The 576716-nt window shown below is 45.1% G+C and overlaps 8 protein-coding genes and 2 long non-coding RNA genes across 27 annotated transcripts; 7 read left to right on the top strand and 3 right to left on the bottom strand.

Moving 5' to 3' along the window:
* Positions 1-30580: 30580 nt before the first annotated feature.
* On the bottom strand, positions 30581-83380 carry RPAP1 (RNA polymerase II associated protein 1). 4 transcript variants are annotated; one of them, XM_084630634.1, is made up of 25 exons: positions 83330-83380; positions 76005-76243; positions 74716-74864; positions 74396-74488; positions 71966-72152; positions 70717-70893; positions 67211-67408; positions 61601-61716; positions 61002-61100; positions 60466-60567; positions 56203-56370; positions 53335-53523; positions 49522-49656; positions 49147-49326; positions 46697-46854; positions 45544-45720; positions 43041-43242; positions 40317-40426; positions 39284-39479; positions 37946-38095; positions 37307-37449; positions 34526-35330; positions 32441-32617; positions 31982-32038; positions 30581-31099 (listed from the first exon to the last, which is right to left on the bottom strand). In XM_084630634.1, the coding sequence occupies exons 2-25, from the start codon at positions 76192-76194 to the stop codon at positions 30941-30943; spliced, it is 4317 nt and encodes a 1438-aa protein (XP_084486760.1). In that variant the 5' UTR covers positions 76195-76243; positions 83330-83380; the 3' UTR covers positions 30581-30940. The 4 variants fall into 4 exon arrangements, with proteins under 4 accessions (XP_084486760.1, XP_084486762.1, XP_084486761.1 ...); XM_084630636.1 differs by having other exon boundaries at positions 43041-43239; XM_084630635.1 differs by having other exon boundaries at positions 61601-61713.
* A 16876-nt stretch (positions 83381-100256) lies between these two features.
* On the top strand, positions 100257-136084 carry LOC311521871 (transmembrane protein 151B-like). The gene is made up of 2 exons (XM_084630544.1): positions 100257-100539; positions 134026-136084. The coding sequence occupies exons 1-2, from the start codon at positions 100453-100455 to the stop codon at positions 135454-135456; spliced, it is 1518 nt and encodes a 505-aa protein (XP_084486670.1). The 5' UTR covers positions 100257-100452; the 3' UTR covers positions 135457-136084.
* An 8556-nt stretch (positions 136085-144640) lies between these two features.
* On the top strand, positions 144641-200729 carry TYRO3 (TYRO3 protein tyrosine kinase). Of its 2 annotated transcripts, none has more exons than XM_084630491.1 (19): positions 144641-145176; positions 149624-149772; positions 154051-154151; positions 157115-157285; positions 160895-160981; positions 165398-165513; positions 167895-168072; positions 169084-169226; positions 171034-171178; positions 181577-181706; positions 181934-182034; positions 183508-183603; positions 186071-186151; positions 187864-187956; positions 188788-188909; positions 189211-189320; positions 190728-190887; positions 192336-192472; positions 198135-200729. In XM_084630491.1, the coding sequence occupies exons 2-19, from the start codon at positions 149669-149671 to the stop codon at positions 198508-198510; spliced, it is 2451 nt and encodes an 816-aa protein (XP_084486617.1). In that variant the 5' UTR covers positions 144641-145176; positions 149624-149668; the 3' UTR covers positions 198511-200729. The 2 variants fall into 2 exon arrangements, with proteins under 2 accessions (XP_084486617.1, XP_084486616.1); XM_084630490.1 differs by having other exon boundaries at positions 149589-149772.
* A 23171-nt stretch (positions 200730-223900) lies between these two features.
* Positions 223901-225264, top strand: LOC311521560. Its single transcript, XR_014711912.1, has 2 exons — positions 223901-224150; positions 224955-225264. It is a non-coding gene; the product is annotated as an uncharacterized lncRNA (long non-coding RNA).
* Positions 225265-236593: 11329 nt separating this feature from the next.
* On the top strand, positions 236594-319204 carry MGA (MAX dimerization protein MGA). Of its 8 annotated transcripts, XM_084631702.1 has the most exons (27): positions 236595-237582; positions 242960-244109; positions 252092-253019; positions 253390-253477; positions 253675-253770; positions 261201-261332; positions 261999-262097; positions 263054-263703; positions 265762-266122; positions 267258-267481; positions 268322-268468; positions 268912-268984; positions 270474-270661; positions 270767-270994; positions 272839-273136; positions 280711-281346; positions 281971-282270; positions 283290-285010; positions 296248-296325; positions 300211-300335; positions 301627-301678; positions 303031-303213; positions 305275-305386; positions 308414-308644; positions 309136-309315; positions 310893-311045; positions 314546-319204. In XM_084631702.1, the coding sequence occupies exons 2-27, from the start codon at positions 243046-243048 to the stop codon at positions 315853-315855; spliced, it is 9657 nt and encodes a 3218-aa protein (XP_084487828.1). In that variant the 5' UTR covers positions 236595-237582; positions 242960-243045; the 3' UTR covers positions 315856-319204. The 8 variants fall into 8 exon arrangements, with proteins under 8 accessions (XP_084487829.1, XP_084487828.1, XP_084487826.1 ...); XM_084631703.1 differs by having other exon boundaries at positions 236594-237582; positions 270474-270994; positions 314657-319204; XM_084631700.1 differs by having other exon boundaries at positions 270546-270994.
* On the bottom strand, positions 292682-345307 carry LOC311522404. The gene is made up of 4 exons (XR_014712118.1): positions 345173-345307; positions 294770-294850; positions 293021-293077; positions 292682-292737 (listed from the first exon to the last, which is right to left on the bottom strand). It is a non-coding gene; the product is annotated as an uncharacterized lncRNA (long non-coding RNA).
* A 286-nt stretch (positions 345308-345593) lies between these two features.
* On the top strand, positions 345594-467154 carry MAPKBP1 (mitogen-activated protein kinase binding protein 1). Of its 2 annotated transcripts, XM_084631707.1 has the most exons (31): positions 345597-345796; positions 346793-347154; positions 384028-384119; positions 415222-415284; positions 416434-416491; positions 419788-419958; positions 422113-422250; positions 423204-423386; positions 424672-424832; positions 427655-427844; positions 428538-428684; positions 429622-429806; positions 429940-430031; positions 430444-430569; positions 431774-431844; positions 432290-432411; positions 433122-433197; positions 436641-436752; positions 437399-437462; positions 439941-440066; positions 446036-446184; positions 446751-446800; positions 447892-448128; positions 450323-450492; positions 452169-452314; positions 452818-452997; positions 454105-454183; positions 455766-456076; positions 457154-458041; positions 461154-461239; positions 461839-467154. In XM_084631707.1, the coding sequence occupies exons 2-31, from the start codon at positions 347038-347040 to the stop codon at positions 462130-462132; spliced, it is 4884 nt and encodes a 1627-aa protein (XP_084487833.1). In that variant the 5' UTR covers positions 345597-345796; positions 346793-347037; the 3' UTR covers positions 462133-467154. The 2 variants fall into 2 exon arrangements, with proteins under 2 accessions (XP_084487834.1, XP_084487833.1); XM_084631708.1 differs by lacking the exons at positions 452169-452314; positions 452818-452997; positions 454105-454183 and having other exon boundaries at positions 345594-345796.
* A 9821-nt stretch (positions 467155-476975) lies between these two features.
* On the top strand, positions 476976-494381 carry JMJD7 (jumonji domain containing 7). 2 transcript variants are annotated; one of them, XM_084632743.1, is made up of 8 exons: positions 476976-477092; positions 478389-478542; positions 479330-479583; positions 480441-480497; positions 481569-481664; positions 488788-488864; positions 492734-492893; positions 494173-494381. In XM_084632743.1, the coding sequence occupies exons 1-8, from the start codon at positions 477008-477010 to the stop codon at positions 494259-494261; spliced, it is 972 nt and encodes a 323-aa protein (XP_084488869.1). In that variant the 5' UTR covers positions 476976-477007; the 3' UTR covers positions 494262-494381. The 2 variants fall into 2 exon arrangements, with proteins under 2 accessions (XP_084488869.1, XP_084488870.1); XM_084632744.1 differs by lacking the exon at positions 476976-477092 and adding an exon at positions 477262-477482.
* Positions 486676-488367, bottom strand: LOC311523049 (uncharacterized protein; the record flags this gene model as incomplete). The annotated part of the gene is made up of 2 exons (XM_084632742.1): positions 486676-487196; positions 487785-488367. 2 exons carry the CDS (start codon positions 488365-488367, stop codon positions 486676-486678), a joined length of 1104 nt encoding a protein of 367 aa, XP_084488868.1.
* A 2374-nt stretch (positions 494382-496755) lies between the features above and the next one.
* Positions 496756-570119, top strand: LOC311521741 (cytosolic phospholipase A2 beta-like). Of its 5 annotated transcripts, XM_084630289.1 has the most exons (22): positions 520261-520402; positions 521103-521216; positions 521399-521502; positions 537808-537880; positions 541394-541530; positions 542010-542141; positions 542756-542796; positions 546120-546162; positions 547462-547525; positions 548023-548150; positions 548285-548395; positions 549536-549573; positions 550551-550686; positions 551663-551799; positions 553859-554081; positions 555284-555401; positions 557259-557396; positions 559472-559576; positions 560566-560757; positions 563315-563481; positions 565892-566078; positions 568870-570117. In XM_084630289.1, exons 3-22 carry the CDS (start codon positions 521479-521481, stop codon positions 569112-569114), a joined length of 2439 nt encoding a protein of 812 aa, XP_084486415.1. In that variant the 5' UTR covers positions 520261-520402; positions 521103-521216; positions 521399-521478; the 3' UTR covers positions 569115-570117. The 5 variants fall into 5 exon arrangements, with proteins under 5 accessions (XP_084486414.1, XP_084486412.1, XP_084486413.1 ...); XM_084630286.1 differs by lacking the exons at positions 520261-520402; positions 521103-521216; positions 521399-521502 and adding exons at positions 496828-497412; positions 499933-500159 and having other exon boundaries at positions 568870-570119; XM_084630287.1 differs by lacking the exons at positions 520261-520402; positions 521103-521216; positions 521399-521502 and adding exons at positions 496828-497412; positions 499957-500159.
* The last annotated feature ends 6597 nt before the right edge of the window (positions 570120-576716 follow it).

The raw sequence follows: 576716 nt of genomic DNA, 5'->3' as shown, positions 1-576716 counted from the left end.
TAATCCTCTTCCGAAGATTCCATGGCAGAGCAGCTTTGTTCCTTTGTATCATCGTTTCCCTGCTTAAGACATCTGCTAGAATTACCCCCACCCGTGGAAAAGTGTGGGAGAATTTTAGAATTTGTTCCCTAGAATGCTGCACCATGCTCCTTGCCAAGAGTGTGTGCTCTTTTCCCCATGTGGAGTGTCCCCTATAGCCCCCCCAAACCCTGCCAACACTCACCATGCTTTGGGTGTTCACAGAGATGTATGCCTGGCTAGGGTCAGTGAGACAGTGATGGCAATGTTGCAAAAGGTGTAATTAACAGAAATGTTTCAATGTTGTGTGTGAATTTAACAATCCCGCTTCTGTGCATTGTCCTCTGTGTTTCACCAGATGTGGCCTTCAGGAACACCTCACGCATCCTGGCCGAGCGTATCCTCCAGATAAGAAAGCGCCCAAGACGCAGCCAAGAAGACATGTTCCGGGAGGTCCTGCAGTGCGCCGTTGCAGAAAAAAGGGAACAAAAGGAGTGCTGGGAAGCCGAACGGCAGGACAGAAAAGAGGATCATGTGTTTGTTAAGGACACTACTAAGCAGATGCTTAAAGTAATGGAGTAGCAAACGCAGATGCTGAAGTCCTTAATAATGCTGCAGACTGAGCAGATCAGTGCTGGACCTCCACTGCAGCACATTCAGAACTCTTTTCCATGCCCGCCCCAACTCCACCCGTACATTCCTTTCCACCTTCCGGGACTTCTCGGTTTCCCCTTCACTCCACCCCCACTGACAATTTTCACAATGATAGCTGGACCTACACACAGCTGTGAAAGTCTGTCCTCCCTTGGTTCCTCCTTTCCTACCAAGCATCTGTGTATTTGTGTGTGCTGTTTCTTGTGCAATAAAAGCAAACTTTTATAATGGTATATCATCTTTATTTTTTTTCTACAAGGTGAGATTGCAGGCACAGCCAATATGTGCACTGGCATTTTAATCACTCTAGTATAGGAATATAAGGCCCCAAATGTCACCATTGCCCCCTAGGAAAACTACATGTCATGTAACATTGAAGCAACTCAGACAGAGATATATGTTACTGGTGGTCATTGTCAAAGTGCTGCCTCAAAGCCTCCCTGATTCGAATAGCTCTTCTCTGGGCTCCTCTGACATCCCTGGTATCTGGCTGCTCCAAATCAGTGGCCAAGCAGTCTGCCTCAGCACTCCACCCCTGAGCAAACCTTTCACCCTTAGGTTCACAGAGATTATGCAATGTATGGCACGTGGCTATGACCATGGGAATATTATCCTCAGTGCGGTCTAACCTGCCATAAAGGCATCGCCAGCATGCCTTTAATCTTCCAAAGGCACATTTAACTGTCATCCAGCACCTACTGAGCCTCTTGAACTGCTCCTTACTGCTATCCACATGTCCCATTTAAGGTTTCATGAGCCAAGGCTGTAAGGGGGTACACAAGGTCCCTCAGGATCACTTTGGGCATTTCAACACCCCCCCCCCCACTGTAATCTTCTGGTTAGGAAAGAAAGTCCACGCTTCCAGCTTTCTGTACAGGCTGATGTTCCTGAAGATGCATGCATCATGCACCTTCCCAGACCACCCCACATTGATGTCAGTGAAACGCCCATGGTGATCCACAAACGCCTGCAACACCATGTAGTAGTACCCCTTCCCATTGATGTACTCCATCGCAAGGTGGTCTAGTGCCAAAATGAGAATGTGTGTGCCATCTATCGCCCCTCCACACTTAGGGAAACCCATTTCATCAAAGCTATCCACTATTTCACACACATTTGCCAGAGTCATGGTCCTTCGTAGCAGGATGCGATTTATTGCCCTTCACACTTGCATTAACACAGTCCCAGTGGTTGACTTCCCCACTCCAAATTGATTTGCGACCAACCAGTAGCAGTCTGGAGTCGCCAGCTTCCACACAGCAATTGCCACACGCTTCTTTACTGATAGGGCAGTTCTCATTCTGGTGTCCTTGCGCCGCGCGAGCTCCACATACAGTTCCAGGAAGGTGACTTTCCACATCCAAAAGTTCTGTAGCCACTGCTCATCATCCCACACCTGCATGACGATACGATCCCAGCATTCAGTGCTTGTTTCATGAGCCCAAAAGCGACGGTCTACTCTATGCACCTGCTCTGTGAATGCCAAAAGCAATCTGAAGTTGCTTCTATGCGTATCACACAGCATGTCAGGTGCCTGCGAGTCTTCCTCCATTAGGAACTTCACGATTAACTGCACTGCCATCCGCAATGTCTTCATGACAGTTAATAGAGCATAGGAGAGCAGTGCAGGATCCATCCCTTCTCACAAAGATGCCAGGATACACAGCAAACAAGAGCCATTGAAAAAAATGCCACAAAAGAAAGCCAGAAGCTCATGGAGTGCTGGGACAGAAAGAAATGCATCACAGTACATTTAGCACTGTCCCAAGATGCGCCGCCAACTGCTCCGTCGTCCCACAACACCTAGCAACAGAAGGACTGTGGGATAGGTACCCACAGTGCATTGCTCACATTGTCGATGATGATGCCCCCCGTGTGGATGTGATCTGCCTACAGAGAGAGCAAGTGTGAACATGAAATTTGCAATTTTTATTATGTCAACTTTTGGGTGTCGATATCACTTTTGTTGACACAAATTGATAGTGTGGACATGGCCTTAGGCATGTGCTCCATTCATATCCTCAGGATGGTGAATATTACTCTCCTTGCTATACTTGCTCCCTGCCACACAACTCAAGAAAATAAATTGTCTCCTTTCCAATCCATGGCGAGGCTGATCACAGACTGGAGGCATGATCTCACCTTTGGTAAGAAGTGATATTCTCTTGGGGGGTTGGTAGATTGTTTTTAAAATAGTGACATCCAAGGCCCCAAAGTACCCACTTGCCCCTCTGATAATGGGACCCTAGAACCAACCCTGGGCAGAAGTGCAGTGTGGGATTGCAGAGGGAGGAGTGCTTGTCCTGGTAAAGCTATATTGCTGTCAGTGTGCAGACAGATTGCCACTGCACTGGTATGATTCCACCAGTAAGGATTTGTGCCACTCCTAAAAAGTGAAATGACTATACTGAATAAACAGAGATATGTCAGTGGGAGTCAGAACTGCGTGTAAACTGACACATGCCTCCACTGAAAACAAGTGAATCTGCTAGTGCAACTCTTGTGTTTAAACCAGGCCTTAGCACTGAAATAACCTTAGATGCTTAAATTTTAAAACTCAGTCTAAGCTATGCATTTCTATTATGTCTGGTTTAGAGTAGTATTCAGGCACCAAATACAGTTATATGAAATACCGTTGCTTTCTGGGAAAATGGCACACTCTCTGTCCCTTTGAAATTTGTCAGATTTCAGGTGGTTATATGTCAAAACTATGCAAAACTACTGTTTGCACATGAATTAGATTCAAAATTGCAAATTAGCTGAGCTTGAACTGAAAACTGGACCCAACATTCTCTAGGAAAGTTCATTAACCTTAGTAAAACATTTGAATGAACTTCACTGATGGTTTTTAAAAACTTGCCAGTTGTCTTAGACAATTAAATAATAACTGCCGTTAGATAACCTTAATATTTTCTGTATTCAAGATATTTCCTATATAGAAAGTACAGGAGAATTCTTTAGATGCCGGTATACCTATTAATTGTAGATGAAACTGGCAAGTTTTAAATGGTTGGTGTCATGAAGAGTTGCCAGTTTGTAACAAAAAATGAAACCAGATGAGTTGTTCATCTTTTCAGGTTTTATTGTAAACATTTCACACAGTTCTCTGTACATTACATCAATCTGTTGTCCTGGTATCTACTATGATGCCACAAATTCAAAATTAAAACTTCACTGCCGAATTTTTGACTCACTTTGTTTGCTCTGAATTAGTTGTTTACAGTTTTAACAATTAGATGCAGAAAATATGGAAAAAGACATGAAAGCATAGATTTATGTCCAAGTCATTTTATGTATTTGACTCCCAGAGAGAGACTGTCTCTCAGAGAGAGATTCAGTTTTTATATTTAAAAAAAAACCAACTCCAAATATCTTTATTTCTGAGTTGAATCATACGAGAATAGTATTGAAAGAGATCAAAAGAGGCCCCCAGATATTCTAAAAGAGTAATTATGGGTGACTTCAGCTAGTTAGATTTTAACTGGTCAAATGTCACTGCAGGACACAGTTTAGCAAAGTAATGTATTGACATATAAAATGATTGCTCCTTGGAACAGATAGTTCAGGAGTTTATCAGATTACTCTTGACTAAGTGCTTAAGTGCTAAGTAGCATACAGGAATTCATTCTAAAAGTAACTGCAGTGAAGCCACTTTGCAATACTGAACTTATATTGTTGCCAATAGCCTTATGGGAGGGATCATTACCAAAAAACAAACAAACAAAAAAAACCCTGACTCTAAATTGTAGGACAGGGGACTTAAAATACGTTTTAAAAAAATTAGGACCTTAGTTTGAAAGAACCTAAAAGACAAAAGTTGAGAAATTAAAACATTTAGAATGAGCGTTAAGGACACATAGTAGGACCAAAAGATATCACTGGGTCTAAAGTTTAGCAGGATTAAAAAAATTAGACATTTTTGTGACTAACAAGAATATCAATTGTTACATTAAATAGGATGAAAAGACTAAGTGACTTTAAAAAAAAACCCTAATGCTTTATAGTCAGCCACTAAGGGTATGTCAATACTGCAATGTAAGCCCAGGTTGTGACTCAGGTTTGAGCCCAGACCCACCTTCCGTACACACCTGGATCCATCTGACTGTGGAATGTAAGCCTTCAAGACCCAGGTCCTACTACCCACCATGGGGGTGGGCCTGAGCGTAAGTCCCCCTGGGACGTGGGTCCAGGCTCTACCATCTTGCAGTGTGGACGCAGCTCGGGCCAAGTCTCCAGACTGAGAGTCCTCCAACGCTCTCTCACAACCCCATGGTCCAGTGTTTCTTGGCCTTTCTAATCCAAGACTACCCAATGATAAATGCCTGGGGTGATGAAGAAACTTCCCCCACCGGAAGATTATTGCCTAATTATCCATACTGGGTTTTATTGTGAAGTATCTGGTGGAACCTAAATTTGTTATTGGTCTGATCCAGTACAGCAGTTCCTATGTTCTTATATCCCTATGGAAGTGTTTTCACTCAAACTAACCAATCACAGAATGCTGGGGTTTTCAGAGGTTTTCCCCAACTTCTATTGCTTCCCCACTATAGAGACTTTGCTCACTAATGAGAGACAATGGACATTTATGTAGGGACTATGAGCGACAGAGACAATTGTGAGCATGCACATCTTTGTGTCAGAGTGTATGAAGGTGTATTTGTGGGTGTGAATAAGAGCTGTCGGCATGCAAGCATATTCCCGTTAGTTGGCTCTGTGCAGCCATGTTCCACAGGAACATGAATAACGCCCCTGTACTGCTATTTGTAATTATATTTATGATTTTTACTAGGTGTTTTGCTACAGTTGGCCCATCAAATGAACTTCCCCAGAAAGGGACAGCTAAGAGTGACAACTGGTGAGGTTGTTACAGTCAAGAGACTTTTCTCAAGCAAGGGCTGGACCCAGGGGCATGAACAGTAATAAAAATTTGGCCACTTTTGGAGGGGCACTTTCTGTGCCCCCTGTGGCCAGAAGAGCTGCCTCTCTTGGCCACATCATCAGCAGAGCTGCCTCTCCCTCCCTCCCCCCGCAACCTCGGGGCCGGAGAAGCTGTCATCTCATGCCCCAGCCCAGGCCCAGAGGACCTCGTTCTCCCCGCCCTGACCCCAGAGGAGTTCTGTACCCCTGCTGATTGGGAGAGCCCATGCTCCTGCTTGCCCCCCCCATTGTGCACGGCCCTGACAACATGTTTAAAGGTTGTCAGCAACTCGCCCTCCCCTACAGAGGTATTAAAAACCCTCACCAACAAAGGCCTATCCCACTGTTCTCTCCGGGCTTGAGAGGCACAGATCCAGCATGCAGGTAGCTGAGCTCTGAGGCCCTCCAGTTGTGATGCTGGATGGAACTCTACCAGAACAAGAGTGCATTTGCTCCCTACTGCTCTCCCCCTGCTGGGACTGCTGGGAAGCTGATGGAAGTCTTATCTGTGAGGTAGATTGAAAGGGTCTCACAATGAGAAATATTTGACTCTGCAGCCTGGTAATGGAAATCTAGGTTTATCAGGCATCTCGTTGGGACTTAATATGTGCTGGGGTAGAGGATAGAAAGAACTATTAACAAGCAAAATGTCGTCTGCTGCAGTTGAGTAGATTGAGCAGTGGATCCTTGCCAGTGACAATCTAATCTCTCCACTCTCGCTGTCTCTGGCTCAGGTAGTTGGAAAACCAAGGTGTCTTGTGAAGGTGATGTGGACAGACGGGGCAGTTACGAGTCATGGCACAAGTTGTATTCTTATAGTGTCCTTACAGGCCTCGCAGTATTCTGCTCTAGCAGCTGGACAATATTATCTCCTATAGTTCTGGATCCTGATGGGATCCATTAGTCTCCTTCAGTGTATCACCACAGTAAGTCTATTTTGTCTTATTGAGCAAATGGAAAGGTACCAATTTCAACATAAAGATGGTTGTGATTGGGCCAATATCTATCCTAAGCCCAGATCAGATCCAGAATGTATCTTCTTACATCTGAAAGTCTAAAAAGCACTTGTAGAATAGATTGACATAATGGCATAAGGTCCCATATTAATGAGGGAGTGCCTCCTTTGTGAGTCGTGCTGGAACTGAGGCATGCAATTGGCACCAAGCTGTTTGGGGCATCAGGGTTGAGGTGACTGTGCACAAGCCCACCCACAGAAAAGCAGGGGACATCATCAGTGGAAACGTAGGCACCTAGGGATTTTAGGTGCCTACAGGGTTTTGTGGCAGCTGAGCAGGAGTTTTGACGATCTAAATGTTGGATTACTGTGCCTAACATGGCAATTAGGTACCTAAGTCCCCCTTGTGAATTCCATCCTTAGACACTATTGAAAATCCTGCCCTGTGTGTTTTTATTCGCAGTCTCTCCCTTCATTCCCCAGCTTTAACTCAGCATGCTAGTACTACCTCTTCCCTAGACATGATCCTATCATATTAGTCCCTGCCTCTTCCCAGTCCTCTTCCTGTCTTCCCCACTATGGAAATCTTGGCCGAGGCATGACTAAGATAACGGATACATCAGTGCATCATGAGAAAACACACAAATACTAGAATTCCCTGCATCTCCTTACTGGAAGAGAGAGGGTCGTCTGTCAGTGTCTGTGTAACTAGTTGCACAGTGGAATCTAATGCTTCCAACCTTCGGGCAATACTTGTTTGACTCTGATGAAGGACTTCTCCCCCCTTTTAGCACCAACGGGTCAGTGGTCTTCACTGCGTGAGACCTTAATGAACCATCTGTTCTTCATTAAAAGCAGTTAACAACAATGCTAATGGCACTAATTAGGCTGCATGCAAACATCCACACGTGTCAGTGGCTCCAGAGCCCCAGGCAGGAAAAGGTCCAAATTGAACCAGCTGCTGCACTTATTGGCAAGTGCAAAACCCCTGCCAGAGAGAAGATACAGATCATCAGGATCAATCAGGTTCTTCTGCCTCTGTTTCCATCTCCCCTTCCCCGTCTCTTCTTCCTTATTGAAAACTTTTTAAAGCTAATATTTTAGCTCCCCCATTCTATTTCAGCCTTTCCTTTCTGCCTTCTCCCACCTATCCTACACCTCTTCCATTCCATAGGCCTGCTACTGGGAGCAATGGGGAAATGCCAGCAGAATTTTGTGAATGCATGTGTATCATGATAACATTTGCAGTTCTCTGCTGGCAATTACTGAGTCCTGGCTTGTCCGTAGCAACGAGCTTTTAAATTCTAACCAATATATGCAAGGCTTGAGGGAGCACAGCTTAATGTACTCAGCTCTGCTACTGACTTGCCATGTCACCTTGGTAAGTCATGTCACATCTCTGCCTCAGTTTCCCAGTCTATAAGAATGAAGAGGATAATACTGCACAGGTACTCGTGAGGGTTTAGTCATTAGCGTTTTGAGATCCTTGGGTGAAAAACAGCTGTAACTGAAAGTTATTAATAATAATAAGGGTTTCCTGTTACTGAGGCAGAGGGGTTTACACCCTCACATCATAATCCGGATGGTCAAGATTCAGCAGTATGTTGTGCCATAAAAATCAGTTAAGCAGTGTGACCCAGTGGATTGAGCTCTGGACTAGGACACAGGAAATGTGGGTTCCAATCCTGTCTCTGCTGCTGGGTAACCTTGGGCCAGTCATTTCTCTAGCTGTAAAATAGGGTTAATGATAGCCAATGATTAAAAGTGCTAGATATTATTATAGCAATCCCTCGGCAGAACCTCCAACCCACTGTCCATTCATTAAGAGAATACCTCAGCAGCTACAGAAATGTCCATTCAGTGTAACTACTTTAAAGGAGAATCAACTTGGGTTGCTGAGACTGTTTCAAGAACGAGTACTATGGATGCAGAGTTGGCACATACAGTACACTAGTGCAGGGCTATTGTTTGAGAGGTCAGAAATTTCCAAGTGGGCTAAACCAACATGCTGCTAGGCATCTCAAAAGATTAGTTTTAAGTCTCCGACTAAATGTGGTGCACCCCACTGGCATGAAGGAGATTAGTTCATTGCTGTCAGTGACGAGCACTAACGACATTTCCTGAAACACCAATGTTTTCTTGAGAGGTCTTCCACTCCAAGTTGACCCAACACAACCCTGATAATTTTCTGACCTCCAACAGGATCTCATCCTTTATGGTAAAGATCAACTGAGACCATAAACTCCTTGCCACCACCTCATCTCCTTTCCATTGCAACTCCTGGTTCATTACAAACAAGATGATGGCAAACTGCCCAAGATGCACTGCTAGACCTAATGCAATGGGCCTCCTTTGAGAAAGTTTGGGTAAAGGAGGTAGGATGGAGGCTGGATTCTGGGAACAAAGTTTAATTAAAGGCCCAATTCCCTGCTATGAAGGCCAGTGATTTATCTATTGTGGCAAGTTCACTAACAGCTTACGGTCTGGTGAGCTCTGAACAAACATTTCGGAACACAAGAAGTCATTAAGAACCTAGCAAAGGCTTGCTCTTCCCACCACCCCAGAGGTCATCAAGTTCATAAACATAGGAAACACCACTGTCTTTGCAGCTGCAAATATCTAGTGTGTGCCCGGCTGGCTGTACTTCTGCAGCCTCCAGGAAAAAAGCATCCTCAATCAGATGTAAGAAGAGAACCTATGGCTTTGCCTTCACTAGACTCTGACCGCATGTTAATTGATTGCCAAATAATTCAAGAGACTTTGCACGTTCATGAATGCTAGTGGGGTGCACTCCTCACATGTTTTACCCAGGCTACACACATTTGTTCTTCACCACAGGGATCACTCTGGGGTGAGAGAGCGAAGTCATATGGAGGTAGCAGGGGAAGACCCCAGGAGAGGAATCCATCTGGGGAGAGTGGGCTTGCCTGGTTATCCTACTTCATATGCGTACAGAAAGTCGCTTGATTCACTGCTTGGTTAATTCTAATTTTATAGCAAATGATCTCTTCTTAGGCCAGGTCTACACTCAAAAGCTAAGCTGACCCAGCTACGTTGCTCAGGGGTGCAAAAAATCCATACCCCTGAGCAACGTAGTTAAGCCAACCTAATCCATGGTGTAGACAGCACTAGATTGCCAGAAGAATTCTTCTGTTAACCAGGCTACTGCCTCTTGGGGAGGTGGATTAACTACAGTGACAAGAGAGCCCTTCCCAGCAGCCTGGGTAGTGTCTACTCCGAAGCACTATCGCAGGGCAGTTCTGTGCTGCTGTCGCTTTTCAGTTGTAGACAAGCCCTTAGCAGATGATCTCTACCTGGGCTAGGAGTGCTTTCTTGCTACTGTAATAGTTCGCCGACAAACAGAGCTTAAAAGACATCTGAAAACATCAACACCACTATATCATGGCACTCTTCTAGACACTTCCAGCACAGAGACACCCGTTATTTAAATGTCTCCTTCTGTATTACTGTACGGTACCCAAGAACCACCGGCACTGAGACATGAGTGCATTACTTCCGTTGTACAAAGAATTTGGGAATCTTCAGCGCTGAAAACACAACTGCATCCCCTCTGCTTTATCACTGCACAGCAGTGCCGGGAATGTCCAACACTGAGACCCCCCCACCATTACACGCTAATGTATCAGAGCCCGGCATTCACAAATGGCACCAGCTGAGAATTCTGCAGCATGGACTGCTACTCACCAGGATAGCGCTAACATCAGCTAGGACTGCGCCTCTTTAAAAATGAATTACATCAGCAAGCCCAGCTGAAATGATAGATTAGATAGGGTAGTCTTGATGTCCAGAACTCTGAGCGATAAGGCAGTGAGAACAATGACAATTCTTTCAAATAGGTTAGCATGTGGTGCAGTTTCACAAATTTTGTATTGTTAATGGCCTGATTTTCCCAATATATTGACCGACACCCCCCCCAACACACACACACAGCCCCCAGTTATTTCAGGGCACATGTGTTTGCCCAGCATTTTTGAAACTCAGACCATCAGACTTGAGTCTGTCTGTGTGTTCTATGTGCCTCCCTCCTTCCCACAGCTCTATATCTCTCCACTGAAGCCTCCTTTCCCTCTAATCAGATCTGATAAACTGGTTTCCCTCTCCAGAAGCAACTCATTACCAAGCTAGTTGAAGGAGGTTATCAGACAGGGCAGTATATTTCTGCACAATGACATGTGAAGGTTGTGCTCCAAGAAGGGAGATTTATATGTGAGAGGACACCCAGTGTCCGGATACAAACATCTGCCTGTGTGGGATTAACATCAGATTTTCAGAGCAGGTCTGCACCTTGATTTTTATTTCCACCTAAGCAAACTGGAAGGGGCTGCCATTTTGTGTGTGCAGCTTATAAAGGCCACACAGCAAACAGGGCCGAGATGCAAGTTTCATAGGAAGTGGAAGGTCAGGGGTCAGGACATGGAACTTGTCAATGCTAACAGCTAACAAGAAGACGTGCTATAGGAGTAGTATGAAATATCCATGTTTTGTGACAAAGTGGTTAACTAATGCCACCTCTGGAGCTAGATCTCAAAACTATCCAGATGTCTTAAGGGGAAATGTGATTGTTATCTCAATTCTGTCCCCAAAAGAGTGCAATATAGCTCACAAGAGAACCACATTGTGTTTTTAAAAAGACTTTGTTCTAGAGTGGGCACAGCACGAGTTGATATGGGCTGTGAATTACTTACTGCCTCTGTAGCAATTGTTTCCTACAGGCCAGGATGGAGGCGTTGGTGGGGCAGGTCAGACTACAACTGGTCCTAATGCACTTATCCTTATGATTATAAAAAAGAAGATTTGAGCTGGTCTGTAACTGTTCCACTTTTTAGGCTGCAATTTAATCAAATCTTACAAAGTGAGCAGCACCAGGCCCTGGTGCTTCATGAAGCCATGTTAGTGATCCAGTAAATGGCACTGAGCCAATGCTCCAGCATGGCGCTAAGGGGTACTGTGCTGCTGAGGTCTTGCCTGCTTATGGTCTGTAAAGACCCTGGGCCTGGTTCTCTACTCTGCAATGTTGGTTTTACACTGGCATAACTCCAGTGAAGTCAGTAAAATTACACACAGGTAAAACTGGTGCCCCTGAGAATCAGGCCACTTTTTGCAAGATTAGGGGTACTAGCCTTAGCCAGGTTCCACTGTGAGTAATTACAGTCCACCTTAATGAGGGCTTGTCTTCATGAGAAAGTTAAGAACATAAGAATGGCCATACTGGGTCAGACCAATGGTCCATCTAACCCAGTATCCTGTCTTCCGACAGTGGCCAATGCCAGGAGCTCCAGAGGGAATGAACAGAACAGGGCAGTTATCGAGTGATTTGCTCTGTTATCCAGCCCCATCTTCTGGCACTCAGTGGCTCAGAGACACCCAGAGCATGGGGTTGCATCCCTGACCATCTTGGCTAATAGTTGTTCATGAACCTATCCTCCAGGAACTTATCTTATTCTTTTTTTGAATCCAGTTATATTTTTGGCCTTCACAACATCCCCTAGAAATGAGGTCCACAGGTTGACTGTGTGTTGTGTGAAGAAGCACTTCATTTAATTTATTTTAAACCTGATGCCTATTAATTTAACGGGGTGACACTGATTCTTGTATTATGTGAAGTGGTAAATAACACTTCCTTATTCACTTTCTCCACACCACTCATGATTTGATAGACCTCGATCATAGCCCCCCTCAGTCATCTCTTTTCCAAGCTTAACAGTCCAATCTTTTTAATCTCTCCTCATACTGAAGCTGTTCCTAGGGTTGCCAGTGCTCCAGGATTGTCCTGGAGTCTCCAGAAATTAAAGATTAATCTTTAATTAAAGATTATGTCATGTGAGGAAACCTCCAGGAATAGGTCCAACCAAAACTGGCAACCCTAGCTGTTCCATACCCCTAATGATTTTTGTTGCCTCTAATTGCCAGGATCACCTTGGGAGCCTTTTTTAAAAGTTGACATTACATTAGCTATCCTCTAGTCTTTTTGTACAGAGGATGATTTAAGTGATAGGTTACATACTACACTTAGTAGCTCTGCAATTTCATATTTGAGTTCCTTCGTAACTCTTGGATGAATACCATCTGGTCCTGATGACTTATTACTGTTTAATTTGTCCATTTGTTCCAAAACCTCCTCTATTGACACCTCAATCTGGGACAGTTCCTTAAATTCCTTAGATTCATCACCTAAAAAAATGACTCAGGTGTGGGAATCTTGCTCACATCCTCTGCAGTGAAGACCAATGCAAAGAATTAATTTAGCTTTTCCACAATGGCCTTGTCTTCCTTTACTGTTCCTTTAGCGCTTCGATTGTCCAATGGCCCCAATGATTGTTTGGCAGGTTTCCTGCTTCTCATGTACTTAAAACAATTTTTGCTGTTAGTTTTTGTGCCTTTTCCTAGTTGCTCTTCAAATTCTTTTTTTGGCCTGCCTAATTATACCAGATTAAATTAAGTGGTAGCTTTCTGACAGACTTCCTGATTGACCTTGGATGAGTCACTTAACCTCTGGGTGCCTCAGTAATTCATCTGTAAAATGGAGAGAGAATATTTCCTTTTCTGTCTTGTCTATTTAGACTGTAAGCTTTTCAGGGCAGGAACTGTCTCTTATTCTGTTTAGCATGATGGGGCCCTGATTTCAATTGGGGTCTCTAGGTATTACTGTAATACAAATAATTTTTTAAAGCCAGGAATATTAAATGAAAATAAACCAAAACCTGTCAATATAACATTACGGTTGCACTGTTTGAAATAACAGACAATCAGGAAATTTTAAAATTGAAGTTCCAACAGCAATGTTAACTCAACGACATTTGCCAACCTTGCCTGATTTATATTATTATTTTTAAAAAACAAAAAATGTGTTAAACTTTACATTTAACAAGAAAAGTGGGACTAGAAAGTGCCATCTGTGTTCCAGGCTGTCGCGTTAACAGTACTGCGGGTAAAACAGGGACCAGCCCTAAAGTCTGGGTTTGAACTCCCACAACGTTCTGCGGTACTTGTATTACAGGCCTTCGTTCAGATCTCTCTCTAATAGGAAGATGCCAAGCCTGCTTGCTTAAAAGACATTTCTCCTCTTACAGAGATTGGGGGACCCTTCCTCGAGGGTTCAATGGGACTGCTTGTGGGAGTAAGGGCTCCCAATGAGATCAAGAGTTACACAGTCTACCCCATTATAAAGAATTTGTATTGAAATGCTCTTTGTACTGTTCTAATGCCATTCTGGGTTGAGCTCCATACTTTCTTCTCCTCCTCCCACTCCCTACAGCTAGCTGCTACGTTCATTTTGGGGGGGGGGGCGTTAGGGGGTGCAAGCGAGTCAGCAAGGGGAAAATAGGACACTGATGAAAAATGCATGTGCCGCCTTATCTGGGAAATGGACAGTTTCTTTCCATTTCTCTACCCTTTGCTGGATAAACAGGCCAATCGTGGAGTCAGGGGCCAGAGCAATTTCTGAATCAATATTTATAAAGCCATTTCCCAAATGCTATTTCACGCCTCATTGGTCAAAGAGCATCCTCTCTGATCGAGCTAGAGGATCCTGACCTTGCTGATGATGGAGGGGCTGCTTGAGGACATAAAGTCGAACTGGTCGCCCAGCCATAGATAACGGCCCCAGTGTGACCGTGCATTGCTCTCTCCCACCACCCTCCCCCTCCTCTTTATCGCCTCCCTCCCTCAGTGACAGCCCTTGCTGTTAGCCCAGCAGTTTAACCCTCATTAAAAGCCCTAAACAAGCTGCTCATTCATTAGCAACAGTCGAGCTGGGAAAAGGGGGCATTAAAGCCGTGGATACCCACCCCACCCTCCGGGCAAGTCATTTTGTCTGTAGTACTTTTCATTAATTAGAAGATTGATTTTTTTCTCGCTTAAGTATACAAAGTATACTCACAGTGGTGCCATCAAACAAAACAATGGCAACAATTATGGGGTGGGGAGCTCTCCTGACAGATGAAAGATGTGTGTGGGCATTGTTCAAAGAACAGATCACAGATGACAGTAAACCCCAAGGCAGACTGTGTGACTAATATAGGACAGTGTCTTATAATCAGATCACGAGAAACAGGCCCAGAGATATTCACTAAAAAATATGTTGTTTCCCATCAAACAAAGAGAAAACTATTCATTAAAAAGCCACTATTGGTTCAGATCTTGGAAGATACTAAGGCTTTGTCTACACTAGCACTTTTGTCGGTAAAACTTTTGTCAGTCAGGGTATGAAAAATACACCTCACTGACCGAGGTAAGTTTCACTGACAAAAGCACGGGGGTGGACAATGCTATGTCGACAGGCGAGGCTCTCAGATGTTCATTTGGGGGTGGTTTAATGATGCTGGTTGGAGAGCTCTCTCCTGCCAGCAAAGAGAGGCTACAAGGGAGACCTTACAGCTGTACAGCTGGAAGGTCTGTAGTGTAGACATAGCTTTAGTGGTGAGTATCCTTATTAAGCCAGCATGGCCTGTGAAGGCAAAGGGATGCATGCAGAACACTACCTTGAAAATCCCACTGCCAGCAGCACCAGGTTGTATTAGCCATCCTGTTAGAACTGAAGAACCACACTGGGTTACATGATCTGGGATTGCAAGCTGTCCCCTTGGTTGCAGTTAGGCAGACCTGTGGCTGTGTGTGATGCCATTTGAACTGGATGCCTCATCAAAAATTAAAACAGTATTTGAGGCAAGTATTGTCCCTGGCTGTTAAGAAAAGGCTAAAAAAATTCAAGTGCAATTATGAAGGGATGAGAGGAGATGTGGCTCTCCCATCCTCGTTCAGGCAAAATAAGATCCATCTAATTGTACAGATTGTTACTCAGACTTCCAATCTGTTGTGAGTTCCATGCTGTGCATTTGCAAGTGCTTTATCCAGTGTAGTCATGGATGCCTCAGGTCTCTTTTTGGGAGACTATTCTGTACAATCCAATAAACTAGCAGGAGTTCTTTCCCCCTTTGATATTTGTTTTCCTATACAGATTTTCATTCCATTACTCCTAGTTATACTCCATGTACTCCCTCCTAAGTAATTTTTCTCCCTCTTTGGTGTTTGTACCCTTCAATACTTGTAAACCAATATTATAGCTTCAGTTATTTGGAATTTAGCTCTACCTATTCAGGTATTTTTAATCTTCCCTACGTCAGTCCCTCCAGCTTTTTAATCACTTTTGTTGCTGTTCTCGGAACTTCTTCCAGTATGTCATATTACCATTTTTCTGGGGCAGCGATCACTATACACCATATTCTAAGGGCAACAGCCTGCCCATGTGAAGTCAATTGGAGCTGAATCAAACCTTATGTGGTGTTCCACTATTGCCATATAGGCAAGGGCTAGTACCACCACCTCAGTCTGCAAAGGGATGCCTCTCTACACGCAGCTGAAATAAAAAAATCAAAGGATGTTTGCTGCTGTATCTCATTATTAGATGCTTGTGTCTCACAACTGACTGTCCCCCAAGGTCTCTTTCATCATTACTGTTTTCCAAGATTGTTTTTCCAATTGCATCTGCATTTCATTGAAACCCACCATGTTATTGTTCCACGTGGAATTCCGCTCTTTTAATTTCAAGACTCCTTTTGTCCCCCTTGTATTTATCTGATGTCTACAAAGCTTCTCAGACTAGTAGCATCTGTGACCTTAATTCACGTGCTTTCTTCCAAATCATGAGCTAAGTTCTTAAACAAAATACACCCACAATTGAGCCTTGTACTTCTCCACAGAGTGCCTTCCCTCAGCTTGACACATTGCTGTTTATCATTTTCTTGTGTCCATGATCCTCCAGCCAGTTTCTAGTCTATGTGACAGTGCTATTATCCACGCTAATTTGAATTTGTTTTTCAAGTTCGATTTTATAGACCATTAAGAACGTAAGAACAGAACCTACTAGATCAGACCAATGGTCCATCTAGCACATATCCTATCTCTGACAGTGGCCCATGCCAGATGCTTCAAAGGGAATGAACAGAACAGGGCAATAGTCAAATGATCCAGACCGTCACCCATTCCAAGCTTATGGCAGTTGGAGGTTTAGGGACACCCCAAGCATGTCTGACCATCTTAACTAATTGTCATTAATGGACCTACCCTCCAGAAACTTATTTATTCTTTTTTTTTAACCCAGTCATACTTTTGGCCTTCAGTCTCATATGGAAGCAGTTCCATATTCCCAATCATTTTTGTTGCCCTTCTCTGTATTTTGTCCAATTCTATTACATCTTTTTTGAGATGGGGTGACCAGAACTGCATGCAGTATTTAAGGTGTGAGCATTCAAGGGATTTGTATAGTGTCATTATGATATTTTCTGTTTTACTATCTATCCCTTTCCTAATGATTCCTAATATTCTGTTCGCTTTTTTGACTGCCGCTGTACATTGAGCGGATGTTTTCCAAGAACTATCCATGATGACTCCAAGATCTTTCTTGAGTGGTTATAGTAATTTAGACTCCATCAGTTTGTATGTATAGTTTGGATTATTTTTTCTAGTGTGCATTGCTTTGCACTTACAACATTGAATTTCATCTGCCATTTAGTTGCCCTGTCACCTAGTTTAGTATGATCCCTTTGCAACCCTTCGCACTGGGTATCAAATGCTTTAATAGAATCCAAATACATGGCATCTACTGCATTCCTTTCATCCAATAAACTATAGCCAAATTAAGCAACCATGTCTTCCTTTCAGAGTAACAGCCGTGTTAGTCTGTATTCGCAAAAAGAAAAGGAGTACTTGTGGCACCTTAGAGACTAACCAATTTATTTGAGCATAAGCTTTCGTGAGCTACAGCTCACTTCATCGGATGCATACCGTGGAAAATACAGATGATGTTTTTATACACACAGACCATGAAAAAATGGGTGTTTATCATTACAAAAGGTTTTCTCTCCCCCCACCCCACTCTCCTGCTGCTAATAGCTTATCTAAAGTGATTGCTCTCCTTACAATGTGTATGATAATCAAGGTGGGACATTTCCAGCACAAATCCAGGTTTTCTCCCCCCTCACCACACCCCACTCTCCTGTTGGTAATAGCTTATCTAAAGTGATCACTCTCCTTACAATGTGTATGATAATCAAGGTGGGCCATTTCCAGCACAAATCCAGGGTTTAACAAGAACGTCTCAGGAACAGTGGGGGGCGGGGAAGGAATAAACAAGGGGAAATAGGTTACTTTTTATAATGAATCAACCATTCTCAGTCTCTATTCAAGCCTAAGTTAATTGTATCCAATTTGCAAATTAATTCCAATTCAGCAATCTCTCTTTGGAGTCTGTTTCTGAAGTTTTTCTGTTGTAATATCGCAACTGTCTGTAATCGCGTGACCAGAGAGATTGAAGTGTTCTCTGACTGGTTTATGAACATTATAATTCTTGACATCTGATTTGTGTCCATTTATTTTTTTACATAGATACTGTCCAGTTTGACCAATATACCTGGCAAAGGGGCATTGCTGGCACATGATGGCATATATCACATTGGCAGATGTGCTGGTGAACGAGCCTCTGATAGTGTGGCTGATGTTATTAGGCCCTGTGATGGTGTCCCCTGAATAGATATGTGGGCACAGTTGGCAACGGGCTTTGTTGCAAGGATAGGTTCCTGGGTTGGTGGTTCTGTTGTGTGGTATGCGGTTGCTGGTGAGTATTCGCTTCAGGTTGGGGGGCTGTCTGTAGGCAAGGACTGGCCTGTCTCCCAAGATTTGTGAGAGCGTTGGGTCGTCCTTCAGGATAGGTTGTAGATCCTTGATAATGCGTTGGAGGGGTTTTAGTTGGGGGCTGAAGGTGATGGCTAGTGGCGTTCTGTTATTTTCTTTGTTAGACCTGTCCTGTAGTAGTCCTTCCGCGCCCCCCCCCCCCGTATTCCTGAGACGTTCTTGTTAAACCCTGGATTTGTGCTGGAAATGGCCCACCTTGATTATCATACACATTGTAAGGAGAGTGATCACTTTAGATAAGCTACTACCAGCAGGATAGTGGGGTGAGGGGGAGAGAAAACCTTTTGTAGTGATAAACACCCATTTTTTCATGGTCTGTGTGTATAAAAACATCTTCTGTATTTTCCACGATATGCATCCGATGAAGTGAGCTGTAGCTCACGAAAGCTTATGCTCGAATAAATTGGTTAGTCTCTAAGGTGCCACAAGTACTCCTTTTATTTTCATGTCTTCCTTGGTATTTATGTATTTTTATGCAGAGCTGCTGCCATGGCACCAGGCGGCCATCACAACAGTTAAAACAAATATAAAACAATCTTAGTCCCCACACCCGCAAAGGCATGTGCCTGTGCAGAGGCTTAAATGGGACCCCACATAGGAGAAACTGCCCATGTCAGATGTCAGACTAACAAACCTGCTGTTACCTTCACCAAGTCTCACTCATGCCAATTATATCAAATTTCTTCTCATCAATGAGAATCTCCAATTCCTTTTGCTTGTTTCCAAGACTCCTAGCCTTGGTATACAAACAGTTGAAAATGTCTTCTCTTCACATTCTTTGCCACATCAGTTCAGTTTGTTTGAAAAGTCTTTGGCCATTTAGTTTTGCTGATTAGAACTTGGCTATTGCTAGAATGACAGCTGGTGGGTCTCTTGATCTCTTTTACGACCAGGGCATAGGAATTCTACCAGATCTGCCACTCAACACTAACGTACTAACTGGCTGCACAAAATCCAACAAAAGCCTGGTTCCTAGATCCATAGGCTGGACTTCCAGAATATCTGACTTTCACAGCCCTTGATTTAGACAGAGCAGTATGTCCACCTTAAAATTCACCATTCATGTGAACATCAACGATGACGTTATACAAGCCACTAGTTGACCATGTGACTAGAGCATCTTAAATAGCTTTGAAATCTAATCAAGAATAATAATATTTTGATGACTTGAGAGAGAAAAGCCCTTTGTGTCTCTGAAATTAAGACCTTCTGATTTCAACTTCACCTCCGTTGCTGCTGAATCAAGCAGTTCAAAATGCAGATGACGTGTGGCAGTAACCTATTTGGGATGAAGTGGAGCACCATAATCAGTTGATTGAGTGAGCTGGCACATTTCCAATTCCTTATGCACTCCAAAAAAGGAGAATATTTTCCTTCCTCTATTGTCTCCAGCCTCTGGACCCCATAGCCCTGCTGGTTAAATGTTTACATTCCGGTGAATATTTGGATTGATCATAAAGATGAAAAGACCCAACAGCATTAAAAACCAAATGAAAAGCATTGTCAAGTATATAATGTGGAGATAGTGGCAGAGAAGAGGAGAAAGAAAAAAGGTGGAGGCTTATGTGAAAGGAGACCCAGATGAGGCGATGAGCACATAAGAGATGGAGTAAGGGATTAAAGGGAGGAAAGCAGCACAGAAAAAGTGTGAGGCTATGTCTACACTACATCTTATGTGGGCATAATTTATGTCACTTAGGGGTGTGACAAACTACCCCCCAGAGCGACATAAGTTACACTGACGTGAGTGCAGGTGTGCACAGCGCTACATTAGCAGGAGAGTTTCCTAAGTAACGCTTCAAGCAGATGCGTGTCACCGTGCACTACAGAACAAAAGATTAGAAGTTAGAACTGTAACGATCTTGGGATTCATTAAATAAACCAGTGAATGAGAAAGGAATAAAACTGGAAAGCCTCTCTGGCAGGGTGGTTAACTTTCTAATTTGTGAAAACTGGACACTGAGCCCTGGAACCTCCCCCGTTCCCTGCGCTGCCTCTTCCCTTGAGGCCCCACCCCCTGCTCCTCTTCCCCCCCTTCCCATTGCTCACTGCTCTCTCCACCTCCCTCCCCCCACCAGCTGGGCAAGGGCTCTAGCATAATTTGACTGGGAGGGGTGACTGAGGTAGGATGGGGGAGGGAGAGCAGCACTCTGGGGGTGGAGAGGGGATGACTGGGGCAGGATAGGGGAGGGAGAGCCACATTCCAGAGTGTGGGGGGGTGACCAGAGCAGAACAGCGGGTATCACCCTGGGGGCAGGGCACAAAGGAGGCTGAGAAGGGGGTCCGGGCGGTGAGCCCAGCCACCCACCCCACTCGTCAAACACCGCACGCTTCAGGATCTGTCCCCCGAGCGCTGGCCACTTGTATCACTCTCCGCTGGAGCCAGGCAGTTCCTGAGAGCTCCTCCAGCTCCAGCAGCAGCTGGTCTTCCCACTTTCCCTGTGGCAGAAGGGAAGCTGACTGCGGGTGATTACTGAGGTAACCGGACTTTTGGTGTCTAGCCAGTAGTACTGACTGGACACTGTCAGGTCCCATTTTCAACTGGACTTTCTAGAAGAAAGCAGGCACCTGGCCACTGTACTCTCTGGTGAACTGCAGCACACAGCCATGCGGCGTTCCCAACCCCCGCCTCCAGGGCACATCTTCAAATTCCTATGTTCATAATACAGTCCCTTATGACCAAGCGTCGCAAAATTATAATCGTCTATGAACATATCTTGACATCTTCTCTCTGAAAGAAAAACAAATTAGCTCTTATATACATATATATAAACAGCTAACAACTATCTAACAACACATGCATTACATTTTCAATCCATGTAGTACATTTCCATAAACCCAATGTGTCAGTCACCTAGAGAGGAGAGGTTACCAGCACATCACTCTCGAATAAGTCTGTACTACTCGCTTTCCTAAAATACCCCTACTCCAGGCAGGTTAGCAAGCCTTTGTGAGTCTTTCAGGATGTCAAGGTTCCTTCCTCACTCTGTGAATGCTAGGGTACAGATGTGGGGACCTGCATGAAAACCTTCTAAGCTTACTTTTACCAGCTTAGGTTAAAACTTCCCCTGATACAAACTATTTTACCTTTTGCCCTTGGACTTTCGCTGCCACCACCAAACGTCTAACACCAGTTACTGAGAAAGAGTTCATTTAGAAACTTCTTTCCCCCCAGAATCCTCCCAAATCTTACCCCCTTTTTTTCTGGGGAAGGTTTGATAAAAATCCTCACCAATTTGCATAGGTGACCACAGACGGAACCCTTGGATCTTAAGAACAATGAAAAAGCATTCAGTTTCTTAAAAGAAAAGAAAAAGTAAAAAGAATCACCTCTGTAAAATCAGGGTGGTAAATACCTTACAGGGTAATTAGATTCAAAACATAGAGAATCCCTCGAGGCAAAACCTTAAGTTACAAAAAGACACAAAAACAGCAATATCCATTCCATTCAGCACAGCTTATTTTCTCAGCCATTTAAAGAAAACAGAATCTAACGCATATCTAGCTAGATTACTTACTAAGTTCTAAGACTCCATTCCTGTTCTGTCCCCGGCCAAAGCATCACACAGACAGACACAGACCTTTTGTTTCTCCCCCCCTCCAGCTTTGAAAGTATCTTGTCTCCTCATTGGTCACTGTGGTCAGGTGCCAGCGAGATTATCCTAGCTTCTTAACCCTTTACAGGTGAAAGGGTTTTTCCTCTGGCCAGGAGGGATTTTAAAGGTATTTACCCTTCCCTTTATATTTATGACACAGGATATTTAATCTCCTGCTCTGATCTTCTCAGTATCATCCTTCCATTATGGTCTGAGTTATTCTCTTGTTCCTTGACAGTTTCTCCTTTGTGTGTTGATGATAAAGGATGAGTCAGATGGGAAATGCCAGAATCCACATCTACTGTCAATGTGTTGGAACTTTCTGGGATTACTCGTAAATCCCTTCGATTACACTGAAGTGTGTCCCCCTGGTCTGTCTGGACTACATAAAACCTTGGATGCAGCTGTTCTTTAATGGGACCCCTTTGGCTCCAAGTATTAAAGGTGTGATTCCTCAGGCACACTCTATCAACTGGGTTAAGAGATGGGAGCTCACGGGGCCTTTTGTCAAATTGATATTTCTGCTTCCACTTCTGAGTTTCTTTCCTTTTCCGTATAATTTCATTGTTATGAGATTTCAGCGAGTTATCAATAATTGGTAAATTAGATCTGATCCTTCTTCCTATTAACTGTTAAGGTGGAGAAAAGTCATTCTCCAGGGGTGTACTTCAGTAAACCAGTAACGCTGTGTACAAATCACCCCCACTGTCAAAAATAAAAGTATTTTTCATAATGTTCTTTATCTGTATAGACTTTTCCACAAATCCATTTGATTGGGGATCATTTGGACTTGACGTTTTGTGATGAAAGTCCCAATCTATGGCAAATTGCCTAAAATTTGCATTGGAAAATTGTAGCCCATTATCACTGAAGACTTCACCTGGAACTCCATGTCTGGAGAAGATTCCCTTCAAGCCGGCAATCACTGACTTACTATTCGTACTGGTCAGTGTGCAAATTTCTGGATACAAAGAATAATAATCTGTGACTATTAAATAAACCTTTGATTGTCAGGTGAATAAGTCAGTGCCGACCTTTTCATAAGGCCTTTGTGGAACTGGATGAAGTCTCAGTGGCTCTGCCTGTTGGCATGGCTTGTATTTCAAGCATGAAAAGCAGTTTCCTACCACATTAGTAATGTCGCGATTGATCTGTGGCTCATACAGCACCTCTCATGCTCATTGTTTGCACTTCTCAATTCCTAAATAACCCTCATGGATCTTCTGTAGCATTTCTTTTCATAGGCTCATTGGAATTACCACCTTACTACTCTTGAAAATCACCCCATCTATCACAGTAAGTTCATGTCTGCAGTTCCAATAGTCTCTTATACTGGGACAGCAACTGCTTATTTCTTCAGGCCACCCTTTAATTATCACTGTTTTAAGGATTCCCAACAATTCATCTTTTCCCATTTCCTCTCTTATTTGTTGCAGTTTCCTGTTAGCTATGGGAATTGACTTTACAATCAGATCTACATAGGCTTGCATCTCTGTCTCTAAAGTCTTCTCTAGTTTCATGGGCCCCATTGCTCTGGAAAGTGCATCAGCAGTGAACATGAGTTTACTGGGTGTCTAGGTCACAACCAAATCATACTTTTGTAACTTTCTCACCATTCTTTGAATCCTTAAGTAATCAATAATCATTTAGTGCTTTGCTAAATAACACTAACAGGGGCTTGTGGTCCATTTCAACTTCCACTGTCTGGTCATAAATATACTGATTGAATCTCTCACAAGCAAACAATATTCCTAAAAGCTACTTCTCAATCTGTGCATATCTGGTTTCTGCCTCCGTGAGTGATTTGGATGCATATACCACTGGTTGCCAACAATCCTCATGCTTCTATAAAATCACTGCACCTAACCAAGATGTTCATTTATTTTCAGTCCTGGATAAGAGAATGTGTGTAGGGTGTAGCAGCTAATTACAATCACATATTACTACAAACTGGGAAATATGCCTCAGTATTTCAGACAAGCCTACCATGGAAAGGATAAAAAGGAACAAAGGGAAATTCCTTTAGACAAGGAGTACTGGGTAGGGGGAAAACTCTGCTGGTCATTTATATTCCTGGCATCACAAATAAAGCAGTCTCTGAAATGGATGGCCAGATCAGATGGTGACAGCGTTAGTTATAAATTCAGTCTTTCAGATGAGACATAAAACTGAGGTCCTGACCTCTGGTGATCATTAAGGATCTCATGGCACTTTTTGCAAAAATAGGGTTGTTAACCCCAGTGGCCTGGAAACATTCCAATTTAGGTAGCCACTTAAATCATCAATTGAATATGATATTCTCCTCTACTTTCAGAACTAAAGTATTGTATGGTATTTCTGTAGACTGCTACATTACCTCTCTCTATTTCAGTACTAGATGAAGTGATCTCTATACGTACATCCTCTGCCTTCCTCACCGGTGTGTTAGGAGGCTTAATGTTTGTAAAGGGCTTTGAGGTGCTTTAGATGAGAAGAGAATTATAGACTTCAACATGGTTACACCCACTAAGTGGTCTCTTCAGGCCCTGTCACCTATGATGTAAGCACCTAAAGTATAATAGGCAGAAATTATGGATTTGTCGAGAACAAATCATGCAAAACTAACCTAATTGTCTTTTTTGACAGAATTACTGGCCTGTGGATATGGGGAAAAGCAGTAGACGTGATATATCTTGATTTTAGTAAGGCTGCCGACACTGTTCCACATGACATTCCCATAAGCAAACTAGGGAAATGTGGTTAGATTCAATTACTAAAAGGTTGGTGCACAACTGGTTGAAAGATCATACTCAGAAAGTAGATATCAGTGGTCCACTGTCAAACTAGGAGGCTATATCTAGTGGGCTCCCACAGGAGTCAGTCCTGGGCCAGGTACCAGTCAATATTTTCATTAATGACTTGGATAATGTAGATGACATCAAGCTAGGAGGGGTCTGAAGCACTTTGGAGGACAGGATTAGAATTCAGAACAAATTGGACAATTGGTCTGAAATCAACAAGAAAAAATTCAGTAAGCCAAGTGCAAAGTACTACACTTCGGAAGGAAAAATCAAAAGCACAGCTACAAAACTGGTAATAATTGGGTAGGCAATAGTACTGCTGAAAAGCATCTGGGATTACAGTGGACCTGGTAATAGTCTTCAACTATGTTAAGAGCTATAATAAAGGGGGCGGTGATCAATTGTTCTCCATTCCACTGAAGGTAGGATAAGAAGCAATGGGCTTAATCTCTAGAAAGGGAGATTTGGGTTAGATATTAGGAAAATCTAACTAAGGATGGTTAAGCTCTGGGAGGTTGTGGAATTCCCATCACTGGACATTTTAAAGAACAGGTTGTACAAACACCTGTAGGGGATGGTCTAGGTTTACACTTGGTCCTGCCTCAGTGCCGGGGCCTGAACTAGATGACCTCTTGAGGTCACTTCCAGCCCTACATTTCTATTATTCTGAGAGCTTGTGGTATCAAGGATGCTCCCTGCATGAAACTCTCTATCCCTGATACCCTGCTGTGGGGGCTCTTCCCATTATCTTGGGACCACAAACAGGGCCAAGTATCCAACCTCAGGTGCCCTACTTTTTACTCAGAACTTTTTTTGCTGAGCTTTGCATACCATTTGAAAGCGTGCGAGTTGCCGATAAGATTTCATTGCAAGCCAGCATGGTCAGCAAGCCAACCTTCCCTGTATAAATATTTTAAATATATGAGAGAGATTAAACAAACACACTATTCTCAATCTTCACACTCCCTCACATCTTCCCCTTTTCCTGCACCACTTTTAAGAGCAAACAGAAAGCAGGGAAACAATGCCAGCTCTTCTCCAAATGGCTCCAGTGACCTGAACATGATGAAATTGTGGGGGCCTATTGACGTCCAAGCTAGTGGAAGAGGACCAGCAAAGATGACAAAAACTAGAGCTGCCCCCTGTGGTCTGTTCCTGCTGCAAGGGCAGCCTCCATTTTTTAAAGACAGAGTTGACAGAGCAAGTTAGAGGGGAGATAAATGGTGTTTTCTCAGGGTATGTCTACACTGCAGTCAGACGTGTGACTATGGCACATGCAGATGTATCTGAGCTAGCTCTGACTTAGCTAGAGCAAACAACAGCAGCAGTGAAGAGGCGGCATGGGCGGCACAGCAGGCTGGCTAGCTGCTCACGTACATACTCACGGTCCCAGGCAGGGTAAGAAAAGCGACTTTTGAGAACTAGGGCAAAGGCTGAGAAATGTGCAGAGCACTCTTTGCACGAGGAGTGTCGGAGGACCAGCTCTGTGAATGGAGAGGTTATGTAAGCTTCTGTGGGGCTGAAGAGAAATAGGTTTTGCCCTAAAAATTGATGATGAGGCGGGAGCACTTCCTTTACGATAGATTTGTGGATAGGGCTCTCAAAAACTGGGGGGCAGGGGGGAGCAAGGACCCCTCTACTCAATTTCTAGAAATGTTTCATATCTGGCACTGGAGGGGAATATGCAGGGTAATTATTCCCCCAGTTCTCATGACCTGTGTTATTTGCACATCTCTTCACAAACATGTGTCTTGACTATTTTCACATTAAATATCAAGCTGGAATGACAGCATGTGACTTTAGAGAATCAGTATGCATCTCTCAATTAACTGCCCCAGTCCAGCATATGGGTCACTAGATACAATATAATGAAAGCATTGATAATGCCCAATATGTACATTCTTACAATGAAATTCTAATTCTTGCAATGAAATTCCAAGATTTTCTGCCATGCTAAATCCAGGCATGTGGCATAGACCTGACACCAGCTCAGGTGGGCACTTCTGCCCACACTGGGAGCTGCCACCCATGCAAATGACGGATTGTGAGTCACTAAGGTAGATTCTACTCTTGGGAATTACAGGGGGACTGAAATGGGGGCTCTGTGGGGAAGGTCAACATCTGCCACACATGCAGCAGAAGTAGGAGATGAGCAATGACAAAAAAAAAAGGAGAGAGAAGCAGACTTTTCCCAAGGCATGGGAGGCTATTTCTACCCTTACAGAAATGCTATCATCAACATTCACTATCCAAAAATGCCTCCTGAGTCCTTAAGATCGCACAACCAGCCCTGTGGGTTTATTTTACGATATACAGCTGTTCTAGAGGGTCTCTTAGCCCCAGTCAGCTGAGCTGGTCAGTTATAAAGCAGAATGTATGCTGCAAACTGTTAAAGGTCACCTGCAAAGAATTTTGGGAAAACTGACTTTTTCCCCCATTTTTTATGCTGAAAAATTAAAGCCTGGAAAATGTGTTTTTCTCCTTACTCTTTGCGTGCTTCTTACCTTAGCAACACCAAGAAATGCAGATCTGGTCTTCCCCAGTTTTTTGTGTTTTTTTAGGACTTGTTGAAAGTCTCAGGAATGTTTATTAGGAACTTTTTAACACCTTAATTGAAGGAGAAAAAGTGCTGAATCTTTAAGAAGCTCTTCCTTTATTCAAAAGCTTAATATTTAACTAAATAGGTGGTAATGATAAAAACCAAGCCCCCAGTTTTACACTTTTGACTAAAATCCCTGCAGCTCAACTTTGTCTTTTCTACCTCCTCTGATGACATCACTTCACTAGCTCTCCAGTAATGAGTCTTCCGGCCTCACCCAAACCAAGATTTCCTAATATAAAACAAAGTTTTTTAAATGTCAGGCCTTCTTTCTAGAATCTCATATAGAAGCAAAAATAAGCACTAGACTCATTCCTCCCATCCCACCTTAAATTAAGGTATTTTAGCATCTTTCTTGCTGTCTACATAAAGAGCCACACCTCACCACTCCCAGGATTGGCTCTTCCTGCTTTTATGGGACATAAGCACTGGAATGACCCCAAGTATCTTCCAGCCAGCCTCGGCCAGAAGGTGTTTTTATCCTCCTCTGAACGTAGAAGGTAACACTAGTTTTCCCTTTGTCCTCTGATCAGAATTACCAAGCAACATACAGTGCTTGGGCTAGAATGACTTCAACCCCAAAAACATGATCTGAAATTAAGGCCTTATTTTAGATGGAAAAGCAGAAGCATCAAGATGACCCTCTTTTTGGAGCACCCTTTAAACCTCTGGCAACAACAGTGTGCACAGAAGGAGTTAAAATATCAAGCCCTGCCCAGTGGTTGACTTGTTTGTTTTAACTTTGTATATTGATGCAAGGAAAGACGCCAACACAATAACCAAACCCCTCTAACATGTTTTTTTGATGAGGATTAAACTGGATTACCATAACTAGCACATTTTGTCCCTGCTTAAAATGGCAATTTACATTTCAATTTTCATTTACTGTACCAATGGGTCTTTCAAAAGTGTTCTCTCTCTCTCTCTGCTGGCAAAGCATTGATTGATCCTTAGCAACCACTCAAAAACTAAAACCAAACACAAAAGCTTTCAAAGACTTTTAAAGAAAACGTAGTGAAAGTTTACAGCAAGAAGCAGAAATAATTTTAAACCACCTTCCCCAAACCCAGAATATGCAGCTGCGCAGAAAGATTGGATTTAAAGTAGGTTAAGCAGTGCCCTCTGGTGCCTTGAAAAGGGAATACAGCTACCCAAAGCCTTATAAAATTGAAGCTGTGAAGTTTTGTTACATTTGTGCCATGGCCAATACCAAAGCATGGTGAAACTTTTTACAGTTATGGTAGAGATGCAGTTTGTCAGCATATTCTGTAACACAATGTGGCCTCTAAAGCCATCTGCTGTTTCCCCCTTCATGGTTGCTACTTGCAATCCAGCTCCCTACAAAAAGATGGTGGGGGGGAGCGGTGAGGCAGCAATCGCTAGAGGTTTGAGGAACCACCAGAGGCAGAGGAAGCCAGGAAATAGCCTGATCCACTTTTTGCAACAAGGACCACTGGAAGACTTCAGGCGTGTTTGTGGGTGCACCAGTACATGCCACCCAACCTCTTCCATTATCATTCACGTCACCTCAGTGGCATCATTTCACTGCACACTTTAGAGTGGGGAACCTCTTCCAGTGGGGCAAACATTGTGATTTGACTTCAAACACCTAAACGCCTGTTCTTAAAAGCATGAAAGTCAAGCTAGTGCACTAAAACGGAAGTGTAGCTGCTGCAATATGAGCAGCGAACTGGGCTAGCGGCTCTGACTGTATACCTAGGGTCTCAGATAGGATTGTACTTGGGGTGGCTAGCCCCTCCTATGGCTTCCATCATAGTGGCTACACTTCCATTTTTAGTATGCTAACTAGATCAGAGCTAGCACAGATATGTCTGCTTGAGCTGGAAATTACACCTTTGAACTCCAGTATAGACACACCTACAGATGACACGTTCCAGCAGCTATTCTCTCACATAAACATCACTATTACTGGCTCTTGGAATGGTGAGAGAAGGTCAGTAGAACAAGCAGTGCTTCCCAAAAAGAAGTCATGGTCTTCCAGTACACAACCCTCCACTGTATGTGCACCCCAGATTCAGTACCCAGGTTTCTGAGTACCAGGATTCAAACTCCCCACCTGTAGGCAAGGTAAGCCCCATATACCAGCACAAGGGACTCCAAACCTCTGACTTGAAGAGGAATCCACAGAGCGTTGCTCCATGGCCACCATCATTTCCCATATTGTACGGTATTCTCAATGTATTAAACATCTGCCCATGACAGGGCCACCCAACCCCACGTAAGAAGTTAAATAAAGAGAGGAAATGAGCATCCCCTTCGTTCCAAAAAAGCTACAGAACTATAAATGTTTATTTACAATTTATGAACATTCCAAAACTCCACTTTGCACAGAACAAAGGACTGGAAGGGTTTTGGCAAAGGAGGTTGGAAAAGGAATGTGCGATCACGTTATGTCATTGGCTAACTCAATTATCTAATGGTCAACTAGCAGCCCTTAAATCTTTCTCCATATTTTTCCTGGAAGAGTAGGGGTCTCTTGTCATGGTGACACACAGAAAGTGGAAAAGTTTCATCATAGCTAGCACTTTTAAAAGAAAAAAAAAAGATCAATACTGGCTACTTCTTGCATGTCTGGCTTTATGAGCTATTGATTTTCAGCTGTGAAAGACCTCAGATCAGAAACTGGATAAGAATAGAAAAAGGATTAAAAAAGAAACACTAGCACTGCCCAGACCCTGCTTGAAATAAAAGAAAAGGAAAGTGCTGCAGGAGAATCTGAGATTTTTACCCTTCTGGGGACGTTGGGACTGGGAAGAGAGATGCACAACCTTTCATTTATAGGTCACTAGTTCAAATTCAGTCCAGGCTGGCAACAAGTTACAAAGTCATTACCATCTGACAGCAGATCAGCGGCCTACACAAAATGAGTGAGTTGCCTGCAAGGGAGTGGATTGTTCAGAGCAGAAAGCATGGACTCCAGTGTGACTGCTCATGGTAGTAAGTGCTGTGCCTGGCAGTGGGCTCAGTTATTTTTGTCACTACACTGCTAGCCCCAGTAGCTAAGGTTAAAATACAGGATTAGGACAGGGAGGCTAGTCTCGTAGCCCATTCAAGAGAGCACCATGGAAGGATCTGCGCGGAGCCCGGGTTTCTAGCATAGTTTCCTTAGAGGTTTGACACAGTGCAACTGGGTGGCTTACTGACTGCATGCAGCACTTTCTGAGAGAGACTGCTGGAGAAAAGGACACGTCCACAGAACCAGCTTCTTCCTTCCCTCACATTGCCAGTGTATAGAAAAAACCCTGCAAAGCTCAGGATCCAGAAAAGCGAGGGAGAGGCTAGAATTCAGAAAGTGGGGATGGCCATGGAAATCACATTAAGAAAATCAGACTTCCATCAGAAAGGACTGAACTTTATTTCACTTCATTTAATTTATTAAATCAGTCTGCACTCACATTCCATTACACAGGCATGTTTCCGTCGCACTCTCCAGTCTCAAGCAGCAGGAAGTCCGAGAAAATCCAAAAGGATGTTCCAGCACTAGACACACTTAGGCTATATACAGATCACCCACACCCACAGAAGCCATGTGATGTGCCACAGTGCTGAAAGGATTTATTTGCCTTTCCCTTTGCCAATATGGCAAGGATGCCCAGGCAACATTGCACCCCATGGAGTTCACTTAAATTTTTTCATCAGCTTGTCTAAAATGAGCTTTCCCAGCTCTCAGTCCTTCTGTTGCTGAGATGCTTCACTCTGGGTCTGACATTTGCATGTTCTCCTTGGGCTCTTTCTTGGTCACCATTTGCAGGTACTTCAGTCGAATGGGAGGGAGCTGCTCATAAAGGTCGATACCCATCGGGCTCTCTGGGTTGGGCACTTTGTAGTAGAGAAGGTGCTTTTTCAATACCTAAAGAAAGAAGCAGCCACTAAGTGTGGTGGGAGCAAGTGAGAATCTAAAATTCTACCCACTCACCACAGCTGGAGTCCCAGATGTTACTACTACCCCACACCCAACACAAGAGAAAAATCTGTGGGGTGTTAGCTGTCTCTGAGGAAGATTCACTTCCTTCCTCTATGCTCTATTTGCCTGAGGTGACCCCATTTGCATACAACCACCATGCTCACCCCATGTCCTTGCTTTCATCAGCAGTCAGAGAAGGGGTCTGACTGAGAAGCAGGGAGCCCACCTTAGACAATGGGTACTAACAATGTATATATTTATCATTTGCGTAATAAAAAATACAACACCACAAACTGGCATGGTGCTTCATGACAAGTCGGGTTGAGAAGGAAGAGGTTTGGTTTCTTTGAAAAGAGGACTTCTGGGAAGGCAGAAGAACATGTGAATTTATTTTATACTTTTTTTTTTTTTAAAGTCTAGTTTAGAAGGTTAGCAGAGGAGAGTGGGCCATGAAAATCCATGCTGGTACCCTGCTCATGGCTGAGCTAGAATGGAACCTCCCCCCAGATCTTGAGGTATCCAGATACACTAGTGCTCAAGCCGCTTTCATGGAATGAGAGAACAGGAAACCCATCTCACTCCCCAAAATCATCTATGCCATTCATTCATTTGTAGGGAGGCCAGTATAGTGCTGTCAGAGCTCAGGTTTAGGCATCAGAAGCCAAAATACTGTCACTAAATTTTCACTTGCTCAAGACAGCAGTGACTCATATTTAATCTACCAAGGATGGATAAATGGGGAGTCCAATAGCCAAAGCTGAATCAATGATGATTCAACACCAGTATAATTCTGCTCCGAGTACAACAGCTGGATACCAAGGAGCCTACCTCATCCACCAACAGCCAGGTCTTCCGCAGCATGCTTTTCCGAGCAGTATCAGCCTCCTGGGAGGAAAACAGAGATGCTCAGCTCAACGCAGCAATGCCTGACGTGTTCATATTTTTCCTTCAGATGGCACAGGACTCCTGAGGGAGTTCTGCCTATTGTTACACTGCATCAGACAGCAATTGGTTCTAGAGCAGAACAGTTGAATATGCAGTAGCGGTGACCCCCACCCCTCTTCTTCCTCCCCAAGTGAGGAAGATTTTGGAGGCAGTTGGGTCAATAGGGTCGCTCTCAAATTGCCACAGCTGAAACTCTACTCTTGCCTCTTGGCATTTCAACTCTCAGGCCTCAGGCATTATATAATGGAGAGGAGCAATCTAGTGCTTAGAGCAAGGGACCAGGAACATGGACTGCACAGCTCCTAGCCCTGTAGCTGAACCCCAAGATAATCCAGGACATACCTGTGTTGTGCTATCCTGAGAGAAAATGAAGCTATTCACATGAGCCACAGCCACAGCATAAAGAACGGGGCACCAGGTATGACGCAGCACACCTGTGACCAGTGTTCGGAAATATTGTCTCAAGAGGTTCAGGTTGTCCTCAGGAGGTGAGGTGTACCGCTCCAGCGGCACAGGAAACTGCAACAAAGCCAAAAAGAGCACCATCACCCTTCCCGAAGGGTTTGTGTCACTGACCGACAGGACAAGCTCCTCTGCAGTGTCCTCAAATACCTCCTCTGCTGACAGACAAAATAGTCACAGATTCCAAGAAGAGAAAGGACCATTGTCATCATCTAGTCTGACCTTGTGTACAAAACAGGCCACAGAACTTCCCCAAAATAATTCCTAGAGCAGATCTTTTAGAAAAACATCCAATCTTGATTTTAAAATTGCCAGGGATGGCGAATCCAGCACAATTCCAGTTGTTTCCATGGTTAATTACCTTCACCGTTAAAAATGTACCCTTTATATCCAGGGTGAATTCATCTAGCTTCAAGTTCTACCTATTGGATCATGTTATACCTTTGTCTGCTACATTGAAGAACATTCTATTGGACACAAAATTTTGGTTGCCTTTCTGCTCGTGGGTAGTGAATGAAACAGTGAGGAGTTGGCAGGTGAAGCACATTCAATTTATGAAGGAGAGTCATTCTAGTATCACTGCAGCCCGCTAATGTGGCAGTGAGATTAATACATTGATATATGCATCTAACCAGACAGGGGCAAGCAGACAATGGGGCTGAGTCTACATGACCATTGGAAGCTTCACCTTTGCATTTCCTGACTTAACTGTCCACCTTAAAAAAGCATTAACAAAGCTTTTTGACCTAACTTCCTAGGGTTTTCAAAAATATAATTTTCAGCTGATTTTCCTCAAGTATGCAGTGTTAGGAGGATCATCTCTGTTAAATCAATTCCAATTACTTTTCAAATCAAGTAAAGGCAACAGTCCTCACTGACAAAAGGATGTCCGTGCCAAGTTTCAAACTTCAGTCTTTGTTGTAGCAACAGTGTAACTGGAATTTTTCCCCTTGTTTAAAGTATTTTTTCCACCAATCTCCTATTTCTTAAAAAAAGGAGGGATTTTGTTCAAATGTTCCAAAACAAAATTAATTTTGAGCAGTGACAAAGCATGGAAAATATCAACCTAAATATTTAGTGTTCCATAAATGTATGAGCGTGTGAAAATGAGGGATAAAAATTGAAATTTTTCTGTAACCTTCGCTAGTCAGAAGCCCCTGTATTCCATGGTTTTGTGACTGTGGAATCCACACCACACCATAGCATTGTGCTCCAGAATTAAAGCCTCCATTTAAAATGGATGACAACTTAAATGCCAACATGTTGCTATTACGCTCCTAATCATTTTATTAAAAGTACCAGCGAATGTGCTCAGCCCACAATCCTAACACCTTTCCAGCTCCTCCCCATTGCTGTAAGCCCCAAACAATCCTTACCTAGTGGCTAGAATCTCCAGTGGCCCTCAATAAACTTAATCATAGAAGCGGAGTTGTCACGTAATATACCAAAGATATGGGGAGAGTGTAAAATACACTGAAATTAATACAGCTTGTACTGTATTAATTAATACAACCTTCTATGCAGGATGTATTATTCAGTTTCCCACTGAATTCAGTAAACACCTCTGATTTGGTTATTTAACTGAAGCTGCTGCAGAATTTCCAACACTCCAGCAACAGAGTGCCACAGAATCCAGGAACTGCCCCTCCACCATCTCCTCCCACCTTGAGGTTAGGTTCAGTTTGCAGAGAGTACCAAGGACCTTGACGACAGCAGGCATTACCGGCAACTGCTACAATAGCCCTGAACTGAAGGAATATCGCCTATGTCAGTCCGTGTGACATTTTATGTTCGACATAATGGATTTCTTCAGCAGGAATAAAGAACTTGCCAACAAGAATGTATAACTGCCACACAGGAAAGAGACAGCTAGAATGCCCACTGCAGAAAGGGAAGAATAATGATGGTGACAATATCCCAGTTTGGGGAATAAAGTGACTGCCGAGTAGTGTGCCTAGAGGTTACCTGTTTGAGTGGCACTCCCAGGGCTCTCAAGGTGCTCACATGCTCCCCGAAAACTGCCAGCCGCAGCTGAACGCTGAACCGCCTCTGTAAAGGGAGGAGAACAAAGACTCCAAAAAGGGGGTCACCGAAGGAGACGCCTTCAAAGTGCTCCAGGACACTTATATAGAGGTCATGGAATGATGCCAAGCCAGGCAGAGGAGCATCCAATTCCAGGGAGTCCAGGACCTTGGGTTGGCAATAGAGAGCGAGAAGGGCAGCTGTGTAGCAATAAACAGGTCCTTCCCGGAACAGGTCGCCACCTGTGAGGAACACACACATAAGCCGTGCCAGTTTGGCAGCAGCTGAGATGTTCTGAAGTACTCTGGCACGCCACGTTTCCAGGAGCAGGACCCACTGCAGATTCCGGGTCACAGTGTTCACTAGATCAGGTGGAAGAGAGTTCAGTACAGCCCCCCGTGTCTCTGCACCGGTCACTTTGTTATAGAGGCTGATAAGAGGAAAGAACGGCCAGTCAGAAGGTAGGATGGGCCCTTTGACTTCAGGAAGCAGCAATGATTGCACGAGGTAAGTCCGTCGTTGGTAGGCTACCTGGGAACGGGCAAGAGCAGGCTCCAAATGAACAAACAGAGAGAGATAACAGGCCCGAATGAAAGGGAGATGCTGGTATGATTCTCCCAGCAACACACCGCGGCGGGGTTTAGGGAAACCTGCTGCCACTAAGCCAGGCTGTGCCAGCTTTGTGCTTGTGCCCAGATGAAGGATATCGGAGAAATCGGCCGCTTCTGGCCCTCCAGTTTTCCCTTCTCTGTAAAATAAAGACAAACATAACAAATATTGGTACAGGAGTACTTGTGGCACCTTAGCGACTAACAAATTTATTAGAGCATAAGCTTTCGTTGGCTACAAGCTTATGCTCTAATACATTTGTTAGTCTCTAAGGTGCCACAAGTACTCCTGTTCTTTTTGCAGATACAGACTAACACGGCTGCTACTCTGAAACCAAATATTGGTACTTAACCCCTGCCCGTGCACACACAAAATCAAACTGTGCGCCTCTATATTTCCTTTCCAACGTCAGGAACAATGGAGTACCCAGCATCACTGAACCCATCTATGGCTCCCAGCTAGAATGACATGACGCCTCTAGCATACCAGATGCCACTGGCAGGTCGCTGCTGTGAGGAAGATCACACCCCCTCAGCTGGCAAGAGCACAACCCATTGCCATAAAGAAACATACACACCGGTAGAGTTCTTGCTACTCTTAAAGGAAGCAATGATCTTTGGAAACTTGCAGTGCCGGATGAAGTGCCAGCAGGTGTTATCTATGTAGGTAGATAACATGCTTGGCTACGCAGTGCTGTCAGGGCACTGATGTGAGAAAAAACACACTGCAGGAGCCCCATTTGCATTGAGAGGGCAATACTCACTCTGCTGGTTTTGCAGCTGGCTTTGATAAGGGATTGAGAGAGAGATGTGCTCTTGTGCTTAGACTAGAGGACAGAAAAATCAAACCCACCAAGATCTAATCTCAGCTCAGTCACTGACTCCAACTACAGCTTCCTTAAACTTTCGATGGAGACTACTGGGAAGGCTGTTGTGGAGGATTAGACAGTGTTTGTAAAGCACTTTGAACACGAAAAGAACTGGAGAAGTCCAAAGTATTTTTATGGTGGGTTCATCCAGCCTCTTCCAGGGATGTACCATTGCTCCATGGCAAGCTACAAGGAGACACTCAGAAGCAATACAAGACCCAACTATCCTCATTGCCAAACACTGAAAGCCTCACATCTATAATGCTCAGTCTCCACTAGTTTGAAGTAGAAAATATCTGTGGTTACCTCTTAAACCTTCAGCTTTACAATACTGGAGCAAATTGTGCAGGTAGCTAAACATTAACGGTGAAAGGGAGATTTAAAGAGGTCTTCCAATAGGGGGCAGAGAACAGAAGTGGGCAAGATTTCCATCTGCTTCACAGATCTCACCGAATCTTGACTCGGCATTGGTACCTCGTTGCTGTCAGGAAGGTGAGACCAGTAGATGGGGATGGAAGGACACCTGCCACTAACAGGAGGGGAAAAGCAAACCATCATGTCTCTCTCATTACCAGTGTGCTGGAGAGAAACCTGAAGGTCATGCCTCCAGCCTTCACCAGGAGGTCATGTTGCAGGGGAATGCACTATGGTGTCTGTTTTCACTCAGGCCATACATGTCTACACTGCAGTTAGACACCCGTTGCTGCTCCCTGCCGGCTGACTGGGGATCCTGGGGCTCAGGCTAAGGGGCTGTTTAGCTATGGGGTAGACGTCTGGGCTTGGGCTGTAGCCCAAGCTCTGGGACCTTCCCACCTAGAGCAGGGGCGGCTCTACCAATTTTGCCGCCCCAAGCAGTCGCTGTCGAATTGCCACCGCCGCAAGCAGCCACAGTGGGAAGAGCTGCCACCGAATTGCCGCAGCGGGACATGGTCTGTCCCCCCATTCTAAATGCCGCCCCAAGCACCAGACTGCTGGAAAGCTGGTGCCTGGAGCCGGCCCTGACCTAGAGGTTGGGTGCTAGCCCAAGCCTGAATATGTACACTGCAATTCAACAGCCCCTTAGCCAGAGTCAGCTGGCACGGGCTGTGGGTTTTTAATTGCAGTGTAGTCACACCCATAAAGGCTGAAAATCGTAACTACGATCTAATGTAAAAATCCATTTTTTCCTTTCTTTTCCAAGAGATTTCCCATATCCCAAACTACAGGCAAGGAATGAGCTTCTTAAGGGAAAAAAATGCAAAGCTTACGGAATGAATTCTGGATTAAAGGCGAGACCCAAAAGGAGCTCATGAGCCAGATGCTCACTCCCTGGCAACAGACGGCTTAACAATGCCATGGCAACACAGTGATGAAGCGAGGCATGCTGGGCGTAATCCGGACAAGTGCCTGCCTGCACAGGAAACAAAAACCCAACAGATGAGAACATTGCAGCATGTCTCAAGGAGGCAGTTACAATGAGTCAGAGGGGCAGTTAGCTGGCCTGGGGGCATCACTGGACCAGAGGCATATTAGATGTTGAGTCAGAGCACAGGAACAGCCAATTTTCATATGGAGATAGTTTTCCTTCCTTTTTTGTCCTAAATCTTTAGGTAGCGTTTCTGTACATTAATAAAACAGCCTCTGTGTTCAGGTCCAGAAGCAGCTGTCTTTCAATAGTGGGTGAAAGGATTCCTGTAGTTACAGCCTGCAAAGTGATTTGGGATTGAAGGCTCTGTATAAGAAATAGGAAAATTATGATAGTTTTGGTAGTAGGTGAGTTGGGCAGTCAGACAAGACAAAGACCAGCTGATTCAAGAATCATTTGCCTGCCTGGTATGTCAGCTGGTAAGGGAGCCATGGCTGAGGCTAGCTGTCGGGGTAAGAATGATTGAGGTGCTGGGGGTTACCATTTTCTGAGCCAATGCTAGCACAAAGTACTGAAGATGGTATTCATGCCGCAGGATCCAGGCAGATGAAGGGGTTATGGAGGGAGGTCTGGTGGGCCAGCTCTGGAGCAGGTAGTCCTTCAGACCTTTGAAGTCTAGCACAGAGGTATACTGTAGAACCAGAAATGGAGGCAAATACCATTAACAACAACCCACTCAGGGAGAGAATACTCTCCCGTATGTGTCACCTCATCCCCTACAGAGGCTTCTTCAGACAAGAGTATTCATATGCACTCAGATGATGTGATGAAACCTCCCTCCTCTCCACTGCAGTGAGAGGCTCTACGTCAGAGATTCCCAGTCTTTTGATTTCTTTACCTTGCATACATGCAATCACAACCAGGCCTCCTAGTGTGAACACCAGAATCATCTGTACCAGATCCCACAGTGCTTCAAAAGGTGGCACATGGGGAAAATCAGCACAATGGTTTACGTGGCTTCTGTTATATGAGGAGGATGCAGCTGCCCAGCTCCAAGCAAAGTCACTTTAGCAGAAGACCAGAAAGCAGATTTGAGGAGGGCCTGTATCAGTCATTTTCTCTCCAGCAAAGTACAAAGGGGTTTCTGTCATTGCCTGCTTACATGCATTTGAATTTACTCACTGCCACTATCTTTTCATTCACAGAAATCAGAGTCAGAAGAAACCTATTAGATCACATAGTTCATCCACAGGGAGCTAATACAGAGTAAATCTCAACACAATATATTCTCCAGTGCTTTAGTCTACTTAGATGTCTCTGGCCATGCACTTCTGCTTCTTTAAGGAGATTATTCCATAATGTAGTCGCTTAGCTGGCAGAAAGGTTTTCTTGATACCCATCCTTAGCGTTTCTTTGTTTAATTTCTTCCCATTACTCCAGTTTTATCTCCTTTGACAACCCAAAAGAATTAATCTCTATTCCTACTCCATGGTATTTAGATTTTTCAAATGTTCAGGTATATCCCGCACCTTAGCCATCACTTAGCTGAACTATAAATATTTATCTGTTCTGATCTTTTCCTATAAATCAATCCTTTGAGCACTTCGATCATTTTTTCGCTGAGTTATTTCCAGAATCTCTAAGCCCTTTGGGTACCAAGGATCCCACGACTGAACGCGGTATTTGAGGTGTCGTCTCACAGGATCTGAATAGAGAGGGGACTCCTCGCCAGTTGCTACTTTGTTTTCTCTTCAGCAAAACGAAACTATTGTTCAGCATAAGTTACCCAACACTATTACCCTTGAATCATGTCTGCAGTTCCTATCCCCTTGCTGGGCTATCACTCATGCAGCATTCATAGCCAGAAGCCAACACTCACCTTGCTGACCAGCCCTTTGTGGATATGGGTGACGTTGTTGATGAGGAAGAGGAGGGCAGTGAGGAAGGGGAAGGGTGACTTGGAACCAGCTAAACTCATCAGGGGTTTCCCTCCAGTGCAACTCAAAGATACAATGCTGGGGAGAGACTCTGGTGCTGGGGAACAGGACAGGGGATTGCATAGAGCAGAGCATGGCCTGTGTGAAGAGAGACATGCAGATCAGATCATGGGCACTCATTTCACTGAGAGCTTTGGTAGTAAGTTGCAGATAGAATCCCACACCTCAGAAACACCCATACAATAAACTGTAGCCAAATGGAATATCCCAGGGATTGCATGCATGTACAATACCTAGCAATACTGGGCCCTAACTGGAGCTGTTAGGCAGTACTTCAATACCAAATAATGTAACATGCTGGTTCTAATGGATTCCAATCTTATGTTGAACTCTTCAGAGAGTCCAGGAACAAAGAGCACAAAACCCGATATCTGATGTTGTGCATTCAGAACTACTGGGCCATAGATACCCAAACAGACTAACATTTTTCCATAGGTAAGCGTGACCCAGATTGTCAAAGAAAATCCTACCCACAAAGACTGAGGAAGCCAGCCCTACGTAAAAAACAGGAATTGGAAAACATGCTGGATTTTTCTGAGTGCCTCCTCACACATCTCTGGTGTGTGGGAAGTGAGCACTTCAGCATTCTCTTGTCCCTTTAAAATAAATCTTCACCTGTAGAATTTGGTTTAAGAAGGCTGTTTGCACATCACCCACCTTCCAAACTAATGGATCACAAGGGCACACTCATGACACAGAATTGCTAAGCTCCGCACTTTCAGCAGAGTAGGACTTTGTAATGCTCTTAAAACTATACTTTTCACATATTCGAGGCACATGCTAGGGGGTTTCTTTATTTTTTTAAGAAACGTTCTCAGTCACACAACTGCACCTCTCCCTGCTCAAACAGGTCAGAAATGGGACTGCACCTGACTTGTCAAGCTGCAGCTGCAGTCTGGCTTGGAGTGGTTTTACCTGAGCAGATCCCACATGCTGTGCATGGCAGGCTGGCTAAGGAGAGGCAGCAGCACCTCAGACGTCAAACGCTCCACTTCCTCCAGGCAATCAATTGGATTTAGTGATGGCTGCAGAAATCATTGAAAAAAGGGGCATGTCTGAAGACATTCAAATGAAGTGAACAAACTATTCTTGGGGAAGAGACAGCTAGATTTATCTCCCTTCCCCCCGCCCCCTTTTGTTTAAAATAGCTCTTTGCCCTATACACACAGATTTTTGCTTAGCGATAATACCATGGGTTACAGTAAGTTGCTACAGGTAGATAAGCCTCCCACTACACCAATGAGAGACCCCAGTGTGCTAACCTTTCCATTAAACACACTTATACAAAACTATGTTGTCTGTTGCAGGACTGAAGGACTACAATTACAACACAAGATCTAATGTAACTGCCCTGTTATTTAAAGGTGGGTAGTTTAGTGCAGTGTTATCAAAGACTTCAGGAGAATCAGCAGCACACAAGGAGATCAGTTTAGCCTCGGAGACTGAATAGTTCCCAGTATGGCCAAACATCATCCTAGATGAGCAATGCACATGATAGCATTTTACACTCCCAACGCAGAGCCTTTAGGGGACCTTTCCATTTCTCCTGCCCTCAATAAAGAACACTTGAGATGAAAGAAGCATTGCAGAGAATTTTGCATCTCCTTCACCTCACCAGAATGTAGTCACCCCACAAAGAACAAACTAAATCCCTCTCCAGAAAGAGACTTAGCTGATTATTCAGTGAAGCGGAGATGCACACCTCAGTTCTGCGCCTTCTAATGGGCACGGCATAAGGAAGCCATGATAGTCACCACTGTATGATTATTACTGTGACAGATATGACAATATCCTGCAATATCCCAGACAAACCTTATGGATTTAAGTATTTGAAGAGTCCATTGTATTAAAAATGCAAATATTTCTGTACTATTGTGGACTATATAGAACTTCTTATGGAGGAACACAGGATTCATGCAATTTCTGGGAAGTACTGGGGACTTCAAAGGACTTTTGGGGACAATATGCATGAAGTGGATTGCCTAGAAAACACCTGGGATCAAGGGAATGCAAATGACCCACCTCAAAATCCATCCTTTTGAAGCTGCACATTGAGCAGAAAACCATTGTTTAGTTGATTACCTATTCACGGTCTCTTCAAAGGCCCAAACCAGATAACTGAGTAACTCTCAGAGTCATGAGGGTTCTTCTTCTGAGCAAAGAACCTTACGAACCTGAAGCTACAGGAAAACTCCTGTGCAGGGGTTTGAAGCTCTGCTGATCTGTCAGAGGCCTTGTTGTTGGAGTGATCTCCGGTAAGCTTATTAGCATGCGTATAGGTTCTTTTATTGTTTTCTGTATATTTTCTCTGTAATGCTTTTACCTTAAGAGTAAAATGTGCTTGCTTATAAAGATCTGTGTGGTAACTGATAACTGGCAATTACGCTGTCTACTGTCTCTAAAGAGAAGGCAAAAGAAGTCTGCATAAGCAGCCTGTCTTTTGTGGGGGATATCAGTATAGTCAGGGGACTGCGCAGTCTGGAAATACCCTGGTCAGAAAGGAGAAAGAGAAATGTCTCCCTCCAAGAGAGGCACTGTCTGGTGCCCTTGCTACACCACAGAGGGGGAAAGTAAAGGTGCAACTGCCGTGAACTGTGACAACAACAGAGACAGATTTTCATACCTGCCAATTAATGTTTTGCATTTTTTTTCATGTCATCTAACCACAAGAACATTATTGGGGATAAGTAATCTTTGTACTGGCAGTGTCTTACACACAATTTCCTTTATTCTTAAAGGGGAAAAAAACATTCTAGAATTAGAATTCAAGATTCTAAAAAAAATAAAAATGATTTCTAAATATCCCAGGAAACTGGATGGCATAAATGTCTGCCAATGAGTGTTAGAGACGTCAAACACTAATGCCACCAGTTCAGAGCCACCCCCAAGTTTGTAGTGACTGACAGTCATTAGCATCTTTTGGCTATTTGGTGGCCTATTTGAAGTGAGCTGGAGGTCTCCATCCACTTCCTAGCAGACAAGTCTCCACACCACTTGAACTGGCACTACAGTGCACATGTTTTGGGCACTCTCAGAGGGGGCAGCAAAGACTGACTGGCCAGAGATACCAAATTATCCCACACTCTTAAGGGATATTTCTTCCAGGTCAGGGCTGAGACCTTTTGGTGGGGCAGTGCACAGGATGCTTACACTGTGGCTGCCTGTCTGATACTTTTTCTGTGAGTAAATGCAAGATGTCAGGCTGATGTATTTTGAGGCTTGACACATTTCAGAAAATTCACTTTAAAGATGGTCATGTACCATGCCAATTATTGGGTTCCTCTCCCTGTCATTACAGAACTTTACCTCAAATGCCCTTTGGGCAGCAAATACACTCATCTTCATTGTTCCTATACTCCAAATACTGATGGGGTAACACTCAGTCACAGGGAAAACAGGATTGTGGGCACTGCTGAATGTGAAGGACACTGACAGTTCAGCCAATGGTCGCCTGCAGTTTAAAGGCTGTCCAGCCTGGATTTAAGGACTGGCGATCAATGTATAGTCTTCAACTTACTGTCAGCTACATTTCCTTCTAACTTGCTCTTGTTTCAAGCCTTGCTTGGAATTCAGGAGTTAGGAAGAAAACACACAAGCAGGTGACATGGAAGGATGTCCTGGTTCTTTAACAGGCCTTACCTGTTGGCTGCAAACACTGTAGTAAACCCCCAAGTAGATGATGTATGTTGTTGTAAGAGGCTGGAGAGCTTGCCAGGTTTCCAGCCGGGATATCTCCTGGACAGACCTCCTTAGACTGGTCTCTAGGAAGGGTCTCAGGCCTGACACCTGATTCCAGGTGACTGGTGGAGGAGGAATCTGCTCTCCATCCCCTGGACCACTGCTGCAACGTAACAGAAGAATGATATGGCAAAGGGGAATTTCTCAACAAGAATCTTATCCATGAATCATCACAGCTAAAAATACTTTCCAGCAATGTGCAGTCTTAAAGACTGGCAGACACTAGGGCAAGGTACTGGCTCAGAGCCACCACAAACCTGCCCAATCTGCCTCATGGACGTACATAGTGCCAACATTATGTGCGTCTGTCCCTTTACTAGCAGCTTTTTAACTGCTAGTGCGCCTTGAGCAGATGCCGTCGTCAAATGATCTGTAACAACTTCAGATCTCTCTTAAGGGGCTCCAGCTAATTCAGAACGTACCAGTATGTGTTGATATTCTCACCTGATCCTACTGCTCCTACCTGCATTCCCTTCTACTTATCTACTTTAAATTTATCTGCCATGCTGACCCAATCGCCCAATTTGGGTAGCTTACTCTGGAGCTCCTTGCTCTCTTCCAACCAACCATCTTCAGGAAATTCTAGTGCTTCGCTGTCTACTCCTCCTCTACAGCAGTAATAAATATTAAGACACTGGACTCAATATTGATTCCCTGGGGGAACCCATTATTAATTTTTTTCCCATTATGAGATTTAGCTATTTACTCCCACTCATCCTCATAGAAATAAGGGGGAGACAGACAGACAGTAATAGTCTGATATTCAGTAAAAATAAGGGAGAGCTGTGGCAAATACACACAGAAGAATGACAGAATGCATTGCTAGCTCATGGAACAATCCTCACTGCAAAAAACTGGGCTGGGAAGGAGGGAGATGAGTAGCAGCAGTGAGGAATGTAGTAAAAGGTTTAGCTCATTCCCCCTGAGGAATTTTGATATGGTCTTAAAGTGAGGTGTTTTATACCTATGGAATTTGCAAACAAGAATACTCATGTCATTGTCAAGTTAAAATTCATATATCTTTTTCTCACATCTCTCTGTCACTCAGAAATTCTGAAAGGTGAAGGAATTTCTAAAATCTAATTTGCTTTCCACCATTCACTTTCTGCACCTCACTCAGTCTGGACCAGCGATTCTCAACCTGCTTCTCACGGGCTGCTTGTGGTCCAATCAGCAAGGAGCTGCGGCCCATGTGACATCCTCAGGGCCACAGAAGTAGCATTGGATGCAGCCCACAATGGTAAATAGGTTGAGAACCACTGGTTTGGACAATGAAATGAGGCAGGTCAGTTTCACTTTGTTACTGCTCATCAAATGCCTGGTTCCACATACACTAATGCAAGCTGTTGCAGCTGAATCTCCAACCCTTACAGGGAGCAATCAAAGGGAATCCAAAAGAGGCATAAAAACTTGCTTTTCATTAAAAATAAAACCACCATGGAATAGGTTTATTTGAGTGGCATTTTATGGAGGACCAAAGACTGCTTTATTAATGATGCCCATTTCCTTTCACCGGTCCTCAGGTGTTACTTTTTAAACTACAGCTGACCAGCACCACCATGAGAATTCACTTAAGAACATAACAGCCATACTGGGTCAGACCAAAGGTCCATCTAGCCCAGTATCCTGTTTTCCCACAGTGGCCAATGCCAGGGGTCCCAGAGGGAATGAACAGAACAGGTAATCATCAAGTGTTCCAGCCCCTGTTGCCCATTCCCAGCTTCTGGCAAACAGAGGCTAGGGACACCATCCCTGACCATCCTGGCTAATAGCCATTGATGGACCTATCCTCCATGAATTTATCTAGTTCTTTTTTGAACTCTGTTATAGTCTTGGCCTTCACAACATCCTCTAGCAACACTCTCACCAGTGGAGTGATGGGAGGACAACAGCCAGGTCCTCAATGGGAGAAACTAGTGTTCCTGGGAAAGTGCTTCAATGATGCACCTTTTAAATTCAGTTGACCACAACTTTCATTACACAGAAGTACCAGGTACAGGATAGATCAACTCTGACTCTAATCTCCACGTATATCCCCATCTCTAGTCACTGTCTTGTTCCCCCTTATGTCACACCCAATGCACTAGATAACTACTTCAGCTACTCTCAAAACACGTGTCCTTTTGCAGAATTTCTACAAAACCCAGGAACATCTTTGGGACAGGGATCCTGCTTTCTTCTATGTATTACACACTGTTGAGCACACTGATGGTACCTCTGGAAAACAGGACACTATCACATAGTTTAGGCTCCAAACAAGACCTATCTAAAGTGAAGGTTAAACAAAAGGGGAGGGTAGGCCATTCTACATTCATGCTTCTGCGCAGCTACTGCAAACAATGCCCTGGAGAGAACTAGACAGTGTTCTTTTAAAACCACAGCTGACAGAAAGTGACAGGCCTACCTGCTAAGCCGGGCCTGCAGCTCTGCCGTGCAGCCAGCTGTTTGAGTCACGTGGGTCAGCAGGGTGACCACAGCTGTAGCTCGCTGGATGGAAAGTGGAAATGTGGGGTTTTCCTGGCAATCACTTAGCAAGTGGTGCAGGGACTGGAGAATCTTCACCAACACGGGGTAGAGATCCCTGCAGTTTGTGATGGGGGTGGGGTGGGGAGGATGAGTAAAAAAACAAAACCAGGAGAATGTCATTCCAAGCTCAGCAAAAAGGGAATGTTCAATTAGTGCAAAGTTCTTCCTGATAGATAGGGCACTGCCCTAGCATAACCAAGTATTTATACCACACTCACTGCTCTAACATTCAATCACCTGCCCAGAGTAACATACGTACAGACATGCAGCTTTAAGGAATCCTCTTCGGTTTCTCTCCCAACTACTCCTTGGCATTAAGATTTTTTTTTAAAGATAATCCTAAACGTCCTGATCTTAGTCAGCGGGTTTGGAGTATTGGGGGATGGATATTGTGGAAGCACTATTATGAAGCGACAAGTCTCTCGCCTGAAGACAGTGAAATTTCCCATCACCCTAATCTCTTCTGAAAGGGAGCTCGACAGCCAAAGCCCTGCCACTGAAAAAGCTCTGTCCTCCCCTCCTACGAACCGCATTCCTCTGGGAAACAAGTCTGTGGTTGCAGGATAGCACAGTTATCAGAAGAAGATTGTAGCCTGGACCCAGCCCACTAACATTTAGCCTGTGTCATTTAGCAGGCATGCTGCTGCTTGTTGGACCATTCAGAGCTTTCTTACAGATGTCGGGTTCATTCCTAGGTGTGTTGCAACAACTGAGCCTGGAGGTCATGAATGCATAGACCACCCATGTTATATGAAAGAGCTGAATCCAGTCGCGAACTGCTGGGAGAGTGGGAATTTCTTGTTGTGTGGAGAAGGAGCAGCACGATGCTGGTGCTAATGCTCATTTAAACGAGGGAGATCATGAAAGGACAGAAGAAGTTGAGATCACAACATAGAAATCAATGGAAGCTAGGTTTTACAGCACCCTGGGGAGGCTCCACAGATCCCTGCAATTACCTGCCCCGGAACAGGCAGCTCATTCTCTTCATTACACAGACACTGAGTCCCCATTTCTCCAGGTTTGGGCCATACCTGTACAGATCACAGGACTGACCATAGCCAGCAGCCACAGCCCACAGCCGGAAAGCCTCAGTGCTCAGCCTTATGGCTTCCTCCCTGCAGAGAGGCAGGTCCTGAGGATCTTCAGCTATAAACCGACTCAGCCGACTCTTCAGCTCAAATTTATTAAGCTGGAAAGAATAAGCAGACAAATAAAGAAGTAAGATGTGTGTCTTCTTTGGGCCTTCTCACTAAAGCCTCATGCAGCTGCAGCCTCCATTCATAGATTCAAAGGCCAGAAGGGACTATTGTGATCATCTAGTCTGATGTCCCCTATAACACAAGTCACAGAACTTCCCCAAAATAATTCTGAGAACGACCTTTTCAAAAAACATCCAATCTTGATTTAAAAGTTACTGGTGATGGGGAATCTACCAAGACTCTCTGTTCCAATGGTTAATTACCCTCACCGTTAAAAATGAATGCCATATTACCAGTCTGAATTTGTCTAGCTTCAACTTCCAGCCACAGGACCATGTTATACCTTTCACTGCTTGATTGAAAAGCCCATTATCAAATATTTGTTCCCCACCTACATACTAACAGACTGTAATCAAATTACCCATTAATCTTCTCTTTAAGCTAAATAGATCCAATTTCTGAGTCTGTCACTATAAGGCATGTTTTCTAATCCTTTGATCATTCTCATGGCCCTTCTGTACCCTCTCTAATTTATCATCAACATCTTCCTTGAATTGTGGGCACCAGAACTGGACACAGTATTCGAGCAGCAGATGCACTGGTGCCAAATATAAAGGTAAAATAACCTCTCCGCTCTTACTCGATTCACTCGTTTAAGTATCCAAGGACTGCATTAATCCCTGTTGGTCACAGCATCACACTGGGAGCTGATTCTGTGATTCAGCTGATTATCCACCATGATCTCAAAATCTTTTTCAGAGTCACTGCCTCTCAGGATAGGTCCCCCATTCTGTAAAGATGGCCCCCAATCTTGGTTCCTAGATGTATACATTTACATTTAGCCATATTAAAACACATATTGTTTGCTTGTGCCCAGGTTACCATTCAGTGATGTTGATCACTGTATCAGTGGCCTGTCCTCTTCATTATTTCCAACTCCCCCAATTGTGTCATATCTGCAAATTTTCTCAGGGATTATTTTGTGTTTTTTTCCAGGTCACTGATCAAAATGTTAAATAGCATAGGGCCAACAACCAATCCCTGTAGAACCCCACTAGAAATACATCATTCTATGATGATTCCCTGTTTACAATTACATTTTGAGACCTATCAGTTAGCCAGTTTCTTGTTCATTTAATGTGTGCAATGCTAATTTTAATTCAACCCATTCTAAACTCTCCTTTAGAATCATACAGCTCACTGTAACATTCAAAGTGATCGGTTTAGTTTGTGTTACATTAAGGTTCCATTTATAAGGGTTTACTAAATGATCAATAAATGTTACAAGCATGTTACAAACATGTTATAAGCAACCCATTGTGGGACTCTAACATTCTATAACTACTGATTAACCTTTTATTAAAAGCCTACTAATCCTTTATAAGCCATTTATAAATGGAAACTTAATATAAAAGAGTGACCTAATTTTTGATATTTGGTGGTTGTTCAATAGGTTTTCCTCTTTCAAAACGGGGTGTCTCATGTCTGTTCAGGTGCTTTATTTGATCATGGGCTCTTGCTCTCTTGGAAACCTTCAGGTTTTAATTTAGTTTCTTGGATATCAATCTATTAGGAGCCTCTATAAACACTGAATTGAGAACTCCGGGAGGTGCCTGCTGTATTATGACAGGTACCTGCTAGCCATGCTGACTTCATACGCTGCCTTGCATAACTGACTTCATTTGTTTTTCTGATTGGTTGTTGGAAGTGAGGTCATCAGTTTGATGAGCAGGGATAGCATAAAGGAAGAACGACTATTTCTGAAGGCAGATTACCTGCCGAGTATTCATCCTCTTTATGGTTTCATTAAGTAATGGACTCAAGGAGGTGTGTGAGAAAGCACCTGGTACCTTCTTGGGTAGAACAGTTGTAAGAGGGCACCTCTACAGAGATGCTGCCAGCACTTTCCCAACACACGTCCACACATACACTCTTGGCCTCCTAAGAGGACTGTCTGACCTTCAGGGACGCCTCTTAACAGTCAATCAAATTACATAGAACATATGCATTTGGCAGCATATGGCTGAGAGAGACAGAGATGGAGGGGCTGGGAGTTACACTGCTAATATTTAAGTGTTTGGAAGCCAGCTGCTTTTCTTCATTCCAGAGATGGATCCAAATCAGAACCCTTCCCTCCACATGAACTCTGGGTCCAAATCTGCAACTCAGACCCATCTCTAGTTAATTCCCTCCCTTTATTTAGAAACCAAGGCATATTAAAACCAGGGCTTCCACTTCTGCCCGTTGTGACCAGAAAGACCATGCTGAATCATACTGCTTACCAGTCTGGCTGTTGCATTCCTCCCCCCAGATGCCAGGACTCTGATTAACTTCATGGCGGTGGCACACGCAACTCCATGGAGGCTGGTGAGCAAGTGCCCTGGCTCAGCTACCCGGGGATCCCACTGGATAGGGAGAAACTCTCTAACGATGGTCTCAATCAGCCGAGGACAGGCCAGGAGCTGTACAAAAGCAAGCAACACAGACATTGACTCTCAGGGCAGGAACGCAACTCCGGCAGTTTGATTGTCAGCAGGAGCAAGTAGCACAACAATACTGAGCCTCCCTATCCCCTCTCCATTTCTCCATCTTCTTCCTCACCATTCCCCCTCCTCACCCATTGCCCCTTCTCTCTAACCGCCTGCACAGGTGGGTACCTGACTGCATGCTTCAGAGGAGTGCCTTGCTACCCGGGTGAGAATATCCAAGATGTCCAGAACTACAGCGGGGACAGGTCGCACCACCTCAAGGATGTACCTCAGCCGATGAAGAAACTGAGTCTTCAGAAGCCCCTGCAAGACAAAGAAAACAAAAACAAACCCATCATGTTCCTAACATTAGCTCTATACACAGTGTTCATGCTACAGCCGCTGGAAAGAAAGCCCTGTAAAATAGGTGTCTATTTATAAGAACAGGATTGAAAACCATCCTTTGTTTTAACGGGAGAACTCTCCACTCAGAGCTGCTAGTGCAAAGACAAACAAGTATAAGTTGGGAGACAGAGAGAGAGAGAGAAAGAGCAACCGAACTTCCATATGGGATCAGACCAGTGTATGAGGGATCCAAACCCACATGCTTCAGCGCATAAGACAACTACTGACTGACAGGGGATAGGAAGACCATTTCCACCGTAATAGACAATTATGAAATAATGTGCCTGTACGGGTTCTCCCACCTTTGCTGAAACTGGCCACTGATCCCCATCTAGTTCAGTATCCTGTCTCTGGCAGTGTCCAGAACCAGAAACTGAGAATGGACAGTTGTCAAGGTTCCTTCCCCACTCTGAACTCTACGGTACAGATGTGGGGACCTGCATGAAAGACCCCCTAAGCTTATTCTTACCAGCTTAGGTTTACCAGCTTAGGTTAAAAACTTCCCCAAGGTACAAACTTTGCCTTGTCCTTGAACTGTATGCTGCCACCACCAAGCGTGTTAAACAAAGAACAGGGAAAGAGCCCACTTGGAGACGTCTTCCCCCAAAATATCCCCCCAAGCCCTACACCCTCTTTCCTGGGGAAGGCTTGATAAAAATCCTCACCAATTTGTACAGGTGAACACAGACCCAAACCCTTGGATCTTAAGAACAATGAAAAATCAATCAGGTTCTTAAAAGAAGAATTTTAATTGAAGAAAAGGTAAAAGAATCACCTCTGTAAAATCAGGATGGTAAATACCTTACAGGGTAATCAGATTCAAAACATAGAGAATCCCTCTACGCAAAACCTTAAGTTACAAAAAGACACAAAAACAGGAATATACATTCCATCCAGCACAGCTTATTTTACCAGCCATTAAACAAAAGGAAATCTAACGTATTTCTAGCTAGATTACTTACTAACGAACAGAAGTTCTGAGACTGCATTCCTGATCTGTTCCCAGCAAAAGCACCACCCAGACAGACGAACCCTTTGTTTCCTGCCCCTCCCAGTTTGAAAGTATCTTGTCTCCTCATTGGTCAGGTGCCAGCAAGGTTATTTTGGCTTCTTAACCCTTTACAGGTGAAAGGGTTTTGCCGCTGGCCAGGAGGGATTTTATAGCACTATATACAGAAAGGTGGTTACCCTTCCCTTTATTTTTATGACAACAGTTAATCCCAGAAAGATTAGGTCATTTTTAGGGTTAAACAGTGGGAGATCAGAGTCAGTGTCAAAGGAGGGAACAGAATCTGAAAGTCAAGTGACATTCATTTTTGGACCTGGAAAGCAGGTATTTCCAAAAACATGTGGATTTACTACTCATGTTTTATGGTAACATCTTGGTGATCTGTTCTGGCATTTAATATAAAATGCACTTGCAATAAAAATAGAGGGAACTGAATTTCAAAGAAGCAGAAGATTCATATGGCTATGACATAGCCGTGGACCTGTATCTTGAAAGGTCCCTTGCAAACCTTCTTCCTTTGATAAGAGTCAGTATGGGAGGATATAGCCTTCTTAAATCCCTCAAAATTGCACCTTCCAACTTCATTCATGGTCATCCTTATACTCTACTTCTTGCGACCGCACTCTATAAACGTTCTGTAAAAGCATACCCCTTCTTATGCACGTTGGACATGACCCTACCACTGTAGTCATCTTGTTCCCAACTAGTGCAAGCCTGCAACTTGCTGGGATTGTCTAAGTATCTCCTAGTTCGTTACAAAAAATCAAATCAACGGATTTTAAGAAGCTGCCATAATTATTGGCATTGAAAACAGTTTAGTTTCCTCTCCTCAGCTGTTTTTAACAGCCATGTTTCTGCTCATCAGTATCATGTTGAACACTCCTATCTTAGTTGTCACAAAGACATGCATCCAGCCAAACAGACCTCTGAAGATACTAAAATGCCACTGACACAAGACCGATCAAACGTATGACTTCTTTGGTTATAGAACCTTCTGCTGTCAACCAACTACCTGGATAGATAAAACAATTCCACCATTCAATGTCACGGCCTTCTACATGCGGTGTCAATAGGTCATTCATTTCTGTTTTATAGGAGGCATGCATAGCTTTGGTTTTATCACCATTGGTCTTAAATCCATAGACCCATCAGTTTTTCGCAGCTCTTCCAGCATTAACTGTAGTCGGTCAGTACTCCCTCCAAGTAAGGCATCATCATCCACATACGAGACCTTCTAAAGATGAATCTTTAAAATTTCAGACCTCCTACTTTGGCCTCAACCAGCTTTGTCATCAGACAGTCTATTAGAACAGTAAATAAAGTTGGGGAGCGAACACACACGTGGCACACCCCTTATTCTACCGAAAAATCAACCTAATACAACTGTTGACTCTCATACATCTAAACATACTGTGGTACAACTCAACCACTAGGCACACTATATCCTGAGGCATCCCATACTAGCATAGCAGTACCCTCAGTGCTGATGGATGCACTGAGTCAAGGGTGGCCGCAGAATCTATAAACACAATCTGAACTTCCTTTTGTCACTCTAGTCGTTTTTCAATAACATTCCACAAAGTATATATAGCAGGGACTGACCAGTATGGAAACCACACTGGTTGTGTCTCATTTTGTACAAGATGATCGCTGTCCTTTTTTTAAAAGGAGATGAAGCAGCCCCTTTTCCAATCTTCTGGAATGTGACTGGTTTCCCAAACTTTTAAGACAACTAAAAGCTGAAACTCCACTCTTGAGCAGTTTTGATGAAATATTGTTAAGACCAGGTACTTTATTATTTAGTAACTGTTAGATCGCAAACAGCATTTCCTCTAATGTCACCAGCCTGTTTCTGCTGGGTTCATTTTTGGATTAAGGTTGTAGCTAACATCTTGTGAGCATCTGTTCATTAATTCACAAAAAATCATGTTAGTTCAGATTAGTTATAACACTACTTGAGGACAACAATCACATCAGCAGGATTTAGCAGTTATACTGATCTGAGAATGACAAACTTTTCATTCAGCACCACAAGCTGAGTTCTCCTCTGCTTTGATTCAGGTCTCGGTTACTACTCCTTTAAACACACTGCCAGTATCTCTGAGTAGAACAGAGATCTAGCTACCCCTGAGCTATTCAGCTGGAGTATCCCAGGGAAACGGAGTAACATGGTGAAAGCCTTAAGCACGTGGGTCAAAATGCTATAACTGAGGATTTATATACCACAGTGAGTAATGGTGGCCATACTATCATTACCTAGAAGGTTGGCTCTGAGATAACAAAAATGACTGTGTTTCTAGGTCTCATATCAGTGGGACAAGGATGAACAGAAGTACATGCAGAATTCACATTAAAGTTATAAGGGTTTAATTGCAAGATGCAAATATAAGAGGGAGGTGAATGAATTATTAGGTGGTCTCACTTAAGTGACATCCCATAAATGATGGTGACATCAAGGTCACCAATGTTCCAGAAATCAAACTGGAATTTCAATGTACAGGTCCATCTAGCTAGCTTTAACAGCACATACAGCCTTCATGCAAGATATGGTTTTGCTGGCGAGATTCCAGACACAGCTATGGGTTTACCTTTATGACATCATACCGGGCCACATCTGGATCTGGCTTGTTTTCATCCCTTGATTTTTTCCGTGGTGTCTTTTCCATTAGAGTCAATTCTTCCTCTTCCTCCTCCTCCTCCTCCTCCTCTTCACTGTTGGGGGTGAAGGGGAACACAGCCATCCCCTGGTACCATGAGAAAGTCTGGTCAAGATACTCCTGTGAGGAAAAGAAAAGCACATACATAACTTATAGCAAAGGGAGGGTGAAAAGGGAAGCATTTTAAAAATGCTTTTGAATACAAGCCAGTGCAACCCAAAATGGGGACAAGAAACCATGGTGTATTCACAAAGCCCAAGTCTAAGCTAAAAGGACCTGGGGATGATGCCAACCTCAGACTGGTCCAAATTCCACTGAGACAAAAGCATTCTGAACAGATACGCAGGATGGGTAGTAACTGTTTATCTAGTGGTTACCTGGAAGACAATATTCTTGGGTTCTATTTTGGTTTCTACCACTGGCTCACTGTTGATCTCAAATGGGTTACATAGAGGTGCACTCGAGTTAAAAAGTATGTTAAAATAAGTGTTATCCATTTTCCTCTATATTAAACTTTGTTTACTTTTTGCATCTTTCTCAGCTTGGACAATGAACATATAGACTAGACAGCTTTACTTTTGTTTCTATCCCATTTCACATTCAGGTTCTCCTGCTCTAGAACAAGGCTGTAAATATTTGAGCTTCCACCACTTCAGAGAAATGTTTCCATCCAAACCAGACCTGTTTTCCAGTGAATGTTTTTAACTGCAGAAAAAACTTATTTTATTTTTTTAAATGAAAACTAAATCTGAGGCTTCAACTACTTGACAGAGTCCCTTTAAACTTATCACTTGGTCTGCCAATCAGTAAAACAATTATTCTACTAGCTGCCTGCCACATAAGTGTGTCGTGCAGCTTAGTTAATGCTTGTAAAGTTCCCAAACAATCTTGGATGAAAGGTGCTATAGAAGTTTGAACTATTATTAGGCACAAAAAGCAATGCTGACAAGATGAAGGGTAAACTATGAAGTCAAGGGCTCAGAGAGAAGGCTGGGATTCCAGCTCGAAGCCCTGAAATTGGGATCCACTGTTTTAAATCTAGAAGTCAAACTCTACATAGATTATTTCAGTCTTCAAATAATTAATAGAAATAAGTCACCCTTGCCTCCCTTTGGCAAGACTAATTTATGGATGACGGGAACATTTAGGCTAGAATGATAAAGCCCTGAAATTATAACAAAGATAACAGAAGTATTAACAGACCCTTAACTAGGCAGAAACTTGGCATACCTGGAAAAGCTGGAGTACTCCTCAAGAGTGAGGTCATGCACAGACGAAGGTGAGATAAGTACTTTGCACATGTAAATTATCATCCAGCTAATGATCTCAGAGTGCTTGACAATTATTAATAAATGGAGTCTCACGGGGATGTTTGGAGGCAAGGCAGTATTGTTTATCCCCATTTGACACAGGAAGACTGAGGCTGTGAGACTTGTCAAAGATCACGCCACATGTCTGTGGCAGAGCCAAGGACACAATGGCAGATGCCCAGTCCAGAGCTCTACACACAAGACCATCCTTCCCTCGTAGGTCTGGAGCCACCCTCTGAAGCCTGATAACGTGAGTGACACACTGAGGATGTTCAAAATGAGAAATCTCAACACAGACAGATGCCTTTATAGTGCAATTGTTGGTAGAGTTTCTGGCCTTGCATATGCAAAGACATCATACCACAAGTCAAGAAGGCAACATTCCTTCTTTATGGCTCCAGCAGAGAACACCTTGACTACTGCATTTTGCTCTGGACACCTAGTTACCAGAAACATGCAGACAATTCAAAAGGGAGTCAGAGAAAAAAATCATTAAGAGGTTGGAAGGATTGGTTTATGGCACTGTTTCCAATGCAGGGGGCAGGGCCCACCCAGGAGAGCATAATTAGACCAAGGGATGATGGAGCAGAGGAAAGGAACAGTAGAACAGGGAAAGCTACATGAAACCTCCATTCACCTCACCTCCCCCACTGTGACTATGCTCCTGTGATTGGAGGAAGTTGCAGGGGACTGCCTGCAAGCTACCTGCTTTCCTTGCCTACTTCAGTGGCAGTCCTACTGCAGCTCCCCAGGGGAGCAGCTCCTGGTCAAAAGGCTGCAGATTCAGGCAGCAGGGCTCACCCATGCTCCTTCTGCAGGGCAAAGCCCAGCCAGGAGGGCATGTGGGTCTTTGTCTCAGAGAGCTATCAATGATATCTGCACCTCAAAAAAGACATGTAGTCTTCTGGTGAAAGAGGGACACACGCAGGAAAGAATAAGAAACAAGACCAAGAAAACAGAGCAAAAGAGCACAGGAGAGGGAACCAGAAAAAATGGACAGATGAATGGAGTGAGGGCGGCAACTGTGCTGGGATAAGGCATAAGGGGGAGAGCGTCCAGCTGCCAGTCCACTGGCTGGAAAGGAGGCACCACAATAAAAGGCCGGAAACCATAGATGTAAGAGGTCAGATTAAAAGAACTAAATACATATAACTTGAAAATGGGGCTGTGAAATAATACAGTGTACATGAACACCAAAAAAGGGAGAGAAGTTCAGCAGCCCTGAGATGAATTTAGGGCAAGGCAGAGTTAGTCTGAACAGCAGGAACAAATTCTGAACAGTGAGATCTATTAAGAGTAACTAGGCCAAGGAAAAGGAGCGATGGAAGCCCTACTGCTTACAGTGAGACTGAACAAAGCATGAAAATAGTGTTCTGTGGAGAATAACGGGACACTGACCATCATATAGCTTGATCCAAATGATTTAATAGGTCCCTTCCTTCTGATTCCCACACCCAAATCGCTATTACACCCAGCACCGCTCTCTCACCTCATCTTCAGGGGACACCAGCAGTGCATGGAGAGCCCGGACAGATGCCGCAATGACATTATCCACCGTATCATCCAAGGAGAAGCGCAACAAGAAGAGGAATCCAGCATCGAGCAGCAAGCGCAGGACACTACCCTTCAGGGAGGAGGCAAACTCCCCAGCCTTGGCCTGAAAGAAATGCCACCCACATCCTCAGCATCCACCGAGTCACCCCATTAAAGCCAGGTGTGTATTAACATGCACCACACTTGCTGTTGCCTATGTTAAATGTAAAGCAGCTAAGAAAGCTGCGTTTGGTCAGTGACAACGATGGAGCACCCTGTCCAATGGGAGCTGCATGGCAAGACTGGAACATTACATAGTGGCTACACATTTTTACACTATTTAATCCAAAGCTGATTAACCCCAGAATGACGCTAGCAGTTGCCCACGAGGAGACTTTAGAACCAATTAAAAAGGGAATCCAACGGGCATCCTGGACTCCAGTGGACATGCACGACACAGAGAAATTCAGTAGAGCCATATTGAGTTCAGATACCCACAATGCTCTGCACTTTGGGAATGTTTCCAACTAACAACCTGCCATGGCTTCTTTTGAACCTCCCCCTCTCTCCACAGGAGGGTCACCAACATGCCCCGACGGGATAAACATACATGAGCAATTACACTGCAAACACACGGGGATCCATGAGGAAGGCCGTGCACATCACGAACACCAGACTGCTTGCAGCTTCACGACCCACAGTCCCCCCAGAATACTCCTTTTGTACCTCCACTAGAAGGGAACAGTCCCACGTTCCTCATGCCATTCTGCCATTTGCTGAGATTTCACACTTAGTTTGAGGGATCACAACTCATTTCCTATTTAAGCATGACAAACTATCCCTATAACTGAACTAAGGCTCTCCCACTGTGGTCTAGCCCCACTGCACTAACCCTATCAATGTGTGGGGCAGGGAGAGTGAAAAGCAAGTACAGCAGGAGTAGGAAGACACTTCATCCCTTGGTTTCTATTCTTTTCCTTTTGTTTTCTGTATGTGAATGGCTCCCCTTCCCTCACCTCAGAGATCAGACTTTTTAATTCTGGACCAAACTCCTGCTCCTCACCCCAGCCCAAAAAGTTCTTCACATTAAGTCCTCTCTGCATCATTCATTGCTGACATCCCCTGCAGTACTTTCCCTGTGAGCCAGTAGGAAGTTATGCTCCTTTCCACTGAGGCAGACAATTCATTCTGCCACTGATGCTGGTGCATTACTTTAGGAGCAGGATTGTTTATTCTCACCTGCTATAAGAACAAGCATGTCACATAGCTGGCTCAGCCAACGGAAGAGGAAGTGTAATAAAATCGCTTATGTCAGATATAAGACTGTAGATTAATCACAGATAACTCAAAAAAATTAATCGCGATTAATCGCAGTTTTAATTGCACTGTTAAACAATAGAATACCAATTGAAATGTATTAAATATTTTGGATGTTTTTCTACATTTTCATATATATTGTATTCTGTGTTGTAACTGAAATCATAGTGTATATTATTTTTGTTACAAATACTTGAACTGTAAAATAACAAAAGATAGTATTTTTCAATTCACCTCATACAAGTACTGAAGTGCAATCTCTTTGTCGTGAAAGTGCAACTTACAAATGTAGATTTTTTTGTTACATAACTGCACTCAAAAACAAAACAATGTAAAACCTCAGAGCCTACAAGTCCACTCAGTCCTACTTCTTATTCAGCCAATAGCTAAGACAAACAAGTTTGTTTGCATTTACAAGAGATAATGCTGCCCTCTTCTTATTTACAATGTCACCAGAAAGTGAGAACAGGCATTTGCATGGCACTTTTGTAGCCAGCATTGCAAGGTATTTACATGCCAGATATGCTAAACATTTGTATGCCCCTTCATGCTTCGGCCACCATTCCAGAGGACATGCTTCCGTGCTGATGACGCTTGTTAAAAAAATAATGTGTTAATTAAATTTGTGACTGAACTCCTTGGGGGAGAATTGTCTGTCCCCTGCTCTGTTTTACCCGCATTCTGCCATATATTTCATGTTATGGCAGTCTCTATGACCCAGCACATGTTGTTCATTTTAAGAACACTTTCACTGCAGATTTCACAAAATGCAAAGAAGGTACCAATGTGAGATTTCTAAGGCTAGCTACAGCACTCGACCCAAGATTTAAGATTCTGAAGTACCTTCCAAAATCTGAGTGGGACAAGGTGTGGAGCATGCTTTCAGAAGTCTTAAAAGAGCAACACTCTGATGCAGAAACTACAGAACCCAAACCACCAAAAAAGAAAATCAACCTTGTTCTGGTGGCATCTGACTCAGATAATGAAAATGAGCACGCGACGGTCCGCACTGCTTTGGATGGTTAACAAGCAGAACCCATCATCAGCATGGACGCATGTCCCCTGGAATGGTGGTTGAAGCATAAAGGGACATATGAATCTTTAGTGCATCTGGCACATAAATATCTTGAGATTCCGGCTACAACAGAGAACGCATGTTCTCACTGTCAGGCAACACTGTAAACAAGAACCGGGCAGTATTATCTCTTGAAAATGTAAACAAACTTGTTTGTCTGAGTGACTGGCTGAACAAGAAGTAGGACTGAGTGGACTTGCAGGTTCTAAAATTTTTTATTTTTGAGTGCAGTTTTTTTTGTACATAATTCTACATTTTTAAGTTAATCTTTCATGATAAAGAAACTGCACTAGAGTATTTGCGAACTGAAAAACACTATTTTTGGTTTTTTTACAGTGCAAATACTTGTAATCAAAAATAAATATAAAGTGAGCACTGTGCACTTTGTATTCGGTGTTGTAATTGAAATCAATATATTTGAAAATGTCAAAAACACCCAAAAATATTTAAATAAATGGTCTTCTCTTATTGTTTAATCGGGTGATTAATCAAAATTAATTTTTTTAATCGCTTGACAGCCCTAGTCAGATGAAACCATGGAGCCACCAAATATGCAATGTCTGCGACACTGCGGAACAGCACTTTTGAGCATCTTCTTCTAGCCCAGGGGTCTCAAACTCAAATGACTACGAGGGCCATGTGAGGACTAGTTCATTGGCCCAAGGGCTGCACCGCTGCCCCACCCCACCCCCAACAGCTGCCCCAGCTCCGCCCCACTCCACCCCTTTTGTGAGGCTCTGCCCCTGCCCCGCCTCTTCCCTGCCTCCATTCCAACCCCTTCCCTGAAATCCCCACCCCAACTCCGCCCCCTCCCTGCCTCCAGGGGGTGCAGGAGGGGTGTAGCAGGGGGCTCAGGGCAGGGGGTTGGGATGCAGGATGGGGCAGGCAGCTCAGGGCAGGGGATTGGGGTGCAGGAGGGGGCTCTGGGCAGGGGTGCAGGAGGGGTGCAGCATGGGGCTTAAGGCAGGGGGTCAGGGTGCAGTAGGGGTGTGGGGTGCAGCAGGGCAGGGGTTTCGGCTGCAGGAGGGGTTTGGGGGGCGGGTCCGGCCCGGCGCGTACCAGGGGCAGGGCAGGCAGGCAGGGAGGGAGCCTGCCCTGCCCCCACACCGCTCTGGGAAGCGGCCAGGACCCGGGGGGCGGGGGAGCAGCGGCGGTGGCACAGAGGTCTGTGTGTTGCCTCGGCCGCTCCTCCAGGTACCTCCCCTGAAGCTCCCATTGGCCGCGGTTCCCCATTCCTGGGCAATGGGAGCTTCGGGGGAGGTACCTAGAGGAGCAACCAGGGCAACACACAGACCCCTGAGTCGTCCCCCCTCCTCCCCTCCCCCAGGTCCTGACTGCTTCCCAGAGCAGCGCGGGGACAGGGCAGGGAGGAAGCCTGCCCTGCCCCCAGTGCGCACCAGGCCGGAGCTGCTCTAGGTAACTTCTGGGGAGGTGGGGGTGCCACGGGGAGCTGGCGGGCCACAGAAAATAACCGCACAGGCCGCATGTTTGAGACCCCTGTTCTAGAGATAGCTGGGACTCAGTTCTCCCATAGCACAATTCCACTTGGATTCACACAGATCCACACCTGACATGTGCATACACACACCCTGCCCCTTTGTCAAGGTGGCAGGGACAGATGATACAGGAGTTGGCTCTGCCAGCTTCACACCCGTGACAGGTTCTCCTTCATAGGGGGAATTTTCTGCTGGTGTCTTCTGGCTGGAATCCATCCACTTTGTGCTGCCTGAGCAGTGCAAAGCGAACTTATCGCATTAGAGAATCTGGGCCCTGATATTGCCAGCAGTGTAAACTAGGAGGAAGAACTTCCATACAAAGGTCACTCACCTTCTGGACAACATGGCCTAGCACCTGTAATGCCAATGTCCGCTGCTGAATGATCTGACTGCGGCACAAGTGGAAGAGCTCTTGGAGGGAGTAACCAGCCCTCTACACAGAGGGGGAGAGTAAAGGAAAAAAAAAAAAAAAAAAAAGCTAGATAAAACAGGATCCTTAGAGTAGTTACAAAATATAGCACAAGGAATAAACTGCATTGCAAAAGAGTTGTGAGTGCTGCTTTATGCAAATGACTAAAGAGATTCTATTCTACTTCATTGAGAGACTAGCTAAAGGGTAAGCCTTGATAGGTAAGCCAATTGTGTGGGGGTATTCTTTTGCAAGTAGATACATTTTAAAATGGGATTAAGGAGCGGAAATAGTGACTCAGTATGTTCTGATTTCTCTCCTGGGTCCTAATTCAACATGCATTCCTAAGGGGCACATCAGTAGGATATCCAGACACGAAGAATCTGAGAATTAAACATGGAAATCAGAATACGGTGTACTCTCTTTCCATTTCCACTTTATTCTGATATCTCCCTTACTTCTGCTTCTTCTCCATGGTGGTGTAGGCCCAGATGAGTAGGTAAATCTGCATCTGGGGGAATCAATTCTCCTTTCAAACTAAATCGTGCTTGCATGCCCTATTTAAAAAAAAAAAAAAAAAGTTATTTTACTGCCTTTCACTCCACTCAGCTTTTATATCTTACTTCCTTAATACAGTTTCAATCTCTTAGCTCACGAAGTCCCAAGTTCTCTACAACTTATCTCCATTGCCCTGGTTTCTTAACTTCCAGAGCTATTTCCCCACATATTCCAGTTGCCAAACTTCAAGTTCCCAGATCTCTCAGACACTAGACACTAAATTCCCATCTCAATCCCTGGTCCCCTCTAGTTCCAGATCTACCCTGCATAGTATCATGGAAAAGACAAGTACTGGATGAACATGGTAACTGGATTTTCATCACACTCTAAGAGAAGATAGGGACAGATCTGGAGAGATGCCATTGTTGGCATCGTTTATAGTTTGAAGAAGAGAAGGCTCATTTTCCAGCAACATCAGTCTCTGAAGACTTCACCAACATGAACCACACGTCCCACCAACAAACGAAAAGAGAGAAAAATCAGTTTCTACTTTCCAAACCTTTTTGGTTCTCTTCTGCCGTGGGTGGGGCAGATCCTTTATCCACTCCAGCTTCTCAAACTCCACATTGTTCATGTGGATCCATTCCTTCTGGGGCTTGATGGGAAGGTCAACTTCTTTGAGGAAGGAGAGAAAGCATCAGAGGCATTATCTTTCCTGGGCACAGAGAGAGACAGCCAAATATTTGGCTATGAGAGTATTTCATGTGCAGTTTTCATGTAAAGTAACAAGAAAACTATCTTCAAATTGACTTATAGCTGGTGCATAAACATCAAAGATTTACTGCTGTTTTAATCTTTCATAAGCTCTAGAAGAGGAAGTAAACAGCACTATAATGAAATTCACAGACGATACTAATTTGGGAGGAGCTGAACACCAGACAGGATACAAACAAAGAAATTAGGGACAGAAAAAAAAATTAGATTCAAGTTTGAGAACTGCAAACTAAAAACATCTGGGGGAAAATAATCTGAAATAAAGAGGCAGAAAGCTAGGAAGCAGTAATGCTGAAAGAAACAGATGAGAATGGACAGTAAATTATTAGCCTGCAGTGAATTATGGTAATAAAAAGGTCAGTGCAATATGGAGCTGCCTAGAGACATCATGTCACAGGACAGAGAGGTAATAGTCCCTTACTACACAGATCTGATGAATCCACACCTGCAATGTTGTATTCAGTTCTGACTACCTAGATTAAAAGAGTTTGTGATGGCATGCAAATCCCGCACAGGCCCTGAGCAGGTCAATGAGAGCTGAGAGGCCAGTTATGTTACTGATCATGAAGCCCAGTTGGGCAAGAGCAGGCTGGTTAATATAAAGAGCAGAAATCTGTAGCAGAAGGGGGCTGCAGGGAGAGAGTCGGGGTGGAGTGGGGATAAACCCTGGGGATCCTAGCCTGATTAGAGAAGGCTGGTAAGCAGCTGGGGAGGCATAAAGCAGCCACTGAGGTGGAGGAGGCCCTTGTGCTGCACCCTGAAAGAAGGGCAGGATTTGGACTGCCAGGAAGAGAGAGCTCTGGGAGATGTTCTGTGGAGGAACAGAGTAATGAGAACTTAAGAGGCATAAGGGAAAGGCTGAGAGAGGCTGGGTAAAAAGGAGCCCAGGGAAACAGCAGCAAAGAGTGGAAGTGCACAGACCTTGGTTGCTGGTTACAGGGTCCCTGGGCTGGAACCTGGTGTAGTGGGAGGGCCTGGGAAGGTGGCAGGAGCCTGGAGCTGGGGCCAAAAGACCTTCTGGTGAACTAAGGGGTGGACAAAATCATGACCTGGCCAGAGGACTGAGTTATAGGAAGAGAGGCCACCGGAGTGACCATCAGCAGAGGGCACCATGTGGGAAAACCACTGCTATGCCACACCTGGCCACGAAGAGGTGATCCTGAGGCACGCGAATACCCTTCACAGAGCTAAATACATATAGAGAGAGAGCTTGGCTGAGCCACGACTCAGCGGAGAAGCACGACAACAGCTGACAAGTATTTGAAAGATGTAAACACGATGGAGGAAGATCAATTATTTAGCATAATAAACAGAGCTTTAAACTACAAGAAATTGAGAGAGAGGAAATTTAGGCTCAACATCATGGAAAACTTTTTGTCAGAGAGATGAATTAAGCTGCAAGTTGATCTCCAAAGGGAAGGGGTGCTTGGGACATGTACCTGGAGCCAACTAAACACAAGCAAAGGCACAGTAGAAATCTGTCCCATACTGGCTTGAGGATGGATTAGTTACCAGTCTTTTCCATCTCCAGATTCAACCTGGAAAACCACACAAACATTAGCTCAAGGTAGCCTGGACCAGGACTGGTTGCTGTGACCAGAGGGCATTGAAGAGTAGCAGCCTTGTTTCTGATTGAACAAAACAAGAGCAGGACATGGAGATGTTTAAATTACTGCTGTAATCCTCTAAACTGACACACCCTTGCAAGAAACAATGGATACACAGAAATCCTTTTTTCTGATCAGTCCTTTTCCCGCAGATAACTGGCCCAGCCTGAAGCCTAACCTTCTCCTGGCTCATGTCTCCAGTTAGCATTTTAATCTTCACAAAGGGCCCCCATAATTTCTGAGACATAGCCACAGACTCATGATTAGTGTAGTATTGAATCAGGCAAGGAACCAAGAGCAGTGTTATCTACCCCAGCCAGAAAACTGTTCCACAGAACTTCAGCCAAAGGCCCAGTGCACATTTTAATTAAAGAAAAAAAGCATCTGAAATGAAAGAAGGTGGCATGTTTGTGGGTGGTGGGTGTGAAACAAAAGGAAGTAAAATCACCAGAAAACTGAAATCTATTAACATTTCTAATTCAACAAGTTGTTTTTCCCCTCTCCATTAATCACTAAATGAAGAGGGCTAATTTAATCATGCCATGAACAGGATTATTAATGTTACTAGTGGCCCTTGCATTACAATCTTGTCAACAGGAAAAGACGGATACATATTCCAAGGCATCAGCAGATTGTTCAATTACTGAGAAATCCCTTTACAGAAACACAAGCTGGTAGCCTGAATGCAACATATGTACCAAACTTTGCAAGGCTTCCATTGCTTTAAGGGTGACAAACTCAACCCTCTCCCTCTCCACCCTCCTTCCCAGAGCCTGTAGGCACTTTTTTCCTCTGATGAGAGTACAGCCTATGGGCAAAGGACTTGGGACAAATTTACCAGAAATTGAAGCCTTTTATTCTCACTAAGAAGGAATTAAAACAAATGCCTCCTCGAATGCTGCTGAACCGAGCTGCTGTTTCTCCTGTGGGATTCAGGATTACCATTTCTGCCAGTTTACTCATGATGAATATATTCCTTGACATCAGCAGTGGCAGCTTCCCAATGTTAAGTGCCAATGTAAAATTAATATTACATCTCCTGCTGGGCATGGTGCATTGCATGTGTAATCTCATGCAGCTGGAAATGCCTCAGTGATTTTTAGAATTGCTTCTTTCTGTAAAATGCTTTCCTGCTCCTCTCCTCCTTGAAATATGAAGTCTCCCATAGAAAATCCTCTTTTCCCGTTCCAACACTGGCTTCCAGGGGGAGCAAAGCACCCTCCCCAACCAACATACTCTTCCCAAGAGCTCCAGTACAACCCTGCCCACCCTTTAAAGACCACTTCTCCTGAGCAACTAATTTGTGCTGGTGCCTGGTGTGGAGTGGGGCAAGCGAGTGTCACTTACTAAGATGCAGCTTGTGCACTCCATTGTTCTGGAACTGAAGAGCTAAAAATAACCTTTATATTAAGGCTGATGGAGATAAAGAATCAGAGGGAGAAAACTGTTGTGGAGAAACAGCAGAAGGATTGTGGGGCGAGGCATTTTCTTCAATAGATGCTAAAACAGCTTTCCTTCCCCTCCACACACACAAGCTTCTCTCTCACCAAGGAAATGGTAAACACCGTGGTTATCTCCCCAAAACACACTGCCGAAATCCAGGAGCAATTCAAAGATCTCATTAGGCAGCCTGCACGCTACATTGTGACCCAGAGAACACATCAGAAAAGAGGATCGAGAGATGGAGACAGCAAAGGAACAATGTGAAACTGGGGAGAGGTACACCAGCGAGGGAGAGATGTAAGCAACAAAGGCACAGTGTTGGGGAAAAAACGACAACAAGATGGAGAAAAGGAAAAGGCACAAACAAAACAACAGGGAGGAAAGCAGGACTGGGAACAGAAACTTAAGGGAGAAGTACTCCTGTTCGCTAAGCAAATTCAATGCTGACGTAAGACTCCTGGAGACAGAGATCTTCTTGTCAAGAGGGCAGGTGCAGCAGCAGTGCTGGCTTCCCCACAGTGCCCTCTCATGGTGCCCCAACAAGGACCTACAGTGAGAGCGTGTTTCTGTCTCCATGTCCATTCTCTCTTTGGCCTCTCTGCTGAGACTGTAAATAAGGGGACAATTAGCACCAGTTGCATCGGTACTTTGGTGAGGACCACTAGCCGCTCACCTGAGACCCATCAATTCATTTAACTTTTAAAAAAGGGAAATAGGAATAGGCATTAAAGCATGCAGAGGACACACAGATTGGTGGTCTCAGCAAATCCAGTAGCCATGCATCTGATCTGCACTGTGGCTCTGCTGGGAGTAGGATGCTGACTAGACTGAGGCCAGGTTCAGTGGGCACTTATTCTGCACTGGCAGTACTGTAGCTCTCAGTATCTCACCTTCCTCGCAGCCTGGAAGGCCACAGCCCCTTTTATGCACAGTGGATAGAAATTAGCCTCCTTTTGGGAGAGCGGAAAGGGTGGAGACTTACTCCTTCCCCCGCTCCCGTTTCCCTTCTATGGGGTTTGGTGAGAAAAGGAGACGCCCTCTCTCCGCCCCCCCGGCCCGTTCTGAGAGAGGAAGAAAAACTGAGCCTTGACTGGTACCCCTCATCTCCATGGACAAGAGAATAAGTAGACCACCTTGGGGACGGAGCAGGGGGAAAGAGATGTTTGCTAGTAGGGGTTTGGGGAGAATAAGACCCAAGGGAGCACTGTAGGGTGCCCCTGAAGCACTACTCAGAGGGAAAAATGCTTGATTACTTGACAACAAAATGTCTGCTGAGCCAGGGTAGGAGACACCTGAGTGGGAACTCAAGAGGCTGAGGGGATTGTTTCTGACCCGGGAGCCAAGATATTCATTGACAAGAAACTGGCATTTCCCCACCCACTCCCATACACACTTTGCCTCCTCTCTGTCTGAGCTTCAAAGACCAGCCCTGGTAAAGCAAAATACAGGAAACACCATGGAAAACTTAGTAGGATTATCTTTGAACATTTCACTCTGTAAACGACAATTCTACAGCACGATTGCTCCCTTGCTGCTTTGTACTACTCTGTCACCCAAAGAATGGTGGAGCACCCCGACCACAACCACCCCCGTGTGAGCACCAGGCAGGCATCCGCTGGAAATCCACTCAGTTGGTTCTCAGATCCAAGCCACACAGTAAGATCATGGGAAGTAAGGAAAGAAAAGACCAACTAGGTCACCCAACCTGACCAAGGCCATTTACTGCAGAATTCCCACTAACATCTTGTCTTATTAGTAGGGCCAGCACCCTCCAAGAGAGCTGAACTCTTGAAGGCAGAAGCTGAGCCCCAAGGGCTGTAAATACCCATAGGTGTGCGGATTCATTGCAACTGAACGGTGGTTGCTGACATCCCTGGACCATGCTGCAAATGAATCAGCAGCAAAGGGCATCAGTCATTCCCAGATAAAGCAGCTATTCGTGAAGTGGCAGTGCCATTTAAAGAAAGCTATTCCAGCAGCAGCTGCCTCTGTTTCTTTCTGCCACACTTTGTCCTTTCCTTTCCTTTGCCTGCTCAGAAGATCAGTGAGGCTCACCCTATTTCCTCACAATGCATCTCTGAATGAGTTAGAGAGATTAATGGGTTCTTTCCATTTACAGGCTGCATTGTATAAAAAAACACCCTTACAATGCACGGAGTTCAAATTAAAATAAGTGGTGTTGTTCCACTTGGACTCAAAATCTGATTTATTCAAAAACTTCTGACCAAAGGCTAATTTGGGTATTTAACAAATTGCTGCAGAATTCAGCACTGGAATGATTTAGAAAACAGACAATCTTGCCACAGAATTAAGTCTAGCGTGCCACCAAGCACGAGTTTTGTCACCTGTGATTTCCATCCTTGTATCTTTTTCAGTCCGCACAGACTCCTCCATGCCTGACCCCCCTACAGAGAAATCCTTCACAGTCTCCTTTGCTCCATGCTGTGATTCGGTCCCAGGTTCTGGAGGTCCAGGCTTCTCCCGTCTCTCCTGACCTTCATCAACACCATGTCGTGACTTTAAAAAAGCAACTAAGCTGGGATCTGAAAGTAATGACAGACAAATAGAATAGTGAAATTGAGTCATCAAAATGCTTCTTGATCCAGCTCCTGCTATTTATGCTTTAATCTTTTTTACTCCAGTCCCAAATGCTCTTGGTGATCCTCTCTAAGGCACTTACTGCTTTAGGACCTCTTGATCCTGTAAGGTGGGGACAACTGGTTGTTAAAATGACAGGAAGAACCGATCTGATAAATGTCTTTCAAGGCAGGGAAAAGACCAAAAATTCTATTAATTCTCCCAGTTCACAAATATAAACAAAGTAATTTCCCCCTGTATTACAAAAAAAAAAAAAAAAGGCACATACAGGTCACACTATTCATTATGGAGAAAACTCTGCTCTCAGATCCACCTGGTAATCTCAGTTCTGACATTCTGCTCTCCCTATATATGGACTTCTCATTGACATCAATCTGATTTCCACATGAATAGGAAACACAGAACATAGTAAGAAGAATTATTCACATTTTATTGAACCACAACAAAGTTTCAGTTCAAGTTCTGGGTACAACTTGAGGGGAGTTCTCTTTATCTGAACTGGATCATCATCCCTAGTATCAGACATGGACTTCAAATCCAGAGAATCATAGGAATGAAAGGGGCCTCGAGAAGTTATCTAGTCCAGTCCCCTGTACTCATGGCAAGACTAAGTTTTGTCTAGACCATCCCTGACAGGTGTTTGTCTAACTTGCTCTTAAAAAACTCCTATGAACGGAGATTCCACAACCTCCCTAGGCAATTTATTCCAGTGCTTAACCACCTTGACAGCTGAGAATTTTTCTTAATGTCCATCCTAAACCGCTCTGCTGCCATTTAAGCCCATTGCTTCTTGTCCTACCCTCAGAGGTTAAAGAGAACAATTTTTCTCCCTCCTCCTTGCAACAACCTTTTATGTACTTGAAAACTGTTATGTCCCTTCTCAGTCTTCTCTTCTCCACACTAAACAAATCCAATTTTTTCAATCTTCCCTCATAGGTCATGTTTTCTAGACCTTTAATCATTTTTGCTCTTCTTCTCTGGACTTTCTCCAATTTGTTCACATCTTTCCTGAAATGTGGCACCCAGAAAGGGACATAACACTCAGGTTGAAGCCTACTCAGTGCAGAGCAAAGCAGAATTACTTCTCATGTCTTGCTTACAACACCCTTGCTAATACATCCCAGAGTGATGTTTGCCCCCCCCTTTTTTTGTTTTGTTTTTTGCAACAGTGTTACGCTGTTGACTCGTATTTACCTTGTGATCCACTATGACTCCCAGATCCTTTTCTGCAGTACTCCTTCCTAGGCAGTCATTTTCCATTTTGTATGTGTGCAACTGATTGTTCCTTCCTAAGTGGAGTATTTTCCATTTGTCCTTATTAAATTTCATCCTATTTACTTCAGACCATTTCTCAAGATCATTTTGAATTTTAATCCTATCCTCCAAAGTACTTGCAACCCCTCCCAGCTTGGTATTGTCCACAAACTTTATAAGTGTACGCTCTATGCCATTACCTAAATCATTGATGAAGATATTGAACAGAACCAGACCCAAGACTGATCCCTGTGGGGCCCCTCTTGATATGCCCTTCCAGCTTGATTGTGAACTACTGATAACTACTCTCTGGGAACGGTTTTTCCAAACAGTTATGCAATGACCTTATAGTAGCTCCATCTAGGTTGTATTTCCCTAGTTTGTTTATGAGAAGGTCATGCAAGACAGTATCAAAAGCCTTACTAAAGTCAAGATATACCACATATAAACACTGGCAGCTCTCTTCATGATTTGAGGGGAAAGGGTGCTTGGAAGGGGAAGGTGTTTGGCGGGGAGAGAATATTCTTGTGACTAAAACACAGGTCAGAGTCAGGTGATCTGAGTTTTACCCCTAGCTCTGCCACTGACATCATATAATCTTGTGCCAGGCACATAACCTCTCTATGTGAGAGATTCCACATCTGTCAAGTGGGGACAGTGAAAATTACATCCCTTGTGGCAGCATGGTGAGATTCAGTTCATTAAGTGTTTATCAAGTGCACAGAGATCCTCCAATAGACGGTAATAGAAGTGAAATGTTATTAGAGACAACAACAATCACACTGATTACTACTCAGAGAGAAGAGGTACAAGGTATTAGGAAATTAACCCTGCAGGGGGTTATACTGTTAGATTAACATTGGCTTGTGGAAATTTCACTCTGGTAAATGTACTCCATGTTTTGAAATCAGTTTATAGAAAGGAACAGATGAAATTGGGACACAACAAGCTACCCTATGCCCCTGTTCGCCATAGCCTGTCCATGTCTCTCTCTCTCTCACACCCCACAATTCAAACTAAGCCTCCCTCAGCGAGGGATCCCACTGGATCAAACATTCTGTGTCAGGGCTGACCGTCTTAAAACACCCATTATTTCTATTAATGCAAGTAGAGTTGTGCTTTCCTGTACTTCACTGCGCAGAAAAAGGAAAAAGAGGTTTTATTAATCATTCTAGAGTTATATGTATAAATAATATTCCGAAGACACTGATTATGGCAATATAGAGACAGTCCTCAAAATCATGCTCTGCCTCAGCATAGTCTCTTTGGTGATAGAATCAATATAGTCCTGCTGCAAAGATCCCTACAATCTGAAGAGGCTATACAGTGCAGCTGGGCATGAAGCTTTATCATCTCCTCCACACCAAGGACACAGATGCTAACCTAGCTTCTGGGCTGCAATAGCCCTCGCAGTGTCCCTATGCAGCCTGAGACCGGAGGGGAGGATTCTTTTCCTCCACTCCTTTGTGTCTGCCCAGCATCGGGCCACATACTCAGTCTGGAGCCTGGGCTTAGAATTTGCCTTCAGGTGAGCCATTCTTCATAACACTTCACTATTTTGGGGGCATAAAATTCAACCCACAGATCTGACCGGTTTCATTCCCTGAAGCCAGAGGACTGAAAGTCTGGGTAATTTTACCCTGCTTGGCATAAACGTAGATACTACAGGTATTTTTATTCCCAAAAAAATGTGAAATGCTTTTTGAAATGTATTATGTCTTCTGCCTCACTAATACTCTGTGGGGGCAAGTTCCATAGTGCAGAAAGAAAGGTTTCCTTTTATATTAGTCTTGTTAAAAGCGATAGAAATAAAGACTCATTTCATCTCAGGGGTTCGGATAGTGCAGCTCTCTGAATTAAGCGTGCCCCCAAGATTCTGGCTGCAACTGCTTTACTCCCTCCCTTTGTGGCCTATCCAGTACACTCTACATCTTCTTCACCCTCCTCCAGCCTGGAATAAGCAGCAAGGTGTTCATGTGCAGAATACTGGGGTTCATACCCAGCTGAACCAGCAGCCTCCTCTGCTCCTGTAGGATCTCCTCCTGGGTCATGGAGTGCAACTTCTGTAGGTTCTCCTCATGGATAGCCAGAGCTTCCCGCTCACTCTCCAAGCTTCCAAGACCCTCTCCGGTTATGATATGAGGTCGCTGAGTGCTCACACCATCATCAGGTTTGCCTAGAAGATCCAGCCACAGAAGTCATTAGTGAGTCAAGTGTCTATAGCATTATTAATTCATCCAAATCTGAACAGATCAAAAACATGCCACTGCACAGAAATCAATTACTCGCCAGTTTTTTCAGATAAAAACAGTACTTAACAATGGATTACTATCCAAGATAACAGTGAATATAACCTATTCCAGTTTTTGCAGCCACTGTTACCTACCCTTTAGGTTTCTGCTCCAGGTTTAATGTTAGCCCTCTGCTAAGCCCTGGTACACCACCACTGCCCCCATCCTGTCCATGTTTGCAATCTCCAACACTCACACAGCTCTCATGATTGTAAAAGATGGAGCACTACCCAAACCACACTGCAGATTACAGCACACATAAACAAACAGCATGTGAATGACATTAACAGGTGAAAGTCTGCTAAACAGACATTTGCCTTGACAGGTTGGGGACTGCTAATCTACTGATTTTCTTCTCCTTGATTGTCAGAGCTCTAAGTATGCAGAAGGATCATGCCCTGAGCAAACCCCAGCTCTCTCTTTATCTGCCAATCTAACACCCTTCTTAAAGAAAGGGTTAAATGGAATGAGCCTAACAGTGCTGTAAAATTCTCATTTTACCAGATAGTGACTTCAATCCTTCAACTGGTCCATGGTCCACCCCACAAGGAAAATGGTCTCAAGGATTCAATTCTTGTTGTCTGGAACGACAGCACATTCCATCTGCTGCATACAATACCAGAGCATCCCTAATACTGTAAACTGGAAATCCTGCAGGCATTGGACTGCTCTTCAAACAGTTTTAAGTAATATCTCTGTAACAGTACCAAACATGTTTTGTACTGTCTCCACAGCAGCTGAAAACCTTGTGTGTTGAGCATTTGAGGCGTGAGGGGGGAGAGATGGAGAGGAGCCAAGTATGGGCAGAACTGCCTATCAGAAGAAACCCTAGGCTTCCCATCAATATAGCTGACCATCTGACATTTAACATTAGACAGACAGAAGAACAACCCAATCTACATTAGTGGCAGCCATTTCAGTATGACAGTTGAGACAGACAGAGGCTTCATGACTCACCATCCTTAGTGCTGTGGAGTGGCTCCTCCTCTGCTGATCCAGGGGAACACATGGCACCTGAAACTGCTAATCTTCCATGGGTACGCCTAGTCTCAACAGCAGGTGGAGCTGTCACGGCCTCTTCAGCTGCTCTCTTAGCAGCTATCTTCTGCGCAAAGATACTTTTTCTTCCAGATTCCACCTTCACCTGCAGGAAGATAAATTCCCAGATCAACACTACCTCTTCTCCAGACGTCCCCACCCTCATATCACAGACAACCGTCTATACGCTCTACAAAAGGGTTTCCAAAACAAGGAGTTTGGAACAGGACATTTATGAGGGAAATAAATACCAGTGTCTCCCCTCTCTCCTGCACATGCATGACAGTTTTCTACTGTATTGTTTGAAGGTAGAACAGAAGGAGAAAAATAATTGCCCTCATTGTTTGCTGGTTAGAAACAACTGGGTTTAATTATAGGTGATTTCTGGAAAATCAGGACGCAGATACACCTCAATATCAATGAGCACAACAGCTCACCATCTCCGGTTAATCTGAAACCCTGTTTATCTGAGTGCTTTGCATTTTTGAGGATAAGTGGGGGTTGTACTGTACTCACCACATGCTTGGAACAGGCTTCTTACAAGATTATTGGCCTGCAGTGAGGTGAGAAGATTTACACAGTAATAAGTGGGAGAGTGATGCTAAAATAATCCTGGCTAAATTAATGCACTGCTTGTGCTAAGGAAGGCAAGGCTCTGTATTCCCATCGATATATAGGGAATCCATGCACACTAACGAAACAGGACTCCTGAACTCTTCTTGCTCAGTGATGGGAGAAGAGTGCCTAAAAAATGAGAGCCTATTAAAATAAAACTCTAAGAAGTTGCTTCCATATGCTTACATATTTATAGTAACAAACTTGGCGGTTTAACAGAAGCTACTTCTTTTTAATAGTCTTCCTTCTAAAAAGCCATCTCTTCAGATGCACCAGCACATCCATCTTGTGTCATCACCCCAGAAACTGGATTCCGCTCTCGCTCAGTTTTGTTTTCTTAGCCTGCACCTCCTGTTACTGCAAAACTAGGTTGACAGAAGCTACTGCGTCTGATTCTAGCTTCTCTAGCAGATTTCAGGCCAAACAAAATCAAAACTCACAAAGCTGCACAACAACAGAACCACTAACCCAGGAACCTATCCTTGCAACAAAGCCCGTTGCCAACTGTGTCCACATATCTATTCAGGGGACACCATCATAGGGCCTAATCACATCAGCTACACTATCAGAGGCTCGTTCACCTGCACATCTACCAATGTGATATGTGCCAGCAATGCCCCTCTGCCATGCACATTGGCCAAACCAAACAGTCTCTACGTAAAAGAATAAATGGACACAAATCAGATGTCAAGAATTATAACATTCAAAAACCAGTCGGAGAACACTTCAATCTCTTTGGTCACTTGATTACAGACCTAAAAGTTGCAATTCTTCAACAAAAAAACTTCAAAAACAGACTCCAACGAGAGACTGCTGAACTGGAATTAATTTGCAAACTGGATACAATTAACTTAGGCTTGAATAGAGACTGGGAGTGGATGGGTCATTACACAAAGTAAAACTATTTCCCCATGTTTATTCCCCACCCCCTCACTGTTCCTCAGACGTTCTTGTCAACTGCTGGAAATGGCCCATCTTGATTATCACTACAAAAGGTTCACCCTTCCCCCCCCGCTGGTAATAGCTCATCTTAAGTGATCACTATCGTTACAGTGTGTATGGTAACACCCATTGTTTCATGTTCTCTATGTATATAAATCTCCCCACTGTATTTTCCACTGAATGCATCCGATGATGTGAGCTGTAGCTCACGAAAGCTTATGCTCAAATAAATTTGTTAGTCTCTAAGGTGCCACAAGTACTCCTTTTCTTTTTGCGAATACAGACTAACACGGCTGCTACTCTAAAACCTGCAACAGATACCAATGAAAATGAACTCACAAGAAGGTTTGTGAAGAAGTGCCACCCCCAGGGGAATTAGTATAAATCCTATTGTTAAAGTCTTTCATTATTTATTAATAGAGTACGGTGTTTTCTCTGGTTAAAAAACAAAAACAAAACAGGCCATGTACACAGTGAGATCTGGATTCTCCATGCTTCCTCAGCATACAGCTCTGAAGTGACCTCTCTTTCTAGATTAGGGGAATTCAATCTCATTTAGTTGTGGGATACAAGGCAACCCCTGACTCTGATTTGTCAGGACAGCTCTTTCTTGTGATGAGGAGGAAATTCCGTAGATATGCGAGTTAGCTCCTGATCTCCAGCATGCTGAGCTGCCTGCTTATAGCACTGAGAAGCACCAATACCGTTGCCAGGCATTCTGCTCTACAGTGGGAAATTCTGGTAGTTAAAGAAGAAAGTGAGGGAAGACTTGGATGAAGCTGCATTTCTGACCTCATTTTTTATTTCAGACCGGTGAAACGCTCTGGGAAACGGGTCTCCAGTGGGCACTGGCATGGTCACAGCTGCCGTGCTCGTGTCTCGTTCCTAAAGACAGGAGAAACAGAAGGAACTAAACAAACTACTTCTTGCATGTGCAAACACAAACTGTTCGCTCTTCTCAGTGTGCTCCAGGATACTGCAGTGCCACAGCTACTGGATTCACCACACTGTAGGAGAGCAAGGGCTTCCTCCCATCTGATAACACTCCCTCCCCCCCTTCCCTAGTGCTCTATTCACAGCAACCTGACACGCTATTACAACACACAACGCACAATGATTTTGCTGAAGACTGCCGTGATGTGTCGATCCTGACACTCCAATCTCTCCTCTGGATCCTCATCATTAAAGCAGACACAGGCATTTTTGAACTTGGACTTCTTTGGAGGTGCTGGAGTTAGGGCCGGGAGCACATCAGGAAAGTCTGAAGAGGCAAAAAAAATAACAAAAGAACCCCAATACACATTCCATGAGGTTATTTATGATGCACGGAGTTACTCATATCTTCAAGGGGCTAGATATGTACTAGGGAATCTTGCTCTGGTATTTTAAGGTGCCTACTACCTTGGCAAGAATTGAACATGATGAAGAAGCAAACTGAGAATTCTCAACTTCTCTGGGAAGCAGAGAGTTTGAACTTATGTATTCAAAGATTTTATTGCTGATTTCTTTACAGGCATCACTTCTGGGGAAAGGTTTTAAAGAATTGTGGGCACAGGGAAGAGCACTGAGTTCAGGATTGCAGGTCACAAGGGAAAGCTATAGGTACAAGGGCAATACACAGAAATGCTAAGACGACATACTGAAACAGAGAGGAAGCACTGTTCTGCAGTTAGAGCACAGGCTGAGGATTCCAGAGACCAAGCTTCTAGGCCCAACTCTGCCAATGACTCACTGCGGGACCTTGAACAAGTCAATGCCTCAGTCTCTCCATCTGTAAAAGTGGGAACAATATTTCCCTACCTCACCAATGGCTGTGAGGTTTAAATCATTGATGTTATAAAAGCACCTTGAACTTAGATGATCAAAGGTTCTATAGAACTGGTTATAGTTATCAGTGCAGTGGCAGGCTGATGGATGTTAGAGGAAGGAATGTATAGCACACTAAAAAAGCTGGATGCTGGCAGGACTGTGTGGAGAATTAAACAGAGGCTCTGAGGAGAGAGTCTAAATGCCGAGTAAAACGGCAGGTGCTATGCACATGAGACAGCTACTACAAATGCAAGTCCAAGCAAATGGGATATTGCAGAGAGAATGGATATATGATGCCAGGATTGCACTTGAGGCAGACGTGTGTTGCAGGGATAACTCTGATGGACGCTGTTGGAGGACAGGTGCAAGCAAAAGCACAGGTCATAAGAGGAGCACTTTACCCTAGATAAAGGAGTAAGGATGAAGAGTGTCACAAGCAGGATACAAATGCAGGGGAAAAGCAGATGGATGTTGAGGGCAAGGAGGTAGAAGACATAAAGCATACAAGTGCTGAGGTGGGGGTGATTACCAAAAGATAAAGGGGGAAGATGTCCATATTAACATAAAATAAAGACACCCCAAAGAAAGTTACCTTCTAGTATCACCACATCCCTGCTGTCCTGCAGTGGGGGTCTCTCCTCATCTCCGCTGCCACCAGCTCCTCGCCTCTTGTCTGCTTTCTTCACGACCTTCACTGCCGGGGAAGCTCTTGCTGCCAGGAACTGGTTCTGAAATCGCAGCAGATCTGCCTCAGACTCTCCAGGCTTTGGCCTTGACAACATCCTGCTTCCTCACTTTTGCTGCTTGCCCTAGAGCTGTGTGTCAGGGTACCTGGCGCACACACAGGAAACAAATTAGAGACTTGGATTCTGGGGAGAAACCCCCTAAACACTTCATTCTGACACACACAGCTCTCCCACACTCTTACTGCAATACCCCACCCTCTTGAATCACCCCAAACACTGTTCTTCCTATTAATGGCGCAAATGAACTGTTACCTTGTCTTCACTACCAGTCAATGCACTACCAGACAAGCAGACACCTGCTCTGCCAGATATTTGTGAGCAAAACTCCATCAGTCCAACAGGCACTGCTCTTTTCAAGATATTTAAAAACAAACTTTGCATGCAGCCTTTAATTGCGTGAGGCTGTTAGTGTGAGGCCCACAGTGGTGTAGTTGGATTTATCCTACTTTTAGCACCAAAATTAGTGCAAGGTCACTCAGAAGGTGCAAACAAACATAAAATCCCCTCTTTGGAATCAATCACCTCTCTCCACGCATCTAGCCTCCTCTCAGAATCTTACCATTCTCTGTCCACCTTTGGTGCAAGAGCCATCTCCTCTGCAGCTCCTGAAAACTGGAACAGCTTTCCTATATCTTCCTGCCTCTTTCACTCTCCATCTTACTCAAATCTCACCTGACAAGTGATTTCTCCCTTGATTATTCCTCTTAATTTTGCCCTCCCTCTCTCACTGGCCTTTTGCCTGGGATTTAATGTTTGAGAAAAAGGATACTACACAAAATAACTCAACTCTAGATTTACAATCTAAATAATCTATATTTGAAATATTTGAATCACCTGTATTGAATCTATTGGAAGGAAATAGCTGGAATAGGGGACATAGTTCACCCCGGTATAACACCATTGACTTCAATGGCATTAGACTAGGGATAGATCCATCTTATTCTCTCACCGTTCTTTATCCAAAGACCCATATAAATGCAGCCATTATGGGGGGGAGGGGTAAAAACTCTCTATTTTGAAAAAAGACAGGAAGTTAGCCACTTGAATCTAAACATTTTTGCCTATCTTTAGGCACCTAATAAAGTAGATTTTCAGAGGTGCTGAGGACCGACAGATCCCATTAACTTCAATGGTAGTTGTGAGTGCTCAGCACCTCTGACTCTCAGACCCCTTTGTCTGACGCCTAAAGGAGAATTTAGGTGCCAAATTTTAGACACCCAAGTTTGAATACAATGGCCTAATGCTTGTGACAGTTGCCAACTCAACAATCATAGAGTGGTATCCTCTATTTTTGCCAAGACCAGGTACAGCACAGGCAACAGCAGGATGAACTTCCCTACACTACCCTGCCAACACAACCACCTCTAGGAGCCAGAGGGAAATTCCTTGGCTTCTCCTCTACAACTGCCAGCAAAGGTCCCACGAGTAGCTGCTGGTAGGTTTTTGGGGCCCTGGAATGAGGCTGCCCTATATTAGGCAATAGGGAGGTAACACTGTGCTATGTTCTTTGTAAACACAAAGAGCATGATTTTATATCACAAATCAGCATGTATTGGTGCTGGATTGCCTTTAAAGGGAGAAGGCAGAATGCTGCCTTACAATCTGGCTTCCTTCCAACAATACTGCAACACCTGTGACTTATTTAGACACTTCTTCCCTCTTCACTTCACGACACAAGCACACTTGCTTGTAGTTTATTTATGGAGCTCTCTGCCTCAGCAAGGGCTGCAAAAATCTCATTTTGATTGACTGGTTCCCCCTATGATATGCATAAGCAGCATCACATGAGAGCAAAAACCATGTGCTTCATGCTCTACCATAATGGACTTCAAAGACCATCTGAGCCCAAATTATGATGGTGCTGGAATATCAGAAACAAATCGGCTAGAATCAAAATGCATTGCAGATGCCCTTCAAATAAAATCCCTCACCAATTCCTCCATCCTTGCCCTGCCTTCAACACCCAGATTTACACAAGCCTACCTGGGTACTTTGTGCATTACTCACACCATCTGAAAATAAATGGGGCCAAATAGGCACTTTAGAACAGTCCAGAGAGAAACATCAGACACTGCAGGGTGAAAGCCAGCCACAGAAGACATTGAAAAAGAGAGAGGGGTTTTTGGAACAAGTGAAAGCCACTCCCGTCAGCATGGGTGTAACTACCACCTCTTGGAGTGATGAGTTACAACATAACATCAGAGTTATAGTGTGGATGGGAATTTAACCTTGTTCTGGAACCAGGCTTAAACCTTGAACACGCACATTCCCGATTCCATCCATGTTGTAACTGGGTCAAGAGACAGACATGCTGTAACCAGCTTCCCCAGTTTTGTGCATTTGTAAGTGTGGATGAGTCAGAAATGGTTTAAATACATTTGATGCTAGCAGGTGGGCAGGAGTAGTTGACTAGCGTGCACAGGATTATTTTTTCCCCAATACCTTCATTCTAGACTAGGGATGGGCAAACCTTTTGGCCCGAGAGTCACAACTGGGAATAGAAATTGTATGGCGGACCATGAATGCTCATAAAATTGGGGTTGGGGTGTGGGAGGGGGTGAGGGCTCTGGTTGGAGGTGCAGGCTCAGGGGTGGGGCCAGAAATGAGGAGTTCAGGGTGCGGGAGGGGGATCAGTGCTGGGGCAGGGGGTTGGGGCACCGGGGGGGAAGAGGACGGGCTCCGGCTGGGGGTGCAGGCTCTGGGATGGGGATGAGGGTTTGGGGTGCAGGAAGGTGCTCCAGGCTGGGACCGAGGGGTTTGGAGGGCAGGAGGGGGATCAGTGCTGGGGCAGGGGGTTGGGGCATGGGAGGGGGGTTGGTTCAGGGATGCAGGCTCTGGACAGCGCTTACCTCAACCAGCTCCTGGAAGCAGCAGATTATCCCTCCTCCAACTCCTATGCAGAGGCACGGCCAGGCAGCTCTGCTGCGCGCTGCCCTGTCCACAGGCATCGCCCCTGCAGCTCCCGTTGGCCGTGGTTCCCAGCCAATAGGAGCTGCAGGGGTGGCACTTGGGGCGGGGGCAGCGTGCGGAGCAGAACCTCCTGGGTTTCCCTATGCGTAGGAGCTGGAGGAGGGACATACCGCTGCTTCCAGGAGCCGTGCAGAACAGCCCCCGACCCTGCTCCATGGCTGGAGCGCCGGAGTGGGGCAAGCCCCAGACCCTGCTCTCCAGCAGGAGCTCGAGGGCTGGATTAAAATGGCTGGCGGGCTGGATGTGGCCTGTAGTTTGCCCACCCCTGTTCTAGACCATTTACCAGACTACCTACAGGAAGACTGCTGTACAGTTTGGCTTGCACAACTGACAGAAAGTAAGAAATCCCTTCTCACAGCTGTCAGAAAAAGCATGCTAGAACATCACCAGCAATAACCATATTGCTGCTAGTGGAGCTCTGAACCCAGTGCAGCAGGGCCTTAAAGACTGGACCCAATCGCCTTGCAACTCAGGCCTCCATCTGCACTACAAGAAGAACCTTAATACACAGGTATCTGCCACACTTAAGGGTGTCCATATATAAAAAATATTATAATTATTTTTGGTAAAACACCCACCAACACTGTGGATATAAAGTAATGGTCTATAAACATCCTGGAGACCAGTGTTTTCTACTAGATGTGAGAGAGGGGGATGGGAACAGGTGTAGGAGATCAACCATGTTTTGTTACAGGAGTTGAACTCATTGAACCCTGTCTCTTCTGTTAGGATCGCCAAGCATGTGAGTGGGGAGGAGGGCTAGTGGAAGCCATATTTGTCACCAAAAGTAGATACATGTATCTTTGCTGTAGATGATGAGTAGGACCCTACCAATTTCACAGTCCTGAAAAAGGTGTAATTGACCATGAAAAAACCCTTCCCTGTGAAATCTGATCACCCCCTTGCTGCTGGGAGCGCCTAGGTGGGCTCCTAGCTGCAAGTCCCCACGAGGCTGGGGGGGGGGGGCGGAGGGGGGAACAGGACTTGTCCTTCCCTTGCACAACTCATCTCAGAGGGAGACCAGATCCATCTCCAAGTGCCTCTCCCTGCTGCAGGAAGCTCTGGTAGAGGCTTGTTGACATGGGTCCTATCTCCCACTGATGCTGGAAGCACCCCAGCCAGGGGGCTCCTAGCTGTGAGTCCCTGCTGGGACAGGACTTGTCCTTCCTTTGCATGACATCTCTGGGGGTAGGGAAGATCAGACCCACCTGCAGGTGCCTCCCCTGCTGCAGGAAACTGTGGGGCTGGGCAGCAGCCCCAGAGGTTCCTGCAGCTGGAGGCGGCTTGTGATTTTTCCCTGCTGCTGGGGGAGCTCCTAGCTGCAAATCCCCACTACCAGAAAAGGGACCCCCTTACAACACCCCTGAAATTTCAGATGTAAACATCTGAAAACATGAAATTGACCAATTTTAAAATCCTCTGGCCATAAAATTGATCAAAATGGACTGATAATTTGGTAGGGCCCTAATGATGAGGCAATATTTACCATTACAATGGTAAATGGGTATGTTTCTAAGAGTTGCAAAGCTTCCCCAAATCAGCATTAAAGTCTGTAAAGTGAGCAGGTCCATCTGTTGCTCTTCTCACTGGATACAAAACAATTGAAAGTTGTTGATTTGAGAGGTTTTTGTTTAGCATACAACTTCATTACTGGAGCATCCCATACTTAGAAAATTTCTTCCAGCAACTCCTAAATTCACCTCCCAATTACTGTGATGGGTACTGAGTCAGTTTAAGACATCTGCCTGAAAATATTGCGCTGATTTGATGTGAGCCATTCCCACAGTGATTTCTGATTAGGAGCCAGATGAACTGTGCTTATACTGGAGGAGCGTGAACAGAAGGAAAACTATAAGCAGCCTGCAAGTGGCAAGACAGCAGCTCTGACCTAGATGTGACTAATAAATGAGGAAGGGCACCCCATACAGGAGTGTAGGAAAATTCCTCTCTGACTGTGAGGAGTCTCTGAACCCCAAGATCTCTTATTTTCCCCATCCCCAACATGACTTTGTTAACTCCTTTCAATGGAGATTACCAGTTTAGTCACCAAAGTGGACCAGAAGGGACTTGCCCCTCAATCACAGCTCCTAAATCAGACAAAGGGATCACTATAGGGCAACATAAGGTGCTTCCTCCAGCCAGAGGCTGAGCACACTCTCCCCACAACACCTCCAGCCCTGTCCTGCTGGCCTTGAAGTGGGGGAGTGAATGGAGAAAGGCAGAGAATTGCACTCAGGCAGGCCTCCCTCATGGCAGTGCAGAGATCAAGGAAGGCCACAGCCTTAGTGCTCTAAATCAATGTCAATGAAAGACTAACTGAGCTATTTATCTGTCTACTAGACCAATGTGTACTATGTCGTTTGCCCCTCATGAAAGGCTTTCTTCATCCTAGAGACTGTGGCAACTCACACAAAAAAAACCCACAACAGCTCTAGGATGGGGGGTAGTAATTGTAGCCTGTAATCAACAATATAGCCAAATATCCTCGGCTATAACCAGTCTAACCCTGGAAGAGGACCTGCTGAATGGGCCACCTGCAGAAGAAAAAACAAGGCGTATATGGTCACAGAATATTTATTACCTGCATTTGGACCAGGTAACAGCGAGTGCCTTAGGAAAAACTTCATGCCCCTACACTATCAATTGGATCTTTGGGGTAAGGGAAGCCTCAAGACTTACTGCAGAGGGCCAAATGTTAAAATAAAGGAAGAGATCTACTGTTAATAGATTACATTAGAATAAACTAAAGTACTCAGCAGTTTTTTCAGAGTACACAACACTGATGGGATTTTGGTATACAAGTCATTCTATGTGAGGATTTTGAGACAGATTATAAAAATAGGCTTAAGTTAGAACCTGTAGAAGTAAACAGCTCTTGGTCTGAAAAATAATTTGTCAAAATAACTCTCACACAGGTTAGTTATGATTATATAGTGATATTCACCATATGGTCAAATGTATTGCTACTGCATGTGCTGGAGGATGCTGCTGGTTGGAGGAAGGGGGTGGTTAATGGTTTGTTGTGCTTTCAAAACATTGTCCATGGCACCAAAAATTTAGGATAAGTGCCTGTTTTTCAACTATTTGTTGTAAATCTAAACATACACAACATTCCAACATATGTTCATAAGCCAGGGCAAAACTGATGTCCTAGCAAGCTTTATTTCTCACATCTGTGACTACATGTCCCTTTTAGGTCAACATATGTTCAAGACAGTAGCTGAGGATATGTCTTCACTGTAACTAGATACCCACTGTGGGCCTACACCAGCTGACTCAGGCTCAGCCTAAGAGGCTGTTAATCTGTGGTATGGGCTCAAGCCCAAACTCTGGGACCCTCAGCCCTGGCAGGGTCCTATAGGTTGGGCTCCAGCCTGAGCCCAAACTTCTACACCATAATTAAACAACTCCTTAGCCAAAACCCCCACAAGCTTGAGTCAGCTGGCAGGGGACCCGCTATGGGTTTTTAATTGCAGTGTAGACATACCCTAAGCAACTCTAATTCCTCAGTAAGAGCAGAAAATGCCTATATAATCTCCACTAGCACTTTTATGTCCATCAAAGGGTCCCCAGGCAGGGGGTTAGAATTTTTCCTTCCCTTCGCGTTTCACCTCCAATTTATCTCTGAATGGATAACCCTAATTCTCAGGCTTTTGCCGGCTTTCACCCACCACACTCCTGCCACACAATTACTGCGACCCGCTGTGTTTCTGGGTGGTTGCTCAGTGAGCTGTAGCTCACGAAAGCTCATGCTCAAATAAATGGGTTAGTCTCTAAGGTGCCACAAGTCCTCCTGTTCTTTTAGGCACGTGTGCGTGTGTCTCCGGGTGGTGGGGGGCGGCGGGGAGGGCAGGCCCCTGGCTGCGATCTGCTGGGGGGCAGGGAAGTAAGGAAATGGGCACCCGGCTCCGGAATGAGCCACGGGGGTTTGCTAGCAGGGAACGACGCGAAACTTTCCGTCTCTGTCTGACACGCGCTTCCCGGGCGCAGGGCGGACGGACGGACGGACGGACACACATACACCCCCGAGGGGGGTTTTACTGCTGCCCACGCACCAGTGGCCCAGGGCGAGGGCGGATCCGAGCCGCCTGAGGAGAGGGAGACCTGTCCCTGCTGCTTGTCCGCACTCAGCCCCGTCCCCGCCACCCCGAGGGGGACAGCCCAGGGCAAGCCCCTGCCCCAGCCACCGGCCGACACTGACCTGCGCATGTGGGCCGCCCCCGCCATCCCGCCACACTTCCGCCCCGCAGAGGTCGTCACTTCCGCCCCGCCCCGCCCCGCGGCCTTTCACCCCGGGCCAGGGCGGTTTCCAAAGCTCTTGTCTCCGCCCACCGCCGCCATGTTGGAGCCGTGGGAGAAGAACAGCCCCGCACAGGGCGGTGGCTCACGTGGGCCGATGTAGCTCTGGGGTCTGAACGTGTGACGCAAGCGGCGCATGTCTCCGGGAGTCCCGCCTCCCTAACGCATGGCTGTCAGTCACCGCCCGCTCGGGAGCTGCAGCCTGCGCCCACCAGGGAGCCTTGCACGTGGCTAGGCCCCTCCTTCCCCCACCCCGACAGCGTGTCCCTGCCGGCTGGGCCCTGCCTCGCGCCTGCACCCCGCAGCGCGTGCCTGGCTCCTTCCACTGCCCCGCGCGAGCCCAGCACGGCCGTTCCCCGCCACCGCCCAGAGCCCGCTTGGCTGCTGTGCCGGGAGGTCTTCGCGCTCCCAGGGGGCCAGAGCCCCGCTCACAGAGGAAGGGAGGAGACACCCACTGTGGCCCCCCAGCCCGCCTGCAAACCCCTGGGGAGGTGCTTAACTTCCCGCGCGTGGGGTTTTAGCCGCGCTGCTCCCCTGCCTAAAGTTAAGCCTGTGCATGAATCTGTAAACATTGGGAGCCGAGGCACGGGCAGTAAAGGGGACTGAATTCCGCCTTGCAATGTGTAGGATTTGGAGTAGATCGTGGCAAGGAATATTAATTTAAGATTATTTCCTAGGTACGCCCCTGAAGAGCTACCAAGTCTCCTGCTTCTCTCCGCTACCTACTGCCAAAAACCATCCAACATGCTAGTGCTAGCCTGCAGGTTCCCTGAGAGACCGTGGCACTAAAAATCGATGCGACTCACATATTTCCCTGAATCCTCTCATGATGTAGCTTGCCCCAAGTCCGGTTCCCCGTATGCAAGACATGAATTTTAAGGACAGAGAGTTTTAATACTTGTGCCTGGATTTATGTAAAAACGTTTAGAATTATGCAAATTTACAATCTTGCTTTTTAATGTTGTTGTCATAAGGTGTTTGCAGGTGGGAGACTGGAAACACTAGAGGAGAAAAGGTGTCTATAGCAACAGGAGTGTAACTGACTATTTGTAGAACGTCCATTGCTTTTTGCAGCGGTGTTGTAGCTGTGTTGATCGTAGGATATTAGAGAAGGTAAGTGAGGTAATATCTTTTGTTTGACCGATTTCTGTTGATGAGAGAGTAAATAAATAAATAAAAATGGAAAAGCTGTTGTTACTTACAGAAAAGGAGTAACTGCCATTAGAGCTGAGGCTTATTCAGCTGTCATCTTTTTCCACTTCGTAGATGTATTGTGTGGGGGTGGGATTATAAATGCCAAAGGATTTAGATCAGGGATGCCCATACTGTGGCATCCTAATTTGCTCCTCATAGCTCCCCTGTCCCTCCAGGGTCTGAACCAAATTGATTGTTAAAATCCTGCAAACATTCTTTTCTTCATCTCGTAAAGGAGGATAAAAAGTAAAAGCAAATGTTGGATGTGTGTGTTTATCAATTACTAAAACATGTAAATCTATATGCAAGTTAGGACCAACATTGCAGATCTGGGATGCTTCCTGGCTTAAAACCTAGGTCATGATTAATTTAAAATGTCAAAAAGGGAGAAATTCAGTTGTACACCAAAAACACTTCACAGAGAACTTCCCTCTTTTCAGCTATTGAAGTCCTCCAACAGGCCATGCTGCTTCTAGAAATGGCAAAGTTAAGAACCCCTCCATTGTAGTTCTTTTAGGGTTTTTTTGGTGGTTGTTGTTTAAGTGAGTGTGGCCAGCACAGAAAATATCCTATAGTTACACAGTTCAACCCACCAGCTAGGCAGAGAGATCAGAGGCACAATTCTGATCCAGACCCAATGATCTGATGCCCTTCTACTCCCTGCTTCTGGAACTAATGTTATCTGATTCAGGCCATCATGGCTGTTGGCCTTTGCATGTTGAGCAGCTAATACTACATCTAGTGTACTTAGGAGCTGCTATATTTTATCCCTCATGTTAGGCATTCCTAACTACCTGTGTGGGTTCCCAGGAAAGGAAACCCCAGAGACTTTGAAGCTCCTCTGATGCTGCCCTATCAGAGTGCAGCTCTTCTGCTGGCAGAGCAGTGCTTTGCCTTTGCTAAGGGAACAGAGAGTGAAAGATGATCCTAGTTCACAGAACTATGTTGCTTCTAGTATGGACATTGCAGCAGAGGCTAGCCACATGAGTACAGACCGAGAGGGTTGGGCTGTTGCTCGTGCCATGGTGTTCACACTGCTAGTTTTAGTGTGCTAGCTTGAGCTCAGCTCATGTATGTCCATATACCCAAGCTGGGAGGCATGCTCCCAGTTACAACCTGGGAAACTTAGGCCTGATTCTGCACTGCATTGAAGCCTTTCCAGTTGCACTAGCATAAAACTAAATGGACAATCAGGCTCTTCCCTTTAGTTTGTAGTTCCCAGTTTCTGCTGTTCTGGGGATGTGGGAGCAGATAAGAAAGCAGCTATATTTTGGGAGTGTGGGACATACAGATGGAGTTTGAAATAGTTATTTACGTTACTTGGTATTGGACTTCTAGGGCCAAAATCTGTACCCATTGACTTCAATGGGTTTTGGATTATGCCCTAGTTTATTTGAAATAAGGAGGCTGCATTTTAGTTTGTTCTAAGGCTTTAATCTCTAGAATAGACTGGTCAAAGCATGACTAACAAATAATCTGCAGAGAGCAATACTACGCTGTAAGAGAGATGGACAAGGTGACATAACAGGAATAAGTATTTCTCATCTCTGATTTATCTCAAATCTTCTGTACAAGTTCTGAGGTCTGCATAGTGTGACAGATACTGTAGGCATGAAATAGGAAAGTGTCCATAATATTTTTTGTCAGATAGGTGTAAAAAAAAATAAAATACTCAGTATTCAGTTATAAATTTTTTTCACAGACAAGACCACTTCCCCTCAGAGCTGCCAGAGTTGTATGCATCTCCCCCCTCCTCATTTTTTATGATCAGTTTTAATAATACAGTCAAAGATACTATATAGTGTATGCTCTATCAATAAATCATGCCCACGCATCTTCATATTGGTCTTATAATTTATAAGTACCAACTTACTTGTGTGCATCTGTTCAATTATTCTGGCTAACAAAATGTCCCTAGTCCAGTTCCAGGAGTCATAAGAGGTGAACTGCAATGCTTTACTTAGAATTAAAGACATTGTTTTAGACTTTATGGACTCCTTCCCCTCAGTCACAAACCTGGATAATCTTCATTCCTAGTTCTAGCCCACTAGAAGCCCCCAGTTTAACACCTTGTAGTAGAAGCTATTCATCTTCTGATCAAGGGATGGCCATGACAGTCTCTTCCTAAGAGCCATATGCTTCCCCTCCATTGCGTGGCATGGAAGAAAGCAGAATGACAAAGATCTCTTGGAAATGGGCTTGGAGGATTGTATGAAGGGGAAGGCAGTGGGGATATACAATATGTCCACCAATAGTCTGTCGCAGAGCTGCAACATGGTAAAAAGATGACAGGCTCCCTGAAAGGGTGCTGGCTAGGAGATACAGCCACAGTTAGGATGTTCTTCCTCCAAAAAGATGTAATGTATGCAGCACTAGTCAACCCTCTCCACTGTGGGGTCAATCCTGCAAGGGGCTAAGTGCCATCAGTTCCCATTGAAGTCAGTAAGAATGAAGGCACTCAAGACTGCAGAGGAGTGCTCAGCACTTCACAGGAAAAGTGATAGATGAACCCCTTGGGAAGGCTCATAGCCCAGTCCAGCAAAGCACACAAGTACGTGTGTAACTTAAAGAATGAGTAGTCCCCCATGAAGTCAAAAGGGACTACTCTGTAGGATTCATACAAGGTTCATGTGCTTGGCAACATTCAGGGCACACCCGGAGTGTTGTATAGGAGCTGTGCACACACAGCTCCTTTCAAGGGCATCAACCTTGGAATCTCGCCCAGATGACATGAACCGTGGGAAGCCTCCTAGGACTGGGCTCAAGGCCCGAGAGCAAGGAATGCGGTAGATAGAAACTGGTAAATGTTAAACAAAGCCAGTGTATTCCTTTTATCTGTTGGAGAATGTAATGCGCAGGGGGAGAGAAAGAATAAAGGGGAAGGTGGAAAGCTGACAGGCAGAAGCCTGTTAGCAGACCAGCCGTTTGCTTGCTAAAAGCTCTGTGCTGTCTTGTCATTGAACCGCCACACTACTCATATGCTTAAAGTTATGCACATTGTCTCACCACACTGGTACCTCCTGCTGGCTGTTTCATGAATTAATTCTGGTCAGTAGGTATGTCCTCCAGTGGTAGTGGCTCTCCCATCCTCATCTCACTGCAGTTCCAGTCTCACTGCTTCTGGCTGTGTCACAATCCAGGTTCCCCCTTCCAGGGACTCCTTCCACAACAGTCTAGCTGCTCCTCACAGCAACTTGGCAGTCTATAGCCTGGCCACTTCTTCAGCAGCAAGTGGGGGAAGAGAACCCAAGCCCACCCACTATTCTGGGTCCCAGCCTAGGGTCCCTGTAAACAACAGCTTCCCACTGCCCCACCTTTCTTTTTCCACCAGTGTCAATTCCCTAGGCTACTTCCCCACAGCCCCAGCACCTTCGGCTCCTGCCTCTGGCTCCTTCACCCTTTTCCCAGGGCCTCAGGCCTGCAAGTCCTAGCAACCCTGTTCAGTCCAGTCCTCTCCTTTGGGCTTTCTGCAGCATAATCACTTGGTCTGGCCTGCAGCTACCTTTGATATAGGCCAGCTGGGCCCTGATTGGCTGCAGCCACTGCCCTAATTGGCTGTTTCCTTGTAGCCCTCAAGGGCCAGTGCAGGGCAGACGCCCCCTTACACGCATCCATATGAGCACAGCTGGAGTCAGTGACAGCTTTGTTGCAAGTAGGACAAACTGAGAGGCAAGCAAAGCCAGTGTGCATGTCCATATATACCCAGAGATCCACCTGCAGCGTTCTAGATGGCTTTTCTTTTAGATCTCTAGCCTTCATTTGGATTTGAACCCAGCCCTACTGTACTAATCCCAACAGGTACACCTCACTGAACAGACTGTTGTGGATTTATAGGCCCATGTAAGCCAGGGATGTTTTCAGTTAAACCTCTACTTACTCACTTTAAAAAAAATTCATGGCCAAAGTGAATTCATGTAAACATATGAATGGGGATGTGTGGATTTTTTTTAAAACAATATTTGCTCATATCTAGCAATACATCTGCCTAGCAGTATGTTGGCTTCTGAGAATTAGTGTGGGATTTCCTCTTAGTTGTTTGTTTTATTGGATTCCTGTATATAATGTTATCAGGCTATGAGGACAGACTCTGAAATAATACAAGTCTTCAAAAACTACAGATAATATTTCTGGCAAAGTAGATATAATTTACTCTTAACAAACTAAGGTGTCTTCATTGTCTCATCACCATTCCCATCACAATCCCAAAATAACTCCCAGTTAGGAAAGAGTTTTCCTCCAAATATCAGCCTACAGCTGACACTCCTGAGGGCTGACTCCCTTTCAAAAAGGAAGGTGTAGTCAAAGTGGATTTACTTCTCTTATACTGTACATCATAAGTCAAACACTTGATTTGGAGAGAACTGTAGGTGAAATTCTACATTTGTACAGATAGCAAACACATCCTCATCAATACACAGAATGACTAAAGGAAAAATCTGTGAACTGACAGTTGAGTCACTTTTTTTACTGGCAACACACCCCAAAATACCATAATGAAATAGATGCTTCTAAATTTCATCCTCTTCTGCACAGGAGGTTTTCCCTCATTGCTACTGCCGTTGGACCTGACTGCCAAAGTCTGAGTAATGTAACGGATGTATTTAAGTCTACTGTGGCAGATTTTAAAGAAATCCTGTCAAAGTGCCTAAGCCTGACATTTCACACAACTTAAAATAGTTTAATGCAGTGGGCTTGCTCCCTGTATCAAATTATTCTTGGGATCTCCTGAAGAACTTTTTATTTTGGAGGTACCCCAGGATTCTTCCCATTCTCCTTTTATTACTTTGTCTCCCACATCATAGCAATCCATTCTCCAGCTGATTAGGGTGATAGAGGTCTAAATGCTGCTCCCACCATAACCCATCATTGCTATTCAGAGTGTAAAACAGAGGGAGCGGCTTAAGAAGAGGTGAACACACACACATACAGTAAAATTGTATTGCCTTTGCAACACTCTTAGTGCAGAAAGCTCAGTAATGAATGTAGATCCCCTGTGTGACAGCTATATTGTATTGTGACTAGGATCAAGCCATCAGAAAGTATTTAATACTGTACAACTACACTAATGCTGTTAGATCTGGCAAGAGCCACTGACACTGCTGATCATGAAGGGCTGACTTAAGCGACCTCACAAAACTGACTGTGGAATCACACAAAATGGGCTTTGCTCAGTCATCTTTGAGAACTCAGAGGGTTGTGATGGGCAACTGTGTCTCCTCGTGTCTGCTCACCCATGTTGTCCCACAAGGCTCAAGCTGGTCTCCCCTCCTGTTTACATATATGTTAGTCCCCTTGGGGAAACCATGAGATGCTGTAGCCTCCTCCAGCAATACGCATGGTGATACGCATCTGTACTTCTTTTCTTCTTCATGTCAGCTGCACACAGTGCCATCACCCAGACCTCTAGGCCTAGAAGAGATAAGCAGTTGCATGAAAAAATAGCTGGCTAAAATGAAACCCAGGCAAGATGGAAGTGATGGTTGGAAGAGGGAGATTCCTTGAAATTGCCATTACCTTAAAGAGTGTCTACTCTCCTATCTGTTACACAGTCTTAGGATACTACTGTGTTCTTGGTTGCCTCTGGGATACCCAAACAGCAAGTGTAAATGCCCTTCTCCATCTTGCACTGGGTAGGAGGTGAAACCCTTTTTGGTAGATGCAAACCTAATCATGGTGATCTATATATTCATCACATCCAGACTGCACTATTGCCATGCACTATGCCTGGGGAGGAAAATGAAAGTCATAGGGAAGCTCCAGCTAGTCCAAAACACAGTAACTCATCTACCAGGCCACACAGGTTGATGGGAGCACATTTTTCCAGTGCTCTGCTTGCTACATTAGCCTCCTGTCCAATACCAGAGCCACTTCAAAGCTCAGTTCTTTATTTTCAAAGCCATCAGTGGGTTGGCGACGATTAGCTTAGTGACTCATCATGACAGCTGCATCCATCAGGAACTATGGAGCTGATAATGTCCAGAGGGAAACTCACAGGCACTGGGACCAGGTATTCTTACCTACAGATGTACAATGCCCTTCCTCCAGAAATCAGATTGACACCAACTCTTGACACCTTCAGAGTGCAAGGTACGTCTCCTCCTTTTGCTATTAGCTTCACACAGCAATAACACTGGAGAATAGCTGATCAATGCTTCCCTCAAGTTAATCAGCAAAGATAACCCAGTACACAAACAAAATTAAAATTAGAAGGCTCTTTCCCCCATAGCAGTGTAACGAGAAGCAGCAGAGACCTTCTGACCACATGTTGCTCTCCATAATTCTGTTAAGAGACTTGATTGCTGTGTGTGTTAACGGTTAAATTAAGAGTACCTTTTAGTCTCATCTTATTACTAAGGAAGATTCTGTTTTAAAACCAAAGTCTGTTTGGCAGTGGATACTCTGAGTGCTGGCATGTTGCCTTTGAGAGAAATAAAAGCAGCAGCAACTGCCCTGCTGTCTTCCCCCGGGGGGCCATCTTGGGAACACTCCAAGCTATCAGCTTGGCTACAGGATGGCATTGTCCAGATTGCTCTTTCTGGATCAGAAACCTTGGGCCCGGGTCACATCACTGGTGTAACTCTGCTGAGGTCTAAAGGTAGATTTGGCCTTTTGAGTTTAGTCTGGGATGGTGTTTGGCCAAACAATACCTGGTATGAACCACAATCCCTCTCCAGGGATGCAAAACAGGATGAATATTCACCTTTAATTGGTGAAGTCCACTGTTTTTTAGTGTCTGGAGCCACTGGCAGTTTATCTATCCCTTTGGCTGCTCCTCTGGTGAGACTTTTGCCTCAGACTTTTTGACTGCTCTATTTGTTATTTAGTTGTGCTTTTGACTCTTCCCAGCTCCCTTGTCACAGTCCCTGAGTTAACTATACCTCTGACCCACACCCCCTCTTTGTCTCCATATGGGCCCCCAACTCTAGTCTCAGGCCTCCAGCCATCCCTTTTCTCAGGACAGAATCCCACAGTTCTCTCCCCACTAGACCAAGGCCTTACACTGCAGACTCCTGCAGTTCACTGTGATTGCCTCAGCAACTCTGATTGCAGTTGAGCACCTGCAGTCCTGTTTTCTCAGAGGCAATGACAAGGTTATCCAGTGACCAGCCAGCTTTCTGTTTATTCAGAACAAAACAATTTCAGCTAAAACACATCTTCAAAACAATAATCAGCTTATATGCATACCTAGCTTATCAGGTGGTCAGTCATCTTCCACATCGCATCCTGAAAGGTCCAAAATACTTCAGGTTCTTCTGCAGGCCCTGAGTCTGCTAGAGAATCTCATGCTTGCCAGCTTTTAGATGGAGTGAGAGCAACCCTCCCCTCAGGTCAGGGCTGTTTTTTATTCAGTTTCAAGTCTTTTGTCTGACAAGGCCTTTGAACCAGGTCAAATCAGTCTGTGTACAATTCCCCAAGAGAGTCAAAACTTTTTTTTTTAAAAAAAAAAAAAGCTTATTACCTGCATTGTTTCAGTATGGGGAATTTGCATTAATTACCAGCCCCCCATTATCTTTCGTTCCAGCAAAAAACATTCTTTATCTTATCCATTTAGCCAGGAATACAATCAATAGCCAGCTCATAAAGATATATATAATATTTATACAATTAACACAACAGTCTTTGAATATTCCGTGATTCCATAGCATCATGTTTGTCACACTCCTATGTCCCTAAGTTTCAACTTGATTTCACTGCATGTGAGTCTAGTGCTCATGGAATGTGATGTGTTGGCATCTGTGGAGAACAAAGTCATCTTTGCAGAGAGCAGGTATCACATGGGCAGTGACTGTTTAAGATTCCTCATGCTGGCTCACCTATGCAACTCTATCCTGCCTGGAGCTGAGAGGATAGTTCACTTTCCATCTCTGTGTAGGTATGTTCTCCCTCCCCAGCCATGTGAGCAGCACACTTTGAAAGAGGGGAGAGGACCTATAGTCTGAAGGAATAGGAGCAGGGAGGGATTGGAAGCAGCAGGATTAGGAGTAGCCCTTCCCCTCTACTATGTACCTCTGGAGATGACTCACAGCAGGGAGTATGTGAGGAGAGGCTGCTCTTAGTGAGAGCAGCGCAGAGCCAGTGTCAGAAGGGGCAATCAAGGTTTCTGTGAGTGCAAGATGGAGGGAGCAAGAGAGGAAGAGGTCATGGCTGGTGGGGATCTTTTTAGCGATGTAGTGGGGGTGGGCATTCCAGAGAGAGCAAGAGAAGGGGAGGAAGGAAGTGGAAGAGTGTGGATGAGTTTTGGAAAGGATGGGCCAGAGGAGAGAAGATGAAGGAGGAACCAGAGTTGGAGTAGTTGTCACCAGAACCAAGGAAGAAGTGGCAGAAAAAAACAAGGTGAGAGAGAAATTTGTAGAGGTGGGAAGGGAGGCACAAGGATGGAAGGGAGAAAGGAGAAGGTAGAGTTGATATGAACCGCAAAGAGGGGAAGGTTGAAGAGGTGGGAGATGCAGTTGCCAGGAGATGAGAGAGGAGCATTCCATACCCCTCCAGAATGGACAGGGAAAATACAATTGTGTGCTTTAGTTCTACCTGGGCAGCCCCAGCGCAGCCACTCAGGGCCTCATGGGACCCACACAGAGAATATGTCCTGTCACACCTGCTATTAAATCCCAGGCCTCTCTACTGAGACTTCCAACAGGATTGATAAGGACACTTATCCACTGGAAACTGGACTGAGACTCTTCTCCCGCCCCTGGGCCAAGTGCATTTTACATAGTTCATTGAAAAGTCCTCATATGACAACAACCAACCCAATGATCATATTCCATTACCAGTCCCTTCAACTATACAGCTCCTCAACATTCAGAATGGTTAATATTGGGGTCAGAAAATCCTCAGTAATGGATGCATCCTTTCACAGTGCCAGCCCATTAGAAAATAGGAAGTCCTTACAAACTAAGAGGGAATATTGCACTTGTCCTTTTTTGCTCCAAAGAGGCAAGAAAGTAAAAGCAATAGAGGATGCAATCCAAGTGCTGATAAATTATTGATACCCCCCTTCTGCTCTTTACTTACAAAAGGAATATCAAAGCTCATTTTGTAAATGTTCGAGACAGACTTTCTGTGAACATATCCACAATTTGATTAACAGAGATTGCATTAAGTTATGCAGGTGCCTAACTCACACTGATTTCAATAGGAGTCAGGTGCCAAAATGCCTTTGAGGGTTTGGGCATAAGTGTTAGCACTGCAGCAATTTTACAGTCTTTGCAAATAGTAAGAGACATGTTTTGGGTTATTCTCTGATAAAGAGACATAGGTTAAAGGCAGCTCCACTGTCATGCAAAGTAATTGCTTTAACGTGTAATTAAGACCAGGTCCTCATCCCTATACTAGGGCCCTGATCCAAAGCCTGCTGAAGTTAATGGAAAGACTCTCACTGACTTTAACAGGCTGCAGATCAGGCCCCACAGTTCCTATGACTGTTAATGCAACACTTGTAGGACAATGTGACGTAATCTACTTGTAATAATAGCACCTCTCATCCAGGATGATCCCAATATGCCTGTGTACATATGTCAAATTACAAACCACATATATAGGAATCACTCTGCCCCCTACTGAAATGCAGCTACCTCTGGGGCAGAATGTGGTAGCTGTTTAACAGTACACAAAAAGTTCTCACCAGTGTTCAGAGGAGGGAAAAAATTAAGAGTCATAATGTAATTACCCAAATTGGAACTGGATCAGGACAGAAGGTTTAACACCTCTTTTTTGATGAAGTTCTAGAGGATCTCTAATAATCATAAGTGCTCAGGACCTCTGTTTTCTGTGTCATCTGAAAGGCAGACAACAAACACCCATGCTCAAAGTGACTTAAGACAGTGATATAGCTCTGCAAATTTAGCCCCAATATTCACTCACTAAAATATAGAACAACATGCTGCCTGCTAAATTGTGAAATGGCCCCTGTGTAATCTTGGAGGAAGGGTCATCAAAACTTTAATTAACACGTGCTCTGTGTTCCCGCTCTGAGTGGTTGATTCTGACCTTACAGTAGCTACAGATATTGACTGCACCCACCTCTTATTGCTCTGCAGAATGGAGGTGTCACTGAGGATGCATTTTGTTTCTTGTTTTACTAGCCATATAAAGAGAAAGAGACTAGGCATCAAGCCCAGATAGAGGGGGCAAACGTTAGGGTAGGGCATGTGAGTTTTGTGTGTCTGCCTGTAAAGCGCTTATCATACTTTGGCACTATATACATAATTATGCATATTTAATGTGTGTTAGAATAGAGAGAAAGGCTTATAAAGGGAAAAAATATCCCCTTCAGGCAGATAGAGCAAGTGACACTGATCCGCTGATTTATGGAGTTGCAGAATGAGCTTCTTTGCATGGATTTTGCTGTCCTCTCTAGAATTTAAGCTTTTGGGGTTTTTTTCTGTCCCTTCTGGTTGTGAAGACAACCTTCATAACAAGCGGATGCACTGAGTCTGCAACTAGCGAGACTGAAGTGATAGCAAGTGAGATGTGACCACTTTCTGAAGCTTAATTATCAGGGACAGTAAAAGCCATTCCTCCCCCCCCCAACCCCCCCACCCCATCACGTTCTCAGTTCTCCTCATGTCTTTAGGCTTTTCCCATGCTTTGGTTCAACTGCAGCCAGAGCACTGACAGTACCTAGTGTACCAGGATGCCCACGTCTGTGCCTCAGACCAAGAACCCCAGCTGGGCTCAGGAGTAGAATCTCTACCTCTTCCACACCTGATCCCTTCAGTTACCAGCCCTTGGGGTCAGCTGGCAGCAATAATCCTAGAAACCGCCAAGTTAATTTAAGCAAATCAAAGTTTATTCAACATACAAAACTATATGAAAGAATCTATGGAAATGAAAGCAAATCACTACATTTCATACCACTGTCCAAGGCTGCCCCAACCCTCATTGGGTAGGTTCTTGCTTAGTACAGGTGAATGAATATTCAATAAGTTGGGGGGAAATATATCTTACATTCAGAATTCAGCCAGGTCCTTGTTTTTCCTTCCAGTCTGACTCAGCTTTCAACTCAGAGGTAGCTCTCCCCTATGCCACTTGGCCCACCTGGGCTGATGCCTTTCAGTATGTCAGGGGTGTGTGCACTGCAGCTCTGATCCAAAGTCCATAGAACTCAAGAAAAGTCCTTCCCCTGACTTCCATGAGCTTTCATCAGACCTGAAACCAGGTGGACCTCCCCATCTTGGTGGGATAATACGCATGACTGGAATATTGGTATAGAAGGGTACAGCTTGCTCAGGAAGGACAGGCAAGGAAAAAAGGGAGGAGATGTTGCCTTATATATTAAAAATGTCTAGTTGGACTGGGCTGAGGTTGAGATGGAAATAGGAGACAGACTTGTTGCAAGGGTAAGGATAAAAGGGGTAAAAAACAAGGGTGATGTCATGGTAGGGGTCTACTACAGACCACCTAACCAGAAAGAAGAGGTGGATGAGGCTTTTTTTAAACAACTAACAAAATCATCCAAAGCACAGGACTTGGTGGTGATTGGAGACTTCAACTATCCAAACATCTGTTGGGAAAATAACTCAGCAGGGCACCGATTATCCAACAAGTTCTTGGAATGTATTGGAGACAATTTTTTATTTCAGAAGGTGGAGAAAGCTACTAGGGGGGAGGCTGTTCTAGATTTGATTTTGACAAATAGAGAGGAACTGGTTGAGAATTTGAAAGTGGAAGGCAACTTGGGTGAAAGTGATCATGAAATGGTAGAGTTCATAATTCTAGGGAATGGTAGGAGGGAGAACAGCACAATAAAGACAATGGTTTTCAAGAAGGCAGACTTTAGCAAACTCAGGGAGTTGGTAGGTAAAATCCCATGGGAAGCAAGTCTAAGGGGAAAAACAATTGAAGACAGTTGGCTGTTTTTCAAAGAGACATTATTAAGGGCACAAGAGCAAACTATCCCACTGCATAGAAAAGATAGGAAGTGTGGCAAGAGACCACCCTGGCTTAACCAGGAGATCTTCAATGATCTAAAACTCAAAAAAGAGTCCTACAAAAAGTGAAAACTTGGTCAAATTACAAAGGATGAATATAAACAAATAACACAAGTATATAGGGACAAAATTAGAAAGGCCAAGGCACAAAACGAGATCAAACTAGCTAGGGACATAAAGGGTAACAAGAAAACATTCTAAAATACATTAGAAGCAAGAGGAAGACCAAGGACAGAGTAGGCTGGTTACTCCATGATGGGGGAAAGACAATAACAGAAAATGTGGAAATAGCAGAGGTGCTTAATGACTTCTTTGTTTTGGTTTGCGTCAAGAAAGTTGGTGGCGATTGGATGTCCAACATAGTGAATGCCAGTGAAAATGAGGTAGGATCAGAGTCTAAAATATGGAAAGAACAAGTCAAAAATTACTTAGACAAATTAGATGTCTTCAGATCACCAGGGCCTGATGAAATGCATCCTAGAATACTCAAGGAGCTGACTGAGGAGATATCTGAGCCATTAGAAATTATCTTTGAAAAGTCATGGAAGACATCCCAGAAGACTGGAAAAGGACAAATAAAGTGCCCATCTATAAAAAGGGAAATAAGGACATCCCGGGGAATTACAGACCAGTCAGCTTAACTTCTGTATCTGGAAAGATAATGGAGCAAATAATTAAGAAATCAATTTGCAAACATCTAGACGATAATGAGGTGATAAGTAACAGTCAGCATGGATTTGTCAAGAACAAATTGTGTCAAACCAACCTGATAGCTTTCTTTGATAGGGTAGCAAGCCTTGTGGATAGGGGAGAAGTGGTAGATGTGGTATATCTTGACTTTAGTAAGGCTTTTGATACTGTCTCACATGACCTTCTCATAAACAAACTAGGAAATTCAACTTATATGGAGCTACTATAAGGTGGGTGCATAACTGTTTGGAAAATCATTCCGAGAGTATTTATCAGTGGTTCACAGTCATGCTGGAAGGGCATAACGAGTGGGGTACCGCAGGAATCGGTTCTGGGTCTGGTTCTGTTCAATATCTTCATCAATGATTTAGATAATAGTATAGAGAGTACATTTATAAAGTTTGCGGATGATACCAAGCTGATACCAAGCTCAGAGGTTGCAAGTGCTTTGGAGGATAGGATTAAAATTCAAAATGATCTGGACGAACTGGAGAAATGGTCTGAAGTAAATGGGATGGACTTCAATAAGGACAAATGCAAAGTACTCCACTTTGGAAGGAACAATCAGTTGTACACATACAAAATGGGAAGTGACCGCCTAGGAAAGAGTACTGCAGAAAGGAATCTGGGGGTCATAGTGGATCAAAAGCTAAATATGAGACAACAGTGTAACGCTATTGCAAAAAAAGCAAACATCATTCTGGGATGTATTAGCAGGAGTATTGAAAGCAAGACTCGAGAAGTAATTCTTCCACTCTACTCCACGCTGATTAGGCCTCAGCTGGAGTATTGTGTCCAGTTCTGGGCACCACATTTCAGGAAAGATGTGGACAAATTGGAGAAAGTCCAGAGAAGAGCAGCAAAAATGATTAAAGGTCTAGAAAACATGACCTATGAGGGAAGATTGAAAAAAATTGGTTTGTTTAGTCTGGAGAAGAGAAAAGTGAGAGGGGACATAATAACACTTTTCAAGTACATAATAGGTTGTTAAAAGGAGGGAGAAAAATTGTTGTTCTTAACCTCTGAGGATAGGACAAGAAGCAAGGACGGTTTAGGTTGGACATTAGGAAAAACTTCCTAACTGTCAGAGCGGTTAAGCACTGGAATAAATTGCCTAGGGAGGTTGTGGAATCTCCATCAGTGGGGATTTTTAGGAGCAGGTTGGACAAACACCTGTCAGGGATGGTCTAGATAATGCTTAGTCCTGCCTTGAGTGCAGGGGACTGGACTAGATGACCTCTCGAGGTCCCTTCCAGTTCTGTGATTCTATAATCTTGGAACAACCCTTCATAGCCAGGTCTCCAGAGTTAGCTGGAGCAGTTCTCTGCCTCACAGTTGCCCTTCTAGCAGCCTCATGTTAGATATGCAAGGAGTGTGCAGCTGGTACTTGACCCGCATTGAAGGAACAAGTACCCTTAACCCACTTAGTTCATTCAGACCAACTCTTCTAGGAAATCCCAGCACTGCTCACTGCTTTTGATTGTGCAAGTGAACTCATGCACCAAGCATCCCTCTTTGCTCCAGAACCCTCCTGGCCCTGGACTACCACCCCATGGACCTGCCAGCTTCTTTAAACTGGGCTGGAGTTTATCAGAAAGGGGGCCAGCTTTAAAAAAGTAACATTATATGGCGGGACTGGGCGTGGTGGGAATACTAAAGCCAAAAGAGATGCTTTGTGTTTGCTCACTTGCCTGCTGGTGAGACTTTAAAAAGCATTTAAAAATATATATACACCTCCATGGCACAAAGGGAGAAAGGGATCCCAGGACAGGAGTCTCACAGGCGTGGAGCGTAATGAAACATGCAGCAAACATGGGGGATGCAGCATGACACCCCTGGTCAGATTGAGGGAAGTAAGGAGTGAAGGCCCAGAGCCATGGACAGGGCAGCCTGTTTGCAGGAGGCTGCAGTTGTGTGGAGGGGGATAGGGGACCGGGGATCTGTTGGAAACGAATGCGAACAAAAGAGAGGCTAAGGAAGCAGTGAGGTGTGTGGTGGGGGAAGGGAGGAGGCAGAAGCGAGCCTAGGGGCCTCTCCTTGCAGACTCGCATGTCAGGTGACAGGAGGCATCGGTGATGGGCGCTGGAATAGGTGTGATGCAGCTGAATGAACGCGCTCCTGCCGCAGAACCATCAAGGCCACGGCAATGGGGAGAAGGCAGGGAGCAAACCCCGGGTTGGGCTGGTTTTTGCAGGGGGCGCAGGTTTGTGATCCCAGAGATATGCATGGGGATCGTTCAGTGGGGAGTGTTAATACCGCTTCAAACAGCAAATCCCTCGTGCACCGCCGCGAGCCCCGGGCCTCGGGGCAAGGAGGGAAGGACTGCCACAGACAGGCTGGAGCTGTGCTGTGCTCGGACCAAGGCGGCCCAGACGACTCTCTGGTCACTCGCGGCTGGCGGGCCCCGTGCACAGAAAGACGCTGGCAGGACCTGGGATTTCTGGGCGTGGGGAAGATCCCCGCGCCCTGGACTCCCGGCAAACGGGAGCTGGGGCTTGTTTACCCAGGTGGCGACACATGCAGAAGATTGTTTTTAAAACCCGGGGAGTCTGCCCAAGAGAGACACCCCGAGCCCGCCCGCTTGCCCGCCAGCGGCCCGAGGAGGAACGCGACGGGCCGGCTCAGGGAAGCCCAGGGTGGGCTTTGGAAAGGGCGCTCCGAAGTTGGCAGGGACTAGCGCCGCTGCAGACTCCGGGGCTGCCTGCACACGCTGAGGCGATGCACTGACAGGGAGCGCAGGCGGGGAGGCTGCACCCTCCGAAGGGAAAGGGGACCCCGGCTGCCTGCAAAGCAGCCTCCCCAGCTCCGAGAACGGCCTGTGTTGTCCTGGCTCAGGTGAACGATCCGCGGCTGCATTGGGTTGCCAGGCGGACGTCTCCCGCCGGTTGGTGGGAGAGGCACTTTCCCTAAATGCAGCTTCTGGCTTTGGCTGACAAAGTGACCATGCTTGCAACGCCACGGGACTGCGAGGGATTTACACTCCCTCCCTCCCCTCTTCATTCGGATTGTGGCGTGTGTGGGGAACGGCTCTGAATCGCGTAGATTCTGCAGGAGCAGGACCCTGCCTTGGCGATGGGGAGAAAGCTGCAGTCTCGGGGCTTTCTGACGGGTAAAGCCCGACTGTCCTGCTGGGAGAAGGCGCTTGGAAACCCTGCGGCCCCCGGGTTTATTTGAGGTGAGGGGGGCTGGGAGACAGGAATGGCAAAGAATGTCTTCGGAAACAGAACCAGGGGCTGAAACAACTTCGAGCAGCCCAGAGGGAAGAACAACGGCACCTGCAGATGTTCGAGAGGAGGTGAGCAACCCAGGGCGTATCTGTGTTGGGGGGGGGGGGTCACTGGTGTACCTGTGTGCAGTGTGTGGCTATATATGCGTGTGTCTGACAGCCCCAGCTGTGCGGAGGGAGACACACGCATGCATTGTCTACAAACCCAGGAGAAGAGTGATCGGTAATGGGTCTTGGTTCCTGAACTCGGCGGGAAAACCCGGACTGCGGGCAGGGCTCGATCACTTGCGGGGTTTGGTGTTTCTGCGTCCGAACTGGATTAAACAAATGAAACGGCGAGAGGAAATGGGGGGGGGGGATTTCAGTGCAAGAGAAACAGTCTCAGGGAGCGAATGTAAGGAGCTGTCGCTGCTGAAGTCTAGCCAGCTAGACGGGCGTTTGGGGACCTGTATGTGGTTTGTAATGCAAAGGAGAGAAAAAAATAAGTGATTGTAATGCAGCTGGGCTTCTTGCAACCTCTTTACTGAGGCAGTAACCAGTCAGCCGGTATCCATGGTCCAGCCGGTGCAGGGCGATTTAATCCCACCCTACACAGTAGAGACTATCCCCCTCCATGCCCCTAGCAGGCTCCGGGAGCTCTCCACGGTGCTGGGGTTCTCCCCATGACAGCGTCGGATTTACCCTGCACCACACCCTGCAGGGTGAGAGCTGAGTAAGGGGCTGTGCTTTCCCCACCACCCGCCCCAAAAGTCAAGGCAGAATCACCCAGTGCTCCTTTGCGGAGCCAAGCACCGGGTCCCAAGAAGGGATGGGAGTCTCGCCCCGCTTCTCCTGTAAGGGAGTCACAAGAAGGGCTCTACGGCTGTCTGGCTATTACAGTTTCTTTCTTAACCATTGGCTGCTGCAGATTTATAGACTGTCCTGAACAAATCAGTGTTTCCAGACAGAATCATGGAACTGTCTCCAGACCTTTCAGTGCCTCTTGCTGTGATCTCTCTGAAACATGGATACCCCGCAGAACAAGCACTGGTTAACTTTAATGCCTGCTGACCCTAATCACGGACATTTGCATTTTTAATGGGCCTCTACACAATTACAATAAATGGCACCTTTAGGCAAGTACTAAAAATATGAGTGTGCTAAAAAATTCCTGAAGATCAAACAATATCAAAAGCCATACTCACACTACACTCTTACATGATTGTTGTTATAACATTACAGCGATGTAATATAATGTGCTGGGTATGTGGAATGCAAACCAGAAAGTTTCAAATGTAAACATTTAAGCCTTGTGTTTAAATATCTAACAATGTAGTACAGAACCAAATCCTGAAGTCCTTATTATGGCAAAACTAACTGAGTTCAATGGCAATTTTGCCTAAGTAAGGATTTCAGGATTTGGCCTCCAAAAACATACTCCCCCCCCCACACACACACATTTTTCAACTTTCAAGCAAAAATCCAATTGGCTGAGGCCCTCAAGTGACTTAAAATAGCTTTGTACTATTGCCCTCCAAGACCATCACCTCTAATCAACTTGTGTTGTCTATTTGAAGGTTGACATAAAACATATTGACCCATAACCCTTTGGCTGAGACAGAATCACATGACTCAATGATTGTAAATATAAGCACCAGAGCATCATCCTATGTTAGAATACATTTAGAGCAAAGAGATATTTAAGCTTTTTGTCACACTTAGTGCAGGATTTGGTGTTCACTTTTCTGCTCTTTTGCAGTTTCATAGGCTTGTTATCCCCATTATGAGACATAAATCATTGGACAGAGAGGAAGTTTTAAAGTAGTATGAAGTTATCAACAAATTTAAATACTATCCCCTCCCCAAAGGAAATGAATACAAGAGGCATAAACTATCAACCAAGGAACATTTCCACTTTTATTCAGGATAGCTCCTGCTATTACTGCTGGGGCTCTGTCACTGATTCAGAGTGCCAAATGATCTTGTAAGTTTAAATAGGGCAGCCTCAGCAAACCCTATATTAAGTTCAAGTATATTTAGAGTAAACCACCTACAACAAAAAAAAAACATTTTTTAAAGACTATAAAACTGACTTTTCAGCTTAGGTTGAAAAAGTTACTACAGAAGAACAATAATGTCCTCAGTCAGTGACTTAAAGTATTTTACCCCAAAGTCAGTCACTTTTCAACTTGTGAGGCATAGTTCACAACTGTAAACTTCAACTAGTATCATTCTACAATTGCTGATATCACTGGAACTCTCCAATGTAATTACAGCCTAATAGGAGATCAATAATTGGGTAGAGCTGGGAAGGAATTCTTGATTTAGCCAGTCTGTGCTCCTGAACCACAGAGGGTTTTCACTGTATTAATCCCATCACAAAAATGTCTAGACTCTTACTGGACATTTCTGAAGATGAGAGTACTTGATCTCCACACTTATATCATGCTTAAATGATCCCCACTCTTAAATTTTTCCTCTGGTCCAATACAAACATTTCCATGCTTCATTTTACACTAACTCCTTGTCTCATTATTTTAGCCTTATGTAATGAGTCCTTTCCTCCCCATCTGCCTGCACACACAGTTTCTGTGTAATGTTCTTAGGTCCCTCACAGCCCCTTAAGTGTCTGGTATAACATGGGTGCTTATCTATTATTCACACAATTTGTGTGTTCTGGTTTCTTTATAAATCATGGAAGAAAATCTTAACAGTGACTAGAAAAGCTTTTAATTGAAAAGAGAAAACAAAACTGGTAAGTTCCCAAGCCAGTAATAGATGTTTGAAACAGCTGAGTCTAAACAAATACAATTTAAAACAGACCTTTTGAAGACCAATTTGTTTTCAGTTACCTACTATGACCCTAATCCTGCATTATTTAAGTCAGTGGATCTTCACCATTGACTTCAATGAGTGTAGAAACAAGCCCTTGGACTTAAGACCAATGTTCTATGATTTGCCCGCCCACTTCCTGGATCCCATTACGACTGACAATTAAAGCAAGACCTAGAGCTGGTGCTCTGCATTGTTTAGTAACGCCACCAGCTGTTGCACAAGAAACACAGACGCATTAACAAAGCTTTTGGTAGGGAAGGGAAGGAGAAATGATTTTCCAGGTATTTCAGAAGGTGTTTCCATATCTACATGGATTCTCCAGAAATATTTTCCCTCTTGTTTACCTTTTTTCTTGACTTCCTTTCCTGCTCTAACCCACCCTCCTCCATTGTTATGCTTTAACTGCTGGCTGGCCAAGTTTCCCAGACTGGAAATTACTGTGAGATCCAGACCCATACCCGGTGCAAATCAATGTATTTCCATTGATTTCAATGGGGCAATGCCAATTTACACCAGCTCAGGATTTGGCCTTAAATATCTTAATTTTAAAACCTTAATTGGAAGTTTTATTTTAGCCAATTAAACTTCATGAATAAAAAGTCATTTATAACCTTCCATAGCTAAATAATTGCCAAGGAATCAGCAACCAGGATACCAGCAGGTTACTGTCATTTTGAAATATTTCTCTCATCCATTCCTGTAGATTTAAATAGTGCTTATCCTTTGCTGCTTTTAACTTGTCCTTTGTATTAAAAAACTTTAATTGAGTGTGATACAATGTAATCAGTTAAGCTCTCCAGATGAAAGAGAAAACTACAAGAAGCCATGGGCAGACGTTACTGAAATCCGCAGACTCGAGGCTGTGTGACATGATCATAACATTACAGATAACAGACCTCTTAAGTCATCTCATCCATCTCCTGTTGCAAATGCAGGCACATGGAGAGCTTATTTCTTATAGCATCAAAGAGTGCAAATTATGGTCATGATGACACCATTTAGTATTGCAACTTTAAAAAATATTGCTTATTTGTGAGCTTCTGGCTCTCTCTAGAGCAGCCAGCATGTTGTGTGACTCTTTTCTCTCACACACACAAAAGGCCATACAATACAATGCATTTTCCATTTTGGGGTTTATTTTAATCACAGCTTCATGATTTTTCACCAGACCCCTCTCTCTGACATAAGTCTAGGCATCTCAAATGCACTTGTATTATTCATTTGCTCATTCTCTACCTGTCATATCATAGTCCCTTGTGTATCACTGTTTGCATGAAGTTCTGAATTCCTAATTAATGCCGTTCACTAAATTTTAGGTTGAATGCCCTAAATTTTCAGGCATGTTTAATGTTAATGTTAACAATCCCATTTCACAGCCTTGGAAATGCTAAGAACTGGATCAACTACCCTTGCCTTTCTTCATGACTTAGATTTAGGCCTAACATTCTCATGTTCTAAATTTTACCCTGTTCATGGACTGAATCATAATCAATGGAAGGTGACAAGAGGCCCAGGTAATTCATGGCATTTTCATCAAATCTTCATCTTCATCTGAGAAAGGTTTATGAGCCCTGTAAACAGGGAGTGCAGCCTCCCAACACTGTAGATCTCCAGAATATGCAGGGATGGGAACCCCCTTAGTCCCATAGAGGGACATTTCCTCCATGCTCCCCTCTTGTCCTCCTCCTTCTGAAGGAAGGAGCTGTGCTACATTCTCTTCTTTCTCTGCTCAATAGAAACAACGCTGAGGGAGGGGGGAAGACTCATGCTGCTCCCAGTCAGGTATCATGAGAGTCAGTCGGTGACAATCTTGCAGAGAGCAGTTGGTGTCTTTCTCATCCTTGCCCTCTCCAAAATTCCATGAAGCACCATCCCCACAGAGTTCTGGCAGAGGAGCTTTTGGGGACTCCCAGATCAAGAGCCGGGGGTGATGAAGCCAGAGAAGCACCATTTCCTCCTTGGCCCCTTCTGAATCCCATTGGCAAGAGGTACCAAAGCAACATCCAAGATACCAGCAGGGGCCTCACCAGAGCATGATACAGCAACAGCATCACCCTTTGTTTCATATTCTATCCCTTTGCTAATGTGTTCTAGTAACTGGTTCATTTTTTTTTATTCATATAAATACAGCTGCTATGTACTAGGCTGATGTTTCCACCTCTCCAATTCCCTTACCTGATTGCTTTGCCAGAAGACTGTCCCATTTTAGCACATAATCCTTAGACTGCTGCTTTGATCATATACTAATTCTACATTTTCTGACACTGAAGTGTATTTGCCTCCTGCTGGCCCAATCGCCTCATTCATCCAAATGCTTTTGAATCAGGACGGAAGAGGAAAGATCCCTTCCCCTCCCCACCTCTTCCCCAACAAACATAATGCAAGGAATAAACTTGCTTTATTGATATGGATAACTTCACTGTAAATGCAGTTCAAAGTGCCAACCATAGCAGCAATGCAGGAAAATGGAATACCCTTCTTTACAGTTATTGTAGTTCCAGGGAATAGTTGCACTGCATATCCTGTCAACGGCTAGTCCTAGCTTGCCATTGAGTCTTTTCACATCCTCACTCAGAGTTTCTGTTCTCTTCTTATGTCCTGTATTTTTATCCTGCTTTGTTTTCTAATCATGTGTCTATGGTCTGTGTTCTGGGGTTGGCTCTGTACTCTGTCTTCCGCACCAAAAACTTATGATAGTGAAAAAAATAACCAAGAAACTGCACTTTCCTGTGTTTGAGCTTCAAATGGCAGCTATAACTCCAGCAGCACATGCATTTTAACAGTAGTGTCCTTCCATAGGACTCTAACAGTGTGTGCTTCCTCCTAGCAGTGGGTTTTTAGTACCTATGAAATTCCATCAGTTTGGATTTCCTTTCAATAATGCTCTGCTATGGATATCACTGAGAAGAAAAAAACATGGGAAACCACCTGATGGAACTACATGATCAAAATTGCACTAGCCCCTGAAAACCTCATTAATGTAATAAACAATATTCATTACTTCATCCGTCTGGTTTATTTAGGACTACAGTTCTTTGAATTGACTCTCAACATTCTTCCAAGCATTAAAATATAAATAAGTACAAAATAAGGGCTGGTCTACGCTGAAAAGTTACATCGGCATAGCAACATCTCTCAGGAGTGTGAAAAATCCACACCCCAGAGTGGTATAGTGTAGCCAACCTAATCCCTGGTATAGACAGCACTAGGTTGATGGAAGAATTAGGTACCACACATCAGGAAGATGAATTACCTACAGTGATGGAGAACCCCTCCTGTCACTGTAGTAATTGTCTACACTGAGCATTACAGTGCTGCAGCTGTATAGCTGTTGCATTTTAATTGTAGACATAGCCTAAGACTCAAAGAAATATTTAAGGTAGGTCCTTAAATACATTTGGTCAAATCTTCAGCTGGGGTAAATGGAGTACCTACATTGACTTCAATGGAACTAGGCCAGTTTAAACCAGCTGCAGATCAGGCTCATGAATTTAAATGGAATAGGACTGAATCAAATTGATTGTAACCACTGTGTGACAATGAATAGGAATAACTGTTACTTACTGGATACTCAGAGGAGCAGTAAATTCTCTTACTGGGCCATATCCAACAATGCAGCATAATAGAATCATAGAATATCAGGGTTGGAAGGGACCTCAGGAGGTCATCTAGTCCAACCCCCTGCTCAAAGCAGAACCAATCCCCAATTAAATCATCCCAGCCAGGGCTTTGTCAAGCCTGACCTTAAAAACTTCTAAGGAAGGAGATTCTACCACCTCCCTAGGTAACGTATTCCAGTGTTTCACCACCCTCCTAGTGAAAAAGTTTTTCCTAGTATCCAACCTAAACCTCCCCCACTGCAACTTGAGATGATTACTTCTTGTCCTGTCCTCTTCTACCACTGAGAATAGTCTAGAACCATCCTCTCTGGAACCACCTCTCAGGTAGTTGAAAGCAGCTATCAAATCCCCCCTCATTCTTCTCTTCTGCAGACTAAACAATCCCAGTTCCCGCAGCCTCTCCTCATAAGTCATGTGTTCCAGACCCCTAATCATTTTTGTTGCCCTTCGCTGGACTCTCTCCAATTTATCCACATCCTTCTTGTAGTGTGGGGCCCAAAACTGGACACAGTACTCCAGATGAGGCCTCACCAATGTCGAATAGAGGGGGACGATCACGTCCCTCGATCTGCTCGCTATGCCCCTACTTATACATCTCAAAATGCCATTGGCCTTCTTGGCAACAAGGGCACACTGTTGACTCATATCCAGCTTCTCGTCCACTGTCACCCCTAGGTCCTTTTCCGCAGAACTGCTGCCTAGCCATTCGGTCCCTAGTCTGTAGCTGTGCATTGGGTTCTTCCGTCCTAAGTGCAGGACCCTGCACTTATCCTTATTGAACCTCATCAGATTTCTTTTGGCCCAATCCTCCAATTTGTCTAGGTCCCTCTGTATCCTATCCCTGCCCTCCAGCGTATCTACCACTCCTCCCAGTTTAGTATCATCCACAAATTTGCTGAGAGTGCAATCCACACCATCCTCCAGATCATCTATGAAGATATTGAACAAAACCGGCCCCAGGACTGATCCTTGGGGCGCTCCACTTGACACCGGCTGCCAACTAGACATGGATCACTACCCGTTGAGCCCGACAATCTAGCCAACTTTCTACCCACCTTATAGTGCATTCATCCAGCCCATACTTCTTTAACTTGCTGACAAGAATACTGTGGGAGACCGTGTCAAAAGCTTTGCTAAAGTCAAGAAACAATACATCCACTGCTTTCCCTTCATCCACAGAACCAGTAATCTCATCATAGAAGGCAATTAGATTTGTCAGGCATGACCTTCCCTTGGTGAATCCATGCTTACTGTTCCTGATCACTTTCCTCTCATGTAAGTGCTTCAGGATTGATTCTTTGAGGACCTGCTCCATGATTTTTCCGGGGACTGAGGTGAGGCTCTCTGGCCTGTAGTTCCCAGGATCCTCCTTCTTCCCTTTTTTAAAGATTGGCACTACATTAGCCTTTTTCCAGTCATCCGGGACTTCCCCCGTTCGCCATGAGTTTTCAAAGATAATGGCCAATGGCTCTGCAATCACAGCCGCCAATTCCTTTAGCACTCTCGGATGCAAATCGTCCGGCCCCATGGACTTGTGCACGTCCAGCATGCCCTGCTAACCTCTCTTCTCCCACCACTTCAGATGGAGAAAACTCTCCATGCCTGGAACCCCAAGAATGTTCCTTGTTTTTCTCTTTACTTTCCCCTGCTTCATCAGGGGCCTCATGCTATGGCTAACCTCTCTCTGGCAGAGAACAGTTGGACCAGTCTCCCTCTGATGCTCACAAAGGCTATTTCTCTAGCCAGTCGAAGCTTTTGCTAGAAAGTGGTGTAAAGTACATCTTTTTCCTGGGAGCAGAGTATGCTGCCTCTGCTGGGATCCCAGCCTTTGCTTACCTCAGTGCAAGGGACCCACGTTGGGTCCCCTGAATAAGAGTGTATCGATCATTTATTTATTTTAATCCTTCCAGCCTGTACAATTTGAGAATCGGTATCTGTGCCTGATATTGCTTTTCTTGCCATCTCCTTCTGCCTCTTTGCAAAAGATGGTAGCTAAGTTTTTTCATCTCATCAAGAGATGTTGCAAAAAATGGAGGCAAAAAGACTGAGAAGCTCTGAAGTAGCACCCAGTGAGTAGCACGAGTCTTTAGGTGAGTTTGTAGTACATTGTAGCACATTAACACTGACAAATGTTAGATGACAAACAGTAACCATTGAAAGGTTTGTTGAGTCATTATCACAACATGGTTGCAACGTCATAGCTAAGATTGTATTCATTTAAATAAGGAATTCAAGCACTTTGCTTTTGATGAACAAGCAAGTGCATCTGCCCCAAATTTTATGAACATAACCTCTGAGGAAAACTTGAAGTTTCTGAGGAGTTTCAAGAAAATCAGTTAATTAGTTTTCAAGTTGTAATAAATGAAAAATTGGTCCACAAAAGAGTATGCTGAGTCTTGTGGTCTTTTAGGCCCTTCTAGCTTAAAAATTACAACCTGTAGAAAGTAAATTTAAAAAATGTACATAGAGTTCAGTGAGGTCTCTGGGTTATGTAATTATTTTATTAATTTAAAAAGAAAAATGGGGATTTATATAAAAACTGTTGGTTTACATGGCCATGAGCTGAGTGAGCCCATAGTTTATGATGACCAGGACCTTCTATCAAGCACTAGCTGTTGGTTCATCTTGGACCAGGAGCTCTGTCACAGTGGTCATCCAATTCTGGAGTGGCACCACCAAGTTGTCTGGGCACTATGTAATTGAGCTACTTTCAATCTGAATATCCCTGGGAAATTAATACACACTGTTGTGCATCAGTCAAGGTTGTTCTGTACATAACATACCTAACATAAAACCACATAAGCATGGAAAAGAAAAGTGAAGGTACCTAATAGTAAACACCTTTTACTCCTCCTCCTCAACCCAGAGACACAACACCCCACCATTGGAACAATCACCATACACCACGGACAACACACATCACAACCTTCACTCCACCCCAGTAGGGATCCCAGCCCTCCATTCCCCAAACATGAGAGAGTGTGATGTTCCAGAAACGTGCAGAACGTAGTAAGGGGTGAGGGCTGGGAGAAGGCTGGTGATGAGTTTGGGGAAGGGAGTGCTGGAAGGCTGGCATCCCTGCCAGCAGAGTTAGGGTTGTGATGTGTTGTCTGTGGTATATGGTGGTGGTTCTGGTGGTGGATGGGTGTCTGGGAGAAGGAGTAGAGTGGATGTACTATTAGGCTCCTTAACTTTTTATTTCTTTGCTTTTGTGATTTTTGGATTAGGTATGTTATGTACAGAGTAACCTAACTCACACACAATGTTGTGGTTCTGGGTACTAATATAATACCTGCTGGCTCATTACAGGGCACTGTGTTAATTCCCAGTTCAACACCCAGCCCTCTGAGGGCTCCATAATCTCCAAAACACAGGAAAGGGAAGCGACATCTTTGTTCAGAGATGAGGGAGCAGAGGCTGCATGGGAGCTAGAGCAGTGGGCTGGAAGCAGAACATGGGAACTGGGACTGAAGAGCTGAGAACCAAGCTGGGAAGCAACCAGTTGTGGGCAAAGGGACTAGTGGTATCTACAGCTGGTGGCCAGCCAGGAGGAGCCTGCAGACTGGGGCAGCTATGTGGAGTGGCCTGAATGAAACCATAGGTGCTGAACAAGGGGACTGGACTCTGGCTGGAGGATGTGCAGGCCAGTGTGTGCTTGTCTCCAGGAAAGGGGAGGGCTGGAGTGATTATTCCTGGCATGAGAAGCCCCACTTTGACACGACTCGACTGCACCTAGGGGCTGCATTAGGACCTGTGGAGTACCATCTCTTTTGTGCTGTAACTTAAAGCAATGGTGCCTAGGTAATCTGCATCCTATTTCCAGCAGCTCTAGTAAAGAAATCCTCTGTTACCAAAGACATCAGTGTTTTCAGGGGTTAGAGCTGGAAAAGCCTAAGGCTTGGAGCACCTTCAGCACTTGCACTGACCATGTGGAACCTGCCACCAGCCACCTAGGAGCTGGTATACCCCCAACAAACTGGTGGAAGCAGTGGGATCCCACCAATAGCCCAAAATAGAGAAGAAACCCTTCCAATTGACAAGAGGTTGAATGGCTGGCTGTCACGGAGTCACCGGGCGATGCTTTGGAATTACTCCATACGAAGCCAGTCAGGACTCTGGGGGAGCTTCCTCTCTCTGAGCAGACTGTCTCCAGGGCAAGAAGCTTACACAGCTTCGACCTTCCTGGGTCTGACCTCGGAGCATTCAGCATCCTCTTCTCACACCGTGCGCTTCCCACAGCGAGTCCTCACAGGCGGGGCTCCTGGGGAAGCCAGAGGGCCCTGCACCCCAGTTCCACAGTCAGACGTGGCTCTCAGCCAGCCAGTAAAACACAAGGTTTATTAGACGACAGGAACACGGTCTAAAACAGAGCTTGTAGGTACAGGAAACAGGACCCCTCAGTCAGGTCCATCTTGGGGGCCAGGGAGTTCAGAGCCCCATCTGGGCCTCCCTCCATTTCCCCAGCCAGCTCCAAACAGAAACTCTCCCACCCCTCCTCTGGCCTTTGTCTCTTTCCCGGGCCAGGAGGCCACCTGATCTCTTTGTTCTCCAACACCTTCAGTTGGCACCTTTGCAGAGGAGGGGCCCAGGCCATCAGTTGCCAGGAGACAGGGTGTCAGCCATTCTCAGTGCAGACACCATCACACTGGCCCTCTAGGGCTCTGCAACAATCACACACCCTTATCCCACCACCTAGATACTTAAGAAATGCCATGGGGAAACTGAGGCACACACACAGTATTCAGAGAAAACATTAAGAACATTCCTACTTCGTCACACTGGCCAGAAGTGCAAGTACCAGGTGCAAGAAACAAACCTCTGGAGGACTGTTCTTTGGATGGAAATGAGACAGCAGGGTAAGAGTAGGTGTGTCCGAGGAGGGGGAGAATGACACCCTACCTCCATGCTCAAGATATACAATAGAGTGGACCCTACTACCCTACTGGGATTTCAACACCAAAGAAAGATGGTTTATAACAGTCTGCTGGCCCCACCGTGAGGTCCTGTGGCTTTGGGGGTGTGGGTTGGAATCCCATAGCTACCACAAGTTTGTAATTGACCCATTGCTGGATATGACTGCTCCCAAGCTGCCTGGCCTTCTCTTCATAGCCAGCTCCCAGGCTGCTGCTTTGCGTTTTCAGGGTGTCCTTAATAAGGTGATTTTAAATCACTTCACAAACATGAATTCTCAATGTCCCTTTGAGGCAGGTGTGTGTTTTCTATTTTATGGATGGGTACACTCAGTCACAGCAAGATTAACTGAGGACAGAATGAGTCAGCAGCAACAAAACCCAAGACTCCTGGCTCCCGGCCCACTGGACGCACTGGATAAAATTAAACTGATATGTGAGTATGCCTCAGCTGAAGTCCTCTAAGTGCTATGCTTTCAGAATCTTTGGCAGAACTTGTCTGTGTGACCTTCCTTTGGGAGGCAATATTTACCTTCAATTCTCTTTTCTCCCAGAGAAGTGTTCACTGCACAGATTCTAGCTGGTATTAACAGGGGCACTGTTATAATTACCACACTGCCAGGGTCCTTGCTACATTTGACAAGGTGTGGATGCAAGGAAACATACTCCTTAAACCCAACCTTTCTGTGGCAGCATTGCTGATGCTGTAACAATGGCTGGACACTACTGTGAGGATCACCCACTGCTAGCACTGTGAGGAAGCTACCACAGCTGATGCCTGACCCTTGTAGACGCTTCAGTGATAGAAGTTCCTTTACAGTAGCTTTAGCTGCCACAAACAGGTTATTACTGTGAGGAAGCGGTTACATGGATTCACAAGGCAGGTGCGTGTGGAGTCTAACCAGAGAGTCATCACATAGGATAAAAATTGAAAACTTTCTAGTTAAAAAGTAGAAAGGAGGAAATAACTGCAGAGGTGTGAATAAAAACTATATGAAAACAGAACAATTATTCTTAAAGGGCCTGAGCCAAAGCTCACTGAAGGCAATGCACATACTAACATTGACTTCAGTGGGGTGTGGCTCAGTCCCACAGAATACTTCTTTTGAGGATTTCACAGAACTTTATATTCACAGATTAAGTCCTACAGGATCCCTATGACGTGGAAAGGGATTATGATGATGATCATTATTTATTTATTCTAAGTGTCTAGGTAAATTGAGGCACCAGAGGTCAAATGACTGGTCTAAGGATAGTGAATTGATGGTAAGGTCAGGCACAGAGCCTTGCAGTTGTATTTTCCACACCCCGTTAAACCCACTAGACAGTTTCACTTCCTTTGAAAGCTATAATGACGGTCTTGGACAGCTATGTAGGACACTGACAGGTGAAGAGACCATGCATCCCAGTTTTATTGGTACAGTCCTCATTTTTCATATAACATTCTGGTGTCTCAGGAATTTCTTTCAGGACATCTTACATTTCCTTTTTCTTTTCTTTTCTTTTCTTTTCTTTTCTTTTCTTATTTCATCAATCAAACCTTTTTTAATGCAAAATCTTTGTTCAGGACACACTGCTATAGGAAGTAAAACTTGCTCTGTGCTTGCCAGAGATAACAAACAGTCCTGTGGAATGAGAGTTCAGTCTGCTGAGCAGAATTTGGACTGAAAACTTTAATGCGTGCAGTCACGATCAGCATCTACTCTGAGTAAACGAGTAGCTCTAACACTTGTTCAGCACTGGATGACGAAGTCATTCAGAACACAGAATTACTGGGAAGAGTCCTCCTCTGCTGGAAATATACACGTTGTGTTGCTGCTGAGTCAGAATGCAGCAGCAGCAGCACACGTTTTAAAAGGTGGCACTTCTCTGGGCATTAATGTTTTGTGACCATGTAAAATGTTGCCACAAAAGTGGGCCTTTTATAAAATTCTGAAAATCACGGTCACCTTATTGATCAGGATCCTTTGCTTAGAGAGCGACCTAATTTTTTGGCCCTCACCACTGTAGAATCTGAATGCCTTAAACTCATTAATGGATTTTGGACCAAATTTTTCTCTTCATGCCATTGGTGTTGAAGTAGGGGGCATTCCCACCCGACCTGTTCTTAGTATATTACAGACACTGGCTAAGATCCAAATTTACTTCTCTCCTGGGGTTTTCTTTCCTTCTAACTTGAAGAATAAACAAGCATCGCGCAAGAGTTTGCCCATGAACTTGACTGCTTTCAGGGTTGGAGGCTCCTTCTGTCCCTGCCTCTGGTTCCCTCGTCTTCAGAGGGAGGCTCAAATGTTTTTATAAACTAGGTTGAAGCCAATAGGACCCATCTGGGACGGTGGCCAGTGTGAGTCAGTAGAGCAGCTTTATGTGTTTATGCAAGGTCCTAGAGCTCGCCACTCAGACCAATCAGCAGAAGAGCTCTGCCTCTCTCTTCTGGGTACTATAACCTGCCATCCTGATACAGGCAATTACTAAGGAGAGAATTTGCCCCCCTCCATTTTGCCTTCTCTCTCTAAACAATCAGTCTGATAACTTGATTTAATGAGAGGAAAACAGAAGCTGCAGAGATTTAAAGCCAAAAGAGATTCAGGTGCACAAGAAGCAGATGGGAGTGATAAGGACTAAATCTTCTGCAGAAATAAATACCTCTAGGTTTGTGACACTACAAAGGCACGGATTGTGTGAAAATTCTTTTTTTTAGACCATAGGAAAGAACATTTCTGAGCAGCACTTGACACCACAGCTTTTAAAAGGAGAGTTATTGAACAAAAGATTTCACTTTGATTGGAATTCCATCCCAGAAGAGCAAACAGTGCATTTGTAACATATATCCAATAACAAACAGGTGCTGTGGGGAAATCCTCCTGGATGCTACATGACTCTTTCCATTAAATTATCCCCTTATATTTTCCTCTCTATACACTTTGGCAGCCATGCTTTTAGCACTTCCTGTTGGCCGAAGGCCATGACATATGGGTCCACATCTTGAAATTTAGGGGTGGTCAGCTTCCTAATTCAGGGATGTTGGCAGCTAGAATTTTGGTTCAGGACCTTCTCTCGTTATATGGATGTCAAATTAAACCTGATATAGGGGTTCAGCTGGAACTAGATTGAAAAAGGAGCATGTGCATTGATTTTGAATGGTTCCCAGTCAGTTAACTTTCTTCTCTAGACATCCCCACCTCCACAGCATTAGACAATGGTTATGCTAACTCCCAAACGGTCAGAAGAAAAGTGGGTTGTAATGCAATTCTCCCTGGCAGCTTCACAGGGAGTTTTCTGTCTCTCTTTTCCAATGCCCAGCTGAAGCAAGCTGAGAATATTTCTCTAAAGTGTGGGACACTTTGGAATACTGCAGCACCTTGCTGCATGTACAGTGCCACTGTGCTGGACAATAGCATTTTATTAACACCCTAGTCAACCAACAGGTAGCTTTGCACAACATTTCTCTTCTTAGGTGATCCATTTCCACAGCCCTCTCTAGATCAAGGTGAAAAGATTCACAGAATTATAGCAAAAATCCATCTCCACCCAGGCATGGCACCATCCTGATGTAGAGCGTAATGTTTGGTAATCCAGTGTTCTTTCCTCATTTCACTGCCCTCATTCTCTGGGCCACATTCATCCCAGGTGTACACCACTAAAGTCAGTAGAATTACACCTGGGATTAATTTGGCCCATCATATTTTTCTTTATTTGCTTGTTCCCTGTCTAGCTATGTTTCTTCTTCTCTGATTTCCTTCATCTGAGTTCTCAATCTTTTACTTATTTGCCCCTTATCCAGTATATAAAAATAAAGGCTCACCCATGTAAACAAATAACATTGAATCATTGCCCACGTGAGTAATCCTTAGCCTTGCTGAGTTACTGAGTTGTTTTATCATTGAATGGCGTCATAAAGGCACTGTAGAGTGATGTCCTGACTTTGCATTAGGCTCGGAAGGGAGGTGGCCACACAATCCATATTGCTGCTACGCCATGATGTAAACATCACAGTGGAATGCAGAGACATCCCAGCATGACAGATTGTTACGAGGCTCTCTGACTCCATTTGCTACAATCCCTCCCCAGCGCTCAAGTCTGCTAAGATGGAATTTGGAGGAAAGAGTTTCTTTTTTCTCTTTCTCTCAAAGCTCTTATCCAGCGAATTCCACAGGAACCATATGTGGTACCTGGAAGGGCCACATGCAACATTACAGCTACACATTGAGGATTACTGGATATATCATGCTTTAGTGGTGTAATCTTCATTGCCATCCAATTAATTCTTACCTGGGACCCATCTCTGTGCTATATTCCAGTCTTTTCCTGTGTAGGTTAGTTGCTCTCTCTCTCCCCTGTCTGTCTTCGCTATTTCCCCGCCTTTGTTCCATTTACATTCTACCCACGTCTGGGTTATCCTTTCTCCCTCCTCTCGCTGACTTCCCTCTCTCTCCTTTCTTCTCCAATTCCCTGTCATTTTTGCTATTTCCATTCAGGCCACGTCTGGGTTACCCTCTGTTTTTTCCCTCAATCTTTCATTTGAGACATGATAGCAGTTTGCTTCAGCAAAATTACAACTCTTGAGGTCAGCCATCAAGGGCAAGCATGGTTTTTAAAAGGAACAGAGGTCTATTTTAGAAATGCTTTTGCAATGATTTTTTTTATTAATTGTGAATTTTAATGCTTTTGAAAGTGGGGAACCAGCAGATCTGGTTTGGAGTCAGGTACAGCACAGTCAGCACTGGGCCCCAAACTATTCACAAAAGAAATGCAATGGATCATTGTATTTACCTGCAACACATTTTCTGCAAATAGATCCACTGCAAGAGTTTTCAAGATTTAAGATGTGGAAAATCTGAATGGGTAGTAACAAGGCATTTTTTAACTAGAGAGAGAAAAAGAAATAAACATAGGTCACCATTTCACGTTAGGGTAACATATTTAATGATCTATAACTCAAAAACAGTTTGTTCAGTTTCCTTTGAATTTTGCAGAAAATGTTTCCCCAGCCTTCAGAGTAAGTATGGTAATTTCAGGTCAAATTTATTTTGCCAGCCAGAGTTACAACTGGACTAAATATAAGGCTTATAACGGAAGCTGCTTGCAACTTTAGCTATCCTCTCTCTATCAGCTGCACTTAGCTAGAAAAAGATATACAGAGAGGGATTGCTTCATGCATTACCAAAATGCAATTGCTTCTGGAGTAGAACACTACTACTGTCTAACAGCATTCAGCAACATTAAATAACAGTTTGGAACAGAAAGTAAATAATAAATTGTTAATTAAACATAGGTTCCGTTTTTATGAATTGCTGGGGGTGCTCGACCCCCGCTCCTCCCCAGGCTCTGCCCCCACTCCACTCCTTCCCCCCAGCCCCACCTCTTCCCACCCTTGCCCTGCCTCTTCCTGCCCCTGCTCCACCTGGTTCAGTCCCCACCCCTGAGTACACCCCCCTTCGCTCCTCCCTGCCCCCCCCAACAGAGTCTCCTACTTGTTGCTAAATAGCTGATCCACAATGGGTGGGAGGCCCTGGGAGGGAGGAGCTGATCAGAGGGCCTGCTGGCAGGTGGGAGGCACTGGGGGGGGGGAGGTGCTGATCCACAGGGCTGTTGGTGGGCACTTAGCACCCACTGTTTTTTTTCCATGGGTGCTCCAGCCCTGGAGCACCCACAGAGTCAGCACTATGCAATTAAAGTTACAAGGAGGATTTACGTAAAACTGTTACTATGCTGAAATGAATACTGTCATTACACCAAAGTGTTGGTGCTGAAACTGACATGGGCTCTTTAATGACTACATGGGGGCTCATGGTTTTGGTTTTACAACCTAGACGTTTAGTTTTATGAAGGCATAAACTTCTATAAGAATTGGTGCTAGGCCCAACACTGTTCAACATTCTCATCAATGTTATGGCAGTAAATGTAAAATCACTGCTGATAAAATTTGTGGATGTCACAAAGATTGGCAGAGTGGTAAATAATGAGGATAGGGCAGTCATGAAAAGTGATCTGGATTGCTTGGTTAGCTGGGCCCAAACACATAAGAGGTGTTTTAATGCAGCCAAATGCAATGTCATACATTTAGGAACAATGAGTGAAGGCCATATCTACAGAGTGGGGGACTGTATCCTGGAAATTGGTGATTCTGAAAAAGTCTAGTGTCCTCGTTTTAAGAATGATGTTGAGGTATTGGAGAGGGGGCAGAAGAGACCCACAAGAATGATTCAAGAGCTGGAGAAAATGCCTTACCGTGGGAGACTTAAAGACCTCCATCTGGGTAGCTTGTCAAAAAGAAGATGGAAAAGGCATTTGATTACCATGGATATGAACCTTCATTGAGACACAATACTAAAGGGCTCTTTAATCTAGAGGAAAAAGGTGTAACAAGAACCAATGGCTGGAAGATGAAGCCAGACACATTCCAGTTAGAAATTATGCACAATTATTAACAGTGAGAGTGATTAACTGTTGGAACAAATTACGAAGAAGAGGTGGATTTGCCATCACTTGATGTCTTTGAATCAAGGCTGGATGCCTTTTTGGAAGTTATGCTTTAGTCAAACACAATTGGGCTCAGTACAGAGGTAACTGGTTGAAATGTAATGGCCTGTGATATATAGGAGGTTAGTCTAGGTGATCTAATGATACCTTCTGGCCTTAAACTCTATGAATCTGCATTTAGTTTTAATGGAAGCTGAAGCTCCCTGGTCCAGAATATCCTTACAAAGCCAGGAATATTCATAAATATTTTAGATGCCTCAGAATATCCTTAAATATCCAAGAATAACTGAGACTATCCTTGATTGTTATTTACATGACAAAAATCCCAGCTCATTGTTAGCTGGGACCTGTCATGTGGTCATTTGGTCAACATTTTCACATGAGCCAGCATATTCAGTTGTCTGCTAATTTTGGATGACCAACTTGACACACAGTGGACCTTCTTTTCAGAGGTGATGCGTGGTCCTACCTCCAAAGTGAAGTCAATGGCAGCTGTGGATCCTCAGCACCTCTGAAAATCAGGCCCAGAATGTTTCTAGTTGGGCACCCAAAAAGTGAGGCTCTCATAGTCAGTGAAAGCTTTTGAAAATATTGTCCTACATTTTTACTTTTTTCGTCAGAAGTCAGTGATTCTGACCACTCAACTAGCATATGAAAATGAGTGCATGCTTTTGGGCTATCACTCAGCTCCATTAAAACTCTTTACCTCTCACAAGACTCTCAGGAAGCAGAGTTACAAAGACACTTCCTAACTGGAATAAATATTTTTCCTGAACCTCTAACTTCTATCTCATCTTTGGACTGTAATTTTTAAAGAGACAACAGCAATACTTTTGGAATCCATGGCCATGCTAGAGACATTTCTGCTGAAGACATTCAGAATGAGTGTAACAATGCACATCTTAACGGGCTCCTAACTACTTGCTCAAGGGCAGTAGATATCAGGAAAAGAATCCAGGCGCCCTGGTACCCAGTTCCTTGCTCTAGCCAACAGAGTACAATCCATCCCTGATAGGCAAGTGGAAAAATATGCCAGCTTGTCTATTCAGACTCTCCTCTTCCTTCACCCAGCATTGGTATCTAGGAGTAAAAGCCAAAGTCTGACCCCAAGCTTGTTACAACACAAAATATTGTTTAAAAGGGGGTGGGGCTGGGGGAGGTACTGAGTTACTGCTGAAGAAGCAAAAGGACTAACATGCTGTAGCTGCAGTTCAGCAAGGAACATGAAACACTGGGCGTGCCTGGGAAACCAAAACCATTCCATAGCTGCTCTTTATTTTGGGCACCTGCCACCCCACAGTGTCTTTGAAGGCAACTGCCCAGGAAGTCGGGCTTTGATACTTCATGATTTACAAATGAAACTGCACACAGGATTCTCTACGTGTGTCCTGAAGGGGAAAATTAACCTAATTGTAGACTCACACACCTGCCTCACCTCTGGTAATCTCTTCAAGTGCCAACCTAGAAACACCTGTTTGGTACATGTACCAGAAATTCCAGTTCTTAATCTGCAGGTTGTGACTTTCCAGACTATTTTCTAATGACCACAGGAACAAATTAAATAACATCTATCACATAAAGCAATGGTCCAAAGGCTTCACACCAACAGATAGTAAACAAGTCATGACAGCGTATGAAACTCATAGACTGTAGTTTAATATATAATGAATTTGTATGAAAGAGGGGTGTGTTTCTTCATTAGATTTTGAGAGTGGGCGATACTTTACTACTATTATTGTTGTTTTTATTCTTTATTATATCTGACATCTTTCATACAAACTGAGCCAAAATGCTCATATGCCAATAGAATTACAACATTACATAATTATAATGCCAAAGGAAGGGAGAAATGAAGGTGTATAGGCAAGGGGAAATATATTTGGGATTTGAGATAAAATGAACAGCGGAGGAGATAGAAAGATATAAGGCAGCTGCAGAGAGAATTGGTGCAGGGGCAAAAAGAAGAAATAAGACAGTGAACAAAGGGAGAGAAATAATGACAAGGTTTCCTGAGCAGTTCCATGGAGGGTTTTGAACCCAAAGACCATTTTGAACTGGATTCTGAAGTGAATGAGGAGTCAGGGGAGCGATATTTGAGAATGGGAGTGATATAGTTGCACTTCTTTGTGCCTGTGAGATTGCGGGGGCGGGGCAGCAGCATTCTGTACCTGCTGGTGTGTGGAGAGTGGACCCTAGAGAACAGAATTGTAGATAATCAAGGAAAGAGATGGAGGCATGATTGGGGATTACAGCTGAGCTGCAGTGGAGGCATTGGCATGTAAGGGCAATGGTACAGAGATGGTGACAGGCTGTAGGGATGGGCAAAATGAGTTTGCAAAACAGCATGAATATCTGCCATTTTTTGGTGATTCTGGTATTTCCAGTGTCACTGGGTACACATGAGGCTGTCAGGTATCACAGCCAGCTTTAAACAATCCTTGTCCACCCTTGCATTGTGCTCAGGCCCAGCCTGGGGATTTGGAGAGGTGTTGGGCCTACTGAGGAGGGCTGAGATTTGCAAAGCTGTGCAGGGGATTTAGCTACACATCTTCCATTACAATAGATGGCTGGAGCCCCTGCACTGTTTTGCAAATCTCCTCCAGAATTCACATGTAACTGGCTCATTTTACACAAAAAGTGCCTCTGTGTGCAGGTGAGTGTGGATCTGAAATTCCATCATGGCCTTCTGCTGTAGAAGAAAAGCCCAGCTGCTGCTTCAATCCAAGCCTAGAGACTGGTTTATAGAAGTTTACAGTCCCCTCGCAAAGAAGAGGGCTAGAAACTTACTTTAAAATATAGAAAAGATGTCTTAGAGTCTTCATGAGGTTCCCACCATAGTTCCCACATATCAGGGGAGTCTGGGGCTGTGGGCTTTGCTGGGCCCAAAAGTTGGGCTGTTCAGAAATGCACAGTAGAGTGATAATGGGATTAGGGTTTAAAAGTAGGTGCTAGAAGGAATTTCACAAGACTCAGGGTACATCTGCACTGCCATGTAAGTTAGTGGGACTCAAGTCAGCGGACTCTGGGTTTGAGAACTCAGGGCTTGAGCATATACAGTGATTGCCAAACAGGGCCAGCCCACAACATTTTGGCACCTGAGGCAGGGAGCTCAAATGACAGCCCCATGCCCCCTTGCTTGGGCCAAAACTTTGAAAGGTCTCAATTCTGCCTTCTTCTTTTTCTACTCCTCTCATGGTACTGCTCTGCTACCTACCCCAATAAAGGAGAACTAACAACTTAAAAGGCTTTGTTCAAAAATTTTAGGTAACACTTAACTTTCAAATGCCTGAACAGCAAATGTAACTTTTCTTGTCTGCATAGTAAACACTGGCATTTTTATCTGTTTGAATAATCAAAGTGGTGGTTTCTTGATTGAAAAGATTTGAACTGCCTCCCGAAGGTCCACAGTCTGGGCCAGCTCATGCTCTATTGAGATGGTTGCAAGGCCGACCAGCCTCTCCTGTGTCATTGTGGAGCATAGATGTGTTTTTATTAACTTCAGCTTGGAGAAGCTGCGTTCTCCACTGGCAACTGTTACAGGAAGTGTTAGAAGTATGCGCAGAGCAACAAAAGCATTTGGAAAGAGAGTGGTCATCTTATTTGTGCACATATATTCCAGTACGGCCTTTGGAGTTGATCATGCTGAATTGTATCTTGAAAGGGCTTTCAGTTCATCACATAAGTCACTCGCATCAATATCGCGCATGTCATCATGTGTCAACACTGTCTCTAGGGCCCTGCATTGCTGGTGTAGGTCTTCTTCAGGTATAGTGAGGAGTTTTGGAATATCATACAACATCCCAAATACACCGCTGTGTTCCTTGAGCTGCAAGTTCTTCAACTGACTGTATTGCACAATCTAGCACCTGGTTAAAGAATTCAACTTTGAATTGTTGTTTGGGGTCTCTTATGGGATTATCCCATGCCTCGTAATCAAAATGTCTTCTTTTTTGGTGACTCTTGTATCCTCGAATGGGTGGGAAAATAGTTTCAGTGTGAAGTTCCTCTGCCAACTTCTGTGCACTCTTCAGAACATTTTGAAATCCCTCATCTGACCAGTAAGACTGTAGGTATGACTTTGCTTTGTCCAGTTGTTCCATTTCTCCAGATATATCAAGGTCAATACCTTGGAGTTTCTTGCTTACAACATTTATTTCAAACAGTATGTCATACCACAACACAAAGCCACACAGAAATTTGAAGTTATGTACGTTTCTGGTGATTCCAATTCCCTCTGCCACTATTCTCCCACGAACAGTTCCTGTCATAGCATTATCCTCCATAATGGCAACTATGGCATCATCCATCTTCCCAATTTGGTGTTTGATAGGCTTTTTCACCTCCACTCGACTTTCCCATCATGTGGCACTCACTGGTTTCAGCGTCAGAGAGGATGTTCCCAGATGTTGCTTCAAAATCTGCCATTGATGAGTTGATGCAGAGAAAAATACACAGATGCTTTGAATTACATTAAAAAATTCAGCAGCCTCACTCGAAGCTGATGCTGCATCACTGACCACCAAGTTCAATGAATGAGAACTGCATGGGACCAAAAAAGCTTGAGGGTTTAACTCTTGGATCCGTGTCTGTACTCCTCTGTTCTTTCCTCTCATGTTGGCACCATTATCGTAGCCCTGCCCTCTCATGTCAGCTATCGCAATTCCCGTATCTTCCAGCTTTTTAAGAAGCACATTTGTCATACCAGCTCCTGTAGTATCATCAATGTCAATAAATTCTAGAAAATGCTCTCTGACAGTCACCATTGCAGGGACATTTTCACTAGGTTCTGTTGTTGTTACAAAACTCACCATTAAAGCCATTTGTTCCGTATGGCTGATGTCAGGTGTGCAGTCCAGAATAACAGAGTAATAACTTGCTGACTTCAGATCTGCCACAATCTTCTGTTTGACTTTTGTTGCCAGTAACTGTATGATCTCATTTTGAATTGTTTTTCCAAGGTAATGGTGTGTGTACATTTCTTGGGTGGTGACTCTTCTTACATGCTCCTGGAGTACAGCATCAAACTCAGTCATCAGCTCCACAATTTTAAGGAAGTTTCCATTATTTGGCACATACCGCTGATGTGAAGTGCCATGCAGTGCTAGGTTTTGGGTAGCAAGCATTCTCACAATGGCAATGAGTCTTTTCAGAACATTTTGCCAGTGAAGCGACTCTGATGCAATCTTCTCTTGATGCTAATCATCTCTGGTGGCCTTTAACCTTAGTCTCATCTCAAGCTCTTTCCACCTATGGAATGCTCTCTGGTGATTTGCTGCCTTCTCATGGCATGCCAGATTTCTAGCCAGATTTTTCCAGCCCTTTATTCTTGTAGCACCCATTGTGGCTGGAACATTAGACTGGAAGAGTTTGCAACAAAAACAGTATGCAGCATTCTGGGTATTTCAGTACATTAAAACTTCCCCAAGGCACAAAGTCTTTGCCCTTGGATTAGGTAAAACGCTGCCACCACCAAGTGATTTAAACAAAGAACAGGGAAAGGACCACTTGGAGTTCCTATTTCCCCAAAATATCCCCCCAAGCCTTTACACGTGCTTTCCTGGGGAGGCTTGAGAATAAACAAGATGAGCACAAACCCCTTCAATTTTTAAGACCCAAAAACCCAATCAGATTCTTAAAAATCAGAACTTTATTAGAAGAACAAAAAAAGATAAGAGAACAACTTCGTAAGATCAGAATGGAAGATAATCTTACAGGCAGTCAGATTCAAAACATAGAGAATCCCTCTAGGCAAAACCTAAAATTACAAAAAGACACAAAAACAGGAATACACATTTCCTCCAGCACAACAAATTTACAAGCCAAAATAAAGAAAACCTAATGCATTTTCTAGCTAGGTTACTTACTAACTTTACAGGAGTTGGAGGGCTTGCATCCTTGATCTGTTCCTGGCAAAGGTATCACACAGCCAGACAAAAGCCTTCCCCCCCCTCCAGATTTGAAAGTATCTTGTCCCCTCATTGGTCATTTTGGTCAGGTGCCAGCCAAATTACCTTAGTTTCTTAACCCTTTACAGGTGAAAGGATTTTGCCTCTGGCCAGGAGAGATTTTATAGCACTGTATACAGAAAGGTGGTTACCCTTCCCTTTATATTTATGACACCTGCACTCTGACTAACTAGCTTCCTGTGCTTTCTTTCTTTTTCTGAATGCTGCCCCAGAGGAGTGTTTTCTTCTTTCATTCATGACTGCTGTTCTGTGCCAGCTATAGTGGCTCTCAACACTCAGTTGAAGGGGACACATAAGCAGGCTGGTAGCAGGGCCTGAGTGAGGGAAGATATCAGCTTCTTAAGGTCCTAACTGGCTCCTACTACTTCAGTTGACTGCCTGTTCTCCTCAAGTGGGTTCAGGGAAGCAGCGGGAAACAGGAAGCTCCCTGAGAAGCTGGTGTTAATCAGTCCAGGCTCCTGGAGGTGCTAGAGAGGTACATTAGAGGCTCCTCCTCCTCTCTCTTCCTGCAGCTCCTGCTGCTTTCTGTTATTCCCTCTCACCTTTTCTCGTGCCTGCCTGTTATGTCTCTTGTGCCCTCCTTCCTCCAGCACAGTGCTCCACCATCTCTGTGCACCTAGAGCAGAGAGAATACATATGCACCAGCAGCAGACACAATTTTCCACACTCTAGGTCCTAGTGGCACCCCTCCCGCCTAGTCTGGCACCTGCGGCGGCCGCCTCAGTTCACCTCATGGGAAGGCCAGCCCTGTTGCCAAATTTAGGTTAAGAATTTTTTAACCTGGGCCCAAACCTTAAGCTCTGGAATCCACATTGGAGTACGCAGACATGAATCCAACCAACTGTATCTCAGGCTTCCTAGCACCTTCCCAAAATGTGAGGCGCTGGCGGGCAGCTCGGCAGTGTTTTCTGACCCACCAAAGGTACCTGACAGAGATAATGACAGAGCAGGAGGAGGAGGAGGACACAGACATGGAAGACTTGAACTGGCTGATGCTGCTCATGACACTCGGTATAGCCACTGATATCCCCTCCATAGACCAGCACTTCTAAAGCAAGGCAACAAGAACAAATTGTTAGGGTCACATCATCATGGAGACCTGGGATGACCAGCAGTGGGTCCAGAACTTTCACACAAAGAAAACTGTATTTCTGGAGCTTTCTGAGCAGCTTGCCCTGACCCAACAGTGTAAAGATACATGCGTGAGGCTGGCCATGCCTGTCCACAAGCAGCTTGCTATAATCATCTGGAAGATGACTACCCCATCCCGCTACAAGGCAGTGGCCAATCAGTTTGGTATTGGAAAGTCGACTATGGGTAAGTGGCAGTGGAGATTTCTGAGGCAATCGCGTGTGTGGTTTACCACAAGTTGGTAGGTATAAAAGATATTCCTGAGGTAATTGCTGGCTTTGAGAGAATGGGGTTTCCAAACTGTGCCAGGCACACTGATGGGACCCGTGTACCCATAGTTCGCCCTCATCATGGAGCACATGAGTACATAAACCACAAAGGGTACTACTCCATTGTTATGTGGGCCCTCATGGTCCACAGAGATTGATTTGTCAATGTCAGTATTGGCTACACTGGAAAAGTTTATGATGTCAGGGTTTTTTGCTGATTGAGAGAGTCTATATTCATGGACAAGCTGGGACATTACTCCCACCACAACATTATTGTATATGAAGTTCCATCCCCACTGTTATTCTGGGAAATGCCATGTACCCACTTTTGCCTTGGCTGATGAAACCATACCCTGATCTCAGATGCCCTGGCAAAAGAAGGTTTAATTACATTCTTAGCAGGTGTAGAATGGTGGCTGAATGTGTATATGGCAGACTGAAATCCCGCTGGCGATATCTACAGACCCATTTGGACGCCAGTGTCGCCAATGCTGTCTGCATTTCTGTGGCTTGCTGCGCTCTTCACGATCGTTGTGAAGCCAGCGGTGCGCCATTTGCCCCTGAATGAACCTATGACTGCAAGGCCCCCTGAACTGGTACACTCAGCCAGAGAGTGCATCAAACACAGCTAGAGCTGGATGCACCCCGGCAACAAAAGTCAGGGACGCTTTGTGCTTCCACATTCCATGGGCCAGCTGAAGAGGGAGAATAGTACCTCTACGTGCTTGTTGGGGAGGGGGCATTGATTGCCCTGCATTGTACTTTTGAATGACATAACTGTTTATGTAATGGGGTGGTGTGGAGAAACCACTATGGATTGATGTAAATAGATGCTGTATGTATATAGCTGTAGTGAGACATGGGTTTTGCATACAACGTCCCACTTGTCCCTGCTCCTCTGTTTATCTTTATTATTTGAAATACGCATTATCTCATGTGTTGCAATGATGGCAATAAATATTCTTTATGAAAAAAAAACCCTTTATTTTTACACAGTTAGTGGAAAAGTCCAATATTAAACCACTGCCTGGCAGGCTAGCTGCCATTAGCCCGCTATAACACCAGCAACACCAAAAGCTTTAAAAGTATCCAAGAGCATCAACTTGTGCAAACAGTGAAATGATGTACAAGACACCCTATACACACACTGTTGTGTTTCCCGCCCACCGTTCTCCTTTCACGTTTGCCATTCACTTGGTGCCGGGGCAGGGACGTGGAGGTGTCCATGGGGGAGGGGTTCAGCACTGAAGACTGCATGGGGCACATTTGTCCATCCCAGCCACTGATAGGGCCCAAATGCATGGCCTACCCAGCCATGGAATTGTCCAGGCTGTTCCTGAATGCAGGCCAGGGTACCACGGAGGGCACGCAAGCCCTTGGAGCCTTTACGTTTGCAGCCATTCGAGACAGCTGCTGCTCAAACAATTCTCTCTGTTGTGCTCCATTGTCCTCCCTTCACCGCCTTTCCTGTTCCAGGAACTGTGAAGCATATGCCTGCTCCTGCACCACTACCCTGTCCTCAAGCTGCGCAGCCAGAGTGAGCCTTCCCGCTTGCCTTTCAGCTTGTCTTTCCTCTTGGAATAGGATGAGACTCAGAAGGTTACTGTCTCAAATAGCTGAGTGCAGGAGCCCAGAAAAAATCATCTTGGAATTTCAAAGACAGAAAATGTTCCTTATTGAACTTCAGTGTATTGGCAGAGGGCTGCTTCACACCACTGACGCTCCATAGACACGGCTGGGCAAGCCCCCACACTCCGTCCTTGCTCTATAGCGGGAGTGCTGGGCGGGCAGGTGAAGGGGGGCAAGTCCCTGTGCCCTGACCCTGCTTCCTGGCAGGAGTGCCAGGCAGAGGGGCAGAGCAGGGAAGCTGCGGCCCCCTAACCCTACTCCGTGGCAGGAGCACCAAGGAGCGAGGGGACTGCAGGTGGAAGGGGTGGGGAGGGTCCCCCACTTGTCCTGGCCCAGGGCCCCACTAAACTGTAATCTGCCTCTGCTTCCCAGTAAAAACTCACTTTTACATGCTTGTTTTACTGTTTGTATTTCCTGGTCTCCATTTGAAATTCCACAGGGTCGGGGAGGGGGGATGCAAGGCACTGACGTGCAATCCACCATTAGCAGATATACGCTGCTTCCCAGGGTTTGCATTGGTTCATAGAGCCGAAATCCCTCTCGTTCCTATATTAATAAATCCACATATAGACTCAGAAACTTACCAGGCTTCAGGGCAGCTTCTCCTTCTTCCATTTCTGCTGCTGGATCCACGGTGGGCTGTTCCTCTGGGCCGGGGGGGCATCAAAAAGCTCCTCTAAGTATGGCCCCAGGATGTGCTCAGTTGCTTCTGCAGCAAAGCCTCCTCTGGGGCTCATTTCATCAGCAGAGTTACTTCATTTGCCTCATTTGGTGCCTGCTGCTGGCTCCAATCAATTCCCATGCTGGCTACAGGGACCAGCAGGGCATCATCCCAGCTGACCAGGTCATTGTGCACCGCTCATTGCCCAGTGCTCAGTGCAATCCCTACACAGGGTCAAACTCATCATAAAATAGGTACAATGCTGGTGAGTTGCCAGAGGCGCATTTGTGATGCCTGGTTTTCCGGTATTTGGTCTTAATCCACTTAATCCATTCCCTGCACTGATCACCGCTTTGGTAAATTTCCAGCGCCGCCAGCTTCTTTGCTGTTTGCTGGTATGCATGGTCACTTCTGATACTCTTACTAATAAAATTAATTGTTTGGTTAAACTCTCGTGGCCTCACACAATAGATTAACCAAAATTGATCTGTGCTCCGGTAACCACAATGCAGCATGCTTTGTAAAGGACTTCTTCTGGTCAGTATCCATGGCAAACACTGCAGGTTCTCCAAAGGTTTGTTTGCAGATTGGCTGTCAGAATAAAATGCTGAGCTGTTGTATTAGAACAAGGTGGGGTGCTTCCTTTTCCCTGGAGTCGACTGATGATTCTTGGGAGAGAGAGGACAAATGAAGTCTGCGCATAGTGTTGTGGATACTTTTGGTGGACTCCAAGAACCTGAGTCCAGGGCAGTTGCATCTACACTGCAAAATGATAGGGCTCGAACCCTGGGTCCTGCTTTGACTTGGGCTTAGACCCTCTACTCTCACAGGCTCCTAGGACCCTGGATCCAAGCCTGAGAGATTTGAGTGTCAATGGAAGAGGGCTTAAGGCTTGAACCTGAGTCAGAACCTGGGCTTACATTGCAACATAGACATACCCTCAGTAGCTGGATCTGGACTCAATCATATACCTACATGGCTCCTGCTGTTTTGCAGTTATTGTTCAGAGTTCTGGGTGCTGGTTGTAACCACTTTGTTCCTCTCCTCAGAGTTCCCTAAAGGAGATGAGGAAAAATGAGCCTGATTTACATTTGTAATAAGGTCCCTTTACACCACTATGGAAGCCTAATGGGGCCTTAAAGTGGATGTAAATTACATTTTTATCAATTTGGTCCCTTTACACTGCCAGTGGTTGTCATAATTTCCTCCTGGAAGCATTCTGATCTCAGTTACTCTAGATTTACACTGGTGTAATTCCATTGAAATCACTGGAGTTACTCTGAGTTTACACCAGAGTGAGATGAGAATCTATGAAATTAGAATCTAGCCCCATGAGTCTAACTGTATGGGGCTCAGCCTCAAAGGAAACCACAAAGACCTCTAAAAATGACCTAAAATAGCTCTTCTGTGCCTAAAAATGAACGACTTTAAAGTCAAACCTCAGCCTTGCAAAGTTAAAAGCAAATGCTGCTGTCCCACCGGGAAAAGGGCAAACTCTACTTGCAAATGGCATAAAGCTCCCATTTCTAGCTCTGCAGGGTCATGAAGTATTGGACCTTAAACTCATCACTGGTCCAGAATTGAATCTTGCCTGTTGTGGGCCTCACACAATCAATATTAGGGGGAAACATCACATTTAGGGGGAGAAGGAGGCAATTTTTCTCTGATAGGCTGCTTTAAAACTGTTGGAAGCTGTGAAGAAGTTTGGAATGTTAGAGGTGGCCCCTTGGGAGATGGATTAGTTCCATTTTGCATCAGTGGGGGAAAAGCAGAGAGATGGTATATGTATCTTGGTGTGTTTCACTGTTTTTATTGCTACAACACTCTTACTACAAAGTGGGGCCAAAGGGCATCAGTAGCAAGAGGGAGGCCAGTACAGAGATATTCCTCAACCGTACACATCAGGTGTAAGGCTCTTGCTGAGTGTGCTCCTCCCAGCCCATACACTGGAGCCAGCCGGTGCTGGAACTCTCGCTGCTGCTGCTCTTTATAAAGAGACCGCTCAGTTGCTACAGTTTCTGGCTACTTGGCTTGATTTGTTTCTTATTACAGCCCAGCACAGCATGACATGCAACAGCTTCATTGCAACATCATCAGGGTGAGGATGCTAATCCTGTCCTCTCAGGGAACACAGGTGGGAGTGTACAAGAGTAAATTCTTTTATTTGTGATCTGTGTCCTGCCTTTTGAGCCCTCAAAGCAGGGGGATCTGCTGGATTTTAACTATTCACATATACACCATTAGCTACATAGCTTAAACCCTTTTTTTGGCTTCTTGCCAATATTGTTTTCAGCTTGTTACCATGCCACCTGGAACTGTGATTCTGTCAGAACTGAAAGTAAACATGGTATAATCTAGGCAGTTTCTGGATGGGAGACCTCCAAGACAATGCTACAGCACACATGGTGTTGATAATTTGGTAGGTGTCGCTCTTAAGAACATAAGAATGGCCATACTGGGTCAGACCAAAGGTCCATCCAGCCCAGTATCCTGTCTACCGACAGTGGCCAATGCCAGGTGCCCCAGAGGGAGTGAACCTAACAGGTAATGGTCAAGTGGTCTCTCTCCTGCCATCCATCTTCATCCTCTGATAAACAGAGGCTAGGGACACCATTCCTTGCCCATCCTGATTAATAGCCATTAATGGACTTAACCTCCATGAATTTATCCAGTTCTCTTTTAAACCCTGTTATAATCTGAGCCTTCACAATCTCCTCAGGCAAGGAGTTCCACAGGTTGACTGTGTGCTGAGTGAAGAAGAATTCCTTTTATTTGTTTTAAACCTGCTGCCCATCAATTTCATTTGGTGGCCCCTAGTTCTTATATTATGGGAACATGTAAATAACTTTTCCTTATTCACTTTCTCCACACCATTCATGATTTTATATACCTCTATCATATCCCCCCTTAGTCTCCTCTTTTCCAAGCTGAAAAGTCCTAGCCTCTTTAATCTCTCCTCATATGGGACCTGTTCCAAACTCATTTTAGTTGCCCTTTTCTGAACCTTTCTAATACCAGTATATCTTTTTTGAGATGAGGGGACCACATCTGTACGCAGTATTCAAGATGTGGGCGTACCACGGATTTATATAAGGGCAATAAGATATTCTCCGTTTTATTCTCTATCCCTTTTTTAATGGCAGGTTTCAGAATAACAGCCGTGTTAATCTGTATTCGCAAAAAGAAGAGGAGTACTTGTGGCACTTTAGAGACTAACCAATTTATTTGAGCATAAGCTTTCGTGAGCTACAACTCACTTAGGGCCTAATAACATCAGCCACACTATCAGAGGCTCGTTCACCTGCACATCCACCAATGTGATATATGCCATCATGTGCCAGCAATGCCCCTCTGCCATGTACATTGGTCAAACTGGACAGTCTCTACGTAAAAGAATAAATGGACACAAATCAGATGTCAAGAATTATAACATTCATAAACCAGTCAGAGAACACTTCAATCTCTCTGGTCATGCGATTACAGACATGAAAGTTGCGATATTACAACAAAATAACTTCAAAACCAGACTCCAGTGAGAGACTGTTGAATTGGAATTCATTTGCAAATTGGATACAATTAACTTAGGCTTGGATAGAGACTGGGAGTGGCTAAGTCATTATGCAAGGTAACCTATTTCCCCTTGTTTTTTCTTACCTCCCCCCCCCCCCCCGACGTTCTTGTTAAACCCTGGATTTGTGCTGGAAATGGCCCACCTTGATTATCATACACATTGTAAGGAGAGTGATCACTTTAGATAAGCTATTAGCAGGAGAGTGGGGTGGAGGGAGGTATTTTTTCATGCTTTGGGTGTATAAAAAGATCTTCTACACTTTCCACAGTATGCATCCGATGAAGTGAGCTGTAGCTCACGAAAGCTTATGCTCAAATAAATTGGTTAGTCTCTAAGGTGCCACAAGTACTCCCTTTTTTAATGATTTCTAACATCCCGTTTGATTTTTTGACTGCCACTGCACACTGTGTGGACGTCTTCAGAGAACTATCCACGATGACTCCAAGATCTTTCTCCTGATTAGTTGTAGCTAAATTAGCCCCCATCATATTGTACGTATAGTTGGGGTTATTTTTTTCCAGTGTGCATTACTCTACATTTATCCACATTAAATTTCATTTGCCATTTTGTTGCCCGATCACTTAGTTTTGTGAGATCTTTTTGAAGTTCTTCACAGTCTGCTTTGGTCTTAACTATCTTGAACAGTTTAGTATCATCTGCAAACTTTGCCACCTCACTGTTTACCCCTTTCTCCAGATCATTTATGATATTACCTGTGAGTCAGCTCCGGGCTGCTGGAGGCACAGGACCTGGTTCTGGTTTACATTCCTCTGGCTTCATGCTGCTCTGGCAGTCCTCTGCCAACTCTGGGGCATGGCCAGAATGAGTGGGTGGAAAACCACTAAAGAAGAGTGCTCCCAAGGCTTCTCAGCAACGGAGCGCGGATTCAGAAATTCAGCAGTTGCAGAATGCAAGGGCCAAGACAGCAGCCAAATTGTCTTCTCATTCATACACTGTGCAACCCTATCAATTTCAGTGGGATTGCACAGAATGTACATGAAGGCAGAGGTTGGACTATGTGTCCTTATGGGGTGTAACAGAGAGTAAGTGCCTTGTGTGGGCTATCGGATCTGGGGCCCAAGCACAGAGGAGTGAGCAGGTATTGTGCCTCTGCTTATCCTCACCCCTGAGCACATGGGCGAGGTGAGAATGGGTGAAGCATTGACTCTGCCCCTCAATACATGAGGATAGTACAAGGACACAATGAGACAATATTGGTCGGCATGATCGACACTGGCCTCAGCACACTGGCAGCCTAACCATTGTCATGTTTTTTGTAGGTATCGCAGCACAGTAAAGTTTCAAGGAAGAGTTTGAAGGAGGATAATGAGGTCGCTTTGCAGGTGGTTACAGAGAGCACCTCCCAGGCATGAGGGTCAACAGGGGAGGAAGCACAAAAGGTGCTTGTTTGAAATTTAACAAATGGCAGATAGAGGCTGGCTCTTGGGCTGGTCAGAGGCAGGAGATGACTTTTCCATACTGAATAAGAGATGATAGGTAGGGTGGGAACAGTGCTTAATATGTGCCAGGGCTGAGCACCGGCACCTCTAGGCTTGGCAATTCATAGCCCCGGTGCCTCTGGGCTTGGCAGTTCATAGCCCCGGTGTCTCTGGGCTTGCTGCATCAGTTGTGAATGTAAAAAAATTGCTTGAGCCCTGGCACCTCTTTCATTACAAATTAAACACTACATGGGATGTTGTCATGAAGGGCCTGAAAGCGAAGACAAGCAGCTTACATTTGATACAAAAGAGAAGAGGGAGTCCATGAAGGGATACAAAGAGAGGGGTGACATGGTCAAAGAGACAGGATAGGAAATTATCTTTGCCTTCTGAATGGATATGAAGAGGGCACAATTGCCTTTGTCAGAGAAAAGGATGTGGCAGTAATTGGGATGCGAGATGATGAGAAGACTGGATGAGAGTTTTAGCTGTGTGTATGGATAGGAATGGCCATATCTTAGAGATGTTAAGCAGAAAGAATCTACAAACCTGGATATGAGGACCTAGACAGAAGTCTGAATCAAAGATGACATCTGGGTTATGGGCATGAGTGACAGGAAGAATGGTGGTGTGAAAGGAGGTAGCAGAGAGAATTTTGGAAGAAAGATCTGTTTTAGCCATATTGGGCCTGAGCTGACGGCTAGACATCCACAAGGAGATGTCAGAGAGACAGGCTGCAATTTTAGTTTGACCAGAAGGAGAGAGGTCTGGAGTAGATTTGCTGTTGGTACAGGCCAGCACCATGTTACTCCCATTGTGGAGCAAGGAGAGAAAAGGGAAGGTGTTGTGCCTTGGAGAGACATTTCTGAGGCATAATGCCTTATGGGGCTACTCCTGTGACTGCAGTTTACACAGACCACACCTTACTGAGGGCTCTGCCTACAGGCCCAAGCTAGCCCTAAGGCATTCAGTGGCTAAGACAAACACAATCTTGAAGGTAAGAGTCATGTATTATGTAAAATGATGCCACTGACATAAATTACTCTTTCTCTCGCTTCTCAGCAACGCCCTGTCAAGCAGTCCTTGAGTGCCTCCATGTGCAGAGAATCCCACTGGAAATGCCTCCTCCTTTCCGTCCTTATGTATGGCTGCCTGGGTGCTGTGGCCTGGTGTCAGCTAGCCCGAGTCACCAAGCTCAGCTTTGATAGCTCCTTCAAAGGCAAGTCTATGATCTACCATGATAGCCCGTGCTCTGATGGCTATGTCTACATCCCCCTAGCCTTCCTCACCATACTGTATGTGGCCTACCTGGTGGAATGTTGGCACTGCCATGCCAAAAGTGAACTCCAGTACAAGGCGGATGTGGACAGCATCTATGACCGTATCAACCGCATGCAGCAGGCCACTCCCTGTATTTGGTGGAAGGCCATCAGCTACCACTTTGTGCGACGCACCCGGCAGGTGACCCGGTACCGCAATGGTGATGCCTATACCACCACACAGGTCTACCATGAGCGGGTCAACACACATGTGGCTGAAGCTGAGTTCGACTACTCTCACTGTGGATTCAAGGACATTTCCAAGGAGCTGCTAGGCCTGGAATGCTACACAGCCACAAAACTGAAGTTCACCAAGTGCTTCAGCTTTGCCAACACAGAGTCAGAGAACGCCTACCTGACCCAGAGGACTCACTTTTTCACAGAAATTGAGGGGCTGGATGACTACATGGAGGTCAGGGAAGGCATGCAGCTCAAAAACATAGACTTCAAAGAGCTTATGATGGCCTATGGGGACCCAGAGCATCTCCCATGGTATGTGTCCCACTACACTTTCTGGGTGGCAGCTGTCTTGATGATCTCCTGGCCACTGCGGGTGCTCATAGAGTATCGGACTGCGTATGTGCACTACCGCATTGAGAAGCTCCTAGGCCTAGAGTACACAGTGCCCGGCATAGCAGAGGAGCCCCTTTATAGGTATTGCATGCCCCGGGATAACACTCAGGACAGCACTGAGCTGGAATGGCACATCTGTACCAACCGACAGCTGATCCCCAGCTACTCGGAGGCCATGCTCCTGGACCTGACAGACTCCCCTGTGTACAACGGCTACTCCATGCGTGGGTACAGTGAAATAGCTCATGGCTGTGAGCGCTGCAATCAGGCCTCCAGCACCTCCTCCATCTTCTCCCGCTACGCCTTCCACAGTGGCAGCGGAAACTCACACCTCTCCCTCAACACCAGCCGCTTCTCTTTGTGCCGGGTTCATGGTTCTCACAGGACAGGCCTCTGGAGGAGTTGCAGCAGCAGCATTGCAGACCGTGGCTGCCAGGATGAACAGTGTTGCTCTTACTCTAGCCAGCTCGCCATCAATGAAAACCCACCCACCTACCAGGATGCCCGCTTTTTCCCAGTGTTAATTGTGCACAGATCTGAAGGGCACGAGGGAAGGCGCTTCTACATCCGGCGCTCATCCTGCCTGGAGACATCTCTGTGATCAGGCCTTATGGCTCTAGGCTCCTCCCTCCCCAGGACAGCTCCACTGCACTAGTGCTGTTTGACAGAGATGGTATCAGCAGGGAAACCGTTAACTTCAAGACTGTGCCACCACACACTGGCTCCACAGGGCAAACTCTCCAATTCTAATTCCCCTCCCTGCCAATGCAAGAAAATATGTCCACTCCGACAAGCAGCTACTCATTTCTCTTCCTGCCACTTTCCATTACTTCCCCATCATTAGGTGCCCCTCTATTTTTTCCTCTTTCCTACCCTTCTTCCACTCATCAGTCACCCTTTTCTTTCTTCCCCTGTTTCTGTCTCCCCTCTCATTCCCATCTCCAGCCTCCCCTCACATTTCAGTCATTATACTTTGCACCACAACAGCAATTTCCACCTGAGGATCTCAAAGCGCTTTGCGAACATTGATGCATTTAGCCTCCCAACTCTCTTGTAAGGCAGGAAACTGAGGCCCAGGGAGGTTAAGCGATTCACCCAAGATCACACAGCAGGTCAGCGGCAGAGCCAGAAGCAGAATTCAAATCTGCAGATTCCCAGTCACCTGCTGTTACCACCAGACCAGGTTTATCTTTCCCTCCTCCTTCTCTCATTTACTCCCTCCCTCTTTCACTTCCTCCTGTTCTTCTCTGTTCATGCCTGTCTTCCTTTATGGCTGTCTCAGTTCTGCTCCCTAAGTTCTCATCATTCCTTCCCAGGGTTTTAAAGAGTGCTGGATCTTGCCTAATCAAAGTTTCTTCCTTGCTTTCCGGGTACAGCCAGTTAGTACTAGTAAAAAATGGTATCTACAAGGCACAAATTTAATGGATTAAAGTTTAACACATTTGTATAAACTAAGGGCCTGATACTGAAAGGTGCTGCACACCCAGAACTTTCACTGAAGGGTCAAGCCCCAAAATACTGAAGTTTACCAGTAAAAGGAAAGAACATGCTCCATCCCACCTTTCCTCCTACCCCATCACACTCCCGGGCCTTGTCAATAAACATTTCCTCCTGTTGCTAGCCCCAGTTCTACTCTTCACAGTTAGCAATGTTGGGGGCACTACTGTAGACTGAGTGCTGGTGGGCACCACCATTTTTAGCATTGTGACCCTGATTCCCAGTTACTCCATTCCCACACCTGGCACAGGAATGAGGTGGCCAAGGTGGCCTTTTGTCACCTTTGTCCTCCCCATATTCTGGGGCTGTTTGGGGGTTGCCACAGGCCGCAGTGTAAGTTAGAGCAACCTCAGAGCTGCTCTAACTTAAACTCTGTTTCCCATGCCTTCTATGGGCCCTGGGAAACAAAGAATAGCTGTAGCACTGTGTATTAAGCTACATCCCCTGCCCCATTCTCAGCCTCCCACTCCATGGCCCCAATATTAGGGGCTGGGAGCACAGCGCCTGTATCATAGAATCATAGAATATCAGGGTTTGAAAGGACTTCAGGAGGTCATCTAGTCCAACCCCCTGCTCAAAGCAGGACCAATCCCCAATTTTTGCCCCAGATTCCTAAATGGCCCCGTCGGCCCCCTAAAGGATTGAACTCACAACCCTGGGTTTAGCAGGCCAATGCTCAAACCACTGAGCTATCCCTCCCCCCTAGTTCTATGCTAGTTCTATGCTGGCCAGGAGGCCCTTTATATAGAGATATCCTTGGGGTGCTGTTTCTTCTCCCCATAAGGCCCCTTTATGCTGCCAGACCATGGTAGAGCTGCCTTAGTGTAATGCCAGATTGGCCCCTGTGTCATCTAATCCTGCTCAGAGCAGGTCTAAATGACACACTGGTTAAAACAGCGGCGGCAGCCCATGACACATCTACAACAGAGTGCTCTGCTACTGGTGGAGCTGAACTGCCGTTAGCAATAGTAGACAAGGCTCTAGGCTCTGTCAGTGGCACTCCGGCTTTCCCGTCTTGGGAGTCAGCATTTTTTAAACATTTCCTAGCTCCAAGATCTGAACAAATCAAAGGCGGCTGACCATTCTCAGGAACTGCTAAGGGACCATCTCAGAATGCAAACCTGCATGCAATGAGTGATTGTCTCACACTGAACAAGACCTAGAAATGGTGTTGGGTAGATCACGGACATTATGATTATCAGTGGCTTACAGTGGATATCAGAATGCACTACAGTATTTTTCAGAAACAATGTGTTTTAATACCACAGGGCAAATAAATAAAAAGCATTGTCCACTAAGAGATTGTTAACAAATGCTTACTCCCAGATCAGTTTCTTATATATCTACTTGTAATCTGAAATTTGAACTGCCTGTTTGGTATGTGTAGATCATATCTGTATCTATACATATACAGTGATTTCTTATGGCATTGACTGTTGCATCATGTAAAAATCCTTTCAGTTTAATTATTCTGTTTTTGTAATACTGCATTTATTTCAACACAAGAGAGATAGGGATTGCTTTCACATATACAACACAAAGTTAATCTGTAAATGATGGTGATTGCAATCAAAAGGTTGTCTCAGTCTACAGGAATTTATTTATTTCTATAAATGTTTTATGTAAGTGACTACCACTTTGAAAGCTAGGCACTAATTACAAAAGTTAGGAAACATGCGTGATGCTTTTAGTTTATTACCTTTAGAAAAAGTGCTTAGAGTTACTTGCTCCAGTGCTTAGAAGAGCCAGTTCTAGGTTTGGGGAGTTTTCAGAGATGTACTCACCTCAAAATCTCAATTGTGGTAAAATTCAAATCTAGGAAGAATTCAGACCTAGATTCACACTATAATGAGCCACCGAAACCTCAGATCTGAACAACGGTGCACCCCACCACCACTCAGAATAGGGGGAGATTTTAAATCCAGATCAAGAATCAGATCTGAGCCCTATAGCTTGAGCTCATCTCTAATTATTTTTTAGATGGAGCAGTTAGAATCATAGAATATCAGGGTTGGAAGGGACCTCAGGGGGTCATCTAGTCCAACCCCCTGCTCAAAGCAGGACCGATCCCCAATTAAATCATCCCAGCCAGGGCTTTGTCAAGCCTGACCTTAAAAACTTCTAAGGAAGGAGATTCCACCACCTCCCTAGGTAACGCATTCCAGTGTTTCACCACCCTCCTAGTGAAAAAGTTTTTCCTAATATCCAACCTAAATCTCCCCCACTGCAACTTGAGACCATTACTCCTTGTTCTATCCTCAGCTACCACTGAGAACAGTCTAGATCCATCCTCTTTGGAACCCCCTTTCAGGTAGTTGAAAGCAGCTATCAAATCCCCCCTCATTCTTCTCTTCCGTAGACTAAACATCCCCAGTTCCCTCAGCCTCTCCTCATAAGTCATGTGCTCCAGCCCCCTAATCATTTTTGTTGCCCTTCGCTGGACTCTTTCCAATTTTTCCACATCCTTCTTGTAGTGTGGGGCCCAAAACTGGACACAGTACTCCAGATGAGACTGTTTAAAATATGATTCCTTTTCTCCTTTACATACACACGCACAGAGTTAAATTGAGAGCATATGAAAGACTTAAGAACTGGAGGAGGCTGCAGCTTCCAGAAATACAGGAACTGGACACTTTTCAGCATTATTTCCTACTAGAGGAGGCAAGGCCGGCTCTAGGCACCAGCAAAACAAGGAGGTGCTTGGGGCGGCACATTTTTAGGGGCGGCATTCCGGCGCCGGCCATGCAGCCCCTAGAAATGTGCCCCAGCTCGCCTCTGCCTGCTCCCCTGAGCGCGCCACCGCCGCTTGGCTTCTCCCCCCTCCCTCCCAGGCTTGCCGCGCGGCAAGCGAGGAGAAGCCGAGCGGCGGTGCACTCGGGGGAGGCAGCGGTGGTGGAGCAGAGGTGAGCTGGGGCAGGGAGCGGTTCCTCTACCCCCCACCCCATTACTTCCTGCGCTCCCCCGCCCCACCCTCACTCACCTCCGCTCCGCCTGCTCCCCTGAATGCGCTGCCCCTCCCTCGCCTGAGAGGGAGGCGGGAGAAGTGGAGTGGCGGCATGTTCAGGGGAGCAGGCAGAGTGGAGGTGAGCTAGGGTGGGGGGTTGGGGGGGGAGCTGCAGGAAGCAATGGGGGGGGGAATGCAGCACGCCCGGGGGAGGAGGCGGGGCCGGGGCGGAGTTGTGGGGGCACGAAAAAGAAGAGGGGCGGCCAAAATTTTTTTTTGCTTGGGGCGACAAAAATCCTAGAGCTGGCCCTGAGAGGAGGTGATGGAGAGGTAGAGGAGAGGGGGAAGGGAACACAAAAGGAGACAGAAAAGGGATGATAGAGACATACACACTGAGTGAAAGGAAGGGGCTCAGATGTGTCTAAAGAGCTCTCAGCCGGTTACAGTGCGAGTTCCCCCAACACAATTAAAATGTGATTCAGTCTTGGAGTGTAGCTGGAGCCTATGTCTCTGAACTCTGCGAAAACCCCAGTCACATCCAAGGCTCTAGCACAGTCAGTCTGGGGACGTGGTTAAAAGGATATTTAGGTGCAAGACTGAGACTGACCCGTGTTTCAACTATGTCAAGGGACAGCCATATGTTAAGTGGGTCCCTAGACATGGTTATTACTGTGCAAAGTTATTATATGATGTAAACAAGTTGTAACAAATCCATTATTATGATGGGCTGGGCAGAACGTGGGAAACAACTGTTGCCAAACCAATTAATTTAATCTTTTCAGGGAAGTGTTCACTAGATATATGTACTACCTCCATCAGAATATCCCCCATCTCCTTGGATATATCTTTGGCAGGGCTTGAAAAGCCCTAAAGATTCCCACCAAGTTTCCCTCCCCACCCCTTTGAACATGCCTTGGGGCATAATTGAGGAAGCTACACCTTAGCTTAGCAGGCCCACACAGCTGGGCTAGCTTCAGAGTCATTCATGCTATTTGACAAAACAAAAAGCCCAATGCAGCTCCCATTCTCATTCTGACCTGGGGCTGAACATGCTGGTTCAGCCATCCCCCAGCCAGCTCAGGAAGTATCTGAACAGTCATTCTGGATCTCCTTCGCCGCAGAGCAGAGCTACTCCTGCAACTTGAATGTCACTTCACTGTCACTCTTGCCAGCACTTCAATTTACTAATGCAGGATGACAGGCCTATCTTCTAACAACTATGAGAACAACTTGTGCCCTTTGAAGCTAAAGTCAGAGAATGGAAAGGACTGGACATTCACATCTGAGTGTGAACTAAGTCAGCTGTTTGGAGACCACCTCATTTAAAACATGGGGAATGTGTGTAAAACTGCAGGGGAATAGCAGCAGCAACGACAAAGATGGATGTAATCTAGTAGCCTTTGCAGAATTTGGGACACTAGAGTGAGGCCTTTATTTTTCAGCCATCGGAGAGAGGCTGCGATGGTAATGAAGACAAAGCTGTTTTCTCTTTTGATGGACAGTTCTTCTTTTGTAGGCTCATTTTTCAGCAACCCTCATAATTAGAGCTGGTTGAAAAACAGAGCAAAAAAAATCTGGCCAATATTTGAAAGAAAAAATTTCCTCTTGCCTTTAGAAATTTGTCAACACTTTGACCAGCTCTGTAGTTGCTCAAAAAAACAAAAAAACAAAAAAACAAAAAAAGGGGGGGGGGGAATCATGAAAATTTCATCATTAAATTTTTCACCAACATTTTGAAATTTAAAAAAAATTCAACATGCTCGACTGGCACTTGACTCTCTGTAGGGCTGAGCTCTTTCTGCCTTTGCCAAAATGCATATAAAGCATCCAATGGGTCAGGTGAAACATAACACCACAATATCAAAATAGAGGAAGGAAGGAGATAGATTAATTATGAGTCGTTGTGGTGTGTCCTTTATAAATTGATGTGTAATGAACATTGTCATTGGTAGTCTAGGGCCAATAGTACAAGGGCACCGATACACAAAATCATTGATGCTGAAAAGCAAGGAATGTTTGTTCATGATCCTCTGAATCTTAAAAGCATTCAAAAGTCACAAGTTCTTTTTGATTTCTTCATGGTAATATAGCACTCTCCCGTAAGTTTTCCCACAGCAGTCTGCAGTCCAACAGGCAAAGTATCCAGGATTTCAGTCCAATTTTCACACAGTTCTTCGTCCTTATCAGTGAGGATATAACCAACTTCTGAGAAGATATGAGGCCAGATCCCCAACTGGTGTAAATCAGATGAATTCTATTGAATTCAATAGAACTAGGCTGAGTTATTCCAGCTGAGAGTCAGGCCTATGGCCCTTAACAAAAAGTTCATATCACACAGTCACGTTTGCAGATAAAGCTGCCTCTATAGGCTCGTTTTTCGGGACACTGGTAACTAGAGCTAGTTGAGAAACAGGAAAAAAAAATCTGGTGAATGTTTAGACAAATTTTTTCTATACTTGGTCAAAAACTTTTTAAATAATAACCATACAAGAGTAAATGCCTATTTCAGATCTCCCAGCATTTCTTAGGTGCATTCTCTATAGGTTCCTGGCCTTTACCTGAACTCATTGCCAAGATGAGGAGACAGGGCTGTGTGTAAAATAGCACATCAGATAAAAATCTTTATGTACAATTGTTTATATCTCATATAAATCTCTTGGGGGTCAGATCTCTTTTTCTGTGTGTCATTTTTCTATTATTCCATCTTGTTCTCTGTTCATCTGCAGTTTGTTTCAATTATCTTGGCCCTGAGCACACTTGTATGTGAAACATTGTCTAATAATTACAGCATGGGCCTGGGAATCAGGAAATATGGGTCAGTCCTCAGTTATGCCACTGACTCTCTGTGTGACTTTGATCAACTCACTTCATTTATCTATACCTGAATTTCCCATTTATCACTGCTTCAATTCCCCCTTCTCTAAATTGGGAATATTGATACCCACACCAGAGGGATATTGTGACATTTGTAAACCTCAACAGTTGAAATCCTTAGATGAAAGATGCTGTAAAAATGCAAAGAGTTCATATAACGCCCATTACTCTTCACACAAGGCTGCTAAACCTTGAGAACATAGTTACTTTCTATAAGCAATGGCCCACATAAATGTGTGCATCAATATACAGCATATATAGCTAGATCTGGATTTGGACATATGGATTTAAGGGAGAGATAGAGATTAGCTACAGTGATTATACTGGAAATGCTTTATGCTTTTAGCAATCATATACACTGAGCATCATAGCCCAAGAACTGACAAGAGCATCATAGTCCCCACAAAGGATCTGCCATGGATTCCTTACCCCGAGAGCACCATGGTTCCCTGCTAGCTGTTTGATATACCTGATTTGTCAGTGTCTCCTTCTTGCCTTTTCATTTCAGATTGTAGAAACAGAGGAGGGAGAGAAAACACATTTTCATTACAGTCATGCACCCCTACTTGGCATTGTTCCAACACCTTAGGGATTCCTAACAGAAATGCAAACAGATGAGGATTAGTATGAGTGCAGAAACCAGAGCCTGGGGCTTGGGAAACACTGGCATAAGTTATGGAACCCTGTTGTGCCTCAGTTTCCTCATCTGTCGAATGAGGATAGCAATACCTTCCTTCCTCACAGGGGACTTAATTCACAAATGCTTGCCGGGGGAGCCTGAGGTGGAAGGCACCATATAAGTGCCACACATCTTAACTATGATTACAAATTGAAAATTGCACTGTGCTATAATGATACTTATGGCGCCTTTCTGCTATGGTTCGCAGGGTGACTATGATGAAAGGACAGAGTCAGGGCAGGGGGGCTGGAACAATTTGTATAGTGGGGGTGCTGAGAGCCATTGAACCAAAGTGTAAACCCTGGATAGGATGGAAACCACTTCAAGCCACAGGGTGAGGCAGCACCCTCAGCATCCCTAGTTCCAGCACCTATGTGTCAGGCTATTTGTTATAACCTTCACAGGGTTCTTTTCCCCCTCACAAAAATAGCTCCATGGAAACTCGAAGCTAAAATCTGTTCCCTTTTCATAGGCTACATCGTCCCTTACATTTTGACAAGTGGAGGGGGCCCAAATCAAGCCGACTAGGTCTGGGGGACACAGAATATCTCCCACCTGCAGATGAGCTGCAGGGACTAGGGTTCACATACTGGGAGCAGGCTGGCCTTGGTATCATTTCCCCACCATAAGCCTTGTGGGGAAATACCTCTCTACCATAATGCCTCATCAGTCAGCATTACCTTCTGTGCCTCACTGCTGCAGGATCTCCCAGTGGGGAGGGTTGAGGGCTTTGCTATGAGTGCAGAAGCAGTGCAGAAGCACAAGGGCATGGTGCAGATAACCTAGGCCTCTTCAGTGCTTGGGAGATCGGGGCTTGGGTCTGAAATGCCCAGTTGTGCTTGCGTCAGCACAATCCATTCCCTTGCTCCCAGATAGTTCAAGTCAACTCAGAGGCACTTCTGCTGGAGGAAACTGAGGCCAAAACTTTCAGACAAAGTTACCTAGTAAAATTAGGTTTCAGAGTAGCAGCCTTGTTAGTCTGTATTCGCAAAAAGAAAAGGAGGACTTGTGGCTGAATGCATCCGTGAAGTGAGCTGTAGCTCATGAAAGCTCACGCTCAAATAAATTTGTTAGTCTCTAAGGTGCCACAAGTCCTCCTTTTCTTTCTAGTAAAATTGATCTCTTAAAGCCATAGTTAGACACCAATACAAGTGGCCTGATTTTCACATGCAGTGACCAAGCCCCCAGTGACTCTCACTGATTTCATTAAGAGGTATGAGTGCTCAGCATCTCTGAAAATCAGGCCACTTATTTAGGAGCCTGTATATGGGTTTAGGACCCTAATGAGCACCCACATTTGAATTTTTTTTGCTCTCAATCTCCTTCTCCTAAATGGATTTTTCCCTCCTGTGTAGTGGACAAGCTAACAGCAAAATGGTTTTCCTCCACCCCACAAGCATGCCCCCTTGTTTGTTGTAGGGTTGCTCACCAGACAGCTGGTCTGCTTGCATTTATTTAAAATAATAAATAGCACCAAAGCATTTCCTTGGGGGGTAAAGGCCATATAAAGAATTACCTGGACCTTGCAAATAAACTCTTGCCAGGAAGGTAGGTTACATTTTGACTGATGCAACCTCGAATATCCCTTTCCATCAGGAAATTCCTGGGGGGAGACACTGACTCTGCAGATCTGTTATTTTCCACTTTATTAAAAGTTCAGGAAGCTTGGATAATAAATAGATTATATAAATATTCATGAGGAGTGATGTCATAGGTAGGTGTGTGTGCGGGGGTGGGGGGTGCAAACCAGCTCTGTGACTGCCTGACAGCGCCATTTCCTGGAGGAAGAACGGGAATAAGAAGAGCCGAAGGAATTAGCAGCAGCAGCAGCAGAAGGTGGCCAGAGCGAGAGAAGCAGCCGCGGCTGCGGGGACTCCATGCAGCCCGAGGCCAGCAGAGGGAGACCGCCCTGCTTTGCATTCCCTCTCGTGTAGAGTGACCCGCTCTGGGAGGAGGGAGGAAAAAGCGATCGGGAGTTTGGGGGCTTCCTGAAACTTCCCCTACACACTCCTCCTCCCCGGGCTGGCGCGGGGCAGCAGCAGGGCCCGCTCCCGCTGAGCGAGCCCGGGGGAAGCGGCGTGAGAAGTTTGCACTGCAGCCTCCCCTGGGAGCTTCTTGGGAAAGGGCACCGCTTTGGGGAGGGGGGTTCCTGCCTCCTCCTCTCGGAGCAAGAAGCAGCCGCCAGCGTGGAGCTGGGGGGGATGCGGCTGCTGACGATGAAGATGCGGGAGAGATGGAGATGAAGCAGAGCATGGGGATCCCGGGGCTCCTGTTGCTGCTGCTGGGACTATGGGCTCTGGCGCTCCGGGACGCGGCTGCTGAAGCAGGTAAGGCTGCAGGGGCACAGGAGGGAGAATTGCCGCTCGCCCGGGCTGGAGGCTGAGCGCCGACCCTGGCAGGCTCTGTAAGGGGCTGATCTTCCGAGGGGTAACGGGGAAACGTTCGGCCCAGCGCTTCTCGGCTGCTGCCTTGTTATTGAACCTGGCGCCCAGCCAGCGGCTGTTGGCTTTTGCCCTGATCGTCAACGTCGTACCGAGCCGGAGCGCTGGGTCCGCCCCACCCCAGCGCGCGGAAAGCTCCCGCTGACACGGCACGAGCTCCGCTCCCGGGGCTGGACTGCGCGCGGGAGAGGGGTCCCCCCCGGGGGGGAGGGCTCCCTTTCAAGACCGGCGCGCTGCACTTGACGGAGTCCTTCTAGTCTTGAGTGCATTGCTCAGATCCTCACCTACTGCCTAGGCAGCTGGAGCTGAGACAAGTGCCACGCCGCTGGAGAACACTATATTTTATGGGGGAGGAGAGGGAAGGTGACTGTTAGCATTTTGGAGGGCTGTGGGCTACCTGCGCGATCTATGATTGTGAGTTACTCTGCATGAACTAAAAAGAAAAGGAGGACTTGTGGCACCTTAGAGACTAACCAATTTATTAGAGCATAAGCTTTCGTGAGCTACAGCTCACTTCCTCAGATGAACTGTTTGCAGCAAACTAATTTTTTTTTTTTAAAAAACAAAACGTAGCTTCTGTTTTATTGTTGCCCAATTGCCCGTAAACAGGTCTTGATTTTGACAAACTTAGTTGCTGTTTTCAACGGCATGACCGTTTCTGTGAACAATTTTTAGCGTATACCTTCTGGAAATGGTTGGGATGCACTATTTGCTCTTTGCACCATGTGATTGGTCACCCAACTGGCATGGTAATACTTCTGTCCCCGATGGGATGCCTTGGCCATAAAGAGTGCTTAAAGTGAGGCTCCTCCATCCATATTTAGGCACCTAAAGAAGTGGCCTAATTTTCAAAAGTGATGCTTGACGCCTCTGACGATGAGACAGTGCATTTATGGATCAGGCCATCTGTGCCTAAATGTGGGTTGAGGAGCCACAGTAGGCACCTACATTTGAAAATGTTGCCCCCAAGTTTTCTATCTCCCACACATGATTTCCTTTGTAGCAGAGGTTGACTTCAGTGGGACCTGCTGATCGCTCAGCTCTTTTGAAATTCAGATTGCTTATTTATGTGCCTATATTTGGGGAGGGTCTAAGTATACATAATCCTGCCTCAGTGTGTTTGGAGGTGGACTAGATAACCTCTTGAGATCCCTTCCAACCCCACGTTTCTATGGATTAAGGAGCCTAACTTTAGGCATCCATATTTGAAAGTCTTGTCCATAAGCTTTAAAAACATAAAGACGTCCCCTTTCTGTTTGTGAATTATCCACCAATGTTTGCCTATGTGTGACTAATAACAAAAGCTTTCCAAAATGGTGAAGAGAGCACTTCTAGTGCAAATGCTCATGGGAATACTGATTCAACACTCATATTTATGAACCTTATGCTTGCTGTGAATAAAACCTGGATGGTGGCAAATAAAGAGAGTCCTGAATACCAGTTAATTGAGTCAGTGGGAATGTTTGCAAATGTATTGTTCCTGTATTTGCAGAGCTCAGATTGCTATATAGGAAGGCCAGGTGATAATCCATTTCTATATGGCTTTTGTTTGTTTGCCTTCTAGCCTACATTTTCCTAGTTTCACCTACAAGAAGACATACAAAGATTTGATTTTATAGCCTAATCCTTCCACAGACATGTTTCTTCACTGGGAATTTAGGTCTCAATTCTACATTTAGATCCACATGGGTGGAGCACTGTTGGTTTCAAGGGTTTGCCTTGTAGATTTTGATTGCTAGATTGGGGACCTCAGGTATCAAAGGAATGGAAGGTCTTTTTGCCTTAGTAGGTAGAGGTCTGCAGTAATCTGTTTCTTCCTTCACTCCAAAAACAACTTCAAAAAACTTCTGTCAGTAGTAATCAAAAGATACAGAGATGATAAACTAACAAGTAAAATATACTGTGCACAGGGACAACTGGTGCACTCATTTGTTGCCCATTCTGTCTGATAGGCAGTACGAAGTTAATATGATTTCATTTCCTAATTAGTTATGAATCTTTACTTCTACAGTGTTCACATTTTGTGGGGGGAGGGGGGGAGAGGAATAGCTAGTTTTTATTTCCTGCACTTCGTAAAAATGTAATGAGGTAAAAACGGGGAGTGGGAGAGTAGGCGGAGGACTACTGGAAAGTAAACATTAATCTTAACTTCTCAAATGTACAAAAACCCCAGGCACCCAACCTGGGTGCACCGTTTCCTTCTCTTCAGAAAAAGGGGCTGCAGCTGAACTGCATCTTACGGGTGACAGAAATGTGTGTCTGTTAAAAATCCCCATGTTATTGTTTTCCCTTTCCTTGCAGCTCACCTCCACCTGTGGATTACACAGAAGTGCTGTTGAAAATAGCCAAATAGAATATAGTTAGCACTGTGCTTTAATTTCTTGCATAATCAGTTTGGCTGGGAACTGAAACTTTTAAAGGCCTTCCAGATATCTTGTTGTGTACATTGTGATTAACCCTTTTCGGCAAAGCAGACTGTAGCAAGCGAAGTCATTTGCTGTTTCAGTAAGACACCTATTATGAAAGAGTGTCTGCCAATTTGTGTGTGCATTTGGATACCTGGCTACATTAGATTTATATAAAACAGATGGATGTACTGTGAAATTTTAATGCTCTGTTTCAATATTATGCATGGTGAGAAGGAGGATGCTTTCTGGGACACACTGGGACATGTAATTTATGCCACTTTCACGTTAAGTAATCTGAGGTTAGATCATCCTCCCTCAGTTAGGTGATTAATTCCTTTGCCCAACCAAAGCATTGCTGTACCTAAAATTAAATGATCACTTTACTAGTTTCAGTGCTCTTAGTAAATTTGCTAAATTAACAGCTCTTCATGTTTATTTACAGTTGCTAAAACACAGCTGAAAATACACAAAATATTTTTCTGATATGACTGTGCCATGGAAGCATTTACTGCTGTTACCAGGGGGATGCCATGTAATGGCAAACGGGAAATGGGGTACCAGACTATTTCTGTATTCAAATGCAATTCATGCTGTGAAAAAGTTTGAGAACAGCCTGGCTACATGCTTAATTAAGGGCAATCTTGGCTTCACAGTGTTTTTCTGTCAGGGTGTGGTGGGCTGGAATGTCATCTGGTGATAGAACTGACTGCATGTGAGCAGAGCTAGGGTCATAATTCTGCACGGCTGGTCAAGGGCAACATAGTGATGGTCAGGTTAACCTTTCTCTGAAGGATCCAGTATAGGCCACTAACAGAGGTAGGATACCAGACTAGACTGAACCATTGGTCTGTTTTAGTCTGCCAGTCCCTGTGCTAATGGAAAGGAAAAGGCTACTTTCCCCAGCAGGACTGGATACTTTACCTTTGTCTTCCACCTTTCTGCTTTATCCAAGGTCTCCTTTTCTCCCCTCATTCCTCATATACATGCCCATCTTTAAAAAATACACTTATCTAGTTGGTTTCTGTGTTTTTACAAGATGACATATTCCACACATTCACTTCTCATTGAGGGGAGTGCTTCCCACCCACACGCAACTGTGCTTTTGGCCAAATGCTGATCACTTTTACACCAATGTCAGTCACAGCAACTCCTCTGATTTCAGTAGAGTTATGCTAGATTTACACTGATGTAACAGATCCAAATTAGGCCATTTGTCTGTTCTGGAGATACACAGTGGCTGGCTGAAGTATTCTCCCACCACATACTATGGAAAAATGTGTTCTGGAAACAGTTTTTTCCCTCTGATAGGAATCCTTTAAAGTATGCTTTACTTTCACTGGGTTTATAAATTGCATTGGAGCTTTTGTAATGCAGTGGAACAGTGTACACTGAGTAACCTGCTGTGACTGAGTCTAAAATCCCAGTTATTTACAAATGCGTACAGTGGAACAGAAGTGATGCCTTAGTAGTAGTATAGGAACATACCATAGCAGCTGAAAAGTGAGAGGGGGCTTGGGGGCGGCATGATACCATTCTGAGGGAACACACACATCACCACTGTCAAGCACTGCTGTGAAGAAGCCTACAGCATTCCTATCTAGCTGTAACTGGGTGCTGCTGTGTGGAAGCTCATCCTGCTGCTATCCAAATTGGCACTGGCTTTGAAGAAGCCCTGTATAGATTAAGCCTCTGCCATTTTCAAGTAATTTGGAATGTCAGTGTTCTCATCATGAAACAAACATAATAACATTCTGGCGAGGCAGTTAGAAAACTGTGCAGTGTGTTCTTGTACTGTATGTCCTTACAGACCACCAACCTAGATTAATTTGCTGTACTCCAACCCCCTCTTCTTTTGGGGCTGGGGAGGAGGAGTATATTTTTTTTTTTTAGGTATGAAATTGACAGGATCTCCAATCAAATTAAAGGTGTCCCAGGGTCAGCCGGTGAAACTAAATTGCAGCCTCGAGGGAATGGAGGACCCAGAGATGTTGTGGATCAAGGATGGAGCGGTGGTGCAGAGTGTAGACCAGGTGTACATTCCAGTAGATGAAGAACACTGGATCGGTTTCCTCAGGTACAACAGCTGTGGAGGAGATAGACTATTATGGAAGCTACTGGGCCAAATTCTGCTGTCAGTTACTTCAGTGGAACCCCACTGACCACCATGTGATTGTACCTTTATACCTTGCCTGGGCATGACTGAGAGTGGAACTTGATCCACTGTGTTTAAGTCACTAAGGACGGGTTGGATTGTAGCTGGGGGAATCTGACAAGGCTCCTAGATACTGTGGTGATGGGTGCTTTGGAAATGCCTGTGATAGATAGACAGGTGGCCAAGAGGTGAAAGGTATTGCTTATCCTATTAACAGTTCTTTACGACATCCAGTCCTCTGGAATCTATGCTGAAATTGTGAAGAGATATTTAGCCTTATTTCTGTCCACTCCCTTTAAAAAGAAATTTAACACTTTTCTCCCATTCTGTGTTGTATGCACACCTGAGTGATATCGTGGGTACAGAATGGCTCAAAGGATTATTAAATGGGAGCAAAGCCTCTCACTTTAAATCTCCAGTTCAAATCCAACCTCAGTCAGTTGTGTCTAAGGGTCATTGCCATCTGAAGTCTCTTCAGTGGTCACAGCCCAGTTACCAGTAAATAGTTCTTCACCACCACAGTTGGTAGCCTTGCTGCAAGTCTCGGCAGAGGACTGAATAGACCTGGAGACTGAATTACCCCATCAAATTCTTCCCGAGGGTCCCCCTAGGCCAAAACTAAGGATCATTGCCAGGGTGGTCAGGGGAAGCTTTTGCTGGTTCTGTCCATGCTGTATCTAGATAATCAATAGGGAGCTTTCAGTCCAGCTCCTTTACCAGCACTGGAAAATGAACAAAACACAAAGCAGCATGGTAGGATGCTTTCACCTTGTTTGTTCTAATAAGCTCTGCAGTGCAGCTGGAAGCTTACATTCTGACTTGGATAAATAAGTTCTCTCTCTTACAATCATTAATTCTTTTCCTCTCCCTCTCTCTGACTAAAAGGGTTAGGTGTCCTAATTAAAATTAGACTCTTGGGACCACTTTCAAACCTGTTTGGAGAGGAGGATTTGTCACGCACACCATCCCTTAGTCATTCCAGCATATTTACTCCAGCATTTATATCAGGCCTGCTGTTGTCAGAGGTCCAAAAAGCTGCCTGTAGGGCCAGCCTTTTATACCTTTTCTTCAGCAGGAGGTGGCCTCTTGTGCGTCCCGGGGGTAGTAGTGGGTTAAGCAAGGGCCCACGCTCCATCTCAGACTCCTTTCTCCCTGCATAAAGGGAGCCTGGTACCAACAGCACGCTCTGAGAGAGAATGTACTTGGAACTGCCAGGCTCAGTCTAGGATCACCCATTTGCAAACACAGGCCTCCTTGCCTCCTTTGGATTAGCATATCTTGGGGTTTAATACCTGTCACTAATAGGGTTGCCAACTGTCTAATCACACAAACCCAAACACCCTTGCCCTGCCCCTACCCCTGCCCCAAGGCCCCGCCCCTTCTCTGAGGCCCTGTCCCACTCACTCCATCCCCCCTCTCTCCGTCGCTTGTTCTTCCCCACCCTCACTCACTCTCACCGGTCTGGGACAGGGGGGTGGGGTGCAGGAGGGGATGTGGGCTATGGGCTGGGGCTGAGGGGTTCCAAGTGTGGGAGGGGGCTCCAGGCTGAGCCTGGGGCAGGGGGTTGTGATGCGGGAGGGTGTGCGAGGTGCAGGCTCTAGGAGGGAGTTTGGGTGCAGGAGAGGCCTGGGGCAGGGGATTGGGGTGCAGGAGGGGGTGTGGGTTCTGGGAGGGAGATTGAGGAGGGGGCTCAGGGCTGGGTAGGGGGTTGAGGTGTGGGAGAGGTTATGGGGTGCAGGCTGGAAATTTGGGTGTTGGAGGGGGCTCAGGGCTGGGGCAGGGGGTTGGGGTGCAGGAGGGGGTGAGGGGTGCAGGCTCCAGGTGAGTGGGGCTTACCTCAGGCAGCTCCCAGCTGGCAGCACCGTGGGACTAAGGCAGATTCCCTACCTGCCCTGGTCCCACACCACTCCCAGAAGCAGCCGGCACGTCCCTGCGGCCTCTGGGGCAGGGGGCTCCACTTGCTGACCCTACCTGCAGGCATTTCCCCCGCAGCTTCCACTGGCCACAGTTGTCGGCCAATGGGAGCTGTGGAGTCAGCGCTTGGGGACGGACTTTTAGTGGCCTAATATCTCCCAGTTTGGCTTCAGTAGCCTCTGGGAGATAGAGCCTGATTCCGGGAGACTCACAGTGAAACCAGGAGGGTTGGCAACCCTAGACGAGTTCCTGGGATTTCATGGATTAATACAAAAGAGACCAGTAGATCACCTAGTCTGACTTCTTGCATAACACAGGCCATCACATTTCACTCAGTTGCCCCTATACTGAGTGAGCCCAATAGGCTAAAGCATTTCAGTTCTCAGGAGACTAAGCTGCTGTGTGCCACAAGCAGAGAACAGGAGAGACCAAGGTGCCACCAATGCCCTGTAATGGCAGGGGAGTGATTAGGTAGGATATGCCCAGATGATCCCAGCAAGTGAACCATGCATCGTGCTGCAGAGGACAGCAAAACAAAAACCCCAAAGTCCCAATTAATCTGATCTAGGGGAAAATTCCTTCCTGACCCAAACCTGGCAATCAGTCTGACCCTGAGCATCTGAGCAAGACCCCTCCAGCCAGGCATCTAGACACAGGATTCTCTGTACCACTTCACGGCAGTCTTCCATCCCGTTCAGTGTCCCATCTTCAGCTACGGTCAATCTCTGACGCTAAAAATCCCCAAACAGAATACATCTAGCCAGTTGTACATGGCGGGAGGGGAACTTTTCCGGACCCCTGCAGTGAACTGTCTGAAACTTCAAAGCATGAGACTTGATTATAGATGAACAGGCTGCAATAAACCTTCCTCTGATAGGAAAAATCTGTGTGCAGTAATCCACCCTGCAGCACTGCATCATATACCATCTCCATTATAGTCCCCGCCCCCAGATTAAGGACTTTTTTGTCTCCCCACACTCCCTCCTTCTCCTGGTCTGATCTCCATAGCCCTTTCTCACCCCTCATACTACTCCACTGACAATAGCTCCACAGCATCAGAGCTGAGTCTGGGTGCTGGATCTAGATATGGCCATTTTCTTTTTCTGTTTCCTTCTTCCTCCTAAAGTGATCATTTCAACCACCCACTGTTTTATGACTTTCTCCTACAGTCACTGTATTTCAGAACATGCGGCTGGACGGGCAGGACAGCTGGTTTCATCTAAAGGTACAGCTCTGAAAATCAGGCTGTAGTGGGAGCATTTTCTTCCCTTCCCTCTTCCACCCTGCACATTCACCCCATCACCAAGACCAACTGTTGGCATAAAAAAAGGGAGCATCAGATCTGCTCGGGGTCCCTGCATGGCAGCAGATGCATGGCTGCAACATCACAAGGGTGCATTTTGCATTTGTATAATCAAAGGGCACTCTCACGTTCTCTGCGGTCTTTGATACCTGAGACCCTGAAGCCTCAACTCCTGGAGCAAATCCTGCCTTATAACTGAGGGCAGAATTTCCCCCTCGAGGTCTAAAACTCTGATACCACTTAGGCCACAGTTCTGCCTTCACTTGCATGGATCACCTCTCTTGGAAGTCAATGGGAGCTGCACCGCAGTGAGTCAAACCAGACTTGGGCTCTCAGGGTCAGATCCTCAGCTGGAGTAAATCAGCATGGCTTCACTGAAAACACTAGTCAAGGATCTAGGTGGTTTGTAGTATGAACAGATCAGTTAGCTAGAAGCGTTCCTCGGATAAGAACAATGCTGAGTAGGGGCAGAGTGAAGGAGTGTCAATTCTGACCCATCAGTCCTTGTGTGAGGGTTTGTGCAATCAATCCTGTCCCTAACGAAAGCACAGCATTTGCATTCTCAGCAGGTATGTGAATTGGAGGTGCTGGCTAGGGATGATTTAGTAGTTCAAGTAGACTCTTTGGAATCACAAGTTCAGAATCCAATCTAGTTAGCCCCTTAATTTACCTATCTTGAAAATATAAAGTGCCACGTTATTTCCTGTTTGTAGATATTTCAGATGAGGGCCTCTCTGCTCTGTGTGGCTATTAAAAATCCCCCAACACCTCTCACAGAAGTAGGACTTGACCCAAAGTATCTCTGTTCTCTATCCACTGTTGTGCCGCATGTTTTGTGCTGGTTAGCTACTGCCCTCCTCCCCAGAGGTGGCTACATAGCAGTGGTGGTGTGTGTATCTAGTTTTCCTAGTGCTTTAGGATTCTCTGGGATGAAAGTTGCTTCATACATGTAAAATATCAATATGTTTGTTCACTCTTTTCAGTTTGAAATCTGTTGAGCGGACAGATTCCGGGAAGTACTGGTGCCAGACTGAGAACAAAGGGAAGAAGGAAGAAACGCAACAAGTGTGGCTCATAGTGGAAGGTAAGGAGGAGGAGGGCTAGCTTCCCTGTAGGGCTTTCTCATGTTGGGATCACACTAGTAGAAGTGGTCAGAGGAGATTTCGCCAGGCTCTCCAGTCTTTGCACAGCTGGGGACAGTAGCAGGAACTGTAAAGTACCACAGCGAACTAATTAAGGCACAGGAGTAGGAAGTGATAGTGGCGGCAGCTGCACTGGAAGAGTGTGTATTAGTTCACGGGTTCTCAGTTTTTAATTCTGCAGACCAGGAAATAAGTGAAGAATCGTCTCATGGACAAATGTCCCCTCCAACCTCCTAATCCCGCGTTGCTTGGGTCTTCAAATGGCTCATTCTGCAGGTCGCCAGGAAGAGCTCCACAGACCACTGCTTATTCACAGACCATAGTTTTAGTACCATTCTCTTAGTTTCATGAGAAGCACTTTCCTTTAGAATTTCCATGATCAGTGTTGCTTCGAATGGAAGTGTTTTGAACTATAGCAGAGTTTACTCAAGTTAAGTATATAATCTTTGATGCATTTTGCACAGCAGTCTGGCCTGGTAAATGTAAAGCTTTACACGTTTGTCCAATAGTTACCCAAGCCAGAGTGGATAGGTGGTGCCATATAGTCTGTAGCCATACCTCCTGAGGCTATGATCATATTAGGTCTCAAGCATTAAGGCTGCTTAGTATTTGAACAGGAGATCTGCAAGAACAACCAGTTTCCACCAAGAAGTTGTACTTTTGCTTTAGTAGGTGGTACTCGTGTCTCTAGGCCAGAGCTGAATGAGTGTCCCTGCATCGTCCTAGGGGGCATTGTGCTGCTGGGGGGTGCTGTGTTTTGGATGGCAATTTGAAGCCAGGGTCCTAGTCATTCATAGTCATTCAAGCTTTCATAGCAGTCTTCACAAGAATAGGGTGTTCATCCTGCTATCCCTCCTGACTCAACCTCCTGACTCAATTCCAGTGTTTTGTCAATGTAACATTTCTTCTACAGCTTCAACTGGAGAAAAAATGTTATAGATAAAAATATACCCAATTGTATAGTGTTGCTGCTTCACAAAGGCTACCATGTTTCACTCCAGAGGTGGTTGCAGTAGAGTGGTGAGTGTGTGTTCCCCATATATACAGTTTCAGTGAGGTTTGGCATCCTTCAGGAGAAAACGCTACACAAATATAGGTTATTAGAATTATCTAGCCCAGGTGAACTTGAATGACTTCATATGCATTGATTTATCTAAAATCTAAGACCAAATCGCATAGGCTATATTCAGGCAGAAATCTTATTGCCCGTAGTTGCCCTGAACTGTGACAATTTAATCTTTGGCTAATTCTTTTCTGGTTTATGGTTGAGTGCAGCTGTTGTTTCAACATTCTTATAGAACTGAATTTTTAATGTATGGCAAAGGAACCTAGGCTAGGCACCTTTTATATGTATAAAATATTTCAATGGATGCATCCAGATATGTTGGCCATAGGATCTCTGGGCCTCAGTTTCTCTATCTGTAAAATGGGGCTAACATTGTCATTAAAAGCCACCTCAGAAGTTTGTGTTGAGGCTTAATCATTTTGGGTGGGTGTGACATTCCAGGGTGCAATCCAGACCAGTGGAGGGCCTGTGTCAGCCTTGCCCTGCAACCAAGGGTGCCTCACAATGCTTTGCTGCTCTAGCTTCCAACCTGGGCTTCTCACAAACATCGTGCAGGTCACACCCTGCGTGTCTGTATATAGCCACAGCCCTGGTCCAGCAGCCTGTCAGCAAACACCAGCCACACACTGGCTTTCAGCAGCCTTGGTTACTACTTGCAGGGTGATGCCAACACACTCTTCGTCCCAGATCGTCCCCCAGTGTGTTCTGCACTGTCCAGCCCACTCCTGGGCAGTCCAGATATTTTAGGTCCGTTGCCCTGTAAGGGGATTAACATACAACAATCTGCTGCCTTAAATGGAGTTACCCAAACAATCCACAACACTGGATTAGTTTAATTAAAGAATAAAACAAGTTTAGTTAATTATAAAGAGAGAGGTTTTAAGTGAATACAAGTAATGAGGCATTAAAGTCAGCCATGGCTGCAAGAAAAATAAAGATAAAATGCTTTCTAAATGTCACAAACTTGACTTGGTTCAAGGTGAAGCTTTTCCCCATGTTTTCGGTACATTGCTGACCAAACTCTCAGGCCAGGATCTGCTCTCAAAGTCCAACAACTGCTTCTCTTGTCTTAGGTGAACAGACAGAGGTGGGTAGGGAGAAAGAATTTGGGGTGGTTTTGCACCTTATTTTTATAGCTCAATCATCCTTTGAAAACATTTTCCTGAGCGTGACCTCTACTTAAAGTTCTTCCCAGCTGAGAGCAAGGAGACATGGAACCTGAGGGAGGAAGGGGGCTTCATGCTGTTTCTTTTCACCGATGTATGCTGAAATGCAGATTTTCTTTGTCGTCTTCCCCTTCTCACTGTCTGAGGACTCTGTTTACAGCTTATATGCAAATTGAGGCAAAGGCACATCCCTTTGTTTAAGACAGGCCTGTCTGACCAGTTCTGCCAGAGCTACAGGAGTTTGAACATGTGCCTTTATCATCATACAGGGGAGATTTCTTAGCTTTGCACATAATATTGCTACATACATTTCACCATGAAATTATTTACCAGTGAGTAATTAGTTTTCAAACAATACCTCACAAGGCACATTTTGGCCAGAGAGATTATGGTGTGTAGGGTGTGAATTCAGTCACAAGGTGACTTTCAAAAACCTCTCAGGGAACAGGTGCTCAGGTCCTACTGACTTTCAGTGAGAGATGGAGGCCTTAATACCCTGAGCTGCTGTTGAAGATGTAACCCTGGCTGTTTGTGGAGGACTCTGAGTTCTCCAGGGGGTGGCTCGCTGCTCTATAAGCGCTAGGTATTAGTGTTAATGGAAGAAAGTGGGAATGTCCTGATGGAGGCAGAGGGAAACTCTCCTCCTACTACACCTTTGTGTTTGCCTTTCTAGGTGTGCCCTACTTTACTGTGGAGCCGGAAGATTTGTCTGTATCCCCTAACGTCCCATTCCACATGGCCTGTGCTGCCATTGGCCCTCCTGAGCCAGTGACAATTGTCTGGTGGATGGGAGACTCCAGAGTGGGGCTTCCGGACATCTCCCCCTCCATCCTAAATGTGTCAGGTAAGTCTGCCTCCAAGATTAACGTCACGTAAGGAGGGCGGGGGGAAGAGGAGAAGAGAGCTCTTTTGCTGCCATGTGACAAGGCCTGCAGCGATACCAGAGACCCGTGTAATAGGAGACTGGGTCTTGGGCACACTGTGATGCTAAAAGCTGGAGATTAGGACAAACACATATCCAGTATATGGCACAGGTCCCAAAGGGGTAATTGTTCCCCAGGACATCTTCTATAGGAATACAAGGCACGGGTCCTGCAGCGCTTGGAGTGGTGTGGATGGCCACATGCTGCTGGAAAATGACATATTGGAGGCCTCTACTATAGCTTCATCTCTTGGGGGTGTGCTTGGTTTAATTAGATTAATCTGCTTGTAATATTTGTCTTATGAATCCAGCTGCCTCCAGCCAGTGCCCGCCCCGCTACAGCCCTGCTGGACATTTCATGTCACCCTCTTCCCCCACAGCCATGCCAGACGTTGCTCTTCCCCCCACTCCCATGTAGCCATGCTGGACACTGGCCCAGCCCTTCTCATGCCTGCAACCAAGCTGCATGCTCCCCTCTACTCCAGCCATGCTGGACACCTGCCCAATTAACCTTTGTCACCCAGTTGAATTGTTGGGAAAATGTGGAGTGAATTGATTGCTGTGGAAGATGGCAGGCTGACAGCCTTGGAGACCAGAGTCCTCTGTCGGCCCCAGAACATGTCCAGTGGGGACCACCATACAGCAGGCCTCCTCATTGGTGTGCATGAGCTCTGAGCTGGAGGGAAAAACTCTAGGGTGAAAGGGAGGTTTGGCCTCTCTGCTGAGATGGCCCATAAGGGGGTCCAACAGAGAAAAGAACATCTGTCACTAGGAATCAGAGTAACAGCCGTGTTAGTCTGTATTCGCAAAAAGAAAAGGAGTACTTGTGGCACCTCAGAGACTAACCAATTTATTTGAGCATAAGCTTTCATGAGCTACAGCTCACTTCATCGGATGCATACTGTGGAAAATACAGAAGATGTTTTTATACGCACAAACCATGAAAAAATGGGTGTTTATCACTACAAAAGGTTTTCTCTCTCCCCACCCCACTCTCCTGCTGCTAATAGCTTATGTAAAGTGATCGCTCTCCTTACAATGTGTATGATAATCAAGGTGGGCCATTTCCAGCACAAATCCAGGGTTTAACAAGAACGTCTGAGGAACGGGGCGGGGGGGAGATAGTCACTCCCAGTCTCTATTCAAGCCTAAATTAATTGTATCCAATTTAATCAAGGTGGGCCTTTTCCAACCTGGATTTGTGCTGGAAATGGCCCACCTTGATTATCATACACATTGTAAGGAGAGTGATCACTTTAGATAAGCTATTAGCAGCAGGAGAGTGGGGTCGGGGGAGAGAAAACCTTTTGTAGTGATAAACACCCATTTTTTCATGGTTTGTGTGTATAAAAACATCTTCTGTATTTTCCACAGTATGCATCCGATGAAGTGAGCTGTAGCTCACGAAAGCTTATGCTCAAATAAATTGGTTAGTCTCTAAGGTGCCACAAGTACTCCTTTTCTCTCTACATCCACTATCCCAATCTCATGGCACCTCACAGAGCTTTAATCTCGTAGGAAAAGCGACTTGGGGCCGCAGCAGAGGGCTGTCTAGCCCTCAGAACACCAAGGGTGGAGCCGACTCCAGCTGCATTCTTAGTGCATTCATTCATCACAGGTGGCCTCGTTCACCCCTCCTCCCCCCAGACACGCACACACCAAGAGGCCAGCTTTTCCTGGTTTAGGGCAGCTGAGTTAAGCTGGAACGAGGTTGTTAAGACTGGAGATCCCGCATCTTCTGTCCTTGTGGAGAGTCTCAGTGGAGGTAGCTAGCGTCTGCTCTCACCCTTGGGACACAGCTCCCCCTGCCAGGCAGAGCAGTGCTCCACTCCAAAGTACTGAGCAGTCTGGGAATTATTCAATATCTTTTTTTTTTTTTTAACCATGAGGAGGCTTAAAAAAATAATCCTCTTGACTTGAAACCCAACTCGCGGTTACTTACAAAATTTAACTCCCCAGAGTTCTCTGGCCTTTGCCTGTTGGCTCTTGCCTTTGAAACAGAAGCTGTGTATGCTGACACCAGTGGTCAGAGTTCCCAGGCATGTCAAAACAGCAGGTCTGTCGGGGCAGGAGGACATACTTTCTTCTGCCAATACAAGCATCAAATCACTAAGGAAAATAATAATAAAGCCATAACTAAAAAGCAAATGTCTTGAGATCAAAGTCAACAATCGGCCCCCGATTGAACAGGGAAAGGACTGTTGGACAGAGTGTGATGGGAGCTTGGTTCACAATCTTCTGGGCAGGGACTGTGTTTCCGTCTGTGTTGGGAAATTGCCTGCCATGTTTTGGGTGCTGCTGCTGCGATCCAAATAATAACAACAATAGTGCCTGCTTTGTTGCCAGCTGGAATGTCTTTCGCTGTGGTTTGGTGGGATCAGTGGAAGGTATTAAAATGTGTCATTCTTTCTATCACTCATTGTAGTCTCTCCTTTCCTGCTCCGCCTCCTTTGCCACCCCTCCTCCTTTTCAATACCTGTCAGTTTCAGTCCCTGTGAAGATGAGTCAAGCACAGCAAGGGCAGGCACCATGCAAGCTACTCCACACAGCTTTGAGATGGCATCTCCATCCTAACTTGCACACAGAGCTGCTGCAGTAGTCGTTGACCTCGCTTGAACAGAACCTGGAAAGCATACTAGGGCCATGTGTAGCAAGGGCAAGTGCTGGATGCACTTTTCCAGGCAGCTTTGCCAATGCCTCTCAATCCTGATTAATCTGTAAGCATCAATCCCGGGCTTCCCCTGAGAAGCTTGCCAATAGTACTGCATTATATTTTGGCTTTGAGATGTGGACAAATAGTCACTGGAGACAAAGGGCCTAATCCTCCCTTGCCCTGCGACTGGTTTAGTCATTTACCCCAGTGCAAAGGGGTGTAAAATGACTCCATTCTGATTTCGTAGCATTTTACGTGCACTTTGTCTGCATTTTGCACTGGGGTTAATGGCTACCTACGGTGCAAGACAAGGGACAATTAGGCCCTAAACTGACAGTACAAAACTCTGTTTACTCATGGCCCAAACTGGATTCCTACCCTACCCTACCCTAGCCTGAAAGCTGATTATTATTTGGATTGTGATAGTGCCCCAGGGTCCTGATGAAGATCAGGGCCACATTGTTCCAGGCATGGTCCTTGCCCCAAAGAGCTCCCAACCAGTGAGTGCCACAAACAGTAGGAGGGACAGGGTGGGGAAGAAGGCCGAGGTTAACAATAATGAGATGGCAACCATGACGAGAGAGCTGCCAGCCTAGTGTTTTGATCTCCTTCTTCCCAAGGTCCCTCTCTCTCCTTTGTTGTGCTGCAAAGTGCTGATATGGGCTTGTCTACAGTGCCACATTCCTCTCCCTTTTATAATGAGCAATTGACACATTAATTACACTAAAATCCACCTGCTTTTGGTTGGCCCCCAGCTTTGCCCCCAGTTGCACGTACAGTCTGAGCTGGATGTCAGACGTAACCATGATTTAGTGGTTGAAGCTGGACTCTACAGCGGTTTGTGTTGCTTTCTTTGTCTTGCCTTGGCTGATATCCAGGTATTAACCAGAGCACGGTGTTCTCCTGCGAAGCCCACAACGTAAAGGGACTGTCTTCTTCTCGGACAGCCACTGTTCGGCTTAAAGGTGAGAGAGCCCCAGCGGAGAAGAATTGGGGGTGGGGGAGGAGGGGGGGAAGCTGTTGCTGAGTTGCCTGAAAACCAAGCTGAGAGGAGCTCTCAGCAGATGGAACAACACACTGTGCTGTAATGGCTGCTCGCTGCTTGATATGCAGGCCCGTTCCCCGGCAGTGAAATCGGCAATTGAACACAAACCACAACTGGAAACATGGTGTCAGAGAACAGATTTGCCTCGTAAAGTGGAGACTCAGGGCAGCAGAGCTGTTCGCACGAGGTGGGCTAGATGTAATCTAAAGTGTAAATGAGGATATAGTCCCTTTCCGGAGATAGAGGGGTCTCTTTGGAGCTGAAGATGCCTTTTCCTCTTGTGCCAATGCACTGGCCTTGCATTAGATGCTGAAAAGAGAGAGGCCAAAGTCAGAGATCACCAGGGACCATTAAAATCAACAGATTGACACTGATTTTATGGATTTCTGTGTTCTCTACCCTTTAAAATCTCATTTAAAATAAATAATTTCTAGCCCTTCTGTGAACATCTGTCATTCTGTGAGTCCCTGAGCCCTTGTCAAGTTTTCTTTTCAGACAGACTGAAACAATAGAGACCCAGGAGCGGCCAGCTTTACCCCTTCATCTTAGGTCCTATCTGCCCTTGAGTTTTTGGTTGTGTTTGAACATTTGTTAACTGCATGATTGTAAATTCTAGTATAGACAAGTCACAAACATTTGTTCCAGGCTGCAGCCTAGAGTTGAATGTGACTAAGAGCAACTGTTTGTGTCTATACTGCAATTTATGATCGTCTTAGTTAATGTGTTAAAATACCCCTTTAAATCCAACTATAGACCATACCCTTCGTGGGGTGTGTTTTTCTTTATGTTGACACTTGTATCTGCAAGATACAGCCCAAGAATGCAACACTTTGTTCTGTTGTGATTTATGACTGACTTAGAAAGCGTTTAGTGTTGTCAGCCTAAGGACTTGTCTACTTGGAGAAATTAACTGGAATAGCTAGTGCAGAATAGGTATTCCACAATAGCTCTTCTGGAACAACTCCCTCTTGGACACTCGGATTCCAGAATAATAGTGCCTTTTCCCTGTGTAGCTCACTCCGCAAAGCTATTGTGCTATAAATTCACCTCCTATTTTTCGTCAAAAACATTGACATACATCTTTAACAGTAAATTACCATGTAAATAATTAGGCTGGGTGAAGATTGGCACATATCCTTAATGGAGCTAGAGTTCTCATATATTTCATAATAATTATACTTTGTCACAACATAGCACCTCCTAGCCAAGGTTCTCAGAATGCTTCACAATCAGAAATCAATGAATAGAAGGTATTGTTCCCATTTTATAGATGGGGAAATTGAGGCACCAAGACATTAAATTGTTCACCAAATGTCATACAAATTGGTGAGAGACCCTGAAAAGAATCTACATTTTAAAATTTCCGGTCCTGTGCTTTAGCCATATGTGTCCTAGCTGGTATTCTTCACAAATATGCCTAAGAAAGTTGCAGTAAAGTGAAGTAAGTGGGGAGGCTTTAAAAAACCCAGTGTCTACAGATCTGATTCTGCTCCCATTGAGACACTGGCAAAACTCCAATGGCTTCAGTGGGAGGAAGAGCAGACTTGAAGGGTGCTCGTTTAGGCCATGATCCAGCAAACACAGATGTGCTTTACTCTGAAAATGTGAGTAGTCCCATTGGCTTCCATGGGGTTACTCAAATAAGTAAAGGAAAGCACATGTATAGGGGCAGGATTGGGGCCTTACAGTTTCACAGATGTAGAGGCTGGTGGGGACTCTGGCATCTGTCCCCAGTTTATTACTGACTCTTTTCATCTGTGTCTCCAGCGACAAACAGTTTTTATGGAACATTTACAAACAGTTTCCTCCTATTATTGTCATCATGTGTTTGCCGTAGAGCCCCCAATGTGCTAGGTACATTCTAAACAGAAAACTGTGGTTACGATAGCATTTACAGGCCCCACTCAAGTTCAAGGACCCATTGTTCTAGGCAATCTACAAACACACAGTAAGAAGCTACGTCTTCACTGCAGAATTAACTTCAGTTATCTACATTCCAAGTAATGCCCCTCTAGTTAGCTTAACTCACAAGAAAGCAGCCGAACTGCCAAGTAACACTCCAGCTGCTGTGTCCATACTGGTGCTACGTGCATTCGGGTATGGACTTCTTGCGACATAGCCCATGGTTCTTAACACTGCAGTATACTGAGCCTCTCTATTAATTCTATCCCAGTAATTGCGGGAGAACTTGTTTGTCCTTTCTGGACGCACAGGGGAATTGTGGGAAGGCACTGGAGGACTAGCGCCACTCGAGTGGTGCTACCGACATCCACGCTACAGAGTGGTCATGTGAGCAGTTGATGACCACTAGAGTTTCAGTCTGTACCCCCTGAAATAACAACCAACTTGAGTTAAAAGCATCACCACGCTGGAGTTAAGGATTTGTGTGTGTGTGTGGACAGGACTCAAGTTAGGGGCAACACTTGATTTATAATTCAATTTCAGTTTGCAGCGAAGACGAGCCCAGAGACAGTTCTTGCCCCAAAGAGGTTACAACCTAAATAGCCAAGACACAGGGCTGGGAGATACTAAAAATTATCATCACCTTTATCACAGGGAAACCAAAACCCGAAGATGTGAGCGATTTATTCTGGCTCACATAGGAAACCTATAGAAAGGCTGAGAACTGAACGGAGATCTCCTGATTCCCCGTCCCGTGCCTTAACCACCAGAGAGTCCCTTCTTTCCAGGAGGCCCAGTCTCAGTCCTGGAACCTGTAGCTAGTTATAGAATGATGAAGGCCTGCTCACTCTTGGAATGAAGCAGACATTCAGCTCCAGTGTATGCCACCCTCTCTCACAGTCCTCAGTGTCAGAGGCATGTGGGAGAGGGCTGGGCAGGACTAGGGTGTTCTGCACTTCAGCTGCAGGTTGGCCTCTTGGGGACTGTTGCAGCCACGCATAAATGAGAGTAGACCTGAAGCTCCTTCAACTGATGGAAGTGGTAGAGTGGGACTCTGGCAGGGCCGAGAATGGGGCAGGTATAAAGGTGATTTAAAATCACCTTTCCTCCTCCTGTTGCCACTGGCCGCAGCCAGGGAGAAATGGGGATTTCTCTGGCTGATAGACTGAGACATGCCCCTGCCCTAAGGATTTTAAAGTCTTTGAAACAGGACACATGAAATCACCCCTAGTAGAGGGTGATATGGAGATGATTGTGTCGGAGAACAAGAGAGATGTAGATTTTAAGGAAGGATCTGTAGGTGGGAGAGGCACTTGCCAGGCATGAAGTTAGTGATTGGTTCAAGCGTAAGATGCAGCACAAATGGAGAGACAAAGCCAGTAGTGGGAGAAGAGGACAATGGGAATGCTAAAAGGCAAGGCTTGGGAAAGACAAATGGAATGAGAGGGAGATTAGGATTAAATGGGTGGAGAGAAAGTGCAGGGGACTGAAAGTGAGGACAAGGAACTTGCATTAATGCATTAAAAGACTGGAAGCCAATGAAAAGATTTAGGTGAATGGGCAGAGTGACATTGTAAGAACTAGGTAGTGAAGCTCCATTCATGCCTTGTTAGGGGAGGAAGGATACTCATGTTAAATTACTAGTCTGGGGAGCGTGGTTCTGTTCCCAGCTTTGCCACTAATTTGGAGTCTGACCTTGGGCAAATCATTTAACCTCTCCATGCCTCAGTTTCCCTATCATAAAAAAGGGTGCTTTGTGGGCTAGTAACCATAACCCTGGGACTACCAACTCAAGTTCCATTTGAAAATGTTTGAGAGAAAAGTCTGGAACAACCGCCATGTGTTTGCATATATCTTCAATAACCAAACAGTGAATAAGTTCCCTGTTAAGCAGGAATTAGAATAGCGTGAGCAATTCCATCTGGCAGCTCTCAGGGGCCATCTCCAAAGGCCTGACTTCAGTGGGCTCAAGATCAGAGGCAGTGGATGGCTAGGACTAGAGGGGGCTCAGCTGTCCCAAATCTATTATCTGAGCCATCGTGCACACCTTCCCAGACCGGCAGGCAAAGCCCCATGGCTGGTGGTGCCACAGCCAGGAAGAAAGCGGAGTGGGGCATCGCAGGGGGAGGGCATCATAGCGGGAGGGCCCCAGTTGTGCACAGATGGGTGCATCAAGTGACGCTGTGGTGGGCTCCTCTGGATCTGTGAGCAGTGAGAGCCAATGGGCCAGACCAGGGAGCTGGGCTCAGCCCCATGGGAAAGCAGCTGCTGCTGCAGGGTGAGTGTGGGGCAGGCTCAGCAACCCCAAAGAATATTTTCAACCACTGCCTGTGCTCAAGTCCCAAATCCCCAGACTGTACCCTCTGCCTATTTCCATGTGACCTTCAGTTCAGTTCTGTGTATACCTAAAGAGTTTCCTTGTTTTTTTCCGTAGCCATGCCTCTCCCCCCTTTCAATGTGACCGTAACCCGAGTCACCAGCAGCAATGCCAGCGTGATGTGGGTCCCAGGATTTGATGGCCGCTCTCCCCTTCATTCTTGCACTGTTCAGGTATGGCCCTCGGGACTCTTCCCTGGCCTGCATGCACAATGGGATCCCTCTGATTGGTCCGGATCTTGGCACCGAAACAGATGGCCTGATTTTCAGAGGGTGCTGAGCTCCTGTCGCTCCAGCTGAAGACCGTGGAAATTGTGGGGGCTCAGCACCTCTGACAATCAGCCCACTTACATATGTGCCTAGCTTTAGGCATCCACGTTTGCAACATTTGGCCCTGGTGTTACTTGGAAGCTGAGCCACACGTTTGGTGCCAGAGTGCCAAGCGGAGAGAGATAATCAATCCTACAACAACCCAGGCCAGTCAAACCAGGCTCATTCCCTCCGCTTGTGCATCTCTCAGGTATGAATATTGGGCAGTGTTCACACAGCCCCCTTTGACTCCCCTCCCCGTCACAGCTCAATGTGAGCTTCCCTGGAATCCCTTTGTGATGCTGAGACACTTTCATTGGAAGGAGGGGATTAGAAGCACAGATGTAAACCTGGAGCACAAATGCAGCATATGCTAACCTGCTTTCTCTCCTGTCCCCTTTGGGGAGGGGCAAGGAAATAGGAGAGTCCATGCTCTGATGCTTATTCCCTTTCATAAATAAAATAAACCATCATTGCAGAGACATTTCTTTTTACCCCGCAGCAGAAATGATGCCTGGATGTAAGTAGCTTTCTGTGTCTCTGGTAGTATTTTGTTGTTGCTGCTGCTACTGTTGTTTGCAGCTAAAAATGAATTTCTTCCTATGCTTTGCAAGGCTGAGTTAGCCCCAGTTGGTACAGTCCATTCTTCCTGGTATGCATGCTCATCAGCCTCGCCAATGCTAATCTTTCTGGGGTTTGAGCTCCTCCTCTCCGCTTTGAAGCGGGGAGAGAAGCAGAAAGGGAGCAGAATCAAAACAGCTCAGATTCCATCCACTCACCAGGCTTTAGCATTTCTTAAGCCTCCCAGCCCTTTCTGTGCCCCTGTTTGTATCTCCGATCCGGTGGGCAATAATATTCCCTTTACAGGAAATCGTTAGACCAAGGGAGCTGGGATTGCCGCAGTGGTTTTGGCACTGGCAATCTCATGTTTCATTTTCCCTCCCTCCTCACTCCGCAGCTCTGATTCTGTGAGAGCCGTTGACCCACATTTTCCATGTGAAAATGCATGCCTCTGGCTCCCCGTGAATGAATGATTGTCCTCCTGCTAGGAGGGTGCAGAAAGGGGGACGCATCGGCTCTGGTTCTTGGGCACCTTGGATACACTATGGGTCAGTGCACCCTTGGAGCTTCTCAGAGAAAAGGCTAAAATAGTGCCACTTTTCCTCACTTCAATGCAAGAGGTATTTCAGAGGGCGGGGGTGGGAAACGAATGCAGCCTCTCTGACTCTCCAGAAGCATAAGCAGAATGACAGAATTTAAACGTGAAAGTCTGATAGCTCCCACCCAGCTCCGGATGACATTGACTGGCAACAGGAACAACAAGTCAGCCTATTATGTACTGTACACAGCCTAAGCGTCAATATTATTAGCAAAATAAATTAATGGATCAAAATGGGGCAGGGGACTGTTACATTCGTAGTGGAGATAAAGTTAGCAAAGATGTTTCCCCTTTGTCAAGACTCCTGGGCTCGATCCCCAGCTTCGCTGCTGACTCATGGCACGTGCGTTTCAGTAAGATGTGCTGAGTTGGAGCTGCCCGGTGGAGTCCGACTATTCTCAGGCCATCAGGGAGTGCTAGGGTTGAACCTGTCTGCCTATAAAAGGGACACAGTGAGAGCAAATGGGACCCAAAATTCAGGTCTGGTAAAACTTCAGTTTTAGAGAAACTAAGCCCTGTAGAAATAATGCCAAGATTCTTTTTCTTTTTAATTCCCGTCGAAAGCTTTTTGGTTTTGAAAGAAAAATGCTTTTTCTGCAGCATTTGCAACCCAAAGGCTGTAGCATTGTGCTAATGCAAGAGACCCCGAAAGTGACATTGATTAGAAACTGACAATGAACAAGAGGGGAGCTGACTGGTCTGTTTTTCTTTGTCTAAGCTTAGAGAAATGCAAAAAGTCAACAAGCAGCGTCAGTAGCATAAAGTAAATTTTGATTTTAAAAATGCCTTTCACTTTTAATAATCCAATTGTGATTTGTAATGCAGGTGAGGAAACATTTTTAAATGTGGGGCCAGAGCATCAGGTACTTGCATTGAAGTCAATGGAGGGGATGGCCCATGATTTTTAATTTGACAGCATCCCTTTAAATATGGTATTATACTGCTCATTCAGCATTTGTTGGTACTTGGTCCTGAACTGGTTCAGAAATTAGCCATTTGCATGAAACAAATGCCCCATTGTACAGCATGGTCTTGTCGGTCACTCTGCTTATCCTAATATATCTGCTTGCTTTTCCTCGTGAAACAGGTTGCTGAGTTACCCGAAAATCACGAAGGCTCTACAGAAATTGTCCCCGTCCCTCCTTTTACCTGTGGTTTACCAGGATTAAAGCACTCCAGCAATTATAGTGTGCGGGTTCAGTGCACTAATGAGATGGGCACCTCCCCTTTCACAGACTGGGTTTATTTTCAGACCCTGGAGATAGGTAAGTAGATGTCAGACAGAGGCTGGAAAAGTTAAAAGAAGTGTTACTATATAACGAGTCTGTTCTGTTGGGGGGGGGGGGAAGCTTGGGACAAACCATTTATAAATTTCATTGAACTCCTCATGGAGTCAGAAAGACAAGGAACCTATAGGTCATCAGTTTGAGAATCCACTCTGAAGTCTCCTAAAGTTCTGCTCCAATTATTTGTCTTACTGTGTGTGATGCTATTGTCAAAAACTGATAGCAAACAGGATTTTTTTGGGAGGTGGTTCCATATTTATTCTCACCCACTAGTTTCCAGATCATATTTGCAAGTTTATAAGTCAAATGTGAAAGCTACAAACCCCACTTAGGATCTTAAAATAAAATCAGTAAACCGGGCCAAAGGTGTGTCTGGTGACTCATCAATGGTGTAACTTCATGGAGTCACACCAGGGATGAACTTGGCCCATTCATTCCGCTTCTTACATCATCCCCAGTAATAAAAATTCTGCAGTTGGAAGATGGCTGGCAACACTGATGGGCGAGACAGAATGGAAACTAACTCACCCCCTCTCCCCATAGCTGTATTAGCTGGGCAGGCCTAGCAGGCTTAACGGCTTTCTTGTGGAGCTCCCTTTGTGCTGGTGGACGATACGTTGAGAACCTGAAGCCAGGGTGCAGGCACAGGGCTAGTGTTTGCACGTCCCTGTGCCCGGGTGGATCTCTGAGAGCCATGTGGCCCTTGAGAGTAGGGGGGTGGTAGAGATCTGCAGGGGATGGGGGCTAACCCCGTGCTTCTTCTGTAGGAGTGAGGAGGTGGGGGCAAACCCCAGACTGCCCAAGGGAAGAATTGAAAGCAAATGTAGGGAAAGGAACCTTGCAGAGATTTTTATTTTTCTCCCCGTACTCTCTCCTTTGAGTTTTCCCCTGAGAGCGGGTGATCTGAGCCTTTTGGTGACTCTCGCGCCTTGGGGGACAGGAGTTCTTGTTCTGCAGTGCAATTGACTGGGTACGACCCTTTGTCTCCAGCTCCAGGCAGCACTCCACAAAACATCCACGTCATCCAGATAGACACTAGCCTGGTTCTGGAGTGGGAAGGAGTGGCTCCGGACACGCTGAAAGAAAATCTACTGGGATACAGGCTAGAGTGGAGTCAGGATAACGTCACGCAGGTAACATATCCAGAAATCAATCCTGGGGAGGTTGACGGTGACTCCTTCAGGACAGAGTTATGGAAAGTTCAAATTGAGTCTTCTAGACCACACTGCGTCTCCTATGCGCTGTTGACTTTGGACTGGATCCTCAGCTGGTGTAAATCAGCATTGCTCCCTTGGTTTCAGTGGAGCTACTCTGATTTACACCAGCTGAGAATTCTGCATTCTCCTGTTCATATCAATTAAATACCATCAGTAAATCTGTGAACATAGTCACTTGAAATTAGTGGGAGTTCTGGGTGTTCAAAATCTGCAACATCGGGGCGGGGGGTGTGTTTGTGTGTAAACCACACACAGTGGCTGCATTGCAAGGCAAGCAGTCCCTTGGATTGATCACTTATATGTAAGATTAACTGTGCTCAGCTATCACAGTGATTGATGGGTGCAGGGCGTTGGAGAATCAGGTCCTGAAGCATTTGAAAATGGAAAGTGGTGTATAAGTGCAAAGTGTTATTACAGTGTGCATATTTCCACATTTCCTTGGGCCCCCACTATGTCCACTTTGCACCCCAGAGCTTTTCTACCGGGACAGCTGGGGATTCGTATCACCCTCTACAAACCCCCCGTTTTCCCCCACCCCCAAACAGCATGTGTCAATGCATGGCTGAATGCACTGTGCACTAGTGATCCCCAACGGCATAACTACCTCTAGATGGCCAGAGTAAGTTAGCGCAGACCTGAGCTCTGATGCGCATTAAGGCCCAAACCAGTTCCCAGCTGCTCCCTGCATCAGAGACGGGTGAAGGAAAACCACCCCCCTTGCCCTCTTAAGGTCCTGCACCAAGCAGTTTGGCCAGTGTGTTGGATCTGGGCCTTCTGTCTCCTGTGGCTTGTTTGTTTTTCAAATGCCAGTGATACAGTAGTATTAACAACTGCAAATTATGTGAAAGGGGGTTAAAATCCTTTATTTCATTCAGTGATTAAGGGAGTTTAAAAGGGCACTGCCAAGGGTCTGGCCCCTAAGTTTGAACATCAATACTTACTTTTCCCTGATACCTGCTTTTGACATTTATGTGATTCTTTATGGTGGTTTCCCACTTCCATACAAATGCTTTGCCAGTGACCCCGTAACGATGAGCAAGCCTGCAATAACAGACTGGGGGGGGGGGGGGGGGGGGAATTACACATGCACCAATTTCACACCAGTACAGGCCCACTGACTTTGGTGGAATTCCTCCTGAATTATATTGGTGGGAGAGGAAAATCAGGCCCATATTGGTAGCCAAAAAGTTTCAAGGCTCTATTGTAAGTGATGCACGTAAAAAGGATCTTAAAAATTATAGCAAATACCTTGGCCATGTTTTCTTCAGTGAAACTTGGCTACGAATGCTGGATGGTGATTGGAATTTGGCAACACGTTAAAACAAACAGAATTTATTTTTCTGATTAAACTGGCAGTGGCTTTGCAGCGTGTTACAGCAGCTTTATGTCTTTGAAGCAGGAGGAACTGTGTATTCGAAAAGGACAAAAGAATATATTTCTGTAGCTATTTTCAGCCAAAGACCTCAAAGCATTCATTAATTAAGCCTCACAATGATCTTATGAGCTAGAAAGATATTAGTGTTAGCCATTTTAGAGATGGGGAAGCTAAAACACAGAGGAGATGAAGCCTAAGGTAACACAGCCAGTCAGTGACAGAAACAGGAGGCAAATCCAGAAGTCCTGACTCCAGGCCTTGCTCTAGCCTCTGGACACAATGATCTATTTTAATAATAATAAAAAAAGCACAGTTTCCCCCGATTCCTTTGTTCTTGTCTGCTTTCAGGGGGAAATGACAGTACAAGAGACTAAAGCCAATCTTACGACATGGAATCCCCACAAAGACCTTATAATCAGAGTGTGCTTGCTGAACTCAGCTGGCTGTGGACCCTGGAGTGACACCTTATTGGTTGCAGCCCAGGAGGTCGTAGGTGAGTAGCAGGATGATTTTAGTTTATTTTTGCTATGGCAATGCTCTCTCATAAGTTGGGAAACAGTGATTGCTGCTGGTCCCACTGTATCTTGCTGGCCTGGTGCCTTTCAGTGCACACAACTGACCAAGCAGCATGGCTACATACGCAGTACATTTCATTGAACAAAACAGAATTTAAATAACCTTTAAGGTTCTGGCATGCGCAAAACAAGTCCCACGTGCTGCTGTCTTCTTTAGCTGATGCCGCAGTGGGTAGCGCATGGAAGAGGGAGGGAGATATAATTCAAGAGATAAAGGCCAGGGCCTGATTCTTTTCTTGCTTAGGCAGTGTCCACACACATTTGCCTTGATTTAGTGAAACCAGTGCAGTCCCCCATGTGGAGTCTCTTCTCTTGGTTTAGTTTAAAGCAAAATCATTCAGGTTTAATCCAAGTCCCCACACAGCTTTTTGCACTGGCATAACTAAATCAGTTTAAAATCACATCTTATATTAAACTGGAGCAACCATGCATGTAGACACATCCTTATACAGGAGTAAATCTGGGGTTATTTCACTGGAGTCAGTGGGTCAGGTCTACAGCTAGTATACATCAGCATGTCAATGGAATGGAGTGATGCCAATTTATACCAGCTGAGGACATGGCACTGTGGAGTTACAATGGTGCAAGTGAGAGGAGGCTCGGGCACAGTGAGCCTGACATAGGAATGATCGTGCTGGGTCAGACCAACAGTCCATCTCGCCCAGTCTCCTGTCGTCCAACAGTTTCCAATGCCAGGTGCGTCAAAGGGAATGAACAAAACAAGGCAATTTCGAGAGATCCATCCCCTGTTGCCCAGTTCCAGGTTCTGGCAGCCAGAGGTTTAGGGACATTCAGAGTATGAGGTCGTGTCTCTGACCATATTGGCTAATAATAATTGATGGACCTGTCCTCTCCATTTCCTTTCATCATGTGTGATCCTCTACTCCTAGGCAAAGGCCCTCAATCTGAATGCAGGGGAGAATCTAGCCCAGTGAGTGCAAAAGGGCTGCAAAACCCTGAAGCTGTGATATGGAAGCACTTTTCCCCTGTGTTGCACTTGGCATAAATGATTTTGGATGTGCAGGACAGTAGGCAATCAAGCCCTATCTCATCTTTGTGAATTTTTTTTTACCGCGTTTGCTTTGAATGTGGTAGTTTTTACTGACCGTTAGCCCCCATATGCTGTTTCAGTGTCACTTTTTATAGTTCATTTCCTGCATTAAAAATCAACTCTTGGATGGGTCTCATTTAAAAATATATAATGAATTGTGTGGCTCTGGCGGTCATGAAAGTGACAGACTAATAACTTTGGGGCAAATCCTGAATTCCAGGAGAAATCCTACCTCTCCCATCCCTTGTTCCATACTGATTCGGATGACAGATGGACCTCCATACCCGATGATATTATTATTATTATTATTATTTTATTTGCAAATCAGAATTGGGGCCCCATTGATTTTCAATGAGATTTAGGCTCCTAAATGTCTTCACTTTTGAAAGTGGGACTTAGCCATCTAAATCACTTAGGCCTTGCAATGTGACTGAGCAAAGCCCCAAAAATACCTTTCAATATCTGGACCTTACAGTCTAAATAGACCAGACAGACAAAGGTCAGGAGGAAAGGATGTGGCATGTATACAGGTGATCGGGATTTCTATTCTATTTTATATAAGTTCTTAGATTGCGCTCCTGACCATAGCATCTGAGCTCCTTCTAGTCATGCATTAAGTAACATGACTAACATCTGTCATGAGTTGTTTGCCCTCTCATTCTCTCCACTGGGGGAGAAATGTGTTCAGTGGAGCATCTTATCTTGGTAGGATTTGGGGGAGGGAGTGTTTTGTTTTTTAAATATCCATGTTGCAATGTATTTATAATAGAGAAGACAAGGTCAAAGAAATGCAACTTGCACTTAGTTCTTGGGGGAGTTCATTCCACAGCCCTGAGGTGGCCCCCAAGAAAGTTCTGTCTCCTACATAGAGGAGCTTTACCCTTGTTATTGAGAGTTCTGTTGGGTCAGAGAAGTGAAATTGTCAACCACAGTCTTCATCCCAGAACTTCAGGTGGTCTTTCAGATATATGGGCCCAAACCATGGAGCTCCTTGAAAATAAGGATCAAGACCTTGAACTGGATTCGAAATTCTGTGGGAAGCCAGTATGGAGAATGGAGGACAAGTCTGATGTGCTTGCAGAAGCCTGTGTTGCTGAGGAGACGCGCTGCAACCTTCTGTGCTAGTTGGAGTTTCCTAAATGCTGAAGGCTTGTGCCCAAGTATATCAGATAGCTGTAGTTCAGCTGAGAGGTGATGAAGGTGTGAATAATTGAGGCCAGGTCATGGTTCACCAGGATGTCATAGAGTCTCCGAGCCAACTGGAGAACACAGAAAGTGTTATGCACAGATGCTGCTATGTGAGAGCTTAGCATCTGTGAGGAATCCAAGATGACTCCTAAACTACAGACTAAACTGGCCAATTTTGTGTAGCCTCCACTGTGGATGCAAACTTTTCAAAGCACTTTCCTCTTCTGACCAGCATCACCTGTTTCTTGCTCAGGTTCTGCTTCAACCAGCTGTTCTTCATCCATGAGCTGATCTCATCCAAGCACTGGTCCACTTTGGCAGTAGCAGTGTGGTTGTATGTGGTAAAGGATAGGTAGAGATGTGGTAAAGGATAGGTAGAGCTGTGTGTCATCTGCATATTGCTGCCATTTGAGTCTGTATCATCTGAACGGTTCACCTAATGGCTGCATGCAGATGGTGAAAAGAAGCAGAGAAGAGAATTGATCGTTGTGAGATTCCAAGGATTCCACAAGTGATGGAAGTGCAGTTTTCCATCACTACTCTTTGGATATCAGAGTAACAGCCGTGTTAGTCTGTGTTTGCAAAAAGAAAAGGAGTACTTGTGGCACCTTAGAGACACCTTAGACAAATAAACAACAAATAAATAAATAAATAAATAGACAAATAAGTTGGTTAGTCTCTAAGGTGCCACAAGTACTCTTTTTACTCTTTAGGTATGTCCCTCCATTTTGTACATTACTTTGGATCCCTGCCAACTCTCTCATGCAAGACAGCACAATCTTATTGTTAAAAGCATTGAATGCTGCAGAGGGATCCAGGAGAATGAGAATGGATATCTGCTTCTATCCACTGACAGGAGGAAATCATCCATTAGTGCCACTAAAGTGGTTTCAGTTCCATGTCTTCGCATGAATCCAGATTTTGCCAGGTCTGTGACATTAGCTCCAGATAGAGGAGCTTGTAGTTGGCTTTTGGACGAAGGATGAAAGCAGTGCTGCCAGGGATGATGGGTGGCACGTGTCCTGTTAGCACTGTGTTTATTTTTTCCATTTGGTTTACGGTTTGTTTTGTTTTGTTTTAATGACATACCCTGGTGTGAGCTGGGGAACGGGTAAGGGAGGGGTTAATAAGGGCCTGGGTGTGGGAAAAGGAAGGGCAATACGTAGGGCAGAGACTGTCACTGTGGTGGAGGGGGGAGATGAAGAAAACAGCCAATCAGAAGGGAAGAAAAATGTCCAGCATCAGGATGTGAGGCGGTGGGGAGAGCCTTTCTGAAGGTTCCAAAAGCTTCAGAATTGCTGTTGCTGCTCCCAGCTCCTGCTGGGGAGAGGAGGCTCTTTGCTCCCGAGGGGCTAACTTCACTTGGGGTTTCTTTCTCCCCCAGCCCATGTGACTAAGATTTGAGGGAGAAGCATGAGCCCTGGCGCCCTGGGTGAGAGGGGGGACCGGGGGAGTGGTGGGGAGAGCCCAGCTAGGTTTTACCAACCACTACCCTCTCTGTTGCTGCTAATGATGCTTTCGATGATTAAGCCAGCCACATAGCCCTCTAAAGCCCCATGCTTGCAGTGAGATCAGCAATGGCGGTCATCTGTGCCACGCAGCGTTCGTGACGGGATTGGCGCCTATGCCTTCAACAGAGGGCTTAGGTGGGACTGAAGGGCTGGCTCCCTGCACAGGGTGAGCGGTACCTTCAGCCAGGCAGCGTTCCCTGCGTGTCTTTCCCAGGGCAGCCACAATGAGAAAATCACCTTCAAGAACTGGAAAATGTGACTGGAAAATCACTGAAACTGGCAGGGGCCTCCGGGGCAAGTGTTGTGCTTGAAGCTGCGTTTAGCTCATTCTCGTTATCTGACTAGATTTCCAGGGGATGGTGTCCCTTTAAATCGGAATAAGATCACCGTGAAAATTTGTTTTTGTCTCAAAAATTGCTTTTTAAAAAAAAAAAAAAAATCTCTGGACTGATGCTTGTTGTGGCCAAGAGTTGGCCCATGACCAAGGGCCCAAAAGCAGGGAAATAGGGTTATTTATAGAAATGCTGACAGGCCCTAAACTATAGAACTGCAGAACTGATGTCATTTTGTTCCAGGACTGTGCCTGAGAGAAAAGAAAAGTGGCTGACTTTCCAAAAATAGCTAGCTGGCACTGGATACACTTTGCGGGGGTGCTCTGTGTGCAAAATGCCAAGAGTGGGTCATTAACATCTCCCTGGGCTGTAGTAGGGGTGGCTAAGCTTATAAAAACTTTAAATCATGTCATACTGCAGAGTGCCAGTTGGAGCTCTGCTTTCTACCCATAGGAATTTCTTACTCAGATAGAAAAGGAGGACTTGGGGCACCTTAGAGACTAACCAATTTATTTGAGCATGAGCTTTCATGAGCTACAGCTCACTTCATTGGATGCATACTGTGGAAAGTGTAGAAGATCTTTTATACACACAAAGCATAAAAAAATACCTCCCCCCACCCCACTCTCCTGCTGTAATAGCTTATCTAAAGTGATTACTCTCCTTACAATGTGTATGATAATCAAGTTGGGCCATTTCCAGCACAAATCCAGGTTTTCTCACCCCCTCCCCACCCCCCCGCCCCACACACAAACCCACTCTCCTGCTGGTAATAGCTTGTCTAAAGTGACCACTCTCCTTACAATGTGTATGATAATCACTGCATTTAGCCGTATGGAATGGAAATCTATCAACTGCATGAAAAAACTTGTACAGATACAGACAGACATCATCTTCCTTTCCAAATGCAAACAGATGGCCATCGTACCAAAAGGACTGAAGGTAAAAAATCCATTACAATCTACATACCACACAGACTATGCTGACAGCTTGTGCCACACGCTCTCAAAGAAACTGCGGAATCACCTGATCAACATCCTCTACAGCAAACAGGGAAAGATTAAGAATGAGCTCTCAAAAATGGATACTCTCATAAAAAACCAACCTTCCACACAAACTTCCTCGTGGCTGGACTTTACTAAAACTAGACAAGCCATTTACAACACACACTTTGCTTCTCTACAAAAGAAAAAGGACACTAAACTTTCTAAACTACTACATGCCACAAGGGGCCACAGCAATGGTTCCCTCAACCCACCCAGCAATATTGTTAACCTATCCAACTATACTCTCAGGACAGCTGCTTCTGCTGGGCTATCTCGGGGCCTCTCCTTCTGCCCCTCCACCCCCACGAACATGATACAGTTCTGTGGTGACCTAGAATCCTATTTTCGACGTCTCCAACTCAAGGAATATTTCCAACATACCTCTGAACAACATACTAATCCACAGAGACCTCCCTACCAACACTACAAAAAGAAGGATTCTAGGTGGACTCCTCCTGAAGGTCGAAACAGCAGACTGGACTTCTACATAGAGTGCTTCCGCCGACGTGCGCAGGCTGAAATTGTGGAAAAGCAGCATCACTTGCCCCATAACCTCAGCCGTGCGGAACACAATGCCATCCACACCCTCAGAAACAACTCTGACATCATAATCAAAAAGGCTGACAAAGGAGGTGCTGTTGTTATCATGAATAGGTTGGAATATGAACAAGAGGCTGCTAGGCAGCTCTCCAACACCACTTTCTACAAGCCATTACCCTCTGATCTCACTGAGAGTTACCAAAAGAAACAAGCATTTGCTCAAGAAACTACCTGAAAAAACACAAGATCAAATCCGCACAGACACACCCCTGGAACCCCGACCTGGGATATTCTGTCTACTACCCAAGATCCATAAACCTGGAAATCCTGGACGCCCCATCATCTCAGGCATTGGCACCCTGACAGCAGGATTGTCTGGCTATGTAGACTCCCTCCTCAGGCCCTACGCTACCAGCACTCCCAGCTACCTTCGAGACACCACTGACTTTCTGAGGAAACTACAATCCATCGGTGATCTTCCTGGTAACACCATCCTGGCCACTATGGATGTAGAAGCCCTCTACACCAACATTCCACACAAAGATGGACTACAAGCCGTCAAGAACACTATCCCCGATAATGTCACGGCTAACCTGGTGGCTGAACTTTGTGACTTTGTCCTCACCCATAACTATTTTACATTTGGGGACAATGTATACCTTCAGATCAGCGGCACTGCTATGGGTACCCACATGGCCCCACAGTATGCCAACATTTTTATGGCTGACTTAGAACAACGCTTCCTCAGCTCTTGTCCCCTAATGCCCCTACTCTACTTGCACTATATTGATGACATCTTCATCATCTGGACCCATGGAAAAGAAGCCCTTGAGGAATTCCACCATGATTTCAACAATTTCCATCCCACATCAACCTCAGCCTGGTCCAGTCCACACAAGAGATCCACTTCCTGGACACTACAGTGCTAATAAATGATGGTCACATAATCACCACCCTATACCGGAAACCTACTGACCGCTATTCCTACCTACATGCCTCCAGCTTTCACCCTGACCACACTACACGATCCATCGTCTACAGCCAAGCTCTGCGATACAACCGCATTTGCTCCAACCCCTCAGACAGAGACAAACACCTACAAGATCTCTATCAAGCATTCTTACAACTACAATACCCACCTGCGGAAGTGAAGAAATAGATTGATAGAGCCAGAAGAGTTCCCAGAAGTCACCTACTACAGGACAGGCCTAACAAAGAAAATAACAGAACGCCACTAGCCATCACCTTCAGCCCCCAACTAAGACCCCTCCAACGCATTATTAAGGATCTACAACCTATCCTGAAGGATGACCCAACACTCTCACAAATCCTGGGAGACAGGCCAGTCCTTGCCTACAGACAGCCCCCCAACCTGAAGCAAATACTCACCAGCAACCACATACCACACAACAGAACCACTAACCCAGGAACCTATCCTTGCAACAAAGCCCGTTGCCAACTGTGCCCACATATCTATTCAGGGGACACCATCACAGGGCCTAATAACATCAGCCACACTATCAGAGGCTCGTTCACCTGCACATCCACCAATGTGATATATGCCATCATGTGCCAGCAATGCCCCTCTGCCATGTACATTGGTCAAACTGGACAGTCTCTATGTAAAAGAATAAATGGACACAAATCAGATGTCAAGAATTATAACATTCATAAATCAGTCGGAGAACACTTCAATCTCTCTGGTCACGCGATTACAGACATGAAAGTTGCAATTCTTCAACAAAAAAACTTCAAATCCCGACTCCAGCGAGAAACTGTTGAATTGGAATTAGTTCGGAAACTGGATACAATTAACTTAGGTTACCTTGCATAATGACTTAGCCACTCCCAGTCTCTATTCAAGCCTATTTCCTCTTGTTTTTTCCTAACCCCCCCCCCCCAGACGTTCTTGTTAAACCCTGGATTTGTGCTGGAAATGGCCCACCTTGATTATCATACACATTGTAAGGAGAGTGGGCACTTTAGATAAGCTATTGCCAGCAGGAGAGTGGGGTGGGGGGAGGTATTTTTTCATGCTTTGTGTGTATAAAAGATCTTCTACATTTTCCACAGTATGCATCCGATGAAGTGAGCTGTAGCTCAAGAAAGCTTATGCTCAAATAAATTGGTTAGTCTCTAAGGTGCCACAAGTACTCCTTTTCTTTTTGCGAATACAGACTAACACGGCTGTTACTCTGAAACCTGCAATTACTCAGATAGAACCACCTGGCACAAATATTACAGGGACATGGGCAGAATGGTCTAATCGGTTTTCTATCTCTAATGTTTATGACCATGTACTCAGGGGGACCCTTAGTTCTTGGGGTGAAAGAACTGCAAAGCTAATAAAAAACAGTGCTCTCATAACACCAGAATGCTCCTCGGTGCTCATGTAAGCAAATATATGATTCTGCCTCATGCAGCACTGTCAATAAGATACCTTCCACAGACAGAGACATGGGGTGGAGTGTGAGGAGCAGACACAATCCGTGCCAGCCAATATTAGGGAGGAGGAATCAGGGCAGCCAGCTTCAGCAGTGTTACTGAGCATGCTCAGTCCGTGTGCACATGCTCAGTCCAAGCCAAGCAACAAATCTGGGGGGACATGACACCTCTGGTGAGGAGGCAACTCTTGCTGTCTTTACTCGGGCTGCAATGCTTCCCTCTAGTTTAACAGGAAGAAGGGATGTAACTGGGAACATCTGGAGTGGGATCCTATAGCTCTAGGACACGCGCTTCCCTTTCCTCCAACCTTATGGATAAATTGTGCAATTGACACTCCTTGGTTCAGGAGGGGTCAGAGCTAAGGGGATGGTCACTCTGCAGCACTGACCCCTTCTGTCGTGCACAGAGGTCAGACAGGGGTGGTACATGGTGATTCGCCATTCTAATATGTCTCTGCTGGTCCTAGAAGTTTCTTTAGAATTTAGATTCCCCCCCTCCAAAAAAAAAAGGAAGTTTCTAGCCTTTCTGGTTTTGAAGGAGACTTTCTGCATGTGACCCAAAGTGATATCTTCAAACAGACTGAAACAATAGCTTTGAGAGAGGTGTGAACTGTCCTCCTTTGTCTCAATGTGGCGTTATCATTAGATTCCAGAATGGGCTAAAGGTGACTAAGAAGATGTGAGTGCTGATAAATGGACACCAAATCTCATTTACACCGGTGCAACTAAAGCTCTGATAGCTTTTACACAAGCATAGGGGTATTAGCCTCCATTTCCTGGATTTATTCCAGCTCAGGAGTTTACACTGTCTCCTTACATTTCCCCAACTTGTTACATTAATTATTCTTTGCTCCATAAAAAATTCCACACCAGGGTTATACAATTCAACTGATACAGAAGGCCCAGAAATGCCTTCATCAGACAAGGCTCCACCAGCTATAAGAATGCCGGACTCCCTTCCGCCGGCACCCATCAGAGCAGATAGGACCCATGGAGAGAGGTTCCTCCTGTTCTCAGCCCATTGGACTGCTACTTTTTCCAACCAGTGGTGACTGGAGTAGTCAGCAAGAATTCCATAGAATTCCAGAGACCCCTCACAGATCATTCCCCTCAGCCTCCCTCTCCCAGAACCTCATAAAGCAACAGTCAGATGATGGAGTTTATCAAGCCAGTGCCAAGGCTGGAGAGATGCCCAGAGACCTGTTCCACATTCTTCTCCCATCCCCAAATAGTTGGGAAGCATTAAGGTTACTCTGGATTTGAAGAACTGGAATAAATTAGTAAAAATATCACAATTCCAGTTGAGACAGCAATGGGTATTTAGAGACCATATATCAGCACTCATATCTTGTTGCTGAAGTCACTCCATACATTTCCTGATCAGGCAGGTTCTAAGGTTCTCCTGTGCCTAGGGACATTTGCAATGTAGGGCCTATCCTTTGGCCTCACCCCTTCCCCAAGTATATTCACAAAGATATTTGCTCTGGAGGCAGCTCTCAATCAGAAAGGGGTTCATATCCATCCTTTTCTGGACAGCACACAGCAAAGAGCACTGTCAAAACAGAAGCTAGAACCAATGTTATGATTAGTTTCCTCCAAGAATGGACTCATGGTGGACTTTCAAAAAGTCATCTTACTGAGTTTCACTTACAAAGAACATCAGAGTCACAATTAATGCCAAGCTCCTCTACTGTCTTTCAGAAGGCCATCAAGCCTGTGAGGTATGCTTGGCATCATGTATAGATAACTTGGCCTGTACAAGACTACTCACTTCAGAGAGAAAACAGAATGAAACCAGTACACGAGCCCACCCTTGTTAAGTAACCTCTTGTCTTAAGAATCCACCCCAATACATACTGAATGAAATTATGATCTCATTTACAATAAGGTAATCTGGAACAACTCCATTTACTTAATTGCCACGGGTGTAACTAAGAATAGAGTCCACCCACATGATACAGGTCTGCTCCACCTTTGATAGAAGTTCATCTCAGTTAAGCAACCAGGTTTTAGATGATCAGTTGAGTAGTTGCTTAAGCCAAGTCTCAGTGTTGATAAGATTCCCCAAGGCACACAGAGTACAGCAAGATTGTTCTATTAACTTGTAGGGGAAAAATATCTTGGTGAGGTGGATTAATTCAGCTTTTGTTTGTCAAGCATAGATGGTCTCCTACTTTCTAACCAGTGTCTTATCTTCCACCTAGATGGCCAGAGACAACCGCCCTATGGGACATCCTGGGTCCCTGTGGCTTTGGGCATTCTCACTGCCCTGGTTACAGCTGTTGCCCTGGCACTCATTCTCCTTCGAAAAAGAAGAAAAGAAACTCGGTTTGGGTAAGATAGATTCTTTTCATGGTTATGGGTGCTGGAGACGGTGGTCTTCAGCTCCCTCTCCGCTGGGTTTTTCATTCACTGTTTTTTATAATGAAGACTTGTGGCAGATTGAACATTTCTGCTCCATGTTTGGAGCCATTGCATTGTCTGATAGATTTGGATGGAGATATCCCTATAGCAAGGAATGGCCTGTTCATTGTAATTTTGTGCTTCTTTTTGCCTCCTAGACATGTCTTTGGCACTGTGATCGGCAGGGGAGAGCCAGTGGTCCATTTCAGAGCAGCCAGGTCTTTCAACAGGGAAGGCCCAGAGCAGATTGAGGCAACATGTAGGTAAAATGGTCTGAGTGACTCTTTCCAACAAGTCCCATTCACATGTATATCTTGGTCTCGCTCACCTTTCCCTGAAACTCACTCTTTAGGATGAAAAACTGGGATTAACGCAAATGAGGTTCCAGACGTAGTGTGAGCAGGTGCTGAGCATGTTTCCCTATACAGTTCTCATAGCTATTTAAATGCTAAACCTTTGTCTAATCCAGCTCTGGGAAAAGGCTGTCAATAGGGATGGACTGTCTTGTGGACAAATGTCCACAAGAGTCTGGGTTGAGGCCACTGTGTTGTATTTGAAACAAAGTCTACAGAGGTGAAAGGCTAGTGTGTTAGCCTACTTAGTTACCTAGCTTCTAGCATTTGATTTTACACTAAGAGAACATCTTTTGGTCGCTATCATTCCATACAACAGTGCAAAGCTCAATGGGTCTGATTCGCCACTCCATTGCACCAGTGTTACACTGGTGTGACTCCATTGAATTCAATGTCAGTGGTGTAATGGAGATCAGTCAGTCCTAATAATAATAATAGAACAGTCTGTAGCATTAAAAATATGGTACAAACATGAACTAATTAATCAGTATGTGGCAAGGAAGAAATATTAGGCTGCTGTTTACAGATGAGGAGCTGAGTCACAGTTAAGTGGTTTGTGCAAGAGTGAGATCCAGGATTAGAAATTCCATTTTCCAGTTCTGTGTTCCACCCTCTAGACTAGATTCTGCAAAGGGGTGATTCCTTGGACTAGTGCTGCATTGCTGGACTGGGATGGTTGCAACACATTCCTTTGAGTCTGTTCCTCTGGGGTCAGAAATTGCTCTATTGCCCTAGTGCCCATCATGTATTGTGTATTATCTTATCCATCCTCATCAGGCATAGGGAGACTTGTACTGTGTGTAATAACAGCTAAGGGCCAGATCCTCAACCATTGTAAACTGGTGCAGCTCCACAGACTCAGTGGAGATATGCTGATTTACACCAGCTGAGGTCCCAAACACCCTCTGGGAAACTAATGCAAGTCTGTAGCTCACGAAAGCTTATGCTCAAATAAATTGGTTAGTCTCTAAGGTGCCACAAGTACTCCTTTTCTTTTTGCGAATACAGACTAACACGGCTCCTACTCTGAAACCTGTCATAATGCAAGTCTGGCTCCTCAGTGTTATTTACTGTACTCTTGTATCCCACTTGCTTTTGGGGTTACCAAGAGCAGTGTTCTCATAGGATTTCCATCACTGCCTCTTTGGCACTGAAAGAGCAATTTTCACATGCCTGAAAGTTATTGGCTTCTTCTCTTGCATGAAGCTCAAGGATGTGGGAGGAGCTCTCCCTTTTCCCAGGTCACCAACATATAATGTGGGAGTAGGACTGAAGGGCTGGATTATGGGAGCGTGCTGGAGGGCTGGACTCACTGGATGTTCTCATAGAACCTTTTGTCATGCATCCCTCTTTTATCCCTCCTCCTTTCATTTTTCCAGTGGACAGCATAGGGATCAGTGATGAGCTGAAGACCAAACTCAAGGATGTTCTAATCCAGGAGCAGCAGTTCACTCTGGGAAGGATGCTAGGCAAGGGTGAGTCTGTACCAAAACTTGAACAAGACCTAATACACTCTGATTAATGCCCCATCTATTTCAACCATCACCAAGTCAGGGGAAGTGGTTACAACCCATTTGTCCCTTGATCCTGCTGAACATGGTTAAATGTTGTCGTTTTAGATGGGCACTAACCATCTCCTGGGTTAAAACAATTCAAGGCTTTGGCTTGATTATGGGGATGTGATTAGGCCACATCTGCACTACAGCTGTTAAGTGTTTTTTAATCAGGTCACGAGACTAAGTTTATAGCTATCGTACACATAAGGTTTTACACAGTACTCGTGGTCCACTGGTATGCAAACTTCCCGGGTGTTTTAAGCTAAGGCAGATTTGCTCAACTTTCAGCCATCCCTTCAACTTACAAATGTATACAATGCACCTAAATGGTATGGAAGGAGTTCTATAAAAATTGTATCCCAATAGGCTTTAGAAACTTAAATGAAATAAGGCAGCACAGAGACTATGAGGCACTTTACAAAAAAACAAAACAAAACCCAAGACCAAAAAAAATATATGGATCCAGATTGAAATGTTCTCTGTCTGGGGCGATTTGGGTTTAAAGCATTATAGGGGTAAGTCTGCAGCTGGATCTGAATTTGACCAGAATTTGAGAGTGTTCAGCTCTAGCATTTGAGTTCAGGTTAATCAGTAGAAAAACGTAAAGCATTTAATCAAAAGGCCAGCAATAATCCAAAGGGAAACTGAAGTCAGGCGGCATAGGCAATGTAAAAGGGAGTTGGTTTTCGTTTTGACATAAACAACAGGTTTCTAAGATTAGCTTTAATGCAATTCCCTTCAATCCTGCTCCAGTGAGACTGTTCTGCCCCCCCCCCCCCCACCCACCTCCCCAGCCTCCAAAAAATGTGCTTCTGAAAGTCAGTTTCATGGTAGGAGGATGATCTTCCTGCAGAAAAAAAGGGCTCAGATCTTGATGCTGCTAGGCAATAGAACTTGGGTGTGGAGGCAACATGTGCCTGCCCCTTGTGTCTGGATTTCATTGACAGGTACAGAGGATCATTCCACTGTTGACCCATCTGGCCAGATCCTCAGCTCACACTCTGGTGCTCCTGGGCTGCTTCCATGGTACAAATGAGCAGGAAAGTTGCCCTAACAAGGCACTTGGGCATTCCCTTAGTCTGAGAAAATTCCTAGATGGCATAGGCCTGGTGCCTCCAGTTCTGCACTATCTTCTCCAGGCCCCCAACCCCAATTCTCAGCACAGGGGTGTTGTGGGAGTAGGAGAAGGCATGGGTGCAGTGGGTGGAGTGCCTTGTGCTCTGATGATCCCTGGCTGTGTAACAGCCATTGGTTGCCCTTAGGGACAGCATAAAGGTGGCTTTCAACTGTCTTTTACCCCCCAACTTCTCCCACTTTGGGTCCTGTGACCTGATCTTTTGTGCATTGTGATTGTGGAATGACCACATATAGCACTGAGCATGGCACTGGAGAAAAGCTAGCAGAAAGAAGCTAACTTCTATCAGGTCCTTTCACTTGTGGCGTAGATGCCAGAACCACCTTGCTCCACTTTCTCACTCTTGCTCTAGTGCTGCTTACTTGGCAGCATTCTGATCTGAAACAATATACTTCAAACTAAGTGCATTCGTCTACAAGATAAGCGATTATGAAATCGTGTGGATTTAGCAGCTGGAACTTATCCCATCAGGCAAATCAAAGCTACACTGAAACTAATGCAAACTGATACATTATATTTGTTTTAAATCTGTGTTATGGTTTAAAACCACTTCAGGCCAAAACAACTTTAACATGGTATAGCCAGCCATGCTTTGTCTACACCGGGGCCTTGTTTTCACTGGAGAAATTTACTGGGGCAAACACCCCCTTAATTGATTGAGGAGTGTTTCCTGTCCACACACAAGTGCTTGAATAGATTGTCAGGCCAGCTATAGTCAGTGGATGTTAATCCCTGAATTTGCAGAGATAAGGCCCGATTGTGTCTTGGCTGATTGATGAATCCCACTGGCACCGTCATTTGGCTGTCATCTCTGACAGCTGTCACCTTGGAGAGCTTCCTCAGATGAAAACTTCCTTAGTTCTCCAGCTGAGAGACCCCAGCCAAGCCTGATTCAGCCATGCCCCTCGCAATATCCCCTTTCCAGACATACTCCTCAGCTGTGATCCATGGCCCTCCCTCCAGCTCTGCACGTCCTCAGTCAGCAAAGGATTGCCAGTTGAAACTGTCCCCTACCTAGCATACCTCCATCACGGTATTTCCTGTCCCTTGGTCATGCTGCCCCGGCCTCCCACGCACGCATATGCTCATGGGCTGCTGAATGGGGCTGCTGTAGGAGAAATGGAGCTGGTAACCATACTCCTTATAGCTCTTCAGCTCCCAGCTTCTGCCTCCGTGATCCCTGGAGTAAACGTGATGTGAATCATCTGCGCTAGCGTTGTCTCCTTACTGCCTGCTCTGGTTATTCCACAGGCGAATTTGGGTCGGTTAGAGAGGCGCTACTGAAGCTGGAGGATGGCTCTTTCCAGAAGGTTGCAGTAAAGATGTTGAAAGGTGGGTGAAAGCAGGGCTACTTGAAACACTTCCAATAAAATCACTTGGAAAGATTACATTTAGGCTTGGAAGGGTTCGATTTTGCTCAGTAAATGTCTATCAACATAGATTTCCCCGTACATGCTCCCGCTGAGCCACCTCGCTTGTTTGCTGATCCCTTTTCTTTCCCCTTCATCTCTGTCCATTTCTTCTTTAAAAAAATATACACTCTTCAGGGCAGGGACGATGCCTCCTTATGGTTTATACAGCACCTAGCACATCCTGGGCACCACAAGAAGCAAATAGTAAATATTATTACTATTAAGTTCAGAGAATGCCACTCAATTCCTTGATTCTGCACCATACTAAGTCCTATGGCATGAACAATTCTGTCAAGTCTACTTGGTCCTACACAGGTAGCAATGAAGGGCCAAATCCATCCAAATATATCCTGAAGTAAATGGATGAAAGTCTCTGGGCCAAATTCAGTGGTGAAGTAAATAGTAACGTAAGTTATGTGTTGGGTGTAAGTGACAATATAGCAGAACGCCCATTGATTTGGCATTCAGTGGATGTACAAAACAAGCCTAACTTCCATGTTGACTGGGAAGTGGGGTTGTAGCTGGAAAAGCAACTACCAGATAAAGCAGATAAAATAAAGCAGGACATTTTCTCACATACACACACTCACACACTAACCTGCGCCACTCCATCCCTGTCACTCCTGGAGCCAAAGTCAGACGTGGTGTAAATGGGTGCAGCTGCCATTGGCTGAAACAGAAGTTATGCTTGCTTATTCTTGGAGCTGAGTTTGGTCCCCACTGAGCACAAGACTGTAAACTACACTCCCTTTTCATTTATTTAATACCAGATTAGTGCAAGTTACACTGTTTTGCCATTTACAAGCATTTTTCTGACCAGTTTGTAAACCTCTGGCTCTGAATCTGATTTCCCAGCAGGTCTTAAGAACTCCCACCAAATTCAGCAGTGACATAAAGGAAGGGGAAATGACATGCTGCACTGAACCCTTAGCTCACTTCACAATCTGGAATAACAGCAGAAAAATCTAGGAAGCTGCTCCAGATTTATACTGTTGTTATCAGATCAGAAACTGGTCAATGAGTAACTTTCATGCCCTTTAATGTCACTGCTGAATTTGGTCCAAGATCTCCAAGGCTGCTGGTGCCAAAGAAATCATCACTCCTGCAAAATAAAAGAAGCAATACTGCTAAGAGATATAAAAGCATTGATCTTTTGTGCCACCAAGGTCATGTATTAAATAGTCTCCCCCATTTTGGACTGGGATTCCAGACTATCTAGTTGGTTGGCAACATCTTTAATCTCTTCTGCCAGGCTATCACCTCCCCCCACACATTATAATTCAGTTCCTTTTAGCTAATTAATTCCCATGTCTTTAAGCCCCACTCATGATTTCTGTGACTTCCAATGAAAGCTGTTGCTGAGAAAAGAGCTGCTAATCGACAGGTTTTTGCTCTGCCAAGAATGAAGTCACCAGATGTCCCTGATGTATGCTTGAGGCTCTCTCCCTGTTCCAACTTCTGTTCTCCCCCTACGTCCCAGGAGAATGTGGCAGGCTAGGCTTTGTTGTGAAATGTTATCTAATTGTGCGTCTGAGACAATGTGTTATGCCTCACAAAGCAAGCTTCTGATAATCATGTCTCTTAATGCTCCTCTGAGTCACTGAGGAAAAATCTCGTGCTTCTGTCTTTCAGCGGATATCTTCACCTCAAGCGACATTGAAGAATTCTTGCGAGAGGCTGCCTGCATGAAGGAGTTTGACCACCCACATGTTACTAAATTGATCGGTGAGCCAGAAGCAGAGTTCTATAGCACAATGTAGTTCCTCCTGCCTTGTCGGATCCCAAACTGCTTCATAAACTATACACATAAATGTATACAGACTGTGCAACAGCACTGAGCTGCAGCCACCTTCTGGAGTGGTGGGCAGCCGTGTTCCACTGGCCCTCCCCATTGTGTGGGATGTGGGTGTTGCTCCTTTCCAGGCCTATCGGGAATTGAAGTGTGTGTAATTATAGATGTGTGTGCATGCACGCATATATTTTTAATGCAGCTGTAATTGATTTCTCTTAAACCATTTTTCCGTTCTTCCTTGGCTTTTGGAAATGCATTCGGCAACGTTAGCCACAGATGGCCTGGCTGAGAAATGGCTGGTGAAAGGGATATGTTGGATGGGTCAGTGGAAAAAATAGGGGAAAAAATAAACCTTTGTTATCCATCAGATTAGAAACTCCTAAACAGTGAGAAAGAAGACAGCAGGACATTTCCTGCCTTGCTCTAAGGCATTGTGGGGCAATGCAAGCAAAACTCCGAGTGCTCTGTGGTGCAGGTCACCACCCCCTTTGGAGGGATCCTAGGAACTATAGGGCCCAGGCCTGAAGGAGCTGAGTGCCTCCTGAGTTGTGTTGAGCACCTGCAATTCCCCCTGAGGTAGGTGTCTCTGCACCTCATAGGGTCAGGCCCTGAGAGGGAGGGTGGCACATGGAATTCAACCCTCCAGAAATGTGAGTGACCGTGTTGCCCCCAGACTGTTAAGAAGAGGGAGAGGCAAGTGGAACGCCCTGCTCAGGATGGATCTGTTTGCAAACTGCTCTTTGCTGTGTGCTCTCTCACCCCAGGAGTCAGTTTGCGGAGTCGCCCTAAGGGTCGGCTCCCAATTCCCATGGTCATCCTACCCTTTATGAAGCACGGAGACCTCCATGCTTTTCTGCTGATGTCCCGGATTGGAGAAAACCCCTTTGTAAGTCTTTCTCTTTGTACAGTTCCTCTCAGGGAGGGGGAGGGGGCGTGCTGGGAAGATCACATTCACACTGGTGCAGGTTTTTATCTCTCAAAGGTACTTGTAAGGGGCTAGAAGGTTTTGATCTCACTGGAGACTCCAGGCTCACAAGGTTCTGAAATGACTTTACTTTGTCGTGCTTGCATTGAGGACAAGCTGCCTCTCCACTGCCCCCAGTGCGGACCAGGGGGTAAATGCCTCAGTTTGGCCCTGAGTGACTGGAATGTTCAAGGGACCAATCTAGAACTGTGCTTTCTTGCAGAATTTGCCTCTTCAGACATTACTCAAGTTCATGATTGATATTGCCAGTGGGATGGAATACCTGAGCTCGAAAAACTTCATACACAGGGACCTTGCTACTCGGAACTGCATGTAAGTGGGCCAGGCGCTTTCATACCAAACAAAGGCTAGGGAGGGAAGGAGGCAAAGCCTTCATAAGAGAGAGATAAGAGAGAAAGGAGTGAGAAGCCCCATGAAGTCACAGGAGGGGGCGGTAGCCTGCCTTTTCCTGAAGGGTTAGCAGGATACAGTCCTTCCTTCCAAGAAAGTGGCAACAGATATGGGGAAGCTAAGACCTATTAGCTGTGTAGGGATTCATAGATTTGAAGGCCAGTGGGGACCATTGTGATCATCTAGTCTGACCTCTTGCATAACACAGGCCAGAGAACTTCCCTAAAAGTGGAGCTTTTGGAAAAACATCCAATCTTGATTTACAAATGGAAACTCTACCAAACCCCTTGGTAAATTATTGCGATGATTAATCACTCTCACCGTTATTTCCCATCGGAGGAGTGGCATATCTTCACAGGTGACTCCTAGGGATCAGTTTGGGTGCTTCACTGAATCTTATCTCCAGCACTCCTGTCATTGGGTTCTGTGTGTATTTCGCAGGGTTGATGTTTGGTGCGGCGCATGTTATGTTTTTGCAGCATTGTGTCATTCTGATGAGACATCATCAGGTATTGTTGCAAGGTCACGATACAACATACAGAGCAGAGAGTGGATTTGCGCTGTGATAAGAGAAAGGAGCTTTTAGAACTGCCAAAAAACTGTGTCAGCTCTGAGGGCTTGATAATGAAGATGTTAAAACTAATCTAGGATTACCCAGGGTGCACATGGAACCCGCTGGTGACACGTGGACCTTGGCCCACCGCGTGGATTTTCTCTTGAAATAATTAAATTGTTGACAACTGTGCATGATGCAGCATTGTGGCTTCTCTCTCCCAACCACCTGCCTGGTGTGAGGAAAGAGAGGGCTTAGAGGGCTTAGTTTCTCATCCCTCCTCCTCCCCTGTCTACTTGGGATGGAGCAAGGGAAGGAACCAAACTCTTCTTTAATTAGTCAGACTGGTGTACATCTAAATAAAACCACTTCCAACCCACTAGGCACCTCTCTGCATCTCAAATAGCTTTGCAAATTTGGCCCAGGCAGCGGAAGTTTAAGTGCACCATTTTGCACAAACACTGTGGGTAGGGGAGGCGATTCTCTCTGGACCGCTTTCGGTGGAAGTCACTCTGCTCCTGCACTGCCAGGGTCGTAGTGACTCCCCTGTTAGTCCCTAGGAACTGTACTGAGACCTCCAACCTATTTCACATCCCCACCAAACGGGGATGACTTGGGGACACTACCAACCCTGGGCCCCATTTGATTTGGTGAGCTAAGGCTGAAAGGCTCTCTGCCTTATTACCACTGCCCTGAGCTGGCCAGTCTTGGACATATTTCTAGCTACCTGAATGTAGCCCGTAGTTGCCTTCTTACTCTTTCACATTTTCCCTTAGGTTGGATGAGAATATGAACGTGTGTGTTGCAGACTTTGGGCTTTCTAAGAAAATCTACAGTGGAGACTATTACCGTCAGGGCTGCGCCTCCAAGCTGCCAGTGAAGTGGCTTGCTCTAGAAAGCCTTGCAGACAATCTTTACACAACACACAGTGATGTGGTAAGTTTTGCTCTAGTGTTTGGAGCCAGGTCCAACTCCCCTAGAAGCCAGTGGAGATTTTTCCGTTGACTTCACCAGACAGTGAATCAGGCCCTTGGCGACGGAAGAGGATCATGTGAATGGCTGATGCCTTGTGTGAAGGGATGGGCGCATCTCTGTCTCCTGGCTTGGATCATGATGTCAGAACTGGGGAATCTGGGAAATGTTTTGAAGCTGAAAAGAGCAGTTTGTGGTACAAATGTGACAGTGATGACTCCCTCTCACCTGGCCCTCTTCTTCTTTTACCCCTCGCCATTTCTCATCCCTGGCCTCCTTCCCTCACCTCTCTGCCTCTCTTGTTCCCCCACCCCGTCCTTTCTATTCCTCCAGTTTCATCTTTCCTTTCTCACCCTTGTTCTTCTCCCTTTTTCTCTGCCATCGTTCTCACACGCACACACTGGAGTAGCTCTGGCAATGCTATTTCATCCAGCAGGGGGCTGTGTTGAGGATGACATCACACATACCTGCCATATTGTTATGTGGACTAAAAGGCCACTCACTCCTTAGATACTCCTCCTTATTACATTTCACTAAGGAAGTGAGCACAAGCACATACACCTGGAGCTCCTCTTCCTTTCCTCTAGGTCTGCCTTTTGGTTCCCTCCTCTCTCCCTTGCTGCCTTCTGATCTGGCTTCCCATTGGCTCCTTCCTTTGCCTGTGGGCCTGCACTGCCAATTACCAGTTGTTGACGCTGCCTCTGAGGAGGCAGCTGGTGATACCATACAGCAGTGGTTCTCAAACTGTGGGTCAGGACCCCAAAGTGGGTCGCGACCCCATTTTAATGGGGTCACCAGGGCTGGCATTAGACTTGCTGGGGCCCGGGACCAAAGCTAGCGGGCTTCAGCCCTGGGTGGTGGGGCTCAGGTTACAGGTCCCTTGCCTGGGCCTGAAGCCCTTTGGCTGTGGCCCCCTCTCTGAGTGGTGGTGCTTGAGCAGGCTCAGGTTTGGGTCCCCCCCTCCTGGGGTTGTGTAGTAATTTTTGTTGTCAGAAGGGGGTCGCAGAGCAGTTAAGTGTGAGAACCCCTGCCATACGGCCTGGCTGCAATATTGCATGAGGTACTGTCCTCGACCTTGATACTGAGTGCGCCCAACAAGTGACTGATGACACAACTGCATGTATCGCTGATTATGAGAAACAGTCCTCTTTGCACACAGCAAATCCTGCTGCTTAGACTTCCCCTGGCATTTTCCAAAGATACATGTCAGAACATACTAAGTCAAAAGTGGCTCATTCCCTGCACTGCCCTAGGCATCGTGGCCAAACTGTGCACATCCTCTAGTAGTCCAAAATCTGGCACAGCGCAATAAGTTAATTAGCTCACAGCAACCAGTTGGAAAAAATAATGCCTGCTGCCCTGGCAAACAGGGAACCTGTGATTTTCCAGCTCTGTTTGCTGTTCTGTTTCAGTGGGCATTTGGTGTGACGATGTGGGAGATTGTGACCCGAGGACAAACCCCTTACGCAGGCATTGAAAATGCAGAAATCTACAACTACCTCATCAGGGGCAACAGGTTGAAGCAGCCCCCAGAGTGCCTGGAAGACATGTGAGTAACTTGTCCCTTGGTTTGTTTTGACCCCCATGGAGAATCCTCTCTTAATGGAGACAGAGAGAGACAGAGACAGCTGGCATGGCTTCTGTTCACCGTCTATTTCTTTTCAATATTTGAAGACACCTGCTAGAGACAGTCATTGGGGTTGCTACAAACTATAAAAACAAGGGGCCAGTTTCTCTGCTGGCGTCACACCACCGAAATCAGGGTAGTTACACATACAGCTAACTATGCCTGAGACTTTGCCCCCCTTGCTAAACTATACCCGTGTTGAAACTCCTTGAAACTCACTGCTTCCCACCTCCTCCAGGCCAAAGCCTAAGCAAAGAGATGGACCTTGTGCCATGCCCTGAAGGTCAGAAGATTAATAATTTGGCAGAACTATGGGGGAAGCATATCTCAGAGCAGAGGACTCTCTATTGCATTTTTCCCTTCAAAGCTAGGCACTGTCATCGAAAGCATCTCTGCTGACCTCAACTGCAGTTGGCAGAATATATAGGCAGACTGAGGGGCCTCTCAGGTAGCCAGAACCTGAGCCATGTAAGGCTTTATAGATCAGTGTCCACATCTTACACTGCGGCTGGAAATGGCAAGGAAGCCAAGCCAGTGCTTGGAATATTGGTGTAATATATCCTCAGACCCTGCAGCTAATGCCACTAGGCAGCCACATTCTGCACCAGCTGTAGCTTCCAAATGATCATCTCCACACTGCATTGCTGGGTGATGAAGTGTTCCCTCTTTGTAAAATTACATGGAATGTGTGTATCCAGATCTTTCACTCTATAGATGCTGGCATAAGCCCCCCAGTGCTGGAACAGACTTCTGCCTAGATTGAGCTATCAAGCTGGAGTGAATCCCTTGAGGCTGAAGCAGTCTTTATAGTTCCTTAGCTCCACCCCTAATACATGCTGATCAATCAGTGCCCTCTACCTGACTCAAAAAGGAGTCTCAAAGCTGGTAGCAAATACTGCCATCTTTCTCAGCTCCAAGAGGATTACTCCAATGCATTTCCTAAGGTAAAAGCCTTTTCATTCTGGACAAAGGCATCTGAGAAAAGGAAATGAGAAGCCATCCATATTGAGCACTCCCAGCCATTGGATTCTACTTTCCCATTTTTCCTTGAGCATCTTAGTACAAATAATATATTCTCCATTTAACCCTTTCACTAGCCGCCCTATAAGGTCTCCATGTCCTCTGTGGCAGACCACTCCATCACACAGCCCAGCACAGGGGACGCATCTGAAAATGTTGGCTTTCCCTCTCTGTCTCGCTTTCCCCATCTGTAAAGTGGTGCTTATAGAATGATCTGGAGGAATCCCTATTTCACGGAGTTGCCTGTCCCCCATGTTGGCTGTTCCACATAAGGGAATGATCTGGGCTCTTGTTAGTAAGTCATTCATCTTAGTCTTCATGGCAGATCACTTTTTGACTGTTTCCTAGCATTTGTATACCTTTTTGTCAACCCATTGTTTGACTCTGGCAATGAAGCCAAAATATACAGTGAATGTGGCGCTGCAGAGTAGCGAGCAAGTCAGAGTAACCAGGCTTTGGTCAATTCTTTTGTACGGCGTGTTTGTGTAGTATGTGGGCCTGCTTCTGATTGGTGTAAATCAGGAGTAATGCCATGGGAGCCAACTGCTCCACTGCAAAATTAGTAACGGGCTCAATAAAGTGCTGTCTAGCTACAGTGAGAAGAGTAAAAAATGCCATCATGCAATTCTGTATTCTTTGTTTCTCAGTAAACCTCATATCAGATTGCTCAGTTTACAAGTTTACAGGTCTATTTGTTTTGGGGTGCTTTTCACTGCCAGAACTGTCAGATCTCGCTCTCCCGGAAGAATCAGCAACAATAAAGATTCTGGAATAGGAATTTAGTTGCCAGCTTGGTGGGTGATGCACAAAGAAGAATACAAGAGATCTGGCTTTTTTCTAGCTGAATGAGTTCTGCTGTGCTGGTGACACTAAGAACTTGTTTTGTTCCCAGGCTGAGCAGAGCTGAGTTACGTATAAAACACATAGGACCTGATTCTTCCCTCCTTACCTGAGTAAAACTCGCACTGAGGTCAGGGAGAGTTTGGCCTGATCGAGAACTGTGGGTTCTGATCCACATGAAGCAGATATGTGACACAGATCCCACTTTTCAGACTATACCGTCACCCTGGTCACCCCACCGGATCTAACCATTGGAGTATCTGGGGTAAGCTAAAGGTGCCTTCCCCAGTAAAATCCCCACAAGAAGGAGCAATACCACCGTTGCCTGCCCTCTGGAGGGTGAATCCTGCCTGGCATAAAAGGGCCAGCCTAGCTCTGGGAAGTTTGATGTATGCCTGTCTGCACTAATTTCTGTGAGTTTGGCCCTCGTTCTCTTGTGCTGCATTGTAAGAGGGAAGAGCTCCTTCCTGGCCATCTCCCTTTGTCAGTTTTGCAGTTGGTCCCATGCTTAATTTGTGCCAGGGCTGAGCCCTCAGCCCCTCTAGGCTTGGCAGTTCATAGCCCCGGCACCTCTGGGCTTGCTGTGACGGTTATGAAAGTACAAAAATTGTTTGAGCCCCAGCACCACTTTCATTACAAATTAAGTACTGAGTAGGTCTCACTGGAGAGCTCTGTCTCTGACCACTGCAGCAGATGTTTCCCAGGCATGTCTTGCGCTAAGTGAGAAGATGCTCTCTGGAGAGTAGGGAAGCATGTGTGTGCCATCTCTTCAGCATGTACCAGTTGTAGGAAGTTATTTGCCAGCCCTGAGGTGGATGGTCAGTGTTGGGATCTATTTGATCGCCTGGTCAGTTTGAGTAGGACCAGGTTTTTCTAAAAGTTCACAAACTCAGGATAGTAGGTCACGGTTTTCTTTAAATAAAGAGGAGCAACCATGTGATCCCCATCCTCAAACTCTGTTGGCTCCCAATCTGTTTCAGGACCCAGTTCAAAAGCCATGCTTGTATTTAAGAACCTCCATGGACTTTCTTTATCCCATTTAATGGATCTCATCTTCCCTCCTCACTTTCTCTGCTCTTCTAACATGACCTAGCACTCCTGGTGCAACATCTACAGTGCCTTCATGGAGGCGTGACTGGATGGAGGGGGACAGAGTGGGGATTGGGGGGTTGTCAGCCGGTGGAGCGTAAGAGGTTCTCCTGCTGAGCCACAGTCAGGAGCGGAGCTAATAGCTCCACTCCTGACTCTGACCTTCATCCACTCTGGCACTCCTATAACTTTGCCTGTAATGACTGAAGCTCAATTGCTACTTGACCTCAGAAAAAGCAGTCTACGTAGCATGACTGGTACCATGGCTGATAAATGACTGATAGAGTTGTGCGTGTGGAGGTGGAGTGTGTTACAGCCAATCTAGGGGGAACACACAGTAATCTTGGTAAATTTTTCCAGAGCAGACAAGGCCATTTTAAGTTCAGTTATTTGAGCAATGGAGACTTTGTCTGTTTCTTTACAGCCCTCTGAACCAGAATAATAGTGCCCATGGTACATGAGGATGGTGCCCTTTACCAGTCAAGTTGTCATTCTGTCATAGTAATAGTAATAGTATGGGTGGCGGGTGAACCCCGGGCTTGGGGAGACTAGACCCCAGCCCGGACCACACCTTCTTCCTGAGGCCCCACCCACCCTGCCGGAGCCCAGAGTCCCCCCACCTCCCAGTGCAGCAGCCAGCCGCACCCCTAGGCTGCCCGAGTGCCCCCAGCCCCAGAACGCCAGGTGGGTGAGCGGGCGGCGCAGCTCCTCCCTCCCCACCCCGCAAAGCCCCGGAACGCCAGGCGGGTGAGCAGGCGGCACGGCCCCCCGACCAAAGCCCCAGAACGCCGGGCGGGTGAGCGGGCAGCGCAGGCCCTCCACCAAAGCCCCAGAACGCTGGGTAGGTGAGCAGGCGGCTCGGCCTCCACCCCCCAAAGCCCTGGAACGCCGGGCGGGTGAGCAGGCAGCGCAGGCCCTCCACCAAAGCCCCAGAACGCCGGACGGGTGAGTGGGTGGCGCAGCCCCAGCCCTGGAGCACTGAGCAGGTGAGCGGGTGGCATGGCCTCCCTCCCCAACCCCGGAGTGCAGGCCGGCTCCCATTAGCTCCCCAGCCTGGGGTCCCATCTACGGGGGGGGGGAAGAGCCCCCCACAACACAGCCAAGGAAGCAGGAAGGGGCCTGGGGGTGAAGCGTTGGCAGTGCCATGCAAGGCGGTTTGGGGAGGCACAGCCTCCCCCTGCCTTTGATACCCGCTGCCCATGAATTGTGGATGGGTTCCATTATGCCCGAGGAACTGAGATAACAAAGTTTAGATAGAACCTTTTAGAACTCTGACCAGAAATTTTTGCTCCTAAAGATCTGGCTGCTGGTTTGTTTTTTTATTTTTCCTCCTCACGGTTTTATCGATCATTTGATTAGGATCTGGAACAATAAAAATCTCTGATCCACCGTTGAGAGTAAAATACACATACTATTGAACAAAGAGCAGGGGTCTGCGGCCCCCTGGGGGTTCGCGAGCCCTTTCAGGAGGACTGCGGGGCCCCACGGCTGAAACCCGGTGCCCTGAGCCCCGGTGCTGAAGCCCCCTCCCCCCGGGCAAAGCTGGGAGCAGCTCCTGAGTGAGTCAGGGGCTGGAGGTGGCACTCCCTCCATGGACCCCACTCTGTGGAGCTGGCTCAAGCCCTGCCAGCCCTTGTCCCCCAAAATAGAAGTAAAACTATGCCTATGCTCAAGGGTCCCCTGGCCTGGAGCCCTGAGTTCCCCAACCCCACCGGGCCCTGGAGTTTTTATAGCATGTCGAGGGGGGCCTCAGCAAGGAAAAGGTTGAGAACTCCTGCAAAGAGAATAAAAATCTATTACTACCCATTGCATTTATTCGGGGTTCTATTCATGCCAAGCAGCATCAGTGGACTGATGCTCTCCCAAATCAGCTTTGTCTGACTGGCCTTTTGATTTTGATCTTTTGTGTGTGCACCTCCTGAAAAACCTGCTTCTTGGCAACCGTCATTCCGACCAAAGTGAAAATACTCTGGAAAATGTGAGGAGACTAGGAATTTGATCCTATTGAACATACTGAAGGCAAATCCTCTCACCCTGTGCCAAGCCTGAGCAAACGGCTTTTGTGTCAGTGAGCTCTGGAGACGGATGTGTGCTTTTTATTTTTTTTGTATTGTAGCTATGTCAATTTACTGCCCAAAAAAGCATGTACCTGCTTCTAAAAGGCTCTAGTGGCACCCCTAGCTCAACCAAAAAATAAGCATTCAGAATTCAGATTTGACAAATGTCCTTGTTAATTCTACAACACACCAAAACTAGAACTCTCCCCTCCCCATCACCCTACTTTTTCCTGCTCAACCCACCCCGGACAAATCCTAGGAATATTCACTTAGGGCTGTGGGTGACTCCTCTGCAGATCTGGCTGCTTGACTTGCCTCTGTACACAGAGATTTTTGGGGTGGTAGAGCAGAATTACTCCCAGAACTTCCGCTGGGATCGGGTGGAATTGCATGCTCCCCCACCCTCCATTATGGCTTGTCGGCACAATTGACCCCTAAAGTGGTGGCTGTACCATGTCGCTGAGTGAAGAATTGGGTCCTGTTTTGTTAGTGGCTTTGCCACATGACTAATGGCCAGGGTTACTTTGCACACAGACCCTCTATATTTTTCAGCTTTCTTTACTCTGTTTGCATTGCAGCTATGATCTCATGTGCAGATGCTGGCATTCTGAGCCCAAGCTACGCCCTAGCTTTGGAATGCTGAAATTACAGCTGAAAATGATTCAGGGGAGAATGTCCATGCTCTCGTCCAGTCAGGATCCTTTATATGTCAACATTGGGGAGGCCAAAGAGACTTCTGGGAGCAACCCTGCCCTGTATGCTTCGTTTAGAAATCTGGACAGCGGAGAGAACATTGCTGGAGCAGCTGCTGCTGTCACTAGTGACTATCGCTACATCATGAGCCCCTTGTGCCTTGGAAATGATGTTGGAAGTGAAAGGCGTCCCAGTGCAGCTGAAGGGGAGGCCAGGAGCCTTCTGCAGGAGCTGGAGTCAGAAGGAGAGAGAAGTTGTTAGCCTGTAAGAAAGAGACGCTTCCGTTCTCTACGATGGGGTGTGTGCAGCTGTACGGCCATGTCGCACTGCTTTCTAAAGCCAGTTGGAGGATGTTTTTAAGCTGCATGGGTAGCTATAATTAGGGCTGCTTCTGTAGCTAGCACCATCTGTGTGGGCTGCTGTTGCGGGCAGCTCAGAAAGATCACAAATCATAATAACTCCTTGGACTTTTGCGGGGTAGGATTAAAGGTCGATCGCATCCAATGGGAGTGGGGTTCAAAGCTACAGCAACCAATGAGTGTTTGTTTGCTCGGCTAATTCTCATTGGCTGCCACCATAGAGTTGAATGCACATACTAGTCCATCAGTGCTTGCTATTTTGTGGATGCTTTTTCAATTCTGGCTGTGTGAGTTTTGGACCAGTAGATCTGGAAACACTGGCGAATATTTACGCTGTCGTTCAGGACATAGGGGAAGAAAAGCCCCCTTGTGTTCACTCAGCAGTACTGCCTAGACCTGTTGCCTACCTCAGTGGTTCTCAATCTGTGATCTACGGAGCTGCTTACACACAGTGATAAAACAGCCAGTGTTTTTCAAGCAATGACACTTGTTGCTAGAAGTAGACCAGCCCGGGGCACTCTTAGAACTTCCAGATGCTTTTGTTGAACAACTAAACTGAAACCAACAAAAATCCAACACCTTTCTCCACCCCGTGCACCTGTTTTGTGTCTTTTGTTTTCTTCTGTTTGATATGAATGCAGCCCTGATTAAATGTGCAGCTTTTGTAAAATGAGATGGCGGGGGCAACCATGCAAGAGGATAGAACCATACTTCACAGAGAGCTAAATTGAGCACTGCAGTGGGGGCTCGCAGCAGTGCAGGGAACCCCTCCTCAGTAACACAAAGTGGAGAGGAAAGAAAAAGCACAGACACAAAATGAAGGTCGGTAACCATACATTGGCTTCAGCAGAAGCAGGATCCAGCATTTGCTTTGGAACAATTTTATTTTAATCTTCTTCCTTAACTGTCCTTTTCTTACCTTTTTCATGTAACCAGGCACTGTAGGTGCCACGGAAAAGATGTGGAATCGTTGGGAGCAAAGGGATCAACAAGCAGAAGGTGCTAGAACTATTTGGATAGTGGAGGTCTTGAGAGCCATTGAACCAAACTGTAAACCCTGTATAGGATGGAAACCACTTCAAGCCAGGGGGTGCTGCTGCACCCCCAGGACCCCTAGTTCCAGCACCTGTGTCAATAAGGGGATATCTATCTAAAAAAAGCAGTCCTCACTATGAAAAAATATGAGAACCAGGGGCCTTGCTGATTAGGAGGTCTTCAGGCATCTGCAAAAGATCAACCACATTGGAACATATTCTGCTTATCACTGCAGCCTTCCAGCGAGGGAGAGATTCATATTTCAGCTCTCTCCTCCACCCCGAAATCAGCATGTCAGATACATTATAACTGCAAACAGTCATGTGTCTTGTTTTTTTAAATAATTTAATATTTTAATGTAAATGGGCAAGTGTTTTGTATACCGGTTCCCAGCACTTGCAGAGACGTGCAGTACACCTTACCCCGGTTGTCTGAATGTTTACAAGACCAGGATCTAGCTCATTTGATTTCCTGTGCCCTGAAGAACTTTGCAGTATTGTGTGGCTTGGGCTTCCACATTGCACTCCCCTCACAGCGAATGCTGTAAAATTCAATGTTTATACTTTGAAATGAAGTGGTAAAGATGGGACCAAGCTGAAAAGTTCAAATCCAGATCTGGAATGTGAATATCCAAACTTTGCTGACTATGATTTTCATTTTACCCATTGTAAAGAGAGGTGCTGACTGCAAAATTCAGAGCCACATTCGAGTCTTAATTTAGAACAAAGTCTGGTGTAGTTGGAGCTGGGGTTTTGAAACTCAAAACAACAATGTCCTAAAGCTGCCTTCCAGAAGTCCCACACAATAGACTGCACCATCTTATAGACCAGGAAATGTAGGATTTTTCTTCTCAATTTAACTGGTATACAGAAAACACAGGTTATAAGTGAGCAAATAACACATGACAAAGGGTATTGTTTTACCCCAGTACCTGTGCAGGTACATACGTGTGTTTACTGTGAGAGGTGAAGGCCACGTTCCCTGCAGCCAGCTGGGAAGTGGAGATGTACCTATAGAATCTAACTTCTGGAAGCATCTCATTAGTTTTTATTCTTTTTTTAATAATAAAACGTGTACTGTGTCTGAGCCCCAGCCTTGTGTCCACTCCATCTCACAACTGGTGATGTTGGTCTTTAAGGGCCTTCTCATTCAAATGAGGCACTGATGAAATTGGTTGGCCTCATACATGATTCCTGCTCTGCCCGCCCCCCCCCTTCACATGAAAACACAGTGAGCCAAATCTTTCTGCCTGAGGAGCTGAGCTCAGGGCAGGGGGATGAAGGAAACTTCCAGCCTTCCTAGACTGCAGAAGCTCTCTGTGTCACTACTGCAGGCTTGAGACTGCCACTAGCCCTGCTGCTGTGTCCCAGTCTGTGATGGCAAGGGCTGGTGGAGTAGCGGATGTTCCAGCCCAGTCGCCTGAGCCTTCCAAATCCACTGGGAAGGAGCTCAGAGGGAGCCCCTCTGGGGGATGATCTATAAAGAATGTCAGTGACTGGGATGTAGGCGATTGTTCCTACTGGTCAGAGCAGGAGTCAGTATCCAGGAATCCGAGCCAAGGGTCAGAGGTCAGCTGCCAGAGCTGAGGGTCAGACCGGAAGTCAGAGCTTAGAAATCGGAGCCAAGGGGCAGACTGGGTTACTTAGAGTGAGGCATGGCAGGAGCAGGGCTAGTAACAAGCAGGTGCAGGAGCCATTGGCAAATGCTTTGAGTAGCCACTGAACTGCTGTTGCTGGGCTTACGATCCCACCGGCGGAATCTTCCAACCAATCAGCTAGTTAGGCAGCCTACTACTGGCCAGCTGTGGAGACTGGCTCTAACTCTGGCTATGGCTCTGCTGCAGGACCTGATTCCTGATGAGGAAGAGCCAGTGCCAAAAGAGGAAGGAGGGTAAAAAGAGTCACAAGTGCATTGATACCTTAAGACAAGCCTTGCCCCATGATCTGAAAATAGCAGCTGAGTGATTCAGAAGGACAGACTCAGGGAGGACCTTCCATATACAGAGTCCCTGATCAGAGAAGATTGTGCCCCAAATGGCTGCAGGGGATCTTTGGGACGGACAGCAGAGAGATCCCAGCCAATCTCAATTGCCTTGCGGGTTGCTCAATAATTTTGGTGTTAGATTGTTAGGGGCTTCATATACTTGGCTTGTTCCTGCTCCCATTAAAGTCAGTGGGAGCTTTGCCATTGATTTCCGTGGCAGGGAGATCCGGGCCACCCTCAGCAAGACTCTGAGTAATGTCTCAGCCTAATACTTCTGATTTTGCCATTTCAGCCATCGTTTTGGAAGGCTGACACTTCAAAACGGAACCAACTGTTCCCCCTCCTTGCATGCAGCCAGTAGAGTAGCGCAGACTCCCCCATAACAGTGTTTTTGCTTGGGCTGCAGCTTCACCCTAGCATTCCCTCTGGTGGCAGAGCAGAGCAGTCAGAAGGTTAGGCTGCCTGTTCTTACAGAAATGGGAGCTCCACAGGAATCCAGCCTGCAGATTTAAACCTGCTCACACTCCCTCCTACCCCCAAACGCCTCAGCAATGGGACCATGACTCTTCTCTCCCCTTCTAAGTTCTGCTCAGGCCACTCAGTGTCTGTGGCACTTACAATGCCTTTTGCAAAGTAAATTCTGCTGCCTAGGGGCAGGGAGCATACCCTGCTGCATGGTTCTCCCCTGTCTGTAGAGCTATAGCATACTGGCTATGAAGAGGAGAGAGGCAGCTATGTGGTGAGGATGCTGCTGCAGAAATTGTTCTCCTCTGTGTATGCCCCTGTCTCTTAGTGAAGGCCTCTGTATGTGGCACAGAGGGGAAGCATATGCCCCTTTAAGGAGGAAAGAGAAAATGTACTAGGGGGTGGTCAGATTTGGAACCTGTCTACCTGGACACTTTCCCCTTTGGAAAATAATTAAAACCCAGTTATTTAAAATGTTGATTTATTTCTAAATCTCAACAGAAATTTCTTAGCCCTGGGTCATCTCACGAAGGGGGGGAATAACCTCAGCCTGTCACTTACCATGCATGATCAGGGTGGTGTTTTTTTTTTATGTCAGCACCTACAGTTTTGGGCAAGCTGGGATGATTCTTTCACCTTCCTACAGTACCTTCTTGTAACACTTGGAGGAGAATAGGTCCCCTTTTTGAAACATTACTGTGCTATTGTGCCTAGTAAGGGCGCCTATGTTGTCTTGTAGCACAGCCATGGTCTCATGTGCAGCTTGTTTATACATAGGGGCCGATCCTGCAGTCATTGCAACCCCATTGACGTCCGTCCTATTGACTTGGATAGAACTGCACTAGTGTAACTAAGGTTAGAATTTGGACCATATGTTTGATGGGACAGAATAGACTGGTTTATTGATGTGGCTGGACACATCTGCAATGTGACAATAAACCACTAACCAACGCAAATGAACCATTCTCTCCACCACCACCGCCACCCCTTTTTTTCTTGGCATACACTTAGCCAAGTCTCGCAGGCCTTACTCCATAAAAGCTCCTACTGAAATCAGCCACGGTTTTGCCTGGTTCAAATCTTGAGATGGTCAAATAATGGAAAAAAAAGCATGTTTGCAAATCTATTCCTGAATAAATTACTTGAACTCCATTTGGCTGTTGTTCACACTATTCATTTTGTGTCAATTTTCAGCCAACTGCCAGCATTTGCCAATTGCCAGCATTTCAAGAATCCATAGCTGACGTTTGTTTATAAGCTTTTCTATGACATTCCTTGTCGGTATCTGAGACCCGCAGTCACAGATTGATCATTATTTGTTCGTCAACATTCATTATGCTCCTGTTTAAAAAAATCAGTTATCCAGTCAAAGATCAGAAAAGACAAGTGGCTCTGCTTCTCATTTACTTGTTCTCTCAGTGTAAAGGGACTTTAGCGTCGATGAGCATTAAGACCGTAATGACTGTAGGTTTTGAGCCTTACAGTGGTGAAATGTGAAAAATGGCTGTGATTCTGCTTTGGCCCAGTCTCCAATTCCATATAGCCTCCATCTTGAGAGACTATAAGCTGTTCCATTCCTAAATCTGTGTGGGCTGGGGAAAGAGGGTATTCTCCGCCCAGCCCACAGTCCCATTGACATTGCAGAGGGGCTATGTATTTAAACACCATTGCTGCTCCCCTGGGTCTAGCAGAGCTTCTCCTACTACTATTCTGAGAGCTTTCCAAACACGGCTACAACTAGCATGTTTCCAACTGTAACATAAAAGCCATGTCAACGTTTTGGGGGTTTGTTTTTGCAAGCTGCTGTTTTCTAACTGAGAAGCTACTACAAGAAATATTTGACCTTAGGAAATTTGTTGCACCTGCTAATTGAAGCGCTCACATCTAGGATAGGGATTTAAAGGGGTTGGTCTAGTTTTTTAAAACCTTTTTAGGGACTGACTGTTGCCAATCTGCTATATGAATGAATGGGAATTAGGAGCAGGGAGGGGGTTGGTCTGTATGTGGAAAATCCTGCTGGAAATATACAACATGAGGCTAAGTAATGCTCAGAGCATTTCACCAAAGAAACAAAACTGACAGCTCTGAAAGCCTTGAGACAACTTGAAGGGCACTTAAGAAAACAACATTCTGTAACTGTAACATAACTAATACACTGGATTCAGCATGTTACTGCACACTTAGCTGACATGTAAGACATGGTTTCTGATTGCTACCTTGTTATTAACTGGACGGTAGACTGTGGTGTTTCTCTTGTGTTCAGACTATTATTACGTTTGTAACAGTGGTTTTGCCTTGTGGAGAGTGGTGGTTCATGGAGCACTTGCTGGTGGTTTGCAGAGAGCTGGTTGGTCACATGAGGGTGGTTCTCCTTGTCTCTAACTATTAAAAGAAGTTTAAAATAGTTTGGGCTAAATTCTGGGCTGGTGTAAATAGGCAGAGTTCCATTGACATCAGCTGAGGAGCTGGCCTATTAAATAAGTATTTTCCTAATACTATTTCTCCATGTAAGCAATTGCTGTCGTTTCCACAAGGATATTACATGAACATGAATGGGAGGGGAGGTAGTCTGTACATTTGTGTATGGGAGGGAGATGTACATGGAATTGCTTTATTAAGATCTAGCCTACACTGTGGAAACATTTGAGAACTTCTGATTTTAGAGAATTGAGATAAAAATATAGGGTTCAATATGCCTTTCCAAATATATTTCTTCACTGTGGATACATGTTTTTTATTCTTCTTCACATTCTAGTAAAATAAAGTGACAATGAGGAGCACATTTCACAACTGGACCCAATTCTACTAAGTTATACTAGTGTAACTCTAGAGTAAAACAACAGTGAAATTCACCAATTTCATCTGAGTTACTCTGGATCTACAGCAGTGCAAATGAAAGCAGAATTTGGCCAGCTATTTGCAATATGTCCAGAACAATAAAAAGCATTAATTAGGAGTTTAAATCCACCATTAATGCTCTGATTACTTACCAATTTGAGCTCTGAAGGTTCTGTAACAGCTCTTCTGTGATCATGGAGTGTATGCCTAAGGTGTAATATGTTACTGGGATTAAAAGTGCAAATTTGCATAAGGGGGACACAATAAATATATGAAGGATCTGAACTAAACTCCCTGAAAAACATTTTTTCCTCTGTGTCATTTAAATATCTTCAGATATAATGGGTCAGATGCTGGCTTCAGCTGTGCTCAGAAGGCCGCTGTATGGTTTTAAAGATATTGTGCCAAATTCTGATCTTAGTTATGCCAGTGCAGCTCCATTGAAGTTAATACATTGGGTTGCACAAGTGTACCTGAGAGAAGAATTTGATCCATTACCTGAAATATTTTCCAGCTTCAAATACATCTATTGATGAAGTCTATTTGGGACATCACTAAAGTTTCCTGGGACTGTTGCACTGCCAGTGGGCCACATTTTCTGTTGGCACAAGTGGACAAAGCCCCATTTCCACAAGCAGAGAATTTGGCTCAAAGTTTTCTCTTTTTTCTAACTAAATATACGTGGGCAAATATTCCTAGTCTGCTGAATTCTGCAATTTTGAAGTCAGTGAAGCTGCACTACTGTAATTGAGGAAAATAATTTGACCAACAGAGACTTCTTCTTGGGGCATATGCTACTTGCACCAGAGAATCATTATGTTACTGAAGCGTGACTTATATAACAGGATCTTTTACAGCCTGCTGATTCTCCTGTCACACTGCTGTAAATAAGGAGTAGCTCCACTGATGTCACAGACAATGCAATGGTGTAAAACCAACATACGTGAGAGGGGAAATCAAGCCCATAATCTACCATTCAAATAGCCTTCCCTGAAATCACATTCTGACTTCTCTTGTATGAAGATGACCTGTAAGGATCGAATCAGCCTTATGCTTTTTCACCTAATCAAACATCATTTAGTATCACTGAGGCCTGATTTTGATATCACATCAGTGTCAATCAATAGTAATTCCATTCTGTCTCACGTGCGTGTATAGTGTCTGCAGAGCAACATTCTTTAGACGCAGTTGCAGGTCCATAAGCCATTTCAAGGCTGCCTCTGTGACACTGATAATATCCTCCATTTCACCTTTGAATCCATATTTGGGGCACTACGTTATGATGTGTTTGATGGTTTGGAAGTTCTCACCACAGTTGCATGCAGGGGAGTCTTTGATTTTCCACTTGTGCACAAAGTAGCCACAGGTTCCATGGTTTGTTTGGATGTGGTTCAGTGTGGTCCAAAGTCTACATGGCAGGTTGAAACTGGGAGGGTGGCTTGTTGGGCCTGTGATAATGTGCTTGCTTGGAATGGTGGATGAGGTTCTGATACTTTGCCATTCCCTGGCCAGATTCAGAGACATGAGGTGGTCGCATGGAGTCCATAGTGGTTTTCGTGATTTCAGGCATTGTTGGGGCATGTTGTCCATAACCTGCTGGATGGGAAGTTCCAGGTAGTCTTTGTTGGCCCCAGGGGCTACTACCCCTAAATGTATCTTTAATGGCTCCCAGTGGAGCAGATTACTGAAAAAGGTCCACAGTAATTAATTTGCATACACTGAGAAGGAATTACACAAGCGGTAAAGGGTTACATTAATGTCTAACATAGGAGTTATGTGCTTAAAGAACTATACATTAAGAGCTATACATTCCTCTTAGTGAGCCACTCTTTCACAAACATACACAAACAGGCCCTGTACCAGCCTCACACAGTTCCTGCTTGGCAAACAGAGAAGGTGGTTACCATATCTATGGATGACTTCTTCCCTCCAGGTCTGGTCTCCTTGGCACTCTGGCCTGTCTCGAATTCCCTCAAGGCAAGGCCTTGGCTGCCAGGAAACCCCTCTGGCTTACAGTCCTACTCGAGGCCACGGAACAGAGTTTTGGCTACTCTGTCTAGCAGCTTCTTCAAGCGTCAATTAAGGAATCCCTTCTCCCTTTTCTCTCTCTGACAGTAATTTACTTTGCTGTGGCTATAGCTTGACAGATAGCTGGAGACAGCAGAGGTGTTGATTTTAAAGTTCCCATGATGATTCGCATGGTCTGATTCAGCTGTATTGCAGCTTCTTGTCCACACTGGTGCACTGTACTCTGCAACTGAGAACACCAGGTCCACAGCCAATGTTCGTAGCACCAGGGCAGTTGATCCCTAGCTTGTTATCGCTAACTTTTGGACCCTGTTAATGCGAGTCTTCACTTTGGAGGCTGCTTTCTTGAGGTGGTCGTGAAAGGTGAGTGTGTGGTCAAGAATGACACCAAGATTATGACACAATGTCATAATGCACAGTTTCAACAGTTGGAGTGTTTTATGTGATTCTATTGTCAATTTGCTCTGATTTTCTTGGATTTGGTCTCAGGTGCCACTTTTGAAAATACTCCTCCATGATCTTAAGGTCAGATGTCAGGGTCGTGTCAAGTTCTTTAAAGCTATGGGTCTGAATTGCAAATGCCAAATCATCAGCATATGCAAACTTCTGCACTATCCTTTCAGGCATATCACTCACGTAAACACTGAACAGTGTACAAGTGACTACAGAGCCTTGTGGTAACCCATTATTCAAAGAGAGTGGCTTGCTGGTTTGACCTCTGAGGTATACACACATTGCTCTGCTGCTAAGCATGGTGCTCAGCATCCAGAGAATGCACAGGCAGGGGATCACTTTGGCCAGTTTTAGTAGCAATCCATCCATGCAGACTGTGATGTAAGCTGCTGGCAGATTGAAAGTGGTTTAATTCCAGTGAAGTAAATGGAATTACATCACCGTAAAACTGGTGTGAGTTCAAAATCAGACCTTGAATGGGATCCATGAAAGGACTTAAGGCTGCAATAGAGAGCGTCACAGTGCCTAGCTTTCATGTACCTAGGAAACCACAGGAGCAACACTGTGATCCACAAAGTCTGAGTTAGACACCTAGGTTCCTTATTCCATGAACAGGGAGAAGTAGGCACCTAAGAATAGGTTTCAGAGTAGCAGCCGTGTTAGTCTGTATCTGCATAAAGAACAGGAGGACTTGGGGCACCTTAGAGACTATCAAATTTATTTGAGCATAAGCTTTCCTGAGCTACAGCTCACTTCATCGGATGCATGCAGTGGAAAATACAGTGGGGAGATTTATATACACAGAGAACATGAAACACTGTTAGTCTCTAAGGTGCCACAAGTACTCCTTTTCTTTTTGCACCTAAGAATGTGATTCACAAAGCCAGCACATTAGGCAAAGAGCAGCCTAAGCTAGCCAGTGGGAGATACTGACCAGAGATCTGTGTGCTAAGCCTCACCCCTCTCTTAAAGGTAGCCTAAGCCTGGGCTGCACAGAGGCACCTAGCTCTGCTAGTGACCCATGACCGGGGGAAGGATGGGCGCTTGACTGCCGAAGCTGCATGCAGGCCCTGAAACAAAAGAGGCAGCAGCAGCACTCCTTTATAATGTGTAGCTTAGTGGCTAACTAGGCTACGAGTCATTCTAACTCTTTTTTTCTGGCTCAGGTAATATTTAAGTATTCCACTGTTTAATTAAAGTGGAACAACATCAATAGGCGAGACTGAGGGGGCTCTCACATCAGACTATTCCATAGCCTAGTGATGAGGACGCTCACCTTAGAGGTGGTAGGGCCCTGTTCAAATCCCTTCTCCCCCTCAGAAGGAGGGGAGACTTGAAGCACATCCTCAATGAGTACCTGATCCACTTGGCTAAAGGTTCTAAGGGGGCTCTCCCCTCCCACAGCTGGTTTGTGTGAACTTGCCTGAGGGGCCTGATTTGGTAGGCATACGCAGAGACTGCCTACTAGATTGGGCAGCCAAACACCTATCTTTCCCTGTTTGTGACTTGCTTAGGCAAGAGAGGTGTCCGGGAGCCCAGAGCAAGGCTGCGGTGTGCATGCATAGAGGAAAAAACTAAGGGTATGTCTATGCTACAGTGACACAGCTAGAGCACTGCAGCTCTGCCACTGTAGCACCATAGTGTAAATACTTCCTGCATTGATGGAAAGGTTTTTTCTGTTGAGGTAGATAATTCAATTCTCTGAGAGAAGCTAGGTTGATGGAAGAATCCTTCTGTCGACGTAGCTGGGTCTACACTGCATCTACAGTGTGGGTTCGTCAACCTAACTACATCCCTGGTCTACACCTAAAACTTAAGTCTATCTAGCTGCATTGCTCAGGGCTATGAAAAATTTCAAACCCTGTGAAATGTAGTTAGATTGACCTAACCCCCATTGTAGACACAGCTAGGTCAGTGGAAGAATTTGCCCGTCAACCCAGCTACCATCTCTCAGTGAGGCAGATTACCCGCAGCAATGGAAATATCCCGTCCATCAATTTAGGAGGTATCTACACTGAAGCAGCATAGCTGTGCCGCTGTAGCCATGGGTGCCAGGTTTGTATAATTTTTGGTGTTGCCCAGAACTGGTCCAAGCAGAGCCGTCCCGTCCCTATGGACGGGTCAGAAAATATAAGCCCAAACATTGGTGGAGCCAGGGCCATGTTCCCAATATTGGTGTAGCCTGGGCACCATGGGCCCATATAACTCGCCACCTCTGGCTGTAGCCCTTAGACGTCTACAGAATTTGGCAGCAGTCAAGCAGGAATTTTGTGGATCACAGTGGTGCCTAAAAAATGGGACTGAGAAGCCTAAATCCCTTCATGAAACCCACCCCTTATGCCTAGCATGTTGCTAGATTAATTTTTATTGACATCAGAAAATCTGCACATTGGAGTGTCCCCACTGACTCTGAGCTTTCATTTAAAAAAATACAGTGATGGTTTTTACTCAGTAAACCTCTTGTAAATGATCACAGCAACAAAGCATCACCAGACGTGTGACTTCACTATGAAAAAAGGTGTGTTCTTACCTTGTGGTCGCTAACATGTGGTAACTAACATGAGACATAATCTTGATGAAGACAATGCAGTTTGTGGCTTTCACATGAGTTAACAGGTAAAGGTAAATCCTTCGCTCCCCCCAGAGTCTTTACCTTAACCTGCTAATGTATGAAAGCTATAAAGTGCCTTGTCTTCACTGGTTTACATCCGGTGAGCTAACATGAGGTAAAAACACATCATTTTTATAGTGTAGATGCACCCATAGAGTAAACAGTATGATACCAGTTTTCTTCCTGAGATGGTTAAGGGAAGAGTCAATCCTGCTGGGATTTTGAACCCATGGTTACAGAGATCATAGGGGGTTCAAAACTGAGACTTAAACCTGCTCTGCCATAAACTCTGGCATAACTTTAAAATATTTCTCCACAAAGAATACATACTTACAGCTGCTGAAATTTAATTTTAAAACATTCTGGGCCAAATTCTGTCCTTGGTTAGGAACATAGGAAATGTCATACCAGATACTTCAGAGGAGGGTGCAAGAAACCTTGTAATGGACAATTATGGCATAATATGCCGAGAGGGGAAATTTCCTCCTCACTCCAGGCTGTCAGTAGTTGGCTTATGCCCTGAAGAAAAAGGGTTTATTTAAATGTTTATCCTCACTCATATAACAGAGAGCAGAATTTGGCCTCTGGTTTTCAAATCTTTCACATTTCATTATTTACATTCCTCAGAAGTATGCCTGTAAAAACATTTAAATTTGGGCCTTTTAAAAAATAGAAGATGTTAATTTAATGGTCCAACGATATAGAGGCAAAAGTCTTCACAATATTTGCCAGAGGTTGTTTTCTTTTGAACCTGCCTTCAGGCTTGTTTTTGTCCTTCCAAGCTTTCTATCCCTAAACTCCCAGTTAACAATTTCTGAGTAATCTGAACACCTTCCCGTGGGCCATGCTGTCCTCTGTTACGTGACTACAACCCTGTTACTTCGGTGAGGAAGCACCAGTATAAGTGAGGGAAAAAATGCCTTTCACTGGGCCTGATCCAGTGCCTATTAAAGTCAATGGAAAGATTTCCATTGACTTCAGTGGGCTTTCAACTCAGGCCCTTTAAGCTGTTCTGGTAGGAGGCTGTGCAAGATCAGATGGAGTGTTGATCATTGTGACTGATCAAATAACTTTCCTATACTAATCTAACTGTACTGTTTTGTCTATACGGATCGCCGACATCTTGGTTCAACATAGTAGAGTGCATGCTGTCCAAGCCAGTTTTACCATCTGAATGCTTTAATCTGTACAATAAGTTTGTTTGAGACTAGTAGTAATAATAACACTGTTAATATACTTAACTCTCTCTATATATATATCCAGGTTAATTGTAAAGAAGATATAATAATCTGTTATTAGAGAGAAAACCCTGTTCTCCATATTCATGGAATGTTGAATCAGGGAGATTTCAATTTTCAGAGTAGCAGCCATGTTAGTCTGTATTCGCAAAAAGAAAAGGAGTACTTGTGGCACCTTAGTGACTAACCAATTTATTCGAGCATAAGCTTTCGTGAGCTACAGCTCACTTCATCGGATGCATAAAGTGGAAAATACAGTGAGGAGATTTATATACACACAGACCATGAAAAAATGGATGTTTATCATAGAGATTTCAATGGCATTAATTTGAATTCTGCTCTCAGTTACTCTATTGCCTTCTGTGGAGCTACAGGGTGTAACAGAGAGCAGAATTTGTCATTCTGTTTTGCATTAACCTTTTTGCATGCAAAGCCTAGAGAGACATCCACATGTAAACTATTAAAGGACTCATTTATAAGGTCACCACCAAAATAGACAAGGAAGAAAAAGCAGCAATTACCAAACACATTCTACAATTGTCACTTTTTATTCTTTGCAGCTTTTGCTGGTTCTTTGTCTTTCAGGATGCTTGTAGAGACGCAAGGTGGGTGAGGGAATATCTTTTATTGGACCATCTTCTATTGGTGAAAGAGACAAGTATTCAAGCTCCACAGAGCTCTTCTTCAGGTCTTTGAGGTGCTCAAAACTGTGTCTCTTTCACCCCAATGGAGGTTGGCCAAATAAAAGATATTACCTCACCCACCTTGTCTCCTTCCTATCTTGGGACCAACACGGCTACAGCAACACTACAAACAACAAAGGATGTTTTTAGAAATGTTAGTGACGATGATGTGATTCCTTTGTTCCCTTTCAGTACTGTCTATTCAGTGGTCTCTTTATTTACTAATTTAACCTAATTTAGTTTCATTTCTTATAGATGTATTGACTGGAACCATCAAAAATTATCTGGTGCATTTACACAACTTTAAAACAAAATACACGATATGCTGACTAATGTCAGCTCTAAGTCGACTCCCCAGAATACATTCACCGTCAGAAACTCCTCAAGCAAAAGCCTGAAGGCCTGATTCTCCACTGATACACACCTGGTGTAGACTATCTATCTGGTTTACTTACCTGGGCCCCGTTACCAATAACATCTGAGCCCCTCACAATCATTAATTTATCTCCACATCACCCCTGTAGGTGTATGATGCAAATTGCACCTCCTTGCACTTACAGTGGGAGCTGCACCAGAGTGGTGACTTGCCTGCTGGGAATTCTACCTGCAGATGGCAGATTTAAATCCCAGCCAGGGGAACTGAGATCCACCAACAAAGGACATCCAGAAGATGGGCTGAAACAGGCACAGATTTATCCCCACACCAGCCCAAGTGCCTCCCTTATTTTGAGGTTGTCAGGGGCCACTTTAGCCCCTGGCACAGGTTATGGAAGAACTGAGGGCAAATCCACTCTGTAAATGGGCCATTGCAGAAGCACAGAATTGCTGGGTTGTAAGAATGTGCTGGCCACTGTCCCTTCTGCCTGCCCTCCTGCACAATGCCTGCTGTGCAGGGGCTGCATAGGGGATAGTGAAAGCACAGAACTAGGACTCCGATAGAGGGTGCCATGTGCTAGGGATATTTCTGACAGAAGAGGGTTATGCCAGCCCTATGGCCCCTTGGTACCGGTGCAGCCAAGGTTGAATCTTGTCTTTAAACAACCCTATAATTTATACAGGGCTCCAGAGCTCTTATTATTTTAAAACATGACTATTATAGACTTAATAATATTTGCTGTAAAATAATTTTTCACAAATCTGAGAAATCAGCACACATTAAAAAGCATTTACAGCAATTATTTCTAGCAACAAGCTAGCAGTTTTGGACTGCAAGCAGAGGTCAGCTAGGAGCATGAAAATAATATACACTGATATGTATATAGGCAGCTTCTTTTTGCACTAAAATTAACAGATGCTAATATAAATACTTCTACGTTATTTTACTGATAGCTTCTTCAAACTAGCTCTCCAGTGTATCTGCTCATCGCCTTTGGAAGAAAAGCAAAGTGTGAGGGAAATGTTTACATTTTCGCCCGTTTTGCTGTCCTTAAACAATGAAATGCTGTCTCTGTGCGCCTTTGACAAAGAAAGAGCTCACTGTAAGGGTCAGAAATCTCAGGCTTTGCTGAAATTCTGGATTCTGCCTATAAATACAGTAGAAGTCTGTTCAATACACATCCTGGCTGCAAACAAAGACTGGCTCATCCAAATGTACCAGTCTGCATAAGGTGCTACAGGAAGCGTGTGTCACCAGAGGAACGTTCAAAGAGCCATTCTCTTGGGTTGCCACCAAAATAAGTTAACTGCCTCCAAGCTTCTATAAATGGGCTGCAAATGCTTTTTTGAAAAATTACATCTGCACCAACGAAGAGAGTGCTTAGAGGCAGAAACAGCCGTCACTGTAAAGAAGAGAAGCTGCTAGCCAGGCACTGTGAATGCCCCCAGTGGCAAACATGTGGTACTTACAAAAGCAAAGAGAGTTGGTGGTGGAAGAGGCAAAGAGCTGCATGCTGGAAGCCTGCACAATTATTCAAGGCAATTACGATCTAGGACTCAGAAGCCAGCGTTAAAATAAATAAATAAACAAATGAAAAAAAAAATCCACATTCGGAGCCAGCCATTTTATTAGTCAGCATCTTTCACCCATTACAAGACACCACCACATATAATCCTAAACAAATATTCATGTGCTCTTCGTGCGTTCCTGAATGGTGGGAGGACGAAGTACAGATCAAAAAAATCCAGGGCAGTTGAGAAAGGAGAGATGCCTGTAGCCCAGACTTTCACAGCCACATTCTCTCATCTCACCTACATGGCTACACCAATGTAATTCTACTCATTTCATTGGAGATGCACTAAGAGAACTGAGAGGTCACTTTGCCCTGTATCTCTTTGTTCAATAGACAAAGCTGTAGATTTGCCCTTCTGTTGGTGCACCCCAGTGTGGCTAGGAATGTGCTTGCCAGGGAACTGCTGGTGGTGGTGTGGAGAAGCCGAGGAAAGCCTGCGTATTGCTTTTTGGAGTGCGTCAGTCTCCGTAGAGCAAAATAATGGAATGGAAAAGCAATTTTTAAAAAGCGGCAACAGTGAGGCAGATTTAACTTAAAGGGCATTTATGTACTTTAAGAATCCTGTGTGAAAGCGGAATGGTTGGCTTGGAATTCCTCCAGCGTGTGAGGTATTGAAAGTGGCTGCAATTTGCAGTATGTTACTGGATAGGCAATTTTTCATTGATCTCAGATTTAGCCAGTTCTCTCCATATAATCAAGGAATAATAATGATCTCCCTGCAGGGGTAACATGCCTGCAAGCAAAAGCAAACATGAATTTTTATAGAGCTGCGGTATTATTTGGGGAAGGAATGTTTCACCCACAAGTGTAAGATCCATCATTTATGTTAACTAAAGGGTAGTATGATGGGATCCCTGTGGTATGTTATCCCTCTCTCTTGCTATTCAGACAGCAACAGAATAGTTGGCTGATGCCCCTTCTACTGGAAAAAGGACAGGAGATTGGAAGGTCCTGTGGCAGTTGGGGAATGTCAGCTGAACAGGGGGAAAACTGATGGGTGGGAGAAAGTGCTAAATACAACTGATAAAGGGGAAAAGACAAACCCTATGGAGATGTAAAGTGCCCCCTAGGGAATGGGGTAACTGGCAAAAAATAGGGGGCACTGCTTGGAGATTTGTTTTATTGTTGCCTCAGGGAACAATCATGCTTAGTCAAATAATAAGGGTGGATTGTACCTGTTAGGGCAGGGGTGGGGAACCTTTTTTCTACCAGGGGCCACTGACCCACAGAAAAAGTCAGTTGCGGGCCACACCCAACCCTGTGGGGGAGTGGGCACAGAGGCTCGGGGCTTCCCCTAGGCTCCAGGGTGGGGCCAGAAATGAGGGGTGCAGGTGGGGGCTCTGGGCAGGGGCTTGGAGTGTGAGTGTGGGGTCTGGGAGGGAGTTAGGGTGCAGGAGGGGGTTCTGACTTGGGGCTGGGTGTTTGGGGTGCAGGCTTTGGCTGGGCGGCACTTACCTCAGGCAGTTCCCAGTCGGGGTGCTAAGGCAGGCTCCCAGAAAGAAGCGCCCACCATGTCCAGCCCCCAGGTGGAGGGAACAGGGGGCTCTGCACGGTGCATGCTGGCTGCACCCGCAGGCATTGCCCCCGCAGCTCCCATTTGCTACGGTTCCCGGCTAATGGGAGCTTTGGAGCCAGCATTGGCGGCGGGGGCAGTGTGGAGCTTCCCTTATCACCCCGTGCCTAGCAGCCGCAGGGACATACCAGTCATTTCCGGGAGCTGCGCAGAGCCAACCGGACTTTTAATGGCCTGGCAACCTGGCGCTTGCGGCTCCAGCCCTGCAGTGGGGGAGCACCGAGGCTCGGGGCTTCCAGCCTGTGGCATGGAGACCTGCTGCGGGCTGAATGAAATGATGCAGTGAGATGGATCTGGCCTGTGGGCTGTAGGTTCCCCACCCCTGTGTTAGGGACTCCCACAGTGGGAGCCCTGCTGAGTCATGCCACCACAGAGGGAATTTCCAGAAGATTTGTGCTTCAAGTAGGCACAGTCCCTCCAGGAACAAGCTGGCACAAAGGGGCAGTGAACCCACTAATCCATTCCCTCTTGGTAGTACTACATGTGGTCCCCTCTGTGGGCAGTAGTTCTGTCTCCCCCACACCTCCTATAGGGTGGCCAGCACCACAGAGGACACTAGCTGGGGGCAATCCCTGTGCTTAGGAGAGTTCAGGAACTGCTGTTGTCCCTGACTCCTGTGCTAGGGTGGGGGGAGAGGGTAGCTTGTGAAGGGGGAAGGCTCCTTGCATCCTTTCCTCTCCTTGGGCAACCATGCTAGGCCATGTGAGTTAATTTCTACAAAAGCAGAAAGAGCTGGAGTTTATATTGGGAACCTCAAGTCAGGCAAAAGAGGGCCTGTGATGTCATAGGAATGAGAGACGTCTTTCTCATGCAACACTAGTGCCGGGGACCATCTCTACTAGCTGGTCAGGGACACCCATAGGATAAAAGAACATTGACAGCCTTGCAGACTCCCACAGGGAATGCTCTGGGGAACTATGGATTGTTGAGTCTATGAACAACACCACCCTGTGTGTGTAAGGTAGGAACCCCAAATAGTTGTTAGAGTGTTCTCACATTTGATTAATTATGTATTAATTCTTAATACAGTTTTGTCCTACTTTTCCCTTTACTGTGACGTGTGCACAGTTCTTTGTTCTAAAATGCAGAGAATGGGACAAGAGGTCTACTTTTTTGTCCCACTGTCCTATCAACCTTCCTGGTCCCTCACCAAAACCTTTTCCATGACAACCCTACTAGTCTCCTAGCACTTTTCTTTGAAAATCTGATCAGCCTACAGAGGGAAGGTAGGTTGTGAGGGACAGAGATAGGAATGGGCAGTGAAGGAGTTGGTGAGGACTGTGGGCTTTGGTACAGGCTTATTTTGAGCATCACCATGCCTTCAATTTATCTGAAGCTCAAAAGCTTGTCTCTCACACCAAGGGAAATATCTTTTATTGGTCCAATAAAAGATATGACCTCACTCACCTTGTCTCTCCAATATCTTGGGATCAACATGGCTCCAACAACACTGCAAACATCAATTTATCTAGAATTGAGGTTCCCAGGACTGAATGCAGTTTTCTAGGAACCTTTTCACCAGAGCAGTATAAAGACCTTCCCTTCTCTGAGATGGGATTCTTCTGCCTTTACAAACCAAAACCATGTTGTGTTCTTTTGCAGCCATATTGCACTGCAAGCTCATTTCGAATATGCTGTCCATGATTGACTTCAGATTTCTTTCAGCGTTGCGGCTTTCCAAGTGTCTCCTTCTCAATAAATATTTGTGACTTATTTTATTTCCCCTGTATGTCTTAGCTTGCATTTGTCCAATTCAAATAACCTTTTTAGGTCCCTTTGTATTACTTCTCTCTTCTTTCTGGTGTTCACAGCTTCTCCCAATTTAGTATCATCTGCAAATTTAATACATATGCTATTTCCTCCATTCTTCTTGATAACTAAAGAATTTGTTAAATAAAATTGGATCTAACATCTGTCTCTTGTGGAATTGGGCCCCATTTACTTTACAGATGCAATTCTGTCAAGGAACTGGTTAAAACATGGTTGTCCCTTAACCTGGTTACAAACAAGTTTCAATTTACAATGTAGGTAAAATTAAAACCTCCAAAAATTTAGCCTTCAAAACTTTCTAACTAGGCTCAAGCCCACCAAGAAGCCTTCAAGACATCAGCCTGATGGAACTTTCTCCATCCCATGATTCCAACCGTATCCCATAATTTTTGCACTTAAAAAAAAAAAATCCCACAAACTCGTGTGGCACTTTTCGGTGTCTGACAGAAGCATGGAGCCCAAAGAGCTCTGCACTATTCTCATGAACACTGCAAATACAGGATGCATGAATATTCTGTATTTTCACACCCACAGGAAGTGCCACAATAACCAGGGACACGAGAATGTCTTCAAAGACAGTTTGCTGAGGGACATAGCAGAAAAAAATGTCAAGGTTGCTGGTGGCATTGGAGCAGCTGCAGATGGTGGAGCGCCGCTTCTAGGCCCGAGAAATGGGTAGCTGACTTGTCTCATGATCACATCATAATGCAGGTTTCGGATGACAAACAGTGGTTGCAGAACTTTTGGATGCGAAAGGCCACATACCTGTATCTGTGTGCTTGTCTCAGCCCTCCAGCACAGGAACACCAGAATGAGAGCTACACTGACAGTGGAGAAACAAGCAGTGGTCACACTGTGGAAACTTGTAATGCTGGTCTACTACTAGTCAGTGGGAAATCCACAGTTGGGACTGTTACCATGCAAGTGTGCAGGGCCATTGTCTCCAGCTACACAGGACTGTGACTCTCAGCTATGTGCAAGACATAGTGGATGGATCTGCAACAATGGGGTTTTCAAACTGAGGAGGAACAATAGACAGCACGCATATCCCTATTTGACACCAGCCCACCTTGCCACCACATACATCAACAGGGAGGGCTACTTTTCTACGGTTATGAAAGCACTGGAGGATCACTGGAGACGCATCACCGATATCAGTGTGGGCTGGTCAGGGAAGGTGCATGATGTTTACATCTTTAAGAACACAGACTTGTTCAGAAAGCTGTAAACAGGGACATTCTTTTCTGACTAGCAGATTGGTGATATTGAAATGGGAGAGCCCACCCCTTGCTCCTTTGGCTCATGACGCCATACAATGGCCACCTTGACAGCACGAAGGAAAGATTCAATTGCTGGTTTTGCTGGTGCAGAATGACAATTGAATGTGCTTTTGGTAGACTGAAGGGACGCTGCCAATGTTTACTCAAAAGATTAGATCTCAGTGAGAAAAATATCCCAATGGTTATAGCTAAGGGCCTACCAAATCCACAGCCATGAAAAATGCATCACTGACCATGAATTCTGGTATCTTGTGTGCGTTTACCTTATACTATACAGATTTTACAGGGGAGACCAGCATTTCTCAGATTAGGGGTCCTGAGCCTAGGAGTTGCAAGGAGGTCACAAGGTTACTTTAGGGGGGTCACGGTGTTGCCCCCTTTACTTCTGTGTTGCCTTCAGAGCTGGGCAGCTGGAGAGCAGCGGTTGTTGGCCAGGCGCCCAGCTGTGAAGGGAGCACCCTGCCAACAGCAGCACAGAAGTAAATGTGACAATACCATACCTTGCCATCCTTACTTCTGCACTGCTGCCTGCAGAGCTAGGTGGACGGAAAGTGGTGGCTGCTGACTGAGGGCTCAGTTCTGCAGGAAACAACACAGAAGTAAGGGTGACAACACCATACCAGGCCATTCTTACTTCTGCGCTACTGCTGATGGCAGCTCTGCCTTCACAGCTGGGCTCCCTGCCAGCAGCCACTGCTCTCCAGCTGCCCAGCTCTGAAGGCAGTGCCGCCACCAGCAGCAGTGCAGAAGTAAGGGTAGCAGTACAGCAAACTTCCCCCTCCCCCCACAACTTCTTTTTGGGTAAGGATCCCTACCATTACAACAGGGTGAAATTTCAGATTTAAATAGCTGAAATTTACAATTTTTAAAATCCTCTGACTGTGAAACTGACCAAAATGGACCATGAATTTGGTAGGGCCCTAGTTATAGCTGCATGTTGTGTCCTGCATAATATCTGTGAGGCAAAGTGGGAAAAGCTGCCACCAAGGTGGACAGCAGAGATGGAGCAGTTCTCCACTGACTTTAAACAACCAGTCACAAGGGCCATTACAAGAGCTTAACATGGAGCTATGCAGTTGAGGGACACTTTGAAAGAGCACTTTAATAGTAAGCCACAGTAGGGTTCTGTGTTGGAGTATGCTCTGGGCCTGTAGCTTTGGGTGCTTCTCAGAACTGTTGTGTTTGCTGTCCATTTATAAATATAACTGGAAGTTTTCTGAAATTATGAACTAGGTGGTGCTTTGAATACCACTATGAATTCTGCAAAATTTGTTGTGAACGAATAAAGATAATTTGATCTTCCAAAAACAGAACTTTATTGAGTGGGAGAAAACAGTGTGCAAATAAACCCACAGGCAATGTTATACAAATTTTTAACATAAATTAACTTGGTGAAAATTTTAAACTTGAAAGGGAGGAAACATTCATGTCTATCTGAGTGCACAAATGTAGACCGTTGTGGCTATGCATACACCAACTGTGGTTCTCACAGGTCAGTGTATGTGAAGCAGTGGTTTTCCTTGCTGTTCCCCAAACATGTAGTAGCAGGGGTACTTATGTGCACTGTGTTGCCATCTGGTATGTTGACGGGTCTAGGAAGTAGCGACCACGGAGTTCTCCAAAGACTGCAAAGGGCAGAGAATTGTGGATTTTTGGACCCGTAGGTCAACAAAGGTCTGTAGCATTTGGGTTTGCTGCCTCGGAAGATCCATTATGTCTGTGTGCATTTCCCTCTCCTTGTCTAGGTGGGACTCCTGACCTTTTTCCTGTCCTCTCTGTCCTTCTCCATACTGTCGATCACATTGGCCCTTCAAGCCCTTTGTTCACAGTCCGATACAGCACTAGCTTGCAGGATTTTGCAGAACACGTGCTCTCCAGTTCTCTTCTTTCTCCTCCTCATTGTGGTCAGGCACATCCCTCAAGCCCTCCGTGTCAGAAGCTGCTGATAAAACCAGACAGATGTACCACTGGATTTATAGTTACAAGTGAAAGGTAAGTTTCAAAACTCTCTTCCCTTATTCCCATAAACGCTTTTACTTAGACACACTTAGTAACACTTCAGTTTTGGAGCGCCTCTACACAGCACTGCTCTCCAGCCCCCGTCATGGTGAGTATGGCCCACGAGGGGCAAGGCCGGAGAAGGATTTTCTGTTGCATGAAGCTATAAAATTTTGGTCCCTATTTCATGGGTATGAGCATAGGGCAACGGCACTGAATATTGGCACTATTTTCCACAGGTGGGGGTGATTTTAGCTGATCTCTCTCTCCTGTGGGTCACAAAAGTACAGAGAACACAGTTGCTACTGGCGTCCCAAAACCGTCCAGGCCCATATGCTGCTAGCCTGTTTACTGTAATGGTGCCAGCCGAACTCACTGCAGAGTGGGAAAGTGTCCTACTGCAGAGAAAGAAATAAGGAGCCATCTCTAGAAACCTACAGGAGAGGACTACAGAGATCCTACATGAAAATTTCATTGATATTTCTCTGGAATATAAAAGGGACATCCCCATGTACATAAACAAAGTGCTTCGCATGACTCCCTTCCCCACCTAATCCAACATGGGAATGAAAAACAGATGCTAACTCTACCTCTGTTTGTTGTATCTCTATCTCTTCTCATACAAATAGAACACTGAAAAGTTGATACCTCTGCCTTGTTAATTTGGGGATGGGCTGGGTGCCATCTTTAAATTTAACCATTGTTACTCAAAATACATGCACACACTTACTAGAGTTCAATTCCCTTTCATCAGGCTCATCCATGCTCAGGACAGGCTAGCCTGTAGTGGAGTTGCAAATCAGCCATGCCATGTGGCAGGGTCTGAGTCCCCACTCGGGTCTTCCCCCTCCCTCCCTCCCTCTCCTCACAGTTCTTGGCAGGGATCTCTGTCTCAGGCACCTCCAAGGTATTCAGAGTTGTCCATGGGGTGCTGGTGGGGTCTCTGCCAAGCGTGACATGCAGTTAGCTGTAAAAGCAGCAGATCTACGGGGCAGCACCAGATCTACTGTTGGCCTTCCTGGCCTTGTGGTATCCCTGGTGAAGTTCTTTCGCTTTCATGCAACACTGCTGTTGATCCTTGTTGTACCCCTTTTCCTGCATTCCCTGTACAATCTGCTCATAGATATCCCTGTTTCTATGACTGATCTGTAGTTGTGCTTGCAGAGCCACTTATTCCCACAGACCCAGGAGATCCAATACTTCCTGTTTACGCCAGGCAGGAGTGCATCTAGTGTGTGGAATCTGCATGGACGGTTGCACACAAAAAGGAAGAACTGCTAGATTTACCCTAAGGTGGGCAATTGAGAAAACACATTTCAAAACCACATAGGGATATTTAACTTGGTATGTGGCTTCTGGTGGCCCTGGGCAGTGGAGTTTAAAATTGTTTCCAGATTGGTAAATATCACAGGGAATGGGGCATTGTGGGACAGCTGCTGGACGACTGTTAGGGTTGACACAGGTCATGCAGTGTCTACACTCACACTGCACCAACCTCAATAGGTTGACCATGGCTCTGTGCTGTTAAGGAGGTGGTTTTACTATGTCTTGTGATGGGGTTGCTGGCTGGAGACAAATTTGAGTGTAGATACATGCATGCAGAGTTCAACATAAGGCAACATATGTCAACATGTGTAGTGTAGATCAGGCTATGTCCCATTTCCAAATAGTCTTACTCCCACTGAAAGTCAAGTGCATAATCAAATGAAAGTTAAGTGCGCAAATCATGTGAAAATTCACTTATACGTAGCTATTAATATATTTATGCATTCACTAAGTAGTCTTATATTGAGTTTTCTCTTGCTTGTATGAGAACATATATTTGGTGCAACCTTCAGTTAAAGCCTGACATTTCTTAAAGTGTTTCTTTATACTAAAAAGTCTTTAATTTATTGGCTGTACGATAGTATTTTTTCTTCACCTCGTCCGTCCTTTGTCCTATATCCTTTACAACCAAACTATTTTTATAGCCAAAGAACTGAGGTATTTTATGAACAAACAATCCCCCCAACTTGTGACATTCCGTTTCTTACTGGATATGTAACTATTGGTGTCGGGGTGGCCAACCTGTGGCTCTGGAGCCACATGCGGCTCTTCAGAAGTTAATATGCAACTCCGTGGGTGAAGCTACAGGTGCCAACTTTCCAATGTGCTGGGGGGGCTCACTGCTCAACCCTTCACTCTGCCACACACCCTGCCCCCAGTTCCACCACTTCCCACCCCCTCCCCTGAGCCTGCCATGCCCTCGCTCCTCCCCAAGCCTCCTGCTTGCCATGAAACAGCTGATCCGGAGGTGGGGGGAGATGCTGATCAGCAGCTGCCGGTGGGTGGGAGGCACTGGGAGCAGGGGGTGGAGCTGATGGGTGGGGGGGGGTGCTGATGTATTACTGTGGCTCTTTGGAAATGTACATGGGAAAATTCTGGCTCCTTCTCAGGCTGGCCACCCCTGATTGGTGCAAATGATGTACTCAGGTGCAATATATAAAGTGTTTAAAAAAGTTAAGAGATTCCTCAGAAATATTACACATCTGATAAATGTACGTAAGCTATAACATAAACCTGCCCTTCTCTTGCAAAGCCCCTGCTAGTCTGCTTTGTGGAGGTCTAGCCACTGCTAAGCATCACCAGCCTCATTCCTTACGCCCTTAAACTCTTTTTTTGCAATCGATAGTGGAGTCCCGGATGAGGCTGCAGGTCTTCTGGAATGTTCATCCCGCTGCTCTGTAAAGCAGCGCCTCCAATGCTGGTGCCACAGATCTACGCGGAGGTGCCATCCGGGCGGGGGAATGTGTCCGAGCCACCAGGAGGGTCCTCTGTCATCTCCGGCTTTGGCAGAGGCGTCCTGCCCGTTCCTGGGGCGCAGAGTCGGGGCTTTCAGGGGGAGCGGCGCTCGGGGAGACCCAGGGGCTGGCGCTCCAGAGACGGGCGGCGGGGGGGGGGGGGGGGGGGCTACCACGTCGGGAGGGATCCAGGCAGGGCAAGAGCTGAGAGGGGAATGACGGGAGGCTGTCAAGTACCTGGCACATGAAGACACCTGCTCAGCACGCCCGGCCCCTCGGCTCGCCCCGCGGCTTCGGCTGCTCCCTGCCAGCTCGTCTCACGCCGAGCCTAGTCTCGCCGCCCGCTCCTCACCCGGCGAGCGACTACCTAACGGGGCCAGGCCGTTATTTGGGGCCGGGAAGGAGAGAATCACGTGAGCCCTACAGGCAACCAATGAGGAACGAGTTCTGTTCGGCCCACGCGAGAACAGCGTGTTTCCCTCGCGCAGGGGAGGGGCAGGAAGGGCGTGGTCAAGAGAAGGAACGGAAACTACGTGAACTGGTCACACAGCCAATCAGGAGGGCGCTTGTGCGGCCGTCGCGAGGCTCTCTTGCTTTGCCTGTCTGCTGCGGCCTCTGTAGCCTCAGCACGCGCGCCAAACATCGCCTGTTTCCAGGCTGCTGCCTCGCGCCGGAAGGCTCAGCTCCCACGGTGTGGGGGCGGGCCCACCAGGGGAGGGGGGGTGAGAGCACGTGACAGGGCCGACAGCCAATGAGCGAAGAGGCTGCGCGTGGCAGGCGAAGGCCTCAGGAGCTGCGAGCGGGGCTCGTGGGTTGCGGTGTGGCCCTGCGCCGCGTGGAGCTAGCGGCGGGAAGCGGGTAGGAGCTCGGAGCGCGCGACGGGATCCGCCCGGTATTTTCGCCCCCATTTTGAAGTTTTATTCGAGGAGGTGGCGTGAGGTAGGGGTGTCACGTGAGCTGGGTGGCCCAATCACACGGGATCGCTCTCCCCTGCGCCTGCCAGCGGCGGCTCGGCCTCCCGTTCTCGGGGACGCTTTTGAGGCGAGAGCGAGGTGGGCTACTCCCTGGGCGGTGGGAGGGGGCGCGGTGAGGGAGCGGCGGTTCTCGCGCAGGCTGGGCCCCTCCTTAGCCCCCGGGAAACGGCCCCCGCGAGCACGCGAACAGCAGGCGCCGGGAGGGGCGTGAGAGCGATCACGTGACCGAGCCCTGCTGCTGCCGAGGGGCGGAAGGGGGACGGGGACAGAGTCGAGAGACAGACCGTAGCTACGCCGCCGCCGGCTGCATCCGGGCACCGGCGCGGGGAGCGCGGCCTGACCTCGCCCCGCTCCGGGAGGCGGCTGCACAAGGAGCTGTCACCCCTTCAGTGACCCTAAGCGCGCGGGGGGAGGCTGAGGGGGCTTTGCTGCGGCGAGGCTGGCCGCTCGCCAGGAGCCGCCCTGCTGCTGTCGATGTCCCCGTCGAGCAGATGGGACCCTGAGTTTACAGCCTTCTCGAGAAGCGCAGGGCGCCCTGCTCCGCACGGGCTGGGTGGCTGCGGGAGCGCGAAGCGCTGAGGCTCCTACCTCCACGGGGCTCGGGGCTGCGGATGAGAGGGGCGAGTCGAGGATCGAGGGAGCTTCGGGCTTCAGCTCACTCAGTCCCTGTGGTTTATCTCGGTCACAGTCTGAGCTGTACAGATCTCCCTGGGCCTCCTGTGCTGCTGGAGCCCTAACAGGTGAAACCACAGCAGAGTGTCAGTGTGCAAAGGCTCCATGGTCAACAGTGAACGCCCTCCTCAGAAGTCTGCTCTGAAGATCACAGCTCTGGCATGCCCCAACTGCAAACTGAAACCACACGCACGTGTGAGGAAGCGAGAACATCTCTAGTCTCAGGCATAACAGGGCCACAGATCTCCTTTTGTACGGTGTATGAGCATGTGGCATCCTGTATGTAGCTTGACTCTTCATTAAAATGGTGATTCTTGCTCTTTTCATCTGTGTTGCTGAAACACTTTTCTTCTGACATTTATTGTTGTGCTGTAACTACTCTTTCCATTCTTTTGTTGCATGGATTTTTGTTTTACCTTGCATATTCTATTTAGTACTTTGCAGCTCTGTGTGCCACACATTCTAGTATATTCTTTGCTCCTTTATTTTCATAGGTTAAGTTATGGCAGCATAAAGTGAAGAATATGTTGATATATTTCAAAAATCTCATTTCAGGTTGTGAGATTGCTTCCTTGGATGTACAGTCCCGATCAGAGATACTGCATGAATTTTGTCTCCCTTGGGCATTATGATATCCTTTCCTATTGGGGATTATTAGAAGCAATACTTACTAGCAGTGTTACCAGTATTGAGTGTATCGGCCTCTGCGGTTCATGTGAGCCCTACGATGCTTGGGGTGGGGAGGGAGAATAGCAAGGCGATCTAGGTTCTATAGCTCACAGTGAGGATCCCAAGTTGATGGAGCATTATTGGACCTATGCCGTGGGAAAAAATCCAACGGGATTTTTCTTTCAGCAGGTGATCAGTGATTGGAATTCAGTCTCGGGTATCGGCACATTCTACCTTATTAGGGTTCCTAGAGAAGGTGGATGGGACTAGATATTAAACCACTGTGCCTTTTTTTAAGACATGTTCTGGGTTAAATTGGTAGTCAGATTTGGGGTTGAAGAGTGGGGTGTGTTTTGTTTTTTTTTGGCTGTGTGACTTTGTTAGCAAGAATCTGGTCATGATGATGGGGGTCCTCTTCCATTTTCCAATAAATTGGAAAATTGGAGCCGGACAATCTGCTACATTCAGATTGTCTCTAAGGTGCCACAAGTACTCCTTTCCTTTTTGCGAATACAGACTAACATGGCTGTTACTCTGAAACCAGTCAGATGATGTATCCCAAACAATTATATTCCTGTGGATTTTTAAAAAAACTTCAGTCCTTTCCATTTTCTTTTATTTCTGTGAGTTGAGGAGGGGGTGGCAATGGGATGGGAGTAGGAAGGATGATGGAGGGTTGGGGTAAGAAGTAGTAAGAGGGATAATAGGAGGGAATAATCTGAAAAGGAACAGAGAAGAAAAAGAGGATGTAGAAAATCGGGGTAGATACATGAAACTGACCTAAATAAAATTGTGTCCTCTAGAAAAGCATTTGTTCATCACAAGAACCGCTACCTCCAGAAAAGGGAAATGGGAGGGCTAGAGAAGTAGGGAAAGGATTGTTGACCTAATTTGAGTTAAGAATATGACAGAAGGTAGGAGAACATGTGCCTTATAAAAAATTTACTTTTTTTTTTTAATTGGTGGAATACTGTCCCACTTTGACACGCTTTTATAGTATTAATACCTTTTTCCTTCTGTAACACTTTCCATCCAATGATCTCAAAATGCGTTGCAAACATTACACCTAACTATCTCAAGTTTAAGATGAGGAAACAGGCATGGAAATAAAGTAATTCGCCTAAGGTTATATATAAGAAGTCTGTGACAGAGATGGAAATAGAATCCAGATCTCCTGTGGTGCACTAGTCAAAAGACCATCTTTCTCATTTTTCTCACCCCTTAAAAACTCAGGGCAACTCTTCCTCCAGCTAAAAAGTGATGGCCATAGGGCTTGTCTATACTGTTTATTTAGTGACAGGTTTCAGAGTAACAGCCGTGTTAGTCTGTATTCGCAAAAAGAAAAGGAGTACTTGTGGCACCTTAGAGACTAACCAATTTATTTGAGCATGAGCTCAAATAGTTGGCTCAAATTGATTGCTAGACATTAACAACCTGGAGAGAACATACTTAGTTCTGAATTCAAATGAGCCTTCTCCCTTGTCTCAAGTTTCAGAGTAGCCGCTGTGTTAGTCTGTATCTGCAAAAAGAACAGGAGTGCTTGTAGCACCTTAGAGACTAACACGTTTATTAGAGCATAAGCTTTCATTGGCTACAGCCCACTTCATCGGATGCATAGAATGGAACATATAGTAAGAAGATATATAGACATAAAGATAAATTGGAAGTTGCCATACAAACTGTGAGAGGCTAATTAGTTAAGATGAGCTATTCACAGGAGAAAAAAACTTTTGTAGTGATAATCAAGATGGCCCATTTAGACAGTTGACAATAAGGTGTGAGGATACTTAACTTTAGGGAAATAGATTCAATATGTGTAATGACCCAGCTACTCCCAGTCTCTATTCAAACCCAAGTTAATGGTATCTAGTTTGCATATTAATTCAAGCTCAGCAGTTTCTAGTCTGTTTTTGAAGCTTTTTCTGTTGCAAAATTGCCACCCTTAAATCTTTTACTGAGTGGCCAGAGAGGTTGAAGTGTTCTCCTACCGGTTTTTGAATGCTATGATTCCTGATGTCAGATTTGTGTCCATTTATTCTTTTGCGTAGAGACTGTCCGGTTTGGCCAGTGTACATGACAGAGGGGCATTGCTGGAACATGATGGCATATATCACATTGGTAGATGTGCAGGTGAATGAGCCCCTGATAGCGTGGCTAATGTAATTAGGTCCTATGATGGTGTCACTTGAATATATATGTGGACAGAGTTGGCATCGGGCTTTGTTGCAAGGATAGGTTCCTCGGTTAGTGTTTTTGTTGTGTGGTGCGTGGTTGCTGGAGAGTATTTGCTTCAGGTTGGGGGGCTGTCTGTAAGTGAGGACTGGTCTGTCTCCCAAGATCTGTGAGAGTGAGGGATCATTTTTCAGGATAGGTTGTAAATCTTTGATGATGCGCTGGAGAGGTTTTAGTTGGAGGCTGAAGGTGACAGCTAGTGGTGTTCTGTAGTTTCTTTGTTGGGCCTGTCCTGTAGTAGGTGACTTCTGGGTATTCTTCTGGCTCTGTCAATCAGTTTTTCACTTCAGCAGGTGGGTATTGTAGTTTTAAGAATGCTTGCTAGAGATCTTGTAGGTGTCTGAGGGATTGGAGCAAATGCGGTTGTATCTTAGAGCTTGGCTGTAGACAGTGGATCGTGTGGTGTGGTCAGGGTGAAAGCTGGAGGCATGGAGGTAGGAATAGCGGTCAGTAGGTTTCCGGTATAGGGTGGTGGTTATGTGACCATCGCTTATTAGCACAGTAGTGTCCAGGAAATGGACCGCTTGTGTGGACTGGTCCAGGCTGAGGTTGATGGTGGGATGTAAATTGTTGAAATCATGGTGGAATTCCTCAAGGGTTTCTTTTCCATGGGTCCAGATGATGATGTCATCAATGCAGCGCAAGTAGAGTAGGGGTGCTAGGGGATGAGAGCTAAGGAAGCGTTGTTCTAAGTCAACCATAAAAATGCTGGCATACTGTGGGTCCATGCGGGTACCCATAGCAGTGCCGCTGACTTGAAGGTATATATTGTCCCCAAATGTAAAATAGTTGTGGGTGAAGACAAAGTCGCAAAGTTCAGCCACCAGGTTTGCCGTGACATTATCAGGGATACTGTTCCTGATGGCTTGTAGTCCATCTTTGTGTGGAATGTTGGTGTAGAGGGCTTCTACATCCATAGTGGCCAGGATGGTGTTTTCTGGAAGATCACCGATGGACTGTAGTTTCCTCAGGAAGTCAGTGGTGTCTCAAAGGTAGCTGGGAGTGCTGGTAGCGTAGGGCCTGAGGAGGGAGTCCACATAGCCAGACAATCCTGCTGTCAGGGTGCCAATGCCTGAGATGATGGGGTGTCCAGGATTCCCAGGTTTATGGATCTTGGGAAGCAGATAGAATACCCCTGGTCGGGGTTCTAGGCATGTGTCTACACAGATCTATTCCAGTGCTTTTTCAGGGAGTTTCTTGAGCAGAGGGTGTAGTTTCTTTTGGTAATCCTCAGTGGGATCAGAGGATAATGGCCTGTAGAATGTGGAGTCAGAGAGCTGCCTAGCAGCCTCTTGTTCATATTCCAACTTATTCCTGATGACGACAGCACTCCTTTGTCAGCCTTTTTGATTATGATGTCAGGAGAGTGAGTTTGTGTGTGTGGTTTTTGGAGGGGGGTCGGGGGATGAGAGAACCTGGATTTGTGCTGGAAATGGCCCACCTTGATTATCATACACATTTTAAAGAGAGTGGTGGTCACTTTGGATGGGCTATTACTAGCAGGAGAGTGAGTTTGTGTGTGGGGGGGCGGAGGGTGAGAAAACCTGGATTTGTGCTGGAAATGGCCCAACTTGATGATCACTTTAGATAAGCTATTACCAGCAGGAGAGTGGGGTGGGAGGAGGTATTGTTTCATGGTCTCTGTGTATATAATGTCTTCTGCAGTTTCCACAGTATGCATCCGATGAAGTGAGCTGTAGCTCAGGAAAGCTCATGCTCAAATAAATTGGTTAGTCTCTAAGGTGCCACAAGTCCTCCTTTTCTTTTTGCGAATACAGACTAACACGGCTGTTACTCTGAAAGATGTCAGAGTTGTTCCTGAGGTTGCTGATGTCTGTGTCTTATCTCCTCACTTGTTTTTGTTGTTTCTCTTTCACTCCTGGCTTGTTCTTTCAGTTTCATTTATGCCTTTGGGTGAGTGCCCCCTGCAGATGGTACATTTTTGATAATGCTTGTAGTAAGAAAGTGTAACTGATGAGAACTGTCTGATTCTTGTCTGTTTCATTTTCCTTCTGCCACAGTTGCTATGACAGGAAGCACAAACATGACCTTCCCCTGCTTTATTCCTCTGTTCTATAACTTTCAGAATGAAGAGGGTAAGGAGTGGTTAAAAATATAGCAATCTTATGGTGACCCCCTGAATAGAGAGTGTACAAATGACTTTATGATAAAATTTGCTGAAAATAATATACAATGATATATCTTTTTAAATAGAATGCTCTTTTAGTTGTATTTTTTTATCTATATATGTAAAAATAATCACCAGTTTTGAGTGAAAACTAACTTCTTACCATTTTTTCCACTCTTTTGTGCACACTGGTTTGTTGTAAGCCCTAATCCTGCAATGCCCAGGTAGATACCTGAACAGTTCTTCAGCCAGTCATGCAGTGTGGATTGCCAACTATAACACTCCAGTCCATGCTCTTCTCTTTGTGTTAACGGCTTAGTTTCTGTATAAAAAAAGATGGTTTATACTTTGGTGATTTCCTGCTCTAATTTCTATACAATAATCCCTTACTTATGCCAGTTTCTGATATGATTCACCATATAACGATGATAGGGCAAGATGTGCCCTAAGTTATGCCTCTACAACCCTGTCAAAGTCCATGTGGCTTTGTGAGCATAACCAAAGGATGAATTTAGATCAGTTTGTTTCAAATATAATATCTCCAAACATTAGTGAATAGAATGTGTTGTTCACTCCTTCAGATAACACAAGAACCATGGGTCACCCAATGAAATTAATAGGCAGCACATTTAAAACGAACAAAAATAAGTACTGCTTTACACAACGCATAGTCAACCTTTGGAACTCATTGTCAGGGGATGTTGTGAAGGCCAAAACTATAACAGTAAAAAAAAAACCACACAAAAAAAAAACAAAAATAAAAACCTAGATGAGTTCATAGAGGATAGGTCCATCCAGCTATTAGCCAAGATGGTAAGGGATGCAACCCCATGCTCTGTGTCCTTAGCCTGTGTTTGTCAAAAGTTTCAATGGACGACCAGATGGGTTACGCGATGATTGCCTATTGCATTCATTCCCTTTTAAACACCTGGCATTAGCCACTGTTGGAAGACAGGATACTGGGCTAGATGAACCATTGGTCTGACCCAGTATGTCATTCTTATGTTAATATATCTGGGTTCCAGAGGTGACAAACTTACTTGTAATATGTTTGTTACAGGTTCTCTAAAGTGGCAAAAGATTAACTAATGTAGCTATTTGGGTTACATAATTTTTTTTAGTGCTTATATAGGATGGAACACTCTTAGTTCTGGTCTGCATTAAAGAGATCAATATACTGTAATATACCTCAAATCCACTCTGAATTCACACAGGAGTGCTTCATTTGATTATCAGGAATGCAATAATTGATTGAAGTTACCTAACAACTTGAAGAGGTAAATCTTCAACTGACTGAGATTCAAGCTATTGCCATTGCGGAGGCATCGCACTGATACAATAAGTGCAGTCATTTGAATCTCCTTAGTTGAAGGTCTCTCTTCTGCTTCAGTGCCACCCAGGGGCGGTGAGTTATATACACTCGTGCCCGGACTCCAGCAATATTCAGAGGCCAGGGGCCTGGCTCCACTAATGTTTGGGGCCGGATCTCTCCCCTGGCCCTGTCTACTGCCCCCCGCACCTCCCCCAAATGTTCCCCTGCCCCCTGCTCAGGTCCCCCAGAGCCTGCAGCTCATGCTGACTCCGCTCTGTAGGCTCCCTGCATCAACTGCTGCTGCAGGGTCCTAGTGCCCCCCTCTCACTAATGGCAGGGCAGGCTGCCCTTACCCTGCCCTTCTGCCCTAGTCCTGAGCCTCTCCAACGCCCCAAACCCCTCAACCCCAGCCCCAGACAGAGCCCTCATCCCCCCCGTACCCTAATCCTCTGTCCCAACCCTGAGCCCCCTCCCACACTCCAAACCTCTCATCCTCAGCCCCACAGCCTGCATCCCTTCCCACACACCCCCTCCTAACCCCAAACTCCCTCCCAGAGCCTGCACCCCCACCCCACCCCAGAGCCTGCATCCAAATTCCCTCCTGCACCCCCACCGCTTGCCCCAGCCCAGAGCCTACACCCAAACTCCGTCCCAGACCCTGCACCTCTCTTCCCCTCCTGCACCCCTACCCCAGCCTGAAGCCTGTACCCCAGACCCCCTCCCCCACCCAAACTCTGTCCCAGAGCCTTCACCCCTCATCCCTGCCTACACCCCTGCCCCAGCCCAGAGCCTAAACCCAGCACCCAAACTTCACCTCAGAGCCTGCACCTCTCCTGCACCCTAATCCCCGGCCCAGGTCCTGCACCCCAGACCTCCTCCCCCCACCCAAACTCCCTCCCAGGGCCTTAAGCAGGTGTGGGGGGGTTCTGGGCACCACCAAAATTCCTACAAACCTGCCACCCCTGGTGCCACCATGCCCCTTTCAGTAGTATTGTCAGAGTATCTCCCTCCTCAGAAATGACCTTGTAGCATATGTCCACTTGTGTCATACGGTTCTTCAGCTAGTACTGCAGTATGGATTGCCAAGTAAGACTCCATTCCATGTTCTTCTCTTTGTGTTAAACGCTTCCTTTCTATATAAAGAAAGATGTTTTTTCCCCCAATTCTAACTTTTGAGGTCATGCTTTATAATAGGTCATCTACTACATTAAGTCTTGTTTTGTTAATACAAAATTATGTACTGTTTTGTTTTTAATTAAATTTCAATTACCACCCTAATGCAGCTTGACACAAGTCATGAGTACAAAGTTAATTATCTAGCAAATAAGCAATATATCCATCGCCATTTTTAATATACTAATGCACAATTAATAAGAATCTGAAAATATTAAAGCTATATAATTGTTTAAATAAATGTATGTAGTTATAGTATACCCTCTTAGGTAGCAAAAAGCTGTACCCAATCTAGTGTAAAGGCTCTATTTAGTTGTAAATCAACATGTTTAAATGGTTATATTAACCAATGAGAAGGCACCTTTCTTTAGCAGATAACTGAAGTACAAATGGGAAAGTTGATCAAAATCCATGATTTAGATCATGATGTAAATCAGGGGTCGCAAACACACGGCCCACTTTTTCTGCGGCCTACCAGCTCCCCATGGCACCCAGCGGCGTTTACCTAGAGTGGTTCCGGCCCGGCGTGTACTGGGGGCAGGGCAGGCTCCCTGCCTGCCTTGCCCCCGCATGGCTCCAGGAAGCGGCTGGGACCTGGGGGAGGAGGGGCACAGTGTTGCCCTAGCCACGCCTCCAGGTACCTCCCCCGAAGATCCTATTGGCCGTGGTTCGGGGAAGGGGTTGGAATGGGGGCAGGAAAGAGGTGGGGCAGGGGCGGGGCCCCATGGAAGGGGTGGAGTGGGGGTAGGGTGGGACAGTGATGCGGTCCTCGGGCCAATGCACTAGTCCTCATGTGGCCCTCATGGTCATTTGAGTTTGAGACCCCTGATGTAAATCAATCCACCCTGATTGAAAGGTGGTCTAATTTCACTGTAGCATCTCCAACAACTCTGTATTCATTTTAAAGTTTATTCTGTAAATTTCCAAAATAGTAGTATCCTGTAATCCAGGGATGGCCAACCTGAGCCCGAGAAGGAGCCAGAATTCACCAGTGAACATTGTCAAAGAATCACAGTATTATGTCAGCAGCCCCCCATCCACTACCCCCCGTCCAGCTCTCAGCACCTCCCACCCATCGCTGGTCAGCACCTCCCCCTCCCCATGCCTCCTGCCTGCTGCAATTAGCTGTTTCACAGTGGGCTCTGGTGGGGAGGAGGGAGTGCATGGCAGGCTTGGGGGAACGGATGGAGTGGTGGCAGGACCTTGGGCAGAGAAGGGAGTTGAGCAGTGAGCAGCACACTGGAAAGTTAGCATCTGTAGCTCCAGCCTCGGAGTCAGCGCATATGCAAGGAGCCGCATATTAACCTTTGAACAGCTGCATGTGGCTCCGGAGCCACAGGTTGGCCACCCCTGCTGTAATCAGTTACAACAGATGGGTTGTCTTCTACAGTAAGGCCTTGTCTGTTTGCGGGAAATAGACCAGCATCACTATTCCGCTAAGGTATTCTGAAATACCTCTCCCATGTGGATTCTGTAATAAAGTCACTTAATTCTGGTATAATTATTCTGCTTTGTAAGTGTGGAGTAATGATTCTGGAATAAAGTCACTTTTTATTTTGGAAAAATGTCCACATGGGGAGTTGTTCTGCTGTAGATATTCCAGAATAGCTATCCTAGTCAATTTCCCCATGTAGACAAGCCCTAACACTATACCAAGGGGAGGGTTCTTTCTCTTTCTCCATGGCCAGGAAGCACAATAGTGCCGAAAAACATTTCTTTGAAAGGAGGTGTCTAGTAGTGCTGGAAGCAAACTGAATCTGACTAGAATAGCATGACCCTGATACTTCCTCTAGGCTAGCAAACTTTGTAGCCATAATTCACCACTGGAATTAGCAATGATGGAAGCTTTAGTACAGAGAAAGGTTAGATGATGGTGGTAAAAACCCCTTAGACTTGTCTGGGGTAGTGCTCCCAATGTAGATACCACCAGTGGAGTTACACCAACAAAGTCCTAAGACTAAAAAATTTGCCAGTGTAGATAAGGCCTTAGATTTATGCTGTGGCATATAGAATAAGAGCTGTATGGTACAACTTCTTAGGGGAGTAGACCTATTTAAAGAGGAAAGAAGTGGGAAAACTACAGGAGGATAGGAGCAGAGGTGAGACGAAGAGTGAAACAGACATATGAGATATGAGGATCAAAGGGCGTGTATTGATTTAAATCATTCATTTAAATCATGAATTTTGATCAACTTTTCCATTTGTACTTCAGTTATCTGCTAAAGAAAGGTGCCTTCTCATTGGTTAATATATCCATTTAAGTCATGTTGATTTACAACTAAGTAGAGCCTTTATACTAGATTGGGTACATCTTTTTGCTGCCTAGGAAGGTACACTATAACTAATTACATTTATTTAAGCAATTTTATAGCTTCAGAGAAAATAGAAGAATAAACACAGGGAAAAAAACAAAGAGGAAAATGAGTAAAAAAACAAAAGAATGCAAAAGAATCAAAACCAAGAGGAGGCATACAAGACTCTTAACCCAGTGATAGGTTTTAAACTTACATATGGTTTAAATAAATGTCTTCTACATTAAGGCTACTGGAATACTTGCTTGACTTTCCAGTTTTTCATCCTACTTCCCCTTGATATTTGGAAAACAACCGCTGATGCATTTCACTGCTTACTAGATGAAAATGGTCTTCTGTGCAGAGAAGTTCTAGTAACTTCTAAGAATATTATTTGACGCCTTTCCAAAGACAGTGGCACCACACCCATGCTAAATAAATAACAGCAGCCTCTTGTGATTTGCATGATTCTTGTAATCTTAGAAACAAAAAAAGGGAAAAACCCAGCTTGTCTTTCTGGTGAAGATATGTTAATAATTTAGTATTGTAGAATAAGGGGCCTCCGTTTTAGTAGTAGAACCGGTATTTCACATTGACTTTTGCAATGACGTTAGGTATTTAAACAGTTTTTGTACAGTGGTGATAGATTTAATCTTTAGTCTGCTGTCTCCTAGCATTTTACTTTCAAGTCTTACTTCACCGTTCCTGCCTTTTTGATCTAAAAGGGCAAAGGAAAATATTTTATCTGCTCTGGAGAGAATAACTATCCAGGTTTTTAAATCTGATGCCTATGTGTCTATTGTGCCTGAAAAAATGGATTGGTTTGTGCAGTTTCTTTGTGATGCTCTTGGAATCCAAACTATGAGAGATTATCCCAAATGCATATGAATAAGCTTCTGTTGCCTAGAAACAGTCATGGGAGGGCTGGCCTTCCCCAATGTTATATTCAGCTTGCCAACTCTCAGTATTGAAAATTGGATTTGAGTGGCAAAAAGAAAATAATGCTAACAGAACTGAAATAGATGCTTTGATAACATTACTTGTTATGATTGGTCATCTATTCAATGCAAATGTCTAGGTTGCTGGTGCTTTGGTAGCTTGACATTGAACTATCCGTTAGGTTCCCTCAACTTTCTTTTTTGGCACCCTATAATAAATAACCCTGTTTCTCTGAGGCTGTGAGCATAGTGTTTTTAAGGTTTCAGAGTAACAGCCGTGTTAGTCTGTATTCGCAAAAAGAAAAGGAGTACTTGTGGCACCTTTAGAGACTAACCAATTTATTTGAGCATAAGCTTTCGTGAGCTACAGCTCACTTCGCTGTAACTCACGAAAGCTTATGCTCAAATAAATTGGTTAGTCTCTAAAGGTGCCACAAGTACTCCTTTTCTTTTAGTGTTTTTAAGGTTAAATGACCAGGTTGACACTTTTTTTTTTTTTAGGGCTGTTCAAGTTTTGCAGATAAAATATATCAAGGTGTATTTTATTAACCCTGGTTTTTAAAGCTAAGAATTTTTTTTTCAGATATTAAACAGGTTTTCACCTATTAAAATTTTCCTTTGCTGGCTTTATACTCACAAGCACTTGGCTTGTTCTTGATCACAGAATTTGATGTTGGCTTCTTCTAGATGCCCAAGCACTTCCAGCCTTGAGGTGGCCTAGGAGAATTTTTAGATAATATAAAATATAGATAATTATAATATAGACTGGAATTTTAATGCCTACAGTGTGTAATGTGCAATTGTAGGTCATGCAAATACAGATTAAAATACAAAAGTAGACGACGTGAGATATTTGCCATCAGATTAATAGTTAATGGCTAATGATTTTTAATTTAAAACATGGTTTACAAGCTATTTGTTAGAAAAGAATGCTCTGGGGCATGCAGCAAGGGCTATGCTGGCCCCTCACCCCTTTTTGAATATGCTTTTTAAAAGAAGTGATCCCTGGAAGAAATACGTTGTTGGAGAGCCCTACAAAACAGCCTAACACAAATTTGTATTGACCTGTACAGGAGCAGTGTTTCAATACATACAGAAGAGAGGGAGGGATAGCTCAGTGGTTTGAGCATTGGCCTGCTAAACCCAGGGTTGTGAGTTCACTCCTTGAGGGGGCCATTTAGCGATCTGGGGCGAAAATTGGGGATTGGCCCTGCTTTGAGCAGGGGGTTGGACTAGATGACCACCTGAGGTCCCTTCCAACCCTGATATTCTATGATTCTGTGACCTTGCAGTGTATGATAGTTGTCTCTGTTGCATGTTTGCCTGACTTGACAGTAGTTCTGTGCCCAGTAAATGCTCCGGAGACAAGTGGGGCGCCCAGCGGGCTGAGCTCTGCAAGGGGGCCGGCCGGGGTTAGATTTAGACCCTCTGTAGGGGGAGGGGCAGCTCCGTCTGCAGAGGCGGCCCCTCGCTGTCGGGGCGCGCCCAGGGGATGGGGGCCGGCCTGCGGCCGCTCTCTAGTGCGGGGAACAGCGAGCTCCGGAGCCTCGAGTGGCGCGATGATTCCGGCGGCGGGGGGCACGGGAGCTGGCCGGGGCTTCGATGGCAGCGTCTCCCCGGGGGTGGCGCAGCGCGTGCAGGGGCCCTACGACGGCTTCTCTTCGAGAATCTTCCCCCTTCCTCGCCTGGGGGCGGGGTGGGCCCGGGCCCAATGTCTGGGGGGGGCCCGACCCTGGCACGTGACGGGTGGGCGGCCAGGCGGGGAGACGCGAGCCACCAGTGCGCCTGCGCGGAGTGCAGCGTCGTGACGTCATGCGGGTGCGCACGCACGTTCCCCCCAGCTGGTAGACACACGGTCCGTGTGAAGAGAAGGGGGGGGAGCCCTCTCTCTCCGGCGCACGGTAACTGCGGTGAACGGGAGGGGGTGGGGGTGCCAGGACCGGGACTGCCGGGCCCCGCCTTCGAGGTGGTGCACGCAGGTTCTCATGCGCCTCCTGCTGGCCGTGCCAGCTGCGAAAATTAACACCAGGCGCAGCCACGAGGCTGCAGGGCCCGTGCGCAGGCATCTGCCCCAGACCCCAGTGACAGCGCGAAGCGCCGGCCGGCCCTGTGCTGTAGCGGGCACGTGGCGCGGCTCCTCGCACCGTGTCCTCTTCGGTGCAGGGCGGGAGGCGGGGGCTGCAATTGCGAAGCGCCTTCGAGTGTCTGGGGGTGGGCCAGGCCCTGCGCGCTAGCAGCGGGCCTGGCTCCAGCTGCCCGCTCGCGCCACTGCTGCGGCCTGAGCTGCAGCGCGATGCGCCTCCCATCCTGTGGCCTCCCCCTGCCCGGTGGGCAGGGCCTCCAGGCCCCGCTGATGACGGGGTCAATCGGCGGCGGCTGTAGAGGTCAGCGCGGGGTGTCTGCCGGGCCCCGCTTGTGCGCTGGGCTTCAGTGAGGCGGAGCTTGTGGATCTTCCCCGTCCCGAAAACCCGGGTTAGGGCCGCTGCGCCTTCGCTGCCCGCGGCGACTCCTGGTAGAAGCCGATGAGCGCGCGCCCGCCCGCCCGCCGGGAAACCCAGCCTCGCCGACCCGAGGCCTCCGGGCATTCAGTCTCCGCCCCAGAAAGCAGCATCTGCTCAACCAGCTTCTGGCCGAGAAGCCACCTGCTCCCGCTGAGCTCCGTGCGGGGCCGGCACCTGTTGCGCCAGTCCTGCCAGCCGCGGGCTCGCAGAGCGAGGTGCTGCCGAGTGTGCCGGGCTGCAGCGCGGCGCCGTCCGACTCAGCCACCCTGCGGCAGCCAGGAACAAATGTTCCCGCTGACTTCAACAGCAGCGCTCTGCGCACATCTCTTGCTGTCATTGGGCTCATCTCTCTGGCTCTCATTGGCAGCTGGAGATAAATACTCTCAGCTCCTGCCATTACAGGGCCTGTGAGGTCCAGGTTGTTGCCAGTCTCCCACTGTCATTTGCTTTTGTGGACACTGGGAGAGATTTGTGATTGAGCATGTAGATAAAATGCACAGTATTATTATGAATGTGTTCTGTGAATGTGCATGTGAGAAGTGTCCTAAAACGGTGGCATGGATTGAACACATGTACAAGGTCATATATAGGGAATTCTGGGTCTTAGCACCTGTTGTCTGTTTGTAGATTAGTAAACTATTTATTTGGCATGTGATTTTCAAATATGTGGCCTTAACACTTAGCACTTCTCTAGTATCTTCTGTATAAGAATCTTAATCCACTTTACAATGGTTCCTATCCTTTTTTGTGTGTTCATGGGAGTCAGCCTTCACAGATCTTATTGCAGAATCAGGGCAAAATTTTCACAACACAACTGCGCAAAACTTGAAAAGCAATTAGGTTTTGTATTATTCAATCCCCCAAAAGGATCTGGAAAATTTTTAATGCATGAAAAACCCCTACACTATCCATTCTTCATCTTCCTGTGCCTTCAAAAACCAAACATAAAACCACAAGAAGTTGAAACTTAAGTATCTGAAAACATACCCAGGATGAAAATGTATCCTCAAACTTAAATGTAACTTTGTTACTACTGCATTTATAAATAAAACAAATTCCTTTTATGAAAGGAGAATATGAACAATTTGGGGTTGACTGTCTTTTTTTCTGGCTCTGCTTCTTCACATGAGTGGCATGGGCATGCTGATTATCCATGAAAAGTCTGGGAACCTTGCAGTTTGGGAAATACACCATACATGAAATCTGCTGTTTTCATTTTAGTAGATTGTGTAGGAGAAATGGAAATTTATAGTCCAGTAGTTCAGCAATTTAGCTTTTGTGTATATAATTATCTAAATATGTGTGGGTGGAGAAGGGGAGATTGCTTGCTAAATCAGAAGCTGAGAATAGTTTTGAGTATTTTCTGATAAATATGAATAACACAAGTTGGAAGTAGTACACTTAGTTCTCTCTTTTTTTAGTTTGTTGGAACTTATTGTAGTTCGTTAATCCCTTTTTGAAACACAGGCACAGCCATCCCAATTAATGAGACATTTCCTATTATATTGCATATGACGAGTCTTGCTCCCCCTTGTACAAGTTCATCAGTCTTCAAAAACAGTGGAATTGATGCAATTTCATGCACCTACTCTGGATTGAGGTCTGCAGCTGGTTATTCTTGGAGGGAGACTGCGTCCCTGCATTTGTTGGAGCGGGGTTTGTTGAAGAGTCAGGACACACTGAGTTGCTCTGTATTATAAAGTTCCACTAGCAGAAACACCAGGAGTTGATCTGTTATATGGAAAGATATAACTTAATCACTTTTCTAACCTTTGCCACCCTTGAAATCAGATTACAAACAACAGTTATCAGTGTTATACCAGTTAAAGAAACTGCTCTTAAATATCTAATTTATATAAAGTATGTTTGGATTTGAGGAAAGTGTCTGGCAGAGACATCACTTGCCCCAAGTGAACTAGTGCTAGTGACCTCAACTCCACTCCCTTGTTCTGGTTCCTTCAGACCATGCATGTACATAATAGAATGAATTTTGAGTTAGTATTATATTTTACCACACTACATTTCTTACATATTTAATGTAAGTGTGAAAAACCCTGATATTTAGTGTGGACTATGAAAGCTGCAAATATGTGTTCTCTAGAATCTGAAAAGCAGATGGGCTGAACTAAAAGTATAGGAATGACACCATATCAAGATGAAGTTCAGTTTTTGTTCTGTAATAAAGTTTAAAAAACTCCATTGGCATCTACAAAGTGATGATAGGGTGGAAATGACCATAAAATTTGACAAGCTCGCTTGTGGATTTTCGATTTAAAAAAAAAAATGTTTTTCAAAATGATAAGACATTTGAGTAGTGGGCGAGTAGAAAGGTAAAATCTTGAATATGCAGATAGGGTCTCTTGCATTCCCTATATATGTATAACTGTGGGAGTAATTACAGCAGGACAGTGGCTCCTTATTTTCGTTATTTGCATAACTATCTCATAATCTTACAGTGACACTATTCTAGGCAGAACTGATAGCACTGCCTTATAGTTGAGGTTGCCTGATGCTTGCCACCATAAGACCTCTGTTTTTAGTTGTTTATAACTTTGCCACTCTTTAATAGTTTTGGCTGAAAATTTCCATGCTGGTTGCCTGCTTTGGCTGAATTTTTGTGGAAGGTTTCAGCAGAAGTGGTTCTGCCATTTCCAAGAAAGAGGTTAAGCAAAACCCCAACATTTTCCCCAGACTTTAAAAAAAAAAAAAATCTTTTGTTCAGAAGACCTAGCATGCACCTCTCTGCTTTGGAGCAGAGACTTGAGGTTTGGCCATGGACTTGCCTTTGTGGAGGGATGTGCCTCTTGCTGTTTTTGTGTAGAAAAATTTGGCAAAGTTATAACCCTCCCCAATCTCAGCTTGCATATACTTAGTAGCAACATGTTAGAGTTTGGCAGCTAAGTTCTCTGAAGATTCTGTTTACACTAGGTGTACTCCTGGCTGCTGTGGACTTCTGTGGCAATGGGCTCTAAGTGAGAGCAGGTAGACTCTCTCTTGTTCTCTCAGTATCCTTTTTGCTGGCACTGAGGCTTTCATCTTGACTTGAAAAGAAGAGGAGAGAGTGTCTGAACCAACAGGGCAGAGGGAGTAGATTGAGCTGGGAGTTAGTGAAGAGGGGAGAATGAGATCGGACAAGGAGCTGAGGGGAGGGAGGCAAAAGGACAGAGCAAGAAGGGGTCAAGCATGGATGATCAGGGAAGAAGGATCTGTTACCATTAGGCCAAACTCGCCCTCAGAACCTAGAATGAAACCCAAGATTCTAGACATTCACCATTCCTCTATCGTCTTCAGATATCTGTGCAATGCACTGGCAAAGTGTCTCATCCCCCTTTAGTGGCTGTTCTACCCAGAGGATGTTAACCTACTGTTGTTATCTGTTCACCACCATTAGTAGCAGAGGTCTGTGTGGTGAATCTAAATGTTTCCAACTGGCTGCTAATCCATGTGTAGGAGTCAGTATGATTCCACATAACGATATTTCTGTTTGTTTTTTTTTCCTTAGTTTGCTTTTTTAAAAATCTTAGTTTTTTGTGTGTAATTTCTTATGTTAAAAGAACATTAATGTTGCAAGATCAAGCACTTGGAGATTAGGAAATGTCAGTTTTAAGGTTGCCTTTGTGACCTTAATTTGCCCCCTTTGTACATATGCATTATGGTACAATCTGTAGTTACATGAACACATAGTATCTGTTTTTATAGGATGCTACCTCATTCAGTGCACAAGATAGATGGTGCTCGCTTAATGAGTAGATACCCAATGTTTTGTTTTATTCTTATTGTCAGTAGGTGGCTCCATGCCTTATTTACTGCACGCTATTCGAATTCCACAATCTTGAGTTGTCATTAATTCTGACACACAACAATGCCTTATTGACTTTACACTTTTCCAACCCTGCTCTGAAGACCAATTTTTTTATTTTCTCATTGGCTTTTCTATGGCACTTATCACAGTAGTATATGATTTCACAAACATTAATGAATCTATTTTCAGAATGCTCTTGTGAGGTGAGGTATGGTATTATCCCCATGTTGCAGATAGAGAATTGAGGCACACAGAGAGTAAGATTTAAAGTGTCTACTAATTTTGGATGATCAATTCGAGATGATTAGTGCCTGATATTTGAGAGTAGTTGGCACTAAAACCACTTTATATAGTCAAAACATTGGTCCCATTGACTTCAGTTGGAGCTGTGAGTGCTCAGCACTTCTGCAACTCAGACAGAACAGGGACTCACACTGAGCTCCTAGAAAAGGAGAAACATAGTTAATGACCATCCTTGAAAAGTCTGATTTAAATTACTTGTCCAGCATTACATAGGAACTCTCTGGTAGAGGCTGGCATAGAATCCCCTTTTTACCAAGAGACCATTCTTTTTCTTCCTGCAATTCCCTGCATCATTCACTACACATATTCCAATTTCTGCAAGAAACTGAGGCCAGGATCTTACAGACAACTGTCTCCTCCACTGCATAACCCTGATTCATCCTAGGCGTACAGTCCATCCTGTGCATTGCATGAGGCTTTGGGTCCTGTGGAAAAAATAGTGTGTGATCATGTAATTAACAACTGTACATATGCAAAAGGGGAGCAAATTAGTTTCCCACACAACACTAATTCTGGCATTTCATAACTTTAGGTGCTTGACTTTGCAACCTTCATGTCCTTTTAATGTAGTTTTTTGTGTGTAGTGACCCAGTTCCTTCAAGTAAAGGGAGGAGTATTTTTTGGTATATTGCGTTTGATTAGTGCTAATTGGGTCTGTTTGTTTGTTTCCAGGATGGTGAACGCAGGGGAAAGGCTGTTGGAACCGTTTCGAATTTGCAGTTAATTTAAAAGAATTTACAGAAGTGCCCATTATCATCATGGAGAAACAACAAATTGTGTTGGGTAACCGGGACAGTGGGACAGTGTCTGGTGCAGCACCTGCTTTTTTTGTCATCCTGAAACAGCAGCAGGGAAATGGTAAAGCTGATCAAGGAATTCTAGTAGCAAACCGGGATGCCTGTACTCTCACCAGTAGCGTGCCAACTCCAGTAAAATCCAAAGTAAAGACTTGCCTTCCAGCTGATTGTACCTCAGGTAGCATCACCGTCACCCTGGACAACAACAGTATGTGGAATGAGTTCTACCATCGCAGCACAGAGATGATTCTGACCAAACAGGGGAGGCGTATGTTCCCATACTGTCGGTACTGGATTACAGGCCTAGACTCCAATCTGAAATACATCCTAGTCATGGACATCTCTCCTGTGGACAATCACCGCTATAAATGGAATGGTCGTTGGTGGGAGCCCAGTGGGAAGGCAGAACCCCATGTTCTGGGGCGGGTGTTTATTCATCCAGAATCACCCTCCACTGGTCAGTACTGGATGCACCAGCCGGTATCCTTCTACAAACTCAAGCTTACCAACAATACTCTGGACCAAGAAGGTCATATCATATTGCACTCTATGCACCGCTATCTGCCACGGCTTCACCTGGTACCTGCAGACAAAGCCACAGAGGTTATCCAGCTGAATGGTCCTGATGTACACACCTTCACCTTCCCACAGACAGAGTTCTTTGCAGTGACAGCCTATCAGAACATCCAGATTACCCAGTTAAAGATAGATTACAACCCTTTTGCTAAAGGATTCAGAGATGATGGACTGAACAGTAGACCTCAGCGTGATCTGAAGCAAAATAGTAGCTCGGAGCATGAAGGAGGTAGTGTTTCCAGTTCTCCCAGCAATCGTGGCCGCCATACTGAAACCGATGGATTAGAGTCACAGCAGAGAGATCTAGATTCTTCATTTAGTGGTCAGAATCCATCAGACATTGATCTGGAGAAAGAATCCTTTAATGCAGAACGGGACTTCCTGGATTTCCTGGATGCAGACCTGCCTCTTAGTGATATGCCCAGGTTAAAACAAGAGGTATCTGAAAGGTAGGAGTACATTTCATTTTTTGGCTAGTGGGGGCTGGGTTGGGCTGGACTCCCAGTAAAATGTCAAATGGTGTGTTTTTTGGCAGTGGGGGGGAAGATGGATTTACAACCAAAGTTCGGTTGAACTGATGTTCCAGAACATTTTGGATTTACAGAAAGTCTTTTTTTCTCATACGTGGGCATCCATTGATCTGGATATTTCATCTTCGTTCTGCTGGACTGCTGCAGTACTGTACTCTGACTCATTTACTGTGACTATTTGAGAGAGAAGCTGGGGGATCAGTGTTCCCCGCAACAAAGAGATTTAGAGGATGAAAATTTCATCTCATAAACTGCCGGGAACTTCAAATAGATCAGATTTTTAGTAATCAGAGCCTACTCATCTTCCTTTGAGGCACCTGTGTGCTGAATCTACTCTTCTTCCAACTCCCATAAAGCGTATGTATTCATGTGGTCTTACCTAGCGTACCACTCTCTGACGTCTTCCACTGGCTTCTCTTAGCACTGTAGCAGAGCAGTTTAGCCCATACTCTCAGATGATCTGTACCAAGTGGACCTCTGTGTTCCTAACAGTTTCCATTATGTGTGCATGTGTTAGTGCAGCCTAGTCAAGTCCTGCATCTTACCGCACTTTTCACTGGTTTCCCTAAGTAAAGCAGCAGAACGGTCTACACATTCTCTCAATCTGCTTGTGCCAGCATATTATTGACATAGCTGGCACCTACAGAATGAGGTATATCTGATTTTCTCTCCTCTCAGATTCCTTGGCATATGTGCCAGAGCCTAGGCTGCCACCTTACTGGGCTTGCTGCTAGTTCTCTGCCAATCAGTGCAGCAGAGAGTAGCCAATAGCTCATATCACTAGTTTACCAGTGAACAATCAAAATAATAGTGAAAGGTCACTGTTAAGGAAAAAATTGTCCCACATGTGGCATAACTGTAAACCCATTGCAGTAGAGACTACTACATACAGTGCCTTTTAGAACCAAGAATGGTTCCCAAACATCAGTGCTCCTTCCCTAATTTCAGCTTTTGCTTCTGCAGAAGATGTTCCTCAGTTCCTTCAAGGTAGTCCTTGATCTGGGCAGCAATGAATAATTGTAGAAGTGGTAGTTTTCTCACCCCATAAGGCCGCCGGAACCCTGCAGCAGTAATACCTCACGAGAATATTGGAATCACGTGGGGACCAAGGGAATTATTACTATATTTATTTTGCAACTTTTTCCAGTTTTGAGGCAGGACAAATAAGAGTTTCTCCTAAATTTCTCATGTATTCGTAAACAGAAGGCAGAAGTCTCCTGAGGAGAACCTCTAGGTCAAGAGACCTGTATCCAAACTAATTCTTTAGAGTAAGAGGATTCTAATTTTTAAGAGCACCTATGACCAAAATGGAAAGGAGTTGGTCAATTGTGTTTCTTATTGCAGTGTTTTTGCTGCTTTATTTTCAATATCACCTTTCAGAAATTCAGATTAAAAAAAAATAATCAAACTAAGATTGTGAAAAATTTTCTCAAAAGTGATCCTTCCTCTTTAGCCCAGGCCACCATAAGTCCCAAAAGATTTTGATTAGAACATGGAGGAGGTGTCTTTGGAAAAATGTTATAAGTTTATAAGAAACCCCAATCTTGCAGCTGGACGCATTCAGGCACAAGTGGTTTTATTGAGTTCTCTCTCTTTTGGGGCTGTAGGAGTGTCCTGCATAATTGTAGGCAAAACTACTTTATCTGGTCTAAATGGCCTCTCGCGCGCTCGCGCTCTCTCTCTCTCTCTCCAAGAAATTTAAGTTCCCTAAAGCCAGCAAGATCTTTCTCATGGTTCTGTCATTGACAGAAATCAGTTAGCAAGTGATGTGGAGATATTCTCAAGGGATTTGTTCAGACTGAAAAATTTGCTTCTTCAATCCAGCTGTTTCTTTGGGGATAAAAAAAAACAAAACCCTTGTATCAAATGTACAGATGAACAACAAGCAATTCTTCCAGGTATTTTGTTGTTTTGGAATCAGGAAATTTTTTTTTTTTTTTTCAGCTCTGTGGGACAGAGAGCAACACAGGTACTTCTTCAATGACAGATAATGTAGATTTGCTGACTTAGGACATCTTAAGTCTTAAGAGAAAATTAAACACTTTCCTTTCTTCTTCAGAACAGTTGTCACCTCAGACCAAAAACATACTAAAAATTCATACAAAAGGGGATACTGTACTAGGATATACAGTGTTTTCCTCTTCTTTTTTCTATCTTCTGTGCTAGTACGTTTCTATTAAAAACTAAAGACACTATATATGTATAGCTATATAATAGTTTTGTAGCCATAGTCCTAGTGCTACTCTCAGAACGTTGTCCGGCATTTTCTTTAGTTTTTTAGTATCTGCCTTCTACACAGGAATGATAATCTTCATTCACTCTCTCACTTATGGAATATTTCCAGTTCTCAATTTTTTTTTCCATAACTCATTCAAGAAATGGCTGCACTCTATCTTTTTTATGTTCTGTAGGTATCAAGAATCTTGCATTCCCTTTTCCATTAAATCTGTTCATCATTCTCATGACCTGCAGTTAAGGGGAAACACTGTCTATCAATTACGGTCCATCATTTTTCATAGTTTACTGTTGGCTGTGCAGAAATGGCACGTGTTATGGCTGATCAGGACTTTGTGTGTGTGTAATATATATATTCCAAGATGTTGCATTTCTTAAAAGACATAATTTTAACTCATAAACTAATTAATGGATATCCTTGTAAATTTTCAAAAAATTCCTTCAGTACTTAAAAATGTGAGTGATTTCGGAAGGAAAGGGTGTGTGTGTTTTTTTTTTTAAATACATTAACAGATATTTGCTTTTAAGTGTGAAATGTAATTCAGTCTTAACTATGGTGCCATGATGGACATCTCCATAATTTCTGTATTGACTAGAGCAAAGGTGGGCAAACTATGGCCTGCGGGCCACATCCGGCCCGGCCCTTGAGCTCCCGGCCGGGGAGGTAGCCCTTTGCCCTTTCCTTGCTGGGCCCCTCCCCCGCAGTCATGCCGCTTCATGGGCAGCCCTCTGGGCAGCAGGGCAGCACAGCAGCATGTCTGGCTCTGGCCGGGCAGTGCGGCTTCCAGACATGCTGCTCTGAGCGACATGGTAAGGAGGAGGTCGGGGGGGGAATAAGGGTCCTGGAGAGCAGTCGGGACAGGGAGCAGGGGGTGGTTGGATGAGGCGGAGGTTCTGGGGGGCGGTCAGGGGATGGGGAACGGGGGGGGGGAGGCGGATAAGTGTGGGAGTCCTGGAGGGCCTGTTGGGGGTGGGGGTTTGGGGCAGGTTGGATAGGTGGTGGGGTCCCGGGGGGGCGGTTAGGGTCAGGGGGTCTCAGGAGGGGGCAGTCAGGGGACAAGGAGCAGAGAGGAGGTTGGATGGGTCGGGAGTTCTGAGGGGGGCAGTCAGGGAGCAGGAAGTGGGAGGGGTCGGATAGAGGGTAGGGACCAGGCTGTTTGTGGAAGCACAGCCTTCCCTACCCGGCCCTCCATACAGTTTGCAATCCTGATGTGGCCCTTGGGACAAAAGGTTTGCCAACCCCTGGACTAGAGTATACAAGGAGTATCATATTTCGCTAAATCTAGCGGGGTCTTAATTTCACAACTAAAGGAAGTACACTGTAAGGAAGGATCTATTTTACAACATTGTAACTAGCTATTAATTCCACTTTTTTTTTTTGCAACTTCTTGTTTCTCAGGCCTTGTCTACATGAGAAAGTTGTACTAACTTAATTAAATCTGCTTAGAAACTGATTCAGTTAAATCAGTGCAGCCCCCCTTATGGATATTCTTATTTCGTTTTAAGAATGCCTTACTGCGATTTAAATTAATTAAAATTAAATTAATTCCATAGCAACATAAGCTAAATTGATATAAGGTACACTTAAATTGATATAGTGTACCACAGGGTGTTACCACTAATTTACTTAAATCAAAAGCTTTTTGATTTAAAATCAGTTTCAAAAGCTTTTTCTTTCTTGCCACTTCCCTATTCAGGGTCGGTGACTTTATAGCTTTCTTCCAAAACTCATGATCATATGCCAGGCTGTTGTGCAGATTGGTCTCTTGGAGGTCCGTTGATATCCAGCCCACATACCGAGTCCTTGGTCTACCTCTTGGTTGTCCTCTGTCCACAGTCATTCCAAAAGCCATCCTACTAATACATCTCTCAGGTCTCTGCTGCATATGACTATTCTAAGGTAGCCTAGTCTCCATCAACTGGTTTTCAGTTGGAGCACCCGCATTAGGCTCCTTACAACCACATTTTCTTTTCTTTTTTTTTTTTTTCTTTTTTTTTCTTAAATAAACAGCTTGACCATCTCAACATCTTTTGTTTTGAGGTGGAGAGCATACTGATTTCCTTTCTTGTGGCTGGCCTAGTATCTGTTTTTTATGTTAAGATGGGTTGAAATCAGTTTACAAAGCGATTTAGTATAGATAAGGCTTTGGTTTTCGAATCCTTCTCTCACTGGTGATACATTGTAAAATGTTTGAAGTCTATTCAGATACCATCAGTATCCTTTTAACTTTCATTGCTGTGTGATATACAAAAAAATTGCAAGAAGAAAATATTTGCAGACATTTTTGTTTCTGAGAAGAATCGGAATCCTATTTTAGAAGGTTACCATAATGAACCATCCTTATGGAGAATTTTGATCATGTTTTTGAAGTTCATTTATTGCTGCATTTCATGTTTGCACAAGAATTCTCGCATTCTTCCAAGGCATTGGGAGTCTCAAATATGTGTCCCATACATTTCTTTATGAAAATGGTCTCCAAACTATGGGGCATGCCCCCCTCGGGGGGGAACGGAGGAATATTTGCGTAGGGGCCATGTTGCAGCCCAGGCCAGTCCCCAGAAGGGGTGGGGAGGGAACGCCACCCAACCTCCTCTCTGCCCACAGCTCTGGCCTCACCCTCAGTTGCAGCGTCTGGCCCTGGTGCTCCGTTCCCGGCCCTGCTGTTTCCCGGCCCAGCTCTGGTAGGGAGGGGAGGGATAGGTCAGTGATTTGAGCACTGGCCTGCTAAACCCAGGGTTGTGAGTTCAATCCTTGAGGGGGTCATTTAGGGATCTGGGGCGAAAATTGGGGATTGGTCCTGCTTTGAGCAGGGGGTTGGACTAGATGACCTTCTGAGGTCCCTTCCAACCCTGATATTCTATGATTCTATGATGGGGGCAAGGGGGGGGTGAGCGATCCTGAAAAGTTTGGGGACCACTGCTTTATGATTTGATATTGTATCAATATGATGGTAATTTAAATTATTATAATGAGTAAAAAATTTAGTTATATCAAGTGTGTTTTAGGAAGAAGAAGATTTTACTCAATTAAAAGTGGTGTATATTCAGATCTCCATGAATGAAGTGTTCAAGACTTGAAAAATTTACAAAACAGCACCTAACTAAAGTACTAAGCCTATGAGCCCAGATGCCACCACACCTCCCCTTCCCCCAAAAAACCCTCCCCCCCAGAATCATGGCCATGAATTTTAAAGAAATAAAGCAATAATATAGAGGTATTTTACCATACGTAACTGTATTGCAAATCAACTTTTCATCTAATAAGCTTAAAAATGTAATTTACTCTGTGTCCTGCACTTTTGATGTACCTTCTCTTTACTTTGTGGCTTTACTGCCCTCTGCCATTCCTGTTTTGGATTATATTGTGTCTCTTTTTGCATTGTCCAGAAAGTATGTTTTTGCTTCTCTCTCCTTCCATCCCCTGAAATCCTTTCCTCTGTTTCTCTGAATTGTGGGTTTTTTTAAATATTTTTTTACTTTAGATTTTTCTGACTTTCCTTGTCCACAAATATCTCTCTCCCTTTTTAAAAATGTAATCCTTCCATTTTATTCCTTTCTCTTCTTCTCTAAAAAGACAGAGGTTTATCTAATTCAGTTTTTGTAACTCATAAATTTTATGGGCAGCAACTACTCCTAAATATCTTAAGGAACAGTTAACCATAATTTTCCTTTGCAATGGTTTTACCATCCCAATTAAAGTTTAGCATTGTGCTCTTTCCCACATTAGTATGGGAAACCTGAAAATCTACTAGACCAGAGGTTCTCAAACTTGGTCTGCGAGCTCCATTCAGGTGGTCTGCGGATAGTTCCTTCTAAGGTACACGCCTGGGCAGCCACACATAAGAGAATAAAGGGTCACCCACCTAATTAGTGGAGCCATGTAGGCGTGGCTCCATTAATTAGGTGCCTGAACCCTGGAGGAGATGCACATGTCAGGTGAGGTGATGGCCTTGGGAGGGAATAGGGGGTAGGTGGGAGGGGGCAGTGGGGTGAGAAGAGTGGGTAGGGGGAATATGTGCAGGGCAACAGCAGCCAGAGAGAGACCAACTTTCTCCATCTCCAGGGCGGTGGCTGCGGGGGAGAGAACCCTGTCCTTCCCAGCCCATCTCGGTGGCTGCCGTGGCGGGGGAGAGAGTACTGATATTAAAATATGAGTTGTGTGCTTTTATTTGTAGGGAAAAAAAACGCTTTTTTTGATTAGCACTTTTATCCAAAGCGCTTTACAATCGTTAGTAATGGTACAAATAACATTTGGAAAGATCATTAAGTGGTCCAGCCATGAAAAACATGTCACGGAGTGTGAAATTTGGTCTTTTGTGTTCTTTTACTCTATACTATACAGAGCTCATAGGAGAGACCAGTGTTTCTCAAATTGGGGGTCCTGACCCAAAAGGGGGGTCACAGAGTTATTTTAGGGGGGTTGCGGTATTGCCACCGTTACTCTGCTCTGCCTTCAGAGCTGGGTGGCTGGAGAGCAGTGGCTGTTGGCCAGGCCCCCACCTCTGAAGGCAGTGCCCCGCTAGCAATAGCACAGAAGTAGGGAAGCAATACCATACCATGCCACCCTTTACTTCTGAGCTGGTGCTGGCAGTGACTCTGCCATCGGAGCTGGGCTCCCAGCCCGCAGCCGCCGCTCTCCAGCTGCCCAGCTCTGAAGGCAGCGCCACCGCCAGCAGCGGTGCAGAAGTAAGGGTCGCAGCACTGCAAACCCCCCCACACTAACCTTGTAAACCCCCCCCCCCACACACACACACACAAACAACTCCTTTTTGGGTCAGGACCCCTACAATTACAACACCATGACATTTCAGATTTAAATAGCTGAAATCTTGAAATTTATTATTTTTAAAATCCTATGGCCATGAAATTTACCAAAATGGACCATGAATTTGGTAGGGCCCTACCTATAGGCTTGCTTCTGAAATTTCAACTATCATTCTCTGAGCTGTATTGTGTGGGGGGGGGGATTATATTTTTCAGGTGCGTTTCTTCTCCATGGCTGGCTGCCAGATTTTGATAATGTTAGCAAAACTGATGGGAAGCAACCAATACCTCCCAGAACTATTTATAAGAATGAAATTGCATCTACAGTTGGAGTTCTCTAATGTCTGGCCAAGTTCTGTTTTCACTGATATCCATTTCAATTCAGACTAAGTCAGTTGAGTTCAGTGGAGTTACTCTGAATTTACGCTGGAGTAATTGAGAGCAGAATCTGGCTCAGTGGCTTCCAAATGGATGGGGTGATTTCATATGGGACGGGTTAGAATACCAGTTACTTTTAAATATGATTCTCGTATAAGAGCAGAAGAGAGAGTCCTGCTACCTAAAATAAGAAATTACTATATTCTCTGGAGTCTGTATGATGAAAAAACATATGAGATGGCATAATGATGTTTCTTGAATGCTAACTAGTATGCTAAAAATGAAAGCTTGTCCTAACTAGCAGCAGTTGCCCTAAAGTCACTGTCAAGCTCAGCTGACCTAAGTGTTGTTCCTTATAGGGAGCAACGTCCTGCTAAAGTAGTATCTTCCTACTGTGATAACCATTTATTGTGCAGTACTGAGGAATCTGTTTTAGGGAAGGAAAATATAATTGATATGACAGGATATTTTTTGAATTTTGTGTCTTTTATCTGTGTGGTAAAGTTCTTGTTTACTTTCTCCAGTCCCATCGCTAGCAGTTATGAAAGCAGCTCCCGGGTAGCATCCCCATTGGACCCAAATGGACACTTCAATGTAGTCATTAAAGAGGAGCCGGTAGATGACTATGATTATGGGTCAAGTGTGTGCATTGAAGGGATAACTGTGAAGCAGGAAGACACAGATGAGGAAACAGATGAATATTCCAATAGTGATAATGATCCCATACTAGAGAAACAGCTGAGAAAACACAGTGAGATGGACAGAAAAGATGCAGGAGTCAGGTCCACCAAACGAATGCTGGCCAACCCTTCAGGTGTTGCCAAAGCCAAAATGTTAAAATTGGATAGTGGGAAGATGCCTGTAGTCTATTTAGAGCCCTGTGCAGTCACCAAGAGCACGGTAAAGATTTCTGAGCTGCCACAGACCATGCTCTCCTCTTGTAAGAAGGATAAATCCCCAGTGAGTGCAATATTGGACTCCTTGCCTATTTGTTTTGAAAATCATAAGGACTCTTGCTTACACACAGTCATGGAAACTGAGGAAGTAGCTGTGAAAAAACAGTACTCTGGAAACAAAGTGCCACAAAAATACTGTTCCATCAAAGAGGCACCATGGACCATATCTAAATCATCTAGTTTCAAGCTTGGGAGCTCTACAGGTGGCCTTTTTTCAGCCAGAGACGTTGCTGGAAGAAAAAAAGCAGGTGTACTAAGGAATCCCATGTCCCAGAAGGGTACTGGTACTAATCAAAATCCTATGTCATCCGGCCCAAGTAGAAGGGGAAGGCCACGAAAGCTAAAGATCTCCAAGGCTGGACGACCCCCTAAAAACATAGGGAAGAATGCAGTGACAAGCAAGAATGCCTCCTTGGGATCAGGAAGTATCCTTCCAGATGTTAAGCCAGATCTTGAGGATGTGGATGGAGTCCTCTTTGTGTCCTTTGCATCCAAGGTAAATCACTCTTCCTTCAGTGTCCTCAATAAAACTTAATATGCTCAAAAGGAGCAGTGGCTTAACTTAGCTTCTCAGTGGTCATAAGCTGAAAATAATAATTTTCTCCTTTGGGATCCCTGAAAACGTTATTTAAAAAATTTGTAGTTGTAGCACTGTCTGCGTTTTCTACCTTCATAGCACTCTTGATTATCACTGGCTCAGCGAGAATGAGTGATTAGAATCTGGAGTTTGGTGCATAGTAATGCAAAGCACTATAATTAGGCCACTCTAATAGCCTGTTTTAATGATATGGCTGTCTAGCTTGTGTCGAGATGAGCATTTGATTTTAAAGCATTTTACATTTATTTGAGGCTCTTTTTGCATGTAGGAAGCTCTCGACATTCACACTGTTGATAGAGTTGGAGGAGAAGAATCACAGAATCTGCAGACTTCCTTGCTAGCTACAAGTGATCCAGGTAACACTCAATAACCTTTAATAATAGTTTAAAAAAAAGGGGGGGGTGGAGGATGGAATTTGGGTGGTTTGGCCTTGATAAAAGAAGGTGTAAGGATACAGTGGGAGATAAGTATTTAAATGAACAGTGTATCAGAATTTTGCATAGCATGTGCAGTCTCATTGCATACACAATAATATCTTTCATTCTCTGAGCAGGTTGTCGAGCAAGAATATGCTTGCTGGAAAAAGAACTCTTGGAAGATCTGAAGTCCTTGCGGCATAAGCAAGTGATACATCCTAGTCTCCAGGAAGGTATATATGTAAAGCTCTCTGGGGCAGGAATTGTTTCCTACTGTGTTTTAATACTGTGCTTACCACAGTGGGGACCTGAGTTTGGGTGGTTCTTCAAGTATCTTTCACTGTGGATCCCACTGTAGGTGCTCATGTGAATGGAATCAGAGACTTTTGAACAGAAGTGTGTGATGTGGCCACTGATGCTTCCTCTTGCGCCTGTGTGAGGGCATAAATGGCAGAGCTGCAGCAACCCTCCTTCAGTTTCCCTTTACTGTCTGTGGTAGTGAGATTCATTTATTCCAAAACCAGAAGGGAGCAGACAGTGATGGAGCACTTCAGCCAGAGAACGGTATTCAATTCCCTCAATGACCATATACTGACACCCTATAGAAAAACATGTAGGTACCAGCCCCAGCAGAGACCGAGGACATTATCTTACTCCTTGAGTTAACGACCAGAGTAATGACAAAGAAAGAGGACAAGGTGCTCCAGGGGATGCCCATTTCCCACCTCTTTGGCTAACCTACTTCCTTCTCAGAGGCCGCAGATTTGACAGAAGCGTCAAGAGTTGCACTGCATTCATTCTGGAGCCTCTCTCCACCTTCAGCAACTGCCTGGCCCCTTTCCACTGGGACAACTGACAAATGGGCATTAGACATTGTATCCTAAGGCTCTTCTGTACTTTCCCACTCCATACCCTTTCCCTTCTCACAAAAGCCTGTTACAAACAGACAAGGAGGTAATATCTTCTATTGGACCATCTTCTATTGGTGAGAGGTCACCCGAAGAGCTCAGTGTAAGCTCAAAAGCTTTTCTCAGTCAACAACAGAAGTGGGTCCAGTAAAAGATATTAGCTCACCCACCTTCTCTCTCTAATACCCTGGGACTGAAACAGCTACAACACTGCATGTTACAAAGACAAGCAGACTTGTTACTTCATTTAGGTAGGTGGGGTAGTACAAGGGAAGAGGCTTCTACTCCTGTCACTTCCTTATCCTGAAGCGGGTCTTCATCCTATCCTAGATATGAGGAGATTGAACAAATACATGCGTCATCTCAGATTCAGGGTAACGCTTGCCTCTGTCATCCCACATCTTCAGGCCCATGACTGGTTTCTAACTCTTAACTTTTACGTACAGGATACGTACTTCCATATAATCATCCACCCAGCTGACAATAAATAGTTCAGATTCATGGTGGGCCAAATCATTACAAGTAGAAAGTACTGCCATTCAAACTCTCCATGGCACCAAGAATCTTCATGAGGTGTCCAAAGGTAGTAGCAGCACATCTTAGAAGGAAAGACATTCATGTATACCTTTACCTGGATGATCAGTTGTGGGAAGGCAGATCCCAGCAGGACATGGCGGCAAGCCTGAAATATGTTCTCTCAGCCAGGTCTCATAGTGAACTACAAAAAATCATCTTATCCCATCACCGAATGAGTTCATAAGAGCACTGATCAACTTGGGTTAGCAAGAGCATACCTTCCAAAGGACAGGTTCCTGTCGATGCAGTTGCTATTACTTAGGTTAGAATTATTCCTGATTGCAATGAATCATAGAATATCAGGGTTGGAAGGGACCTCAGGAGGTCATCTAGTCCAACCCCCTGCTCAAAGCAGGACCCATCCCCAATTAAATCATCCCAGCCAGGGCTTTGTCAAGCCTGACCTTAAAAACTTCTAAGGAAGGAGATTCCACCACCTCCCTAGGTAACACATTCCAGTGTTTCACCACCCTCCTAGTGAAAAAGTTTTTCCTAATATCCAACCTAAATCTCCCCCACTGCAACTTGAGACCATTACTCCTTGTCCTGTCATCCGCTACCACTGAGAATAGTCTAGATCCATCCTCTTTGGAATCCCCTTTCAGGTAGTTGAAAGCAGCTATCAAATCTCCCCTCATTCTTCTCTTCTGTAGACTAAACAATCCCAGTTCCCTCAGCCTCTCCTCGTAAGTCGTGTGTTCCAGTCCCCAAATCATTTTTGTTGCCCTCCACTGGACTCTTTTTCCAATTTTTCCACATCCTTCTTGTAGTGTGGGGCCCAAAACTGGACACAGTACTCCAGATGAGGCCTCACCAATGTCAAATAGAGGGGAACGATCACGTCCCTCCGTCTGCTGGCAATGCCCCTACTTATACATCCCAAAATTCCATTGGTCTTCTTGGCTACAAGGGCACACTGTTGACTCTCATCCAGCTTCTCATCCACTGTAACCCCTAGGTCCTTTTCCGCAGAACTGCTGCCTAGGCATTCGGTCCCTAGTCTGTAGCAGTGCATTGGATTCTTCCATCCTAAGTGCAGGACTTTGCACTTGTTGGACCTCATCAGATTTCTTTTGGCCCAATCCTCCAATTTGTCTAGGTCCCTCTGTGTCCCATCCCTACCCTCCAGCGTATCTACCACTCCTCCCAGTTTAGTGTCGTCTGCAAACTTGCTGAGAGTGCAATCCACACCATCCTCCAGATCATTTATGAAGATATTGAACAAAAGCGGCCCCAGGACCGACCCTTGGGGCACTCCGCTTGATACTGGCTGCCAACTAGACATGGAGCCATTGATCACTACCCGTTGAGCCCGACAATCTAACCAATTTTCTACCCACCTTATAGTCCATTCATCCAGCCCATACTTCTTTAACTTGCTGACAAGAATACTGTGGGAGACAGTGTTAAAAGCTTTGCTAAAGTCAAGGAACAACACGTCCCTTGCTTTCCCTTCATCCACAGAACCAGTTCTCTCGTCATAGAAGGCAATTAGATTAGTCAGGCATGACTTGCCCTTGGTGAATCCATGCTGACTGTTCCTGATCACTTTCCTCTCCTCTAAAGTGCTTCAGAATTGATTCCTTGAGGACCTGCTCCATGATTTTTCCAGGGACTGAGGTGAGGCTGACTGGTCTGTAGTTCCTAGGTTCCTCCTCCTTCCCTTTTTTAAAGATGGGCACTACATTAGCCTTTTTCCAGTCGTCCAGGACTTCCCCAGATCGCCATGAGTTTTCAAAGATAATGGCCAATGGCTCTGCAATCACATCCACCAACTCCTTTAGCACTCTCGGATGCAACGCATCCAGCCCCATGGACTTGTGCATGTCCAGCTTTTCTAAACAGTCCCGAACCACTTCTTTCTCCACAGAGGGCTGGTCACCTCCTCTCCATTCTGTGCTGCCCAGTGCAGTAGTCTGGGAGCTGACCTTGTTTGTGAAGACAGAGGCAAAAAAAGCATTGAGTACATTAGCTTTTTCCACATCCTCTGTCACTTGGTTGCCTCCATCATTCAGTAAGGGGTCCACACTTTCCTTGACTTTCTTCTTGTTGCCAACATACCTGAAGAAACCCTTCTTGTTACTCTTAACATCTCTTGCTAGCTGCAACTCCAGGTGTGATTTGACCTTCCTGAGTTCACTCCTGCATGCCCGAGCAATATTTTTATACTCATCCTGGTCATTTGTCCAATCTTCCACTTCTTGTAAGCTTCTTTTTTGTGTTTTAAGATCAGCAAGATTCACTGTTAAGCCAAGCTGGTCGCCTGCCATATTTACTATTCTTTCTATACATTGGGATGGTTTGCCCTGTAACGTCCATAAGGATTCTTTAAAATACAGCCAGCTCTCCTGGACTCCTTTCCCCCTCACGTTATTCTCCCAGTGGATCTTGCCCATCAGTTCCCTGAGGGAGTCAGTCTGCTATGGTATGGGTCTGCTGGCCCTATGTAGCAAGCATGTATGTGTTGCTGCTTGCCAGACTTCACCTGTAGTCCCTTCAGCTCTGTCTCTGGTGAATCTATTTCTCAACAATACCCCAGATGAACAAGAAGGTTGTAGTTTCACCATGTCATCTCGGAACTGAGATAGTGGAAGGAACCCAAAAAAGTGCATGGAAGGGTACTGTTCTTTGCTCCCTGACAATGACTTTAACCACAGATGCATCAGGGAGGTGGTTGGAGAGTCCACCTGGGCTGTCCACAAATACGAGGGACCTGATCCCTAAAGTCATGGGGCACTACATCAGTGTCCTGGAGCTTAGAGCCATCAGGCTAGCCTGCATGGCCTTCCTATCTCTCCTTCAAAATTACACAGTGCGGACCTTGGTAGATTACATGTACGTGATGCACTGTGTAAACAACCAAGGGAGTGCACACTTGGCCTCCCCTCTGTCTGAAAACTATTAAGTTCTGGTCGCTCCAACATATGATAAACCATTCATTCTTCACCTCTTGGGTGTCATCAACAACCTGGCAGATAATCTGTTTACCACACATGAGTGATCATTGCGGAGGTCCTTCAGAGAGCTGATATTCCTTTGTTGGGGGACCTCTATGATAGGCTTGTTTGCCACCAACATCAAGTGCCAGATGATTTGTTCCAGACCGGGCACAAGCCTGGCGTTGCCTATGCATGCTTTCTTTCTGCAGTGATCCCAAGGACTTCTGTATCCCAGGGTAACAGCCAAAATCAAACAAGACAAAACTGTCTTTGTGTTACCCTAGTAGCTGAGATGGTTTTGGTTGACAGACCTCTTACAAATATCCATTCTGCTGCCTATCCAGCTCCCAGATTGGCCAGATCTGATTTCCCAGCACCATTGCCAGATAGTCCATTCAGACGCAAAGTCATTGTGCCTGCAGTGTGGTAGTTGCCTGGTTGAGTATTGCAGACAGAGACGCTCCCTACAGGTATAGGAAATCCTGATACAGAGCAGGAAGAGACTGCCCAGGAAGACTTACTCATCTCAATTGAAGAGACTCTCTATATGGGCAGTCCAGTATGGCCTGGACCTGGTCCAGACCTCAGTATTGATGATCTTTGACTATCGCACTTAAACGTTCAGTTCTATTAAGATCCACCTTGCAGCATTTTCAGCTTGCCATTTACCTGAACTGTTTTGCTTGGTCTTTTCTCACTGAACATTATCAAAATTTTTCAGAAGGCTATTACATACCTACCAACCAGTCTTAGAACCTACTCCTGCCTGGGACTTCAACATCCTCCTCCTTAGATTTATGAAGCCTCCCTTTGAACCTTCTTCAGAATGCTCCCTATATTTCCTCACTCCAAAGACAGGCTTCATAGTGGCTATCACTGTGGCTAGAGGAGTGAGTTAGTGCCAAGCACTTATGGCTGAACCTCTGTATACAACATTGCATAGGGATATTGTGGTGCTAAAACTTCATCCAAAATTCATCCTCACGGTGGTCTTAGAATTTAATCTAAACCAGTCTTCTTCCCAAAGCCACACTCCACACTGGGAGAAGAGAAGTTGCATATGCTAGATGTGTCCAGGTCCTTGCTTTATTACATTCAGGACCAGACTGTTCAGACGGTCTCCCAGTGTATTTCTGGCACTAGCCAGGCATTCTAAAGGTCAGGCCACCTCTTCACATAGAATAAAAAATGGATAACACAATGCAACTCACTGTGTTACCAGGTGGCTGATGTACTTCTCCTAGCCAACATTAAGGCTCCCTCCACCAGATCGCAAGCAACATCTTTCTCCTGCTTCAGTAATGTGCTGATATCAGAAATCTGCAAAACAGCACTGTGGACCACTGACCTTGTCAAGCGTTTTACTTTGGGCTTAGCAGTCAAGTCTGGTGCCAAGCTTGGGAGAGCAGTTCTTCAGTTACTATATTAATGGATGCAGCTGAAACGCCTTCTTCCCACCATCCTGAAAGGATATTGCTTGCTGGTCACCTATAGTGGGATCCACTCACACGTACTCCAAAAGAAAGGTTACTTCCCCTACTGCAACTGTGGTTCTTTGAGATGTTGTAGTCAGTGTGGATCCCATGACGCATCCTTCATCCCTGCTTTTTGGAATCCTCAGCTGACACTGGCTTCGAGTTGCGAGGGAACTCAGGAAAGGTGGTGGCCACTGCCTTTTATGTCTTCACACAGGCATGCAACAAGGCACAGGCACACATGTGACCCTAAAGGACACTGCTACTCAAAGGACTCAGGTAGTGTGCATGTGGTACACGTGCAACTACAGTGGGATTCACACTTGATTACAACATCTCAAAGAACCACAGTTACTGTACAGTAACTGTTCTTTCTCTGGGTATTACCTCAATCCCACCAATAAAAATAATCTTCAGAATTCATGCAGATTATCAGTTTCATGGTTGTGAGGAAATGAATGTTACACATGAAATAAAGAAAAGATCTTGCTTGGGATTCATTAATTTGGAGGCTTCAAGAGAACTCTGTTCTGTTTGTTGTTGTTAAATTCATCTCTTGTCATTTTTAATCTTGACATGAATTGATGTATTCTGGGATGAGATAGGGACTTTCCCCAAGCTTGTTCAGTCTGGGGCTTCTCAGAAAAAAAATTCCACAGCACAATATGTACACATTTAAATTTAAATGATCATGCACATACGAAAGGTCACTTCAATTACCTAGATCCTAAATTGTTCAGCTATACATCTCCAGATGAACCATTTTATTGATCGACTTGTTCACTTAGTATCCCCCTTCTGCTGCTGCTTAAAGTGAGGGAAAGTGACTATTATGATTGGTATACCTTTATTTTATCCCAACCATTGCAAGTTTTCTTAGAGGAAAAGCACGTGGGGACTTGGAAGGGGATAAGAGTCTAGAAATTCCTTTGTACCTACTAGCTTGCTCTGTTGAATTATTCTATGCAATTGTTACTTCTTTCACTTCGTTTTTCTATTCAATTACTAAGAAAATTTATTTTTATATAGTGCTTCTCATACTAATGGTATTCCATAATACTTTGCAAAAGAATGAGAATTCTATCAGTATCTTACTGATTGTGCAGTGACTGAATATGTAAACACAATAGCCATAATCATAATTAATTCTATTTTATAGCACTTTTCTTCCAAAAAACACATTAGTGTTTGTATGTAAATTGATATAAATATTCAGGAATCACTTCACCCATTACAACTGTTGGCACAACTGTTCAGTGGTGGACAACAACAGTAGGTAACAGTTTTAAGATAAGAAATAAGGAATATTATATCCGGTTAAAACTTAAGCAATATCTTACACCCAGCTTGTGGATATTAGCACCTGTTTTGAGATAAGGAATGTTGCCCAGGAGAACAGAGGTTGACCCTTTCTTCTTTTTCAAAAAGTGCAATAGGATCTTTACATTCTTCCCTGGACAGAGAGAGATGAAAGTGGTTTTTCCTTTTTATCTCATCCCAAGCACATCTTAATAGGGTGGTATGATCTCAGATACTGTAGTATCTAAACTGCATAGGAGTTGAAGTCTGGTGGGAAACTGGAACCCCTGGCCATTCTTTTTTCTATTTTCAAGTCTGTTAAAACACAGAATGAATGCAAACTCTTTTAAAGTAACTTTTTATTACTTGTATAAGCTGAGAAATGTATCATCTTAAAAGATTTGCTGCTTCTTTTTGCTAATAGTTTGCGGGCTGTGTGATTTTCACTGGTACTTGCTTCTTGCAGTGGGACTAAAGTTGAACTCTGTGGACCCAACAATGAGCATTGACCTGAAATATTTGGGTGTGCAGCTCCCGCTCTCCTACTCAAAAAACTACTCTTTGTGGAACTACCCAAGAATCAATCCTGGCTGTTCGGGTAGGTAAACCATGCTTTCAAAATACATTATCTATTCTTTCAGCATTATTGTTGAGGGCTTGAGGGGTTGGGATTAGTTGTGTATGTGGAATAGGAGTTTTAAATAAAGTTGAATGCCAGTGATGAGAAGGTATCGCATAGGAATTTTTTGTTTTTAATGAGGAATCTTTATACGAAAGCCATATATCATAAACTTGCTGTTTAAATTACTATGAACTTCTTGGCCAAGTGGTCTACCATGTGACAGTCAGGCTCTGATTTTCAGTAATGGCATTGTCATGCAGCTGTACACCTGCTTAGCGCAGGCACGCATGTATGTGTATAAAATTGGGTTTTCCCTAATGGACACACATAGATTGCCTGTCTAGCCATGAGCTCAAAGAAAATTTCCAGTTCGCATGTACGCATGGAGTCATTTGTGTGTATGGTATTGGTGATATTTCATATAGACCGGACTCCTGAAATTGAGGCCCCAAATGTCGATTCTAAGCCTTTTTTTCTGTTACTTTGCTTGAGGGTGCTGTAGTCACAGTCAGTTAGACTTCCATGTTGTTAGGGGGCTGAGTTAGAAGTGGTATTGTTCCACATGTAGAGGATCATTATTCATTCATGTGTAATGTTTTTGCACCTGGTTGATAAGGTGAGGCTGGCTTGTTTTCTTTCCAGATGCTGGGTTTCCCTTTGTTTCCAGGACAGGGAAAACGAATGATTTTACCAAGATCAAGGGCTGGCGAGGGAAGTTTCACAGTGCTTCTAGAAATGAAGGTAAGAGGTAGAAAAGAGTGTTTCCATGTGATACATGTGGCCCTTTTTCTGTCCTAGGAGCAGATCCTTTCAGTTTACTTAATGCTTTATTTTAATTTTTAGTGAAATTTTTGGAGCAGAAATGGTCATGAGTAAAGAATCCCCTGGTTACTGTGATTTCACTGATACAGATTCAAAGATCTGAATGGGGTTTTGTGGAATCAGAGAGATTTTATTTTCCCATTGTGATTTATTCTACTTTGAAATAGGATAAAAGTGTGATTTTTATTTTGTACAAATGACTGCTGAGAAAAGGCAAAAGCTAACTGAAATAGGGTTGTTATTACTGATCCATTTTGGACTCTATATAAACAACCCTTGTTTAGAGAGGTGTGGGAACTCTTATCTTCAGTGTTGCTTTAGACTGTTCTTTGGGGAAGAATCTGCAATTTCTTGGGTATATATGTTTAAAATTATAATGGGAGTAGATACTTCATAGGTTGAGGAAACCCAACCTTTGCCTAATGGGAGGCTGCTTTTGGTGACTTGCCAGGAGCCAGAAGGCTACACTGAATTTAAATAAACTGTAGTTAGATTGCAACCACTGTAATAGTTTTTTAATGCAAAGGTGTACCTTGGAGAGACTACATATCCTAGTTTGTAGTGCTTCAAATAGGTCTTCATAGTTACCCATTCAGAGCGAGATGGAACACTGCACCCTGAGACTTGTAACTGCCATGAGCCACCCATCATATCAAAAATTCCAGTGGCTGCTAGGTGCATTGTTGAACTGAGTGGCCATATTTGGCATGCATGCGTGCTGTGCTATGATCACCCATTTCATACCCAGATGTTGTATAAAAGCTTTGGAAAGTTAAAGAAATTACTGTTCTCTGTTGACTCTACCTATTAGGAGAACTGACAATGTACTTTCTCTGGAGTTATTTCCTGTGTATTTGGATTCCATATTTATTCAGGTAGTAGTTCAGAAGGGTCTTTGAAGAATCGCTCCGCTTTCTGCAGTGACAAGCTGGATGAATACCTGGAAAATGAAGGGAAGCTGATGGAAACAAGCATGGGATTTTCTTCTAGCACTTCCACTTCTCCTGTGGTTTATCAGCTGCCAACCAAGAGCACTAGCTATGTACGAACACTAGACAGTGTTCTGAAGAAGCAATCCACCAGCACTCCATCCACCTCTTATACTTTTAAGCCTCTCGCTGTGTCTTCTGCCTCTAGGAAGATGAAAATTCAGAATAAACAGACAGCTTCAAAGAGCCGAGTAAAACCATCCTACAAACCCATACTTCCTTCACCTGTTGTATTAAAGCAGAAACACAGCTTTTCAGTCCCAGGGGAGAAGGTTACTAAGTCTCTGCCAAGTAGCAACATGGCTAATCAGGTGGATAATTTTATGGTGCCAGCTCTAGAAGAAAACATGTTGCCAAAGCAGATCAGTCTGCGTCAGGCACACCAGCAGCAACAGGCTACTCGCCCACCAGGTTTGTCTAAATCTCAGGTGAAGTTGATGGACTTGGAGGACTGTGCATTGTGGGATGGGAAACCACGGACCTACATCACAGAAGAACGAGCAGACATATCCCTGGCAACTCTGCTCACTGCTCAGGTAAGCTACTGTAATTACCTCCCTTCTCTTCCCTATCAAACCTACTACTTCTGCACTCCAGTGCTTCGTAGCTAGGGTTTAACAAAGAGATAATGGTGCTAATAAAAATATACAGGGTGCGGGGTCACCTTTTCTTACCGGTTAGATGTATTGCTCTGTAGAAAAAGTCAAGAAAATGTTTTCTTAATTTGTCTATCTGTACCAGCAATTTAGACAGTTGGAGATAGTACAGTTGAGCTTCTGACTAAATTCACTCACTTGTACTGTGAAGAAGGAAGGGGTTTGCCATTTCAGAAGAACAGTTAACCAGGAAAAGTGTATAGTTGTATTGGCAGTCCCCACCCTTGTCCACATTGAATCAACTTCTTGTCTTGGACTCATGTTTCTATTGTAGTAACAGCTATTATTTGAGTTAAAAATTGTTGATACAATATAATTTTCTTAATCAGAACTCCCCAGTGGAGATGCTTTTGTCCACTTCAAGAAGAATTTCTAACCCAGAGAAGCCATCTTTTTTTGTTTAATAGTATTTCTGCTATTCTGGGAGCTACATTGCCAATAGTGGTGTTTGGATTTGCCAGTGTCATTGGCAAGAGGCACTGCCCACCTGGGACAGAGTGAAAGCCTACAGTCTGCCCAGTAGAAGTGGCAGTTGCAAGACCCCTAACATGGGAAAAGATGCATATATCAGAAAGAAAAGAGGAATAGAAAATACTAGATAAGTGCAAGAATTAATGTTGCTCTAGGAATCATAACCTTTGTACATCCTGGAATTGTAAGTGTACAAAATGTTATATTAACATAGAATTTTGATATGTATCTTAATATATTCGGTTAATTTTGTTAACTATGTACCATAAAACATACAGGTACGTACATGGTAACTTGGCATTTCCTGTTTTTTTTTTTTTTTAACTTTGCACAGAATTGACGTTGCTTTAATGTATTTAATTGAAAATAAGTCCTGCTTATATCAATTCCTAGGTGTATCATTGATAGGGCCCTACCAAGTTCACGACCATGAAAAATGCTTCATGGACTGTGAAATCTGGTATCCTCCCATGAAATCTGGTCTTTTGTATGCTTTTACCCTATACTATACAGATTTCATGGGGGGAGACCAGTGTTTCTCAAATTGGGAGTCATGACCCAAAAGGGAGTTGCAGGGGGGTCACAAGGTTATTTTAGAAGTGTCACAGTATTGCCACTCTTTCTTCTGCGCTGCTGCCTTCAGAGCTCAGCGGCTGGAGAGTGGCAGCTGCTGACTGAGGGCCCCGCTCTGCAGGCAGCAGTTCAGAAGTAAGGGTGGCAATACCATACCAGGCCATCCTTATTTCTGCGCTGCTGCTGGCAGCGGCTCTGTTTTCAGAGCTGGGATCCCGGCAGCAGCGACCGCTCTCCAGCTACCCAGCTCTAAAGGGAGCACCACTGCCAGCAGTAGCGCAGAAGTAAGCGTAGCAGCACCACAACTCCCCCTACAATAACCTTGCGACCCTCCCACACCACAGCTCCTTTTTGGGATCAGGACCCCTACAATTACAACACTGTGAAATCTTAGATTTAAATAGCTGACATCATGAAATTTATGATTTTTAAAATCCTGTGACTGTGAAATTGACCAAAATGGACCGTGGATTTGGTAGGGCCCTACTCATTAAGTATGAATCTCAGCTCTTCTGCTTCTTGGATTACCCACTGTAGAACATCAGGTGACATGACCGCACAGCAACTTTTAGTGCAACTGTTCTCTATCCTGTCATTCAGTGTAATTTGCAGTTTCTTCTGCCCAGGGCAAGTCCTCAGCTTCCTTATAGTTGGTCTTCTGCTGACTGCAGCTTGCTCAGAGGCAGAACCAGACCTGTCAATCAGGGTGGGGTGGGCATGACCATCCCCTTGAAGACACCACTCTGTGTCCTGTCATTCAGTTTAAATTGCAAATCCTGTACCTGATGTTAATTGTGTGGTGGCATTGATTGTGTATGCAGATCTTGTATGCATGCATGTTTTTTATCTCAGTAGAATTTCAAATGTATACGTATGTATTTTTTTTAACTTTAGGCTTCTCTTAAAAATAAACCTATCCACAAAATAATCAGAAGGCGAGCACCACCGTGCAACAATGATTTCTGCCGTCTGGGTTGTGTCTGTGCTAGCCTAGCACTGGAAAAGCGTCAGCCTACCCATTGTCGCAGGCCTGACTGTATGTTTGGCTGCACTTGCTTGAAAAGAAGGGTGTTAGTAGTAAAGGGAGGATCCAAACACAAGAAAATCCTGAAGAAAGCTGTGCGTGGAAGCCTTGTATTCTATGGGCCACAAGGGGAAGAGCAGCAGGAAGAGGAGGAGTTGGAAGAAGAGGGTGATTGGGAAGAAGATGAGCTGAAACAGAAAGATAGGAGGAGGAGAAAGAAGGTGGAATACAGTGAGTATTACTAGGGGCAGAGTGATCACTCAAAACAATTTCAAAGCCATATGCTTTTTCATGAGATTTTTATGTTGAATTTATAGCAAACACCTTGCTGAATCAAGAAAGTAGGGTGAGTTCTAAGAAATTTCTGTACATGCAACTTCCACCTACTTTGCCAGAAACTAACTAGAAGCAAATCTTGTTTCCTACTTTATTGATATTTTAGAAATCTGCCTTTCATTTAGCTGCATGGTTGACATTTTTGGAACTTTTTATGGGTTTATGACTTGTAACATAGCCAGGTATCATTCAGGGTACTTGTAAAAAGTCTGTCACTTGATTATCATCCTAAATCAGTTCAGAGGCCCAGGATGTGAGTCACAACACATTGATCATTATGTAATTTGGGACTTCAGTATTATTCACTCCTTTGTTTGCTTTGCCCAGTATTTCATTAATCCCTCTCACAACAACTGAACATCTAGGGCCATATCTTCAGCTGATGTTAGTTGTCTTAGCTTCACTAACTTCAATGAAGCTATACTGACTTCTGTACCAGCTGAGGGGCTGTCCCCTAATGTGTATTGGGGAAATAAGATGGCAGCTGTCAGTAATGTATTAAACACCAAAGAGAGGTTGAAATTGATGTGGACTGTACTTTGTTCGTACTCTTAAATATTGATGGCATTGTCTCATCATGTTCCAGTCAATTTGATTTATGGAATGAATAAGATTCTCATGCTACAGAGAAACATCACAAAGTCTTGGGTGTCTTGATTTTATTACACAATACGGAAGAAGATTGCACAATGCGTAGAACTACTTTCTTTATTTTTGTTTAATATTTAAATAGTGACAGCATTCTCTACTACTGTTGACATTTGGTAAATGAAGATGAAGTTTAATGTAATTTTTACCTTGGTTCCTTTCCCTTTCCCCTTGGTGTGGGCAAGGACCAGCCACTCTTGCCTAGAGCTTGAGCCCAGAAAGAGAACCAGTGCTATTTCCTGGGAATGTGAGTGGTTAACTAATAGGAGGCAGTGCTTAGACTTAGATGGATATTTCTGTAATTACTGTAGCATTAGATGAGACATCTTCACTGCAAAAATATGCTGTTTTAAAAAACGTTTTTTCCTCTTTCATTTTTCAGCTATCTGTGATACAGAGCCAGAGCAGCCTATTAGGAACTGCCCATTGTGGATAAAAGTAGAAGGAGAGATAGATCCAGAACCAATTTACATCCCAACACCATCTGTCATTGAACCAGTGAAACCTTTGGTGCTGCCTACCCCAGAGCTCTTGCCTTCCAGTAAGAACAAATCTTCCAATGGAGTCAAACCAGGGAGAGTGTATACTCCCAAACCCAACCCAGTGGTAAGCAAGGAAAGGAAGATGCTCTATTTTCAAAGGAAGAGGGCAAAACCTCCTTGTGTGTTAAACAAACCAGCCTTCACTAAAAATCTGTACAAATCAGTATCTGAAGTAGGTTGATATGAGATTTAAGTCCGTAATTGGATACTTTTGTAAATAGAATTTTGGTGAGGTGGGGTTGATTTTTTTTCTTCTTCCCAATTTTAAAATCCGTTTGTCTTTTATAAACACATTATTGCATGAGTACAAGTATGGACAAAAGGGGTTGTGAATTTCTAGCAATAATGCATGCTATTTTGCAAAATATAGAACATTCCATTTCCTTAAATACTTGAGCTATTCAATGTAGCTTATATAATTAATGAATGATGTGCAAGACAAATGAGGAAATATATTTTAAAACTAATGGATTTTTTGTTTTAGACCGTGAAGACATTTTGATTTCCAGTGTCAAAGCATTGAAAAGTCTGCTTTGTGTTTTAGCCCATGAAAATGTGAAAAGTAAAACCTTCCACAGGGATACTGATAGAGAAGTATGTAGAGATGTGACCAGAATTCAGCAGGTTTCCTCAAAGCAGAATCTCTCTCTTTATCATCTGCCAGGTTAAGCAGAATAGTTGTCTTTGCACCTAGATTTTTTACTTAAAATAAAACCTAATTCAGAAGTAAAACCTAGATGGAGGTCTGGTACTAGGAAGGAAACTGACCCTTTGAAAGCAGGAGCACTCCTTGCTATTTTTTCTGTTTATTGAAGCACTGCTGGAGGTAAGGGACACTAGAATGTGGAGCTGTTTCACAGCTTGGATATGTATCTCAAATGAAGTGGTTCTGTTTGAGTTGCAGATTCGGGATGAGGACAAGGATCCTGTTTACTTGTACTTTGAGAGGATGATGACTTGTGCCCGGGTCCGAGCGTATGAATGCAAAAGGGAGGAAAAAAAGCAGCAGAAGGACCCATACATCTGTAATTCAAATAATTGTACCAGAAAGGTGAGATGTCACCTTTTGACCACAAACTCCTCTATTGACTATTTCATGCGTTAAGATGTTGGACAATATTTTCATAAGCACCCAAGTCATTTTTGAAGATGGGACTTAAGCTCCTAAATCATTTAAATGTTTTTGAAAAATTTATCCACAGATTCAGTGTGAAATTTGTCTTATCTGGAATCCTCCTGCAGCCAGATGTAGGATTATGTGTAGTGCTTTAAATGTCCATTCATTCATAGAGCCATCCTGAGGTTGGAACTGTATTTTTGGAAATGCTAGCGTATATGTTTCTTTACTCTGTTAAGCTCTGGACATTAGAGTGGTGAACTAGTCTATTTTAAAACATGTTTTAATGTTGAAGAAAATGTCATGTCATGTTTAAAATAAAATTTTTCTCTTTCTTCACCTTCCCCGCCCCAACTTATTCTTTCTCCTTCTCCCAGGAGCATGATCCTGAGCACCAGACCTTTAAAAAAGAACTTTGTGAGATGGAGAAAGACACTGATAAATCAGGAGGTAAGATTTGAGTTTTGAGCTTAACTTAACTGCCTGCTACCTGTAAGTTTCTGGTAAAAATATTGTAGATATTGATGAAACCAAGGGCAGCCATGCAGGGAGAGTCCAAGAAGGTGATATGCCTAGAACTTTCATAAGGCAATCTGAGACCCATTTAACCGGGTATGGTACCTTTAAATGGTATACCAAAGTACTCTATTTGTAATTTTCAACACTTCAGGTCTTGTGTTATTACAGTTATTAATAAAATTCTTATGTTCTTGATTCAGTCACCTGATTTGTCAGGAAGTGTATATGAGTACAGTGGGAAGCAAAACAGGTTAAATGTCTAGACCAAGTGCTGCTCTAAAATTTAAAATGACAGTTATTACGATGGCTTGGTTAGTGGTACAAGGCTTTGTTGCACAGTAGACTTGTGTTCGCAAGTGGCCATAAGATGCTTGGGGTTTTTTATTAATACACACTCGTTCCAGAAGGCTCAGATACCCACGTTACACTGTCAGGCTTGTGGAGTCCTTCGTAGAATATTCCAGCTAGAGTTATATGGGGCAAGGGAGTGCCTTCACCATTATGCTTGGCACTGTTTTGCAGCAACCTCCATTAGTTTGAATTGAAAGGTTAAGATAAACTGACTTTTCTCAGTGCATAATATAAAACTGAATTTGAAACTTCCAGTCCGTAAAGAAGTAGATTAAATAAGTGTCTGGAATAATATCTTGCATTTATACGTTATCTTTCAACTCAGAGTGTCCCATAGGGTGCTACGAGCTTTAAAAATGTTATACAGACTAAAGAGAACACATCATCCACCACTGAATAAGCTGCCTTTGAGGTGAAATGTGGCAACTATTTACAGTGCATAGCAACACTCTACAGTTAAGGATGGGAAGTGGAAAAAATACATCCATTTGAAAATGCCGGTGAATTTAGGTAGGCAGAAATTAATTACCAGATTTAAACTTGGCCAGGACATAGGGCTCGACATCCTTACTATTTTCAAAAAGTGCCATTGAATCGCTAATGACAACAAAAGGTCAAGCCTCTGTCTTTTGTAGGAGACCTAAAATAGCACTGTGCTTGCTCCCTAATGCCATTATGGGACATTGGTTCTTTTCTGACTCCCAGGGAAAGTGCCGCCTACTGAATCACCAACACCACTCTCTGCTGCATGTTAGTGTTCCTTGGAGTTCTTGCCTCTCTGTGCTGAACTGACCCAGCCTTGTTTAGCTTGTGAGATGTGATGGGATTGCAATACAAGGTGGTATGGCTGCATGGAATGAACCATAAGGAGGATGGAATTGTTAGTTCTCCATTGAGATTTTATCGGTTTTTGTATCACTGAAGTGGGGAGTGGTACTCTGAGCTATTATTTGACTTCTGTTTCCCTGCTGCTAATACAAGGGTGGAGGTGGGGAGAATAAAACTATATTGAATGTCCAGGTATTAAAATTCCATAGTATTGCAGAAACCTATTTCAATTCTTTCTCAGAGGAAAGCTGGTGGTCTTCCCGTAGTGAGGGGGAATCCTCCTCCACCTCCTATGTTCGTCACACTACTCCAGGTGGGCCAACCAAACTTATCGAGATTATCTCTGACTGCAACTGGGAGGAGGATCGCAATAAGATCTTAAGCATCCTATCACAACACATCAACAGTAACATGCCACAGTCCCTCAAAGTGGGTAGCTTCATTATTGAGTTGGCTTCAGAGCACAAGTCCCGGGATGAGAAGAATCCTCCCGTCTATTCCTCCAGAGTGAAAATCTCAATGCCTTCCTGCCAGGACAAGGGTGAGAAGCCTGAGATGCCTGTCTTGGAGACTCCTGCTAGTGCAGTGTCATCATGCAAAATATCAGAAAACATAAAGTTCTTGCGGGCAGATACCTTGGACAAACTACAGGAGAAGTTGCAGGGGGGAAAAGGCTTGCCTTTTTATACAGGGCTTTCTCCTGCAGGAAAGCTGGTCGCCTACAAACGCAAAGCTAATTTGAGCCCCTCAGGCTTGATTCAGGTGGGTCCTTCTGCCTTTACTGTGGAGATTAGATTCCATTTCCTCCAGTGTTCCTGAACTCCTTCATGGTACAAGAATTTACTGACTGCCTGGCCCTTTGTCTGTCAAATAGACTTTCATGCTATCTGGGAGATGTTGCGGTTAAGTCTGCAGTCAGTTACACAGGCTTGTCGCTTTCAGGAGTCAGTCAGTCCTAACATTCTGTATGCAGATTAGAAGTCTGAAGCCTAGTCATTTAGATTGTCCTGTTACTTGTTTTGTGGGTTGGGTAGCCAAGGTGCAAAAACTTTATCAGGGTCTTTCTGATACTGTATTTGGAAAACTTACAACAGATGCAGTTGGCTCTGTCTTTAATCAATGAGTGCCCAGGGCCACAGAAGAAATATACTTAGAGAGAGATGCACGCTGGGGAAGATATTTAAAAGGAGACTGAACAAACTTAATTGCTTTGTGCAATAACTTATCATCCTTATCTGTCTGCTTATCCCTTTCAGACAAGGTTTTTTATCTTGAAGTGATGTCATAGTCCTGAATCTGAAATCAGTTGGTTTCTTGGAAATTATTGGTATCACACATTCAGTATTATGAATTAACTGTAGGATCAAGTAGGAGGGGATAAACTGTGAAGTCAGGTGAAGCCTCTTGTTAAATATAGATATCTTTGATAGAGAAAGTAGTGAGAACATGTTGGGGAAAAGCATATGAATGAAAAAAGAGCAAACTGTGTTTGCATGAAGTTATACAAATACAGTGCCAGCATAAGGAGAAGCCGAACAAATATATACATATTTAACTTGACTGAATAATTCATCAGCAAAAACAGTCTTAGACCAAGATTTTCAAGAGTGACTAGTGATCTAGGGTACCTCCATTTTTGGGACACCTTAAGTAGACCTGATTTTCAGAAGGTGAATGTTCATCTCTCTGAAAATCAGTCCCCTTTAATGTGTCTCAAGTTGGGCATCAAAAATAACCAGTCTGTTTTTTAAAATATTGACTTTAGTCAGTAGAGCCTCTTCTAGATTTATTTTGAAAGCTTAGAGGGTGCTGTTGACATGATGAAAATTAAAATAGTTTAATATAGCCAGAAAATAAACAATAAAGCTCTACAGCTTAGAGTTTCACAGTGCAGTGACCACAGGTGTGTAGTCCATTCTTCTTGAAGATGTTCTACTCCATCTGTCTCCCAAACAACCACTCTTGTAGACCTTCCTTTTAACTCCTGTGCAACGGGAGGGAGAAGCTGAGCTGGAGCTAACCCCTTATTCAAATGGGACCAAGTGGCGTCCTGCATCCTATCAGAATAACAAATAATAGCAAGAGTAATAATGAAAAATATTGCCAAAGTAAATTCTTTTGCAGTCTCGTTTCAAAGACTTGTCCCAATGTGCATGGCACTCTAAGTATTCTTTCTTCTGCGTCTCCGGACAGCCACCAAAGGCAATTAGTTTAGTTAAAGAGTGATACATTCAAAGCTTCATCCTCACCAAGTATGAATATCCATCTTTAGTCAAGACTGAGACATAAGCCGAAGTGCAAAAAAGATATGTGCCAGCTTCATTCTACTTCATTTCAGTATCTTTAGACTCTATGGTTCTTTGAATATCTTTCCTCCTAGAGTCTGAATGGCATCTAAAATCTATGGGTTATGTAGAGATGTAAAATAATTTCTTGGAGTTATCCTGAGCAGAAAGCAGATTAATAATGCCCATTCTGAATTGCAATGTTACTCTGAAAAGCACTTCTGGAAATCCCATGGAATGAAACACCTTGTCCAAAGGTGGTAAGTTAGCAAGTTTTTTTTTTTTTTCCTTCACAGAATTTCCCTTTTCCACTTCTTTCAGGTTAATGGTAAAAGTTATCCTCAGGCCAAACTCCTTTTGGGACTGATGGGGGCATTACATCCAGCCAATCGGCTAGCTGCTTATATCACAGGCAGGCTGCGACCCACAGTACTTGATCTCTCAACCCTCAGTACTGTGATCTCCAAGGTAGCATCCAATGCTAAGGCAGCTGCTTCCGGGACACCATCAGTCCAGGTGCCCACCACATCAACTCCCCAAACTACATCCTCCATCAGCACTACTTCAGCCCCCACTGTGACGACTCTGAAAGCTCATGTCCCAGCACAGAGACAGATAGGTAGGTTGGAACTTAATTACTGTATTTTAAATTGCCTGAAGCATAAAATAGAGAATGAGTGTACAGCATTGCTGTTGATTTCTGTCCAAGAGCACACACTGCCTTTGGCTCTTACAGTTGCCTACCTAAACTGCCTCTGCAATAAATAACTTCTTTACCTAAAACACTAAATTTTGTCTTAGGTTAGAATTATGTTTGCAAAGGTTGAAAATGTGCTGTGGTAGTATTGATTAAATAAAAAGTCAGGACAAAGGAGGTTGAGTGGAAAAGCACAAATTAAGTGTTTAAAGTTGGCTTTTTGTTCTGACTGGATGTTTCTGATTTGAACCTTCTTATCTTTGTCATCGGCCTTTATTGGTGAGACTTTCTTAAACCCCAGGGTTAAAAGAATTAGGATGAGTCTAGTCTGTTGTTCTTCACTTGTATTTTTATTTTTCTAATGGTGGTATTTCACTTGAACTTCAGGTGTCATGTCAGTGTAAGGTATGAAAACAGCAAAGACACATGAAGAGATGTAATGAAAAGCAAGATGGTCAAATCTGGATTAAGAGAACAACATGTGAGCAGCCATATCACACTGGTCTCTAATTTCATTAGGTTTCACAAGCTAAGCAGGGTTGGTCCTAGTCAGTTCTTGGATGGGAGACCTTCCAAAGTGTAAATGAAAGGTTCTTCTAGTAGTGTCCCTACGGATGCTCCACTATGTGTGTGCTTGCCTCCTTGCACTGCTGATGGGAGAATTTCGGTAGTAGTGTCTGTTAGGCCCGCACATGTGCAGTCTTTCCTCACGTCCCACTACGAGGCTAGCCAGCGTGTGTGGGCTAACCTGCCCTCAGTTCCTTCTCAATTGCCCCTGGCTAGAGATGGAGCCATTAGCAGTCTGTTTGTGACCATTAGCTTCTTTAACATTTCTATAGTTAGCCTCCCCAGTCTTAGCTGTAGTTTTTTTTCTCTTTCTGAACAAAAAAGACTGTATTTTCACCCTTTTTTTGTTGGGGACCCTTCCCCCAACAGGGTGTGCCCGGTTCACTGGGCTTCAGGAAGTGCCTCTCCTGCAAAGAAGCTGTCCCTGTAGCAGACAAGCACTCCCTGGTGCATACACTGCCTCAGGGAAGGCCACATCCCACAGAAGTGTGGTGTCCACCAGCAACTCAGACCCATGTCTTGAATGGTCAGGAAGCTGAGACAAAAGATCATCTTCATGGAGGCAGCCCTTAAACTCCCTCCCCACTCCCCCAGACCTGCAGCACGAGTCACCTGGCAGATGTGAGTCTTCCCCACAGCCCTCAACATCCAAGGACTGTGGGTCGAAGAAATCAGTCGCAAACCCCTCTTGTAATTCATCGAAAAAGAGACTGGGAAGTGAGCCCCAAGAGGGATGTTAGGTATTATCAATATTGTCTGCACTAAGATAATCCCAGCCTGGTACCCACAGCTCACGAAGATCTGGAATGGCAGGTACCATTAACACGCTTAAGGCACTGGCACAGGGTCAACAGTATCGACAAACAATGGTAGGAGCCAGCACTCCAGTAAGAAGATGCTGCCAGTACATGCTGTACCATTGGTGCTGTCATCAATGCCCCATCCAGCACCAGCGTGGTTGGTACAGGCAAGATCTCAGATGCCCTCAGTACCACCAGTGGCACCAGGTTGGTCAGAATCACTGGAATTCCCGCACTCGAGAGACCTCCAGTATCTGATGTACCAGAGGCTCCTTTTCTTGGCACTGGGATCTTGGCACCAGTTCTTCTCTGCTACCCTGCCACCCACTTCCACTCTCTACTGTGGACTCAGACAGCGAGCCAGAGAAGGCCATTTCCCCTAGTTCCTCTTGTGCTCCCTATGGTGCCCACTATCAAGAGGTCTCCTGAGCACACCTCAGATGGCCCCACCACCACCACCTTGGTACACTAACCATAGGCACTACCACTGGGCTCTATTCCATCTCCCCAGTGGCGGTACTGGGATCCTTGGGTTGCATATCATCCCCACACTTCTCAGGTTTCCAGCTTTACCCGTGAACCCCCGAGATATTCCCCCTCGGCCATGGCATCCAGAACTTCGAAACCTCTGGAGGAGATTGTGGAGGAACAGGAGGGCGGCACTGAGGAAGAGGTGACTCCGAAGACCAACATATCTTCCTCCCCACCCAGATGAAGCCATCGTGCCTCCACCACTGTCCTTAGCTGATGACTTCCGGCTTTTCCAGGACTTGGCAGAAAAAATTACAGATACTTTGCAGATACCCTTGGAAGTCAAGGACACCCATTACAAACTAGTTGACACAGTACACTCATCCTCTAAAATAGCCCACCCCATTAATGAGGCTCTCCTGGACCCCGCAAGAAACTTATGGCAGACCCAGCATTGGTGATGCCTACTTGTACGTGGGCTGATAAAAAAAAAAATATTATGTCCTGGTTAGGGAGACGGAATTCCTCTTCTCCCACCAACTCCATCATCGTGGATGCTGTAAATTCTTGGAGCCGTCAACACCAAATGAGGTCCATTCCCTACGACAAGGATTGGAAACGCTTGGACTTCTTTGCCAGTAAAGCCTATTCCTTGGCCACCCTATAGTTCCAAATCGCTTATTATCAAGCTATCTTTGTCAACTATTCGAAACGTAGCAACTTTATTGATCAGCTTCCCGAGTCACAGCATGACCAATTGGATGCTATCATCCAGGAGGGACAACTAGTAGCCAAAACAGTGCTACAGTCTGCCCTTGATGCAGCTGATACAGTGGCCTGGTCCATCTCCACAGCAGTGGTTATGCAACATGCGTCATGGTCACACCTTTTGGACTTCCCTAAAGAGGTGAAGTTGACTGTTGAAGACCTTCCCTTTGAAGGCACCAAGCGCTTTGTGGTGAAGATGGACATCTCTCTTCATATCCTTAAAGATTCTACGGCCACTCTCTGATTTGTTAGGGATCTACATGCCTGGACAAAAGAGAGAATTCAGTCCACAGCCCCAGCGCAAACCACGCAACTCCCAGTACACAAGTCAGTGCTATTACAGACGCAGAAGAAGAAATCTAGGTTCCCCAGACGTAAACCATCTGGCCCGCAGCCTTCCACGTCACAGCCATTCACCTCCAAACACCAATTTTGATGTGTTGGTCAAGGCATCAACGGGCCACTCCCACCCACCCCTCACCCCCAAACAGCTGACCAACATTTCCTACCCATTTGGCTCGTCTTGCAATGTTCTGCAGCACCTGGGAACGTATAACATTGGATCAATGGGTCCTGGAAATTGTTCGCAATGGGTATTCCATCTACTTTATCTCCCTCCCTATTCTGCAGCACCCTACCCTGTGGACCTTTTCAGGGACCCTTCTCATGAGAGTTAACTACAACAAGATAGATTTGTCTCCTCCAGTTAGGAGACATAGAACCAGTACCTCGGCATCTACGAGGCAAAGGTTTTTACTCTCGCTATTTTCTAATACCCAAGAGGAAGGGACGTTGGAGACCCATACTAGACCTCAGAGCACTCAACAAGTTTATCAAAGCTCAAAAATTCAAGATGGTCACTCAAGCTATGATTATTCCAGCCTTGGAACAGGGAGACTAGTTTTTGGCCCTCGACCTTCAGGACACCTACTTCCATATCACAGTCCTTCCGTCCCACAGACTGTTCCTCAGATTTACCCTGGGACAAAACCACTAACAGTACAGAGTACTCCTCATTTGGGCTATTATCAGCTAAAGAGTATTTTCCGAGGTCCTCTCAGTAGTGGCCATGCACCTGTGCTCCCAAGGGATCATGATTTGCCCTTACCTAGACAATTGTCTCCTCAGAGCCCAGTCCTTCCAAGAGGCTCACCATGTCACCAAATCCACAATGGACTTGTTCACGGAACTGGGCCTACAGATCAATGGCCAGAAGTCAACCTCACTCCAGTGCAACGCCTGGAATTCATAGGCACCGACCTCAACTTGTTACAGGCCAGAGCCCTCCTGCCTCAACACAGATTCCTCTTTTTGGCCACACTTAGAGAGACCATTCAAAACAACCCACAAATTTCAGCAAGACACTGCCTACAACTTTTGGGGCATATGGCAGTGGGCACAGTGGTAATACCACATGCCAGGCTTCATATGTGATGTCTCCAGATGTGGTTTGACTCGATTTACAGACCAAATGGAGACCAACTAGACAAACCCCTGTCACTACCCACCAGGATCAAAAACTCCTTGGACTGTTACTTACCTGCAAAAATGTTTGCCAAGAGATCCCCTTTTCACAAACCTCACCCCATCCCCTGTCATTGTTTCTCACCACCAGTGCATCCCTCATAGGATGAGGCGCGCATCTAAACGACCTCACAATACAAGACAAGTGGTCATCCATGAAAATATCCCTTCACATCAACCTCCTTGAGCTCAGGGTGGTTAGGAATGCCTGCGCCCATTTCCTCCCGCTGATTAAGGTATTGCACACAAGAGTCCTAATAGACAACATAGCGTTCATGTACTACATAAACCGACGGGGAAGCTAGAGCACCCTCCCTGTGGGCAGAAGCAGTAAGAGTATGGAATTGGTGTATCTCCCACAATGTTACATTATCAGAGGCTTACCTTCAAGGTGCACACAACTCGATGGCGGACAGTCTCAGTTGCATGTTCCCACACAACCGCAAATGGGAGATAAACCCAGCAGTACTCCACAACCTATTCAGGCGGTGGGGAACACCAACCACAGACCTGTTTGCCATTCACCTGAACAAGAAAATGTGCACGTTACAGCTTTAGAGTAGGGATAGGGCAACACTACCTGAGCAATGCTCTTCTTCCCTGGGACAGGGAACTTCTCTATGCCTTTCCTCTGTTTCCCCTGCTGTCAAAAGTCCTATTAAAAATAAAAAGAGAAGGAGCACATGTCCTACTGATCACTCCCACTTGGCCAAGATCGACTTGGTGCCCTTACCTGTCACAACTCGTGACTGCCCACTGATCTCTCTCCATGCCGCTCCTAACCTCCTCTCGCAGAACGAAGGACGCACTCTACATCCCAACCTGGGATTCTTCGCCTCAGGGCGTGGCTCCTTCATGGTTCCAGTGCATAGAGAGCTCCTGCTCGAAGGAGGTACAAGAGGCATTGCTACACAGTAGAAAGTCCTTGACATGCCGTACTTACCTGCAAAAATGGTCCAGGTTCCGGATTTGGTATACTTCCCAAAAAATCTCCCCAACATCTGCAGCTCTTCCAAAGATCCGAGACTATGTACTGACTCCAAAAAATATCGGGACTATCTCTCAGTTCTCTTCGGGTCCACCTAGTGGCTATAGCAGCCTTCCACTGACAAGTAGAGGGATACTCAGTGCTATCACACCCAACCACTAACCGATTGCTCTGGGGTATAGCAAACCTTTTCTCATAACCCTGACATCCCAACCCTACATGGGACCTAACCCTGGTGTTGAAAGGCCTAACTAGACCTCCTTTGGAACCCGTAGCCACCTGTTCACTTACATACCTCTCAATGAAAATGGCCTTCCTGATAGCAATCCTCTCGGCTAGGAGAAGAGGGGAAATAGTGGCTCTGATGGCACATTTCCCCCTATACAGTATTCTTTTGGAACAAGGTTAAGCTCAGGCCAAATATAAAATTCATCCCTAAGGTAAAACTTCCAGCACCACATGAACCAGTTGATTCACCTTCCAATTTTTTACCCCAAGCCTCACTGTGACAACAGGAAGGCTATATTGCATACACTAAATGTCAGGAGAGCCCTAGCATTTTACCAGGCTAGGACAATTATCTGGTTTGCAACATGACTTCTCCGGGTAGTATCCACGCACACTCCATGAGGTCAATCTCCTCATCCGTTGCCTTCTTCAAGAATGTCCCTATCTCAGAAATTTGTAAAGTGGTGAGATGAGCGTCAGTCCATGCCTTCACAGAGCACTGTGATTGCTGGAGACTCCACCTCCGACGCCATCTTCGGCTCCACAGTACTGCCATTTTTTAACTGACCCAACTCCAAAGCCACAGCCCTCCATTAGGGATATTGCTCAGGAGTCACCTACAGTGGAGCGCCTGTAGGGACATTACTGGAAAAAGAAATTACCTTGTGCAGTAATGATGGTTTTTCGAGATGTGTCCCCCTGTGGGTGCTCCACAACCCACCCTCCTCTCCTCTACTTCATAGTTCTTGTCTATGACTTTGCGGTAGAGAAGGAACTGAGGAGGGTTAGCCTGCCTGTGCTGGTTAGCCTCATGGCAGGGCACAAGGATAGGCAATGCATGTGTGGGCCAAATGGACACTGCTACTGAAGTTTTCCGATCAGCAGCACAGGGACGCAAGCACACCTTCAGTGGAGCACCCATAGCAACACACATCTCGAAGAACGGTCATTACTGCACAATGTGAGTAACTACTTCGTCTGAAAGACATGTGTGGCACTCTTTTATCTGAGTCAGTACTGAAATGGAACTTCAGCATGGCGTGATGGGATACTGTGCTATAGGAAGTGCTATCTTGGGTAAGATGTGAAATCCAGGGGCCCAACAACTTGGTCATTAACAATTCCAAGAAGCTCTGGGCAACAGAAGGGGGTGTTAATTTGTGTTTTGGCAAAATTCTGATTTGTGGTTAATTGTGTTCTTCCTACCTAAATACCCCCTGCAGTGTAAACTGGATGTGCTGTTTTCTCCTTTCTGTAGTAAACTTTTGCATTGTATTTCTATGCAATTTTGAAGAGGTGGCTGCATTTCAGTGGTGGGTGAAGTAATTTTTGCATATCTAATGTATAAAAACTGTTTTGGAATCCTTCTGGACTGAAGATGCTACATACATGAAAGAGGATGATATTTTTTATTAAGAGTTAGGCTTGCCTTGTGGTAATCCTCTGTGCTGTCACACTAGATAACCAGATTCTATTCCCCAGCTGATAAGGGTCTGGGGTGCTATGGAGACAGCATTCTGAACCCTGGAGAGCAAGGGATGGAGGGGAGGGAGCTTCTCAGTAGTGACTCCCTCTGCTTGCTTGAACATTGTGTCAAAGGGGAGTCCCATCCACTCCTCAGCTGGAAGGGTGATGATTTCAACGTGAAGGGCATGGCAAACCCTACCCCAACTTAAAAATAAGTGGCTGGCGTAACAAGTGGATGCAGTGTTAAGGGGATGGAGACCAAGAAGCAGTGAAAGGAGGAAGACCTCACAGAGAAGCTTTTATGGGAAGAGTTTAAGAATTAGAGAATCCCTTATGAGCCAATTATTTCCTGTTCCTTTTTTCATGTACTGAAATTGTAATTCTCTATTTGTAGTGTCACAATAAAGATCGTAATGTCATAGAGCCTGATTCTTTTGCATGGCTAGGAAGAAATGCAGCAGAAAGTTGTAAATCTTGAATAAAACATAATTTTTTAATAATGTAAAGCCTGTTCATGACTATAATAAAGTGAATGGCCATGTATATGAACTGAAACATTTCAAAACAAGGTGCTCTTTAACAACATTGGGGCCTTAATTTTTGCTAAATTGACTACTGCAGCACCTCATGCAGGGCAAAGAGGGAACCTGTTGAGATTTTGACCTGCAAGTTTTTATTTGCAGCTGCTCGACCCTCACCTGGTGGTGTGTTCACACAGTTTGTGATGAGTAAAGTTGGAGCTCTGCAGCAGAAGATTCCTGGAGTTAGCACACCCCAACCCCTGACAGGGCCACAGAAGTTCAATGTCAGGCCTACACCAGTAATGGTCGTCACTCCAGTGGTTCCCTCAAGGTCATCTCCAGTTTACTGCACTGTCTCTTCTCCCATCACTGCAGCTACCACCACCTCTCCAGTTACTTTAGAAAGTGTTACCACTGCGGCATCATCTACTGTGACCACTACCGGCCATACAAGAGCGAATGAATCTACCCACTCTCCTCCTGGCATTGCCATTACTGGTGCTCCTGGAACACCTGAAACCAGCGCCTGTACTACTGTCTCACCGACTACCCCTGCAGCCGCTGTGAACATAGCAAAAGCAACTGGAATGACTACACCAGTAGCTACTATATCATTCCCTAAATCTGTAGTAACTACGCCAACCATTAATCATCCTGTTCTTACCACCACCTCATCCCCAGTTGTGGTGACAACAACTGCAGTCACATCCATGGTGACCACTCCAACCTCGTCTGTTGGTTCTGTTCCTATTATACTTTCTGGAATTAATACAAGTCCTTCACTGAATCCAAGACCAGGTAAGGTTCAGGCACTACTGGCTAATTTGTTGCTGGAAACACTGGTTGCATCAGAATTGGAGTAAGTCTGCAACTGTACAGTTCCATCAGAGAGAAAATAGTGGGACGAGGCTGCTCAGTGGAATGGGGTATGGAGCCTTCACCTGTAAAGTTTCTGCTTTGAATTCAGGTCAGGCTGTTAGTAAACAGAAACTGTAGCCATGTGATTGTTCACTGTGTAATATGAAATGAGTTGATGGTTTCAGACTATTTCCTAGCTGATAAATGTCTTATCACAAAACCATCACTACCACAAAGGCTAAGAACTAGGCACGAAAGCAGATAATTACCCTCTCAGTCCATGAAGCTTTCACATGGTTGAGGAAATTATTAACAGAGTAGAGTGGAGAAGATTGTACTGCCCTGGTCCATGCTATATGTGTTTTGTGGATAAATGGAGGATGTTGAAACTACCTCTTATAAAATAGTTTTTAAAGGGATATTGTTAGTTGAAAAATGACACTTCTATCTGAAAACATCTTACCTACTTTTGTGACAAGTAAAGCCAAATAATTTATGTGATTATTTCTGTCAAGGAGTATTGTGAATCATATTATGAATTCTATTTTTGTACTAACTTTTCAGAAGATGGTTCTTCTCAGACTACAACTGCAAGCCCCCAAGGGCTGTCTTCTGGAACAGAGAAGCGTGTAGGACCTCGATTACTGCTGATTCCAGTGCATCAAGGTTCTCCTGCTTTACGACCCCTCCATAATATGCAGCTTGCTCAGGGGCATAGGATGATCCTGCAGCCTCTCAGGAGCCCTGGTGGGGTAAACCTATTTAGACATCCCAACGGACAGATCATCCAACTTGTTCCACTGCATCAGCTCCGAGCTGCTGGCACCCAATCCAACATTCAGCCAGTAATGTTCCGCAATCCAGGTACAAAGTCTTTGCCATTCTTTCCTGAATCTTCAGCGTATTGTTTGCGGTAAATCTTGTAGCAGATGAGCTTTCCTTCATCACGTGCCCCTTTTTCCACTGAAAGTCAAAGTAATTGCATAGAACTAGTACAGGGCACTAGGATTATTTGTGTTTTGAGATTTCACCACCACACTGCCAAGAAAAAAATGCCCATAATGTGTCTTGCTTGTGTAGGTTGGGAGAGTGAAGTCTAATCATTCAGATATGATGTGATGTTGGATGAAATATCACTTGTCTTCAACTGAAAAAATGTTGTCAGTACTTCCTTTACACAAAATTTAGGAATTTTGTGCGCTAGGTAAAGACTTTTTTATGTCTAGCAAAGGGTCAATGTATTATCTCAGCACTATTTTAAAGAAATTGGATTGATCACTTCAGTGAGTATAAATCTGACCATTTGCCACTAGCCAAAATTGTTTTGACAAATAATGGCTTTTTAGATTAAATGAAAAATTTTGTGAAAAATTAATTTTCATCAAATTTCAGGACTGTTCATTTTGTTTTGGTGAGGAAAATTACACTATTTTACATTTTAAAGAAGAGAAAGAGGGACAAGTAAAAAAAAAAAAAAAGTGAGTGTTCCTTCCCATCACCATCAAAATGAAATGAAATATTTTAAATTTGAATTGTTTTGAAATTTTCTGACAAAATTTGTAAAGGAGAGAGAGTTCATTTATTTTGAATTGTTTTTATGAAAACTTTTTTCTCACTGGATCTAATGACCACCTTTTCAACACATTGATGAAACTTGTGCATTAACTGACAAAATGTGGAAGAGAGTGTCCTTTGTGGAAATCTTATGGTAGCATGCCTCTTATGCAGCACTAGTTGTTATATTGTAATTCTGTGGTTTAGTACTTAATTATATTATAATCCTTGGAAGAAGATCTTTCTGCTTTAATTTATATAACCTCAAATACTAGAATCAGGAGGAGTGATTCTAGGAAATAGTGATTAGTGTTTCATCTCTCTCATAGGTTCTGTTGTAGGAATCCGGTTGCCTGGGCCTTCTAAGCCTCCTGAGACACCTGTATCACCTACGTCCTCCATTTCTGTTCCTTCGGTTTCCCCTGTCAAAAACCCAACAGTACAAACGGTTGGATCCAAGTCTGTACCTACAGCTAATTTGGTCACTCAAGCATCATCCATCCTTCCATCGGTACCCAGTTTTGTGTCACAAGCAGGCACCCTGACTCTGCGGATCTCTCCTCCAGGAGCAAGCAGTGCTGCAGGTCAGACAGGCTCTGAATCTAAAATAACGTGTAGCTCAGGTGGTCAACCAACTAATGCTGCCAGTCTCATACCCCTTCAGTCTGGCAGTTTTGCCTTGCTTCAGCTCCCAGGACAGAAGTCTGTCCCAAACTCTATTCTTCATCATGTTGCATCCCTCCAGATAAAGAAAGATTCCCAGAATGTAAGCCAAAAGGATGAGTCTAGTCCTACTAAGCAGCAAGAGCCTGAGAAGTCTTCACATTCAGAAGATGTAGAAGTCATGGAGTCAGAGGTCACAGTGTCAGATAGCAAACAAGAGGAAAATGAGTTGCCAGCAAATCAGTCAAATAGTCCTGATGAGTCTGCAGCTGATGTGATCATATCTGACAGAAACTCCACTGTCTCAGAGATGGCTGAGAAGGATCCGGAGATGCTGGAGGATTACTCAGATGACGTTCCCACCTTCCAGCATGATGTTTCTGCAGATGTGATATCATCAGACCACTCATACATCAGTGAGAAGCCAATCAGTGAGAAAAACAAAGTGATCACTGAAAAGAAAGGGGACTCTGTACATTCTGAAGAAGTATTGGAGGAAGTTTCAGATAACTCAGAGACTATTTCAGAATTAATAGGTCAAGCAGTAGTTGCTCCTGCAAATACTGTATATCCAGAGAGTCCCAGGGAGCAGGAGGAGATTGCAATGTTAAAGAGCCATGTGGAGGAGTACACGAGCACTGTACAAGCAGAGAGTCCAGATACTGAACAGGAGGGAAATGCAGAGCCACAGAAAAAGGGGGAAGAGAAGGGGAATGCTGCACAGTCACAGAGTCCACAGGAAAAGCAAGAGATTTATGCACAGCTGGAAAGCAAAGACAAGCAGCAGGAAGGGACTCAACCACTTCAGAACCAAAAAGAGCTCCAGGACAGCAGTGCTCAGCCAGAGGTCAAAAAGAAGGAATGTGAGGACTCTATAGAGACTGAGAACATAATGGAGGAACGGGAAAATAAATCGGAGATCATTTATACAAAGGAACATGATAATAATTCAGGGGAGATGCCTGTGGAAAGTACAGATGAGTGTAAAAGAAACCTAGATGTCCAGGAAAAACTTAACTCTCCTAACCAAGAACAAGGCACCACTGGTTTTCAGAAAGCAAGTGAAAATGCTAAGGGTAACTCAATTCATGTCAATAGTTCTTGGAACACAATATCTAGTAAGACAACTGATTTAGACAACAAAAGTAACACTGAGAGAGAGAACAAAATTGAGAAATCTGTTAAAGGTTATATCCTGACCCCAGAACAGAGATCACAAGAACCCAAACACCACAAAAAGGGTTATACTCCTACTGTTGATATTACCATTGATGATGTGGAAGAGGAGGAGGAAGATGATGATGAAAAAACTGATGATTCTGCTGATGAGATGCTGGATGGAGCTTCTGATTTCCAGAGTGAAGAGGAAGTGGATGTGGAAAAATTGGTGAGTATCTATCTCTTCTTAAAACTAAAAATCCTCCGATTTTTGAAAGATAACTTAAAAAATCAACAAACTAATTGTGTGTCCAGACACAGTAGGCGCCTAGAAGGCTCACTGGTAGTTAATGCACTGGTCTTCTGTTACTTCAGAAGACCTGGATACGGGTCTCAAGAGAATATATTTTTGGTTTCATTCTAGTTATACAAACTCCAGACACAACTTGGCACTATTAGTGACATTTCTTCTGTTTGAGAAATTCACAAGACTGGAAATAGAGTTGTCTGTTTCACAGATAAGGATTGAAATGAATTGGCAGAGCTCTAGTATGAATATTGCTCATTGGTAGGACCCTACCAAATTCACAGTCCATTTTGATCAATTTCATGGCAAGAGGATTTTAAAATTGGTCAATTTAGCATTTTCATATGTTTACATCTGAAATGTCAGTGTTGTAACTGAGGGGGTCCTGACCCAAAAGGAGGTCATGGGGGGTCACAAAGCTTATGTAGGGGGGGTCATGGGATTGCCACTGTCTTTCTGTGCTGCATTGAGCCGGGCTCTGAAGGCAGCAGCCACGGCACTTCCTGCAGCCAGGGGAGATTCCCAGAGGTGGAGGTGGGTCTGATCTCCCCTGTGCTGCTGGGAGCCTTCAGAGCTGGCAGCAGCCACGGAGCTTCCTGCAGCTGCGGGGAAGTACCCGAAGGTGGGTCTGATCTCCCCCCTCCCCCTCCTCTTCCCCCCCCCCGAGAGTGGCCTTGCAGAGGAAGAGGAAGTCCTGTCCCTCCCTAGCCCAGCAGACTAGCAGCTGGAGCCTGGTGAATGGTGGGCACCCGCAGCCCTGCTCCCACTCTCCAATAGCTAGATTTCAGTGGTGTCCCTAGGGGAGGTCTTACTCCTCCTCTTCATCACCGGGGCATATGTTCTCACCATCTTAGCAGATATACTCTCCTCTATTATCTGTGATCAATGTCTTTTAGAGGTCTGCCAGCCCTCCCTACACAATCTGACCACCATTCTTACAGCAACAGCATTGGACTAGTCAATATCATGTTAGCCAGCTAGCTTGCTAAGGCATGTCACTGTGGCCATATGTTGGGCTTACTGGGTCTGTAATCTCATGCTGCTAGGAGCAGATCTCCCATTTAAGAAAGAGATCACTTTCCCCATCAGCTTCTCTGGTCAGATCACCTATGCTAGACAGGGAGGACCACCAGGAAGAACCAGACATGGTGGCTGAGCCACACCAGCATTCTACTTCACCACCAAAGGAACTCTCATTGTTGGCTGATGAAGCTGTGTCCTTGGCACCAATACTGGCACCGGGTGACTACTAGTCATCCTGGAAGCTCCTTATGAGAACAGCAGAAACTCTAATAATATCTGAGAAATGTCATAAGTTGATCAATATTTTGATAATTGTTGGTCTGTCTGGAATCACTTTTCCCATAAATCAGGGACTGCTTGGACTCAGTTAAAGCCTCCTGGCAGACATCAGCCACTATACCACCTATGGTAAAACGAGTAGAAAAATGGTACCCTTGAACTAGCTTTGAGTTCTTTGCTCAACCCAAGACTGGGCTCCTTGGTTGTGTTGGTAGTACAGGAAAAATCTAAATTGAACAAGAGTAACTCTAAAGACAGGAAACCCAAAAGACTCAACCTATTTGGAAGGAAATCTTATTCCTGTGTTTCCCTACAACTGTGAGAGGCAAATTACCAGGTCCTACTGGCCAAGTATGACTCTTTAACCTGGGACAGGGTGACATCTTTTTAATTGAAGCTCGCACATGACAACAGGGAGGAGCTCAGAGAAATAGTTAAGGGTGGTAAGTTCATGCTCAAGATGATCTTACAGACGGCAGTGGTTGCCTCTGACACTGCAGCCAGATCCATGGCCCACAGCAGTAAACATACACAGAGTATTGTCTCCAAGCATTGGTCATACAGAGGGAGTTGATCAAGGACCTGCACTTCTTAATTGAGGAAGTGAAGTGACAGCACTGTGCTCCTTAAAAGAATCTGAAGCCACCCCATGCTCCCTAAAGTTTTACAAGCCTGGCTTGTACCACAAGCTGTATCATCCTTAATCCCAGTCAAGACAAGAGACATCATCCTACCATTCCAGGCAGCCTGAGTATCACATCAAGCTACAGCAGGGGTCGCCAGCCTTCCTCTTGGACAGCAATACATACAAATCTCTCCCGTGACAAGTCGACAAATTTTACAGGGCTGTCACAAGCCACATAAAATCCAATCCAAAGAGCATGACCTTCGAAAGCTGCTTCACCCTGTTCCACTTGGTTCCGTCTGCCATAACATTGGACAGATGAATGAGATTATCTGGAGATAATCACCCAGGGCTACCCCATCCAGTTCCACTCTTTACCCCAGTGGTTCTCAAACTTTTGTACTGGTGACCCCTTTTGCATAGAAAGCCTCTGAGTGCGATCCCTCCTTATAAATTAGAAACACTTTTTATATATTTAACACCATTATAAATGCTGGAGGCGAAGCGGGGTTTGGGGTGGAGGCTGACAGCTCGTGACCCTCCATGTAAGAACCTTATGACCCACTGAGGGGTCCCGACCCCCAGTTTGAGAACCCCCTGCTTTACCCCCTACCCACTTCCCCTCTCCATCCCCCTTCAGGGACCCTTCTGACAAGATCATCTTGCAAAACTAACTTTATTGCTTCATCTAGTAACCGTAGAAGAGTTGCCATCAGACATCAGGGGAAGGTGCTTCTATTCCCAGTATTTCCATATTCCAAAGAAACAAAAGGGTCTCCATCCTATCTGAAGAAGTTTCAACAAATACACACTCCATCTCAGTTTTAGATTACTAACATTTTGCCCCCATCATTCAATTTCTCTAAGTTTGTGGCTCTTACTTAAAGGAAGCATGCTTTTGTATAGCTATTCATCCAGCCCTGAGGAGGTACCTAAGATTCATGATGGGTCCCACTCATTACCACTACAGGGTTCTATGCTTCGGTCTCTCCCTGGTACTGAAGGTGTTTACAAAATGCCTGACACTAATGGCAGCAGATTTAAGGAGAAAAGGAATCTACGTCTATCTGTACATGGATGACTGGCTAATGAGATGCAGGTCCCCGCAGCAGAGTGCATCCTCTCCCTGTTCTCCCAACAAGGATTTCTAGTGAATTACAAGAAATCGTTTAACATCATTGCAGAAGATAGAGTTCCTAGGACTCCTGATCGGCGAGAGCCTACCTGCCAGAGGACAGGTTCTGGTCCCTTCAGTTGATAGTAGAGGACCTAAACTCAAGCGCAACAACTGTGTGCGCATATCTGGGACTACGCATATGTTGGTATGCACACACTTGATGCTGCTTGCTAGATTTCACCTATGGCTCTATCTTTTCACATCCCACAGGATCCCGGTTACTCAAGGGTTTTCTGTATACTTACCTACCTCTCGGAGATCTGACCCCTACTTGGGATCAGCATCATCCTCTTGAAATTCATGGAGCTTCTGACTGTTCGATACATCACTTTAGATGGTTACGATGATTTTCCTGGTAGCTGTCTCCTCAGCACAGAATATCAGTGAGCTCCAAGACCTTATGGCCAGACCTCCTCATGCATATTTTCATAGGAATAAGGTAGTCCTGAGACCACACCCTGAGTTGGACCTCGTGCATATTTTCATAGGCATAAGGTAGTCCTGAGACCACACCCTGAGTTTGACCTTAAAATGGTCTCACAGTTATGCCTAAATCCAATCAATCAAACTCACCCATGGCATTCTTGAAACAACACTCAGTGCTGAGAGAGAAGAAGCTATCTAGTGTGGACATTTCCAGAGTCTTGCACTGTTATTGTTTGACTGATAAAATAGGAGCTGATGCTCCTCCTTCCCACTAACCGGAGTGGATACTGCCTGTCAGTCATTTAGAGGGAGACACCCACCCAAACATATTGGAGAAAGAAAGAGCAGTTACTTACCCTACAGTAACTAGTTCTTTGAGATGGTGTCCACAATCCACCCATCATCCTTGCTTTTTGGAGTCCTCTGCTAACATGCATCTTAAATTGTGAAGGAACTGAAGGAGGGTCAGATGCCCTGTGCTTTGTGCCATCGCATGGGAGCACAGTGAGGCAGAAGGTACATGTACAGCCCCAGACACTACTATACAAAATACTCCACTCTTGTGCGCATGAGGTACTAATGTCTCTCAGTAGAATCCATACTAATGACAGCATCTCAAAGAAGCACAGTTACAATAGCTGTTCTTTTTGCTGTTGGCATGGATGGGCTGCCAGGAGCAGGGGGATCCACATTATTAGAGTGTGCTTAGTAAAAGGTTTGAAGTGTTTGGGAGAGTTGGGGGGAGTATTAATGCTTCCCTAACTTCCTCATCACCTTTCCTTGCAGTTCTGAGCTTCTCTTCTGGTCCTTGCACTCCCTTTCCCCCCACATATCCTGCCTTTCAAGTTCCTAGGCCTCTTGGGGGGCGGGGATCCCCTGGGGAGGATGGCATTAGGAGTGTCTTCAACAAGCTCTTTTAAGCCCTTGACAAGCCTCACCAAAGGATTGATATGCTTATCCAGATGGAACCCTTCTCTTGTGCAACTCCTAATGCTCACAGGTAATAAACTCTCCTCCTGAAGTCTTTAGGAGGTGTGCATTAATGAGGCCTCCTTTCTGCCGAGGTCAGGAAAAAGGGAGGGAAGGGCTCCCATGCCCAAGCTTCCTTTGCTGCCTAGTTCTCTGGTACAACTATTATTTTTCTTTTAAGGAAAGTTTCATACACAATGTATTGAAGGGAAGTTAAGGTTGCAGGCATATCCACATGGGTGGTTTGCAGGAATATTACCTTTCAAGAATGTTGTTAAACCTCAGATACTGGAAATCTATGAAATGCAGAGTTAAAGTTGCACTTCATGAATAAGGTACCCAAACTACCTTAACTGTACTCCTATAGCAACATCTTGGAAAAAAAATCATATAAACATACTACCTCATCTGTCTGTAATGAAGACCTTTCATTTTTATCAGAGGCCACAAAAACTAGAATCCCAGTTTAATTGCATAGTTTTTGGATCAGGGTGTATTTGATTTAAATTACTAGTCAGGAAAACTCTATTTAATCATGGATTTCTACATAAAAGTGCATTCCAGTTGCTTGTTATAACCGTAATACATATTCTTCACAGCTCAGTGATAGATGTAGGTTTCATTTTTAGAAGGTACACACAATACATTTTTAAGTGATTATTTTGAAAACTTTTCAGATTAGTTTTACAGCTATATCAGAAAATTAATGATTTATTGGTTATTTCATTTACCAAGGGTAATTGAAGCAATTCACCTCCCAAAGACTTCATAAATATCTATCTCCAATTCAACAGGTTAATCATTAATATTTGGAGGATTTTCTTGTCATGCTGTATTAGGAGGAGAACATCACCAGACAGATATCTAAATTGCTTTATTTAACTAAAACAATGTTATGTATTCTGGATTTTTTTCTTCAACAGCAAACATATAATATTTTAACAAAACAAGCATATGAATTTTTGAATTTAAACTTTCAAGTTTTTTAAAAATCAGTTTTGGTTTTGTTAAAATTGTTTTTAACTAAAATAGTTAAATTTAATTTTTTATTTTATTTTTTTTTAATATTTCATCGACCATGTCAGCCAGGTCAACATGAGAAGCTTAAAATATTGGCTTCTGCAGCTAACAGTCATCGTCACCTTCATTTTCCAGTTTGTTCATAATCTGGAAAAGAAAGTACAAGCTTTCCTACTTTTTCAGGTTCCAAACGATTTCTCAATTTGGAATGAATTAGTCCAAAGAGAGAATATATTTCTACACCGACAGAAGAAGCTACTGCTGTTAAAAGTGAGATTATCACTTCAAAAGTCTCTGACAAGGGCTTAAGTGACTTCCACCACTTCACTGGTGTGACTTTCTTTAAAACATCATCATCAAACATATATTTCTTGAATGGTTCACCCTTAGCTCTGAAGTTTATTATACTTGGCATTATGGAGGGATGATTGCTGGATGTCCATGTCCTAGCCAACTCCTCTTCTTCAGCAGTTAAGGTTTGACCCGGTACCGAGTATTGAGAATATTTTTAAGAAAATAAGCTGGAGATAGTGCTTGTCCCATTCTTTTTTTTAACGCTTGTAATTTAACTCTGTCATTGCATATTTCTCTTTTTAAGATCTCTCTCAGTTCCTTCCAAATTTCAACAGCATTAGCACTAAAACAGCAATTTCCCTGCATTGTGTTCAAGGCTACAGAAATAGGCTTCAGGGTACTCAGCATGTGTTCAACATTTCTCTTAAGCCCAGTGTTGAGAACTTTGGGTGTGACAGTGGCATCTATTTTTTTCACAATTTTGTTCACAAACTGTCATCAGATTAGGCCAGTTCTTGATCTAGTGCTCAACACAGTCCACTACTGAGTTCCATCACACGTCTTGTGGGAGAGTTAGCTTGTTTCCTCCCACTTTTTTCAGAGCAGCTGCTGCAAAGTGGTTGTTACGGAAGTATTTTGCAATTTCAACAACATTAGCCTTAATTTCTGGAACACTTAAGTCTTTGGCTAGGAGGTGCATCAAATGAGCACTGCAACCATATGTTATTAGCTTGGGACTCTCTTTTAAATAATTTCTTCTCATCTTGGATACATTTTCAGCATTGTCTGTGACCAAGCTACATACTAGACATTTGAATTTTTTTCACAGTTATAGCTTTTACTGCTACTTCTTGTGAGTATTCTGCTGTGTGTGCATTTCCTGATGTATCAGTTGTTTCTCTAAGGAAGACATTCCCGTCTTCTGTTGTCACACAAGCACATACAACAGGATTATTGTGGACATTGCACCACCCATCAAGACTCAGGTTAACAATTTCACCCTCCAGACCAGGGGTCGGCAACCTGCTGCACATGCCAAAGGTGACATGCGAGCTGATTTTTAGTGGCACTCTGCTGCCAGCCGGGGTTCCGGCCACCAGCCCCACTCAGCCCGCTGCCGGCCTGGATGGACGGAACCCAGGGCTGACATCGGGCTGAGCCCGGCCGACAGCCGGGACTCCGGCTGGCAGGGGCTGGCGGACAGAATCCCAGACTGGCAGCGGGCTAAGCGGCTCAGTCCGCTGTCGGTCTGGTTTCCGTCTGCTGCCCTCGCTGCTGGTCTGGGGTTCCGTCCACTGGCCCCTGCCAGCCAGGGTCCCCGCCACCGGCCCCGCTCAGCCTGCTGCCAGTCTGGGGTTCCGGCTGTCGGCCCCTGGCACACGAAGCCTTAAATTACAGTAAATAAATGAAGACTTGGCACACCACTTCTCAAAGGTTGCTGACCCCTGCTCTAGACCTTTTGCACACTGTTCAATTTTTCTTTCATACACTTTATCCAGCAATTTGCATGCGACATCTGCTCTGTTGGGTGGACTGTATCCTGGTCTTAATGACTAAACCATGTTCTCAATCATACGGAAAGGAGAGTTTGTTGCATAAACAAACGGGGCAATTTTTTCATCAATTACCTCTTTTTGTAATCTTCTGGTTCTTATCACAAACTTATCTATGTTTCTGGATGGAGATTTTTTTTCTTTTCTTTTTTGCTACAGGTGATATACTGTGGCTATGTGACAGAAACACTATCACTGGCAGATAACTCTGAAAATATAGAAAATAATGGTGATCTTGAAGGTGGATAGTCTTCAGAATCCTGTATGTTGAGGATGGATTCTCCTAAACAAAATAAGTCAATGTAATTATTTAATTATTATTACTATACTGTTCATTTAGTGTTACTCATTGCTTTCATTGACGCTCAGTACTACTTTAAAGGTGAAATTGTAAAAGGAAGATCTGCCTATTTCCTCTATTTATTTTTTATCACAACTGTATCTAAAATGATAGTACCATAGAGTAACAACTATATTTTTTGCTCAAACATGAGAATTCAAGAATAGTCCAGAGGGAAGATAGGCAGTCCTTAAGAAAGAAGTATGAAATAAAAAAGTTTACCAACCTGAAGATCCTGAATGTTCAGACATGTTCCTTTCATCATCTTCAACGCAGCTTCCTCCTGAGAAGGAACGCTTCTCATGATGTTTTATTCGGGCAACCAAGCCTTGTTTGAGAACTGCAAAACTAAGCATCTCTGATGGTATCTTCTAGACTGAGCACTGAGTCCCATTGGGTAGATAGAAAGATTAACCTAAATAATCTATACAGAAGCCCCTGGAATCCCATAAAATTGGGTCCCTAATCCATGAACTATTGGCACTCATTTTCAACTTTTCTTAAACATTACATGACTATATTGTCTCATACTATAGAATTAGAATTTACAATCCCTATTCCATGATGAGATATCTTTGAGCTATAATGTATCTTAATTAAAACTATATTCAGATAGGTTTTTTTTCCTCAAAAAGCTTTTTATCAAAAAAATCCAATTTAAATTAAAAAAAAAATTGGATTTATTTGATTTTTATCCACCCTGGTTGGACTGCTTTATGGCTAGGGCCCTACCAAATTCACCGGCCCATTTTGGTCAATTTCGTGGTCATAGGATTTTAAAAATCGTAAATTTCATGATTTCAGCTCTTTAAATCTGAAATGTTGTGGTGTTGTAATTGTAGGGATCCTGACCAAAAATGAGTTGGGGGGGTGAGGGGGTTTGCAAGGTTATTGTAGGGGGCTTGTGGTACTGGTACCCATACTTTTGTGCTGATGCTGCTGGCAGTGGCATTGCCTTCAGAGCTGGGCAGCTGGAGAGTGGCAGCTGCTGGCCAGGAGCCCAGCTGTGAAGGCAGAGCCACCACCAGCAGCAGCGCAGAAGTAAGGATGGCATGGTATGGTATTGCTACCCTTACTTCTGTGCTGCTGCCTGCAGAGCTGGGCCCTCAGTCAGCAGCCGCCACAATCCAGCTACCCAGCATTGAAGACAGCAGTGCAGAAGTAAGGATGGCATGGTATGGTTTTGCCACCTTTACTTCTGCGCTGCTGCTGGCAGGGCACTGCCTTCAGAGCTGAGCACCCGGCCAACAGCTACTGTTCTCCACCAGGTCAGCTCTGAAGGCAGCGCAGAAGTAAGGGTGGCAATACCACGACTCCCTTAAAATAATTTTGTGGCCTCCCTGCAACTCCCATGTGGGTCAGGACCCCCAATTTGAGAAACTCTGGTCTCCCCCATGAAATCTGTGCTTTTATCCTATACAGATTTCATGGGGGAAAGACCAGATTGCACAGTCTGTGACAAGTTTTTCATGGCCACGAATTTGGTAAGGCCCTGTTTATGGCCATGCACACGCACGTTACAAATTCTTGATTATACAAATAGCATACTGAAAGCATTCATTTCCCACTATTCAGTAAAAGCCCAATCCTGCCAGATGCTGAGTATCCCGCTCCTCATGGAAAGATGCTTAGGACTTCATAGAATAGGGCCATATTATTTCATATAGCATCCAGTCATCAACACAGAACTAGTGTATTTCCATATATAAACTTCATATGCTCAGAACAAGCTGTCAAAACATGTACATGAAAAGAGCAAAAGTTATGTCGTTATATATAATCACACATGGTAGGGGAGAATCAGTGTATGAAACCAATGATAGAACCAGTGTGTTACATAGTGCATGTTTTTGCAGAGACAGATATTGCTAAGATGGTAATGAAGGGTAGAATTAAAGTAGTTTAATTCTTTTTAACTTTATTGAAAAGTAGCATGCAGTCAGCCAACTGATATGTGTCTGCACTCTTCACTCACCTTCATGTTTTATTGGTGGTGGGTTTTTTGTGAGATAGGAGGCTCCAATGTTTTGGATACTTGCTATAACTTTCAGTGTGTCTGTGGGGGGAGAAAAGCAGAACATAATCAGGGTGTTCTGTTTGTTACTCTGTTCCAACTTGAAAAACTTCAGTCTATGGCTACACTTTCTTTTTGTTGTTAGTTCTTAGACTGAGTGTATTTGTCTTTTAAAATTCTAAAGTGAGAGGCCACAGCAGATAAAACTGGGCTGTTTCTCTCTCTCTCTCTTTCCTTCTCCATACTCTCTCAAGTGCTCTCCCTCAACAATCTAACCCATCTCTCTACTCTTTTTTGTTTTTACTGTCTCCCTCACAAATGAGAGAGCTCTCTTGTACTCCTTCCCTATCTCCACCATCAGAAACCTCAGCAGTCAGTGACTGTCAGGGTGCTCCTGTTCTGTTTCTCCTAGTGTGGAGCAGCTTTTGGGCTTCATGCCAGGGAATCTCTGTTCAGCCTCTTCTCCATGTGACTCAGGTAGGAGGATGTAGCAGCAAAATAAGGAGGGCAGAAAATGGGATGAGGGATGGAGGTTCCCCTGGTGATGGTGCTGTTGTATGCTGTGACTAACTAAACCCAAGAATTCCTATCTGACTGTACTTCCTATTAGCCACAGAGACTTGTTCTTCTCTGATATAGCACCCCAGACACTCTTTTTTTTTTTTCTCACCCCCCTCCCCTCCCCTTCGGGGAAGCTGGTCAGTCCTGGAGGTATAAAACACATCAGAACTGGCCAGCGTTCAGCCTGTTAAACCTGTTTTGTATTCGTTTCCCATCTTAATTTCATGATTCTTTACTGTAACCATTAATCTCTGCCAAGGTGCATTAATCAGATGATTTTTGAAAAACAGTTCAGTACCTAAGGTGAACTTTCATTATCTGTCACCGCATTAATATCTGTTAAGACTATCATTAGATTGGATTCAGATGTCTTGAACCATTCTGGCTATCCTTAATCAAACTGCAAGTTGAGATTTTCTTGCACCACATTCTGTAAGATAGTAACCCTGCTACAAAGGTTACGTTTCTTGTTCTGGTTTTCTGGATCCTCGCATCCCTTTTTGAAGACATTTCCTTGCAGCATAACAGTTGTGCCTAAATACATCCTTGCTGCTTCCTTTGGAGAACCCCCCTCTCTCCTTGGCATCTAGAATCACAGTGATGTTCGTTCTGTAGAAATTGGGAAAGCTGTAGAAAATGGTCAGTTTGGATTCACCAGACACGTCAGGAGAAGGGATGAGGGAGTAGAGTGCCATCTATAGCATTAATTGCAGCTCCATTATGGGAAATAAGTTTTTTTTTTCTTCCCTGACTTGTTTATACCTAGATTATTTTGGACCTTTTGTTTCATGTGCAAAAAATATCCGTTCACTACCAGTGTGTCTTTTAATAACTGTATATGTTAAACAGGGTTAGTTTTCTTTTTTTCTTTTCTGCAGCCCAGGGTCTCCCACAGTTCTGTTCCAGATGGGCTGTACCTCCTCTCTGAAGATACCATAGGTGGTTCAGCATTGTTGGTAAGCTATGGTACTTAGCAATATCTTCTTGTGAAGCCCATCAGAAATTCTTTATCTGGCACGTGGACCAAGTTGGTGGTTCAGTATCTCTTAACCCCATTTTTTTAACTTTAATTTTTATTCATTTTTCACACAGTAGTGAGTTCATTTCAATTTAAATCACCTCTCCCTAGTTGGGGAATCACTGGAGCATTGAGGCTCTAGCTTTCTGGGTCCTCCCAGTTGAGTACTTCTACAAAGGTCTCTCTGCAGGCCCCACCACAACATCAGAGAAACCCTGCAAGTATTGAGCCAAGTCTAAGGGGTGATTACAGCTTTTCAAGGGTGTCAGAGGCTGCTACCAGCCAGCCCTTGCTCTGCCAGGGCACAGGGCTTTGACACTGTGACTCATCTGGAGATTAGCTCTCGACCAGTTAGGCGTCTCCTCCTTCAGTTTCTCGCCCCATTGTCTCGCACTCTGTCTCTTTGGAGTCAGGTTATTCCCTCTTCATGGCTTGAGGTGCTCCTTCTTCACAGCATGGCCCTCTCACCAGGCCAGTGTAGTTTTCTCTGTCCAGGATATTAAAGTCCCACTGGATTAATTGGCTCAGGCAGCCTTCTGTGCCACTTCCCCAGAGGTTGATGGGGAACCCGGGTCTGTGGGTTCCAGCCTAGGGGGACCCTATCTATAGTAACCATAGTCTACCCAATGTCAGACCATGTTACTGTTTCCCTGGACTCCTTCCTGCTTTCTTCCCTATTATCTGGCCTCCCTCTGGGTTACCACTGTTCCCTGCAGCTCCTTCACCCTGGTTCTTGCCAGTCTGTATTCCCAGGCAGGGTCCAGGGTTTACTCCACCCTAGAACTCCTCCTTGTCTCTTGCCACCTCCCCTCCTCTCTACGGAGTGACTGCAGAGTTCCTTCCTGCAGCCCCTGTTGCTCTGTTTCCTGGTACTAAGTCAGCTTGCCCCTGCCCAGCTGGGCTGCTTCATCCATTAGGCCTTATCAGCCCTGACTGTCCTCCAGGTGCAGCCTTTCATGGGATTAATTGGCCCTTTTTAACCTACTTAGGCCTTTTATGAGTTGGACACCCCATCACAATCTTGTTAGGTTCATTACATGTTTAGGACCCCAAAATTGCTGCAGGTAAGACATTAAAATAGTTTGCTTGTTGGCATACTAGGCATTGAGGACATAATCCCAGGGAGAATCCAGGCTCCCTCTACAAGGTTCCTAATGGCATTGTGAGTAGAAAGCAACTGAGAAAATGTGCAGAGCACCATCTTGGTCTTAATAGAATACATTTATCAAACTCTACAAAGTATGTTTCTGGTCTTCTGTAGGAGGGCATCCATTGGTAGGAGGGTGTTGCATATTGTGATCTCCCGTTCAGACACATTTTTGTACTGGAGGGGAGATACGGGGGTTCTGTTTCTTCTGGTTGTTGTTTTTTTCCCTTCTTTCCTCCCTACTCCGTAGTTTAACTGCTTGGTGCTTCCCATGTGTCTCACAATTGTGGGAGAAGCTGGGCTGCAGAAGGGGGGAAAAATTGTTAATACCTTCCTTTCTACCCTCAATGTCTCCTACAGTTCTATCCTCCTTGGTCAGTAATGTCCCATTGGGAGTTTCTTATTCAACTTTGAGACAACACTTGTGGTGGGACTGCATGAGGGGGCATGTCCAAGTACCATAGCCTAGAAATAGTGCTGAACAGCCTCCGGTGTCTGCAGAAAGGAGGCAAAACCCATGCATCACAGAACTGTGGGAGATGCTGCTAGTAGAAGGGAAATTATCAGCTAAGAAATTCTTTTTTTTTTCCTTTTATAAATTGAATCACATTTTAAATCCATATAATCTGAGGTTTCACTGACATAAATTCTATGATTGACAATTGGAAGTACTGCACTGCAAGCATCAAGGGGTAGTGTAATTAATAAATGATGGTGTGGTTGCTTTGTGCTGCAGCATCTCAAGTTTGCTGATTAATGCGTAGTTTAGCTTCATCCATGGCCAATTGCCAATATCTTGAGATTTAATACAACATTTTAATTTTCTTTCCTTCCTATCAGTAGCAAGAATTTCTTAAAGCAGATTTATAGCTCTGCATATTCTGAGTAATAAGTGAATAATAATTAGCAAGTTATGATGGTGAAGTAAAAAGTGAGAACTAGTTATTACAGACCTCACTTTTCTGTTGTAATAAGTGCGCATTACCTCTTTTATTCCATCTGTGGACTGCTATTTTTTGTGATTAAATGTCTGCATTGGTTTCAGGTAAGTATACAATTCACAGAAGAGACGAAGCAGCTCATCATAAAGAAGGAAAGGAGAGACAGAAGGAAAGAGACAGAAGAGAAGAGCAGGAAGAGAGAGCGAGATAGGGGTGGTTCAGTGTATTTGAGTGAAATAAAGTTTAGAATGGAGACATGATTATAGTTTATCCCATTAAGAGAAAGAGTGTTATAGTGTATAAGTAGACTATTGGTCATAAATACAAAAAATAAAGACTTTTTTTTTTGCAAATTGTTTGTTTTTATATGTCACTAATTCCATGGCTGCCACATCAAACTTCACTATTCCAGCCCCTTTAGCCATTGGGCCAAAGATTTTCATCTCTGCAGCTGGTGGTCTTGGGGGTTTTTTTTAAGGTCACTAAGGAAATTTGGAGATGACTATATTCTTGGGAGTATTTTTTAAAATTGCATCATCCATGAGAATTGTGCTTATTAAAAACAGCTATAGGAAAATATTTTAAAGTGAACCTAATTGATTTTTCAGTGGGACTTAAGCAATTTAGACACTTAGGTGCTTTGAGAACTTTTACCTATAACATGAACACAGTCTCTTCTTGGAGAGTGAAGGGTGACTCTGCTACGCATTTACTTCCACAATCCTTCAGTAGTGAGCTTCTCTGTGCCTGACAGCACCAGCAGACTTCTGTGTCCTTTAATTTTCATCCTAGCACATTTTAAAAGGACACTGGCAATTTGAATTTTTTAAATAGACAAATTTCAAAAAATTCAAATTTTCTGACAAAGCACCTTTCAAATAGTATGTCGTTTTAAAAAAAATTATTATGTCTCTTTCTTTTCAGTGTTGATATCTTTTTTGGGGGGTCCTATGGTACATCCAAGAGCAACTGTACCAGACATAGTTGGAGCCTACCCATGTTCCTACCCTCCTTCTTTTCTTAATGTGCCTGCCTGCTAACTATTTGGTTTCATTTTTACTGCCTCTTTCACTGGTTAAACATCCTCTTGCCTGGCATGGAGAAGACCACGGGCACAAGCTGTTTCTGCAGTAGTGTACAAGATTGGTGATAACATGCTAGTGGCATGAGAAAGAAGAGCAGTGGATCATCAATGAGTAAAACTGGCTATGCATTAACTGCTGTTAAATTCACAAAGTAAACAGACGAACACAGTCTCCCTAATCTCTGCCAGTTACAGTAATCTTGGTATTTCCAACAATCTTCAAATTGATGGTGTCATTTTAACTGGAATCAGATTAGTGTTAGTCAGTGGCAGAAGTCCAGAGAGTTGCTTTTAGTGTTAAGGATAATGTAATCATAGCCCATTTGAAAATGCAAGCTGGAGGACTCTGCCTCTTAAAGGCTTTGTGTAATTCACAATAAAAGTGTCAATGGCAGAAGTAGGTATTCCTGATAGCTCCAATCCAATGTGAAGAGTTAGTAGTGCGGGGGAAATCACCAAATGGGACCCTTATGGTTAAGGGTCTGTCATAAATCACCTGCTTAATATATCTGTTTATTGGCAGATGCAGCTGGTGACTTAGATTGCAATATAACATTAGGAAACAATCTTGAGTTTGGAGTGAAACAAAATGTCTGGCCTGAGCTAAGATGCGGAATTCATGCTTGCTTTTTAAAAAATTAACTATTTCAGAATGACTGTGAGTACAGTGAGAATGATGAGCCTGTGGACATTGAGACCGTGGAGGAGCTTTCAGAGAAGATTAACATTGCCCGTCTGAAGGCTACAGCTTCCAGTATCGGATCTTCAAAACAGAAGTAAGCATCTTTTGTACCAGCCAAGAGAACTAAAGTTCTGTTTTACCAATGAATTGGCATGAAAATGAACTGGTTAAATGAGAGCTTTTAAGAAATTGTAAGACAAAGTGAGGCCCCAATCCTACAGTCAGATCCCGCAGTGCAGTGGGACTCCGCATTGACTGACTCAGGGGTCCATTCAGATCTGATTGAAGAATTGAGGCCTCTCTCTATTTGTTTTTCATTTTAATCAATACGGCCATTAGGGAGATCTGTCTTATGAACACTTTATCTTAACAGGGCCAGTGGTCTGTCTAATTAGTTACTGAAAATAAGCAGAAAAGTCTGAGATTTTTAGTTTGTTTTTTTCAGCCCCCTTTCTGCTGATCCTCTGGCTTCACTAGTAGATATGCTGCAGTAGCTGAGGAATTGCCAGATAGTTTCAGGCTGTGGCATTTTGTTGTCTTAGGCTCCATTCCTACAGAAAGAACAGAGCAGGGCATTGTTGACTTTGTTGGGAGACCAGAACCTTAGTGAACAAACGGTTTTTTATCTGCTTTTAAAATCCACCTTGGTTTGTTCATTATTTGTTGCTGCTGTTACTTTTAAATACAAAGCACAGTCCAAAAAAAGCTCATTTACGGTGTATAAAGGTGGCCTCGGATGTTTTCCTTTATTTCTTTTGGTTTGCTACATTAGGAATATCAGATCCTGAATTCCCTCTGTTTGCTGAAGGATTTTGGCAAGATCTTTGAAGAACCTGATTGGTGGTATCGCACATCTCAAAACATTTCCTTTCCTCCTTAGAGAGATACGGCTTATGTTTCAGCCTCAGACGGTGATGTGACCATTCTCTAAACATTGTCAAAATCTTTTAGTAAAAATGGGGAAATGAAGATATGGTATTACTAAATGTGAATATTTCTAATGTTTAAAAAAAATCTTAAGATTTAGGGTCTCTATTTTTATGACATAAGATAGTAGTAATAAACCAGAAATACTGTTTTTGCTCTATAGTCCGTGCATTACTGAGATTGCTACTGGCAGACATCAGCAGATTTTATTATCTTTGTTGACACATAGAGAAGCATAAGTTTGCCATTTTGCCCTACAAGGTAATTTTACAGTTTTGAAACAGATTTGTCTAAAGATGGAGCCCACTCTCTTTTAGCAGCACTGGCAGCAGTATACCACCTCCACCTAGTTGCAAGGAAAATTCATTTCAAGGGAGAAACAGGGATTATTCTAAGGCTGTTGGGAATGTAGTTAATGAGAATAGAGTAATGTTGGGGAAAACTTGCATCTCTTCCAGGCACCGTATTCATAATCCTTCGGATGAGAAGGTGGCAGACAAGTCTACAAAGGTATATATTTACTCTTCTTTTTCCTCTTAGTATCACATTTCCATTTTAAAGATAAACTTTCATACATAAACAACATTTGTTGAGTTTCCCTATCTTCTGTATATATTTATGGTTAAATACTGGGAAGGAGCCTAATTCCAAAGCCCATTAATATTAAAAGAGAGACTGCCATTGACTTCAATGGCCTTTGGATCAGGGCTTAAATTTGAACAGTAAGAAATAATTGCCTTCACTGCCATTGTGTCTTATTAACTCTTAAGATGTCTTACATTTTCTGTTTCTGGCATGTGTAATTTGCAATGAAAATGCATATTATGTATCAAATTGAGAATTATGTTTTTTGTGACTAGGAAGGGAGTATAGGACTTATAAACACGACTGCTGCTTGTCAAAAGGAAACTGGATTGCTGAAAATGATAGCTTAGTTTAAATGGCCTACACTTTGGCAAAATTAAAGTGATCTCACAAAGATCTTTTGGTCCAAAGACCATTGAACTCAAAAAGAGTCTTTCCGTAGACTCAAAATGACCTCAGAAATTTAGACTAACTTCCTATTGCTTGAAGAGGCCTGTAAGGAGTACAGTACTGCTTCACAGGGTAAAGTAATAGAACACATACTGCACCTGTCAGAGTAACAATAAAATAACAGACCTACCAGCCTAGAGTGGAGAGATTAGTAATTCATGCCTGAGCATGATGGATATCTGCCTTTGTGGCAGCTGACTTAATCAGAGACTGCTTTGTGATACATTTTTAATTTAGTTTTAATCACAGAATGAAGTAATTAGTATCTTAAATTTAATTTGCTTATTAACTTCCCCCCACAGTCTTATCTGAGGTGCCTTCTTGTCCCCATCCCTCCATATTCACTCACCTAAATATGAAAGAAATTGGCTTAACTGCAAGGAAAATTAATATGTTTTGTTCGATTTGATGGTTTTCAAGGTTTACTGGTTTTTTGAAAGGTTAGACAAAGGTTAGGTTTTGGGGAGAGGAGGTTACAAGTGTTTTTTTATATAATATTAAAGTCAAGCCTTGTATTGCACAGTGTCTGTCTTATGTGAAGATATATAATGTATCCATACATGAAAAGCTGTTATCTTCCGAATGCCTTTGAGTGGAAAGGTTGTTGGACCTTCACCTTCACTGGTGACTCTGGTATTCTGGCCCCCTTTCATTATATTCCACACATCCTGTAGTGTTTTATGCTTTCAAGAATATTCAGATTTCATTAAGACCTTGTAGCTAAACAGCAGAGTTTTATCCAGTAGTGATGTGACTTGCGTAGAAATGTGTCTTAATGACTCTGTAAATCAGGCTTGCATTTTTTCTCCTTGTTTCTTTTCCAACAGAAACCCCAATTCTGGAACAGAAAGCAGAAGAATGAGGCAGAGGCCTTTGCTCATTACCGCCAAACACACACAGCAAATGAACGCCGACGTCGCAATGAAATGAGGGATCTTTTTGAAAAGCTGAAAAGAGCTCTGGGACTGCATAGCCTTCCCAAGGTCTCCAAGTGCTACATCCTCAAACAGGTAGGCATTTTACAGCCCAAGCTCATATGGAGAAAAATACCTTTAAAGTGGGGAAAACTGACATCAGGTCTTTTAGAAACAATGTAGTGATATGAAAAATATTTTAGTGGTGAGTGTAGAAATACTGTTCACCTGAATGTAGTCATTTCACAATGGGGAGAAATGGATTCATTCAAGAGCAAAATTTTAGGTTGTGAATTTAACTCTGGAAAGTAACTGCTAGTGTGCCTTGGCAATTTTAAATTGTACAACCAGACAGTTTTGAGATATAATGAAAACAAATCTCCCTAATGTAAGAAGAGAGAGCCCTTCGTGAAATATTTTATTTCAGCATAGCATTTAGATGCAAAACTGTAAACGAAAGGAAACAAACAGCACATAATGAAGAGCCATAAATAATTACGCTCACCTGTACATTACATTCCTAGGGCTGTGTCGGTGGCTTTTGTTATACAGGTTAGACTAGATGTGAAACTAGATGTGCATAAAGATGAAGAGGAAGAAACCGACATTCATCCTATTTCAACTGCATTCAGAGAAACATTACAACGCGGTGACTGAACTTTTTAGACATAGATTTATGGAAGATAGATCCTGTCAAACTAACTTGATTTTTTTTTTTTATGAGATTATAAGTTTGGTTGATAAAGGTAAGACTGTTGTTGTAGTATACGTGCACTTCTGTAAAGCATTTGATTTGGTACTACATGACATTTTGATTTAAAAAAAATGAGAAAGATGTAAGATTAACGTGGCACACATTAAATGAATTAAAAGTTGGCTAACTGATAGGAATCAAAATGTAATCATAAGTAGGGATGCATCATCAAATGGCTGTGTTTCTAAGAGGGTTGTGCAGGGGTGGGTTCTTAGCCCCGTGTGGTTTAACATTTTTGTTAATGATCTGGAGGAAAACATAATATCATCACTGATGAGGATTGCAGGTAAGGCAAAAATTGGGGAGTGGTAAATAATGAAAAGGACAGGTCACTGATACGGAGTGAGCTGGATCGCTTGGCAAACTGGGTGCAAGCAAACAATATGCAGTACTGTTAAATGTGTACAGATGTACAATATGTACAGATACTGCTAAATGTAAATGCATACATCTAGTAACAAAGCATGTAGGCCAGATTTACAGGATGGGGAACTCTATCCTGGGAAGCAGTGACTGGAAAAGATTTGGAAGTCATGGTGGATAATCTGCTGAACATTAGCTCCCAGTGTGATGCTATGGCCAAAAGAGCTAATGTAATCCTTGGATGCATAAACGGGAAATCTGAAATAGGGTAGCAGGGTTATTTTACTTCTGTGTTTGGAACCGGTGAAAGTGCTGCTGGAATAGTGTGTCCAGTTCTGGTGTCCACAGTTCAAGAAGGATGTTGAGAAATTGGACAGGGTTCAGAGAGGAGCCATGAAAATGATTAAAGGACTAGAAAAATGTGCTTTCTAATGATAGACTGAAGAAAGCGCAATCTATTTAATTTATAGGAGAAAAGGTTAAGTGGTGACTTGATTACACTGTAAAGTACCTGCATGATACAAATATTTAATATTGAGTTCTTCAGTCTAGCAGAGAAAAGATGGAGAAACCATCATGATCCAATGACTGGAAGGTGAAGCAAGACAAATTCAGACTGGAAATATAGTATACATTTTTAACAGCGAGAGTAATTAACCACTGGAACAATTTACCAAGGATCATGATGGTTTCTCCATCACTGACCATTTTTAAATCAAGAGAGGGTGTTTTTCTGAAATACATGATCTAGGAATTATTTTGGGGCAGTTCGGTGGCTTTTGTTATACAGGTTAGACTAGATGTGAAACTAGATGTGCGTAAAGATGAAGTGGAAGAAACCAACATTCATCCTATTTGAATTGCATTCAGAGAAACATTACAACACAGTGACTGAACTTTTTTTCTGTCTCCTGATTTCTTAAAATAATGATGGGAAATGTCTGTAGGGAGACTTTCAAAATGCCTTTTTGACTGGGAAAGGAGAACTACTTATTCTGCATTAGCTTGGTCTCTAAACTGGTATTCTGACATGCTTCTAGGCCTACGAAGAAATCCAGGGGTTGACTGATCAGGCAGATAAACTGATTGGGCAGAAGAACTTACTGACTCGCAAACAAGACATTCTGATCCGTAAAGTATCCACACTTTCAGGTGAGGTGGTTTAAGGGGACATAGTGGTTGGAATAGTGAAAAAAAGGACTTGAGGAAGTGGGGTGGCCATTAGTGGTTATACACAGAGGTGGTAGAATGTGCAGATACGAGATTTAGGGTCAGCTCCTCAAAGGTACATAGGTGCCTAACTCCCATTAAATACCTTTGAGAATCTGCCCATAGATTCTAAGGAAGAAGACGACTGATTTGGGATTGGGGTGTATTTCTGATAATATAAGGTACAGTGTCATAAATACAGAAAAGGAAGTATTTATTTCTTCAAGCAGCAAGGGCCAAAGATTCTACAGTGGATCTTCAGCTCATCTGCAGCTTTGAGGACAGAACTCAAAGACCTGACAGATTGACAGAAAGACCGGTCAATCACTGGCTCAGGGAAACAACCTTCCTGCTGAAGAGCCTGCTACTTTTGTTTCACCTCCTCGGGTAAAGGAAGTGTGGACATACCTTCCTGCTGCAGAGCTTTAGGATCTTAGTATCCAGTGCACTGGGATATCCAGAGAGAAGAATGTTTCACTTCCTCTAGAAATAGAGTTTTGTCCAAAGAGCCTTTCTCCTATATCCTCAACTGCAACACAGGGCTTCAACTTTAGACATCAGTCTGCTGCTAATTCCTTTCATGACATCCTTTCAACCTTCCAAAGGCTCTGTCCGTATACTATCAACTGTCTACTGGTTTTTATGATAACAGCTGGGATATGGAATTAGCACGGTCCGGAGAATACAAGTATTGCATATTCCATGCTGATAAATTGGTTCTCAGGATGATCCTGATATTCATCTAGGCGGTGTAAAGTCAACTTCATATTTCATAAGTTATGGGTGATAGGACTAAAGTCCTTCTGTCCCAAACCATTGTGCCTCATGGAAAAGCTGTGGCGTATGGGATGTCCACCTAGCACACAAAATTTATCTAGACAAACGTAAAACATTAAAGCAATCAAGCTCAGTATTTGCAGTCTATCTGTTGGGTGTAAGCAGGGAAGAGAGAGTGTTCGTTTTTCAGAACCTTACATGTCTAGGTGGATCAGGTGGCATATACTTGAGCCATATGAGGGAAAGAATTTGTCTTTTAGTGAACTCTGGTCACACTCCGTAAATGCAGTATATGCCTCTGGATGGAGACATACTGTTCTTAAGAAGAAATCTGCAAGACAGCCTCCTGGTCCTTTATAATATGCCTCAGAGCTGGCAGGTAAGCCTCCCTTGCTGCTGTAGTTGGAAGGATGGTATTGACTATATAGTACCTCTGTGATTTGGGAAACAGCCTGTGTACAGTTTTATATATAGTGTAGTTGTGGCTGTGTCGGTCTGCTCTGTGTGGCTCAAAAACTTGTGTTTCTCGCCAACAGAAGTTGTCCAATAAAAGATATTACCTCACCCACTTCGTCTTTCTGGGTATAGTTATATCAGTTTTGATCATGTATTAAGCTAAATTTCTAGGTAAATTCTCACCGTACCTACACACTGTTGATAAAATCCCATTGTACAGTCTGTGGATCTTACTGATCTGAGTAATATTAAAAATTATATGAGCTTACGCTAAAATTTTCCTTTCTTTGAATAGTAAGATCAACAGATCTGAACAACTTTGGGTAAGATGAAGAATCCCCATTCATAGCTAAGAAAATAATGTTCTCATGCCCAGCTGTCAGTGTATTCATAGTTAAGGACAACACAGTTTTCATTGTAGCTGTGAAAGTTCTCAGCTGGCAACCTGTCCGTCAGGGAGGGACATATATCCCTGGGCCATTGGTTGTTAGGTCTGAGTTCTGTCTATCAAAGCTGCAGACAGGCTGAAGACCAATTTTAAGATCTAATGTTTCTCCTTGAAGAAAGGAAATTTTGGGTAAATGCTGATTCATTTTCCTGTTTCTGTGGTGTGCTCTAGACCGGGGTGGGCAAACTTTTTAGCCTGAGGACCACATCGGCATTGCGAAACTGTATGGAGGGCCGGGTAGGGAAGGCTGTGCCTCCTGAAACAGCCTAGCCCTGCCCCCTGTCTGCCCCTCCTACTTCCTGTCCCCCTCAGAACTCCCGACCCATCCAACCCCCGCTGCTCCCCGTCCCTTGACCGCCCCCTCCTGAGATCCCCACCCCGAACTGCCCCCCAAGAGTCCACCCCCATCCAATCCCCCCGTCCCCTGACTGCACTGACCCCTGTCTACACCTCCGCCCCCAAACAGGCCCCCTGGGACTCCCATGCCTATCCAACCCCCCTTGTTCCCTGACACCCCCCCCTCCAAAACCTCTGCCTCATCCAACCGCCCCTGCTTCCTGACTGCCTCAACCCCTATTGATACCCCTGCCCCCCGGGACCCCACCCCCTATCCAACCCCCCCGTCCCCTGACTGCTCCAACCCCTATCAACCCCCCACCTCTCCCGACAGCGCCCCAGGGACCCCTATGCCTATCCAACTGCTCCCTGTCCCCTGATTGCCCCGGGACCCCCTGCCCCTATCAACCCCCCACCTCTCCCGACAGCGCCCCAGGGACTCCTATGCCTATCCAACTGCTCCCTGTCCCCTGATTGCCCCAGGACCCCCTGCCCCTTATCCAGCCCCCACTCTCCCTGCCCCCTTACCATGCTGCTCAGAGCAGCAGGAGCTTGCAGCCACACCGCCCGCCCAGAGCCAGCCATGCTGCTGCGCTGCCCGAGAGGAGCAGCGGGCCAGAACACTGGCAGTGCGGTGTGCTGAGGCTGTGGGGGAGGGGGAACAGCAGGGGAGGGGCTGGGGGCTAGCCTCCACAGCCGGGAGCTCAGGGGCTGGGCAGGACAGTCCCGCGGGCTGGATGTGGCCCACAGGCTGTAGTTTGCCCACCTCTGCTCTAGACTGTTCTTTGGAGATTGAAGGGGGTTTACTGCGCCCTCCCCCCACCACCACCACCAAAATATTTGCATTGGGGCTAACCTGCTGGGTCTGCATGGTTCCATTCCAACTCTTAGTCCTGCAAGCGAATAGAATCTGAGGACATGTTGACTCTCTGTCTCTGTTAACCTTTCTACAGGTAAGACAGAAGAGGTGGTCCTGAAGAAGCTAGAATATATTTATGCCAAACAGAAAGCAGTAGAAGCACAAAAGAAGAGGAAACAAGTTGAGCCAGAGGAACTTGTGTCCACCAAGCCCAGCAGACAGCAAGAAGAATCCTCCACTTCCTCCAAAGAGTTGGAACAAATGATTGTGACAAACAGGCGGGGGAAGCCATTGATACTCGCCAGGAAAGGAGGCCAGGCTGCCGGTAGGCTGGGAAAGATATATTTTTCCCTTTGCAACTAGATCAAACATATATCATTGGATCTCTTGGGTGGGAAATAGCAGCCTGCTTTGTGTAGCCATCTTGCTATAAATTTATTAATTTAATACAAAGTAAAGGTGAAGTATTAAAACAAGAATGTTTGTGTATGTTATGTATATTGTACGTTCTAAGGTACAGTCTAAGAGAGTCTGGCAGTTTACAAAAATCACATTAACTACTTCTGTGATTGGTTATGTGGGGTCTGAGGTCTGCACATGGGGGAATTAAGATAATCTGAGTTTGCCAATTACTAGCCGATTGTAGCCAAGAAAATTGTCCAAATTGAGCAAAGTGGGCTGAGGACACCAACATTGATACTCACCCAAAAGAGAACTGCTGTTCACTAGTAAGTTTATATTGGTTAAAGGCCTTTTGGCATGCAGTGTCAGAAATATCACTTACAGTTTATGATTTATATTTGTGTTTTTATACAGTCGAGACTACATCCTCTCCTATTACATTAACTACTGCCAGCCTAGTGATGACTCCACAAGGGCAAGTGCTTACACTGAAGAGCCCCCTGATGCCAGGACAGGTAGCCACTGTTCCTTCTACACTCCTGCAAGCTGAGCTAAAGCCTCAAGTTGCCAGCAACACAGTGACAACACAGCCAGGTAAGGTCACATGATAGCAGGTTTTGGAAGGTAAGAACTGGTATTGAATCTGTATCTCTGTTCATTTATGCACTTCAGTTTATAAAAATAACATTTTTTCCTGTAAGAAGGCGTGTGCCTCACCAATAGTGTCCTTTTATATCATTCTTTCTGTATTCTCACAACTTCACAGAGTGTGGTGGATTCTTACGGAAATATACGTGTTTCATAAAACAGAGCTACAGTAACTCCTCACTTAACGTTGTAGTTATGTTCCTGAAAAATGCGACTTTAAGTGAAACGATGTTAAACAAATCCAGTTTCCCCATAAGAATGAATGTAAATGGGGGGGGTTAGGTTCCAGGGAAATTGTTTTTTGCCATACAGTACATACATACTATAGTTGGGCGGTGCCCCTGCCTTACCCCACACAGGAACAGCCCACTGGCACTGGAGACAATGAGGCAGGCAAGGAGGCTGAAGGTGCTGTAAGCTAGGAGAAGCATGTTGTGCAGCAGCAGTGGCAGCTTCCCCTACTCTGCAAGCATCAGGGGTGGGGGGGCTCAACCCTCGGCCTGCCCGCTCCACCCCTTGCCCCAAGCCCCCACCCTTAACCTGCCTCTTCTTCGCCACCCTTCACTCTGCACATTGCGTCCTCGCTCCTCCCTCCTCTGCCTCCTGCCCATGGCAATCAGCTGGCTTGTGGCATTCAGGAGGGAGTGGGGAGAAGCGAGGACATGGCGCGTAGGCTCCCCCTCCCTCCCCTGCCTCCTGAACACCGCAAGCCAGCTGATTGCCACGGGCAGGAGGCAGGGGAGGGAGAGGGAGACTGCGCAGCACATCCTCACTCCTCCGTGCTCCCTCCTGCTTGCGGCAGTCAGCTGACTTGGGGCGTTCAGGGGGCAGGAGGGAGCGGGGAGGAGCGAGGACTCCGTGCGCAGCTTCCCTCCCCTGCCTCCTGCCCGTAGCAATCAGTTGGTTTGTGGCGTTCAAGAGGCAGCGGAGGGAGGAGGAGCCTGCGCACCGAGTCCTTGCTCCTGCTCCTTCCCCTTCCCTCCTGAATGCCACAAACCAGCTGATTGCTGCGGGCTGGAGGAGGGGGAAGGCGCTGATCCGTGGCATCTGCCAGCAGGCAGGAGGTGCTGTGGGGGAGCGTAGGGGAGCTGCCAGCTGTGGACAAAGCAGACCGCCAAACTACATTATAACAAAGCATTGCACAACTTTAAATGGAGCATGTTCTGTAATTGAGCAGGGACATAAGATCAAAACAACGTTAGGCGGGGAGTTACTGTACTTGATTATACAACCAAAATCTTAACCAAGTCAATTGAGCTGTTTATGGTTTTATCATCAGGTAAATAGAATCTGTTGTTGAATGTTAGTATTTCCAAATGAAAGAGAGAGGAAAAATATCTGAAATGTTGTGTAGAAGGGAGAGTATCGGGCTGATTTGTATTAGAAATAGAACAATCAGATAACCATTTCATAGACTGCTTTCAGATGGTAGTATAGTATCAGATACGGCATGGAGCTGTAGTGCTGTATTTCCTGTTTTTGAGGCGGTATCTAAAAAAGAATTGCTCTTCTTCCCAAATAAGGTATTGCATCCGTGATGATTCAGCTACCAGGCTCAACAGTTCCTGTCCAAGTGAAAGGCATCCTCACTAACTCAGCCATTCCCATTACATTGTCAACCATTGCCAGTAACCCAGTGCCCCCCGCTGTAGGAACAGCTGCAGAACCTGCTTCAGGTAAGTTCTTCAATCACAAATCCTTATGTTTGGGGGTATGGAAAGCTCTCTTTGCAAATATTTAGGTTCAGCTTTTCTTCAGGATAGTAAATAACATTGCATCTCACCTTCACGGTTTTGTAGCTCTCAGTAAAATTATGTGCAGGGGGCAGGGGCATTTATTTGACCTCCTATTCAGCAGCACTTAAGGTTTGAGCCATCTTGGAAGTCTCATGTCTGACACTATTAAAGCTGAACCATTTGACAGAAGTATTGTGCATGGGGTCTAGGCAGAGATAGTGGATGTTTATATTAGTAGAGCTTCCTGTCATCCAGTGCATAGAACTCCAAGAGACAACCACTCGCCATCTTACTGGAGATACCCATATAATAGGGCATATGTAGCAAAGGAGGAAAGGAAAAGGTCAGTTTCAGATGTAGGGCTGGGGAAAATCTGACTGCCGTGTTTCGGAACTGTTTTGGAATCCAAAGCAGATGCTACCAGTGTAGCAGTGTACAGCAGATTATTGTGCAAATACAGTAATATTTCTTGATGGCAGTGAGCATTACATGGCTTTCACCAACCCACTTTAGAAAATTCCTCTTCACTGAAGAAGCTCTGGAAAAGGAGAGGCTGGTAAACTTAGCTTAGTGAATGATGGCAGTAATTCCACTATTAATTAGAATGAACTAATCATTATTCTAAAAATTAATGTAGAAGTGGCACTCTACATAGGCCTGCTCTGTAGTAGTTATATCTACTGACTTCAGGGCAAATGAATAAACATATTGCTTTTACTTCTGCTTCTGGAGAGCAAGCACAGCTAAGAGAGACTGTGTGAGGATTTTCTGTCTTGTGTATCACCAGAAGAATTGTTTGCTATATTCCAATCAGTTTTGCTTGTGTCAGTCCACTGAAAACAGGAGGAATTGCACACGTGGCACTGAGGGACATAGCCTGAAAATACAGGGTTACACAAGTGTAATTGAGGGCTGAATTTTGTCTGCAGAATTCTTACTACTGGTAGGTTTCAGAGTAGCAGCCGTGTTCGTCTGTGTCCGCAAAAAGAAAAGGAATACTTGTGGCACCTTAGAGACTAACAAATATATTTGAGCATAAGCTTTCATGAGCTACAGCTCACTTCATTGGATGCATGCAGTGGAAAATACAGTAGAGGAATTTTATATACACAGAGAACAGGAAACAATGGGTGTTACCATACACACTGTAACGAGAGTGATCAGGTAAGGTGAGCTATTACCAGCAGGAGAGGGGCGGGGAGAGGGAGAACAACCTTTCGTAGTGATAATCAAGGTGGGCCGTTTCCAGCAGTTAACGAGAACTTGTGAGGAACAGTGCCGGGGGGGAATAAACATGGGGAAATAGTTTTACTTTGTGTAATGACACATCCACTCCCAGTCTTTATTCAGGCCTAGGTTAATGGTGTCCAGTTTACAAATTAATTCCAATTCAGCAGTCTCTCGTTGGAGTCTGTTTTTGAAGGTTTTTTTTGTTGAAGAATTGCAACTTTTAAGTCTGTAATCGAGTGATCAGAGAGATTGAAGTGTTCTCTGACTGTTTTTTAAATTTTATAATTCTTGACGTCTGATTTGTGTCCATTTATTCTTTTACATAGAGACTGTCCAGTTTGGCCAATGTACATGGTAGAGGGGCATTGCTGGCACATGATGACATATGTCACATTGGTAGATGTGCAGGTGAACGAGCCTCTGATAGTGTGGCTGACGTGATTAGGCCTTATGATGGTGTCCCCTGAATATTTATGTGGACACAGTTGGCAACGGGCTTTGTTGCAAGGATAGGTTCCTGGGTTAGTGGTTTTGTTGTGTGGTATGTGGTTGCTGGTGAGTATTTGCTTCAGGTTGGGGGGCTGTCTGTAAGCAAGGACTGGCCTGTCTCCCAAGATCTGTGAGAATGATGGGTTGTCCTTCAGGATAGGTTGTAGATCCTTGATGATGTGCTGGAGAGGTTTTATTTGGGAGCTGAAGGTGATGGCTAGTGGCGTTCTATTATTTTCTTTGTTGGGCCTGTCCTGTAGTAGGTAACTTCTGGATACTCTTCTGGCTCTGTCAATCTGTTTCTTCACTTCAGCAGGTGGGTACTGTAGTTGTAAGAACGCTTGCTAGAGATCTTGTAGGTGTTTGTTTGTCTCTGTCTGAGGGGTTGGAGCAAATGCGGTTGTATCTTAGAGCTTGGCTGTAGACAATGGATCGTGTGGTGTGGTCTGGATGAAAGCTGGGGGCATGTCGGTAAGTATAACGGTCAGTAGGTTTCCGGTATAGGGTGGTGTTTATGTGACCATCGCTTCTTAGCACAGTAGTGTCCAGGAAGTGGATCTCTTGTGGGGACTGGTCCAGGTTGAGGTTGATGATGGGATGGAAATTGTTGAAATCATGGTGGAATTCCTCAAGGGCTTCTTTTCCATCGGTCCAGATGATGAAGATGTCATCAATGTAGCGCAAGTAGAGTAAGGGCATTAGGGGATGAGAGCTGAGGAAGCGTTGTTTTAAGTCATCCATAAAAATGTTGGCATACTGTGGGGCCGTGCGGGTACCCATAGCAGTGCCACTGATCTGAAGGTATACATTCTCCCCAAATGTGAAATAGTTACGGGTGAGGACAAAGTTCAGCCACCAGGTTTGCCATGACGTTATCGGGGATACTGTTCCTGACTGCTTGTAGTCCATCTTTGTGTGGAATGTTGGTGTAGAGGGCTTCTATATTCATAGTGGCTAAGATGGTGTTTTCCGGAAGATCACCGAAGGATTGTAGTTTCTCCAGGAAGTCAGTGGTGTCTCGAAGATAGCTGGGAGTGCTGGTAGCGTAGGGCCTGAGGAGGGAGTCTACATAGCCAGACAATCCTGCTGTCAGGGTGCCAATGCCTGAGATGTCAACTGATGGAAATGGCCCACCTTGATTATCACTACAAAAGGTGGTGGTGTTTTTTTCTCTCCTGCTGGTAATAGCTCACCTTACCTGATCACTCTCGTTACAGTGTGTATGGTAACATCCGTTGTTTCATGTTCTCTGTGTATATAAAATCCCCCTACTGTATTTTCCACTGCATGCATCCGATGAAGTGAGCTGTAGCTCATGAAAGCTTATGCTCAAATACATTTGTTAGTCTCTAAGGTGCCACAAGTCCTCCTTTTCTTTTTACTATTGGTAGTCAACTGACAGATGGGAAAAGATCCTAAGATGAGTTTGCAAGGGTTGGCCTTAGGGGGAAAAACCTCTATCAAACATGCTCAACTGAAAAACAAAAATTCTGCTAGACAATAGACATCATGGGATTTTATATTATTTATACGACTCACTCTTCAGAGTGGATTGAATGTTAAGTTTGTAGGGGAAAAAAAGAAGGTACAAACCGCTCAAGACACTCTATTTCAGCAGATGCTTTAAACTCTTTGTAAGGGTGGTTTTGTTGGGGGGGCAGATTGTCTCCAGCTTCAGTCACCAGTGATCCTGATGAGTTTTGCTTTGTTTGGTATTGCAGAGAGTGAAGACTCATTCATGATGCCAAAGATTGTTAATGTGACATCACTGGCTGCTGAAGGGGGTGTGAATTTAAACCTGAATAGAAACAAGAATTCTCATGTAACCCCAGGTGCTGGTGCCAAGACATCTGAGCCGTCCCTGAAAGCAGGACCTCATGAAAGTAGGCGGAATGAGGACATCCTTTCAGAAGAAAAAAACAAGGCATCTCCTGGAGACAGCTGTGGAGATGGAAGAAGTGCCACAGGGCCCACACAAATTTTCCTTGAAAATAAAGACAACAGCTTTCCACAGATTCGGAATGTACCCAGTGTGAAGGACTCCTCAGAGTCCTTTGCTAAAAAATCTTGCATTGGAGAGTTTCTTGGAAGCCAGGGGAGGAGGAAAGAGACTGATCAGGGAGGGGAAAGGTTGAAGCCAAAGGATTCTCCATTCCGCAAGCTGAAGGTTAAAGATCTCAAAGACTCCAGGATAGAAATGGAACTGAGGAAGGTAGCCTCTGCAATAGAGGAAGCAGAACTAGACCCAAGTGAGTTACTGGGCAGCATTGAGGAGAGTGATGACACTGATGAAACCCTCACTTCACTTCTCAATGAAATTGCCTTTCTCAATCAGCAGCTGAATGATGACACTTCTGGCATGTCAGAGCTGCCCAGTACCCTGAGCTCAGACTTTTCTCCAGAAGACTCTGAAACTCGGAGGGGAACTGCCAGTGAACTGACCACTGCAGCTGGAGCCTCCTTCCAGTTTGGTCACTTGGGTAGCAGTTTCAAGGGCCTTTCTGAAGTTCGAGAGAGTAGTGGCTCCATAAGTCCCCTCCTGCTTCACCTGGAAGATGACGACCTTACTGATGGTGAGAGGAACTCTGCAGAGCCTTCATCTCAAGCAGATATTTTGAAGATAGTGATAGGCTCTGAAATGAAGGACCCACTTGCCAACCTTTCAGTAACTGGTGGTGGAAGTGGTAAAACCTTAGATCCCCTGGCAGAGATCAATGTGTCTCCTCCAATCCTGCAGATGAAAACTAATCTAGAAGCTGGTAACACTGACACACTGTGGAGGCCTATGCCCAAACTAGCACCACTTGGGTTAAAAGTTGCAAATCTTCCTTTAGACTCAGAAGGGCAGAGTACCAAGGTGATGCCAGTATTGGCACCTGTAGTTGCAAAACTGGCACCCGTTGGTTTAAAAACTAAATTACCTGCAACTGACCTGGAAGGACAGGACAGTAAAATAATGCCCACATTAGCATCTGTGGTTGCAAAATTGAACAGTATTGGGACCTTGCCTTCAAATTCTGCAGGCAAATAAATACTTGGATTTTTTAGAGACCGAAAGGAAAATCTGGAGCAATTTGGACTATGAAAGGAATTGGTATCTTGAGTTTTAACATCTTCCCTTGTCTCCAGACACTTGTTCCTATATCCCTGTAAAGAAAATATGGTATCAGTGCACTCTTCTGACTGAGGGCAGGCCCCAAGCTGAGAAATCAATGCTATGAAACTTTAATTGTGCTAACATAAATTTTACCTCACTATTGTGTTCTGGATGTTCATCCCCCAGAAAGAAAGATGATGATGTATTACCATTGCTGGGCATATGGTATCCTTCCAACAGTGGGTCCTTCGCAAAGAGTTTAGGAAACTAGAGGTCTGATGGACCCGGGCCACTGAGAGATTCATACCCTAACAGAGATGCAGTTGTTTCTGGATGAGGAGAAATCAGGAGTACTAGCGTTTGTACCAGCCAAATTAAGTATCTATGCAGAAGCAGGGGTGTTCACAGCTGCAGTTTGTGCACAGCCCACAAAATGTAATGAGCTTGTGTAAATGAGATTGGAGCAAGCTTTTTCAGACTGGTTGCCTTGGGTGGAGGAATGGGAGATCAGGGATAGATTTCCCAGAATGCTAATGTCAAAAATTTCCGTTCTTCAGTGAGTGAGAATTATCTTCCTGCTCAGACTCTCTCTGGTAGTTTCTGCCCACATCATTTCTGTATGAAATCTTAAACTCCCATTTTAAGGTGAAGAAGGAAATTTTCATAGTGATGATTGCAACACCCCAGTGTTGTTTTTTTAGTTAGCTAATTTTAAAAAGAGAAAACCCTGCCATGTTCTTCCTTGAGCGTGCTGGGAATGAGACCGCATCCAGAACGAACAGATTCAGACAGGAGAAATCCATCTGAGTACCAGATTGCTAACTCCTTAAAAGCATCGCTGAGGTAGTTTGAGTGTCATTTGTCTCCATTCTTCTCTCCTTCCTTCCCTATTTCCTCCCTTCCTCATGGTTCTTGAAGACATATACATCTCGAAGACATTTACAGGAAGTGACCCTTTCAGAATTATTAGGACATGAAAGTGTGTGTGCGTGCGTGCATATGCACGCGTCCTTCCAAACTATCCATTTCTTTATGAATTCAGGAAAGGTACTCAGAGGTTCTCATTGCATTTACGCAAGATGTGTATAGCAAAAAAACAAAAAATGCTTATTACCAGGGAAATCAGGCAGTATTTGAATCACAAGATGTATTTTTTATTCTCTTCTGCCACCACTTATTCAATAAACTGTAGTTACTCTTCAATGTTAAGCTGTTGGAAGTGAAGGGCCTGCAGACTGTAAAGATATTTATATTTTTGTACACAATTTTTGTTTTCTTAGCTTCCTTGAAGAATGAAATTTTCAGCCGAGAAGAGACTATTTGTTAATGTGTATAAATGATTTTTTCCTATCTAGTTTGTAAATAATAGGAATTATGGTGGACTTCAGGGGCTTCTTAGGTGCTCCTCAAAAGTGAAAATCACTGCTGTGAAAATTGTGTAGAATCTGGAAAACAGCGCATTTTGCCTTTCTTGCATAATTGTATTTAGGAATGTAATCCCTGCTCTTAATGCCTCAGCAGCAGAAATTGGGATTCCATGTGCCCCCAGTGATCCACCCCACCCCCTCCACCCCGCCGTGATGCACGATTGCGGGAGCTTCCATCTCTCCCAGCGCCAAGGCTGTGCCTGTGTCTGACAGTCACATGCACGTGCTGTAAGTGATGATCTTCCACTCTTCAGAAGCAGCGTCAAACTCTACATTTGCAAAAGTATGCCCTATACAGTAAGCTGCAGCTTCTGGACCTGTGTCTAGAATGGCTGTGTCACTGGGTATGTATATCTTGTGTTGTTTCCTTTTCTTTGTTACAATTTCCTATTGGGCTTCAGAGCAAAGAAAGGGTTCTTAAGATGGGCATACATAAAGTTGCTCCAGACACTGTGTAATGGAGGTGTCTTCACCTTGGGATTCTACAAGGCATTTTTGAAAACAGTTGGAGAGGTGTGTGTCACTTCTACTGCCTTTGCATATTTTACAGTTTAACCTCAGTTTGTATCATAAATGCTAATCTCCTTCCTGCACTAAAGGGTTGAAGAAGAGGGTGTGGGTTAGTATGAGAGCCATGCAAAGCCTTACGGATATCATTCAATGCCTTATAAAGGGGAACTAGCCTTTAAATACATGTTTACATCTACTCCTTAGAGATTAAAGGCTAGATCCGAACCTCATTTACACCAGTATAAATCTGGAGTAACTATATTGATCTCAGTTGAGTTACACCAGATTTACACTGATGTACCTGAGAGGTTGGCCCTGGGTATTTTAAATTGGCTGAGGTTGCTTGTCATTATGCCCAAGACAGTTTGATTTGCCATTAAATTCAACTCCTTGCTGTGTGAAACAGCCATCAGCATTGCACTGACAGTGCCACACACACAAAAAAGCCACTAAATTTCCTCTCTGGCCCCTATCGCTTCTTGATCCAAAATGGCTGCTGTTCACTTTAGCGTTAAAATTAAGTGTGCATTAATCCATGTCTGTACATTAAGAAAAATATGCCTTTCACATTTCATAGGACACAGATAGCATTAAAGTCACTCAAACACTCTTTTAAAATAACCCTTCTGCCTTGAGGGGCAAGATGATAGAAAATGCCTAGATATATATTTACTGTTTGGCAGTGGGCAGTCAGGAATGCCTGCTGTAACAAAAGCATATTGTTGAGATAAAAGCTGACCTGCCTGATGCCAGAAAACTATCAGTAAGTTAGCTGAGAACAGACCCCAAGGTCAAAAGAACCAATAGGCACACAGCCAAGAAAGATGTTGGCAGGTTCTGCCAAGCAACAAAGCCCCTTTGAAAAGCTCATTAGCCTTTGCTTTTCCTAACCCTCACATCCCATCTTTGCATTTCACTATCATTTTGAATGTCGAATCCCCTCCCACCCACAGCCCCCAAATCAACTGGTTGGGAACAAACCTTTTGGAAATTATGCACACTATTTTTAAGAGACAATAATGCAAGAATGTGTTACTTTGGTAGCGAGTGGGTTTTGGAATCAGGAGAACAATAGAAACCCCTGCAAAGAGCACATTCTCACTAGACCAAGTATCCTGGAAATTTTGTTTGGTTTTTTAGACATGTCTGTAAATAGACAAATGTTTTTAAGAATATAATGCAATGTCAGATTTAGCTTTTTTCCTTTTATATATTAAAAATATATCTTTCCCTCTTTTCAGCTTTTGAAAAATTGATATTTTTGTAGAAATCTAACAGTACGGGACTGTTCAATGACTGTATGTGAGAGAGAGGAAATGTAAAACTAAAATAAACCAATCAAGTTCAACCAGGGACTGGCTTTGGAAGCTTTTATTATTGGGAGGGAGAATGGGATGAATAATAAAGTATTAATTGCCTTGGTGGTGGTGTGTGGAATTGCACAACCAAGCAAAGCTAGAAATATTTAGTCTTTAAATATAGTTCACACTCTGTATTTATTTTATGTGTACTGCGTTAACACCTAAGAGCGCCAGTCATGGATCAGGTGCTGTACAAACACAGAACAAAAAGATAGTCCTTCTCCCAAAGGGCTTAATTTTCATCTCTCTGCTTCTCCAATAAATCAGAAACAAATATCAACTTCTCATATAAAAGAGGGGATTGTTTTTGTTAATGGAAAGTCTTAAAGATTTGATCAGACAGTTTCCAAGGAGGCTTTGCTTCTCTACTGTTGTGTTTTACTGCAGTGGTACAGATATTGATGTATACATTTGAGCATTTTTTCGAACTGCATAAAAAAAATTAAAAACAAATGGTTTGGGGTGAGAGATTGAGAGATTAGAGCAAGAATATAAGCAGGGGGGACAGTGATGCTCTTTTTTTTAGAGTCTGTTTTCAATTGTTTTGACTGTTTTGTCTTGCTGGCGTGGACAGATGCATTAATGGCTGGCTTGTCCATTGCAGCAGCAAACCATTGGAAATAATAGTCTGTCCTCAGCCAGGAATACCTAAATTTTATGGGATTTAAGTGCAGCAAAAGCAGCTTTTCAGAAGCCCAAAGACTACTACATTTATATATGCAAGTTAAAAACACACACTACTTATTAAACACAAGAAAATGAATAAACTAGAAAGATGTATCTTATTTTTCTCCTCTTTCTGTCCTATCAATTTCTACTATTATTTGCTCCTTGTTATCTCAGTGCTCTTTTCTGTCTCATCTGTTGTTCTCTTGCTTTCCTTTTCTCTCCTGTTCTTCCGCTCCTTTCTCACCTCAGCCTCAAGGTCAAGCGTTCTTTTCCTTGCCATTTACCTGCACTCTTGCAGTGTGCTGGAGTCTGTCTGCTGGTTCATTTTGTCTGTCCATAGCCCTGTAGCTTTCCATATTTACTTCCAGCCCCGAGCATCCTGCAGATCAGGGCATTTTGAGTCACAATGTCCCACGCTTGTATGGACTTCAGAAACATCATGTATAAATGAGGCTGCATTTGGCTCTGCTAACTTTGTCATTCTAATGGGCTATACTGCAGTGTCCTTTAGGGCTCAGAGAGGAACCGTTCTGGAGCAACAGCACCCGTCTTAAACGAGCCCTGTAGAGAAAACTCCAGATTTTTGCTTTCCGGTTCGTGCAGAACCAGTATGGATTGAAGGTTGTGTTTAAGGGATCTTTGGCAGGTGGCTCTTGTTAAACTAGTTAAACTAAGGCTATCTACCCTGCTGCTATCTTTTTGGGTGGGAGTGAAGAAGTCCAGAGAGCAGCTCCCAAGCCCTATCTAACAAGCTTCATGTTTTTATCCCTGGTCTCATCTGAGCTACTGTAATGGAAGCAGGGAAACTGGTGTTTCTTCCTCAGGGTCAATTCATGATGAGAGCTCTCAGCCCGGAAGGATTTTTCCCTTGAGACCCAAAGAGCCTATAAAACCCCATCACAGACTCTAGCCAGAAATACTAATTTAATATTAGGTACAACAGCTCATATCCTTGCCAAAGGTTGACACAATTACTGGAAGAGATTTGAATATCACCAGTCATTTTAATAAGGCTGTGACCATGTAAATGGAAAAACTATGGAGTGAAAAGAAAAGAAAACCCAGTTTGACTGTAGAGTAGGATGAAAATAAATTATTCAGCAATCCACTAGAATTCATTATTTGTTACCCAGAAGTTACTTTCACAATTTTCACACATTTCAAACCCTTAGCTGGAGGAAGTAAATTTCGGGGCCTAAAAAGTCCCATGGAGCTACTGTCCCAAAGCATGGGAAGATCAGTCTTCATGCCCTATATTATTGTTTACTAGAACCGGTTGCAAAAATGTTTTTCCTTGCAAAGAAAAATTCTTTGAATTGTTTGGGTTTTCTTAGGAAAAAGAAATATTTTTAAATGGCTGTTTTTTTTTTCCTTGCAAAACTTTCTGCTGTGTTGACAAAGCTCTTTTCTGTCAAAAAGCATTGTGATGGCAGACTTTCCACGCTGTTCACTTCTGTGCCAATGCTCAGGGCTTGACCTTTTTTCAGTTGCTGGATTGGCAGTAGGCAGCACTCCTGTGATGAGCTGTTCTACTCAGGATATGGCCTCAAACGCTTCCTTCTGTAGTCTTCCCTTTAGTTAAAGCAAAGCAATAGTGCTGTGAAAATATAATCCTCGTTCCTCTCCCCAACACATCGACTGACGAATCTCCCATGGACCAAGAGCAGTTCCCCATTAGGACTTGGGACGTCTGTCCTGTGACTCTTGCTTAGAACCAGTGATGATTCTCCCAAAATCTTAACAGCGGGTTCCCTCCTCACCCCACGAGGGGGTTGTTGCCTACCCCCGGGACTCCTGCCCCATCCACCCCTGTCCCCTGACTGCCCCCAGAACCGGGTAGGAGGGTCTCGTGGGCTAATGTAGTGGGTACTCACCCCAACCCAAGAGCCAGAGGCACCTGGTGAGGTGGGGAGTCCTGGCGGTGCTTACCTGGGGCGGCTCCCAGGAAGCATCCAGCAGGTCCCTCTGGCTCCTAGGGGCAGGGGAGTGTAGCTGGGGGGGGGGAGCAGGGGGAGCGGCCGCTCCCTCCACTGATCACATCAAAAGTGGTGCCTTAGGCGCCGACTCCCTGGGTGCTCGAGGGCTGGAGCACCCACGGGGAAAATTTGGTAGGTGCAGAGCACCCACCGGCAGCTCCCCACCTGGCCCCAGCTCACCTCACCTCCGCTCTGCCTCCTCCGCTGAATGCGCTGCCCTGCTCTGCTTCTCCATGCCTCCCCCTCCCTCCCCACCCCGGCTTCCCACGAATCAGCTGTTCGGCTGGAAGCCTGGGAGGGCTGAGAAGCAGGCTGCGGCTTCACACTCAGGCCGAGGGTGGCAGAGGTGATCTGGGGCAGGGAGCGGTTCCCTGGGGCCCCGCCCCCCTGGGTTACCTCCTCATGCACCCCCCCCCGCCCCGCCCCAGCTCACCTCCACCTCCCTGGGGCTGAGCAGGAAGCCGCGGCCCGCTTCTCAGCCTGCCCCAGCTTCCCGCACGAACAGCAGATTTGTGGGACGCCTGGGGGGGGGCGGAGAAGCAGGGTGGAGCAGCACGTTCAGGGGAGGAGGCAGAGTGGAGGTTAGCTGGGGCAGGGAGCTGCCTGTTTGGTGCTCTGTACCCACCACATTTTCCCCTTGGGTGCTCCAGGGCTGGAGCACCCATGGAGTCAGTGCCTAAGGCGTCACTTTTGGCCAGTTAAATTTAGAAGCCCTTTTAGAACCGGTTATGCCTCCCGGAACAACCGGTTCTAAAAGGGCTTTTAAATTTAACAACCGGTTCTAGCTCACCACTGCTTAGAACCCTTTTTCAAAAGAATCCAGTTCTGTGCAGAAGAGGAGATATCGTTCAGAAAACTCCCCAGTGCTAACTGAAGTGAAGTTTAACATGTTTTCCCTGTGAGGAGCAAGGCTCAATGGTCATTGCTGATCCCAAGGAACTGCTGGGAATGGCAAACTCAGTGCTGTGGATCCTGGCATGTTTGCACGGGATGCCGACGGCTCTGATCTGGACTCTGGTTGACAGCACAGCTTGCTCATGAGCCCAGTCTTCTCTGTATCCTCCATGTAGCAGAATGCTCTAAGCAGTATTAATTTCTGGTGGATTTCCAGGACAAATCTGCCAGCTTGGTGGGGATAAGGTCTAATAACACTTCACGCTTCTGTAGCGCTTTTTGTTGTATGCCAACACTTATCCTAGGGTGCCTGCTCCTCTGGTCCATCTCCCAAGACCACATGGAGTCCTGTCAAGGGGTTTGTGCACAGGGCTTTTGCTTGCTCAGGAACGTGGGGTGAGGAGAATCTCTGCACCACTTCTACACTTACTGGCCACATCTGACTGGTACTCATCTCACTTAATCCAAGGAGTAGATGCCATTACCCCCAAGGCATTAGGTCAATTAAAAACTGCAACAGCTCTTGGAGCGCCTATGGCACTCACAGCTAATGATCTAACTCAAATTCCCACTGCACTGTTGTAGCATTTCTTTATTTCCTTTGCTTAGCATTGCTGATGCCTTGCTAATTCTGCATTCAGCTGGTTCAGCTTTCTCCTGTCTAATCAATCTGCTCCTCCTGCCACTTTCCTTCAGCAATGCCATGATCCATTTTTCCCCACATCACACTGACAAGCAGCTATCCTATCATGAACTTTAGTTTGTGGCGTGGCTAGGTCAACAGCAAGTGGCACAGATTTTCGCTCATTAAAACGAAAACACAGTAACACTGTCACAATGAAAAGAAGCTTAGCTTGGGATAGAGGCGCCTAATCCTTTAGGAGGCAGGAAGCCTGGGTTGTAGTCCCAGCTCTGCCACTGGCCTGCTGGGAGACCTTGGGTGAGTAATTTTACATCTCTGTGCCTCAGTTACCACATCTGTAAAATGGAGCCATTGATACTCTTGAGTTCTATAAATGAAAAGCACTATGTAAGAGTTAGATACTACGGTATTATTAAACATTGACTAATTAAATCCTATATTAGCAGCTTGCTTTCCATCTGGGATGTATGTGTTCTGCATAAAATGGAGCAGAAAGCAGCTGCCCTCGTCTTTGAACCAGAGATGCAGTCCAAACAGATGACTGGTTCCAATATGCATCCATCTCTCTTCATGGGAGCGGAAGGATGCCCCTGATTTGAGATGATACATCATCACATGCTGGAAGTTTAGTCTCTGCAAGAGAAATCTCTATGGAAGTTGAGGGTGGCTGTGAACTGCCTAGTAAAACTCCATGGCCAGCACTCTGACAACTGGACGTTAGGAGACTACTTGCAGTATCTTCACTATGGATGGAGAAAAAGACAGATGTTATTAAGTCTGTAAAGGGAAGGAGGAAGGGACATGGCAACATTTTTTAAAGTATTTTTTTATCAGAATAGTGGCATCGAGAACTTTCTCTTTGGAATATTCTGAGAACAAGCTACTGGCTTCCAATGAGTCAGCATAGTCCCTCCACCGTTGAGCCTCTTTTAGGTGCTCCCTATTAAACACAGCAGTCCTTGAGTCCTGCTCTGGGGCTTGGCTGACACAGCGCACACACTGGGTTCCACCGCACCTGCTCGCACAGACAGGCTGATGGCCAGTCACCACCCAGCGGGGTGAACGGGAATCTCTGTGAACCAACGAAAGACCCAGTTCAGCTAGAGTCTGGGCTGCAGGCTTTGTTACATTCTCCCATTTAAATTACTGCTGAGCTGGAGCTGCGGAGTCCAAGGTGAAATTTCCTGACAGCCCAGGGGTTTGAATCCTGGGTTTTGCTTTGGCCCATTACAAATGACGGGCCAGGAATAAAGGTCAGATCCTGAGTCTGATCCAAACTCTCCTGAAGTTTGAGGGGGCTAGGACCAGCGTCAGTTTCATCTCTCGATTCATTGGGAGCCTTGCTACACCGTGATTTAATCAAAAGTGCTCAGCTCCCATTTGGGCACATAAAAAATGGAGTCACCAGAATTTCTAAAGAGCTCAGCAGCTAAGTGCTGTGCACCTTTGGAAATTGTGTCACTTCAGATAGGAGCCTACAGGGTCTCGGGGCATTCTGTGGGGAGAAACGGAGCCCCCACAGCTTAGCAGTGCACTGTGGCCTAATAGCCAGACTCAAAGGCTGCAGCATGGTGATGAGCGTGGCATGACAAGCTAGCTAGCTAGAAAAGGGAGGGGACAGGAATTGCGGTGGGATTTTGGGAAGATGGGGAAAGGGGTGGGATTAAATCAGGGCTGGGGAAAGGGAGGACTGAGAGTTCACAGGGTGTGAAACCTGTTGGGAAACAAAGATCAGGGAGCTGATTCCACACAAGAGGAGTTCCCATCTAGTCTGTAACCTTACCCAATATGTCCCAGAAGCCTGAGTGCTGCTCTTACTGGGGCTGAGGAAAGCAAATCTTTCTGGGTTGCATGAGCAGCACTGCAGGTGGCCAGCTGGCAGATGAACTGTAAGTGGGCTCAAGAAGAAAGCTGAACGTATTTCCGTGGTGCAGCATGTTGTGGGAACTAACCATAGCTGAACAGTAGGGAAAAGATGTTTTAAAATGTGTTTGTTTTGCACTGAGCAGGGTAAACTGAGCCTGGAGCAACATTTGCAACCAGACACGTATGTTTGGCACAGCTTATTATGCTCACTGGCTGACATTTCACAAGACTAGGCTTTGTGGCGGGGATTTAAAGCATTAAAAGGGCATGTATTTCTCAATGTCTACCACAAGAGGGCACCATTAGCAAACTGAAGTTCAAGGGCCTAGGGTTCCTGATTTGGGGTTGGAACGTAATGGATTAACCATATGGCAGTATGGGGTTTGTAAAGAGAGACAAGAATTATACCATTTTTTGTGGCTATCAAAATTTGCTAAAACCTCACTCCAATGGCTCCTTTTCCTACCCCATTCATGTATGGAGCAGCCACTGTGAATTGACCTGTGAGGCCCCTACCCTCGAATCCTTCAACCCCTCTCCAGGGATCCCTATTAGGGGTCAGTGATGGCTTGAGGGGCAGATGAGGCTAGCTGGCATTTTATACATGTTGTTTATAGTAAAATGTAGAAGAAATGACAGAAGTACACGTGTACTTAACGATAACATACCTAACGATCACACCCCTCTCCTCCAATCCATAGCGCATCGCTTGTCTCTAGGTCATAAGCTTTCTTGGGCAAGGAGCATGCCCTTGTATGCGTTTGTCCAGTGCCTGGCACAAAGGGGCCTCAGTCCTGAAAGAGGCCCCTGGCCATTGCTATAATATCAATATTAAACAGCAATAATGGATAATATATGGTATCCACCAGATCCTTCACACTCTCTAGGAGTGCAGAGCTGCAGAGAAGGCCAGCTGTGGATTTGATGGCAAACCATTTTAAACACCCACTTAAATATTTATTTTAAGAAAGTAAAACCATAATTTGTAAAAAAAAAACTACACAAAACTGACAACCTTAACAGGGGAGTTCTGTATTAACTATCACTGTAAAAAGCTAGGTCAGAATTAGACCATGTCTACACTACAAAACTATGTCAACCTAACTTATACTGGCATCCCGCCATTGCAGTTATTACATCGCTTGGGTGTGTGCACACTTGGCTCCTATTCCAAATGACCTAGTAAAGGCTCCTTATTTATTTGTCCATCTTGTTGCTAATGGTTCCTGTTGCACCTATGTACATTCTTCCCAGTTCCCAGCAATGGGAGGAGTCATTTTAGCCTTTCCACAGCAGGGCTCATAGCTGTGCTAGAAATGATTGTCAAACACAATGAAAGCCTTGGGCCCTGACTACACTGAGATTTAAAACGTCATTGGCACTTTTCTAGGAACGTGGTTCATGCTAGCACGAGGCCATACGCTGAGAAATGCTGAGCATCTCCCATGATTTGTTTCCCTGGCTATGTAGATGTAAGCAAGATTTGAATGAGCTTTTCCTTGACAACTAGTGATGAGCTGCGGGGGGAGCGGGGAAGCTTCAGGACCAGACTGTATTTACATGAACATACCCACTCTGCCTAGGTATGAGCAGACAGAGATGTGTTGCCAAAGTGACCAATTTTGGCTAGTGGTGGGTTACAAATCACTTTTTGAGTGGGAGTGGGGTGGGGTCATGAAATGTTATCCTTATTGTATGGGTAAAGAGCAGCAGAACTGTGCTTAGCCTGCCTGAATGAGGGGGTCCCCCTCAACTGAACTGAACTGGCGAAGCAGGGGACTCAGACCCTTGTGAAAGGTAAGAGGGGGTGGGGACAGGTGTTCCTGCCTGGAGGCGTGGGCTCTGCCTAAGGCTATTTCTACACTTGAGACCTGACAGTGGCACAGGTACCGGTCCAGCGGTGCTACCCTTAAGATCTCTCGTGTAGCTGCTTTATGCTCTCCCGCTGGCATAATTAAACCAGCCCCAACAAATGGCGGTAGCTATGTCAGCAGGAAAAGCTCTCCTGCTGACATCGTGCTGTGCACACTACCACTTATGCCGGAGAAATTTATGATGCGCCGAGGGGCAAAATATTCACACCCCTGAGCGACATACGTTTTGCCAACATAAATGGTAGTGTAGACATGGCCTAAGAGTCCTTGGCATTGCTTAACCTGCCCCTCGCCACTGTTCAAAGAGAGAGCTAATTAAGGCTCCATTAGGAATCTTTTTGCTTTGTTAAGTGATCTCTAGAGCTGAAATCATCTGCTGTGGGACAGGGTTTCTGCCCAGCCTGCTTCAGCAGTGAGGTTCCCCCACTAAGAGCTGAAAATCACTGAGAGCTGGGTGGAACCTCAAGAGACCAACCCACTGAGGTCACAGTAGAGAGGCAGGTGGCAGCAGAAGGTGATGGTGTGCATTGGTGATGGCCGACGAAGCGGAGAGGCGAGCCGTCAGCAGGGAGGTTGGTGTCAGAACAAGTGCCTGGACAGCAGAGCGAGCAAGGTGCCTTTCCCCCCACCCCACAAGCATGGGAGGTGAACTCACACAGATGCACCTCTGAACTCTGGGACTTCACTGACCAAGGACAACTTCTGTGAGTGGGGTGTGGTGGAGGGAAGAGGGAGGGGCACGTTAAAGGAAATTTTGCTGCTTGGACTCAAGAACTTGAGGCAAAAGACACTTCCCAACGTACTCTGGGGCGGGTATTTTGCCCATAGTTTTATGCTCATGAATCCTGCTTGTGGTGTTTTCCCGAATTAACGCCAGGTTATTTCCTTCCTTCTATTAAAAGTTTCTTTTCTGCACTCAGACTCTGCACTTGTGAGAGAGGAAGCATTGCCTCTTAGAGGTGCCCAGTGGGTGGTATGTAATTTTCCCAGATTACTGGGTGGGGGCCCGAGCCAGTTCTGAATTGAATTGTTAAGATTGACCCCTGGATATTGAACCCAGTCCTTGTTGCTGCCAACTCCACCTGGCAGAAGGGTTGCATACACAAGACCTAACCCTGGCCTAAAATCATGTTTTGGAGCTAGACTACAGCATGATTCTGTATACCATTGAATGGCTCCATGATATAGGGGAATATGTCTGCACTGAAGTGTGAACTCCATTTTGTTTTGAGTCTTTCATTTTGTGTGCCAACTGCCGGTTTGTATTCTGTGCTGTAAAACCAGCCTGGCCCTGCCAAGACTGTTTATTCCAGACATGGCCCTATCCAGAAGGGGAGTGGGACACCTGGGAGAAGATTTGCAATGAAAGAGCCATTGACCCTGATTGTCTCTCAACTACCTACCTGTGCACAAGAAGAATGAGCTCTGTGCACAGAAGTCTGGCTGAGGGAAGGGGCGGGAATTCTCTGCCTTGGCACATGGCCAATGGGGCTGGAGACTATATTTAAGGGAGAATGCTCTCTCTGAAGGGAAGCCATCCACTGCCATATGCCAGGATAGCGGGTAGGAGAGAGACAAGGCAGGAGAAACTCTGCCTAGCCTGAAATGCTGACCAGATCTCAGACTCATGGAAGGACTGAACTCAGATTCGGCGAAGGGGGGTTGCCTCTTAGGACTGTTATTTTGCAAAGAGCTGTAGCTCTGGTCATTTCAAGAGTAAAGTGACCATGGTTAAGGAACTCCCTGGATAAGCATGTGCTCCTTGCTTGCCTGTCTTCTTGTCCCTGACGGGGTTAGGCAAGAAGCACTGCCCACAGTGAGGTGGACTTCTGAGGGATTGTGTATAAGCAACAAGGGGCTCGGGAGGATTGAGGCACTGAATCTGGGGATTAAGGTAGGTGGGCTGGAGCACCTCATGTCCCACGGCAGACAGGAGATCTGTACTTGGGCGTGTGCCTTAGGGTAGGTCTACATCTGAGCTGGGGGGGGGGGGTGATTGCAGTTTGCATAGGCATGCCCATGCTAGCTCTGCTGGAGCTAGTACCTAAAAATAGCAATGTGGCTGCAGTGGCATGGGTAGTAGCTTGGGTTAGTTGCCTGAATATGTACTCATGGGGTTGGGCAGGATTGTACTTAGGGTGGCAGCTAGTCCAAGCAGCTGCCAGGGCCATTGCAGACACACTGCTATTTTGCTAGTGTGGGCATGTCTATGTGAGCTGGGAATCACTCCCCCCCAGCTCAAATGTAGATGTACCCTTAGGGTATGTCTACACAGCACAGAAAAATCTGCATCTGGACTCGGGCTCGCGGGGCTTGGGCTGTTTCATTGCTGTGTAGACTTCCAGGCTCGGGCTGCAGCCCGAGCTCTGGGACCCTCCCACCTCACATGGTCCTAGAGCTGGGAGTCCACACAGCAATGAAACAGCCCCACAACCCCGAGCCCTCTGAGCCCACGTCGGCTAGCACGGGCCGGCCATGGGTGTCTAGTTGCTGTGTAGATGTACCCTTAGAGGGCCAGATCTTGGCACAGTGACCTGGCTCTGCCTAGACCCAGTTGGCTTAGGATCAAGAGGGATCTAGTGGTTGGTTCCACTTACATCTGGTACTGTCTAGAGATGGGCACTGGCCAGGTTGAGACAGGCCCATCTAATCTTGAATAGGCCAGTGCTGGCACAGTTCAGGGACACAGTTCAAACACAGGCTCATATATGTTTACAAAATGATTTAACTGTTTGCAGGGGGAGGGGACCTGCATTCCAACTGGTTTCCCTGATGCAGAGTGTTGTAATGTAGACGGGATCTAACATTGTTATAATCTGAGTTAAGAAATAGGCTTTTGCTTGCAGGTGTGGAGGACTGGGGTAGCCTATAGCAAGGGTTGTGCAATAATAATAATAATAATAATTAATAATGTATAATACCTAGCTTTTATACAATGCTTCTCGTCAATAGATCTCAAAGCACTTTACAAAGAAGAGCAGTATGCCCGTATTAAGGAAATCAAAACAACAACAAAAAACCTCCCTCTTCCCACTGGGTGGTGAGACCATGCTTAAAAGCTGCTGCCCAACTTGACTGTAACTAGCATAATTCAAATTTTATGGGGGAAAAGGAGTAAGGATCTCTGCTGTACCCAGGCCCTCTAGATTTTGTATATCCCAGTGCTGAGATACGTGTCAATCAGTTCGAACCAACCACTGTTTGCCTTAGTCTACACTAGGGAAGTTTAGAAAATAATTCCCACCAGACCAGCTGAGCCAGTGGGAGCACCAGTGGGAATTGTTTAATCCAATTCCTTAGTGTAGACAAGGCCTCATTGTCTGATTCTCACAGGGAAAACGTCCAGCTTCACAAACTTTGCTGACTAAGGGGGACAATAATTACACTGAAAACTCCTGTACAACGGGTACATTCATGAGCAAAAGAGAAGTTGATTTGCATGCAGCTGGGCCAGGCGGACGGTCAGCAGCAGCAGCAACCAGCGCCCGAAAGCAATAACCTTGGAGCAAGCTGTATCGCTCGCTGAGGGTACAGTCTGGGCTCAGCACCTTGGCTGTGGAGCACACAGTGCAGGCTGAAAGGTGTGTGTGTACAGCTCCTTTTCACACACCTCCCAGCCTGGAGCTGCTGGGCGCACAGCTGGTCCCAAGGCATGAGACAGTAGCAGAAAAGTGGCTCAGACAGCAGGGCTAAGCCTAACGGGGTCACTCATTGCCACCTGAACAATGAGAGACGCACACACCGCACCAGCAATCTGTTCAGGCTCCACGGCTCTCACACCTAGGAATTCACTAACTGGAGCATTTGCCATGGCAGCCGCCTGCATTACCACAACACCATTGGCTGGAGGCATGCCAGGGTCTGTCTACACTGTGGCTGGGACTTGTGCTTAGCAGGGCTCTAGCCACAGCTCTGAAAATAGCTACGTAGATAGGGCTTCGATGTCGTGCCTTGGGCTGGAACTTGGGCTCTCAAGCTCACCACCACCCCCAGGCTTCGGAGCCCGAGCCCCATCCCCAACATCTACACTGCTAGTTTTAGAGTGCTATGGTGAGTCTGTGCACTGGGCGGGGAGGCTCGCTGTCGGGTGCAGTGTAGTCACACTGTCCAGAGCGGCTCAAGAATGGGGTACCAAGCTCAGGGCAGGTTGCTACAGAGCAGGGCGCAAACCCCAGACTGGCTGTGAGTTCTATACTTAGATTTCACCAACCAAGTATCAAGTGTGAACTCCTCAAGCACTGTAACAGCCTTGGCATGGGGTCACAGACACTCCCCTTGGGCGTTCCGGTCTATCTTGCCACCCAAGCAAGCCTGCCTTTGTGATAGATGGTCCCTTACACCAAAAATCACAACATTCAGGTTATGCCCAGTCCCAAAGGATCAGCCATGTACCCCCAGCCAGTTGTACCTTAGATCTCTCACCAAAGACAACGCCTGTAGCCAAGCCTGTAATAAACTAACCAGAGATTTATTAACCAGGAAAAAGAAATGAGTTATTTACAAGGTTAAAGCAGGTAAACGTACACACACAAATAAGCTACATCTTAGGTTTGAAAAAGTAATAGAAGCTGCTGTAATGGGCAAATGCTGTAAATCCTTTAGGGCTAACCCAAGTGAACCAGCTCGGGGATCCCTGAGTATGCTTAGAAATATTGCCCTCTTTGAATTCCAAGCAGCACAGTGACACAGTGCCTTCTGGTCAGGGGTTTTTATTCCCTTCCCCCAGAGTTCAAACTGGGATGGGATGAGGGCTTGTCCCTGTTTACTGGGCGTGGGGGGAGCAATCAACAAGGTCTTTTGTCCACTGATGTTCCACAATGGTTCATCTGGTGTCTATGGGCCTGCTTTTGTTGGGCAGGAGATGACACCTCGTGTAGTAAACTAGTGTTTCAGACTTGGTAATGCTTATCTCCTGACTGGGGGGATTTCCAGTCTCATAGCAAGCCCTTTCATAGTTACAAAGCAAACACTTAAATATTACCTTATAACACAGGCTACAGATATTATAAATCAAATTAATGCAGGCAGCAACTCACAAGCATTTCCTAAAGTCCAAACGCTCAACACATTCTTACAAAACCTAATATCTATTTTCACAGCTCTAACACACAGGTGAGCCAGTCTGGTTTCCAGCTGTGCAGTTGTCAGTGTTCATTGAGACCTAGGGGCCTTGGTATGAACTGGCACCTGGCCTGCCAGCCTCACAAGCATGACTCCAGGGTCCTGCCCTCAAGCCCCCAAGTACTTCTCAGTTAGTATGAGGGGGGATTGGCTGCAAGAGATGCTATAGCTCTCAAAGAATCACGAGCACCAACAGAATCCAGCTCCCTCCCTTTATGCTTCTGACTCTGGCATATGGCAGCAGCAGCCTATACAGTACAGAGTTGGGTGAAATATTCATGGGGAAGAGATGCACTGTTAGAAATTGCCTGGTTTTGAACTGAGGCCGGCAGCAGTTTTGTGACATTTTTCACAGTATTTGAGCTAAATGTTGGCAATGTTTTTGTCATAAGTTTTCACTTATTAAAACAAGGGCGCAAACATCTGAGTTACGTGTTTTAACTTAGAGTTGGGTTGGTTGATTGTGATTGGTCACAGAGTATTGGTCCTCATCCTCTGACTGGCTGACCATAGCTCATGTAGTTACGAATGTTAATGAAAGCCATTTTGACTGTGTTTCCTTGAGGATGTAATTCCTCTTCTTTTGCAAGATACCAGGGAAAATTGTGATTGAAAAAAAATGAAAACAGCAGTGGTAATTAACTGATAATCTACTTTTCCCGTCAAATCTAAAACTGAGTTCAAATATATGAGTCCACTAAAGCTCACTGGTTTTGTGAGCATTCCTGTCAACCTGCTCCCTAGTATATTGGCAGTAAGCAGAGACAACGGAAGCAAACGGAGTGTTTGATTTGAGCAATTATTCCTAGATGTTAGCCAAGCTCTGATACCTGTTCTGTGAGCTCCTTCTTAGGCCACTGTGACCGACCGGCCAGCCTTCCTTATGTCATGTCGATCCTTCGGGTAATAGTTTGGGTGCCACGCTGCTGGCTTTATTTATTTGCTGTGCCCCTTGTTTTTATTTTTCATCACTTCCATTTGTGTGTATCCTTGTCCCAAGGGCAGCCAGCCTTCCACTTCGATTCCTTTCCTCGCTTCTTGCCTTGCAGAATTCTGTCTTATCAGTCTAGTTTTTATGCTCAACACCATGGTGCCTGAGGAATTGCTCCCCATGAGCAGAGGATCTGGCTGCAGTGTCCTGTCTGCCCTTCCTTTGATCAGTCCTCCTGTCGGATGACTACCTGGCTGTGTTTTCTTGAATTTGGCCTTTATTTGCTGCCTACCTTGGCCCCAATTCAGGAAAGTGTCCCCAGTCCTAACAGCACATTAGCAAAGGCAACAAGCATATGCCTGAAGTTAAGCATGTGTTTGAGTGCTGTAGGGATAGACATATGGAAAGTGCTGTCCTGGATCTGACCCTGGGTTTTGTCACCAGACTCACAAAGGGCACTGTCCTGGGATGTGTCTCTCTGTCTTTGTCTGGAAGGGCACCCACCTACTCTGACAGGACCATACGGTGTTTCATGTTTGTCTTCTCCTGCTTGGATCAGATTTAGTATAGTGTGTCCTACTGGCAACTGTTCTCCAAGATCTGTCCTGTTCTCTCCTGCCGTGGCTAAGCAAAGGTGATGTTTCATGCTGGCAGTGAGTTTTGCAAGACAGTGTTAGAGAAGGTTCTCTGCATTTTGTGCATTTTCAAGGAGGAACAAACAAGGAGGAAAAGGATGAATTGGTGAAAAGATGAGGGTGGGATTTCCCCAGGGGCCTGCAGTAATTAGGTGTTCAGCCCCCACAGAAAGGCAATAGGAGCTGAGCACCTGCCTCCCTTTAAATTCTTTGAAAATCTCAGCCCCACTGCAAAATAACAATGCTCTTATTGTGACTATCTCCAAGCCTGGCTCAGGTCCCGGTCTCCTCTGGGACAGATTCATGCTTTGCATCCCTGGAACAACTCCTCTTTCTTATGGCTCACTGAGGAGCTGGGACTTTCCTGGAAGCAGCGGGACTAGTGCTGTCAGCACTGTTACAGTATGTGCTTGTCCCAGATGGTACTGCGGGTATGTCTACATGGCAGTTAAACACCCACAGCTGGCCTGGGCTCCTGGGGCTCAGGCTGCGGGACTGGAAAATTGCAGTGTAGACGTTCAGGCTCGGGCTGGAGCCCAAGCTCTGGGACCCCACAAGGTGGGTGGATCCCAGGTTCCAGCCTGAACGTCTACACCACACTTTTACAGCCCTGGAGCCAGGGTCCTGCGAGCCTGAGTCACCTGACATGGGCCAGCCGTGGGTGTTTAACTGCAGTGTAGACACACTGTGACAGTCTGACTGTGACGCCTGGCTAGAAAGGGTTAAACATCCTGCAAAATAAATAACCCTCAAAAGACATGTGGGGAGATCATGTTCGTGTTTTTGTTTATTTACATATGTATGAGTAGAGTCAATGTAATCAACAGTCCCTGTCTATGCTGTATTCTGATAATTCAGAGGTCAAAAGAACATCCTATCATTTAAATTAATTGTAAACACAGGATATCTCGGTATTCATCTCTCTTTGAAACGTATAACAAATAATCTGTGAATGGTGGAGGAACAAGCAAATTGCCTTATGTTAATTCTATAGCTGAGTACCAGTGATGGACCTCCTTCAAAGTCATACTAATTACCTTTTGAACTCCAATTTGTCAAAAGACATGAAATTGTATAAAAGATCCTTGGGTCCTGATTCTGTCATCTCAGATCTGCTTAAGCTTTCATCAAGGGAAGTCTGAGTCACCAGACTGAGGTCCCAGTTATGCTGGTATGCCCCGAATATGATATTTGGACACTGGACTATAACCTATGAACTAAAGGAACTCTTTGCAACTACAGAGCTCACCATCTCTGCTATGAATTTGAACCTCAGTGGATTGAACTCATGTTGGTATGTATATTGATCTTTTAACCATACTCTTTCTTTTGTTTTTTAATAAATTTTAGTTTAGTTAATAAGAGTTGGCTGTAGCATGTATTTGGGTAAGATCTGAAACATTCATTAACCTGGGAGGTAATGTGTCCGGTCCTTTGGGATTGGTAGAACCCTTTTTTTTTTTTTTTATATATGATGAAATAAGATTTTCAGAAATCATCATGTTTGACTTAGGTACCTGGGTGGAGGCCTGAGGCTCGATCACTGTAAGGGAACTGTGTTGTTTGGATTTCTGAGTAAGTAGAAAAGTAATAAAGAAGCTGTTTTATGCTGGCTTGGTAAATCTAAGTATTGGAATATCTACCAGCTTTCGGGGGATTGTCTGTCCCATGTTTTGCAGTTCACTCAAATTGAGTGACCAGAGCTGGCCTCCACTGGGACCCCAGTCACACTGACACTGGCGATTAGTGTGCAGGGAAACAAACAGTTCCAGTGCTGTCCAGCCCCTGAACGTTACGGGAACCCATTTGTTCTGTATGGCTTGTCCCCAGTAGGGACAAATGCAATGGGGGCTTGTGACAGGGCTCTGCTTCTGGAGCACACATATGTCTCAGTGCACCTGTTCCAAGTCTGGCCCTTTAAAGACAGTGGCTTAGCCCCACCTGTGCCTCCTTTAGCTACCACTGAAGTCCTGGGAGTGAGACTCAGACGTCTTACGAGGCTACGGATTATAAAATGCCTGCAGGCTCAGGCAGGTTGCATGAGTTAGGGGGAGTGCAAGCCTGTGGGGAGCTGGCAGCAGCTACGCAGGGTGGATGGGGAAGAGCAGGTGTACAGGATGAAAGCCTCAAATGGGACCCTGTAAGAGCCCCATGCCAGGGTTTGTGACCCATCAGGAGGCTGGGTGGAAGACCTCTTATATTTAGAACTTGATTTCACTAAACCAGGTTCTGAAAACACCACATGAAGTTTGATTACAGGGGGAAGAAGGGGAAACTGAGGCAGTGGTGGGGTCCAAAGCCAGCGCAGGTAAGCCCTGCTATAGTGTGATATAGGAAACATCACAAATATAACTTGCATGCTTTCAACCATTTGATTTTCAGATGTTTGTGTTCGATCCTTATTGCTGGAGAGTGAGATTATGATGGCATTTGCGGTAATGTAGCAAATCAGCACCCAGCTAACTTTAGCTCCTGTGGCTATTGCAATCCCAGTTAATATATTGTGAAAACTGATCTGAACAAATGTGCTTCAACTCGTGCAATGTAAACCTCTGGTGACACCACTGTCATGAGCTGTGCCTTGCTTTTGCTTGCCAGCAGTAGGGTTTGTGCAATACTCATTAAAGGCATGTTCCAAATGGAGGCAGGGCTGCCGATGGCAATTTAGGTAAGTGAAGCGATAGACAGTCCTTTTATTTTTCTGGCACTAGCTCATAGCAACTAAAAGCATTTGGGTGGCCGCAAGCTGCATAACTTTATGGCCTGAGTAATGAGCTCCTAGATTGTCAGCCTCACAGGGCAGGGATGGAGTCTCACTCTGTGCTGTGTAACATCGGAGCACGCTGCTGGTGCTAAACAACTAAAGAGGAAGAAAATCCAGAACTCCAGCAGCCAGCTCATTGTGTAGTTTGGGTTTATAGCAGTTACGCATGTGCCATTGTTCTCCTTAATTACTGTTCCCTAGACCTGGAAAGCACACGATGAAGGGAAATGGAGTAAACATGTTTATTAAGGTCAATTACAAAACTATGGGCTAAGTAGGTACTAGAAACATGCATGACTAGACTGTGCTCATAGGAAAACAATGTACACTATGGCCAACATCCTCCCAGCATGGGCTGGCAAACAAGGGATGGGGGAAATGAGCACACACAAGAAAGCATGTGTCCTGTGGGCCATTGTCCTCATTAAAGCAGGCAGCAAACACTGCAGAATCTCTGTCTAAAGCAGGAGTCCCTTGGAGCCCAGCGTGCCCAGACCTGGCAAGGGGAAATTGACATGGCAATGTCTTAAAAGTTCCAGCTTCTGCTACTGCAGGCCCAGCCGCCCCATTCACTGCAAGAAAATATGCATTTGCCAGGATACTTAATTGTATAGATGGGTGCAATGCACCTGCTGGCAGTATGGAGAATTGGCAGAACAGCAGCAATAGGGTTCAAACCATATGTCTAGTGTACTCACCTGAGCGCAGCTGGCTGCGCTCTGTTCTGACATGGGACGGAGTGGGAGTCCTGTTCTGACCACAACCAACACCGAGAGCAAAGGCGCATGGCTCAGTGGCTAGCAAGAATGTGGTGGAAGGTCAAGAAGGCACAGATGCTGGTCAAAGGGCTGGGCCATTTGTGTGATTCCCTCACACTGCATGATGGACGGAAATAGCACCATACCCAGGTTCCTGCGTGCTGGGTGATTAACAGGCATTATGTGTCACACAACCAGTCCACTTTACATACCTCAGCATCAGTCAGAGATCTGCACATCCCCTTCCTTTCAGCTACCATGTGCTCAGGACAGCCTGTGTGTTTTGAAGCTACCTCTGCCAGCGTGAGGAGCTTTATGGTGCAGCATGCACAGAAGTGGGTGAAACACGTCGCACTGGGCGTTCCTACCATCGCCACACCTACGGTTCAGCTGCCCGCCCCCCAAAGGACAAGTGAGGCTGAGGTCGTGGGCTGGCTTTCTGCACGGGGGAGTTTCACCTTGGAGCACAGCTGCAGGACACCCAGGTTTGCACCTGGTAACAGTCCCTGGAAGAAAGCAGAACCCCACTTTCCACACGGGATATCTTCACTGGGGCAAAAATTGCATTGCTTTCCTGTTTTTCCTGGGATGCACCACTGTGGACAAATGGGACAATGAGTTGGTTTGCAGTTGGTGCAACCCAGGAAAAAGGAGGGAAAATAAATGTTTTTAAATAGCACTGGTAAGTGGTCCTTATGTGCACCTACGAGAAGTTGTCCCCAACACCTCTCGCTCAGGGAACAGCCTCTGGCTCTTGTACCACACTGGGCAATTTCCTTTCCTTTCCCCGAAGTGCCTGATAAAGGATAGCTCAGCTACAGACCTCCAGCTTGGTGCTGGTATTCAGGAAGCTTTCCTTCTCCCTTACTCAGATGCCATCTCCATGAGTTCAATTAAACAGTCCCCAGAGGCAGTTTTCAGCTTGGGACTCCCCCAGTCGAGCCGGAGACCTTCCCACCCCAGACCTAGCCTTTCTGTGTGTTTTCCAGCCCTGGCCTCCTACAAGGAGTCAGTGACCACCTCACCTTAAGCATCACTATTTTGGTCAGCGTCCAATATCTAAGGTCCCAAATAACCACACTATGAAAACCAATGAACTTAAGTACAGTTGTTACTCCACTGGGGCCCAGCCAGGTTATAAAATGAGTGTGTGTGGATAGGACCAGATTGTGTTAGGATAAGGGTTAAAGAAAACTCTGGGTGTTTGGCCAGGTGTAGAGAGTTAGGGCCTGTCTAAACAGTCAAATGTGCTATGGCGAAGGACTGATGTGCCCATGAGCATGCCCTGACTGAGTTCTATCTGTCTCTGTATTTATAATTCTCTCATCACATTAGTGTCTAGATAGATAAGACCAGTTGTATTATATGTGTGTCCCGATCTCTTGTCATTGAAGATGACAGTGTAGATGGGCCCTCGGTCTAAGCACATTTTTCATGGTCCACTCAGATGCAAAGTGTCATAAATCAGCCAGCGATAACCAAGCCAGCATTCTCCCAGCTAGCAGGCAGGTGCTGGAGGCAATTGCAGTGTTCTAGTCTGCGAGCGTGCAGTGGTCACACACACAGAACCCTGGGGGCTAAAAAGGCCCTTTTCTGAACCGAACGTTGAGATTTTCAGGTAATCCACCGACGTCAGGAGCAAACCCCCAACTATTGCCGGAGTGCCGTCAAATCACGGAGCTGGCAGTGCTCCGGGTGCACCAAGCACCCTCTGTCCCTGCTGGGAAGGGAATTAGGGAGCGTGTCAGGGCTGAGCAAGGGGCTCAGCAGTAGGCTTTGCAGGCAAAACAATGGCATGCTTTCCTGTAGGTGAGGGCAGTGTCAGCTTGTATGGTCTACTTGAAAATCTTGGCCCCCTAAATAAATCAAAATTCCACTGCCTCTAATAGTTACTGTCATTTGTATTACTCTAGCACCCAGTGACCTCAATCAAGATTGGTGACCCATTGTGCTCTGGACAAAAATATTATAAAAGAACCTGGCCCTGTCCTGGAGAGTGCACAGTCCAAATAAAGACAAGATGTAGCACATGGGCATAGCACACAATGGGAGGTGTTAGAAGAAGAGGAGGCTAAAAATCATAGGCTCATGTGGTTATACAAGCTACACATGTTTATAATTTACAGGCTATTGTATGAGATAATTAATCAGTCTCCAACAGGCCAGCTGCTTGATCACTGTCATTAGGCAGTTTCCTGTAAGCACCATGGCAGAAAGGCATCAGAAGGAGCAATTTGATTGAGTGGTGGGTTTGCCAATTGATCCCGGGTGTTCCAAAAGTATAGGCCCATTTCACTTAATATCAAGACAGTTATGCACAGTTTATTGGATGGCAGGATTCTGACATCAGAAGTAATGCTCAGACCCTTGACTTCACTTCTATTTGTTAAAACGGGTGCAACAGTTCTACATTGGTCTTAAACTTTCATACTCTCATTTCACAGTTTTTATGTCAGAGCCAGGAAATCCAGCCCTTTGTAGGATACGCTAGTTGTGAAATACACCTTTCACTTCAGTTCCTAAAAGACCAACAAAAGGTTGGTGATTCTGCTTGTTTCCCTGCTGCAGTAAGTAAGATCCAGGAGTAAGGCTGGTATCCCAGCTGTTTGATCTGCCATTATATTACCAAAACCCCCAAGGAGGGGTGGGGGTGGTAAATCCCTTAAAAAATTTAATTTCAAAATTTCAGAAAAATTCTTGTACTGATGATGGATTGGTGAAACCGAGTGAAATTTCACATTGGCTGTTTGTTTACATTTGGGAAAGTTCTGCGTTTTGTTTCAAAATATTTGCAAAGTGAATATCAGAAATTCCAGCACCCCCCACTCAACCAGTCTCTTTTCAATGGGCTTAAAATTCCACTGCTGTTTGGAGATGCAATTCACCTTTAAAAAAAAAACATTTTACAAACACATGCCGGGGGGCCAATCACAAATTGCATTTTGCATGTGCTCAGTGTTCAAATAAAAGAAGCAAATAGGCTTAATTGCATTTGAACAAATTCTCCCAAACGAATATCTCAGCTGACGCCCATTTTGAAGGCATCAGTCATTCTAGTCCCAAACTTGCATATGTTCCACACAAATTGGGCAACCTCCTCTTTTATTGTTGGAGATTATTTACATCAGAAATAAAGACTCGTGGAATTGAGGTCCTAGAAGAACATTATAGTTGTATATGCAATAGCAGGCTCCAATCCTGCAAAGAGTCATGCAGATCTTTAATTTTATACTCCCATTTAAATCAGTGGGAATTAGGTTACTAAATTCCTTTGAGGGTCTGGGCCACTGTAAGTAGTCCCATTCACTGCAATAGAACTGCAATATTCACAGGGGATAAAGTTAAGCAGATGCATAAATCTTTGCAGGACTGGGGCTTTAATTGTTTGCAGCAGCTCTGATCTCTATTATTAATTTTTTCCTATCCTGTGCAGTCAAGCACTGTTACTCATACATACCACAGTTATTTACACTAAGGTGAGGAGTTCCACAGCATTTTAAGTTTCCTGCACAAGTCCTAGTGTGTGTTCCTCATTCTGGATTTTTGTCACATGTTGTGGGCCATGTTTGGGCCTTTGCAAGTTGAAAGATATGTTCCCTACCTCCCACTGTGGTACTGTACTTTATATGATTAAAAAAATTCTGCCCTATTGCAGTTACAAAGTTTCATGCCATGGTAGTCTTGTTTCGTCTTACAAAATAATGACAATCTATCACAGTTTTGGGGGGAGGGAATGAAAACAGTAGATCTGTAGATGTCTCCCCCCCCCCCGATTTCAAAGGCAGAGCTCAGATCCAGGGCTCATCTGGCAGTGGTTCACAATCCCCAGTGCACACACGCCTGTACCAGTAGGTCAGGCTGTTATACAAGGTGTGCCACCAAAGTAGATGGAAGTAGGGCTGGTTGAAAACTTCCAACTGAATGTGTTTTCCTGGGGAAAATTGCTTTTGTTTTACAATCCCCCCTCCCCCCCCCCCCACACAAAGTGGCTGCTTTCTGTGGAAAATGTAGATATTTTTTGTCAAACTGACCACCCCAAAACCAAAATATTTCATCCAAACCCTAAAATATTTAGATTTAGATATGCTACTGCAGTGCGGCCAGGGCTGTCCTTAGGCATACACAGCATATAAATGAATCTTTCATTAAATAAATAGAGTCTAGCTCTTCTGCTTGTGTAGAAAACATTCTGAATGATATAGGAGTGTGTTTCTTAGTCTGTAGAGACTGAAGCTGCAGCTCTATGATATATGAAGTTCATGGGCTATTCACACTGAAACCTAATGATGGTTAAAATGTTGACATTTTAACTCTTTTATTTTGTGGTTTTGTTCTCTTCAAGTTTATACCACACTCATCAAGTTCTTATACCATCACTCATCAGTTGCTTAGATCTGAATAACTTCCACTAGGGCATTAAGCAACATGGCTACACATCTGTCACCCACTGTTTGTTCTCTCATCCACTTCCTGGGGGGAGAGGAATGTGCAGTGGAGTGTTTTGTTTTGGTAGGTTTTAGGGGGGTTTTTTTGGTTTAAAATATACCAATTGCTGTGTTTATATTAGAAAAGACAGATCAAGGAAATGTGCCCTGGAGTGGAAGATGAGGTGGCTTTTGATGGTGATGGCCCCCAAGAAAGTTCTGTCTCCTGCACAGTAGAGCTTTATCCTTGGGGTTGAGCATTCCATTGTGTCAGAAAGGTGTGTTGTTGACCACAGTCTTCATCCCAGAGCTTTAGGGGATCTTTTAGCTGTCATAAGCCCAGGCCATGGAATGGTTTGAAGTTAAGGACTGAGACCTTGAACTCAATTCAATATTCTATAGGAAGCCAGTGTAGAGAGCGGAGGACAGGTTTGATGTGTTCAAAACAGAAGACAAATATGGTAATTATAGCCGAAACTTCCAGCTAATTTGCTTATCCAATGTGGTTGGATATCATAGAAATTAGAGACTGAAAAGATATATTAGGTTATTTCACTGGGGTCAATGCAGGACTTTTACCTAAAGTAGGGACAGAGTTTTGACCAGTCCAGCTTTAAGACCCTGATCCTGCAAACACTTTTGTACATGCGTAACTTTACAAGTGTGAGTAATCCCAGTGACTTCACCAAATTTTCACTATTTTTTTTTCAGTGAGGAGCTATAATTCCCATTAACACCCAGGGTTGGACAGGAGCCACCAAAGATGGAACAAAGCAGTCATCAAGCAAGAGAAAAGGAGGGCAGCCATCAAAGGAGATGGGGAGGGAGAAGGGTGTGGAGGAACAGCTCCCAAGAGATAGGATGGGGGTACGGCAGAGGGAGGGGGAGAGCCATGGTAAGCAGGGCATTAGTAGAGTTTCACCACTTTTACCCCTGCTTTCATCACAGGTAATGTAGGTTCCTATCCCTCCCTTAGGCCTCTGTTGTGGCTTTTAGCTACAGCCCTGAATCGGGAGCAGTGTGGAGTTTCACAAGCTCTTCTGAGCTCCCAGGCACACAGAAGGAGTGAATCCACTGCTACACCCTAGGTATCACATGCTGCAAAGAGCTGCAGCAGACACATTAAAGAGCCATGTGCGGCTCCTGAGCCTCAGTCCGAGTATCACTGCCCTAGATACACCCGCTTTCATTGCCATTCTTCCTGGCCAGTGCTGGTGGGAGGGACTATGGCTCTCCTGCCTCCCCACCCACTTTGAGGGGATTAGTGCCCCTAGTGGCACCAGCAGGCAGCAGTCCGTGTGTTTAGGAGAATGCAGGGACTGGAACTTTGGCTGTGCTCCCTTGTGTACCTGCAGAGCATGGGTGGTGGGTGGAGGCCCCCTTTGGGGAGGCTAGTCCCCGGCTCCGCCCCTTCTGCCTGCAGCCCAGGCTGTACAGGCACCATACAATCAAAGAATCATAGAATATCAGGGTTGGAAGGGACCTCAGGATGTCATCTAGTCCAACCCCCTGCTCAAAGCCTGACCAATCCCCAACTAAATCATCCCAGCCAGGGCTTTGTCAAGCCTGACCTTAAAAATATCTAAGGAAGGAGATTCCACCACCTCCCTAGGTAACGCATTCCAGTGTTTCACCACCCTCCTAGTGAAAAAGTTTTTCCTAATATCCAACCTAAACCTCCCCCACTGCAACTTGAGACCATTACTCCTTATTCTGTCATCAGCGCCCACTGAAAACAGTCTAGAGCCATCCTCTTTGGAACCCCCTTTCAGGTAGTTGAAAGCAGCTATCAAATCCCCCCTTATTCTTCTCTTCCGCAGACTAAACAATCCCAGTTCCCTCAGCCTCTCCTCATAAGTCATGTGTTCCAGTCCCCTAATCATTTTTGTTGCCCTCCGCTGGACGTTTTCCAATTTTTCCACATCCTTCTTGTAGTGTGGGGCCCAAAACTGGACACAGTACTCCAGATGAGGCCTCACCAATGTCGAATAGAGGGGAATGATCACGTCCCTCAATCTGCTGGCAATGCCCCTACATATACATCCCAAAATGCCATTGGCCTTCTTGGCAACAAGGGCACACTGTTGACTCTTATCCAGCTTCTCGTCCACTGTAACCCCTAGGTCCTTTTCTGCAGAACTGCTGCTGAGCCATTCGGTCCCTAGTCTGTAGTGGTGCATGGGATTCTTCTGTCCTAAGTGCAGGACTCTGCACTTGTCCTTGTTGAACCTCATCAGATTTCTGTTGGCCCAATCCTCCAGTTTGTCTAGGTCCCTCTGTATCCTATCCCTACCCTCCAGCGTATCTACCTCTCCTCCCAGTTTAGTGTCATCTACAAACTTGCTGAGGGTGCAATCCACACCATCCTCCAGATCATTTATGAAGATATTGAACAAAACCGGCCCCAGGACCGACCCTTGGGGCACTCCACTTGATACTGGCTGCCAACTAGACATGGAGCCATTGATCACTACCCATTGAGCCCGACAATCTAGCCAACTTTCTATCCACTTTATAGTCCATTCATCCAGCCCATACTTCTTTAACTTGCTGGCAAGAATACCGTGGGAGACGGTGTCAAAAGCTTTGCTAAAGTCAAGGAACAACATGTTCACTGCTTTCCCCTCATCCACAGAGCCCATTATCTCGTCATAGAAGGCAATTAGATTGGTCAGGCATGACTTGCCCTTGGTGAATCCATGCTGACGGTTCCTGATCACTTTTCTCTCCTCTCCTTTCCAACTACCATCCGGCTCCAGCACTTATTTTGTGCCAGGGCTTGCTGGGGCTGAGCCCCGGCACCTCTAGGTTTGGCACCTCAGTTATGAAAGTACAAAAATAGCTTGACCCGCAGCACCTCTTTCATTACAAATGAAGCACTGACTGGTCTAATATTGAGCCTCTTGGCTGCGGCTGGGGCAGCATGATACCCACAGGGGTGGAATCCCTTTCTCTCAGATAACAGCCCAAGCTCCCTGGTGGGTTCAATCGTGCCCAGTTGAATGGGAGGCAGTGAGGAGGCTGGCTGCTGAGGCAGAGGCCAGGGTCTGGGAAACTGGAGGTGAACAACCCCCCCTGACAGATGCAATGCACACTGCCCTACTGGAAGGTGCGCGTGGTATAAGACCCTATAGAGAACAGAACAGATCGGGCTCATGGCCTGCAAAGGCGTCATCAGGCACCCCCAGGGTGAAGTACAGATTGCTTCTCCCTTGGAGATCTAACAATCGCTCTCTAATTCCTCCTCTGCCCATCCCAGCCCGCTGCTCCCGCCCCCAGCTCTGCAGCCCGCCAACCTCTGCGCCAGCCTTCGCTTTTGCGGGGTTTCCCAGCCCTCCCTCTCTGCAATTTCAAGCTTCCCCCGACCTTTTATTTAATTAATTAATTTATTTATTTACCTTTTGGGTCTGTCAGTTTCGCGTTTTGATCTGCCTGAGCCACCGTAGCCCAGCGAAGCCGCCTGGCCGGGGCTGTGTGTGAGCGCTGAGAGGCTGCTGCAGGCAGAGACGATCCGAGTCCGCACAGGCTGGGGCTGCCGCGGGGGGATGCGAGCGGGAGCCAGGCTGGGACTCCGAGAGCGGAAACAGCTGAGCGCGCAGGCGGTACGCTGGAGCCAGCCGGGGAAGGCGATCGGATCCCGGGGGGAGGATACGGAGCAGGGGGCTGGGGGCAGCGACTCTGGTCAGTTTCAGCCCCGTTACAGGCTGCGGGGAAATTCGCCAGCCGAGCCGCAGATCTTCCTCCCCCCCCCTCCCCGCACTTCTCCCCCCGCATTTTTAAAAACCTCTCCGAAGTGGTGACGAACTCCGGATTCTCGCTGCAGTTTGGGTCTCGCTCCTCCTCTCCCCGTGTACCAGTGCCGATGCCTGCAAAGCCGTGACACCAGGGACGCCGACTTCGGAGCTGGCTTTTCTTTCGGGGAAGGTTGGCTGGATGGACAGAGCCTTGGATAAATCCTTTTTAATCGCACTTCCCTGCTGCCCCCCGCCCCCTCCAGCAGACACCGCTCCTGCTGCACCAAGGTAATAGAAAGCGGCCCGTGCAACCGCCTGCTTGAAAAGTTTATTTTATTTTTGGGGTGGCAACGTTTTGATTTAATTAAAACGAACCAAATTACCCCGTCCCCACAATCTCATTTCTGCATAATGAGTGGGCAATGCTCTGAAAGAGCTCGCGATCTTGCTGACTCTAGCATTCTTTCCCCTCCTTCCCCCCATCTTGTATGAAAGCGAGGAGGATATTTTAGTGCAAACTACTTCAGTTAGAAACCTGACTTGAGTCTCTCCCCCCACCCCCTCCAGCTCGGTGGCTTGGGCAAAGGTGTAGAAGGTTTGGTTTGAGATCTCTAATCCTTGCCAGCAGTCACGATTCCTTGCTAACCTCCTTTATAAATAGAGGTGTGTGTGTGTGTGTAATATTTTATGATTTTATATTTAGATAACGTACAGTATATTAAAAAGCAGAGGTAAATTTATGGGAGCTTTAAAAACACCAGCAGTCTGTCTCTTATTTACTCTTGGTACCTTAGTGTGACTTATAGTTTGTATTTGTTATTGTTTATTTAAACACCAACAGTATGCTCTGCAGCCTATAAACCACAGAAAATGAAATGGTCCCTGGCCTCTGCACTAGTCTGTGGCACTGATTCTGCAATTGGATGTATGTGGATGAACTCCTGCTGACTGTAATGGGCTCCATGTGAGTTCCAAAGGGCTGTTTGCTTGGATCCAACTGCAGGATCAAAGTATCTGTGTTTAATACTGTACTTAAATCCTGAAAGTTCTCTTGTCAAACGCATCAAAATGGTGTCTCTTTAGATTTGTAAATTACAAATAAATACAAAATTGTCATTTGCAACTTTTAAAAAACTTCTTTGCCACCATGAATGAATGATACCCCATCCATCCATATCCCACAAAGACTTATATGGTGTCTGGTTTTCATTCTGCATTCCCTAGAAATACAAAAGTACAATTTATTGGGGATGGTTTTTTGACCCATGAATCCTTGTATTTTAGATTAGAGCTGGTCTGATGCTCTAGCATCTGCAAAGGAGAAACCTGAAAACATACTCGAGCACCTTGGCCCAGAAGCCCACGAGTTCTGGTGAAGCAGAGTGGGGAGTCCCCAGAAAACGGAGTCAGTGAGAGACATGTGAAGGAGCGTGAGTTGGCCCTGAGCTCGTGGACGACCTGGCCACAAAGTTGGGCTGATTTACTGAAGTTTGTTTTTGAGTGGGGTGATACTCTCCCTTCACCCAGCCATGATGTCGGTTGAAGGATCTACGATAACAAGCAGGATAAAAAACCTGCTTCGCTCCCCATCCATTAAACTGAGAAGGAGCAAGCCTAGAAGCAAGCGAGAGGACATCAGCAGTAAGGTGAGTGAGCGATGTGTTGGCAACACATTTAACCTTGTTTCCTAAGGCCCTGTCTGCTAAAAATACAGCCATATTGGGATACCTGGCCTACTATGACAGTATCCCCCAGTACAACTGGAGCATAGTTTTGGTTTGTATTAAACAGGACCTTAACTGTGTCTCTGAATCTCACTAAAGTCCAAGTCACTTCTACGGAAGCACTGTATTTGCACAGCTTGGATGTAACTGATGTAGCAGCTTCAGAATAAATCATGTTAAGAATGTTTACTTTGGGGGGAATATTAAATGGGTCCAGTAGTTCCTACACTCTGGTCAATGGTCTCTTGCTGGTCATTCACAGAGAGCTGCCTGGTCCCATTAGGCTGGCTCCTCCTTGTTTCATAAATACTAAAAATATGCATGGAATTGTTGTAGGTGCCATAGGGCTTTGTATCCCACTTCTCCCCCTAGCTCCCAGCGCTTCCTGCCACGAAACAGCTGTTTTGTGGCGGCAAGCGCTGGGAAGGAGGGGGGGAGGAGGGGAACGCGGCGCGCTCTGGAAAGAGGTAGGGCTGGGGCGGGGATTTGGGGGAGGAGTCTAATAGGGGCAGAGAGGGGGTGGAGTTGGGGTGGGGACTTTGGGGAAGGGGGTGGGGCGGGGCAGAGGGCGGGGCCGGGGTGAGCACCCACTGGCGCCTGGAAAAGTTGGTGCCTATGTTTATGTGATTGTGAATGGGAGAGAAATGTAAGATGACAGATCAGAGAGGAGATGTTTGTGAAATTATTCTCTACTCAGATGTGGTCCATGAGCCAGAGAAGTGTGAGAACCTTTGAACTAACTTTCCCTACTTTGTGTGGTTTTTATAGTTAACAAAAGTAGCAAGAATAGTTTTCAGGGATGTTTTAGCTTATAAACAAGCCGGGGGGGACGACGAGGGGGGAGATGGGGGAAAGTAGTTTTTCCTTGTGGCCCATTCTCCTCTTGGTATCAGTAAATTCAGGAGGCTGAATTCGTGACAGAAACAAGCATTCCTCTGGAATTGACTGATGTCATAAAAAGAGGATGATAACTTAATTGCATGCTGGGCGGTATTGCCTAGTGGTTAGAGCAGGGGGGACTGTGAGTCAGGGGACTGACGTCTATTCCTGACTCTGCCACTGACTCGTTGCATGACCTCAGGCAAATCACTTAAGCTTCACATACCTCAGCTTCCCCATCTATGAAATAAGGGCACTTAGTCCTCCCTGTTGTGAGGCATCACTAATACATGTGAAATTTGTTGGATGAAAAGTGTTATCATTGTGTTTGTTGAAAAGCAACAGCTTCAAAAATCTAGCCACAGAAGCGAAGAAGGCGCATACAACTGCAGGTGAAGTAAATTAGTTTAAATGTTTTCTCTCTGTCAAGTTTGCCCCAGTGCGAAATCCTGCTCTTAAAAGTGTGGATCAGGGATGGGCTTTCTCTGGTAGCTGCTGATTACCAATAAGCCCAATTCTGATCTCTTCTCTTCTCTCCTCTCCTCTCCTCCCCCATATCGCTATAGGATAAACAGTACTCTGCTTCCTCCCAACTGTTTGGGGGAAGAGTCCTCTCTGTTTGTGTATAAGGTGTATGTGCTGCATTCAGAACAGCCTGACTGGACTCTGTTGCCTACCGATGGACCACACTTTTTATCTGCTGACGAGGAGTTCTTGGTTAGTCTGTGTCCACTGCTAACTTTTCAAACCATAAAAAAGGACACGTGTGCTGTACCCCTTGGGATTCAGTTTCAGTAAATGGAAAAGGTATCCAGGCTCAGCTGAACACTGCCTGCTCCTTTTCAGAGCTGGAAGCGGCTGCTAGGTAAACCTCTAGCCACACCCTTGTACCAGTTCAGCCCTTTCAGAAGAGCTTCATTGTATCCTTCTGAGTTGAGTATTGTGAGGTACTTCTGCCAATGCACTTGCACTGTGAGTTGTCTGATCCCTGCAGGGAATGACAGATTCATCCCACACCATTAAATTAGGTTTTGGTATCTTATTAACAGGTGCATCAGTGCAATAGGTCAGTGAGATGCAGAGAAACAACTGTGTGAGGCAGTAGGGGCTGCTTCTTGTGGCATCTCCTTGATCCTTCCTCATTCTGGGGAGAACGTGAGTGGAGTGGAAGCAATTTATTATCCTGAAATGCTACATATTAGTGCTCTGGGCAAATGGCTTCGGTGTGCCTGCCCTCTGGTATAATTAATCTGACTTTGAACTCCGTCTCCTTGCCTGACTTCAGTGGGACTGTTGGTACACAGGCAAACAGGATGTGGTCCCTTGTCAGAGGTCCAGTAGGAAATGCTTTCTTGTATGTATCCCTGGAGATGCCTTTTCTTGCCACATGCATGTTCTTATGCCTTCCTGAGGTAACAAGCAACTTCTACCACCATAAAGCTGTATGAGGCACCTTCCTTCTACTGGAAGGCGCAACTGTAAATCCATTGGCATTGAATGATGGTGTTAAACATGTAACTCCTAAATGGGTCCCTTGTTTGTGCACTGTCCAGTGACCTCCTCCAGATAACAGGCAAGGTTGCTCCCAGGAGACAGTTAACTCTCTGCACTTGTACATTGGGCAGTCTGGAAAATGTCAGCATTCAAAGGGTTACATGCCATGTGATCATGTGTATTGTTGCAAAGCCGTAAGTAACACCAGAGTATGGTGGTGTACGGGCTTTATGTCAGTGATTGGCCGACTCTTTCTGGTGAATGCTGTATGCTTATGTAGGAGGGAGCAGGACTGTTGTTCTGGTCCCATACCTGGAAGGAGAGACCACACCTTCCACACTAGGTGTACTATTAGTATGGGGTGAGTGGGCGGAGGCCTGCCCCTCTCAGGTAAGAGGGCAGAACCACGGAGCCCAGGCGACTAGTGATTTCTGGGGATACAAAAGAGTGAGGTCAAAGCTTAATAATGAGGGATCCAGAGTGGGACACGGAGCAGAGAACCCCTGACAGCGCCCACCGCTTCTCAAAGGCATCCAGGGACTCACTGGATTCTTCCCAGAGGAACTCTGCCTGGAGACATGAATTGACAAGGAATGGAAATAGACCCCACAGTCACAGAGCACCCCCCACATCCAGCTTCCTTCTCCTGGAGTGATGAATGGCGAGGACATCCTGTGATTTTTGGGGGACCAGGGATGGAGTGTTCATAGAGCAGGAAGTGCAGGGAAAAGTGCAGCCAGAACCTCATAAGAGGGTCTGGAGGAGCTGGAAGAGGGCTGCAACCTGACACACTCTATGTAGATATGCACCAGGGTCTCCCTCTCACCAGAAAAGGGACAGTGTAAGGGGAGTTCGTGAACCTGCCAGGTACATGCCCGTGCTCATAGTCCCATGGAGGAGCTACCAACCAATATCCCCAAAGGGCCGTGGGACGACCATACTAGGTGTAGGAGAAAAGTGAGATCCCTTCAGCTCCACATCTCCTCTGCTGAGTCCTTAAAGCCCCTCCAACAACTTCTTTTAGAATTGGTAAAAACCTGCAGCAAACAGCTGCCTTGATATACGAGTGCTGTGGTCTTCCCAATGAGAGGAGGCCGTGCCATCTACTAAGGATAGCTAGGGCTGTGGGTGAGGTCTCCCAGGCTGGTGTGGGACCTTCTTTGTCACCAGGGCTTTGGAAGGTGATTAGAGATGCCTGTGCAAGGGGTCTGAATAGATCAGGGGAGCAGGAGGAGGAGGAGAAGCTTTGTGCCAGCTGGCTCCAATCTATGGTACAGACCTATAATCCTGTGCTGAAAGTGGTCCAGCTGTGAGTGGACTGCTCTGCTGAAACCTGTATTGCTCTGAGAGGAGGAGTGGGCGCAAGTACAAATAAACGTTTTGCAGGAGGGGTGTGAACAACCTGCAGTGTGCTCAATGGGAATTGCAAAAAGAGGAAAAACTGGATTTGTGACCTGGTTTTGTTGCTTTATGAATGCTTAAAAGGTGTGTGTGGGGTGTCTGTGTGGGGGTGGGTGTTGTGAAAGGTCGTTGTCTATGCTGTTTTTTGTAGAAAATTCTGTGGACAGCTAGTGAACTATTGGGAATATGACATCACAAGTACCAAGGCAAGCAAAATCCGAGCGGTTGGAAGAGAGGTTATTTTAGTCAGAATGTTGTTAAAACACAAATAGCTTGATAACTTTTAAAACTCAAGTGCTTGGCAAACAAGTAGGGGAAAAGACTTATTTGTTAAATCTGTAGCTCCCTTGTCTCTTCTGTAAAGAGGACGTGTTTGTACCCTGGTCCTCCAAGGAGACTTCCCACAGAAACAGGGAAGACCAACTTGATAGTCCTGATATTTGTAAGATTTGAAAAAAAAAGAGCAATTGTAAAATAACAGAAAACTCTTTCAGGCAGCACTGGTTGAAAAATGGGATGTAGTGTTTATTTTTATTTGATTTTTTTTTTTTTTGTGCAAAACTGTTTGTAAACCAAACCAGAACAGCAGGAAAAACAAAACAGGAAGCCCTCATTTGTCAAAATCATGAATTTAACTTTTGTTTTTGTTTTTTTTGTTTAGTAACTCTACTTTTAGGCCACCTTTTCCATTTCTCCTTCCCTGCTTCCATTTTAGGTCCCTTTGTTGAGTTCCTTCTTTGAGATTAACAAGCCCAGACCTAGGATATGTAGCATTTCATCTCCAAGTCACTGAGTGTAGTGAATGCAGTTTTTACTACTGGCTGGCTAGTAAGTTATCTGAAATAAGTGTGTTGGTCTTAGTCCAGTTTCTAGTGGCTGGCTGTCCACAAAACCTCCCCTGTTAGAAATTTCAGCAGAGAGGCTGATCACTGAATAGGCCTGGGGGTTGAACTCCCACCTATCTCCACTGATGATCCCTGAGAGAAACATTGGCAGGGCAGTGAGGGAACCTATTAATTGAACAGAGGATTTCATATAGATCTCTAGGCCTGTTAGAACAGCAGTATGTTCTGTCTCTGTACTATAATGCACTGATCACTTAGGGCTGGTCTACACAATTCTTGTACCAATTTATGTGTATCTGGTTAGAAACCAATATAGTTAAATTGGTGAAATCCTTAGAGTGGCTGCAGTTAAACCAGTGTGTAAAGGTGCTTAAATGGTTGGGAATAGGCTATACCAGCATAAGCATGTTTATATTGGTATAACTGTGTCCACCCTGGGAAAAGGGGGGTGTGTGTGTGTTAATCTTTTGAATTCGAGCTATTTCTAAACTAATATTTGTAAATTGGTACAAAAATTGCATGTAGACCAGGCCTTGGAAAGTTAAATGCTTAAAAATGTAATGCTTCTTTCAATGATTGAAGTCCAGCTAAGTGCCGGTGGGGGTTTATTTGGGGACAGGACTCCTCTTAAATCCTGAGACAAAGCCTTGATCCTGCAGCAGCCCACACTGACTTCCCTATGCACGGTATTTTAGAAAGCAAGTTGGACGTTGGGATTGGTCTCTAGCGGCTCTGTGTCTTGCAACGGAAGAGAGCTTGTTTGAGACAATCCTGGACTCTTGTTCCTGGCAGGCATCCGGAGTGACACTGATTTAAATTTTACATGCAGACCCAGGCTCAATCTAGCAGTGTTGCTCAGGGCTGTGAAAAATTCACATCCCTGAGTGCATAGTTAAGCCAATCTAACTCCTAGTGTAAATGCAGCTACCTTGACAGAAGAATTCCTCTGACCTAGCTACTGCTGCTTCGTGAGCTGGGTTACTTACAGTGCCAGAAAACCCCTTTCCATCAATGTAAGAAACATCTACACTACAGCACTACAGTGACATAGCTGCAGCTGTGCCACTGTAGTGCCCGTGGTGTAGTGGTGTAGACATGCCCTGGGGTTATGCTTTCAGTTCCTGAAGGAGCTCTTTGCATTGCATTCTGTCATTATCACCAGCTCCTCTTCCCTGCCATTGGCTGTGCAGATGATTCTGGAATGTTGTATGAATGGAATAAGGAGGCCTGGAATGAAGTGGGGGCTTGGAGACCAGCTTCCCCCCTAGTCTTTGCTTCAGGAAGGTGAGGGTCAAGCTTATGTCGTGGTCAAGTTTGGCCAGGGAGGACGTGGGTGAGCTCAAGTTTGGGAGCTCCTGCTTGTTGGCTGCATCCAAATACTGGAAAGGATGTATATGTCTTCTCAAGAGTGTTGCTTGTTCCAAAGTAAATTTTTGCATGTTCATGTCGTGGTGACGTCTGTACCTAGAAAGGAAGATCCACAGAACATAGTCAGCTGTTTCTGAAGCCTGGGCCACACAGGAGAGAGGCAAAAGGAAATTGTGTGTTTGTCTTTGATAAATCTCATAATGGCACATCTGTAGATCTCCAGGCACAGTAGAAAGGTGAGTAAGCGTCATTGCCCTGTCTTCACAGATGAGGAAACCAAACTTTGGTGACTTCCCTTGGCCACAGAGCGAGTCAACAGAAGAAATGGGAATATCACCCAGGTTTCCTGGCTCCCAGGCTGGGTCTTCATCTACTGGCCCATGCTGCCTCCTTTAGATATAACCCATAAATACGTGTTGCTTGTAGTTGACAGACTGTTCATTGTGTTAACATTTTTACATGCACATTTCTCCTCTCTGTGCTACCTGTTATACACCACCTTGAAATGCTGGGGTACGCAGCGTGAAAGCCAAACACAGTTTGTACTTACAGGGGGAGGGCAAGGTTAATCAATAACAATGTTTCTTTGCTAGGGAACTCCAGCACTGATCACTTCCTGTTCCTGGAGCAAGGAAGATACAAGGCAGTAGAACAAACTTGTGCATTTGTTACAGTTAGAATAAGAGTCTGATTCTAGAGATGCTGAGCATCTGCAACTCCCATTTACTTCAAGTGGAGTTGTAGGAGCTCCGCACTTTTGAATGGATTCTGCCTGGATACGGAAAAGATATTGCCCTTTGGATCTTGGAAAGTAGCTATGTAGTCCTTCCTGTAGGACAATGATTGTGTTGCTAGGGTACGGTTACCCTTCTATACCAGTCCGGGGACATGCTCTCCATGCTGGGCTTTTCCCGGAATGTCCCGTATTTACCCTAGGAGGAAGGTCAGTAAGATCCATGATTAGATCCTCTTGCTAGGGGAAGGGAGGGATGTCATGTTAACAAGTGAGGAGCAGAGAGCATGAGTAACATACACAAACAGGGTCATCTGCTGTGTGGGTTTTAACGGTTGCTACATGCTCTGGGTGCTCACACACTTCTTGCCTGGATGATCTCTTACAGAGCTTAAACCATGTATTGTGTGATTGTATATCTCCTTTATGTTCGTCAAATGGCATTTGGAGAGAGTGTGGAACTTGGAAATATAACCTTGCTTGTGAGACTTCGACAGGTTCTGCCTGGTCCTCACAACCCAGGTGCTGTGTTGGCTGTTGGGCTGAGTCTTGGTGCTCACCACAGTAACTGTTTGGAGCCTGCCAGGTCCTAAATGTGGTCTCTGTGCTATGAAAATGAGCCTGAGATGTAAAATACAGCCCCTGCCTCCCTCGGTTGTTGTCTCACTGGGGCACGGACAGGTTCCAAAGAGTTCAGCACCTTCAGTTCTGCTAGAGACCTGGTCAAAAAGCGAGAAAGATACATGCAAGGCCAACTGAAGGAGGGGTGGGCTTGGTCATGTTTGATACCCTTTGTCATACAGGGCTGTTAGTCGTAGTGTGGACCCAACCATGTTCTATCATAGGGTGGTGTCTGCACTCGAGTGGAATGAGACTACACCGCTTTTTGGCCAAACTGCTTCTGGGAAGAAGCGGTTGGAGTTGAGCTGAGTGCACTATCCCTCATGATATTGATTCTCCAGCTGTTGAAATGTAGCCAGTGTTCTTGGATTTCAAAGCAGGGATTGGCTGTCACCATGTGTTTTACAGTGCTTAGCAGAATGGCTTTCTGATTTCAGTACTATTGTAATAGTAATCAACCCCCAGCGTCATCCGCTTCAAGCTTTCATTGTGTCTGATTCATCTGCCTCCTATGTGGCTTATGAAGTCCTCCAGGGTTCCTGCAAAGCACCAGTCACCAGAACCTCCCTCCGCTCATGGAGTTCTTTCCCCAGACATAACCTGTTCTCTGCACTTTGAAAGATGAGAACTCCAGGGAAGCTGGCACACATCCTGGCTCAGCAATTCTCCCACTGTTATGCTAGCACTTGTGAAAACAGCAGTGGGAGATTTGGAGGCAGGGATTGGGAATTTCAGTACCACAGGGCCATTTAACCTTGTCTTGATCACCTCTAGACCGCATAATAGTAAAAATACTGAAGGCCTGTCTACGCACCTGCCATTGGTACAACTGATGGAGCTGTGTGGTGCACCAGTGACCTATTTCCCCCCACCCCCCATGCTAGTGTAGACAAAGCTTCATTAATTGCATGCAGTGGTGAAGCAGCCATGTTGGTCCCAGAATATTAGTGAGATAAGGTGGATGAGGTTTTTTATTGGACCAATTTCTGTTGGTGAGAGACACAAGCTTTTGAGCTTACACAGCTCTCTAAAGCTTCATTAATGTTATCATTTGCATGACAGTAGCACCCCACAGGCCCCATTGTGCTGAGCCTTTTATGGACACCTAGTAAAAGGTGGTCCCTATCTCAAAGAACTTAATAGACCAAACAGAATTGTTATCTCCACTTTACAGGAGCTGAGACACAGCGTTCCTAAGATCCATGGTCCTACAGGAAGTCTGTGGCAGAACTCGGAATTGAATCCAGATTTCCTGATGCCAAATTTATTGCCTTAACCACCAGGCTAAGCTCCCTTTCTGTGTGAGATCACGGATGTTTAAAAAAATTCAATTTCCACCTTTGCTAACCCTGATTCACTGACCTTAACAATTTGGGAGCCGTCAATGAGATGGGTTTTCAGCAATATCAAGTACAGTAAGAGGCATATCAATTAGACTGGAGGGCCAGAGGCAGTCCCAGGAACCTTGTTAATGTAAGCTTTGTAATTTTGCCACGACCTCAATGGAAAGGGAAGCTTTTACAGGAAATGGTACTGTAGATGAGGCTATGGACTGCTCTTGATGCAGTGTTTCCAGGCTAGGGGCTCTGAAAGTCAATCCCACACATTCCCCAACATAGTGTGGCATTGGTCAATGAGGCCAATGGTTGCTAACTAACATGGAATTTCTAGCTCAATGGAGTTTGATACATGACATTCCAGCCGTAATAAAGGGTATGACTTTTGCAAGAATGAAAACAATTTTTTATTTAGAAAATAATTATGTTCCTAACACCCTGTTGGATTATTCTGAAATCTCCCCCAAAATTCTCTTCTGGCCAGAGAGCACTCATGAGAAATTTCAGCCAGAAAGCCTCTTTCTTCTGGAAGTAAGAGGGTGAAATTTGGGTTTATAATGGAAATCTAGTCACAACATTAACTAATGTCTTGATAACAGGCACATATAAGAGTTTCTGATAAAAGAACCACTTGTCAGAATCAGTTCAGTTTGAGAGCAAACCATTTTCTGGAGCTCTGAGATGAATAAAAGGAGGAACCCATTGGTTTAACCTCTCTCCTTGTATTTGGTTTTGATTAGAAGCTGTGGAGAACAATGGCTCCCGACCCTTCCAAAAACCCCTCCCTGCTCTAGAGCCCAGAAGAAGAGGGCAGCCAGCATAGAAAGTGGCCGTGCTTAACATTTCCTGTGCATAATAGCGTTAGATTTTAAATGTTCCCTGAAGGCTTTGAAGTTGACACTTGATGAAGATGAATGGTGTAAGGGACCAACGGCCTGTAAAGGTCTGTTTATAGAAGGGATGTTTTGGTAAAAATTTCCTATTGGTGGACAGGGCAGTATTTTTAACACCATTCCCCAAATTGATTTGGAGCAGGTCTAATTAGCATGCTAGTGGCCGGGAGAGCCTTGCCCGTTCCAGCACTTCCGGTGCTACTACCACCAGTGACTCTTCTCACGGGCTAGCAGGGGTCTTTTAAGCCTAGATCCTGCAAGTCTTTACACATGTGTGACTTTGTGCTTTGTGAGTAATCCCATTGAAGCCAATACAGCTACTTACAGTGCATAAAGTTAAGCATCATGTGCATGAGGTATTGCAGGGTCGGGGTCTTAGACTGACAGTCCCTTCCCTAGGAACCTTACAGTTAGTGTATTTCGACAATGCCTCGCGTGACCTAACTGAGACTCTTAGGTGCTGTCATCATGGAAATGTTAAATAATAGAATTTTTCTTTTTTTTCCAGAGGGAAAAGCCTTCTGTTAGTCAGGCTTGTCTCCTTATTTGGTGGCAATGGCTTGTTCTCCGTGTCAAAGCAGGGCACGCTTTGTCAGCAGTAATTTGGGAATGGGCCATGCACTGTGGTATAAGTGTGTGATGATGGTACCAAAGTAAACAGAGTACGTGGATGACGCTGGAAGGTGCTGTCTTAAACCTTATCTACACTAGAAAGGGGTTGCTGGTATAATTGTGCCTCCTAACAGAGAGAGAGAGAGCTTGTGCTGGCAAAAGAGTGCTTTTGCCAATATAGTGGAGACCAGTTCCCTGCCTGAAATAAACTGTACTGGCAAAATGACACTCTTGACAATATAACGGTGTCTACACTAGCTGCATCTAAAAGTTGTAGCATAGACCAGGTTTAGGGCTTTTGTTGGTCTAGCTTGTCAGTTGTGAGTGTGGTTATTTTATTTTTTTTTTTCCACTCTGAACCAAAGTATCTCTGCTGGCAAAACTTTTAAATGCAGCCCAGCCCTCAAAAATATAGGGCAGTCTGTTTCTCATATGGTTGTCCTATTATTTCCTTAAAATGCAGGCGGTCCCCCTAAGGGTGGGAGAGTTGGTATTACCGTTTTTTGGAAGGATGGGTTAAATAGGGGAGTAGTGTATTGGTTTAGGCCTCTTCTGTGCTATAACTCTTAATACAGTCAGGGGACCTAGTTACAGTCTGATTGTCCTATGGTTTGCTTACTACATAGTTTCCAAGTTTTACTCTAAATGGGACCTAATCGTGTCCCTGAAAACCATAAGTCCAGTCTTCACCACCATTTCTAACTAGTTTTAAGAAGTACCCCAAATGTGGTTATAGTTGCATTATAGATGGGGTTTCAGGGGCCCTGTCTAAAGTGGGATTTGAACCAAGGGAAGCAGCATAGTCCCACAGATTGGGTATTGATCAGGGAATTGGGAAGTTTGGGTTCTTTTCCCAGATCTACCATTGGCTGGCTCGCTCCCCTCTGTGCCTCAGTTTCCCCATCTGTCAAATAAAGATGGTACTTTACCACATCTTGTAATATCTTTCAAGGTCTATGGATAAAATGCTATACAAATGCTCAGTATTTTGTTTGTTCTAAATTGGTTTACACCTTGCCCCAGACAAAGTAATTTCAAATGTTGTTTGGATGGCCAACACAAACGGAGCCCGGCTGTTTTCAAATGGGCTGTCAAAAGTTGTGATTGAGCCTCAGTTGGGGCCATTCATTTTGGAGCCTATATCTGCGGTCATTGGAAACTAGGTTGACTGGAACCATGTTTAAACAGTGTCCAAGTTACGTTTTCAAAAAATGGTTCAAAGCCCTTATAGCTGGGGCTGTGGACACTGTTAGAGATGTTACATGTCATTTTAGAATTGTTGGGGCTCAGGACAGCATAAAATGCTTTTAACAACATATCTTGGCAAATATTTCATGCTTATATACACGTGTGCAGTTTCCCACTAGACACCGTTGTTCATGAACCCCTGAGCTCCTTTTGAGAACTGGGAATCCATCTCTTTCCAGCACTGGGAGGATAATCTTCCTAGTTGATAATCCACAGATTGTGCTGTGTAGCTCTGCCGTTAAGCTGCTGAGATGTATTTTATGTGCAATCAGCAGTGCAAATACCCTGGCACTGTGTGGCTGAGAGGGGAGAAGGGTAAAGGCAGGGCACGCTGGTCGTGCCGGGAATGGTTTTCTGGACCTAATTTATAGCCAGCATCTTGACTTGGATGTGTTGTGAAATGTTCCAGAGACCAAGCAAACATATAGAGGCCTCGGTTTGTTCATGTACCTCTGAACCCTCTGTGAGCAGTCTGACTGTAGTTTAGATCTGAATGATAAGCCTCGCTTTGTGCTGCTATTTTCCCCTCAAATCAAGGTTACACATTGGTGTGATCACTCAATAGCATCACCTTGATGGTTAGATTCTGTAGTAGGCAGAAAATGGCCATGTATGCAAATCAGCTGTCATAGACAACTGTTAGAGTGACAAGGTGGGTGAGGTGATATCTTTTATTGAACCAACTTCTGTTGGTGAGAGAGACAAGCTTTTGAGCTTACACAGAGCTGCTCTTGACCTGAAGAAGAGCTCTGTGTAATCTCGAGAGCTTGTCTCTCTTTCTTTCTCTCTCTCTCTCTCGCCAATAGAAGTTGGTCCAGTGAAAGATATTACCTCACCCAGCTTGTCTCTCTAATATCCTGGGCCTGACACTGCCCACCCCTGTATGCAGTGGTTTTGCAGCTAACTTTTTGGCCCCAGGGCCGTACCTGGGTATGGAAATTGTATGGCGGGCCATGAATGCTCACAAAATTGCGGGTTGGGGTGCGGGAGAGGGTGAGGACTCCAGCTGGGGGTGCGGGCTCTGGGGTGGGGCCAGAAATGAGGAGTTCAGGGTGCGAGAGGGGACTCCGGGCTGGGGGGTGGGGTGAGGGCTCTGGGGTGGGGCTGGCAATGAGGGGTTGGGGGTGCAGGAGGGTGCTCTGGGCTGGGACCAAGGAGTTCGGAGGGTGGGAGGAGGATCAGGGCTGGGCAGGGGGTCGGGGTGCAGAAGGGGGTCAGGTGTGCAGGCTCCAGGCAGCGCTTACCTCAAGCAGCTCCCAGAAGCAGCGGCATGTCCCCACTCCAGCTCCTACATGGAGGTGCATCCAGGCGGCTCTACACACTGCCCCATCCACAGGTGCCACCCCTGCAGCTCCCATTGGCCGTGGTTCCCAGCCAATGAGAGTTGCAGGGGCAGCGCTTGGGGCGGGGCAGCATGCGGAGAGCCCCTTGGCTGCCCCTACGCATAGGAGCCAGATGGAGGATAAGCTGCTGCTTCAGGTAGCCGTGCAGAGCCACAGCACGCATGGAGTGGGGCAAGCCCCTGACCCCACTTCCCGGCTGGAGCTCGAGGGCCGGATAAAATGTTCAGAGGGCCGGATAAAATGTCCAAAGGACCGGATGTGGCCCCCAGGCCGTAGTTTGCCCACCCCTGACTGCATACATAGATGACTTGTCAGCCACTGGTCTCCCTGCTTTGTTGTTGGAAATGGTTTGTCTGCTAGTGTGGGTGGCCCACAACCACTCGCTTTGCTAAGTTTCAGCTCGCTTTGAGCAATGGGGCTGAAGATTGTTCCGTTTCGTCTGTGTTACGAAGTAAATAATTTTCCAGCCTTTGCAGGCAGACTTGTTGCTGACAAATACAGTAAGTGAACAGGTCTATTGCAAGTGTAGTGTAGAGAGCATAGTGTTTGAGGATGTCTTAGTTGTGAACGGGGCCTATCCAAGATACCCAGAATGAATTTCTGTACCCAGGAACTTAATGTGAACACAACTTTCAATGGAGTGACTTGTGGTCTGATTTATTGTTTTATTTTCCCTGACTACTTGGGACGAATATGACGGCTAGTAGCTAATGTGGGAGCCTATCCACACTACAGCATATTCGAATGTTGGTAATACTAGGATAACTGCTCCCATGCGACATACCTGCTAAATGTGCTTACAAATTTAATTCCTAGCTACAGTGCAAGGCCAAGCCCCGCCGGGGGACTACTTTATTATAACTGTGGTCCCCACCATGGTAGCATCTACTGTGCAGATGGGACGATGGGGAAAGTACTTCCTACTACTGTAATTTGTTTTTACATGTTGATATTTTTGCAAGTGGTTATTGCAAAAGACGTTTCCCAGCGGGTGTTCAGCAGTCCTCTGGAATACCTGCTGTTCCGGAAGCGTTCCTCCTTGCTGCTGCCTCGGCTTATAAATGGACTCATATAAGTCCCCGGATTTGTGGCATTATAATCTGTTGTTGTGGAGACCATTGTCCCCCCACCAGGCTGTGTTGTCTAAATGGGGAGGATCTGAAGGGCCCCTGGGCTGTGTTGTCTCAGTGATGACTTTAAGGGTGTGTCTGTAGCTGCATGCTGCTTTCAGGGTGTCGAGTGCACAGTCTGTGTAGCCCCCGAGCACGGGTATCAATAGGACTGTAGACAGCGAGGCACGGCTTAGGCAAGTAGAGTAAAGAGACGCCTGAAAGGCTCTCTACTCGCCCGAGCCCTGCCTCCCCGACTACACTGTGATTTTAACAGAGTAGTGTCCAGCGGCTGGAGCCTTTCCCTGGAAAAGACTCAGGCAGCGGGCAAAGGCTCTGGCAGGGGGAGGCAGTGAGCAAAGGCTCTGCCAGCTCCCAGCTGCTGGAGCCCTTCCCCGATGCAGGGAAAGGCTTCAGCAGTGGGAAGGCTCTGGCAGGGTGGGAGGCTGGACCTTTCACTGCTGCCAAGTTGCCTCTGCCAGAGCCTTTCACCGGAACTGGTAGCTACACACTGCAGTGTGGACGCAGACTGCTGCACGTAGTTACACACACCCTACACGCCACTGAATGTAGCCCAAATGTGCGGGTTTTTTCCACAGTGGAACATTGGAGCAGTGCCACAATGCTGAGCTGCACGGGCTGGGGGATACATGCACACGGGGCTGGTGTATTGTGAAGTGATTGCCAATTAACCTGTGGTGGTTAACAAGTTTGTGCAGTCTAGTCTGGACACTCCCCAGACACAAGTTTGTGGTTCACCTTAGCTATCAATTAATTCCAGGTAAAAAATGTTAGTGTAAACAAGCCCATTAATGTGCCCCTACTCCCCCTTTCTCTTCCCTACTCTCCAGGTTTGGGTGGTGGTTTGTGTGTTGTGGGCGGGGGTGTTCTTCCTGAGAGTGGCTGGCCTAGCTGAAGGCTACTTGTGAGAGAGAGCGAGCGTCATGAGAACACAGGAAGGGTCATACTGACTCAGACCAAAGGTCCATCCAGCCCAGTGTCCTGTCTTCCAACAGTGGCCAATTCCAGGTGCCCCAAAGGGAATGAACAGAACAGATAATCATCAAGTAATCCATCCCCTGTCGTCCATTCCCAGCTTCTGGCAAACAGAGGCTAGGGACACCAACCCTGCCCATCCTGGCTACTAGCCACTGATGGACCTATCCTCCATGAACACACGTCAGTGCGTGTATTTGAGTATATACAATACACAATATATTTTCATGTATTAAAATAGATTATATACACTTTATATATTATATACACATTTTTTTTTAATTCTGTTGACCCAGGCTCTGTACTGAGCAGTGTGGAATGAGAGCCGAGGTGAGCTCTGTCTCATGATAGACAATGTTATTAAAGGTTTCAGAGTAACAGCCGTGTTAGTCTGTATTCACAAAAAGAAAAGGAGTACTTGTGGCACCTTAGAGACTAACCAATTTATTTGAGCATAAGCTTTCGTGAGCTACAGCTCACTTCATCGGATGCATATTGTGGAAAATATAGAAGACCTTTTTATACACACAAAGCATGAAAAAATGAGTGTTTACCACTACAAAAGGTTTTCTCTCCCCCCACCCCACTCTCCTGCTGGTAATAGCTTATCTAAAATACCTGTGATGCTCTTGGTAACAAAGGCTAAAGTTGCAGCAAAAACACTTCCCACCCACCCACTGTCTCTGCTGTCCTGACTTGACAGCTGAGTTTCCCCCGCAGTCAAGTAAAATATTAAAGACAGGTTTCAGAGTAGCAGCCGTGTTAGTCTGTATTCGCAAAAAGAAAAGGAGGACTTGTGGCACCTTAGAGACTAACCAATTTATTAGAGCATAAGCTTTCGTGAGCTACAGCTCACTTCCTCAGATGCAATATTAAAATATTAAATATTTTATAATTAAATATTAAAATATTAAAGGAAGATCTGGGGAATTTGCTATTGGGGCAGGTGTGGGGTACTCCTGAGGGAATGTGGGGTTGCAGGGATATTACTTGACCATAGAGAATTCTGGGGCATCTCAATGGGAAGAGAAGGGTTGCTCACTGCAAGGAGACTTGTGGCTTTGCTTATGTTACTGTTTCCAGAAGACTTAAAGGAACCAGGGAAACTCCGCAGTTCATGCCTCACTTACGCCCTAAAGGTCTGATGGCAATCATGGGAGAGTGTTGTTTTGTTTTGTTTTTTTCCCCCCTTTGTGCATGGCTTGTTCTGACACCCAGGCTCCCATCTTACTGGGAGGAGCGGCCCGACACTCCTTCACCAACCACCCTCTCAGAGGCTAAGGCAGTATAAACAGTGCTGTAATTCTCCAGGCAGAACAGAGCTGATATGGCTGGCCCAGGCTGCACGGAGAGGAGCTGTGGGCCTGGAGCCTGTTATCTGTGTAGCATTTAGCATTTGGGGTTATTTGTGCCTGGGAGCTCTCATGCTGGGGAGACAGCAGAACTGTAAATCATCAGCGATCAGCCTAAGCCTCCGAAGTAGTTAGGGCAGAAGGAAGAGCTACGAGGCAAATCCATTATAAAATGTCCAAGTGGATGATTCTCCTTGCTGGGGAGCATGGATTTTCCTGAAACCAGGAGGGTGCCACTCTCAGAATGAGTGCTCTGCCTCTTAGAAGCAGAAAGAATGCTTATTATGATGCAGTCCCTTGTCTGGAAGAGGGGATTTATTTCTAGGTCTCCAGGTCTGTCTGCTTGCCTGGGTTCTGTCCCACACGCTGCTCTCCAGGGTGATTTAATTTAGATACCTCTACCCAGTTCCCCAGAAAGGAAAGAGCTGTAAACAGCTGCCAAGCAGGATCCTGGATTGTAAAGGATATTTAAACAGTGTTGCTTGGTGGATGATGTTGCCTTGGGTGGATGATGGGACCAGAAAAAAATGTATTTTATATATAAACTCAGAGGAAGTAGGTGTTCTCTCTTGGCTGTTCATTCTCGTTCTCGTTCTCTCTCTCTCTCTCTCTCGTATTTTTAAAATAGACACACGTGCGCTCTCTCGTACTTTCACTAACTTGCAGAGTGGCTTATAATATTGTTGCATGTATGTAATATTTACAAACTTAATTTGATTCTGATCCCAGTTAAAAAATAACCGAGATGCAAACTATGGCCCCAGTCCTGCAAACATATACACATGTGCTTAACTTTATGTATGTGAATAGTCCTGTTCAAGCTGATGGACATAAAGTTAAGAACATGCATAAGTGTTTGCACAATCAGGTCCTGTACATGATGATAGCTCATTTAATCCACTGTGTGTGTGTGTGTGCATGATATATATATATATATCATGCACATGTCCATGTAATTCTTCATCTTCATGTCATCTTGACTGCTTCACCTGTACTCTGCCCACTGATCTATCTTGCGTGGGACTGTTGCTAACAATCCATGAGCAGCTTGGAACAGCCACCATTTTAAAAAACAAAACCAAACCACACGGATATCTTGCAAGGGTAGAGATGGGAGATTCATACTCCTGGATAGGGGAGGTGCGCTGCTTTCCGGTGGGATATGCAGTCCTTGTTTCTAGCCCTGGGAAGTCTGAGGTCCCTGACCTTATGATTGTAACATGGTATAGAAAAGATTATTTTAAGGTAATTTTTAGAGATTACCAAAACGTATTTGTTGCAACTCACCTTTCTTCCTTCCAGCTTCAATGGTGGAATGCTTTCAATATTGAAAACTCCTCCCCAGCGCCTCCAGAACCTTGGTAATAGCCTGTTGCCTAGACAACCAGGCTGCCAAGTAACCACTTTGTCACCTTTGTGGGCAAAGGGTCTGAAACATGCCCTATGTGAAGTGCTTACCTGTAACCTTGTACAGAAGCTTGGCTTTAAACCCATCTGGAGAAAACAGGCACAAAAGGTTAAAAGCAAGATCTAACCTTGCCCGAAAACCTGCAGGCACTACGTGGAGTGCAGGTGTGCACACACTTTGAACAGGTTTCAGAGGAGCAGCCGTGTTAGTCTGTATTGGCAAAAAGAACAGGAGGACTTGTGGCACCTTAGAGACTAACCCATTTATTTGAGCGTGAGCTTTCGTGAGCTACAGCCAACAGCAACTCTAGCACTGCTACGCATGGCTGCTGATTATTGTGCACTGGTCTGGGTGGGCAGCTCATGTGCCAATCTCTGGATGTGTGGCCTAGTGCCATGATGAGAATCAGACCTGGAAGGGTAAAATCAACACCTGGTCAACTGGTGCTCACTCTGGCACATATACCCCTCATCCAGAATCTGGAGAGAGAGACATGCAGGTCATGAGCACAGTCCAACCGTGGCTAGCTTGAACTGAGAACTGCTGGCACCTTCCGAAGAAATGTCTGAAATCTCACAAGCCTTTTTGGGGTCAGGCTACAGTGTCCTCATTCCATCCTGAGGCACACTGGAAAGAATTCTGGGATAATGTTAATGTCCCACAAACACCTGACTGCCAACCCCAGAAAAGCACTTCCACGCTTCAGTCTACCCTGGAAATAATGGTCCCCATTGAACCATTTTAGAACAGTGCATGGCAGATGCTGTCATCTCGTATGCCTTTGGAAGATGAGCGACAATGCACAGTGTGACTGTGAACACCAGTCGTGTACTAGGGACCACATTGCAAAGCCAGGCCTGCTTCAATCATTTGCAAGTGGCATCTTAGACTTGAATCAAGCCACTCCCAAAACTACCCACTGGCTTGCTAATCTGGACTTGGCTATTTGAACTTTGCTAATCGCCTCTCTTGCCCTTCAAAAGCAGAAGGTAACTTTCCTCCTTTTTGGAGTCCTGTACTGTTTGACTCATGTAAACTGGCTCTTTAGGGAGAAGGATGTGTAAAGCAGTACCAATAAAATCTGTAACTACTTTCCAAAACTCTTCTGAAATACATTTAATATGCAGAGTACATGATGATGCGGTAAAAGGGCTTTGTTGGCTTCCTTTGGGATGATCTGCATAATGATGCCATTCATGGCTACTTCGCTCCAGCAATCCCTGGCTGGCAGATGGTTGCCCTTAAGTATGCTGTGCCACCATGGAACTGGGTTAGAACTAGATGTCTGTAACTGGCTCCTCCCTCAGCTGCACCTGATGGAGTTAGTGGGAGCTTTTCCAGTAACATAAATGGGAGCAGACTTAGGCTTATCTGGAGTGCTTTTGAAAAGCCCCAAGGTTTTACTTCTCCTATTAGTGGAAGTTTATAGCTGTTGAGCTGAATCCTGGTTCCACTGATATAATGGTAGTTTTGTCATTGACTTCAGTAGAATCAGGATTTGGCCCGTAATTAGCGGTGTAAAGCGCCTCATTTCAGTTTGCCTGGGTTTTAAGGGTTTAGGGTTACTGCAAACAGGATGCACTGCAGATCTGCCCCTCTGTGGTAACGCAACCTGGCCCTCCCTGCTTGATCTCTTGGCAATCAGAACTTTGTTACAAATGACAAGAACTGACTGTTAACTACCATATTGTGAAACCATTGGGGCTGGAGTAGAAATCTGTCAGTGGTATTCAGGCAAGTGACTTATTTAGCTTCTTGGTCCAGGTTAGGTTGACCCAGCTACGTTTCTCAGGGTGTGAAAAATCCACACCCCATAACGATGTAGTCAAGGTGTCCTAGCCCCCGGCGTAGACAGTGCTAGGCTGACAGAAGAATTCTTCTGTTGACCTAGCTACTGCTTCTTGAGGATGTGGATTAACTCCACTGATGGGAGAACCCCTTCTGCCACTGTAGTGAGTGTCTACACTGAAGTGCTGCAGAGATTTAAGTGTAGATAGAGCCTTGGACGTGTTTTTTTTTTTTTTCCTAACACAGCTTGTGTTTCTGCAAGGATAGTAATCACACCAGTCGTAGTGGAATTGCAGAGTAACAGCCTTTATGGGACACTCTTTCCAGTCACTGTGGTCGAAACATATGTACACCAGCATTGGGTTACTTCTGGCTGGAAATAAACCATGGAGCCTTTTTTATATACTATAGAACCGTTGCAATAAAATTGTTGGTATAAATAGTTCTGGCTCCTTTGCTTCCTTTCACTGGGATGCATGGAGGAGTGGAAAAGCCCCCAACTCTGTGTGTTTGGGATGGGGGAGTAAGAAAGGGGGTAGCACCAATATAGTAGGCTTCCCTTGCCAGGTGTAGGAAGTCCTTTGGAGTCAACTCCGCTTGCTGTCTTGGGGTGGGGGTGGGGGTGGGAAGTGTTGCTAATGGCAACACAGTTCTTTGGAATACCAGGCTGAGCCCCAGAGAGTCGTGTGTAAAGGGTAGGCTCTCTGGGGCCAGAGCTTCTATTCCCTGTGGAAAAGTGTGAAGGTTGCACAAACCCATTTTCCCCTAAGGGGGAGGGGACTTTGTCAGGAATCCTATGAGGTTTGCTGTAGAGTTTTGTGTCCCACAACCTGCGATCTGTGCTTTGCATGGCTATCCTGGGGCTCTCTAATTCTAACCTTGCAGCTGAATTATTTTTGAATTCCTCCTCACAGTAGCCTGAGGTATTTTCCCCCCTGCAACCAGATGAATTGCTAGACCACCCCTTAGGGTATGGTCACATATAAATAGCTCAGTGGTTAGGATGCACACCTGAGATGTGGGAGACTCAAGTCCCTAACTGTCCCACAGAGAATGTGGGGGGGTTATGGAATACGCATGACACAACTGAGGTGATCTCTAAAATTGGGGTGGCTGGCCTCCTAGGTAGGGTGACCAGATGTCCTGATTTTATAGGGACAGTCCCGATTTTTGAGTCTTTTTCTTATGTAGACTCCTATTACTCTCCCATCCCCTATCCCGATTTTTCACATTTGCTGTCTGGTCACCCTACTCCTAGGGCTTCTAGTGTCACCTAGTGTGTCATGCTAAACAATGTAGTAGAAATGTCCGCCTACATAACCTTCCACGTGGCAGCCACCCTAGAGGATACCGGCTAAGCTTGCTGTCATATGCTCCTGTGGTCTCTTGTACCGCGTGTAACAGAGTGAAGTTCAAAGATAAGTATCTTGCTGCCAAAGGAAACACCGGAAATGGCCTCCACAGAGCTAGCAGCACAGAGACAGTTAATGTGCGAAGAGCAGCCCTAGTTTTACATGCTTTCCTAAGCCTCAAGGTGCAAAAACTTGTCCACCTTTGACTAACTTGCTATTGAGTCTTTCCAAAGTTCAGTCGAGTGAAGTGTTTGTATTTTGCTTCTTCCTATCCTGCTGCAACACTTGCAATAAATGCAATATATACTTTGCACTTCTTTGATTTATTCTGACAAATAGTAAGCCATATTTAATACTATAGCTGTTCCCTGGATAACCAGCTGAGCTACAGAATTTATGGAGGAGCTACCTTTGCACCCTCTCCTTGTTCATGAACCAGTAAGCATAAAACCAGTATCCCACCATTTACTATTGTCTTGGCCAGAGGTGGGCAAACTGTGGGCCGCGGGCCACATCCGGCCCGCCAGACCCTCCTGCCCGGCCCTTGAGCTCTCGGTCTGGGAGGCTAGTCCCCAGTCCCTCCTCTGCTGTCCCCCCTTCCCCGCAGCCTCAGCTTGCCGTGCTGCCAACGCTCTGGGCGGCGGGGCAGTGAGCTCCTGCCGGGCAGCATGGCTGCGAGAGCCACCAGCCTGCCCCGGTGCTCTAGACTGTGCAGTGGCGTGACTGGCTCTTGCCTGGTGGCGCGGTTGCCAGTCCTGGTGCTCTGAGCGGCATGTTAAGGGGGCGAGGAGTGAGGGGGTTGGATAAGGTGCAGGGAGTCCTGGGGGGCAGTCAGGGGACTGGGAGCAGGGGGCAGTTGGATGGGGAAGAGGTTCCGGGGGGGGAGTCAGGGGATGGGGAACGGGGGGTTGGATAGGTGTGGGAGTCCCAGGAGGGACTCAGGGAGCGGGGGTGTGGATAGGGGTTGGGGCAGTCAGGGGGCAGGGAGCGGGGGTCATTGGATGGGGGGAGTCCTGGGGGAGGGTGGCGGTCCCAGGAGGTCAAGGGGCAGGAAGTGGGAAGGGGCGGATAGGGGCCAGGGGCCAGGCTGTTTCGGGAGGCACCGCCTTCCCTACCTGGCCCTCCATACAGTTTTGGAACCCTGATGTGGCCCTCAGGCCAAAAAGTTTGCCCACCCTTGGTCTAAGCATTAAGGTACAGTGATGTATAGAGATCCTCTGTCTAGGTTTCTATATTCAATGTGATTCTAGAAATTGTGAAATACAGTATAAATATGATCACCAGAGCAATGGATAGGTGCAGCTTCAAAAAGATTGAGATGTTTTAACTACAGACATTCTTAGATGTCACAACCCAGATTTACAATGTGTTCTTTGAATATTTTTGCTAGTTCTAATGGTCCTTATTTTAAACAGGCAAAATGGCCCTGTGATGAGTAGGAAAGGTATTTACCAATATGTATATTGACCAGAGCATACCTTTTGGAAACCCAGACTCCCTGACAAATAAGTGTCACTATGGAAAGGTGTATCTAAAATATTTATAAGCAAATCCTGCTTCAGGAATGTAAGATGCTTTTAGGATTGCATCTCCTGAATCTGCCTCTTTCTACCTTCTCAGCAGAATAATTTTGCTGAGAACTAAAAACTTAAAGCAAAAATAGTGATCTGTCAAGGAGAGATGGAAATTGGGCACATGCCCATCTTTAATTTTTTCCGATGTATAAGAAGGCCTCAAAATAATGGGGTTTTTCCTACCCTTAGAAATATCAGGAATTGGATGTTAAACACAAACAAGTTTTAAAAAATCTGAATAAAAATCACTTCCTCTTGATCAGGTTTCACTTCCTTGGTATTTGTACTTCATGATCCTACTGTTTGTCAAGTCATCCATAGCCTGGATTCCTGGGTAGACAAGCCCTGTGTTTATGGTGTTAAAAATACTACACAAAGCAAACAAGTGGAGTGAAGAGGGAACCTTTTCCAGGCTACCATAATACATCAGTGAGATGGGGACTAGTGCATTTTTTTCCTTTTGTAGGTCCCCTTTTAAGTCCTCATATAAACTGGCTTGCTTGAACTATTGTGCCTGTCATTTACTTACTCATTTTCATTAAAGAGAACAAACTAAAACACATTTGCAAGAAGTCGTAGGAGGAAGTAATCTAATGCAAAGCATGTGGGGTGAAGTGGAATAAACAAGCTATTCAGCAAGTTGAGAATGATCGTTCAGGATTGACTTGTGGTTATCTCTCTCTAATTTTGTCTCCCTTTGTTGTGTATTCTCTATTCATATTTGTATATCTGTGAGCATCTGAACAGATGATTTATTTCTGCTGATTTGTAAGGAACTATTTTGAGATGATGGATTCATTTGCCCGGCAAAAATTTAGACTGTTAGGAAGATCCAAACCGAGTCAAGAGTTCCAGATCGCTGCTCTGTGAGTAATGGCTGCCTTTTGCTTAGGTCATAAACAGAATAGTCTATGAAGCAGAGATTCTCGATTCAGCAGCTGTGCCCGTGTACCTGCTAAGCTTCCAGCTGTGTTCTTCCCTGGGCTTGAAAATTATAGTGTCCAGCATGCCTGGAAGAATGAACGTATTTTTTAGATGGGGCAATGAAACAAAACCTAAACCATCTGATCCTGGGTTTAAAAAAAAAAAAGATTTCTCACTTGTTCTTAGGGTCTGATCCAAACCCCATTGAAGTCAATGAAATGATATCTATTGACTTCAATGGACAGTGGGTCAGGGCCTGCCTGTTAGAGCTGTGCAGTTTTTGAAAGAACAGAATATCACATACTCTATGTCCCTGGTTTGGCACGTAGAGATTTTGTGGAATTTTCTACGCCTGGCAGGGGAATCCTCAGGCTGGAACAATCTGGGCATCGTGCTGCAGGTGAAGAATTTGGAAAGCACTACTGGGGATGGTGGTGAGGGACCAATGGAAGTCAGTGCTTGCTCCATTCTTTTAAAGACATTTTCTGTATCTCTAGGTAATGCTTTTCCTGTCGCACACAATCTCCTTCCAGCTGACAGCAGAGAGCTCTTTCGATTAACATGCACACTGAGCACTGAAGACGGGAAGAGCTCTTTAATTCTTGGACATACAAAGGGCACTTGATTATAAGGCCTCCTCTGTAAGGAGCTTATTCTGCAGGGTAAAGGGCAGAGAATGAAGGAGAGGATTGCAGAGATCCAGGCAAAGCTGGTAAGGGTGGTGGGTCCCCTTGAATATCCCAGGAGGCAGAATGTAATACTAGGTGGTGGTATTTGTCCAGGACACTGACCAAGATTTTCAAACCAACTACGTTCTGGGGTACCTAAATAAATGGCCTGGTTTTTCGAAAGTGCTGAACACCTTTTAAAGTCTGTGGGAGCTCAGCACCTTTGAAAACCATTTGTTTAAGTACCTTCGGGTGGACTTAAGTGCCTAACTTTAGGCACATAGATTTGAAAAGAAGGGCCCATGGGTGCTTGGGGCCTCTTCACCACTCATCTGAAAGATGTATGGAAAAGTGAGTGGAATTAAACTCTCTCCTATTTTCCTTTGCTTTTGCTTGGAAGCACTTTTCTTATACTTGTCTTGGGCCTGTTTTTTGGCTGAAGGCAAGGGAAGAAGTGGTATATGCAAGACATGGGAGGTAAATGTCCCGCTCTACTCAATGCTGATGAGGCCTTAGCTGGCATATTGTGTCCAATTCCGAGCGCCAGACTTTAAGAAAGATGTGGACAAACTGGAGAGAGCCCAGGGGAGAGCAACAAAAATGATGATAAAAAGTTTAGAAAACCTGCCCTATAAGGAAAGGTTTAAAAAAACAAAACAAAACTGGGTTTGTTTAGCCTTGAGAAAAGAAGCCTGAAGGGGGATCTGGTAACAGTCTTCAAATATATTGAGGGCTGTTATAAAGAGGATGGTGATCAATTATTCTCCATGTCCGCTGAAGGTAAGGCAAGAAGTAATGAGCTTAATCTGCAGCAAGGGAGATTTAGATTAAACATTAGGAACTTTCTAACTATAAGGGTAGTTAAGCTCTGGAACAGGCTTCCTAAGGAGGTTGTGGAATCACTGTCACTGGAGGTTTTTAAGAACAGGTTGGACAAACATCCAGTCAGGGGTGGTGTAGGTTTACTTGGTCCTATCTCAGTGCAGGGGACTGGACTAGATGACCTCTAAAGGTCTCTTCCTACAATCTACATTTCTGTGATTCTAAGTGCTGGAGATGTGCAGCTTGGCCCAATGGATGGAGCACCATACTGGGACTCAAGAGACTTGGGGTCTATTCCCAGCTCTGCCACTGGCCTGCTGGGTGACCTTGGGCAAGTCATTGCAGCTCTTCTTATATTTCTGTTTCCCCTCCTGTCCTCTCTTTTTCTTGTCTACTTTAATTTCAAGTTCTTCAAGTCAAGGACTGTTCCTTACTACTTGTGTGTGTTGGTGCCTCACACTATGACCTCAATGGGGAACATCTAGGTGCTATTGAAATACAAATAGTAACTAATAATTGTGCACACTATCTTTATGGCAGGATTCAGTGCTAACTGGAAACAAACGCCCCTCCCCCCACAAGCGGTGCAATTCATGTGATAAATGGCCTTCTCCGCACATCTTTGATTGCCTCACCTGATCTCTGATCTTGGTATTTTTATTCCAGCTTTCCCAACCCCTGAGAAACTTTAAGCTGCCGCCACTCTTTTATTTAAGTTAACCTGGTACGTAAAATGCCTCTAATTCTCCCCTTCCAGATATAGATACAGATGTACATTTCCTTCCCCCAAATCACACTGGGCTGAGGTGTAGCGCAGGTGACAGTCAGTCTGGGACCAGTTTAATTGTTTGAGGCAGGAGCTTATACCAATGAATGGAGACGAGCTCTCAGCTTTCCAGTGGGGCAGAGAACTTGCCTTTGTCCCTTGAAGCTCCTGAGATGTCGGGCTTTAAATCTGTAAGGTTTTTGTGAATAGTAAAACTGTTAAGTTTCTTCTAGAGTTGTCTTAAATTGATTATTTACAGCTGCTCTCTTCTCTGCAAGACCTGCTCAGTTGGCCTCATGGCAATTAAAGCACCTGGCTTTATAGAGTAGATACAGATGTTCCTCTTTTTAAAAAAAAAAAAAAATTAAAAAAAAACAAACAAACTCATCCATCTCTAAAAGAGTTTGCGTATACCACACGTGATAGATCAGGACACATGGTGGTGAGGTGTGCGGGTTTGATTGGCATGGAGTTGGGATGCCCACATTATTCATAAATACGGAAGCCAGCAATGAGTTATGCAGGTCATCCCACATGAGTGCTGACAGCACCTTTTAGAATCACCCCATTGGCTGCAGTCATGTGTGTTCTCATTCTCTCTCGTCCTTGTGCCCACAAAGTTCCAACAGTCAATTACTTCCAACAGTCAATTAAATCCCACCAAAAAATTGGTTCATGGCAAATAGTGTCCTGGTCCTTTCCTGTCTAAAATAAATGGGGGGAGGTGAGGAGGAGCAGTGGGGAAAGCATAGCTTTGAATCTCAATCTGTCTCTCTTTTTTCCAGGGCTGGGACTTTGTTCTCTTTCTCTGATTTCACTCTCAAGTATCTCGGCTCCTTTCAGTCTCCTTGGGCCTATGCAGTTTGTTTCTTACTGGTGTGGAATGGACTTTTTGGACCGTGTACTGGGTCAGGAGTAATGAGGGCTTTCTGAGCACTCCTTCTCAGTGTGTCCTCATAGTCAGTTTGGGAGTCTGCATGTGCATGGAGTTTGGCGGTCATCTTCTGGAATTGAGCATTGAATCTTGCCTTACTAAGGTAGCATGAGGAGTAATAGTCTTTTCCCCTTTAGAGGCCTGTGTTTTAAAATCTCTCTTGTCACAAGTGAAATGAGTTGCTTCTCATTGTGGCCTACAGTTGATGTCTGTCTCCATAACGAACTTTTAACTATCATCCCTCTCCGTTTAGGAGTAAGCCCAGGACTGGGATTGGGATGGGGGATGGTGCATTTGCAGAACTGTGTTGGTAGGGCCTTGTGCAGCCTTTGCTCAAATTCTTCCTGGCTGTTTTCTGTGTCCTCTTTTCCTCACTTCTTGTGATGACTAACGTTTGTGTGAAACAGAGGAAAATGACTGTGGAAAGGGCCTTCCCTTCCTGTGAAGTGATGATTAATTGTGATAAACAATGCCCCCTTACACTTTCAGACCCTTTTGTTGCTGAATTAATCCAAATCCCTTTATGAGTAACTGAAACATTGCCCTTGGGAATCCCGTTTACTTCCATTTCGTTCTCACTCCAAAACCACTTTCTCTGCCTACCTCTGATCTTAGTGGTTGAATTTGGAGCAGACTGGTGGTTAGCAGCCTTGACCCACTTTCAGCAAAAAGTGGTTCCAGGGACAGAAGCTGCTAGAATGTGGACAGTCAGGGGAACACTGGAAGTACTCAGTTGCACTTTGCCCTCCTGAAAATGGTTTACCAAACTTCAGACTGGTGGAAGGCTGGATCAGCTCCTTTACTGGCTCCAAGGATAGATCAGATATCAGTGGCAGAGAAGCACTATTGCACTGTGGTGGCTAGCTCAGATGAATGGATGAGTGTCCACCATACCCTTTACAGCCAGAAATTGAAAAGCCTGAAACCTAGATCTGCCCCCATCCCCTTTCTCTGCCATATGACAAATAACATAAAGGGAACGTTTTATTTAAAAAAAAAAATTGGGTAAATAAAATATTCCTGACGTTAAGTGACTCTGGACAACCGTGGGTCCCAAGAGCTTAAGAACTGTCTTCTTTGTAGTCTGCCTAAATGGGATCTACCTCTCTCTCCTTCCGCTTAGGACTTGTCCATCCCTGATTAACTCCATGTGTGGACACACTTATTCCAGAATAAGGGAGCCTTGTTCCGATTTATCTTAACCCACGGAATAGGTGTTCCAGAGTAACCATGTGTAGATAAGCCCTTAGTCTGGTCAGTGTCGCCTTTTCAGCTTCCGCTCTGAAAGTCCTGAGATTCGAGAGGCCAGCATGAGGGCCTGACAAATCCCACAGAAGCTTATTGCAACTCAGGCCCTGGGTCTGCAGTTAGGCAGATAAGGACTCTAGTTGAGTGGGAGAAGCAAAGAGAGCCTGGAGCTCCTAGGGTGACCAGATGTCCCTATTTTATAGGGACAGTCCCGATTTTTGGGTCTTTTTCTTATATAGGCTCCTATTCCCCCGCCCCATCCCGATTTTTCACATTTGTTGTCTGGTCACCCTAGGAGCTCCCCATGTCTTCTCAGGAGCATAAGGCCTGCAGGGGTGAGGAAGGGCACTTATTTTTAAAGGGAAATTAGACCCCAGGCATTAGTGTGGGGGTGAGGAGTGGAGAAAGATGGAGATTTCGGCTTTGGGTTAAACAGAGAAACTGGGACCTGTGGGCAGTGATTTAATGGCTACTACACCATGCTTCAGAAGCCAGTAGGGAGCTGACCCTCATGTATCTTCTTTCACAGAGCAATGGGGGGCAGCTGCTTGCTGCTACCTGTTCTGAACGCCCTATCTGGTTCCTGACACAAGCACTTTGAACAGACTCTCCCTGCCCCCTCCCCTTCCCTGAGGGCTGGGAGACTCTGTGTATGGGATTGTTTTACTCCAGGTGCCTCTTGGGGAGGGAAAGTGCAGATTCAGCAGTGTAGCCCCAGACAGCTGGGGCTGGCGGGTCAGGAATGTGATCCTGACAGCTGGAATGGGACTGAAACGGCTAGTGTGGTGTGTGGGGAGAGCAGGGGAGAGAGACTGGGAGGGTGCATGTAGAAAGAAAATCCATAGGGAGCTAGCTTGTTCACGTTTCCTGCCTTCCGCCTCCCTCTCTGTGCTGCTCTCCATTCTATAGCCTGTATGTATTCTGTATAACGCACACCCACGCGCACACGTTGTCTTGGCACCTGGCAGAGCCATTAAACTGAGACTCTGTCAGCGCTTCCATTAGAAGCCCATCTCCACCCCCACCTCCTGCTTTTTTGCAGGATTTATAATATAATGGCTTTGTGCATTATAATGATTCAAGTCTCCAAGTAACTTCACTGCAGCCCTTGCCATGGTGGTTCCAAGGTGCGTTAGGCATGTAATTAGACTGTGGGACTGTGTTCCCTGGGGTTTTAAAAACAAAAAGAGCATTGTGGCTATTTTGGTAACCAAACAAATTGACCTTGCAAACCGCCATCACTGATTGAAGATGTCAATATCCGGGCTGCTTTGAACCTTACAGAATTATTATTCCTACTCGGTAAGGAAACAGAAGGTGGAGGGGTTTCAGAGAGGTGGAGACTGACTCAGTGGCTTGGAAATGGGATAAGAAGCCTTTCATCTCATGAATGCTGGCTCAAACAGAGCAGAGGTTGGAAGTGTTCAAAATTTTGCAACAGGTCGGCATGGTGGCCTGTGTGAAACAAATTTGCTGGTTCCAGTGCGACTCCTAGAGGGTCAGTGTTCACAAAGAGTCCAGCAGGACAAATGACAACAATGTCAGATGACCAAGGTTTGAATGGGCTGTGGAGACTGGTCCACCCTGGGAAGGGCTGAGGTATATTAGTAAGGTGGGTGTGTGGGAGCTTGCCCTGCTGTTCTGCCTCCTCTGGGGTAGAGGGATTTCAGTCTTCAGCCTGTCAAGCCGGAACATTTCGTCAGCACTGGAGTCTGAGAGGGAAAAACAAGTTAAACTGTAGTTGGGGAAGAGGAGGGAGAAGGCAAACAATCCTCTAGCTTTATAGAGTTAAGTACGTTTAAAATGGCTCTAAGATGAAGCTGTTAAAGTTAGAACACATCAACAAAGGGGGTGGCTGGGAGAGGAGGAAATCAAGTGGAGCAGTGTGTTTTTTGTTGTTTTGCATTCTGATAACTTGGAAATAGCTCCCTCCTTAAATCCCCCCCCCCCCCCAAAACAAACAAAACAAAAAAACCTTTGAGACCAAAACCAGAAACCTCAAACCCTCAACAGCAAACAAACAGACAAACCTGGTCTGGGGCCAAACCTTTGCACGTCAAGCTTCAGCCCAAAGAGAATATTTCACAGCTGTACTGTAAACCCCTGAAATGAAGGCTTTACAATGGAAATGCTGACAACCCCGTAAGCAGAACAACGCACTGTAATTAGTGTTCCATGTTTAATGTGCCAAACGAAGCACAGCGGAGGTAAGTGGAATACCTCAATCCTTTGTTGTTTTGCAGCAGTAACAGGAGATCAGAGCATGTGTTCAGACAGTAGATCAGAGGCTGTGTGGTATGCACCAGTCCCTGATGGTTACGCACACTTGGACTTGTGCACTGTTTGGGGGGCTGGCGAGAAAGCTGGTGGTCTGAGAGCTGGGCTAGCTTTGGGGCTTGGCACTCACCATTTGAATGTAGCCTCCATAGCGCACTCCTGCCTGTGCGTACTCACCTGTTGATTGTCCATGCATGGCCAAGATGCATCTTCACATGTGTCATCACACCCCAATGTCAACAACTTCATGTCATATTGCTGTGTTGCAACATTCCGAATAAATTCAGGACTGTAATGGTGCTGAAAGCTACAGTGGCAGAATCCAGAGGGAACAGTCATGTCAACTGGGGCTTTCATGAAATCTAGCCTTGATTTTTGTAAGGGGGGGAAAAAAAATTCATTCTATATTGACTCTTCAGACAAAACAGCTACTCGTTATTGACAACTGCTGCACTGTTGGTGAAGATGCTCTAGTCTTTCCAAAATTCAGTGACCAAGTTCCGTCACTGCTTTCTTAACGCTGGCTTTTCTATGTCCACTTCTCTCATAGAGGCGTGTGACTGTGCCAATACGTTATTGATGTACCGCTAAGTGAATTAGGTGAGCAGGTGATGTATTGACAGGGAAGGATGTAGTCTTATCTTGCTCGCCTGACGTTGTTAGTTAATGAAATGGACTAAAACATTAATTGTATTACTGTAGATCTCTTGGCCCACGTTAGGCTTTTAACTAAGGGCTTGTCTACTCTTGGAAGCTGACTGAAATAGCTATTCTGGAATGGAATAACTATTCCAGACTAACTTGTAGCAGAATAATTGCTCTGGAATAACTTTCAGTTAATTTCCAGCTATAGACAAGTCCTTAGAGCAGTTGTAATTCTTACCCATTGTTTAGCTTTGGGCTGCCCTCTCGGAATGGCTGAGGTATGTGATGGACTCTGTCATCACTGGGAATGGCCTTTCTAAGTTACTGACTCCTGTAAGCTGCTGGTTGATGTTGCTTTAGGAATTTGTTGTTGGTGTGTTAGCTGTGGCTGACTTCACGATGTTCTTCTCTTGGGAGCCGTTTTCAAGTACTGAGGTGTTGGACACAGCTCCTCTCCCTCCTCTTAAATTCTCCAGCTATTTATTTCTGAACTAGAATAGCTCTGCACTCATGGGGAATGTGTAGCTCCATGGGCCTCCGAAGATGTGGATGGTGTTGAAAGGCTGGAAATGGGGCTAGCCTGGTGGGTTAACAGTAGTGCAGTTAAGAGTTCCATTTGGTGTTTGGGCGGATGGAGGGGGGAGGCAAAATTGCTCTTGGACTCCTAGTCAGTTCCCTGCTTGTGTGTTGGGATGAGTGATGTGACAAGCGTCAGTTGTGTTGCTGTAGTGTTTCTATCCAGTCTGGAAGCAACATCAAGGCATTGTCCAACCTACAGTTGAAACCATGCTACGAGTGTCTATTACAGATGGTTTCCCTGACCAGTGTGGGCAAGGGTTCTGTTTTCCTGAGAACAGTGGCCATCAAGCTATACTGTAGAACACTCCCACTGGTTGGACCACAGTATGATCCTAACACAGCTCTTGCCATCCTGTGGCCTAAGAGGTGCAAGGAAGGAGGTAAGGATCCAATAGCATGGCTTGACTGATATGGTTCTCAGGGGGGAAAGTCCCTGCTCACAATGGAGAGGAAATCTCTGCAAGCCCCAGCTCAGACACAGTCGTTTCAGGTTCAGCCATAGTATTGGCTTGATTGGCTTCTTTGGTTCTACACAGCAGTGTGTACTGTGGTGGAGGAGCGTGTTATAATGGTAGGGTCCCAGACAGAGCCCGTAGCACTGGTTCTGTAACACCGGCTGATGCCCTCTGTAAGAAGCAAGACCACATTTTGTGCCTCTCCCACTTCTGGCCATAAATGTTGCTGTGTACACAAGCCCAAAGGGAGCATGCCAAGGCTGGCACAACACAGCATGTGGGAGAGAGTCGGGCAGCTGGGGTTATTCTTAGGACTTAAAATTTTGTTCTAGCCCTCAAATGCAGCAACAACTGCCGGTGGCTGGTGTCTCAGGCTATGTCTACACTACCGTGGTCAGTCGACCTACGCTACGCAACTCCAGCTATGTGAATAATGTAGCTGGAGTCGACGTACCTTAGGTCGAGTTACCACGGAAGGTCGACGGGAGAAACTCTCCTGTCGATTTACCTTACTCTTCTGGTTGGGGGTAGAGTATAGGGGTTGACTGGAGAGCAATCTGCTGGTGATTTGGTGGGTCTTTACTAGACCCACTAAAGCAACTGCCCGCGGTAGTGTCAACCTGGCCTCAGCTTCCCTGAGGCAGTGGTAAAACCCCTCTCTGGGAGCTGTCCATCACACTTCTTGTTTGTGATTGTCCTTCCTGTTCAGGGCAGCTGACCAGTTAAAGACCTGTCTTTCGGAGAGGTTTGTCAGTAATTGAGCAGGGAGCTGGTGCAGCAGAGGGGCCTGGAGACCACTTGGTCACTGCCTGGGCATTGCAGTGTTCGGCTGGTTCTCCCTGGTCAGGAGAACTGGGAAAGCTCTGGCTGCTCTCTGCAGGGCTCTGAGAGTGCCAGTTACGGCAGCTCAGCAACGGGAGCTTCCTTTCCCGGACGTCCTGCTAGGGTTCCAGCAGGTGGGACTTCTTTGCAACTGTGCTGTGTCGGCACTGAGATGGCCGCCGTGCTGGCCTCTTTACAGCACTGCTTTGCTGGCTAGAATAGCTGTGAGAGCTAACCAGCCGCTGGGGCTGAGGATTCAGCAGAGGTGAAGGATGAATGTGTGGCCTGAAGCACAGGAGTGGCAGATGGGAGATCTGGTAGAACCCAGGCCTGCTGTGTGACCCTGGGGCAAGCCACTGAGGCAAACTTTTTCAAATTTGGGTGCCTGAAATTTTGGCACCTGGAAAAAGTGGGCTAATTTCTGATGTACTGAGCACCTGCAACTCCCCAGGGAAGTGAGAGGTGCTCTGTACATCTGACAATCTGGCCACTGTTTTAGGTGCCTAAGTGTGGATTTAGGTACCCAGTTTTAGGCATCCACACTTGAAATAATTGGACTTAAGGAAATCTCTCGGTCTCTGGAACATGGGTGTAATCTAACCTGAACTCCGTAAGAGTGTTGCATGTGGCTAAATTCAATAACACTTGTAAAGCACTTTGCGATCCTTGGATGGAAATGCCGGTATTATTAATAGCCCTCCACAGTATGATGTCATGACTGCAAAGGGCTCGACTTCTAAAATCTAGCCTCCCCTCTGGGCCTATAGTTTGAGGGCACAGATTATTCAGGCACAGCTTTGCAACTCAATCTTGTAATTATCTGCAGGTGCCAGTTAGGTGTCCACTACCTGATACCAGGTACCAACAGGGGACTGATGTGTGTAAATGACAAGTGTGGGTTCAAAAAGGGAAGTCAACTCAAGGACCCATGGAAGAACTACACCCCAAGTTTCCAACACTGAATGCAAACTCTGTGCCCCCCACACCCTTACCCCCACTCTTCTATCTTAGGTTCACCTCACTCCCACACTATTCAGGTCTGATTGGGACTTGGAGACAGGTGATTACAGTCTTCCTTTTGTCTGGGGGATAGTGGAGTGTTGCAATAAGTGAAGCTGAAAAAGGAAAGGTTATGGCTGTGTAGCATCTCTAAGATTCTGCTTGTTAAATGAGTTCATGAATTCTTGCCTTGCAAATCATAATCATGGCAACAGGCTTCCTATATGCAAAGGCTTTGGATCTGAGATGAGAGGTGAGGTGAGAGGAGTCAATTTTTAAAAATCAGTTAATTGTGGAGCTTTGAAAATTGGGCTCCTGCTTCACGGGATGCTCCTTTTGTAGCCCTAGGTCTAAATACAATGGTAAAAAGACCAACTATCACACCCTCAGCAACAGTTCTGCCTTTATAAAGGAAGGAATAGAGTTGGGTGTGTGATTAGCTGGAGGGGAGAAGATGCTTTTCATCAGGAAAATAATTTTGCGGGAACATGTGGACTGGGCATCCCCTTTGGGTCTGAATCCCGCTACAAGCGGCAGGATAAAGGGGGCGTTTGTTGCCTGCAAGCATTTTCAAGCCTGCCATATGTTACACAGCTGCCTGGGGTGTCTGCAACACTCCACATGGGAGAGGAAGACCCGAGGAAGAGCAGTGTGATGCTACAGGGCTGTGTGGGAGTGGGGGTTGGGGGGAGGTGTAGGGCAGAGTGAGAGCTCACGGTGACTGAACAGATTTTAAGTAACACTCTCTCTGGTTCATTTTTTCCTTAAAAGCTGGGAGTGGGAAGAGTCTTCCAACTCCATGCTCCCCAGCCTGTGAAGCTGAATGTAGTTCCTTGAAGGCCTATCAACGTATTGCTCAGAAACCTTGTCTACACTGGGAAAATTACCCATCGCTGACCATGTGTGTCTGTCGCAGGTACTATTTGGCTTTGGACAAATAGTGTATACGCTGCCTTTTTGGAAACCGTGATTAAAAGCAGTCTGGGCTGCACCTGGCGCTAAGCGGCAATTGCTCAGTTGATGCCCATTATCAGCAATGGGTAATTTTCATAATGAGACAAGGCTGGAGTCTTGGCCAGATGGGGATCACTTGCGAGAGATGTAAATTGCTTTCCATCTACCATCTCTGGGGCTGAGAACAATCTACTTAGGGATCTGAACCCCTGTTAGTTGGAGGGGCAGAGAGCTGGGGATCTGCGCTTCAGTGCTGGAGGTGTGTGTGTGTGTAATTAATTTCCAGTCAGAATTTTAAAAGCATTTTGCTGTGTATTTTGAAGCCACTGTAACAAACCTGAACAAAGCACAAGTACATTGTTTTGTTTTTTTTAAAGGAAAATGGAATTGGAGCAAAGCTGTCTTCTTGCTTTGCTAGTGGATTTATAGATGCATTTTTAATAGTGTGCTCTTATTTAATAACCATATTTAGTTACAGTTTTGTAAAAGCCACATTTCCAAAGAGAGATTCATTTTGCAAGAATGAGGATAGAATGGCTGTGGGGATTGGGATATGAAATCTTCCATCTCTAGGTCACCAGCTTGAATACAGAGAAAGCCATGAGTTATGGAACTGCTGCCTTTTGGTGGCTTGTGTGAAACGAGGTGGTGGGGTCTCAGTCCAGTTCCTTGTGGAAGCTGTAGCTATATCACAAAATCCACCGTTGCTATTGGCACCCTCTCTAGGAACCTGAGCAGAGAACTCAAGGATAAAGAGACCACACTTCTCCACCATATAGGTGATTCCTTCAGTTCTGTGTTGGGCACATTGGCACTGGAAAACTTGCCCTACCTCTGTCTATTGTGCATCCTGTTGTCTGGATGAGCACAAGACATTGATCTCCTGGGAAGCTATTGATGATCATAGTATTCATTGCAATAATAACTTCTTACGTGGCGCCCATGCCCGAAGGCTTCTGGATATTTAACAAAATATCAAAATATACTCAAACTATGTTAATCAAAACCAGAAGACAACATGACCCAACAAAATCAAGAATTGGCAGGGATGGCGATGCTGGGGAAAACACATGCATATAACATGCAATAAATAAAACCAGATTGCATGAACTGTAAATGAAAGAGAACAATTTTGTGCTTCAGTCAGGAGAACACCAGAGAGGACAGCAGACTTAAGTTTAGCTGAAGGGTTTTCTCAAGTCCTCTCTGGCCCTTGACTGAGAAGGCCCAGCCTTCAGCATTGTGTCACTTTGTCCTCACAAGCATGAAATTAATTTTTAAAAAGATTTCTAAAAAGGAAACCAGTTTTAAGATCTAATATGCTATCTTTCTAAACTGAAGGGTCACGACCCACTGGGGGTGGTGGTGGTGGTGTTACCAAAGGCAGTTGGGAGGGTGGGGGGGGGTCGCGAGGTATTGAAAACTTTATTACAATTCTAAAGCAAAAAAAAATCAAATTTCCAGATTAACTCTGGGGCGGTCAAAACCTTCATAGTTTGTGATGTCAAATGTAGTAGTTGAAGTCAAAGAAGTTATATTTTATATAGGACTATCATTATTATAATGGATACATCCTCTATAAAAGAGTAAGAAATGTAAGGGAAGGTCATATGAACTTCTGACTTCAAATAAGGGGTCGCCACCCTGAGAAAGTTGAGAAATACTTGTCTGATGGTTAGAACGCAGGAGTGAGAGCTAGTTGGATCTTGGGTTCTGTTCCGCACGATCCCCTTATGGCCTTGGACAAGTTGCCTTGAGCCTCAGGTGAAAGCAGAACCTCAGTGAATCCCAGAGTTTGAATGCCTACTCAGGAACTTCTTGAGCCTGTACCACCAGGCTGGAGACTCTTTGCCAGCGTTTGTTTTAGTCCCAGTGGGAGCCCAGCAGTACAGAGGCATGTGGAAATGATTAGAGGAGCGGGCGGTGGGGAAGGGCGGTAAGGGAAAGCTCTCTGAATGCTTCAGAACCTCAAAGAGGAGGTTCTGCAAAAGGACAAAGTCTTGGTGGGTTCATAAAGCCTTCAAGCGGCTGTTTCCTGTTCTGTTTCTTTCCTTTCCAAAGCCAATCTCCTTGGCTGGAAAAAGCAGATATTGCAAACAACAACTTTACAGAGTGGGAAGGGATGCTTGCATTTGCAAATCCATTTACACTAGCTACAGGTCTCCTTGGGATCCCTAAAAGTGGCAGTACTCTTCCGCTGGATGTTGTCTGAGTGACTTTTGATGCTCTCTTCATTGCCCTCTGGGAACCATGTTTCGGAATGCCAGCATGAGGCAATCCATTGGCACCCACGTATGTATCCATCTGTGAGTGCCGCTCATGACTCTTTCTGTTTTCCTTTTGCACTAGGTGACCTTGGAGAAAGTGTTAGGAATAACTGTGTCGGGAGGCAGAGGATTAGCCTGCGACCCCAGGACCGGCCTTGTCGCATATCCAGCAGGGTGAGTCACTGCGCACGTCATGAAAGGCCTTAGCTTAACCCTGCCTGATAAATACTGTATCTTTACACTGATGTATCAAATACAGTCTTTGGTGAGGAGGCTGTTAATTTTCACTAAGTAGTCTCCTAAAATGTGAGGACGACTCCTCTCAACAACATTGGTTTAATAGCTTGTTAGAAGGACTGCATTTTCACTGACATCTTTTAATTAGATTCTTTTCAGCTCTTCTTCCTCATACTTTCAGCTAAGTGTTGAATGCCTTGCGGTTTTTTTAGATTCTCTAGTGTGTTGAACGTGCACATAACTCAATGGATGTTCAACTCAGTTTCTAATAGTGATGCTCTCTAAGAGATGGCAACTGTAGCATGGAATAACCCTCTTGCATGTATTCTGTGATGTCTGGCGTTGTGCTCTTCACCCAGACATGGAGAGAGAAATCCAGTCTGACTACACTGGTAGCTTCAGTACAGGTATCCTCTGGAATGCACCCCCCATCCTTTTTTTTCCCTAATCACCCCCCACCCTGCAATATTATCCTGATAAGGAGGTTAGGTCTCTCGGGAGCCTATAAATGCTGCTCTGAAGGTTGGTCACAGTAGGTTACTCAAGAATAATTAGACATTTTCTTCCTCTGCACCTAGAGATTGGGCATTCTGCCTTCATATCATCACATCTCCTGAGAAACTGAGCTCAGATCCCCTGGGAAGGACAGTGCCCCCTTAGCACGGTGGCCTTTTTTGTTTATGAATATTTCCCCAATAAAACAGCTTTTATCTTGTCTTATTGGCCACAAGAGGGTCAGTAAATTTAAATGGAATACGGTTATTGTTACTGAGACTGAGGAATTGGGATGGTTATGTTCTGACTCCTAACACTAGTAATGATATTGATCTTATCTATTTTATAATGGCTGTACTCTGGAGCAGAGCAATGGCAGACGAAATCAGCAGAAGATTTCCCTGAATGTTATGATCTGGGAACATAGAATACTTAGTATTTTCTAATTTGACTGGTTACTCTGCTGTAAAGGTGATCCACTAAGACAAAGCACTAGTTACCAAATCCCTGTCTCCACTGAAATTTTAGCCCATATTTTGATAACTGTCCCACACATTTCTAATACCTCTAACCTCCGTTTACCAGAGTTCTACATTAGCTGCAGATTAGTTGTGTTTTGTGTGAAGATATAGATGACCTCTGACATGCCCAGCTAGTCTTCTTTGGTAGGCAACTGCCTGTTTGGCTTGATGAGATAGCAATATCTAGAAACTTGTGCCTCAGAAATAGGAGAAGAAGCTGAAGTGGATGGAGTCATGAAAGCCGAGTGAGGAAAACATTTCAAGGAGGGCATGATGAACATTGTCAAATGCAACAGAAGTACCAAGGCGGATTAGGCCTGAGATTTAGCCAGAAAGTTGCAAATGGAGACTTTGGTGAGAGCAATTTGTGTGGAGAGAAAAGGGTCTAAGTCAGATGAGGGGACCCAGAGTGGAGCTGGAAGGAGGAACTTCGGAGAGCAGTAGTAGATGGCATGTAGGAGCATGCAAGATGCAAGTCAATGAAATTTAAGCGTCCTCTCTCTGTCACTGTTGCTTAAAGTAATAGGTGGAGGCAATGGACCTGACCTGAAATTTTGCTCTCTCCTATTCTTGCCCGCTCACAAGAGTTTCCTGGGTGCCATTGGCAAGTGAATTTTTAAGTTTTGGGTATGGGTGACTAGAAGTGTAATTTGTATTATACAATATATTTATAGTAGGAGTTCTGGTTTTTATGTATGGGCCCTTCAAGAGCCAGGTATGCTGGGGAACCGGTGTCTGCTAGATAAGATCCATCTGTCCATTGAAGCCTCCTCCTGGCTACGATGACTACTAGCTGCTCCCATTTGTTCTGTGCTGTACTGTCATTCATGCCCTTTAAGGCTGGGAGCCCTTGGGGACTGGGATTCCATTCTGTATTTAGCGTTTATTATCTATTGTAAAACACCTTGTAAACATATGTTGCTATATAAATAATAAGGCAAAAGGGCTTTCATAAGAGCTTCGCTTGGGTGTGAGAGGCAGGCCTGAGGGAAAACATAGCTGGGTAAACATAAATTGCCTGCCTTCTCATGGTGTGAAGGCCATCTTGTGATGCAGAAGTCCTGGGGTTGCTCTGGAACCTGTTTAAGTCTTGTGATGTCTCTTTACTTCATTTAAAAAAATGCTTTTGTTTAAACTGACTGCAGTTTGAGATCTGCACCCAAGTACAGATCCGTGTCCTTCACCTTTAAACCCACAGAACCCAGGCAAATGGATTCCAATGTATATTATCTCCCCCTAATGTTTTCTAACACTGAATACATTGGCATTTGAAGAGGGGGATATGAGAGAGAGAAGCAGAGCAAGCTTAGGGGTTTTTTTGGGTCTTCTCCAGCATAAAATAAACTAATTTTGTTGCTAGTGCTCTCTTGTGAGAAGCTCGTGCATGCCAAGAATCAGCCTACTCAGTGCTGTCAGACATGTAAGGACACGTGGGGATTATTATGGGTAATTAAAAGGTTATTCAGTTCTTTAGACCTTTGCATAGGACTCCTTGTACTTACTATGGTAACACCATAGGTCCTTAGCAAGAAACGCATGGCCTGTGCCAGCTGTGTGTTTAGCAACGTGAATGGTTTATTTGCATCGCTGTTTGCACGCCATGGCTTGGCTGTTTTGTGATGCTGATGTGATTTGGGGCTGTCAAGACCATCTTTTGTGCTTAGTTTGCCCTAGTGCTTGTTATGGGTTCAAAACACATAAGAGGAATAGTGTGCTGACCTAATTGGACTGCGAGTTCAGTTTGTTTTGTTATTACTTTCCATTCTCATTCCCAGTGGATTTCTCCCTTCTGGGCAGCTTGCAGGGAGCCTGGCATCACTATCTTGATCTTATTTTTGTTTGGTTGAATTTGCCAAATGTTATTGCTTTTCAAATTGACATTGATTTCACTAGCTAGAGCCATACATAAGGCAGCTGGTTTGCACCTCCAATATGCACTCACTTGCACTCCAGATATTCCAGTGGTGTACTCAACACTACAAATGTGCTGGTGTATCCCAGGCCTGAGATGCAAATCCCCCACTCTTCCAATGTGGCCTACCCGAAGGGACCGATTATGTAGCAGCTTTGTGCTTTCACTAGGGACCACATTGGAAGCACCACACTTATTCCAATTCTGACCAGAACAGACTGCTGCATCCTTGACCTTCCTCCTGAGAGAGGAAGCCCAATCCCCCCCACCAGGTCTGCTGCATCGGTCAGCTGTGTTCTGCGCTGCCATTAGCTTCCCTTTCTTTGCCTGCCTGCCTCTGGGTCCTTCTTACTGTGGAATCTGAATCCTGGCCTTTTTCCTTAACCCATCCCAGACCCTACTGAGCCTCCTTAACTCACCACTGAGCCTTCTAGCCCCTAGTGTACGTGTTTGCTTTCTTCCTGGTCTAGCTCTTGTTAGGTGGAATGTTTTCACTCCATTCCAGGGGCCTGTGTGTAGGGGCTAAATGCACTGAAGGTGGCAGATATTCTAGGACAACCCTTTGGTAATGGTCTTGCTTGGGGAGGCATGAATAGATGGGGGATGTACTTTTCTTGTTTCTTGGAAGGTCTCTCATCTGCCATCCTTGTCTTCTTGTTCTTATGCTGACAAGAGTGTGAGTGAAATAAGCTCGGACTAGTTTAACTTGACCTATGTCTGCGTGGTGTATTGTGCGGCGAATAGCACTGTCAGTTTAAAGGGGAAAACGTATTGGATTTTTTTTGGCCAGCAAGACCCTGTTTTTTGGTTCCCTTTTTGGTTTGTCTCCCGACAGTTTCCTCTGCCCCTCTTTCATTCTGGCCTCTCTTTCTGCAGTAGCTCACTGTGGTTCTGTCTCCTGGAAACAAGAAGGGAAACAAAGCTAAGAAAATCCTCTGAGATTACTGATGGCTAGTGTAAAAAAAAAAAAAAAATGTTTTGAAAGGGGGAAAATATATCTGTCTGTTTGAATTCCAGGCCAGATGCTCCGATGACTTGAGTCAGCTCTTTGGTGTTTGTTTTTCAAAAGCTTATAGGGCTGCGTGACTGAGTGACTCGTTTTACTTCTCCTTTTTAAAAATCCGCTCTTGACCCCTCTTCTTGGCTCAGTCATCATGAACCTCTGCTCCATTCAGACAACTCAGTTACCTGCTCAAGGGAGTAGCCAAGCTGCCAGGGAGCGTTCACAGCACTCTGGTAGGCTTGTGTTTTGCCCAGGGTAGCCTGTGGCAGAGGGTAGTAAAGTTCTGTGCTGTTCAAATCGCTGTGGTTTTTAAACACTGTCTCCTAGTAAGTAAGAAGCACTGCTATGATCTAATCAGCTTGTTCTTTCCTATTAGCTCCTATTACCAACTGGCTGCTGCAGTGACAGAGGTGAGTGGCACATGGGTTAACACATTACACTGTCTCTTTGGGGAAGCTGAGTTCAAAGCTGTATTGAGTGACAAGTGTATTGAGTTAGCGGGTCTCAACTTGGACATTTTCTCACATCTACCATCCTCTCCACCCAAAAGAGCAAAAAACAACAAACCAGCATAGCTCTGTATGCTTGGTAGCTTCTGCTCAAGAAAAGAGTAATTCATTGTTCCATTCCTCCATATCAAGGTGTGTTGAACGAGTTACCCTGGGAGCTTTCACAGAATCTGTCTTAGCTAATGCAGACATAGACCCTCGGCTTGTGAGATGCACGTGCATTAAATTCACTAAACAAATGATCCAGAAACCTCATTCGGAAGCTGTGCAGATGCTGAATTACCCAGGTTCCTCAGCTCCCAGTGGCAGGAGCAGCAGAGAGACTAATGGAGTTTGCCAGCAGAGAAAGGCAGGGAGATAGGGTTTTAGCTTATAGATACTCCGCAAGGATGAATGTGCGGTGGGAGAAAAATGAAACATTGCCAACAACACTGCTTGTTCTTCCTCTGCCTGCACCGGTGGGACCCTGGCCAGACAGGGATCCTGCCCCCAGAGGCTTCTACCTGGTCTTGACTTGCTGGGAATGTGGCCTGCATGTCTCTGCTGAAGAAAGCCAGGTAGGTGTAACCACCTGGTGTGGGAGGTGCCTGTAGGTGGAATCCTTCAGTAAGCAGGTAAGAGAGCTGCAGGAGCTGGCGGCTCTTCTGCGTAGCATCTGGGCCTGCGAGGACTTCATTGACAGGATGCACATGAAGATGTCTGGGATGGAGGATGCTAGCCAACTACAGATGACTATGGCAGCACCAGGAGGAAGGAGCGCTGGCTGCTCTGTGGGCAGGAGATTGGTTGCTGCCTGAGGTGGTCACTAGACAATGATTCACACCCCCTCCCAGGTCCCCTGTCCATCAAGGTCAAGAACCAGTATGTTGTACTATCAACAAGAGGTGAGGGGCAGACCCCAGTGGCTGAGGAAGAGGAGATGACTGCACAGATGGCATTGACAGGAAAGCTTTGGTTTCCTCCACCGTGGAATGCTATTCCAGGAAGGAGGCCTGCTGGGGAGAGATAGGGTCCACTTGAGCAGGAAATGGAAAGCCTAACTTCAATTTCTGGAATAAATTATCAGTCAATCAGTTTGTAAGCACCTAGAGGACAATAGGTTTATAAGGAATAGCCAACATGGATTTGTCAAGAACAAATCATGTCAGACCGATCTGATTTCCTTCTTTGACAGGGTTACTGGCCTAGGGATAGTGGGGAAGCAGTAGACGCAATACACAGTGATTTTTAGTAAGACTTTTGACACAGTCCCACATGACAATCTCATAAGCAAACTAGGGTTATGTGGTCTAGATGAAATTACTATAAGGTGGGTGCACAACTGGTTGAAAATTGATGCTTAGAATAGTTATCAATGGTTCCTTGTTGAACTGGGAGGACATGTCTAATGGGGTCCTGCATGGGTCTGTCCTGGGTCCAACACTAGTCAATATTTTCCTTAATGACTTGGATAATGGAGTGGAGAGTATGTTTATAAAATTTGCAGATGACGCCAAGTTGGGAGGAGTTGCAAGCACTTTGGACGACAGGATTAGAATTCAAAATGATCTTGATAAATTGTAGAATTGGTCTGAAATCAACAAAATGAAATTCAATAAAGACGTGTGCAAACTACTACACTTAAGAAGGAAAAATCAAATGCACAACTACAAATTGGAGAATAACTGAGCAGGCAGTCAATTGGTGAAAAGGATCTAGGGATTATAGTGGATCACAAATTGAATATGAGCCAGCAATGTGATACAATTGCAATTAACAGAAGTGTTTTATGTATGACATGGGAGGTAATTGTCCCGCTCTAGTCAGCATTGGTGAGGCCTCAGCTGAAATACTATGTCCAATTTTGGGCACCACACTTCAGGAAAAAGATGTGGGCAAACTGGAGAGAGTCCAGGGGAAGAGCAACAAAAATGTTACAAGGTTTAGAAAACCCGACCTATGAGAAAAGGTTGAAAAAATTGGGAATATTTAGTCTTGAGAAAAGAAGACTGAGCGGGGGATCTGATAAGTCTTCAAATGTCATGAAGAGGATGGTGATCAGCTATTCTCCATGTCCACTGAAAGTGGGACAAGAAATAATGGCTTAATCTGCAGCAAGGGAGATTTAAGTTGGATATTAAGAAACACTTTCTAACTATAAGGATAGTTAAGCACAGGAACAGGTTACCAAGGGAGGTTGTGGAATCCCATCACTAGAGGTTTTTCAGAACAGATTAGACAAACAGCTGTCAGGGATGGTCTAGGTTTACTTGGTCCCGCCTCCGTGCAGGGGGTCTCAAGGTCCCTTCTAGACCTACATTTTCATGATTCTGTGTTCACAGATGGGAAGGAAATAAATGAGGGTGTCATGTGATCAAAGATTTAAGATAAGAGGAAAATATTAAGACTTCTCCGCTGCTGCTGCTTTTTTATAAAAGCTGCTTGGATAGGAGCAAAGCTTCTTTTGTTTCAGCTTTTTACCTTAGAATTATGTTGCATGACAATTACTCCTTGGAGGTGGGAGCTGGTGTCCCATAGTTAGCAATGGAATGCCATGTGCCCTCCTGGGTCAAATTTCATTTTGTCGTTGCTGCTCCAAGAGCATTGGACTCTGATGGTGCAGGATTTTCTCGCTAGATAAACTTACATGCCAGACTGGGTTCTGCAAGGAGAGAGTTGGGCAAAATCTCTCTCCCTCTTACTCCTGAACTTGGACAACCCTCCTGGGTCATGGCCATGCAAGATCTGCTTCCCACTAATCTAGGGAGGTGACTGACAGGTTATAAACCAACAGGAAGATGACAGCAGTCTGTGTCACAGCTAAGGGGAGGGAGGGTGAGTGAATCAGCCACAGTCAGCGTTTCTCCAGCCAGAAATCTGCTCAGCACGTGTGGAGCTGTCTCAAATGACTGAGTGGTAAATCCCACTGGAAGCTGAAAGGGTGAAGTTTTTTTTCAGCAGTGGTTATTGGTTTCCTCCCAAATTCTTCTCTGAGTTGCATATAGACAGGCCTGTAAGGCTGAGCAGTTCCCAGTGATCCCCATCTGGAAACCCTTGGAATATTTTAACCATGATTTTCCCTGGTATATAGCTAATTGTACAACAAGCAACACAGTAGAGAATCAGTCATACAGGAAAAAATGCCCTTTAACCAAATAGAAGGTAACTATTGCATAACCTTGATGGGGGACTCTGGCATTGCCAGTACAGGGATTTCTGGAGAGGAAATGGATGGAGTGACAGAGGAACACTAACAAGCTGTAATCCAGACAAGGCAGATCCCATCATTGATTGGTAATTGGCTCAGGAGACTTCATGCCCCCGCGGTTCAAATTTGGTCCAGGTTTGTAGTGATAGCTGTATAGGGGTCTGAGTAGAGTTGGTGGCTTCCAATGAACAAATGGGCACAATGCACACTGCCATCACAGTTGGCATTACAGATGCTCCCCGACTTACACAATCATTCTGTTCCGGAGAGCCCCCCCAAAAACAAAAAAACCCCACCCCACCTATTTCTAGCTTACGGAACTTTTTCCGTAAGTGCGAATTTGCATAAGTCAGGTCTTGCATAACCTGGGGAGTGTCTGTAATCGGTAAACTTGTTAACAGTTAATCCTTGGCCTATCTGCTTTAAATGGGTTTGGAGACTGAACTATCCTTACCCTCTCCCGGGGGGTGCTCCGGGAAGATCAGACTTGAGGCATCTCTGTATATCTGAATATATGCCCCTGTTGACCCAAATCAGCTAGCAATAAGGCCAGACACGCTGGGGCATGTGTCATAACCCATAGCTATTTCTGACATCCCAACATTTGTTGCATCTTCTTCCCAGTTTGGAAGCATAGTCTGGAAACAGATCATTTAAACCCCGAACTATAAGGTGACCAGCCTTCCTGTCCCCCTTGAGGATAGTTTCCCTCAACAGAGCTTGTTTGCTGAGTTTAAACAACACACTGAGAGAAGCCTTAGAAATACCTTCGGCACAAACAACGGCCTGAATCTCTCTGGCCCCGCACCTTGTGTAGTCATGTACACATGTGCAAAGGAGTGCAAAATCCCACCGTTCTGACATGAGAGCATTTTGCACTGGTGGAAATGATGGCACAAAGTTCATGGCAAGGGAGTACGGGCTCAAGGTCTCAAACAGAACTGGGGCTGTCCTCAAAGGTGCAGGAATTCTCCTGACATGTAACCTGTGTGCTGCGAGCAATTCTTCAGGGGATGACATCTCCAGTTGTTCTGTGCCCAAGCTCCTGAGGCAGGCAGTACTTGGCCTTAAGTTTTAAGATTCCTTTCTGAGCAGAACATGGTGGCCTGTAAAGACCTGAGTTAGGAATGCATTCCAAGATGGCAACAACCCTGCCCTCTGATATTCAAGGGAACGCCAATCGCAGTAGAGGCAGTTTTCATCCTCTTCCCTTGAAGAGGATTGACTTCTCTGGAGAGGTTAGGCCCACCTGCAGGGACTCTGGTCTGCTGTGAAATAATCCCTGGCTTTGGGATGTTGTGCTCTTAGACACCATCTGGGGAGACTTCTCAGCTGGCACCATGGAGGGGTCGGGCTAATAGATGAGGGTTGTTCAGACTACTAATGTAGTTTAAAGTGAAGAGTCATTTCTGCAGCTGGGCTTGGGGTTCACCTTTTTGTTTGTTTTTCTGTGCCAAGAAGCTACAACCCAAGGTTTCATTGTCTGATTCTGGCCAAGAAGATGATAAATGGCCGAACTCCCCCTGGAAAAATAGATCTGTTGGAATGAAGCTGGAACATTTGTTTTCCACCTCCTCAGTTCCCCTCCCCCACCCATTTTAGACAGACAGTGGAGAGAGGGGAAAGTATTCATGCTGAAGGAAAAGCAACTCACAGTAAATTGCCTTGGTCTGCTTTCCTGCCCTCTACCCTGCCCAGGGGCTGGGCATGGGGGAAGGGGGGTAGTACTCTCTCTAGTTCTGCCCACTAGCCAAGCTTGACCCACTTGGGATACCAGAAGGGGTCTTTATTCACAATAGATCTTTATAATATGATCATCCTGGAGAAGTAGCTAAGAATCTTGACATTTTAAATTGCCATCATTAGACTTCTGAGTAGTGACCTTGTGATGGGATGTGCACCCCATACCAGCCTTGATAGGATTAATGAGGGCCTGAGAGGCCAGTTAGGTCACCTGGTATCACCTGAGAGAAGGAGAACCAGGGTTAACTGAGAGTGAAGCCCAGCTTGGGAAGGGCTGGACCAGTATTATAAAGCCAAGAAGCTGAGAGCAGAATGAGGTTGCATGGGAAGGGGCTGCAGGCACTCCCTGGGATGAGGGACGTCATTAGGGACAAGTCCAGGGGGAGCATAAGCCCTAGATCCTGTCCTGCAGCAAGGAGTCTGGCAAGAGGGTAGGAGGGGCAAAGTAGCCAAGGGGAAGTAGATTGAGCTCCAGTGGTGAACCCAGAAGCAGTAAAGGACCCCAGGAAAATATCAACAGGGACTGAGGACTTGGATTGCTGGTTATAGGGTGCCTTGGCTGGAACTTGGTGTAGTGGGGGCCCTGGGTTCCCTTGCCAGCCCCTGGAATAATGGCACAGAGCCCAAGTTGGGGCATAAAACCATCTGGAGATGGCATGTGGACAGTTGTCTTCATGAACGTTGTGATCCCGGAAGGGGTGGACTAAACGGTGATCTGGCCAGAAGAAAGGTTATTGCAGAGCGAGGAAGGAGTAAGGGGGCACCTGACGTAGCAAGAGCTGCCTTCCCTGACCTAGACGCAAGGTGGCATGCTAGCAGTAAGTGGTTGCCTTGTTAGACTCCCTTGAACTGAACAGGGACAGTTTCACACTTCTCTAAGCTATTGTTTCAGCCTGTTTGCAGATGTGAGCAGACATTTCTGCCTGGGTTTATGATTAGTTCCTATTTTTAGGATTGTCTTCACAGCTTGAGTTACTACACTCATTTTATTTTTTTAATTTGAAGCTTAGAGTCTGTATCACTGGAAGGCAGCCCTCCAGAAAGAAGTACAGCTTTGCTGACCCACTGTGAATTGGTCCACTTTAACTGTTGTCTCATTCAGTGCAGAGTTTAAAAGGGGCGGAGGTGTGAAAGAAGCAATGGGATTCACCACTTAATGTTGCTGGAAGAACTCATCACTTTGACTGCCAGTAGGAAAATGGATTCCAGTCTTTAAAATCCGATTCTCTCCCATTTTCCATCAATCTCCCCTTTTCACTTCTGAAGGGCTGCTTTATTTTAAAAATGTGTAGTTAAGCCAAGCACCTGGGTGCTGTAAATTGTTAAACACTAAATTACAAAAGAATGGGGTATCACCATTGCAATTTAAAGGCCAGAACAACGCCCATACTGCACAACAGAAAAGTGTGTGTGTGTGGGGGGAATCAAACCACTTAGTAAACTAAACAGACAGTCAGAGCTTGACCAAAAAGATTGTTCTTTGCACGGTACACTGAAGCTTATGGAACCTGGGTGCTGTCACACTGCTGGAAGGAGCATGTTCTAGGGGCATGAGCTCTTCACTGAGAATTCGTTGCCACTGGCTGTACGGAGATGCTTACCCTAGGAAGAAAGAGTATGAGCGGTGGAGTGCAATGTGACTGCTATGGTGGGACAGAAGTGAATCTTGTGGGTGACTGGGTTTCAGAGCATGTAGGGCTTTACGCCTGGAACTTCATACAGAAGTGAAAAGCTAGTTGGGGCAGAGTTTAAATCACTAGTATTTGGAACTCCCGGTGCCACACCCCACTTGAAACAAGCTTCTGTATTCTGTGTTACCTGGAGCTTCTGGATACCTTTTCAAAGGTAGCATGCAGTAATCCAGCCTGAGGTTATAAAGGCGTGGATCACTGTTGTGAGGCCCTCATCAAAGAGGGACTGTTGCAGCCTCAGGCCAAACATAGATGAAAAAAGGCAGTACGTCCCACGGTTACTGTCTGAGAATCCAGCAGTAGCAATAGTTCTAATGTGGCTCCTTCCCTGAAACTGCAAGGTGTGTGGCACGCTTGAATAGGCCCCCCCCCAACTCCAAGTAGAAGGCATGTTGTGCCAGCAAACTTCCCCCAAACGCTTCCTCTACCTATTGGCCTCACTTCTGTCATACCTGGAGTGAGCCTTTTCAGGTTCACTTCCATCCTCCTCCTCATCTCTGTTAGGCGCTGGGAAAGCATAGACCAGGGGTGGCCAACCTGAGCCTGAGAAGGAGCCAGAATTTACCAATGTACGTTGCCAGAGAGCCACGGTAATACGTCAGCAGCCCCCCCATCAGCTCCCCCCTGCTCCCAGTGCCTCCCACCCCTGCTGATCAGCTCCTCCCTCCCCGCACCTCCGAATCAGCTGTTTCATGTGTGCAGGAGGCTCAGGGTGGGGGGAAGAGCGAGGGCACGGCAGGCTCAGGGGAGGGGGCGGGAAGGGGTGGCGTGGGGGCAGGGCCTGTGGCAGAGCCAGGGGTTGAGCCGTGAGCGCCCTGGCACATGGGAAAGTTGGCGCCTGTAGCTCCAGCCCCGCAGTCGGTGCCACAACAAGGAGCCGCATGTTAACTTCTGAAGAGCCGCAGGTGGCTCCGGGGCCACAGGTTGGCCACCCCTGGCCTAGACAATCCCACATCTAGACGCAGCAACTTGGAGTGTCCTCTGCATAGTAGGCAACAATATCACACTGCCAAGGAGGCCACGTCTACACTGCACACTTCAGTACTACGTTGCTCATGGTACCTGAGGGGACATTACACTTCAGTGCCTTTCTCTTCTTTCAGTTCAGCTAATTCCTATCGCTTTCATTGAAACTATGGATAAAAACTATTCAGGATGCAGTCAAAAGTTAGGAAATGCCAGATTTACAGTTCCCTGTACAATCTTTGTTTGCCCTCCTGGTGTGTCCATCCTGTGTGCTGAAGGAGGCAGGGGCCTTGTGGAAAAAATAGTGTGTGATCATGTAAAGACTGTTTCATAATGTATATGCACCAGGGGGCCAAATCAAGGTTGTACAGACAACTTGAATTCTGCATTTCCCAAGTGCTTGACTTTGTACCCTAAACAATATTCTTTAAACATAGGGGGGTTTGTATGTAATTTCCTAGTGTTTTTTTTTTTTACATAAAAAAAGTAAAGGCATGTAATTGTAATAAATTCCTCCATGCCACATCATGCATGCATCATTGAACCTTCAGAACCACAGCACAACTGGTCGAGCTACAGGACTAACTTAGCTGGTAACTGAAGAAGGTTGTTATCTCAGAGGGGGATGAGTTGCTGGTACCATGTTCTGGGTCTGGGGGTAGTGACTGCAGGGAGCCTGACTCCCAAGGTCTGTGAGAGTGAGGGATTGTCCTTCAGGGTAGGTTGTAGATCCTTGATGATGCACTGGAAAGGTTTCAGTTGGGAGCTGTAAGTGAGGGCTAGTGGCGTTCTGTTACTTTCTTTGCCGGGCCTGTCTGTAGTAGGTGACTTCTGGGTACCCTTTTGGCTCTGTCAATCTGTTTCTTCACTTCCCCAGATGGGTACTGTAGTTTTAAGAATGCTTGATAGAGATCCTGTAGGTGTTTGTCTGAGGGATTGGAGCAAATGCAGTCAACTACAAAGTGGCTGGGTCACTACAAAAAATAATTTCCCCTCTGTTGATACTCACCTCTTCTTGTCAACTGTTGGGAATGGGCCACATCCACCATGATTAAATTGGCCTCGTTAGCACTGACCCCGTACTTGGTAAGGCAACTCCTATCTTTTCATGTGGTGTATATTTATATCTGCTTACTGTGTTTTCCATTTCATCTGATGAAGTGAGCTGTAGCTCACGAAAGCTTATGCCCAAATACATTTGTTAGTCTCTAAGGTGCCACGAGGACTCCTCATTGTTTTTACGGATACAGACTAACATGGCTACCCCTCTAATATAAACAAAAGTCACAGGAATCTACTATAGTGGAAAGTGACAGGCAACCCAAATACAGAGATTACTACTTGCTCCCCTATGAGCATTTGATATTGTGTCCATTTGACCAGCTGGGTAAATATCCTAGTTCACACAGCATGTGGTTGTGTGTATTATGCCAATCACAATGTTAGAATTTGCACAGCTTTTATTGTAGTCTTTTTTTTTTTTTTTAATTGTCACTTGGGTCATTCCTAGGCTCTTATTGTATTCTCCCCCCCCCCCCATTTGTCATTTAAGTAAATAGGAGTAGTGACTGTCCACTCACATCTGCTTCCAGTGATTGAAACCGATTAAGAAAATTTGGTGGGAAGTTTGTATTACTTTTAACCCAAACAATTTATTACCTGAGGCTTTGACCCAATTAGTAAATGAATGAACTAAATGGAGGGTACTATATACCATCCTCCTCCCCACCCCCACAAACAGCCTGTACTGTTTTGCTTCATTTGAGTATCTGTACAAATGGATGGCAGTAAAAGAACAAGCACAGCTGTTTTGTTTAATGAGGATACAAGGTGGAGTGAAGCAGTGCAGGTAGAAAGCATTGGCAGATTTGGTAAGCTATTGCATGCCCATGTGCATTTCCTTCCCCTGGCTGAAAGAGCAGCATTTGCAAAGCATGGACTGTCTCAGCTGTTGTGGAACAAGAGGCCTTTTCTCAGTAAGGCAGCTGATGCTCTGCAGTCTCCAAGGTTTTTTAGCTGCTTGTGAAAGAAAGAGTGAGTGGGGGTGGAGTTGAATAGGAATGTCTTAAACTGCCTAATTACAGGTAGTGGCCCGCTTTCTCCCCACCTGGGAAGAATTTGGCATCTTCTGGGTATTTATGCCTCCTAGCAACCAGTGCCTGGTGCAGCAACGTGACTTGCTTTTGAGCCAAGTTCTAAGCTTGCATAAGACTGAGGAGAAGAAACCTGGCCAAGTCTGGGATAAAACTCAGAGATGCCAACTGCCAGAGCTGAGCTTCCACCCTCCCTATGAACCCCATAACAAGCCCGATGTCTCCTTGCAACATTGACATAGATGGCAGGCTTTTAACTTAATGCATAAAACCCAAATCAAGTATCCCCCCCCCACCAGGTGTGAACAACAGAGTCTCTCTCCTTTTCTTGGAAGATCTGGCACTGAAGCTGGTAGTGGGCTTTCGCTTTCTGCTGCAAGGGGATGTCTGTTAACAAGATGTTTTGGGAAGCCTCCTTGCTAACAGAAGTGCTAAGAAGTTGTGCATTTTATTTATACTCTGCCTGCATATGACAGGTATGTACACACGCTACAAGGCAAAAGCTGGTGTCTTGGATAGCTGAGCTTCTGACACAGCTGATCCTATAATACACAAACGTGTCACTGCATCTGGGCTGCTTTCTGATCCTCCCCTTCCTCAGAAGCCATGGGCTGTTCTTAGCCTGTGGCTCTGTGCTTTTGAGGAAGCTGATCCTCTCTGCCTCTGATGCTGGGGCATAGCTACTGCAGGAATAATGCTCACTGAGGCATTCAGGGGGAAGGGCTGCTCTAGTTTCTTTGCTGCAGTGGGGCTTTCGTTGTCCGCTTCGGAGTGTGGAATAAAGAGCAAAATGGGGTGATTGGATCCTGGAGGGGATTGCCAACATGCATTAATTACTCTGCCACTGAAGGTTCTTGGAGGTGAGGAGGGAGATTGTTGCCGGAAGGGGGCTCCAAGCCAGCCCTCCATCCCTAGCCATTTCCCTGCAAGGGTTAATTAGATTAAATTAGGGAGAGAATTAAATTGTACTCCTCTTTGTAAGTCTTCTTTTGATGGATGCCTGTTTAATATTGACTGCACTGCTTGCTAGTGGTAAAGCGATTACAGCAGGAGGCACCTGCAATGAGATGTCCCTTCCCCCACACCCCAGTTGATTTATTTTGCAAAGAAACCCTCTCCCTTGTGTCCCCGTGCTGATAAATCACAATGCCCTGGCCATGCCTGCTGTTGGAACAGGAGAGGCGTAGGCTCGCTGTTCACAGTCAGGACATGTTTTCCTTCGGGATTTCAGTTCAGGGAAAACTCCTCTAGCTTACAGATCTGTGCAGAGTGATAAGAAACCTGCCCAGAGCTAACCGGAAACCCAAAACCAGATGTGCAAAATGGGAGCCTACTCTGTGCCTCCCTTCAGAGGGGTGGCTGGGATTCTGTGTGGTTCCCTTTGGGGAGAGGTCACTCTGTCTCCCAGGGAACTCTGAATTTGGTTGCAGCCTGGTGGTAGATTTATTTGTAACCCCCATCCCCTTGCCACTGTCTCCCCTCTACCCCAATTTTAATCTTTCCCTTTGCTTTTTTCCTCTCTTCCACCACATCCTCCACCCTCGCTCTGCTCACTTTCTCCCTCCTTCACCTGGGCACTGCCACCACTGGAGTGTCTCTCACCCTGAAACTGCATTTCCAGCCGTTCTGCTAAGAACATACATTCTGACGATACAGCTGTGAAAGATGTGGTGGGGCTGGGAGCCAAGTGCTCTTCCAAGGTCCCTGACGCGGGTATCTTGGTAGGTCTGTAAAGACTGAGGCTTGTTAACCCCGTGTGTGGTGCGTGTATTATAATTTCAACTCTGGGTGGAATCGTCAGTGAATTGAGGCAAGTAGATTTCCAAGTGATCCGAAAGCACAATGCTCTATCCAACCCACAGCCCTTAGAATTTCTGTAGGAACCCTCCTAGAAAGGGCAGAGTGTGGGAGTCTTGGCGCCGAGCTTGTCAGGGCTTTGCTTTGTCACATCCTTGCTGTTTGTTGCTAGTGGAGCTTTCCTCCTTTTCAACAGCATCTGAACCGGTACAGGTCTGCCCGAGGCTCCCTTTCTTACCCTCCCAGTTCTCTCTTCTATAAGCAAGTTGCTCAGTCTCCCAACACAGAATGCTTGGGTGGTCCTCCTTGCCTTGACTCTTCCTGTCTTTTGGTTGTCCATCACTCTGGCTCCCAACGGTCGCCCTTCCTTGCAATGGCCCTGTGAGTGGGTATTCTGAAGTAGTACCTCAAGTGGGGAGGGAGTAAGTGTTGCACTAAGTTTTGAAAACACATTTCTGCAAGTTTTATTGTTTGATATTTTTCCTTCATCTCTGTGCAGGAGGGTGTGTGTGTTTTATGTGCACGTGTATGTGTAGGATCATTGTCCTGTGTCCTCTGGAATAATGCAGCCACACAAATTGCCACATAATTCCTTATTTAGGTTTATCTAACTCTTAACATTTCACTGTCTCTTTGTCTGCTTTGTGTGGTTCGACAGTTCCACAGGGCAGGTGGCTATTTGAGAGTTATGTGCTGATGGATTCTGGGGGAGCAGGCAGTGCTTTCAGAGGTGGGGTGTTTTGCAAGCAGTATGGGGTGGCCTGCTCCAAGCTCCACCAGGGAAGCATTTTTATTCTGCAGGTGCAGGTCTGCTGGATGTGGGAGGGGGCTAGGACTGGGAGAAAGAACAACAGTGGGACTTCTGAAGGGAGAAGAGGGGGTTTGAGGTGGGTGCCCTGGTGGAGGCATTCAGATTGAAGGGACTAGGCAGCCAAGAGCCATTACAATTAAAACCAGGTGGTTTTCCATGTTGAAAACCTTACGCGTATAAAGTTTTCAGTTTGGTGTGAATTGTAATGACTCTCAGCTGCTAAACTGGCTTAAATTTCAGTGCCTTCCCCAACTTCCTTTCTCTCTCTTTCTCTCTCTCTATGCCCTCTGGTCCCCACCACTCCTAATCCATATCCCACACAACCGCAATCCGGTACAGACCTCTGCCTTCTGGAGAAGGTGCCTACCTATCTTGGAGCTCTGCTAGAAAGGCAATTTCCGGTACGAGCCTCCCCCTCACTAGTCTCATGCCAAATGGGTACAATGGACCATACAGGAGACGGGCCCTTGCAACTGTCTAGACTTGACTTCTTTCCTGCATCTGTTTTGTGAAAAGTGTGGATTCTGAGTCTGTTTTCCTAAATGGTTTTTTGGTTCTTATGCATGTCCAGGGCCAGAGCTGGGTTACTCCCTGGCCCTGGGTCTTCAGGTCTGGGGAGGCTACCTCTGCTCTCTGAGATTCTTCACTGGCCATCTGTTCTGTCTGACTTTTTAAAACTTCAGTGGCGGATGGGGAACGTGGCCTCTGTCTCCACTTCATCCTCTTAGGGGTTTTCACAGCTAGGCAGTTTTAAAGTGTTATTTCATATGTATGACACCTAATCCAGGCAAACTCAGTGCCTAAGGCTATGGTTATAACCCCCCTCCCCCACCCTTGGGTACAATTGGCATCTCAAACCACTCCTTGGGTGATTACTATGAAACTCTCACAACCACTTGGCATTGTTGTCTTACAGCTCTGTTATCATGACAGCATTTGTTTATTATAGGGCTGGAAGGGAGACTCTCTCACTCTTTCACATCACCATCAGAAGACCAAACCACATCAGCCACACCATCAGAGGCTCATTCACCTGCACATCTATTAATGTGATATATGCCATCATGTGCCAGCAATGCCCCTCTTCCATGTACATTGGCCAAACCATACAGTCGCTATGTAAAAGAATAAATGGACACAAATCGGACATCAGGAATGGTAACATACAAAAGCCAGTAGGAGACACTTCAATCTTCCTGGACATTCTATAACAGATTTAGAAGTAGCTATACTTGAACAAAAAAACTTCAGAAACAGACTTCAAAGAGAAACAGCAGAACTAAAATTCATTTGCAAATTTAACACCATTAATTTGGGGTTGAATAGGCACTGGGAGTGGCTGGCTCATTACAAAAGCAGCTTTGCCTCTCCTGGAATTGACACCTCTTCATGTGTTATTGGGAGTGGACCACATCCACCCTGATCCAATTGGCCCTGTCAACGCTGGTTCTCCACTTGTGAGGTAACTCCCTTCTCTTCATGGGTCAGTATATAATGCCTGCATCTGTAATTTTCACTCCATGCATCTGAAGAAGTGGTTTTTTACTCACAAAAGCTTATGCCCAAATAAATCGGTTATTCTTTAAGGTACCACCGGGCTCCTTATTGTTTCTCTCACATCTGAATATCCATTACTTGCTGGTTGTGACCCAGAAGTCAGATGCGTAGCTGCGTGTACTTAGAGAGAGTCTCTGATGGATGCACTTCATTAGGGACTGCTAAGAACTGCCAGTGGAATCCATTTGCAGTGCATAAAGGGAAGGTTTATTATTGGTCCTACAAAACCCAGGAACTGTGCTATATATTCTTGAACACCATCTTCTAGGACCTTATCTATAACTAGCTATTTGCATATGTACAGATTTTAAACACTCCAGCAACGGGGGCAATAGTAATGTTGATGGTCCTCTCCACAGGGAGTGTAGCTCTCCACCTGCCTGAACTTTACAGGAACACCCAGGCGTCTTTCATTTTTTCAGACTCCTGGCTTTCCAGAAGGAAACAGTTGTTATATTGCATGGTGCCTTTATTCTGGCTCAAATCATCTGGCAGATGAGGGAAAAGGGAGCAATTTCTATTCCATTCACCCCGCCTAAATTAGGGAAGTCAGCAGAGTGCCATCCTATGGTCTGGCAGAGCAAGGAACATTTCACCAATGAGCAGGGGCGCCATTTCAGATGTGGGGAGGGGGGACAACTTTAACCATGATTCCAGGGGCTGCTTAGGCACCTGAAAACTAGGGTTGGGGTTTTTTTGGCTTTTTTTTTCCAGATAATAACTTGGAAATTAGCTGATAGTATCTAATTCCTATATTTAAAAAAAAAAAGAATTTAAATAAATATTAGACCGACTCAGCTCTAATACTTGTGTGTTCTCACAATTTGTGGCAAGTCACTTAAGGGACACTGGTTAGGTTTAACATTTTAATGTATATTCTTTCTTCGTTACTAACTCTTAAATACAACAGTTGGAACAACTGTAGAAAAATCTAGAGGACTTTGTCACTTTTTGCAGTTCACCAAGCTTGGAATAGATCATTTAACTTGGGAAACATCCTGCTAGGTGAAGGCCCCGTGAGTTTATACTGCACCTGCCTGGGACTCCAGGGGCTTTACCTCACTACAAATGTCTAGAAGCTGACCTTAAATAGGAGTACTGCCAATTCCAAATGTTCAAAAATCATGAATCAGTCTCTCCAAAAATCATGAGATTGGCTTTAGAATCATGAGGTTACGTAAAAATAACAGATCTGGTGGTTCTTTTTATTTGCTTTCTGCTTTTTGAGCCTTTAGGGTGCACTGGGGTCACATTTTGAAGCTTTCTCCACAGCCGCAAGGACTAGAAACTTCATTTGTCTTAAAGAATGAAGGCTGAAATCGTCACATATCCACTTGACTCCAGGAGCTGGGGCTTTAATGAAAACAATAATTATAATGAGGCTCATGACAAAATCATGAGGGTTGGCAACACTGCTTTTACTTTTATTTAAAGGCTAGTTACTTTCCAGAAGGCTCGTAGACACAGTACTACAGTGATTGAGTTGCCGTTCTCACAAGAGAATATTTAAAACCAAACACCAAGAAAATTCCACCTTTTAAAGTTGAGGAAAAAAATTGAGACTTCTGAGGTATATCAGGGTCACTGCAGTCAGGAAAGGAAAATAAACAAGTACAGGAGTTCTGGGTAGCTCTTCCTCTTGAAAGAGAGTTGGAGGGTCAAATCTTCTAGTCCTTAATCTAGTAAAACTTCTGTTGCCATCATCGCCTCCACTCATAGATATAAACACGTGCTTAATAACTATACACTTCATACTTAAATAACTAAGCCATCTTATCCAGGGCTGCACATTTCATACACGGTGGCTCAGGGACTACATTTTCTGGCATATGCTGAACAGCGCTGAGCACACAGATGGTAGCCATTCAATAATACAAATCATGACAATAATCGTCAACTTTATGGACTCTGTGGATGCAATTTCTGTTCTTCGTTATGGAATTTGAGGCATAAACACATCTGATACTTATGATGCTTTCTGATTCCTTCCTTTTCTCGAACTCAAAACAAAAAATGACATGACAAAATGGTTTTCCATTAAAATGTAAAATTGCACAGCAGCCATTGCTCTACAACTCAGCATGGGGCAGAACCTGCCACCCCTTGGGAGTTAAGTGATCTCCTCTCATCTGACTCTCATTCTCCATCCTTCCTGACTTCTGTGCTGCTTTTCATTCTGTCAACCATGACATCCATCCCAACCTCCTGAGACCGTTTGCTGTAGTCTCAAAGAACTGGCCACCTCGGTTTTGCTCCCATCTACCAGAGTCCTCTTTTTTGCTGCATTGCAGCAGAGACATAGGCTGGTCTGCTGGATAGGGAGCTAGCCCTGAAAGACCTGGGTTCTGTTCCCCCCCATGGACTTCCTGTATGACCTCAGGCCAGTGCCTGAAGGGCAGAGTTTCAAAACCTTTTAGGCAAGGTGCAGCTAGGCATCTAGTGGGGGTTACAAAGCACCTAACCCAGGCACTTTTGAAAATTCCACGAGGTGCCTAAATATTTATGAAAATCTGGCATTTAGTCTGTGTATGCCTCAGTGTCCCATCTGTACAATGGGGATAACAGCCCTGCTCTATCTCACTGAGGGGCTGTGAGGAGAAATGGGTTAGACCTTGTGAGGTGCTCAGATACTATGGTGGGGCCACATAAGTACCACAGGTAGAGTGAAAAGAAAAGGAGTACTTGTGGCACCTTAGAGACTAGCAATTTTATTTGAGCATAAGCTTTTGTGAGCTACAGCTCACTTCATCGGATGCGTTCAGTGAAAGCTCACGAAAGCTTATGCTCAAATAAATGGGTTAGTCTCTAAGGTGTCACAAGTCCTCCTTTTCCTTCTGCGAATACAGACTAACACGGCTGCTACGCTGAAACAGGTAGAGTAGGAACTTTTCTCTGTACCACTTCCCTTGGTTTTGGGCCCTTCTTTTCACCTATGCCCCCAAACCCCTCCCCCTTTTCTGAAGGTAACCTTGGCTCAGAGGGCTTGGCTGTATTTTTTCTGAATCCCGTGTGTTATCTCTAAAATAACCCCTTCTCCCTCCCAACCACCCACTTCCCCAGAGATTCCTGTTTTACAGGCTAAACTTCCAGATCCTTAACTTAATCACCAGCCCTTTCTTACCTTAATCACCCTGCCTCTGTTTGTAAACAAAACACTGACTCCCTGCCCCAGGGGCACCTCTCCTCTGCAGAACTTACATTTCACACTATGGCTATGTCTACACCAGGGGTTCTCAACCTTTTCCATTCTGTGGCCCCTCCCCAACATGCTATGAAAACTCCACGGCCCACCTGTGCCACAACCGCCGCTGTTCTGCATATAAAAGCCAGGGCTGACGTTGGGGGTAGCAAGCAGGGCAATTGCCTGGAGACCCACACCATGGGGGGGGGGGGAGGCCTTGCGAAGCTAAGATGCTCAGGCTTCACCTTCAGGTCTGGGTGGCAGGGCTCACAGTGGCTGGGCTTTGGCTTTTTGCCCTGAGCCCCAGTGAGTCTAATGCCAGCCTTGTTTGACGGACTTCCTGAAACCTGCTTGCAGCCCCCGCAAGGGGCCTCAGACCCCTGGTTGAGAACTGCTGGTCTGCACTACGCAGCTTTTAGTGACACGGCTGTGTTGCTACAGCTGTGCCGCTAAAAGTCGCGCAGTGTAGCCGCAGCCGACAAAAATTTCCACCCCCAACGAGTGGTGTTAGCATTGTTGGTAGGAGAGCGCGCCTACCGACAAAGCGCTGTTCACGCCGGCGCTTGTCATCAGCAACACTCGTGTCTTTCAGGGGTGTGTGGTGTTTTTAAAAACAAAACAAAAAAAACCCCGCCTCTGAAAGGCAAAAGTTTTGTCGTTCAGTTGCCAGTGTAGACATAGCCTAATACTGTGCTGTAGTTGAGAGCTCCACCTGGGAGCTTCCACACCTCCTGTTTGAAACTCGGGGGAAGGGGGCTGTGTCGTCCCCCCCTCCCCCATGGTACCCCTGCCAATTGGGGTGAAGAGAGAGAGAAACCATGTGGAATCCTCCCCTTCTTCCATTACCCCTGTGCTGGAAATATCTGAACTCATGGGGAGAGAAGATGAGCTATACAGATTCTGCAGAAGCAGGGAGAGTGGAAAGAGGAGAGTCAGCCCTTAGCTTTTCAGGACTTATCCCTGCAAGGCCTGTAAATCAGCTCTGCTCTGCCTTCCCCTGGAACTAGCTTTATCGAGTGTGCTTTTTTCTTTCCTTCCAGCTTTCCTTCTACCTTCGAGACTGGAAGCACTGCTGAGAGAAGCTCTTTGTAGTGGTAGGGCTGGTGAAGGAAGGGCGGTGTACATGTGTGGGCATTGCTGAGGAGGGTCCCTGCAAGGCTGGAGGGGCAGTCATCTGAGGTGCCTAAAGGAGAAGGGAAAGGGGTTCCTGGGACTGCTTCTAAAAAGAAAGTGTTTTATGTAAGTTTAAAAAGTCATGTCGCCCAAGATAAAAAGGCATATCTTCTGTGTTTGGTCGTGCATTGCCTGGTTATGATGATGGGGAATGATGGAATGGTGTGGGCTTGCCACCTTCAGTTGGATGTATATTGTAGCCAAACATAGTGACGTTCTGATTGAAACCCTTCTGCCTGGTGGACCCAAGTTGTATGGGCCAAGAATGGCTGATATGGGTGGACTCTCCCTTTCCAGATAGGAGTGGTGGGGCTTTCATTAGGCTTGGTCATGAGGAGTGGTCTGTAGAGCAGTTGACTGCAGCAAGAGTGGATGGTGCTGCTCTGTTGTGGTTGCACGGCTCTTCCCTGAGCGTTCTCAAAGGGAGTTGTGGGGAGTTGTTCCTCTTCCCTAATGGCATTCTTATGTGGCGTTCCAGAGCTTTCCATCTTGGTTTCCCCTCCTGCCAGCGTGTCGAAGGCGCTGTTAGGAAAGTTAGTGAGGAGAGTTTGGGCTTTGGTGCTGTCAATGTGCTGAAGACTCCCAGCTCTAGATCTCTGCCTCACCTGCCTTAGTTCAGTGTCTGAGGGAGACTGGGGCATGGACAAGGCTGAGATGATGCTGGCAGACTGGGAGAAGCAGCCAGAAGATATGGCGAAGATGGAGCAGGGCCTGCTCTTTGATGTTCTCTGGCTCTTTGTCCTGCACATTTGGCGTGCCATCCAGGCTTTTAAAACAATAAATTCCCACTGGGAGCCTTACTGTCCTAGTTCACACAGTGCTCATGCTTAATAATATGTAATCTCCAATTTATGAGTTTAGCAACTTTTAAAATCCCTTTTGTTTTGTGCTGGGCTTCTTATTTAGCTGTTGTTTCCTGCTAATCTATTTTGGTCTCTCTGAAGTTCGCAGCCTGAATCTAACTGCAGCCCTTCTGTGGCTGCAACCATCCTGGTAGTATTCTCCTCCAGCAAATCTGCCTGGCCACGGTATGATGCAATGATCTCCAGGGCTCCTTGTTCTCATGCTGTGACATTCATGTCTTAATCTTGCCATAGATCTTCCCCCCCACCCCCATTCATTTCATTGACATAGATTAATAGGTATTTCACATGTGATGTGCATGCACTTCCTCCCCACTGACACGTCCCATCACAGCTAACCCCCACACAGCGTTGGCCATGAATTAAAGACATTTGTTGGCAGGGAATGTTGCCACATGGAAAATTATCACCAGTTTTCACTGACACCATCTTAATCTGATCAAGATTCTCCTGACAACTAGCACCGGGAGAAAAGGTTTGGTTCTCATCAAGGCTTGCGGATGTGTTTTGTGAATTAGGAAACTATTCTACTTTGTTGGGGCGGGGGAAGATGGGCATGATTGGAAGAGCAGTGAATGAGCAAGAAGTCATGGAAGTGACCAGTGAGAAGTTGGTTGGGCTGCTTGTTCTCTTCATTTACTCTTGCAGGAATGTGTAAGGGCCCCGGGGGGATAATATTTAGAAAGAGGAGCCAGGATTAGCCAGGGTTTGAGTGGTATCCGAATGGAGCTTGCTTTCTTCTCTGCCACCTCAGTTTATGGCCCAGATTGAGAGGGACTGGGGAGGAACTTGTCCCATGAACTCTGCCTCTAGTCATCTGTCCTGTGAGATAAAGCAAGGCAGAGTTGATGAATAGCTTTGGAAAGAAACTCCATAATTGACTTTTAATCTTTTCATACCCCCTAGGGAGGGTGGGGGGTGGGCAGGGAGGGAGGAAGAAAACAGACTTCTCACAAAAATCTGCTTTTTATTAGCTTACTGGGGAAGGGGAGGAGACTTGGGAGAAGGGGCAGAAGAGACTAGAGAGATGGGTCAGGGGAACAGATGGGAGGGAAAGTGAAATACCGAGGGAGACAGGGATTTGGGAAGAAGAGCAAGAAGTGGGACTAGTATGAGCAGAGGAAGAAGAAAGTGTGTGTGTGAGAGAGAGAGAGTGTGTGTGGGGGGAGTGCTGGTGACTTAGTGAGTCAGATGCTGTGTGTAAATGTGATATTGATGTCTGATTCCTTTCCATTCCACTCCTAAATTTAGCCTAGAGAAACTGCCTCCTTGTTTTTTCCCTTTGCCGGAGGTGCTTGCTTCTTCTCTGTAGATCTCCTGCTAACCCTCCTTGCACTGATCCCTAGCACACATGGAGTATGCACAGTGCTAAGGGGCCTATCTGTAACATGCTGCAGGAAAACTCTCCAAAGTGTCTCCCACTTACACACCCGCTACTCCAAAGTGGCTCCCTGCCATCCCTGCTGGAGAAAGTTCAACTTCTCTGCAAGAGCCTTGGAGGAGGGTCTGATGGTAACACAGATGTATTGCCTCCCCTTTGCAGCAAGAACCAATTACTACTCTGCAGGTGGGCTCCTTTGGAATAAAACAAGGCACCTACAAAACGCCTCATACACTAGATCTATCAGAGATTCCAAAGCCAGCTTCTGATTTCTCTTTTTTAAAGCCACAGTTCATGATTACATGTTGTCACTAGGATGGTGTAATGCGGGGTTGAGGGTCTGGCACAGTTGCCCTAGAAATAAAATCTTTACAAGAGCATGTTATTGCCAATAGCTTCAGTATGCAAAGGAACTAGATACTAGATTGGCTAGGACATCACTTAGGCAGCAATAATTCTGTCACTCAGCAGTGAATAGTTTCATAAATGGCTTTGACAGCAAAACAGGGTTCAGACTGGGAGGAAAATATGATGTAGTTAATCTATGTGAGCTCTGCCCACAATCGCAGAGTAGCTGGATGCTTCTGCTAAAATGATCAGCAGTGAACTAGTTAATAATGTTGACCTTTTAAACTCTCATGAGGCACCAGAGTAAGTACTCTATTGCACGGAAACAGTGCAAGCCCCTTTCAGAACTATTGTTTGTTTTGTCTGTATTTGTAAACTCTCATTGGGACCTAGAAAGTTTTCTTCAGAAATATATTGGTTGGGATTTTTTAATTTTTTTTAATTTTTAATTTCAAGGCTTAATTTCTGCAGCAACTGAGGAGGGCACTAGAAAAGTGGTGGTTTGATGTACTTGGACCAGCTGAAGTGGGCTCAAAGTGTCAAAATATCAGCACTATTTTTTCTACCCACTGGTAGCAAAACACTGAACAAACGGAATCTTACAGAAACAAAGCATGCAGAAGGCTAGGTGGAGGCTTTTGTGTATTTAATAATAAAACCAATGTTCATATAAAGCTTCTTGTGAACTGTTGACAGAGTAAAAGTCACTAGGGCAAACTTGAGTGATCTATCTCAGGATTCATGAGGTTCATGTAGTCTTGTGTGGGTTAGAAACAAGATAGTGCACTAGGTGGACCAGTGATCTGTCCCAGTAGAGCAATTTCTATTTTCCTATATTGACTTGAGCAATATATTTTACTAATACATTGCACAATCCCACAGTACTTTATAGGCTCTCCCACAAACCCTGCTTTGGGAAGCTTTTTCAGACACTGTTGAACATGAGGCCTCGGCAAAACTGTAATGCACTGCACGTTAAGGGTTGGCAGGACTGCAGTGTGGACGCAGGCTGAACTGAGTAGCAGAAACCAGGAGGGTAAATGTGGCCACGGTGAACAGGTAAACTTTGCTAGCACAATTTATTCTTTTAACTATAACTTTTACCCTTTGAAATGATGCAGCAATCTAGCACAGAGAGGGTTAGAGAGGTTCCCAAGGCCACAGAAAGATTCAGAATGAGAGCCAGATTAGAATTTAGGAGTTCCTGGCTTGTGTTTGTAGCATGTGTCGCTGCCATGTAATTAACGTTAGTTTATTTGCGTACTGCAATCCTATTGGTTAAAACAACCTAAAAGTTGGGTGGAGTCTTGATAAAACTAGAACAGTGTGACAAGACTGCCATGAAATGAAATTCAGCCCTCTGGCAGTGTAGCCACAGGATATGTCTTGCTCCTTGTTAACTGGCAGTGGTGTTTTTGGGTGGGTGTGGCATGTGTTCATATATTTTCATGTATTACATTTAAGAGTTATTTTAAAAAAATCTGCTTGTGACTGGTTGTAAGATGTTACACCCTTGTCTGAAGGTCAGGAACTATTTGGCTGACTCCCCCTGGCAGGCTGGCATGGTGGTGGGATTCAGCCTCAGCACAGGAGTTTGAGCCTCTTTGATGAGGGAAAACAGCTAGAAGGAGTGACAGGAAGTCCTGCAGAGAGACGCCCTGGGAATAGCCAACTCTGGAGGTGTAAGGCCTAAGTTTGTTTATAAGTAACTGCGGGCTCAGTTGCTTAAGTTAAGAATACTGCAAAACCCAGGATCCTACCCATTTGCTGAGCTATTCTAGGAAATGCTTTATTTATAGATTTGCTTGCTTGGTTTGAAGACCATGGCGTCTTCTTGCATGTCTTTAATTTTTAGATTGTTTCTTAGAGAAAATAACACAAAGGGCTGTCTACACTGGGAATGTACATCATAGAATATCAGGGTTGGAAGGGACCTCAGGAGGTCATTCTAGTCCAAACCCCTGCTCAAAGCAGGACCTATCCCCAATTTTTGGCCCAGATCCCTAAATAGCCCCCTCAAGGATTGAACTCACAACCCTGGGTTTAGCAGGCCAATGCTCAAACCACTGAGCTATCCCTCCCCCCAGCATCGGCATAGCTGCGTCTCTCGGGGCACACCACTGAGAGACGTAGCTATGACGACCTAACCCATGGTGTAGAAAGTGTTATCTTCTGTCAACCTAGCTACCACATCTCAGGGAGGTGGAACACCTGTGCAAGAGGGAGAACCCCTCCTGTTGGCATATAGGTAGTGTCTACACTGATGCCTCTGTCGTGGTTGAGGTGTGGACATACCCAAAGGTCCCGTTTTCATGCAAATGTCCCTAGTCATAAAACACAAAGGAACTTAATATTAAAAAACCTGCTGCACAGAAATGATTCTACCTGGATATCGCATCTACTCTCAATTCTCCATAATGTTTTCTGAAGCTTAATGGACCAAAATTCTCCCAGGTGTAATTCTTCTGAGTTGCGCAAGGAACAACTTTGGTCCATTAAACCTACCTTGCTTCATAGAGTGGGATTTTTTATTTTTTCTGATTGCCTGGAAGCTGAGGATTACACAGATTTTCCCATCTGCTAATGTACTATTTCATAGCTCATGATTTGAAGGGCTTAACTTCCCCTGAATTGTTAATGGGTCACAGACCACCTGCCTCTTTACATGAAGCCTGCAGAAATAAAATAGAGTAGATCAGACCTGAAACTGGAGTGACTGGTCGTGCTAAATTTGATGCTTTGTACGCTTAACTAAATCTCTAAAGAATACTTTCACTGCTGGATGACCAGGTTACCTGTACTATTAGAACTGCCCCACTAACGTACCAGTAAATGGTGGTGAATGCCTGTATGTTCAGCACAGCAGATGTATTTTACCTGGGCATGGCTAGAACATTTAGCAGGCACGCAGGCTACCTTTGGGGAAAACAATGGGTGGAAACTTGCACTAGTTCTAATGAAGGAAGCTGAATTTAGAAAGCCCGTGAATTGGAGGTTAAAACTTCAGTGCCCTATGGTGGTGTCTGCTATGAGGCAGTGATGTTAACTGAGTGAGACGGCATCAGTCAGCAGCATTGGGCCTGAGGTGCTGGAGTGTCTGCGCCTCTCTATGGTGTCTGTTCTGTTTCATAACTTGTAATGCTCCTGGCGGGCAACCCTGTAGACCAAGTGAGAGGCAACGGCATGGGTCGGGCAAGAATTTGTTACGACATGCCAGTGCCTGGAGAAATGCTGTGTCTGCAGCCTTTTCCGATTGGCGCCAAGCTCATGGCAGGGGATTCCTTACCGCTGCTGAGGTAAATGAAAAAAAAAAACAGATTAGGGGGACACCCCTGTAAAGTTCTTCTTGCGTGAGCCCAATGGTGTGACAGTGAGGCTCGCTTAGTTCTGTTTAAAAGCTCATATGTGAGAACTTCTGTCTTTTCTATTGGGATGAGGCTTTTGGCGGCATTTGTAGAGTGAGCTGATGCTGTAGGCTTCATAATGAAACAGCAATATCTCTTCAGCATTTGGTACCATGCTCCTTACTCTAATTTGTAGGCCATATCTACCCCAGGGATTTCCCCCGTGACAGACATGGATGGCTGGTCATGCGCTGGTGCAAACCCCTGTTACAGGCAGGGTATAAGCTATGATTTGCACTAGTGTAGTCAGCCCTGTCTGAAATCCCTGGTGTAGACAAGGCCTTTCTGAACCTGAGAGTCATGTATTGCCCAACATCCTAATGGCACAGCAGTGGAGGGGGGAGCTATAGGGTGCGACACAGCTAAGTAGCAACACTGCAAAACTGGTGAAGCTTTTGAGGTGTTCCCTGCATGTTTGTGGGGAGGAGGACTCTCTTCATGCTGTGATGCATCCTCAAATACTGGAGAGGAGCCACAGTCAGACCTACCCAACTTTCCCTGACTGTTTCCCCCTTCTACAGCTGCCTCCACTTTGGGCTTTTGCCAGGAGACAGTAGAAGCAATATATTTCCATGAGAGAAGTCAATGTCACTCCTCTCTCTAAGACAAAGGATGTCACAAGTGCTGATTTGTCCATCTCCAGCAAGTCCCTACAGCCCTTGAACTGGGTCCCCCTCATGTTGCAGCCCTGTGTGAGGGGTATTCATATGGGGAAGAGAGATATGCAGTTATCAGGAGCTACCCTGCTGAGTCTGAGTTCTTTGAATCATAGAAGATTAAGGTTGGAAGAGACCTCAGAAGACCATCTAGTCCAACCCCCTGCTCAAAGCAGGACCAACCCCAACTAAATCATCCCAGCCAGGACTTTGTCAAACCAGGCATTAAAAACCTCTAAGGATGGCAATTCCACCACCTCCCTAGGTAACCCATTCCAGTGCTTCACCACCCTCCTAGTGAAATAGATTTTCCTAATATCCAACCTAGACCTCCCGCACTGCAAGTTGAGATCATTGCTCCTTGTTCTGTCATCTGCCACCACTGAGAACAGCCTAGCTCCATCCTCTTTGGAACCCGCCCTTCAGGTAGTTGAAGACTGCTATCAAATCCCCCCTCATTCTTCTGCAGACTAAATAAGCCCAGTTCCCTCAGCCTCTCCTCATAAGTCATGTGCCCCAGCCCCTTAATCATTTTGAAGGCATTGATTGTACAGTTCCATGCAATTTGCTCACCATTTCGGAGGGAGGATCATCTTGTCACTGAGAATTGTTGTTTTTCCTGGGCAGCAGCATGTGTTTCACTTCTGAGAGCATGAGTTTTCACGGGGTTGGTTCCTTTGCTTCTATGTGATGGGGCCCTGGCAGAGTTGCGTTCTCTTCTGCCCTGTGTTGAAAATGATCCATAGGGTTTTCACTGATGGAGGGTGGGGAAGGAGAGAGAATGTATCCCGGATCATAGCCAGACTTGTGTGGCAGCAGAGTCATCACGGCATGCTAAGAGTGAGACTCCTGGCTTTGTCAGTAAATTTGGGAGAATCTCCCCTTTCCTGTTCCTCCAAAATGGTGGACCTGTGATGGAGGTGATTATATTGATTACCGTGGGGCGAAGGTCACAGCTGTTTGTTTCTAGAGTTCCTCCTGCTGGCTGATTTCTGGACAGCCCCAGAGGAAGCTATTTATTTTTTCATTTGTCTCCAAAGCGAATGGGCTCTTTAACTGTGCATCTTGTTTTCTGACTGGCTAATGACCTCTTGGCCCAAACTGAGGCCTTTTCTGTCCTGTCTGTGTTACAGGCAAGAGCCACACCACACAGAAGGTGATTCCTGTCTGGGTCCATGTCATTGTCCTGACGTTCAGGGCCTGGATGAAGGTGCGGTGGTGAGGGGAGGGCAGAATCTGAACGGCTAATGGCAGTGTCTGGCAGGATACGGTTGATGGAAAGCTATGCTGAAAGTCTCTGGAGAGGAGAAGCCCAGCTCTTTTCTCTGAGAGCTCTTCTACTTCGTGCTACCCCTCTTTCCTGGCTCCCTACCTTCCCACTCGGGTCTAGACATCCTGTTTTGGTGCCCAGAATGTAGGGTCATTCTTACGTCTGGGGAAATGGGACAGAATCATGGGGCTGTCACACAGACTTTTCTAACTTCCCTTTCTTTCTGTCTAGCTTGTGAGTGGTAAGAGATTCAGGGCTCACGGTCCCTGGAAAGGTGATTATTTATGGCACTCTACAGGGGAGTGATTTGAGATTATCCCCCAACCTCCCTTTGTATTTTTCAGCTAGCTGGGTAGAGGTGGGACAGACGTGCCAGGCTTGTCATTCATTCTCCTGCCAAGGACAAGGGGATAGAGCATGTTATGATACCCACAGGCTGTCCTGTCAACTTCTTTTTGTTCTTCTGTTCTCTTTCTAGGTGTGTTGTCGTGCTCTTCAACCCTAGGAAAAATAAGCAACACCATATTCTAAACAGCTCCAGGTGAGTGAAACTCGGAGATACACAGACAGCTGGCCTCGTATTACTTGGGATGTGAATTTGGAGTCCTCTTTCTGGCTCTAGCAAACTATAAGAGTCTCTGGGGATAAAGGTGCCCAGAGCTACTGAGTCCTAAACTCACTTGTGTCGGACTAGTGGCTGTGGGGAGGAGTTACCTGCTAATTTAACCCTAGCTCCTCCTTAACATGAGTTACTGTGGGGAAAGTTGTAGCAATGATAACTAGGGAAAAGCCCATAAATACTACATTCCCATGCAGAATTGCTGTAAGGAATGACATGGAGGATGTTATATTTGAACTCCGTGGGACTTGCATTATTCTTTCCCTGAGGTTGAAGCCTTGGTTTGGAGCAGGACTGGCTGACACCTGGTCCTCTTGTTGGCAGGCAGGGGCCAAAGGACCATAAGCCCATAGCTGTGAAACCCCTTCTGTGCCTGCAAAAGGTTTGGGCTGCAGGGAATCCATGTGTTCACCCTGTGAGGAAACAAAACCATTGTCAAGTTATTACATGTGTTGTGGGCCTCTTTCCAGTCATGCCCTCGGGTGACCAGATAGCAAGTGTGAAAAATCGGGATGGGGTTGGGGGTAGTAGGGTCCTGTATAAGACAAATCCCCTAATATTGGGACTGTCTCAATATCAGGTTTCAGAGTAGCAGCTGTGTTAGTCTGTATCCGCAAAAAGAAAAGGAGTACTTGTGTACCTTAGAGACTAACAAATTTATTTGAGCATAAGCTTTCGTGAGCTACAGCTCACTTCATCGGATGCATTCAGTGGAAAATACAGTGTGGAGATTTATATACACAGAGAACATGAAACAATGGGTGTTACCATACACACTGTAACGAGAGTGATCAGGTAAGGTGAGCTATTACCAGCTATTACCCATTGTTTTATGTTCTCTGTGTATATAAATCTTCCCACTGTAGTTTCCACTGAATGCATCCGATGAAGTGAGCTGTAGCTCACGAAAGCTTATGCTCAAATAAATTTGTTAGTCTCTAAGGTGCCACAAGTACTCCTTTTCGTTTTTCAATAATATCAGGACATTTGCTCACCCTCTCCCCTCACGATAGACAGAACTGAAACCAGATACAGGCACCACCTCACAGTGTCCTCCTGTCTCTGTTTTAGGAAGACGATTACAGCTCTTGCTTTCTCCCCTGATGGAAAGTACCTGGTTACTGGAGAGGTAAGTGCTGAAAATTGTTTAAAACAGGTACATGTCTGCAGGCAATCCCACTGCAGGCTGGGAAGAAGTGTGGCCGCTGTAGAGCGGGAAATGGACAATGTGGGGGGGAAACTTGGGTTTAATTAAATCCTGTATCCTTTTTGACAGGGTTTTGGCCCTTATGATATCCAAAGAGCGACCCTAACTGTGCCTCTGCACTGCCTTTATGTGGGGAAATGTGGTTTTGGCTCTCACCCACTGATTCATCTTAGCATTAACCAACCTCGTCACTGGTTGTCTCCTTAAGCTCATATTGAAAGGGTTTTCCAATGTTCTGTCAATCTCCTGGGACAGACTCCTTTTGCCAGAGGCAGGGTGGAGATTCGCTGAGGATATTGGGTGCTGCTCTACCTATTAACATAGGGGAAGAAGTGAGGGACGGGGACTGGAAGTTTCTAGTGCTGGATTGAGTTTAGGGTTGCATCCCTTCGGATTTCAGGGGGTGAGCCAAGACAGTAACAATATAGTGGAGAGTGAAAAGTACCTGTGGAATGGAGTTTCCAGAGCAGTGATAAAGGGGCCAGTGCCCATGGGTTTGGCAGTGCATGCTTTCCCCTTTCAAAGGTGCTTAAAGGGAGAACAAGGATGGCTGTATTGTGGGGTCTGTACTGCATTAGAAGTGCAAGGTGCACGCTGTACATGTAATGAATTTGCAGTTGTTAGATGCTAGAAACACACACAAATGTCTCCCTCTCCCCTTTTGGTCATGCTCAGCTTGCTGTCATGTGTCTCTAATGACTACTTGTCATCTGACTCCAGTACGTTGTAAGTTACTGGTGAATGTGTGTGTCACCAGTCCCTCTCTGTGCCCAGTTCTTGGAGGATATGAGTAAAAGTGGGTAAAAAAAATTTCGGCGAACAGTTTATTTGCTGAAAAATGCAGGGTTGGTCAAATTCAGCTCATTGTTTCAGACCAAAAAAGAGGGGAAAATTCTGAAAAAGTCAAAACATTTTGATTCTTTGCTTCAAAATGACATTTCAAAATGAAATGTCATCTAAATTTAATTAAAATAAAACCACAAAAGGGTAAAACACCCTATTACAAAATGTTTCATTTCAGGTCAAATTAAATATTTGGACATGAAATGATTCCTTCCTTCCCCCGCCCCCCTGAAAATTTGTGAGGGTTTTTGTTGGTTTGGTTTGATTTAGCCATCAAACTGAAAAATCAATTATTTACCCAGCTCTAAATACAAGTCTGTTACTCCCTCAGCTAGAGCCCTCTGGCGCAAGCTGTAGCAGCTCGTGCTTTAAGCTCTGAATGTCCCTGGTTCAATCCCCAGCGTGTTGACCAAGCTGGTGAAGTTAGTTTGCTAGTTAGGCTGTGACAGGCTTCTCCCTTTATGCACCAGGCACAGAGGAGGACCTGTAAAAGACACTTTACCATTGGGTTATACCTACAGAGCAGAGCTGGCTGAAAATTATCCTTATGGGTTTGTTTTTTGACCAAAAGAATGTTTGCTTTAGTTGACGTTTCATTTTTCAATGAAAAATTTCAAAATGAAAATTCAGATTTGTTTTGAAAAGTTTTTCCTTTTTATTTTGGTGGGGAAAACACCACTTTCACTTCTCCCCTCCCCCACCATTGAGGGGTGGAAGGGCGGAATAAAAACTTTAGTGGTTATTTTCCCACTGACACAACTTTTTGATTAGAAACTTTTGCAGAAAAACTACAAAAGAACTGCAAAATTCAGAATGAAATGGCAAATTTTCATTTCATTTGAGATGTTTTGCAGCATATAATTTACCCTTTTTGACCAGCTCTGCAGCCATTTCTGTGGGTCCTCTCAAAAGCATTAATTTTGAGTGTTTCTCTTGTCATGTAGTGCCGCCTGCTGGTGGCAGCTCTCAGTCTTTCCTTAGTACTGCTTCGGAAGTTCTGCAGTTAGTATGGACTGGTAATAGCTGACTAAAGAGTGTTCAGCTTGTGAAGTATCTGAATCTCGCAGGCTGAGTGTGCCGATTCTGCCTAGTGACACTAAATTAGTGCATGGCTGGATTTTCTTCAGAGGCTGACCCTCATCCCTCCATATGTGTTAGCTCTGGTCTGAGTATCTCAAATGCTGAGGAGATGGAAGCTTTCCATAGAGGAATAAATTGCTTGTCCCATGGGAGTTGATAGAGCTCACTGATGGTAGCATCTATTCAATTATTTAAAGTGTATTCAATTTGTTAAAGTCTCCGAGGGCTGAAGATCTAGAGGTTAGTTTCTTAACTCGTGTAAGTGCTTTGCAGAGTAGCTCTGTTGACTTTTGTACCATCTTGACTGTAACCTTGAGGACAGAAAGAACTCTGTCATTCGGGGTGAAAGCTGAGCTGAGTAAATTAAAATCTGACCGCTGTGCTATTCCAGGCCAATCACATTCTATGTAAAGCTGCAAAGCAAGACAATTAACTGTCTTGCATTCTGTGTTTTGGAGGCTTTGATTTTCAATCAGGCATGCCACCCCTTCACGTGAGCAAGTGACTTGCTTTACCCTGACTGGAAAAGACACCATTTTGCCTTGCTGCCATGGAGATCTTATCTTGCAGGCTACTTTTTGACAGGCTTCCATGTGAAATCTTGAGGAAGCTGTTGAATAGGGTTTCCCTGTTAATCATGTACTTGGCAAGGATTTCTGCTGGTCTTGTAAAATAAAGAGTACTTTTAAATAACTAAATAAATGATTTTTCAGGGAGACTTAGTGCTGGCAAAAGGTGCTGCATTCACATCCGTAGAAACTGTTTATCCACAGAACAAGTGCAGCAAGAAGGGGAGTGCATTTCCCCCCAGACACTGCCCTATCTATGTGCCTCAAACATAACATGGCATGACTACCTTTGGAATGAGAAAATTGCTAATTTCCTGTGGTCCTCCCCCCAAAAAATTGCCAATGAGTGTGACAAAGTCAGTTTTTGTGTTGTGAACACCTGCATTGGGACCTGGACTGAGACCTCTAAAGGTCACCATGTGTTACTGGTTTCTATTACAGAGAACAGAGATATGTGTGAAAAATGTTGATCCACTTTCTTAGTTTGGGTTTTTTTTATTATTACCTCTTTCAGTTATCTTCTGAAATCAGGAAATTCATTAGATTTCTGACTTCTGCTGTAAATGGCCATAGAATGCCTAAGGGTTAAGCTGTGATCTAGTCCTGAATTCACTTCCAAGTTGTGTGTGCTTAAAAAAATGTATGGGGATGTTGCGTATCTGAATCCATCGCAACTAGTCTTATGAGTTTTGTTCGCTGCTCTCTGTCTCCAAATCACCCCTTCAGAGTGGGCACATGCCAGCCGTTCGGGTGTGGGACGTGGCTGAACGGGCCCAGGTGGCTGAGCTCCAAGAACACAAGTATGGCGTGGCCTGTGTGGCATTCTCCCCCAGCTCCAAATACATTGTTTCTGTGGGGTACCAGCATGACATGATTGTCAACGTGTGGTCATGGAAGGTAAGTGTGCAAGAAGATCAGCTTACTGGTAGGAAAAGCCACGTTGTGCAAGGCCAGAGATGATCTGGGGATAAATCTGGTTATAGCTCTTTCTTTCCCTGCTTCTTTTGACATTCATAAAATCAGACAAGTTAGAGATGGATGGAGATTGGGTCATCTAGAACATCCTCAAGGAGCTAGTGCTAGATTGTTCCCACCAATATGTGACATCTTCCTGGCCAGTCAGAAGGCTATTAGGCTTTGTCATACTCTTTGTGTTTTTTCGAGAGGACTGTTGGAAACTGATTCAAACTAAGATTGTGTTCAGTCTTCAAGTTCTTCTCAATGAGGCACACAAAAATAATGATTTGAAGATGGATGTAATGTAGAGAGAGGCTGGGATTTAATGCTGTACCTTGACAATCAAGATTTTTATGGTCTCTGCTTCCCAACTATTATTTATGTTACAGTAGTGCCTAGAGATTTCCCCACTGATAGCAGGGTCCCATTGTGCCAGGCGCTGTACAAAAAACAATTAGAGTCAGTGCCTGCAACAAAGAGCTTACAGTCTAAATGGACAAGACAGGGCAGGAGAAGGGAAGTATTGTTATCCCCATTTTACAGATGGAGAACTGAGGCACTGAGATATTTTTTTTCATAGATTCATAGTTTAAGGCCTGAAGGGACCACTAGATCATCTAGTCTGACCTGTCTGTCACAGGCCATTAAATTTCCACCATTACCTTTTGTATTGAGTCCAATTACTTGTTTGACTAAAGCCTAACTTGTGTTTGACTAAAGCACATCTTCCAGAGCCCTTGCCCAAAGTTATAGGGGAAATCAGTGGCAGAATGAGGAACTGATCCCAGATCTCCCAAGTCCTAGTGCAGTGCCTTAACCATAAGACCACCATTCCTCAGGCATAGGGTCATAGGAATGGCTGCTGTGATATCACCGTCTTGCAGTCTGGGAGACTGACCAAGATGTTTGGTCAAGCTGAAGCAACCAAGTGCTGTCTGAGGTGCTCCCTAGTTTCCAAATGGGGAAAGGCCACAGCAGGCACCATGATGGTGAGAACAGGGAGGGCTCCGGCAGCATTTCCTGTTTGGGGGGAAGCTCAGCAAGAGGCCCTGGAGTCTGGGCCCAAGAATGCTGGTTTGCTCCTGGTAGCACAGTCTAGCCTTCTCCACGCCCCTGCCCCTCTGACAGTGCTCTGCTGCTGACCTCCAACAAGCCCTCTGCAGTGAGACCGCTTCTGAGCCGAATGAGATGACTTCTGAGCTGAGGGCGGGCTAGTTTGGAGGGCTGCTAGTGGAAGGAAGCGGGAAGTTGGGCTCATGATTTCCTGAGGGAGGATTGAGAAATTGAAATGTTGATCAGAGTGAGTGTCTGGCTGACCACTGAGTACTGCAGGAAATAGATCAAGAATTTAAACCCACAAGGGAGAGGAGAGAGAGGCAAGATCTGTGAATCCCCCCTCTGCCGCTAATCCCTGGAAATAATATTCCTGCACCAGGCTCGTGGAGAGGGAACCCCTGTAATCTAACCATTATACTCAGAAAATAACCCCTTCCTTCCTCCTCTTCCCCCAGTTATTTGATGTGCACGAAGGGGAGAATCACAGCAGGTGTAGCTGCTCTGTTTCTTTTCCCTCGGGCTGGACAGAAGCAGCATGTTCACCTCTTCTCTTGCCCTATAACTTCTCTTCCACTCCCCAGGTGGAGAGAGTTATGGTATTTCCCTGTGGAAAATACCTACTGCCCATCTCGAGCACTGCGCCCCATTGCTGCCCTAGGGCTGGAAGAGCTCCAGCCAGTGTTGGCCTCATGTGCTTTCAGTGTTTAGAAAGGGAAGTATGTTTTTTGTTGCGAGCGCCCTGTGATTATGAAATAGCCAAGGTGCAGATGACCATGTTACTGTAGGCACTAGTGACCCGAGAACCATTATGTGGCTGAGACAATGTAGTGGCAGGACTGAATGTAAAAGTGTGATGTCCAAACTGCCAGAGCACCATAAGTAGTGGAAGGTTTGGCAGATGGTTCATCCTCCCAGCCTGTGTTCAGACAGACTTTGAATCTGTGCCTACCGTGCATAACACCTGTAGCTGAAACGAGCCTTCTTATAAGCAGGCTATTGAGCAAGACACCTGAGCTATTGAAACAATTGTCTTTCCAGAAAAACATTGTGGTGGCGGCCAACAAGGTGTCCAGCAAAGTGACTGCGGTGTCATTTTCAGAGGACTGCAGTTACTTCGTCACAGCTGGCAACCGCCACATCAAGTTCTGGTACCTGGATGACAGCAAAACCTCCAAGGTGAGAGCTGGGGACAGGAGATGTATAAAGAAGCAGCAGTGAGTGGGGGCCTTTGTGGCTTTTATAATGGCATAAGTTAGTTCCACAGTCTGTGGGAAACAGGAGCTTCTGGTTCAGAATTGATCTTTGATCGCCTGTGTGAAGCGGCTTTAGTCTTTGATGAAGTGAGCTGCAGCTCACGAAAGCTTATGCTCAAATAAATTGATTAGTCTCTAAGGTGCCTTTTCTTTTTAGTCTTTGACTGACTCTCAAGACATAACCTCCAGTGTGCCATTATCCAGTGCCTGTTGTGTCTGGCACCCAAACCCAGGTTTCCTGTATGCCAGTGCAGGTGGTTCATAGATTCTGTGCATGGCAGCCAAATCAGGTTCTGTTGTACCCTGGCATTGGTGCTTTTCAACAGCACGTCCATTTCTTCGTGGCAATGGTTCTTCATATCTGTGGCTGCCATCTCTGGGCCCCTCACACTGCAGGGACTTGGGTCTTTGATTTGGACATGTGTGACTTGAGATATCGAGGGGCATGTTTCAAAGTGTCATGTAGTGGCTTCTATTGCTGCTGTTGGGAGGCCAAATCCCCATGTGGTACTTTGCCTGTCTATATTGCAAAGGTGCATCCACTCAAGGATAGCCTTTCACATTTCACACCATGGATCTTCCATTGACACTGATACGTCAGTGCAAGTCACAGATTTGTTTTGATCATCAGGGAACACCAAGCATCACTATCCCCAAGGTTTCTTCCTGTGACTGGCTAACTGGCCTGTGTCAGCCAATGGCAGACACATAAGTAGCTCTGTCTCATTGATTTGCTGCTGTTGATGGTCCTGATACATTTTACAAGCAGTGGAGCTGCAGCAAGTGACCCCATCACAGCCTGTCTCTTCAGATCGCTCATAACTCTCTACTCCAGTGTGGAGTGTTTTTCTCTTAACAGGTTATTTCTTTTGGTAGGTGAATGCCACAGTCCCCTTGCTAGGGCGGTCTGGTTTGCTGGGGGAGCTCAGGAACAACTTCTTCACGGATGTGGCATGCGGAAGGGGTAAAAAAGCAGACAGTACTTTCTGCATCACCTCCTCTGGCCTCCTCTGTGAATTCAATGAAAAGAGGCTGCTCGACAAGTGGGTGGAGCTGAGGGTGAGTTCCAGGTCTGCTCCATGTACATCAGTGCCCACTGACATGGGAGGAGGAAGGGGTGGGGACATCCTGAGGCCACAAGCTGCTGCCAGCAGTGAGAGTTGCTGGCATGTGAGGAGAGCTGGAGACTTCTGCTTCTTTATGATTTTTAATTTTTTCCATTAAAGCATGGCACAAAGTAGTGGTGTGTGGTAGGGAAACCAGAGCCTGGGGGTAGAAATGGAGTCTTTTGCTTAAAGGCCAGTTGGGAAAGGGATTTTACGTAGGAGATCCTCTAATTCCTGAAAAGCTTCTGCCCTCAAGGCTTAACATTGTGATGTGTCCTTGTGGCTGTGGGAAGGCTGGGTGCGGCTTTCTTTGAGAACCCATAAATGTCACTCCTGAGTTGTCTAGGGAGGGGGGATGGGGTAGCAGCAGAGTGTGTGAGGCACTCCATCCCCTCAGGGGTTGCACAAGCTGCCCCTCCAGTGCCCCCTGCCCTCCTAGAAGCAAAAGTCTCTGCCAGAGTCTCAAGTTCAGCTCTCCCCGTCGGGGTAGTGTATTATGCTGCTGCAAGACCATCAGCCTGGCCTGTTGGCAAAGATTTGAATATTCAATTAAAGGGAGAAAACCCAAACTGTAAAGCAAGATGGATCCAGGGTATTCACACCAGGGAAAAATCTTTCCATGCTTCCCCAAGTGAAACGTGTCTTTTCTTCTTTCCTTTCTGCTCTAAAATCTGCCTTTTTCACTCCTGCTCAGAACACAGACAGCTTCACAGTAAGTTAGAATGAAGTGTTTGTCTAGACCTCACCCCATTTCTCCATCATTTTCTGTCATTTGTACAAATCTCAGCATCAAGCAGAACAATTCCATTTCTCCCACCTTTGCCCCCTCTGTACCAGGAAGCACGCCCATGCACTTTTATGGGTCTAGTTGCAGCATCCCAGTCATGATGCTGAACATCTCCCCTCAAGAGTACAAGGTAATAAACGTTCAGGGCTAGATCCCCAGCTGGTGTAGATCCACATAGCTCCCCTGAGATCTATCGAGCTGCATGAATAATTTGCTGAGTGGAGCGGACCCTCAGCGCTGTTTCCTGACTGACTGAGCAGACCCTGCAGCAGACCTTGGCTTGATGCTCCTCAGAGAGGAAATCCAGATTTCAGGCTTTTCCTTAAACTGTATGGCTTCATTTCACTCCACTTCACTTCTTTCTGATCTTGAGTGCTTCATGCTCTCTCGTTTACATGGCAGTTTGGAGAGAGAGACCCACTTGTCTTGGTTGATTTTGTGTCCTTCTCAGACTACTGTGGCGAACTGCATCTCTGTGAACCATGACTACATCTTCTGTGGCTGCGCTGATGGCACGGTGCGGATTTTTAACCCTTTGAATCTTCACTTCGTCACTACATTACCGAAGCCGCACTTCTTGGGAATGGACGTTGCCAGCGTCACTGAAGCCAGGTACCATAGGAAGGGTGGTAGGAGACTGGAGAAGCTTGGATGGGCAGAGCAGGTGCAGTAATGATTTGTGATCCTGCCCTTGCTTTGCATCCCAGGGTTCTTCCTCCAGCAAACTTTCCTTTTTACTATAAAGTGGCATTGATAAGAGATACACAGACTTCCATGGGATGTTTTGCTTTCCACAGCTGTCCTTGGGCACTCAAACCTCCTGCCTGTCCCTCTAGTCTTTCTTCCCTCTGTCTTGTGTGTTCTGTCTTCTCCTGTCCCCATTGCTCCCCTATCTGCCTCCTGCTGTAAAACTGGCTAAAAGGAGTATCACTTTCTGAAGTGCAGATGTTGGCCTTTGAGTGGACCCTTCCTAGGTAAATTATTTTAGGCATGATTATCGCTCTGTCGGTGGAGGCTGAAATTGGAGTGAGCCCTTTACTCTTCCCTGCTTGCAAATGCATGAGCACAACCAGATCTTCTGTTGCCTTCCTACAGTACTACTCTGAAACAAACATCCTCTGGGATCCAACCTGAGGAAATGGACATTTCCACAGCCCATACACTTTTCTTTTCCAGCTAGATTAGGCATGTCAGTGACTGGCTGTCTAATGAACTGCTCTGACCCGCAGTGGGAGGGGTTCATACTGGACATGTAGATGTTGGAATGAATTGTTCCTTTGTCTGTGGTGATGGCGTGTGCCTTTAGTTGAAATGTGATTCACTGCTCATATACTCCCCCTTGGTCTGGAAGCATATATGTTCCCGTAATTGGGGATATCAATTAATGACAGCATATTGCTGCTTGGGCCCTAGGGAACCCCCGAGGTGATGGGGTAGCCTCACTTTATTTTGAGGTCATTGTTTGACATGGATTTTTTCCCACCCAGTTGTGCCATTTCCCCTCTGGTCAAGACTGGCACAGTCATGTTTGCCCCTGTGGGCTCTCGTTAATCCTACTTCCTGGGGGGTCCAGAGGGGACACGTCAGTCTGTGGTGTGGTTTTTGACCCAAACATGCATTTCAATGGAAAGCTGCCACGCTGCTCTTCTTGTACTCCCGTGGAATCCTATGTTGTCTCCTCTGCCCCACCATCCTGTAGCAGAGGACAGTGGGTGTTGGACACTAGCTGCTTTCTGCCCATAACATTCAGCTTCTCCTCTTACAAGTGCTCACTAGAGCGTTTTAGGACATTGCAGTAGAAGCAGAGTATATATGGGCTGGGCAGTTTGATCAAGTGATTAGTCAGAGGCCCTGGACTCCAATCCTGGCTCTGCCAGTGACTCCTGGCCTTGGCTAAATCACTTTAATCAGTCTGTGCCTCACCTTTTCCACTTGTAAAGATAGGATAGTAGGTGCCCACCTTATAAAGGTGTCTGCAACCTCCACACACTTTGCGAACAGTTTTCACGACACCTCTATGAGAGCAGTACGTGTGAGCTCCATTTTACAGATGTGGAGAATGAGGCACAGATAGGAGAAACGACTTGCCCAAGGCCAGATAGCAATTCTGTTGTCGTGCTCAGAATAAAACCCAGATCGCTTAACTCCTTGTCTGCTGCTCTAACCACAGCATGACAATTACTGCATTTAAGGGCAGCTCTCTGGTCTCCTCCTCCTTAAATCTGCACTGGGCTCTGGTTCTTAATGAGATTGATGCTAGGGGGGGTTAATTGTATCCACACCTGGGTTTTAGAGCTGAAACTGAGTGGAACCTTTATTTGAGGTTTTGCAATGTTCACAATCTTTTTTTTTTTTAATTTTTTTTTTATTTTTAAATAATTTTTCCTAACTTCAGGCCGGAAGAGCTAAGTGAGCCTGTTTTCATGTGACTTCCAGCCCAATTTTGCAGAGCAAAGAGGCTTGTAAAAAATAACCAAACCGCTGGCATCTTGTCTGATGTCAACCATTTGAGGTTCTCTCCTTGTGAGCTAGCACCCTAACCCTGCAATCCCACTCCTTCAGTCCCACAACATGGCCCTGGTATCATAGAAACATGAATACATAGCACTGGAAGGGACTTCCTGGATCCTCAAATCCAGTCTCCTGCTGTCACAAGCAACCCAGTCAAATAATCCTGTTCATAAACTCACCAATCTCCATTTTAAAACTAGCGAGGTTGGTTGCTCCCTCTCCTTCTTATGGGAAGGTGGTTTCATAATGTCACTGAAACCGGAAGTCTCCCTGGCTCTATAATCTCAGATGGTTTTGCACAGCAGTGTGATGCACCAGGACTCCTCCATCAGGAATTTTACTCCATTTAATTTCAGCTTTTATTTTTCCCTCCAGCAGCTGGGAGACTAGAATACAAGTAGGAATTCTTGCTGCCTACACTGCTACCTCTAACTCCAGCAGTTTGTGCCTGCGGCCTTTCGCTGCCAGCAACACCCTTCTTTCCCTTCGTTGCTCCCAGGTGTCTGCACTGGGAAGGACTAGGAGTCCAAAGATCTGATGGCTCCCTTGTCTTGTCTACTTCTCAGTATGCTGCAGAGCGAGAGTCTGAATTGAGCTGTGAATGGAATAGCTGGAGAGTGAAGTAAAGGAAATCAAGCCTTGACCCCAGTCCTACTGGCCTCTCCACCGTAGGAAGTTCAGCCCCCTCTTGGGACTTTTATGTTTTAGTGTGGAAAGAGACTGGCACAAGAGGCAGATTCTCCACCTCACAGATTGTGGTTACCTCCCCAACTACTCACTCTACCACTACACCATTGTATACTCCTTCCTCTGGCAAGCGCCAAACTCTTCCCTCCCAGAGGATTTTAGCTTCAAGTCTTGCGTCCACACTCTCACCCCAGTGCTACAGAAATTAACCCTACTGTTGTCCTGTCTTTGCACAGCCGTCTCTTCTCTGGTATGGTGGATGCCAAGTATCCAGATACAATTGCCTTGACCTTCGACCCTACCAACCAGTGGCTATCGTGCGTTTACAATGACCACAGCCTCTATGTGTGGGATGTCAAGGACCCGAAGAAAGTGGGCAAGGTTTATTCTGCCTTATACCACTCTTCCTGTGTGTGGAGTGTTGAGGTAATGACGAGCTAGGAATGGTGCCCACGTACTGGGGTGAGGGGCAGCGTAAGATGGGGGCAGCCTGTATTTCCCAATAAAAGACTCTGTGTCCAGCCCGTGTAGTTAGGGGTGTGTTTGTGAAGGGGAGATAGGAAACTTCATGGAGTTACTTACACTATGCAAGAGCACAAGTTTTTCATGACTGGTCAGAAATGGAGAGAAGACAATGTGAAAAGGGAACAGGCAGGGGCTTTTCCTCTGCATTTTTGTATTTCTTATAACTAACCTCTCCTCGTGGATCAAATTTTGAGATAACTCCAGCTGTGTTCCAGTACCAAATGATTGTGGCAACAGTCCAGCGCTGCCCTCTTATGCTCTGTGTTTGGATTCTGTTAAGTGGTGAGGATTTCTGGCTCTCTCCCCTCCCATTGGGCTAGAAAAAAGCAGAGGGTCTTATTCAAGGGACCATCTATGTCCAAGTAACTCCACTCAGCATTTGTTTATTTGGAATGAACATGAAGCTGTGATTTTTCCAGCCAGTATGAGAGTGAATTGATTCTAGGTATGCCGAGTTTCTGTTGTCCTCTTCTACCTATTTGATACAGAGGGGGCAGCTATCTGGTCTGGCCTTGTTTTGGAACTTGCTGTTGGTAACTAGACTACCAGGCACAATGATGTCTCACTTACGGTTTGTTTGTTATGTGCCTCTAGGTGTATCCTGAAGTGAAGGACAGCAATCAGTCTTGCCTGCCCCCAAGTTCATTCATCACGTGCTCTTCTGATAACACCATCCGTCTGTGGAATACAGAGAGTTCCAACATCCATGGCACAGCTCTGCACCGGAACATCCTCAGCAATGTAAGACCCCAGACTCTGAAGTGGCCTTTGGTTTCCTTCTCCCTTTTACACATGAGTGTCCGCTTTAGGGCCCACAGTTCACATAAGGGGAGATGTGTGTCTGGGAAGTTACTCAGACCTGGGGAAATGTAGGGGCAGAGATAAATAATAGCATTTTGTAAGAGTCTTAGGATTTCATATTCCAGAACAGTTCAATGTTTCACCAACGCTCGTCTCTTCCAGAGGGTCTCATCTCAAATGCTTCAGAAGACAGTGTAACTGTTTCTCTCTGTGCTCCTAGCTCCGTAATGCTTCTAATTGTCAGGGTTGATGAAAGGGTGTTGTATGGAAATTGGGCATCTGGATTCAGAACCATTTGACTCTCATTTCCTCACTATGTATAAACAGTGACGTTAAAGGAGAAGAATCTCATGCAGCACAGTGGTTGGGTCAAGCAATTTGCTTCTGTACCGGTTATGTGACCTAAGAGAGCTGCTACACCACCCAACTCTCCAGCTCCCTTTCTGAGCAATCTGCACACTGTGTAATAGACTCCTACCTATTTTGCAATAGAGATTCCTGATGACTTGGCTCATCTCACGTTATCACTAAAGAACACCTGAAGTCGTTTCCACCACACCCCATTCTGGTACTGTCTAGCCCTGAGGTGTCTGTCTGTGACACAGAAAATGCAGCTTGTTCCCAGCACCGAGGCTGCTTGTTTTGTCCATCTCCTGTAGAAGGGCCATAATATGACGTTGCTGTGCTGACTCCCCACTCAACTTATCTCTCCCCGTCACTGCTGAGTGGCTTGCTGCTGTGGGCCTCCCTCCCAGATGGGACACATTGCCTATTACTGCCACTGAAAGGAATAGACTGGCCATTGCTCCAGTTTCAGGAGGAGTCTGCCTGCCGCGCTTTGCTTTGATACTTCACTGTCCCCTTCTCTCTTTCCAAGGACCTGATGAAAATCATCTATGTGGATGACAACACTCAGGCCCTGCTGGACACTGATTACAACTCTGGCGGGAGTGCAGACAAGGCTGACATCCAGGCCTTGGACACGAAGGTTGGGATTCGCACACTGTGCGTGAGCCCCAATGGAGAGCACCTGGCCTCGGGCGACAGGATAGGCACTCTCAGGTATCCCTAGGGCTTCTGGAGGAGAGTTAGGATGGGGTGGGGATGGGGATAGGCATAAAGACTAGTTTGTGTCTCTCATTTTTCACTCTGTGGTTCCACTTTCACACTGAAATCCATCTGTGTCCTATTTCAGGATCCATGAGTTGCAGTCCTTAAGGGAAATGCTGAAGGTGGAAGCCCATGACTCGGAGATCCTCTGCCTGGAGTACTCCAAATCTGACACAGGTAAAATAGGGCAGAGCCTTTATTCCCACTGATTATTTGTGCACCCCTTATGATGTACTGACTTGTGTATGTGTTGCTAAATGACTCCATTCTGACCATCATGTGTAACAACCCTCTACTGATCATCTGCTCCGTTAGCTCACGGAGTAGAGGCCATTCGCATTGCAAAAAAGGTCCTAAGTTTGAAGCAGACTTCCTCATCTTGCTGTTAGGTAGACGCAGGTAGACACAGATCATTACTTCCTCTATCACAGTTGGAAACCCTGAGGACGTTTCCTTGTGCACATCTGTTTACTTGCACTAATCTATGATGATCTTCTGTAGCCTAACTTGAGAGGATGTTTAAAACCGTGACCAAAGGAGCAAATTACTTCTGAGTGAAGGTTTCACCCTCTTGTAAAATCCTTGGTAGGGTTGAAGCTCCTGGCATCAGCTAGTCGGGACAGACTGATCCACGTCTTGGATGCTGGGAGAGAGTACAGCCTGCAGCAGACACTAGATGAGCATTCATCTTCCATCACAGCTGTGAAGTTTGCAGGTAAGAGATCCTGTACTCCCCTCTGTACTGGCGGGAGTGAGATCCCAACAGCAGCAGAAATACTGCTCCTCTCCCATCACAGCTGTGAAGTTCGCAGGTAGATATGTTTAACCTTTTAATCACTTGGACAGATCAGGCTACCTTTCCTTCCCCTTCCATAGCTAGAAAGGTCAGAATCACCTTATCCTTTCCCTCCATATTTCTTTGGAGAGTCGCATTCTCTAATGATCTTTTTTTTTTTTTTAAACCCATCACAAATGCCTACACCCCATTCCTGTTCTCCTGGCTGAGAGAGACTGGGTTGAAGCTCTCTTCAGAATGTAGCAGTACCAGCATTAATTGGCCGAGAATATAGGGCAGGTGGTCACTGTGGGGGGATGGAGTGCCTCATGCCGCTCAGCAGCAGAGCATTGTGCCTTCACAGCTCTCCTAGTTACTGATGGCTGGAGGAGTGGCAGGCAGGGACTGAAAATTGTACTTGAGTCTCTCAGGTGGCAGGGCAGGGCAGTGCACTAACCGATGACCACCGTTTCAGCCCTGTAGCCAGGTTCGACCCTGGTGCATGTAGGTGCAATTTCACTGACTCTGAAGTTATGTCCCTTTTCTATCAGGACTGAATGTGGCCCCTTTAACTAAATTTGGAAAGATTGTCATTTCTGCTCACTGAGTGCGAAGCAATTTCTAGGCTCTCCGGTTGGTTTCTAAGGAGGTTATTTTTTGGCAGTGCAGGAAAGTCTGGTCTTTCAAAGGCAGAAATGGGAGTGGCAATAAGAAAGAACTGTAACATTGGATTGGTCAGTTAGTGCAGCATATGTTCCTGGGCTGTTCTCAGAGTTACCTTTTCTACCCACATCAGCAGGGAGTGCGTAGTGTCCAGAGAATAATGCCACTACAATGATATTGAAGTGTTGAGGGACACTGCAGAATCAAATATCTACCTGTTGCGTGATGGGTCTGCTTGCTCACTGAAGCCTATGTGGAATTCATTGTGGGTGCCTTCTGGGCCAGTGGTGGTGGAGACTGTTCCTTCTCTAGGAAAGAGAGGGCTTCTGCTGTTCTGTGTGCCATCCTGCAGGGCTGATTTACAGGAGCAGGGGGCAGGCATAGGCAAGTAGGAATGGGGTAAATAGAACATAATCCCCTCCATTGCTTGTTGGGTTCCTGTTCATTTACTGACCCCTTTCTGTTTTTCTCTCTCTCCCAGCCAACGATGGGAAGGTGCGAATGATCAGCTGTGGAGCGGATAAGAGTGTCTATTTCCGTACTGCACAGAAGGTAACTTAGTTATAGCCATCACATGCTTTTCTATAATCTCTGCACCGAGAAGCTCCTTCAAGGAATGGTGTGCGAGTAGTGTTTGTTGCTATTCCAGTCCCGGCCTCTCCCAATGTGACAGTGTAGGAGATTGTTAGATATGCTAGCCACAAGGAAGTGCACAGCTGCTCCAGTCCCAACTTCTCCCAGAAGCAGTCACTGCAGGGAATGGTTAGGGAACCCATTCCTCTTCCCAGCAGAAGTCATCGTAGGGAATGGTGCAAGAGCATTGGCTGTGGGAAGAACTTTATTGCACCTCCAATCACCGCCTCTCCCAGCAGGAGTCACTGTAAGGCATGGTTTGCTTATGCAGGCTAGCTGCTTTTGGGGAAGTCATGCACATTTAAAAGTTTGTTATGACTAGTTAACTACGTGGCTTTCACTAATTTTTAACCCCTGTGCTCAGACGGGCGACGGGGTCCGGTTTACCCGGACACACCACGTCGTTAGGAAGACCACTTTGTATGACATGGATGTGGACCCCAGCTGGAAATATGCTGCTATTGGCTGTCAAGACCGTAACATCAGGTTGGTTCATATGTGGTTGGATTTTGGTGCGCTCCCAGGAGTTGGGCAGTGATAGGTGGTCTGGGTTGCACCGCTGCTTAAATGGAAGCTCTGCTCCTAAATATAACCTGCCTCTTAATGAATGGGCCACAGCCATCTGTACTGGAACTAGTTTGCTGCTGCACTCCTTAGCTTTAAGTGGTTTCCATCATATACTACAGGGTTTACAGTTTGGTTCAATAGCTCTCAGCACCCCCACTGTACAAATTGTTCCAGCCCCCCTAGCCACAGCTGTCTTACTGCTGGGACAGCTGAGTAGAGTTTGGTTAGTGTCACTCGTAATATATGGCCAATAGCTGTCATTAAGTGCTAGGAGGTTCATTTCCCTCTCTTCTGATTGCTCCATACTCTTCACTGTACCAGTATGAGAATCAAGAAAGAGCGTTAATTCAAACCCAGATCTTGGACTTGGTACTGAATAACGTGATCTTTGGGCCACCATGCTAGTTCCCAGGCTATTTCTTTAACCACTTAAATGGTTATGAGCTTTATGAATTATGGCTGGCATACTTCTGCTCCCCTTAAAGTGGCCACTTACCCTACATCCTGCCACTCCATTCCGTACAGTGACTGTGCGAGAGGCCTGTCCTGGAGGGAGGGGAGGGAGGCTTGTGAGAAAAAGCAGAGAACTATGCATGGATGTGATGAGTTCTGGCTTGTGTCGCCTTCAGGATTTTCAACATAAGCAGTGGGAAGCAGAAGAAGCTGTACAAGGGCTCCCAAGGTGAAGATGGCACTCTCATTAAAGTAAGATCTCCAGAAATTCAAGCATGACACCCCTCCATCCCTATGAGTTCCCCCCCTCCGCACACACACCTTGTTCTCTCTTTCTTTTCCTGGCTCTTTGGAGCTGAATCTCGTACTCTGGGAAGTGAGGGATGGATCCAGGATATTTTGGTGTATGAACTTTTCCCTCTGAAGTGCAAATGTGGACTATAGATAGCATTTATTCATGAATTTCTTGTTGTTTGATATCTAGTTTATATTAAAAACTGCCTATCCTAGGCTCTGGGGACCCAAGACATTCATTTACAAATTCATTTGTATCCAAGACAAATACTCAGGCAGCAGCTGCTCCTCATCCCACATGCATAAAACAATTAGCTAATGGTGAAATCCAATTCAAAGATCCCTCCCAGCACCTACCCGCAAATATTAGCCCTTATCACGCCCCATCCACAGTCTGGGTAAACACACATGGGCTAATTCAGTCCAAAGTGAGGATAAATGAATACGTGTTTGTTTAATTTCTCTCATTGTATTTCAAGTGATACACTGGGCCAAATTCTCTGCTGGTTTAAATTAGCCATGCTCCATTGAATTCAATGCACTTGCACCAATATACAACAGAAGAGAATTTGGCGTATGTGGTGCTTACAAGAACCAAAGGCATTTGCTCCTGTTGGCTCTGGAGGCACTTGCCGGCAGTGTCATACTACATACAAGGCAGTCTTTGGACTCCTGCCTTGGCTCTGTTTTCCCTTGTAGTCCTTGGCCATTGCTGGGACGTCTGGATGTGATTGCTTTTTCCCCGAGCTCCATTTGGAAAGAGCTCATTCTAGCCCATGTGTTTATTTGCTTTACGATTACATGCTGCAGCTGCTGGCATTCAATGTTTATGAGAAATTTGTGAAACCAAGGAAATGAGAGGGTGCCGCCAAGGAAGAGATCTTCAGACAAATGAGAGGCTTAGGGATAGATTAAACCCAGCCACTCTCATGCTGAAACACCCTGCTGTCCTGAGGGACTTGGAACGCCGCTAGAGCCCAGTGCTGTGTAGGCAGGTTCTGTGCATGCTGGAGTGTGCACCTCTGCCCAGTACACCTCTACCCTGGGATCCCATGCCCACTTGTTTCCTAGCCCTGCGCCTCTCCTGACAAACGCGATGCCTGCATATTCACCTTTTTCTGCTTCTGTTCAGACAGGTAATTACACTTGATCTGCAATTGCTATAGTTCCCCCTTCCCTACTACACTTACAAACCAAGGCACTGAAAATGAAAAATGGCTGCTCTATCTTATTAGGTGCTCAATTCTTTGCAGCCCCAAACAATGAAATATTACTGATGTTGGGTTTTGTTGTTTTTTTTAAATATTTGCTTCGGCTGACCTCGAGAGAGTGCTCTACTACTGAGCACTAATAAAGTATAGCAGCATAAGGATTTTTCTGTTTTTCAGCCCGTTTTTTTACTTTTTAGAAGGTAACTGTGTAACTGGGCAATCATGCTTGGCTCTGGTATTTAAACTTGTTTGGAGTCTGAGATCATATATAGAATTGGAATTTTAAAAGAGAACCCTGTGAAAAACATTGACCAAACCAGAATAACCAAAATTGTTACCGGTAGTTTAAAAAAAACAACACCACACCCTCCCCCAAACTGAGACTTGTGTATTCTTGCTTCTCAAAAGTTTGTCAAAGCATGCATGTAGTAACAGCTCCAGAACCGAGCATGCAGGGAGGGTAACATAGCAAATGTAAAAGTCCAGCAGTTGACATGTTGACAAGTCATTTGAGTTTTTTTTATTGCATTGCTTTTTATCAGGCAATATGGAATTGTGTAAACTGGAGGTTTGATGATGATATTAGCTAGGACAAGTTCCCAACAGCATGAAACTTATGGCTAGTTTCCATGTTGAAGGCTTGGATCTTGGGTGTTGGAGAGATTTGGTATTTTATGTAACTTTCCCAACTATAATTTCTGGGCCTGGGATAGGGTTAAACCTTAAAGGAACCAGGATCAACCAAAAATAGTGGACCCCAAATCAGTAATTAAAGGGGGTTAGTGGTGGGGGCCTTCAGAGACCATCAACTTTAGTCTCAGATTGGGTTTGGGGTGCTGTGGGGGATTTTGGCATTTGGGAAGGAGGCTAGATGTAATTCTTGCAATAGTTTTGACAAGTGGGTTGGGTTGGGGGCCTTGTCATAAGGTTGCTGGATGGTTTGGCGGCTGAGTAGGGGCATGGGTGAGAGTAATGTTATCTATAATTACTATAATGTTGGTGTATAACTGGTTAAAAGACTGCTCAAAGAGTGGTTATCAATGGTTTGTTGTCAAAGTGAGAGGATGTATTTAGTGGGGTCCCATGGGGATCTGTCCTGGGTCTGATATTGAATATTTTCATTGATGACTTGGATAATGGAGTGCAGACTATACTTACAAAATTGCAGTTGACCCCAAGCTGGGAGGGATTGCAAGCACTTTGGAGACCAGGATTAGAATTCAAAATTGTGACAAATTGGAGAATTGGTCTGAAATCAATGAGATGAAATTCAGTAAAAACAGGTGCAAATTACTATAGATAGGGGAAAAAATCAAATGTGCATTACAAAATGGGGAATAAGTGGCTTGGTGGTAGTACTGCTGAAAAGCATCTGGGCATTATAGTGGATCACGTATTGAATATGAGTCAACAATGTGATACAGTTGTGAAAAAGGCAAATATTCTGGGGTGTATTATGTGAGATGTGGGAGGTATTCGTCCTGCTGTATTTGGCATTGGTGAAGCCTCACCTGGAGTACAGTGACTACTTCTGGATGCCACGCTTTCAGAAAGATGTGGACAGATTGGAGAGAGTCCAGGGAAGAGCAGCAGCAAGGTTACAAAGTTTAGAAAACCCGACCTATGAGAGAATGTTTAAAAAACCTGGGCATGTTTAGTCTAGAGAAAAGAAGACTGAGGGAAGACTTGATAAGTCTTCAAATATGTGAAGTGCTGTTAATTAGAGCATGGTGACCAATTGTTCTCCATGTCCACTGAAGGTAGGTGAAGAACTAATGGGCTTAATCTGTGGCAGGGAAGATTTAGGTTAGGTATTAAGAAAAACTTTTACTCTATGAATAGTTAAGCGCTGGAATAGGCTTCTAAGTGAGGTTGTGGAATCCCTGTTATTGGAGGTTTTAAAGAACTTGTGAGCCAGCATCTGTCAGGGATGGTCTAGTTTTACTTGGTCTTCCTCAACTCAGGGAACTAGATGAAAACCATTTCAAGCCAGAGGTGTGGCAGCACCTCCAGCACCCCTAGTTTCAGCACCTATGCTGATGCCCTTTTGGAGTACAGGGCTTCGGGTGACTTTAAACCTTTCTTTCTGCGGTGCGTGTGCCCCTCTTTCTGGCATTCTGGGCATTTCTTGTGCATATGTCTAAGGTACTTTCTCACCAGCCCGTTCTGCCTCCTGTACTCCTCAACCAGGTGCAGACTGATCCCTCGGGTCTCTACATTGCAACTAGCTGTTCTGACAAGAACCTCTCCATCTTTGATTTCTACTCCGGAGAGTGTGTGGCCACAATGTATGGGCACTCAGGTGAGTTGCAGAAGCTTCAGCCAATGTGTTTTTAGCTGCAGGTTATACTGTGGCGTATAGTGCTGGTCAACATTTTTCTGAATTTTGAATGAAACTTCTAATTGGTGATTCAATTTTCAATTAAAAAACAGACAAAAAAATCAACCTTGGAAATGTTTGGGTTTCTTTGACCAGGAGTAGAGCTGGCTGAAATTTTGACGATCAAAAATATTTATTGAAATTCCAACTTTTTTTTTTAATTTTGAAAATCTCATAAAAATTCTGCAAAACGTTTTACTGTTTATCAGCCACGTCAAACGGACTATAAACCAGCCACTCCTTTTCCAGGGAATCCTAATCCTCTGTTCAATACATCTCAACAGTACCCTGAAGGATCACTTTCCAAGGTGGGCTGATTGCTGATTCTTCATGTTCATTCAGTCGTGGGCTGTCACACACTATTATGCATCAATAAATCTTAATTCTGACCTAGAGGGACCACCTAGATGTGATAGGGGAATTTAGGTATCTCTGCTCCATGCAAACATGTTGGATCTGATCAATATTTGAGTACAGAGCTGAGCCCAGCAAATCCATTTTGCCAATGATCTGTGCTGCACAGTGGCATATTTCAAGAGGCGTTGTTCTTGTGTTCTGTTTTACACAGAGATTGTAACTGGGATGAAGTTCAGTAACGACTGCAAACACCTGATCTCTGTCTCTGGCGACAGGTAAGCACAGGGTTTGCTGTTGTGATATTAACTCCCTCTCCTCCTTTAGTAGAATGTCAGCCTGTGGTTTTGTGCCGTTTCATGCAGGAGTTAAACCGCCTCTGCAAAGTAAGTGGAGCACACACGGTCAGGGCATCGCAATATTGTGATGGGTGTGTTGTGATGTCCAAAACAATCTCTGTGCTTCCTGGATCCCACACAGGTGTTGCACATTCCAGGAAATCTTAGTGGGCGGAGCTGTGGAGAAGATTGGAGCCGGGTAGCAGGCGGAGCAAGATTATGCAGAGCTTTGTGTCCCTAAACTCTGTGATATTGCCCATGAGTTACCTCTAGGTTTGACCTGCCCTAATGGGATACTTCATGAACAGGCTGGGTCTGCTTTTCCAGTTGTAATTTATGCTGTTGATGTCACATCCCGGAATTATAACTATTATTGTTTTTGTGTGTGAGAGAGAGAGAGCTGCCCTGTGAAGGAATGCAGCTGGCCAGCCCAAGGGTGCCTTAGCTCAGTGGTCTCCAAATTTTTTGGATCGTGCACCCCCAGGGCCAGCTCTAGGGAAGCAAAAAAAAAACAAAACAAAAAACAGAGCTGCCATGCCGCCGAAGATGGAGCGGGGAGAGCCGGGCTGCCGCCGGCGTGCCACCGAAAAATCAAAAGTCCGGGAGCGCTGCTGTCGCCGTGCCGGCAGTGCTCCTCCTGCCGCGCACCCCCAGGGATGGTCTTGTGCACCCCCTGGGGTGCGCACACCCCACTTTGGAGACCACTGCCTTAGCTTCTGGCTGCAGCATCTCACAACTTTGACTCTGCTGTTTAAAAAACTAGCTGCAGAGTTTCCATTGTTCAGGAGAAGTCTGTGTAAATGTGCACAGTTTCAATAGCTCAGAACAATGCTCCTGAATCTAGTCACCACTAGGGCTGGCCACAAAACTTCTCCATTTTGCAAAACATTTTGAAGTTTTGAAATTTGTTTTCATTCCCCTGTGGAACCAAAATGAAATATTGTGATTTTTTTCCATGAAAAAATTTCAAGGGGGGGGAGCGGGGGCGGAGAGAGAGAGAGAGAGAGAGAGAAATGCCCACCCCAACTCCAGAATAGAGCACTTCCCTGGGAGATGCAGGTTCAAGTCCCCGATCCAAATCTGGTAGAGCAAGGACTTGAACCTGGGGCTCCCACATCTCAGGTGAGATCCCCAACTACCAGAAATTCCATTGAGGACCTGAGAAACTTTCCTAATGAAACTTTTGTTGAAATCAATATGTTTCGATGGGGAAAAGTTTTGTCAACATTTTTTTCAACCAGCTAGTCATCAGTACATAGAAGTACCAAGATTTTTGTATAGGATTGTGTTACCCTAATGGCATCTACATGAGGCTACACTCTAGGAAATTTGGAAACTTCAGGTTGTGTAGAATGGGCTCCCCACTTACTTAGCAATGTTTCTTGCATCTTTCTTGCTTGTTACACCTATGCTCCGTAGACGGTACTGGCATCGGTTCATTATCAGGTGAACCTTAGTGTGTGTTTGGATCCTGTGTAAACTTTGGGAAAGCTTGAATCTAGATCCAAACTTCATAGGCTGGGCTCCCCTCTACAAAGTTTATACTAGATCATAACCTTTGCAACTAGGTGTGACATATAAGTGCTGTCACTTTAAAAATGTGACCAACTTGTGCCTCCAGAAAAATCATGGGGCACCAGTGCTTGCAGTGGTGGTTGCAAGCGCCTCTGATTTGAGATAAGAAGAACAGGATTTTTTTAAAAAAGTCATAGTCACAGTTCAAAGCGAACTTCTTTGTAGCCTGGAAGGAGGCTACAACCACCCCCTTGGAATACCAGCTTGCTGGCATTTGATGGGATCTAGGAACCCTACTAAATCCCGCTTAGGGCCAAAAGGAGTGTAGCCCTTTGTTAATGACAGTACCATTTCTTCCCTGTTTCTACCTCTGTATAATTAGACCCAGCGGATTAGTGGGGGGGGGCGGGGGAGAGGGGAGGATCATTCAGCACTGAGAAGAGGTTGAACATCGGTGAAATGCAGGTCATTTTACTCCCTGCTAATTGGACATGCTGTGAGGATACGATGCTCCCCAGCCTGAGAAGCCCCATAGTTTTTGTGTCTTTAAAGGGTTTTTTAGCACTTACGGCCGTAACGTCTAGGTGCTATATACAAAAGTTAACAAATATACAAAATCTTACCTACATCCCTAGAAGAGGAGCTTCAGAGCATCTTTTGTCAACAGAAAAGTCCCTGCAGCTGGAGAGCCTTCATGTGGTCTGGCCAGGGGTGGGAGAAGAGCTTCCTTACATGTCTGTCTCCAAAGTACCATGCACTCTAGTTGTGCCCACTGGGCTCTGTCTTCTCCCTTTAGGCTGGTTCCCAAAACCAGAAAGGAAACTCTTAGCCTCACTGACGGAGAATATTAATGACACTGGACTGAAAGGAAACGTAACTTGTTCACTCTTTCCTCACTTCCAGCTGTATCTTCATTTGGCGCCTGAGTTCTGAGATGACCATCAGCATGCGGCAGCGGCTAGCTGACATGAAGCAAAGAGGGAAGCAGGTGGAGAAATCACCACCACACAAGACAGCTGGACTTATCAGGTGAGGGGTGAGAGGTGCAGAGAGGGAGAACAGTTGTGGGGGCTAGATATTAGTTTGTGTGGGACATTTAAAGGTGGACTTGGGTTTACTGCAGGAGGTTGTTCTTATTCCTCATCAAGAGTATTTTTTCAGCTTCTCTTGCTTTTGTTATTTGTTGGCTTTACACTGGTTTTTTGTACTGCTTGTTCTGCATCTCTGGATTTTTGGATTTAAAACCTTCTCTATGATCTAATGGCAGGGTACATCCAGCATCGCTTCATTCTGTGTTGTAATCTGTACTGAATGTCACAGCTCTTTTATTAAAGCTGAACATGGTGTCAGAAATCTACTTTTCAAAGCAATACTGAGACAGGTACATAACATCCTGTCAAGAAGAACTTGGTAATTTATGGCTAGAGAACTCTAGGTCTATGTTAAAAACCCACCCTGTCAAAAATTGGCCTCTAGATTTATGCAAGGTACATACTGAAAAATACCTGCCATTTATATGTTTTTTGCAGTGTTGATTTTTTTTTTTTTTTTTTTTTTGTGAAAAGCACTGGTAGGTCCTAAAGATCTGCTGTATTCATTGTTAACTTAGCCCCAGGAGCGGAAGTTTCAGGGAGGGTCACTTTTAAAAGATATCATTCCAAAGGAATGACTTTTGCTGGCTAGTCAGATTTTTTTGCTCTTACAGTAAACAAAATGTGTCTAAAAATAAACCCCACAAACTGGAAACTCTGGAATAGATCTAAATTTATCCAGTGATCCTCCTCTGAACAATGGTACTCAAGTACTGAGCTCTCAGTTTCAAACAGAACAAACTCAGCTGGGAGGACTGTCTGGGCTTTTAGGTCTGTGGATCAGTTCAGTGTAAAATATGTGGCTTTATGTGCGGACATTAATTTGGGAGAGCGGGGTGGCGGAGGGGAATATCTGCAGCCCTGAGCAGGCTCACATGGTATCAAAATAGAATTGGATCCATAAAGATTTTTGGGTTTTCCCTCTCTTTCCTCCTCGAATGACTCTCTGAGTTAAAATCTGGATATAAAAATGCCAAAGCAATGAAGGTCTTGCCAGACTGGTTGTTTGAAAGAATTACAAGAACCTTCCCCTCCCTTTGGGAGCAGAGTGGGCAGGAGGAAAGTCTGTGTGCATAGTTTCACTGAGCATGGACTAAGGTTTCCTTTCCTTGAAGTATCTCCTGTCCGACATGCAAGCAATAATTATTCTGGGATGCCTTAATATTGAGCCATGAAGCAGCCTTTTCTAGCCAAAATGCTAGAGCTGTAAAGCAATGTGCTTTTTATAGCAGACTCTCTATCATTCCAGCAGCTGCAACTTTGCCTTATTGAGGCGCAGTCTGTGTCGGACGCTCCATTTCATTCGGCATTAGGTGAGACTTGTCTCTGTCACATTCTCTTGCTGGAGGCTTGAATGGGTGCCACACCAGCACAAGCAATTTGGAAAACTTGTTTGGTGACCTCTTTGCTAGTCTGGAACATTTTAGGTTGGTCAGCTTACAGCTTGTTTTCAGTTTCGACTTGTCAGTGTGGTCACTGGATATCGGCAGACGGTTCCAGAGCATTTTGGATTGCTGGCTGAATTTGAAGGAATAGCCCATTGGTCCGGAGTCACTGCGTGGAGCAGAGGAGCTGAGGGTCTTGAGTAAGAGTCCATGTTTTATAGATATGTAATATCTGCTCTTGTTTTGCCTTCAGAATCTGTGCATAACCGGCTGTATAGAACTGGGTTGCTTCTTGAGGTGTAAGAGTATTGTCTTATAAGTGGTCTAGGTACAAGGTCCACAGAAGCATTAAGATGCTCCATCCCCAGGGATACGTATTTATTTTGTGAGGCTCCTTTCAGAGCTGTATTGTTTACAGTTTTGGTAGGAAGCAAGGGAGGTGATCTGTTTCACCAGCTAATTGGTGTAATGCCTCCATGTTCTGAGAGTGTCCCAAGGTGAATGAGCAAAAAAAGAGCGTCAGAAAGTTGGAGAAGTGAGAGCACTGATTAGGCAGTGGTGAGCTGAAGATTTATAATCTAAAATAATGCTGTGTCTATCCAGCTGCGACTGGCAGTTTTGTGAACTGGCCTCACTGACTATTGTCCTGGAATCCTATTGTTCTGCACCCCACCTTATGTGATAATGAATTCCTTTGAGCCATTTCATTTTTATGCTGCTGCTGTTTTCTCTACTGCATGCAATACCCCTCTGGGTTCTCCTTCTGGACATGAGAATTGCTGATGTGTTCTCCCCATTTAACTTGAGCTGTTTATTTGGTGGGGAAATGTAGCCTGTGGTCATTTCATATTGCTGGTGCATTATGGGCTTCTTTGAGATATTTTTGTTTTTCATACTAGGAGTTGCATAGAGGCTTTTAATATATTTTGATTTTTGGTGTGAACACATTGTTTTATTATTTGGAAAGCACCTGGTCCCAAGTTATTTGGAAGAGAGGTTTTACACTGATCTCACTCTGGAAAGTTTCAGGGATTATAGATGCATGTGTTAGCAGAGTGTATTTTTAAATCCCCTTTTTGTATGATTTTATTGAAGATCTATCTTTAATAGCAGGAGATAAACTTGGTTTAATTTTGGCTAGTGCTTCTAAAACCAGTGTAAAGAGTTTGTATGTACTCTAGAGAAGCACCGTTTGTCCTTGGATTTATTCTAAATTGATAGCCCCTTGTCAAATGTTCGATGGGGTAGTGGTGCATTCCAGGAAAGCTGGGTATTTCCCATGGCTAGGAATGTGACAGGCTTTTGATGTAAAATCAAGACCAGGGCCTGATTCACTACTGTTACTCCAGTTTTACACCAATATAACTCCATTTTAATCAATACCATTGTGATAATTACAAAGGGGTCTGCTTTCAACCCACAGACCTTTTGAGAGAGGAAGTACAGAACTGCCAGTGTGTTCTGCATCCATTACCTCTAAGCGTGTTATAATAGGATGAATGTGTCCTTGAGGTCTGAGGGGGCAAGCAGCACAGGCTCAGTGTTGAAACATTTAAAAGTGTGTCTGTTATAAGAACAGTCACTTGTTCTTAGATTCCGTCCCCCGCCTCCTTTGTTTAAGTATGAATTAACTTCAGAACACAAAATGGCATTGTTACAATGGTGTATTAGTTATTTTGCAGACCAAAGACTATGTCTCTACCCCGGGGAGCTTACAATTGAAGCCCCAATCCCGTAACTGAGTTGGTGGATTTCTGCACCTGCAGGGAGCCCCATTAACATCAATGGGACTTCAAATGGGCACAGGGCCACCCCCAGGGAAGGAGTTGCTGCATGTTCAGGACCCAAGTTTGGATGATAAATTTGAGAGAAGGTAAATGCTGGATGAGGGGAGCAAGGGAGGAGAACAAGAGTAGAGGAATAAAATAATGTGCTTTAAGTGAGTAACACTTATCTTGAGATTTGTTTTTACTGTTACTTAGAGAGGAAGATTAGGGTTCATATAGGGCTGCTGGAAGAAGAGTGGGAGGAGGGTCAAGAAGAGGGTTCAAAGTTCGTGGAAGAAGGCATGGAGAGCAAAATGGGTGAAAGAAATAAAGGTTGTGATTCGGTGTGTGGTTTGGACAAGTAAAATAGACATTACAGGTTATAGGTTTTCCAAAGCACCCAAATGACTTGGGAGTCTATGTCTTTTCAAGAGCACCTAAACTTAAAGTTTCAAAAGCACCTAAACTTCAAGTCAATGAGACTTAGGTGCTTTTGAAAATATTACCTACAGTGACCAGGCATGGGAGTATATCTGAAGAACACAAGTGACTGCATAAAGTTGGGCACAGAGAAGGATGTCCAGAGAGTAAGGTTTGTTGTGATAATGTAGGACAAAGACTTAAAGTTGCATTAGACATATCCAACCTGATAAAGTGTTTGATAGCTTGTGTGCAGTTTGCATTGACCTCTCTCATGGTTCTAAAATTTTATTTACATCCCATTATTCCGTTCTTCTGAAAAGGCTTGAATATGTCCTTTCTTTCCCTACTAATTTTGTCAGTCCATATTTGTCAAATGGAGACTATCTTTTGGTGTAGCTTTGTGTGTGTAAATTTCATCCATTCTGGTTGATCTACTAGCCCTTCCCCACTCCCACCAGCTCCAGTATGCCCAAGAATCTCCCAAAAAGTAGCCGTGACTTGACACACAATATAATCAATTAAGTTTGAGATATCTGACTAGTAATGTTATTAAAAAACCTGATAAACAAAACACAAAAAAATGCCAACAAAATCCTTGATGGACCAAATAGAAAAACCACCATCAAACCTACCAGTGCATAAAAGGTAGCATTGTCTCCAGTATATTTAAAAAATTGTACATTGTGGTATAAACCACAGGATCACCACTTGGAATATGTCTACACTGCAGCTGGGAGCAGGTCTCCAACCCATGTGAACAGACTCCTGCTGGTGAGGCATGAGCTAGCATGCTAAAACTAGCAATGTGGATGTTCTGGCTCAGGCTGGAGCTTGGACGCTTAAGCCCACCCAACCCACTAGCATTCAGAGCCCAGACTCCCAGCCTGAGCCAGAACATCCACATTGCTCTCTTTAGTGCACTAGGTTGAGCCCCACTGGTGCTAGTCTCTCTCTATCCAGGCTGGGAGACTGGTGCCCAGCTGCAGTGTGGACATACACAAAAGGTGTTATAATGCATGAGCCCTGGCAGGATGTCACTGCTCAGGCACAAGAGGCACAAAACCTTGAGAAGGACAGTACGGAGAGACATGGAGACCAATAGGAAAGATGCAGAGACTGACGGGCGCAGATGGATAAATCAGAGAAGGGAAATCTGCAATTGGACCATTTTGCTGGAAGAATCTACTAAGAAAACTTTCAGTTCTGTTCTGCACCCTACTCCTAAAATATTGAAAGTCATCTGAAAAGGTGTGAGTAAGATCCCTCTACATCTCCATATAAAATAGAAATTAAAGTGCCATCATTGTATAGAGGATCCTATTTTAGTACTGCCTGAAATTTGTAAATTGCAGGAGAATTTGGTCCCTAGCCAGATGTTTCTGTATTTGATAGATGAGTTATTTTTGTCTCCTGAATGTCTTGCACTTGACACCCACCCACAGCCCTCTGTAAAGGTTGCTAATGTTACACTGGGCTCCCTTGCGCAAGGTCACAGTGTGGGTGCTGTGCTGACTGATTTGTTGAAGGCTCTTAATTTATTTAATTGCACTTTGTTACTTCAGTTGATTTTGGTTCCGCTCTAATTTGACTGAGTGGGGAAAATGTCTCTTGTGCTCATAAATCCTTTGTTGATGGAAATTTATGCTTGGGGTGCCTCTGGGATCCATGCCAGGAATGCTTCCCTTATCCATTTTGATTAAGGATCTATTCAAGGTATGTTTGACATCCTTCAGTGTGCCCCCAGGCTGACACTACAGCATGGATATGTTATGGTGCATGAGCTGTGCACACGAGGTCACTGGGTTTGCATCCAGGAATCAAACTGGTCTCTTTACAACAATATCCGTCTGTTTCTCAAATGTCAAACTGCCATCAAAAGGAACATCTTGTGATGTTTATGTTGCACAGTATGCTCCAACAAAGGAAATTGTTTCTCTCTCTTAAATAGGTCCTGACAATCTTGACCTTAAATGTGGCTATCTGCAGTATTACTGTTCAATATTAAATTGGAATTAAATTGGAAGATGAAACTACAGTTTTACTTTGCTCAGCTCTAGTGAGTGCATTTCTAATCAGGATTCTCTACCTCTTCCTAACACATGAACATGCTGGACTGCCTCTGGGCTGGTCTATTTCTTTGCACCTTTGCATGGTGCGTACCTTGAACGGTGGCTCAAAGTCAGGTTTTGCTGGAGGATCAGGGAAATGTGTGGAGAAATTGGTACACCTTGCTAATTGTGCTGTATGATGGGTGTGTCAAGTGGGAATACCAGGTTGCGTATGGGGGTTTCTTACGATGTACTGTAATGTTCCTTCTGATTCCTTCATCCCAGGCACGAATCCACCTCTGTCCTATCACCGGTGCCAGTGCTTTCATCAGACAGCGACAAAGATGGTGAAGATGAAGGGAATGATGAAGATGAGTTAAATGGGCTACAGTCTTTCCAAATTCAATCCAACTGCAACCCTGAGAGAGACTCAGGTATAAATGGGAAAGGAAAGGGGCATGAACAGAGAAAAGGGAAGGGGACTTGAGCCTCGGCAGACTTGTGAGGCTGTATGGGGCAGAGAAGGGACATAGGAATAGCGAAGGTGACAATCAAGTGCAGGCAGGAAGAGAAATACCAAAAGAATATTTTGGGGATGGGAGCAGACGGGGGATCAACAGCCATGCTTGCCTATACTGAGCTGGAGAGAGGCCGATTCTGACTTCCCTAATGGAAATTTCAGGTGAGAATTTTCAACGGGTTCTTACTGATTCCAGTTGGCCAAAGAGGTTTTCAATCAGAGCTATGGGGGCTATTAGTCTAGTGACTCCTCGGGCTTCTGATTCTTCAATGGAAAGCCACAGAGGTCAGTGGAAGCCTGAAGAAACCAGATCCAGTCTTCAAATGGTTTCTGCCATACCTGCTTCTAGGAGTTATCATTACTGGAGGCAGGTATCACAAGTGAAAATGCAGTAGCCATGAGGCTTTAGAGGAAAGAAAGGGGGATAAAATAGCCTTATTGGCCAGGATGCCAACCTGATATAGTTTTTTCTCTTTCCAGATCCAGACCTTTCCCTCTCAAGAAGCCTCTCCCATTGGGAAATGAGGAGGGTGAGTCACTAATTCTTTAACATTTTTCTTCTCATCATAAGGAGGAGTGAGTATCTATGGAGACCAGAAACTACTAATTCTGATTGATGGTAGGAATACTGCAATAAGAAATCTCCCAGTGCAGGAATCCCATTGCTGTGGCCATTCTGTGAGGAAGCATTCAATTGGGAGGAAGTGTCCAGCACAACCATGTGCTGATTGTGGCTAGAGGATAAGAACGGCCATGCTGGGTCAGACCAATGGTCCGTCTAGCCCAGTGTCCGGTCTTCCGACAGCGGCCAGTGCCAGATGGGTCAGAGGGAATGAAAAAAGAACAGGGCAGTTATTGAGTGATCTATCCTCTGTCATTCAGTCCCAGCATCTGGCAGTCAGAGGCCTATGATTTTGTAGAACATGATCATCGTAAAAATTAATCCTGGAATAGATCTAACTGTACTGGATCATCTAGTCAGTAAGTCCCATTGTCGGTGCAGGATAGGATGTGAAGGAGAGTTTTTAAAATGTTAAAAGGATCTGGCTGGAAATCCTAGTACATATAATAAATCCACCTCTTTACCCATTGTTACTATTGAGTGCAGCAGTCTCGGTGTCTCGGTTTGTGCTAATAGCACGAGACCCAGCACTTGTGTGCTTTCACACCGCCTTACACAAATACATCTAGTAGCTATATTGGAGGGTCTTGTGGTTTCTCAGCGGCTCACACAGGCTGGATACTCTTCCATATATATTTAGGACCCTTTGGGGCAATTCTTTACCTCTGGTATCATGCTCCTTCACTTCAGCCCTGAATAATGAGCCTCTATAAGGATACGTCGCTTGAGGTTGAAATTTAACTGAACCATTTTATCTTGACATGAAAACTTTTGAATTGGTTTCTTTGGTTAATTAAATCTTGTTACAAGGAGGGTTCACTTGGATCATCTTCACATTGAGTCTCTTATAACTAATGTTTTCTGTATGACTGAGGGGCTTTGGGTTCGGGAGGATGCATAGACAGCTATTTTGACTTGATCCTTGGTTTTCTCTTCTATTTCTCCATAACCAGAATTTTACCTCCAAAGCTCTTATCTTTTTCTTTTGACTTCCTCCAGGCGAAAGAGATTGCAGAGATCCAACATTCAGAGACTGCAATGAACAAGATGCCCCGGCAGCGGGGCCGTTGGTCCCAGCCAACCAGCAACATAGAGATGACAGTTAAATCCATGCTGGACTTGCGCCAGCTGGAGTCTTTCTCAGTCTCTCGATCCCCCAGTCGAGACTCGCTGTCCCAGACCAGCAATGGGGATGACAGAGAAGAGCATGCTGATCTCTCTCTGCATGTCAGCAAGGTAACAGTGGCTGTGGATTCAACGTATAGGCAATGGGAAACCCAAGATTTTCCACAGGAGCCTTCCTAGAGCTCTTTGACCGCTGCTGGCCAATGGGAATTGAGCCTGACATAGTAAATGCCTGCTTGATTTCCTGCACTTTATTTCCCTTGAATCTATTACAGGTAGCCAGGTGACCTCTGTCTAGAACAGGGGTGGGCACACTTTTTGGCTTTAGGACCACATTGGGATTCTGAAACTGTATGGAGGGCCGGGTAGGGAAGGCTGTGCCTCCCCAAACAGCCTGGCCCCCAACCCCTATCCACCCCGCCCCCCCCCACTTCCCACCCCCGACTGCCTCCCTCAGAACCGCTGACCAATCCAACCCGCCCTGCTCCTTGTCCCCTGACCGCCCCCTCCCAGGACCCCACCCCCACCTGACCCCTCCCCCCCCCGCTCCCTGTCCCCTGACTTACCCACCCCCTGTTCACATCCCTGCCCCCTTGCAATCCCCCACCCCCCGGGACTCCCACGCCTATCCAACCCCCCCCATTCCTTCCCTGACCCCCCCCCTTCCCAGAACCTCTGCCCCACTCAACCGCTCCCTGTCCCCTGACTGCTCCCCTGCCCCTTATCCAACCCCCCTGCTCCCCGCCCCCTTACCTCAGAGCAACAGGACTGGCAGCTGCACTGCCCGGCAGGAGCTCACAACCCCGCCGCCCAGAGTGCAGGTGGCACAGCGAGCTGAGGCTGTGGGGAGGGGCTGGGGGCTAGCCTCCCCAGCTGGGAGCTCAAGGGCCAGGCAGGAGGGTCCCGCAGGCCGGATGTGGCCCGCAGGCCGTAGTTTGCTCACCTTTGGTCTAGAACACTCCCCTTCATTGAGCCATGGTTCCTCAGTTCCAGGAATGGCTGACCTGCATGTCATCTGAGGCCCACAGAGTTCTAGGGCAGCCTGTGATTGAGTTTATCTTTAACATAGTGCGGTGGCCTGTGAAGACTATAGGTCCTAGTCAGCAATGAATTACCTTGCTCCAGAGACTACTTAGATCAAGATGGATCATTCTGTGCTGGTACCTAACTTCAGTGGAGTTACTCTTGCTGTTGATATAAGTGGATACACCAAGCTGGGGGGAGAGGTAGATATGTTGGAGGGTAGGGATAGGGTCCAGAGTGACCTAGACAAATTGGAGGATTGGGCCAACAGAAATCTGATGAGGTTCAACAAGGACAAGTGCAGAGTCCTGCATTTACGATGGAAGAATCCCCTGCACTGCAACAGGCTGGGGACCGACTGACTAAGTGGCAGTTCTGCAGAAAAGGACCTGGGATTATAGTGGACGAGAAGCTGGATATGAGTCAGCAGTGTGCCCTTGTTGCCAAGAAGGCTAATGGCATATTGGGCTGCATTAGTAGGAGGATTGCCAGCAGATTGAGGGAAGTGATTATTCCCCTCTATTCGGCACTGATGAGGCCACATCTGGAGTAGTGCATCCAGTTTTGGGCCCCCCACTACTATCCATAGAAGGATATGGACAAATTGGAGAAAGCCCAGCAGAGGGCAATGAAAATGATTAGGGGGCTTGGGAACATGATTTATGAGCAGAGGCTGAGGGAACTGGGTTTATTTAGTCTGCAGAAAAGAAGACTGAGGGGGCATTTGATAGTAGCCTTCAATTACCTGAAAGGGGGTTCCAAAGAGGATGGATCTAGACTGTTCTCAGTGGTAGCAGAGGACAGAACAAGGTCTCAAGTTGCAGTGGGGGAGGTCTAGGTTGGATATCAGGAAAAACTATTTCACTAGGAAGGTGGTGAAGCACTGGAATGGGTTACCTAGGGAGGTGGTGGAATCTCCATCCTTAGAGGTTTTTAAGGCCTGGCTTGACAAAGCCCTGGCTGGGATGATTTAGTTGGGGACTGGTCCTTCTTTGAGCAGGGGATTGGACTAGATGACCTCCTGAGGTCTCTTCCAACTCTAATCTTCTATGATTCTAAGTGAGAGGAGAATCCAGGTCAATGTGTGTAATAGCTGGTTGACCTTGTCAGATGGGGCATGTATGTTTGTGTGTAGGAGGGGAGATGGGACAGGGCCATGGAAAAAGTGCTGTTTTCTAATTGCACCCTTTGCTGTAGTGAGCACTGTATAACTCCCAAGATGCCCTGCGGACGTCAAGGAAATACACTAGTAACCTCTACTATTTCTATATTTCTGCACCAGGTTGGAGACTCCATAGCTCCTCAGGACAGCCGGCCTTGTGTCCGACCCCAAATGATTCAGCTTGTATCTTGTGAAGAGGGGGTTTTCACTCAGGAACTGGAGCCCTTTGAGAGCGAGGAATGTGTAATCTACCCTGAACAAGATGAGATCCATCCCACCGACAGTAGCAGGTTAAAAAAACCAAACAATCTCTTTTGTATATAGCTAAGCCACTGCTGCATTATTTTCCTTGTCTGCAGCTGTGGTAACTTGGGTGAGGTGATTTATTGTCAGCTCGATGCTGACATGTTTAGTTAAGGACTTTACTAATGCACTCCTGATTCTAAAGGGAGCTGAACCTAGGGTTCAGTAAAAGTGTCTCTGCTTGCAAGCAAGTCATGCATGTCAGCAAACTCCTCCAATTTCTCCTTAAAATAGACAAGTTGGAAGAACCTCTCTTTTTCTTCCTCCCTTGTGTGGGTTGAATTTAAGTAATGGAAAATCTTATGCTGGAAACCCTCCTAATGGTGGAGGTGTATTTGGCTGTGGAATGGCCACCCTACGGATGTGGTGGAAACCCTATTGTTTGGGACATTTTAAAACCAGGATGGACAAAACTAATGAACATGCATGCGATGACTGCATAGTGGCAGGAAGCTGGACTACCTCAGCTAAATGGAATCAGAGAGACTGAGAAGACCTTTTGTCTTCCATTTTCTCTTCTTCCTTTCTGTTTTAGACCGTTCCACTTTACACCTTGTATCCCCTCACTCCCCCATTTCATTTTCTGAATAACACTCCCTCTCCTTCCACTTAGAGCTGTTTAATTCCCCTACTCCTGTTCCACTACAGAGTAACGGTTGTGAGTTTTTGGTGAGCTCTCAAAGAATAGTGCAAGCCAACTTTATGTAGCTGAAACTTTTAATCCCCCTCCCCCTCCGCCTGCCCGCACCCCAGTTTCTCTTTATTTATGTTTTTAATTTTATAGTAATAATATTTAGACAGAGCAGGCCCATGTGCAGTTCCAGCATGTTAGAAAGGGGGGGCCTGTGGTGGTGTTGGATACAGATTGGACATGTTACAAAGCACACACCGTTTGCAAGCTGTCAGGGCTAATCTCCGTACAGTTATTTTACAGTAAATATCTGTCATGGTGACTTTCATGTTCCAAGTCAGATCTTAGCGCCTGGGCTGAATCCAAAGTATTCCATGAAATGGATCACTGTAATCTTCACAAATAAGGCGAAAGGATACCATTGGCCTTGCTCGTTGATGTGGAGCTGGGACAAGAGCAAGGATTCGAATCTTCTAATGCTGACTTCCATGCAGTATTCACTGATGAAAATCAGTCTTGCTGTCCTCAGAATCTGCTTTATTTCACAACACTAAGACCCTCAGAGAAACAGGACATAAGAGTGTGGAAAGACAGACCCTGGCTTAGGCCTCAAATTCTGGAAAAATTGAGTTTACAAAATCGGTGACTAGGAATGTTATGGAAAATACCCCTTCTTTTTTTTCAAATGGACTAGCGCATTCATTTTCTTGCAGCATTGGAAACCCAACCACAGCAGCTCTGTTAGTGCCTGAAAATCAAAATGTGAAACTGAGTATAACCAGAAAGTAAAACAGACCAGTTTGATTTTCCTGTCCAAGCCTAATGAAATGCAAAAATAAACTGTATATATGGTAAAAGAAATAAACTTAATTTTTAAATGACTTTTTTTTCCTTAATAATCAAAGGTGTTACTAACACAGGTAAGGACTCTAAAAATTATAATATTTAACTGGATTATTATAATTAAATTATTATAATAAAAATTATAATCTTTAACTCTTCTAGTTTGTACTCTTCCTGTCTCTCTTGTAGTGAGTTCCAGGTAAAAGCGCTGCCCCCCGGGAAGCTAGTTAGAGGTTACCACAGCAACGGATGCCCTGATAAGCACAGTCCTGACAGTGCTTGCTCTGTAGATTACAGTAGCAGTCGCCTCTCCAGCCCAGATCATCCAAATGAAGGTGAGATGTCAATACATGATTTGAGCCCATTTTCACACCACATGGAACGCTGCCGAAACTTACTGGGATCGTTCACTGCCGGGCTTGGTGGCAAACTGGACTCAAAGACGTGATGTGATCTTTGGGGAGCTAGGATGATGCTACTTTCCTATTAAAGTAAAGCTCACCCTGGTATTACCATAAAAAGATTCAGGTACTTCTGATTATGCACTTCCCTGAATACATTTGAGAAGGGTTAGGGGGTGAAGTGGATTGCTGCCTGCTCCCTTAACTACCTGCACAGTCAGACCACTCTGTGCTGTTGTCCTTGTGGGCTGTGCTGCCTGTGTAATACTGTACATCTGGGAATTGCATCCTAATGGCAGTAATGCTGATTTGCGTGTGCTCTGTCCTTAGTCCTTAATGTGCCACCTTCATGAGTAACTGCTTCTTAGAATGATGTTCAGTTGTGGCCGGGATGCAGACATTATTGTGACTGTACATTATTTGCCACATCCTTCCAGATTCTGAGAGCACAGAGCCCCTCAGTGTGGATGGCGTCTCAGACCTGGAGGAACAGGTGGATGGGGAGGACGAGGAGGATGCAGGCACTAGCATGCTGGAGGGAGAGGTCCCCAAAACTCCAGATCAGGAGAAGTTCCTCAAGCAGCATTTCGAGACTCTGGTCAATGGTGGTGAAAAAGGTACACCTTCAAACCAAGTGGAAGAACTTTCTCCCTGATGAGATTTTGATAGCTCCAGACCCATCTGCTTTATAAAACCAAGTAGACCCCAAAGGTTCTGTCTTGCTGTGGCTCACACTTTACAACTGCTGAACTTTGCCTGTGTGTGGTGGGAAGGTGGTAGAGGTAAAGCAAAGTAGAAAGGCCTAAAGAAAAGGGTGTCTGAATGTGTGTAAGGAAATGTGGCTATAGAAAGGAATCCTTGTTTCTTGGATTACTGCAGTGTTTCTCAGCCTGGGGTTTGTGACCTCCAGGTGGGTTGTGGGATGGGTTTAAGGGGGTCCTGGGCTCGGGCTTTCAGCCCCAGCCCCAGGCCGCAGAGCTGGGGCTTGGCAGTTTCAGTCCCCTATCTTTTCAAGTCTTAGTAGGGGTGGGGAGTCACGAATTTTTTTTTAAGTCCAAAGGGGGTCACCAGCACACAAAGGTTGAGAAACACTGGGTTTGTGAAACTGTTCTTGTTGACCTGGTGAAGCACTGTCCCTGGGATCTGGAGTCCCATTCTCTTGTCCCATCTCTAGCTTTGCCGTGTAAATGAATTAAGTGGTAAGTGTGTCCATCTGTATAATAAGATGGGGTGGCCTCTAGTGGTGCATATTTGCATAGCAAACATCACAAAAGACTGATGAGAAGCAGGGCAGAGGGTGAGAATGAGGACATCAAATTGGAAAAAGAGATATTTAGTTTGTATCAGTCATTTCAGGGATCAGAGTGGCTTGCTAGTCATGATAATGATTGTAGCTAGCATCGTCCCTGCATGCGGTCTATTTTTCTCCCACAAGCCTAGATACAGGATAAGAAGAATCTATGGGGAAAGGAAGAGCAATGTCCTTAGGAAACCCTTCTTTCTTTTAGTATAGTTTGAGGCTGGGGAATTGTGATGTTCTGAGTAGAATAGAAAAGGGCAGCAGGAGATAAAATTAATTCTCTGTGTTGTCTTATTGCCTCAAGCAGTTCTTACATCTCCTCTGAAATGGAGTAGCGCCTTCTAGAATTCATCTGAAAAAACTTCATTTGTCCTAATGTTTGCATCTTGTTGTATAATTTACACATTTCCTCCTGAATCCATAGGTGGATCATGTAGGACCCTGGAGAGAACTGAAAATATCAGCATTTCTTCTCGCTTTCTCTCCCAGTCCCCAGCCCTCAGGTACAACTCTGCTTTTTTTAGTAATGAGAATAGAGTTCTTCCTGGGCACTGGTCTAAAACATGCCAGCAGCCTTCTGGGTTTGACATACCTTGTCACAGTGGTCTCTTTGGATGGGGACCTGGCAGGTGGCTGCAAACTGTCACCGATCAGATTGTCCATTCTGTATCATCCTAGCTACTCTACATCGGCCTAAAGCAATGCTGCTGCTTATCTAATTTGCTTTTCAACATTTATGTTCGGTTTCATTTTCTGCATTTCATTCAGCTTGGACAATGAAAATGTGCTAGTCAGTTTTGTTTTTGTTTATAGTCAGTTCCTAATCAGCTTCATTTCTGGTTTCCATTCAGTGTCTAGGTTATAAACACTGCAGGGGAATTTATTTCCTCTAAAATTAACTGTTTCCATTGAAATTAAAATGAAACAAAAATAATGTAAACACGTCTACTGATTGGCTTTATAAAAGCTTTAATATACACAACATCACAATATACAGGAGGTCAGACTAGACGATCATAATGGTCCCTTCTGACCTTAAAGTCTATGATTCTATCTAAACTTTGGGTTCAAATTGACTCGACAGCATCATTTAAAACGGAGCTAGGTTCACCTTTAGCATTCACAGCTTGTGTCCACATTAAGGGTTTTGGAGAAACCTCCTGCCATTGCTTAAGTGGCAGTGCAGGTTCCACCTCAGAGGTAGCGTAGACTGACTGTTAGTGTTCTTGTCACTGTGTACCTCTGCTCATGGCAGGGTTACTCACCATCTACTGGCATTGTGCCACCATGGTTGATGCTAGCACTTCTACTGTTACTAGTTTTAGGAGCGCTACAGTGGTGCCACAGCAAAACTGAGAGATTTCCAGAAAAGTCCATTTTAAAGCAGCTGTAGGGTAATCTGCATACGCTCATGAATATGTGATGGAGTTTTTATCTGCCCAACTGCCAATCCAGTCAGGTGGAGCAGAGCCTGTTGGGGTTAGGGACAACCCTACTTTCCCCTGCCTTGGAGGAAAAATGAAAATGATGGTACTTCTAGTGCCTTTCACCTAAGGAGAGCAAAAGGTTTTCCAAACATGCAGCCCATAAGATCCTGACCAGCTTTGATGTGTGTTATACCAGGACTGACCAATCACCAAATGTGCTGGGGGTTCCTCTGGGAAACACTCTCGTGGAAGGAGAGGGTTTTTGGTGTTGGCAAACTGAGCTGGGAGGGACCAGTCCTGACCTGACCCAACCCGACCCATTTCTCCCCTGATAGAATCTCTCCTTCTCTCCTGGCTTGCCTTCCTGCCAAGTCCCTCCATGAAACACTTGACCCAGGGCTATGGGTGGTACTTAATGCTCATCGTATCACCCAGGATAGGATACTTTGAGACCAGTACTGCCTTGGGGGAAAAATAGACCAGTGTGGCGACAGTACAGGTTAGTTTGACATTTCACTCTCCATTTACCGAGATCTTTGCCCCTGAGAAGCTGGCTTAATAAGTTTGTACTTCTTTACCCAACGCCATCTATTTATTTGTTGATTTGTGATTCATTTGTTGCCACCTTGAGAGTCTTAACTCTGCCTTATCTCTGTAGGCGTTTGTCACGCTCCTCATCAAATCTGATCCTGGATCAAAAGCCCATTGAGGCTTCAGCCCAATCAAAGAAGGTTTCTGTCGACCTGCTGAAAAATGGGAACAGCCATCATAATGCTGCCTTGGAGAATGCCAGCCTTCTGGATGGTGTAAATTCTTACCGGTCCATTTACACCCAAAGAAAACGGAAGTCAGCAGTGGAGACTAATAGGCTTGCTGTGGGACTTGGAAGAGTTATCGCACCCTATCCAGAGGGTACTGGGAATGCGGGGATGAGGAAGTCCCAGTCAGTTCATGACCTCATTCACGATGGTAAGGAAGTGGATGGGACTGCAGTGTAACTCCAAGAGTAAATGGGGGTGGGGGGACTAAGTTTTAGTAGAGATGTAAATTAATCATAGTTCTTGTGGTAGGTGAGCTACAGGCTCTGGTCTGTCAAGGAAAATATTCTTAATTACTCAGCAGACTAGTCTGCGGCTTCCACCAACTGTTGGCTCTGGCCAGGATCATTGGCTTAGCTGGCCTTCCAAATGAGTGGGAGGAATAGAGGGGTTGGTGGGGGTAGTGTTCAACTTTCGTTCTGACTCTGAAATACTGAAAGCAAAAAAACCCTGACCAAACAAAAAAAGTCAATGTTTGTCATCGTTGGTGCACTCTGTCAAGGGGAGGGAAGTGCCCTGTGGCAGTGAACTGGAAATGCCGAACTAATGACTTTGTGCGTTGGCCAAGCTGCCGTAGCAAAGGCTGAACATCCTGAAATTTCTATAATCTGTGTCCATTGTGAAGTGAGTCAGCATTCTTGGCCAAGCCCTCAGTCCTCAGCGTACAGCCGCCATCCTCATAACTAGCACTGTCTAACAGCCTCAACAGGGAGGCCAAGAATGGACTGAGCCGTGAACAAAGAACTCCTCTCTGCTCAGAGCTGGTTGCAGTAGGTCAGGATTGGTCAGGAGGAGGTCAGAATTAAGGCACATTGGCTGGGCAACAAGGTGGCCCTTTCACCAACACTAAATTCACTATTTTTTGTTAAAACCACACTACTCTATGTAAATGAGTAGGCTGAGGAGAGATGAGAATTGAGGACTTTAACCTGCTTCCTCTGATTTCCTCTCTCACTTAAAAATCCTAGTTTCTAAGGTCTTCTAGCCTCAGGCCTTATGGGAAGGTCATCTTCTTAAGATAAGCAACAGTGCCTCTGGGGAGTGAAGGAGGGGGAGGAGCTCATCTTTGAGATCCGGCTACATTAATACTGTTGCAGTTGTTCTAAATACCTCTGTTCCAGAAGCTGAGCTGGAGTTAATAGGTTGGTACAGTTGTGGTTCTTTCTGATTGCACAGTTCACTGCAGCCTTTATCTAGTTTTGTACGTTTGTCTGTTTAATTTTTGCAGATAAGAGTCCAGGAGTGATATCCTCTATCAGGCAACGTCCTCAGACACTAGTAGTGGTTGAGAAGGATCCAAAACCTAATCATTGCAGGCCATTGTCTGCAAGCCTGCTGAAGATGGATGGGTCCAGCTCCCTGCTGGTCAAAGACAGTAAGGTTGTAAAATCAAAGTCCTACATGAATCCCACAACCAGCTTCATGGCCAAGGTGTCACGCAGCATCTCTGTAGGGGAAAATCTATGCCTTGGTGACTCTGTTGAAACACTGACTGAGCAGAGGACCAGCCCACAGGGGCCTGAGAAGATACAGATAACTCCCACAGCAGAGACTGAGAAGAACAAGCCACCTACAAAAGAAAATGTCCCAGGGAAGCCAGCCCTTCAGCAAGTTGTAAGCTGCTCATCACCCAAGTCCTTTCACAGCAAGTTGGCATCATCAAACCGCGCCCACTTGATTCTTGACATCCCCAAACCATTGCCTGACAGACCCATCTTGGCTTCTTTCTCACCCACCACCAAATCCAAAACCCCACTTGAACCAGAGTCTCCTCAGTCACCTGCTGGGGTCTGTAAAAAGAAATCTTCTCTTCTTGAGGGACGGGCCTTCAAGAGGGAGAGCCAAACTGCTGTATCTGTTGGACCTGCTAAAGAGAGCCCAGTGGAGAATCCAGCACTGAGGATAGATCGCCAGGATGAGCCAGGGATCACTAATCCAAAACTGAAAGAGTTTTCAGAAGGCTTGCACCCAAGGTCTCCTGAAAGCACACTGCCCAGACACAGAGAGAGGTTCTCCAGCATTAGCTGTGTGCTAGACAACCCACTTGGACTTTGCCCACTAGACCCCATCAGGCCAAGGTCTCCCACAACAGTGGCTGCCTCGGCACAGAACTCAGGTGTGCACGGATACCCATCTCTAACCTTCTTCCCCCTTCTGTCTCCTGTCTTTGTGAACCGCTTCACGATTCCATCACATTTCTTTACGTCCAGCTTCTGGCCTGTCTCGTCTTGTCTGCACCTGTCTCGTTCCATAAGTCACCCCCTCAATGGTGAGACATTTCAGTCTAACATCTTTTACTGTGGCTTGAATTTCTGTTTCCTCTCTGTCTTGTGTCTTACGTCATGTTTAGTCAGATAGCAGCCGAATGTTCTGCAGATCTGGTAGCATCCAAGTTTCCCTAAAGGGAATGGCAGGTGGAATGTAATACACACATATAGACACCGTGGGGATTCTCAGCTTGCTGGCTTTTGGGTTGAAGAAAAAGGTGTGGGGTTAATAAACTATAACTTCTGAATTATTTATAAATGGGAGGGAGTAAGCTGGAGGGTTACTCCTCAGCCCAAGAAAGAACTAATGCCATGCCCCAGTCTGTTTCCGGCCTTCCCCTCAGGGCACAATCGGTTGGTTCAATAGAAGACTCCTGGGTAACATCAAAACAAAGCAATTTCCGTTCTCCACAGTGGCTGCAGTCCCCAGTGACTTTTCCCTTGCCTCTCTGTTGTTCTCCAGAAAGAAGGGATACTCTTCCCTTGAATCCATTGCTATGTCATGTGACAGGTGGGGTAGTCCGTAACCCTTTCCTGGCTGTTTTAACTTGTCATCAGGGACAGTGTACAGGGCAGTGGACTGTTTGACAGGTCAGACAAACTCTTAACCCATCTTCTTTCCCAATATTGTTAACCAAGCTGTGTAGGGAAATAAGTCACCTTTTATTATCTTCTGCTTGTCAGGGTCCTTCAGTAATGCTATCTTCCTCTCTACAGCGGTGAACTGTGAGGTTACAAACAATGGGTTATGACCCGTCTGATGGAAGCAGTGGATTGTAAAAGGAAAGCTTCATTTCTTATACACACAAAGCCTGGCAATCAAAACAATAAAAAATAAAATAAAATGTAGAAAAAGTGTATCCATTGAAAGCTTGTGAAGAGAGGTTTTTATCTAGATGTGGAGGGTTTTTTTGTATTTTAGTAGTGCCTAGATGCCCTGATCTAGATTGAAGCCCCGTGTTGTATTAGGCATGCTACACACATCTACAGCAAGACACATGGTCCTAGGCCTGAAGAGCGTATAGTTTAATACTATACAGTAGTTAAGTTTCAGAACAATGAGTATATCTGGGCTTTTCAAGAGCTAGCACCTACTTGGAGCTATGGAATCTGATTCTACAACCGTAATGTCACAGACCAGCTGTTTGCACTGGTGTGTTTGTTTTTCTTCTAGATTTGAGAGTCAGAGCAAAGGTCACATTACTTTTGGGGTCAGTTCACAGGAAGTTTCAGCCCAAGATCTGTAAGGGAGACACAGATCTGAAGCTAGAAATCCTCCACCACCACCACCACCATCACCACCACAAAAAAAAAAGCAAACGGGAAATGTTAAAAGGCTCATACAGCCATATTTTTTTATTTATACGTAATATATAGCAAGCGCTTTGTAAAAGGACGTTAATACAGCAGCTTAGTTTGATCTACTGGATAGGGAATTAGAATGAGGGTTAGAGTCCTGAAGTTTTTATCATTGTTCTGCTACTGACCACTCTGTAACATTAGGGAAATGACTTGACTTTTCTGTCCCTCAGTTTCCCTTCTATAAATAGAATCTATAAAATGTGGAGATAAAGATATTTACTTTTGCACAGTCCTGTGAGATATAGATATAGGAAAGTGTTGTAGAAGTACTAAATATTGTTGTCATTACCGTGTTAACTGACCTATGTCTGTTTCTGAAGGGGTACTGTCTCCACCTCTGAGAGCCTATAGCTGAAAATGCCCATTCATTTTTACTACATTTACAGCCTCTCTTTGTGCTGGTGGTTCACAGAGCAGGAGGACAACATAAGTTGAAGATCATGGGAGAAGTCCAGAAATGGTGCTGAACAGAAAGGGTTTAGCTTTGTTTCTAATTTAGTAAGGATGATTGACAAGAAAATTGAAGCCACTGTGTTCAAACTATTGGTGATTCAGGAGGTGAAGAATGCATGGATCTGAGATGCTGTCTGGGAGCATCAGCATATGCCACTGGCTTATCTGTTCTTCATGTATTTTTTTTTTTATCTTGATGCTTGTGGCTAGGTTCCCCTTCAGCTTTTCAAAGGACGGCATCTCTAGTTTAGAAGTACAGAGTTACAATGTTCTTATGACCACTTTTTATTTTCTAGGTAACTAAAGGAGTCTGTCCAGTGCCTTTCAGAGCAGGAGATAATAGCTGCAATTATGCCTATGTGTCTGTCTATTTGTGTTGTTTAAAGACTGCCCACCTTCAGCTGTTTGACAGCTGGGTTAATAGGGGATATTAAGAGTATAGCTGAAGTTGTGCTTTTCTGGTATTTTTATAATTCTAATGTAATGGTAAACGTCATGTATTGTTGAAAAGTACAGTTCCCATTCTCATGGGTGCTGTTTGACAGCTCTACCTTGGTCCCCAACTGCAATACATTTTGATGATTTAAAACAACCTTCATTGTAATTCATCTTCATAACACATCAGATGCTTGTCTCATTCTGAAGATGGTGTAAAGAGAAGTACATGGGGTTATAGAGGAGTTGGGGGCTGCTTAGTGGGACTTTAGGTTAGTAATGCCTTTTGCCTTTGGAGACCTTGACTTGGGTCACAAATGAAAGAGGCTTTGATGGCCTCAGCTTATCCACAGTTACAAAACCACACTGAGTGACAGAAATCAGGGCAGTTAGTCTCTGTTTTGCAGAGGCTGAGACTGGAAAAGTGGGAGTGTGGAATGTTAGAACTGAGGACCATCTCTGGAAAGGTATGTGAGGGACGCTTGCACAGTGCTTGCCTACACAATGCATGGCTCAAGCCTGTCTGGTTTAGCCTCTCGTTTAAAAGTTGAATGAAACACACACGCGACCTTTAAAATAAGTATTAGCCATTGTGTTGGGGAAGTGGTTATTCTACAGATGGATTTCCTAACAAATGTGCAGGGGCTGGGGTGGTCTAGGAGACTGGGATATGTTCATGGCTTAGTTCTTTTGTTTATTCTCCCTCTTCAGAACGTCGCATCAGCATTGAGCAGTGTGAACATGTTGTATCTGAGCTCCAGGACAGCATGCGCAAGGCCGTTCACCTTTACCGCATGGTGAGTGACTTCAAACACTGGTCTGCCAATCAGTCAGCTTGTCTCTAGACCTCAAGAGTTAAGTACACACACACGCTTGATGGATTGAGGCATTCTTCTGATCGTGTTCTAGTGACAGAGGCAGCATCTGAGTTTGGGGCTGGGAGTCAGGAACTCCTGGAGTCTAATTCTGGCTTATTCAATGGCTTGCCATATTGCCTTGGGCAAATCATTTAATCTTTGTACCTGATTATCTTCTCGGTAAACTAAGGGTAAACAGTAACTCCCTCGCAGGGGTATGGAAAGGATCAGTTAATATTTATACAGGGCTTCAAATATAAAGCACGATTGAAATATTAAGTTTTATTATCCTCTGATTTTTCTCTTAAATCCTTTAATGCCCAGGGAAAGGATTAGCAAATATGATATGCAGTAGGAGCTGGGCTCTTTATGTGAGCACACATGCACCCTCCAATACCACTTTAAGGCAGACTCTATACTTAGAGCAGTGTATTGTACCCTTTGCTTAGACACATTTATGGCTCTCAATGGCCCTAAAGGGTTGAGAACACCTTCTTTTTGTCTTGTTTAAATTCTAACTGCATTTTTTTAATTCTCAGGTATCCATGGACATGGAGTCTTCTACTGACAAAGATAAGATTGCTGGCCTCCTAACGGAAACGTTCTCCGTGATGAAGAAAGAACTGGACTCCCTGAAGGAAGGAGAAGAGCTCCAAAGGGCCAAGAAGGTGCTGGTGAAGCCACACGATGCCATTAGGTCGCTGAATGAGGGAAGTGGTGCTGCCCTGTCCAGTCCTAGGCGTTTTGGGGATGAGCAGACTCTGGCTTTGCTGGAACAGTACTCGGAGCTGTTACTACAAGCTGTGGAACGGCGCATGGACAAAAAACTCTGAAGGGGTGGCGGTCAGAAAAAACACTTTTTGAGTAAAACTGATAGCTCCATAGAAATAATCCCAGGAGGACCACCACAGTGGAAGCCTCAGACAAGTGCTGTCGCCATCCTGATCTATGGAGGGAGAGACCTTTTTAAACTGATCTTCTCAGCCCCATAGAACAGGTGTCTCCTAGTTTTTAGCAATGTGCTGGTCACAGTTTTAATAACTTTCCCCAATACTCTTCAGCTTCCAGTTTGTGAACACAGCCTGGAAAGAGGAGTGTAGAGAAGTTGTTTGGAAATCTGTCCATAGCTAGATGTTTGGCATCTCCCATAAGAACAAAAAATAAATTCAGTTTGCCCAAGAAGCTCTGAACTGCTGACTAACAAAAGGGGCCTGGATGAAGCCAATCACTCCCTCCCAGGGCTTCATCAGAATCCAAAGGCAGACTTTTAAACGTTCTATTTATTAATTTATTTTTCTGACGTTTGCGCTAACCTTTTCACGAGTATTTGGTGGCCATTTCCTTCCCTTTTCAAACAAACAATTTTTTTCTCCTTTGCCGTATCCCCGCGAGACGCAATCTCTGTATTATAGTAACCCCTAACAGCAGAGGCAGGCTGGAGTGTCTGTGCAATTACCAAATTGGTCTTCTCTGCTGCATCCTCTCTTGCTGATCTTCCTTTTCCCATCCCTGGCTTGTTTCCTACAGTAATCCTGCTGTTGTGATGACAACCCTGTTGGCTTTTCCTTTTGTTTCAAAGACGGTCTGGGATATAATTTACCTCCGCTCTCTTCTGAAGGGGGACGCTTGCTACCCCTTGGATCAAGTTGTGGGGATTATGTAACAAGAACATTGTGGCTTTTTAAATGAGCTTTGGCATTTTATCTGTGCTCAAATACTTGAGATTGGGTTTTCATCAAACATTAAAAAGAAAAAGGTTGAAATAATGTAGGAAAATTAAAAGACAGCTACAAAATTCCTTTTAGCCATGTTCTGAGAGTGGAATTGGATACTGATCTCTTGATTCTAATGAGACTGTGGTGAAGGGGGTGAGTTGGAGGTGAATGATTTTATTGGGAGAAGTTAAGTGGGAGGCAAGGCCTCCATCTCTTTGAGTGAAGCCCTCAATCAGAGTGATCACCCATGCAACTGCTGCTCCCTTCCAGTTTGATGCTTTCATTGTCCTGGTAGGAAAGACCGTCAATAGGTTTCACTGTCTCTACCTGGAAAACAGAATATTCTTAACCTTCCAGGGGAGCAGAGAATAATTTACATTTTCTAACGGACTACAGAAAATGATCTCCGGGGAGTGCTGAGCAGCCAGTATCGGATATTGTGGGATGTAACTATCCCCATCCTTTCCCTACCCCTTTATGCATCTCTTGATGGAGAAATAGAAAACCTTGCCCCTGTGAGATTGTGTGCAATAGCCTTCTTGCCTTATCAGACTTCTCCAAGCTGGCAATAATGTATTTATTGTCATGGCTTACAAGTATCCAGTGTTGCTATTGGTCAGTATCAGTAAGCTAGTAAAATAGGATGTGGTGTAGGGGAATCCATATCAAAGCAGGTGGCTACCCAGGGAGATTATTCCATTTTCTTGCTCTGCCTTCAGTCTTCCTCTTAAAAAAACATAGAGCAGAACAGTCCCAGGGTGTGAAACTCTAGTATCTAGCCTAGCCCTGGATATAAATGTTGGCTGGCATCAGCAAAGGTCCTTTAAAGCTGGCCAGCCTCCAAAGTTGTGTTCCGTGGTCATGAACTTGAAGTAGATTTTTCTGTAGTTGCTTCGGGGCAAGCTGGCCATCATTCTGGTTTTGTGGTTCTCTGGAATGGAGCTGGCTTTTCTTCGCTGCACTTGGGAACTGGGGACCTGCAGTGCAGCCTTTCCTCTACATGACTGGCTGGTCTGGGGCCAGGCTGGCCCATCTGTTCGTTGCACTCCGGGGCTGGGGGACCTGCAGTGCAGCCTTTCCTCTACATGACTGGCTGGTCTGGGGCCAGCTGGCCCATCTGTTTGCTGCACTCTGGGGCTGGGGGACCTGTGGTGCAGCCTTTTCTCTACATGACTGGCTGGTCTGGGGCCAGCTGGCCCATCTGTTTGTTGAACTCCAGGGCTGGGGACTTGCAGGGCAGCCATTTCTGAGCTTGCTGGCTAGCCATCAGTTCGTTGAGCTACAGAATTGGCGACTTCAGGTGTAGGAAGCCCTTTCAGAGCCTTTCAGCTGGTTCCTCCTGTCATCTGACTCTATCTGTCCAAACATTTCAAGTGTCCTCTCTGACCTTTAGTTCAATAGAGTTATACTGTACTTCAAGGTTTAAACCTCAGATTGCTGGGCTTCTAGTCCCCTCCCGCCATTGTGTTGTGCTGAAGGGTATGGTGAGCTGGGATTTTGTGGGAAGCATCTATTGCAAATGGAAAGGAGCTGTTTGCATAGGAATGAAGTGAAGATCTCTGGGAACTTCCTTAGATGGAGGGGGCAGGGATGCTCACGAATGGAATGTGAGATGGCAATCCTGTTGGTTCTCTGATGGGGATAGTCTGGGTCAGGCTGACTGTGTGTGTCAACCAGCTATTCTCCCTTCACTTTCAGACTGTGAAAACGTATGTGCCAGTCCACAGGAGGTTTCTTGCTGGTACTGGGGCACAGACACTCAGGTAAAATAGCAGAACCTTCAACCCAGGCATCTTCTGGTACCGGCAATAGTGGTTTGAGGGTTCTTTATATGCCTTCCCTTGTAGAATTGATTCCACTTTATTATTATTTGTATTTAAAGTATGAGGTGGTGACACCGGATTGGAAAGAATGCTGCAGAGCAGATGGTTGGAATGAATAGAATATGCCCCAAAGCCATTCCTGTTAGATACAGTAATCCAATCCATGGCGTACCTCGGACTGTCGTAGGTGAAAAGCAGCAGCTATCAGGATTCACAATAGTGTCAGATACAGCTCCCTCAGAGTAATTCACAGAGAGTGAGTTTTTTTTATTAAAAAAAAAAAGATGAATAGGATTTTTGTGTGTGCTGGCTGTGGACTTTGCCTGGGTCCTGGGTGTAGGTGGGAAAACTGCAAACGGGGCAAGTGTCTAGTTAGAATTGTGGTAGGGGCAGGCTCAAGCAAGTAGATCGGCGGGCGGGGGCGGGGAATCTGTGGGGTGTTTAGCTTTAAAATAATTAGAAAGCAGAGTCAGGGCCTCCAGGAGAATAGTGTTAGGAATAGAAATAGGCTTGGCTTCAAGAACACAGGCTGGCCAATAAAGGCCTTGACGGGGTATGAAAGATGTAGTGCAGCAGAGGCAGGGCTTCAGGGAAGTAGAACCAGGACTGAGTTTAGAGGTGTGAATTAAAGAATAGGTGGGGTAGTTGTTTTGTTTAATGCCTTTTTATTGAGCCCCTTTTTCCCCACCTGCTCCCATGTAAACAGCTGTTTCTTAGAAGGTGTGGGAAGGTTAAGGTATGTAACCTCAACCATTTGCTTAAGATTTAGCATTAAGAGGAGTTGTGAAGCTAAAGACCTATAAATCAAAGTGATATCCCAAGTTTGGTGGTGAGAAGGGGTGAAGGGAGAAAGTGTTGCAGAGAGAAAACTTGATTCAGTTGATATATAGATATATATGGCAATTCCCTCATGATTTCCCATTGCTGGCAGTAGGAAGTGTGCTGAAAAATTCCAGTTTTGAGAACAAAGGGAGCATAAAGTCCTCAACAAGATAGTGCAGTTGGTAGCTGCAGGCCGCACTGCTTACATTTGACCTGCATGTACATCATAGGTCATTCCATAGTCTGGCAGGAGAAATCCTGAACAATGATTGGTGGCTGGCAAGTGAAGAAGATTGTGGGAGGAGGCAATTTTGGAGCCTGGACCCCTTATAGATTTGTGTGTGTGTGCGGATGTAACGTATTAAAGGAAATTATTGTTTAGCAAAAACTTTTAAAGAATTTGGGCCTACCACTCTGTCCTCTTTGCGTAAACGCCATCCCTCCTATCAGATGTTCCTGGTTGAAATGACAATAGTTTTTTCTTCTCATCTTGATGTAACTTGTGTTACTTTTCCTGAGGGAGCTCTTAGGACAATGCACAAAGACCTGTGAACAGGGTGGTGCCATGGAAAGTACTTGAATCTGACAAGACAGCAAATCCTTTGTGTTTAGTTCCCTCTAAAGCCAACTCATGTTTTTGGCCGAACATTGAGACACACAGCTGGTGCTCTTACATGAGCCTGCATTTCTTTCACTTTCTCTCTCAGGTAGTCTCCTTTCTGAGGAATCTCCCAAGTAAAGGTTGGGGCAGGTCTTTTAGCACTCTCCTCACTCATCAAATCTCTGAGGAAGCAGTATATTTCTCCAAAGGAGTTGAAACAGTATGAACTTTCAATTTTAAAGTACATTTTAAAAATCAAAAACAGAAGAGGAGGTATTTAAACGCTGTTGGTATACTCCTGCATTTGTAAGTTTTTTCCCTTGGGGTGCAGTGTCCCGGAAATTAAATGATAAAAACCTCATTTAGAAGAAAAAAACAAAAACACAAGACTTCTTGCAGCCCTGGAGTGCTGTTGAGCAGATGTAGATAAGACTAGGATGTCCAGAATTCCGGATTGCTTGTTGTAAATAATGTACCGGATTGGACTGCATATTCGTGTGGGTAACCTGCTGTAAAGCATGGACAAAGATGCATGGGGCAGCAATTTTAGGAACAAGCCATGTCCACTCTGCATGTCTTAGTTATGCCATAGGCACCAGACAAAGAACTCTTTACCCGTGTTTTTCAACACTACCTTTTTTCCTCCACCGTTTTAAAAACACAAAAACAAAATCTTTATTTATGAATGTGTGGTTTTTTTATACTTTGGCTTTAGGTAAAAACAAATTAAATCTTTAAAATGTCTTTTTTTTTAATTATTTGGAAAAAAACTGTTTTATGTTTGTGGGATTTTTGCACTGTGAGGCACCCGTCTGGGGCCTGTTTTTAACTCTGTATTCATTTGTACTCTGTGTCTTAAACAGTTTCAATAAAAATGTGATAATTTGTTACAAACCCATCTTTAATAGAGTTTATGGGCAGAAGGGACCAGGACTATCATCTAGTCTGACCCCTTGTGAGAATGAGCGAGGGAGGTGTCTAACTCCACGCAAAACAGTCCGAGGAAGAGGTGCTGCTGCCTACCTTGCAGCCTAGTGGTTAGAGCACTCACCTGGGATTGGGGAGACCCCTGTTCAAATCCTTTCTCCTACTCTGCCTGAGGGGGGAATTGAGCCCGAGTCTCCCACATCCCAACCATGTTCTCTAACCACTGGGATAGAAGTTATCGGGGGTGACACCATGTCCTCCTCCTGCCAGATTTTAAATGGGACCTGATTCTCAGCTCACCTACTGGATCGCCAGGTATCTGCTTTTCAACTGGAATGCCCAGTCAAAAAGGGACCCTGGTGGCTCCAGTCAGCACTGCTGACTGGGCTATTAAAAGTCCGGTCAGCGTCGCAGTGGGGCTAAGGCAGGTTCCCTGGTTGCCATGGCTCCACACGGCTCCCAGAAGTAGTGGCATATTCCCCCCCTATCTCCTATGCATAGGGGCAGCCAGGGGGCTCCATGCGCTGCCCCCGACCCAAGTGCCGGCTCTGCAGCCAATGGGAGCTGCGGGGGTGGTGCCTGCAGACGGGGCAGCACGCAGAGCCGCCTGGCCACACCTCCACGTAGGAGCTGGAGGGGGAACATGCCGCTGCTTCCGGGAGCCACCTGAGGTAAGTGCCACCCAGAGCCTGCACCCCTGACCCTCCCCCCACAACCCAAACACCCTGCTCCAGCCCTGATCCTCCTCCCACCCTCTGAACCCCTTGGCCCCAGCCTGGAGGACCCTCCTATACCCCAAACCCTTCATCCTCAGCCCCACCCCAGAGCCTGCACCCCCAGCTGGAGTCCTCACATCCTCCCACACTCTGAATCCCTCATCCCCAGCCTGGAGCCCCCTGCTGCTGCACACCTAATCCCTCACCCCAGCCAGACGCTGCCCACTGCCCCCTGCCCCCAACTCTCTGCCCCAGCCCCTTCCCGCACTCTGAACTCCTCAGCCCCAGCCCGAGGCCCTCTCCTGCACCCCAAATCCCTCATTACCGGCCCCACACCTGAGCCCGCACCCACAGCTGGAGTCCTCACCCCCCGCACCCCAACTCCATGCCACAGCCCAGAGCCCCCTCCCACACCGTGGACTCCTCATTTCTGGCTCCACCCTGGAACCTGCACCCCAGGCCAGAGCCCGTACCCCCTCCCGCACCTAGAGTGACCAGATAACAAGTGTGAAAAATCGGGACAGGAGGTGGGGAGTAATAGGCACCTATATAAGAAAAAGCCCCAAATATCAGGACTGTCCCTATAAAATCGGGACATCTGGTCACTGTGCCCACACCCCAACCCCTTGCCTCAGCCTGGAGCCCCTCCCATACTCGGAACCCCTTGGATCCACCCCACAGCCCGGAGCCCCCTCCCACACCCCAACCCTGAGTCAGCCCAGTGAAAATGAGTGAGCGAGCGTGGGGAGAGTGAGCGACAGAGGGAGTGGGGATGGAGTGAGCAGGGGGAGGGCCTCAGAGAAGGGGTGGGGCAAGGCAAGGGTGTTCGGTTTTGTGCGAGAAGAAAGTTGGCAACCCTAATCCGGCCCCATAGACAAGATAGGCATTTGCCCCCCTCTTTCTTGGTGTGTAAATTGCTCTGGGGCTTAGGTGGAAGGTAGGAATCCAGGTGCCGACAGTAAGGCAGCTGTGTGCATGCCCAGAGGCAAAAGCTTAGGTGCCTAAGTAACTTGTACCCTGAAAATGCAGGTGCTGAGTAAGTTTAGGTGCCTAAAGTGTTTGGTGGGAGTTCTGGGAATTGCAAAGGAGCCTAAAATTGGGACTTAGATACCTAAACCTTTGTGAATCTAGCCCTACGTCTCTATAATGTGGCCACAATATGTAGTGTACGTGCCTGGTTTCTTCAGATCTTCTTCATCAGAATGTTAGTGCCCTCTTTCTTCTCAAGCCATTTCTCAGTGTTGTCAGTAAAAACATCCCTCACAGCACACATGTGCACGCTCTTGCTAACAACCTCTGCATGCAGAGGGGATAAAAATCAATGTTTGTGTTTGTTTTTTTAAATTTTTTAATTTAAATGGGATTTTTTTGATAAAATGCTTTTTGAGGAAAAAACCAATTTAAAAATAGTTTTAAGATACATTATAGCTCAAGGATATCTCATCATGGAGTAGGGATTATAAATTCTAATTCTATAGTATGAGACAATATATTCGTGTAATGTTTAAGAAAAGTTTGTAAATGAGTTCCAATAGTTCATGGATTAGGGACCCAATTTTATGTGGTTCCAGGGGCTTCTGTATAGATTATTTAGGTTAATCTTTCTATCTACTCAATGGGACTCAGTGCTCAGTCTAGAAGATACCATCGGAGATGCTTAGTTTTGCAGTTCTCAATCTGTGGAGTTGTCTCTCCAGAGATAACATGCTTGTTAGCAAAAATGTTTTTAAATAAATAATATAGAGAGGTGAGAAATAACAGACCTCAATCCTATTGTCCCTCTGTAAATTCATGTACAGAGAGTCAATCCCTTACCTCTCTCTAAAAGTGCAAAGTTTCAAAAAGTTCAAAGAATAGAAGATTGTTGGGGGTAGAATAGATCTGGACAATGAGAAGAAGTCTGGAGATAAATGTGAGAAGGGAGGGACAGGCAGTAGAAACAAAAGTGAAACTCTTTAAGCAGCATATTCCAGAAGTCTTGAGGTCTTCCTGAGTGTCGCCTTCATTGATTTGAGATTTACCATACCATTCTCTCACAGAAGGGAAAATCTATAATGGCAGCAGGCCGTAAAAGAGACCCAGTTTGGGAATATTTTTTAATGAAGTTCCTCTACTTGAGAGTCAAACAGGCATGCGTGCAAAGTGCAAACAGTGCAACAAAGAAATGCAAGGTCTGGTTGTCCGAATGAAACAACATCATGAGAAGTGTTCCTTCTCAGGAGGAAGCTGCATTGAAGATGATGAAAGGAACATATCTCAACATGCAGGATCTTCAGGTTGGTAAACTTTTTTATTTCATACTCCTTTCTTAAGGACTGCCTGTCTTCCTTCTGGACTATTCTTGAATTTTCATGTTTGAGCAAAAAATATAGTTGTTACTCTGTGGTACTCTCATTTTAGATGCAGTTGTGATAAAAATAAATAGCTGAAATAGGCAGATCTTCCTTTTACAATTTCACCTTAAAAGTAGTACTAAATGTCAGTGAATGCAATGAGTAATACTAAATGAGCAGTATGGTAATACTAATTAAATAACTGCATTGACTTATTTTGTTTAGGAGAATCCATCCTCAACATACAGGATTCAAAGACTATCCACCTTCAAGATCACCATCATTTTCTATAGCTTCAGAGTTATCTGCCAATGATCGTGTTTGTCACATCATATATGTCACATAGCCACAGTATATCACCTGTAGCAAAAGGAAAAAAAAATTCATCTTCCAGAAACAACCAGAGATAAGTTTGTGATAAGAACCAACAGTTTGCAAAAAGAGGTAATTGATGAAAAAATTGCCCCATTTGTTTATGCAACAAACTCTCCTTTCCGTATGATTGAGAACCCACACTTGGTTAATATGGTTCAGTCATTAAGACCAGGATACAGATCACCCAACAGAGCAGATGTCATGGGAAAATTGCTGAATAATGTGTATGAAAGAGAAATTAAGCAGTGTGCAAAAGGTCTAGAGGGTAAAATTGTTAACCTGAGTCTTGATGAGTGGAGCAATGTTCCTATCAATGATCCTGTTGTATGTGCTTGTGTGACAATAGAAGTAGGAATATCTTCCTTACAGAAACAATTGATACATCAGGAAATGCACACACAGCAGAATACTTACAAGAAGTAGCAGTAAAAACTATAACAAACTGTGAAAAAAAATTCATATATCTAATACGCAGCTTGGTCACAGACAATGCTGCAAATGTATCCAAGATGAGAAGAATTTATTTAGAAGAGAGTGAAGAGAGTCCCAAGCTATCAACATACAGTTGCACTGCTCATTTGATGCATTTCCTAGCCAAAGACTTCAGTGTTCCAGAAATAAAATGTTGAATTTGCAAAATACTTCCGTAACAACCACTTTGGAGCAGCTCCTCCGAAAAAAGTGGGAGGAACCAAGCTAACTCTCCCACAAGACGTGTGATGGAACTCAGTAGTGGACTGTGTTGAGCACTAGATCAAGAACTGGCCTAATCTGATGACAGTTTGTGAACAAAATCATGAAAAAATAGATGGCACTGTCACAGCCAAAGTTCTCAACACTGGGCTTAAGAGAAATGTTGAACACATGCTGAGTACCCTGAAGCCTATTTCTGTAGCCTTGAACACAATGTAGGGAAATAGCTGTTTTATTGCTGACACTATAGAAATTTGGAAGGAATGGAGTGAGATCTTAAAAAGAGAAATATACAATGACAGAGTTAAATTACAAGCATTAAAAAAACGAATGGGACAAGCACTATCTCCCGCTCATTTTCTTGCAGATATTCTCAATACTCGGTATCAGAGTCAAACCTTAACTGCTGAAGAAGAGGAGTTGGCTATGACGTGGACATCCAGCAATCATCCCTCCATAATGCCAACTATAATAAACTTCAGAGCTAAGGGTGAACCATTCAAGAAATATATGTTTGATGATGATGTTTTAAAGAAAGTCACACCAGTGAAGTGGTGGAAGTCACTTAAGCACTTGGATTCAGAGACTGTTGAAGTGATAATCTCACTTTTAACAACAGTAGCTTCTTCTGCCGGCGTAGAAAGAATATTTTCTTCCTTTGGACTAATTCATTCCAAACTGAGAAATTGTTTGGGACCTGAAAAATCAGGAAAGCTTGTTTTTCTTTCCCAGATTATGAACAAACAGGAAAATGAAGGTGATGACGACTGAGTTAACTGCAGAAGCCAATATTTTAAGTTTCTCATGTGGACCTGGCTGACATAGTCGATTGAATTTGTTTTTTAAATATTTCACTTAACTATTTTAGTTTAAAAACAATTTTAACAAAAACAAACCTGATTTAAAAAACTTGAATGTGTAACTAAATTCAAAAATTCATATGCTTGTTTTGTTAAAATATTATATGTTTGCTGTTGAAGAAAAAAAATCCAGAATACATAACATTGTTGTTTTAGTTAAATAAAACAATTTAAATGTCTGTCTGGTGATGTTCTTCTCCTAATACAGCATGGCAAGAAAATCCTCCAAATATTAATGATTAACCTGTTGAACTGGAGATAGTTCAACTCCCAATGACTTCATAAATATCTGCTTCAGTTACCTTTGGTAAATGAAATAACCAACCAATCATTCATTTTCTGATATAGCTGTAAAACTAATCTGAAAAGTTTTCAAAATAAATCACTTAAAAATGTATAGTGTGTACCTTCTAAAAAACAAACCTACATCTATCACTGAGCTGTGAAGAATATGTATTAAGGTTATAACAAGCAACAAGAATGCACTTTTATGTAGAAATCCATGATTAAATCGAGTCTTCCTGACTAGTGATTTAAATCATGAGTTAAATCAATTTGATTTAAATCAAATCCACCCTATCTGCATGCACTGCAGGACCTACCATGATGCTATCAGGCCTTCATTTTCCTGCTCATGAAATCTGTCCTGACCAGCACAGAGCAGAGAGAAGGAGCAAGATCACATTAAATGTTAACCTTAACTCAGGTATTGAAACTTTGTCAGGCCAAAACTGATACCTGGTGAAATATTGCAAAGGCTTTTCTACACAGGGTATCACTCACGGAAGTTGAGTGCTCCACTGCTTTGCTCCTTCTCTTTGGACTTAAAACATCAAATGTGGGTAACACCTCAACTCTAGAATACTTAAAAAGACATGTCAAGACCTCAGTGGTTAACGGTGTTTGGGGGAAGGACTCCTGCAGTCTTCTATGGTCACTCTAACTGACATTGCCAAAACGAAACCAACTTTACTTCTGAATGAGAGTATCTGCGTAGGGTATGTCTACACAGTAAAGAAAAACCCCAAGCCTAATCGGGCTTGCAGGGCTTGGGCTGCGGGGTTGTTTCATTGCTGTATAGACTTCTGAGCTCAAGGATCCTCCCACCCAGCCCAGTCCCAGAGCTCGGGCTCCAGCCTGAGCCTGGAACGCTACACAGCAATGAAACAACCCCACAGCCCAAGCCCATGTTGGCTGGCATGGGCCATCCATGGCTTTTTCTTTGCTGTGTAGCTATATCCAAAGAAAGTTAATGCACATAAGTTATAGTGCCTTAATTTCACACCTTTAGTGTCCCTCCATGTAGCCAAGCCCTTAATAAGGAAAGGGAAGGGAACAAAAGAAGTTAAGGGGAGGGGGGGAGCCTCTTAATTCCTTGAGTTTAAAATATTTTAACTAGTTTTCCATGACTCCCACACAAATGGGTGGGGCGGGGGGCATTCAGCTGCAAATACCATTAATGGTGAAGGAGCAATGTTAGCCACCCAATCAGTATCAGCATCATCAAGCTATTAATAATAATAGTTCATTTAACATCTAAGTCAGCATTATAGTCTGTGTCCTCAGTGCTAAGAAAATGTGAGTTTTTACTGTAGGATAACTAACATGCATTAAGAAAAGGAGTACTTGTGGCACCTTAGAGACTAACAAATTTATTTGAGCATAAGCTTTCGTGAGCTACAGCTTATGCCATTGTCTACGCTCTGGAAAAGCTACGCCCATATGTTTGGGGACGGCGTTTCCACCTGCAAACCGACCAGGCTGCGCTACAGTGGCTTCATACCGCCACGGGAAATAACAAAAAGCTTATTCGGTGGAGTTTAGCTCTCCAAGATTTTGATTTCGACATCCAACACATCTCAGGAGCTTCTAACAAAGTGGCTGATGCACTCTCCCTTGAAAGTTTCTCAGAATCAACTGGTTAAAATCGTCCTTGAGATGTGGAAAATATTGCTAGTCTTTATATACTTGGTAGTACATTTAGAGATACATGTGTCTTATTAACTCTGTTTTCTCCTAGCGCTCCAGGAAGAAATCATAGACAGTGTTCCACCCTATCTGTGATTTGGGGGGCGTGTCATAAATATAAAGGGAAGGGTAAACCCCTTTAAAATCCCTCCTGGCCAGAGGAAAAATCCTGTCACCTGTAAAGGGTTAAGAAGCTAGGATAACCTCACTTGCACCTGACCAAAATGACCAATGAGGAGACAAGATACTTTCAAAGCTGGGGGCGGGGGACAAAGGTTCTCTCTGTCTGTGTGATGCTTTTGCTAGGAACAGAAAAGGAATGGAGTCTTAGAACTTAGTAAGTAATCTAGCTGGATATGCGTTAGATTCTGTTTGTTTAAATGGCTGATAAAATAAATTGTGCTGAATGGAATGTATATTCCTGTTTTTGTGTCTTTTTGTAACTTAAGGTTTGGCCTAGAGGGATTCTCTATGTTTTGAATCTGATTACCCTGTAAGGGATTTACCATCCTGATTTTACAGAGGTGATTCTTTTACTTTTTCTTCAATTAAAATTCTTCTTTTAAGAACCTGATTGCTTTTTCATTGTTCTTAAGATCCAAGGGTTTGGGTCTGTGTTCACCTATGCAAATTGGTGAGGATATTTATCAAGCCTTCCCCAGAAAAGGGGGTGTAGGGTTTGGGAGGATTTTGGGGGGAAAGACGTTTCCAAGCGGGCTCTTTCCCTGTTATATATTTGTTAGACGATTGGTGGTGGCAGCAATAAAGTCCAAGGGCAAAAGGTAAAATAGTTTGTACCTTGGGGAAGTTTTAACCTAAGCTGGTAAAAATAAGCTTAGGGGGTTTTTCATGCAGGTCCCCACATCTGTACCCTAGAGTTCAGAGTGGGGAAGGAACCTTGACATGCATCCGATGAATTGAGCTGTAGCTCACAAAAGCTTATGTTCAAATAAATTTGTTAATCTCTGAGGTGCCACAAGTACTCCTTTTCTTTTTGCGAATACAGACTAACATGGCTGCTACTCTGAAACCTAACATGCATTAACTATCCCACTGTAAAAACATAATGGGGACAAGGCACTTTAGTTTCACCAAAAGGCAAACTAGGTGAGGTCAGCACTATGCTCACCTGGCCAACGAATACAAAGGAGTAATAAGATCATGGTGTGCACTTCACAGGATGGGGAGTTACTTACAGAAATAAGGATTTTTAATAAATTTTCAATTACAAAGCAAGGGGGGGATTCACATGTTACTGGAAAAGTCCAAAATGGTATTGAATGTTACAGGAATGTACAAATGTTTTAGGTATATATGGATTCTTTGGGCAAGGTAACAGCAAAAGTATGAAGCTAGTGTGCCCTAAGGGCTCAGAAACAAAATGGCAAATAAAAAAAAAAGTATTTGTTTATTAATTTAATTACTTTTGGATGCATAACTCATGATTTTTGATTTCTTGTGGTTCTTAAGCTATTTTGGGGTTGTGCACCTATATTTAATAAAAATTACAATAGAAATTAGCCTCTGAGAAAGATTTCATACAAGATTGCCCCTAGAACCAGATTTTTGAAGGTCTTTAGGTGACTAGCAGGATTTTCAAAAGCATCCAGGAGCTTTCAACTTTTAAAAATCAGGCCTGGAATGAATATTTAGGAACCAAGTTCTACGTACAAGTGTTGACATGTGAAAAAGCACTAGGGTGCTTGATAGAGAGGCAAAATATCAATTGACAAAGGTAATCCCTGTTGGTGGATCAAATGAAACTGGAGAAGTTTTGACATTAACTAAGGAAATCAGTCAGCCTTGATGTCATATGATCCCAAAGAATACATTTGTGTACAAGAAACTTCTCCCAAAAATGCAGGCGTAGAATTAAAAACTACTCTGGCAATATAACCAGGAAGCATTATAGTGGAAAGAGGATGAGCTGTCACTGCAGAGGCTATTAGCAAGCAACTATTAATATTTTCAATGATTATTTGCTATCAAAAATATAAGTTAAATAGCACAATAACCTCCCTCTTCACAGTGTTAACAGAGGTAAATGAAGGGCTAAGAGGCAGCAATAAAAACAACATTTGAAAAAGTAAATAAGTGAACCCACAGTCTGTGGTGGATTATAAGGACAAGGCTGTTCGGTTCAGACAAGCGGAACAGTAGCTCAGCTCAGCGAATGCCTGTGGGGCTCTATGTGGGTATAGGAACTGCTACGGGATTTCGTTTAAACACTAGTGCGTGCATGCATGCATCTGACAAAGGGGGTATTCACCCACACAAGCTTAAGCGCGAATCCGTCTGTTAGTCTAGAAGGTGCCCCAGGACTCTTTGCCGCTTTTACAGAGCCAGAGTACCAGGGCCGGCTACCCCTCTGATACTAGTACAACCACGTGTGACCATTCTAATTTCCAAGGGTGTGGCCGCATGTAAAACACATCACTCAGACCGATCTCCTTTAGCAGCTCAATCCAAAGCAAGAGGCTGCACCTCGCCGTTAACAACCCCACCCTGGGAACCTGGGGCTGAGACGCGCCCTACTTTTGCAGCCAGCGCAGAAGGCTCACCCCAGCTGGAGTAACTTTATCCCCTTTGCCTGGCAGCCCATCCCCAAACCCGGCACCCGCCCCTTGGCCCCGGTCCTTCCCCGGCCTCCAGCTGTTTGACTCGCACGTGCGCTCGCTTGGCCCTGCGCAGACTCCGCCCCCGACCTGCCCCCTTGAGCACTTGGAATCCCATGTAAGGGCAGAGCGAGGGCAGCGGCTTCAGCAGATGTTACTGAGCATGCTCATTAGGCGCCGAGCGGCACGTTGCGTCGAGGTGCGTGACTACGTCAGGGGTGACGTTAGTCCGGCCGGCTGGCGGCCGCGGCTGCCTAGGGATGGCGGGTGCGGATGGGGAAGGGGAGGTGCCGGCGCTGCGGACGGTGCGGAGGTGCCTGGCGGCATTCCCGGCGGAGGCCAGGGGTGAGCGCGAGCGAGCCGGGCCCTGATTGGCTGCCACCGGCCTGAGAGCGGGGGGGGGCTGGGAGCTCCCTGGTGGCGCGGCCCCACCATCCCAAGGTCCCTGCGCAGGGAGAGGGGCGTGTCCTCGCCTCGCCTCACGGGGGCTTGAGAGGATCGGGCTCTGTGGCGCCCGCAAGGCGAGGGAAGGGGAACCGCCCCGCCCCGCGCGGGGAAGGGGTTTGAGTCCCAGCGCGTGGCAGCTGCGGGGCTTGTCTGTCCCCCTCCCTTCACGCCAGTACCCAGCGGACACGCTGGAGAAAGACCGTTAGTGAAGGACTCGGGGACCGTTGCGGTCCCTTCTAACCCCCTGGCTCTGTGAGGCTATGGACACCCCCTGGCCCGGTAGCGAAGGTGGGAGAGCCAGTAATAAACCTCCCCGAGCCCCCCCCCCCCCCCCCGAGGTCTTGCAGCAAAATCAGGGAAGGCCAGACTTTACATTCCTGATGCCACCAAAGGTACAAACTTAGCAGAGAAGGACGTGGGGAGAACCACTTTGGGTCTTGTCGTACTTTGTGGAGAAGCAAAGCAGTGCACAAATCCAACGGTTAAAAAAATCCGTTGCTGGTTACTGCTAAAGATCCAATGGCCCCATGTGGGAAACTTTGAAAAACATTGTGTTTAGAGATGGTTCTCCTATGTTCTGCCTTTGGTTTAGTGTAATCTCTAAAAATAAAATAAAAAAAAACTATAGATTTGTTTGCCAGCAGAGCATGTATTATATCTTTATTTGCGTAGACAATAATGATTTTTAGGCTCCCAGTTTGCAAAATGGCCTTAAAGTCAGGTCTCTAAATTACATGTAGGAACCTAAATGAAAGTCATCTGATGAGAGGTGCTGAATGTTTCAGAAGGTGAGGCTATCTCTAGGCATCTTTGTTGTATGAGCCCCACCATTGGTGCTGTTTCCTTCTTTTAGTCTTTTGTCTGTATGAAGTATTATCATGTGGGAGATGAATCACAGCAACCAATAGTCCGAAACAAGTTGTGGCCAGTTGTGTGGCTTTGCATGTGCTGAGTCTGACAGTGAAGACCACCTCATCAATATGTAGGGTTTTGACCCCTGGAGACTACAGGTTCCAGCATAGAGCATGACCAGTTCTAAGCTGGAGCACTGAATGTAGGGATGTGTAGTCTCCATGGTCCTGTCTACACTGGGAAAACTTTCTAACTTGTTTTAAAATTGATTAGTACAGTGTAGAGATGGCTTGAACTGCTTTCAAGACTTCTGTAAAATAGATTTTTTCTTTGTCTGGGCAGAGTTGGGACTGACGGAATCTGTGCCATACCTAGATAGCCTTTTGTCTCCGCTGGAATTTTATCGGGAATGGGTGTGTCCAAACAAACCATGTATAATTCAGAATGCCTTCGGTCACTGGCCAGCTCTGAAGAAGTGGACGTTAACTTATCTCAGGTAGGAATCCACTTTGAAGCTAGGCAGTAGCTCAGCTGAACATTACAAACCATCAGAAGAGAGCTTCTTGTTCGGTTTTTTAAATTATTGATAAGACTGGCTCAAATGAACCTGGAATCCTATGTGAAGACTTCTGTTGGGCATCCCAGCTGCAGCACCCAAAATTCAGAAGTTACTTTCTTCCCCCAACTACTGTACTATACTTAGTTCCATTAAAGGACATGGGAGATTTGTTTTTTGTGTGCCAGAACTTGTGTGTGGGGAGAGAGAGAGATAGGGAAATAGTATTTCCGAGCTTCTTGTTAAACAGGAGGAACGTGCAGAGTACCCCAGTCAGGGCTACAATAGATAGTGATGTCTTGGTTCCCCAGCAGAATCAGATTTTCACTAAAGCACTCATTCAGCACAAAGCAGTCAATGCTGCACACCTTGTGAACCTTGGTGCATGAGCAGAATCGTGCTGGCATTTCATCCTATTCTGATTGGGGTGGGTTTTCTGTGGCTGTAGGTTTGGCAGCATTGCCTCAATTGGCCCTGGTGGCATTAGTTATGATTATTAAAAAAAAAAACCCCAAACCTAAGCTCCTCTTGTTTTTAAAAAACAAAAAACAAACTAACAAAAAAACCCCAGGTGTGGACATGAAATAATTCAGTAATTGAAACTTCTGTGTCCAAGAGAGAGGATTTCTCAGTACATCCACACAGCAAATTGTGATTTTAAAAAATTGTCTAAAGTACATGTTTGTAGATTCCTCAATTGGCTCTGAACCTCAGATATATTTTGCAGGAAGGTAGCAGGCTCCAAGATGGTGAGTGTGGCAGTGACGCCAAATGGTTATGCTGATGCTGTTTATCAGGACCGGTTTGTCATGCCGGAGGAGCGGCACATGCTTTTCAGCAACTTCTTGGACATTGTGGAGAAGAAAGTGATCTCTCCAAGTGTGTTCTATGTGCAGAAGCAGTGTTCAAACCTGACTGAGGAGTTCCCTGAACTTTTAGGTGATGTGGAGCCCGAGGTACCGTGGATGAGTGAGGCACTCGGTAAACACCCCCTGCAATCAGTGAATACTTTATATAGCACTTTAAACTTCTGTGATGTTTACATGCCAGATATTTTTGTTATCTTTCTAATTGGCACAGGTTAGTATGGCTTTGTCAACTCAGGAAGGAGAGGGGTCGTAAAATAGCTTAACCTTGCCCTGTGGATTGGAGGACTCCAAAACAGTTTGCTTGCTTAGCAGGTTCATAGAGTGTGAAACTGTGCTATTGTATTAATATACATAATTTTCATCCACAAGTGGCAAAAAGGTTGGTGGCTTCCTGGGGCCCTGTCTACACTATTGTTCAGGGTGTTGCTACCACCTGTGGAGCTAAACTGATAGCAAAAGTGGAATTTTTTTTTAAAGCCTATTATAGACAATACTCTAGAGTGCTGCGTTAATATTACCTTTCTGCCTCTTGTTGTGCGGTTGAAGGTGCTTGCTTATGGTAGTAAAGGATTATTCGTTACAGTCGACTTTCCTGCTAGAGCATAAGTCATTCCTTTTAATGTGGTTCTCCTGATCCCTTTGGGGTTTTGGTACATGAAGTGCTATTTTGTGATTTGAGCTATGTATTGGGGAACCAGGTCTCCAGAAAATGTGAGCTGAAGGTCAAAAGCACAGCCTTGGGGATGAATAATGCTCCATCAGTTAGTATGGTGTGTCTCTGCGACAGCCTTCAGTCTAGAAGGAGCTCCTAATTATTAGCTATTGGAGATCAAGGCTGACATATTTACTGAGGTGGGTGGAGAATATAAACAAACTGAGTAGGCAGAAAAATCTTCACCTGCAGCTCTTTAAACATAACATTCAAATTAATTTTCTGTTAAAAATCACTTCCTCTTCCTCCCCTTGCAGGAAAGAAGCCTGATGCTGTGAATTTCTGGCTTGGCGAGTCTGCTGCTGTGACATCCTGTGCGTAGCATATAATGCTGTCAGGTCTTGTATGTGCCCTCGGCTCAGATTTTGACATACTTGTTTTGAGGGGTAAGGTGGGTAGGTCTCTTTGTGAAATCCTAATGGATAGGTTGTACTTTAACTGTCGTCTTCATATGTAATGATCTTTCTTCTTACCCACCTTGACCCAGCACTTGACTGCTGTATCTGTATGTGCATCTGGCTTATTGTTTCAGGTGGAATACTGAGAGTTTCTGTCCTATAAATCTTGCACCTGGGTATAAAGTAAAGCAATCAAATTTCAGTCTCATGCTTCATAACTCAGGCTAATTGCTGTAAAGGTCAGGTAGGATTCTCCCTTCCCTAGTAGAACTTTGCACAATTAATAACATTATGGGTATTTTCCTCCTCTTCTGAAGTTTATTAGCAACTCCCATGCAGTATGTTGAATATTGGACTTGCTAGATCACTGGTCTGGGGTGGTATGGCAGCTCCTGTGTTTCTCTTTTTTTGTCCTAGCCATCTCCTTTCTGTGAAATTTTGAGTTTAGAGCAGAGCAGAAATGGATGGTTTAGTGGTGTAGTCATCAAATTTGAAATACATTTACTCTCTGGAATCACAGTTTCAGTTCCTGGAATTGTTGACTCAGCCCTGTATTCTTCTGAGGTAGATTGAGTACCTTGCAATTTGCTCTGTGTGGCGGTATTTTGGATGAGACTTTTAAAAAATGAGGTAATGTCTGCTCTCCTTGGACACTGAAGATCTCAGGACATGTTCATAAGCGGAGACACTAGCCAAAATTCCTGCCTGCCCTCAAACTGTTGATCAGTGTGTTTCTGTGCAGGTTGCTTGCCAGGTTCCACCCCAGAAGTGACTGTTTTTCTGTATTGCTCTCTCTATGTTGCTGGTGAAGTAGTTTGGAATCCTTTTGGATGAAAAGTGCTGCATACATATGAAATATTATTTCATTATTATTTCTTTCTCCTCTGGCCACAAGAAGAAGAAGCAGCCTACCACTGCCAATAAGAGCTGTCACTTTCAGTTTGCTACAATTTGTGATGTGGTGCTTTTCTTCTTTCTCAATTTTAGTACATAAAGATCACTACGAGAACTTGTACTGTGTGATTTCTGGCGAGAAACATTTTCTACTGCATCCACCAAGTGACCGCCCCTTCATCCCCTATGGTACATGCTTGAGAGTGTGTATAAATGTGTAAAGAGAAGTGTCCAAATTAATGAAAGGTAGAGACAGGAATAACGTTCTGATAACATTTTCAGTGTTACATTTTGCAATGTGAATAGAAATCTATTATCAAATACTTACTATTTGGAGTAGTAGAGATTTCTGTTCTTGGGGCTGGATCCTCAGCTGGTATAAATTATTGACTTCAGTGAAGTTACTCTGATTTATACCAGCTGAGGATCTGGCACCTGGATCTGTGCTCTAAGTGTCGGACTGGCTGGAATTCCTCCAGCTTTAGAATTATTAAAATATCTCCTCTGTGGTGAAGCTTACAGGATCCTCATGTGCAGTAGTTCTTGATTCCTTCTGCTGATTCTCTTTCTTTCTGGAAAAAAGCAGGGAAATTAAATACAAATATATACATTAACGAAAAATTAAAGTTACAAATGTAAATGCTGAAATCTAACAAAGAACACAATAAGGTTCTTATACTAACATTAGCTTGACCAGAATACCCATAGCTTTTATTTCCTATTTCTCTGTTACTTTTACAAGTATACATTTAACATAAATATTAATGTGCACAACATATGGTATATAAGATGGGCTATGTGAACCTGTTCACAAGAACCTTAATTATTTTTACTCCCTGACTTTTGAGCTTTTAGATTTGTAACTCTAATGAAGGATTAATACCAGTTTGTGTGTGTTGTTTTTATATATTATCATAATATCTAAAGATCAGCAAAAGTGCAATCAGCATTGGACTGCAGAATCAGAAAACCACATGTGCAGAAGCAATAAAAGAAGAGAAGCCCAGGTTTTCTAAAATGGCTGATAAGCCAAATAAGATAAAACTAGAAGTGAAAGGTTAGCCACAGGTCATTAAGAACTCCAATGAAAGCTCTCTTGGTAGAATGACCAAAGCAGAAAGGACAGAAAATAAGATAGGGGTAAGATAGGGGAGAAGTTGTGACTTGGAAAAGGGAAGTGGGATGGTAATTGGAACAAAGTAGGATCAAGAGAAGGTAGGTGTATGTGTGTTGAGGAAAAGGAAAAAATAATTCATTTGAAGGAAGAGAGGACAGAGCCCTAGAAAAGGGAGGCATTGGAAAACATTGTGATAGAGGAGTGCGGAGCTGGTAATAGGGAGGACAGAAATTGAAGGACATGTGTCACGGAATGAACAAAGGGAAGAAGGAAGCAGAGGAAAGAGAACTGGAAATGGTGGTTGTGTGATGGTATCTTAATATTTGAGTCCATCTGTGAAAGTGTCATGTACTATGTCACTAAGGGTATGTCTACACTACGAAATTAGGTCGAATTTATAGAAGTCGGTTTTTTAGAAATCGGTTTTATATATTCGAGTGTGTGTATCCCCACAGAAAATGCTCTAAGTGCATTAACTCGGCGGAGCGCTCCGCCAGTACCGAGGCAAGCGTCGACTTCCGGAGCGTTGCACTGTGGGTAGCTATCCCACAGTTCCCGCAGTCTCCGCTGCCCATTGGAATTCTGGGTTGATATCCCAATGCCTGATGGGGCTAAAACATTGTCGCGGGTGGTTCTGGGTACATATCGTCAGGCCCCCGTTCCCTCCCTCCCTCCGTGAAAGCAAGGGCAGACAATCATTTCGCGCCTTTTTTCCTGAGTTACCTGTGCAGACGCCATACCATGGCAAGCATGGAGCCCGCTCAGGTAACCGTCACCCTATGTCTCCTGGGTGCTGGCAGACGCGGTACGGCATTGCTACACAGTAGCAGCAACCCCTTGCCTTGTGGCAGCAGACGGTACAGTACGACTGGTAGCCGTCATTGTCATGTCTGAGGTGCTCCTGGTCGCCTCTGTGAGGTCGATCAGGAGCGCCTGGGCAGACATGGGCGCAGGGACTAAATTTGGAGTGACTTGAGCAGGTCATTCTCTTTAGTCCTGCAGTCAGTCCTATTGAACCGTCTTATGGTGAGCGGGCAGGCGATACGGACTGCTAGCAGTCATACTGTACCATCTTCTGCCAAGCAGCCATGAGATGTGGATGGCATGCAGTCCTTCTGCACCGTCTGCTGCCAGCCAAAGATGTAAAAGATAGATGGAGTGGATCAAAACAAGAAATAGACCAGATTTGCTTCCCCCCCTCCCCTGTCTAGGGGACTCATTCTTCTAGATCACACTGCAGTCACTCACAGAGAAGGTGCAGCGAGGTAAATCTAGCCATGTATCAATCAGAGGCCAGGCTAACCTTCTTGTTCCAATAACGACAATAACTTAGGTGCACCATTTCTTATTGGAACCCTCCGTGAAGTCCTGCCTGAAATACTCCTTGATGTAAAGCCACCCCCTTTGTTGATTTTAGCTCCCTGAAGCCAACCCTGTAAGCGCCCCTCCCAGCGTCAGAGCAATGGCAAACAATCGGGCATCTGAGAGTGCTGTCCAGAGCACTCACAATGGAGCACTCTGATGGGGCTAAAACATTGTTGCGGGTGGTTCTGGGTACGTGTCGTCAGGCCCCCGTTCCCTCCCTCCCTCTGTGAAAGCAAGGGCAGACAATCGTTTCGCGCCTTTTTTCATGAGTTACCTGTGCAGACACCATACCACGGCAAGCATGGAGCCAGCTCAGGTAACCGTCACCCTATGTCTCCTGGGTGCTGGCAGACGCGGTACGGCTTTGCTGCACAGTAGCAGCAACCCATTGCCTTCTGGCAGCAGACGGTGCAATACAATTGGTAGTCGTCCTCGTCGTGTCCGAGGTGCTCCTGGCCACGTCGGCTGGGAGCGCCTGGGCAGACATGGGCGCAGGGACTAAATTTGGAGTGACTTGACCAGGTCATTCTCTTTAGTCCTGCAGTCCTATTGAACCGTCTTATGGTGAGCGGGCAGGCGATACGGACTGCTAGCAGTCGTACTGTACCATCTTCTGCCAGGCAGGCAAGAGATGAGGATTGCTAGCAGTCGTATTGTACCATCTTATGCCAGGCAGGCAAGAGATGAAGATGGCTAGCAGTCGTACTGTACCATCTTCTGCCAAGCAGCCATGAGCTGTGGATGGCATGCAGTCCTTCTGCACCGTCTGCTGCCAGCCAAAGATGTAAAAGATAGATGGAGTGGGTCAGAACAAGAAATAGACCAGATTTGTTTTGTACTCATTTTCCTCCTCCCCTGTCTAGATCACACTGCAGTCACTCACAGAGAAGGTGCAACGAGGTAAATCTAGCCATGTATCAATCAGAGGCCAGGCTAACCTCCTTGTTCCAATAACAACGATAACTTAGGTGCACCATTTCTTATTGGAACCCTCCGTGCAGTCCTGCCTGAAATACTCCTTGATGTACAGGCACACCCTTTGTTGATTTTAGCTCCCTGAAGCCAACCCTGTAAGCCGTGTCGTCAGTCGCCCCTCCCTCCGTCAGAGCAACGGCAGACAATCGTTCCGCGCCTTTTTTCTGTGCGGACGCCATACCAAGGCAAGCATGGAGGCCGCTGAGCTCATTTTGGCAATTAGGAGCACATCAACCACCACATGCATTATCCAGCAGTATATGCAGCACCAGAACATGGCAACGCGATACCGGGCGAGGAGGCGACGTCAGCGCGGTCCCGTGAGTGATCAGGACATGGACACAGATTTCTCTGAAAGCATGGGCCCTGACAATGCATGCATCATGGTGCTAATGGGGCAGGTTCATGCTGTGGAACGCCGATTCTGGGCTCGGGAAACAAGCACAGACTGGTGGGACCGCATAGTGTTGCAGGTCTGGGACGATTCCCAGTGGCTGCGAAACTTTCGCATGCGTAAGGGCACTTTCATGGAACTTTGTGACTTGCTTTCCCCTGCCCTGAAGCGCATGAATACCAGGATGAGAGCAGCCCTCACAGTTGAGAAGCGAGTGGCGATAACCCTGTGGAAGCTTGCAACGCCAGACAGCTACCGGTCAGTTGGGAATCAATTTGGAGTGGGCAAATCTACTGTGGGGGCTGCTGTTATGCAAGTAGCTCACGCAATCAAAGATCTGCTGATATCAAGGGTAGTGACCCTGGGAAATGTGCAGGTCATAGTGGATGGCTTTGCTGCAATGGGATTCCCTAACTGTGGTGGGGCCATAGACGGAACCCATATCCCTATCTTGGCACCGGAGCACCAAGCCGCCGAGTACATAAACCGCAAGGGGTACTTTTCGATAGTGCTGCAAGCTCTGGTGGATCACAAGGGACGTTTCACCAACATCAACGTGGGATGGCCGGGAAAGGTGCATGACGCTCGCATCTTCAGGAACTCTGGTCTGTTTCAAAAGCTGCAGGAAGGGACTTTATTCCCAGACCAGAAAATAACTGTTGGGGATGTTGAAATGCCTATATGTATCCTTGGGGACCCAGCCTACCCCTTAATGCCATGGCTCATGAAGCCGTACACAGGCAGCCTGGACAGTAGTCAGGAGCTGTTCAACTACAGGCTGAGCAAGTGCAGAATGGTGGTAGAATGTGCATTTGGACGTTTAAAGGCGCGCTGGCGCAGTTTACTGACTCGCTTAGACCTCAGCGAAACCAATATTCCCACTGTTATTACTGCTTGCTGTGTGCTCCACAATATCTGTGAGAGTAAGGGGGAGACGTTTATGGCGGGGTGGGAGGCTGAGGCAAATCGCCTAGCTGCTGGTTACGCGCAGCCAGACACCAGGGTGGTTAGAAGAGCACAGGAGGGCGCGGTACGCATCAGAGAAGCTTTGAAAACCAGTTTCATGACTGGCCAGGCTACGGTGTGAAAGTTCTGTTTGTTTCTCCTTGATGAAACCCCCCGCCCCTTGGTTCACTCTACTTCCCTGTAAGCTAACCACCCTCCCCTCCTCCCTTTAATCACCGCTTGCAGAGGCAATAAAGTCATTGCTGCTTCACAGTCATGCATTCGTTATTCATTCATCACACAAATAGGGAGATGACTACCAAGGTATCCCAGGAGGGGTGGTGGAGGAGGGAAGAAAAATGCCACACAGCACTTTAAGCACAGCACTTTAAAAGTTTACAACTTTAAAATTTATTGAATGACAGCCTTCTTTTTTTGGGGCAATCCTCTGTGGTGGAGTGGCTGGTTGGCCGGAGGCCCCCCCACCGCATTCTTGGGCATCTGGGTGTGGAGGCTATGGAACTTAGGGAGGAGGGCGGTTGGTTACAGAGGGGCTGCAGTGGCAGTCTGTGCTCCAGCTGCCTTTGCTGCAGCTCAACCATACACTGGAGCATTCTGGTTTGGTCCTCCAGCAGCCTCAGCATTGAATCCTGCCTCCTCTCATCACGCTGCCGCCACATTTGAGCTTCAGCCCTCTCTTCAGCCCGCCACTTACTCTCTTCAGCCCTCCACCTCTCCTCCCGGTCATTTTGTGCTTTCCTGCACTCTGACATTATTTGCCTCCACGCATTCGTCTGTGCTCTGTCAGTGTGGGAGGACAGCATGAGCTCGGAGAACATTTCATCGCGAGTGCGTTTTTCTTTCTTTCTAAGCTTCACTAGCCTCTGGGAAGGAGAAGATCCTGTGATCATTGAAACACATGCAGCTGGTGGAGAAAAAAAAAAGGGACAGCGGTATTTAAAAAGACACATTTTATAAAACAGTCGCTACACTCTTTCAGGGTAAACCTTGCTGTTAACATTACATACATAGCACATGTGCTTTCGTTACAAGGTCGCATTTTGCCTCCTCCCACCGCGTGACTACCCCCTCAACCTTCCCCCCTCCCTGTGGCTAACAGCGGGGAACATTTCTGTTCAGCCACAGGCAAACAGCCCAGCAGGAACGGGCACCTCTGAGTGTCCCTGAAGAAAAGCACTCTATTTCAACCAGGTGACCATGAATTATATCTCACTCTCCTGAGGATAACACAGAGAGATAAAGAACGGATTTTGGTTGAATGCCAGCAAACATACACTGCAATGCTTTGTTCTACAGTGATTCCCGAGTATGTGTTACTGGCCTGGAGTGATAAAGTGTCCTACCATGAAGGACGAAATAAGGCTGCCCTCCCCAGAAACCTTTTGCAAAGGCTTTAGGACTACATCTAGGAGAACCGCAAATGCCAGGGCAAAGTAATCCTTTCACATGCTTGCTTTTAAACCATGTATAGCATTTTAAAAGGTACACTGACCAGAGGTCCCTTCTCCGCCTGCTGGGTCCAGGAGGCAGCCTTGGGTGGGTTCGGGGGGTACTGGCTCCAGGTCTAGGGTGAGAAACAGTTCCTGGCTGTCGGGAAAACCGGTTTCTCCGCTTGCTTGCTGTGAGCTATCTACAACCTCCTCCTCATCATCATCTTCTTCGTCCCCAAAACCTGCTTCCGTATTGCCTCCATCTCCATTGAAGGAGTCAAACAACACGGCTGGGGTAGTGGTGGCTGAACCCCCTAAAATGGCATGCAGCTCATCATAGAAGCGGCATGTTTGGGGCTCTGACCCAGAGCGGCTGTTCGCCTCTCTGGTTTTCTGGTAGGCTTGCCTCAGCTCCTTCAGTTTCACGCGGCACTGCTTCGGGTCCCTGTTATGGCCTCTGTCCTTCATGCCCTGGGAGATTTTCACAAAGGTTTTGGCATTTTGAAAACTGGAACGGAGTTCTGATAGCACGGATTCCTCTCCGCAAACAGCGATCAGATCCCGTACCTCCCGTTCGGTCCATGCTGGAGCTCTTTTGCGATTCTGGGACTCCATCATGGTCACCTGTGCTGATGAGCTCTGCATGGTCACCTGCAGCTTGCCACGCTGGCCAAACAGGAAATGAGATTCAAAAGTTTGCGGTTCTTTTCCTGTCTACCTGGCCAGTGCATCTGAGTTGAGAGTGCTGTCCAGAGCGGTCAGAATGGAGCACTCTGGGATAGCTCCCGGAGGCCAATACCATCGAATTGTGTCCACAGTACCCCAAATTCGAGCCGGGAACGTCGATTTAAGCGCTAATCCACTTGTCAGGGGTGGAGTAAGGAAATCGATTTTAAGAGCCCTTTAAGTCGAAATAAAGGGCTTCACTGTGTGGACGGGTGCAGGTTTAAATCGATTTAATGTTGCTAAATTCGACCTAAAGTCCTAGTGTAGACCAGGGCTAAGACTCTGTATTTATTATTGAGATTAATGCCATTTAACCTTTTCCATGCTCTACACTTTCAGAGCTCTACCTGCCTGCGACGTATTGCATATCAGAAGATGGTTCGTTTCAGGTTGTGGATGAAAAGGCTGCAGACAAGGTACTTATGACATCTTTGTATTAAAAGAACACCATCAACTTGTCAACCTGTCAATTTAAAAAAAAATTAGTCAAAAGTAGTTTCAGGTATTCCACTGTGCCCTGTGACCCCTTGCAAGTTTCTGTGGTTATTATTTGAGTATGTCCTGTTTCTAAGATGCCTCTCTAACTGCAAACTGGGAACTATTGAAATCAATAGCTGTTAAAGGAATAGCCTTTCAAAATAATGTCTTCTGTGCGCTGAACACAAACAGGTCCATTAAAAGTCTTTTTAAATAATACCAGATAAAGGAATTTAGCTCATCAAGGGTGAATTTCACTGCTGTGCATACATTGTGTTGGCCCTCTGCAGAGGGGTGAATTTCATCCTAGAAAAAATGTTCTGGTGCTATAAACATAGTAGTTATCTTTATAAACCATTTTTATTCATAGTGGTAATTATTATTTGGTCAGAATGATTGAAAGGAGACACCATACAAAATTATATACAAATACTAGATCCCTGTCCCAAAGAGGGGAAGTATGGCCCAGTGCCCAGGGTGTTAGCCTGGGATTGGGGGGCTTGGGTCAGTTTCCTGTTCCACCATAGACATTCTATGTGACCTTGGGGAAGTCACTCAGCCTCTTTGCACCTCAGTTCTTCAGCTGTAAATTGAGGATAGTAATACTTCAGTAGTAATACACAGAGGTGTTGAGGGAAAATATGTGAAAGATTAGGAAGTGTTTAGATATCCTGGTAATGCAGGCTAATAAGTACATAGAGCTTACAATTCAATTTTAGACATGACGAAAAGGAGGATAAGAAGGGATAAAGATTGCAGTTATAAAATTATACAGTTGCTCTAAATTCATAGATTTTTAAGGCCAAGAGGCACTATTGTAATCATGTAGTCTGACCTCCTACACATCGCAGGCCACAGAACTTCACCAAGTCCATCCTGTAATAGAACCATAACCTCTGGTTGAGTTAGTGAAGTCCTCAAATCATGATTTAAAGACTTCAAATTACAGTGAATCCACGATTTACTCTAGTTTAAATCACCAAGTGAGACATGATGTCCCATGCTGCAGAGGAAGGCGAAAAACCCCCAGAGTCTTTGCCAATCTGAGCTGGGGGAGAAATTCCTTCCCGACCCCAAATATGGCAGTCATCTGAACTCTGAGTATGTCGACAAGACCCACCAACCAGTCTCCTGGGAAGAATTCTCTGTAGTAACTCAGATCCTACCCCATCTAACATCCCATCACAGGCCATTGGGTATATTTACCGCTAATAGTCAAAGATCAATTAATTGCCAAAATTAGGCTATCCCATCATACCATCTCCTCCATAAACTTATCAAGCTTAGTCTTGAAGCCAGATACGTCTTTTGCCCCCACTACTCCCCTTGGAAGGCTGTTCCAGAACTTCACTCCTCTGAAGGTTAGAAACCTTTGTCTAATTTCAAGTCTAAACTTCCTGGTGGCCAGTTTATATCCATTGTTCTTGTGTCCACATTGGTACTGAGCTTAAATAATTCCTCTCCTTCCCTGGTATTTATCCCTCTGATATATTTATAGGGAGCAATCATATCTCCCCTCAGTCTTCTTTTGGTTAGGCTAAACAAGCCAAGCTCTTTGAGTCTCTTTTCATAAGCCAGGTTTTCCATTCCTCGGATCATCCTAGTAGCCCTTCTCTGTACCTGTTCCCGTTTGAATTCATCCTTCTTAAACATGGGAGACCAGAACGCACACACTATTCCAGATGAGGTCTCACCAGTGCCTTGTAAAGCAGTACTAACACCTCCTTATCTCTACTGGAAATACCTCGCCTGATGCATCCCAAGACTGCATTAGGTTTTTTCATAGCATATCACATTGGAGGCTCATAGTCATTCTGTGATCAATCAATACTCCGAGGCCCTTCTTCTCCCCTGTTACTTCCAAGTGATGCATCCCCAGCTTATAACAGATTTTTTTGTTATTAATCCCTAAATGCATGACCTTGCACTTCTCACTATTAAATTTCATCCTATTACTATTACTCTAGTTTACAAGGTCATCCAGATCTTCCTGTATGATATCCCCATCCTTCTCTGTATTGGCAATACCTCCCAGCTTTGTGTCATTGGCAAACTTTATTAGCACATTCCCACTTTTTGTGCCAACGTCAGTAATAAAATGATTAAATAAGATTGGTCCCAAAACCGATCCCTGAGGAACTCCACTAGTAACCTCTTCCAGCCTGACAGTTCACCTTTCAGTGTGACCTGTCGTAGTCTCTCCTTTAATCAGTTCTTTTTCCACCTTTCAATTTTCATATTGATCCCCATCTTTTCCAATTTAGCTAATAATCCCCCATGTGGAACCGTATCAAATGCAGTGGATCTAATTTATCTCAATTTCAGTAAGGCATTTCCTTTGTCTAAAAAATCAGTTACTTTCTCAAAGAACGAGATCAGGTTGATTTGGCATGATCCACCTTTTGTAAAACCATGTTGTATTTTGTCCCAGTTATCATTGACCTCAATGTCCTTAACTACTTTCTCCTTCAGAATTTTTTCCAAGACCTTGCATACTACAGCTGTCAAACTAACAGGCCTGTAGTTACCCGAATTGCTTTTTTTTCCCTTTCTTAAAAAGGAACTATGTTAGCAATTCTCCAGTCATACGGTACAACCCCTGAGTTTACAGATTAATAAAAAATTCTTACTAATGGGCTTGCAATTTCGTTCCTTATTCACCTTTCAGTTCTCATATTAATCCCCATCTTCTAATACTTTAATTTCCCATGTAGAACTGTATCAAATGCCTTACTGAAATCCATAAAGATTAGATCTGCATTTCCTTTGGCTAAAAAAATCAGTTATCTTCTCAAAGAAAGACATCAGGTTGGTCTGGCACTATCTACCTTTTGTAAAACCGTGATGTATTTTATCCCAATTGCTGTTTACCTCTGTGTCTTTAACTATCTTTCAAAATTTGTTCCAAGACCTTGCATTCAATTTAGGTTAAACTAATAAGCCTATAATTTTTAAGAAAGGGGAAAGAGTGATCTGGGAAACAAGTGACATATTACCAATTCTCCAATCGTAGGGTACAAGCCCCAATCTTACATATTCATTAAAAATACTTGTCATTGGTCCTGCAATTTTATATGTCAACCTCCCTTCAAGAATATTAAAGGAACTATCTGAGACCCCTGATTTGGTCCCATTAAGCTGATTGAGTTTAACTTCCACCACAGATGTGGTAATTTCTACTTCCATATCCTTGTTTCCATTAGCCACCCTGGCACTACTCCTAAACTCCTCGTTTCCCACAAAAATCTGAGGCACAGTATTCATTTAGGTGTTGGGCCATGCCTAGATTATCTCTAATCTCCACCCCATCCTCAGTGTTTAGAGGTCCCACTTCTTTCCTCGATTTTGGCATATGTGTATCACCCAAAAACTGTAGGTTACCCAAGCTCAACTTATCTTCTGCTTTTGTTGGCCTTCATACTTCCTACCAATAGGCTAACCATGTCTGTCTTCATTCAGCAATCCTTCAGGTACGCTCTTTTTCCCCCCCATCCATTTTCTATCCCAGGTCCATTCCCTGCCATGTAACCTCTGTCACAAACAATCAGATCCCTTTTCCTATGCCCTAAACAGAGTCTGCAGTTAGTACTTGGTAAATGTAAGGATCCAACACCATATCTTATAGAAAGGAGGATTCTTGTAATATGGTAAAGTGGATTTTACAGGATTTACAACTATATATTTTCTAGTACATTTTATTACAAGTTCAGTAAGTGAATTTTTTGTTTAACAACTCCATTTTCTGGGGGACCCTAACATTTTATATCTTGTTAAATGCTGCACGTACAACATACTCTTCTCCTTGCAGGTTCCATGGATTCCACTGGATCCTTTAAATCCAGATCTTGAACAATACCCAGAGTATGCCCAGGCAAGGCCTTTGCGGTGCACAGTGAAAGCTGGTGAGATGTTGTACCTCCCTTCTCTCTGGTTTCATCATGTTAAGCAGTCACATGGTTGTATAGCAGGTAAGAAGAGTTGTTAGTGACAAACATATTTTCAATCCATGATGGCATAGTCCATTTTCTCCATCAAAACATGGTTGAGTACAAGGGCACTTTCACAGTCTTTTCTTCTTTATCCCTGGTAGAGTTAGCCATCTTGGCACATGACTATAGTGTTACCTACTTGCAAAGACTATTCTGATAATATTTTATATAGAATTGCAAAAGAATGTAGTGAAATGGATGAACAAGGTAGGAAAAATCAGCTAGTCCTTGAGGCTGCAGAGAGAGAGCCAAACACAGCCACCCCTGTAGTAGTTTGTTTTGTTAGAGAGCGCTAAGCAGGTTATTTGATTGCTGGCTGCAAATTGGCTGACTGTACACCATAGGCAAAGAAACTGCACAAGGAAGTTTGGATTTTTAGTGTCTGTTATTATCAGACCAGTAAAAATGAGTCTTTATTGCATAAAAGAAAACCAAACAAATGTACAAGTTACTTCTTGTCTCTGCCTTTTAACAAAAATCTCCTCGTGTGTGTGTGTGTGTGTGTGTGTGTGTCTGTCTCTCTCCCCTCCCCCCACCACCCGCTTAGAGAGCTCCAGACTTTCAAACCTTTCTACTCTTCTACGCCTAAACCATTACTGTCTGTATTGCAGGATGCAAGGAAGGGCTTTACTGTATCTATTCTGCCAAAGCAACTCTTTCCATGCAGAGAAAAAATAAGTAACAGATGAGTGTTGAATAACATCAACCTAGTTATGAAAGCAAATATATAACACCGCTTGCAGATATTGGAGGCATTTATTTTAGTACTTGCCATAGCATGGTAAAAAGATGTATTAATTTTCATTTTAATTAAGAGGCAAAATTAAAACACTTTCCATATGATCACCAAGGCAAAATGGTGGGTTAGTGCACCATCCTTTAAAAACTGTGGGGAGAGAGAGGTTCAAATCTAGAGTAGGTCATAAATTAAAATGAATTTGTGTTCTTGGCCTAGATCATAGCGCACATTTTCTGTTTCTAAACATTTTGAAAGTCTGCTCAGGAGAGTCCCAGGACTGTTGTTTTGGGGGTTAATGTGAGTAAGGACTGAGGTGCATTGGCAGAGTTTATGTAACAGATGCTGACTCACTGCCTGCCTGCATTATGCTTGGCTCTAGTCAGAGGTGGGATTCTTTTAAAGTTCATCCAGTTTTGAGAAATGAGTGCCTGCATTACCTTCTAAAGCAGCATGTGAATATGGCCAAAAGGCATTTCTAACACCAGACAATAACAATTTTCCTATCTCTTGTCTCCTCAGTGAATTATTGGTATGACATGGAATATGACCTGAAGTACAGCTACTATCAACTTCTAGATTCTCTCTCAAAAGCTGTGACACTGGTGTAGCTGATTCTGGGGACTCAGTCATAAACCTTTCTAATGTGACTGAATTATATGCGTCTGCCTGGAGTACGAATATGCTTGAGTTAGAAGAACTAAACATTAAATTATCCTCAACAAATGTCAGTCAGAGGATATTTGTCTTGCTTGCCTTTGGAGATGGTATCATGCGGGCGTTAAGTGAAATTCCAACCCAAATGGCTATCTTTTTTGGCTTGACAGGAGAGGGCTTGTTGACATTTCAAAGCCTTCATGCTTAGCCTCAGATGCCTCAAGGAAGGCAGAATTTTAGTGGAGCCACTGCAGGTTTTGGAAACCTCAAAAATGTAAACCATGTGTGTTCCTTTCCCTTTGCTAGATTCTTTAGAGCAGTGGTTTTAAAACTGTGGGTCGCAACCCAGTACTGGGTCATGGAATGTAAGGCACTGGGTTGTGACCGCTCTGGTCAGCACTGCTGACCGGGCTGTCAAAAGTCCTGTCAGCGGTGCTGCCCGGCTAAGGCAGGCTAGTCCCTACCTGTTCTGACATGGCGCTGTGTCATGGAAGCGGCCAACAGCAGGTCCGCCTCATAGGTGGGGGGGCGGGGCCTCAACGTGCTGCCTGAGCACTGGCTCCGCACTCCCATTGGCTGGTAACCAGCCAATGGGAGCTGGAGGCGGGGGTGGGCGGCGCCTGTGGGCAAGAGCTGCGTGGAGCCAAATGTGCGCCTTCACGTAGGAGCCAGACCTGCTGCTGGCCGCTTCCAGGGTGCAGCGCGGTCTGCGGTGCCAGGACAGGTGCCTGCCTCTGCAGCCTGGCTGCCCCGCTGACCGGGAGCTGCCAGACGTAAGCCTGTGCCCCATCCCCTTCCCCAGCCCTGAAATCTGGAGCCCCCTCCTGAACCCCAAGCCCCTCATGCCTGGCTCCACCCCAGAGCCTGCACCCCCAGCCCGGAGCCCCCTCCTGAACCCCAAGCCCCTCATGCCTGGCTCCACCCCAGAGCCTGCACCCCCAGCCCGGAGCCCCCTCCCACACCCTGAACTCCTCATTCGTGGCCCCACCCCTCATCCCCAGCTCCGTTGGGTCGCAGGTATCAACAATTTTCTTCAACTGGTTCACCAGAAAAAAGTTTGAAAACCACTGGTTTTAGAGAACATGCAAAGCTATAGCCCACAGTCCAATTTGGTAACTGGCAAAGTAATGAGGCAAAACCAGCTCTGCAATAACAGCGTAATCATCAGCCCAAGACTCCCATTCATTGAGATAACTCCCATTCATTATGAGACAATACTTTCTGAGTTTTAATTCACTGTGTTCAGTGGCTGTGTGTAATGCTTTGAGAATTCAGAATACAAATTGTGCAATAAAATATCCGTGTTTATAAGCTTATTTCTATACTAGCTATGGGAACCCTCAAATGATACGGGGAAGGGGAGTGATCAGGAAATCATGATACAATTGTGATTATTTTCCATGTAAAAACATATCTACATTTCATTGTGCAGATTGCCAACGGTCGTGTGCGGCTTTTTGTAGTTGTACCTTCCCACATTCTTAGTGGCGATTTAAAGGTTGCTTTTCTGAGTTCATAATAACTGAGAATCAAATCCCGTCTATTCCCATCAACAGAAAATTCCACTTGCTAAAGCCCATTTACCATAATCTTTGACTTTTCTAATGAAATTTTGCAATTCTATGGCTTGTGTTACGGAGGTTAGACTGAATAATTGTGCCTCTGTCCTTAAAATGTATGAAATACATGGTCGATGAGTTGTGTGAACCATGGGCCTGATTCTGCACCCATTCCATGAATATTTTCATTGAACTCAGTGAAACTACTCATCTGAGTATAGAACTGCAGGATTGGGTACCATGATATGGGACCCAACAGATATGTCCAGCAGTATTGTTAATATATAAAATGCCAAATGTAATTTATTACAGATCTTCAAAGGTACATACAAGCATTACTCTACCAGGGCTTAGTGGGAGAAACTTGTATTCATATATTATTAGTCAGGAAAATGCGCAGAAACTTTAGACAGTACTGGTTATTGCAAGAAAAATCCTTTCAAAAGAAACAAATGAATTTTGAGTCTAAACCTATTTTTCAAATGTAGCTCCTGTTCAACAGTTACTGAAAACTAGAGATGGACTCAAGAGACAGAATTCAAATTCATAATTGGATTAGAATCTGTTTGGGGTATTCAGGCTTATTTGGATTCAGTGTACCTTAATAGAGCCCAAGCCATGAATTTCCAGATTAGTTCTATGTTCAGATCTAAATTTCCCCAAAGTCTGGAGAGAAGATGCGGTTTGGAACTGTTTTTATAGTTTGGCCCCATATATATGAAACACTGTCGGTTCCCAAGGACTTTTATTCATTCTAGGACTATTGGAGTTTTATTTTGTGTGCATCTATCTATAAAATATTAAATCACTAGTCCTGGAATGAATGAATTGGTGGTGTTTTGGTACAGCCTCTTCAAACGAAAACTTCCCCATTTGAAGTTGTGCTGTCCTTTCCTGAACTCCATCTCCCAGAAGTACATTTTGAACTACATCTCCCAGAAACCTTTGCAACAGGGCTTCCCACACTGTAGTTCCTTTTGGACTCTGGCATTGACAGGGATTGCAAGTCTCAAGAAGAGCCAAAGCTTCTGACAATTCCTGTGTCACACAGCTGGTATCTTGCATTAAGCTGAATTCCTCCTCCAACTCTCGATGGCAGTGAGTGTAAAGGTCTTGCCTTCTCCAAAGTGTTTGTTTGATGATCCCATTCAGATTAAAGTGGAGGGTCTCTCACCGCTGCAGGAGGTCACTCTGAGGGCATCCCTGACTGATGAGAGTGGGGAACTTTTCCAGTCCTTTGCCTACTACAGGGCTGAGAGCAATGGAGAACTGGACCTGACATGCTCCTCAGCCCTGGGTGGCAGTTACTCTGGGGTAGAACCCATGGGACTGCTGTGGTCACTGGAATCCAAGACACCCTTCAAACGGCTGGCAAAGAAGAATGTCCTCACCCCTTTCTATGTACATGTGGAAGTGTTTGAGGGCCACAATATCACCAGCCAGCTCCTGGGCAAATGCATTAATGAGCGGAAATTTTTGGGAGAGGGGGTGGAAAGGATTCCAGTCAGAGAAGGTCGGCTCAAGGCAACTCTCTTCCTGCCTCCTGGTGAGTTTTAATTTCCTATGAGTTTTTCAGTTGTTTATTAGATCACGTAATGTGCACTATTGTCCTTGAATAGACTTATGGGACCCAGAGCAAGTTTTCAGTTAGCTGGTCACCTGGGCTGCATGTTTCTCCTCTGCCCCCCAAACAGGAGTGGATCCAATTTTTGCATGAGGAGCATAAGTGTTTATTGCAGAGGCAGTGCTGGCTGATGCTTGCTGAGGGGAGTGAGAGTAACATATGGCATGCCAGCTATTTTCTTCTGGTTGCCGCTCCATTCAGAGCAGAGAGAGCAGATGGAGGCAGGGTTGCGGGTGGAGTGAGGGCTCTGGGGCAGTGGAGTGAGGGTTCTGTGTTTTTTTTTTTTTTTTAAACTCCTCTGCATGGTGCTAGCACAATAGGTTCCTGAGTTTTGACTGGGGCTTTTAAGTGCTACTGTAATACAAATAATAGAATAAGAAAAGATGGTCCTGTGGTGAAGGCATTGGACTGGGACTCAGGTGATGTGAATTCTGCCACAGTCTTTCCTAGTGACCTTGGACAAGTCACTTAATCTGTGCATAAATTCTCTGTCTGTAAAATGGGAAATAAAAAGGATAAATTCACCAATGTATGTGACATACTTGTATACTGTGGTGATGGGGTGGGGAGACACAAACAGGTGGGAGAGCCTAATTGACTATGGCTCACCTTCCCTACACGAATCCTACCTACCATCAGTGGAAAACCTTTTAACTCCTTTGAAATACCTGACTAGGAAGGCTTTCTGAAGGGACAGTAGTAATGCTGAGAAGGGAGTGCAAAGAGAAAGGGGTGGGATAGGCAAGGCAGGAAAAAGAAAGCAAAGTTGTGGTTCCCAAGAAGAGAAGAATTTAGAGTTCTGGGAGAACTGGGACTTGAGGGAATGGCTGAAGTCTAGATTTGTCAGGAGTCGGGAGAGGCGTAAGGGAGGTGAAATAGACTTGAAGGAGGCTGGGGATGTTTAAAGGCTACCAGCTGGTTTGAAGTTTGAGAGATCAGAATGAGGATCTGGAATCAATACGAGGGGAACCAGAAACGTAAGGTGCTAGGTGTTTGGTGTTTCGTGGGAATGGAACTGGAAATAGTTGTGGGATTAAGGAAGACTGATAATGGGGATTGGCAGACTGGGGTGAGATGTGCTAGAAGAGGGAATAAGGAGGATACACCTAGAGAGGGTCTTGAAATACAGATGGAAATGGGGAGGAATATTTAAGGACACAGGAGGTCCCTGTCCTGCAGACCAATAAGGCAGCCTGGGAGTACTGATGGAGAGGTGGAATTGTGGGGACAAACAAAAGTGGCAAGATTTGAGGATTAAAGACCTCGATTCAAGGCTGTGTACAGAGACACTGGTGAGGCTGGGATGCCGAGGAAAGCTGTTGCTAATTTTTAGTGGTTATTTGCCTGGAGTTGTGCTTAAAGAGCGCTCACAAATTGACCAAAATTTTTAATTTTGTAGACACAAGTTTTTATGATATCAAAGCCTGTTAAAAATGCTTCCACTGATTTTTTTTTTTTTAAAGTTTCCTAGTGAAAGCAGTTGGGCATGACAGTGATGGATTGATCAGATCATGGAACCATAGGAAAGGTCCCAGAAACTGTGAGAGAGCCACCCAGAAGAGAGTAGAATTGGTTCAGATCAGTGATAGTGTCTATTCAGGGCCAAACGTGCCCAATTCTGCATGGGTAGTGTGAATGCATTGAATAGTTTGTGCTTCAGTTGGTTCAGTATAACCGACTGAAGTACAAATAATGTAAGTCTTTAGTACACATTAAACAAGGCTTTAGGGTAGGCCCTAATCAAGGTGCTGATGTATGTTAGACAAGCATGTTACAAATGCCTAGATCAAATTCTAAACTAAGGGAATTCTCATCAGTGACACATGAGGAATATGGAATCCAGGGAAGAAAATCTGTTAATTCATAAACATATCTTCTGAGAACACAATCACAGGTAAGTCATTTTTATCCTTCTTCTTACTGAAGGGGACATATAGTACATATTGTAGGAGAACCAGACAAAAGAGGAGGTGTGAGCTTTTTATTTCTTATAATTTATTCCAGAAGTCCTTGGTTTCTTGCTGCAGAATATTAATATCTCCTACTGACTTCACCTCTAAAGTCACTTGTATCTTGTGGTGGGAGCATAGGGCCCCAGGATTGTTTTAGGTCTTCTCTACATGGGGAAAATTGATCAGCATAACTCCAACAGTATATAACTAATAACTTCCAAAGTGGAGTAAATTAGTCTGCAACAAAGTAATTTTTATTCCAAAATAGTGTTCACACTGGGGAGTTATGCTGGCACTAGTTATTCCACTGTGGTATGCCAGTCAATTTCTCCAACTAGACAAGCCCTGAGAGAAAGTGTGTGTGTGTGTGAGTGAGAGAGAGAGAATCTAGTTTTAAAAAAAAAAACAATGGAGTGATTTTCTGTCAAGACCTACTGTATGACTTTGTGCAGTGGAAATATTACTAGACAGCTGTAAGACTCCTCCACAGTGAATGTGGTCTCCTTCCTTTCAGGATCTGGTTCATTCCCAGGACTTATCGACTTGTATGGATCTGGAGGAGGTCTTGTTGAGTACAGAGCAAGTCTTTTGGCTAGCAGGGGCTTTGTTACATTAGCTCTCGCTTATTTAGCCTTTGAAGATATCCCAGCTTTCCCAGACATCCTCGAACTGGACTATTTTGGGGAGGCTGTGGAGTTTTTGCGGAAGCAACAGCAGGTATGAGACAAATTACAGTGCCTTTCTAACTGGAGGCTATATCACACTTTCCTAAATTGAAATGTAAATAAATACACTTAAGTTTCTGAGAGAGGTGGAAGGAGACCATGCAGTCGGAAAGACTGAGCACAGTATGGAGAGCCAGGCATGCGTGAATTCTAATCCCAGTTTTGATACTAATTTGTGGTGTATGTCACATCTTTGGCTCTCATTTCCCCCAACTGGAACAAGAATGACTACTTCACAGGGAGCTGGGAAGCTTAATGAATGATTTGCACAGCACTTTGTCTTCCTGAGAGGAAAGTCACTATCGTGGTGCTATGCAAAGTAGCAATTGTTATATAAAGTTACACATTTGAAAACACAACTGGGAGTTACAGGAATGCTAAACTGCTTAAAACAGGGCATGTTCTAATTCTTTGTCTATTAAAGCTTAAAAGATAGTGGAATAGTGCCCTTAAAAAAGGGCCTGAATGGACTCTGGGCATGGTGTTAGTCCTTCTTAGGCTGGGGGACAGGCCAGCACCTCCAGAGGGTCTGAGAAATCAATGGAAAGGAGATCAGCCCAGGAAGGATTGATGGAAGAAGTGGGTTTCCAGAGGGGTTTTTAAGATGGAGATGAGGGTTCTTGGAGACCATGCATAATGAAGTAGCAGCAAGACCACAAGCTTGAAGCCAACAGTGGGGGGAGGAGAAGGGCTTTGTCCAGGGAGAGGATGGGGACGGGTGTACGGTGTTGGAGATGGAATAAAGACATGGGAACAGAAACAGAGGGACTGAGGAGTTTGAAGTTGGGATAGTGGAAGCCAATGAAAAGATTGAGGGAGTGATGTGAGAGCAGAGGGAAAGGAAGGAGTGGTAAACTTTGGTGGATTGATTGGTCTGGCACAGGGAAAGATAAGGAGCCTGGACAGAGATGGTTACAGTCGTCTAAGGGAAAGATGGCATATGGTGATGGTTGTTCCATAATTGTGTTGCAGGTGAAAGGTACTGGGATCGGAGTCTTGGGCTTATCTAAAGGAGCAGATCTAGCCCTTTCTCTGGCCACATTTCTGCCAGGCATCCAAGCAGCTGTCAGCATTTCTGGATGTGGTGTTAATTCCTTTATCCCCCTGCGTGTTAATGGTTTCACTATTCCTCCCCATCCGTATGACTTGGGGAGGATGAAGGCTGTCGGTGATTCTGGAATAATAGATTTTTCAGAAGTCCTGGATGATCCTAGGGACCCAGCCACTTGGGCCTGCCGCATTCCAGTAGAGAAATCCCCCGCCAAGCTCCTCTTTTTATCAGCGCAGGATGACAGAAACTGGAAAAGTGAGCTCTACTGCCGAGAAGCTGTTCACTGCCTTCGGCAGTGCGGGCGAGATGTGGAGTTTTACTGCTATCCTGGGGCAGGACACCTCCTGGAGCCACCGTATTTGCCTTTGTGTCAGGCCTCAATTCATAAGCTGATTGGGGGATACATGCTGTGGGGAGGGCAGTGGAGAGAGCATGCCCGGGCACAGGATGATGCATGGCACAAGATACAGGTCTTCTTTCAGCAACACTTGCTGGCCTCTGATGCCATCAAGAGTAATCTATAGGGGTGAGATTGCCATGGTGCCTGACGGAGTTAGGTAGCCAAATCCGGTTGAGAGTCTCTAGGAATTGGTCCTGGCACTGGTAGGTATTTTGAAAATAGTATGCTGAGGAACTTAATATTCACCCTATTACTCTTCAGTCTTCATCTTCTAGTCTCTTTTCCAACTGTGTGCCTGCTTTCCTGTTTATCTTTCCTACTGCTCTGCTGATTTTATACTCATCTGGCGTTGAATTTTAGGGTCCTCTAGACTCGGGTATATTGTTTATAGGCACAGTGTGATTTGTCCTTATACTGCTGCAGTACCAGAGGCCAGTCCTGTTATTGAACAGAAGTGGTCTATCATGCCAAATTGGTTTTGTGGTGTGGTATGTTGGCCACTTATCTCCTAGCTCAGTTCTTTTGTGACATAGGATCTGGATCCACAGGGGTGCTTAGCACCCATAACTCACATCCCAGGATGAGACCCTTAATGGAGTCTAGACATGAATACAGGTTTGAAGTGAAACATTAGTGCCTTCACCCACCTCTTCTCAAGACCTGGAAAATTCACCGACTCTTGGTGTATCACTATCTCCCATTCCATGAAAATAAAAATCCCACTGTTCTGGTGTCAGACAGCACCCCATCATCAATGAATGGGCAGCCACCTCTGCGGAGCAATTATACTCTACCTCTGAGGCAGAGAAAAATCAGACCAAAAGAAATGAAGTTTGCAGAGGTTACACTGTGTTTATCAACTTCTGCTTTTGGTATGATTCCTTCGAGGCAGAAGTGTCTAATGTATTAATCAGTAAATGCATGGCAAAAGTATGTAAAATTGAGTATGTAAAATAGAATGACTTTAATGTATAGAAGGAAACATTTCAATATACTCGTTAATGTTCAGACAAGAAGTTACCCAAAAGTTTGGTTTAAACACAGCACTGGATTGGTTAAAGTTAAAGGTAAAACAAGTTTATTAACAAAAGAAGATAGGATTTTAAGTGAATTCAGGTATGAGATAAAAGTTAGAAATGGTTACAAGCAAATGAAAGTGAAAACACACATCTACAAGTCAAACTTAATCTAGCAAGTTTTGGTTCACGCTTTCTTTAAGTTGGCCTTTCTCACCCACAGTCTTCCAGCAAGATGATGACTTATCCTTTCCTTGGTCAGGATCTCTCCCAGAGGTCCAAAGGTGCTGGTCCCTTTGTCGTCTTAGGTGAAAGAGAGAACTTGGGGTTCTCTGCCCCCTTTCTTTTATAGTCCAGTGAGCCTCTGAAGTGGATTCTTCTGAGGGTTACCCTTCAAAGTAAAGTTTATTCAAGGCTCAAGCAGTAAAGAAGGTGACATGGAGTCTGCTGGTGAAGGAGGGCTCCATGTTCTCTCTCCTTGCCTGTGTTTGCTGAAATGCAAATTTGCTTTGTCTCCTGCTATTATCTTCCTCCTGCTATCTTGTGGACCCTGTTTTCTATTTTCAGGTAAACTGAGGTACACGCACATTCCTTTGTTTAGGATAGACCTGTTTAACAACTTTTGCCTAGGCAGGGCTGTGTGGTTTTGAACATGTGCTATCATCATCATACAGGGGGATTTCATACCTTTACATATAATGTTGCTACATACATTTCACCATGAAGTTATTGGCCATTGAATTATTAATTTTCAAATGATAATTCACAAGGCATATTTTGTACAAAGATGGTTACAATAGTGTATTGGGTGATTAGTATCACAGGGGATACCCCTCCTTTCCAAGTAGGTGGAGAGTTTTGTGTTCCCAGCTCACCTACACCTTCTTGCTTCTTCAGTACAGTGCCACTGTTGGGCTCTATGTTACTATCTGCCCAACCCAGTTTTTCCTCATGTCAGTCTTCCCCCATGCAGGTATGTGTGTCCAGAATCTGTTGGTTCCTAGCATTCAGTGAGATGGTGGGAGCTAGCAGTTCACTGTAAGAGGGCCAATTGGAGGAGAGGGTGTAGTTCCCATCATGGGAAGGCAGGCTCCATTGGTCCTCAGAAGGGTAAGGACCACAGTTTAAAAGTAGCTTCAACTTAAGGTTGCTTTAGTTTTTTGGCTTCCCAAATTTAAACAGGTAGAACTTGATTTTCAGAGATGCTAAGAACCTGCAGTTCCTGCTGACTTCAGCTGGAGTCACAGGCACTCAGCACCTCTGAAAGTCAGATCCTGAAAAGCACCCCAAATTGGACAGTACTTTTGACACTTTGCACCAAAGGTCACACAGCAAGTCAGAAGCGAAACCCAGTTACCCAGCCTTTCACCTTCCTGCTTTAACCACTCGAACATCCTTCCTCCCTGATGCAAAGAGAGGAGGAGGGCAAAGGGACAAAAGAAGTACAAGGCATTAAAGTGTTTGATTTTGACTTACTATAGGGATTAGTAAAAGGAGAAAAGAAAAACCTGTTTGGCATCCTTCGCAATTTGGCTCAGGCTCTGGGTCACTCTGAGCTTTACTGGACACGTGGTTTGCTTTTGTTCTCGCTGAGTACAGTGAGACATATAGTACAGTGTGTGCCTTGTCCACAGACATGAGAGGAAACAAGCCTAGTTTAATGCTTCCCTGGTGAAGATGGAGATTAACTTTTTCAGCTTTTACTTTTTTGGGAATTAAAATTAAAAAGAAAAGTGGGAGAATGAACTCTCCTTTTGGCAGACAAGTTATAATCTTAGTTTGGACGTAAATCTTTGGAAGCTATTAGGTACAAGCTGGTAATTGTATGTGCTGTTAACTTCACCTTGAAGCAAAAATCTTTTAGTTGAATAAGTGAACAGTATGATCAGTTGTACTTTCCTGTATGTTCCATTATGTTGCTGCATTTGGCATCCGCAGTAATGTAACAACATTTAAACAAAAGATGGGGGGCAGGGGAGATGGTTGCCCTACTGATGCAGTAGCTCAAATGATTTCTTTGTTTTAGCTGTGGGATCAGAGGGCCCTTATTGGCCTGTTAGATGCCTATTATTGCTAAGCTGTCTGATAGCCATCAATGAAATTTAAATTGCCAAGTTAGCTGACCAGCTCACTGTTATGGGCAAACAAATAAGGTAAGAGGCCACTCTAGCCAGTCACATTGGATTTTTTTTTTTTAAATCCAGTTTTTTGCAATTAACCCCCATTTTGAAATTTGCGTTCAGGAAGTAGAAATCTGAAATTCTGGAGGGTCCAACTCTAAACAATTAAATGAAACATCATTTCAGCAAAGCACTTAAGTCTCATGGTGTATGTGCTTAAATGTTTTGCTGAACTGGCACCAAAGCTCCTAAATATGCATGGTTTTCTGCTGGAACAGATAAGGCATTTAGAGGTAGTCCAGGCAAATAGGGCAAGATTCTGTTCCTCTTGAAGTCAATGGCAAAACTCCCATTGATTTCAGTGGTGTTGGATCAGGACTTGATTTCAGGCTCCAGCAGTGGGACAGTATAAGAACTGTTACTCAAGAACACCTAGAAAGTTGTTATATACCTAACGATAATCAACCTCAATTTCACAAGAGAGTCCATGCTGAGCAAAGCTGATGCAGGGAATAAAACATTGATGGTGGAAGCTATTCTCATAATTTGCTTATAATTTGAGAGAGTTAGCTAAAATGTGACCTGAAAGATTAGCCTATGGTAGACTGAACTAAAAGATCTTTGCTTGACACTTGCATTAATCATCCTTTTGTGTAGAAATTTGAGGTACATCTCTATTAAGTGAATGAAAAAGCTTTGTGACAAAGTCTCTTAAAGAACCTGAAAAAAGCTCTATAGCTTTAAGCTATTCTGAAGTAATTTGCTATAAAGAAATAATCCATCTCGTTCTCGCAATGCTGGTTTTGAGCAGAATAATTTCAATAGCTGAACTGGAGTCAAGTGACAAGAGTTCATAAGTTTGTCAGCGTCTGAAGGACATAAATTCACATTGTGTAGAGGTCAAGCATAGGAGTTTATTACATACGGCGCTGACAGGGTGTCACCTCACTTATTAGGCTCAGACACACTGTCAATTGATTACAATGGAATATATGGATTTTCCATGGGCAGAGAAAATGATGGGGTAGGCAGTTGCATACCCACGGATAGGTCTAGCTGCAAGACATGATAGCACAGTAGCCAATGGTCAAAAGGTTACATAATGTCTCTGCCCATGGTCTTAATGTTAACAAATTAACATTTAATATTTAATTAGCACTTTAATAAATGTATGTTGAATTCAATTTGGGGTCCATAGAAATGAAGTAGCTCCTTTGATTGTTCAACAGATACGTATCTATGGGTAAAAGCAAAGAAACAGTGAAAGTATATGTCAATAAAGATTGTCTTTCAAGTTGCTTATTTGTGTTTTAAGGCAGGCATTGGTTCCTGGGAAAAGGAGATGGGAGGAGGCCATATCTTATACTGACATGTTCCAACCTTTCATAAACTCAAGGTCGGATGTGTGGGAAGAACATCTCCCTACAGAACAAACTAACACAACAGAAACAGGGCTTCTTTGTTCTATTTGCAACTTTTGAATAAGACACAATTATTGCCCCAACATCTGGCGTTTTGCTGACCAGACATATCTTAACAAAAACAAGGTTATCTTTGGTTATTTTGCTTTCTCTTAGCTAATCGCTATTTGCTAGGCCTCTGACCTCTTGACCAAACTCTGGTCTTTGGGCCTGTACACAAATCCATATACCAGGTTATTACATCAGCAATGGATTTTAACCCTTCAGTGTCTAATTAAAACCTTTCTGCACTTATCCAGTCCCCGAATTTCAAAGAGGAGAACAAAAAGCTGTAAGGAAATCCGATCTCTTCCAAGGAACTTAGTCTGGTAAAGGTCCTTTCTGGATGAGTGCTTCAGTGGAATGTCTTGACTCACAGAGGATCACTTATTTTCCTGAAGGATTCTGAGCTCTTAGTGTGGCTAAAGTGGACTTCACCCTCTATGGCCAGACCTGGCTAGTCTGAGATGATTTTGGAACATGATCTCCAAGCAGCTCTAATGGTCTAAACCAAGAGTTGCCAAACTTACTGACCCTCCAAGTTGCATATGACAATCTTCAGAAGTTCAAGAGCCAGGGAGCACCTGCTGGGGCTCAGGGCTTCAGCCCTGAAGAGGTGGGAGGGGCTTTGTTCCACCGGGGGTTGCCTGCTCAGGCTTGGGCCTTCAGCAGGAGCGAGGTCGAAGCCCCAAGCCCTGGCAGGCTCACTCTGCAGGGCTGAAACCCCAAGACCCCTTCCCAGCAGAGGAGATGTGTGGGTGTGGTCACGTGGGGTCAGATACCTCACCAGATTTTTGCCAGGGTTTGCAGGCTCCACTTGGTCACATGGTGCTGCTGGGCCACCTCCCTGCCCAGCAGCTGCTGGAGCCCGCAAGCTTGGAGCTGTGGCCATGGGGAGAGGCAGCAGCAAACAGCTGGGAGCCGCATGGAGAGCCACTGCTTTTGCTGCTGCCTCTCTCCACTGAACCAAAGCAGAGGCCCTTTCCCACAGATCTCAGCTCTTTACTGCTGCCTCTCCACAGGGAGGGGCCACTGGAGGTAAGGGGTGTGTGTAAATCTTACATTATACCCCCCCTTTTTAGCAGGCACCAGTCATCACTGGCAGAAGCCCCTAACCCCGCCACAGGGCAGAATCCCTAAGCTACCCCTCCTCAGTCTGGTAAGCGGAGAATGGTGCGGTGGAGAAGTGGTGAGCTACACTTTAAGTGTAAAAGAGCCGTGGTTTGGCCACCCTGGTCTAAACAAAGGTGTAACAGTTGGGCATTGCTTGAGATGAATGCAGGGACTACCATGTGCTTTGCAAGGCCCCAGGTAAGAGCTTATGTGAAGGGGTGTCAGATGCGTGAGTTTTTCTCCTTCCTTCTCCCATAAGGGAATTAGGTTGAGTTGCTGAGATTATAGGAATATACTGAAGTTGTTGATCAATAGGGTCCAAAAAATACAAGGCCCAAATGGTTACTTGAACGGAATGTAAGGCTTGCCCTGAGTCACTGGGATCCAAGTACAGTACAACTGTCTATTAACTGAAAACACAGAATAAAAATTATCAAAATATAAGCAGAGCCTTATTAACTACGGGGCAGAGAGGGCAGTGAGGCACCTTACTCTCCTACTGTAATCCTATAGGAGTTGGGCACCTACCTCCCATTTGTGCTTTTGTACATCTGCCTATTCTTATATTTTCCAACTATATAATAAGATGTAAAATCACATTTACAAAATCCAAGTCTCTAAAAACAGAAACCTCAGGGTAATTCACTTTAAAATGCAACAGTTGTGTGAATTTCCCTATGCCCACAGTAATTGCAATTTTGGGTAGGGCTGTTTAAATATTTTCCAAACAGAAACCCCTGATTTTACTAATGGTTTTGTGTCTAAAGTCTAAGTACTTCAGGTCATGAGTTCTATTATTCCTGTGAGAGGTCTTAAAAATATGGAAATAGGCAAAGACGGGTTTGGGTTTTTTTTGTTTTTTTTAAAGGCATGGATAAATTTAGGGGGGAAAAGGGAAATATGCAGAGATTACAAATGGAATTTGATGTAGGTTCAAATAAATGAAATTAAAAGTGAGCAAAGGCAGAAGATTAAAAAATCCTTTTATTAAACTGATGTAACTGATTTGCATGACCCCTTTCGTATGTAACCACCTGATCTGGTCATTGTTAGTCTGGTCCTCCCTCCTGCTGTTTGCATCTGGTCTTAAAATTAGATTGCCAATTCTTCGTGTTTGTATAGCACCCAGCGCAATGAGGCCCTGAGGCCTCCAGGTGCTACTGTAATATAAATAATGCGGAAAAGGAGCTGAATTCTTACCATTATTTGTAATGGATAGTTCAACCACTTCTACTGTTAGGGATTTAGAGGTGTTCTTGTGAGTAGAAAAGTACAAATACAGATTCATTTAACTATACTGTGTCAAGTTTCTAAAGTTGTCAACGTCCCCCGTCCCCCCGCCCCGCTTCCCCCCAAGGGAGTGTCTCCTTTAGCTGTTGGCAAAAGGCACTGATGGCTCACAATTTCATGCTTTTTCCCTTCTCAGTGAAGTTTGTGATTGTGCCTGCAGCAGGGAGAAGTGAAATCCTTGGGCGTCTTTCTGAGCTTATACTTTGTGAGGCCTAGACACCCTTCAGGAATGTGACTTTTTGGTGGACACTTATGCCTTCAGAGAAGTAGCACGTGCCAGTTGAATGGAATTTTTCTAGCAGTTCTGCTACATAAAGAGCTCACGCTCAGGACAAACATTTTCATTATTTAATCATTTCTGACCTTGTAAAAAAATCAACATCTCTCTAGATATCTTACTCAAGCAAGACCATTGTGGTTCTGAGCGACATGGAAATGAAGAGGCTCAACATGGGATATACTCTCTGTAACGTTAATTTTCTCCATTCTGTCTCTCTCTTCACTGGTTAACTTGGGATTGTACAGGTATGGTCATACTCCAAAAACAGACAGTTTGGATCTTTTTTTTCAAAACTGAAAGCTCACTTCATTTTCCAATACATTAGAGGGGGTTTTTACATAAAGTTTTAGAGCAGGGAAAACTCTGAACAATACTCAAATCTGAATGTGTTAAAATTTCACTGTGAAAGGTGTAATTGTACCATTTCTGTAGAAAAATCACAAAATTAGTACATTTTGACCTCGAAAGTAGATAATTTTCAGATAAGAAAATTGCCTGTGGAAAAATATTCAAACACTTTAAATACAAGTATTTTATTTGCAGGGCCCTGTCAAGGCATGTGATGGTGACATTTCAGAGTGAAGGTTACAGCATTCTGCACTTTTGGGTAGGAATACCCCATGTCACCCCAGGGGTGCTATGTTTGCTCATCCTCCAGTCCACTTGCATACCACTGCTTGTGTTTATGCTGCTCTGTGCCTTTCTTATCCAGTTATCTGCAGAGCCCCTCAGTGCACTTCATGTTCCTGCTGCTGCTCTCACACTCCTCCAGGAGGAGGTAACCCGTGCCCTATCTGTTCTGGTCTCTTTCTCTCTCACCCTTTTACTCTTCTCCAACCCCCTCCTCAGATGCAGGCTAAATCCAATTAGTGGCAATGCACCATACCTGAGTGAGAGAGAACATACATGAGCTATGGGCTGGGGAAGGTGACTGCTAGGGTAACCTGGAAGCTTCCCCTGCTTAGTATTCAGGGAGGTAGGGAAAATACTGGAAGACATTTGGGGGTAATGGAGAGAGAGGAAGATGGGGACATGGGTGAGGTGGGATTTGGGCAGTTATAGGGGAGTTTTGGCGAGTAAAAGGGACTATCGGCAGCAAGCGAGGGGCATTAAGGGTATAGTGGAAGTATATAGGGGAAAGAGGCTATTTAAGGGGATGTTGAGGAGGAAAAGATATTCCTCATTTTAGGGGTCAGTGTCCCACATGGTTTTGTTTGTGGGGGACGGGGCTGTATCCCACATTGTGATTTTTGGGAGGTTTGAATAGATGCTTCCACCAGCAAGTTGTAGCAGCAAAGAACTTAAAAATCTAGTGCTTTCCTCTAAATACATTATATAAACACACACATTCTTATCACATCACACCCTTATAGCACGAGCCTGTCCTTACAGAGCCTTTTAACGAGAGACACTTTTACACTCTCAATGCCTGGAGGCATTTTCTATTTACACCACTAGTCAAGGAGTAATTAGTGAGGGTGGGTCATGCTAGCCTTCAGCAAAAGCATGCAGCTCAACTACATCTCAGCTGCAGGGCTTCATCCTATAAGATTTTCAATGAAAATTGACCTGATTCTGCAGGCTTTCTGCACAGCCAATGACTGGGGAAAACACAGGAGACAAGAGGGTCAACAGCCTGAATCCATCTCAAGGGAAGGTTAGGATTAATATCTATCCACATACAAGGACCCAAATGCTCTGCCAATAAGCAATATGATGGGGGGAATGGCTGCTTGGCCAACATAGGGCTGTGTGATAGAATACTTACTTTATATTTTCAATTACAAATGTTGTTTGCCTATATCAGATACTTTAAATCTTCTCTTAAGAAGATTGCTGCTTTACAGAATGGTACACAGGAGATTCCTGAGCCTTTTGAAAAGCAGTGTTGTCTCGAGGAACAGCTGCAGGGCTGGGGAGAATGGGGTCCTGAGTTCTAAAGTCTCCTCTAACGCTGGGTGACCTTAGGCAGGTAACTTCACCTTTTTGTCTCTGTCCTCAGCAGTAAAAGAGGGATAAGAATTCTTATTTTGCAGGGCTGTTGTGAGAATTAATTGGAAGTCTTTACAGTGCTTTGAACATGTGAACAATTATAAAAATGTTGATTATTGCCAAAAGACCCTGCCGTTGTGCCCCAGCTGGTGGCTCAGCTGTCCAGACGTTTTCCTGAAATTGCCTTTTAAAAATATTTAAGGCCCCCATTGCCATACTATCTGAGGCTCCGTTTACATAACTCAAATAATATGATAATATTCCTCAAACATAACCTGTCTCCTCCCTACACTCTAGCTAAGCCCTCTTTCCCTCAGGCATAGTGAATTATAGAATGTTTTAGAAAAATGTTTGTGTTTTGTCCTAAAAATGTTAGTACATTTTTTGCCAGTGAAAATGAAGGACTGAAAGCACTTCTGAGCCAGACATAATGGGAGGAATTCTCAACTGCACAAGCCATATAAGGGCTCTCCCCCATGAATATCCCTGTACAGGTGGGCCTCCTTGAGACACTGAATGTGCAAACTTGGCTCCCATCCCTTGCAGGAGCCCTTGTTGCAGGGAGTGTTCCATAGAGGCTGAGAGTATGTCAGGGCTGGGCCAGGCCAGGGGTACGTGGGGAGATAGCTGAGGCATTCCTATGCCTGAACCACTAGTTCTCAATCCGTGGCCCTATCAGCACAGAGTAGCGGCCCATGTGACATCCTCAAGGCCATACAGTATATATATTGTGTGGATGTGGCCCCCATAACACATAGAGAGCTGCATGTGTGGCCCAGAATAGTAAATAGGTTGAGAACCACTGCCCTGGACTATTCCCAGGCTGCTATAAGGCCCATAGGAGTCTTGCCACCTAGCATGCAAGTGAGGGAAGTCCTAGATTCATCTTGTACTAAAAATGCATCTTGTACTGACAATAATGCAGTAGCAATGTTCCCCATCACATAAGAGATAAGAGTTTGATTCCCAGTGTTTTGCTACTCAAGGCATTAAGGGCTGAAAAATCCGTTGGAAGAAGCATGCTTAACCTGTGGTGATGACTCACATCACACATACTGAATAATGAATAGTGTTGATCAGCCTTTCAGACCAGGAGGATTGTGTCTAAGGGTATGCCTACACTACGAAATTAGGTCAATTTTATAGAAGTCGATCTTTAGAAATCGATTTTATACAGTCGATTGTGTATGTCCCCACTAAGCGCATTAAGTTGGCGGAGTGTGTCCTCAATACCTTGTCTAGCATCGACTTACGAGCGGTGCACTGTGGGTAGCTATCCCACAGTTCCCGCAGTCTCCACTGTCCATTGGAATTCTGGGTTAAGCTCCCAGTGCCTGATGGGGCAAAAACATTGTCGAGGGTGGTTTTGGGTACATGTTGTCAGTCTCCCCTCCCTCCCTCCCTCCATGAAAGCAACAGTAGACAATCCTTTTATGCCTTTTTTCCTGGGTTACCCATGCAGATGCCATACCACGGCAAGCATGGAGCCCGCTCAGCTCACTGCTGCTGTTGTGAGCATTGTAAACACCTCGCGCATTATCCTGGAGTATGTACAGAACCGGGCTAAGGACGCCAGCACAAGGACGATTGTGATGAGGACATGGACACAGACATTCCTGAAGGCATGGGCTGTGGCAATTGGGACATCATGGCGGCAGTGGGGCTGGATGATACAGTGGAATGCCGATTCTGGGCCTGGCAAACTAGCACAGGGGGCTGCTAGGGGACTGCCTAACATTTCAGATATAGGATGATTCACAATGGCTGCAAAACTTTCGCAAGTGTAAGGCCACTTTCCTTGAACTTTGTGAGTTGTTTTCCCCCGCCCTGAAGCCCAGGAATACCAAGATGAGAGCTGCCCTGACAGTTGAGAAGCAAGTGGCGATAGCCCTGTGGAAACTTGCAACACCTGACTGCTACCGGTCAGTCAGGAATCAATTTGGAGTGGGCAAGTCTACTGTGGGGACTGCTGTGATCCAAGTAGCCAATGCAATCAGTGATGTTCTGCTATCAAGAGTAGTGACTCTGGAAAATGTGCAGGTCATACTGGATGGCTTTGCTGCAATGGGGTTCCCTAACTGTGATGGGGCAATAGATGAAACACATATCCCTAACTTGGCACCAGACCACCTTGCCAACCAGTATATAAACCGCAAGGGGTACTTGTCAATGGTGCTGCAAGCACTCGTGGATCACAAGGGACGTTTCACCAACATCAACGTGGGATGGCCGGGAAAGGTGCATGACACTCGCATCTTTAGGAACTCCAGGCAGTTCGAGCAGTTGCAAGAAGGGACTTTCTTGCCAGACCAGAAAATTACCATTGGGGATGTTGAAATGCTGATAGTTATCCTTGGAGACCCAGCCTACGCCTTACTCCTATGGCTCATGAAGCCATACACAGACAGCCTGGACAGTAGTAAGGAGCAGTTCAACTATAGGCTGAGCAAGTGCTGAGTGGTGGTAGAATGTGCCTTTGGATGTTTAAAAGCTCACTGGTGCTGTTTGCTGACTAGGTTAGACCTCAGCACAACCAACATTCCCATTGTTATTGTTGCTTGCTGTTTGCTCCATAATATCTGTGAGAGTAAGGGGAAGATGTTTATGGTGGGGTGGGAGGTTGAGGCAAATTGCCTGGTGGCCAATTTTGAGCAGCCAGACACCACGACGATTAGAGGAGCACAGCTAGGCACGCTGCACATCAGAGAGGCTTTGAAAATCAGTTTCATGACTGGCCAGGCTATGGTGTGACAGTTGTGTGTGTTTCTCCTTGCTGCAAACCCGCCTCCTTTGTTGATTTTAATTCCCTGTAAGCCAACCACCCTCCCCACTTTGATCACAGCTGGCAAAGGAAATAAAGTAACTATTGTTTTGAAACCATGCATTCTTTCTTAATTAAAAAAAGTGAGATAACTGACAAGGTAGCCTGGGTGGAGTGGGGGAGGAGGGAAAGACAAGGCCGTGTTGCTTATTGTAGCCACACTACAAATCAAAACTGTTTGAATGACAGCCTTCTGTTGCTTGGGCCATTCTCTGGAGTGGAGTGGCTGGGTGCCCAGAGCCTCCACGCTGTGTTCTTGGGCATCTGGGTGAGGAAGATCTGGAACTTGGGGAGGAGGGCAGGCGGTTATACAATGGATGCAGCGGGGGTCTGTGCTCTTGTTGGCTTTCCTGCAGCTCTAACAGACATTTCATCAAGTCCGTTTGCTCCCCCATTAGCCTCAGCATCACCTCCTGCCTCTGCTCTTCACGCTTACTTAATGCTTTCCTGGCCTCTGCCACTGAATGCCTCCATGCTGTGCCCTATCAGTGCGGGAGGACTGCATGAGCTCGGAAAACATGTCATCCCGAGTGCATTTTTTTCGCCTTCTAATCTGCAATAACTTCAGGGACGGAGAGGATAGGGGGAGCATAGAAACATTTGCACCTGGGGGGAGATAAAAAGGGAGAGTAAATTTTAAGATGATACATTTCTGAGAACAAAAGGGAGACTTTCACAGTGAATCAAGCAATTCACAGCAGACAGCACATGTGCTTTAGGTACAAGGTCACATTTTGCCTTTTATATTGAACGCCTGCCGCTTTGGTGGCACATCACACATAGCTAGGCAACAGAATTCGGTTTCCAGGCAGCCATGGTAAGCCTTTTGGTACGCGGAGTTGGCTTCTTACACCTTCATAACATGTGGGAATGGTTTCAAACTGCAGCACCATCCTTTCCCATAGCAAGCAATGCTGGTTGGGTTTCACATTTAAAAGGAGGGGCTGCGGTTTTCAGGTGGATGTGCAGCACACACCTCCTCCACCCCACCGTGTGGCTATTCTCTGGGATGATCCCTTCACCCCTCCCCCTGCCGCGTGGCTATTCTCCGGGATGATCCCTTTTAGTCAAGTGCAAACAACCCAGCATGAACGGGGTCCTTTTACTGTTCCCTTACAAAAATTCCCCTATTTCAACTAGGTGACCATGAATGATATCACTTTCCTGAGGCTAACACAGAAAGCTAAAGACCGAATGTTGCTTGAATGCGACCAAAACCCAGGACCATTCACTGCAATGCTTTGTGCTGCAATGATTCCAGACTACTTGCTACTGGCTTGGCGTGGTAAAGTGTCCTACCGTGGAGGACAAAATAAGGCAGCCCTCCCCAGAAACCTTCTGCAAAGGCTTTCAGAGTACCTCTGGGAGAGCTTCATGGAGATGTCCATGGAGGATTCCCTGCTCCATCCCCAGACACACTGGGCTTTTCCAGTAGTTGTACTGGCCGCGAATGTATCCCAATTCTTCAGGGCAAATCAAACATTAAACACTATTGCTTTTAAACCCTGTACTGTAATTACAAATGTGCACTCACCAGAGCTGCCTTCTCCGGCTTCAGGGTCAGGGATCCCGCCTTGGGAGGGTATTGGCTCCAGGGTGATGAAAACATCCTGGCTGACGGGGAGAATGGATTCACTGCTTGCCTGCTGCGCATTCTCCTCCTTGTCCTCCTCCTCTTCCTCATCCACAAAATCCTCCTCCCTGTTGCGTGAGACTCCCCCTTGCAGGTGTCCATGGACAGTGGTGGGGTAGTGGTAGGATCCCCCCCTAGAATACCATGCAGCTGATCATAGAAGCGGCATGTATGGGGCTCTGACCCAGAGCGACCGTTTGCCTCCTTTGGCTTTTGGTAGGCTTGCCTGAGTTCCTTGACTTTCACGCAGCACTGCTGTGTGTCCCTGTTGTAGCCTCTCTCCACCATGCCCTGTGCAATTTTGGCATATATATTAGCATTTCTTCTTTTTGATTGGAGTTCGGCCTGCACAGATTCTTCTCCCCATACAGCACTCAGATCCAGTGTCTCCCTTTCGGTCCATGCTGGAGCTTGTTTGTGATTCTGGGGGGACTGCATGGTCACTTGTGCTGCTGAGCTCGCCACGCTGACCAAACAGGAAATGAAATTCAAAATTTCCCTGGGCTTTTACTGTGTACCTGGCTAGTGCATTGGAGTTCAAAGTGCTGTCCAGAATGGTCACATTGGAGCACTCTGGGATAGCTCCCGGAGGCCAATACCATCGAATTACGCCTGTATTACCCCAAATTCGACCTAGAAAGGTTGATTTTTAGCGCTACTTCCCTCACCGGGGAGGAGTACAGAAGTTGACTTTAAGAGTCCTTTACGTCGACAGAATGGGGTTGGTTGTGTAGATGCATTCATTTTAAAATCGACCTAACGCAGCTAAATTCAACTAACCCCGTAGTGTAGACCAGGGCTATGATGAAATGGTGAGGGGGTGGAAGAACACAGGTGTGTATGTTGGAAGGGCACTTCAGATGTTTTACAGGGCCATGGAGCATGCAGAGATACATGCTCCATGTATACAAGATGTATAAAAACATATCAGTCTGGGGGAGGGGGGGGGGAGGAATCTCTGTAGCTGAGTAAAAAGAAAAGGAGTACTTGTGGCACCTTAGAGACTAACCAATTTATTTGAGCATGAGCTTTCCTGAGCTACAGCTCACTTCATCGGATGCATACCGTGGAAACTGCAGCAGACTTTATATATACACAGAGAATATGAAACAATACCTCCTCCCACCCCACTGTCCTGTAAAACACATTGAGCCAGAAGATGGCAGTGTAACCAAAGAAATGAGTGCTACTGTAACAAACTTTCTTGCATTCTGTATTTCATTAACCTCTAAACTCTACATTTTCATTGTCAAACTGACAGACTTACTGCTCAATAGCTTAACCTTCCAGTGTTCGAAACCATTATATAAAAGAAGTAACTAACACAGTGTCACTTTCTAAACTAGCTCCTGTAAATTCTTCATCCTCACTCCCATAACCGCATTGGTCGTTGGGGCACCATCACTGATGAGTAATCAACCAATTGCCTCCACTCCTGACGATTGTGCGTCAGCGCTTGAGTCTCCGTGAAGTCCATTCCTGTCCACTCTTTTATGTTGTCAATCCATCTCTTCTTCTTACTCAGGCCAAATTTATCTGTGGTGTAACTCTGAAGTGAATGGATGAACTTGGCCCAACTGCTTGTAAGATAACTAACATAAAATAGCGCAACATCCTATTTGTATAACAAATGCAAAAGCAATATTTATGGAACTATAACATTTTCAACTTTCACACCTTGTAAAAGTCAAGAAATTATAAGTTAAGGAGGGAAATTGAAACATCTTTTTCGGCTTTTAATGTGTTCCTTTTCAACCTTCTTAGCTCTGCCCCTAGGATGTAGCTATGATTTATTATTTTTAAACATCATATATATTATATCTGAGTAAATTTTGCTAGGAATAACTTATTCAACAAACTCTTCTCTTTCTACTTGTGGAATACGTCAGTGATTTATCCGTATATCAGCAATTTCTCTATATATCTATAATAATTTCCCTGCTACTGTTACTCTGCTGATTGCAAACAGTTCACTGTCAGTATTTGTTACTTTGTGCTGAGAATCTGAAGTGTTGGTTAGTTGTGATTGGTCACATCACTCAGGTGGTATTTAAAATTTTTCCCATGCCTGGTTGATCATAACTTTTATAGAGAACATGTCTAGCATGAATATTTGCACGCTGAAATTTCCAGCTCCCTTTTTGTGATTTTTTTTTTCACACCAGTGAGCTTGAATCTTCTATTCATAAACATCTGTGAGAGTGAATTTGGCTACTCCCAATGTCAGTGGAAAACAAACACAAGTGGGGAGACCGTGACAGGAGTGGATTCACTTTAAAATATGAGTGCATACTTATGGAAATTCTTTGTGGTATTCATGCAGATCTAATTTATATGAAGCTGTATCTTTACATAGTGCTCTGCAAATATATATTGTCATGTTCCATGTCCAGATGAGTTTAAAATCAAAGGACTTGATCATGTAACCTTTTGCACATGAGAAATTGCATAGGAACTTGTTTGCACATACAAATACAGCTCTCATGACTGAATGGTAGAACCAAAATTTTCATTGGCTATGTTTTTATATACCTGAGTGTAGCTACCACAGAATTTTTACAAGTTATTGTTCTGAGTTTACTGCCAGTCAACATATAATGTATCAATCTGAATAGCCAAAAACCTACTTTGCTAAGACACAAGAAATTTTAAAAGCTTTCTGTACCCATTGTTATTATAGGAGTGTACTATTCCTAATGCTAAGCAGTTGGCCACAGCGTGTTGTTGTGATTTAAAACATCAGAACTGTCTGCTAAACCTTTAATACTCTTCACTTATACAAAAAACAGACCCCCCTGACATTACCTAAGGAGACAATACAGCTAAACGACAAATTAATTGAAGTTTTGCTATAATAATTGTTGAGGAAACACTTTCATTCTAAGCCTCCATTTTCAGGCACTTTATATTTTTCTGCAAAGTATTATACTTGGGGTTGGAATCTGTCATGTTTGTTTTCAGACTAAAGATGCTGGCTCTCCAGATATGTGCATATGTCAGCATGCTTAAATGTGGCAAGACTTAGATTAAAAATGTAGGTTTCAGAGTAGCAGCAGTAGTAGTACAGTAGTCTGTATCCGCAAAAAGAAAAGGAGTACTTGTGGCACCTTAGAGACTAACAAATTTATTTGAGCATAAGCTTTTGTGAGCTACAGCTCACTTCATCGGATGCATTGTACTACATTGTACAATGTAGTGTAAATGGCTCTGGATTCCTCCCTCAGCCTACCTGGCTGCCCCTCTAATCCTTCCAGCTTTTGCATATCTGAATGTGCAACTGCATACAAATTAAAGAACAACTTCAAGACAAATGTTGTGCACCTGTACTAACCAGCATGTCCTTTGCCACATGGAACACGTAGCATTTGAAATTGCAAGTTTTGTTTGGACCAACAGAATACTGTTTAATTCCTACTATACTTTTCCAATTTTTCAGAAAGCACCGGCTTGGGAGAGCTGTGGCAGAAGCTGTTGGATTGGGTGGTTCAGGAATTTCGTAATGCACTGCTACAGCAACAGTTCCAGGGCCAGTTGTGTATGAACATGGCCCAAGCACTCGGTGAGAAAATGATTTGCCATATCAGTGCGCTACAAGATTGCAAGGTCACATGTTGTTATAACCAAAAAGAAAAGGAGTACTTGTGGCACCTTAGAGACTAACCAATTTATTTGAGCATGAGCTTTCGTGAGCTACAGCTCACTTCATCGGATGCATACTGTGGAAAATACAGAAGACGTTTTTATACACACAAACCAGGAAAAAATGGATGATTATCACTACAAAAGGTTTTCTCTCCCCCCACCCCACTCTCCTGCTGGTAATAGCTTATGTAAAGTGAGGATTTGTGCAGGAAATGGCCCAACTTGATTATCATGCACATTGTGTAAAGAGTTGTCACTTTGGATGGGCTATCACCAGCAGGAGAGTGAATTTGTGTGGGGGGGGTGGAGGGTGAGAAAACCTGGATTTGTGCTGGAAATGGCCCACCTGATGATCACTTCAGATAAGCTATTACCAGCAGGACAGTGGGGTGGGAGGAGGTATTGTTTCATATTCTCTGTGTGTATATAAAGTCTGCTGCAGTTTCCACGGTATGCATCCGATGAAGTGAGCTGTAGCTCACGAAAGCTTATGCTCAAATAAATTGGTTAGTCTCTAAGGTGCCACAAGTCCTCCTGTTCTTTTTGCGCATACAGACTAACCCGGCTGTTACTCTGAAACCTGTTATAACCACTGTCTCTGTTCCCTGTTTCTCCATGAAATGGTGTATTGTCCTGGAGTAGCAGGCACTATGCTAGCATCTTGGTAGACTGTGGTTGGGTTAGTTTAAGACCCCACTTAAGTTATAAATGATGGCATCTGACACTTACCTACTAGCCATGTGCAACACTATATTTTCATTTACTGTTTTCATTTTCAGTCACTTGTAACCTTTTTAGATTTGTGAAGTGCTGTGGTAGATGGTGTCCAGCTAGTTCAATATGAAGTTTACTTTCTTTGTGGGGATTTTAGAATCTGCATATTTCTCAAAGTTTTGTGGAGGAATCCTAACCCTGCTACTGGGAGATTTGTCATTGACTTCAATGGGGCTAAGATTTCACCCATAATTTTTCTATTCTGAAGCAGGCTGCATGTGATGGTCTTACCTCCCCTTGTATGGTTGATAATGAAATGCTACTAAAGGTGCTGTTTACTCATAAGGCCTATAAAGAGCAAATTTGTGTGCAACCTTAGAGCAGAGAAGGAAATGGGCTATTGCTATGAATAGATGAAATGGATATTTACTAATGTATGATTTAGGTAGGTAGGGACACGAATCAGACAAAAGTGATATTTCAAGAAAAAATTGTTTTGTCTTATTAATCAACAGCTGCTCCTGAAAGGAAATAACTACGTAGGTCTGGCCTGGAAGGTGAGGCACTGACAAGTGAGAATTAAACTGCGAAAGCCCATAGGCTATAGTAGAGGACACAGATACTCTGAGGCATGTGGTTGGCTTGAACTGACAGACGCATACAGGCTGAGAGAGAAGAGATTCATTTTTGGGCCATGCTATAGGTAATGTCCATATTCTTAACTGAAACCTAGTGCCAGCCTAGTCATGCTTTCCATGGTATTAGTCTAAAAACACTTAATTTGATACCTCTTTATTCTGGGATTTGCCCCCCGCTCTGTTTGTAAAATTATCTTAAATGTAAGAATATTTTATTGACCCTCTGAACTGGTCTCTGACTATGAGATGGGGCAGATAAGAAGAGGTGTTGGACAATGAAAGTAAATTCTGATCTTGGGGGAAGTAGACACCAGAGTAAGTAATGGCTTGAGTGAAAAAGCTAGAGGTTGTGATATTCTTCCCCAAACAAAGCTGCAGAAAAGCTGCCAGGTCCATTATGGATAAGGATAGAACTAATTGACCTGAAAGTTAATAGGCAAGATTGCAACCAAGATTGAAATTAAAACAGACTCTTTTTTTGTTATCTGGATGCAAAAAAAGGTAAATAAAAGCTGCATGTACCTGTATCCTGGTGGCATGAATCCGATTGCTCAAATGATTTTGTTCAAATGTTTAAAAAAAATTTACATTTGGCACAAGACTAAGCGCGAGCAATGTCAATGTTAGTTTTTTGTGTACAAAAAAACCTAACCATGCATGTCCAGTCTAAATTACTTTTATTTTAGATTAAGAACAAACAAAAATAAGAAAGAATAGCAGTAAAGTTTCTGTGAGAGATCTGGGTGTGTTTCTCCTCTGTAACAGACTACGACTTGAACTAGATGGCTGCTTTATCTGCTGCCATGCAGAGCTCTCAGAAACTTCTGAAAGGAATTGCACTTTCAAGCTCCACACATCCCCAGAAGGAGGCATTCTGAGGTAATTATGTGAGAGTGAAAATACAGGTTTGGAATAGACTCAGTGTTGTTGATCTCTTTACTTGTGCCCTGCCCTGTGCCTGTCCTGGTAGTAAGGAAGAAGGATATCATAATTGGATTAGCCATGTCATTATAATTATCCTAATTATACTGCCTACACACTGATGTGTTAACTATGAACAGGAAAGTCAGAAACCTGCTGAGATAACCAGACATGGATGAAGACATGAATTGTGCCCCTCCCATTGAATACCCATGGAAGAATGGCAACTGACCCAGGAAACACGGTGAGGTTCACCTTCTGTCATTTCCGCCAACTGCTGACTGAGGGAGGAAGGGCTTGGGAGCATATGGGAGAGGCAGGGGTTGTTTCCTCCTAACCTCGTGGCTCCCTAGGATCCACAGGGAATTGAACCCTGCACGTGTCCTCTGTAGTACAGCACCTGAGAAGCTTTGCTGTCACTGACCAGGCACTTCATGTAAACCCCATATTTGGGTGAAGTGAGGAGAAGTACATGTATGAAGCCTAAGTTATGATGTTTCTAGCAGACTTACTTTAATTGTAGAGATGCTTAGTGACAACAGGAGCAGCTAAGCTCTTCACCTGAAGCCCTCTACTCCCATCTAGCTCATGGAGAACCTTCACTGCCTACTACCATTGGAACCAACCTCTGAACTGTTAATACAGGCCAGGTGAGTGGGTGGGTGGATTGGGGGCTGGGAAGGAGAGCAGACTGACGTATTTTTAAGGTCAGAAGGACCCACTATGATCATCTAGTCTGACCTTTTGTATAACTCAGGCCATACAATTTCAGCCAGTGATTCCTGTCTGACGCCCATTTTGAGTTGAGCTGGAGCATGTCTTTAAAGGAAAAACATTGTAGATGTCTAGTGGGAGGGAAGTGTGGGGAGAAGGCTGAGGAAAAGGTCAAGGTCACAATGTGAAAGGAAGGTATGGAAGGGAGAGAATACATAAAGGTCATCTTGGAGAACAAATACATTCAATTTTCAAGGACTAAAAATAGAAACGATTATTGGTTTTACCCCAGCAGCTAGAAAACCTCAGCTGGGATCAGGGCCCCATTTTGGTAGTTGCTACACAAACACACAATGAGGGACAGTCCTTGCCTGGAAGAAACTGTGTCTAAATAAATAAAATAAAAGTCAAACCCAAACAAATCAGCAAATAGGGGTGAATGGTTAAAAGTTAAACAAAAATAACGACAGCTAAGAAGCGTTGTTTGAAGAAAAAAAGTCGGGGGCAGGGGGAGGAGCAGGGGGAGAATTGTGTTGATATCTCTTGTCTGTCTGTCTATCTGTGGCCTGGTCCTGCAAACACTTATGCATGTGAGTGATTTTACTCATCTTAATTGTGCGACTGATTTGAATTAGACTAGTCATCTGAGGAAAGCTATTATGTCTGTAAATATCTGAAAGATTGAGGCTTTAGACTGTAAGTTTCTTGGACCTATAAAATGGAGGTAAAGTGCCTCGTGCAATTTTGGGTGCTCTCTAACTAGGATTAATAATGACCCATCAATTACTACAGGATAGGAGGATGTGTCAGCTGTTTCTCACCTCTTGCCCCCAGCACTACACCCCCAAACCACACACAGCTTCATCCGCACGTATTGTTACTATGGCAGACTCAAAGGCAGGGGGATGATGCTGTGGTGGCAGTATTTTCATTGCATTTTTCCTTGAAACAATAGAGACACCCGTTTATATCCATACTGCACTGATCCAGGAGCAAGGAAACCCAACTTGTTCCTACAGTCACTAACCTCCTGGAGTGGATACAATATTGCATTCTTACATTGCAGCAATTGTCTCAGGGAGGACACTGCAGCATTCATGGGAGATATTAGAGCTTGTTGAAAATTTTCTGAAGGAAAATGCTGATTTGATAAAATCAAAATATTCTATGGGAACATTTTTTGTTGAAATTTTCAACAAAATGGATATCAAAATGTATTGTTTCAGCAACCAAGCGCTCCGACATTTTTGACTATTGTTTTGATTTATTTTATAATTAATGATATGGTAAAACGGTAAGTGCTTCAACCTTACAGAAACTAAACCTTTAGATGAGGTTGTTCTGATATTTCCAACCAACATTGTCCAGAAAGTTTATTCTGTGGGAGATTCTAGCTTTTCATTGTGGTTCCGGATGAGAAGTTGAAATTTCTCACAGAATAAGATTTTTATTTTGGTTCAGGATGAAAGGAAACTTTCAAACGATGGAATTTCCAAGTTTCAACCATCTCTCTGATAGGAGGCAGCATTCCATGCTATAACTAATGGGGACACATCTAACATGCTCTGCTTCACCCAATGTAGTAATGGGAACTCAGACAGTCTGTTCAGCAATAGGTTTTGAGTGGAATACTATATTGACACAGACCAGGCACATGATGTGGCCAATGTGAGACAGGAGGGAGGTTACTACTGATGGTTATGTTGGGAGGAAGGCAGTGCTGTGTAGGGATTAGGGAACAGGGCTGGAAGCCAGTATTCAAGTGTTTATTCCTGGTTCTCATGCTTGAAATAGGAGGCATAGATACCCATGCTTCTTACCAACTGCTGGCTCAATGTGTGATCTTAAGCAAATCGCTTTGACATTGGTTTCACCATCAAACACTAAAGTGGGGCTAATAATTCATATTTCACTGGTATGTTGAGAGGCTTTGAGCATCTCAGATGAAAGGCATGACAGAAATCCAAAAAATGACTTATCCCCGTTCTATTGTGCAGTCACATAAGCATTCCTGCACACAGTCATAATTGGAGCTCATCACTTACGTCATGCATTTTGCTTTATGAACACACACGGTACATTTTTATTATGCAACTCATCTTTCAAGCATGTTTGTGGGGGATACTCTGACAGACTTGGCATGTTTTCCAGTAAATATATGGCACTATAGGGAGTAGCAACATATCCAGAGACAGTAGTGTGAGTCAGACTGCCCCATCCACTGAGACCCATGTGTACATACATGAGGATGCTTATGTTCTGAATCCAGTGATGCCATGCTGCTCATCTGAATGCTGCTCTACACATAGGAGACTCTTGTATCTCTGAAAGAAGTTCAAAAGACAGGTATAGTATGTTGCTATAGCAAATGACTGGCTAAAACCTGCTCACCTTTATCATGCAAAATTCCCATTTGAAGTTGGTGGCTAATACCCCAAGCGTCAGAAGGTGAATTAGAAAATTAATATCTGCTTTAGTGAGAAGCTTAATTCAAATATTTGTCAGGACATCCTGAGTGGTCTCTGAGATCCACAAACCAGGTTAGGCCAATTTTCGTACAAACAACGCAAGCACTTAAAAAGCTATAAAGTTACATGTATTATATCACCAGAACATTCCGATTGGCTGAGTATACCTGAAGGTCAGGGACTGTTACCAAGCATTCTGAGAGCTGATGAACCCTTTTGTGGATGTTGCATGGATGTAAAGATATTTGTCCCATAACTGCTGCTTTTATTTCTAAAAACTTTTGGAATTATCAATGTTTCATTGTTGCACAACTTGTTGCATGCTTGGAAAACCGAGACACATCAGTCAGCTGTTTGCTTACAGTACTGGAGGAGGAGAAGGAACTATTTATGCGACAGCAGCCTACTGTTTCCCAGTTGCACAGTTTTAACATTCGCAAGAAGTCAGACTCTGATTCCAAGAAAGTGATGGCTGATGAGTAGAGCTAGTCAAAAATGTTATGATGGAATAGTTTTTCCATCAGAAAATGCTGATTCAGTTGAAACTAGGTAGGAACATGCCCTGCTCTCTGGGTCCTCAGGCTGCCTACCTCCCTGAGGTGCCAGGCTTCTGGTTCCTTGGCTCCCTGGGTTCCACAGCGCCCCAGCCAGCCATCGCCCCAGACTTGTCCAATTGGTGGGCAGGCAGGCTGGCCAGCTCACTGGGCTATCTGACTCACGGGCTGGCTGGGTCTTCATGTTGCCTGCTGGGTGGGTGGTCTGGAGACAAGTTGGGTGGGGAGACAGGGGGCCAGCCCCAACTTTTTTGGAAAATTCTGTTTTGGTTCTTCTGAAATGGAATTTTTCAAAGATGCCTGTTCCTTAAAAAAATCTTTTATTTCCGACTTTTTGTTCCTATTCAGAGTGAAACATTTTTTGGAAATGCAGATTTTCTATGCAATGGAAATACCAGGTCCTGCACAGCTCTACTGATGAGTTATGTGAGGTTGTAGAGAATTAACAGCTTGCATAACAGCACCTGGCCGACAACTACTTGTAGCATACGTGTAAATGTGCAATAGCCTGTAGATATAATCTTGAATCCTGCATTACAGTATGTGAGTTTATGAGCTATTTGTATGTATGTGAAGTTTTGCATGATCTCTATTACAGAGTGAGAGACTGTAGGGTACCAATGTGCATACGCGGTGTAGAAAACCCAATTGTTAATTTGCACACCCCTCTTCCACCTAGAAGAGGCAGCTGTGCTGGAGGTGATCATGGGGGATGGCACCTCTGAAATCTAGAGCTCCATAGGAGTGCCACTGACAGAGGCTGTTTGCAAGAGCCACCAAATCAGTACATCTCTTCACCAGTCTGGCCCCATCCCATCTTGGCCTGGCACCCAGTTTTGGGCCTCTGGGCCTTTTGGGCCCTGTGGATGATTTGTACTACTGTGCTTCCGTTCCAAGCAGACTTACTGAATCTCCGGGCCTATCTGAGCCTACCTGGCTCATTGGCCACCTTACACCACACTGCTCAGATAAGCCCTAGAGCCCTGGGCTTAAAATCCTTTGCTAAGAAGGTGCTGCATGCTAAGGGTTCCCATTTCCTTCAATAGCCGTTAAAGAATATATGGAATTCCTGGATTTTAAGAAATAACATACAGAAAGGATGGCAGTTCTAGATGCCTCAAACATTGTATGAATCAAGGAGTTTGAGGAGATCTTGAATTCCTGGAACTGCAAACAAGAGAAATTATGGGCACTCTAGCACAACGTGAGTTCTTAGAATGCCAGTCACACCAGGGCTTTTGTGAGCTTCTGGAGCATCTACAAATAATTAAAGTACACGCAATAAATGTGCTAAAAGACATTAAGAGACAGTGCAGTAATCCCTTAGAGCCACATGGATTAATTTTATCTAGCTTTTTTGGAGTATTATCATTTTTAAAAAAAATTGTCACTGCCTTGACTGGATTGACATAGACTTGGCATGCCCCTCAACCAGCTAAATCTCCAGCTGCCCTATCATGGCTGCGTGGTGGCTCCTTTGTACCAGGAGAGTGGCACAAGTGGGCTGGGCTAAGCACCACAGATCTGGGCCAGTATACATGTAGATGTAGAAATTTTTCAAGATGGATATTATCTCTGTAGGCAGATATTCTGTATTGAAATTTCTCTGCTTTTGTAGTGCTCACAAGCTCATTGGAAGGGAGCCTTCCTCCTGCAGGAGTTTATAATAATGAAGAAACAAATTGTAGGGCTCCCCATTTCTGCACATAATTTGGCAGAGCTCTCAAGGTCAACAATTTCAGTTAAACCGTTGTTAATGTGCCGTCACTAGCAGTAACATATTCCCACAGCTAGGCTGTTGCCATGGGAAATGAAGAATTGGTCTACTAATTGAATGAATGATACAGTAATGAACTAAAATTAAGAAAGGGGAAATTTTAGGCTCAGTATTGACAGAGCTCTCTCAGGCCAGGGGAAGTGGTAAAAGTCTCACTGCCTGAAACTAGATTGAATGAAATATTACAGAATGGAGTGTAGAGATCAGTCCTGCATTGGAAGGACTATGGGCTGAATGAGCTAATATGTCTTTTCCATCTTTAACTGTTATGAATCTGAGTCTGAAGTCTTTGGGCAGGTCTGTAGAGGCTGTACTGAATGCCCCTGATTCAACCTATCCTGCCTGCCTCAGACACATTTCAGTCCAAGTGTCTTCAGATATCTACCTAGGATCTTGTTTTAACTCCTGCCACTTATATATGCTTTGTGTGTCCATTCTCATGGCCCTGTTGTATTCGTGTTACATACTCAGTATGTAAATTCGACCACCTGGAAACCAGACTGCTGCTGTTGCAGTGAATTTAACAGTGCTTGCATCCTGTGTCTCACTGTCATGGCTTTTATGTTCATATAGGCATAGCCTTTCTCACCTCACACTTCAATGCAACCCCCCAAGTCTGCTGAGCCAAGAATAATCCACTGGTACTTATTTGCTCTGCACAAGTGAGGGCATGCCTGGGGTCCTGGTGTTGGCCTTCATCAGCCCACACTGAATTTTTGTCCACAGCTTTTTTCAAAGGAAGTGTGTTTTCAGTTCTGCAGAATCTATGGAAAGTTGGTGTTGTTTCTGTATTGTTATTTACTGCCTTGATGCACAGGCAGTATCTGGCCCTTTGATTATGATCCACAGCTTACTACTGTTGGTTAGATCTCGTTACATAAAGCTATTAACTACACTGACATTACAATTAGGGCTAGATTCTGTCATCCTCACAAAGATATCCAGGGACTACTTGCAGACTAGGTTACTCCTTAGTGTTAGAAGGGTGGTAGAACTGGACCCTTAATGCAAGAACAATTTGTTTCAAAAAATTGTTTAGAAATTATAGGAAAATTTCATTTCAGAATTTCAATATTTTTCTTTTTTAATATTTTTATGACATTTACATTATTTCATGACATCAGTAGTAGTAATGCATCATGTTCACTCCTACTACACTACTGACATAATATGACATAATAGAATAGCTGAAATACTCTATTTTTATTTTTATTTAAAAGTAAGGGCTGCTGCTACTTACCTCTTGTCTGGATCAAAGTGTCTCCTGTTTGTGCTGTAAAAGGCAAACAGTCTGACACTTCGTGTTAAGTCACTATTTCTGGGTGTAGGGAGGCTTTCAACATGAACTCTTGCAGTTCCTTCCAGCACAGTTCCCACACTTATTTTTAGTGGTGCCCCCTTTAGATGGGTCGATGCTTCTCCCCATCTTCCCCCTGACCCCCTCATAGCATTCCTGGGCATGTTTGTGGCACTCTCTCTCTTTTTTCTGTCCAAGTTTCCTCTCTCCTGTCTTTTGTTTTAAATTCTACTTTCCCCCTTCTCATCTTGTTTCTTACCGGTGTATTTTCCCCTCCCTGCATCTTCCTTTTAACTGTTCTTGATGCCCTCTTTCAGGTAGCTCCCTCTCCCCGTCCTCCTACGTATGGGAAGGGCACATGCTACTTGTAGTGGATGTCCATTGGTGGCTCTGTGGGGTTGGGCCATAGCCATTCTCATGGCTGAGCTTAATGCTGCACAGTTAAGAATAGTTTGGCTGGTGGGCAGCTGCATGGGCCTGTGGTACTGCACACATGAGCTGCTACAACAGCTGCTTTAGAGGCTACCTTAGGAGCAGGGAGGGAAGGTAGGTGCTTTCAAGGAATCACCCAGTGCTCTACCCACAAGCACAGATTATGAGCAGCTGCTTTTCCTGTCCTCATTGGGGTTTTTTTCCTTTGTCCCACATGCACTCCTGACCTAGCCTGGGAACCTCCCCCTTCTAGAGACCCCATCCCTCAAGTTAGGAAATCCTATTATACTGGTAAATAGATTCAAAACGCTACATTTAAAAAAAAAATTCCCAGTACAGAATGGGCTGAGCTGAGAATCTGGGGATGAGATGTTTCACCATAGACATCTGTGGCGGGGATTCAGAGATTTCTTCCCATTCTCATTCTTTATGGAAGTATTGTGCTTTTTGGAAGTGTTGGATAAAAACCATTATGGGTAGGTATGATTTGATGGAGATGTTAGGGATAACCCCTCTGAACATGGTAATATGCACTTACTGGCCAGCAGGCACATGAAGTGTTACGATAGCTGCATCTTTCCCCTCACCCCAAGTGCTGGGGCACACGTCAGCAGATTATTTTCTCCGCATATAGGAGTCAGGGGGTGGATCTCAGAGTCTCTATAAATCACACCTGCCCTGCTGGGTGAATCAGTGTAAAGGCAACAGCAAGCTGTGTGTGTGCCTGGCAGCCAACAGCCCTGTTGCTCAAAAGTTAGTTGGGATTTTGCCATCATCACCACGGCCTAACTTGAAATTAATGGAGAACTCTGTGGGTAAGGTAAGAAAATACCCAGTGTTCTTAGTGACTGTTAGAAACCCTGCTGCTGTGGAGATTCTGTGTCAGTTCTCATCAGGTAACTTCCTACCTGTCAGCAGACTCAGACAGGATCCTTTGAGATGCAGATGTGACTGCCCGTGGTAGAATACAGCATATTTTTGTCCTGCTTTAGGCTACAGGGAAAATTCTGATGCGGCATTTGGGTGTCTTTCTGTCCCTCCACTATCCTAGTGGAAGTTCTTCATGTCTGGGTTTGTGTTCTCCACAAATGAGTGTTGTTGGCAGGGGAGGGGATAATTCCTACTTTTTACTAAAGGTAAACAGAATTGTTAACAGTCTGAGTTATTTTCTCACAGGAGTATTTAAGAGAGGGTGACAGATGTAAAAGAAAAGGGACTACAGCGTAGTGGTGGCAGCACAGACTATGAGTTATTTCAAAACCAATATCCCAGCTCTTATACCTCATTTCACAAAAAAGTAAGAGAAAAAAGGGCATTCTGAGGTTTAAAATAAAGTGAGAGGGACAGCGTTGTATGCTGCAACTTGAGGAGAATCATTGATGGTCATGTACTATCTATAGCATTCTCACATACAAAACCCTTTATGGCAAAGTTAAGGTTGCAGTACATATCGATGGTTTGAAAGCTTAACTTTAGAACCATAGGTTAAAAACAATCAAACATTACAAATCCCTTTTTCCACCCAGTATGGGTGTGGACCTTTTCATTCAGGGTACCTATAATTAAGTATGAATCTTTTATACTGGCAGAGGGCTTCATGTACATTCTGAAGACATTAACCTGAAGAGCTGCCTATTATAGCAGCGAATGCTTTTTGTAAAGAGCATCTGAAGGGATATTTGCATTTTTCAGCATCTTGACAGGGAAATTATAGTTAAACCAGGAAATAGTGGTTTTATTTTTAAAGATAGAGTTCTGTAGAAAGCATAAATACTTCATAACATCTAGAAAATTCTCTTTACTATTCTTATGGTCTCAATGCATCACCATGGTTTGTACAAAAGTTTTGGTCATGGTTACTGTCCAAAGTGATGATGTAATTTTGATTTGATATTCACATCATGGCCTTTTCTTCTGGTATTGGTTGTAGTCATCACTAGAGCTGGTTCAACATTTTCTGATGGAACATTTTTCTGTCAGAAAATGCTGTTTTGTAGAGGTTGAAACTTTCCATGGACGTGTTGATTCTGATGAAATTTCATTTAGAAAAAATATAAAACACAGTGATTTGTTCTGATTCAGAACGAAAACAAATTTTGCAATCAGGGAATTTCCTGTGACATGGAAATTCCTCTTCCCACATAGCTGTAGCAATCCCTCCTTAATAGTTTTTATTTCTTAGGATATTATGTCTCATTCTGAATTTGGTAAACAGCCTCTCACTTTATAATTAGCCGAACCAAAATGTCAGTATCCTAAAATAATGATGAATTTGCTGAGTAACTCTATGTAGTGTAAGATGTATTAGAGAAAAAACTTCATCAAAGGGGCAATGAAGTTACACCACAGGGATGGCTTTGGCCCAAAGAGTTACTTAGCTTTGATGAGAAGAAGGTGAAATATGGCCGGCCAACACTCCCAACTTGGGATCCAGCATGTACGCATCAAGGACTTTATTTCTAGGTTTGATCTTAGAAGTTGTGCTCCCAGCTAGACTTTGCATGCTGTGAAACTGACTCTCATAGAGGAAACAAATAATAGTAGAGACAACAGTGGGACTGGTTTGAGACCATGGCTGAAAGAGCCATTTAGATCTGGAATCTAGAGTTTGACGTATAAATTCCAGATTAAATTTCTAAATGGTTTTTCATTGTCCTGTATCCAAACAAGGTCTTAGTAGACTTTTTATTGTTAACTGATCAAGCAAGCTAATCAATAGTTTCCTATAGATAGAGAAGCAGTGGGAGAGTGGATATCCACCAAAATTGCTGGTGGAACTTACATTTGATACAAAATTTCTGGAACCAAGTTGTTGTTGTTGTTGTTTTGTTGTTGTTTATTTTATTATTATAAATGTCCTGATTTCCGTTGTTAAAACTCAAAGGTTTTAGTTTTGGACTGGCATCCCAGAGAGACTGCCTGTAAGCAGAAGAGAGGATTGATTACCATCTTTTTGGTGCTAGTAGGCATATGAATTGCTGTTTTTAGAAGCTGGGGAGCAGCTCCAGCAAATGATGAGCATTGTAACCTTCCAGAAATTGGCTTCCAGGGTCAGCAGGATGAGTAATGCACACAGCATACAGAGATCTAGGGGCCCAAAATTTAGGAACAATTCTACTCTATGATGTAATTTCATTGCCTCTTTGTCTTAAAATATTGGAAAAACAACAAAAAGCTTTCTCTCCCCTCATATTTTTGTCCAGCAAAGGTAGGGTACGTCAGGGGTTGTTGCTATACTGCAAGATGGGAAGAGAAATTTCCTGTGTCTTTATGGGATAATATTTTCCAAACTCCATTCCAGATGTTAAGAGTATGTTCTAGAAGAGTGTGTGCTGCCAGGTGATTTCTAATGGAGAGAGATAAGGACAGATGAGAACATGACCAAGGGACCTTAGGGCAAACATGTTCTTCCTCCTATCTAGTCAAAGCTACCTCCTGCTCCTATCCAGCCAGAGAGCTACAGCTGAAGGCCCAGAGGCACAGAAATAGACTGGTGAGGGTGAGGACCCTGCACCTTTCTTTCATCAAAGTTTATTATTCTACAACAGTTCTGTAGTGCTGTGAATTATTGCTTTCTAAATGTCTTGATCCTGATTCAGTATTCTGCGGGAAGCCAGTGTAGAGAGCAGAGGATGGGGTGATGTGCTTGCTGTAGCCTGTACTGTTGTGGCTATGTGCTGCAGCAGTGTGTACTAGTTTGAGTTTCCTAAGCAGTGAAGGCTTCATGCCCAGGTATTTTGCATTGTTGTAGTCTAGAGGAAAGGTGATGAAGGTCATCATCCTCAAGGATGGGACGGGGTCTCCAAGCCAATGAGATATGATAGCTAACGTTACTCATAGACGCTGCTGTGTGAGAGCTTAGAATCAATGAGGAATGCAAAAGTGATCTTAGACTACAAACTGAACTGACCTATGGTGGATGTGAAACTATCGCCAAAGGAGACTTCACTGTGACTACAAACTCTTCAGAGCATTTTCCTCTTCCCATCTGCATCATCCTTGTCTTGTCGAGGTTCAGCTTCAGCTAGCTGTTCTACATCCATGAGCTGATCTTGTCCAAGCCTGGGTCACCTTTGCAGTAGCAGTGTGGTCATATGTGGTGAAGGATAGGTAGAGCTGTGTGTCATCTGCATATTGCTGGCATTTGAGTCCATGTCATCTGACCAGTTCACGTAACTGCTGCATGTAGATGTTGAAAAGGACTAGAGAGAGTCATGATTTTTGTGGACTGCACAAGTCAGGGTCTAGTAGTGGAGGTGCAGTTTCCCATCACTACTTATTGAGTATTTCCTTCCAGGAAGGCTACTAACCATTTAAGCCATTACCCTAGATTCATCACCTCTCTCAGATGAGCCAGCAGAAGCTTATGGTCAACAGTGTCACATGCTGCAGAGAGGTCCAGGAGGATGAGAATAGGAAAAACTTCCTGTCAGGGTAGTTAAGCACTGCAACAAGTTGCCTAGGGAGGTTGTGGAATCTCTGTCACTGAAGGTTTTTAAGAACAGGTTGGACAAACACCTGTCAGGAACAGGGCTAGTTATTACATATTCCTGCCTTGAGTGCAGGGGACTGGACTAGATGCCCTCTTGAGGACCCTTCCAGTCCTACACTTCTAAGATTCTTCTGTCCACTGATAGGAGAAGGTCATACATCAGTGCCACTAAAGCAGTTTCAGTTCCATGTCCTGACCTGAATCCAGATTGTGCTGGGTCTACGATGTTGGCTTTAGCCAAAGCTGAATACAAGCTCATCTAACTAGCTTCCCTATGAGCTTGCTCAGGAATGGGAGGTTCGACACTGGGCAGTAGTTATCTAGAACCAGTGTATCCAAGGAGGGTTTCTTCAGTGTTGGTTGGACTATCACATGTTTGAAAGAGGAAAGGAAGCTTCCTTTTCTGAATGAAGTGTTGGCTATTTTGGTCAGGAGTGGCACTAGTTGGTGATGACTCTCTTTCACAAGTCCAGAAAGGGCATGTGTCAGATTCACAAGTCCTGGGATGGGATGCCCATAGGGTGTCCAGAACTTCTTGATGAGTGAATGTATTGAACTCCAGGAATGTAGGGGGGCTGTTGGTTGGTGGCTCCAAGTGAAGCAGATCTGTGCCATCTGACGAGGCTTCCAGAATGTCTGTGATTGTTTCAGCCAAATATGTTGTTACTTCTTCACAGTGCTTGGTGCTCAGTTCTGATGCAGGTTATAGGCATTCAGAATTGATGAAGTGGTCTCCCACTCTGGATAGCTCCTTGGGGTGGGAGTTGGTAGCTTTAATGGATTCTGATAAGAAGATTTTCCTGTCTTGTAATACAGCCTCACAAAGGCTATGAAGACTTAGTTATGTTTGATCCTGCCTGTATCAGCCTCTGTTTTTCACCCTTGAGCACTCAACTTTCTAACCCCTCTCTCTTCATCCAGTGCAGGGTGTCATAAAACCCAGGAGATCTGTGTGGGTGATGGGAAGGAAGGAGACATCTGGGAGCCACTGTGTCAATGGTTGAGGCCAGAATAGAATGATAATTATTCACCAGATCCCCAATTCTTCATCCTATGGGTGGAGACTGGTGCTGGAACACTTTTTATAGCAGGAGTGCTGAAAACCATTGAACAAAACCATACATTTGGTACATGATGGAAGCTGTGCATTTGGTTGCTATTATTAGTTCAAGCTGCTGCTGTATTCCCAGCACCCCTGGTGCAGTGCTACTGTATTTTAGCAGGCGTTGGAATTTGTTGGAGTCCATGAGTCTTTGTGGTCAAATCAGGATCATTGGTCTTTCTTGTTACCTGTGACTTGGAAGGTCTCTGACCACTGCCTAAATGAGATGATGGTCTATCCAAGACAGTAGCTGGGTTGTGATATCCTCAGTCTTGATATCTAGGCTGAAGATCAGGCCCAGGATGTGACTGGCTGCATGGAATGGACCTGAGATGACCTGTAAAAGTTCTAGAGAGACAAGTGAAACAATGAGTTTTTGGGGATTTGGGAGCAGGATTATAGGGGGCTTAGCAGATTCTATTCCATACAGATTCTTATATTGCCCTCATCACAGTAGTATCAGAATGTCTTCCAGTGCTGCATTAAGTGATTTGACTACCTTCTGTCACATGTGACTTGTTCTCTCTCACATATTTTCTCCATCAGGTGAACTGTGTGTACTCTGTAGTGTGTTATTTAGGTAGGGTTTGGGGGCTGTTTTTTTTAAAGTGTACATGTTGCTCTCTTTATGTTAGAGAAAATGGGTTGAAGAAACATGCTTTGCATTTGGAACAGAAGGTGGTGAGATTTATGATGGTTCTTGGCTCCTGTGGGAATTTGTTCCACAGTCTTGGAACAATCCTCAAGAAAATCCTGTATCCCGCACAGATGAGCTTTCTCCTTATTGTAAAGAGTTCCTGTGGGCCAGAGGAGTGGAGGTGTCAACTCTGGTCTTCATCCCAGAGCAGCAAGTGATCTTTTAGATACACTGGCCCCAAGCCAATGAGCTCCTTGAAGAAAACAACTGAGACTTTGAACTTGACTTGATATCGACACAAGTAGATGATAAACCCTCCATTCTAGCTCCTTTCTCAATCACTGTGGACATCATTACAGTTCTCTCTATCACTCAGGGCCCTAACCTGTGCACCATTTTTGACTCAGACCTCTCTGTAGCTCCTCACATCCAGGCTATGTCTTAGTCTTATAGATTCTTGCTGCATACCATCCCTTAGACACTGCTTTTCCCATCCATCCACACAGCGGAAACTCTTGCACAGGCTCTCGTCACCTCACATCTTGGTTAGTGCATCATCCTTCTCTCTATCCTTGACACATGTACTCTTGCCCCACTCATATCCATTCAGAATGCTGTTCAAAGATCACTTTGCTAGCCCATCGCTTTGACCGTGTCACCCCTATTTGTGTCTCTCTACCGGCTCCCTCTTCTCCATCATATCAAACATAAGCTACTTGTTTTCACTTTCAAGGTCCTTCATGTCTTCTCCCCACCCTACCTATCATCTCTCATGTGATACTGCAAAGTCATCTCGTGTCTCTGATCAGCCCTGATGCCAGCCTCCATCATCCATATGTTAAATTTTCAAACAAGCTCTCTTGTGCTTTCTTCCATGCTGCCCCTCGTTCCTGGGAGGCGCTCCCTGTAACCATCCACAAAGTGAACTCATTAGCCTCCTTCAAAACCTTCCATAACACTTTCCTTTGCTGTGAGACCTATAAAAACTTGAGTACTGATGAGGCCAAGGTGTGTGAACTACACAAACATATTGACACCCAGAGCTGAATTCATCACCCACTGAAGTCAATATTCATTTTCATGCAAAAATAAAGGGTTGTTTTCTTTGTTTTTGTTTTGGTCAGCTCAGCAGTTGTGCTGAACTGTACACATTTGACTCTGAATATGTACACATGAGTGCTAATCACTGGTATGTACCTATTTTGAGAGAAAAAAATGGGAAAATACAGTGCACACGGGAAAGGGAAGGATGCTCCAGAGCAGCAGGAAAGGTATAGATACGTGAATATTGTGACAATCGTTCAGAAACTGTATCGGTGCTTATGATTTTGAATTAGCTGTAATGTCCTCTGTAGTTTGCTGTGTTATGAAGACAGCAAACCTTACCTTTAGCTCATGCTAAAGTGGTTGGGCCAAATTTAGATCTCAGTTACACTGGAGTGAACCTGAAGTAACTGAGGCCTTGGTTCCATTGTGAAGTTGGATCCTGTATGTTTCTACCTGCTGCTCTGGTAGACTTGTGCACTCTAACGCCACAGAACCCCAAGAGGTTGGGGGGGTGAAGCGGGCAAGGTGGCAACTGTCACAAGTGACGACTCATCATTGGTGAAACAAAGATTCATCCTTGCTACCACTGAATTGATTCAGTCTGCAACAACTGGGACTTTGTTGTTGTTTACCCTCTACAATCCCAGGGCACTTGCTGTGTTTATTTGCCCTCCCAACAATTGATTGCAGCACTTTTTGTATCTGAATGCAAGACCATTTGTACTGATTGAAGGGGACAATTTATTGTTTAAATTTCTCCAGCGTGGACGAGTTCTGAGAGTAGAATATGGCCCATATTGTGCTGGCGGTGCCATTAATTTTAAAACCTGGTTTTAGGATGTTAATGAAATCCAGCCAGAAATGCTGATTGTACAATCCAGCATTCACATGTTAATGAGTTTTTGCATATGAAGATGTGTGAGTCAAACTCTTGTGATTGGCTCAGAGGAACAGTTGGGAAGCCAATTTCCTTGTTTGTTAGGCCTTGTCCACATGGGGAAATTGACTGGCATAGCTATTGTCGAGTGAACTATTCCCAAAGTAGAATGATTATTATTCTGGAATAAAAATACTTTTATTTGGGAATAGAGAATCCACACAGGAGAGTTATTCTTCTATAGCTGTATTATTTCAGACTAGCTATGCTGGTCAATTTCCCCCAGGTAGGTTAGGCCGATGAAAGCAAGTTCTTTATGAATAAACACTACAGTAACTACATAACTAGATTAAGGATTAAATCCCCTATCTGGAAGGGGAAGAGTTTAGCTCCTAATGCATCCAAAGGCCCAGCTATTCAGTTAGTGTGTGCAAATGTGATTTTTCATAGCGCAGTCAGTTGTGGGCACACTGAATTGAGGCCATCTTGAGACTTGATGAAAAATGGGTCCTAATGCCTAGATCCCTGGACAGTGCTCTGATACCACAGGGTGGCTGCAGTGCCAGAACCCTATCAAGTGCCCAGAGAGCACGGTGGGGTTCAGTATAAGTATCTAGACAGAGCTCATTCAAGCAGCTACATGCCGCCAGGGTTGGTGTGATGTAAGGCTCAGTTTTGGCTCAACTTGGGTCGGTGGTGCACTGCTGCCAGCAGATCTGCAGCGTAACCAGGCTCGACAGCCATCAATGCACTCAGGAAGTCTGAAGATGCGGCAGCATTGAATTGACAGTAAATGTTGTCAGAGGCTGAGACCATGGCTCCTCCCAGCTCATACCTTCATCCAGCCAAGACATGTACCCAATAACCTGTAATACATTCCCTGGCATAACTTGTTGCTATTAAATTAGAGCAAGGTTCCTTCATTCTAAATTTACCTGGGGGCGGAGACGAAAACCATTTTAAAAACCAGTTTTCAGGGGGTAACGGTAATTGTGGTAGTCATGCAATGTATCCTTCCACTATGAACAATAGTTACTAGTAGAAGAATAAGAGCAAACAGTAAGTAGAAAAGCCCTTTTCTGTCCTATTTGGAATATATTTAATGTTGTTGTTATTTTATGCTGATGAAACTCGTGTTTGGTTTCTCTGCAGATCAAAACCTCTCCCAACTGCCTGCTCTCTGTGAGAGTCATACGAGCCAGGAATATCTCCTCGAAAGACCTCTGTGAGTTGTGTTCTTCCTTCAGTACTTCCCAGAGCTCACTGACTGTGAGCAATATATTTGAGAAGCAAATGCAGTATAATTAAAGAGGTAGCACCTGGATTATTGTCGGAGCGGGGGGGCATCAAATGCCTGAAATACCTGCAGATGTGCGGACCTAGTCTTTCAGGGAGATAGTGGGACAGAAGACTCCCAACTGTGTTTCCTTTTGATTGTCCTTGCAGTCAGTCATTGCAGTCTGTTAATCTGCTTCGAACAGTTTGTTTATGGTTTTCACACGTGGATAAATCAACTCATAGACTGGAGTTTCGTCAGCCAGTCTGTATGAAATGCAAATGTTCCACGTGTTTTAAAAAGATATAAGGTACCACAGACACTCAGAATCCCTAGAGTGTCTCAGGGCAACGTAGAGAATTCTGAGCAGCCTAAACCCCTCTGTTTTCTGCAGTCCCCAGATTCTCAGCCACACAAAATTATATTGATTCTCCCTTGATAAGAAAAGCAACCTGCAGGACCAGTCCTAAATATGTGCTGAGTATGCAGACAAAATGGGTCTCTCTTGTGAATACCCCTCTTAATTAGCATTCCCTCCCTACATATCCCCCCTCCCAATGGCCTACTCTTGCCCCTTTTGAAAGCTGGTGTAACATTATGCCTCATATTCTTCATAGAAATATGGTTATGATATGAATATGGCATCACTAAGGTATGTTTTATGCAAGATGGGTCATGTGAGGTATCATTGGAAAGGTGATGATTTCCTGAATGTGATTATCCAATTTGTATGCATGTATCCGTTCTGTATCTGAAGCTGGGAATATTGAGTATGTAATAGTTACAACTGTATTTTCACGTGGGAAACGCCCACCAGACAGTATGCAAACAGCCTGGATGGGCCATTAGGAAGGACAGTAGGACTTCAAAGATACTAATCTTCCTCCTTCCTGGGAAGTTTCCTGGGATGCGGCTTTGACATTGCAGGGTCATGTGATCATGTCACCTCGTACAGGATTCCATCTTGAAATGCTGGTACTTTTCCACGGGAAGGGGATGGGGGGGTCAAACTAGGAAACAAAGGATTCCCGCCATATGCAAATCCTATTTAAGGCTGGGGAGTGAGTTAATCAGGGCTCTTCTCCACTGCCTCTCCACCCAAGAAGGAAGACTGCTGAAAACACCTGAAGAAACAAAGGAACTTAGGTGAGGGGGTGGGCAGGGGCTGAGCCCAGGTGAGAAAGGTCGGCCTGCAAAAGGAATCCCTGCAGATTTACACTGCAAGCAGTGCAGTTTACCTTCAAGAAACTCTGAAACCTGCTTGAAACAACACTTAGGGTGAGAAATTATGATTTGTAGCCAGTATTCCTTAGTGCAGTGGTCTCCAACCTTTTTACGCCCAAGATCACTTTTTGAATCTAAGGGTAACCCAGGATCTACCCTGCCCCTTCCCCAAGGCCCTGCTCCTTCCCCAAAGCCCTGTCCTGCTCATTCCATCCCCCCAACATCACTCGCTCTCCCCCACCCTCACTCACTTTCACCGGGCTGGGGTAGGGAGTTGGGGTTAGGGAGGGGGTGCGGGCTCTGGGCTGGAGCCGAGGGGTTCACAGTGTGGGAGGGGGCTCTGGGCTGAGCCTGGGGTAGGGGGTTGGGGTGCAGGAGGGGGCTCTGGGCTGGGGCAGAGTGTTGGGGTGCAGGAGGGGGTACAGGGTGCTGGCTCTGGGAGGGGGGTCAGGGCTGGGGGTTGGGGTACGGCCTCCCATCGGGCAGCACTTACCTCCAGTGGCTCCCTGTTGGCAGTGGGTGCAGCGACAGTAAGGCAGGCTCCCTGCCTACTCCAGCCCCACGCCACCCCTGGAAGGGGCCAATGCACCCCTGCGGCCCCTGTGGGGAAGGTGGGGAGCACGTGGCTCCGCGCGCGGCCCCTCTCTGCAAGCAACGTCCTTGTAGCTCTCCCGTCCAATGGGAGTTGTGGGGGCGGTGCTTGCAGGCAGGAGCAGCATACAGAGGGAGACCCCCGCCCCCGGGGCCGTGGTGGCCACTTCTGGGAGCGGTGTGAGGCCAGGGTAGGGAGTCTGCCTTAGCGGCAGCCACGCTGCACCACCGGAGATTGCGATTGACTGGTTAGTGACCACTTCGTTAGTGTGTGAAGCTTAGTTTGTGTGTTTTGTTTTATTTGCTCAGTAATCTGCTTTAATCTGTTTGCTATCCCATATACTCACTTAAAATTTACCTTTTGTAGTTAATAAACTTATTTTTTTGTTTATGCCAAAACCCAGTTTGTACAATTCATGACCGGGGGTTGGGGGAACAAAAAGCTGTGCATATCTTCTTTCACATTGAGGCAGGGGGTGAATTTCATGAGCTTACACTACATAGATCTCTATACAGCTCAAGATAATATAAATTTGGGTTTACACTCCAGAGAGCGTGTGCACCAGAGTGCTGGGCAATTCCCCGAGCTGAGTCTTCCCACACAGAACAGATTGCAGACTGTGTGATTCTACAGCTGAGTGCATCCCTACCTCTGCCTCTGTGTGTGTGCGTGCAGCAGGACAGGGTGAGGGAGCCCAGGCTGGTGGAATGGGCAGGCTCGGTGGGACCCCAGCACATCAGGTGTCACCCTGGAAGCGGGGTCCAACTCGTCACAGATGTACTTTGGGACCCTCTCACCTCCCATTTGCAGAGATCCTCCATAGTTGGTGAGAAATCCTTTTGAATAACCCCAGTAAAGACAGGCACCCTGACTCCACTCCTCCAGTTGCTTAACTCTCCTCTCCTGCACTTTCCCCTAATGTACAGTAACTTGACCTGTCCAGTTAAACCATCCCACTCCAAGATGTGCTATGCTAGTTATGGAAATATGGCTGAGACCCTACACATTTCACTTCACAAAGCCATGCAGAATCTTGGCCCAACCCTGGCTGCAAGACAGACCAGACACTATGTATCTTTGAGTGGCCCTTTGTGTCTTGAGTTTTTCAGGTAGAATGTTACAGCCAAGCCCCTGAGCAAAAAGGCAGTTGAGTGAGTTTCCACAATGATTCAAATAAATGTGTGGTTAATAAGAATATCCGGATGTATAATAATAAAGATTAAAAATAGCCTAGAGCTTCTGAAGGGAAATAAGTGGCCCTTATGCTCCAGGACATAAGATGACCTCGAATGGGGCTAGAAAGATACTTTTTGTGTGTGCAGGTTATTCAGTAACTGTGCATTGTAGAGTTTCTTGTACCTTCCTCTGAAGCATCAGGTACTAGACAGTGTCAGAGACAGATATTGGATGGAGCACAGCTCTGTGGTATCATCCATCCATCCATCCATCCATCCATCCATCCATCCATCCATCCATCCATCCATCCATCCATCTCTCTCTCTCTCTCTCTCTGGAATAGACCATTTCTCTTTTCTCCCCAAAACCTGCTGGGTAATGTCATTCATGTCCGCTTCTAAGACTGAAACAAGTTTTAAGCATTTGATATAAAATACTGGCATGTCATTTCTTTTTCTTTTCTTTTGCAGTCACTGCATCTGATTGCTACGTGAGCCTGTGGCTGCCAACAGCTTCAAATAAAAAGGTCAAGACCAAAACCATCGAGAAAACTGATAACCCTGTCTGGAATGAGACCTTTTACTTCAGGATCCAGAATGAGGTCAAGGTACTTAAGACAATGAGAATTCATCCTTATGAAGAGTCCAGAGGCTTTACTTTAAATGTTGCTGATCAAACATAGTAGACAAATTAGGGAAATGCTCTTGAGACCGAATTGCAAATAGCTGATCGTGCAGAGTAAAACAGCGGAGATTAGTTGATTTATTTGAGACAATCTTGGTTATGGAGAAGCTGAAATCATTGTTCCTTGAACTGGGTGACAGCAAAGGCTCTCAAGAGAGGTACCATTTTTCCCATCACAGGATACAATAGATGACTGAAAAGACACTGATTGAATCATTATGCACCAGTTTCTTGGAATTTAGTTAATAGCTGAGTTCCACATTGCTAGGCTCGTGAAGGAATGCGCTGCCTCCTTTGTTCTTCTCTTCTCTCAACTGAAAGATAATGTAACAAAGATTACCTAATTTTTTGTCTCTTTAACTAGGGTATAGAATTCTTACACATCTTCCCTTCTGCTTCCAGAATATCCTAGAATTGACAGTCTATGATGAGGATTCACTCACCAAAGATGACGCACAATTCACTGTTCTGTTTGACGTTGCTAAAGTCAGGCCTGGAGAGGTCATCTATAAGATATTCTCTTTGAAATCAGAGGTAAGGACTGAAATTTCAGGAGAGCTGAGTAGAATGTTGCTGTCTCATCTGCTTCTCATAGTGACCTGGCTTTGGCTTTGCATGAGCTGATACCCCTGTCCTGTTTCATTAAATGTTTATTAGCAGTGGCACCAAAAATCTCTTTTCCTAGAGTCAGAAAAAAACATTCATTCTCTGTTATGCCACTATCTTTGTGAGAGGCTAACAAATGTTGACAACTTGTTATCATTTAGGTCTGTCCAAAGTGCTATTTATCTTATGTGGTCCAAATCAATAGCTTTCTACCCTTTGACTTAATTTTACTCTCCTCATGCTCAGATGCTTCCCTAAGAATGTGAAAACTGATGGTGAAAAACCTGAGGAAAACTCATACATTTCCTAAATGAAACAATTATTTCAGGGGGAGTTCCTTTTGCCAGGTTCTGTGGGTTTCCTTTCATTTGATTCTCATTTTCACTGGCCAGCAGTAAAAGGAAGCATAATCTGATAACATCCCTGATAGTCCATCAAGGGTCTGGTAGAAGAGATTTGTCCAGAAAGTGAAGCTAGGATAGTTCTGGTCTGAATTGGGATGATACCATTGATTGATGCGTATTGTCCCTTTTTCTTTTCAGAAACAGGATTCTCTGGAAGTGGAATTCAAGATGGAGACAATGTGAGTAAAAGTCCAAAGTTGTAGGCCCTTGAGTGGTATGTGTAGACTGGTAAGGTGGTGGTAATAAATTCACAACAAGGATCAACATGAATGTAATATTGGAAATGTATCTTCCTCCTCCTCCTCCTCCTCCTCCATTAAAAAAAAAAGAAGAGGAGAGTTGAGATTACAGTTTTATTGCTTAACTTTGTTTTATTTTTATCTCATTATCCCAACACACGTTGACTCCATTTATCAGTTTTGTACACCTATTGCAGGTATTTCTAGTGGACAGGGGTCTGTTCTCAGTCCAGTGCTATTCCATATTTTTATCAATGATCTAGGTGAAAAAATAAAATTATTGCTGATAAGTTGTTCAGGGGACACAAAAATAGGTGGAATGGTAAATAACATTGGGACAAGTCAGTTTATAGAAACCAATTTGCATTGCATGGTAAGGTGGACTCTTTTGAACAAGATGCATTTCAATACAGCCAGATGCAAGGTCTAGAGTAAAGAAGGTAGGTCACACTTACAAGATGACAGACAATATCCTGGATTGCAGTGACAGTGAAAAAGACTTAGGAGTAATGGTAGATAACTAGCATGAGCTCCAAGTGCGATGTTGTAGCTAAGAGGGCATATGAGGTATTTGGATGTATTAAATAAGGAGACTCTCAAGTAGGGAGGAGGTGTAATGCATCAGTGAGACCACTGGTGGAATAATGCATCCAGTTCTGGTGACCACATTGCAAAGAGAATGTTGAAAAATTGGAAATGGTTTAGGAAACAGCTACAAGAATGATTAGAAAAGAATGGAATGGAAAATAATGGAAAACATGCCTTATGATAACAGACTTTTAAAGCTATTTAGTTTTATCTATGAGAAGGTTAAGGGGTGACATAAGCATGTTCTGCAAGTACCTACATAGGGAAGAGATCTCTGATAATAGATGGCTCTATAATCTAGCAGAAAAATTCATAATGAGAAAGCTGAAGTGAGACAAATTCAGACTAGAAATAAGATACAATTTTTTGACAGTGAGAGTAACTGACCATTGGAACAATTTCTCCATCACACAGTCTTTAAATTCAGATTGTGTGTTTTCCCCAAAGATATGCTACAACTCAAACAGAAGTTCCAGGCTTCCTACAGGAATCATTAGGTGAAATTCTATGACCTTTGTTATGTAGGAAGTCTGACTAGATCATTATAATGATCCCTTCTGGCCTAAAGATCTATGAAAACACTTATGCCTATGCATACTTTACTGTGAAATCAGTGTGTCTGAGATTTCCTTCCCCAGACCTAAAGAAGAATTCTGTGTAGCTCAAAAGCTTGCGTGTGTCACTAACAGAAGTTGGTCCAATAAAATATATTACCTCACCCACATTGTCTCTCTCAAATCCTGGGACCAACACAGCAAATTCACTTTATTACAACTGCCATGAGTAGTCCCATTGATTTCAGTGGTCTCACTGACTTTACTACTGAGTGTAGTCTCATTGATTTATTCACAGTAATAAATAAACACAAGCAGTGATGAGCTGCCAAAATCTTAACAACCGGTTCCCTCCTCACCCCATGAGGGGGACGTTGTCCATCCCCGCCCCCCTGGACTCCTGCCCATCCAATCCCCCGCATTCCTTGATGCCCCCCCCCCGGGACCCGTGCCCCATCCACCCCCTTCCCCTGTCCCCTGACTGCCCCCAGAACTGGGCAGGAGGGTCTCATGGGCCACTGTTGTGGGTGCCCATCCCACCCCTAAGAGCCAGAGGGACCTGCCGGGGGGCAAGGTGAGGAGTCCTGGCCTTGCTTACCTGGGGCAGCTCCCAGGAAGCATCCGGCAGGTCCCTCTGGCTCCTAGGGGCGAAGTAGCATAGCTGGGGGGGGAGTGGCTGCTCCCCCCACTAATCATATCAAAAGTGGCACCTTAGGCGCCGACTCCGTAGGTGCTCCGGGGCTGGAGCACCCACAGGGAAAATTTGGTGGGTGCAGAGCAGCCACTGGCAGCTCCCCACCCCGCGCCCGGCCCCAGCTCACCTCACCTCCGCTCTGCCTCCACCCCTGAACGTGCTACCCCGCTCTGCTTCTCCTCCCCCCCACCCCAGCTCGCCTCCACCTCCCTGGGCCTGAGCGTGAAGCCGCCACCTACTTCTCAGCCCGCCCCGGCTTCCCACGCGAATAGCTGATTCGCGGGAAGCCAGGGGGAATGGGGGGTGGGGGGCGGAGAAGCAGAGCGGGGCGGTGCGTTCAGGGGAGGAGGCGGAGCGGAGGTGAGCTGGGGCTGGGGGCGGGGCGGGGAGCTGCCGGTGGGTGGGCTGCACCCACCAAATTTTCCCCTTGGGTGCGCCAGCCCTGGAGCACCCATGGAGCTGGCACCTAAGGCGCCACTTTTGGCCGGTTGTTAAATTTAGAAGCCCTTTTAGAACCGATTGTCCCTCGCGGAACAACTGGTTCTAAAAGGGCTTCTAAATTTAACAACCGGCTCCAGCTCACCACTGAACACATGCATAAGTGTTTGCAGGATCGAGGCCTTAGACTGTAAGCTGTCTGGGGCAAAGAGTGTCTTTTATTATTGCTTGTCTGTATAGTGCCTAGCACAATGGGATCCTGATCCTTGTTCAGGATTCCTAGATGACCGTGATATAAATAATAATCTGGAGGAGTCAGACAGGATATTTCCTCCAAATTTAAAGCATTGCATAATTTGTATTTATAGTGGTTTTTGCTTTCCTCTTATGGATCATATGCTGGCTCCTGCTACAGTTAATCACAAATCAGGTTGATCTGAGGCAAAGACATTTGTGGCTTCCATAGCACTTGGTTTCAAGTGGGGATGCTTCATTATAGCCCATCTGACCCTAGGCCTGGGTGCTGCAGGAGAACATGAGAACCCTGGGGTGGGCTCCACCTGTTCCCATGAGGTTGGAGCGAACCTCTATGGTGTATAGTTAGGCTGCAGAGATATGGCAGAAGAGCTGAGGCAACCAGTCCAAATGCCAAAGCTGCTCAGATGAATACCTCTCCCACCATAGCATGCTACAGGCACGATATGAATCTAGATGGACCTGGATCAATGTTTTTGTGTTTTTTTGGTTTCTCAATGTGATAGCAGCTGTGTATCTCCATTTTCTAACTTTTTAAAGTTTTGTTTAATTTGCTTAGTGAGTGCCCATATTTCTGTTCCATTTGTTAGGGCTCTCAAAATACATTAGTGTTTTGCATTAATTTTTAAGCAGGGAAGCCATTTGTTCTTAACTGTACACTTACAAGTGCTCATTTAAAATAATTCCTTCAACTCAATAAAATTGGTTTGATTTTTTTGGTTCTGTTTTTTCAGTCCTGGTCCTCCTGAGAAGCTCGTTACAAATGGTGTCCTAGTAGTAAGTTTAATTTTGACTTTTCCTTTGTTCCTTCCCTAAGTGTCTTCCCTTCATTTGTTTCTTTTCCCTGTGCTAGAAAATCCTTTCTGTACTTTATACAGCAGGGTTTTCTAGACAGTGTTTCTTTCTAGATCTGCTAGAAAGCATTCACTGTGAGAGGCTTGATTCTGTTTACTTTGGGTCAGATAGTTTTTGGCCATGTGTAGCATCACAAGGGCAGGGAGGGTGCAAATATTTGTTCTTGCCCTAGGTCTACCTCTTCAAAGGCCAGCCACAATGTGGCTGAGGCATGTAGGTACTGTGCGTTGGCATTACCCTTAATTGGGGTGGAGTGAAGGCAAGGCTGTTTCCTGTAGCAGCCTGCATGGAACTTGGAGGGAGGAGCACAGGTTGCAGGAGGGAAGAGTTTGGAGGAGGCACCTGGAAGACTGTCTGCATGCACATGGTTGGAATGCTAGCTGCAGTCTCTCTTAATAAACGGCCAATTTAGTTTTACAAGCTTGGAGTCCTCTCATGTTATTACCCAGCAGGTGGTATATGAAACATTGCTAATCCTCCTGGGCCATACCTCCCAATAGTCCTGGATTTCAGAGGGATCGCACTTTGACCCTCAAAGCCCCCTGTCTTGCTTGAAGGCCACTTTGCCCCAACCCCTCCATTTGAGTGGCATTGTGACATAGTGCACTGGCTTGTAGTGCCAGTCAGGGTTGGCCCGTTTGCCTCTCTGTGTCCATCTACGAGGGGTGGATGGGCCAAACCTGAGTGGTGCTGCGTCCCACTTTAGCTACTTTGAACTGCTGAGAGAGATGCCCTTGGCTGGCCCAGTGCCTAGGGAGCACAAACTGCACCCTACCAAGTAGTGGAAGAGCTGCTGGCAGCACGCACTCCGCAGGAACCTCTCCTTACAACTGCCAATCCCGGGTTGTCTTTTAAAGTCATGTTTTATCCCTTTCCCCTTCATTTCCTGAATAAGGAGTAAGACTTTGATCTTCTGGCCATAGATTTTCCAGCCATGCTGTCTGAATGTGCCTTAACGATTTAGTATAAGTTGTCCCTGAAATATCCCCAGGAGCTACAGTAGCATTAACAATGCATTAGAGATCAATTGGAATAAGTTATAGGGAAGATAGTTGAAGTAACCTCAATCAGGAACAGTGGGAAGCTGACATACACGCTCTGATTATGATACAAACTGCACAAGAACCCATCAGCTGTCCATGTCTCCAGTCTTCACCCCCATTAGAAACATTCTTAGTATATTTCTTTATCATCCATTCTTTTACTGATTGTCACTCACAGTCGCGTGAAGTTTGCTGCTTAGAAGTTCAGGTGGACAAGGAGGAGAATAAAAAGTATTTGAAAGGTGAGTCCATTTCCTGGCTAGGGTATCAGGCAACAAAATCTACCCTTTTAGTAACCTGTTATTTCCAGCTGCAGGCATATTAAGTCGCAGTGAGGACTGTTTCTAAATAGCCCTTTGAATGACAATAAAATATGGTGCAATGAAAGTCTCTGAGTTGCCCTTCTCAGTCTCAATCCTCTTTCAATTTTAACTCTTAACTTTAAGGAAAAGGGATAGAGTTACCAAGGTGGCACATGCTTTCGTGGGTGAAAAAAAAGTGGGAGAGGATCCCCCCAAGTCAACAGTGGGAAGGCCAATTATGTCTCAAATTTCCTTTTGTTGAATGAGAATACCGGCTACTGGCCATTTTTGGTTGGCTGTGGCTTGAGATCTGTCAATGTGGTAGCCTGCTGAAGGGTTGTGTGAAAGTTGCAAACTGCACAGAAAGAAGTGTGCTGACTATGTTGGTTGTTGTACCCCAGTCAGTCATGTTCCCAGTATAAATCTATTTTCTCTAGAGAATAAAAACGTTGTGCTTACGGTGGATGCATCATATGAAGGAACACAGAAAACCACTATGGACTCGGATACTTTCCTCTTTCACTGCATAAAGAGTTGGGAGCCAGTACTAAAAGCCAGGCTGCAGGTAATAGCCTCTGTTTGTTATCACTTGTTACAACTCTCCCACCCAGTTACAGAGGATCAGAGCTGCTCATTTGTTCAACAGATCTGAAATGTTTCCTGCCTCCAGATAAAACAGTTAAGTTCCCTCTCCCACAGTGTGTTTCAGATACGGAAGAGAATGAAGACAATTCAGATGACTCCTTAACAATACCCCTGACATTACTTGGTGTGGGACAGAAAGTGAAAGTAGGCCTTCCTGTAGAAAAGGTGAATGTGTGTCATTTACATTGACTTTTGCTGAAGGGAACAAAGATAAAGGTCAGTTGAATGAATAAAGGAAAATAACTGTTAAGCATTATAGCAATTGGTAATCTGTTTAATCTATCAATAAACTAGTGGGGTGGACAGGAAGCTGGGATAAAACTATCAGGTTACTGAGGCTTCGTAGATGCTATTCTGTCTCGGAAAGTTCACTGTCTTTAGAATAGCAACATTTTATTGGTCTGAGCCCTGTTGGGACATCCCTTTCTGAAGATGATGAATAGGGGTGGGTGTGTCCAAAACTAAGTTTCCTGAAAGCAGAAGTAGCATTGCTCTCCGGCCAGCTGGATATTTTTTAATCTTAATCTAAAAATGTTTGGCTGATTGACATTTGTGTCACCCATCATCCCTGGAGCTGGCTAGCTGACTGCTCCTCCAGTTCTAATAGACCAGGCAGAGCTAGAGGAGCGCCAATCCAATCATCTCCTCTTACTCTGCCAGTGGGGACTGTGCTCCCTCTTCTAAACCTCATGGCAGGCTTGGAGTGAGGCTAGGGAGTGAAGAAATTAATCCTTCAGGAGCCTTTCTCCCAGGGAGAAGGGAAAATGAAAATCTTTCTGACACCCTCTGGATCCCCCCATCCCTAGAAGTCTCAGTGTTCCTCTCTTCTGCAGGCCCTGACTTCTCCTTTCTTACCTTTAGCAGCCTTTTGGTGGGACCTAGTGACTTATATCCTTTCTCCCCCTGCTGGTCTTCAGTGGGCTGGCTGGCCCCCTTCCTCCAACATTTGTCTTGGTGTGAGGGGAAGCCTGGTACTGCTGCTCAGGCTGGCGTGCTGCTCCACCACTCCATTTGGGGATCCACAGGGAGGTGGGTGGTCTATCCCACTCATTCTGCAGTGGAACCAGAAACAATGCTGTCAATTCCACTGCTGCTGAAACTTTAGGCTGTCTCGAACATCTGTTGGGGGCAGTAGGCTGATCTCCTGCTCCTTCCCAAGGATAACAGAGGAGGAGCGTGGGAAGCCATTCATCTCAGAAGACACGGAGATTGGGGAGTGAAAAGACCATCCCTCTCACTAAACCACCATTGTTCATTTATTGAAATCTTACCTGTCTTTTTAATATTGTAATTCTTTGCTTTTAGGGTACACAGTTGGAGCTGCAGGTCCAAGTAAATGATTGGTAAGAAATCCTCTTTCTCCATTATTGCTTCTTGGGACAGTTAATTCTAAAGCACTTGAGAGGAGAGGCTATTCTTGACTTAATCATAAGTAACACACACAAGTCAGTTCAAAAAGTCACTATAGTAGAGCCACTGGAAGAGGGACTACAATATAGTAAACTTCCTTGGGGGAAACCATAACATAAATGAATACCAGGACATTAAGTGAAAAAGGGGAATCTGAAAACTATGAGGAACCTAGTTGCAAAGGCCCTAAAATGAAAAATGAGAGAATTAAAATCCTTACTCTCAGCATGGAGCCTTCTTAAACATACCCCAGCAGAGACCGAGAAGCAGGAAAGCAATAGGAAAAAACAGATAGGATTTTAAAAGCAAGGTTCAAGAGGTTATTCAAGGCAACTAGCTATCTTCCAAAAACGGAAATCCAGCCCAAGTGAAGCCAATAGAAAGGAGCACTAACTAAGGAAAGTAAAATGTTAGGATGCATGAAGAACAGAAAATACAGAGCATAGTATATTACAATAGCGTTGATAAATCATGCAGCCTCACATGGAATCCTGTGTTTGGTTCTGGTCACGATATCTCAGAAAAGATTCATAGCTGGGGTGCCAGTGATAAGGCTAATTAGAGGCATGAAGAGATTTCTCTCGAGTTTAGCTATCTTTCAATGACTGAAATACCAGATATGCTTAGAGAATAAGCCTGTTGTCAGGCTGGTCCTGCTAGATATGTGCTGAAATTCCATCAATCTCAGTGAACTTTCTAGTGAAAAACATAAAGGTTACCAAGACAATGCAAAACCGTGAAGAGGCTAATGTCAGTTGTTTGCTCTGAGGCTGTGGGACTGGTTTGTGTGTCTTAAATCTGAATGGTGAATCATGATTCTTTATAGAACTTAATTGCTGAAAATGTATTGTTTACATTTTAATAAGCTGATCTGGGCCTGCGTGATTACATATCATTACGTATGTTCCAGCCCAGAAAATCTAGATGTGCGTTTAGGGTACAATCTGTGTGAAGAGGAGCAAGATTTCTTGCAGAAAAGGAAGAAGGTGGTTGCTAGTGCCTTGAAAAAGGTTCTTCAGCTGAGGAGAGATCTGCATGAGCATGAGGTTTGTGAGTCAGTCAGTCCTGTGACTAGGGTGAGGTTATGGGAGAGGAAAATATATTTCAGATATGGTGAGTCTGCATCTGTGCAGTTCCCAGTGAATTTCATCTTCAGACCTTCTATGTTGCAGGCAAATGCATTGATTTTAATGGAGCTGGAACAGAACCCCAAAGTGCCATATTTAAAAATGATGAAGGATCCTGGAATTATATACAGAGTAGCGTTTAAAAATGCTGCTGTGTACGCCATGCTTTAATATTACAGTTGGCCGAAAATGGAAAGTGTGGTCCAGCCAGGGACTCTGGCCCATAGAGGAGAATGGGGGCATGAGGCCCCAGAAATTCAACTCCCATAAGACATCCTGCCTACACTTCTGAATTGAAATTTTTCTGGTTTTGATTTTTCACAAAAAGTTCTTGTTATTCCACAGTATCTGCTTTGCTGCTAAGAACCAGGATGAATTTTGAATTTAACACATCCCTTTCTAGATGTGTTTTTGTTAGAGTTCAGTAAATAATTAATAAAGAATAATTTCATTTGATGGATGTACTGTTCCCCGCCCGTTTCCCCCCCCCCCATTCCCCTTGCTCTTAGCTCACTAAGCAGATCATGACTTCTTTGAATTCTTTCATTATTAGATCTTTAAAACATTTTCTTGATGCTCAGGGACAAATTCTTATCCGGTATAAATCATCACAGTGCCACTGATAATGCGTGAGGAGAAGAAGGAGACTTTGCATGTTCATTCAAAATTTTAAACTTTCTTATGGTTCAGTTGCGGCTAATGGAACCCACATACCTTTTGAGGTTCACTCCTCACTAACGTCAATGAATAAGATGACTCTCCTGAGGACTGACTAAACATTGGCTCTATTTAAGCATTTTCCGAGAATATCTGCTGATTCCAACCCCAGATCTTCAGTTGTCTTTTCTGAGTAGGCAGGTAGCTAAATGTTAAGGTTAATGTTTGTTTTCAACAGATCCCAGTGATAGCTGTCATGGCAACAGGAGGAAGTATCAGGGCAATGTCAGCAATGTATGGCCACCTCTTAGGTCTCCAGAAGCTGAATCTCTTGGACTGTGCTACATATCTCACTGGTACTTCTGGCTCAACATGGTGAGGACAAGAGAGGGGCTTTATTTTTTTTTAAATTACAGCTCCAGAATGGCTGGGACTCTGATATTTCAAAAAGAAAAGGCGTACTTGTGGCACCTTAGGTGCCACGAGTACTCCTTTTCTTTTTGTGAATACAGACTAACATGGTTTCTACTCTGAAATCTGATATTTCAATGCAGTGACAAATGCTTGTAACTTGTTTAGATCCTTAGTGTTCTTGAATGCTCCTAGTCCATTGCTAAAACTCTGAGTTGGCATTTTAAAACAATTTCAATTTAGGACTGCTAAATCTCTCCAAGTTTTGTCTCTTTTTCAACCCCTCTCTTCTAAAAGAACACACATCATTGTAGAAAGCCTTAGAACCTATAAACACAGAGGTTCTACTTGCCCTCACACAGAGATACCCTCTGTTCTTCCCCACCACTTTTGTGTATTCCCAGCCTAATGCTATGTCTACACTACTGCCAGATTGATGCTCCAACAATCAATGCACCAGGGAGTCAATTTAGCGGGTCTAGTGAAGACCCACTAAATCGACCGCAGATTGCTCTCCGGTAGACTCCACCTGGAATGAGAAGAGTAAGGTAAGTCAACAGAAGAGTGTCTCCCATCGACCCAGTGCTGTGTAGACACTGCAGTAAGTCGACCTAAGCTAAATTGACTCCAGCTACATTATTCATGTATCTGGAGTTGTGTAATTGAGGTTGACTTACTGTAGTAGTGTAGACATAGCCTAAGTAATGTATATAAACAGAGGTGTTGTTTAGCCTCACTCTTAATTCTTGCAGGGCAACCAGCATGTGTTTGAAGAAACTTAGGTTTCACTATCTTGCATAGGAATACTTGCACTGCAAGATCAGTTTCAGATTATTTTAGATTTTTTTCAATGTTAGAAATGCTACGTTTATTTAATCTGTAGCCCACTATTTAAATATGTTAAAGAATCACTGTTTCACGTGCCCCGAGCGTTTGTTTAGTACTCAGTTAGTTACATCCAAGGGTCCCCATATCCTGACTGAGGAACACTTCTAGGGCAGCTTCTGAAAATTAATGGTGTTGTGCGTGGTCATGTAAAACTCCATGTGTACCATACTGGAGGAAGAGGCGGGAGCATTGTATAACAGCTCTGGCTTCCAATCCTGGCTCTGCCACTGACACTCGGGTAAATTTGGGGAGGTCACTTTGGACTGGAGCTGACCACAGGATGACAGTTCTGTTGCGTGGCAACTTTTGAGGTTTTGAAATTTGGTGTCATTCTGCGCTGGAACAAAAGCAAAACCTTTTGACAATTTTTGTGAATTATATTTAAATGTCTGTTTTTGGATTGAAACTTGATTTCTTTTTTTAGGCAGTGGAGTGTTTAGGTCACTGGCTTGGGAGACCCAGGTTCAAGTCCCAGTTCTGCTAAGTTAGAATAGTTTTTCATCCCAGATCACACTGAATCAGGCAGAGGCAGGGACTTTGAACCAGGGTCTCCCACAGTGCAGGCCAGTGCCCTAACCAGGCTATAGGCTATAAGAAAGCACTCTCTCTCTCTCTGTCTCACTGTTTCTTCCTTCTCCTTCCTGATGAAAACCAGCAAAACTGATATGGTTTCATGAGACATTTTGGCTTTGCTGAAACAGCATATTGCAGTGAAAATTTCATTTTTGTCATAAATGTTCCAAACAGATGTATTTAGGACAGGAATCCTGCTTCCGGTGCAGTCAATATGAACCCTGCACTGCGTCCAAGGGGTTAGGAGTAAATGCTTAACAATTCTCTGGGTTTCTCCACTGGCAAAATAGGAATAGCAATACTGGACACAGGGCCCAATCCAAGCCCTCAGATCCAAACACCCCCAAGCTCTTCGAGGAATACTGGATCTGGGTCTGAATACTGTAGAGACCAAGAACATCCATAAGTAATCCTCAGCTGCTTCATAGGAGTGTTGTGAGGTTTAATTCATCAAAGTTTGTAAAGTGCCTTGATGTCCTTGAGTGGAAGACACCAGGTAAACGTAACGTGTTTGTATTATTAAACCAATTCTTGTTTTGTTAACATCACCTCTTTGCTTCAGGACCATGACCAACCTGTACAAAAATACTGATTGGTCACAGAAAACTCTGGAAGGGCTAATCAGTCTAGCAAAGAAACAGGTGATGAAGTGCAAGATGAATGTTATTTCCATGGAGCATCTGAAGTATTATCATGAAGAGATGATTAAGAGGGCAAAAGAAGGACACATCTCATCTTTTACAGAGCTGTGGTCACTTGTTCAGGAAGCGTTTTTACATGATGAGGTACATACAGTGCTTCCTGGAGCACGTACTTGCTATGCTATAGCTAAGGAAAATGACTTCTCTGTTTCTTTGAGCCTTTAATGACAACGTGTGTGCGTGCAAACATACAGTCTCCTCAAATATAACTGTTCAGAAATAGAGGTGGATAAAGTTCACCAAAGTGCCCAGGTCCTATGTTCAAACGTGAGTTAAGATTTTCCAAAGCATCACGTGATTTTGAGTGCCTCAGTTTTTGAGTGCCCTACTGATTTTCGAAAGGTGCTGAGCAACCAGCCTCTGAAAATCAGCTGCCTTTAAAGGTGTCTGAAGTTGGGCACTCAAGAGCTGAGTCACCAAAATCACTAATAACTTCTGCAAATTTGCCTCTGCCTCATTAAAGGTCAATAGGATTTGCCTAAATAATTCAGATGCTTTTGAAAATGTTACCTGGTGTCAAAAAATATCCATGCAGAAATCCAGACAGAGATTTGGAGGCCACTTCTGAAAATATCGAGGGGCACTTGTGGCACCTTAGAAACTAACAAATTTATTTGAGCATAAGCTTTCATTGGCTAAAACACCGTCATTGGATGTATGCAGTGGAAAATACAGTAGGAAGAGATATATATACACAGAGAACATGAAAAAATGGGTGTTGCCATACCAACTGTAACGAGAGCGATCAGTTAAGATTGGCTATTAGCAGGAGGAAAAAAAGAAAAGAAAAAGAAAAACCTTTTGTAGTGGTAATCAGGATGGCCCATTTCCAACAGTTGACAAGAAGGTGTGAGGAACAGTAGGGGGAAAAATAAGCATGGGGAAATAGTTTTACTTTGTGTAATGTAGAGTCCACTCCCAGTCTTTTTCAAGCCTAATTTAATGGTGTCCAGTTTGCAAGTTAATTCCAATTCAGCAGTTTCTCATTGGAGTCTGTTTTTGAAGTTATTTTGTTGTAGCATTGCCACTTTTAGGTCTGTAATTGAGTGACCAGGGAGACTGAAGTGTTCTCTGACTGGTTTTTGAATGTTATAATTCTTGACGTCTGATTTGTGTCCAGAGACTGTCCGGCTTGACAATATGTCCAATAGATTTATGCATTTGGTATTAACACATCTATTTATGCTGCCTAGGTTGACTCTGCTGGCAGCTTCTTCTTACTGCGTTTCAGATTTTGTTTCAATTTTCCTTATGCTCTTTGTGATATTTTGTGTCTCCTTTGTTAGCCAGAGGAAAGTAAACTCTCAGACCAGCGCAAGGCTGTGGATCAGGGTCAGAACCCCTTGCCTCTCTATGCAATCCTCAACGTCAAAGCAGAACAGATCAGCACTTTTAAATTTAGAGGTAAGTGTTCCAAGCTTTACCCTTGTTTCTGAATTCAGTTCCTTATGGGTCAGAGAGGCTAAAGGGATTTTGAGAAGGGAAAAAATCCCTCCTGCTCAGCACCAGTTCTGGAAAGTTTACCTTTAATTGGAGTGAGAAAGGAATTCGTCCTTACCTGGGAACTGCTGGGTGCTCATTACTTTTGAAGATGAGAGGAGATGATTTAGAGGATAGGGCACTTGGACATGGACAGGGAACTTGGTTGTAGACTCAGGAGACTGGAGTGTAGTTTCCAGCTGAGCCACAGACCTTCTGTGTAACCTTGGGCAAATCCTTTAATGTACCTTGTGTCTTAGTTCCCCATCTGTAAAATCAGGAGAGTACTTCTCTACTGCCCTTGTTTACTACCATGAGGAGGGCCATATACATATCTAAACAGGCAATGATCTGATCTTATTTAGAAGCCTGAATCTAAGCTTTGGAGTCTAATGTTAGGCCCACATTTTTTGAAAATCTTGGCCTTAGCATCTGTGATGGTTGTCAGCATGCTCAGGACGGAGAGCCACCTTTTTGCACCACCAGCTTGCTAAGTGCTAAAACAGTCCCGTGGGCTATGCCAGCGCTTACTTTGCCTTGCAGCTTAACAGTAGGTTCACCCCAGTCCCTGACCGCTCTTTGAATTGTTCCCTTGTAGAGTCCAGCCCTTATCCACTGAACACTCACAGAAATACTAGGTATTGTGTCCTCAAGGGAACCATGTGCACACCAACTTATCTGATTCAACCCAGGATCAGTTCTTGTATAACATCACAGCACTGAGATTGTTTTCACTATAGATCTATCTTAAGTTTATTATCAAAGGTTAAGATTTAAGAGCTAGTGAGTAAGGATAATAGAAACAGAGAGGTTACATATAAAACAAAACCAATACCTGCTTTCTAGAGACTAAACTTAACTTTAGCAGACTAACCATCAGTCTAAAAGCAGTCACCTCAATGTTCTTTATAGTGTTTCTAACCAGGGCAGGTTGGGATCCCATTTTCACAAATGTAATTGCATTGCCTGAATACTTCCTCATGTGCAGGATCAAGGGGTGTCCTTTTGCCTTCTTCTTATATCCCCAAAGTTCATTGTCTATCCCCAGCTCTCTGTGGTTCAGTCTCTGATGTCTTCTCTCCCTGTTCACTTTCCATCTCCCTGTTGACTTTATATGTTAATGGGGGTTTCCACTGTGTTGACTTACAATGCTTAGTTTACACGTGAACCAAGATAGATAGGTGGATATCTACCCTTTGTCTTGGAAAAACCCATTTGTCAACCCTACTTTGATTCAGACTTTAGGAGCATGTTATCATTATGCATATGTAACTTTTTACATAATAGGCACACATACATTTCACAATAATATTAATGATCAGCATGATCCTGGCTTTCAGGTAAGATCTTACATAACATGGTTTATGGATAAATACCATGAAAGCGGTGTGTTAGGGTAGTGAGTTTGTCAGGCCTGTTAGGAGTTGCTGTTACCCAACAGTGAACCAGTTGGCACTAATTGGCCTCTATGTCCGAGTATCCAGATTCATTCAATCCTGGGCTTCCACCCAGGGCTTCATCAATGGGTCTCTCAACTCTTATCTGGAGAGACAATATTCTCCTGAGATGAGAAACCAATTTAGTCTCCATGTACATCAGCGCCAAATGTGAATGAAAAGGGTAGTATGGCTTATCATATACAAGCTACAGTCAGCACAGAGGAGCTGGGGGGAGCAAAATTGTTTGATTTGTGAATTGCTTTATCCATCTGCGTAAGTCTCATTTTCTTTTCCTACTCTCTTAACATTATAATAAAAGTCTTGTGTGTCAATCCTTTTGTAGAATGGGTGGAGTTCTCACCTTACGAGGTGGGATTCCAGAAATACGGAGCCTCCATTCGATCAGAACATTTTGACAGTGAGTTCTTCATGGGGAGGTTGGTGAAGAAGCTCCCAGAGTCTCGGATCTGCTTTCTGGAAGGTGACCTATTATTCATGGAACATAGCCTAATTAAAACACCATAGAGAACATAAATGTGGCACTGGCTGGCCACTGATCTATATATTGCAGTCCTAAATGGCCAGATTCCTAGGGTCAAATTTACCCAGATCCAATGGAGTCGAGTACTGCTAACCTCGAAAGTTCAAAAATCATAGTTCGGTCTCCCTAAAATAACAAGATTTAAAAAAAATTATACTGTGTTTTTGGTCTATCTTTTGATTTTTGGACTCCCCCTACCCCCTCCCCTACTGACACAATCAGAGTTGCCAACTCTTCCAAATACAGAGTTGGCTGGTTTTGGCACTCGCAGAGATTCCAGCTTCTCCTCAAACCCCAAATTTCTAAATAATTAATTCTGTGCCCTGCAACCCCATATCTACCTATCCCCCAGCCCAGAAATGAATTATGTACTTACCAGCCCCCACATCCATTCTAGCCCACCAGCCCCCACACCTGCCCATCCCATAGACCACCAATTAGTGATGCATTCCCAGCCCCTCATCACTTCTGTCCCCCCATTCCCACATTGGCCCTTTGCCCATCTGTTTACCTCTGGTCCTCCTGGAACTCCAGGGATTCTTCACCCCCTTCCCAGACCTGGTGGCACAGGGATGGAGGGGGAGGAGCAGCAGCAAACAGAGCCAATCCATTTTTCATAGGATGGGGAAGGGAGGAGGAAGCAGAATTGCTAAGGTCTTTCTGCTCCCTCCTCTCCTGTGACAATGGTGTCAGCTTTCCCCTGCCATACCCCCAAACTCCTCTTGACTCTTGAGGGGAGAGAGCCTCCTGCAGCAGCCCTGATTGGTTGCTTTTCCCCAGGAGGCAGGCATGTGGGGAAGGGAACCAATCAGAATGGGTTCCCCCCTTTAAGCAGGGCTGAAATCCATATCAGGGCAGGAGCTTTTGGCATCATAAACTGGCTCCACTAGGGGCTAAAACAGTCTTACTCTCATTGCAAGAGATGGCAACACTGGCAGTCGCACCATGATTGAGTTTGGCCTCTTGTGTGTGTGTGTGTGTGCATTGAGGGCACAAGAAGTGGGAGCTCCTTGTACCCCAGTACATCTACACAAGTCCATTCACAATCTGATCCTGTACCTGTCAAATTCTCATCAAACAGATACACGCCTTCATTTATAAATAGAAGTAATAACACTTGATTTGATAACCCTCTCTTGGGTGCTGGTGATTTCATGCAAGAGAAAACCGTGCTGCACCGTGCTGTTGCGGAGCAGCAGATGTCTCTGGGTCTCATTTACATCGTAAATGCTGCCCCTGTGGGATCTCTGCAGTGCTGTGGTAGCATCTCTCTTGAAACAGTCCCTGGAGCCATGCTAGGTGTGCCATGGCTGAGGCAAGCTCTGTATGTGCTTCTGTTGCTAAGGCCTTATTAGCCCTCACACCTGGTGGAGCTCAAGGCTATTCCTCAACTGCCCTCAACACCATGCTGCTCCCACAGTCCCAGACACCTTGCTTCTGTGCCCCATGCCTCCCAACTGCCATCCTAGCACCTACCGCCAAATCTTCCCCAGCTGGTGCCCTCCCACTCTCTTCATCCTGATGGAAAGAGCAACAACAGCTACACCCTTAGCAGATATTACTAATAATAGATTCACTACATTGTGCTCTGCTGGTCTGTTCTGACCCAAAGACCAGTTCACAGAAGGGTCTTGGGTTCTTTCTGCTTCATCACACCTTTTTGTCAATATTCTATACTCTCTATCTCCACATAATACACATGGGGATTAGAGGACCTCTTTTGGGTGGGTGAAGTCTGTACTTTGCTGCCCTCCAGTAGAATGAGAGAATGCAATGTCCACCAGCATCTGAGGAGGAGCTTTTCTTGGCTGGGCTCTGCCAATCTTTGTAGCCGAAGTCCCAGATTTGCTCTTTTATCGAGGGCACTACGTTACAGCATAATCAACTCAAACTAGTTAACTATACTCAACATGGGTTCTTGTAAGTAAAAATTCATGACATTTTTATTCAGATGAGGTAAACCACTGGTTAACTTGAGCTGATATGGTATTTCTCTCATGTGGTTGGACTTGCAGGTATCTGGACTAATATTTTTACTCGAAATTTGTTGGATGGCTTATACTGGTCCTCAAATTCAGATGAATTCTGGGACCATTGGGCCAAAGACGTGGCAGATATGGGTAAGAGTTTAAAGTGTTTTAAGATCAACATATATTCTTACCGCATAGTTCCCATTATCAAGGAGAGGATTAGGAGAAGATACATTTCTGCTTCTTCTGCTAATGGACCCTCACAAACTCTCTAAACACCAGTGCATTACTTGTGTTCTGTCATTCCACTGTGGTTACCAGTGGATCCCCCAGTATAATTTTCACTTGTATCAGATTTACTCTGAAAGCATTGAGATAGTATGGGAGTCTTTCCCTTGTGACAGAAATGGGTTCACAGAAACGGGTTCATTCTGCATGGAGGCCATGTAGGACTCTTATACCAGTATATTACAGTGTAACCTTTTTTCTGCCACTTCCTCAGCTGACCAATATTGTGTTGCCATTGTTTCATATTCGGTAATGGCGCTGGGTCAGTAGCACTGCCCTTACCTTATTTTTGTGTCTTTTAAACAATTGAAATGGAAACTCTTGTAAAGATCATTGAAATCAAATAGGACCAAGAATCCTAAAGTGCTAGTATCATCCTACTAGCCCAAACCAACTTATCGCTCACCTTGCCACTTACCCAATGACCCTTCCAATCTCATCCTGTTGAACCCAGCCATATTTAAGTGCTAATTAAAAATGTTTTGATTAGTTTTAATTTTCCTCTCAAACCACTAGTTCACTTCAACTGTGACTATGCAAAAGGTGGGGCAATTGGTGATGTCAGGCTCTCAGCAGGGCTATGAAGCAAGCATGTCATTTGGAAGGCTAGAAATTGGAAATCATTCTTTAAAAAAGAATCAAATATGGTCAACTGTTTCATTAAAGTGTGTGTGTGTGTGTGTGTGTGTGTGTGTGTGTGTGTGTGTGAGAGAGAGAGAGAGAGAGGTGCACAGACAAAGAAACAAGAGCGTTGACCCACAAAATAGACAGAGAGGGTGATTAGCCCAAGAAAGGAGCATTCCACATTCTTTGTCAAAGTTCTCTCTTACCCTCCTTTTTCTATTTCCCAGCTAGAGAAAATAATGCTTCCGATGACTCTTCCGTTATCATCAAGCCTTCCTGTTCCATGTCAGGGAACCTTTGCGAAATCTTTAATGATATTCTAACCATCCGCCCGCTACTGGAAGAGACTCATAACTTCTTGAGAGGCCTAGAATTTTACAAGGACTATCTCCAACAGAGAGGATTTATTGAATGGAAAGGTAACTGCAACTAAACATTAGCTGCACTTTTGAGGTATCACCTCAGGTCAAGGGATACGACTAATGCCAATAACAAAAATGTAACAAGTCATTATGTGTTAGAGATGAGTGAATGGGTTGGATGAAAATATGAATCTGCCCATGTATGCTGCCTTTATACCTGGAGAACCAGCCACTCTGGGACCTCATCCCTAGAATGCAAGCAAGAGGATGAGGTTGACCCCTGTGCACCTCCAAGCTCCTTGCAAGTTCTAGATCCCACCTGTCCAACTCTGGCTGCCATTGTACCCTCAGCCCTGCTGGCAGTGGCAGATCCTTCTGCTGCTGTTGTCAGTTGGATTCAGGTAGAGCCCACAACGTGCTAGATGTTTTCCAAATGCACAACATGAGAAAGTCCCTGTCCCAAAGAGCTCACATCCTAAGAAAACCAGCAACATCTGAAGTGTGGGGGGAGAGGGATAAAACATACAATCAAATAAACAGTATCAACTCGCATTATCAGCTGGAATATTTGTGAAGGCAACCTAATAGAAATGGGTCTTGAGGAGGGATTTGCAGGAGTAGAGCATAGTAGCCTTGCAGATTAGTTCAGGGAAGGTATCCCATGCATAAGGCGAGGCATGGAGGAAAGCATACAGTCTGTTGTGGGAAAAGTGAATAACTGATCGGGTGTTGCAACCTCTTTTGGCTACTTCAGTGAAGCCAAGAAAAGGTTAGGTCCAAGAGCCCATCTTTAGATCAGAGGCAGGAAGAGAGGTCATCTACATGTGCAGGAATGATATAAGAACATAAAAATGGCCATACTGGGTCAGACCAAAGGTCCATCTAGCCCACTATCCTGTCCTCCGACAGCGGCCAATGCCAGGTGCCCCAGAGGGAATGAACAGAACAGGTAATCATGAAGTGATCCATCCTCTGTCACCCATTCCCAGCTTCTGGCAAACAGAGGCTAGCAACACCATCTCTGCCCATCCTGGCTAATAGCCATTGATGGACCTATTGTCCATGAACTTATCTATTTCTTTTTTGAACCCTGTTATAGTCTTGGCCTTTGCAACATCCTCTGGCAAGGAGTTCCACAGGTTGACTGTGCATTGTGTGAAAAAATACTTCCTTTTGTTTGTTTTAAACCTGCTGCCTATTAATTTTATTTGGTGACCCCTAGTTCATGTGTTATGAGTTATAAGGGTAGGCTTTCTAGGTTAAAGGTGCATTTTATTTTGTTTTAAAGAGTTTTCTTCAGATAAGACCTACTGAAACCTCAGGTCTGGGTTTAACAGACTTTTTTACCAGCCAGGTGGTGGTTGGAGAGGGAAGAAGAGAGCTCATGAATGGCCTCATTTTTGCTGTGGTAAATTTGTGAAATGAGACCAGGGAATTTTACACAGTGAAATAATTAATGACTCCAGTTGACTCCCTTGAGGGATTTTAATGGAAAGGATTTATTTAAAGGCTCTTTTTGAGTTTGAATATATAAGAGGGGACTCTCCCAATGAAGTGCTTGCTTTAATTCAGATTTCCAGTGAAAAGTAAGTACAGGACTTATGCTCAAATAAATTGGTTAGTCTCTAAGGTGCCACAAGTACTCCTTTTCTTTTTGTGAATACAGACTGACATGGCTGTTACTCTGAAAACTTTCAACACAGTGATATGCAGATGGGGGTTTGGGTTGGGGGTGGAATTTTAAATTAATAATATACACTGAACCAAAAGGAACTGAAATGTAAACCCCTTCCTGTTTTTGCTCTGTGAATCACCAAGTAACTTACCCTCATTAAATCAGGATCTTGAGTTCCTAGCAGCCGTGAACGTTACATTTTTACAGAATTATTTGCTAATTTTAACAGGGGATATGGAAACATAAGTTATTACTTCAGGATGCTGTCAAAGATGCATTCCAAAATGTGGAACACCTTACAGTTGTTATACATATTTTAAATCAACTCTATTGTATGATTCTATGGCAGACAGGTCAACAGAAATGAAATATACTAAAAATTACATAAAGCAGCTATGTGATCTAGCTGTTAACTCCTGCTTCTGACCACAAACTAGTCAGAACTCCAGGGTTCTGTTCCTGGCTTTGCCATTCACTCATTTTGTGACCTTGGGCAAATCATTTAGGATCATATTCTGATATCCTTACTCATGCTGAATAGTGCCTTACTCCCAGGGAGTAAGGTAATGGCATTTACCACCAGGGAATGATAATGGGCTTGGAAGGGAGAAGCCAAGTGGACTGGACTACTGTGGAGTGATGTGCTACTCAATCTATCAGGATCTGGGCCTTATATCGCTGCATGCCTTAGTTTACCGATCTGTAAAATCCATCTAGTAATATTTGTCTACTTTTTAGGAATAGTGAGGCTTAATTAATTTTCATAAGTACGATAAGATCCTCAGGAGGCAATTATGAGGAGCTGAAAAGCATTTTACAACCGTATTAAAATTACTGCAAGATGCCACTTAATACTATCTTGTCTTTTTGTTTTCTTATTCTTAAAAAATAGTCCATTGTTCCTAGTGATACACTGATTAAAATACAGTTATCTTTCAGACACTGTGCTGGACTTATCCCCTAACAAACTGACTCCACAGGAGAAACATCTCTGCCTAATAGATGTTGGCTATTTCATTAACACCAGTTGCCCACCGCTTCTCAAGCCTGAGAGGAATGTGGATGTCATCATCTCACTTGATTACTCAATGGGCAATATGTTCCAGGTGAGATGATTTAAATTCACTATTGCTTGTTGCACTGATGTCACCTTTCCTACAAGGCTTGCCTGCCATTTTTATTTTGTTTTTAACAGTACAGTTATAATAGGATTTGGACTCAGTAGTCCAAAGTCCACTATCACAGTGGTGCAAAAGAGGAGTAACTGCTGATGTCAGAAAATTAATACCCATGTAGGACTGTTGTAAGCAGTTGCTGAATCAGGTCCAATATCTTTTGCCACCAAACTAAACAGTGTTTAGTTAATAACCACCAAGAGGCTCCCATTATTTCCCCCTTCATGGGAGAGCAAACTAGTCAGAATGGCCAAAACACCAGTAAAAATGCACAGAAAAGGTATAATGTTCCAACAAAGCCTATCTCCAGTTTACATCAAGAGCCTCCCCTGCATGCATGGTTTCATGAAAAAATGAGATTATCTATTATGTTTTACGTTTTTAATAGGAATGTGAGGAGAATTATCCTACTTTTTCCTTCCATTTGGACAGTGAGTGGCTACATATGTATGGCACAGTCATTTCCATGTTGGATTAATGCACAGTGAACTGCTTAGAGTTACATACATAGACCGCTGGAAAATTCAGTCATTCCAGAGCACAGAAGCTCAGATAGTTAGTGTTTCTTGAAAGGAGTGTAGTAAATCTTTGCTTCACAGACTGCACTAGGTTCTAGTTCAGGGACAGGCAAACTACGGCCATGGGCCCGATCCGGCCAGCGAGCTGTTTTAAGCAGGTCTGAGAGCTCCCGCTGGGGAGCGGGGTCTGGGGCTTGCCCTGCTCCGGCTTGCCAACTGAGGCACTGGGTTGGGGGCCGCACCACGCGGCTTCTGGAAGCTGCATCATGGCCCTGCTCTGGCTCCTACGCGCTCCATTGTCCCTCTCCGGTGCTCCAATGGGAGCTGCAGGGGTGGTGCCTGTGGATGGGGCAGTGTGCAGAGCCTCCTGGCCTTGCCTCTGCATAGGAACTGGAGAAGGGACATGCCACTGCTTCTGGGAGCTGCTTGAGGTAAGCACCGCTCAAAGCCTGCACCCCCGAGCCTCTCTCCATGCCCCAACCACCTGCCCCTGCCATGATCCCCCTCCTGCTCTCCAAACCCCTCAAACCCAGCCCAGAGCACCCTCTGCATCCCAAACCTCTCATCCTCACCCCAGAGCCCGCACCCCCAGCCAGAACCTGCACCCTTTCCTGCACCCCTGCCCCAGCCCTGATCCCCTCCCGCCCTCCAAAGCCTTTGGTCCCACCCCAGAGCACCCTGCACCCCTGACCAGAGCCCTCACCCCCTCCCAAACCCCAATCCCAATGTTGTGAGATTTAATGGCCCGCCATACAATTTCTATTCCCCCATGTGGCCCTCAGGCCAAAAAGTTTGCCCACCCCTGTTCTAGTTCATATCTGGGTGCAATTAGTGGTTGTTATTGATCTAGATGGCTTCATATAGATGGTCTTGTGTCACTTAGCGATGTCCACCCTGACCTGGGGTTTTAACCCAGCAACTAAGATCACCTAGACGTATACATCTAGAGGTTTGAGGCAGCATATTTCAGTGTGCGGGTTCTGCGATTCTGGAATTCACTGCCCATCTTAGTCTGACACATATTGAGTGTGTTAGTCCTCAGGGCCGGCTGGAAGGGGCTTTTGAATTACTCAGGATTTTACTGAGGAGGTTGTCTAAGGGAGTTTAGGGCTGGTGGAAGAATTACCATTTTTGGCAAAAAATTACCATATTTTGCTTACCTTGAATTGGCTTATGAAGAATGATGCTTTTACTGAGTATTGTAAAGGCACCTAGAAGCAGACGGACAGGGACATTTTACTAATGGGATAAAGTACAAAGCACACACGGGGGAACATGCCAGTGCTTGATTCTCTCCAGCTACTATAACAATTCCTACCATGGATCGATAGTACAGGTGAACTTGAAACAAAAGCTTGGCATTGAACATCCCTCTCTTGACAATGGACTGAACAAAAACCTTGGCTCTGACATTTCCATACTTTTGGAAAATTCAGATGTGCCCTATGTCTAGTAGAGAATAATTGTAACCCTTTTTCTCTCTTGCCACAAGCCCCTTTCATTACTCTGTGTGGGGTTTGTTTATAAAGTATGGATGGGATTTGCAAAACACTCAGAGTTGGCCTAATTCTGCCCCCACTAAAATCTAAGCTAAAACTGCCACCAACTTCAATGGAAACAGAGTTAAGCCAGTGCTGGAAATTCCTACCCTCTGAGCTTTAATAACACGGAGGCTTTTGGTCAGGCAGCTGTATAGGGTGTTTCTATCATTCAGTATTGTGCCTCGTGTGGTTTCAGAGTAATTCAGTGTCACTTGTTACAGGAAAGCCTGAGTCTAGTCTTTTGTGAGGGTTCTAATGTGGTCATATTCTGTGTCTAACCAGCAATTAGAGATTACATACAGATACTGCAAAACGCAAGGAATCCCATTCCCCAAAATTGAGCTGAGTGAGGAAGACAAGAAGAATCCCAAGGAATGTTACGTGTTTTCAGAGGCAGAGAACTCCAGAGCTCCCATAGTGCTCCACTTCCCATTGGTGAACAACACTTTCAAGGACTACAAGGAACCTGGTAAGTTCACTGTTAACAGGAACCAATCATTTTACTACACTTTGTGTGACCAGTCTTCCCACATCTGATTTCCCATTTGTCCTGTTCACCTCTGTTATGAATTCCCAGGGCTGAGTCCCTGTTTTTTGACTGCACTCTCCAGTGACCTAACATATACCAGCAAAAGCCTCGACAGAGCCAAGGTTGAGCAGACACGTGGAGATTGATGCAGACTAGCAAACAATGTCAGAATAAATGATGCTTTGTGGCTTTTGCATGTGAAGAGTGTGGAGGGGGCTGGGTTGTAGTGGGGGATGGGATAAGAGAATTTTTGGCTGACTCAGCTAGAATTCTTCCTGGACTCTAGGGGAAGAACATATTAAAGTAGCAGCCCACCCCCCTCCCCCATAAATGGATACATCCACTCTGGGCCAGCTCTGCTCTCACCCTGATGCTCCCATGACCTACAGGGAAGCTAGTACCACCTTTAGCACTGCTCATTCTCTGCACCAAGATTGTGCTTAAATCTCTGTAGATATTTAGCAGCAGGCTGTTCCCTCAGAAGGTGCCTTAAGCAGCAAAGGACACTTTAAAGCGAGATTCAGTAGCTGGTACCTGGTTTTCTAAACAGCTGTGGGACACCCTGAAAAAAAGGAACAGGCAACGTTCTAGCTATGCCTGTGCAGATGGTCCAATTGTAAACACTCAGACCTTTGAAAACAATGAATTGATTTTATTCAGACTTGGAATGATTTGCCTTTCCCAGTGAGGATGCTGCACCCCTTTTGAGCTATCAAAGTGCAAAATTTCAAATCAGACCTGAAGCAAACTGGGTTTTTGAGATGAGTACACAAAGAAAAACACTCTAACAGTTAAATCGATTCTGTTCAAGCTTTGCAGAAAAATTCATTTGCTCATGGAAAACTTCTCCCCAGAAGGAATGTTTGAATAAAGTTATGAGCAACTAAAAAATAAGTGGTTAAGAAAAATGTTTCCACTGTTACTATCATTTACCATGGAACATTAATACTAGTGTTAAACACAGCATAAACAGACTGTGACTAAATCCAGTGTAGAAACTTTACAGGTTAGTAATCAACATATTAGGAAGAAGGCTGTAGCCCGACCATGGGGACAGAGAAAGCTTCACCGAGTAATGCACATTCAGGCAAAGCTGTTGAACACAGCATAACAGGTCAAACAGAGGCTTTCACAGTTCACTTAATGAAAAGCAGCTGAGAGTATGTGGAAGGAATGCGGGAGTTTAGCTTCTCAGTGCCCGAGGCCCAAACCTGTGAGTTATGAGTCATACCGGTTTGCCTCCAAAGAGTAATTTATTCATAGATCTGGACTTCAAGCTGACAGGTCAACTGTGAAAGTGTGCATTTGGGGAATGGGAGGTCTAGTGATTTCAACTTTAAAAGTGGTAATTTTCATTTCTGGCTGAGTGGGAGACACCTCAGAGAGCTTTTTATTTAATCATTTGATTTTGACTAGGTGGCCAGTTTTGAAAAATTGGCCCTTTAAAATGAAAATCCTGCATTTGCATGCTCAAAACCAGCAGTGGCATCTACAGCGTAGGTGGTTGGCATAGGAAATGTGGCTCATGATGCTAGAACACTAAAAGATCCATTTGAGGCAAAGTGTTAACACATCACCAGAAATTCTACAGAGTATTATTCAATATCCCTAGCCTGGAAATCAAACTTACAGGAAAAACTGATAATCCAAGTTAGAGTGTGGAAGCCAGCTGATACTTCATGAGCACAGTGTAGGTGTCAATTTCACATGGCTCAGGTAGATATTGCAGATAACATCTCAAGTATGGCCTGTTTAGAGCCCTAGCAGAGATCGTGCAGATTTAGATTGATCTGGGCAGTTTGCTTTCAGGCTGCAAATAAATTAGATTCTCTTGCAAAATGAGAGGAAGGAAGTGTAAGTCCAAACTCGAAAGCATAAATATTCACTTTCTGTAGTCCTTGGATGCAGTAAACAGGATTTCCTGATATTAAGTGCTAAATAAATAATAAAACTTACCAGGAGCATTGGCATGTTGGATACTGGCACATTTGGGGTATGGTGTTAAACTGGAGAATGAAGATGTGATACCTGATAGCTGGAGGAACACAGATTGATATGCAGAAGACTCCCCATCCTCTTCCACTCTTCCGTATGCGACTGGCTTGGACTCTGTTGATTTATTCTTTTCTGCCTCCTGTGGCATTACATGGATTACCTGCTGGCAGAATTTGACCCATATGGCCTGAACTTCAGAGGTATCAAGCACCAGCAGCTCCCACTAATCTGAGCGGGAATTGTGTGCAAGGAAGGGGTACTTGAGAATCAGGCCGGTAGTGTTCAGAAAAGGCCTGTAGGCCTAATTCTGCACTCAGTGTGATGTCAAGCCAGAGCATTGAAGTCAATGGAATTACTTCATATTTATGCCAGTTTAACTGAGAGGGGAAAAAAATTGGCCCACTGCCTCCAATGTATTTTTGTTCCTTCTCTGCTTCTGGCAGGGGTTTGTCAACAGGTTTAAAGTCAGAGTTTGAAATGCAGACATATTCTACTTAGCTTCATCAAAAAATTTCAACACCCATTTAGGTCCGCAGGATACCCACAGAGTTAGAATCCCCATTTGACCAGTCAGAGTGCTCCATTTATGCTAGCCCTCATTTAATGACCAGTAGGACTTAACAGAAAATGTTCACTGCTATTGCTATTGAGAATGTAATGTGTGCCAGACACACATTTTCCTGTCTTTTGTATTCAAGAGTCAGCTCACAATGGTGGCTTTTCTCTTCCTCTGCAGGGGTGAAGCGCAGTCCCTTGGAGATGAAGGATGGTGATATAAATTTGACCAACAGTAACTCACCATATTATTTTACAAAACTAATGTACTCTGCTGAAGACTTTGACAAACTGGTGAATCTGACCAGCTACAACATCCACAATAACAAAGACCTGATTCTACAGTCCATTCAGAGGGCTATGGAATGGAGGAGAACCAGCAAGAGGGCACGTTTACCCACCGGTTCTGAAGTTGAATCTGCCTAGGCAGTATTTCTGCATCATCTACTCACTATAGGTTACAGTGTTCTGCCAATATTTTACCGGAGGCACTGCTGATTACCTATTACATTGTATGAAGTGATACGGCAGCTGTATATTTCTCATCTTGTCCATTTCAAATTGTCTTCGCTGTAAAAAAGTTTCATTAAAAATTCCAGTTTTTGCAGCCATACCAACCTCAGGCTCTGTTCTTATAAGCTATGAGGGTGGGGCCTGGTTAGTGGTTGGTAGGAGACCTCCCAGGAAATCCCAGTGGTAGTTCAGTGAGCTACACTCGACTCTCAGTGGCTGGGTCACTACAAAAAATAATTTTCCCTCTGTTGATTTTCACCCCTATGGGCAACATTCACCCTAATTGAATTGGCCTCGTTAGCACTGACCCCCCCACCCCACTTGGTAAGGCAACTCCCATCTTTTCATATGCTGTATATTTATACCTGCCTACTTTTTTTCCACTCCCTGCATCTGATGAAGTGGGTTATAGCCCACGAAAGCTTATGCCCAAATAAATTTGTTAGTCTGTATCAGCAAAACCAATGAGGAGTCCTTGTGGCACCTTAGAGACTAACAGGGCTACCCCTCTGAAACTCTTCTCTCAGTACTGAGCTGATGCCACCCCATCCCCTCATGGTGTTGAGGGCAATGTTATCAGAGGTGCGCAGTTTGGGATGATACATTACAAACAAAAGCCCTGACCACTTGCGGTCATTAAAGGCCTGATTTTCCGAGGTACAGAGCACTTAAACTCCCACTGAAGTTAAAGGGATCCATGTGGGCTCAGCACTGGAGACCAGGCCATACAAAAGAGTTGGGGTAGCATGGCCAAATTCTAACTGGAGAATTCCAGTCTACCTACCTACATTCCCCTTGTGGTTTAGTAGAGAAATTATTCTTTCCTCCCATTTCCTCAAACAAATGGGCACAGAACTGGTGTCGCATTCTACCAGATACATTTCAGTGGTGCGTGAAATAAGCTTTAGAGAGTTAGTAAAATGATTTTTCACATCCTGCTGGTGGAAACATGCTATAGAGTAAATTATTTTTATTAACTACATTGTGTGTGGTGCTTTTAAGTAATATAATGGGTCAAATTCAGCCCTGAAATAAATGGCTGTAATGGAGACATGTCTGAGTCACTTTTACTAGGCCAAGAATACATAAATTGAGATGTTCTTATTCCTTTTACAAACTGAGCTTAGGGCAAAGTTAATATAGACTTGAGTGATCAGCTATGGCATTTTTACACAGGAAATTTGTCCTTTACAAAACCATTGCCTATAAAACATCATATGCAAAGCATTTTTAATAGGTGGGATGGAAAAACAGTTAACATTTAGCCAAAATAAAATTCTTCATACTGCTTTGCTGAAGGAAAAACAAGGAAAATTTAGTCTGGTTTTCATTTAATTATGAATACACTGAAGAATGTGACTTAGAGCTAGGGGGACAGACTTCATAACCTTTCTGTACATTAAAAGGATGTTGTTGAAACTTTTCTGAACAGAACACAAAGCATTAAAAACCAGATCTTCAGCTGGAGCAAATCCGCATAGCTCTGTAGAAGGCAAAGGAGTTATAGTGATTTACACTGGCTTAGGATCTGGTTCATCTATATCTAACGTTTTTTTTTGAATCCATGTTCATCCTTCGTCCTCCAAGAAAAACCTACATCCTTATGTATTGTAGAATGAATTCTCCCAACAGGGAGCGGGCGAGACCTTAGGCTCAAACTGTAGGTGAACACACCTACTCTCATTACATATCCAGCAGCTAGAGTGGTGTTGCTTAAAGTAGTCAACTTTGGCTGATGTGGGGGCAGCTGCCAAGCCCAGCAGGATCTGGGGTCTGAGGGCTGCACCATGGGGTCCGGGGGCTACTGAACAGCTCAGTGGGATTTGGGGCTGCAGGCTGGCCACACAGGGTCTAAGATCGGGTGCTGCCAGCTAGCCCTGTGGAGTCTGGGGCTGCTGCCCAGCCTGGCAGGCCCCAGGGCTGCTGGTCAGCCCCACATGGTCCTGGACCCTGCATGTTTGTGAGCCTGTCTAGCTCAGTTGGCAGATTATCAATCTGAGGGTCCAAGTCCCTGGTCAGGTAATGACCTTGTCAACAAGAGCTTAAAAAGCTATGTCTTTGGAGTCCTCCTTAATGTTACTTTTGGCCCACAAGGGCTCAGTGTGGGGTTCCTCCCCCTCTGGGTCGCTGGGAGCCCCCTCCATCAACTGGTCATTCTGTTCTGGCTGCCCTGCTGGCTGGAGCTCTCCCTTGGGCTACTGCTACTGTGCAGGGGGGGCTCTGACCCCTGGAGCGCCTGACCCTACCACTACCATCCCTGGGTCTTCCCTAGCTGGCTGGCTGCTGTGTCGGAGCAAGTGGACCCCTGCTGCGGGACATCGTGGAGGGGGTTTATTCACAAACTGAGAGACATCTGTGCTCTTGGGGTGGTGGTCACTCCTGCTGCTGTTGTGGGGAGCAGTGTGGAGCCTTCCACCACGCCACTTACCACTGCAAGACCGTGAGGGGGGCTGCCACCGCCAAACCTTCCAGCACGCACCCTGATAGAGTCCAGCTGGTGGAGCCGGCCAGGAAGGCCATGGCAGTGGAGCAGGGGGATTTCCCCCCGCTTGGAGTCTGTCCCTGAGGAAGCCTCAGATGGAGCCTCCCCTCACCACAGCCCTTTGGTCACCTGTGCCCCACGTTGGCGCTGAGGCGATTGCTGCCTTGGTTGCAGATGGGGAGGACTCTGGGGCAGTGAGGGGGAGACTTCACCTCCATCTTTGAGGAGATCGAGGCTGTGGGGGAGGACGATCTTTTGCCAGCGGGCCTCAGTCTGGGTGGCAGTTTAGTCATGCTGCCCCCCCCCTCCTTCTCTTTCTCCCTTGCCCCAGGCTTCTGCCCTCGTTTTTGGCCTTGGGGCGCCCTTGGGTTCATCCTCCTGCCCAGCCACAGATGGCACCCTGCTCATGACGGTCGAGGCCCTGGTGGCACCCCTTTCTGAGATGGGGCGGCCACCTCCCCTCCCAGTGGGGGGGCCCTGCCGCTGATGCCACCATGCCTGACGCTGTGGTTGAGGGTGCTGAGCTTGTTGACGCACCCAGGCCCAGTGTCGGTGAGGGCCCCCTTCCTGTCCCTACCCCTTCAGCCCCTGAATCTGGTCGAGAGGTGCTGCACCCCAGTGGCATGCCTGCCGGGGATCCCACTCCCACCTTTGCCTCCATTCCTGGTGCTGACCCCAGCCCTGCTCCAGCCCCCGGGGTGCGTTGCCCACCTCCTTCCCCTCCGCTCCCCATATTGCTGCTGCTCCTGGGGTTGTTTCATTTCCCCTGTCCTCGGCCAACCCTCAGGGGGCGGTTTTCATGTCCCTCATCCCTGACCCTCTAGGGGCTGCTACTCTTCCCTCTGCTGCCCTCTCCCTCGCCAGAGACTGATGGACACTGTGCTGCAGAACGACCTGCACCACTTCCTATGGGAAAGCCGTGTCTTTGAGGGTAAGGTGAAGTTTGCTCTCCAGTGCTAGGGGGGACTTCCATCTCATCCTCCAGGCTGTGACGGCTGTTTTGCAGGAGGGAAGGGGGACTGTGAGGCGGGACATGGTGGCCTACTCGTGGGCCTGCAACTTCCAGCTGGCTTTTGGAGTCAGGCACGGGTTGTTGCGAGGCTTGCTGGGGGCCGCCGCCACCCCTTCCCATGAGGATCCTCCCTATTCCTCATTATGAAACAGACCATCTTTGCCACCTGGAACACCCGGGGCTGGCGGGTGGGTCTCCTCAGGAACCAGATGCTTTCCGTGCTTTGGGACAGGGGGTACTCTGTGATTTTCCTGTAGGAGACCCACACAGCTCCGGCTGCTGAGGGTAGCTGGTGACTGGAGTGTGGGGACAGGGTGTACTTTAGTTACCTCAGCACCCATTTGGCTGGGGTGGCCATCCTGTTCTCCCCCGACCTACGGCCAGAGGTGCTGGGGATTGCCGAGGTCTTGGCGGGTCACCTGCTGCATGTCCGGGCCTGTGTGGAGGGGCTGAAGTTGAATTTAGTCAACGTCTACACCCGACTGCAGGCCTGGAGCAGGTGCATTTTTATTAGCAAGCATCTGCCTTCCTCTGCACTTTGGATCCTCGCAAGAGCCTGGTCCTGGCCAGGGATTTTAATACCACCCTTGAGGACCAGGATCGCTCAGGGCTCAAGAGCAGCCAGGCTGCTGCAGTTGTCCTCAGGGAGATCATTGACCATTACTCCCTGGTGGATGTCTGGCATGACCACCACCCGGACAACAATACCACCTTCACCTATGTCCGGGTAGAGAGTGATGGGTCATGCCACTACCGCTTGGACCACATTTATTTATTACGTTTCCATCTGGCACGGGCCCACTCCTCTGCCGTTCAGCTAGCCCCATTCTCGGATCACCACTTGGTGACCGTGACAGTCTATCTCAGCTTGGAGAAGCTGGGGCCGGCCTATTGGCACTTTAATAATAGCTTGCTGGAGGATGTGGGCTTTGCAGTGTCCTTCTGGGAGTTCTGGCTGGCCTGGCGGGGGCAGCAGCATGCCTTTCCCTCCGCAGGGTGGTGGTGAGATGTGGGGAAGGTGGCAGAGGATGGCACCCCTCTCACAGATCCAGAGGAGATGCATGGAAGGGCCAGAGCCTTCTACGCCAGCCTCTTCTCCCTGGATTCCACCAACTCTGTTTCCTGCAGGGTGCTCTGGGACGCACTCCCGACAGTCAGCACAGTCAACCTGGATCAGCTGGAGCTGCCTCTCGCTCTGGCCGAGGTCTCGGAAGCCCTCCGTCTCATGCCCACCAATAAATCTCTGGGCATGGACGGGCTGACCGTGGAGTTCTACCGTATGTTCTGGAACGTCCTTGGCCCTGACCTCATCACTCTCTGGCCCGAGTCCTTGGAGAGCGGGGTCCGCCCTCTGTTGTGCAAGCGAACTGTGCTCGCATTGCTACCCAAGAGGGGGGACCTCTGCGACCTTTGGAACTGGTGTCCTGTCTCGCTCCTCAGCACAGACTACAAAGTTGTAGTGAAGGTCATCTCGCTGCGGCTGGGGTCCGTGCTGATGGATGTGGTCCATCCTGACCAGACCTACACTGTCCCGGGACACACCGTCTTTGATAACTTGTATTTGGTCTGGGACCTCCTGGAACTCAGGTGTAGGGATGGTCTGTCGTTCGCCCTCCTGTCCCTGGACCAGGAGAAGGTGTTAGACCTGCTGAACCAGGGGTATCTCCTGGGCATTCGGCTTCAGGCCCCCGTTTGTGGGTTTTCTCCTGGTGCTGTACACCTCCGTGGAGTGTTTGGTCAGGCTCAACTGTACCCTGACCGAGCTGGTCAGCTTCGGGTGGGAGGGGTGTGTCAAAGGTGTTGGGCCAGCTGTATACTCTGGCGATAGAGCCCTTCCTCTGTCTCCTCCGCTGGAGGTTGACGGGGGTTGGTGCTCTGGGAGCCAGAGTTGCGACTTGGCCTGTCAGCCATACGCCGATGACGTGCTTCTCATGGTCCAGGACCAGGGCGACCTACTTGATGGCCTCCTCTGCCTGGGTCAACTGGATCAAGAGCTCTGGCCTGATGGTAGGAGCAGGATGGCACATGAGCTCCCTCCCACCCACGCTTCAAGCCATTCGGTGGAGTGCAGGTCCACTGCTCTACGTAGGCGTTTACCTTTCTGCCATGCATCCTTCTGCGCCAGAGAACTGGCAGGATTTGGAGACCAGAGCGGCTGCGGAGATGGACAGCAGTCCTCCGGTGCCTCTCCCTGTGTGGGAGGGCACTGGTACTGAACTATCTAGTCTTGTCCATTCTCTGGCACTGGCTCATCACCCTGAGCCCAGTCCCGGGGATCCTGGCCCAGCTTCACAGGGTAGCTCTGGAGTTCTTCTGGCTGGGACTGCACTGGGTCTCTGCAGGAGTCCTGAGTCTTCCCCTGGAGGAGGGAGCACAGGACCTGATTTGCCTCCACAGCCAGGACCATGTCTTCAGCCTCCAGGCAGTGCAGAGACTCTTTTATGATTCAGGTAGTCCAGCATGGAGGACGCTGGCACTCACTTTCCTCCACCGCCGCCAAGGGCTCTGATACGACTGGCAGCTCTTTTTTCTTCACCCGAGGGGGTCTTCTGCGAGATCTCTCTGAGCTGCCAACCTTCTGCCAGGACCTCCTCCAAACCTGGAAGCTGTTCTCGGCGACCAGGTCTGTTGTGGCCACCAAGGGGACGGACCTCCTCGTGGAGCTCCTGCTACACAACCCCTACCTTCGTGTGCAGGTGGCAGAGTCCCTCTCGGTGTCCTGGTGGTTGGTCCTGGCAGAAACCACCAGAATCGGAGAACTCGGTGGATTCCCAAGCACTTGGTTGGCACATGGAGCTTGCCATGCTCCTGACCCCCCTACGCATGCTCCAGGAGGTGGGGGCAGCCTTGTCATCTGCCTCTTGGGTTTTCCTTGAGTGGGTACTGCGAGAGGGTGCACCCCGCCCACCTCACACTCCAAGCCCTACGGGTCTTTTAATTGGGCCCCGGTCCTGTGAGCCCTCCTGGCCCGCTCCCTTCCAAAATCCGAGCCTGCTGCATGCCCTGCAGCCAGGTTGCTTCCGAACCACACCAAGGAAACTACTCTACATGCTCATGCGCCACTTGTTTCACTTCCTCACCCTCATGTCCCACCCTGATACCAAATGGCAGGACTGTCTACCACCCGCGGAGGGTGAGGAACCCTGGTGGGCCAGCCTCTATTCCACCCATGTCCCATGGCCTGCCAGGGATATCTGTTGGCGACTCCTCCATGGAGCCGTGAGCACGGGCCTGTACCTGGCGTGGTTCACCCCCATCCCCGACGCCTGCCCCTATTGTGGCGTGAGGGAGAACCTGGCACACGCTTATCTCGAATGCACCAGGTTGTAGCCCCTATTCTGGCTCCTCCAGAATCTCCTGCTGAGGTTCTGGCTGCACTTTTCCCCACGCCTGTTTATATTTGCACACCCTGTCCGTGACCGCACCAAGTCGTGAGACCTCCTTGTCAACCACCTCCTGGCCCTGGCCAAAGTGGCCATCTTCAACACCAGGAGAAGGATGTTAGTCAAGGGGGTGCTCTGCGACTGTGGGGCCTATTTCCGGTCCTCCCTGGTCTAACGCATCCAGGCAGAGTTCCTCTGCGTGGAGTCTGCTGGCTCCCTAGACAGCTTTGAGGAGCAGTGGGTGCTGTCCAGGTTTCTCTGCTCAGTGTCCCACTCTGGATTCCTAGTTTTGAACCTGTGACCTTCATTCTGTTATTCATTAGTTGTCCCACATTTTCAGTTGGTTCCCAGGTCCAGTGGTCCCTCCCGCAAGGCTGGGGGAGGGGCTTTTAGACATGGGTGGGCTTGTGCCCGCCCACCTCCCAGGATCTCCAATAAGACCCCGGACCGTGCGAAGCTGGCTGGCCTCATGGGGTTGAGGTTCAGGCTGCTGCCCTGCCCTGCAGGATCCAGGGTCCGGGATTGGGTGATGCCAGCTGGCCGGCACCGCAGAGTCCGGGGTCGGTGTCAGGGTTGCTGCCCGGCCCCACAGGGTCTAGGGCTGCTGTCCAGCCTCTCAGGGTTAGGGTTGTAAACTT

Source organism: Lepidochelys olivacea (genome assembly GCF_965140295.1).
Source record: "Lepidochelys olivacea isolate rLepOli2 genome assembly, chromosome: 6".
Taxonomy (NCBI): Eukaryota; Metazoa; Chordata; order Testudines; family Cheloniidae; genus Lepidochelys; species Lepidochelys olivacea.
Note: the sequence above shows the minus strand (reverse complement) of the source record. Positions and strands in the feature narration are given on the sequence as shown.

What these genes read in the sequence shown, in the direction of transcription:
- RPAP1 (XM_084630634.1), bottom strand. Translation starts at nt 76,194, where the DNA reads ATGTTGTCAAGGCCAAAGCCTGGAGAGTCTGAGGCAGATCTGCTGCGA. An exon ending in CCCGGTATGATGTCATAAAG is followed by an intron (nt 49,657 to 53,334) that starts GTAAACCCATAG and finishes TTTGTCTTGCAG; the next exon opens with GGGCTTCTGAAGACTCAGTT. An exon ending in CTCAGGATAGCACAACACAG is followed by an intron (nt 32,039 to 32,440) that starts GTATGTCCTGGA and finishes TTTTCCTCCCAG; the next exon opens with GAGGCTGATACTGCTCGGAA.
- LOC311521871 (XM_084630544.1), top strand. Translation starts at nt 100,453, where the DNA reads ATGTCTTCGGAAACAGAACCAGGGGCTGAAACAACTTCGAGCAGCCCA. An exon ending in CTGCAGATGTTCGAGAGGAG is followed by an intron (nt 100,540 to 134,025) that starts GTGAGCAACCCA and finishes CTCGCTTCTCAG; the next exon opens with CAACGCCCTGTCAAGCAGTC.
- TYRO3 (XM_084630490.1), top strand. Translation starts at nt 145,083, where the DNA reads ATGGAGATGAAGCAGAGCATGGGGATCCCGGGGCTCCTGTTGCTGCTG. An exon ending in ACACAACACACAGTGATGTG is followed by an intron (nt 190,888 to 192,335) that starts GTAAGTTTTGCT and finishes GTTCTGTTTCAG; the next exon opens with TGGGCATTTGGTGTGACGAT. An exon ending in CCAGAGTGCCTGGAAGACAT is followed by an intron (nt 192,473 to 198,134) that starts GTGAGTAACTTG and finishes TTTGCATTGCAG; the next exon opens with CTATGATCTCATGTGCAGAT.
- MGA (XM_084631698.1), top strand. Translation starts at nt 243,046, where the DNA reads ATGGAGAAACAACAAATTGTGTTGGGTAACCGGGACAGTGGGACAGTG. An exon ending in TTGTGTCCTTTGCATCCAAG is followed by an intron (nt 253,020 to 253,389) that starts GTAAATCACTCT and finishes TTTTGCATGTAG; the next exon opens with GAAGCTCTCGACATTCACAC. An exon ending in GCCCCTCAGGCTTGATTCAG is followed by an intron (nt 270,995 to 272,838) that starts GTGGGTCCTTCT and finishes CACTTCTTTCAG; the next exon opens with GTTAATGGTAAAAGTTATCC.
- MAPKBP1 (XM_084631707.1), top strand. Translation starts at nt 347,038, where the DNA reads ATGATGTCGGTTGAAGGATCTACGATAACAAGCAGGATAAAAAACCTG. An exon ending in AAGACAGCTGGACTTATCAG is followed by an intron (nt 440,067 to 446,035) that starts GTGAGGGGTGAG and finishes CCTTCATCCCAG; the next exon opens with GCACGAATCCACCTCTGTCC. An exon ending in CCCAGATCATCCAAATGAAG is followed by an intron (nt 452,315 to 452,817) that starts GTGAGATGTCAA and finishes ACATCCTTCCAG; the next exon opens with ATTCTGAGAGCACAGAGCCC.
- JMJD7 (XM_084632743.1), top strand. Translation starts at nt 477,008, where the DNA reads ATGGCGGGTGCGGATGGGGAAGGGGAGGTGCCGGCGCTGCGGACGGTG. An exon ending in ATTCCCGGCGGAGGCCAGGG is followed by an intron (nt 477,093 to 478,388) that starts GTGAGCGCGAGC and finishes TTGTCTGGGCAG; the next exon opens with AGTTGGGACTGACGGAATCT. An exon ending in GTCTGCTGCTGTGACATCCT is followed by an intron (nt 480,498 to 481,568) that starts GTGCGTAGCATA and finishes TCTCAATTTTAG; the next exon opens with TACATAAAGATCACTACGAG.
- LOC311521741 (XM_084630286.1), top strand. Translation starts at nt 496,959, where the DNA reads ATGGCAGTGAGTGTAAAGGTCTTGCCTTCTCCAAAGTGTTTGTTTGAT. An exon ending in GAATAAAAAGTATTTGAAAG is followed by an intron (nt 547,526 to 548,022) that starts GTGAGTCCATTT and finishes TATTTTCTCTAG; the next exon opens with AGAATAAAAACGTTGTGCTT. An exon ending in TAGGCCTTCCTGTAGAAAAG is followed by an intron (nt 548,396 to 549,535) that starts GTGAATGTGTGT and finishes CTTTGCTTTTAG; the next exon opens with GGTACACAGTTGGAGCTGCA.